General features: G+C 41.7%; 1 protein-coding gene, 4 long non-coding RNA genes and 2 other non-coding genes across 7 annotated transcripts; 4 read left to right on the top strand and 3 right to left on the bottom strand.

Moving 5' to 3' along the window:
• The first annotated feature begins 84,988 nt into the window (after window positions 1–84,988).
• On the top strand, window positions 84,989–403,495 carry UST (uronyl 2-sulfotransferase). The gene is made up of 9 exons (XM_081529921.1): window positions 84,989–85,796; window positions 215,733–215,776; window positions 277,456–277,611; window positions 291,280–291,359; window positions 301,159–301,312; window positions 343,127–343,224; window positions 344,958–345,115; window positions 400,517–400,796; window positions 402,380–403,495. The coding sequence occupies exons 1-9, from the start codon at window positions 85,538–85,540 to the stop codon at window positions 402,477–402,479; spliced, it is 1,329 nt and encodes a 442-aa protein (XP_081386047.1). The 5' UTR covers window positions 84,989–85,537; the 3' UTR covers window positions 402,480–403,495.
• Window positions 160,337–160,409, top strand: TRNAG-ACC (transfer RNA glycine (anticodon ACC)). Its single transcript has one exon. It is a non-coding gene; the product is annotated as a tRNA-Gly (tRNA).
• On the bottom strand, window positions 197,134–197,240 carry LOC145522174 (U6 spliceosomal RNA). Its single transcript, XR_014065971.1, has one exon. It is a non-coding gene; the product is annotated as a U6 spliceosomal RNA (small nuclear RNA).
• Window positions 335,009–340,772, top strand: LOC145521391 (uncharacterized). Its single transcript, XR_014065365.1, has 2 exons — window positions 335,009–335,846; window positions 337,104–340,772. It is a non-coding gene; the product is annotated as an uncharacterized LOC145521391 (long non-coding RNA).
• On the bottom strand, window positions 395,883–400,582 carry LOC145521389 (uncharacterized). Its single transcript, XR_014065363.1, has 4 exons — window positions 400,237–400,582; window positions 400,005–400,158; window positions 397,932–397,976; window positions 395,883–395,947 (listed from the first exon to the last, which is right to left on the bottom strand). It is a non-coding gene; the product is annotated as an uncharacterized LOC145521389 (long non-coding RNA).
• A 14,381-nt stretch (window positions 403,496–417,876) lies between the features above and the next one.
• On the bottom strand, window positions 417,877–424,203 carry LOC145521390 (uncharacterized). Its single transcript, XR_014065364.1, has 4 exons — window positions 424,118–424,203; window positions 423,628–423,852; window positions 422,851–422,977; window positions 417,877–419,659 (listed from the first exon to the last, which is right to left on the bottom strand). It is a non-coding gene; the product is annotated as an uncharacterized LOC145521390 (long non-coding RNA).
• A 97,661-nt stretch (window positions 424,204–521,864) lies between these two features.
• LOC145521284 (uncharacterized) lies at window positions 521,865–523,264 on the top strand. Its single transcript, XR_014065293.1, has 3 exons — window positions 521,865–522,088; window positions 522,804–523,003; window positions 523,113–523,264. It is a non-coding gene; the product is annotated as an uncharacterized LOC145521284 (long non-coding RNA).
• Window positions 523,265–576,716: the final 53,452 nt, after the last annotated feature.

Consider the following 576,716-nt stretch of genomic DNA (forward strand, 5'->3'; position numbering starts at 1 on the left):
TCTCCTTTTTGGAACATACCTGTTGAATAAGACCTTATGGAGCCCTCCTAGATGGAGGCGTTTTGTAAAATTTTATTTATTTTTTAATTGAAGGATAATTGCTTTACACAATTTTGTTGTTTTCTGTGAAACATCACCATGAATCAGCTATAGGTATACGTATATCCCCTCCCTCCTGAACCTCCCTCCTATCTCCCTCTCCACCCCACCCCTCTAGGTTGATACAGAGCCCCTGCTTGAGTTCCCTGAGACATACAGAGAATTCCCATTGGCTATCTGTTTTACATATGGTAATGTAAGTTTTCACATTACTCTCCATACATCTCACCCTCTCCTCCCCTCTCCCCATGTCTAAATGGAGGCATTTAAAAAAATATACCTGCATTTTTTTCTGCCAACCATTGGTTGCTGAAAACGTTAAGAGACTGAGGTTATCATAATATTAATAGAGCAAAAATATAATAATGCACTTGAAAACTCCTGGCGCATAGTAGACCCTCCATAATCAAGCAGTAAATTCTTCATGGAGCTGGAAATTTATGGGAGAAAAGGAATTTGTTTGGAATTTTACTTTCAAAAATCTTTTTCTTTTTTGGCATTTGTGTTTTTATTTTTATTTTATTTTTAAATTTATTTATTTATTTTAATTGGAGGCTAATTACTTTACAATATTGTAGTGGTTTTTGTCATGCATTGACATGAATCAGCCATGGGCACACATGTGTTCCCCATCCAGAAGCCCCCTCCCACTTCCCTCCCTAACCCATGCCCCAGGGTCATCCCAGTGCACCAGCCCTGAGCACCCTGTCTCATGCATCAAACCTGGACGGCGGTCTGCTTCAGATATGATAATATACACGTTTCAATGCTACCCTCTCAAATCATCTCACCCTTGCCTTCTCCCACAGAGTCCAAAAGACTGTTCTTTACATCTGTGTCTCTTTTGCTGTCTCATATATAGGGTCATCATTACCATCTTTCTAAATTCCATATATATGCATTAGTATACTGTATCGGTGTTTTTCTTTCTGACTTTCTTCACTCTGTATAATAGGTTCCAGTTTCAACCACCTCATTAGAACTGATTCAAATGCATTCTTTTTAATGGCTGAGTAATATTCCATTGTGTATATGTACCACAGCTCTCTTATCCATTCATCTGCCAATGGACATCTAGGTTGCTTCCATGTCCTGGCTATTGTAAACAGTGCTGCGATGAACACTGGGGTACACACATCTCTTTCGATTCTGGTTTCCTTGGTGTGTATGCCCAGCAGTGACATTGCTGGGTCCATATGGCAGTTCCATTTCCAGTTTTTTAAGGAATCTCCACACTGTTCTCCATAGTGGCTGTACTAGTTTGCATTCCCACCAACAGTGTAAGAGGGTTCCTTTTTCTCTGCACCCTCTCCAGCATTTATCGTTTGTAGACTTTTTGATAGCAGCTGTTCTGACCAGCGTGAGATGGTACCTCATTGTGATTTTGATTTGCATTTCTCTGATGTTGAGCATCTTTTCAAAAATCTTAAAAATTTGCTTGACTCCAAAAGTTCAGCAAACATACATTTTGTCCTTATGCATTTGAGACATCGGAGCCTCCTGCTGATTTCCTGCAGTAGTGTAGTTTGTGTGCCCAGGACTAGCTGGAAGCTTGTTTGTTTTGTCTTCATTAGCAGGAGCTGACAAGAGACCCAGTTTTCTTAGCCTCAGATAAGAAAGAAGGAGTCAGCTTTGATTAACTTGCAGTACTTCAGTTTCAGTGAAATAGTGATCTGGAGGCAAAGCCACTACCACATGAATCAACTGTTTCTGAATTTGTATGAAGGTCACAGCTAGACTGGGCTTCCCAGGTGGCCAAGTGGTAAAGAATCCGCCTGCCAATGCCGGAGACTCGGGTTTGATCCCTGGGGTCAGGAAGATCCACTGGAGAAGGAAGTGACAACCCACTCCAGTATTCTTATCTGGGAAATCCCACGGACAAAGGAGCCTGGTGGGCTATAGTCCACGGAGGTCACAGAGTCAGACAGCACTTAGCAACTGAACAACAAACAACACAGATTGCACAGGTACTCCACTGACACATAGAAAAGTGTCAGATAATTCTATTGATTCTTAGGCCTACTACTTTGTCTTATCTTTTCCCTTTCATATAGAGAAAGGAAATTTATATGTAAATGAAAAAATAATAACTGACAACTAGTTTACTGATTGTTTTAATGTTTTAATCAAAGACCACATTAGTTTTCATCTAAGTCTTTTTAAAGTGCAAGTAAGCATACTCAAATGTATATTAAGAAGAGAAATAAATCTCTAACAAACAATGTTCATTGAACATTGATAATAATGAACAATAATATCTAATAACAATAATGAACAATAATATCTAATAACACTAACTGAACAATTGAATAATAATGTCCAGTCACTGACCCTGATCAAAATCTGGCTCCTGGATGTTTCCAGCTATATCAAATGAGGGCTTCCCTGATAGCTCAGTTGGTGAAGAATCCACCTGCATTGCAGGAGACCCTGGTTTGATTCCTAGGTCGGGAAGGTCTGCTGGAGAAAGGATAGGCTACCCACTTCAGTATTCTTGGGCTTCCCTTGTGGCTCATCTGGTAAAGAATCTGCCTGCAATTCAGGAGACCTGGGTTCGATCCCTCGGTTGGGAAGATCTCCTGGAGAAGGGAAAGGCTACCCCCTCCAGTATTCTGGCCTGGAGAATTCCATGGACTGTATATAGTCCATGGGTTCGAAAAGAATCGAACACGACTGAGCAACTTTCACTTTCACTTTCATATCAAATGAATGATTATGATTAATCTCTAAATATTTAGGGTTTCAACAGATTTCTCCTTATTTACTTCAATTTTTAAATTAATTTTTAAAATTAAAATGATTAATTTAAATTTTGTTAATCTGTAGGGTTTCTACAGATTTCTTCTTATTTTATTTCTTAATTAATTTAGAGTATAGTTGCTTTATAATGTTGTGTTAGTTTCTATTGTACAGCAAAGTGAATCAGCTGTACATACACATATGTCCCCTCTTTTTTGGATTTCCTTCTCATTTAAGTCACCATCGGACATTGATTAGAGTTCCCTGTGCTACACAGTAGATTCTCATTAGTTATCTATTTTTATACAGATTTCTTAATTTAGAAAATATTAACAAGGTGTTGGGGAAGGCAAAATGCTTATCCCTTGAATTTTAATTCTGAAAAAGCTGTATGTTAAACTTAAAGGAGTTTAAGTTTAAGAAGGAAGTTTAAGTTTAAGAAGGAAGAAGGTAAGAACGCCTTCAACAGGGAAAGTTATGCTCTGCATTTAGGTAGAAAGGGAGAGAGCAGAGAACTTCTCCCTGCGTACTGTTTCTCAGTGCCTTCCCTGGCAGTCCAGTGATTAAGACTCTGAGCTTCTACTGCAGGGGGCACAGGTTAGATCCCTGCAGTGAACTAAGATCCCACATGCGGCATGTGGTGCAGCCAAAAAAGCTTAAACATTTTTTTTTTTAAATCTGTTGCCTTCAACTCAAAGTAATCTTTATGACAAAGTGGCATATTATTGCGGTGGCATATTCTGACACCCTTCAATAGCATAGTGCACAGGCTTCCCTGATGGTAAAGTTTCTGCCTGCCAATACAGGAGACATGGGTTCAATCCCTGATGTGGGAGGATCCCACATGCTGCAGAACAATTAAGCCCATGCACCACAACTAGTAAACCTGTGCTCTAGAGCCTGGGAGCCACAACTACTGAGCCCATGTGTTGCAACTACTGAAGGCCACATGCCCTAGAGACCCTGCTTCACAACAAGAGGCCACTGCAATGGGAAGGCCGAGCACTGCAACGAGGAGTAGTCTCCACCCACTGCAACTGGAGAAAGCCTGTGTGCAGCAACAAAGACCCAGCACAGCCAAAAATAAATAAATAAAATTATAAAAATAGCATAGTGCAAAAGAAAGCGAACTGTATATGCATTCCAGCCTGGGTCTCTCTCTTCATACTCATGTGTCATTACAGGTGTGGTTTAACTTCTCTGATACTCAGCTATCTCATCTAAGGTGGGGATGAGAATATTGATCCTACCTGTAAGGTTGGAATAAGGACCAACTGAGAACTGTGTGTGAGCCCTTTGTAAACTCTTAAGAACTTAATGCATGTTGAGTATTACATGTTAAGTGCACAATGTGGGGTGGACTCCACATTAGTTTTTCCCAATTAGAATGCACCTAGAGATTCTGATATAAAGAGGGTTGGTATGAGAGAGGTTACTGTCTACTCTCCCAAGAAATTTATTCCTTTTTCATATCTGTGAAAGTGAAAGTATTAGTTGCTTCAGTCGTGTCCGACTTTATCATCCCATGGACTGTAACCCACCAGGCTCCTCTGTCCATGGGATTCTCCAGGCAAGAATACTGGAGCAGGTTACCATTTCCTTCTCCAGGGGGATCTTCTGAACTCAGGGATCGAACTCGTGTCTCCTGTGTTTCCTGCACTGGCAAGTGGATTCTTTACCATCTGAGCCACCAGGGAAGGTGAATCAATTCAAACAGTGTTATCTTTTATTTTAAAATGTATTATGACATCCTTTCAGAATTATGCCTAAGATTCTAACATGCTTCTTTTCCCCTCACCCTTACTCACAGTTGACCAACTTTGCTCAAAATGGAATAAAGAGTTGTTCAGAAAAGTGTTAGTGATGCCTCAAGTTTTAATGACACCCCTCCCTAGAGACAATGGCACTTAAACTGGCACTGAAGGAAGAAAAGGCTTGGCCAGGAAGAGGGTGGAGAGAGAATGGTCCTCCAGAATAGAGCGAAAGCACAAGCAAAAGCAAAGAGGTGTCAAGAACAGAGTGTGCGGGGAAATTTAACTGTGAAAACGTCTTAAAGCGTTCCAAAATATAGTTCAGTTCAGTCGCTCAGTTGTGTCCGACTCCTTGTGACCCCATGGACTGCAGCACACCAAGCATCCCTGTCCATGATCAACTCCCAGAATTTACCCAAACTCATGTCCACTGAGTCAGTGATGCCATCCAACCACCTCATCCTCTGTCGTCCCCTTCTCCTACCCTCAATCTTTCCCAGCATCAGGGTCTTTTCTAATGAGTCAGTTCTTCCCATCAGGTGGCCAAAGTATTGGAGTGTCAGCTTCAACATCAGTCCCTTCAAAATATAACCCCCAAACTAATTGAAAATTTAAAAATAATTCCTTCTGAGATGTCACTTCAATCAAGATTTTTGTTCTGTGAATCCTGGCTATTTTGTTTTATTCTTTATCTTTCTGAAGCCCTTGACCTAATTAAATCTACTATTCCAAAGGCCAAGATAAGTGTCAAAATGGCCACATGTAAAGTCCTTTAAAAGAATGCTATTCTTTTATAGAAGAAGGCAGCCTTAATTTGACTGAGTGCAATAGTAATTTTTCTTTATGATAACAGTTTGGGTAGAAAAAGTGTTATCCAACTCTTCTTTTGAAAAATGCCAACTCTTCTGAAAAAAGCAGCAGAATTTTTGGAATCAAATGAAAATGACCGTTTTGGACACAGGCAGCCAAGTAATTCATGAAGATGCCCAGCTCTATATTAGCAGTGAACCATGGAGACCCACTTTGACAGAGTTCATTTTTAAGTTGGTAAACAGGGAAGGACAGTGAGATGCTTTCCTGTACTACTTCTCAGAGCAAATCTGTCACTTCGCCAGGCTTGATATGGAGTGGACTAAGCTTTACAGAGACATTTGGGGTAGAAACTATTATCACGTACGTGAGTAAGTCTCTTAAGTTCAACATAAACATTAACTGTTTTCTTCCTCCTCTTTGGAAGATTGTAGGAGTGCCTGGCAAGAAGAGGCTGCTGACTGGAGTCCAGACCAAGCTAATCAACTCTCTGAAGTCAAAACAGTGTCTGAATGATGAGTCCCCAGGCAGATTTCAGGAATGCAGAACATTTGGTGAGTTTGCATATTCTACTAGGAGCCTGTTGTTTGCTCTGCAAGTTACACCAAAACCAAGAACTTTCTGGGGAACCAGAAACTCTTGGGCTCTAATACCATTCTTCTTCTTCTTCTTAATTTATTTATTTTATTTTTGGTTGGACTGGGTCTTCATTGCTGGGCTTTGTCTGGTTGTGGAGAGCGGGGGCCTACTCTCTAGTCTAGGTGCATGGGCTTCTCATTGTGATGACTTCTTTTGTTGCAGAGCACAGGCTCCTAGGCGCAGGGGTTTCAGTACTTGTGGCTTAGTAGTTGTGGCTCCTGGCCTGTAGAGCACAGGCTCAATAGCTGTGGCATGCATGCTAGTTGCCCTGCAGCATGTGGGATCTTCCCAACCCAGGGGTTGAACCTGTGTCCCCTGCATTGGCAGCCGGATTCTTATCCTTTGTGCCACTGGGGAAGTCCCTAATACCATTCTTTGAAAAGCCCTCTTCCACTCCTTCACTGGCAAATGCAGTCAGATTCCTGCAGTGTGAAGTGCATTGTGCTGAGGGCTAGGGAAGACAAAGGAGTATAAACATGTCCTAGGGAAGTGTTTAGTTTTTAGGGGAGACACAGCATACATACAAATAGATGTAATGAAATTAAGGAAAAAATTAGTGCCAGAAGATGCACTCATTCTATCTTTCAGCAGATATTACTGATCATCTATTGTCAGCCAGACATCCTGCTTGCCTTGTTAGGACCTTTACACTTCCTCCTGTGGCACTGGAAGCCATTATAATATTTAAACAGGCACTAGCTTGACAAGACTGTGCTTTCGAAGGGCCTGTCTGTTGTAAAGTGGCAAGATTAGAGTCAAAGCAGCCACTGGCAGTTGTTTCAGTGATCAAGACCAGAGACAGCAGTGGCCTGAACTAAGCTAGAGGGGTGGAAACAGAGGGAAGTGAGCGGAGTACTGAGGAAGTACTGAGGAAGTACCATCAGAGAACTTGGGCCTTGATAAGGTATCACAAAGGGGTAGGGAAGGGGAAACCCCAGACTGGGACTCCACAGAAGATGGGTGTGAGCCCATGCTTGGGGGGAGATTTGGATATAACACTGAGAAATAAAACTGATGTTCTAGTTCCACTTAAGGCAAGAAGTGGAGGAAACTTTCAGGCTCATCCATGTTGAACATGTATCAATAGCTTGTTCCTTTTTATTGCTGGACAGTCCATTGTGAGGATATACCACACTGTGTTACCCATTCACCAGCTGATGGACATTTGGATTGTTTCCAGTTTGGGGCTAATATAAGTAATAGTGCTGTGAACATTTGTGTATAAGTTTTTGGGTGGATCTGTCGTCATTTCTCTTGGGTATATCCCTAGGAATGGAATTGCTGTGTCATCTGAAAAGGTTATGTTTAACTTTTTGAAACAGCTAAATTATTTTTCAGAATGGCTGTACTTTTTATATCCCCAACAGCAATGCATGAATGTTTCAGTGGCTGCACTCTCCAATTGGTAGTGTTCATCTTTCTGACTGTAACTCTTCTACTAGGCATATTGGTATCTCATTGTGGTTCTGATTTCCCTAAAGACTGATGTGGTTGAGTACACAAAGGGCTTATTAACTATTTGTGTATCTTCATATCTTTTGTTCATTTTGCAACTGGGTTATCTTCTTATTATTGAATTATGAGAGTCCTGGAAATATTTCTTTACTAGATATAAGATTAGCAAATATTTTCTTCTAGCCTGTAGTTTGTCTTTTCATTTTCTTAATGATGTCACATTAAGAAGCACAGAAGCTTCTAATGAGATCCAATTTCTTAATATTTCTTTTATGGATTTTACTTTTGGTTTTTTATCTGTGAACTCTTCATCCAACCCCAGGTCACAAAGATTTATATTCTCTTTAAGAAGTTTTCTAGTTTTAGCTGCTATATTTAGGTCTCTGATTCATTTTTAGTTAAATGTTGTGTATGGTATGAGGTGAGGATATAGTTTCATCTTTTTTGGCATGTGGATATATAATTGACCCACAACAGTGTCATTTATTTTAAAAGGACAGTAGGATACATTGCACATTTAAAAATAAAATGTGTATATATTCCATGTGGTTTCTGAGTTGTAAAAAAAGAACAAGACTTAGTATTTTGTTGGTCTGTGATCAAGATATCTTCAAAGCGACTGCAGTACAGCTTCCAGAATGTACAGTGCAAAATTTGGGGAAGGAGGAAAAGGAGAAGATAGGAAGCAGTGAGGGCGGTGGTTGTGAGAGAGGAAGTGCAGAGTCAGGACTTACATCTAGGGTGACGACCAAGCTTAGAGTGAGTGATAGGAGCCAGTGAGGGTCCTAAAATATTGGAGGATTTGGGCTCTAGACAAAAGCCAATCATGAATAGAAGAAATCGATGAAAATATAATGAGAGGAGTATGTGGTTCCAACAAGGAGGACTACATTTCCCTCTAGGAGAGAACATCTGAGATGGACTTGAAGGATGAGTAGGCTTTCTTGGGCATCCCACAGAGGGAGCACATTACTCAAGGGGAGAGCAGAGGTCTGAAAATGAACAGATAAACTGGAAAGAAAAAAGCCGGTAGCCCATCAAGGTGAGAGAGCATAGAGAAATTACAAAAAAGTGATGAAAATTTCACCAATGTAGAAACTTGGGTTTCTACAACCCAGCTTTTAAAACCAAAGTTTTAAAAAACCAAGTTTTTAAAACCAACACCTTACTTGGTCTTACCACCTTACTAAATAAAACCTAGTGTTTTTCAATCATCTCCTATTTAGAAGTTTGATTAAAATGAATTAATGTTTGTTGTGTATCTATCTATCTGTCTATCTATATATATTATATATATATATGGAAGTGGAAGTGTCAGTCGCTCAGTCCTGTTTGACTCTTTGCAACCCCATGGACTGAAGTGGGTTGCCCTGACCCTGGAATTGAACCTGGGTCTCCTGCATTGCAGACAGGTTCATGTAGGGAAATCTGTTATCCATTCACTATTCAGTCATTAAAAATTTGTCTTTTTTTAATTCTTTAGGACTCACTTTTAAAATTTTTATTTATTTATTTATTTAATTTTGGCTGCGCTGGGTCTTTGCTGCTGCTCCCGGGCTTTCTCTAGTTGCAGTGAGCAGGGGCTACTCTTCATTGCAGCACAAGGTCTTCTCATTGCAGTGGCTTCTTTTGTTGCAGAGCATGGGTTCTGGGGCATGGGCTCTGTAGTTGTGGTGCGTGGGCTTAGTTCCTCTGGGGCATGTGGAATCTTCTGGGAGCAGGGGTCGAACCCGTGCCCCCTGTATTGGCAGGCGAATTCTTAACCACTGACCACCAGGAAAGTCCAAGATTCACTTTTTTCCAATTGATAAACTTTTAAAATTGGCATTGGCTATAATGATAGCGTTTTAATTTTGACTTTAAAAAGATCTATAGCATCACAAAAAATTAGAGTATCAGGGCTGCCGCTCAGTGTTGCCCTTATTCCTCAACCTTAATAATCCATGCCAGTATTTAAACCCCATATTAGTACTAGAACATTCTTCACAAAGTTACATTAATGGTATGGATTCTTAACCCTTCCAGTTGTAATTTGAATTATTTTCTGACAGTTAATTTTAGCAGAGAGGCCAAAAAAAAATCAGAGGTGTGCACAGGTGCATGCCATTATACAGCTCACAGATATGTTTTCAAAATCCCTATTTGATACCTATCACAAATATCAGTGTCTGCCATTACCTTGCTTTTTGGCCTTAAACAAGTAGAATTTTCCAGGCCTTGATGCCTTACCTGTAAATTCAGAAATTTGGACTATCCTCAGATTCTCTTTCTATTAATACAATATAAGCATGACCATTTTAGCCATTCCCATGGACATCTTCAGCGTAAATTGTATTCGTATACAAATAGAGATACAACAGCAACAGATAAATCCACCAACTGGACAGAAAAGTGTGATGAATAAGAATAATGACATTCATACACATTTATAAGAAATAACATTTCCTTTCATGCTAAACTTTTAAATCTTAAACACACTAAATATATTGTATTTTCTTTTGCAAATGGTTTGTAACAGATGTGATTTTTCACCACAGGCAGTGTGTACTTAGTCATTTATTTATTCAGAAAATACTTCTGAGCCACATATTGCAGGCAGATTCTGTCCTGGGTCCCATAATGGGCACAGACATCTAAAAATGATCATCTAAAAGATTGAATAAGGGAACAAGGGCAGGAACAGAAATAAGTATGGTACCAATCAGTCTGTGTTATCAATAGGGGCGGGGAGTCACAGATAATAGCTACCATAAAGTACAGGGAGTGAGTGCTCATTTCCACATGTGACGAGGAAGACCACAGATGGCAGCATTTGAGAAAACTCTTCTGCATCCTAATAAGCACCTGCTCCCAAGAATGATGCAGACCATCTGAAGGTTAGATTAACTTGGCAGAAAAGCACCAGCATAATTTGTATCAGTGTCAGTCCATGGTCCAAGACGGATCTCTCTGCAGGGCCATAATACTTGATAGTGTCCCCTCAGAATATTTTAGGGCGTTTTCTGTAAATGACCCTGGTTTTGGCACTGCAGTTACTGCCTAGTATTTTCTTTTTCAGCTGTCAGTTTAACCTCAGAGCTACATCATAGAAGTACAGGAACTACACATAGTTTAAAAATATTTACCGTAAATTGGGATAAAACTTAGGAAATAGATGATATTTTAGCATGCTATTTTAAATATCACATTTCCTCTTTTTTAAAAAAAGCTGGCAGAAGTAAGAACTTAGTTATTTGAATGTTTGAATGTCTTTGAAGACTAAGACATAGCTTTTTCCTGACATTTTTTGGTCTTAAAACACTGATTTTTTTTTTTAATTCAATTTTGGAAGTGGGTAGAGACAATTTATACCAGCCATATGAATGAACTTACACACATATTTAGGGTATAGTAGAAAATGGTGCTGTAGGGAGAAGCCAGGACTCAGAGTTAATGTCTTGTTCTGTCATTAACTAACTGTGAAGCCTTGGGTGAATCTCTTAATTTTGCTAACCTTAGGTTTTCTCCACCATAAAATCAGGGGACTGAAGTAAATGATCTCTAAATCCCTTTCGAGTTCTGATCATTTTTGTCTGTATTTATAATTAATTCTGTGTAGAGGCAAATAGCCAAGTTTTATAGATTAATATTTACTCATTAGTATAAACACTGAGAAAGTCTCCTTGAATTGAAGCATATCGGGGCTGCCTGTATAAAGAGATGTGAAATAATATGTCAGTATTTGTGTGGCAGGGCTGAAGTCCAACGATTCTTTTCCACTTCGTGTCAGCATCAGTACTAATCAAACGGTTGAATTAGCTCTGAACCTCTTGCAAATCAACCTAACTCATTTGTGAATGGGGAAATTCTGAGGAAGCAACTGCTTAGCACTTAGTCTGAGAGCTGTAAATAGAATGTGAGTTAATTGCTCTATAATATAAGAACACTTTATCTGCCAATAATAGAGTGGAAAATTTAGGCAATTAACAAGAAAAACAACCCCACAAAACACAAAAGCAGTATCCAGTGGGAAACAAAGTACTTTCACCAAGGCCATTTCCCTGGGTGTCCTGATATCATCTCAGAAGCAGCTGTCTCCTCCGCCTACATTTAAGGCCGGTCCTATTTATGGGTTTCCGAAGCAGCAATGCAAATATTCGATCAATGTGTTTGGTGTGTGATTGGCCTGTACTAAAGGCTTGTTTTGCCATGAGTCCTAGTTGCAAGGAATGTGCTAAACTCAGAAGAGGTGTTTCTAGGACACGGTGCCTGGGGATAACAGGGATTCCTACAAAAACTGCCACAGATCATGATACCAGACTCCAGTGCTGGTTTGCTGTAAGTGATGCCCAAGCCAGGATGAGACTGCCTTAGTGAGTGCCCTGCTCAAGTTATTGAGTGTGTGCTGACCTAGAGGTTATGAGGAGTTGAGGCATCAGGTTACCCTAGGACAAGAGCCCATTACCAGTTCTGATGACAAGCTGTATTTATTTCCCCAAGTGCACTGATTGATAACTTGAGATGGGAAGTGGGCAGTGGTACCAAGAATACAAATCACTTAGTAAAGTGGCCAAAAGGAACAAGACCCTAGAGGAGTAGAGAGTGTCAGACTAAAGCCAAGATACGTAATGTAATATGGTGGACAGAACATGGACTGTGAAGCCAGACAGTCAAATGTTCATCTTGGCTCTACCATTTCCTAACTGCCTGGTTTATGTTTCAGTCTCTTCATCTGTAAATAAGTAATGATAGCCTCTACCTCTAAGATCTTCTGAGGTTGAGATCCTGTGTGTAAAGTGCCTCAAATACAGTGAGCATTTTAAAAAGTGACCTTTCTCTCCCCGCCTCCATATGTTGAAGTCCTAACCCCTGGTACCCCAGAATGTAACTGAATTTGGAGCGAGGGTCTTTTTTCCTTTTTTTAATTGAAGTACGTGCTGCGCTGTGCTCAGTCACTAAGCATGTCCGACTCTTTGCAACCCCATGGACTGTGGCCCACCAGGGGATCCTCTGTCCATGGGATTCTCCAGGCAAGAGTACTGGAGTGGGTTGCCATTTCCTTCTCCAGCAGATCGTCCAAACCTAGGGATCAAACCGACATCTGCTACATTGGCAGACAGATTCTTAACCACTGAGCCACCAGGGAAGCCAGTGTATAACATACTGATTCACAATCTCCAAAAGTTATGCTCTATCTATAGCCACTACAGAGCATAGGCTACACTTCCTGTGCTGCATAATACATCCCTGCAGCTCATTTTATACATAATGGTTTGTACCTTCTCACCCTCTGTGCCAATATCATCCCTCCTCCTTCCCTCTCCCCACTAGTAACTACCAGTTTGTTGTCTATATCTGTGAGTCTGCATCTTTTTTGTTATGTTCACTAGTTTGCTGCACCTTCTGTATTCCACATATAAGTGATACCACACAGTGTTTGTATTTCTCTGACTTATTTCACTTAGCATAATAGTGTTTAGTGAAAGTCCATCCATGTTACTGCAAATGGCAAAATTTCATTCTTTTTATGGCTGAATAGTATTCCATTGTGTGTGTGTCTGTGTATACACACACAGGAGATAGGGTCTTTGCAAAGACAGGTTAAAATGAGGTCACTGAAGTGGGTCCTAATCCAGTATGACTGGTGAACTTAGAAGAAAAGATTAGGATACAGAACCACACAGTAGGAAACCTATGTGGAAATGCAGGAAGAAGATGGCCGTCTAAGAACCAACCCTAGTGACCTCGATCTTGTACTTCTAGCCTCCAGAACTCTGAAAAAATAAAATTCTGTTCTTCAAGCCACCCAGTCTGTGATATTTTGTTATGGTGGCCCTAGTCCTAGCAGATTAATATAAGCACCACCACCACCTCCAGCAGAAGGGCATATAGCAAAATATGGCCACTGTGGGGAGTAAAATCTAACATCCAGAAGTAGCTGCAGCTGGTAGGTAGTACACTAGGGACACCTAAACTCATGTCACACTGTCTGGTGTGTACCTTGTGAAGGAAAAACAAATACCATGAGTGTGAAGGAAGTCAATAAAATCCTAGAAAGATGTAAATCTCTGGTAAAACATAAACTTTCTTCTTATGAGTAAGAGAAAATAAAAATTTAATAATGGATGTGTTAAACCATTTATACATAAAACCAGGCATTATTGGAATTATATGCTGAAGAGACTAAAAAGTACAGTCTGACCTTGAACAATGTGAGGTTAAGGTCACTTATCTCCCTAACCTTGGGTGCAGTCAAAAATCATGTACTGCTATCTCTGTCTCAAAAACAAAGGAATTGATAAATGACTTGTCCAAGGGCGTGAAGCTGAAACAGTTTGGCTAGAATAGGATTCCAACCCTAGTTCTTTTGATTACACGTATTGTGATTTCTAGTAGAACACAAGCTTCCCCCCACACTCACTTTAATTAAAGATCTGCAAAATGCAAATACAAGCACTTTATTCATTGAAAAAAAATCCACACATAAGGGGACCCATGCAGCACAAGCCAGTGTTGCTGAAGGGCCAACTGTTGCCCTTGTCGCCATTATTGTAATGACGGCTAAAAGCGATAATAGAAATCCTAATTACCTTAAAAATCCCAGTGTGTTGGCTTACTAAGGTGCTTCAAATTGAACCCCACGTGGACATGAGTAGTCATCTTTTCCTATTGGTCTAACTAATTGAAAACTCTCATTAACCTTACTGCTTTCTGCAGGGAAGGCAGGCTAATAGGATGCACAGCAAAGGACTTTCAGAACAAGAGCACACCTCAGTGTAGCTGTTGAAATGCTTTTAAATGCTTTTTCATTGTGCCAGAGGACTAGTAATGAGCTTTGGAGGGCTGGACGCTTTATTACGAATTTGACTGTGGATCTTTTTCTAGAAACGGAAGCCCATTTTATTTTAATGACTGAAAAGTGAGGTTGGAGTGTAAATTCACTGTAATGGACATAATTGTCTCCTTACATGGCCTCTAACCTGAATTTAGAGAAATAGGAGTCACTGAGATTAAACAGATATATACATTTTGCCAACTTTACATTGGAAAGAAGGAAGGAAAAGAGGAAGGAAGGGACAGATAGGGAAGGAAAGAAGGGAGGGAGAGGGAGGAAGAAGGCTTCATAGATATGTGTGTGTGTGTTAGTTGCTAGGTCGTGTCTAACTCTTTGTACTCTTTGGACTGTAGCCCACCAGGCTCCTCAGTCCACGGGATTTCCCAGGCAGGAGTACTGGAGTGGGTTGCCATTTCCTTCTCCAGGTGATCTTCCCAACCCAGGGATCGAACCCTGTATCTCCTGCATTACAGGCAGATTCTTTACTGTCTGAGCCACCAGAGTTCCCCAAGCCCACCTGTTCTTCCTTTCTCTGCTTCAAGAGATAACCATGGTTCTAAAATTGGTGTCTTTTCCCATTTTTCATTTTACATTTGTAGCGTATATACACCTTGGCAAACAAACAATATATAGTATTATTTTACTGTTTTACAATTTTATATAAATGACCATATGTATTCATTTTGACCAACTATATTTTGATATAATTTACATACAAAATAAAACCAATCCATTTTAGGTGTAAATTCTGATGCGTTTTGATAAACGTATGCAGTTGTGTGACCATCACAGCAATCCTGATACGGAGATCCCCTTGCAACTCCTTTGCAGTCACTTCTCCCACCTGTCCCCTGACCCTTGCTGTCACTGATATGCTTCTTATGACTGCAGTTTTGCCACTTAAGTTTTAAAATTTAAAGTATTTTATCTCTGTAGTATTATACAGTATATATGCCTGTTTCTGGTTTCTTTCATCTAGCATAATACTTATGATACTTACTCATCTGTGTTTATCAATAGTCCATTTCTTTTTATTTCTTTGTATTGCTGCTTCACAATATATTCATTTATTTACTTGTTGATAGGCATCTGGGTCCTGTCCAGTTAAGGGCTATCACAAGTAAAGCTGCTGTGCACGCTGTGTACAGTCACAAGGCTTTCTATGGGCTTGGACTTTCATTTCTCTTGGCTGGATGTCTAGGGCTGGAATGTCAGGGTGGTAGAGTAGGTTTCTGTTTTTAAGAAGCTGACAGTCTTCTGACGATGTTGCATTTTACACTCCCACATGCAGTGTATGATAATTCCAACTGTACCTCCTCTTTGACACTTGGTATGATCAGTCTTTGAAATCTGAACCATTTTAATAGGTGTATAGTGATATCTCATTGTGGTTTTGATTTGAATTTCCTTAATGACTAATGAGGAGAGCAATTTTTCATGTGCTTATTGGCCATCTGTATATCTTGATTAGTAAAATATCTGTTTAAATCTTTTGCCCATTTTCTTTTGGGCTTTATGTCTTATCATTGTATTGTGTGAGTTCTTTACACATTATGAATACAAATTGTTGATTAGAAAATATTTGAAAATATTTTTTCCCAGGCTGTGCCTTGTCTTTTAACTTCCTTAAGTATCTTTTGAAGACTGAGAATTTTTCACTTTTATGAAATCCAATTTATCTTTTTTTTAATAGTTGTGATTTTGGTGTCCAATTAAGAAAAGATTTCCTAAGCCAAGGTTACTGTGATTTTCTCCTGTTTTCTTCTAAGAGCTTTATAGTTGTAGCTCTTCCTTTTAGGTCTATAATCATTTTGAATTAATTTTTGTAGAAGATTTGAGGTGAGTAACAAGGGTAATTTTTCTTGCATGTGGACAGCCAGTTGTTTCAGCATGATTTGTTAAAAAGATTATCCTCCCCACCCCTGCATCAAATTTCCTTGATACCTTTGCCAAAAACTAAATCAGTTGACTGGGTGGGGAGTCAATATTTTCAGAATGCAGAAGTGAGAAGTGGGGTTGTCCTTTTCCTCAGCATAGCAGTCACTTTACTGGAGAAAACTATATTTAAAAACAATCATTTAAGGTTTCTGGTAATTGTCCTAATGGTATACTGCAAACAGAAGAAGCATTCTTTCAAGAGAATCTATTGAATCTTGATAAAGTCTGTGGCATCTGAGCCACGACCTGCTCCTCCCCCCGCCATACTCCCTTCCCCTCCCCCACCATACCCCCTCCCCCCGCCATATTCCCCCCTCCACTCCCACCAAGCTGCATCTTGTGGAAACTCTGCTCTGGGTCCTCTACTTCAGACAGCTGAGGCAGAGAACCACACAGGGATCCACTCTCCCTCCTGTGTCCCAGAACAGAGCTACAGCTTCACCCTGGGAGGAGCAGGCTGCTGGCATTTCTTATCTTCCCCCAGCCTTCTGCTACAGAAACACAATTTCTATCATTTCTTCTCCAGAGGGCTAACTGGAGAAAGGGCACCGCAACCCACTCCAGTATTCTTGCCCAGAGAATCCCTAGACTGAGGCTCCCTTCCTTGACTGTACTCATAGGGTGGAAACACTTATTTCAGGACCAGCAGTCTGAGAACCCTGGAGCCCCCTTCACCTCCTCTCCTCTCCACTGGCTCATCAGGCAGAGATTCCACAAGGAAAAAGCCAGCCAACAAGGTTAGAGGTTACCACCTACCCATTTCAGCATCCATTAGTGGAGCAAGGGTGTCACTCTAAGGATAAGGAGACCATTAACTGCACCCCCAGCTCCTGTGCAGTGGTGCAGAGCTTCTGCCCAAGGGGAGAGGCAGGTCTTAGCAACAACTGTATGGCGACAAATTAAGTAACTTAGATGAACCAGATAAACGAGAAACACAAGCTACAGAACTCTGACTCCAGAAAAAACCCAAAATTTGAATAGACTTCTAAATAGAGTTTGATGTAATAATTTTAAACTTTCCCATAAAGTAAAGCCCAGTCTCAGATAGCTTCACTGTGAATTCATCCAAACATTTAAAGAACAAATATCACTCCTTCATAAACCCTTCCAAAAAATAAAAGATATTTTCCAAATTATTCTATGAGGTCAGTATTACCCTGATACTGAAATCAGATAGAGACATGACAAGAAAACAACTCTATGCAAAAATTCTCAGCAAAATGCCATCAAATAATCTAGCAGCATAGGAAAAGATTGTGCCCCATTACCAAGTGGGATTTCTTCCAAGAATATTAAATTGATCTAATATATGAAAATCAAATATAATATATTGTAAGCAACACTACGAAAAAAGCTAGTGGAGGTGATGGAATTCCAGTTGATCTATTTCAAATCCTGAAAGATGACGCTGTGAAAGTGCTGCACTCAGTATGCCAGCAAATTTGGAAAACTCAGCAGTGGCCACAGGACTGGAAAAGGTCAGTTTTCATTCCAATCCCAAAGAAAGGCAATGCCAAAGAATGCTCAAACTACCGCACAATTGCACTCATCTCACATGCTAGTAAAGTAATGCTTAAGATTCTCCGAGCCAGGCTTCAGCAATACGTGAACCGTGAACTTCCAGATGTTCAAGCTGGTTTTAGAAAAGGCAGAGGAGCCAGAGATCAAATTGCCAACATCCGCTGGATCATCAAAAGAGCAAGAGAGTTCCAGAAAAACATCTACCTGTGCTTTATTGACTATGCTAAAGCCTTTGACTATGTGGATCACAATAAACTGTGGAAAATTCTGAAAGAGATGGGAATACCAGACCACCTGACCTGCTTCTTGAGAAACCTGTATGCAGGTCAGGAAGCAACAGTTAGAACTGGACATGGAACAACAGACTGGTTCCAAATAGGAAAAGGAGTACGTCAAGGCTGTATATTGTCACCCTGCTTATTTAACTTATATGCAGAGTACATCATGAGGAATACTGGGCTGGATGAAGCACAAGCTGGAATCAAGATTGCTGGGAGAAATATCAATAACCTCAGATATGCACATGACACCACCCTCATGGCAGAAAGTGAAGAAGAACTAAAGAGCCCCTTGATGAAAGTGAAAGAGGAGAGTGAAAAAGTTGGCTTAAAGCTCAACATTCAGAAAACTAAGATCATCGCATCCGGTCCCATCACTTCATGGGAAATAGATGGGCAAACAGTGGAAACAGTGACTGACTTTATTTTTCTGGGCTCCAAAATCACTGCAGATGGTGATTGCAGCCATGAAATTAAAAGACGCTTACCCCTTGGAAGGAAGGTTATGACCAACCTAGACAGCATATTAAAAAGCAGAGACATTACTTTGCCAACAAAGGTCTGTCTAGTCAAGGCTATGGTTTTCCTAGTGGTCATGTATGGATGTGAGAGTTGGACTATAAAGAAAGCTGAGCACTGAAGAATTGATGCTTTTGAACTGTGGTGTTGGAGAAGACTCTTGAGAGTCCCTTGGACTGCAAGGAGATCCAATCAGTCCATCCTAAAGGAGATCAGTCCTGGGTGTTCATTGGAAGGACTGATGTTGAAGCTGAAACTCCAATATTTTTGGCCACCTGATGCAAAGAGCTGACTCATTGGAAAAGACCCTGATGCTGGGAAAGATTGAGGGCAGGAGGAGAAGGGGACGACAGAGGATGAGATGGTTTGTTGGCATCACCAACTCGATGGAGATGGGTTTGGGTGGACTCTGGGAGTTGGTGACAGACAGGGAGGCCTGGCGTGCTGCGGTTCATGGGGTTGTAAAGAGTCAGACATGACTGAGTGACTGAACTGAACCCTACAATAAAAGTCAAAAACTTCAATAGGCACAGAAATATAGGTATTTTTCAAATGGCCAATAAGCAAATAAAAAATGCTCAATGCCACTAGGAAATGCAAATCAAAAACATAATTAGATGTCACTTTGCACCTGGTAGGATGGCAATAACTAGAAAATATACATTCAGATGTGTTGGTGAAGGTGTGGAGAAATTGGGGCCCTCAGTCATTGTGAGTGTAAAATTGTGCAGCAAACTTTGGAAAATACTTGGAACTGCCTCAGATATTTTAGCATAGAGTTAGCATACAATATATCAATTCCATTTTCTTAACCATTTCTTTTTTTTCATTTTTTTATTTTATTTATTTTTTAATTGAGGGATAATTGCTTTACAGAACTTTGTTGTTTTCTGTCAAACCTCAACATGAACCAGCCATAGGTATACATATGTCCCCTCCCTCTTGAACCTCCTTCCCATCTCCTTCCCCATCCCACTCCTCTAGGTCAATAGTTCAGTTCAGTTCAGTTGCTCAGTTGTGTCTGACTCTTTGGGACCCCATGGACCACAGCACGCCAGGCTTCCCTGTCCATCACCAGCTCCCAGAACTTACTCAAGCTCCCTGTCCATCGAGTCAGTGATGCCATCCAACCATCTCATCCTCTGTCATCTCCTTCTCCTCCCACCTTCAGTCTTTTCCAGCATCAGAGTCATTTCAAATGAGTCAGTTCTTTGCATCAGGTGGCCAAAGTATTGGGGTTTCAGCTTCAGCATCAGTCCTTTCAAAGAATATTCAGGATGGATTTCCTTTAGGATGGACTGGTTGGATCTCCTTGCAATCCAAGGGACTCTCAAGAGTCTTCTCCAACACCACAGTTCAAAAGCATCAATTCTTCAGTGCTCAGCTTTCTTTATAGTCCAACTTTCACATCCATACATGATTACTGGAAAAACCATAGCCTTGACTAGATGGACCTTTGTTGGCAAAGTGATGTCTCTGCTTTTTAATATGCTGTCTAGGTTGGTCATAGCTTTTCTTACAAGGAGCAAGTGTCTTTTAATTTCATGGCTACAGTCACCATCTGCAGTGATTTTGGAGCCCCCAAAAATAAAGTCTCTCACTAGGTTGATAAAAAGCCCCTGTCTGAGTTCCCTGAGTCATACAACAAATTCCCATTGGCTATCTATTTTATATATGGTAATGTAAGTTTCCATGTTACTCTCTCCATACATCTCATCCTCTCCTCCTGCTCTCCCCATGTCTCTTAAGTCTGTTTCTGTTCTCTATGTCTGTTTCTCCATTGCTGCCCTGCAAATAAATTCATTGGTACCAACTTTCTACATTCCATATATATGCGTTAGTATATGATATTTATCTTTCTCTTTCTGACATTTCACTCTGTATAGTAGGCTCTAGGTTCATCCACCTCATTAGAACTTACTCAAATGCATTTCTTTTTGTGGCTGAGTAATATTCCCTTGAATATATGTACCACAGCTTCTTTATCCATTCATCTGTTGATGGACATCTAGGTTGCTTCCATGTTCTAGCTATTGTAAATACTACTGCAATGAACAATGGGGTACATGTGTCTTTTTCAATTTTGGTTTCCTCAGGATATATCCCTAGGAATGAGATTTCTGGATCATACGGTGGTTTTATTCCTAGTTTTTTAAGCAATCTCCATACCATCTTCCATAGTGGCTGTATCAATTTACATTCCCACCAACAGTGCAAGAGGGTTCCCTTTTCTCCACATGCTCTCCAGCATTTATTGTTTGTAGACTTTTTGATGATGGCCATTCTCACCGGTGTGAGGTGATATCTCATTCTTAACCATTTCTTAATACCACACTTATGATGTATGTTCATCATGTCTGATGTTGCTCATTGTGTCTGACTTTTTCTGGCCCCGTGGACTGTAGCCCTCCAGGTTCCTCTGTCCACGAAATTTTCCAGGCAAGAATACTGGAGTGGGTTGTCATCTCCAACTCCAGGGGATCTTCCTGACCCAGAGATCGAACCTGGACTACTGCATCTCCTGCAATGGCAAGGGGATTCTTTATCACAAGCCACCTGCGAAGCCCTATCAATTCCATTCCTAGGTATAACTCAACATGAAAATAAAACCTATGTTTACACAAAAATTTGTATGAGAAAGTTCATAACATTATGAACAAGAGCTAAAAGGTGCAAATAACCCAAATTTCCATCGACTGATGAATGAATAAAGAAAATGTGGCATATCCATATAATGGAATATTATTTAGTAGTAGAGGAATAAAGTACTGATACCTGCTACAACCTAGATGAACTTTGAAAACATTCCTGGGAAGCCCTTGAAAACATTATGCAAAGTCAAAGAAGTCAGACACAAATGACCACATAGTGTTTGATTCTACTTATATGAAATGTCAAGAGCAATTAAATCTTTAGAGACAAAAGTAATTTATTAGTTGCCACGAGCTATGGGAAGAGAGGAAATGGGAGCAACTGCTGATGTGTATGAGTTTCTTTTAGGGTTAAAAAAAGCACATGTTCTAAACTTAGAATCATAACTTCTAGGTGGTACAGTGGTAAAGAATCTGCCTGCCAATGTATGAGACACAAGAGACACAGGTTTGATCCCGGGGTTGGGGAGATCCCCTGGAGAAGGAAATGACTCCAGTATTTTTGCATGGAAAATCCCATAGACAGAGAGGCCTGCAGGCTAATTCCATGGGATCTCAAAGAGTTGGACATGACTGAGTGGCTGAGTGTATGCACACACACACACACAAACTTAGAATCACTGTACACTACTCTATGAATATATTAAAATCCAGTCTGCCATAATGGAATTTGTTTTTTATTCCACTGATATGATTGATCTCTATGTCTATATTTATAGCAATACCACACTGTATTAATTACTAATTCTTAATAAATATTTAAATCAGGCAGTGTCAACAGTCCAATTTCATCCTACTTTTGCAAAAAATATGGCTATTCTTGTTCCTGTGTCTTTCCATGTACATTTTAGGATTAGCTTACTAAAATCTCAATAGTTTGCTGCAATTTTGATTAAGATGCATTGAAACAATGGAGCAATTTATGGAGAACTGACATCTTAGCAGTATTAAGTCTTCCAGTGTGTGTGTGCATGACATATCTCCCCATATTTTTGTCTTCATTTATTTTTCTCAGTGATGTTTTTCCATGTACAAATATTGCACATCTTTTGTCAGATTTATCCCTAAATGTTTTATAAATGATATTTAAAAAATTTTTGATTTCTAATTATTCATTGCTACTATATGGATATATGATTGGTTTTTGTATAGTGCACTTATTTCCTGCAAACTTGTTAATCTCATAAGTTGTAGTAGCTTTTTTGTAGCTTTTATAGGATTTTCTACATAAGTGACCATATCTGTGGGTAAGGACAGCTTACTTCTTTTTCTAGTCTGAGTGCCTTTCTTTTTCTTACCTTATTGCACTATATAGGACCTAAAATACAATATTTTCTAGAAATAGCACAGACGTCCTCACCTTGCTCCTGATCTTACGGGTAAAGCTATTTAGTCTTTCACCACCACTAAATCTGAGGGGTTTTTTGCAGATGCTCTTTATCAGGGTGAGGAAATTCCCTTTTATTCCTAGTTTTTCTTAGAGTTTGTATCATGAATAGAAGTTGAACACTGTTAAATGAACTTTGTGCATCTATTGAGATGGTCATATAATTTTTCTTTTTTAGTATGTAATATGGTGAATAACATTGATTGACTTTTAAATATTAAAAACTGACCTTGCATTCGTGAGAAAACCTCACTTGATCTTGACACATTTCAGTTTGGCTTAGGGTTGGCCATGTTTATTTTTAGCATTTTGAGCATAAAACAATTGTTTAAAATCAAGACCAGATATTCTTGTTATGCCCCACAGTAAGAACATTACCTTGAGTACTGAGTTGTGGTAATAAGCCCACTGTGTTAATTCATGATTTTTATTTTTAAACAGAACTTGTTCTAGTAAGAGCTTTCCTTTTAGTAGATCTGTTTCATGAAGGTCAGTCTATGTGATCTGTGGTTGCTGTACTGGCCACCTTGTAAATGGCATGTTCTGTGGTTATTTGTTCTGGGCTGATCAAAAATGTGGATGCACTGGGTGGAGCATTCAAGGAGAGACCCAAGGGGAAAAAAATCTACTGACAAATAGTGACAAGCATGGGTAGAGTATACGACATGATTTTATCTTTAATTCTGCCATATTGTCTGTCCTTATTGAAAGTGTTCAGAGAAAGTAGGGTTACAAAGATGAAATAGATACAGTGTCTATTCTAAGCATTTTGCAATTTAATGGAGAAGGTCTGTTCTTTTGGGTGGGCCCTCAGTTGTTGGGCTGTTCTTTCCTCCATCTTTTGGCTTTGACTATGGATGTGATACCCAGTGTTTCAGCAGCCATGTTGTGATAATGAAACAGCAGTCATGAGGACAAGGAGCCAACATACTCAGAATGGGAATGGAAAAGAGTCTGGTTTCCTAATGACAGTACTGGGCTACTGTACCAACATTGAGACCTCTGTCCTCTTAAGTAAACAACAAATTTTATCGTGGTTAAGGACAGGTCTTCAGTTACTTACAGTTGAAAGTATTCTCCATGTTTTGTAAATGAAATACCAGGGGACCAGAAGTTTTGAGTCTTTTGAAGCTACAGTATAAAATTTTACATTAGCTTTAACGTTTTCCAGTGGTAACCTGCAAAGTTTTAAAACATTCCTGCCCAGCTCCGTTGGCACCACTTTTGCTGTAGAATACTTCTTTCTTATTTGGGCACATTATTTCCATAAAGCTACTGAGCCTGGTGCTTTCCCTATGATGAGTAAATTAACATTTCAGTAAGGGTAAAACAAATCTAGGCAGAAGGTAAGGTTGGAGACTTTTTCTTCTGCCGTGAGGTAGGTAGATGTATTTTCAGCACTATCCTTAGAATTAACTAATTAAAAGAATATGCTAAATGTTCCCAAGGCTTGTTCTGAAATGGCTCCTTCAATTAGAGGTTCTTTACTTTTGGCTTCTTTAAATCTTTTTACTTACACTTAAATCAAGGAGATTTCACATTTTTCTGGAACTTCGGGTTATTCTGCTTCTATAACTGCCGCTTGAAGGGCAGAAGAGAGACAGATCAAGGTTTAAAATGTTCATTTCTCTTTCTCTTTTTAGTTTTCAAATTAATGAGCTGTATACAAATATGTGTGCTTCCCATGTGGCTCAGTGGTAAACAATCTGCCTGCGATGCAGGAGATGCAGGTTTTATCCCTGGGTCGGGAAGATCCTCTTGAGTAAGAAATGGTAACCCACTCCAATATTTTTGCCTGGAAAATCCCTGGACAGAGGAGCCTGGTGCGCTACAGTCCATGGGACTGCAAGAGTGAGATACGACTTAGAGACTAAACAACAACAAATACAAATATGTGGGTGGCAAAGTGGGCCCAGTGACCAGTATTTTGGTCACCTGATGCAAAAAGCTGACTCATTGGAAAAGTCCCTGAGGCTGGGAAAGATTGAAGGCAGAAGGAGAAGAGAGTGTCAGAGGATGAGATGACTGGATGGCATCACCGATGCAATGGACATGAATTTGGGCAAACTTTGGGAGATAGTGAGGGACAGGGAGGCCTGGTGTGCTGCAGTTCATGGGATCATGAAGAGTCGGACACTACCGTGCAACTGAACAACAACAACAGAGTGGGCCCAGGTTAGTGTCTTCCTTCACTGCGCAGTACCTCACGCTTACCCATGGCATCCAGCAGGCTGAGACCTGCATAATCTTATTTTCCATTAATGATTCAGTTTGGCCCATGTGAACTTCACCTCCTGTCCATGTCTATATTGGCTTCTGCCTGGCAAGGCTTTGCATTTTCTTCATGACTGGAGACCATAGTGGGCACTATGAATAAAACATCTGTAGGAAAATGAAGTAATGGGCCTGCTAATATGCTTAATGGCCTTAATAGATTCCAAAACGAATGTGCTTAATGCTCATTTCATTCATAGCTGCCCTTGGCATTATTGATGGCAAGGCCATACGTTATGCTGAGACAAAAATGGCCCAAATGTCACTGCAAGTGCAAAGAAGAAGAATGAAAGAGAAGTATTATAGCAGCGTTATAAAATTTCACCTCAAATCTATCTTCATTGGAAAGAATTACATTATATGAGGCAGCCAACCACTACCTTTCAATCCTGAAAGGCTGTGCTGAGTAATCCTGTGAGCAAGGCCAATAATATGGGAGGAAGAGACGCTTCTGAGAAATGTTGTCGTTGTTTAGTTGCTAAGTCGTGTCTGCCTCTTTTGCAACCCCATGGACTGTAGCTCTCCAGGATCCTCTGTCGATGGGACTTTCCAGGCAAGAATACTGGAGTGGGCTGCCATTTCCATCTCCAGGGGATCTTTGAGAAATAGGAGATTTTTAATTGGGGAGGTCACCCTTTCCTTTCATGGTTACAGGATTTTATTCTCGTAGGATGGGCTATGTTCCACACCTTCCCAGACCTTCCCTTCTTGGTTCGTGTCACATTCCGCAGGGCACTATTTATCAAGGGAGTTGGATGAATGAATTCAGACCATTACCTCATATAGCTCTCCAGAAGAAGGTATCTCGTATGAGATTCTCTGCAGAAAGCCCTTAAGGATTATGGACGGTTAGGACATTTAGCAGTGCCCTCAGACCACGTAGAGAAGCTTTTGCCAACTCCATAGGGGTATAGGGATGGCCCTAGGGAGACAATTAGCAATAATGTTCTAAACTCTGAAGATAAAATTCATAACAGCTCAGGGCTTTTGGAATTGGTCTTCCAGGTGGTGCAGTGGTAAAGAATCCCCTGCCAAGCCAGAGATGCGGGTTCAATCCTTGGGTTGGGAAGATCCCCTGGAGAAGGAAATGTCTACTCACTTCAGTATTCTTGCCTGGAGAATTCCATGGACAGAGGAGTCTGGCAGGCTACAGTCCATGGGGTTGCAAAGAGTCAGACATGACTGAACATGCACACATGCACTGGGCACCCTTTTGTGGATTCTGCTCCCTCAGCTCTCAAAGAATTCTGGAAAAGGATAGTCTTGCCATCTTCCTCAGGGATGCAAACAGTGCTAGAGGCCTAGACATGATAGAGGCTAATGAAGAGAAATAAGAAATCCTCAGAAGATGAAACCATGTCAAAGAGACATCTGCACTTTCATGTTCACTGCAGCATTGTGCACAGTAGTGAAGTCATAGAAATAACATGTGTCCATCAGCACACAGATGGATAAAGAAAATGCCACACACATACACACACTGGAATATTGTTCAGATATAAAAAAAAGAAAGAAATTCTGCCATTTGCAACAACATAGATGGATTTTGAGGGCATTGTGCTAAGAGATGATTCAGAGAAAGACAAATATGACATGTTCTCACTTATGTGTGGAACCTAAAAAGTTAAACTCTTAGAAACAGAGTAGAATGGTGGTTGTCAGGGAATGGGGGATGGGGAAGCTGAGGAGATGCTGGTCAAAGGGTACAAACTCCTGGCTATAAGGTGAGTAAGTTCTGGGAATCTAATCTATACCGTGGTAACTATAATAAACAATACTGTATTATATTCTTGAAGGTTGTTAAGAGAGTAGGTCTTGAGTGTTATCATCACAAAAAAAATGATAATTATATGAGATATAGAGGTGTTAACTAACCTTATTGTGGTAGTCACTTTGCAAAATATACATGTATAAATTAGCACCTCATACACCTTAAAGGTGGGGATTCCTTTGTAGCTCAGCTGGTAAAAAATCCACCTGCAATGCAGGAAATCCCAGTTCGATTCCTGGGCTGGGAAGATCCCCAGGAGAAGGGTAGGCTGCTCACTCCAGGAGTCATGGGCTTCCCTGGTGCCTCAGTTGGTAAAGAATCCACCTGTAATGTGGGAGACCTGTGTTTGATCTCTGGGTTGGGAAGATCCCCTGGAGAAGGGCATGGCAACCCACTTCAGTATTCTTGCCTGGAAAATCCAATGGACAGAGGAGCCTGGCAGGCTACAGTCCATGGGGTTGCAAAGAGTTGGACATGACTGAGCGACAAAGCACAGCGCGCCTTAAGCTTACTATCTCAGTGACGGAGAAGGCAATGGCACCCCGCTCCAGTACTCTTGCCTGGAAAATCCCATGGACGGAGGAGCCTGGTGGGCTACAGTCCATGGGGTCGCTAAGAGTCGGACATGACTGAGCGACTTCACTTTCACTTTTCCCTTTCATGCACTGGAGAAAGAAATGGCAACCCACTCCAGTATTCTTGCCTAGAGAATCCTAGGGACGGCAGAGCCTGGTGGGCTGCCATCTATGGGGTCGCGCAGAGTTGGACATGACTGAAGCGACTTAGCATAGCATAGCATAGCATAGCATATCTCAGTGAAGCTGAAAAAAATGTTTAATTTGATATAATATGGTAGGAAGGATTATCTAAAGATGAATAATTTTCATATAATATTGGATAGTTCTTTTCTACTATGATAAAATTAAACTATAATTATCAATTTGAAAAATCCTCAGAATTATAGAAACAAACTGTGGACATGAAGAAACTTTTTAGTTACTGAGAACAGGTATCAGTGTAGAGACACTGCCAGAGGTTGGATCTAGAGATAAACAGGGCTGGCCAAGCGCTAGCATCCAACATGGCTGCTACACTGCTCCTGACCCAGATCTGCAGGGCTCTTGTCTCTCTTGGTAAGATTGCTGAATGACTTTTCCCATCAACTCAAGCACAAGGTTGTAATGATTCCTGGAAAGGAGAACTTTAAAAATTTCTCTCTTTAGAATAAATACTAGCAGTGTAACTCTTGGGATTTGTGAGAAGTTTGGGTTTCAGTCAAGGCATGTATATGACAAAGTCATGATGGTTCATTTCTCTAAGTTTTCTTCACAGTTTTAATTTGGCCAAAGCATCTTTGACTGTACTAAGCATTTGTGTTCACTTGCAGCTGCTTCCCCCCCAGGTCTTAAGAAAAACATTCTCTATTGGTTAGTTTTTGAGGACCCCTAGGACTTTACTTGGGCTTCCCTGGTGGCTCAGATGTTGAAGACTCTGCCTGCAATGCAAGAGACCTGGGTTAGATCCCTGGGTTGGGAAGATCCCCTGGAGAAGGGAATGGTTATCCACTCCAGCATTCTTGCCTGGAGAATTCCAAGGACAGAGGAGCCTGATGGGCTGCAGTCCACGGGATTGCAAAGAGTTGGACACGACTGAGCAAATAACATTTTCACTTTTGGGACTTGGTTTGTATGTGTGTCTTCAGTGTCTTGGTCATGTCCAACTCTTTGTGACCCCACGGGCTTAGCCTGCCAGGCTCCTCTGTCCATGGGATTTCCCAGGCAAGAATACTGAAATGAGCTGCCATTTCCTACTCCAGGGGATCTTCCCAGGGATCAAACCCATGTCTCCTGTATTGCAGGCAGATTCTTCACTACTGAACCACCAGGGAAGCCTAAGACTTTATTTGGAACTTTACTTGGTGGCAGGCAATTCAAATATCATATATTAGTGCATTTATGTGAAGTCTTAAAAAATAGAACAGATTAACCTATTTGCAAGGCAGGAATAGACATGCTGACATAAAGAATGGACATGCAAACACAGAGTGGGAAGGAGACAGTGGGATGAATTGGGAGAGTAATATTGACATGTAGACAGTAGCTAGTGGGAAGCTGCTGTATAGCACAGGGAGCTCAGCTTGGTGCTCTGTGGTGACCTAGAAGGGTGGGATGAGGGGAGTGTGGGAGGGAGGTCTGAGAAAGAGAGGATATATGTATACATATAGATGATTCACTTTGTTGTACAGCAGAAAGTAACACAACATTGTAAAGCAGATATACTCCAATTAAAAAAAAAACCCAAAGAAATTTAAAAAATTAAGGAATAAAGAAGATGAGAAACTGTGTGTCTTCTTAATCTGAAGAGAGTCCAGTTACCAAATCTCCTTAAAGCTCAGAGATATTTCATTTATTGCCCCACCCCACCTAAATAATTGATTTCACAACTCACACTTGATTTCATCATATTTGAGTTTTTCCCTTGGAATGAGTTTATAAAGTAAACTCTCCCAGATGAGGATAAAATTTTCTTTCTTGACTTTATTTTCTACATGGCTGACTGATGTTCTGTATTCATCACTCAATTTTGAGAACACATTTAAAGGGGTGAGATAAATATAAGTTAAAATGCCAGTATTATTCTTTTTTTACCATCAACTACTAAGAGAAATTTCATTTTTTTATATGTTGAAAAAAGTCATCCTCAAACTATAATTCAGTAATGCTTTTTTTTCTCTTGAAATAAAGGAGCAGCTGAAACTTGGCTTTAATATTCTCTATTTTATGACACCTATAGTTACTAATCCAGATGTTTGGAGTTGTATTTGCATAGATCAAAATTTTGGAGAGGGTTTTTTTTCATGACCAAAAATATGTATTTAATGAAAGGCAGCTAAGCCATGTTAAGAACAGCAATTCTTTCTTTAGGTATCAGATACAAGTATAGTGTTTTAAAATGCCATAATTAAGCATAGGAAGTTAAAGTGGAAAGATGAATACTGGGTTCCTTTTATAATACTTAAAAAATATATGGAAGTATCATGGGCCCAGTATTTTAGTGTGTTATCATATTTAGTTCTCTCAGTTGCCATATGAAATAGGCAGTATGAATTCCTTCTTACAGACAAGAAAAGCAAGGCTCAAAGAGTTTGAGGAACTTTCTAAAAGTCACAGAGTGGGGAATGGTAGGGCTGGCACCCCAAATTAAGCTCATTATCTTCCTGCTACACTATATTCCCATCCTTTGAAACAGCCACAGAAATATCAACCAAGTCAACTATCTCTTTGTCATGAATGTGATATTTAACAGAAGGCAGAAAAATATTGGTAGTGTCTACCCAGAATAAAATCTCCTTTGCCTGATCTGTTCTTCATCTTTAAACTTCTATGCTCTCTCCTTCTACCTGCCCATCACCACATAAGGCATGTGACTTTGGGCTCATGCTGCTGCCGGAAGGCAGTGTTCTCAATTGAAGAAATTAACCCTAAATATTAACAATGATTGTGTTTGGACTAGGAAAAATTTATTCCTTTTTCTACATTTCTATATTTTACAATAAAAACAATACTTTAAAAATAAGATTTAAAATGCATATTTCTATTTTTTTTAATTAAAAATATGTCTTTAGCAGAGAAAAACAGAGGATTAGATAATTTTATTGAATTTGGGTGGAAAGTCCACTGGCTATAAAAACTCAACTTATAAACCTACCAAAATGTCAGAAATAATTTAGCTGTTATCACTTACTTGATTTAATTTCCCTCACGGTCTTTGGGTGTACTTCCATGTGTCTTATGGGGACATGTGACTATGCTCACCGTCATTCTCTGGGTTTCAAGGGCTCTTCTTGCTTAATTTTGTTGGCTTTAATCTTCCTGCCCTGCCCAGCCCTTCATCTGCCTCCAAGGTTTTCCCAGGACAGTGGTGGATTCACTTTGCTTTTTCCTCTTTCCAGTATTAGGTCAGATTATGCTCCAGTCCTCCAGAGCACACTCTTTCTTTAAACACACTCACATTTTTTTCTCTTGTTACAAAAGTAATGTTTTAGAAACCTTCGGGAAAAAATAGGTGAACTAAACAATGAAAAAAAAAAAGCCACATATAATTTAATTACCCAGAGATGCTTTTGTGTATTTCCTTCCATTCCTTTGTCTATTCATGTGTATGTAAAAATCCCAATTTAAAATAGAATGGTTCAGTCTTGAAGTAAAATGAAAATAAGATGTTGTTTTATTATGTCATGATTGCTTTAAAGACACCTCTCTATAGCTTTCACCAGCTCTCCAGTAATTTATATAAAATACCAAAAACTAAGTTTGCCTCTTAGCTTTAATTATCGTCTAGCAGGAAGGCACTTTTCTCCCCTTGAACTCACTTTCATATGTAAAATAAGAGCCTCCTCCCTCTCCACCGATTTGTCCACCATCTCCAGGATGAACTGAACAGGAAGCTTAGAATTCTTTTCACCTGTTCACCAGCCCCCCATATCCCCCCCATTTTGGAAGAAGCAGTGACTTCCTTGCCTGGAGAGATGGGAGAGCCCAACAGGTGGTGAATTGAGTCAATGCAGAAATAGAAGTTGGCATCAGCAAACAGGCCAGAGCCTCTCTCTTCCCCATTCCATCTTCCCTTGTGGTGAGCACAACAGGAAGGGCACCTCCTGTCTGAGGTTCTCCAGCTGCACTGCCTACTAGCTGCCAGGGCAAGCCAGGCTCAGTTCACCCTCCTGACTCTGCTGCACCCTGGGTCCTCTCAACTATTGCCCGTGTGCGTGTGTCAAATTGGTTAGAACCCAGAAAGAAGGAGGAGCACGATTAGTCAGCATCCCAATCCCAATAATGGTCTCTGTAGAATACACTCTATAGTTTACAATGTGTAAAGTATATGTGTAAGTATATGTTATTTCTCAGAATTTGAATTGTAAGTAGATGTTTGTCGGTTGCAGAGAGACATTTTGATTTCCTTTAGGGCTCCATAATTACACTTCCTAGAATAGCTCAGAAGACAATTTTGCAATTATGTCAAAGCTAACCTATAACTTTAGTATAAAATTAAGCAAAATATAAGTTGAGTAAAGTGACATTCACATATACTCTGAAACTGCCAACCCATGCTCACTTAGTTGAGAACCACAGAGCAAATTTAATACACTTATAGTTGAGTCAAATTTAATACACTTATAATTGAGTTGTTCTTTTAGCTTAGGGGCTGGCTAAGGCACCTTTATTCCTTCCCTTCCTCATGTCTCAGGGTCTCTGAACACCATGAGGTACTTCCTGTGAGGAACTGACCAGAAGCATGTCATTGCATTTTGTGATGGTAATTTTATGTGTCAACGTGACTGGATCGTGGCATGTGCAGATATATGGCTAAACATTATTTCTGGGTATGACTGTGTGTCACCAGATGAAATTAGCATTTATATCAGTGGACTTAGTAAGGCATTTGCCTTCCTCAATGTGAGTGGGTATCACCCAGTCCATGAGGGCCTGAGTAGAACAAAGAGGTGGAGGAAGGAGGAATTTGGCCCTTCCTGCCTGGCTGCTTGAGCTGGGACATCCATCCTCTCTTGTCCATGATGCTTCTACTTCTCAGGTCTTCAGACCCAGCTGAAATCTGTACCTTCAGCTCTCCTGGTTCTCAGGCCTTTGGATTCAGATTGAATTACTCCACTGGCTTTCCTGGGTCTCCAGCTTGAAACGGCAGATTGCGGGGGCTTTTCAACCTCCATAGTTCCGTGAGCTAATTCCTAATTGTAAGTCTCTTCATACTCTGTTTCTCTGGAGCGCCCTGACTAACACACATTCCAAGTCCCAAATGGAGTCTGTTCTTTTCAAAGAAAGGTGTCTGAGACAGAGCTGTGGCCAAACTGACGGAGATTCAGACAGGAAAGAGGGATAAGAAGAGAAAGGGGAAATATTCAGAATTAAAGAAACAAAATAAGGATACCAGGCTTCTCCTATGACCCAGGCATCAGTGTGTATAGATGGGAGATGCTCTGAAAGCTGACCAAATATGATTCTAAGCACATGTGAAACTCATGTGGGGAATCTCCAAGGTAAAGCTTTGCATAGCTGGGGTCCCACATTAGCAGGTAGACATTTGTTCTATACAACAAAATTATACCAAAAGCTGTACAATCTGAAAACAGGAACATAAGTCCTAGTAGAAAAAGTAGAGATGAGAGAGAGATGGGGTGGGGGTTGGGGGTGGGAAGAGTGAGAAATCATCAAGGGGTAATTGACACTTGCAATCTCAAAACACATTTTATTGCAGAGCCTGGCAGATATTTGCCCATTCATGTAATTTAGAGTGTTCCGTTCAACTCTGATTTCCTAGGCTGGGCAGAGGTAAGGTAGGACATTGATATTCATTACTGCATGGGATCTTCTGAAATGGTGGGAATTAATTTCTCTTCATCCTCTCTGAAGAGATCCTATTTTCCTAGAAGATCCCTAAATTCATCCTAGGGGTGCATCTTAGATAAGACTGAGGTGTATGTGCTTGGAATAGACTAAGAATGGCAGCTACAGCATTAAAAGGAATTGTTGGTCTTACTTTGTTTTTCTGGCAGAAATAAAGTGACATATAAAAACTCCAGTTACCCTTTAGCATTAATCTTAAGCATTACTCAGTTGTGTATAAATAAATCACATTACTTTTTACAGAGATTGATTTAAGCCCCTTGACTATCATTATGATACGTGCGTGTTCAGTCGTGTCTGACTCTTTGTGACCCCATGGACCAGACTCCTCTGTCCATGGAATTTTCCAGGCAAGAACACTGGAGTGAATTCCTTCTCCAGGGGATCTTCCTGACACAAGAATCAAATCTGCGTCTTCTGCATTGGCAGGTGAATTTCTTACCAGCTGAGCCACTGGGAACAGATTTAGTCATATTTACCTATGATTCCTGCTGTAGTGAAGACCCCTTCCCTTCCCGTGCTGAGTCACTTCAGTGGTGTCCTTCTCTTTCCGACCGCATGGACTGGAGCCCACCAGACTCCTCTGTCAATGGGATTCTCCAGGCAAGAATACTGGAGCAAGTTGCCATTTCCTTCTCCAAGGGATCTTCCTGACTCAGAGATCGAACCTGCATCTCTTAACTTCTCCTGCATTAGCAGGCGGGTTCTTTACCACTAGCGCCATCTGGGAAGCCCATTGAGAAGACCCCACCTGTAGCGCTTGCATTAGAGGGAATCTGGAGATCTTTTGATTCAGTTCAGTCGCTCAGTCGTGTCCGACTCTTTGCCACCCCATGAATTGCAGCACTCCAGGCCTCTCTGTCCATCACCAACTCCCGGAGTCTACCCAAACCCATGTCCATAGAGTCGGTGATACCATCCAACCATCTCATCCTCTGTCGTCCCCTTCTCCTCCCGCCCCCAATCCTACCCAGCATTAGGGTCTTTTTCAATGAGTCAACCCTTCGCATGAGGTGGCCAAAGTATTGGAGTTTCAGCTTCAACATCAGACCTTCCAATGAACACCCAGAATTGATCTCTTTTAGGATGGATTGATTGGATGTCCTTGCAGTCCAAGGGACTCTCAAGAGTCTTCTCCAACACCACAGTTCAAAAGCATCAATTCTGCAGTGCTTAGCTTTCTTCACCGTCCAACTCTCACATCCATACATGACCACTGGAAAAACAATAGCCTTGACTAGACGGACTTTTGTTGGCAAAGTAATGTCTCTGCTTTTAAATATGCTATCTAGGTTGGTCATAACCTTCCTTCCAAGGAGTAAGCGTCTTTTAATTTCATGGCTGCAATCACCATCAGCAGTGATTTTGGAGCCCAAAAAAATAAAGTCTGACACTGTTTCCACTGTTTCCCCATCTATTTCCCATGAAGTGATGGGACCAGATGCCATGATCTTAGTTTTCTGAACGTTGAGCTTTAAGCCAACTTTTTCACTCTCCTCTTTCACCTTCATCAAGAGGCTCTTCAGTTGTTCTTCACTTTCTGCCATAAGGGTGGTGTCATCCGCATATCTGAGGTTATTGATATTTCTCCCGGCAATCTTCATTCCAGCTTGTGTTTCTTCTAGCCCAGCGTTTCCCATGATGTACTCTGCATATAAGTTAAATAAGCAGGGTAACAATATACAGCCTTGACGGACTCTTTTTCCTATTTGGAACCAGTCTGTTGTTCCATGTCCAGTTCTAACTGTTGCTTCCTGATCTGCATACAGGTTTCTCAAGAGACAGGTCAGATGGTCTGGTATTCCCATCTCTTTAAGAATTTTCCACAGTTCATTGGAATCCACACAGTCAAAGGCTTTGGCATAGTCAATAAAGCAGAAATAAATGTTTTTCTGGTACTCTCTTGCTTTTTCGATGATCCAACGGATATTGGCAATATGATCTCTGGTTCCTCTGCCTTTTCTAAAACCAGCTTGAACATCTGGAAGTTTACGGTTCACATATTGCTGAAGCCTGGCTTGGAGAATTTTGAGCATTACTTTACTAGCGTGTGAGATGAGTGCAATTGTGCGGTAGTTTGAGCATTCTTTGGCATTGCCTTTCTTTGGGATTGGAACGAAGACTGACCTTTTCCAGTCCTGTGGCCACTGCTGAGTTTTCCAAATTTGCTGGCATATCGAATGCAGCACTTTCACAGCATCTTTTGATTAAAAAGGATAAATTCATTTGATAAATTCAAATTGCTGGCATATTGAGTGCAGCACTTTCATAGCATCACCTTTGAGGATTTGAAATAGCTCAACTGGAATTCCATCACCTCCACTAGCTTTGTTCGTAGTGATGGTTCCAAAGGCCCACTTGACTTCACATTCCAGGTTGTCTGGCTCTAGGTGAGTGATCACACCATCGTGATTATCTGGGTCGTGAAGATCTTTTTTGTACAGTTCTTCTGTGTATTCTTGCCACCTCTTCTTAATATCTTCTGCTTCTGGTAGGTCCATACCATTTCTGTCCTTTATTGAGCCCATCTTTGCATGAAATGTTCCCTTGGTATCTCTAATTTTCTTGAAGAGATCTCTAATCTTTCCCAATCTGTTGTTTTCCTCTATGTCTTTGCATTGATCGCTGAGGAAGGCTTTCTTATCTCTCCTTGCTATTCTTTGGAACTCTGCATTCAGATGGGAATATCTTTCCTTTTCTCCTTTGCTTTTCGCTTCTCTTCTTCTCACAGCTATTTGTAAGGCCTCCTCAGACAGCCATTTTGCTTTTTTGCATTTCTTTCCCTTGGGGATGGTCTTGATCCCTGTCTCCTGTACAATGTCGTGAACTTCCATCCGTAGTTCATCAGGCACTCTTGCCTATCAGATCTAGTCCCTTAAAACTATTTCTCACTTCCACTGTATAATCATAATGGATTTGATTTAGGTCATACCTGAATGGTCTTGTGGTTTTCCCTACCTTCTTCAATTTAAGTCTGAATTTGGCAATAAGGAGTTCATGATCTGAGCCACAGTCAGCTCCCGGTCTTGTTTTTGCCGACTGTATAGAGCTTCTCCATCTTTGGCTGCAAAGATATAATCAATCTGATTATGGCGTTGACCATCTGGTGATGTCCATGTGTAGAGTCTTCTCTTGTGTTGTTGGAAGAGGGTGCTTGCTATGACCAGTGCGTTCTCTTGGCAAAACTTTATTAGCCTTTGCCCTGCTTCATTCTGTACTCCAAGGCCAAATTTGCCTGTTACTCCAGGTGTTTCTTGACTTCCTACTTTTGCATTCCAGTCCCCTATAATGAAAAGGACATCTTGTTTGGGTGTTAGTTCTAAAGGTCTTGTAGGTCTTCATAGAATGGTTCAACTTTAGCTTCTTCAGCGTTACTGGTTGGGGCATAGGCTTGGATTACCGTGATATTGAATGGTTTGCTTTGGAAATGAACGGAGATCATTCTGTTGTTTTTGAGATTGCATCCAAGTACTGCATTTTGGACTCTTTTGTTGACCATGATGGCTACTCCATTTCTTCTAAGGGATTCCTTCCCACAGTAGTAGATATAGTGGTCATCTGAGTTAAATTCACCCATTCCAGTCCATTTTAGTTTGCTGATTCCTAGAATGTCAACATTTGCTCTTGCCATCTCCTGTTTGACCACTTCCAATTTGCCTTGATTCGTAGACCTAACATTCCAGGTTCCTATGCAATATTGCTCTTTACAGCATCAGACCTTGCTTCTATCACCAGTCACATCCACAACTGGGTATTGTTTTTGCTTTGGCTCCATCCCTTCATTCTTTCTGGGGTTATTTCTCCACTGATCTCCAGTAGCATATTGGGCACCTACTGACCTGGGGAGTTCCTCTTTCAGTATCCTATCATTTTGCCTTTTCATACTGTTCATGGGGTTCTCAAGGCAATAATACTGAAGTGGTTTGCCATGCCCTTCTCCAGTGGGCCACATTCTTTCAGACCTCTCCACCATGACCCATCTGTCTTGGGTGGCCCCACATGGCATGGCTTAGTTTCATTGAGTTAGACAAGACTGTGGTCCATGTCATTGGATTAGCTAGTGTTCTGTGATTTTAGTTTCAGTGTGTCTGCCCTCTGATGCCCTCTCGCAGCACCTACCGTCTTACTTGGGTTTCTCGTACCTTGGACGTGGGGTATCTCTTCACAGCTGCTCCAGCAAAGTGCAGCTGCTCCTCCTTACCTTGGATGAGGGTTATCTCCTCATGGTCGCCCCTCCTGACCTTGAATGTGGAGTAACTCCTCTCGGCCCTCCTGCACCCATGCAGCTGCCGCTATAACTAGCATATATTATGAAAAATACATTTTCTTAATTTTTTTTCTGAAATTTTACTTAGAGATTGAGGGTGCAGAATTTAACTTCATGCTATCAGCCTAATGTTTTTATCTTGGGGTTACTTAGAGTAAATGTCTTTCCTTCTTAATTATTAGAGAAAGCTAGATCCCAGGTGGATATTGTGGAATCTGGTTGTTGAAAGCTGGTCAAAATGCTGAGGATAATTTCTCATTTTCATTTATTTATTTATTTTTTAACTCCCTCTCCTTCCTATATCCTCTTTTTTCCCTTTCAACTTTGACTCTTATTCTCTTTTCTTTACTTCTTTTCCCATTCTTCCACCTTATTTTTGTCTGATCTAAATAGGCCAGTTTAAAATGTAGTGAAATCACAAACTTTAAAAAAGTTTTGACCAAACTTTCAGGAAAGCTATTTCATAAAACCATCAAAAGCTTAATGAAAACTCAGTCTTTGAACTAGCAGTTCTGTCTCTAGAGATTTACCTTAATGAAATAATCAGAAATGATAAGAAAATAGTATTCATTCATTCATTCATTTAATCTTTACAACAGCCTATGATATATCATCTCCATTTTGCACATGAAGAAAGTGAAGAACAGAAAGATTGTGGTTGCCAAGAGCTAGGGAATTGGGGGAAATAGGGAGATGTTGAGGAAAGGGTACAAACTCCTAGGTGCAAGATGAATACGTTTTGGGATCTCATGTACAGCATGGTGACTAGACTAACAATGCTTTATTATATACTTGAAAGTTGCTAAGAGAATAGGTCTTTAATGTTCTCTACACACACATGGTAATTATGTGAGATATTAAATGACCGTCTGTGGTAATGACTTTGCAATGCATATCTGTATCAAATCATCACACTGTACACCTTAAACTTTCTTACAATGTAATATGTCAATTATTGTTGTTTAGTCACTAAGTCATGTCCGACTCTTGTGACCCCATGGACTGTAGCCTACCAGACTTCCTTATCCATGGGATTTCCCAGACAAGAATACTGGAATGGGTTGCCATTTCCTTCTCCAGAATATGTCAATTATACCTCAGTAAGTCTGGGAGTTTTTTTTTTTTTCTAAGTTGAAAAGGCACAGCAAGATCCTACCCACATGGTTGAAAATGGATTTACGTCATCGTGAAATTTCAAAACACTGAGGACAAAGAGAGGATCTTAAAGTTTCCAGATGGATCATGTCATACATAAATCATCTGAAATCAGAATGACTTTGTAATCTTTAAAATAGCAACACTGGAAACTAGAAAGTACTGGATAAATGCCTTCAAAATTCTGAAAAAAAAAAAAAGAGAGATAATTTCAGAACTAGACCTCTGCACTCAGTTGTTATTAGCTGAATTGTGCCCCCTCAATTCCAATATGACTTGTCTTTGTAAGACTTACCTTTATAAGACTTGTCTTTATAAGAACAGGAGCTTAGGAAACAGACACTCAGAGATGGAAAACAGTGTGATGATGGAGAGAGAAGATGGCTATCTACAGCCAAGGAGAAAGGTCTTAAAGGAAACCAACCCACCTGAAACTTTGATCTAGGACTTCCAGCTTCACCATGAGAAATTTCTGTTGTTTAAGAAATGGAAGTGAGGCACAGCGAAGTCTAGTAACTTGTCCAAGATCACACAACTCATAAAAGGAGGATCTGAGACTCAGACTCAGACAGTGACTCTACCATCCATTCACTTAACCTCTGCACTCAGTGTGTGAACAGATATAAACAATGAGTCCTTCCAAAATGAACTCCCAAAGATGTTACCAAGCCAGAAGCCATCTTTTCTCTCTAAAAGCACACGTCGAAGAGAACGATTGACCTCCAACAATCCTTTGCAGTTTCACATTTATACATTTTAAATTATGTATAACTATTATGTATACTAATTATTATGTATAACTATGTATTTTAACTATTTCTTTCAGTGTTCTTAAAATTTATGAGGTAATGCTACTTCAAGTAAAATAGCTGCAACTGGGAATGTCAGCAGAGTATGCTATAACAAAATAAAACTGGCAATGTCATTCAAAGAATATTCAAATGTGTTTTGTCGCACAGATGGTCTCTTCCCATGGCAACACAGAAAAGAGGTTCCTTTCCATCCTGTTGATGAACTTCTTTGATAAGAATGTGAGAATAGAAAGAAAAGTTCAAGGTTTTTCCATTTCTTTTTAAGATAGGAGTTAAACGTTATGTTTTGTTGATTTTTTTTTTTTTAAACTGTTAACAATTGGCTCTGGGTCCTTTCCCAATCCAGCCACACTGCTCTCAGCTTCTGGTTGTATAAGGATATCTAAATACTCATTACTGAATCCCTAATGTTTTGAGGTTCAAAAAATGACACAACCTGGACATTTTTAACAAAAAAATGACCACATTTATAAGAGAATTCCTACTCAAACAGTTTCAAAGCATGTTTCAGAGCCTTTGATTAATCTGAATATTGATGATGGTTTGATTTTATGAGCATATGCTGTGCTGTTGTTTCAGCCGTGTCCAACTGTTTGCAACCCCAAGGACTGTAGCCCACCAGGCTCCTCTGTCCATGGAAATTTCCAAGCAAGAATACTGGAGTGGGTTGCCATTTCCTCCTCCAGGGGATCTTCCCAACCCAGGGATTGAACCTGAGTCTCCTGCCCTTCTGCACTGCTGGCAGAATCTTTACTGCTGAGTCATCTGGGAAGTCCACAAGGCAAATTCACTCAAAAGAAAAATGGTGATTCTTGCCATTTAGAGAATTTCATAAAGTCATTGAAATGAATACTAAAGAATGGCTCTGCTCGCCTACAAAGTCACTGGCAAAGAAGTTTCCGCAGAGTTAGAAGACTTGACAACTGAAGAGAAGACATTTGACAAGGGATGATGATTCTTTGAAAAGCAATGACTTGCATATCAAAGGAGTAAGAAAAGATCTTGTAAAATACGAGGAAATTCTTGAATGTATTTGCTTCAAAAATAATGACTGCCTTTCTAGTTTGCAGTGAAAGTCAAATGTGAAGAATGTCAAACTGTGCTACCAGATAACCTTTCAAGGAAAAAAATATACCCCCTAACAAAGCAAGCCATACTTAATTCTTCCTTTAGCCTAAGAATTATCGCATACATGCAATGATAGCTTAACATTTGGGCTTCCCTAGTGGTTCAGATGGTAAAGAATCCTCCTGCAATGCAGGAGACCTGAGTTCAATACCTGGTTTGGGAAGATGCCTTGGAGGAAGGCATAGCAACCCACTCCAGTATTCTTGCCTGGAGAAGCCCCATGGACAGAGGAGCCTGGTGGGCTACAGTCCGTGGGGTCGCAAAGAGTCGGATACAAATGAGCAACTAAGCACAAAAATTTTTAAGGTAATATAAAACTAATTTCAATAATTTTAGCTTCATTTTCAGGATAAGAGCCTAATTAAGCTTTCTTTTCTATTTTCTGTTTACTATTAAGTGTTGGTTCCCATTTTGTGCAGATTTACTGTTAAGTGGCTCTTTTCTGGTACCAATTATTTTCAGATAATGAGGACTTTCTGTACTTTATGCTGACAGAGCAGAGGCTAAATGGGGTTAGTGAGACTAGATGGCCTGCCCATCTTCAACTTCACTTCAATAAAAAAAATTCTTCTAAGGACCCACAGTGTCTGGAACGCAATGAATGGAATCACTTTTTTTTTTTTTTCACCTTTCTACACAAACAAGGTTTATCTCCTCATGGCTAGGTTGGATGAAGTCTTTGTAGCCCTGCAGAAACAATTCCATGCTGACAGTCCCAGGTTTAGCAGAGACCCAGGTTTCCTTGGCAGCTCAGACAGTAAAGAATCTGCCTGCAATGCCGGAGACCCGGGTTCAATCCCTGGGTCGGGATGATCCCCTGAAGAAGGGAATGGCTACCCACTCCAGTATTCTTGCCTGGAGAATTCCATGGACAGAGGAGCCTGGCGGGTTACAGTCCACGGGAGTTGCAAAGAATTACACAGCTGAGCAACTAACACTTCAGTGAAGACCTAGCTGTCCAGAGTAACTCTGGCTGCCCAAAGTCAGGGATCCTCAGTTAGAAAGACCTTTACCTCAGAAAATGCTGACTAAAGAGTTCACTTTGCCACACACAGAGAAGTATTCATTAAGCTAGTGCTTGGGAAAACCTCTTTTTATTTGCCCCAGCAATTCACCTTTTAAGTTCTTACACATTGTGGATATTGCTGAAAGGGTAGATGAAATGATTTTTTGGCATGAATCAGTTTATTCACTTATGGATTCATCATGGTGTTAGTTTTGCAAATAATTTAATAACAAACAATTATTTTTAAAAAAACTCTCTCAGAAATGATTACAAACACATTCGGCCACTAAGAACTCTGTCTCTCTCTCAAAAACTAAATCTTCCTCTAAATTCTGTAACCATTTTTCTCCTGTACAGTAATCTCAAGATGATGAGTAAGTATAAGGGAAGCGACCATTGCTAAAGATTAATCTTCAGTTGGATAATATTTTACTTGGGGAGACTCCATTGAAACTGAGCAAATATCTCTAATAAAGAATAAAAAGTATATTTAGATATTTAGCATACTAGCATGAAAGTGGCAGTCTTTCATATTGGCATGGCAGCTTGCTTCTTTTTTAAAATTTTTATTTATTTATTTAATTTTGGCTGTGCTGGGTCTTCATTGCTGTCTAGTTGCAGTATGCTGGCTTCTCATTGTGGTGGCTTCTCTTGTTGCAGAGCACCAACTCTCGAGCCCAGGCTCAGTAGTTGTGGCACATGGGTTTAGTTGCCCTGGAGGCATGCGGACTCTTCCTGGACCAGGGATTGAACCCGTGTGCCTTGCACAGCAGGCAGATTCTTTACCACTGAACGACCAGGGAAGTCCTGTGGCTTGCTTCTGAGTCAGTTTGTTTCCCCTCTTGGCTGCTAAAGTGAAATGTGACTAATATATCGGTAGCACCTTTCCTAAAAGGCTATAACAAAAATATAGTCTTTGTTTTTGTTAAACATGAACTGTTTGACTTTATTGATGACAAGCCATGCTATGTTTACCTTTATTCAAAAGAGCCAAATTGCCATTCTTCTTTATTCCGTGTTAAAGAAAAGTTATATTAGAGGGCTTTGTGCCACTAGTACTTAAAATAACAATTTTAGCAGATCTTTAATTCAGAAAAAAAAAAAAATTTGGAGATTGACCTATGGCTAAATTCTCACCAGTCCTTATTGGAATACAAATAATTCTAGCATTAATACATCTTAATGTTAACCTTCTGTTAATAATTTAGACGTTGGTTTGCTAATGGGCCAATTGTCTTGTTCTGTTGCTAGTCTGTTTCACTCTTGACTTCCCTCCTTTCTAAACACATAGTTCTAGAAGGAGGATAGAGTAAGACCTAAAACTTGAATTCATTAATTTCAAGTGTTGTTTGGAACCCTAATTCAAAGAGCTGATTTTAGAAAGTTAATAGATTCGGGACTGTGTTTTATGCACTTCAATTATTTGTTCCATTCCTGATAAATTTTCTTCTTGCATGACAGATGTCTATCTTCCTGTACCAAGTGTTAAGACTTGAAATGTATCATTCATTTTATTTTTTCAAAAATCAAATGAGATCTAAGTCTGAGGGGAAAGTTAATAACAATCGTTATTCAGGCTTGATTCTCAGTTTCCCACCGTACCCCCCACCAGCCAGGACTTTGTGAGGCCTTCTGAGATCTTACAGCAAAGCAGAACATTTGGGAAATTCCACTGCTCTGTGGCCTGTAAGTAGTTGATATTACAGTTGTCTGTGACTTCATAGACCTTGGAAATTGCTCCAGTTTTAGTGCCACCCTTGGGAAGGGGACTCGGTGCCTAGGAACCAGCTGCCAGAGGTAATTCCTCACTCATGGTCCTCTGAGGTTCTTTACCCTCCCTCAATCCTGAAAGTTAAAGTCTAATTGCTGTTCCCTTCTTGTATTAATCTTTCTCTTGTCCGTTATCTTCTCCCTCACTCCCAAAGTGGATACCTGTCTCTCTTTCCTCTGTCAAAATCTCTTAATTTAATTTTCAAAAACAAAAGCCAGAAAGAAAGGTTGTCTTCAGGCAACTTTCACCTGACTTTGAAACATGAATTTCTCTGGAAAGGAAAATCCCAAAGTTCATCTCATTTCTTGGGAAAAGATTTAGAAAAATAATAAACAGGAAGAGCTAAATAGATCTCAATAATTATCATTTATGATGTGGTTTATAATTAGATAAAAAAATAAGAAACATAAAAATGCAAAGTAAATGCAGGAAGATGATGAATGAAGGGTATAAAATAGAGGTGGAAAAGAGTTGTTGGCAATCATTAAAAACTAAATTGTTTTGGTTTAACTTGACCTTGCTAACAAAGGTTGCCTGTGTTAACATGACTGCTGGATTCCCCCCCCCATTCAAAGAACAGTCTCCAGCTTTGATATTTAAATTTTGACTTCAAACCACAATTCCAGCAACATGCAGTGTTCCTCCATGGGTGGGCACGTGGGGAGCAAACATCATGTCAGAATCACCAAGTGGGACTCTTGGACCTTCTCCAAGACCACTGCTTCTGCAATTGTTGTTGTTGTTTAGACACTAAGTTGTGTCCAACTCTTTGTGACTGCATGGACTGCAGCCCGCCAGGCTCCTGCACTACTGATGACTTTTCGTGATTGGAGCAGTCCATGTGTTCTGGAGCAACACATGAACTAGTCAAAGATGAATACTCTTTTAGTCACTGGCCAGTTAAAAATTTCCATCCCAGGACTTTCATCTGCTACTCAAGACTATCACATGCCCCTCTTTCTGGCTCTCCTAATTTTGAAGCACTTGCTTGGGTCCATCCCTAAGCAGAAGTGCCAAGGGCCATGCAAGTCTCTTCAGTGGTTAGTCCTGGCTTGCTGCGGGTTGCCTTATATCAGCTCTGGTTATTGCCACAAGCATCACTCTGTCATATGCGTCTCATGGGTAAGTTTTTGTATCCTGGAACACAGTCAAAACAAAAGAGTTGTAGACTTCTTATCTTTAAATATACAGTTTACTTTTAAAGTTGGAGTATAGTTGCCTTACAATGTTGTGTTAGTTTCTCCTGCACAGCAAAGTGAATCAGCTATATGAATGCATATATCTGCTCTCTCTTGGAAACTCTCCTCATCCTACCCATCTTGGTCACCACAGAGCATGAGGTGAGCTCCCTGTGCTATATTGCATGTTTGCTTTTTGAACTCACCTTGGGCTTGGTGCTAGGTGACCCTCTTCTCCAGCACCTCACCAGCAGATACCACAGCTCTTTGTCTTCAACACTTCTCTTGCTCCTGAGAGTTCACCTCTAATCTGCACCCCTTTCTCCAATGGCTCAGCTCCATGTTGATATTTAGGGTTATTTGTTATTTCGTGGTGTAAACCTGTGTAACAACTCTTGAGTAGGTTATGACTAGGGTACCCTTGCAAATCCAAATTGGAACGCTGTTGAGAGTGAAAAGGATGCTATCATAACTCTGGGACCAGAGTCCAGTCCAACCACACTATGATCATCTTAAGTGACAGCAGGCACTCTGAGAAGTGCCACAGTGCCAGTTTTTCTTTCTTCTTCCTTTTCTTAATGATTGACTTCAATTTTCTCTTAAGCCTCTAATTTTGCTGACAGTTGAAAACACTTGACTTTGACATTTAAGAACTCAAGTCCAATTTAAAACTTAACCCAGTCTCCCTAGAGGCAAACATTCAGGCTCTCGGGAACTTGCCCATCTCTCCTCCTTTCCTTCTCCTGGTAACATCTGGGTGTTGGGCAAGTTTCCTAAAGGCTGTGCATTTAAGCAAGGGGCTATTCTGCAGTCCTTCAGTCCTGGTGGGCTTTGGGTTGATGAGCAGCTCAACCTTCTAGGTCATTAGGCGTGAGGCTCTCTCCTCATTGCATCTGCTACCCAAATGGCTGCATGGAGTGCCTCCTAGTTTGTTTTCAACATTCTCAAGGCCTGGAGTCACCTTCCCTGCTATCTTGGCCCCATCATCCTGGCTCCCACACTGCTACAGTCCCTCTGAATTCCGCCTCTATTTAGAATTAGGCCAGCTCGAGTGGGTTCACATCCCAACCTTGCTTTGAGGGTCTCTTGATTTCTTCTGGAGCACTTCCAGGCAGATCTACCCCCCCCCCAACCCCAGGCAAGTCTGCATACTCTGCCAGGGCATGGAGGGTGTCTGGACCCCTGAGACATCACTCATAGACTCAGGTTAGAAGGGGGCGGGTAGAGGGAGTAGTTGCTTCTTCAGTTGTTAAATCCATGATACACTACCTAGTTCACTGTTTTAAGGCATTTACCTATTTTTAACTCTTTTAATCTCTGCAGCAAACATCTAGTGTAGATAGCATTAATACCCTTGGGTTACAGATGAAGAAGCAGGAACAGAAAATCAGTAATTTGCCTGAGGTCACCCAGCAAATAAGGGACAGAGCCAGGATTTGGGTCCAGGCAGCCTGGTACCAGGATCTGTAATCTGAACCACTATGCTGGGAGAAGTTTGGGGATTAGGCTGATAAAATGTGATTATTCAACAAGAGGTTTCCCCTAAATAAACTGTGTATGTGTTAGTCGCTCAGTTGTGTCTGACTCTTTGCGACCCCATGGACTGTAGCCCACCAAGTGTCTCCATCCATGGGATTCTCCAGGCAAGAGTACTGGAGTGGGCCGCCATTCCCCTCTCCAAAATAAATTATTTAGGTGTTAAAAATTCTTCTGACATGAACTCCATATTTTGGAGAAATATTTTGAAGGTCAACTCTTTTACTCCATTAATTTAGCTCCACATTAAAAAGCAGCATCTCCTACCATTGGAACTCATAATTAAAATAACTTTATTGATTTGCGGCTTATAAACCCCACAGATACGATAGTTTCATAAATCAATGTTATTTCTTCAGAACTAGGTGTGTGATCTCACAGGGCTTCTCCTGTTGCATGTGTGTGTGTTAGTTGCTTAGTCGTGTCTGACTCTTTGTGACCCCATGAACTGTAGCCCGCCAAGCTCCTCTGTCTATGGAATTCTCCAGGCAAGAATACTGGAGTGGAGAGCCATTTCTTTCTCCAGGGGATCTTCCCAACTGAGGGACTGAACCCAGGTCTCCTGCATTTGCAGGCAGATTCTTTACCATCTGAGCCATCAGGGAAGACCCTCTTAGGACTTTAATTAATTGAATGCCAGTAAATATTGGAATAGTTTTTAGTGCTTTAAGTATTTTTTAAAACGAAACATCTTTTTGAATATTTTGGCTTTTTCTTTTCTTTCCTTAACAAAGCAAATAGTTATTTCAGACACAGGGAAATGACTCTGTCCGAGATGTTCCCTTATCATTACATCTCTAATTTAGTCTTGTACCAATTCCAAAGAACAATTGTGCAATTTCTGGATCTTCTAAAATATGTCCCATTCATTTCCTGAAGCCTTGGAAACTTTCTGCATAACGTTTTCCTCCCCAAGGCTTTATTCATTTTTAAATTCATTTTGACCAAAAGTTTGCACTTCTCCCAAACCTCTCTACTTTTAAAAAATCTTCTTTGTCCTATTGTTCAGTTATTGAGTAAATTTCTACTATTTTTCTCTGGCTTATTTTCCCTGGATTGTTTTGGTGATTCAATTTCTGGGCTTCAACTGTATAATTGCTACATTTTTACTGCTATTGACCATAAAATTCTGCCCAGTCACTAGGCTGTGAAAAAGTAGAGGCAAAATTGCTCCTATTGCCTGATGCCTGGCTATGTGGTACTGGCTCCAGAGTCCAAGAAAGCATCCTTTTACTCTCTGTATCTTTTAGATTCCTGGCCTACCTGGTGGCTCAGATGGTAAAGAATCTGCCTATAATGCAGGAGACCTGGGTTCAATCTCTGGGTCAGAAAGATCCCATGGAGAAGGGAATGGCAACCCACTCCAGTGTTCTTGTCTGGAGAATCCCACGGACAGAGGAGCCTGGTGGGCTTCAGTCCATGATGCTGCAAAGAGTCAGACATGACTGAACAACCAACACTTAACTATCCCTTAGAATCAGGAGCCTGTTCAATATGCATCATCAATGGGACCAGCCAAGTAACTGCCTATTAATAATCGGCTAGAACCTTTAGTTGTTTAAATAAAGTTAGTTTCACTTTAATTTTACTTCAGCTTCCACATAGAGAATATTATCTATCTTTTGCCATTGGTATTTAAATAATTATTACCCTACCCTACAGATTCAGTGAAGCGATATTGGCATTGATATTTCAGGTCCATGGAAGTGCTCTCCCTTTGAAAATAAGCAGTGCTGGCTTGCCGAAACTTGGCTGGAATTCGAAGACTCAGAACCTGGGCTGAGGACAGGCACAGCAGTCCATGAAAAACAGAGAGATAAGAGGCAGCATCCTAGAGAGGAAAACAAAACAAAAGTCATCCGTCTTGTCCAATCGGGTTAACGATCCAAATGAACTGAGCAGAGAATCGATTTGGTCAGCATTGGAGTAAAAAGCAGAAACCATTAACAGATTTAATACATTAATTCATGTTCTTGTTTGATTATCAAAGCCTCGCAGCCAGAAGGGACAGACCTGGAATCTGACTCACATGGTGGACCATAGAGCCTGCACACATCATGTATCAGACATATGCTTGTCTGCGTTCTGGTTTCCAGTCTTTGAGAGGTCATCATCTGCCCTAGGTCAACCACTGATACTGGGGATCCAGACTTGCCCCATTCTCTGGCTGACTCCAGAGCCCTCGAATACTCTACTATGATCAGGACAGGGACCCAGAGAACATCCCCTGACCTGGAAGGGAACTGCTGCAGTTGACTTTTATAGGACAGCTGTAGACTGGTTTGTTGGCCCAACTTGTGCACATAACCTCAGTGAGGATGATTTGGGGGCATTTCTGGTGCTTTTGCTTGCTTTGGTTGGTTGGTTTAGTAGCTAAGTTGTGTCCAGCTCTTGCAACCCCATGGGCTGTAGCGTGCTAGGCTCCTCTGCCCATGGGATTCTCCAGGCAAGAATACTGGAGTGGATTGCCATTTCCTTCTCCAATTACCACCCTTTAGAACATTCCTTTTATTGCCTTGTGGTTATGTTTTTTTCTATTTTGAGTAGATACATTATGTTCTTTATGGCTGCTTATTTTCCTACCATTTTTTGGCTTTGATCCAGTTTACCACAAAATATAGATGTTCCCAGTAACATTTTTTGTGTATCTTTTTGTGTCTTGATAGTTTATTTCTTTTTATTGCTAAGTAATTTTGCATTCTATGGATGCACTACATTTTATTCACCTATTGAAGGCTATCTTGGTTACTTGAAAGGTTTGGCTATAAACATTCACATACTGATTTTTTGTGTGGACATAAGTTTTCATTTCATTCAGGTGAATATCAAGGAGCACAACTGTGAGATCATGTGGTAAGAGTATGTTTAGTCTTGTAAGAAACTATAAACTATCTTCCAAAGTGGATGTACCAGTTTGCACGTACCAACAATGTACTAACATTGATGTACCAGCGATGAGTGAGAGTTCATTTCCTGATGTTGCACATTCTCACCAGCATCTGGTGGTGTCCATTTTGTGGATTTTAGCCATTCTGATAGGTGTGTAGAAATAGCCCATTGTTTTTTTCATTTGCAGTTCTCTACTGACATACGATGTTACGCATCTTTTCATATGCTTATTTGCCATCTGTCTGTCTTCTTTAGTAAGGTGTCTGCTCAGATCTTTTGCCCATTTTTTAAGTTGAATTTTTTTTGTTTTCTCTACTGTTAAACTTTAATAGTTCTTTATTTTGAATACCAGTTTCTTCTCAGATACGTGTTTTATAAATGTTTTCTCCCAGTGTGTGGCTTGTCTTTTCATTCTCTTAACAATGCTTTTCACAGAGTAGAAGTTTTAAACTTTAATGAAATCCAACTTATCAGTTTTTTTCTTTCATGGATCATGCTTTTGTTGTTGTATCTAAAAAGACTTTGTCAAGCGCAAGGTCATCTATGTGTTTTCTCCTATGTTATTTTCTAGAAGTCTTACAGTTTTGCATTTTACATTTGTTTCTGTGACCTGTTTTGAGTTTATTTTTGTGAAAGGAGTAAGGTCTGTGTCCAGATCAATTTTTGCATGTGGACGTCCAGTTGTTCCAATACCAATTGTTGAAAAGGCTATTTTGTTTCCATTGAATTGCCTTTGCTCTTTTGTTAAAGTTCAGTTTACTTTACTTATGTGGGTCTATTTCTGGGCACTCTATTCTGTTTCATTGTTCTATTCATTTATTCTTTTGCCAATACCAACTGTGTTAATTACTATAGCTTTAGAGTAAGTCTTGAAGTTGGGTAGTGTAAGTCCCCTGACTATGTTCTTTTCCTTCAGTATTGTGTTGGCTATTCTGGGTCTTTTGCCTTTCCATACAAAGTTTAGAACCAGTTTGTCAATATTAAAAAATTAATAATAACTTGCTGAGATTTTAACTAGGAGTGCACTGATATAGATAAAGTTGGAAGAACTGACATCTTGACAGTATTGCGCCTCATATATTCAAGTAAATGGAATATCTCTCAATTTATCTTCTTTGATTTCTTTTATTAGAGGATTTTCATTGCCTCTTGTAGATCTTATACCTATTTCATGATTTATACCTGAGGATTTCATTTTGGGGTGCTAATGTAAATGACATTGTGTTTTTAATTTCATATTCAAATTGTTTGTTGCTGGTAGATGAGAAAGCAATTAACTTTTGTATATTAACCTTGTATCCTGTGATCTTGCTGTAATTTCTTATTAGTTCCAGGAGGTTTTTGCTGTTGTTATTGATTCTTTGGGATTTTCTACATAGACAACCATGTTATTTTGTGAACAAAGACAGTTTTATTTCTTCCTTCCCAATCTGGATACCTTTTATTTCCTTTCCTTGTCTTATTGCATTCATTTAGGGCTTTTGGTATGACGTTGAATACAAATGGTGAGAGTGGTTATGCTTGCTTTGTTCCTGATATTGGAAGGAAATATCTACTTTCTCACCATTAAGTGATGTTAGGTTCAGGGTTTTTGTACATGTTCTTTATCAGTTTAAGGAAATTCCCCCTCTGTTCCTAACTTGATGAGTTTTTTTAATCATAAAAGGATATTGGATTTTGTCAACAGTGCTTGTTCTACATATATTGATATGATCATATGATTTTTCTTCTTGTTGTTGTGATGGATTGCATTAATTGATTTTTCAAATGTTGAGCCAACCTTCCATAACTGAATAAACTCCAGTTGGTCATGGTTTATAAGTCATTTTATGTGTGTGCACGTGTTCAGTCTCTCAGTCGTATCTGACTCTTTGTGACCCCATGGACTATAGCCCACTTGGCTCCTCTGTCCATGAAATTTTTATACATTGTTGGATTTAATTTGCTAACATTTTGTACAGGATTTGTGCACCTGTGTTCATAAGAAATATTGGTCTGGTTTTCTTTCTTATAATGAGGTTTTCTTTCTTATAATGTCTTGGTCTGGTTTTGGTGTTAGGATTATGTTGACCTCATAGAATTACTTAGGAGGTATCTCCTGTTTCTGTTTCCTCTTTATCCATGTTTACTTCTAGACTTATTCATAAGCCCCAAAAGAGTCAATAATCCTAAACTCTCATGATCAACACAGGGCTGTCTCATTTCATATGTTGCATCATATGTAAGAGAACTGGGGCAGCTATTAGCTTTTAATCATTATGTGGCCTTAGGTTTCAACATTTAGTAAAATTCCCATTCAAGCCAGAAATATCTTATTATCAACATTAGCATAAAGAAAAAATTTTCTGCAAGTCATCCTTTCCCTGGCAATAGTACTGAGATTAACTGTCAATAAATGCCTGTCTATTTGTTTGGCATCATTGTAAATTAAGCAGAATAGCTTTCAGAAAATTTCCCTCCATAGGGACAATGCTAGACTGAGCGATGTATGCTCAGAAAATAAGCAGCCTTTTGTAAGGAAAATTCCTCTGAATAAAACTGCCTTCAAAATACTTTGCAACAACAATGAAAAAAGAGCTTCTGCAGGAAAAATAAAAAACAAAACCCTGACTCTAATTCCAAGGCCAATGACACCACACTGTATATAATACAGTTTCCTTTGTGCAAAACTAAGAGCATGAGTACAAAGGGGACATTTATGAGAGCCAGCATGATCAATGTGAAGAAAATAGTGGCCAGAAACTGCAATCCAGTTTTTTTTTCCTGTCTAGAAAATCAATGAACCACAAGCATCTAATAAATCGGTCAATTATACTCAGATGCCAGGCTCTACAAAAGATGTGATATTAGGTTTTGCAAATCATTACTGTCTTACAGAGATTTTATGACAGTAAGTTCCACTGATTAAAATGCCAGTATAAAACATAGCCTTTCATTCCAAGAGCTAGTACAGACTCATCCTCTGTAATGATGGAATGTAATAATTAGATAGTGGGCAAAATCCACATGTTAGCAAACAGCAACAACAGAAAAATCAGGCTGCACAAAGAAAATGAAAGAGCTGATGAGACACAACTGAGGTGGTTTTAGGCTTAGAGCCTCAGTGAAAACATCCAGAGCAATACCCCCCTCTCTCAGACAGCAGTTGCTGGGCATGTTTCCATAACACCTCCAAAGGCTTGGCTGAGGACTTATCACTGGGGGTGCAGAGTTAGATTTCTCTGAAAGGGAAATTTTAAATTATTTTAATTAAAAAACTTTTTAAAAATTATTCCTAATTTACAAAATGGAGATAATTTCTAAAGCCTTTGAGTTCTTTCTCAGTCCCACTGCCTAGGGTACCATTGCCTGGCATCACAAATTCCCCTTTGTATTCTGTAGTCAGACCTTTTAGGATAAACCAGGCCAAAGGCTTCCTGACTTTACAACAGGGCTGGTTTAGTTTCCATCACCAGCCACAAGGCCCTAAGAAGGACTCTGGGCCTGAGTGAAAATTCTCTTTTGGGTGGAAGGATGCTCCTAGCAATGATGGAACAGATAAAAATCATTACTTAGGCCTTGCCCTGGCTCTTCCTTTTGTACTCTCTGCTCCTATTTTCCTCAGCCCTGACTGCCCAGGAAATGAAAGGGAACTCTGTCTCTGATCTCTTTCTTCTAAGGGAAAGCTCTGCTGTAAATGTACAATATTATTCAATCATGAGAGATGCTGTGTTAAATGCTTGACTCCAGATTGTGAGTGACCCTCTGTCTCAGGCTTGTCCGGACAATGGCTGTTAGGGACTAAACGTTTGCGTCCCCCTCAAAATTCATGTATTAAAGCCCTAATTCGCAGTGCGTCTGTTCTTGGAGATGTGGTCTCTAAGGGGGTAATCACAACCAAATGAGGTCGTAAGGGTGGGGCCCTGATTTGATAGAATTACTTTCCTTTCTGGCTCAGCAATAAAGAATCCACTTGCAATACAGGAAACAAGTTCTATCCCTTGGTAGGGAAGATCCCTGGGAGAAGGAAATGGCAACCCCCTCCAGTATTCTTGCTGGGATAATCCCGTGGACGGAGGAGCCTGGTAGACTCCAGTCCATGGGGTCACAAAGAGTTGGACATGACTGAGCGACTGAACACACTGGAAGACAGGGACTTTCCTGGCGGTCCAGCAGTTAGGGCTTCACCTTCCAGTGCAGGAGTGTGGGTTTGATCCCTGGTCACGGTCAGATATCTAAGATCCCACGTGCCTCGTGGCCAGAAAACCAAAACAGAAGACAGAAACAATATTGTAACAAATACAATAAAGACTTTAAAAACTGTCCACGTCAAAAAAAGAAGAAGAAGAAGAGACACAGGAAAACTCTTTCTCTCTCTTCCGCTCATCCTCCCCCACCCCCATCTCTTCACACTCATGAGAACAAAGCAAGAAGACAGTTGTCTGAGTGCCGGGAAGAGAACTCTCTCACCAGAAACCCAATCAACTGGAACACTGAACTTCTCACTTCCAGAGCAGTCAGAAAATGTATTTCTATGGCTTAAGCCACCCAGTCTCTGGGGTTTCGTTATGGCAGCCCCAGCAGACTAATATTCCTTGAGAGAGGGGGACAGTCATTACCTAAGATTTTCTCCATCAGACGCAGATGGTATCAGCCTTGGCAGTCCTGCAATAAAAAACACCACATCACTGACCTTCACGTTTGGCATCTTCTCCTGTACATGCAAATGTGTCTGGCAATCTTAAGGCAAGACAGCATTTTTAGTGTGACTTCTAGGTAATGACTGCCCTAGTGTCTGCTTAGTTTATGGTATGGGGGCTCCTGAAACCTCGCGACACAACTATCAAACACACTGAGCATTGCCATAATTTCTTACAGATGGACACAAATGTTCCAGAACTTTCAGTAAGACTGAGCAACCTGTGAGTGATCAGGAAAGAAGCCACGAGGGACTGGAAATTGGATTCAGCCTCTCTTGCTTGAACCTTGGGTACCACTCTTGGCAGCACAGTGGAGAATTTGTTTTGACATCTTTATCCCATCAAAGTCTTTGTTTCTCCCTGACACTCCTTGCCACCTCATCTGTTCACTTGCAGCCTGTGCTAAGGTTGTGACTGAATGGCACCTTCTCATTAGGAACAACACAGGGGGAGAGTGTATGCAGGTTATATGTGGGGAGAAAGGCTTGCATGCATGGAGCTGACTGTGATTTGTTCCTTTCTTACAGTAATCAGTGACATCTTGGTTGATTCATTCTTATTTTCACTGTTACTGCTTACTGCAAATATTCTTTTCTTCCAGTTTTGTCTCTTAACTGTTTTTTATCCTCCAAATGAACATTCTCAAAGAAATCTTTGACCCTGAATTGATTAATATTTTAGCTTATCGTTTATGAACTACAACACTTTGAAATCTAACTACTTACACTGTTTCTAGTTACTCATTTTAAAACAAACTCCCAATGAGCTTTAGACTCCTCCTTCTCTATGACTTTTTAAATATTAAGTGAAAAAACGCAATACAGATTCCGGTTCGGAATCCAGTAATAGGTTTTGCTTGATGGAAACACTATGTGTGAAGCCCTCCACCAGTTCTGTGGGTGTTACCTCAACCTAATGGGTCAGTGTCTACCAGTTGGTGCTCTGGAGGTCTTTGTGAATGCCCATGGGTATAAACACTCCCCCATCACCTATTAAGGCCGCCAACATCGTGTCACTAATGTCACTAATGTTTGGAAGAGATCCATACAGTAGTCTTTCAGGCTCCTGCTTGCTATGGGTAACAGGTCTAACTATGTCATAGAAAGGGAAATTTAAACCTCTGTACCAGCTCTTTGATTAGAGCCCTGCTCTTAGGGGTTCCTTGTGCCTTGAAACCAGCCTTTGTTACCTCACCCTGCATCTCCGCTGCATGCACTAGCTCCCCAAACACGATGGAGAAAATATAACAAGGCTTTAAAAGTGTAGCAGAATCTGACCGTCTTCCTGTACCCTTCCTCCCCAAGGCCACATCCCTCACCTCTCTAGTTCAAAAGCAATATTTCACCATGAAGAACCACTTCCACTCCATCTATGTGCTGTGCTGTGTTCAGTCGCATCCGACTCTTTGTGACCTCATGGATTGTATCCCACCAGTCTCCTCTGTCCATGGGGATTCTCCAGGCAAGAATACTGGAGTGGATTGCCATGCCCTCCTCCAGGGAATCTTCCCAACCCAGGGATCAAACCTAGGTCTCCTGCAATGCAGGCAGATTCTTGATTGTCTGAGCCACCAGGGAAGCCCGTGAATACGGGAGTGCATAGTCTATCCCTTCTCCAGAGGATCTTCCTGACTCAGGAATCGAACCGGGGTCTCCTGCATTGCAGGCAGGTTCTTTACCAGCTGAGTTACTAGGGAAGCCCCCACTACGTCTACATGATCCTGTTTATTCAATAAGCATTGATAAGTACAATTTTCTGCTTCAGTGAAAGTTGGAATGACATTGGTGAGATCATGATACATAGTTAATTCGATTTATACAAAATAAAAACAAGAGCAAGTGAGACTTCTAGTTGTCTGCTCATGTCAAAAATAACGAAAATGTTTATTGCACCTGTCCTATGGCACATCCAGTGGTCAGTGGTGGTGGTAGGGACAGTGGTTTACTCACCAGGGCAGCTCTGTCTTCTGGTTTCAAGAATTATTCCTGGCTCTCCAGCCTCAAACCTACTTCTCCAGCATTCCCCAAAGTTTTGTGGGCTGCCCACTATCCTTTGAATAAACTGCTTTTCTGCTAAATTGAACCGAGTTGGCTTTTGCTTACAACTAAGAAGAGTTTATGCTCTGAAGCTAGACAGCTTTGGGTCAACTCCCAGATGCCAAACTTACTAGCTTGTGTCCTTAAGCGTAGTTCTCTATATGACTCAGGTTCCTCAACTGTAAAAGTGGGGTAATATTTCTTCTAGTTATCGTGAGGCTTAAATGAGTCAATACATATAAAGTTAACTCTTACAGCAGTGCCTGGCACATTGTAAGCCCTAAATAAATGTTAGTTATTATCATCATGCTGAGTCAGTTCAGTTCAGTTCAGTCGCTCAGCCGTGTCCGACTCTTTGCGACCCCATGAATCGCAGCACGCCAGGCCTCCCTGTCCATCACCAACTCCCGGAGTCCACCCAAACCCATCTCCATTGAGTCGGTGATGCCATCCAGCCATCTCATCCTCTGTCGTCCCCTTCTCCTCCTGCCCCCAATCCTTCCCAGCATTAGGGTCTTTTCCAATGAGTCAACTCTTCACATGAGGTGGCCAAAGTATTGGAGTTTCAGCTTCAACATCAATCCTTCCAATGAACACCCAGGACTGATCTCCTTTAGGATGGACTGGTTGGATCTCCTTGCAGTCCAAGGGACTCTCAAGAGTCTTCTCCAACACCACAGTTCAAAAGCATCAATTCTTCGGCGCTCAGCTTTCTTCACCATCCAACTCTCACATCCATACATGACTACTGGAAAAACCATAGCCTTGACTAGACGGACCTTTGTTGGCAAAGTAATGTCTCTGCTTTTAAATAGGCTATCTAGGTTTGTCATAACTTTCCTTCCAAGGAAGAGTACAGTTTAGCAAAAATTGGTTGACGTCAACCAACTCCAAATACAAAGGAGAAACAAACAGCCATTAAACCATTGCTTTTTATGGCACATACTTTACATTTTCTCAAACATAAAAAACTGCTTCATAGTATAATAGCTTTGAACTTGATACAGAACAGAGAATATGTATTTAGTTTTTCTGTAGAAATCAGCAGTTTAGAAGTTGATCACTCTTTAAATCCAGCATCTGTTAATGTTTAAAGCAATTCATAGTTTTCCTCAGAGCGCATGAGTTTAGACAAAGACAACAACAAACAAAAAATGGACTCACTAGCTGGTTTGCATAAAATGAAATGATTTGAATAAAATCTCTATATGAACTGTGTATCTGCTTATTCAGTTTCATATGAACAAAGCCTTTTATTATCCTCAAAAATTCCTCTGATACTTGCCTTTTCAAATTCTGGAATGGCTATGCAAATTTTAATGTCACATTCTTGTTTCCTTCTTGGCAAAATTCATTGTTTTGCTTTAGTGTTCTAATTTTTATTTTAATGTTTCCAATATTTCTAACACATGGGTAACTTTTAAAACTCGGGCCTTTTACTTTTTTTTCCTGTTTGATTCAGAAAAATAGGAAGAAGGGGAACCCCTTGCGTTTTCCAAAGTATACTTTACAATGATCAAGTTGGCTACTGGTTTTGCTAGAGATGATTCATTTATTCATTCAACAAATAGACACAGAGTTCCTATCTGGACAGGACTGGGATAGAAGCCAGGGATGTCCTGGTGAACAAAGCATAACCCCATCCTCAGAAAGTTTACAGTTTACTAGGAAGAGAGACGGTGAAACTGGCAGTTCTAATGATCTTCCCAACCCAGGGATCGAATCCAGGTCTCCTGCACTGCAGGAAGATTCTTCACCATCTGAGCCACCAGGGAAGCCCAACACCTTTCCACCACAGGTAAATTCATTGTGCGATGGGAACATAGCAGAGGGGCTACCCAGCCCAAACTCAGGGGGTCATTTCCCATAGGAAATGACATTTAGCTGAGACTGGTGCAATAAATAAGAATTAGTCTAGTGAAGAACAGTGTTTTTCTTTAATATGCTTATGTAAGGATATATAATTAAATTGTATAATGCTACAAATATCTTCTATGAATCTTTTCTTTTAAAAAAGATGATCACAATTTTTAATGTCCTGTAAACACTTGATTTCTTTTGAAAAGCAAGATGGAAATACAGCAGTTTCCCAAACTGACAATTTTACCCCTATTTGCAGCTTAAGTTGGACTCCTGATTTTTAAAATACTTTAGAAACTTGGGTTAGTCAACTTGGGTTGCTATGGCAAATACCATAGACCGACTGGCTTAAACAACAAATGTATATTCCTCACATTTGTTCCGGAGGCTGAAAGTTCGAAATCACGGAGTGATCAGCATCGTTAGTCCTTGGTGAGGACCCTCTTCCTGGCTTCGAGATGGCTCCTTCTAGCTGTATCCTCACATGGCAGAGAGAGTGAACTGTGGCCTCTTCATCCCCTTTTAAAGGCATCAATCTCATCTTTGATTTGATTGCTCATGACCTTGTCTAACCCTAATTCCCTGGTGGCTCAGTAGTAAAGAATCTGCCTGCAATGCAGGAAACCCAGGTTCAATCCCTGAATCAGGAAGATCCCTGGGAGAAGGAAATGGCAACCCTCTCCAGTATTCCTAGCTGGAGAATTCCATGGACAGAGGAGCCTGGCAGGCTACAGTCCATGGGGTTGCAAAGAGTCAGACACAACCTAGCAACTAAGCAACAACAACAAACCTAATTACCTCCCAAAGGCCCTATCTCAAAATACCATTACATCAGGGACTAGGGCTTCAGCCTATCGATTTTGGGAGGACACAAACATTCAATCCATTGCAATACTTTACTCTGTAGTTACTCTTAAATTGTATTTTTCCTGTGCAAGAAAGTTCATTTTCATCACATGTTTCCCTAGGAATAAATCACATTCATTAAGGATGAAACAGTGAATGATTAAGCCCAATAAACATAATAAATTGCAAAATGGTTTCTTTAATTCACATTGAAAATTCATACAGAATTGAAGTAGATTGTTTTATGACAAATTAGAAGGAAAAAAATTATTTTGGTCAAGACATCAATACTTCTACAATGTCTTATATTTGTTTTGAAATGTTACATTGCCTTTTTCAATTCTAACATACTAAAACATGACGTATCAAATTGTCAGCTCTCATCAGCCTTGCCTCTCTCTCCTTGCTCTTATTTACAGTACTTCACTGGCTAAGCCCCAACCTTGGTCAATCCACTTACCTGCATATGGTTGAAAATATCCTTTCCACCAGGTTGATGATCAACACTTTATTCATAACCACAAACATCCAGAGGCACTCAGTACTGCTCAGTAACCCCAAGTTTCACCAGTAGGCTTATTGTTCCCCTCACGTGAGTTAAGATGCTAACTCATGAATTGTCCTAAGAATATAGGAAATGGAGGCAAGCTGGTTCAAGCAACTTTATATTAATAGAATATTGTTAAATTATAATGTGACTGTACCTTCATAAAGAAGTGCTATATAAGATTTCTTCAAAATCTTTTTATTTTACTCTCTCTAATTTTTAATCTTTGCTCCTGTTGCAAACAGGTATCACCTTAACTTAAAGGGAATGATGAGGACAGCTACTTAGGATATCAGTCTTTGTCTCTCTGTCTCTCTGAGTCTCACTCTTTAATTTCTTGAAAACAATTGTGAAGAGAAATTGAAATATTGGGAAAATCAGATTTGGTAATAATTCATCAAAATACAGCCAGGCTTCCCAGGTGGCTCAGTGGTAATAAATCCACCTGCTAGCCCAGGAGACACAGAGACAAGGTTCAACCCCTGGGTCAGGAGGATCCCTTGGAGGAAGGCATGGCAACCCACTCCAGTATTCTTGCTGGGAAAATCCCATGGACAGAAGAGCCTAGTGGGCTACAGTCCATGGGGTCAGAAAGAGTTGAACACAACTGAGAGACTAAGAACACACACACACATATCAAAATACAATTTATAAGCCCTTTAAATAGGTTTGTGCCTAGAAAAAAAAAATGAGAAAAGACATAGGAAAACTTGAAAATATTTTGTACCAACCAAAGTACTCAACACCCTAGCAATCACTTTTAATTTTCAACCCCCTGCTTATTTCAGTGGGAATTAAATTAGTCCGCTTTTAAATAATTGAAACATCTTTCATCAGAATGCCAGTTTGTAAGATTTAGTTCACACCCAAAGAGAAATTCATTTTATAAGCAATTTGCTTTAAATGCTGGGTGTGTAATCTGCATTTGGGGGAGCCTAAACCTGGAAGACTTTTTTTGGATCAAGTTTCAAATTTGAAATCACAAAATTAAATTATGTCAAAAACTTCAGAAAATGTCTTCTGTTTCTTTTAATAGCATTCTAAATATTTATTTGAAAACAGACTCCCCCAATATATTTAAACCAGTCACATAATACTATTTAGAGTCATGAGTCTTGGAGACATATGCAACTAGAATCCAAACTGTGTGCCTGGAAGGTGTAGATTCACACATTTTCATGAATTCCTAGGCATGTGTAAAGGGCTGTGAGAGGTAGTGCTTTTAGGAAAGTATTGGAATGAAGAACCAAGGCACACAGTGTGTGAAGGGAAAAGAGATCAATGCTCAGTGGACCAAGACTTCTGAGACTCCTGGGACTCCTGGGAAGCCAAGGACATCCTTTTATTTTGTATGTAAAATTCTGGGAGGCGGGGCCGGGGCGGGGAAGGCCTTATCCGGAAGAAAGAAATAGAATGTGGGAAGTGTTTAGGGTTGCCGAGGAGGAGGGTATGTTGAGTATGTTTTGATGTGATATCACTGACAGTTCTATTCCTTTTCAGACCAAACCAGAGCCCTAGATAGACTATGGTGTGGTTGACCTTAACAAAAGCACCCCAGTTTCTCAGTAAAATGGAAGATCAGGGTACGTAAGTGCTTACAGCTTAACACAACCATACAACCACTAAGGAAAAAGGGAGCAGGAACATCTATCTGTTCACGGCGATGGTGAAGACAACAATCAAAGGTAGAAGCAGGCTTCTGACACGTTTGGAGCATTGGGCACTGCCAGCCGTAGCCACCTTGGGAAGTCACGAAAGCAGGTGGAAATCTGGTGGAAGATAGCGATTTATGAGATACTGATGAGAAGGAATTTGAAAGAAGTCAGTTTCGGTGAGGCCACCGATGTTCTGGGAAAGATGTAGTAAAATGGAGACAGGTCAGACTCCTCAATCATGAACAATTCTCCACTGATCTTGTCATTTTTTAAACATTTTTATTGGAGTATGGTTGATTTGTGATGTTGTGTTAGTTTCAGGTATACAGCAAAGTGAATCAGTTTTATATATATATATATATATATATATACACATATATATATATATATATACACACACACACATATCTATTCTTATTTTTAGATTCTTTTCCTATATAGGCTACTTCAGAGTATTGAGTAGACTTTCCTATGCTATACAGTAGGTCTTTATTAGTTATCTATTTTATACATAATACTGTGTATATGTCAATCACAATTTCCTAATTTATCCCTCCTTGTTTATCCCTGGGAACCATAAATTTGTTTTCTATATCCGTGACTCTACTTTTGTTTTGTAAATAAGTTCATTGGTACCCTTTTTTTCAATTCCACATGTAAACAATATCATATGATATTTGTCTTTCTGAGTCTGACTTACTTCATTCAATATGACAATCTCTAGGTCCATCCATGTTGCTGCAAATGGCATTATTTTGTTCCTTTTTATGGCAGAGTAATATTCCACTATGTATATATATGTACGTATATATATATGTGTGTGTATGTACATATATATGTACATATACACATACATATACACCATCTTTTTTATCCATTTCTCTGTTGATGGACATGTAGGTTGCTTCCATGTCCTGGCTGTTGTAAATAGCTCATTGGTCTTATCTTGTTTTCTAATCTATCAGGTTTCTCAGCATGGCCTCTGGGCCACCTGTGTTAGAATAGCCAGGGACATCTTTTTAAATTGCAAATCCCCAAGTTCTACTCTTTTTTAAAAAAAATTCTCTTTTGTTGTGGTAAAATATATATAACATTTTATTGGTTGAATGGCATCACTGACTCAATGGACATGAGTTTGAGCAAGCTCCGGGAGTTGGTGATGGACAGGGAAGCCTGGCATCTTGCAGTCCAGGGGGTTGCAAAGAGTCGGACATGACTGAGCAACTGAACTGAACTGAACTGATATATAACATAAAAGTTATCATTGTAATCATTTTTAAACATTCAATTCAGTGGTATTAAGTATAGTCACAGTGTTGTAAAACCATCACCCTTATTCAATCCAAAACTTTCTCATCATCCCAAAGTGAAATTCTATACTGCTTAACAAGTCCTCAGTCCCCTCTCCCTCACACCCTGGTAACTTGCAATCTACTTTCTGTCTTGGGATTTGCTTAGGTCCACTCTTGAGTGGGGAATGGCAAAACTGATGAGGGAATCTGCATTTTAAAAATATATTTCCCAGGATATTCAGGTATATTAGACACTTAAAAAAACACCATGTAAACAGTCACCTTACAAATTCATTACTTTAGATTCTGATGATTTTTTTTAAAGTTTGCACTTAAACATTTTTGAGATGAAAACACCATTATTATCAAATAGTGATATGAGACCCAAAGAGAAAGCCAGGTGTGGAGAGGGAAGCTTGACTATATGAACACTGACTGCCCATCCAACCAGTGGGTTGTCACACTAGTAGAAAATGCCCACATAGCCAATTCTTCATAATAAGAAATAATAAAGAGAAGAGCTTAGGAGCAGAGGGAAGCTGAACAATACAGACCAACAGGCCTCGGATGAATCATTAAAGCAGATTCAAGTTTGCTCCAGTATTTTCTGAGATTAAAGCTCCCACAACTGTGGCCTCAGAGACTTTCATTCTGAGCAATCCAGGAAGTCTTCTGATTTCCCTCTTTCTCCAATGCCTTTCCTCTCCAGCTCCAACTTTCCTGGAAAGCTAGACTACTTTTTCCTTACAGAACATGTGTAATATGTATATATGTATATGTATATATATTAATATATAGGGAAGCAAGCCAAAAAATTTAACCCCAAAATAACTCATGTCGTGAAGAAATAAGATGTCTCTGTTTGAAAGTCTTCCACAGCTCCCAATCACTGGTCAGCAGTAAGAAATGAATAGAATGCCCAATACAGTTTGAAGCTTATTCCTATCCAATATTTTATGTTTGTGCTCTATTAAATCAAATAGTTCTGTCTCTTGGATAGACCTCCCTCCTCTAAGATAATATCAGTGTACAAGCAGAGAAGGGGGATTCTGGGTCCTTGAGTAAGCTGTCCTCTAGTCCCTTGAGCAGTGTCCTGTCCCCTGGATTGCTGGGCACCCTGCTGGTCTGCGAGGCTGAGGTCTGCTTTTGTTGAACACATGATCCATCCTTTTGGCGCAGTCTCTGCTCCCAGCAGCATCACCCATGCTGACTCAGCTTCACCTTGGCTCCTGCTGACTGCATACCCCGAAGCCTTTGCCAGGGTCTCCAGCCAGCCAGCTCTACTGGCTGTTCACTCCCAATCTTTACTGAGGGGTCACCTTGCTCATGACTGGCCCATCAACTTTCAGCATCTGCCTTTCTCAATCATGCCACAATGTTCCATAATTATTCAAAAGGATACATTCTATAATTTGCAGTTACCCACAAAATTAGCAATTATTTAAATGTATACTTTTATATCAATATTTAGGGCTAGTAACAAAGCCCTTCCTCACCCTCAAGCTCTTAGACTCTTAGCGTGCTTTCCCCTTTGTCCCTCTTTTGGTTGACCATCCCCAACAAGATATCTGGAGAAGACTCTTGAGAGTCCCTTGGACAGCAAGGAGATCAAACCAGTCAATCCTAAAGGAAATCAATCCCGAATAGTCATTGTAAGGACTGATGCTGAAGCTCCAATACTTTGGCCACCTGATGCAAAGAGCCAGCTCCTTGGAAAAGACCCTGATGCTGGGAAAGATTGAAGGCAAGAGGAGAAGGAGTGACAGAGGTTAGATGGCATCATCAACTCAATGGACATGAATTGGAGCAAACTCCAGGAGATAGTGAAGGACAAGGAAGCCTGGCATGCTGCAGTCAGTGGGGTCGCAAAGAGTTGGATATGATGTAGTGACTGAACAAGAACAACAAGATATCAGGTTCACTAACCTGTTCTGATTTGGGTTATACCAGATCCAAGAGCACCACACTTTAGCATCCTCAAGTGTTAACCAACCTGGAAGCTCTCAGAACCCTGTTGTTTGGGGTTTTTAATGGAGATTTCACTACACATGACTGATTCATTGGCCACTGGCAATCTGTACATCCTCTAGCCCCTCTCCGCTCAGGTCAGGGGAGAAAGGGAGGGGTAGAGGAGGGACTGAAATTTCCAACCCACCAATCACAAAATTGGGTCACTTGACAGCCAGCCCCCCATCTTTAAATGGTCTAGGTGCTTTCCCCTCCTCAGATCACCTCATTAACATAAAAAAAGACACTCGCTTGTTTTCCTCACTTAGGAAATTCCAAAGGCTTTAGAACTCTACTCAAACTGGAAGGAATGAAATATGTATTTCTTATTATAAATTGCAATATTACAACCACAATAAAACTGTTAAAATAGCAAATTTTATGTTATATGTGTAATTAGCCACAATAAAAAATATAAGTACAAAACCAAGATGAACAAAACACTACTACGTGCAACAACATAGGTGAATCTCAAACACCTTCTGACTGAAAGGAACAAGAGGAAAGAGTGCACTCTGTGATTTCATTTGTATGTTTACAGAAGCACAGCGTTGCTGGGCTGGGAGCAGCCACAGTCACATCTGAGGGATGATGGAATTGGTCTAAGACATGATTGTAATGATGGGTTGCAGGACTTATAAGTTTATTAAACCTGATCAAAACGTCCAACTAAAATAGGTGAATTTTATGCTGTGTGAATTATACCTCAATTAGGATCCCAGGGACGGGGGCGCCTGGTGGGCTGCCGTCTATGGGATTACACAGAGTCAGACACAACTGAAGCGACTTAGCAGCAGCAGCAGTAGCACACTGAGAAAAATTCCTCGGCTTCCCACCTATTTTATTAGCACTGCGAACAGGCATTAAGTCAGTTTTTAAACTCTATGACTTCCTCAAAACAGTTTTTGATTCTAAGCAACATCATTCCAAGAGGATCCCATATTATGAGGAATTTTGTAAGGATGGAATATATCCATTTTCTGATGGATAATTTTTAGTTATTATAAGGATGCTTTCTCTTGTATTTGGGCATAAGCTTCAGTTTCTATTATCTAGTGTTTCTACAGGTGCTAATTTGTCTTTTTTTCCAAATAGTAGAAGAAGTACATTATTTAAATAATGCTTCATCTTACAAGATTGGTTCACATTTTCAGACTGAAAAATTTTCCCTGAAATTCCCAATATAATAAGTAATTTCACTTCCCAATTAGCTAATAGGAGGATATTATAAGGTAAGGGTTTACATTTAGACCTAGCTTAAATTGAAACGTGATTTGTTTTCTGCTTTCTTTGATATCCTCTTTCTACCTCATTGTTCTTGGCTTTCCAGCCTATGCATCAGCATGAAATCCTACCAGCTTGTTTTCTCTCATATCTTGTTCACACCCAAAGTAGCCTGTGATAAACTGACTTAAGAAACTAAACCAGGTTAATGAGCCTGTTCCAGATGAAATAGCTGTATTTTCCATATATATGCCCAGGAGTTGGATTGCTGGTGTTTTTAAGGAACCTGTTCTACATAGTGACCACACCAACTTGTATTCCCAACAATAGTGTAGGAGGGTTCCCTTTTCTCCACACCCTCTCCAGCATTTATTTTTTGTAGACTTCTTAATGATTCCAGGAAAGATGAAAGCTCTTAATTTGAAAAGTTAAGTGCACCTCAGTGTTCATAGCAGCACTATGTATAATAGCCAGGACATGGAAGCAACCTAAATGTCCATCAACCTATGAATGGATAAAGAGGATGTGGTATATATACCCAATGGAAAATTACTCAGCCGTAAAAAGGAATGAAATAGTACCATCTGCATCAATGTGGGTGGACCTAGAGATTAACATATTAAGTGAAGTAAATCAAAGAAAGACAAATATCATATAGTATCATTTATATGTGGAGTCTTAAAAAATGATACAAATGGACTTGTTTATAAAACAGAAACAGACTCATAGACTTAGAAAACCAATTTATGGTTACAAAAGGGGAAAGGTGGGGTGGGGAGGGATAAATTAGGAGTTTGGGATCAAGAAATAAATGGTATTATGTATAAAATATATAAACAGCAAGGACCTACTGTGTAGCACATGGAACTATATTCAGTATCATCTAATAACTTACAATGGAAAAGAATCCAAAAAAGAATATATATGTGTATATATATGTGTGTGTGTATACATAAACATGAGCGCCAAGTCACTTCAGTCATATCTGACTCTTTGCAACCACTTTGTAGCCTGCCAGGCTCCTCTGTCCATGGGATTCTCCAGGCAAGAATACTGGAGTGGGTAGCCATTTCCTCCTCCAGGGGATCTTCCCAACCCAGGGACTGAACCCACGTCTCTTATGTCTCCTTCATTGGCAGGCAGATTCTTTACATTAGCAACACTTGGGAAGCCCACATAAACATATACACAAATATATACACACATATATATGTATGTATGCATGTTTGCAGAGCTGAATCGCTTTGCTATATACCTGAATCTACACAACATTGTAAATCAACTATACTTCACTAAAACAAAAAAAACAGCCTCCTAGAAGAACTTAAGGGAATAGTCTAGTGAGGAGAGTTTCAAGTAGATCTGTGATGCAGACATTTCTGAAGAGGCTGGTTTTCAATGGCAGAAAGCAAGATGGAGTGGATGTTGGGGACCTTCCATTAAGGCAGGCCCTGCAAAGGGATTGAGTTATAGCTTTGACATCACCAGCAATAACCACTATATGGGGCTGTTCATCTTTTGAGAAATCTGATTCATCCATGTGTTGGATTCTGGCAGGGTTGCAGAGCATTAGTACAGTTTTCTTTTCCCAGGCATTTCTCTTCTCATTTGTGTCCTCACGCGTACCCTGGCAGAGGGAACTCCAAGCCCACAGTGAAGCAGAAGCCACGCCTCAGAGGAACTATTGGCCCAAGTGTGAGCCCCAAACATTCAGATTTAAGCTTTCCCAGTCCATCCTGACCACCCCCACCCCCCACTCTTCACCACAACCCCAGGGCAGTTCCAGGGCAGAAGGGACAGAAGAGTAAGGGACAACTCGGATAGCAGAAGAAGCTGTGGGAGACTGGATTTCTCAGGAAGGAAACTAGTATTTTAAAATGCCATCATTACCTCTGAGCTCTCAGTCCAAGCCAGAGGCAGATTTATGAAGACTGTTTTAAGGCTTTCCCTAGAACTGCGTCTTGCAAGGCCTGGAAGGGACTCTAGCAGGGTTTTCACGTGGTCAGATTATTTTTGTGGTGAATATAGTCTTGGAGTGACTTTTGGACCATTCTACATGTCTTAAACTATAACAAGCAAAAGTTCTTTTTAAAAAATTCATTTATTTTTAATTAGAAGGTAATTGCTTTACAACATTTGTTGGTTTCTGCCATACATTAACATGAGTCAGCCGTAGGTAGACATATGTTCCTTCCTTCTTGAACCTCCCACCTCCCACCCAAAGCAAAAGTTTTAGTATTAATAATGCTTAAAAATCAAATGGGAAAATGACAGCCACTTTAAGAGGAAAATAGGCAAAGGACAGAAGCTGAGACCCTTGGATAGAAGCTGTTAGATATTTAACACAACCAATTAAGAATGCTGTTTCTTTCACACTTTCTTCCATTCTATCACACTTCCCTGAAGTAAGACAGTGTCAAAGTGGCAATGGGCAGTTTTAGGACAATTAAGGGAAAGTTTTGTTAGGACAATCTAAATGGTTTAGTTGGAATAGAAGGTTCATAGTCACCTGTGAGGATAGGCTTGTAGTCACGTGCTGTTAGTGCAGCAACAGCTTCAAGATTCCCCCTACTGCCTGCTATACTGTCTCCCCTTGTGTCAAGACATGAAAGTGCAGGACAAGGAATCAGATTGCTACCTGGCCTTTTGCTGTGAAAGTGAAAGTCGCTCAGTTGTGTCGGACTCTTTGCGACCCCATGGACTATACAGTCTTTGGAATTCTCCAGGCCAAAAATGCTGGAGTGGGTAGCCTTTCCCTTCTCCAGGGGATCTTCCCAACCCAGGGATCGAATCCAGGTCTCCTGCATTGCAGGGGGATTCTTTACCAGCTGAGCCACAAGGGAAGCCCAAGAATGCTGGAGTGGGTAGTCTATCCCTTCTCCAGCAGATATTCCAGACCCAGGAATCGAACCGGGGTCTCCTGCACCGCAGGCGGATTCTGTACCAACTGACCTTTTGCTGTAGGTAATGGAAAAGAGTTAAAAACAGTAGGATGTGGGCTTCCCTGGTGGTCCAGTGGCTAAGACTCCACAGTCCCAGTGCAGAGGGCCTGGGCTCGACCCTGGTCAGAGAACTAGCTCCCACAGACCGCAATTGAGAGTTTGCCTGCTGCAACTAAAGATCTTGCATGCTGCAACTAAGACCCAGCACAGCCAAATAAATAAAAATAAAATTTAAAAAAATGTAGGGGGTATATGTCAACCCCGGTCTCCCAGTTTATCCCTTCCCCCTTTAGCCCCCTGATAATCATTAAGCTTATTTGCTATATCCATGACCGTATTTCTGTTTTGTAAAAAAGTTCATTCATATCATTTTTTCAAATTCCACACGTAAGTGCTATCATATGATATTTATCTTTGTCTTACTTTAAGGACCTACCTTATAGCACAGGGAACTGTAATGTCTGTAATGTCTGTAATGATCTATATGGGGAAATAATCTAAAAAGAAAGTGGATATATGTGTATGTAGTCTTCCCAGGTGGCTCAAATGGTAAAGAGTCTGCCTGCCAATCAATGCAGGAGATGCAGAAGACGGAGATTCGATCCCTGGGTCAGGAAGATCCCCTGGAGGAGGAAATGGCAACCCACTCCAATATTCTTGCCTGGGAACTGGGAAATCCCATGGACACAGGAGCCTGGAGGGCTACAGTCCATGGAGTTGCAAAGAGTTGGGCTTGACTGAGCATACATACGTTATGTATATTTGATTCACTTTGCTCTACACTTGAAACCAATTCAGTTCAGTCGCTCAGTCGTGTCCGACTCTTTGCCACCCCATGAATTGCAGCACGCCAGGCCTCCCTGTCCATCACCAACTCCCGGAGTCTACCCAAACCCATGTCCATCGAGTCAGTGATGCCATCCAACCATCTCATCCTCTGTCGTCCCCTTCTCCTCCTGCCCCCAATCCTACCCAGCATTAGAGTCTTTTCCAATGAGTCAACTCTTCATATGAGGTGGCCAAAGTATTGGAGTTTTAGCCTCAACATCAGTCTTTCCAATGAACACCCAGGATTGATCTCCTTTAGGATGGACTGGTTGGATCTCCTTGCAGTCCAAGGGACTCTCAAGAGTCTTCTCCAACACCACAGTTCAAAAGCATCAATTCTGCGGCACTCAGCTTTCTTCACTGTCCAACTCTCACATCCATACATGACTACTGGAAAAACCATAGCCTTGACTAGATGGACCTTTGTTGGCAAAGTAATGTCTCTGCTTTTAAATATGCTATCTAGGTTGGCCATAACCTTCCTTCCAAGGAGTAAGTATCTTTTCATTTCATGGCTGCAATCACCATCAGCAGTGATTTTGGAGCCCAAAAAAATAAAGTCTGACACTATTTCCACTGTTTCCCCATCTATTTGCCATGAAGTGATGGGACCAGATGCCATGATCTTAGTTTTCTGAACGTTGAGCTTTCTGAATGTTGAGCTTGAAACCAATACAACATTGTAAATTAACTATACTCCAGTAAAAATTAAACAAGCAAATGAAAAGTGTAGTCTTGTAAAACTGTGTAAATGATACGTTTAGTTCTTACCAATGCCCAGTGAAAATAGAAGCTCTCCTGTTATGAATATTTTTGATAATGCAACATATAAAAAGTGCCCTGCAAATTGTTTTCTTTTATGACAGGAACTATGTAAAATAGAATTTATCAAAATTCCTATAGTAGTAGGGCAGAAACCTGTAGCTATACTATATAGAGCAAGTGTATCTGTGTGTGATGTTACATGTTTATATTCCAGATATCAATAAATAGTTTTCAGTCAACCATGCTAGAGACAGAACTAAATTATCTTTCTGTTTTCTGTATTAAAAAATTATAGCAAAATGGTTCTCATATGAAGAGGTGATCGAAGGTTATATAACTAAAATATGTAAGGAAAATAATATGAGAGTTATATAATAACTTTCATGCAGTTAATAAATAAAAACAACCTGTAAATCCTCTGGATTTTGTTATGTTAATGACATATCAATGTATTAGTCAAAATTCTCCAGAGAAACAGCACCAGTAGAATATATGTAGGTATATATATATATGTATATATAAGAAGAGATTTATTATAGAAATTGACTCTTACAGTTATGGAAGCTAATTAAGTCTCACGATCTGTGAAGGCAGGCTATGGATCCAGGAAAGCTGGTGGTATAATTCAGCCTGAGTTCAAAAGTCTAAGAACTGGGAGGGAGCGGTGCATATGTCCATACCAGCATCCAGAAGCATGAGAACCAGGAGTGCTAGCCTCCAGGGCAGGAGACCAATGTCTCAGCTCAAGCAGAGAGAGCATGCATTCACCCTTCCTCCATGCTTTTGTTCAGTTCAGGCTCTCAGGAAATGATGCCCATCCACATCGGGAGGGCTATCTGCTTTACACAGTTCAGCAATTCAAATGCTCATCTCTTCTGGAAATAACTTCCAAGTCACACCCAGAAATAATATTTTACCAGCTATCTGAGATTCCCTTAGCCAGTTGAGTTGGCGAATAAAATTAACCATCACCATCAACTTTACAATATCTTCAGAACTTCTTGTAACTACTTTTGTCATCCTAAACAAATAACTCCTAAGCCTAGTTCTGTATTCATAATTTTGTATTCTTGTCTTCAAGCAGGCCTTCCAAGCTGTATTAATTTGGGACCCCCAAAAATCTGCATCATTGGTCTCTTTATTTGATTATTTTTCTTCTCAGTTTGGATCCAGTGTCCAGCTTCCTACTTCTCCTTTGCAAATACTTAAAACCACTGCCTCCTCTCCATTTGCCGAGTAAAACTCCAGCCCAGGTTAAGCACAGCTAAACACCTACTCAGCGCCTGTACACAAGTAACTGAACTGGGCAACAGAAACCACAGCACTGGGGCTGACTAGACTCACTTTAAATTTGGGACCACCCGTTTAAGATGCGCCCAATACCACTTATCAATCCTCCTGGACTTTGTTCCTGTGTGTTTCTCACTCTCTGAAACAGTCATGCCACAGCACATTCTCTTTACTCAAACCTGCCACATTCTCTTACTCAAGCACATTCTCTTGCCCACGTCTTCACACTCAATTACCTCATATTCTCTTGATAAAACAGATGCCACCACCCAAGAATTTCTCTATTTCCATGCCAGTAAATTTCTAACACATGCCCTTTTTTTCAGTGGATAAAGTGTCTGCTCCTGTTAAAGACCAAACCTTTCACTTAATTCTGGATCCATCCTTCTCCTGCAAATATCACCTGTCTTTCCTAGGTTTTCAGTTCCCTCCTTTCTACCAGATCATTCCTATCACCACATTAACTCTGATATTTCCCACCTTTGAAAAAGAGAGAGGGAAAAAGAGACAGTGACAGAAAGAGTCAGAGACAGAATGAGACACCAGAGAGACAGAGAGACTTCTAAACCCCTATAAACTTTTCAGCTGTTGTCCCAGTTTCCTACTCGCCTTCACAGCAAGCAGATCATCTCAAAGATGCTTGTAAACACACTTGATAGCCAGTCCCAACACACACACATGCTCCAAATCAGACCATTTCTTACCACCTCCACCACTGTTATTCATGTCCAAGTCACCATCATCTCTAGCCTGGATTACTTCAATCAATTCCTATATCCATTTCTTCAAAGAGCAGCAAGATCAACATTTTAAAATGCCAGAGCTGGTTAAAACCTCTACGATTGCTCAAATAACTTCCTATCCTATCTACAATGAAATCGAAAACTGCTTCCCTGGAAGCTCAGCTGGTAAAGAATCTGCCTGCAATGTGGGAGACCTGGGTTCAATCCCTGAGTTGGGAAGATGCCCTGGAGAAGGGCGTGGCAACCCCTTCCAGTATTCTTGCCTGGAGAATCCCCATAGACAGAGGAGCCTGGCAGGCCACACAGTCCATGCAGTTGCAAAGAATCAGACATAACTGAGCAACTAAGCACATACACACATACCTGAAACTAACGCAACATTGTAAATCAACATAGTCCAATAAAATTTTTATAGTACAATAAAAATTTTTTAAAAATGGAAACCCTTTGTCCTGGTTTACAAGCACATCCACAATCTGACATCTTTTCTTTTTCTCTAATTTCATCTGTTGCTTCTTTCTATCTCATTTACTCTGCTCTATAGCACATCAGATTGCTTGCTATTCCTGGAACAAGTGAATTCCTGACTGGGGGACTTGGTACTTTCTGTTCCCTCTGCTTGCTGTACTATTCTTTAAGATTTTCATATAGCTTTTCCCTTAATTCCTATTTGCTTGTTGTTCTTGTTCTGTCACTAAGTCGTGTCTGACTCTTTCAAGCCCCATGATGGACTGCAGCACACCAGGCTTCCCTGTCCTTCACTTTCTCCCAGAATTTGCTCAAACTCATGTCCATTGAGTCGGTGATACTCACTACTTGGTCTTCATATCTGTTTATTTGTTATCTGTTTTATGTTTACCCTTTGTCTCCTCCACTAGAATACAAGTTCCATGAAGGCAAGAGCATTATTTCTTTTGTTCTCTGCTATGTCCCAAGGTCTAAGACAGTGCATCACACAGTAAAAACTCAATAAATATTCTGAATGAATGTAAGAGTGAGTGAATAGATTAACTCTTTAGTTTATCCTATCAGGTTTTAGTCCCAATAATACCTCTGAAATCATCAAAGTTGCCATGTTGTTCCATGTTGCACTCTGCCATTTTCTTGACATGTGGATAAGTTATGATACAGGCTACATGTAAGTGGAAATGTTAGTTACTTAGTCATCTCTCAGTCTTTGTGACCCCATGGACTGTAGCCTGCTAGGCTCCTCTGTCCATGGTATTCTCCAGGCAAGAATAATGGAGTGGATTGCCATTCCCTTCTACAAGGAATCTTCCTGACCCAGGGATCAAAACTGGGTCGCCTGCATTGCTGGTGGATTATTTGCTGTCTGAGCCACTAGGGAAGCCACATGGTATAGGCTAAGTTGCTAAAATAGAGACCTCAAAGTAGAGTGATTCTAGAGAGAAGTTAATTTCTTTTAGGTGGAGACCAGAGGGAAGTGGGCAATCCGCAGCAGATGGGCAGCTCTGCTCCAAGAGAGCATTCGGGGATCCAGATTCCCTTCCTCAGTTTCCCTGATATTCCACAGAGTACTGTCCTCATGTGCATAATTGAAGCTGGGTCACTTCCATGTCTACATTCCAGCTTCGAGGAACCAGGAAGTGAGGGTCTCTGCTATAACCCCTAGTCGTTCATTCTCTTTTTCTGGAAATACTTTTGTGTGCTGACTTCAGCAACACAGCATCCTCCATTTCCTCCTGCCTCTCTGTTGACTTTTTCTCAGTCTTTTTTGCTGCCTCTAGTTCTTCTGGGTGACCATGAAGTATTGGACTTCTCCAAAGCGATGTCCTGTGCCATCTTCTAGTCTTTCTATTGGCCAAAACGTTCATTCAGGTATGATATTGCAGAAAATCCCTAAAGGACTTTTTGACCAACCCGATATTTGCATGCTTCTCTAGTTAATTTTTGGGGAAGGAAATGGCAGCCAACTCCAGTATTCTTGCCTAGAGAATCCCATGGACAGAGGAGCCTGGTGAGCTACAGTCCACGGGGTTGCAAAGAGTAAGGCATTACTTAGCAACTAAACAACTAGTTGTTGCTGCTGCTGCTAAGTTGCTTCAGTTGTGTCCAACTCTGTGTGACCCCATAGACAGCAGCCCACCAAGATCCTCTGTCCCTGGGATTCTCCAGGCAAGAATACTGGAGTGGGTTGCCATTTCCTTCTCCAATGTATGCATGCATGCTAAGTTGCTTCAGTCGAGTCCGACTCTGTGCAACTCCATGGATAGCAGCCCACCAGGCTCCTCTGTCCACAGGATTCTCCAGGCAAGAATACTGGAGTGGGTTGCCATTTCCTTCTCCAAAACAACTAGTTAATCTTATGCAATTGTATGATTTTATATACCACTGAGATAGGACTAACTGAGTTTATGTCTTTAACCTGGAGCTCTCACTGGAGCTCTAACATCATATATCTAATTGCAGACTTAACATAGCAGCTCTTAACTCCAGTTTGCTTGTCTCACCTCCACTCCCCCCTCAAGCCTACTCCTTCTCCAGGTCCGGTCTGCAGCCCCTCAAGAAATACTGTCACTGTGAATCCAGCTGCTCTGGCCAAACCCTAGGTATGGTACTTAGGTTTACTTTTTTTACCTCCTCACATCCAGTCTATTGGCCAGGCCTATACTCTCAACCTCCAGAAAGCATTATAGATTTGTTGTCTTTTCTCTGTCTTCATCATTACCATCCCTTTCCTGGGCTACTCACATTCTTCTTCTTCAACTCCTGCCCCTTGAAACTCTTTCCCACACAGCAGCCTGAGTGATCTTTTATAACATGAATCAGATGTCACTGACCTCGCCTCTCCAGTGTTTCCCATCTCCTGCAGAATAACAGCGACACTCTTTACGCTGGTCTACAAGGCCCTACAGGGATTGGCACCACCCACCTCTCCAGGCTCATCTCCTGCCACTGGTGCTCTGGATGAGCTCACTGCCACCACAGCGACACATACCCAGTTCATTCCCATTTGGAGGTTTTGTATGAGGTGTTTCCTGTGTATGAAATATTTGGGCCTGAGATCTTCCCTAGTTACTTTTCATCCTCTCAGTTACATCTCAAATGCCAACTCCTCAGAGAAGTCTTCCTTGTCCACTCAGTGTTCAGTAGACCCTCCTTCCCAACCCATCATTCACATCACCTTGTCTTATACTCAATGTGACATGATTTGTTTATTGTCCATCTCCCCTAATGGGGAATATAAATTCCATGAGAGCAGCCCCTGTCTTGGGTCCCATTGTTACTCCGGGGTCCTCGGGAAGGATTTGCGGAATAAATGTCTGAATATGGCTCAGATTTTGAAATATCCTCAGCATCTAAGGAGTGCTTTAATATCATGAGAGTCTGAAGAAAGCTTTTTTTTATTTCCAATGTCAGTTAAAGACTTTCTATACCACTTTAGTACCATAAAATCTATCCTTCTCTTCTGACATAAGGACAAAAATGATGTTCTCGTTTGGCAAATACACCCAGAAGTATTTAGGGAAGCCCATAGTCTGGAGTACAGGGATTCTTAATCTGGGTCTATGGTCCCTTGGGAGGTCCATAGATATCTGAAATTGTATGCAAAAATTATATGCCTTTTTCTGAGATGTGGGTTTAATAGATTTAGCAGATTCTCAGAGGGGTTTGTGGCCCAAATGAAGTTCACTTTATTGTAGAAAAAGTGTTTGAGATGGAGCCACAAGATCTGTACTTGTGTTCTGGTGCTGCGGTTACAAATAATGTAACTTTATGCAGATTATGTAATCTATTTGGATTCTAGTTTCCTCATCTCTAAAAATAACCTTTTGTATTCTCACCTACATGTACCTGGTACTGTAAAAATGTATTTAATCCCATCACTGAATGCTAGATTTTTACTGCATCTCATGGATAATGACATTGAGGCTCAGAACACACTTGGGTTACTTGCTCAAGACCATTTTCATCCCCAGGGAGGGTCTAGACCAAGACTCATGCTTTTTCACCCTCTGAATTGCCTGCTCTTTAGAAAGAATGTGTGGGACTTCCCTGATGGTACAGTGGCTAAGACTCCACACTCCTGATGTAGGGGGCCCAGCTTTGGTTTCTGCTCAGGGAACTAGAGCTCATATGCTGCAACAAAGGCAAATTTATTACAGCCAAATAAATAAAATAAGCAAATATTTTTTAAAAATAAATAAAAAGTTTGCACTCTCATACATTTTGCTGTCCAATTTCCCTGGGTAGGATAATTTCTTGGACACTTCACTTCAGGTACCCTAGGAAAGCAGCTCACTAGTGATGTGCTTCTTCTACAGGTAAGTCTCATCCTGAACTAGACAAGAGCTGGGAGCTCAGGAGATAGACCCTATTATCACTTCCTTACAGAAGTGAAAACTGAGGTGCAAAGAGGTTAAGTAATTGATCTTAGGTCAGAAAACTAGTAATTTGCAAAGCTGGGGACTATACTTCAATCTCTAATATTTTCTTAAATTTTCTATTAAGATGACCTTGGGCATCTTTATTCAACTAATATTTTTGACTTAAAGAGCTGACTCGTCATCTTCATAGTTCATTTTTTTGGCTGTTCTTCAAAAAATTATTTGAAAGTACTTTCAAAGCTTGAGCAATATTTTTCTCTAAGAGGACAGAAAGGTATGTGTCATGCCCACTGAACAAGGACTAATGATATTGTTAAGAAGGGAGAGAAAATAATATCACTTCTATATTGATCTCAGCTCTTACACATTAACATCAGACAGTGACCTCTAAAATGAGGAAAACACCAGCTTAACATTTCGAGGATTTTGGAAATGAGGAATTAAGGTGGGCTAAAGATTCAACTCTACAGGTACATGACTGGGTAAGAGGCAGCTTCAAATAGCACAAAAACAACTAATGAGTGTTTGACTTAAACTCTTCCCCTTTCACGCTGTCTATATCAGTGTCAATGACACTTTGTAAGAAGTAGAGAACAGACTAAGACAATATTCAACAGGACCTTTTGGTGGCCAATGACAGCACATTGGTCAGTCCCAAGAAACAGCTGTGCAGTATGATGTTTGATCTTAAATACATTTGTCCTAAACTGTAATTTAAAAGCTTAGTCTTTAAAAGTTTGTGCCATTGTATACGAGCTTAAATGTAAACAATAGTTTGTTGTTAAGTGAGTGTTTGGCTTTTACTGTCCTCTCATCTAAATGTACCTCTAAACCAGTAGACTTTCTAGAGAACGTTCAGGAACAGGGCAGGAGCTACGAGCCCCTGACTGTTTTCATTGCATTTCTGCCCCATATATATAGCTGGGCATCTCTGTGATTTTTTTCCTTTTGCTTCCCTTTCCTCTTTTTTTTTTTTTTTTTTTTTTAAATTAATGCCTTAGCCTATTGACCAAATAGCTCATCCATTTTAATCAACAGATTTGCCTTGGAATAATTTTGACCATCTCTAAAAATCAAATAAGTCTTCAAAGGATGAAAATAACTTTCCTTCAAGGAACTGCTGATACCAAAGGAAATTTAAAAATAAAAGACCCAAAGGTGCATAATGAAAATGGTCTGGTTTGAATTATCTCTCTGAATTATTTTCCTTGTCTTCTAGTTTCTTTCCCTGTAGCTCTTTCATTAATATTGACAAGGAAAGCACTTCAGATTTGTGGGGGCTGAGCAGGAGGATAGAAAGAAGAAAAAGAGAGAGAGAAGCAAGTCATGAGAAACCTTGGTCTAGCTGTCCCAGTCCAGGGCCAGATCTTGCTCACGGAATTTGGAAAACCAGATAGTCTGCGGTTGCTACAGACTGAATGTTTGTGTTCCCCACAGATTCATGTGTGGAAGCCCTAATCCCCAGTTGATGGCATTTGGTGGTGGAGCCTTTGGGAGATCATTAGGTCAATCCCATGAAGGAGATCAGTGCCCTTATAAGGAGACTAAGGCACTCCCCACCCACTGCCATGTGAAGACACAAGTCAGGACATAGAATCTGTTGGCACCTAGATTTTGGACTTTCCAGCCTCCAGAATGGAGAAATAAATATTTGTGGTGTAAGTCATCGAGTGTAAGGTATTTTGTTAACAGCAACCTGCACCGACTAAGACAGGTGCATTCCCAGAAGGGTGGGGTTTCTTTGTACTTCCTTGGAACAGCTGTGGGATATATAAAGCCTCTTGGAGAATCACTAGGTTAACATAGTGCCAACTAGGGTCCTCCGTGGTAGCTCAGCTGGTAAAGAATCCACCTGCAATGCAGGAGACCCCAGTTCGATTCCTGCGTTGGGAAGACCCCTTGGAGAAGGGATAAGCTACCCATTCCAGTATTCTTGGGCTTCCCTTGTGGCTCAGGCAGTAAAGAATCTGCCTGCAATGTGGGAGACCTGGGTTCAATCCCTGGGTTGGGAAGATCCCCTGGAGGAGGGCATGGCAACCCACTCCAGTATTCTTGCCTGGAGAATCCCCATGGACAGAGGAGCCTGGCGGGCTACAGTCCATGGGGTCTCAAAGAGTCGGACACGACTGAGTGACTAAACACTGCACAGCACAGTGCCAACAGAGGCCAGAAGTGGTTGAGGAAGGGTTCTAAGCAGAGATGACTCGATGGCCCCTCAAGTATGGCTTGGGCAAGCAGAACGCCCTGGGATCCAAAAAAGTTCCTGGAGTGCCTCAAGGTGGGGAAGGGGATAGAGAAGGGTCAGAGCTGGTGGTCACTTCATGTGGGGTGAGACTCTGCGGCACAGGCTGTTGAGCAGATGACCCTAAAGTAGGAGCCACGCCCGTGAGGAGCACTAGGAGTGAGGAGCAGAGGTGTAAACAGCACACTGCCGTGGCCGTGAGCCCAGAACTGCGCTGCGTCTGTGAAGCACTATTGCAGGAAGCCATCTTGGCCAGGAAGAGGGGGAGCCTGTGAGGGGGTTTGCACCTTGAGTTTGACTGAATATTAATCCCAAATGACCATATACAGTGAGTGTAGCCTGAAAGCTGTTGTTTCCAACCAGAAAAGCCTGAGCTAGATCAACTCCTGCCATCCCCAACCCCTAGCGCTTGAGGAAATAGGACCTGAGTAAGATGTGAAATGGCAACTCACTCCAGTATTCCTGTCTGGGAAATCCCATGTACCGAGGAGTCTGGTGGGCTACAGTCCATTAGGTTGCAATAAAGTCGGACACAACTGAGAGACTAAACAACAACAAGATGTGATCAATTACAGGAAATTTGTTGCTGTTGTTTAGTCACCAAGTCACGTCCGACTCTTTGCGACCCCTTGGACTGCAGCACGCCAGGCTTCCCTGTCCTTCACTATCTCCGAGTTTGCTCAGAGCCATGTTCATTGAGTTGGTGATGCCATCCAGCTCTCTCGTCCTCTGTCGTCCCCTTCTCCTCCTGCCCTTAGTCTTTCCCAGCATCTGGGTATTTTCCGATGAGTCAGCTCTTCACATCAGGTGGCCAAAGTATTGGAGCTTCAGCTTCAGCATCAGTCCTTCCAATGAATATTCAGGGTTGATTTCCTTTGGGATTGACTGGTTTGATCTCCTTGCATTCCAAGGGACTCTCAAGAGTCTTCTTCAGCACTGCAATTCGAAAGCATCTATTCTTCAGTACTCAGCCTTCTTTATGGTCCAACTCTAAAGTGTCATATGTTTATATTTAAGCAACGGCATTGAGACTTACACACATTTCCACACTTTATTTGTGACAACACTCATTTGGATTAATAAATTAAAAAAAAATTCCATTATTTTATTTTCATGTCTTTTAAACAACACAGATAAGTCAATCAAATCACTGATCTAACTAATTAAAGGCAAAAATATCTCGTGATAAATGAATATTTTGGAATTCATATTGGTACTAACCTAGCTGCATGGAAAGCACCAGGCATATTTCATAATAAACCAATAACCTTACTTTACATAAAGTTCATCTGAAAAAGTCATTCAACTAGTTATTGGGAAGAATGTCTTTAGAGGCCGTATGTAATTTCTCACTTTCCCAGGCTTTTCTTGCCCCCTGCAGACTCCTTGATCTTTCTGGCCTGACATCTGACTTCCTCCCCACTGATAATGTACATCAGATACAGTCAATGTAAAAGCTGCACAAAGAAATCAAAACCATGAGTTCAGAGTCATAGCACTCTTGGACCAAAAATAATCACCAGTTTGATCATCTACTTTATGCTTCTTATGTGCTTATAAATAACTCTCAAACCTAAAAATCACTACTATGCTCAAAGAGTTGAGGTTTGTAAGACAATTTTAAAAATCAAAGAAAAATTATTCTTTTTGGAAATAAATTGAATATTGGGCTTCTCTAAAGATTTGAATGACTTTGCTATTTACAATGTGTAACAAGCAATTTATCACTTAATTACATGCTGCCTTGCATTATTGTCAAATTTCTTCACTTAACATAATCCTATCTTCCTGAATAGATTGTAGATTCTTTCAAGGCTGAACAACTGGTCTTACACTTTTCCGTTTTGCTGTGTGGCAATCAGAAGAGTAGCAGGCACAAAATAGTGCTAAATGTATATTTATTGGATGATTGAAACTAATATATTGATTTTATATTATATTAATATAGATTACACCTGGTCAAGAATTTCTATTAAAAAACAAGCAAAAAAATGAATGTAGTTTATTACCTCTTTTGAACACTGTGAAAAATAAACAGCCAGACAATCCACTCTAAAGTTAGTATAATGATTTGTACTGCCAAAATTTAAAAATATGGTCCAAACAGCAATCTGCACTGATACAGTGATAGAAGTCTTACTGTAAGATAAGACAATTAATACTTGGACCTATTAAGAAGGTTTTGCTTTTTCCATTAATTGTAAACAAATTTAATTTTTTAAGCTTTTTGTGTAGACTAAACAAAGATGCAAAGAAAATTCACTGTAGAAAGAAAATAGCCTTTGTGGGCCCACCCTTTTCTCAGACTGGGAGCTATCACCAAATTACAACAATTAGGTTTTCACTGTGCTGTGTTAGGACTAGGAAACAGTGTCTGCACTTAACAGTACATTTTTGGATAAGTGGTTTCTTTCTGCAAACATCTAACCAATGTCTGTTTTTATATACTCAATATACTAATACTGTTTTTTCTGTAGGATCCATTTAATTGAAATAGAATCAAACATTTCTGCTGAACACTTGACTGAGTGTCAAGAGGTTCTTTTAAAGCAGTGTTCCAAAAATGCTATGGGACAGCAAGTTTTGTTGGTCTGATGAACAACAATGAAGGAAAAGAATAGAGGAAAGTGACGGGACATGAGGTCAGAGAGATGATGGGACCAAAGTGAACAGGGCCTTCAAGGGCACTAGAAGAACTTTGGCTTTGACTCTTGAGTGTGTTGAGAGCCACTGGCAAGTTTTGTGCAGAGGAGTTACCTTCTGGCTGCTGTGAAGGGGGTTAAAATAGAGTGAAAGGCTGGGATCAAGAAGGAAGAATGGCAGGGACCACTGATTGCCACTTAATATTCACCTGTCCTTTCATACTTTAGTAATAGGACCTGATATTTTGGGGGCAGCAGTATGCCCAGCTGAAATCTCTATTTTCTAGCCCCTCCTTACAACTGAACATAGTCCTGGGATTATGTTCTGGCCAAAAAACTAAGAGGATGATTCATTGCATTTTTTGAACACCGCCTTAAAAGAACCCACTCCATTTGGAGGAAGGGATTTTTCTTTTTCTTTTTTTTGCTTTCTCCTGTTGCCAACCTGGAATATAAACATAAGGGCTGGCTCTCCAGTGGCCATCTTGAATCATAAGTTTACCTTTAAAATGAAGCCACATGCTGAGGATGGTGAAAGTTCTGATGGGTCCCTGATGCACTCATGGAGATGCCTCACCAACTCTACACTGCCTGTTTCTGGACTTGTTTCACATGAGAAGGAAATGCACTTTTATTTTTGTTTAAGCCATTCAGTTCAGTTCAGGTGCTCAGCCTTGTCTGACTCTTTGCGACCCTATGGACTGAAGCATGTCAGTCTTCCCTGTCCATCATCAACTCCTGAAGCTTGCTCAAACTCATGTTCAATGAGTCAGTGATGCCATCCAACCATCTCATCCTCTGTTGTCTCCTTCTCCTCCTGCCTTCAATCTTTCGCAGCATCAGGGTGTTTTCCAATGAGTCAGCTCTTTGAATCAAGTGGCCAAAGTACTAGAGCTTCAGCTTCAGCATCAGTACTTCCAATGAATATTCAGGACTGATTTCCTTGAGAATTGACTGGTTTGATCGCCTTACAGTCCAAGGGACTCTCAAGAGTCATCTCCAACACTGCAGTTCAAAAGCATCAAAAGCTTTGGTGCTCAGCTTTCTTTATGGTCCAACTCTCACATCCATACATGACTACTGGAAAAACCATAGCTTTGACTACATGGACCTTTGTCGATAAAGTAATTAATGTCTCTGCTATTAAGCAATTGCTATTTGGGGTTTTTAGTTACATAAAGCTCTACTTAAATATAAGGCTTCCCAGGTGGCTCAGTGGTAAAGAACCCACCTGCCAATAAAGGAGACATGGGTTCAATCCCTGGGTCAAGAAGACCCCCCAAAGAAGGAAATGGCAACCCACTCCAGTATTTTTGCCTGTGAAATCCCATGGACAGAGGAGCCTGGTGGGTTACAGTCCATGAGGTCACAAAAGAGTCGGACATGACTTAGCGACTAAATACCAACAACAAACTTAAACATAACTGATATAGGAGGCCACTGCATTAAACCAGGTGAGAGAAGATGGTGACTTGGACCAGCGTGGTAGCAAAGGAAGTCGGATGCTGGATATTTTTTTGAAAGTAAGACCTATAGGAATTGCAGATAGGTTAGATTCAGGGTTGACAGAAGGAGAAAGACTAAGGAAGACCTCTGGGTTTTGCCCCTGAGTGATTTGATAGTGCCATTATTTACAGACAAAATTAAAAGACACTTGCTCCCTGGAAGAATAGCTATGACAAACCTACACAGTGGATTAAAAAGCAGAGACATCACTTTGCTGACAAAGGTCCATATAGTCAAAGCTGTGGTTTTTTCCAGTAATCATGTATGAATGTGAGAATTGGACCATAAGGAAGGCTGAGCGCCAAAGAACTGATACTTTCAAACTGTGCTAGAGAAGACGCTTGAGAATCCTTTGGACAGCAAGGGGATCAAACCAGTCAATCCTAAGGGAAATCAATCTTGAATATTCATTGGAAAGACTGGTGTTGAAGCTGAAGCTCCAATTTGGATACCTGATGCGAAAAGCCGACTCGTTGGAAAAGATCCTGATTCTGGGAAGGATTGATGGCAAGAGGAGAAGGGGGTGACAGAGGATGAGATGGTTGGATGGCATCACCGACTCAATGGATATGAGTTTGAGATAGTGAAGGACAGGGAAGCCTGGAGTGCTGCAGTCCAAGGGATCACAAAGAGTCGGACATAACTGAACAACTGAACAACAACAAATCATTTGCAAAGATGCAGAAGCCTGGCGAGACAGCATGCTTGAGTGTGGGGTTGGGATTGGGTAGATTCAAGAGTCTAGGGCAGTGACAGGCTGGCCTTGCTAGAAGCAGAGAGGGGCACAGTAAAACAGAAGGAAGGATATGGACTTAGATTGGTGGGTCAAGTATCAAACCCAGGTCTCCCCCACTGCAGGCATATTCTTTACTGTCTGAGCCACCAGGGAAGCCCCATCATTAACTGAACGATTATTAACCGGGAACCTATTCTGGGCTATTCAGTGTGCTAATTAAAGAAATTCACATTAATGGGCAATGACTGATTGACTTAATTCACTCAGGGGCATTCACATTTCTAGAATGTGCATATTAATCTCAGTAAATCTCTGATTCATAGAATAAATGTGAAACAAACCATTAACACTCTTTGATGATTTTCTGTGACAGAACGCAGAGACTTCCCTTTTCTTCCTATCCATGAGAAACTGGGCCAGGGAGACATAAAACTGGGAAGTAGACTATGTATGTGAAACCACCCCCTCATCCACGACTGTCTCCTGTTTATGATCTGTGTGTCTTCTTCACCATTCAAATTGGGAGCCAAGATACTCATGTGGAGGATGGTTCTACCATATTATTCTTAAATTGTAAACTCTTGATCTCAGGATCCTGTTCCCTGATTTTCCATAGAAACTTCCTCAGATATCCACCTTATGAAATTTTTCAAGAAAACAGCTTTAGAATCATAGAGGTCTCTGGCCCCCCGTTTCTTTCTTTAATCAGGTCGTCAGTCACCGAAATGTGACAGAGTGAGTAGGGGACCAGAGAGGAGAGACACAAGAAACCGGTTTTCCTTTCCATTTCCCAAGGTGGTCTGGGCTAAATGTGTTATATCCTATCCTCCAGTCACTGGGCAAATTATTATGAAAAGCACCCTGGCTTGGAGATAGTACCTCGCAGTGGTTATTACCCAGGGCTTGAGTGTCAGATTTGAGTGCCACTCCCTGTCTGACTCCTGGTAGCTCCGTGACCTAGGGCCAGTCACTGAAGCCTCAGGTGGCACTGCTTCTACATCTAGCAGTCAATCATTCTTACCGAATGTGTGGCTGATGAAAGTAGTCCTTTCTGAGCATCACACTCCTGCGCTCCCCACCCCCAGCGGATGTGTATTTGATGCAGCTTTTCTGCGGGGAAGGTGCTCTTTCAGGTCCTGAAACCTCCCTTGGAGGACATGGGAAACTGTGAGTCGCTCAGTCGTGTCCAACTCTTTGTGATCCCATGGACTGTGGCCTGCCAGGCTCCTCTGTCCTTAGGATTCTCCAGGCAAGAATACTGGAGTGGGTTGCCATGCCCTCCTCCAAGGGATCTTCCTGACCCAGGGATCGAACTCGGGCTTCCAGCATTGCAGGCAGATTCTTTACCATCTGAGCCACCAGGGAAGCCCATGGGAAGACCTGGGAGGCAGCGATGAAATAGGTCAGGGCTCTTTCCCTGAACATCTGCCAGAGGAACCACTCGAGTCCGCTCTGGAACACTCCCCACCCGCCTTGCCTCTCTCGTCCCTCCGTCGTAGAGGAGCAGCTGCAGCGTGAAGGCGAGACTGCGTCCTCTGTTTCCCTTCCTGGAGCTGGGGCGATGAGACTGGCCCTATGGGCACGTTTAATTATAATATCCACCACTTGTTCTTTTACCGTCTCAGCAGAGTCTTGAACCTATCTCCAAGTACCTTTTATCCGCCTTTAGTAAGCAGCTTGGGATACAGAGGGAGAGTCAAGTTTCTTAAATAAGAAAAAAGACGAAAACCCAAAAAACCACACACACACACAAACATATCGTACTAAAAGAAGTGCCTCTTCCTGCCGGTGACTGTGTACTAGAGGGAAGTCAGCGGGGGCCCCCAAGAGGTCGCTGGTGGCGCAAGAACCGAGGCCAGATTGGAGAGAAAGGAGGAAGGGGGGGAAACACCCAGAAACTTTCTTCCTTGTTGCGAATAATCGCCGCCCCCGCCCCCCGCACGTCCCCCCTCCAGGGAGAGGCAGTAACGTGACACCCGAGAGAAACTCGGAGACCCGAGCGGAGAGAGGGAGGGAAAGAGGGAGGAGAGAGCGCGGCGGAGAGCCGGAGGGAGAAAGGGGAGGAGGAGGAAAACCCCTGTCAAGGAGGTGGAGCGAGGGGATGGTGTCCGCCTCCCGTTCCTCCCTGCAGTTTTTGTAGAGGAGCCTGAGCCGGGACAAAACACGCCGAGACCGACAGCCACAAAGCCGGGGGCGGGGGGGTCCACGCTGGCGCTGGAGGCGAGCCCCGGCGGCCGCGAGCGAGCCCGAGGCGCTGCGGGGCGCGGGACGCGGGGGCGCTAGCGGGCCGGGCGCGGGCAGCGCCGCCGAGCCGGGGACGGGCACCTCGGCCGCTCGGGCCGCGGCGGCGGGGACCATGCCGAGGAAAGTCTCCTGAGCCCGGCAACTTCGGCCCCCTCCCCGCCCCCCACCCGGGCTGCCCTCGGCGCGGCCCTGCCCATGTGCAGCCGGCCGGCCGGGCTCTCCTCCTCGGATGGGCAGGCGGATGGGTGACCTCTTCCTGGCACGGGCAGGCTGTGCGCGGCGGCGGAGCCGGCGATGAAGAAGAAGCAGCAGCAGCAGCAGCAGCATCCCGGCGGCGGCTCGGATCCCTGGCCCCATGGGGCCCCTCTGGGGGGCGCCCCTCCGGGCCTGGGCAGCTGGAAGCGCCGGGTCTCCCTGCTGCCCTTCCTGCGCTTCACTCTCCGGGACTACGGTTTCTGCATGGCCACCCTGCTGGTCTTCTGCCTGGGCTCCCTCTTCTATCAGCTCGGCGGGGGACCCCCGCGCTTCCTGCTCGACCTGCGGCAGTATTTGGGTAAGGAAGGAAGGCGGGAGCGAGGGCGGCGCGAAGTTGTGCAGGGGCGGGGGTGGAGGGGCTAACCGGGCGCGCCGAGCACTTTGGCGCTGCCCTCGCCGCCGCCTCGTCGAGGCTCCCCAGGTGGGACTCCCGCTAGCATCCGTGCGGCGGCCCTGAGCGCCTGCCGCCTCCAGCGCGTCCGTCTGGCTGTCTGCGCAGAGGCGGGAATGGAGGGGCGGGCGCTGCAGGGTTGACTTGCCCGGCAGGTACCCCGGGGCGGGGCGCCGCACACCTTCCCCCCTGCCTCGGCCACCGCGTCTGGGGCGGAGTGCTGGCGTGTGAGTTAGTGTGTACGAGTGTGTGTGTGTGTGTGTATTCAGGCCTGGCAGAGCCGGGAGAGGCGAGGGGCAGCGACGGCCCGTCCATGGCATTGTTAGTGACCACAGTCGCATCCCGTCCAGCGCTCCGCGTCACGGGGGTGGGATTAGTACCTCCCCGGGGCCCGTTCTGCGAATTCTGTCCCGCAAGATCTCCTCCTGTCCCCTGGCCTGGGGGGCCCAGGGGCAGTTTGCGGGCTCCCGCGCTGTGCGTTAGCTGGTTTGTGCTTGGGGCACCCCCTGCCCACCTAGCTGTCCGTAGCAGGGATCTACCTGCTTCGACTGAACTATTCAATAGCGCTGCGTGTCTCAAGTCTGAACTTTCGGGGGAGGTTGTACCTGGTTTAATAGGAGCAAGGCTACCTATGTTTTTGGAGAAGTGAGGGGAAGGAGTTTGCAAAAAGAGCGGCCCCAGAGAGAGGACGTGACCTGCGGATCGGTGGTCAGTGCGCGGGGAGAGGGGGTGCCAGGGCCCAGCGAGCGTACCCCAGGTCCCCGGAGCGCGCCTGGCTAAGGGAGGATGCTCCTCTCTCACAAGTCGGTGGCCAGAACAGGTCTCGACTGTGCGGGGTGGGGGTGAAAGAGGAGAGGCTGAGCGGGCCCAGGTCATCGCAAACGTCCAAGCGGATAAACTAAAGACCCCGGGGAACTTCCGGCATCTGCGTGACCCGAGCCAGCGCGCAAAGAGAAGCCCCCGGAGCGCTGGAACCATGAGCCAAACGACTCCGGCGGCTGGAGGCTGCCAACCTCACCCACAAAAATCCCTTCGTCTCAGAAGTCACAGGTCTAGATAGCAGATCGTTTTCGAAGGAAGAAAACCACTTCAGCAAAGTGACAGATGTGTTACAGAGTTTTGAAATGTACATGCAGATAAAACAATGTTTTGTTTTCCCGCGTAGAGAAGCTCAGATTTTAAAAGTTACACTTCTTTTTCAGTAGAAACTTTGGGGAACTACGGTTTTTGTAACATGCTTTAGAGAAAATTAGAGGAAAATATTGCCCAAGTGGATTTCCAAAGAATAATCCTTAGCATCTGGTTTCCTAGGGGATTTGGAATAATATGTACTTTTGCTAAAGAGTCAACTCTCTTCTCTGGGAGTTCTGTGTTTGGAAGTCTCACAGCCCCATTGGCTCTCAGATTTCTGCTACTACCACACAGGTTGCTATTATTGCCAACAGTCGCTGCTATAATAACTGGCATAGGGAGGGAAGTGATTGAGAAGCTTAGGGGTCTTTCTCCATGAGCTCTGATAAGGAATTCTTTGTTGAGGTTCTTTTCAAGCAAAATACAGAGGCCAGTGATATAGGGAAAGTATAGCGGAGAGGGAAGGAAGACACCTGTGATGTCCTCTGGAGCACTTGGATTTGGGCAGGGCATTTTCCATAGGCAAAATTCCGGCCTGGAGCAGACTGCGTGTAATACATCCACCCAGCTCTCAAAATGTCATTCTGATACCCTTCTTGGGGCGGGGAAATCTGGGAGGAGGAAGGATCAAAGGGATGTAGGGAGGCTAAAATCAAGAAACTGCAGTATCTAGCCTGTTAACTGCTTGAAAATCCAGTCAGTTACGTGTGGTATTCAGAATTTTATGTGCTTTCATTATATACTCCAGGAAATGAAGCCTGATAAATTTGGGGGCTTTGTTGGTGAAAGGGTGAATTCACAAGCATTCACTCAGGGAACCAGAAAGAACTGAAAGATGGAATATTGCTCCTATTACTAACTCATCATTGAATTTCTGACTGATGTAATGGGTTGAAAATGACATCATTGTGAACTGAAAATAAGATAACCCTTGGCCAAATTTGTTCCCTGTTGTTTTGTTATGTAAACATAATGATTTTCAGGAAAAGTGGGCTTGTGGTCTTTAAGAGGGTCTAAAATATACCCTTAATAATATAAGGCCAAGATATCTGCAGAATTATGCTCCCCTGTTTCCTCCATTCTACTATTTTAGTGTCTGTGAAAACAAAATTGTGGTTAGTAAACACATCCTCTCAATTTTCCTAGGTAGCCAATTTTGGAGTCAAGTATTTTTCTTAAATATAAGTTCATATAAAGTCAAAATTTTCCAAATAAAAATATTATTTTTAGCAATATTTTTCTTGACAGTATTATTTTTAATATACTTCTATAATATATTACATCTGACACGTAGTAGCTACTAAATAAACATCTGTGGAAGTGATGTTTGTACTTATTGTATCAAATAGGTAGTGTGATATGTAACATATTGAACACTGAATATGCTCACAGGGAAGAAATAGGACCATTTATGACAAAAGCTAACCTTTGCTATGTATGTGCCAGTCAATGCACATGCAGAATGAAATTGTATTAGCACAGAAATATCATAGATTAGGTACAGCTGTTATCCCTATTTTTGATATGAGAGAAAGGAGGGCAAAGAAGTTCACTGACTTGTTGAAGGACACAGAGTAAGTAAGGCAAGACTTGAACCCACATCTGGTTAAATCAAGTGCCCGCTGTATTAACACTACAAGCAGTGTAAGAGAAAAAGAAAATAGAGCCACGATGCGAGTGGGGTGCTAAAGAACCGACTGGTCAAAAAATGATCATTTGTATTTCTATAATTTCATTTTCTTTTTCTTGATACTTTGAGTATCTTGAAGGGCCAGCAGAGAAGGGAAACCATTCAAGCAGCAGGCCTGCTCTTAACTCCACCTCCCTGTTATTCATCCCCAAGATGCCACCTCCATGAACTAGGCAACTGAACTCTCCCAGAGTCCCACAGTTGGAGGTGAGGTGAATTGGAATCTTAAATTTTTAATTTCTCTCCCTCTTTAGCATTCATTCTCTGTTTAAGCTGTGTGTGCATGCTCAGTTGCTCAGCTGTGTCCAGCTCTTTGAGATGCCATGGACTGTTGCCCACCAGGCTCCTCTGTCCATGGAATTTTCCATGCAAGAATACTGGAGTGGGCTGCCATTTCCAACTTTAGAGGATCTTCCCGACCAAGGGATCGAACCACGTCTCTTGCATCTCCTGCACTGGCAGGTGGATTCTTTACCACCATGCCACCTGAGAAACCCCTGTCTGGGCCAGTAGTTCTCAGTGTGTGGTCCCTGGACCTACAGCATCGGCATCACCTGGTCACTTGTTACAAGTACAGATTCTCAGGTCTCATCTCAGACTTACTGAATGAAACAGTGAGTGTGGGACCCCATACTCTGTTTTAGTAAGTCTTCCAGGTAATTCCGATGCCAGTCTCAGTTCGGGAACATTGTTCTAGAGTCAGACATTGCTTTTGGGAAGTTCCCTATGTATTTGAGAGAAGGAGAAGTGATGAGAGTGAGAGAAGCGATTTATAAAATATTTTAAAAGTGATGGACAAGTTTAAAAATGAAACTTCAACTTTTAAAAATGCCTCTACTTTGCTGCATGTGCCCCATTGTTTCAAGAGCAGCCAACAGCTGCAGCCCCAGATGACTTTTGACTGTCTGAGGTTAGGAGATGCATGGAATGAGGTGAAGGGGGGCAACCAGAAAGCATAGTGTGGAGGAAAAAAGGGGAGTCGGTTAAAATGCTTCTTCTTCTCAAAGGAACTGGGGTCAAACAGCTTCTTTTTTCCTAGGCAGTTTGGGGAAGGGCAAAGTCTGTTCTTTTTAAAGATGCTTTTTGCTGCAGCAGATTTATAAATAAAAAGGAAGGTGTATGAGGAGGAGGAAAGTTATGCAGAGAGAACTCTTGTCTTGCTTCTTTACCTCCTTGAAACGGGTGGAGGAAGGAGAGCATAAACACACAGTGGGGTCAGTAGACATGGACAGAGCAAATTGCTTTACTTAAACTTGGAGACCATGTCTGTGCAGTTCATTGAAATTATTTCATTTATTTTGAAGTGGCATTCAGACTTTGACTTGCTGTAGAAAACTAACCAAAATCAAATGAAATCTCCCATAGAAATTAGATTATGATGCAGCCTCTGCCAGTAGGCTCATTACTTATGAGCTGTGGAAATATCAAAAACTTGGAATAACACTCGTTACATAGATGTAAACTGAATAAGCCAGATGGCTTACTACTGATCCCGTACAACCAGCAAACTCTGATGATTTATCGTCAAGACTTGGATATGTGATTTAGCCTTTATGGGAACTAAATCTATGGGAACTAAATCTGTTGGATTGATCTCAAGTTGATAGGCTTTCCTTTCCATTTTTAACTTACACTATTTTAAACGGAGATATACTACTCTAGTTTTCAGAATCGCCAGTCTTGATATCTAGATTGTATATGAGCGTGGCAATTTCGAGTCAAAAATGAAAGAAAGAGATGTAACTTTACTGACTTGAAAGTATCTAAGTTTAAATGAATTTAAAGGACAATGTGAAAATTGAGGTCCCGACTTGTTGCAAAATGGTTTCTCTAAACCTTAAAAGTCAAATTAAGTTTCCTTCTGCACATCATATATAGTTTAAATATAATACCCCAGCCCCCAGACAGTAATCTAGGAAATGAATGCATAAAATATGATGTTATCAATAGAAACTGTTGACATAAAAAGAAAATGACGTTCTTGTTCATAGCTGCAAGTTTATAGGGTTGGTTGGGGACACAGTAGCACTGTTTTAGAGGAAGATAGAAAATGGAATTCAGCTATGGCAGACTGTTCTGTAAACACACAGCATGAATAGTGAAAAGCATTCTGTCTTGTAGACTATTTTTAATGTAGACTCATCTCAGTATGAGTTGTTTTAAACTACAGATAAGTATGTATTATCTGGATACTGTCTTTCTTCAAATTCCCTGTCATTGATCCAAGTTTAAAACACTAGTGGGTTTTGTATTTGAGAAACTGGAATGAAAGTGCTCAAGATTTTTGAGTCCCCAAAGAAATAGTATCTTTTGCTTCCCTAGAGGGAAACAGCAGGAGCAGAAACTGTAGCTTTCCCTGCAGCTGCACTGAACAGGTCAATGATGGACAGTGAAAAGGCATCTTATCTGACAAACTGTAGCTACTAGAATGATTAGAAATTGTCATTTGCTGTTTTTTTAATTTTTTAGAAAGAAGTTGAGACTTGACCACAAATAAGTTTTGTCTTACCTATATTTATTTTTATTACAGAAACAACTTTAAGCAAACAGTGATATACATAAACCCTTTTATTTATCAGAAATGGGGACAGAACACTGGAATTTCACCATATTCTTGTTGCAGAAGTCAAAACAGTGTAACAACTATTGTGCAAGAAATTTCCAAATGAAGCACATTTCAGTATATGCTATTGATTTTTAATTCACTCGCTTAAAATGTAATAGCTTTTAATTGTTTTTAGAATATTCCTAGATAAGTGAAACCATTGCTAGAGTCACTTCTAGAACATTTGCATCACCAAAAAGAAAATCCTCGTTTGCTTTAATTGTCACCTCACTATTCCTCCATTTCCCCAAGCCCTTAGGAACTAAGGGCTAATCTATTTTCAGTCTCTATAGATTTGCCTCTTCTGGACATTTCACAGAAATGAAATCATATAATATGTGGTCTTTTGTGATTGGCTTCTTTTACTTAGAACATTGCTATCAAGGTTCATTCATATTGTAGCCTGTATCAGTACTTATTCATTTTTATGACTGAATAATATTCCATTGTATGTGTATACCACATTTTGTTTATCCACTCATCTATTTCTCAACACTTCAGTTGTTTCTTTTGGCTATTGTGCATAAGGCTGCTGTGAACTTTTGTGTATAAGTTTTTGTATGAACATCTATTTTCTGTTCTTTTATCAGTTCAGTTCAGTTCAGTTGCTCAGTTGTGTCTGACTCTTTGTGACCCCTTGGACTGCAGCACACCAGGCTTCCCTGTCCATCACCAACTTCCAGAGCTTACTCAAACTCATGTCCATCGAGTTGGTGATGCCATCCAACCATCTCATCCTCTGTCATCCCCTTCTCCTCCCGCCTTCAATCTTTCCCAGGATCAGAGTCTTTTCCAGTTCTTTGCATCAGATGGCCAAAGTATTGTAGTTTCAGCTTCAGCATCAGTCATTCCAATGAATATTCAGGACTGATTTCCTTTACGATTGACAGGTTTGATCTCTTTGCAGTCCAAGGGATTCTCAAGAGTCTTCTCCAACACCACACTTCAAAAGCATCAATTCTTTGGCACTCAGCTTTCTTTATAGTCCAACTCTCACATCCATATATGGCTACTAGAAAAATCATACCTTTGACTAGATGGACCTTTGTTGGCAAAGTCATGTCTCTGCTTTTTAATATGCTATCTAGATTGGTCATAGCTTTTCTTCCAAGGAGCAAGCGTCTTTTAATTTCATGGCTGCAGTCACCATCTGCAGTGATTTTGGAGCCCCCCAAAATAAAGTCTCTCACTGTTTCCATTGTTTCCCCATCTATTTGCCATGAAGTGATGGGATCGGATGCCATGATCTTAGTTTTCTGAATGTTGAGTTTAAAGCCAACTTTTCCACTCTCCTCTTTCACCTTCATCAAGAGGCTCTTTAGTTCTTCACTTTCTGCCATAAGTATACACATCGGAGTAAATCGCTAGGTCATATGATAATTCTGTTTAATCTATTGAGGAACTGCCAAGTTGTTTTCCACAGTGGCTGCACCATTGTATATCCCCATCCACAGTTTATGAGTTCCAGTTTCTCTATAGCTTTACCAACACTTGTTTTTTTCCATTATTTTGATTGTAGACATCCTAATGTGTATGAAGTGGTATCTTATTGTGGCTCTTTTTTTTTGGTATCTTCCTAATGATTAGTGATGTTGGACATCTTTTCCTGTGCTTTTTGGCCATATGTATATCTTCCTTGGAAAAATATGTATTCACATTCTTTGCCCATTTTTTACATGAGGTGGCTTTTTTGTTTTGAGTTTTAAGTACAGTGTCTGGGTATAGAGTAAAACCTAAATAAATTTCTAGCGATTGAACACAAAGTCCTCTTTAAAAGAATCTTGGGGGGTCTTGTTTTACAGTTATGGATGACTTTGAATAGTAAACACTTTACATTTAGTTCTACTGTATAAAAATTCATAAATAGGTAACCAAACTATTTTACAGGTGTCACAAAGATTATTGTGACTTATATTTGGAGTATGAGTGTTGCCAATCTTGAAGAGCAGATTATAGTACAATGGATGTGAGTATTCTTTCCTTGGGCTTATTCACTAGAATGGAGCCAATGAGTTCGGCAGGGGAAAACATTTGTGTACATTATGTTCCTTATAGTATGTACTATGAGGCTACCAGGGAAATCTAGAGCATTCTTACAAAATTAGGATTCATATGCCATTCCTTTTTATTCACATTGCGGTATAATATACAGGACAAATATATAGTCTTTTAGTAAAATAGTAAAATAAATTAGAAATTTAATTTTTGTAAAATAAATTAGGATTTTAGGAAGAAATATTTCCTTCAAAGTGTTAGAAATTTTTAGTAGGATTTAAAATTATGTATTATCAAAATAAGAAGCTTTAAAATAAATACAGTCAATTCCATGCTGCCTGATAAGAGATACAATTTGAATAGTTTGTAACACTCTTATACTGAAAATTATCAGGGAGCCAGATAGCAGTTTAGTGTCCAAGGTATGCTGCACTTCTCAGTCTATCTCAGGTTTTATAGCAATTGTCTGTAACTTCCCAAAGACAGCCACTGGCTCATCTTTCTTGTCTCACCACCCACCTGCCTTGGCTTCTGCTATTGCCCCTTTGCTGATGGCCAAGGAAGCTCAAATTCCAAGGATGATCTCTGAACTCCTTGGTACTTATTTCATAATCACTTTTGAATTTTTGACACTCTACTGTGTATTGTCATAATTTGTAGGCAAGCTCCTTGCAAGGAGGAAGCTTGCTCCATACTTTTAATCTCTACTGTGACACCTCTCCTGGGTCCTCCACATGAACCCTAGAAGTGTCTGTTGATTCAAAATATTTGCTAAGCAGACTGTTCTTTACTAGGGCTTCAATTCTGCTTTGTTTTGTCCCTATTTTAAGTAGAGAATGTGGGGAGGGTTCCAGGAAAGACTCTAGCCAGTTGATTCTCCAGTCCATCTCTTTCTGGCTATTTGAAGCATATGCTCCAAAGATGTTAAAACCACTATGGCATACAGTTCTATAAACGTTTCCTTCTGTAATGTTGTCTACCTCTTACCTGTTGGGATTTAGAATTGCATTAATAGAGCTTTCTTTGTAATCAAGAATGCCTGAGGTCAATCTAGAGATTTGAGTGCATACGAGAATGCAAACTTCTTGTTTCTTGTCATTTTCCTAAACCCTAAACCAGTTGTTTTGGGAATTTGCAGAATAGCAGTTTGTCTCTTGCTCTAGGTCAATGTCTTCCTTAAGTAGTAATTTGTATTAAATTAGCTGGTACATTTCAAGCATGACATAAGGAGGTGAGACCATAAGATGATGTGGTTTTTGAAATAGTGACTGAATGGATTTTAACCTAGAATGGCAGAATAATAGATTATAAAATTAAGGCTCAGTGCATAAACCCATTGACCTTGTTTACTGAAAGACACGGAAATGACCTTAAGTTATGGCCTTGATTAAGTAATTCTGATTTCATTCATTGGTAGATGATTTAAATAACCACTTGCATTAAACTGTAATGCATTTCTGGAAACATCATTGATTTTTTTTTTCTAGTTCAGTGAGTATGACTTTCACAGTCTTATGAAAATAAAATGAAAGTATTCTGAAACATATAAACTCCTTTGTTCAGTCATTCAACAGATATTCACTGAAAGCTTTCTGTGGGTCAGAAGCATCAGATACTAGAAAAAGTACAAGTTTTATCTCAGGGATCTGGCTCTGAACAACTGTGTTTTTACTTCTTAGCTGGGAGAATGCGGGCAATGCTCTTATCTTCTCAAAACCTGAGGCGTTTTAATCCATGTTGTTTATTGTTCAGTCACTAAGTTGTATCCAACTCTTTTGTGGCCCCATGGACTATATAGCCTACTGGCTTCTCTGTCCATGGGGTCTTCCAGGCAAGAATATTGGAGTGGGTTGCCATTTCCTTCTCCAGGGGATCTTCCCAATCCAGGGATCGAACCTGCATCTCCTGCATTGGAAGGCAGATTCTTTACCACTGTACCACCAGGGAAGCCCCATATGATGGGATTACTCTGGTGACTCAGATGGTAAAGAATCTGCCTGCAATGAGGGAGACCTGGGTTGGGAAGATCCCCTGGAGGAGGGCATGGCAACCCACTCCAGTATTCTTGTCTGGAGAATCCCCATGGGCAGAGGAGCCTGGCGGGCTACAGTCCATGGGGTTGCAAAGAGTCGGATGTGACTGAGTGACTAAGCACAGCGTTTTATAAAGTACTTGTCTAACTCAAGGCCTGGCATTTGATTTCAACAAATGCCAATTTTCTCGCCTTATTCTTTGCTTCTCTCAGATCCCCTTTTCTTTTGGCACACACACACATACCAGTGGAATATGCAGATTCATTCATGGCTTGCTTCTATTTGAATGAAACATTCTACCCAAGAAGTGTGAAATTACTGAAGCAGTTTTTTTGTGGCTTATCTTGTCACCCTCACCTTCAAACTGATGAGGGCTCATCAGCAGCTGACCCTCTCCAGTCGTTTGTCTGAGGGCTCGTCAGCAGCTGACCCTCTCCAGTCATTTGTCCTGTTAACTGTACACACACAAATCTTTCTGCTTCTTAGCCTCTCTTCTGCTTCCTGGAAACCATCTAAAAAAGGCATTCTTTGCACAGCCTGCTTTTCTCTGTTTTGAATTTATCCAAGTTCCTCCCCACCCCAGACTCACACACCTTGCATTCACAGAATGAACATAGTTGTAAGAGAAGGAGTATGGCACAGCTCCCTCTCTGGGATCGCCAGCTGGTCTAGGACTGGACAGTGATCCACATCAGTCTACCCTTTCAAGTGATCACAGAGCCAAGCATACACTGGGGCTGCTGCTAGAGCCTCTCCCCCTTATGATGGGACTACCGCGCCCAGTAGTCTGGCCATGGATTTGTCTCTGGGTCTCATTTCCCTTCCATTGGAGGTCAGGGCAGGAACAGTGAACCAAAGTTGCAGGTCATGTCTTTGTCAAAAGGCTGGTGAACTTTTCTGTTTTACATTCTCTGCTTCTTCATGTTGCCTTGACCTGCCCAGCCTCTGGTGGGTGTTGGGGCAAGCCAGAGCCACCAGGGCCATTGCTCTCCAGGGTGGCTGGTCACCCAATCCCTTGAGAAGCTGAAAACAAGTGGGATTTTACATTACTTAGTGGAAAGTTATATTTTGTCAAGGGAAACCATGACCTTGCAACTCTGACACAGAGCTTCCTTTGACACGTAAACTGTTTGACACAAATGCCTTTTCACTGGGTAAGTGCAACAGTCAGGCAGGGCCGTGTGGATTGCTGGAAGGCACAGGGGACCTGGGTCTGGAGGGAGTCTCCAAAAAGTTCAGTGGTCAGTACTGTTGAGTCACGTGAACCTCCTAAGCTTATATTTCTTCACCTCCAAAATGAACATGTTTAATTAGGTCTGTGATCCTCAGTTGTTTTTCTTTCCTAGGACCCTTGTTAGCAGCAGTGTTTCCATGCGGTATTGATGGTCTGTCTGGGAATATGTACCAGTGGCCAGGAAAGGGAAAATGGAGATAGTTCTGGAGTTTTCCAGATGATGGTGCCTCTTTTTCTTTAGAATGACTGAATGAGGTACTCTGTAAGGTCCCACCTGGAGCTTCCCAGTGGCTCAGTGGTCAAGGATTGGCCTGCAATGCAGGAGCTACAGGTAGACACAGGTTTGATCCCTGGGTCGGGAAGATCCCCTGGAGAAGGGAATGGCAACCTACTCCAGTATTCTTGCCTGGGAGATCCCATGGACAGAGGAGCCTGGCAGGCTCTAGTCTATGAGGTCGCAAAGAGTTGGACGTGACTGAGTGGCTAACACTTTCACTTTGTACAGAGGAGTTACTATCAGAAGGGACTCTCTTCTCAACTGTTTTCTTTTGAAATGACTGTGCTACATCCACCCCTGCCCATAGTTACTGGCAGGTGAGTGGAGCTGGGGATGGGGGTATACCTCTCTGGAGCTCTGTCTCAGGTCCTAAATACAAGTCTTGCTGAGTTCTTGGTGCTACATTTGTGTTGGATGGTCTGCCCGCTGAGATACCCTTCTCCACACTAAGAAGCACAGCCAGCAAGCCACTCCCAGTTCACAGCAAATATCACGTGCCTCCTGCCCTGCTTCCCTCCATCCCTGAGACTTTGCTGAGTCTGTAAGAAGTGGAGGACAGAAGGAACTAATGCGGTGCTTAGAATGCAGCATCTTCCCTGAAAGTATTTTCGCAATATTCCTGAAAGCAAGGGAACTCACTCATCTGGTTGGAGTTTTCTCAGAAACGTGATTGCAGATTTTTTTTGCAGCTTCATTCTGCTTTAGTGTCAAAATTCAACCAACAATGTGCCAAAAAATGTGTGCTAAATCACACGCAGATTTAGACACTTCAAGAGGAAGTTATTTTTACCACAGTGGGGAAGAAAACAGAAAGTGACGATTAGCAGGGAAGCCAAGGCGGGGCCGAGTCAGGAGGGGAAGACACGCCTGCTTCTCCTGTCTTGCCCGGCTGGCCTGGGGATTGTGGTGTGATCGCCCCTTAGCAGGTAGAGCAAGGAATTCCAGTGTGGAAGACCTGCTCAGAAGAGGATGTTGACATAACCTTCATGTGTGATGCCCGTTTCAACCATGTGGAGTTCGAGTTGGTTCCTGCTGAAAACGTAGTCCCCCCACTGCCCGTAGAAACTGCTCTCTAACTAGAAGCTGCGTAGGACCCGGAGGTGAAAATGGAGGACAGCATTCTGGAAAGCTCCATAAATATGAAAACCAAATGGCGTGGTGTCTTTAGTTTTCTTTAGCAGATGACAGGATTGAGGTTGTATTATTTTCTTTGCTCATGCTTTTCTCAGCTCAGAAGGCTGCTCTTATTAGCTTTTGCCCAGCAGAGATCCAGGGCCTTACGGAGACTGAAATGTTTGTGGTTATGTTCTTTTAGCCCTGCTGTGAGATGAAGAGGTTCCCAGAAACGAAAGGGAGGGAGGAAGAAATGTTTGTCAGTATCCACAACCTCTGTCTTTTTATGGTTCTTTACACCCGGCCGAAGGATATCTGCAGCTACTATGTAGTGATAAGATTTCAAGTCTCTTGAGTTTGAAGCTTGACGGTGAACTTTTCAAATTCATTTGGATGAGGCTTTATTCAGGCCTTCTTGTGTCTTGCCCTCCTGTTCCTTACGGAGAGAGATGTGCAGGTCCCATGCCAGTGTGTGTTGAAACAGTTACGATGGTGCCACTCTGTTTGTGACCTGAGCTCTGGCATCAAAAGTGTGGGTGTGGGCACACTGTTAGGTGTGTTCCCTAGCTGGGATGGGGAGGACCTACTAGAAAATATGTTGGCTATTCGGCGGGCTCCTACTTTTGTGTTTCACTTCTTTCATGACATAATGAGCTGTTGTTTCAAAACATAGTTGCCTTTCACCAGATTTTCCCTGACCACCTTGTCGGAATGATAGGTGAGTTTTGTCAGTTTCAGAGTAAGTCTTCCCCACAGGCTTACAGTTCATGGAAGCTTCATATCCATGAGACTTAAAGGATCGGAAAACATGTGTTTTCCTATTGCTTTCAGATGCCTGCCCTCCTTCCCATGTGGCTTGGCAGCCATCCTCTCTGTCATCTCTTCCATCTATTCAAGTTCATTCCTTCAACAAATGTTCATCAAGCTCCAGTTATGCCCTGGGTGCTGGAGGTAGTGTGACTAATGACACTGTCCCTGCCCTGGGTGCAGGGAGGGGACTAGATTCTGTTGAAGAAGGACTTAGAATAAATGTAAAGTGATAAACAGGGGTCTCTGGAAAGCTAAAGGAGGAGAGTAGAAGCAGGGATTAGATCTGCCTGGCTGTGATTAGGTTAATGATCTCCTTAGTTAAGATCCTGTTTATGCCAGGAGCTTGGGGCTTCTCAAATCTGGCTGCATAATAGAATAACCTGGAGAACTTTGGGAAATACGAATTTTCATTCATTTGGTCAAGGGTAGGGCCTGGGCATCTATACTTGTTTAAAGCTCCCCACGCAATTCTGATGTGCAACCAAACTGGAGAACCTCTGTAGTTCATAGATGGCCAGGTAGCTTGGGTGTGCACTAAGTCCTTTTGTGGTATGTTTAGAGATGTTTCACTTAGCTTAGAGTCTTTTATTTGGCTGTGACTTTTAACACTTAAATGACTTCCCTGGTGGCTCAGATGTAAAGCGTCTGTCTACAATGTGGGAGACCTGGGTTTGATCCCTGGGTGGGGAAGATCCCCTGGAGAAGGAAATGGCAACCCACTCCAGTATTCTTGCCTGGAAAATCCCATGGACGGAGGAGCCTGGTGGGCTACAGCCCATGGGGTCGCAAAGAGTCGGACACGACCTCACTTTCACTTTCACTTTAACACTTGAGCTTTCAAGCTACTCTATACTAGCTCTTCTGAAACTTAAATGTGCATTCAAATCACCTAGGAATTTGTTGAACTGTTAGATTCGGGGGGCAGTAGGTGGGGGGTGGAGTCTGAGATTCAGCATTCCCCCAAAGTTCCAGTGTCACCGGTGCCCCAGTCAGAGGACCACATTTTGAGTAGTAAGTGCCTATACTGTAGCATTTTCGGAATGTGATTAATTCTTGTAAACAGACAAATGAGTGAGGGTTTATCCTAGCCACTAAAGATCTGTACTATTAAATGTTTCATTAATTTCTTTTAATTGAATTCTCATTCACCAGTTTGATTGTTCGAATTTAAGAGCATTCTATGGTCTCTATGTGCATGCCTGCGTCCCCAGTCATGTCTCTTTGCCACCTCATGGACTGTAGCCCACCTGGCTCCTCTGTTCATGGAATTTTCCAGGCAAGAATACTAGAGTGGGTTATTGTTTCCTACTTCAAGGGATCTTCCTGACCCAGGGATCAAACTCTTGAGTCTCCTCCATTGGCTGGAGGGTTCTTTACCAGTGTGCCACCTGGGAAGCCCCTTAGTAGCTTTTTCTTAAGAATCACACACTTGCCTGATTAAAGTTTGAAAATGCCTGCTTTTATTAATTTCTGCAATCCATAATTTTGAAATACAGGCTGTTTGGAGGTTTGTGAACATACAGATGAGACCTGATGTCAAGTTTATTAATAAGCATAAGAGGTTAAACAATTGGTCTTGGATATAAAGTTTCTTCACATAGTTTCTGAAGATGCTTGCACTGTTTTTAATTTTAATAATGTTGGAATTCATTGCCAAGAATCCTATTTTCCAAATACTCCAGGTAAGGTGTTTTTTTTTTTTTTTTTTTTTTTTATGGCCAGAGCAAATAATGGGATTGACTCAGTGCAATGCTTTGAAAACACAATTTTAATAAATAATTAAAACTCTTACATGCTCATTGTAGAAAACTGGGAAATAGAAAAGAACAAAGAAGGAAGTAAAATGTGTGTTAATTCCTGTACTGAGAAGTACTTTGGTTTGGTTGCATGCTTCCAAGCAGTATCACAAATGTCATTTTGTGTTTATACATGGTGTTCAACAACATTGGTTTTCATGGTGGCAGAGTTTCTTATGAATGTATAATTCCTCTAGCAAAGACTTTTGATATTTAGCCTATTTCCAGCTTTTCATGATTCTACATAAAGTTGTGATGAACAGTATTAAAATTTTGCACACTTCTCTACTACCCTGGGAGAAATTCCTAGACTTGAAATTGCTGGGTTAAAGTGTGCACCCATTAAAAAAAAAATCACCTTTAGTACAAATTGCCATATGCTTTGGTGTCTTTCACCAGCAGTCTGTTTTGGTCATATTTTGCAAGCACTGCATATAATCTTATAAAACTCCTCACCCATTCAGTTGGTGAAAAATGATATTTTAAACTCTAATTCACATTTGTTTGAATATTGATGAAACTGAACAATTTGACTATCTTTTGGGAATTATGGGTTTTTTCCTACTTTTCTTCTATAGATGTGTTCTTTCTCTTGCTAATTTTAAGAATTCTTAAGAGATAAGGGGTATTAGCCCTTCACCATACATTCCATATGTTTTTAAATTGCCCTTTAGTTTTAAAAATCAGTTTCTTTTATTTTTTCTTTATTCTAATTACTTTTTTTCCATTTATTATTTTTCCTTTACTTTAATGCTTAGGAAGGACTTATATCCTGTATTTTCCCTATATTTTCTTCTAGTTCATTTGTTGTTTCACTTTTTCATTTACTTTTTACATTCTTTCAGCATTTGTTTTGGTGTGACTTGATCCAATGATTTTGCAAGTCTAGCTGGAGACAGAGTCATACTTAAGCGATGTCATTCTTTAACATTAAATTCAATTTTCAAACATCGCAATTGATTTCAAGCCTAACTCTCTTTAGAAGATTTGAACCCCGCATTTGCCATTTAATTTCTAAACTTTTGGGGACAAAGTCCCCCGGCTTCCAGCTCATGGCCCTTGTTTCTGGAGAGAACTTTTGTGTGTCAGTAGACTGTAGGGTCTCTGGCAAGTCTAGGCAGACACAACCACTCTCCTTGCCCGCTCAGCCTGAGTTGCCTGAGTAAGTGTAGGACTAGGCAAGTTTTTAAGTCTTAGCCTCTTGGATTCCTTTTGAGCCTCTGGAGCAAAAAATAAGTACCCCATCCCCAGACACATGCTTCCTTTTCAGCTGAGCTGGAAACCTTAGGTGGCAGTGATAGATGAGCTCCTCATGGACAGCCCATCTCAGCCAGCCCTCAGCCCTTTGTAGTTCCTTGTAATGAGGACAGCCCTCTTTTAAACACTATTTTCTAAGCAGCTAGATGACAATAAGTTGTTTAGCTCCTGTGTGCTGTTATTCTTTCGAATGTTTATAAAATTCAAGGGACCACAATTTGATGACAGAGACGTTTGAAGGCCAACCATATGGTCTAATAGAGCTTCATCTTCTTTTTTTTGGAACTCACATTTCTTCTGTGAATTTGCCCTGAGCAGGATGCTTACTATCACAGGAGGCAGTGTTGTATAAAACAGCAGTGGCTTCAAATCAGAAGTCCTCTGTGTGAGTCCTGGCATTGCCAGCATGCAGCTGTGTGACCTTGGGCAGTTCACTTAACCTCTCTGAGTTTCCATTGGAACTTTAGAGGGACTGTTTCTGCTCCAGAACAACAATCACTAGATTATGAAGAGAATACTATCTGCTACTCTGCTGACTGGAATACTGTGAAAATTTGCATTTTTAATATTTGCTAATGGACACCTTCGTTTTAATTATCCAGGCAGAAGTCTAGCCAGAGCAGGTGGCACTCCAGAGTATAGCAGCGAGAGAGATGTTACTTACTGTGCAATGTGTGTGTCTTGTGTCAACAAGCAAACAAACACATCCATCAAAATTCTGTCTCTAGAAATTCACAAATGGTGCTTATTTTTGTGTGTATTCCTGCCCTGGCTGAACTCTATGGTTTTCGTGTAGGAAGAAGACCTCCAGAGACTGTGTAAATTACATTTTTGTCCAGTAAATGTTTTTATTTGTTGAAAGAATATTCTTGCAAAGAATAGTTTGATGATTGAAAGTTCTAAAACATTTATCCTGTGATCACTTGATAAGATTTTAGTTTTTCAAAATTTTTTTTTCACAATCGAATGCGCCAAAGACACAAAGATTTTTCTAAAGAGCTGCTAGCCTAGTCATCTCTGATACAGATGTATATATTCATAAATTTCATATATGTATTTATGGTAGTAGAGATTCATTCACATGCTTTGGAGAGCATGGGAGATGGGAAATAGGGAGAAGGAGAGGGCTTCATGGAACAAGTGACATGAGCTGAGTGTTGAAGCATAAATAGGAGTTTGCCCGACAGATGTGGCAAAAGGACATTTCAGAAAGAAAGAGCAGCCCTGGCAAAGGCTAAGGGAAAGAAAGTGAAAGTGTCAGTCACTCAGTTATGTCTGACTCTTTGTGACCCTATGGACTGTAGCCCTCTAGGCTCCTCTGCCCATAGGATTTCCCAGTCAAGAATACTGGAGTGGGTTGCCATTCCCTTTTCCAGGGGATCTTTCCAACCCAGGGATTGAACATGGGTCTCCTGCATTGCACACAGATTCTTTATGGTCTGAGCCACCAGGGAAGAAAATTGTGGCCCCTTTGAGCCCTCTGAGCAATATGCGTGGCTGCTGAGAGACTGTGTCAGAGAGAGGAAGTGTGGGTTGCTACAAGGGAGGCTTCTAGGGAAACGGGAAAATTTTAGAGGAACTTGTACATTACACTAATTGGCACACAATGGGAAGCTACTGAACATTTTCAGACCACAGTGTGATAGCAGATTTGTTATTCATGACGTTAGCTCTGGAAACAGAAAGTCACAGCAGAGCCGAAGTAGGTATCTGAAACGGTTTTCAGATTGAAAGTGAAGTCACTCAGTCGTGTCTGACTTTGTGGCCCCATGGACTGTAACCTGCCAGGCTTCTCTGTCCATGGGATTTTCTAGGCAAGAATACTGGAGTGGGTTGCCATTTCCTTCTCCAGGGGATCTTCCTGACCCAGGGATCGAACTCGGGTCTCCCACATTGCAGGCACATTCTTTACTGTCTGAGCCACCAGGGAATCCCTCAGATTGAATGATGCTTTAAAGATCAAAAAGTTCTTGCATGCAGGTTATTAAACGTGCTTCTTTACTTTTTCGAATAGTGGGAGTTAAGCTTGCTGTGCATATGAGGAACCTGAGCCCAGAGATGTTTGAAGGGCCCTGAGCGCTCTGCGGGTGAGGTGGGGAGGAATTTTGCATCCAATTTGAGTCTGCTTGGGCCCCAGGGATCTCTTCCATTTCACCCCATGCCGTGTGGAGGCATATTTCAACAAAAGTTCTCAAGTACTTTCTGACTCCTTTAGTTTGAACTTTCAAAATAGTTTTAATCTTGATAAAGAAAGCTTGACAGGAAAACCAACTTAACTCTTCTCCTGCAGGTGTTTATTTAGTGTAATATAGTCATGTAGAGTTGCCTCTTTGCTGACGTTTTCCTGTTATGATAGCGTGCTACAAGCTGATGGTTTGTTTTCTCTGATTAGCTGAAATGGGAAGAAAAATCCTCACTGCGTTTTTATTAGGATAGGTTATAATGTATTTTGATTTTACGTTTCATTTATTTAGGTAACTGAGATCATGCATTTTGTCTTATATTAAGTTGACATTTAGGCTATAATTTTGCTATTTTAGAAATGACTTTTTGCTATGTATAGGAGGTTTATTTTCTCTGCTGCTTTATTGAAGACTCTTTAGAAGTGATTCCATTTGTATCTTAACTGAAGTTCTGTATTCTAGGGCTGTCTATCCCGCATTCTGACTGTGGCTTTTTGTTAAGCATTTCAGCTCTTCAAACTGCTGTTGGAAGACATCCGGCCTTACCTGTGCTGCCACCTGCTCTATGACATTTAAAGCAAAATGGTCTAATTGTTTTGTCTTTGTCTTTTTAAAAAACAAAAAACCAGAAACAGGTTTCTAAATCTCTGATTTTGCTAAAACACAATTGGAGGAGAGGCATTCAGATTACAAAAACATTGAATTATGCTAAGATTGTGATGGATGGGTAGATAGTCCTTGAAATGATTTTTTGATCTCTTAAATTTCAGGACATCTGTTTAGAGAAGAGGTGAAGGGAAAATTGCCCAAAGGGATGCTCTATGCCTACGTGAACTTGCCCTGGGTCTGGCGCTTATTGAGTGATAATATTTATTATGGTAACTAGAATGTGAACCTGAAATGAGAGTTTCTGTAGCTGAATGTTAAATTTTGTTACTGTTGTTCAGTCACTCAGTCGTGTCTGACTCTTTTGCGACCCCAAGGACGGTAGCTTGCCAGGCTCCTCTGTCCTCTGTCCATGAGATTTCCCAGGCAAGAATACTAGAGTGGGTTGCCCTTTCCTTCCCCAGGGGATCATTTAAACCCAAGGACTGAATCTACATCTCCTGCATTTCAGGGGAATTCTTTACCACTGACTCACCTAAGAAGCCAAGCATTGACTGTATAAACATGAAAAAAAAAAAGTAATCTAATGCTTATCTATAGGGGAAAAATGATATGGATGATTGAGTAACCCATACAGGGAGATCCTGTACAGTCAGTTCAGTCGCTCAGTCACGTCCAACTCTTTGTGAACCCATGGTCTGCAACATGCCAGGCTTCGCTGTCCATCACCAACTCCTGGAGCTTGCTTAAACTTGTGTCCATCGAGTCGGTGATATCATTCAACCATCTCATCTTCTGTCATCCCCTTTTCCTGCCTTCAATCTTTCCGAGCATCAGGGTCTTTTCCAATGAGTCAGTTCTTTGCATCAGGTGTCCAGAGTGTTGAGTTTCAGCTTCAGCATCTGTCCTTCCAATGAATATTCAGGACTGATTTCATTTAGGATGGACTGGCTGGATCTCCTTGCAGTCCAAGGGACTCTCAAGAGTCTTCTCCAACATCACAGTTCAAAAACATCAGTTCTTCGGCACTCAGCTTTCTTTATAGTCCAACTCTCACATCCATACATGACTACTGGAAAAACCATAGCTTTGACTAGATGGACCTTTGTTGGCAAAGTCATGTCTCTGCTTTTTAATATGCTATCTAGGTTGGTCATAGCTTTTCTTCCAAAGAGAAAGCATCTTTTAATTTCATGGCTGCAATCACCATCTGCAGTGATTTTGGAGCACCCCCCAATAAAGTCTCTCACTGTTTCCATTATTTCCCCATCTATTTGCCATGAAGTGATGGGATCAGATGCCATGATCTTAGTTTTCTGAATGTTGAGCTTTAAGCCAACTTTTTCACTCTCCTCTTTCACTTTCATCAAGAGGCTCTTTAGTTCTTCTTCACTTTCTGCCGTAAGGGTGGTGTCATCTGCATATCTGAAGTTATTGATATTTCTCCCAGCAAGCTTGATTCCAGCTTGTGCTTCATCCAGCCCGGCATTTCGCATGATGCATTCTGCATATAAGTTAAATAAGCAGGGTGACAATATATAGCCTTGATGTACTCCTTTCCTGATTTGGAACCAGTCTGTTGTTTCCTGTCCAGTTCTACCTGTTGCTTCTTGACCTGCATACAGATTTCTCAGGAGGCAGGTAAGGTGGTCTGGTATTCCCATCTCTTTAAGAATTTTCCACAGTTTGTTGTGATCCACATAGTCAAAGGCTTTGGCATAGTCAATAAAGCAGAAATAGATGTTTTTCTGGAACTCTTGCTTTTTCGATGATCTAGTGGATGTTGGCAATTTGATCTCTGGCTCCCCTGCCTTTTCTAAATCTAGCTTAAACATCTGGAAGTTCTTGGTTCATGTACTGTTGAAGCCTGGCTTGAAGAATTTTGAGCATTACTTTGCTAGCATGTGAGATGAGTGCAAGTGTGTGGTAGTTTGAACATTCTTTGGCATTGCCTTTCTTTGGGACAGGAATGAAAACTGACCTTTTCCAGTCCTGTGGCCACTGCTGAATTTTCCAAATTTGCTGGCATATTGAAGAGCACTTTCACAGCGTCATCTTTTAGGATTTGAAATAGCCCAACTGAAATTCGATCACCTCCACTAGCTTTGTTCGTAGTGATGCTTCCTAAGGCCCACTTAATTTTTCATTCCAGGATGTCTGGCTCTAGGTGAGCGATCACACCATTGTGGTTATCTAGATCATGAAGATCTTTTTTGTATAGTTCTTCTGTGTATTCTTATCACCTCTTCTTAATATCTTCTTCTTCTAGGTCCATACCATTTGTGTCCTTTATTGAGCCCATCTTTGCATGAAATGTTCACTTGGTATCTCTAATTTTCTTGAAGAGATCTCTAGTCTTTCCCATTCTATTGTTTTCCTCTATTTCTTTGCACTGATCACTGAGGAAGGCTTTCTCATCTCTCCTTGCTATTCTTTGGAACTCTGCACTCAAATGGGCATATCTTTCCTTTTCTCCTTTGCCTTTAGCTTTAGTACAGCAATATAGTAACAAAGTGAAAATGTGAGTTGCTCAGTCCTGTCCAACTCTTTGTGACCCCATGGACAGTAGCCTGCCAGGCTCCTTTCTCCATGGGATTTCCCAGGGAAGAATACTGGAGTGGGTTGCCATTTTCTTCTCCAGGGGATCTTCCCAACCCAGGGATCAAACCTGCATCTCTTGCATTGGCAGGTAGATTCTCTATTGCTGAAAACGTTAAATACATGTATCTGAATTTTCTGGACTCCAACACAAAGAGGAATGAAGTGTGTCATGCTGTCATGATCTAATGTAAGAAGCATAGGGTGTTCATTGGGAAATGGTGGTCTCTCTTTTCCTATCTTGAACTTATAGGAGAAACAGATTTGATCTTAGAGTATTAGAATAGACAATATCTTCTACAATGTTTTTTATTTTTTTTTTCAGAAAGTGACATGTTCTCCTTGCGACTGTGCCAGACACTAGCCCTTTATAAAGAGTGAAAAGTGAGCTATAAAATCTCTCATCAGCAATGGCTGTGCCCTGGGGAGTGAGATGTCACAGTTTAGGTGTCTTGCTTTTCAGTGGGTTTAGGTGTTTAGAAAATGGGTATTGAATCTGGCCCTGATTGTTTCTCTCAAGTATCAGTTTCTTCGCGCTTCTATTTGGCGGGAAGGGGAGAGCAGTCTGTTGAGTGATGTGCTGGGGTATAGGACTTCAGTGTGGCTGTGTGAGTCTGACTCTCCAGTTGGTGGGGATTGGATAGCAGAGGCAGCTTTCTGGTTAACTCATGCTCTCTTGGACTGAGAAGGCTACTGGGGATCCGCTGGGCCCAGTGGAGGCCCGCCGTCTGCCAGGGGCCCAGTCTCGAATGGGATCCCCATCCCCTGGATTCCCAGTGTTATTCCTGATCCTCAGGAATCAAGCCCTGGCACTGAGATCTGGGCCAGGATCTTTCTCAGCAGGAGAAGCTCTGAATAAATATATTTTGAATGCCTTAATGCCTGCTCTCTCAAAGGCCTTTAAAAAAAAAATACTAGCATACTTCCAATTGTCAATGAAAGAATGGAATTCATTTTACTAGTTTTTCTTTTATAATTTTAATAATGATGCTACCTTTTATTGTTATTGAGGACCCCCCTTTTTCCACCTGAGCAAACATTTATTAGTCTTGCCGTAGTTTAGACACTCCTGGGTACATAATCTCACAAGGAGGTCTGTAGAACTTTGAAAAAAAATCACAGAAAATAAAGGATATTGAGAAATCAACTATACGGTAGGTTAGAATTTGGGACTTAAATTTCTTTCCATATCTTTTAATTTCATCCAAATTTATATGAATTAGAAAATGGTCATTTTTTTCATGTTGAGGATAAGATGATGTGCATATTAGAAGTGTAATTTATTTTTCAAGTGAACATGAGGTAAATGCAAACACCAGAAGCCTGGCTTACACATACACAGGCACACATATTTTTTGGTATACTGGAGAAGCTAAATATTCAAGTCTTTTCCATCAGGTGACATTTTGTTTAAACATTTTTGCAGGACATTCCTATTTTCTATTTTTACCTTTTGAAAGGAACAATGTAAAGGACAGCTGTAAGAGGCGATTTGTGAATTTGCAGCAAAGGCCTGGTGTAAGCATCTATGACATCTCAAAATAGGGTTTCATATGCCTTTGGGCACTGTGCACACAAAGACTTTGCAGGAGGTACTGAGCAGGGATTGTCTGAGAGAATCAAATTCTCAGTCATCAGCTGCCCAGTTGTTCTTTTCTAAAACTGATCTCCCTGAGAACCTGACACGCCGCCTGCCCTTTCCCACCAGCTTCCCCTTGATGCCCTCCCCGGCTTTGCAGGAGTCTTGCTGTACTGGGGGCCAAACCCACCAGGTGCTAAAGGAAGAGGTCTGAGGCTGGTGTTAAGGAAATGAATGACTAGTGAAATGAAACCATTTTCCCAGTCAGAGGGTTTCAGTTCTTCGTTTTCAACCAAAGTGAAGGAGTTCAAGTCATCCAGGAATCAAGTTTTTCAAGGAGTCAAGTTATCTCTTCAAATAGATGGTCCACAGATCACGATATGCTTTTGTTATTTAGCTGCTAAGTCACATCCAACTCTTTTGGGTTTTCGAAAAACATTAAGGAAGTGAGTGACATGGCGATAATGTTACTCCTCCCTTTCCTATCTACTAATCTATCTGAGCAAGGTTTCTCAGTGTTCATATTTATTACAGTGAAAAATAGGAATAAAATGAAATAAGTAAAATTCAGTGATGGATATATTAACTAGTTAAACACCATAGCCCTGTTCATCTCAGTAGATGCATTTTCAATCAAACTTTATTTCTGCTTTTTAGTCATTATTTGTGAAGTTGGTAAGATCTTTATGTAGTTTTGATTAATTGTGAAACAATGATAATCTTCACAATAACTCAAATCAAAAGATACTGTTGAAACTCTTAGACATTATGGTCACAGGAAAAATTTTTAAATAAATTTCAGTTTACATATGTAAATTTTCATTGTACAAAATAGAACAGAGTGATCAAGAAATATTGTTAAACATAAAAATATATTCTAAACATAAAAATATATTCCCTAGTGGCTCAGAAAGTAAAAATATTTCTATTAGAACAAAAACTTGTGGGGGAATTGAAATGAAAATACTATGTGTTACCATATACAAAAATAAATTCAAAATGAATTAAAGACCTAAATGTAAAGCTGGACACTATGAAACTCTTAGAGCAAAACATAGACAGAACACTCTTTGACATAAATCACAGCAAGGTTTTTTTTCATCCATCTCCTAGAGTAATGAAAATAAAAACAAAAATAAACAAATGGGATCTAATTAAACTTAAAAGCTTTTGTACAGCAAAGGAAGTCATAAACAAAAAGACAATCCTCAGAATGAGAGAAAATATTTGCAAGTGAAGCAGCCAACAAGGGATTAATCTCCAAAATATACAAAAAACTCATGCAGCTCAATTAAAAAAAAACAAACCACCCAATCAAAAACCAGGCAGAAGATCTAAGTAAACATTTCTTCAAAGAAGACATACAGATGGCCAAAAAAGCATATGAAAAGATGCTCAGCATCACTAATTATTAGAGAAATGCAAATCAAAACTACAATGAGGTATCACCTAATATCAGTGAGAATGGCCGTCATCAAAAAATCTATAAGCAATAAATGCCATAGAGGGTGGGGAGAAAAGGGAACCCTCCTCCAGTGTTGGTGGGAATGCAGGGTGGTACAGCCACTATGGAGAACAGTATGGAGGTTCCTCAAAAACTTAAAAATTGGGCTAACATATGACCATGCAGTCCCACTTCTGGGCATGTATCCGGAGAAAAACATGATCTGAAAGGATATATGCACCGCAGTGCACGTATACATGCATTTCCACTACATGGAAGCAACCTAAATGTCCGTCGACAGAGGAATAGATAAAGGAGATGTGGGGCATATATACAATGGAATATTACTCAGCCATTAAAAAGAATTTAATAATGCCATTTGCAGTGACATGGGTGGACCTGGGGAGTGTCCTACTGAATGAAGTAAGTCGGACAGAGAAGGAGAAATATAGTATGACATCCTTTATATGTAGAATCTGAAAAGAAATGATACAAATGAACTTATAAACCAGAAAGAGACTCACAGACTTAGAAAATGAACATATGGTTGCCAGGGGGAAGGGATAATCAGGGAGTATGGGATGGTCATGTACACACTGCTATATTTAAAATAGATAACCAACAAGAACCTACTGTATAGCACATGAAACTCTACTCAGTGTTATGTGCCAGCCTGGATGGGAGGGACGTTTGGGGGAGAATGGTTACATGTTTAACCATTGTAATGGTTACATGTATGGCTGAGTCCCTTCACCCATGTTCACTTGAAACTATGACAGCATTGTTAACCAGCTATACCCAATACAAAATAAAAAGTTTAAAGTTTTTTTAAAAAGAACAAAATAATAAGATTTGCAGCAACATGGCTGGACCTAGAGACTGTCATACTGAGTGAAGTAAGTCAGGCACAGAAAGACAAATATGATATTGCCTATATGTGGAATCTAAAAGGAGTACAAATGAACTTATTTACAAAACCAAAGTAGAGTCACAGGTGTAGAAAACAAACTTCTGGTTACCAGGAGATGGGAGTGAGAGGGATAAATTGGGAGACTGTGAGTGACATATTTACACACTACTGTATGTAGAACAGATAACTAAGAAGAACCTGGGCTTCCCCAGTGGCTCAGCGGTAAAGAATCCGCCTGCAATGCAGGAGATGCAGGTTCCATCCCTGGGTCAGGAAGATCCCCTGGAGGAGGACATGGCAACCCACTCCAGTATTCTTGCCTGGAGAATCCAATGGGCAGAGGGGCCTGGCGGCCTACAGTCCATAAGGTCGCAAAGAGTCAGACACGACTGAATCTACGTAGCACACTTGCAGGCAATAAGAACCTACTGTATAGCCCAACAAACTCTACTCAGTGCTCTATAATGGCCTATATGGGAAAAGAACCTTAAAAAAGAGTGGATACATGGACATGCACACACTGCTATATTTGGAATGGATAACCAGCAGGGACCTACTGTACAGCATATGGAACTCTGTTCAATGTTGTGTGATGGCCTGAATGGGAGGGGAGTTTGGGGGAGAATGGGTACATCTATGCATATGGCTGGGTTCCTTTGCTGTTCACCTGAAATTATCACAACATTGTATGTTAGTCGGTTATACCCCAGTACAAAATAAAAAGTTTAAAAAAAAGAGTGGATATATATCTATACTGGTGAACAGCCGACTCATTAGAAAAGACCCTGATTCAGGGAAAGATTGAAGGCAGAAGCGGAAGAGGGCGACAGAGGATGAGATGGTTGGATGGCATCACTGATGCAATGGACATGAACTTGGGCAAACTCCAGGAGATGGTGGGGGACAGGGAGTCCTGGCGTGCTGCAGTCCATGGGGTCTCGAAGAGTCAGACACGACTTGGTGACTGAACACCAATAGCTATATATATATATATGTATATATATATGTGTATATATATATGTATATATATATATGTATATATATATATACACACATACAGCCATATATATATACATATATATGTATATGTATAACTGATTCACTTTGCTGTACACCTAAAATGAACACAACATTGTAAGTCAACTATACTCCAATAAAAATTTTTAGAAAAAGAAAATACAGCATGTTAGTGGAGAAAAATAAATGAATGCAGGAAAGGCCTGTTAATTCCTCCCTCCTCCCCCTCCTTCCATCATAATGGACTTGCCTCTAACAAGATTTCCCAATACTGGGGATAATTTAACTATACCTGCATTATCCTCTCCTACTCTCTCCTGGTCTCCTAGGAGACTTAAGCTAACTAGTATTCTCAACCATCTATTTACTGTTCTCTGCTAGGTTTTGTGGTACTTGAATTACTAAATTTAAGAGCTTTTCTTTAAGGAAAAGAATTAAAAATTATGAGTTAAAAATGCCCAACCAGCACAATGTCACCCAATCCAAGATGTATGAAGAACTGGAATTTGGAGAAGAGAGAGTGGTAATCTTAACCCATTGCAGTTACATAACTTACTATTGCAGAGTTTACAAATTCACATGACCTAGTGAGTTTATTGCTAGTAAGTTTATTTATGCAAGTAAGGTAAAGAATCTGTCTACAGTACAGGAGACCTGGGTTCGATCCCTGGATTGGGAAGATCCCCTGGAGAAGGGAAAGGCTACCCACTCCAGCATTCTGGCCTAGAGAATTCCATGGACTGTGTAGTCCATGGGGTTGCAAAGAGTTGGACATGACTGACACACTTTCACTCACTCACTCACTCAAGGGCTTCTGAGGCTTAAGCTTCAGAAATCTCACTGTGAATCTACCTCTGTGTATGAGTGTGCATTCTGTTCGATATATGTACAAAATGATGTAATTGTTGTATTTTAAAATGTTGATATATATCACGCTGGCAGTCCACATCTCTTGCAGCTTTTTCAACATATGATGAAAAATTCTTAATTTTAACTTGAAATATACTAGGGCATGTGAGTTTTTCAAAATTCTTTTGGGGTTATGTGAGCACAAAAGTTTGAAGACCATCAGGGTAGAGGGTAATCCATGCTGTTCTAATGCTTAGAATTCTGTCAAGACAGTGCAAACCTCCCCACCATGGGTGGAAATGAATCCCATAGTGTGTTTGAAGGTTTCTGAATGGAGGAAACGTGCCTGGACACTAGAAGCTGTTGCAAAGTCTTGGTACTTGAGAGCACAGCTGCTATGTCCTGTCCTCACATCTGCTTGCCAGGGAGGCACAGAAAACCCCTTTCCTTCATCCATCTTCCCCTTCCTCCCCTCACTGCTTCTCTACTCATCTGTACCTCCCCAAGCCTGTCATTGATCTGAGTTACACCCTGGATTAAGAGCAAAAAATTAAACATTTCTATCTGCAAGGTTGTTAGATCTCATTTGGAGCATTTACCCCCGAGTCTTCCACACTTCATATTTAAGGTTATTATAAAATATTAGTCAAATTCCCTGTGCTGTACAATATATCCTTGTAGTTTATTTTATACCTGGTAGTTTGTACCTTTGTTAATCTCCTACTCCTATCTTGCCCCTCCCCTTCCTTCCCCCCTCCACTAATTTGTGGTCTGTATCTGTGAGTCTGTTTCTGTTTTGCTATATTCATTCATTCATTTTTTTTTTTTTTAGAGTCCACATATAGGTGATAACATACAGTGTTTGTCTTTCTCTGGACAGATCGTATGTTTAAATCCCAGCATGATGCTCTTCTGGGCCAGGGCAATTGTGACATTGACTTCAGATCTCCGGTCCTGCTTTCCAGCAGAGATGTGCTCTCTGGTCTTTCAGGCATTTAGTGAATCTTCTTCCAAATTAAAAAAAAAATGACCATTAGCTTACATTTTCCAATGTGTTCAACCCTTTTCTCAGCAAAAGTGTTTGTGGTGGATTTTTGAGGGTGGGAGTGTGGTCGGTGATGTCATTTCTGGAACTTGGAATTCGAGCTGTTTTGTTGTGATGACCAGTTTTGGCAGAATCATCTCATTCTTCTCTGCACGTGGTTAGTTGTAAAGTGAAACAAAGTTTAACGAGCCTCAAGAGTTGGAGTTGAGCATTTTGCAAAGACATACTTGAAATCAAAAGGAGGGTAAAACCTTCATTATCTGGAATGCCAGGAGAGAAGAGGTAACAGTGTTTTCTGAAATGTGATGGTTGGCATCTTGAACCATCACACAGCTTCTATTCTTTAACTGTGTTGATGGAAATCTCTCTAAGATATATTACACATTCTTTTCTTCTCACATGGAACTGTTATTCATTGTTTGATTTGTTTTTTTTTTTTAATGTCTCACAGTCATTGCTAAGGCCTCGAGTATGAAAAGCAGCTGGGATTCAGCTGTGCTGTTTGGATCTGTCAAGGCGGGTGGGACTGGCTGTCCTCGCCACATCTCCCTTGGTCTGCTTAACTTTGTGAACTCTTGTAGTTTTGTTGTCTCCTGCCTTGTCAGGCCTTGATGTTTGGCCTTGCTTGCAGGTGGCTGCCAGTGACAGCTCTTTGCCCACTGTTAACTTTCTGAGTCTAGGCAGCGGCTTTAGACAACAACAGAACTAAGTGGAGTTGTTTGTAAAACAAGGGGGGCTAGCTCCCAATAGAACTCTAAATGCACGCTTGATGTCTTCTTCCCTGCAGGCAGGAACCATGTCTGGTTTTGTTGTCATTTTATCCACACACAGTGCCCTGGCTCAATTACCAGCACTTAATGAAGACTGTATTTAATGAACAAATGAGGATTATTCATGATCTTTAATCCCCTAGGCTTTAGGCCATTAGCTCATCAGAAGCCCTTTTTGTTTATTTATTTAGCTCCTGTTTTCAGCTGTGTTTTAGATGCCTGAGCCTGATGGATAACTCTGATTAAATAAATAAAATTTGATTGAATTATGTTATTTTGGTAGGTTTGGGCATCCTAGGTGGCTCAGATGGTAAAGAATCTGCCTATAATGCAGGAGACTCGGGTTCAGTCCCTGGGTCGGGAAGATCCCCTGGAGAAGAGAATGGCTTTTATAGCACCCTACTTTTCTTTTTAAATTAAAGTGTTAGTTGCTCAGTCTTGCCCAACTCTTTGCAACTCTATGGACTGTAGCCCTCCGGTCTCCTCTGTCCATGGAATTGTCCAGGAAAGAATACTGGAGTGCATACGTTCCTTTCTCCAGGGGATCTTCCTGACCAAGGGATGGAACCCATGTCTCCTGAATTGCAGGCGGACGGATAGACTGTATTTTCATGAAGAAGGATCCACTTGGGACTAATTCTAAGAGGGTGCCACTCCTCAAGGAGGATGCAGGCACCACGGCTTGGTGAATGGAACCTGGGCTTTCTTTCAGCCCTGGCCCCTCCTCCCAGACCATCTTGTCCAGGGTGTGGACAGTGGTCCTGCAAGAAGCTCAATTCCATGGTGGGAGCCTAGCAGAAGGATTGCCCTAGGGTCACAGGTCTAAGTCCTGAGCTTTCCAGGTCCATCCAGTACACTTGTGGTCTGCAGGCACACAACATATCATCACTGATATTGTGCTGACTTAAGGACGAAAGCCCAGAGGCTTGGGGCAATTTACGAGTATTAGAAAGCTGATCATGCTGGGGTGTGGCCTGGAGTCAGAGCTCTGGTCCTCTCTGGCATTGCCCATGGCTTGTCTGCTCCATCCTGTCCAGAATGCACTGGCTGCAGCTTGTCTTCCACTTCGTTCTCTCTCTTGTCCATGTGGTGGGCACAGAAACCCAGCCCCTCTCCCCTGTTCTGTAAGGCCTGGCCGCAGCCCCCAGGCCCACAGTGTGGCCTTCCTCACCAGTGCCCATGTGGACGTCTCTCTTTTTCTGCTGAGTGACTAAGCTTTGACTTCACCAAAGAATGTTTTATGTGGAACATTTTTTTTTTCCCCTTCAACCAGAAAGTACTACCTAAAACCTCTTGGAAAATTCCTCAGTATTTCAGAAACATCATGCTGAAACTTGGACTTCCATTGACTCAGCATTTCTGTCCTAATTTTCAAGTGTGGATTTCACACACTTACCATTTCATTGAGGGAATGAAATAGACATGAGGAGAAGTATTATGTAATATTCAATTATCATTCCAACTCTTTTAGACTATACCTTTAGATTTTTCAGGTGTTTTCAAGAAAATTTCCATAACATTAGTTTCCCCTGTAAGTTCCTCACTGGATGTTTTGAAGGAAATCTCCAACACTGTAGAGGAGATGATTGAAGGACAGGAGAGTAGGTGTAATCCTCACTGGAAATATAAATATGGCTTTGAGATAAAAGAGGATCTTTGGTTAAATAAGTTTAGGAAACAGTGAATTATTCTCTTTGGAGATTCACAGCGAATTTTAATACATTAAAGGCCTCCCTAAGCCCTACAGGAAAGAGGCCCTATTTCATTCTATTTACCTTTAGTCTTTCTCCAATATTTTTTCCACCTGTAAGGGATGGAAAGCTTTTCCTCTGTCCTTTTAGATTCTGTCACTAGGGCCAGTGGTTTAACCTGGCAACAGATTACCAGGCATACAAATTTTAACGTTTTTATGTGCATGGGGGCTTCATCGAAGAGAAGTCAAAACCCCAAAGAGGTGATTAGACGTGGGACTTCTATGCTGTTTTAACAAAAGGTGATAAATTGAAGAGAAGTGAGCAGACAAAGGAAATGGGGATTTGGGCTTCCAAAGGGGTAAATTGTGGAAAGGTGATTAGAAAATGCAGGGATGATAATACTTGTTCAGTAAGGTTTGTTATGCAGATTCAGTCATCCCTGGTAGTAAGAGTTGTCTTCAGAGACATTCTCCTCTTCCTGGTACAAGAGATGAGGACACCTTTTAAAGTAAAACTTTGTGTCCCCTTTACAAAGGGAAATTTGTGCCCTTCTTTTAGACAGAGAGCTGGAGGGCAGAGAGCTCCTCTGATGTCTGCTGTTTTTCAGCTGCCTTCAGCTCAAAAAGAATTCTTTTTGCAAAGTGGCATATTTTGTTATATTCTGATCCTCTTCACTCCCATGTTGTTAGCTACCTCTTTCAACCACTGTTGGAGTTCTTGAAGGGGATATGAACTCTAGCAGGAAAACTTTATGGTATTTATTTTGGCAACTTTATTACTGATCCCTGGTTTATTTCAGATATAAGAAGTCTCCAGACACTGAGTTATGCATCAGTGAGTTACTGTTATGTTTATGATACACTGTACATATGCAAATACATGTATAGATACACACATGTCTCTTAAGTAGGAGTGTTTTGTTGATATTTTAGCAGCAACATATGTACAATTAGAGCTTCTTAGAGTTCTAGAGCTGACTGTCAGTTCAGTTTAGTCTCTCAGTCATGTCAGACTCTTTGTGACCCCATGGACTGCAGCATGCCAGACTTCCCTGTCCATCGCCAACTTCCGGAGTTTACTCAAACTCATGTCCATTGAGTTGGTGATGCCATCCAATCATCTCATCCTCTGTCGTCCCCTTCTCCTCCTGCCTTCAATCTTTCCCAGCATCAGTGTCTTTTCCAATGAGTCAGTTCTTCATATCAGGTGGCCAAAGGATTGGAGTTTCAGCTTCAGCATCAGTCCTTCCAATGAGTATTCAGGACTGATTTCCTTTAGGATGGACTGGTTGGGTCTCCTTGCTGTCCAAGGGATTCTCAAGAGTCCTCTCCAATACCACCACTCAAAAGCATCAATTCTTCGGCGCTCAGCTTTGTTTATAGTCCAACTCTCACATCCATACATGACTACTGGAAAAACCATAGCTTTGACTGGACGGACATTTGTTGGCAAAGTAATGTCTCTGCTTTTTAAATGTTGTCTAGTTTGGTCATGGGCTTCCCTTGTGGCTCAGTTGGTTTTTTTTTATTTAAGCTAGGTTTTGCCAGTTGTCACGTATGTACGTGGAAGGTGGACTATAAAGAAAGCTGAGCGCTGAAGACTTTGGCCACCTGATGCAAAGAATTGACTCATTTGAAAAGACCTTGATGCTGAGAAAGATTGAAGGTGGGAAGAGAATGGGACAATAGAGAATGAGATGGTTGGATGGCATCACCGACTCAATGGACATGATTTTGAGTAAACTCTGGGAGTTGGTGATGGACAGGGAGGCGTGGTGTGCTGCAGTCCATGAGGTCACAAAGAGTTGGACACGACTGAGCGATTGAACTGAACTGAACTGAACTGAAGTTGATCATAGCTTTTTTCCAAGGAGCAAGCGTCTTTTACTTTCATGGCTGCAGTTACCATCTGCAGTGATTTTGGACCCAAAAAAATAAAGTCTGTCACTGTTTCCACTGAGGCCTTAGTGATTGTCTTATCCTGTGACTCTCAACTCCCAAGCATGTTCTTAGCATGACAAAGAGCATGTGCTTGGGAGTAGAAGCTTGGAGAACTTTGAAAAAGCCCACATTTCTTTTTAATCTTCCAGTTACTACTCTGCCATCATTGTAGCAATGAGGACTCACCTGCCCAACGGGAGCCTATTATACACGTAGGGGACTGGGGACAGAAACATTGCATTACAGATCCATTTCAACCTCACATTTACCGGTGAAGGTGATGAGGCTGCCAGGTTCAGTAACTAATTCAGAGGCACACAACTTGGCCTAGAGCTTGACTACCACTGCTTCCCCCCCACTCCACCTTCCACCAGGAGTTTTTCCCAAATGTCAGCAACTTTTGAGCTACTTTTATAATTCATGCGACATCAGGTACCCCCACCCACCATCAAAGACTGACTTCTATATGTAAATGATTTGTAAAAGAAACTTTATCTCACATTCTATGTGGAAATATAACAACCAGTAGTTCCACTTGCTGTGAAAAATCAAGCAACACTAAAAATAATTCAATGAAAAGATTCTTATTTTAACTAGATACACTTAGTTACCTGTTCAAGGTTCTGAGCCCGAACCTGTCTTTCTGCTAAAAAGGAGACTATGCGGTAGAGATGTTACTTATTCTAGCCCCAAACTATGCCTTTCTTGTGCGATCAGAAAAGTTGAAAGAGAATTGTGAAAACAATAACATCCTCCCTATTTAAAGTCTAGGTAATGTTTGCCCACTCATATATCATCTAAAATCTGCTCAGATTCCACCAGTGAGTGATCTGTGTCCCATATTAGGTGCTGATTCCCAAAATGCAGAGCCATGTCTAGCAAATCCTAGCTGAGTTTGTATCCAGACTAGTCAGAAGATCATAGACTTAGTTGCAATCAGAATATGCCTTTGGAAAGAAGATCAAGTGAGAGATTGTATAGATAGTGGCTGTTTATGTTGTGTGTATAGCTGCTGAACCACTGGAAAAACTCAAAACACAGTTCTTGCTATATAGTAGAAGCCCAGAAAATATATGTTGAATGAATGAATGGAAAGTGATAGTGCATCAAGTCAGGTAGAATCAACAGACTGTGGTTGTGTTTTATCCAAACACAACCAAGCAAGTTGTGTTTTATCCAAAATCACCTTAAAATATCTTGGCAGTGGACATGAAGTAAGGAAGACCCAGTAACAGCAGAACATGGCCTTGGACCATTTAACTGTGAAAAGCACGCATGCATTCAGGCATTAAGAAGACTTGGGCTTCCCAGGTGGCTTAGTGGTAAAGAATCTGCCTGCCAATGCAGGAAATACAGGTTTGATCCCTGGATTGGTAAGATCCCCTGGAGGAGGAAATGGCAACCCATTCCAGTATTCTTGCCTGGAAAATCCCATGGACAGAGGAAACTGGCAGGCTACAATCTGACCATGGGGTTATTCTGAGTCAGATGTGACTTAGCAACTAAACAACAACATTTAGAAGACTTAGACCTTTAAATTTTATAGTCTATGTCACACTTTCCTTTATGTTATCTCAGAGAGGAAGAACATCTTGAGAAGAGCAGTGAAGATCTAGGTTTGAATCTTGATTTTACTATCCACTAGCTAGGTGATTTGAGAACTACATGATCTCTTTACAGGACCCCTTGGATCTAAAAGTGAGGTTATTATAATGCTCACCTGAAAGGTTATTGTGGGGATTTAGTAAAGCAGTGTATATGAAAATAATTTTTCAAAGATTTAAGTACTATACTCATTTGTCTTTATTGGAATTATAAATCATTAAAATGACCAATAAACTTCAATTTATTCAGAAAGGTCAGAGAACATGGAATTCTTATTATTTGAATATTCTGGATAATAGAGGTATTGTAAATATATTTGTAGTTAAAAGAATTACAATAAAATATCCTTAATATCAAAGCTGTATTGAACATAATTAATCCTTTGGATGAGAATTCTGGATATTGCTGTATATCTCATGATCAGCACGTAAACACTGGAAAGGGTTGTAGAAAAATACAGGAAGATAACTGACTCTAACTGGATGTCCCAAACCATACACATTATTAGCAGTAGTTTATAAAACACTCGTTACTTATTCTCTATCACTGAGTATAAAAAAAATATGAATTGAGGAACTGATGTGGGATGTAGGAAAGTAGAATTATAGAATTCTCTCTTCATGAGAATTTCTGGGGAATAGAATTCAGTAAGAATTATTTTATTTTGCACTATTCAGACAAAACAATATGCCAATTTTTTTCCATAATACGTATAGAACCCAATCTTAAGATTTTTTTTGTTTAGATAAGTTTTGCCATCACAAATCCTGGTAATTTAAGTAGTGATAGTGCTATTAAAAATTGTAATCAAAATTGCTAACATTACATGGTAAATCTTTTTGAGTAATTTCTTCTCATTAGGTCATATTTTAATAGTTTAACCTTCTTAAGTTTTAGTTAAGTTTTAATAATAAATGTTTAAACTAAAATATGCATATGTATATGTATTTAGTTTTATTAATTCATCAAGACAAATGTCAATGACTATCTTAATAATAGAGATATGAGTCACTTTGAAAAAGAGCTATTATATGAAAAGATAACTAAAATACATTGGTGGTGGTGGTTTAGTCGCTAAGTCGTGTCCGACTCGTACAACTCCGTGGACCGTAGTCTGCCAGGCTCCTCTGTTCATGGGATTCTTCAGGCAAGAATACTGGAGTTGGTTGCCATTTCCTTCTCCAGGAGATCTTCCCAACCTGGTAATTGAACCTGGATCTCCTGCATTGCAGGCAGATTCTTTACTAACTGAGCTACAAGGGAAGCCCAACTAAAATACATTAGGATTTTCTTTTTTAAATGCTGTTATTATGCTATTTTTCTTTTTGCAATGTTCTGCTCATGTCCATAAAATTGGACCATTCCCAAAGATCACTCATCATTCTCTTATAATAATTGTCTGATGCATCCAATCTGGAGGACTGTGATAAAAAATATGATCCAAGATGTTGATTTATAACATGTCTTACGAGCTCTTTAAAAAATGATAAGATTCTTGAATGATGCCAGGCCTTAGAATAAAACTGTCAAGAGAAGCTCAACTCCTTTTGGCCTTAACAGCCTTTGTTTAATTTTAGAACCAACTCTTACTCCTTTTTAAAAAATGTTTCATAACTATCTCATCGACATGATGTCAGTAAAAAAATGATTTTTACTTAAGGGCTAAGCTGTGACATTTGAAGGCAAGAGTTGTGAATGCCAGTTCAGTTCAGGGAAGTGCTGTGGTTAAGGGCTAGCCCATTTTCACATGGAGTAATATTATTCAAGTCTTGTTTTGTGGTATTTATATTGTAAATAATATATTCAAAGTCAGTGTAACTACCTGAGCCCACCAGCAAATGGTGCCAGTCTACATTGTCTTAGATCCAGTGTTTAAATGTGAGAGGGAATATCTCTGGTTTGCTGAAAGTTTCAATTACAGTTCACTTTGCTGCTAACACAGCAGAATTTAAGCTACTAGATTCTTGGCGCGGTATTGTTTCCACATTCCTTTTTCTTTCTAGGATGCTCAGTTATTTCTTCACCTGAACTTTAATAGTCATTTGAGCTGAATGATCTAGAAACTTGCTCCTCAACATGTAGTCTGCAAATCAGCAGCTTGAGCTCACCTATGAGCTTATTAGAAACTCCGACTCTCAAGCCCACGCCAAAGGCATTGAATTAGAATCTGCATTTAAAAGAATGTACTATTGGACCATACTTTTTTTTTCACAGCACCATATTAACTTTATTGTAATGCATGGTTTCACAGTTTCTCCCTTCTAATGATAATTGTAGAAAAATATTTTTTTTGGCTCAGTTTGAATATGCATTTTTTTCCCCTTAAGAGATAGCAACTTGAAAATTTTAACAAATAATATCCAGGGTGACTATCAATGAAGTGTTGTTGAATCTAACAGCTGTGTGTGTTTTTTTCCAAAAGTAATGTTTCCTAGGAGCATAAACTCTACAGCTTTACACTCTTTGGTTATTCCTTTATCAGCATCACCACCCAAAATAGCTAATCAGTTTCTGAATAAGAAAGAGATTATATGTTTCCTTTATTGATGGGAGGCACTTAGCATGAGAGACTAGTATGTGAAAATTTTCAGTTGCGTTGGAGTTTGGGCTAAAGCCTCACAGCAAAATTGGGTGATGCATGCACACATATTAGAAAAAATGTCAGCATATTTGTGCAGAACTTCAGAGCCCAACCCTGCACCCTGGTGGTTCAGATGGTAAAGAATCTGCCTGCAATGCAAGAGATCCAAGTTCAATCCCTGCGTCAGGAAGATTCCCTGGAGAAGGAAATGGCAACCCACTCCAGTATTCTTGCCTGGGAAATCCCATGGCCGGAGGAACCTAGTGACTACAGTCTATGGGGTCAGACTCTAAAGAGTCAGACACAACTGAGCAACTCACACTTTTCAGAGCCCAGTGCCTTCCCTTCCCTTTTGGACCATACATTTGAGTAGCAAGGATCTAGATCTCTTTCACAGATCATGCACACATGTGCACTGTTCTCAAAAAAAAAAAATTATGAATTTTTTGATCATTGAATTAATAGAAGATAATGTAACATTGAAAATATTTCAATATGAAAACTCATAAAATAAAGATCACACATGAGAGTTAAACGCTAAACGTCATTTTTTCTTAAGTCATCACGATTTCAGGATATTTTTCAATTTTCAGCTCCCATTGTTTTTCTCTGGAGAAGCTGATTCTTTTAGCACTTTTCTTTCTCTGGAAACAATAAGTGCACATTATTGTCACATTTTTCCTTGAAGTGATTTCAGACATTAGCTGCTTATAGTGATTTGTTCACTGTTCCTTTGGCTGCAGCCTCTCCGGGCAGATTTAGCAATTGTTTTAGGTCACTTTATCGGTGCTAATCTCACTCGTTGTCCTTCTATACCTTTCTGCTAGAATGACAGTTCCTGGTGAGTAGAGATTATTTTGTTTCCTACTGTGTATCTACAGGGGTTCCCAGGTGGCACAGTGGTAAAGAAACCACCTGCCAATGCAGGAGGTGCAAGAGATGCAGGTGGGATCCCTGGGTTGGGAAGACCCCCTGGAATAGGAAATGGCAACCTGCTCCAGTATTCTTGCCTGGAAAATTCCTTGGACAGTGGAGCCTGGCAGCCTACCGTCCATGGGGTCACAAAGACTCAAACACGAACACGATTGAGTGACTGAGCTCGCACATACACTGTGTATCTCCAGTGCCTAACAATGAGTGGTACAGAGCCATCCGTCACTCTCTGACCGACTGCAGTGGTGGAGACCATAGGGTTTGAAAAAGAGAGCAGTGATTTAGATGGACAGAGGTCAGCATGCCCATGGGGGAACTGGGGTCTCTGGCTCTCTAATCTGATTCTGAGGTCCCTGCTCTTACTCCCCTCCATGTATGTGTTCATACCTGGTGAATCTCCCCCATGTTTTGGACACTATAGTGGAGCTGGGGTGCACCTCCCAGTGCTGCTGCCCCCCAGTGCTGTGGGCTGCTGATGGCTCACAGCCGGGTCCATCCTTCAGCCTGGCCTTGTGCTGAAGGCAACCTCCTCACCCAAGGTTCTGCCTGTCTTCCTGGGGGCAGCACACTTCCAACGCCTTGTTGGCAGGGGGATGCAAAGGCCTGATCCCCTGGCCTCAATTTGGGGCAGCTCTGAAGAGCCATCCCAGTTCCGGAGCCCCCCAAGGGGCTGACTAGCTGAGGTCTCTGTTGCAGCTGCACTGTAGTTGACCTTCTTCCTCTGCCCAGTCCTGCTCCCTTTATGTCTCATAGGTTATGCCTGAAAGCACGTAGATCTCTGCCTCAGAGTCAGCAAAAACAGATGCTTTAACTGAACCTCTGTAACCAGGTTCTACAGTCAGCTAACTGCTGAATCTAGACTAAAGCCTGGCTCAGTTGAATGCTCTTTCAGTTCCAGCGTCTGACTCACTCCGAAGCAGTGGTTCTCAACAGCAGTGATTTTATTCCCTAGGAGACGTTTGCCAACAGCTGGACATTGCGACCCCATGGACTGCAGCACTCCAGGCCTCCCTGTCCATTATCAACTCCCGGACCTTACTCAAACTCATGTCCATTGAGTCAGTGATGCCATCCAACCATCTCATCCTCTGTCATCCCCTTCTCCTCCTGCCTTCAATCTTTCCCCACATCAGAGTCTTTTCCAGTGAGTCAGTTCTTCGCATCAGGTGGCCAAAGAATTGGAGTTTCAGCTTCAGCATCAGTCCTTCCAATGAATATTCAGTACTGATTTCCTTTAGCATTTACTGGTCGCATCTCCTTGGAGTCCAAGAGACTCTCAAGAGTCTTCTCCAACACCACAGTTCAAAAGCATCAATTCTGTGTAGGATTATAGAAATGCCACTCGAAGTCAATGTTTCCACTCCTTTGCTCCCTGTGTTTGTGTGTTGGGTAGAGAGGGCCTACTCTGTACTCCAAGGCTGGCAGCAGTTCTGATCATAAAGCCTGAGGAGAAACATATTTAAATACAACGCTCCTGTTGTCCTGAGTCTTATGACTACTTGTCCTAGATTTTCTGTTTTTCTTGGGATGGAAATAGTATATCCTTCCTCTTGCTTCTGTCTTAAGTGATACTAAAGGGAAATGTGAACCCAGGAATTCCATATCAAGGTCCTGGAGTCTAGGTTTCCTTTTTTTTTTCTTGACAGTCTCATGTGTTAGATGGGTGCTTGTATTCATTAGCACAAAGCTTGAGAAAAGATTATTAAGCAAATGAATAAGTCAACACTAAAGATTCATATGACAGGATGTATGATGCAGTGGCTAAGCTTATAGGGTACTTTGGACATTCAAATGGGAACACCTTTGGATTTCCCTGGTGATCCAGTGGTTAAGACCCCGAACTCACAATTCAGGAGTTGCGAGTTCGCTTAATCCCTGGTCAAAGAACTAAGTGGTCGGCTGCATGCAGCCCATGGGGTCGCGTAGAGTCAGACGTGACTGAGCGACTTCACTTTCACTTTTCACTTTCATGCACTGGAGGAGGAAATGGCAACCCACTCCAGTATTCTTGCCTGGAGGATCCCAGGGACGGAGGAGCCTGGTGGGCTGCTGTTTATGGGGTCGCACAGAGTCGGACACGACTGACGCGACTTAGCAGCAGCAGCAGCAGCAGCAAAGAACTAAGATGCTACATGCAGAGTGGCCAAAAAACAAAACAGATGAGAACACCATCCTCTAATAGTTAATCTAATGAACTCTGGTACTGGAAAGCAGCATGCAAAAGGAAATAATTTGCACAGTCCTTCAAGGAAGGGGTTAGATGATGTCTGGAAAGAAGGGCAATGGATGGAAGGGTCACCAGGTGGCTCAAAAGAGAAGATGCAGGCTCTCCTACGCGCCATTCAAATATTGTAAAATTTCAGGACATTAGGATTAATTGCAGAAGATGACTGGAGAATAATCTGTTTCCTCTTAGTGGGATTTAAAAAATATTTTCTCTGCTTCAGTTACTGCACCTGGGCACTGTGCAGACCAAAATAGATTCAAATTGTATTGAGTTTCTTAAACTGAAAAAAGCCAGAGACTCACTCAGTCCAGAGCTGATCCCTTGCTGGCGGTGAGGGCTCACAGGCCTTCCTGCTAACTACAGGACCTGGGCTTCTGTGTCCAACAAGACTCAGGAGTCCCCTGGGCCTGGTGTGTGGAAACTGCTTGGTTTCCCAACTGGTTCTGATTGAAGGATCAAGAGAGCTTTGGAAAATCCTCCAAAAGGGACTGTGTGAGGCCATCTGGATGTCAACTGCCTCCTGTCTGTCCCTCTTCTGCTGTCAGCCTGTGACTCAGTTACTGTCCAAAACTTCCTGAGCTCATGCTTGAGACTAAGACCCATTTAAGTCTTGTGTAAGCTGCTGTTTTCAATTTTGTGGGAAAATTTATGGCTTAATTTCTTTCTACATTTTCTGAGATCTATTGTTACAATAGGTGAGGGGGAAAAAATCTAGTATTTGAAGCAGCATTGCTTTAACTATCTTTTGCTTTAACTAGCTCTTAATTAAAAAATTAATGTCATCCAAGTAGGAACATTTAAACACAGCTGTTGGGAAAGTAAATTCACAAAACTCCTTCCTGGGGGTAAATTTTTATATACCCTTTGATCCAGATATCCTTTAGGGAATTTATCTTAAGGAAATAATTGTAGATGTGGTTAAAGATCTAGCTACAGATATGTTTATTATACTATCGATTGTAATAATGATTAATTACAAACACCATCAAATGGATTGTTTGATGCTGTCTTAATGGAAATAATTTCACATCTGTTATAATTGCAACTATACTTTGAATATCAAATAAATGCTGTTCTAGAAAACTCTGAGTCATTGTCTACATTTTTTTAGAATCTTCTCTTGACTCTGAATAGCTTTAAGTTTCTTGTATCTCTTGTGCTCGAAGAAGAGGTGACAAAGTTTTTCTTCTAATAGCTGTATTATTTGAATTGCAAGAGTATCATATTCTTCCATCCCTTTGGACAAAATTTTACTTATAAGGAATTCGCTTTTTTTTCCTTTTTAAAATGTATTTGTTTTGAATCGAAGGATAATTGCTTTACAGGATTGTGTTGGTTTCTACCAAACATCAACCTGAATCAGCCATAGGTTTACGCATGTCCCCTCCCACTTGAACATCCCTCCCACCTCTCTCCCCATCCCACCCCTCTAGGTTGTTACTGAGCCCCAGGTTGAGTTCCCTGAGTCATACAGCAAAGGAAGTTGCTGTTTTATTTTTATCTTTTGAGTTAAATTCTGGAGTGGTATGGCCAGAGGTACAGAATCCTCTTATAAGTTATTGTCAGTCTTACATTAGGAGATTTGATGATCATAGATGACATTTTTTCAAAACCAATGTTCCCCCACTTCTAAGCAGAAATACTTAATAAACTGCTGGAAGGCCAGCAAGACCCAGTGGCTGAAGATTCAATTCACATAATGCTTGCTCTGGATGCAGAGCCAAAACATTACACTGCTCTGGCTGGACCCAGACAGAACTGGCTGCTGGTGTTGTGTTCAGAGCATCTGATGAATTCACAAAAACTTTGTGTGGAAAGGCTTTCGTTTGAGGCCCATGAATACCTGGAAGAATTAATAAAGCGTGGAAATCAGGGGCCCTTATTCCATCTGTTTTTACCATGTTCTCTACACTGCCATTGGCATCCTTGGTCCTTTATAAACTTCCTTCTGGGCTTGTCCCTGAGCACTCAGACTCACAGTTCTTTTTGCAGACTGCTTGGTCTTTTCCACATCTTTAGGAAAAGCTGTCAGTCTTTCTAAATGCTGACTCCTGTTGCTTTTAAGTATTACAGGGCACTGGTTGTTGATGCAGAGCGTAGTGAATCTGGAGTTTTTTGACTTCTGTTTCTGGTCAAATTGCAATGAATCATTTCTCTAATTTTTTGTAATGCAGATTATAATACTGTTTTTTTTTAATAAAAAAACTCAAAGCTTTATGAAGGTGTCATAGAAAATATTTGAGAGTGTCAGGGCTGGGATGGAGGTAGGAGCTAAGTGGGGGAGTGCTAATGATAAGAGGATGTCTCTGGCTCCTGGTGTAAATGATGTACATTCGTTGTAGGCTCACGGATGAGGCAGTGAGACTTCCTGGCTGGTTAACTTTGAAGGGTGCTTTGCTCAGGAGAGCACACGTGGAGTGGATGTGCTTCTGATTTGTGACACTAAGTGCCTCTTTGTTGGACTTCTTGGCCTCAGTGTGAATATGTTTTCTTAAAAGTTAGGTTTTAGTCAGGGCTCAAAACTCTATGGAGAAGGAAACAGTAACCCACTCTAGTATTCTTGCCTAGGAAATCCCATGGACAGAGGAGCCTGGTAGGCTACAATCCATGGGGTCACAAAAGAGTCGCACATGACTTAGCAACTAAATATTAACAACAACTACAAAACTCTGTAATTTGGTTTGAGAAGTTCTTTTCTTTACCATATGTGAAAAAGATTCATCACAACACCTACTATATTTTACCCAGGTATTAAAAAGATAATTATAGCCATAAGTGGAATAGTTTCTTCAGGTGAGGTTGGGGAACAGTGGGAGGGATCTCGGCAGGTCTGTAGTCTGTGTTTGGCTTTGCTCTAAAATATTCCATCTTTGCTCAGATTATGTATTTTTGCATTCTAATGGAGCTATAAAACCATGCCATGGGCTTGATCTGTATAACTGTTATGTCAGGTGGGATAAATGTTTATATAATAATATTGATTCACTCATTCTGCCCATTCATTGTGGGCTAGTTTATGTGATCTACAGCCATTCACTTTGTTTTACTTTCAGAGGTAGTTTATTATAAGCAAAACAAAAGGCTGGCTTTTAACTACACCTGCATATAGTATCACCAGGAAAATATTTACGGTTCAGCTAATCTTGTTTAGGCCTAAAGGAACTGTGGTTTTATCAGCAAACAAGATAGAGCAGCATAGGAAATGATCTCATTAACCCTAACCCAACCCTAACCCTAACCCACAGAGATGCATGGGCTGAGTGCCCTCCTTGTAACTTGTACGGCCCAGGAAAAGGAAAGGTGATTTTGAAGCCTTATTCAGGATGACGTTTGAGGTAAGGATCCGCATGGACTTCGCTGTTTTCTTCAGCACATACATCCACACGTGGAGAAGGGAGGTAGGGTTTTTCCTTTAAACACACACACATTTCTTTCTTTTTTTTTCCCCCCAAATTTTATTGCTTTGGCTCCTTGCCATTTTTATTTATCCTTGTGGTTTGACCTGTTATTTTTGTTGTTGTTGAAGTACAGTTGATTTACAATATTATATTAGTTTCAGGTGTACAACATAGTGATTCAATATTTTTATAGATTATACTCCATTTAAACTTGTTATAAAATATTGGCTGTATATTCTTATAGTTCATTTATTTTATCCATGGTAGTTTGTATCTCTTAATCCCATACCCTTATCTTACGTCTCTGCCCTCCCCTCTTCCCACTGTAACCACTAGTCTGTTCTCTGTATATGTAAGTCTATTTTTGTTTTGTTATATTAATTCTTTTGTTGAAAACACAAACATTTCTTGATAATTGTCTATAAGTTGAAGCCTTGTAAATCAAACCAAAATAGTTTAAGAGTAGAAAAGAGAGAGTGAAGCATACTAAGGTTAAATCATGTGCTCCTAGGCCTCAAAGTGAAACCCAGGGACGCTTGCCTCCAAAGTACAGGTTCCTTTAACCACATAGTATTGCTCCTATTATCTGTGATAATTTAAGAGAGGTTAAAAACCGTGAACTTCCAGATGTTCAAGCAGGATTTAGAAAAGGCAGAGGAGCCAGAGATCAAATTGCCAATATCCATTGGATCATCAAAAAAGCAAGAGAGTTCCAGAAAAACATCTACTTCTGTTTTATTGACTATGCCAAAGTCTTTGACTGTGTAGATCACAACAAACTGTGGAAAATTCTGAACGAGATGGTAATACCAGACCACCTGACCTGCCTCCTGAGAAATCTGTATGCAGGTCAAGAAGCGACAGTTAGAACTGGACATGGAATAACAGACTGGTTTCAAATTGGGAAAGGAGTATGTCAAGGCTGTATACTGTCACCATGCTATTTAACTTATATGCAGAGTACATCATGAGAAACGCTGGGCTGGATGAAGCCCGAGCTGGAATCAAAATTGCCAGGAGAAATATCAATAACCTCAGATACACAGATGATACCACGCTTATGGCAGAAAACGAAGAACTAAAGAGCCTCTTGATGAAAGTGAAAGAGGAGAGTGAAAAAGCTGACTTAAAACTCAACATTCAGAAAACTAAGATCATGGCATCTGGTCCTATCACTTCATGGCAAATAGATGGAGAAACAATGGAAACAGTGAGAGATTATTTTTTGGGGCTTCAAAATCACTGCAGATGGTGACTGCAGCCATGAAGTTAAAAAATGCTTGCTCCTTGGAAGAAAAGCTATGACCAACCTAGACAGGTTTTTTCTAATAAAAAAGAGACATTACTTTGCTGACAAATGTCTGTCTAGTCAAACTATGGTTTTTCTAGTAGTTGTGTATGGATGTGAGAGTTGGACTATAAAGAAAGCTGAGCACCAAAGAATTGATGCTTTTGAACTGTGGTGTTGGAGATGACTCTTGAGAGTCCCTTGGACTGCAAGGAGATCAAGGAGATCAAACCAGTCCGTCCTAAAGGAAATCAGTCCTGAATATTCATTAGAAGGACTGATGCTGAAGCTGAACCTCCAATACTTTGGCCACCTAATGTGAAGAACTGACTCATTGGAAAATAACCTGATGCTGGGAAAGACTGAAGGTGGGAGGAGAAGGGGACGACAAAGGATGAGATGGTTGGATGGCATCACTAACTTGATGGACATGAGTTTGAGCAAGCTCCGGGAATTGGTGATGGACAGGGAATCCTGGCTTGCTGCAATCCATGGGTTCGCAAAGAGTCGAACACGACTGAGTGACTGAACTGAACTGAAAAAGCACTGTCTTATAAATTACTTTATTTTAGTCCTCACAGATGAATCCAAAAGTTAGTATGTTGAAAAAATAAAGAATCATGTTAAGAAACCTTCCTAATATTTTATTTCATTTATTCAAGAAACTTTTATTGAACAACTTGTATGTGATGGGCCTTTTGACATGCATTGGGAATACAATATCTAAAAAGAATCAACCCCTGCCTCAAAGGGAAGGCAGGGGGATAAATGAATGCTCAGAGTACAGAGTGATAAAATATATGTTGGAAATTGTACTCATACGATGCTGTGGGAGCACTGCAGGGCAGTAGGGATTTGTGGAAGGAATAAGCAGTGAGGGCTTCCCAGAAGAGTTGGTACTTACATTGAGTTTTGAAGGATGAGGTGGGGTTGCTCAGATGAAGGAGAGAAGGAAGCCTAGCAGACAGAAGGAACATGCACGTGAAGGCCAATGTGATGATTTTTGAGTATTTTCCATCTCTCAGCGTGTCCGGAGCTTAGTGGATAAGGAGATGTGTTAGGGAGGGTAGGAATGGAGGCAAGTGATGAAGCTAGGTAGGTGAGAAATACGCAGTTCATAATGGAGCACACCAGTGTACTCCTTTGATAAGTTAGGAGTTTGCCATCATCCTGAAAGGTGGCATATTATATTATGTAAGTGGGCAACAAGGTCAGATTTGAGTTTTGGAGTGTTCACCATGAGCCCTAGGTAGGGGATGGTGTGAAAGACGCTGACCCAGAGACTAGGAAGAGATATAGGAGTGATCCAGATGAGAGAAGGAAACAGCCTGAACCCAGGCAGCCTGGTGAAGAACGGAACGGGATGTTAGAGAAGTAGAATCTGTGGGTGTGGTAGATTGAATGTGGACTGGGGGTACATCTCTGCTACACAACTTAGCTTTGAGCTTGTCTCAGAGCCAAGGTGAGAGAGCAGTGGCTATTTTTAGAATGAATGGATTTTGTTTGTTTCTCTATCTTAGCAAGTCAGAAAAACAAATAGAATCCATTCCTTCTAAAAACTCAAAACCCCAAGAGGAATACTAGAACTTTCTGAACCCAAAAGAGGAAGATCCTTCATAAACTTTTGATTTGTAGATGGACTTCATGAATAGAGGTTAATGAAAGTTCTGGACTTTGGAGGCAGGAAGTCCCAGCAGAGGCTCTGCCACTTAGTGGCCCTGTGGCCCTGGGCAATTACTGACCCTCACTGAGCCCAGGATCTTTCACCTGTAAATCAGTTCAGAAGCCGGCCTCATAAGGATTTTGTGAGTACTCAGTGACATAATATCTGTAACTTACTGAACACAGTTCCCTGTCTTCCCTGAATCTACATTTTTATTTTAACTTTCATCCTCTTCCATCCTCTGCCCTTAATTAGAACAAAACGTTGAGCATCAATCAAATAATAATTTTATGCAGAGAAAGAACTCCTTTTCCTTAATTTATTTAAGGATCTGGCTTTGAATGTGATTTGGAAAGAGTCCTTGCCTCATGGTATGAGGCTTGGGCTATTGTCTGTGGCCTGCATTAATGGTAACGAGGAATGATTATGTATTTGTTTACAACAGATCACTTTGGATTTCTTCAAGGGATATTTGTATCATCTCTGATTCACAATGAGTGATGTTGCCAAATACAAAAGAGTTGGGTTTTTCCCATGTAGTTACTGTTTTGGTTGATAAACAATGCAACCTCCTTACCCATCCTCTTTTTTGATCACAGCCAATGATTGCATAACATTTGTAGATTATATCTTCCTTTGGACAGCTGATTAAGATGCGTGGCTCTAGAGGAGTCCTCCCAGAAGCCTAAGACTCTAAGGGTATTCAAGAAGACTGTTCTACCTGCTTTGCTCCAGCTAGGCCTATATTTAAATTAAAGAGATTCGTAAGTCCTTCTATTTTTAAGAAGTAGAAGTCTATGTCCACTTTTTCCTTAACACTCAGTTCAAAGAGAAACTGTTTTGAATAACTGAATAGATCTTTTTAATTAATAAAAAATAGTAGTGCATGGCTTGCATGTCCATGAATAGTGTGTTTCTAGAGTGAAGCTGTCTTAACAACTCGGTCTTTGGGAAGTCAAATGGTAGGAAGAACATTTGGATTTGAAAGCAGGAGGATCAAGTTTTGCTGTTTGTTGTGTCTACTGATGGGAGTAGTAGTGTGTGTCTAGTCATGGGAGATTGCTGCCTGCTTGGATATTTTGTAGTTTTGATTTGTGGGGTCATTTTCAGGCACTGTATCTGTGGGATTGTGTGGGGTCTGGCTAAGGCTATTTCTGTATAGAGAAGTGTTATGTTTACTGTGGGCATCCGAGGTGGTGCAGTGGTAAAGAATCCATGTGCCAATGCAGGAGATGCAGGAGATGTGGGTTCGATCCCTGGGTCAAGAAGAGCCCCTGGAGGAGGAAATGGGCAACTCACTCCAGTATTCTTGTTTGGGAAATCCCATGGGCAGAGGAGCCTGGCGGGTTACAGTCCATGGGGTCACAAAGAGTCGGACACAACTGTGTGACCGAGCACGCAGGCATGTTACCTTTACTGCTGACTGGGGCTCCAGGCTATTTCTGACCTGAGACCAATCTCTTATTCCAGGGATTCCTAGACTCACCCTACTGTGGATTTGGTTTAAAAACCCAAATGAAAATCAGTTCCCAATAATTCTCAGGGAGACATTTCCTTTTTTCGGTCCCCACCTGAAATTCGCAGAAACAACCATCCTTACTTTCTCATTGTGGGTAGACTTTGTTTCTAGTTCATCCTTTCATTGTAGCCCTGTGAAGTTCTCAGCTTCACGTGGGGTTCTATTCTTACTCTACCTCACTTTGGGGTCCAAGATCAAACTCTTGACCTCTGTGGTCATTAAAATCCAAACTCCTGGGTACCTCCTCATCCCTGTGGGCTGCCTCAGCAGCAGCACATGCTTCCTACTCAGTGTCCTCTTTCCTTTTGGCCTCTGGACAGATCCTGTTCTCTCCCTGAGCTCAACCAAGCCTGTAAAATGTTTATTATGTTTTATCCAACATTTCTAGGTTTTTTATGCTGGGAAAGTTTTCAGGTTGTCAGCTTGAATAAATCGAGGTTGAAGTTTGAAGATTTGGCTTGAATTTCTAGTCCTGCTAATTGATTCTCTAGCTTTGTAGGACTGATTCCATTTCTCTGAATTTCAGTTTCCTCCTCGTAAAGGGAGAGGAGCATGATAACCTCACGGGCACTCCACATATAGAGAAATTTTAGAAGAAAGCAAGGTCACATTGGGAAAATGGCCTGTAGTGCATGCCGTGGGCTCCCTGCCCAGGTCCCTCTCTGGGCTGATGTCCCTGGTCCCCAGCTGCTGTTGAGTGTAGACTACTAAGGCTTGCAGCTGCTTCTTCTCTGGAGAATTGCATTTGAATTCCTGTCTCAGATGCTGCTTCTAGGGAACTAACCTGTCGTTGTCATAGTGTTCGTTCTTTTTTAAAAAAGCAATTAAAAAATTTCAGTGTTGAGATAGAGTTTAATCAACTAGTGAATCAAGAATGAGCCACTGTCATATTTTTGAAATTATCTATTTTTTTACCATCTTAATTTTTTCACTTATGAGCATACAGTGTACATATGACTTTATTTGAGGTTTTGGTGCGTCTGGGCATAAAAATATGGGTGCCTGTGTGCGTGCTCCATCATGTCCGACTCTCTGCGACCCCATGGACTGCAGCCCACCAGGCTCCTCTGTCCATGGGATTCTCCAGGCAAGAATACTGGAGTGGCTTGCCATGCCCTCCTCCAGGGGATCTTCCTGACACAAGGATCAAACTCTTATCTCCTGCGTCTCCTGCATTGCGAGCAGATTCTTTACCACTGAGTCACCTGGGAAACCCAAAAGTATGGGTATGAAAGATCATCTGGACCAACCCAATTCTAAATTAAGGACTAAGGGCTTTAGAGATCATGTTAATTTCACATTTTAAGACACATATTAATTTCTTTTCTCTCTCTTTCTAACTCTGTTATTTACATATTAATGAGAATTTTATAGACACTCTTTTGACTCTAAACTATGATCAAATTTGAAAGTGTATTGAGGGCCAGGGTGGGAGAAAGTGCTGACGTGGTGTCCCAGATTCATTGCTTGGAAAGTAGCCAGAAATTCCAAGAGATCAAAATCTATTCAGGAGTAAATGGATTTCTCTACTCAAATAAGCAAGAAGAACATTAGAACTGAAACCGTGAAAGGAAACATTAAGTTCTGAGCAACTTAGTGGACATGGAAGGAGGTTGTTTCAAACCTTTACCAAGACAGACTGTGATTCAATATCTCTGAGCTTCATTCGTCTCATTCATCTATTTCTTGCTGATCTTTTTGTAAGGATTAAACACTCCTGTTCACTGCCTGCTACAAGGCTCTCAATAAATGGTAATTCCTTTTTATTATTGATGATCTTGATAGTATGAAAAGCTTCATTATCATTGTAATTTCCATCATTAGAGCCTGTCTTCATAATAATTTGTACTGTAGCATCTGGAGCTCTGATCTTTGAAGTCTGCAGAATAAGGGGATGTTGTTGCAATTGCTGGCTTTTCTGATAATAGGATTTTAAAAGGAAGCCTGGTACTTTATAGATTCATGGGCAAGAATAATTCTCCCTCCCATCCCATCCTTTCCCTTCTTAATCCATTTTCCTCCTGTAAAGGAAAGAATGATATCAAACTGAATGCAGGATCCTGGCTCCTAATTCTTATCATTACAGTGATGTTGAGGTACTGCAGTTATTCTTCTCCATATACTGGCCAGACTTCAGTTCATGTTTGAAAATCATCTCTAACAAAATTTATACACATTCTTGTGGATTTTACATCCTAAATACTTCTGTGAGTATTATGACTTCTGCCCAACTCTATTACTGACATCATAATATAAACCACAATATTCTTTCCCCCAGGCTGCTGTCTAGTCTTCTAACTATTTTACTATATCCATTCAGATTCCATGCTAAATGTTCTCCACTCTGCCGCCAGAGTGAATTTTTCACAATATGAATCAGTTAAAGCGTCCCATTCCCCATGCCTTCCCCAGCCTGCCAATACCCCTCTGTGGCTTCCTGTGACTCTCAGAGGTCCTTCAACACAGAGGGAGGGGCCCTGGCAGGACCAGCTCTGCCTGCCTCTCCTGCTTCTACATCACTCTTTACTTTGATGCCCTGACTCTGGCCAACTGGTCTTCTTGATTTTGCCCTGCTCCATCCTCCCACAGAGCCTTTGCAATTGTGGTACCCAGGGCAGGAAGTTCCCATTACACTACTTAACCCTGCCTTATCCTTCAGATTCCAGGAGAGAGACTTCTCTAAATCCTTGTCTGGATCAAGTTACCCTATAAACTGCTTTCCTCACTCCTTGTCATCTCCCCTACTTTATTAGATGCTCCATAAGGCCAGAGAAGATGTCTGGCTTTGGTCTTCAGTGTATCTTTGGGGCCTACAGTGGCCTGGCACATAAGATTTAATAAATATTTGTTGAATGAGTAAACTAAAGGAAATGAGGGAAATTCAGAGAATAAGTAACAGGGGAACTGGCCTGCCCATGGGCATTCCTCCTGCAGCTCTAGAGATGACTTCTGTGAATCTCTGAATCATCCTCACATCAGGAGGGGCAGATGGAGTGCTCATACAGAGTTTTGCAAGTAATCATGCAGAGATGGAGGGACTGGAAACCCTCCTTGTCATGTGGAGGAAACGCTATTTGATTCTGCTTATAAATCCTTCCTTGAAAGAACATCCCTTGTAAATGTTCCCTCTTCGCCACTTAGCTCTGTGTTCATTACAGTTGAAATGTATGTGAGTTCATATTATTTTGAAACCTGCGATCAGACTCATAAAACAGATATTCGGTAGGAAATATGTGAAATAGAATTCTTGTGTGTTTTTCAGTGTGCTACTTACATGTATCCATGATTCATAAAATGAAACATTTTTTTAATACCTGTAAAATGAGAATATACTTGCAAATACATGAAATTATAATTTTTAAATATAGAATTTTTCCAGTGCTGTCTCTCTCTCTCTGTATATTCATTTTAGGGAATTCCACGTGACTAAAATTCTCCATTACAGACTAGGTGTAAATATGTGCACAAAATGGCCATCTTATATAGCTAAGGGCTTCAAATTGTTCTCCTAAATATTAATTTCCTATTTCACTTTTGAAGGATTTTCTTCAGTATCCCAAAATATTCATGTAATTCGATTGTTTGTGTAAATTTCTTCAAGGGATTCTGCAGAAGAGTTATTTCACTGTTTGTTATGTTGTTGAGAAATGTTCATAAATCATGTAAATTGGAAAAGAATAGGAAATGAATAATCTGCCTGCAGATCTGATTCCATGATTAGCCATCCAAGGTCAACTGGAAAAAGCCCGAGATACTGGAAAATTAGTGGAGGTTTTTTGTTTTGTTTTTCTTCTAAAAGATAGGTAGAGAAGACATGAGAAAAGTGGGAGAAATGAGTCTCTTAAAAACCCAGTGTCCTCAAAGTCATTTGTAAGTGAAAGTAACAATAAAACAGTAGGGATTTCTAGAATAAGTTTTCCGGGAAAGGGAGTACATCTCTTTTTTAAGGCTCTTCACGTTTGGAGAGGACACTGAAAGTTGATGTAATTTTCCAACACCATTCTAGAATTCGGGCTTTAAAGTTTCATTTTGTTAAACATTTCATTTCCTTAAAATCAGTTGACACTTCAGAAATTTTAATTTTACCCCGGTTATATCCTGAGAAGTAGTGACTATCCAGAGGACTCCGATTATGAAGGCTGTTAGTACACATGTTTTATATCTTCAAATCATTTTTACATTCTTATCTCTACAAGAAAACTTTATGGAACCAATGAATGGAGATGTAACTGAAGGATTCTCTGTTAGGTCCTCTGAGCAACTATTTTGTTTCTTCTTCTCTTTACAGATGTACTAGAGTTTATTCAAGTCTGTGGGAGCCAGGAACTGTTTCCTCACTGGCCTAAATACACATTTTGAGAAATCAAAGAGCCAAGGTTTTTCTCTCATCACTGTTTACAGTGCAATTGCTGCTTTGTTTGAAAGCAGCGATACTTCGCTGCTTATAATCTGAACCAAGTTTATCCAGATTGAATTTTGAGAAGAATTTTGAATTTGGTCAACCTTTTTGCTATTGTAGGCTCATCCTTAATCAGGCTGATTTTTAAAAATTGAGATATGATTAGTGTGTAACATTATATTAGTTGTAGGGGTACAACATAATGATTCAATGTTTGTATATATTATGAAAGTCTAGTTAACACCCCCACCATGCATAGTTACAAATATTTTTTTCTTCTGACTTTTTAATTTTTTTAAGGTCTGCTCTCTTAACGAGGGGACTTCCCAGGTGGCTCAGCAGAAAAGAATCCATGTGCAATGCAGGAGATGAGAGTTCGATCCCTGGGTTGGGAAGATCCCCCAGAGAAGGAAATGGCAACCCATTCCAGTATTCTTGCTGGAGAGTCCTATGGACAGAGGAGCCTGGCAGGCTGCAGTCCCTGGGGTCACAAAGAGTGAGACACGACTTAGTGACTAAACAACAACAACTCTTAACTAGGCTAATCTTTAGGCATTTACCCAGTGATTATATGATTTTAAAAGTTATTTCTGTCCAAGCTTGTTCTTGAAGTTAAAAAGGGAAAGAATTTAATTTCTCAACATCTCTAATCCATTTCCTTTTTCCTTTGTTGATCTCCGCGTATTGAAAGTTGGGCAGTCTTATAGTTTTGAGGGTCGGAAGGAGAGGAGCAATTGGAAGTCTTCCAAAACGAGAAAGAGTTACTTTGGCTAAGCCTGGAAAACTCCTCTCTTGTGGGTCTGGTCAGGACCTCCACCAGCTGCCCAGAGTGGGTGATGGCTAATGTGTGGATGCAGGTGACTCTGGCAGGTGGCTGGAAGAAATGTCAGATGGACGTTTACCTGCATAGGAAATACTAGCTTCCTTCTCTTTTCTAGAGGTAATCAAGTCAGGAGTGGGAAGATGGGGTGGACCAGGGAGATGGATCTGTACCCAGGGGAACTCAGGGTAAGATACTATGTGAGATGTTTACAGAAGTAGCTGTAGATTTCTTTAGCTTGAGTCTTTGGGTGGGTTGGGCACAAAGAAGCCATATTTTCATATTGAGAAATAGTGATATGGTGGCCTGAAACCACAATGTGACCTGTGTTGTGTGTCTGTAAGAGATCATGTGGATGCTTGTTGTATCAGGAGAGATGCCAGGTGTGGATGTCAGTGTCACACTTTTAAAGATGGGGCAGAAATGTGAATAGGCCCTTTGAACCCACTTTTTTGACTGAGAAGAAACCAGCCAGCAAAGAGGAGCAAGATGCTGCTTGAATTCAGAGCACCATGCTATGGGGCCTGGGAGATGAATACTTCCTCTTGAGCAGTGAGCAGCAGGAGTTGGTGGGAAAGCCTGGATGGCAGGCAGAGCTGGGCTGGCATGGAGTCCAAGCCATCAGGGCCAGGATGGGGAATTCCAAAGATCAGGCACCTTGTTCTGGAGGGAACTGGAGTTCCCTTGGGTGTTCTAGGGAGATTGGTGTAAGTAGCATTCATGCTTGAATCCCAAGCATCAGCTCACAGGCTGTTGCAGGCAGGCCTTGAGGGAACCAAGGGTCTGCGAGTGGGCGGGGTCTCCTTGGGGACACTAAGTCTTCTTACCCTTTCACTCACGTGCTTTGGGGAAGTGTGAGCAACAGGGACTCTACTCTTCCACCCTCGTGGGCTAATGTTGTGCTGCCTTTTCTTTCTTGTCTGTTCTGTTCCCATGCAGGATCCCCAAGGGGAGATGGCTTTTGCTCAGTTCCAGTGAGAGGAGAGACTTTGCACCCCTCCCCTTCCCCCAGGCAGCTCTCCTTACCTGGGATGGTGATGGGAAGGGCAGGTGGGTTTCCTGCCCCTTTCCTGGTGTCAGGCTGCTTTCGCCTCCCCTCACAGGAGGGTCGGGTCTGTAGCGTGGGTAGGTTCTTGCCCCTCCACAGCAGCAGATGACTTTTGCTTGCTACTATACAAGGGAAGAACTGACTCATTTGAAAAGACCCTGATACTGGAAAGATTGAGGGCGGGAGGAGAAGGGGACAACAGAGGATGAGATGGTTGGATGGCATCACTGACTCGACAGACATGAGTTTGAGTAAGCTCTGGGAGTTGGTGATGGACAGGGAGGCATGGCGTGCTGCAGTCCATGGGGTTGCATTGAGCAACTGAACTGAACTGAACTGAGACAAAGGTTGGGACACAGGCAGGTTTTGTGCTTGTGTTATGGATGGAATGTTTGTATCCCAGCCACCCCCACCCCGCCAACACACATACATACACAGATTCATATGTTGAAGCCCCAACCCCACTAGGATGGCACTGAGGTGGGCCCTCTAGGGATTAATCAGGTTTAGATGAGATCATGAGGGTAGAGCCCCCATGATGGGACTAGTGTCCTTAGAAGAAGAAGAGGGGCCTTCCCTGGTGGCTCATTGGTAAAGAATCCACCTACCATTGCCGGAGACGTGGGTTCAATCCCTGGGTCATGAAGATCCCTTGGAGAAGGAAATGACAACCCACTCCATTCTTGCATGGAGAATTCCATGGACAGAGGGGCCTCGGGGGCTATACAGTCCATGGGATTGCAAAGAGTCAGACACGACTTAGTGACTGAACAACAACAAGAGACATCAGAGTGCTTTCTCTCCAACCTGTGAGAACACAGCAAGATGGAGACCAGGAAGCAGACCCTCACCAAGAACTGGATCTCCTGGCTCCTTGCTTTTGGACTTTCCAGACTCTGGAAGTGTGAGAAGAAAATGTCAGTTGTCTATGCCGCCCCATCCCTGGTATTCTTGAAAGCAGCTCAAGCTGACTGAGACGCAGCCCCTCATGGACAACTGCTCGCCACCTTGTATTCACATCAGGCCCAAGGCATTCATGGGCTCCTCCACCTCCCCCACTCCCCCTTCTCAAAACTCAGCAACTCTGAGCACTAAGGGGGGCTTCTCAGGTCATGGCTGTCTCCCCAGAGTTGCTCATGGGCATTCAGTAGAGACCTGTGGAAAAAGAGTTAGCAACTATAAGTGGGCCAGATTCCACTTACAGAGGTCCAAGGCCCTAAACTATCACCTCATTTACACAGAATTTGTTAAATCTTAGTTGTTTCCTTCTCACCTGCTTTTCTGTCTGCTACCTCTTTCTCTCAGGTTTTCGTCAAACATGAGACAGCTGATGTATCCTTTCTCCCCACAGAGGACCTGGCCACCCTTTGGGGCTCAGTTCACCTAGTTGTCTTTGACCTCAACATTCTAATGGGCTCCAAGAATGTTGTTTCATGGGTTGTCCTTCTTTTTTCTTATTGTTAGGATGGGAGTGATAGACTCTTTCTTGCCACTATCGATATCTCAGGTGGACATGGAACTGGGAAACAGTGTTTAGAAAGCAGAAGCTAAGACCTAGGCATGCTGAGGTCCACTGCGGTAGCATTGTTTCTAGAAGGCCTTCCTTTCCTTGAATATCTCAGCCCAAGGCAATTACTTTTGCTCCCAAACTGCTTTCCCATTGATGTGGATATTCATTAGTGAGTCTCAGGATTGGAAGAGCCTATAAATGTCATTTTGTCCATCCTGCATTTTATGCTTAAACTCACATTCTGCCCTGTGGCATCTTTTCAATGGTTGTCTTGACCTTTTTTTTTTTTTAAATCTTATATTGTTCAGCCCAGTATGTATATACGTCTTCCCAGGTGGCTCAGTGGTAAAGAAGCCGCCTGCCAATGCAGGACCCATGGCTTTGATCCCTGGGGCGGGAAGATCCCCTGGAGGAGAAAATAGCTACCTAGTCCAGTATCGTATTCTTGCCTGGGAAATATCATGGACAGAGGAACTTGGTGAGCTACAGTCTATGGGGCCACAGAGAGCTGGGTACGACTGAGCAACTGAGCATACACACACCACGCATGTTCGGCCCAGTGTGTATATATGTCTAGCTTGAGCCCAGCCCTGTTATTGTATGTCAGTTAGTGTCCACAACAATATCGTGAACAGAAAATGTGCTATCAATTTGATTGGGAAGGAATGTTCTCTGCTGGAGGACAAGGGAGCAGACTGCAGAATGTGTGTTTTTACCACACTTTTTAATGCATTGCCAGAGTCAATTTTAGGAGGCAATTGAGTTAAATTAGTAGCTTGAAGAGAAAAGTCAGTAGCCAGAAGTAAACTGAACATGAAAACTTTTGAACTTTGACCATGATACTGAACTGACCATACTGTTGAACTGACCATTTTGTGGTTAAAAGGTTAGAAGAGAGCACATCAAATAGCAATGTATTTTTAGTCTGCTTAGAACTATAGCTGCTTTTGGAAATTTTTGGTAAGGTGTCATGTATCAGGATTAGAATAGAGGCCATAAATATGGTTCAAAAAATATCCTCGACATTTCATTATATGGTTTGCTATTGGCTTTCGTGGCAGTGCATTATCTGAATTGATGTAAATAGTGTTTAAGTTTGTCTTTTCATATGAGTAATAAGTATCATATGCAGAGATTTCCGTTTCTATTGCTTAAATAGATTGCCACAGTAGTTTGGTACATAGTTGCCATGCACATAATTACTGCACGACTATTATTAGGAAAATTGTGTGGGTAAAATCAACCCTGCTATTTGGTTATGTCTGGACCTTATTGCCTATCTGCTAAGCAATATGGGGTCAAAATAAGTACCAGGCTAGTTCTGATGTTAGCCTTTCTGGAGATGGGTTCAACTCTTCTCTCTGCAGTCTTACAATACTGCAAAACTACCATATGAGGTGTCATCAGAGAAGAAAAGCAATTAAAAAATGCCCAAACCCACTAAACTATTACTCCCAGTACTGTGTTCTGCTAGTGAAACTTACTCTGGGGTTAATCTTCTTTTAAACCAATGCTCCTTCATTTACCTTATTATGACTTACAGATCATCAGTTAAGCTACAAAATATTTTTTAATTGAACGTGTTTATTTTTAATTGAAGGCTAATTGCTTTACAGTATTGTGTTGGTTTCTGCCAAAGATCAGCATACAAAATATTTCTTAAAACAAAGTTGGGAATGTTGTTTACCAATTAATCTACATTAAGTAGGAGGGATGAAATCATGTTTAGAATCAAACCCCATACCTGCCAGAGATGCTCAGAGGGCTCAAACAAACCTTGTGTGCACCAGGACCCAAAGACCCCACAGAGACTGAGACAGAACTGTGTTTAAGTATATTCTTCAGAGGTATGGGTCAGCAGTGGAGTCTCTGGCAGAGGTGTGGGTTGGCAGTGGCTTGCTGCAGGGTTGGGGGCACTGAGTGCAGCAGTGGGTGAATGGGACCTTTTGAAGGAGGTTGCCATTATATTCATTACCTCTACCATAGTTTGGCCTCAGGTCAAATAACAGGGAGGGAACACAGCCCATCAACAGAAAATTGGATTAAAGATTTACTGAGCATGGCCCCACCCATCAGAACAAGACCCAGTTTCCTCCTCAGTCAGTCTCTCCCATCTGGAAGCTTCCATAAGCCTCTTATCCTTCTCCATCAGAGGGCAGACAGAAGGAAAACCACAATCACAGGAAACTAACCAATCAGATCACATGGACCACAGCCTTGTCTAACTCAATGAAACTATGAGCCATGCTGGGTAGGGCCACCCAAGATGGATGGGTCATAGTGGAGAGTTCTGACAAAACGTGGTCTACTGGAGAAGGGAATGGCAAACCACTTCAGTGTTCTTGCCTTGAGAACCCCATGAACAGTATGAAAAGGCAAAAAGATAGGACACTGAAAGATGAACTGCCCAGGTCGGTAGATGCCCAATATGCTATTGGAGATCAGTGGAGAAATAACTACAGAAAGAATGAAGAGACGGAGCCAAAGCAAAAACAACACTCAGTTGTGGATGTGACTGGTGGTGGAAGTAAAGTCCGATCCTGTAAGAGCAATATTGCATAGGAACCTGGAATGTTAGGTCCATGAATCAAGGCAAATTGGAAGTGGTCAAACAGAAGATGGCAAGAGTAAACATTTTAGGAATCAGTGAACTAAAATGGACTGGAATGGGTGAATTTAACTCAGATGACCATTACATCTACTACTGTGGGCAAGAATCCCTTAGAAGAAATGAAGTAGCCATCACAGTCAACAAAAGAGTCCAAAATGCAGTACTTGGATGCAATCTCAAAAACAACAGAATGATCTCTGTTTGTTTCCAAGGCAAACCATTCAATATCACGGTAATCCAAGTCTATGCCCTGACCAGTAATGCTGAAGAAGCTGAAGTTGAATGGTTCTATGAAGACCTACAAGACCTTCTAGAACTAACACCCAAACAAGATGTCCTTTTCATTATAGGGGACTGGAATGCAAAAGTAGGAAGTCAAGAAACACCTGGAGTGACAGACAAATTTGGCCTTGGAGTACAGAATGAAGCAGAGCAAAGGCTAGTAGAGTTTTGCTAAGAGAACACACTGGTTATAGCAAACACCCTCTTCCAACAACACAAGAGAAGAGTCTACACATGGACATCACCAGATGGTCAACATTGAAATCAGATTGATTATATTCTTTGCAGCCAAAGATGGAGAAGCTCTATACAGTCAGCAAAAAACAAGACCAAGATCTGACTGTGGCTCAGATCATGAACTCTTTATTTATTGCCAAATTCAGACTTAAATTGAAGAAAGTGGGGAAAACCACTAGACCATTCAAGTATGACCTAAATCAAATCCCTTATGATTATACAGTGGAAGTGAGATATAGATTTAAGGGACTAGCTCTGATAGAGTGCCTGATGAACTATGGATGGAGGTTCATGACATTGTGTAGGAGACAGGGATCAAGACCATCCCCAAGAAAAAGAAATGCAAAAAAGCAAAATGGCTGTCTGAGGAAGGCTTACAAATAGCTGTGAAAGAAGAGAAGTGAAAAGCAAAGGAGAAAAGGAAAGATATTCCCATTTGAATGAAGAGTTCCAAAGGATAGCAAGGAGAGATAAGAAAGCCTTCCTCAGGGATCAATGCAAAGAAATAGAGGAAAACAATAGAATGTGAAAGACTAGAGATCTCTTCAAGAAAATTAGAGATACCAAGGGAACATTTCATGCAAAGATGGGCTCAATAAAGGACAGAAATTGTAGGGACCTAACAGAAGCAGAAGATATTAAGAAGAGGTGGCAAGAATACACAGAAGAACTGTACAAAAAAGATCTTCACGACCCAGATAATCACGATGGTGTGATCACTCACCTAAAGCCAGACATCCTGGAATGTGAAGTCAGGTGGGCCTTAGGAAGCATCACTATGAACAAAGCTGGTGGAGGTGATGGAATTCCAGTTGAGCTATTTCAAATCCTAAAAGATGAAACTGTGAAAGTGCTGCACTCAATATATCAGCAAATTTGGAAAACTCAGCAGTGGCCGCAGGACTGGAAAAGGTCAGTGTTCATTCCAGTCCCAAAGATGGCAATGCCAAAGAATGCTCAAACTACCACACGATTGCACTCATCTCACATGCTAGCAAAGTAATGCTCAAAATTCTTCAAGTCAGACTTCAACAGTACATGAACCGTGAACTTCCAGATGTTCAAGCAAGATTTGGAAAAGGCAGAGGAACCAGAGATCAAATTGCCAATATCTGTTGCATCATCGAAAAAGCAAGAGAGTTCCAGAAAAACATCTATTCCTGCTTTATTGACTATGCTAAAGCCTTTGACTGTGTGGATCACAATAAACTGTGGAAAATTCTTAAAGAGATGGGAATACTAGACCACCTTACCTGCCTCCTGAGAAATCTATATGCAGGTCAAGAAGCAACAGTTCGAACTGGACATGGAACAACAGACTGGTTCCAAATAGGAAAAGGAGTACGTCAAGGCTGTATATTGTCACCTGCTTATTTAACTTATTTAACTTATATGCAGAAATGTTGGACTGGATGAAGCACAAGCTGGAATCAAGATTTTCTGGAGAAATATCAATAACCTCAGATATGCAGATGACACCACCCTTATGGCAGAAAGTGAAGAAGAACTAAAGAGCCTCTTGATGAAAGAGGAGAGTGAAAAAGTTGGCTTAAAACTCAACATTCAGAAAACTAAGATCATGGCATCTGGTCCCATCACTTCATGGCAAATAGATAGAGAAACAATGGAAATGGTGACAGACTTCATTTTTGGGGGCTCCAAAATCACTGCAGATGTTGACTGCAGCCATGAAATAAAAAGATGCTTGCTCCTTGGAAGAAAAGTTATGACCAACTTAGACAGCATATTAAAAAGCAGAGGCATTATTTTGCCAGCAAAGGTCCATCTAGTCTATGGCTTTTCCAGTAGTCGTGTATGGATGTGAGAGTTGGACTATAAAGAAAGCTGAGTGCTGAAGAATTGATGCTTTTGAAGTGTGGTGTTGGAGAAGACTCTTGAGAGTCCCTTGAACTGCAAGGCGATCCAACCAGTTCATCCTAAAGGAAATCAGTCCTGAATATTCATTGGAAGGACTGATGCTGAAGCTGAAATTCCGATACTTTGGCCACCTGATGCAAAGAACTGACTCAGTTGAAAAGACCGTGATGGTAGGAAAGATTGAAGGCAGGAGGAGAAGGGGACGACAGAGGATGAGATGGTTGGATGGCATCACCGACTCAATGGATATGAGTTTGAGTAAGCTCTGGGAGTTGGTGATGGACAGGGAAGCCTGGCGTGCTGCAGTCCATGGGGTCACAAAGATTCAGACACGACTGAGTGACTGAACTGAACTGAACCGAAGTCATGAAACAAATTTTGATATATATAATACAGCATTAGACTTCCCAGGTGGCTCAGTGGTAAAGAAGTTGCCTGCCAATGCAGGAGGCTCAGGTTTAATCCCTGTGTCAGGAAGATCCCCTGGTAGAGAAAATGGCACCCCGCTCCAGTATTCTTGCCAGGAAAATCCCATGGACAGGAGCCTTGCAGTCCATGGGGGTCTCAAAAGCATTGGATACAACTTAGCAACTAAAAAAGCAACAGTATAAGCATTGCTGAGCTTTTTCAAGTTGTGTAAAGGGTACTAGTTTATCAAAGACATTGCATTGATACAATTGTTGTATCAGTTATCTATTGCCACAATAATGCTGTGAAAGGAACAACTACAAAAAGCTCACTGACATATAAAAAGATACATTATGAGTGCTATTGATCAGCTGTGCAGTTTTTCTGGTCTTGTGTTAAAAGACTCATTTGTGTTTGTGGTCAGGTGGTGGGTCAGCTGGAAGCTGGTTGGTCTGGGAGCACCTGGGACCACTGGGTTCACTTCTACAAGGACTTTCATCTTCCAGTTGTTCTTTTAGCAGTAGCAGGGTTGCATATTTTAGCAGTAGCAGGGTTGCAAATGTAGAAGGGCAGAAGGCCATTTGAGGCTTAAGCTTGAAATCGGAACACTGTTACTTCTGCTGTATTCTGTTGGCCAAAGCAAGCCAAAAGCCCAGGTTCAAAGCTGGGGAAAGAGACTCCACTTCTTTGTGTCACATAGAAAAGAGTATGCATCAGGGGATTGGTGAGAATTGGCACCAAACTGACAATTTGTCCTGGTCACTACTGCTGCTGCACATTTTCTAAAACTTCATGATATAAAACATTATATGATCCTGCTCACGATTCTGTGGTTCAGGCATTCGGGAAGGGCTTAGCTTGGGAGCTGTCTTTTGGGGGTCACTACGGCCGGCTCTGAAGTCATCTAAAGAGACGCATCCTGGATGGCTCCCTCACATGGCGAGCGGTTGATGCTTATGCGTGGCTTTTCCAACAGGAAAGTAGTCAGAGTTCTCAGGTGACAGTGGCTTCCCTTAGAGTGGTCTTCCAAGTGAACAAGTTGGAAGCTGAATGGCCTTGTCTGATATAGCCTGGGGAGCCACATGTTTTCACTTTCAGCACCTTCTGTTAATAACAACAAGCCACTGATATCAGCCCATTTTCAAGGGGAGATGAAATAGACCCCCCCTCTTGATGGAAAAAGTATTGGGGAATTTACAGACATGTTTAAAAATCTCCACAAATCTATCACAGTTATTCATGGAGATAAATCATTTCCTTCATTCTGTGATGTTAAATCATGGCACTATGACCTTTATACCTTTAGTACTCACCATTCCTATTAAATAGTGCAGTCATCATTTCTATATTCTGATTTCTTATTTCATGTAGTTCTGTATATTATAAAGTAACCCAAGAAATGATTAAGGGTAGTCATTTATTATCCAGGATCACTGCGGATGGTGACTGCAGCCATGAAGTTAGGAGACATTTGCTCCTTGGAAGAAAAGTTATCACCAACCTAGACAGCATATTAAAAAGCAGAGATATTACTTGGCCAACAAAGGTCCATCTAGTCAAGGCTATGGTTTTTTCAGTAGTCATGTGGGGATGTGAGAGTTGGACTATGAACCTAGACAGCATATTAAAAAGCAGAGACATTACTTTGCCTACAAAGGTCCATCTAGTCAAGGCTATGGTTTTTCCAGTAGTCATGTATGGATGTGAGAGTTGGGCTATGAAGAAGGCTGAGCATGGAAGAATTGATGCTTTTGAACTATCGTGTTGCAGAACACTCTTGAGAGTCCCTTGGACTACAAGGAGATCCAACCAGTCCATCCTAAAGGAGATCAGTCCTGAATATTCATTGGAAGGACTGATGTTGAAGCTGAAACACCAATACTTTGGCCACCTGATGCGAAGAACTGACTCATTTGAAAAGACCCTGATGCTGGGGAAGATTTAGTGCAGGAGGAGAAGGGGACGACAGAGGATGAGATGGTTGGATGGCATCACTGACTCAATGAGCATGAGTTTGAGTAAACTCCGGGAGTTGGTGATGGACAGGGAGGCCTGATGTGCTACAGTCCATGGAGTCGCAAAGAGTTGGACACGACTGAGCGACTGAACTGAACTGAACTGAGTCAATTATTTCATTCTGAATCCTCAATAATCTTTGAGAAAATGCATACATATGTACTTTCTACATAGTTTTATTTCACAGACAAAAAAATGCTTGTAATTTTTATTTTAATTGTCTAGGAATTTCATTAAGCTAATACTATCATAATTGGCTTAGCAGTTTCCCAGTTTAGGTAGCTCATTTACAGTTACACTAAACTGATGGCACCCTACATTTGGACATCTATTGCAATGTAACAAATTACCCCCCACCCCCCCAAACTCAGCAGCTAGAAACAACAACCAGTTATTATCTCCTGCAGTTTCTGTGGGTCAAGAACCCAGGAGTGGCTTGGCCCCTCATGAAATCTCTGATGAGGCTGCAGTCAATCTGTTGCTTGGGGTTGCAGTCTCACCTGAGAACTTCGCTGGGGCTGAGATCCTGCTTCCCCCTTCACTCATGTGGCAGCTGTCAGGAGGCTTCCACTTCTGGCCACTTGGCTCTCTCTTAGGTTTGCCGTGGACACAGCAGCCAATTCCCCAAGTGAGTGATGAGAGGGAGAAGGGGAGAGAAAGGGAAGGAGGGATTCTGACCAAATGGAAGATGAGGTTTTTTTCTTTTATAACCTAATCTTGAATATTATATACCTTCACTTCCATCATACTCTGTTGATCACAAGACCAATCTTGGTTGTGTGTGGGAGGGGACTGCACATAGGTGTGAATGTCAGGTGATGGGGACCATTGATGGGGTCATCTTGGAGCCTGTTTACTACACACTGTTATAAGCATCTTGCTCAAGTTGCTGTTTATTGATGGTTGGAAAGGGGACATTTACTTGTCTGGTGTTGAATTATGAGATCATGTTGTTGTTCAGTCTCTGTGTCATGTCCAACTCTCTGTGACCCCACTGACTGCAGCCAGCCAGACTCCTCTGTCCTCCACTCTCCTGGAGTTTGCTCAAACTCATGGCCATTGAGTCAGTGATGCTATCTAGCCGTCTCATCCTCTGCTGACCCCTTCTCCTTTTGCCTTCAATCTTTCCCAGGACCAGGGTCTTTTCCAATGAGTTGGCTCTTCACATCAGGTGGCCAAAATTTTGGAACTTCAACTTCAGCAACAGACCTTCCAGTGAATATTCAGGGTTTATTTCCTTTAGGGTTGACCGGTTTGAGCTCTTTGCAGTCCAATACCAGATCATAGGGATTAACAATTCAGTGGCATCACTTAAAAAAGTTGTTAACTATTTTTACAAATATTTTTGTGCCATAAGATAGTCTTATATTTAATTACATTGCAATGATTCTTATATTTTAAATGTCTACACAAAATACTTCAGAGCGTTTTACAAAGCATGTAAAATGCTGCTGGTGCCCTCAGTCAGTTTTGGTTTGAGAAAAAGAGAAACAAAAGAGAAACAGGGAATTACTGGGTCCCCAGAACCTTTATAAAATTTTTTTTTTAAATTCCTGGTTTCCATAAACTAGTCTGTAGCCCTATGGCTTAGACGGTAAAGAATCTGCTTACAATGCAGGAGCCCTGGGTTTGATCCTTGGGTTGGGAAGATCCCTGGAGAAGGGCCTGGCAACCCACTTCAGTATTCTTGCCTGCAGAATCCCATGGACAGAGGAGCCTGGTGGGCTACAGTCCAAGGGATTGTAAAGAGCTGGACACAACTGAGCGACTAACTTTCTTTCACTTTCCATAAACTAGGCCACACTGCCCCCAACCTAATATAAGCCACTGCCATTAATATTTCCTTTAATGGAAGAAATCTTAATTGGCAAGAAATGTGACCATTACAAAACAGAACATGTTCTTCACCATTTAAGCTACGTTACCCTCCTGGTCTCTTGACCAGTTTTGAGGCAGCACGAAGGAAATGTGCTCCAGACCAGGGTACTGAAAGGGCTGTTCTATGTCAGGTGAGTTTTAAAGCTTTTATTACAATCTGTGAACTAATTTAATATGTTATAAATGAATACTCCTACGTTTTGTGAGTTCACACCCCTCCCTGTACCATTTATAGGAGATAAAATATAACTGATTCATTTTCATGTCTGTAAAAATCTTTCCAGCTTTTGCAGAAATACATCTGGATTCATTTACATGATGCACTTTCAATCATTTCAAAATTTAATAAATTTTACAGCACCTTCCATGTTGTGGGCTCTCAATAAATTGCCACGACCATGTTAAATGATGGGGTAATAAGGACAGGACTCTGGTCGTTTATACTAATGACAAGGTTTGCATTTATAATGAAGTCCAGGCCACCGAGGGGCCAGGCAGAGCACCTGTAAGAGACATAGGTGAGGAAGGGGTACCTTTTAAAGTTTGCCGTGAGGATTATGCTGTGCGAATAAACCAAGCTGTCTGTGGGTGGTCCTCTCTCTGCCCTCTTCTGCTTTTAAAGACTTAGAAGAGCTGCCAAAGTACCTATAGAAGGTGTTTGATTTAAAAGGTTTCAAAGGAAACACTCCAGTTTGCCTTCTTGTAGGGGCTTGCGAGTGAGCAGAGTTTGCAGCTGCATGAAGGGATAAAGAGAAACTCTGAGCATTTAACAGAATTTTTAAAAATCATGCCAGGAGGGCCTTTGACCAAGAAACTCTGATAGATTTATGACACCTGGTGCCTGAACTCCATCTGTGACACCAGAGTTATAGTTCTGCAAGCCCTTAACACTGCAGCTGATCTGGTCAGCTTCTGGCTGCATTGGGCCCTGATGCAGTTAGCTGTAGTTGTTTGTAGATGTCAGGAAAACGAGATGATCATTTGCAGATTTCCAGGATCTCTACTAGATTTCTTCACTCTTCTTTTCTCACAAGGAAACCTTCCAGGATACATAGCACACCAGTATCTGAATGGCAGGGCATTCTGGCATATCTGTTCAAGGGTGTTAGGGGCTTCCCCAGAGTGGAGAGGTCAAGGTGAGCCCATGCTATTGCTGCTTTTATGGGTTGGAGACTGCCTGCGTATGCAAAGACTTAACTAAACCAAGTTACCCAAATAAGGATGGCTTTATGTATCAGAATGTGCCTGTGTGTGTGAATGATAAAATACACGTAAATAGTTTATAGTAAAAAAAAGATTGAAAACAACATAACCTTCCATGAGAAGCACTTATTCTGTAAGTTATGGTAGATTGGCAGAGTGGACTACTATACAACTATAAACAAGGTGTACCCATATGGGATAAACAGACTCATAAAGTATAAATGAAAAGTGAAATTTAGTCACACAGTCGTGTCCAGCTCTTTGAGATTCTGTGGATTGCAGCCTGTCCCGCTCCTCTGTCCATGGAATTCTCCAGGCAAGAGTACTGGAGTGGGGTGCCAATACCTTCTCCAGGGGATCTTCTTGACCTGGGGATCAAATCCAGGTCTCCTGCATTGCAGGCGTATTTTTTTACCAACTGAGCCACTAGGGAAGCCCTAGCAAGGTGCAATACAGAGCATATAAATGATGTATTTATGGTATTTAAAGAAAAGGAAAGTGAAAGTGAAATCACTCAGTCTTGTCTGACTCTTTGTGACCCCATGGACTGTAGCCTACTCCTCCGTCCATGGGATTTTCCAGGCAAGAGTACTGGAGTGGGTTGCCATTTCCTTCTCCAGGGGATCTTCCCAACCCAGGGATCAAACCTGGGTCTCCCGCATTGCAGGCAGACGCTTTACTCTCTGAGCCACCGGGGAAGTAGAAAGAAAAGGAAAGGATGAGTGTATACGTGTTTGCTTGAGAAGTATAACGTTCTCTAGAAGGCTATAAAGAAATATTGGTTGCCTCCAGGCAATATTGGTTGAAATACTGGTTGCCTCTCGGGAGAAAACTGAGTAGCTAGAAAATAGAAGTGGGAGGGGTACATTCATTGTATAGCCTTTTGTGCCTTTTGAATCTTACCTGGTAAATAAGATGAAAAAAAATATTGAAAGAAAATAGTGTTGGACCTTTGCTCCTTTCTCTCTCTCCCTGTCTGACACTTCACTGCTCATGAGTGGTGGACCTGATGGGCCTCCCACCACGGGGTAGACTCTTTAAGGTGACCTGACTATAACCTCTTGAGAGGGCTTGACTATGACCTACTAGGCGCCATGATTCTGTCGTGCAGGGCACTGTTGGGTGCCTTGGGATAGGCTAAGCTGGCTGTAAATGGAGGGATCGAAATTGCATGTTGTGTTGTTTTCACCCGGAGTCACACACTTGAGTTAAAATTATTAGAAGATGCCGAGAAAAGTAAGCCAGTGACTTGTCACTTTCCACAGTCCCCTATTGGTACCAAACAGTGAATCCTGGCTATGTGGTCACCGTGTGGGAAGGATGAATAGCACCTGATACCAGCATAACATTTCAGGTGAAATGTGAGTGAGAGACAGACAAGCAAGGGGACCCCTGTGCTCGCGTGAGAGAAGTTTCTCAGTCTGGAAGAAGAAGATAATTAAATTCCAAACTGAGCATGTGTTACTGAAGGAAGAAATAGGGTAAAAAGGAAATATCCTTTGTGACCCCTGCTAGGGGCTTTTGTACAAACTCGAATGTCTAAAGGGAGTAAACAGAGTTCTATGCAACTGTCTGTGCATATCATATAGCCAATTCCAGTTGAAGTTAAAGTTTTCTTGAGATACCAAAACCAAACCAAAACAAAAGAACAATGCTATCAAGAACATAAACAGGGATGTATGAAAAATGGGTTGTAAAATATTAAGCAGTTAAGATTTACATCAAATTATTTACATATAAGAAAACATATGACATTAAATGGCCTTTATATAGGAGAAAGAGAGCATGGGATAATGGAATATTTCTTTTGTTTTTGTTGTATTTTATTTTTTTTTGTAAACAAACCACAAAATATTACCCATCTGTGGGGTAATAAATGGTCCTTGAGATGAGAGTGAATCTCTTTTGGGTTTAAGGTTTGGCTAATAGAGTTTTCTCTATTATTCTCAAACCATCGCCCCCCAGTAGAAGCAGAATTTTTTAGGCTATCTTACTTTGAAGTAAGAACTTTAAGATCTTACATCTGGTGCTCTAAGAGTTAACCAGGAAGCTTATAAGTATGTAGGTTCCTGGGCTGACTCCTGGGGATTCTGATTCAGTAAATTGGGATCGGAGCCCAGGAATATGAATGTTCTTCAAATATGCTAGGGAATTTGGGTGCAAGTGGTGTATGGACTATTCTTTTAGAAATCCTGTTCCTATGTTTCTGTTGTTTTCTTGTTGTGGTTTTTCTTTATAAACGCTGAGTTTTACTAAAATAAAGCCGTGAAATAGTAAAGCTGGGATTGGCAACCTACAGCACATGGACCAAATCTAACCTTCCTATTTGTGTAAATATAGTCTTATTGGCACACTGCCATGCCCATTTGTTTACGTATTGCCTGTGACTGCTTTTGAACTACAGGGTCAGAGATGAGTGGTTGTGACAGAGACCAAACAGCTTGCAAAACCTAAGATATTTGCTATCTGGCCCCTTACAGAAAAGTTTGCCAACCACCATGTTAAAGGAAGAATCTGTACCTGATATATTACATACATTTCCCTAAAAACAAATAAGACCTTCACCAGCAGACCATGATACTTAGTGAGTATGCCAGGAGTCTGTTTCCATTAGTCAGGAAAATCAAAAAGACTCAGAATGGAGTAAAATCAAAATAGAAGATGAAAGTGACGAAGAACCTAAAGGAGAAGATATGCCTCAGGCCTCTGAAATAAATGACTTATTTCATCATAAATGACTTATTTCATCTACCAAAGCGTGGCTTGGGGTGAGGGACATTCCTGGCCCTCTGCTGGGTGTGTATTTACATGAAGCTGTGTTCTAAACTCACTTTTCACTGGAAGTAGACAGGTGCCTCACCTAACCTAGAGAAGGAGGTAGCACAGAGGTCTTCATTTTTCCATTGACAGAGAACGCTGTCATTAATTCAGTTAGTGGGAAATGGATTTCTTGGCTTTGATAATTAAGCTGGCAAAGCAGATTTTGTTCCAACGTTTTAATGAGCGTGTGTGGGTGGCCAACAAATTGCAGGTTCAGACATAAATGTTTCAAACGTGGGTGGCTGGCTTTTAACCCCAGGGCAAATTCTGTGATTGTAAGGACGTTTTAGGCTGGTAGCCAAGTTCAAAGAGTATTTGCCAAATATTAAGAAAAATGTGAACTACTCTAAGGAATATTATATTATTTGAGGACAGGGTTATGTTGTTCATTGAGTGTGGTTAGGATGCTAAGTTAATATCATTTGCGTCCACTCAAATTAAATATTTGTGAACATTCATATGTGTGTATTTGTGCTTGCATTTCATACACAGGAGATAATCTCAAAGGACAGAGAGAAATGAGAAAGGAAAGAAGTGGATTCGTTACTCCTTTCTTGTCTTCTAGTGCCTTAGTTCAGTTCAGTCCAGTCGCTCAGTCGTGTCCAACTATTTGCAACCCCATGGACTGCAGCACACCAGGCTTCCCTGTCCATCACCAACTCCTGGAGCTTGCTCAAACTCACGTCCATCGAGTTGGTGATGTCATCCACCCATCTCGTCCTCTGTCATCTTCTTCTCCTCCTGCCTTCAACCTTTCCCAGCATCGAGGTCTTTTTCCAATGAGTCAGCTCTTTGCATTAGATGGCCACAGAACTGCAGCTTCAGCTTCAGCATTAGTGTCTAACTGTTAGGTATTCAGACCTGTATAGTACTTTATGTCCAATCTTGGTTTTCTATTTGGGGGAGGTGATCAAAATCTGAGCTCTTACGTAATGTAAAATCACTTGGATCATTAAACTCATTACAAAATGAGTTTGGACCCAAGAAAAGAAGGGTTAATACTTTCATTGAATTTTCACTTCCTTAGGGAGGCTACAGTTGAGGCAAAGTCCAGTTGGGTTCTGTGAAGAAAGAGAGGGCAGATTTGCAAAAGTAAGTAATAGATTTCAATTTAGGTTGCTTTTCAGCCTGAAAAAGAGTCTGCATTAAATCACTGATCCTGTTAGTCGAGATAGTAATGAAATGCAAAGCAAATACAGCTTAAATTTAAAGGATATTGGAAAATACCACTTTGGCTTCGTGATTTACTCTCTCCCATTACTCAGTAGAACAAAATATGATTTGACATATTGTTCATTGTGTAGTTACCCTGGGCTCAGAAAACTAAGCCCTGTTACCTCATACTTCTTACATTTGCAAAAGTAATCAAGACTGTGACTTGAATTGGACTGGAAAACCTGTTGACTTAGAGATAGAAAGATATTGGAATCTTTTACATTCCTTTCTCATATTTACCTACTGACAGCTTATCCAGGCTTTGTACATTTTCTGATCAAAGGATATCCAGATGGATAGTAATGTATTTTATGCTCTTATAGACATCAAGAATTAGACTTGTGGATTTTGCCTGTTGTTTTTAAAAGTCAGTGTGTTGTGGTTGTTAAAAAGCATTATTTTGTATTTCTGTTGTTATCAAGCTATTGCCCCAGAATCATATTCCTGCCCCATTACTCTTATCTAAGTTTCAGGTGGAAGCTACAAAGAAAAAAAAGAAAGAACTTGTTAGAACCAGCTGTGTCCAAGATGGTACAATATTTGACTTCCAGTAGAGTTTGCACCTAGTTATACACTGATGGCAATTCATTAGCATGCTAAATGACACACCCACCGGTGCCTTAACCTTGACAGTTGCTATGACAACAACTGGAAAAGCCCAGACAAGGGCTAAAAAGGAGTGTTACGTCACTCCTGAGTCCAAGAAGCATACTCCTGTTCTCAGATGGTGGTGGTGGTTTAGATAACTCATGAATATTCCTCCCACGCTTTCCAGTCTCCTCACATTTCCCTCAACTCTCCTAAGTATTTGATGTCTCTGCCCAAAGTGGGTTGAGAAGTTGATTTGCAAACTAGGTTCCAGTTCTTCATTCTCTGGTCATTGAATCAGCTTGTGCTCTTTCAATCTAAGCATTGGTTTTGTTATTGACTGTGTGAATATGATTGGAAAAAAATTCTCTGGCTGAGAAAAGGAATCTCAGCCCAGTCTAGGACCCTGATGTGGGTCCAGTCAACCAATTCAATAATAGTATTAGTAGTAACTTGGGTTTTCCCTGGTGGCTCAGTGGTAAAGAAGCTACCTGCCAATGCAGGAGATGAGGATTCGATCCCTAGGTCAGGAAGATTCCCTGGAGAAAGAAATGACAACCCACTCCAGTATTCTTGCCTAGGAAATCCCATGGACAGAGGAGCCTGGAAGGCTGCAGTCCATTGGGTTGCAAAGAGTCAGACATGAGTTAGTGAATAAACAACAACAAAAATGGCATATGCCAGATTTCTACATATAAATTTAAGAGACAAGTCATATATTTGTTAACTAATAAGTACTTAATGAATATTTTATGAGGAGACATTGAAAACTATGTAAATATTCTGTTTTTCATCAGTTTCTTATGCGTTTGTTTTAATATCCATTGATGATTCTCAACAGAATCAATTGTTACTGAATGTATTGAGTTATTACCAGGTTGTTGCCAATGGTAATTTTTTACATTCTCATTTTTTCTACCTTTATTGCTTGACACTCCACTATAAGATAGAATTTCCTTCTTATTTATTTATTTAAACATAGATTCATGAAGTCTTACTTGATGCAACGTATTATAACCCTTTTGGGTTTCTTTTTTTGAAGTTCAAAATTTCCCAGACTTGGCCAACAGGGGCTCCACCAAGTTGTCTCCTATACCTTTGACATATTCCAGTCATTCTTTAAGCACTTCCTTTTTTATGGTCCAATAAGATTTTACAGACTTACCTTATACTTTGCCTGCCCTGGAATCAGCCATTTCTCCAATATCTGGTTCTTTTTAGTGGAGAATAGTATTTAGAAACCCTGATCTGGGTGCTAGGTACGTACTTTGCTAATGGAAGGTCATTGCTTCTAGGTAGGCCCTGTCAGTGAACAAAGCTAGAAAATGTGTGACTACATGCACACACATTCACATCCCGTACCTGTTTCTCTATCTGCCTATTTATTAAAGTCTTGTGCTTACGTTGATACTTCAATTCCAGTGTAACACCTTGGGTTTATTCTAGTAGGAAGAATAATGCATTTTCCATATTTATAACCCTCCCTCCCTGTGACTGAGAAGAAACTGACCCCAATTATCTTCAGTATATTCCATATTTGCTCAAGTCCTGTGAGCAACCATACCTGACTCCTGTGGGCTGCCTCTTTGTTTCTAGCTCCAATGGCCTTGACCCCACATTAGAAAAAATGCCCTTAAGTAGCAAGATCCATGAAACAAGTGATAGAGAAAGAGAGGAAGAGATTGAGAGACAGAAAGAGAGAATATAATAATGCACACAGTCTGTACAATCAAGCCTGATAGACGGTCTAAAGTCAGGTTTTTGATACACAGAGCCTAAGTAACCATGATGACCCATGAAACACCTCTGTGGGGGAATGTAAGTAATTTGCTATTAAATGATATGAGCAAAACTGATTTTCCTTCCTTGGGGAGGGGATCTGTAATCTCAGAGGTGAGAAAAAGTATACAAGCCTAAAACATTATGTTTGTATCGAAAGTCAAAATCTTACTGGAACTTTTAAGTTTTAAGGCAAACTTTTTATACTGTGGTTAGTGGAAAACTTTTTTTTTTTTTTGAAAGCGCAAATAAGATTTTGTTTTCATTAATAAGCTAATTAAATAAGCTCACCATTAAAAAGAGCTGATGTAATGTATTCGTGGCTCTTATAAGACTCATGGGTATTTGTATTTGTGCATGTGGGGATGGGGGAGTGAACCTGCATGTGAGTGTACACGTGGAGAGAATGGTGAGTTTCCTCTTATCGTCTCACATCACAAGAGATATAGCTAATTTCCTTTAGTTTTAGAAGAGATGTTTGCCAGAAACCATCCTTTTAGTTGAAAAATGTGAAATATGACATGAAATGCTGATTTTTGGAGACTTTTTCTTACATAATTGAGTGCTTTTCTGGACTGTGTAAAATTTTGTGACAAAAACCATAGCGTGGTTTAGAAAGTTTTTTTTTTTTTTTAAATACCTAGATATAGCAAACTGAAAAAAGGAAGTTTATCACTGACAGTATAAAATTTACCCTTGGGAAAAAATGGTAACCTATAAATTAATCTGCAGTCTTTTGCTCTAAGAGTACCTTTAATATCTCCAGCTAACATCAGGTATTTTTGAAATCAATAGCAATTTAATTGCCCACAGAGAACAGTTGCCCTCCTGTGGTTTAAGCCAAAGAGGAATTGTGTACTTTTGTGATAAACATAATTTAGAGGAGGATTATATATTCTTCCTTAATTTATTAGCTACTGGTGCTGCCTTATCCTGTTACCCATGTTTCCTTTTCATTATTTAGTTGATAGCACAGACAAAGAAATGTGATATTAAAATTGGTAGCAGTACAACTTAATTTGGAAGGGTGGGAAATAAAGAGTTTCTTAAAAATTGTCTCCTTAATTAGAAAGATTAACTTGTGTGTTTAGAGTTTAAGTTAACACTGCTCTCTGCTAGGTTCTACCTTGTGTACTGTAGACTAGGATGAGATGTATTTTTACAGAATTTTAGATTCAGAATGGAGTCTTGTAACCAAGATGGCAGAGTAGGAGAGACCCCAGCTCTGTCCCATCACAAAGTTCAACAATGAGATGATTATCCACAAATAAAGTCAGCTCTGGGAGAGCTCTGTGGCTCACTTAAGAAACTTGAGCAACACGGTGGAACAAAACACTTGAGAATAGCCACAGAAAAGGGAAGGAAGAATGGGTTCATTTTGCCTGCATCATTTCATCCCCTAAGCTGGCATTGCTTAGTCTGAAGAGTGAACTCCCTAGCTAGAAGGAGTTTGCTTTGCTGGGAAAGGGTGAGCAACCAGCTCCCTTCATTTTTGGGGGCACCATATGGAGGCCCTGCTTTGGTTACACCCCAATAACCTTTGCAATCTCTGTGGATCACTCATAATGCACACCAATGACCACACAATTATAGACATTGTGACCACTAGTGGCCTGATGTGATGAGCCACCATGTACCCCTGGACTTGGAGCCACTACGCTCCCCCACAGTCAATGCCCTGCACCACCATATTCAGGGTCACAGCGTACTCTGGCATATCTCCACCCACAGGTGAAGGTCTCTCCTTACCAAAGTCAGTCCATAAAGTCTGGAAAAGGTGACCACTTCTTCAGTTGTTCATATATCTGTATAAGGCTACAGGGATCGTGAAGAATGAGGGAAACATGACTCCATGCAAGAAACACAACAAACCTCCAGTAGCTGACCTAAAGAAATGAACATATAGAAATTACATGACAAAATAATTCAAAATAATTATTCGAAAGATGCTCAGAGAACAGGAGTTCTCTGGTGGTCCAGTGGTTAGGACTCTGCACTACCATTGCTGTGGCCCAGGGTTCAATCCCTGGTTGGAGAACTAAGATCCCCACAAGCCACATGGCACAGCCATAAATAAATAGATAAATGTAAAATAAATAAAGATGCTCAGAGAGCTACAATATAACACAGATAATAAACAGTTCCATGAAATTAGGAAAACAATACAAGAACAAAATAAGAAGTTCAACAAAAAGATTAAAAAAATTAATAAAAACCAAACAATTTTTGGAGCTGAAAAAATATAGTGACTGAGAGAAGAACTCAGTAGAGAGCTTCAGCATTAGACTGGACCAAACATAGAATGAATCGGTGAGCTTGAAGACAAATCATTTGAAACTATTCTGTCAGAGGAGCAAAAAGAAAAAAAGATTGAAAAGGAAGAAGGGAGGCTACAAGAGAAAAGAAACAATCTATGCATGATTGGAGTCATAGAGGAGAGGAGGGCAGAAAGGGTTAAAAACTTATTTAAAGAAATAATGACTGAGCATGTCCTAAACCTGGGGAGAGATTCGGACATCCAAGTTCAGGAAGCTAATAGGTCACACCAAAATTTTCAGTCCAAAACTATCTTCTCCAAGACACATTGCAATAAGACTGCCTAAAATCAAAGAAAGAAATTTAAAAGCAGTGAGAGAAAACAAAATTTTCCCATACAAAGGCTATAATTAGATTTCTTAGCAGAAACCTTGCAGGCCAGAGCCAGATGATGCATTCAAAATGCTGAAAGGAAAGAACTGCTAATAAGAATATAGTTGACCCTTGAAACAGCACAGATTTGAACTGCATGGGTCCAGTTACCCACAGTTTTTATTTCTTTATTTATAGCGGTGCTGGGTCTTTGTTGCTGCATGGGCTTTTCTCTAGTTGTGGCAAGCGGGAGGACTACTCTCTAGTTGTGGTGCATGGACCTCTCACTGCGGTTCTCCTCTTGTTGCAAAGCGCGAGCTCTAGGGCATGCAGGCTTCAGCAGTTGCGGCTCCTGGGCCCTAGAAAACAGGCTCAATAGTTGTGGCACACAGGCATTGTTGCTCCGAGGCATGTGGGATCTTCCCGGATCAGGGCCCAGTTCCATGTCTCCTGCATTGGCACCAGATTCTTCACCACTGAGCCACCAGGGAAGTCCCCACAGTTTGTTTCTTTGTTTTCAATAGTAAATACTACAGTACTCCATGATCACAGTTGGTTGGATCTGAGGATGTGAAACCATGAATACGGAGGGCCAGTGGATACAGAGGGTCCATGTATACAGAGGGCCAGCTGTAAGTTGTACGTGGCTTATTGATGGTGAGTATTAGTACCCCCTAGCCCCCAAGTTGTTCAAGGGTGACCTTCATTTTATCCAGAAATGATGGTTTTCCCTAAGAAGTAAGAGCTGAGGGAGTTCATTATCACGAAACCCACCTTACAGGAAATGCTGAAAGGAATTCTCCAAACTGAAACGAAAGAATGACAACTAGTAACGTGAAAACATATAGCACACTGGTAAAGATAAGTATATAGTCAGATTCAGAATACTCTAATGCTGTAATATGGTGGTGTGTTAACCACTTAATTCTAGTATAAGTGTTAAAGGACAAAAGTATGAAAAATACCTATAGTTGAAATACTTTGTTAGTGGATACACAATATAAAAAGATATAAATTGTGGCATCAGAAACAAAATGTGGGGAGGGGAGTAAAAGAGTAGAATTTTTGTAGGAAATGGGAGTTTTGTTATTACCTTAAAATAGACTGTTATATCTATAAGCTATTTCAAGTAAGCCTCAGTAACCACAGAACAAAAGTACAAACAAGATAAACAGAAGGGACTCAAAAATAGAACCTTTCCGGATCACAATCATCAATTTACAAAGGAAGCGAGCAAAGAGGAACAAAGGAACTACAAGACAGCCAGAAAACGATTAACAAGATGACAATAGTAAGAACTACTTAACAATAATCACTTTAAGTGTAAATAGATTAAATTATCCAATCAAATGGCACAGAGTGACTGAATGATAAAAAAAATAAGACCCAGCAATACGCTGCCTATGAGAGATTCCTTCAGCTTCAAAGGCACACATAGGTTCAAAGTGAAGGTATGGAAAAAGGTATTCTACACAATTGGAAACCAAAAGGAAGCAGGAGGAGCTATACTTATATCAGACAAAATAAATGGATGAAAGAAGAAAAACCTGACAAATAACTGATGATTAGCTTATGTATGATGTTTTTAGTCATCAGGATAGATTTCTAGTCTTTCACCACTTGTCTGTAGCAGTTTTCCTATCACTTATAAATGATCCCCCAAAAGAATTCATATTAGGTTTAAATAAAGGATTTAGAAGTCTGAGAAATGGTTTTACTGATACAAGGAGATAACAGAAAGAAGTTAAAATTCAAGGGGGAAACGAGAATGAAGGACCAATAACACCAGGAAAATCTAAAGATATACTTATTGTTCTGAGTAGTTTTCTACTACAGCTTAAATCTTTGGCCTGTTGGGAGCATCTGAGCTCATTTAGCTTCATGAGCTTCAGATCGTATTTCTAGAGCTCTAAGTTCAAGTCATGTTAATGAAGTGTGCTCAGATGGTCCAAAGAAGTTAGGTTTTGGGGGCTGAATCACAAGAATGTGTTGGATACATCTGGCTGTTTTCTAGCTCTGGAAAGAAGATGAATTGGGCCAAGGTCTCTGCTTACAGCTACTGGGTGATTGTGCAATCACAGATATAGTACAAGGCTATTCTTGGCCTCCTGCTTGACAACTCAGGGCCAGCATACTCTACTTGACACAAAACACAAGCCTTCTTTGAAGACGTATATTGTGCAATATAATACTAATAGAGAACTTCAGAGATAAACTGCTGCTGGATGGGTGTGGTGAGTACTGTTTGAAAACATATGATCACCATCATAGAACACTGATACTCTGAAGGGGTCATGGACCACTGAGAGATGGTTTTTTGCGAGAAGGTACTCTTCTCATTTATTTTCACTATCTCTGGGTCAAACCTGATGGGGATTGATAGCATTTTCTTAGCACCAGAATCTGGTCAATACATTGCCCGGCTTACTTGAATCATTGCAGAATGCTATGGGGGGTGGGGTGACGTGCTATGTCCCCCTTTCTAGACTTAACAGGCAGCTGGGAGACGGAAAGTGGGAGAGATGCAGGTTGGCAGGTTGGTCTGACTAATATGTCCCCTGCTAATATATATCCTGCTATCCTAGTTGGAGGCTGAAGTAATCTTATTGGCCAGGCGGTCTTGAAATCACTTATTTGGCTTCAATCATGGCACATGACATGGGGCCACATATCTAATGTGCATCCCTTTTGGATGAACACATTGTTAATTAAGCAGCGGGTGCTTACTTATCCCAAACACAGCTGAAATTAAATCCAAAACGTTTTTCTCTAACCTAGGACTTGAGCCATTCAGGCACTTAAGGCAGAAGATTATACCCTTGACATGACTGGTAAAATCTTTATCATTTATTCTCTTCACTTTCCTGAGCCTCAAGCACCTCTTGGAGCTCAGAAGCCATCCTAAATTGTCCCAAAATGGGTTTCAGTCATGTATTATGGGACCATCCATCTTTCCACTGACCTGCTAGTATCCAAATTCACTGATACGCAAGAGGGCAAGGCTTTGGCATAACACTGCCCTGAACTTAGCAGAAACTGACTCAGGCAACCTTTATGCCCCAGAGAGGGGTCCTCCATCTAAGAGATGCTGAAGAGAGTAACCAACTTTTTCCTGTTTCTCCTTGGAAAGAGGAGGGTTCTATAGAGTAAACCAACATCTGGGAAGAGAGAAAAAGCAGAGAAGCACAGGCTCAAGATTACCATAAAGGGAAAATATCTCCTTAATTTGAGTTATGAGAAGCAGAGTTGTAGGAAGGATGTTATAGGAATCAGATTGGGACAAGGGCAAATAAAGCTCTTAAGAGGTGTCACCAAGAGACACTGGGAATTGCTTGGATGTCCTGAGAGACATCTTTCATGGACCAAATCAACACTGAACCTGGGAATGAGAGACAAGAGTACCGGCTGTGGGGAGATAAGTTGAGTTCTGCCCTAGAGCACTTGTTTTGAATCAATCCAGTTTTTAAATGAATTACCTACATAGATTGTAGCAGTGTTTGCTTCACTGTGGATAGCAAAAAGCATTTTAAAAAAGGCTTTTTTATTGGATTTGCTACGATTTCACTTCTTTTTGAACAGTATGAAATTGTTGGCCATGGACTTAATTTTCAGCTTTATGTACCTGTATTCATTTTCTATGTCAGTGTAACAAATTATATCATAAATTTAATAACACGAGTTTCTGGTCTTAGCAATTCTGGGGCCCAGAAGTTCAGTGAAGGTCTTGTGCTCATGCTCAGTCACCAAGTCATGAGCCCGTGGACTGCAGCCCACCAGGCTCCTCTGTTCATGGAATTTCCCAGGCAAGAATACTGGAGTGGGTTGCCATTTCCTTCTCCAGAGGATCTTCCCGACCCAGGGATCAAACCCATATCCCCTGCATTGGCAGGCAGGTTCTTTACCACTGAGGCACCAGGGAAGCCCCAGTGAAGGTCTCACTGGGGTAAAATTACAGAGTCAGCCATCTTGGATGCCTCTCTGAAAGCTCTGGGGAGAATCTTATTTCCTTGCTTTTTCCAGCTTCCAGGGACCACCTGTACTCGTGGCCTTTTGCATGCATCTGCCTTCCTCCAGCTTCCAACCATCAACATCAGGTTGTGTTCTTCTCATATTGTATCTCTCTGACCTTGCTATGGAAGCCACAACTCCTTCTTTGACTTTCTTTTCTACTTCTGTGGTTACATAGGGACTGCCTAGAGAATCCATTGTAATCTCTCCACCTCGAGGTCTTCAACTTAATCACACCTGCAAAGTCCCTTTTGCCATGTGAGGTAACATGTTCATGGGTTCTGGGGATTAGGTCATGGATAGCATTGAGAGTGTTAGTCCACCTACCAGAAAATACCAGAAAATAAGGATATTGCTGATAATGGCTAAATGCAGATAAGCATGGTTTTTCTACAGTGTGAGCAATTTATAGGACATATGCACAAGCCATTATCAAGATTGCAGAGAGAAATATCAATAACCTCAGATATGCAGATGACACCACCCTTATGGCAGAAAATGAGGAGCCTTGATCAAAAGAGTCTCTTGATGAAGGTGAAAGAGGAGAGTGAAAAAGCTGGCTTAAAACTCAACATTCAAAAAACTAAGATCATGGCATCTGGTACCATCACTTCTTGGCAGAAATGGGGAAATAATAGAAACAGTGACAGATTTTATTTTCTTGGGCTCAAAAATCACTGCAGATGGTGACTGCAGCCATGAAATTAAAAGATGCTTGTTCCTTGTAAGAAAAGCTATGACAAACCTACACAGCAGATTAAAAAGCAGAGACACTACTTTGCCAGCAAAGGTCCATCTAGTCAAAGCTACGGTTTTTCCAGTAGTCATGTATGGGTGTGAGAGTTGAACCATAAAGAAGGCTGAGTGCCAAAGAATTGATGCTTTTGAACTGTGGTGTTGGAGAAGACTCTTGAGAGTCCCTTGGACTGCAAGGGGATCAAACGAGTCAATCCTAAAGGAAATCAATCCTGAATATTCACTAGAAATACTGATGCTGAAACTGAAGCTCCAATACTTTGGCCACACAGTGCCAAGAACTGACTCATTAGAGAAGACCCTGATACTGGAAAAGATTGAAGCCAGGAGGAGAACGGGGCAACAGAGGGCTAGTTTTTTGGGTGGCATCACCGACTCGATAGACATGAGTTTGAGTAAGCTCTGGGAGTTGATGAAGGACCAGGAAGCCTGGTGTGCTGCAGTCCATGGGGTCACAAAAAGTTAGACATGACTGAGCAACTGAACAACAACAACAAGAACTGGCAAATGGTTTACTGGCAAATGGACTTTTGGACATTCCAATTATCATCAAAATAGACCCAACTTATATTCTACATGTAGAGTGGAACAAGATTCTGAATAAGAATAATTACAGTAGGGTTTGTTCTTCAATGCTGAGAGAGTAATTCTTGGATTCCTATTGGAAAAAAAAATGTCTATACTTCAAATGAGATAATCTCAAGATTATTCATCATGATTCTAGTCATCTTGCCATGTTCTCAATTTTTAAATTATTCTAGTTTGTCAAAACAAATGTCATTGTTAATTAAAGAGCTTGCTCTCTACGCATTGAGATGGTAATATTTCAGTGATATTTAGAAGAACATATTGTGGTTTTCTAAAACATACAATAGGAAAATTTTACCCTCAAGCATATATTTTTTAAAGTGTTTAAAATCTTTTCTGAAAAGATTGGATTAAGGAGAGTGGGAAAGTCTATAACAGTCCATTTTTCATTTGTTATTTTGAGAGACAAAATTTTTTTTTCATAGAGGTTGTCAGTTTTTTCCACGCATTTACAAATGAGTTTGAGCTATTCACTTTCTGGATTTGGGGTAACCCTACAGGGTTTTGACTCCTGTTAAATTATCTGTTTAACTTGGGTGTGACAGGTTGATGGTCTCAAATACTTTGTTAGTCTATATGTTTTTTTTTAAACAAAGTAAACTGTGTTTGTTTAGAAGTCTGATTCATATTTTGCTACTAGATTTGAAGTCAAGAATTATATTAAAAAAAAGCTCAGAAAGAGCAATATCATATGCTGATAATGCCATTTTATTATTGTTAGAAAAATTAATTTTGCAGAGTTATTGGAATATAATATTTGATAATACATCTAAATGATCATATACTCCTTAAAATAAAAAAATCATTTCCTTAGGAGGGGCAGGATAATGTGATATTAAAAGCATAGATTCTATATCATGCATCGAACCTGGGATAGGGAGGGAGGTGAGAGGGGGGTGCAGGATGGGGAACACATGTACACCCGTGGCAGATTCATGTCAGTGTATGGCAAAACCAATATAATATTGTAAAGTAATTGAGTTCAGTTCAGTCGCTCAGTCGTGTCCAACTCTTTGCGACCCCATGAATTGCAGCACGACAGGCCTCTCTGTCCATCACCAACTCCCGGAGTCTACCCAAACCCATGTCCATCGAGTCGGTGATGCCATCCAACCATCTCATCCTCTGTCGTCCCCTTCTCCTCCCGCCCCCAATCCTACCCAGAATTAGGGTCTTTTCCAATGAGTCAACCCTTCGCATGAGGTGGCCAAAGTATTGGAGTTTCAGCTTCAACATCAGACCTTCCAATGAACACCCAGGATTGATCTCTTTTAGGATGGATTGATTGGATCTCCTTGCAGTCCAAGGGACTCTCAAGAGTGTTCTCCAACACCACAGTTCAAAAGCATCAATTCTTCGGCGCTCAGCTTTCTTCACCGTCCAATTCTCACATCCATACACGACCACTGGAAAAACCATAGCCTTGACTAGACGGACTTTTGTTGGCAAAGTAATGTCTCTGCTTTTAAATATGCTATCTAGGTTGGCCATAACCTTCCTTCCAAGGAGTAAGCGTCTTTTAATTTCATGGCTGCAGTCACCATCAGCAGTGATTCTGGAGCCCAAAAAAATAAAGTCTGACACTGTTTCCTCTGTTTCCCCATGAAGTGATGGGACCAAATGCCATGATCTTAGTTTCTGAACGTTGAGCTTTAAGCCAACTTTTTCACTCTCCTCTTTCATCTTCATCAAGAGGCTCTTTAGTTCTTCTTCACTTTCTGCCATAAGGGTGGTGTCATCTGCATATCTGAGGTTATTGATATTTCTCCTGGCAATCTTGATTCCAGCTTGTGCTTCTTCCAGCCCAGCGTTTCTCATGATGTACTCTGCATATAAGTTAAATAAGCAGGGTGACAATATACAGCCTTGACGTACTCCTTTTCCTATTTGGAACCAGTCTATTGTTCCATGTCCACTTCTAACTGTTGCTTCCTGACCTGCATACAGGTTTCTCAAGAGGCAGGTCAGGTGGTCTGGTATTCCCATCTCTTTCAGAATTTTCCACAGTTTATTGTGATCCACACAGTCAAAGGCTTTGGCATAGTCAATAAAGCAGAAATAGATGTTTTAGCCTCCAATTAAAATAAATAAATTTATATTAATAAATAAACAAATAAAAATAAAAAAAATAAAAGCACAGATTCTAGAGCCAGTCTGTCTGGGTTGGAATCCTTGGCTCTGCCACTTGCTAGATATGTATCCTTGGACAGGTCACTTTACCATCACTTTGCTTCATTTTGCTCATCTATAAAATGAAGGAGAAAGCTAAACAAATTTATGTACATAAAGCACTTGGAGAAATGCCTGGTTCTTAGTTGGTAAATCCAAGTATTTGCTATGAGATGATGATGGTAGTGATAATGATGATTATTATATATAAACTTTACAGCCAAAATATGCATTAAGTAATCATTATTAAGCACTTTTCAAGGCTTAAAAAACTCCTTAAACTAACTAATCAGATCGACAGTAGAAACAATTTAATGTTACAATGACATTTCATAACCAGTAGGACATTGTGGTTAATTTTTCATTAGTACTCCATTTGAATAGGCCAACTAAAACCAGATTTTCCTCTTCCTTAAAAATTAGAAAGCAGATGCTATTTATTTGCAAGGGAATAAGTAGAAATTACTGAAAATTTACACTATTTACTGTAAACATGATGCCACCAATTCCTTGAAATAAGAAGTGGAAAATTCATTTAAGACGTATATCCCTGATCTATTGGAGGGTACCCAGGGACAAAGTGAATATTTCAAGTTATACTCTGGGATTTTTTAAGAGTGGTAGGGAAAATAGATGCTTACTTAGGCTTTTATATGGGCTTCCCAGGTGGCGCTAGTGGTAAAGAACCCGCCACAGGAGACATAAGAGACGCGGGTTAGGAAAATCCCCGGAGGAGTGCTTGGCAATTCACTTCAGTATTATTGCCTTGAGAATCTCATGGACAGAGGAGCCTGGAGGGCTACAGTCCCTAGGTCCATAGGCCTTTATATGTATATGTATCCTCTGCTCCCAAATTCCCTTTAACCCATGAATGCAGGTTGCCTGGTTTTGCCCCTTCCACCCAACCATCAGAACAGGGCACTGCTCTAATGATCATCTCCATTTCCAGTTCCCAATCTGGAGAATGTGGAAATTGTCAGCCATGTCCTGGCATCACAGTGAAGCTGGTTGGACACATGGAATAACAGTGTACTATGTGAAAGGCCGGGGCTTCCCAGGTGGCACTAGTGGTAAAGAATCCGCCTGCCAATGCAAGAGATGCAGCAGACGTGGGCTCAGTCCCTGTATCGGGAAGATCCTCTGGAGGAGGAAATGGCAACCTACTCCTGTATACTTGCCTGGAGGATTCCATGGATAGAGGAGCCTGGCAGGCTATAGTCCATGGGGTCACATAGAGTCAAACACAACTGAATGTGCATGCAGTGAACATATGAAAGAAAAATGCAAATATTACTAAATATACTCTGTTCAGTTAACTTCTAGGATTCATCTTGAATCTTTCCTTTTCTCTCCATCTCCACCTGCCCTGTTTCTGCCCATCATTTCTTTTCTGGGCTCTGCACCGGCCTTTCCCTCACGATCTCTTGTGTTCTCTCTGTCTTCACTAGTTATTTTCACCCTATCCCCCAATTATTTTAAATTTGAGGGCACTGATTTTTTATAAATTCAAAAATATATATTTTAAGACGTTTTCTTCTTCTTCTCTGTATTCCTCTTCTTTCTAATAGTTATTGGTAACTTCAGTTCCAAAAATGAAATGATTTTACCACACTCATCATTATGTATGTCTCTACTTGCTTTAGTATGACCTAAGGAATATTATTTTGGAAGCATTATTTTAGAAGCTGTTATTTTTATTTTTAGTCACTTTTCAGCCTGTGACTTCAAGTGTAAGGACATCCTAGAGTTAGTAGCATGGGCCAAGACTTGCCTATCATCTCCAAAACGTTAAAAAACCACTGGGTAGTACACTTAGAAAATGTGTGATTAACCACTGTATACAGGTCTGCAAGTTTCTAAAGCACCTTTTCGGTGAGTATGGGTAGTGACTCAAGAAGTGTGAGTGCAAAACAAGAAGACTTGAGATCTGTAATTATAAATCTATAACTTGATTATTTATGAAATCTATAATTTTAATAATTATTAAAATATGTATAATATTTTAGGCAGGAACCAGCACCTCCTTAAAATACTTCCCTTAATAAAGTGACTTGCTGAACTGTTGAGGGTCAGACATGGGGAGGTGCCTTGTAGAATTAGTTGGAAGCTGGACCAAACCATCAATCTCCTCCCAGCTTGTGGCAAATAGGCCAGGTTTTGTTGGCAACATGAGGTATATGTTTAAAAGTAGTATTTTCCATCATCCCTTCATTTTTATATTTATAACATAACTAGTTTGGAGCATGAAAGAAAGACGACAGTTAATAAGGGAAGTGATATACCCAACGTAGTTCAGTCCAATTCTGCCCCCTGTAGAGGCCACTGAGCAGCAGCCACAGGGTCCTGGCACATTATTTCAGGCTTATTGAGCATTCATTGTGATGTACAATGCACTGAAAATGTGACCACTGCCATTGATCATAGTACTGTGGAATATTTGTGCAAGATGAGAAGTTGAAGATTTTCTAGTCCAGTGGTCCCCAGTCTTTTGGATGAGGCCCTGGTAAGAATGTTACTTAGGGACTCCAAGTAAGAACATTAAAAAAAAAGTCTGACCTTGAAGATATTATGTTAGTGAAATAGCACAAACGCAAAAGGACAAACACTATATGATATCACTTATTTGAGGTACCTAGAGCAGTCAGATTCATCAAAACAGAAGGTTTGGGATGGTGAAAAAGTTCTAGATATAGATGGTAGATGGTTACAGAACACCATGAATGTACTTAATGCCATTAAACCACACAAGTAAAATGGATAAGTTTTATGTTATAGATACATAAAATTAAATGCTATTACAATTGAAATAATCTACCACCTATTTTCATTATTCTTGTATAAGAGAAATGATTGTTGCTGTTTAGTCAGTAAGTTGTGACTGACTCTTCGCAACTTAGCCTGGACTTCAGCCTACCAGGCTCCTCTGTCCATGGGATTTCCCAGGCAAGAATACTGGAGTGAGTTGCCATTTCCTACTCCAGGGGATCTTCCTGACCTAGGAATGGAACCTGTATCTCCTGCACTGGTGGGTGGGTTCTTTACCACTGAGCCACCTGGGAAGTCCAAAGAAAGGATGTTTTCACTTCTAAAAGAAAGGAAGAAAGAAAAAGAAAGAGAAGAATTAAAGAATGAAAGGGAGGGAGGAAGGGAAGGAGAGGAATTATCTTAGATTAAAGAATATTCTTTTAAAATTATTAAATGTAACTTTATGGAAAAAATTGATTCATTGTCGTTTGGTTTCTCCTTTTGTTACAGATGGTCAGCACTGACTGATTCACAGCACATACACATACAACATTTAGAAATTAACATAATATAATTCTCTCATTTGCAAATTAAAACTTCAGATTCAGAGAGAGGAAGTGTCTTATCCAAATACGACAGGGACGGTCATTTCAGCCCCTTAATTTTCATTTCAGTCTCTTAATCTTAATGTGTTTTAAAGAGATCGTTTAAATGTAGGCATTTAAATTATTTTAAAAAATGACTCATGAAGAGTGTTCTTTCTATTATGCAATGCCTGTTACTACAGGAAGTTGGCTTTATAGTTTTAGTGTTGTTTTATTAAGGCTGTCCTGCTATTAGTTTCAGATTTAGTTCATTTATTGAATCCCTTCTATTGCTAGGCATTGTAAATGAATATTTCTATTTCCATTTAACAGACATTTATATAGTGCTTATTAAGAACAAGGCATTGTTCTAACTGCCTTACAAATAATAACTCTTATAACTCTTACAATAATGCTGAGATAGGTATAATTATTGTCCACATTTGAAAAATAAGGACACTGAGGCCCAGACTGCTTAAGTACTTGCTGTAAGTCATAGAGCTAGTAAGTGGTGGACTGCAGTTCCATTTTGACTCATTACAATTAAACTCAATTAGGACTTCCCTGGTGGCTTAGATGGTAAAGAATCTGCCTGCCATGTAGGAGACCTGGGTTTGATCTTTGGGTCGGGAAGATCCCCTGGAGGAGAGCATGGCAACCCACTCCAGTATTCCTGCCTGGAGAATCCCATGGACAAGGAGCCTGGTGAGCTACAGTCCACTGGGGGTGCAAAGAGTCAGATGCAACTGAGCGACTGAGCGCACGCATGCACGCAGACATCATAAAGTGCATTGTGTTTTTAAAACTTAAGAATGTGTCTGTGTAAGGATGCTGCTAGATCTCTATTGAACTCAGCTATAATTAGATGCCATTATTTGGTGTGTCTTTTACTTAGCTTGGCCTACATAACAAAACACCATGGATGGGGTAGCTTCAACAACAGATGTTTATTTCTCATAGTTCTGGAGGCTGGGAAGTCCATGGTCCAGATGTCGGCAGATTCAGTGCCTGGTGAGGACCTACATCCTGGCTTGTAACAGCTGTTTTCTTGCTGTGTGTTTATATGGCCATTTCTCAGTGTGTGTGCCTGGAGAGAATGAGATTTCTCTGCCTCCTCTTCTTAAAAGGGAATTAATCCTATCGAAGGGGGCAACAGAGGATGAGATGGTTGGATGGCATCACTGACTCAATGGACATGAGTTTGAGCAAACTCCAAGAGATGGTAAAGGATAGGGAACCCTGGTGTGCTGCTGTCCATGGGGTCACAAAGAGTTGGACATGACTGAATGAGTGAAAAACAACAACAAAATCCTATGACAAAGGTTCTACCATGACCTAAGCATATCCTAAAGGCCCCACTTCCATATACCATTACACTGGGAGTTAGGGCTTCAACTTATTTGGAGGAATATCAGCATTCAGCCCACAACAACAGTGTGCTTATTAATTTTCTTTAGTTCCTTAAGAAATGTGTAAAAAAATGAGCACATTGCTATGGATGTAATTCGAATATGTTAGGATAAGGCCCATAGGATCCTCAGTTCAGTTCAGTTGCTCAGTCGTGTCCAACTCTTTGCGACCCCATGGATTGCAGCACACCAGGCTTCCCTCTCCATCATCAACTCCTGGAGCTTGCTCAAACTCATGTCCATTGAGTCGGTGATGTCATCCAACCATCTCATCCTCTGTCGTCCCCTTTTCTTCCTGCCCTCAATTTTTCTCAGCATCAGGGTCTTTTCTAATGAATCAGCTGTTTGCATCAGGTGGCCAAAGTTCAGCATCAGTCCTTCCTATGAACACTCAGGACTGATCTCCTTTAGGATGGACTGGTTGGATCTCCTTGCAGGCCAAGGGTCTCTCAAGAGTCTTCTCCAACACCACAGTTCCAAAGCATCAATTCTTTGGCACTCAGCCTTCTCTATGGTCCAACTCTCACATCCACACATGACTACTAGAAAAACCATAGCTTTGACTATACAGACCTTTGTTGTCAAAGTAATGTCTCTGCTTTTTAATATGCTGTCTAGGTTTGTCATAGGTTTCCTTCCAGGAAGGAAGCGTCTTTTAATTTCACGGCTGCAGTCACCATCTGAAATGATTTTGGAGCCCAAGAAAACAGTACAGTGCAAATTAATTTAAAGGTATATATTAATTTAAAAGTATATATTAGGATCCTGCTGCTGCTGCTAAGTTGCTTCAGTCGTGCTCGACTCTGTGTGACCCCATAGACGGCAGCCCACCAGACTCCCCCATCCCTGGGATTCTCCAGGCAAGAACACTGGAGTGGGTTGCCATTTCCTTCTCCAATGCATGAAAGTGAAAAGTGAAAGGGAAGTCGCTTGCAAATTAATGGAAAGGTATAGCTGAGAGAGACCTAAAAATTAATCAGCATCTCACAGAGGGAAGGACAACATATAGCACCTCCCAGGTCTGCACTGCCCTGTTACAGTAATGTGATGATAGGGAAAGGAAGTTGAGACTATTGCATGTTAAATTAGTGATAATCTTTATGGTGATTTAGTGGTTTTTGAGGAGCATTTTCAGGAGGAAAGTCAAGGTAATCTTGTATAGGAAAGCGAATCAGAAAACCCAAATCCAATTACATCAGCAGAACTCTATATAAATATCTTCTTAGAGTTGAGATACCTAGTGGAGAAATGTAGTCAATTTACATTGGGACCCTTGGCAGATAAATTTTATTTGATGTGTAAGCAAGAATTCAAAACTTCTGAACTATTTATATTCCTTGATTTTTAAAAACTTGCTTCTTATAACTAGCAAGCCGTGTCAAGTCAATATTGTATTTCTGCCTTTTCGTTGTCATAACTGTCAGAACAAATAGTCGGTAGAAAAGGATGAGAAAAAACTTTCATCTTGACATGTTAATAAGAAAAAAAGAAGATATCGGAACTTCATTCTCCAGCGTCATTTGATGGAATCATTCTTGACCCTTTTGTCCTCCAAAAGCACCAGCCTATTGGAGACCTTCTCACACTGCTACATTTAGTTCTGGGAAGACATTATTGGTAGGACAATACAAAACAATGATTTACAATGATAAGAAAACATCACCAACATGTTTTTTAAAATTGTGAAGCCTAGGGGCTTCTCTGATGATTCAGTGGTAAAGATTCCACCTGTCAATGCAGGGGACATGGGCTCGATCCTTGGTCCGGGAAGATCCCGTGTGCTGCTGAGCAACTAAGCCCATGAGCCACAACTATTGAGCCTGTGCTCTAGAGCCCTGGAGCCAGGACTACTGAAGCCCGTGCTCTGCAACAAGGGAAACCACCGCAATGAGAAGCCCTCGAAACTAGAGAGCAGCCCCCACTCCACAACTAGAGAAAGAAACCCTCACAGCAATGAAGACCCAGCACAGCCAAAAATAAATAAATAACTAAGGTTTTAAAATTATATTTTAAAAAATTTTGGAGCACATGGAAAGGGGATAAAACAATAACAACAACAACACTGGTTTTTGGGGATGAGAACCAGAAAGTTCCCAGTGGAAAGAGTATGTGTCCAAGATGAAAAGGATACCTTGTGGTCCAAGAAATTTAAGGGAAAGACAAATAGGTTATAGATGCTCTAACCTTGCTGGAAATATTGTCACCCTTCCAGCGAGCCACCCACCTATAAACTCAGAGTCTACTGTATAGATCTCCAGCTCTTGAGAAGTGGAGTGATTGAAATTCAACATGCACACACCTGAATATTAATTTTTAAAAACATACCTTTGAAACCAGCAATTTCATCAAAAAGGTTAAAGGAAAAAACATTTTTCCAGATTTAAGTACAGTCTTAAGGGTCTGTGTAAGCAAAGTCTTTTTCTTATCAATGTAAGTGTTCTGTGAAATGACTGATTTTGAGAGAAGCACTAGCCATCCTAGGCTTTTCCTCATCTTGGTTTTTTTGTTCAGAAATTGGTGCTGTTATTGAAACAATATGGGTGAGCATCTCTCTCAAATGTGTAATTTTTTCCACCTATTGTCTCCATGGTTTTAGGTTGTTTAACAGGTTTTAAAGGGACTTCAAAAGAATAGCACTGATATGCACAAGAGGAAAAAATATCACATAGAGTTATAAGATTCATTTCATTTTTATCTTGCATACAGTTAAGCAAAAGAAGAAATATCCAATGTCAAAATAAAATACTTCTTTGACTAACTTAAAAAAAATTTATTATCATTTAGTCACTTCTTGCAGGAAAACCTTTTTAGTAGGGAGCCTTTAGTTTTTCTAGGTGAAAGTAAACTATTTTTAGAAAGCATTATTTTTGCTGAAGCAGCATTATTTCCAATAAATAAGCCATTCATTCACTTAGTTCTTATTTATTAAACAGTTACTGAGGGAGTACTATGAGCTAGGGGCTGTGCTCTGTATCAGTTCAGTTCAGTCGCTCAGTCGTGTCCGACTCTTTGTAACCCCATGAACCACAGCACGCCAGGCCTCCCTGTCCATCACCAACTCCCAGAGTCCACCCAAACCCATGGCCATCAAGTCGATGATGCCATCCAACCATCTCATCCTCTGTCATCCCCTTCTCCTCCTGCCCTCAATCTTTCCCAGCATCAGGGTCTTTTCCAATGAGTCAGCTCTTCACATCAGGTGGCCAAAGTATTGGAGCTTCAGCTTCAACATCAGTCCTTCCAATGAACACCCAGGACTGATCTCCTTTAGGATGGACTGGTTGGATCTCCTTGCAGTCCAAGGGACTCTCAAGAGTCTTCTCCAACACCACAGTTCAAAAGTATCAATTCTTCAGTGCTCAGCTTTCTTCACCGTCCAACTCTCACATCTGTACATGACCACTGGAAAAACCATAGCCTTGACTAAATGGACCTTTGTTGGCAAAGTAATGTCTCTACTTTTTAATATGCTGTCTAGGTTGGTCAAAACTTCCCTTCCAAGGAGTAAGCGTCTTTTAATTTCATGGCTGCAATCACCATCTGCAGTGATTTTGGAGCCCAGAAAAATAAAGTCAGCCACTGTTTCCACTGTTTCTCCATCTATCTGCCATGAAGTGATGGGACCGGATGCCATGATCTTAGTTTTCTGAATGTTGAGCTTTAAGCCAACTTTTTCACTCTCCTCTTTCATTTTTATCAAGAGGCTCTTTAGTTCTTCTTCACTTTCTGCCATGAGGGTGGTGTCATGTGCATATCTGAGGTTATTGATATTTCTCCCAGCAATCTTGATTCCAGCTTGTGCTTCCTCCAGCCCAGCATTTCTCATGATGTACTCTGCATATAAGTTAAATAAGCAGGGTGACAATATACAGCCTTGACGTACTCCTTTTCCTATTTGGAACCAGTCTGTTGTTCCATGTCCACTTCTAACTGTTGCTTCCTGACCTGCATACAGGTTTCTCAAGGGGCAGGTCATGTGGTCTGGTATGCCCATCTCTTTCAGAATTTTCCACAGTGTATTGTGATCCCCACAGTCAAAGGCTTTGGCTCTGTATGGGGATAAGTAAAACACAGATCCTGCTATCAAGGATTTCACACTGTTTAAAGGTAAATTTCATCTGAAGATTGCCAGTAGAAAATAGCTATTTAACAAGACCTTGTTGTTTAATCACTCAGTCATGTCGGACTCTTTTGCAGCTCTGTGAACTGTAGCCAGACAGGCACCTCTGTCTATGCAATTTCCCAAGCAAGAATATCAGAGTGGGTTCCCATTTCTTTCTCCAGGGGATCTTCCCAACCCAGGGATCAAACTTTTGTCTCCTGCATTGGCAAGTGGATTCTTTACCACTGAGCCACCAAGGAAGCCCAAGACCTATCAATAAATGTAATAAATAATATAGATAAATAAATAAATGTAATAAATACCCAAGGTAAACAGAATAATAGTCAATCTTTAAGATATATGTTGCTACAATTCTGAATTCCATTCCAGGAAACTCAAAGATTTTTATTGAATTAAAAAGGAATACAAAACATTTTAAGATCCCTGTGCAATATAAAGGAAAGTGGTTAATGGTCTGCTTTTCAGCTGGGAGAATGGTAATAAGGTTTCTTGAAGAGATTCTGTCTTAATCAAGCCTGTCTCTCGTCCCTGGTTAGCTATCCCCAGGACTTAATCAATTTATTGATGAAGGGTCCTTTCATGAAGGGCTCAAGGACCATCATTTTCTGAGTCTCTAGTCTATCTTTTGACTTGTTGTGAAACAGGCATCCCGCATGCACTGAGTTCGATAGCTCACTGGCACCCAGAGTGCTGGTTTAGTCGGGAGCCTTTAGAATTTTCCAAGATGACGCCTAGTTGATTCATTTCTGAATCTCGAGCATTGACATTTGTGTAAAAATATGGGAGTGTGTAGGGCAGGAAGTTCAGTGCAATCAGCTTTTCTTGGAAAATATTTTTCCTTTTCAATTTCATGGCTATTTTTAAAAAGGGATGTTAGGAACTTGAGTTAGTTTAAAGATGAGTATGTGTTTTCCTTTCATGATGACACATAATTATTTTCAGTAAAGACTAAAAGAAACCATCGTTTTCTGTTGCCTCGCCAATAACTGACTAAAATGAGCAGTGCTGATTTACAGGTCTGGGTTGTGGTGGCTGAGAGCATAACTTTGGGGAGTTTCATTTTTTCCTTTAATTTGAGCTATCAGAGTTAGTGGTCCCAGGCACACACAGACGCTCATCAGCTTGATAACCTTCTCTGTTCACCCTCGCAGCTCCATGTGCTCAAATACGTTCTTGCCAAAAGCCAATGCTAATTTAATGTGTATGGAAATTATGTATTCTGAGTCATGAGTTACTTTTCTTAACTATAGTTGTTACTGGTGCTGTAATAACTTGGCAACATTTCATCATTTTTTTTTCTTTATGTCTGGCTCATGTTAGCTTGTGTTAACTCCATCTCACAAAAACCCAAACAAACATAAATTTCATAGGACCTACTTGGCATCTGGCAGTGTTTCACGTAACTACCTAACTTATTTATTGAAATTCATAGTAAAGATGGCTCATCGTGAATTGACACAGTGTTCAGGCCTTACTACCTCTGGCTGAGTCATCTTGGGTGAATCACTTAACTTCTCTGAGCAATGGAGTCTTGATACTGGGATTGGATTAGAAAATCTCTAAATTCTATCTAGTTCTGAAGGAATTTGGAGATTTTGGATTTGATGTGTATAATTGCTCCTAGGATGAATTTGCAGCTCTCTGAGACTCATCACCATTTTTGGATATCATTGGAAACACTGAGAGGCCCTGAAAAAAAATGGACACTGGTCTACCAACCATCCAGGATGAGAGAGTGGGCAGTCTAGGGGGTGAACAACTGACCCCTCTAGGGAGCAAGAAGTTTCCCCCAAGGTGGATGAGAAAGCAGGACACTTCCCTGGAAAAACAGCTTAACTCTATAGACCTAAACTTTCCCAAGGCACTTGGATCTTGGAGACTGGATTACTATGCTGTGAAGAAGAGATTAGCAGTTCTCTTCAGAAATAATAGGAAACCACTTGAGTCAGAATCATTTTTTTCAGCTGGTGACTCATGAAGACATAAGTTGGAGGAGAAAACAGAATTGTAGGTGGTTTCATGAGTATTTGAGTAAAATATTTAGTTCTCGAAAAATACCACTTATGTTGGTAGGAATTATCAGTACACCTGGCATGAGTTGTAATATGTGTTAGGATTTCAGGTGGCTGAATAACACTGATTTAGTCTTCTGAATTTTGGACTGATTCTCAACCATTGGAAACTGGCGATTCAAGATCAAAATGGCTTTAGATTTGCATCCTGTGGGCTTGCTAGCGCTCCTCTAAATTGAAGATATCCTCCCGTCCATGTGCTAAGTTTGCTCCCTCACTGGGACAAAGCCCGCGCCATTAAGAGAACAGAGTGGCAGAGGTGATCATAATTAGGGAGACAGACTGGTTCCAAAAGCCAGAAATATTCCGTTACTTTCTCCAAAACTCATCCATCAAACAAGTCACTAAAAAAGGTGGGAGAGGTCAGACCAGGAATGTTCTCTGGCTGAAGCTCCTTCACTTGGATCCCGAAACACTGAAAAGGACACTCCTAAGAGTTAGCATCAAGCTCATTATTGTACTGGGAACTGTGTTTGAAAAATATGAGAGAAGTATATATTCAACAAGTATTTACTAACAGGTAGCAAGCACTTTTCTAGACTCTGAGATATAGCAGAGAACAAGACATCCAAGGTACTCTTCTTTAGGGAACTTATATTCTTGGGGGAGGAGGCAATAATAAGCATATAAATAAGGTAATTTCAAATATTCATAAGAAGTTAAAACAGGATAATATGACACAGCACAATTAAGACTAAGGTGAAGGAAAGGGGACTCATGACAGGGGGGACAAGCAAGGCCACTCTCAGGAGATGACAGATGACCTGAGGGCCTGGGGATGAGGGTTCAAGGGAACAGCCTGTTCTAAGACCCTGAGGCAGGATTGGGCTTGGTAAGTTCAAGGAGCAGAAGGAAGGCCAAGGAGAAGAAGGAAGTGTATATGAGCACAGTGAGCATGGCTGACAGCACTGGGACGCCAAGCTGGAAAGGAAGACGGGCCAGATCGTCTGGGCGTCTGAGATTCCCCCTAGTGTAACAGAAAGCCACTGGAGTATTCTAGAAGATGCATTTGAATCACCTGGGGAGCTTGTTAAACTGAAGACTTTGGCTCATTAGGCCTGAGATGGAGCCTGAGAGTCAGCATGTCTAACAGCATCCAGGTGATGCTGTTGCTGCTCGTCCATGACCCAAGTTTGAGTACCGAGATTCTCATTCATATTTGAAGTGATCGGTTGGCCCTGTGGAGGGTGGAGAATGAATTGCAAGGGCTAAGAGTAGAAGCAGGGAGATCAGTGTGAAGCTAGTGCAGTCCGTACAGGAGCACAGACTCTCAGGATTGTGTGATTGAGGTCTGATGTTTGAGAACAGAGGTTCCAGTAGGTTCCACTCAAGGATGCTGCACAGGTATGTGACACAATATACAGCAGGCCAATATTCAATTTCAATAAATATTAATTACTTTTCAATAAGGCTAATAATATTCACCTCCTGTTGTTGTTCAGTTGCTAAGTTATGTCCGACTCTTTGCAACCCCATGGACTGCAGCATACCAGGCTTCCCTGTCCTCCACTATCTCCCAGAGTTTGCTCAAGTTCACATCCATTGAGTCAGTGATGCCATCTAACCAACTCATCCTCTGCCACTCACTTCTCCTTTAGCCTTCAATCTTCCCCAGCATAAAGGTCTTTTCCAGTGAGTCAGCTCTTCACGTCAGGTGGCCAAAGTATTGGAGCTTCAGCTTCAGCATCACTTCTTCCAATGAATATTCAGGATGGATTTCCTTTAGGATTGACTGGTTTGATCTCCTTGCAGTCCAGAGGACTCTCAAGAGTCTTCTCCAGCACCACAATCTGAAAGCATCAATTCTTCAATGCTACCACTGTTCATTGAGTACCTGCTGTATTACAGATCAGTGTTCTCCAAGCTGTAACATACATAGGAATCACTTGGGGATCTTGTAAAATATGGATTCTGGTTTAATAGGTCTGAGATGAGGCCCAATAGTGTGCTTTTTTCTTAATTTATTTATTTTTAATTGAAGGGTAATTGCTTTACAATATTATGTTGGTTTCTGCCATACATCAACAAGAATCAGTCATAGGTATACACATAGCAGTCTGCTTTTTTAACAGGTAGCATTGATAATACTAGTCTGCAGAGCATACTCAGCTCTATCCCACTGCTATGAGAATCAGTCACCTGGTAAATTTTAAAACTACCAATGTTTAGATCACACTTTAGATGAATTTTCAAACTCTCTGGGGAAGGTGCCCAGATGTATATATTTTTTTAAAGATATCCCTCAGGGGAGGCTACTGTGTTGTTAGGGCTGAGACCCTCAGAGCTAGAGGTATTCACCCAATTTCCCTAGGGAGGTGGCTAATACTCTAGTTTCTTTGATACAGAGGAGGTAGAAAGGGCTAATAAACTTGCCCAAGGTCACATTAATTACCCAAGGTCTGGTTAAATGCTAGAATGGAGATTTTGACTTCGTTCTTCTAACTCCAAATGTCATGCTTTTTCCATAATACCATACTAATTCCCTGCTTCCTGTTTTAGGCAAAACTCCCTGTGCTAGATATTGAGGGGAACATGGTAGAAGGCAGGGTCCAATGAGGAAACAGAAATTCAGGTATTTCAAACAGAGGGAATCTAATATAGGAGATTGGTTACAATGGCACTGAGAGGGCTAGAGGGGAAAAAAGAAGGGACAGTTGCAGAAGGAACAGATAGGAAGAAATGGTTGTTGCAGAAGGCAGAAAGGAAGAAACAGTTGTAGAAGAGACAAAAGGAAGTGCATGTGTGCTAAGTCGCTTCGATCATGTCTGACTCTTTGCAACCCTATGGACCATAGCCCACCAGGCTCCTCTGTCCATGGGCTTCTCCAAGAAAGAATACTGGAGTGGATTGCCATGCCCTTCTCCAGAGGATCTTCCAAACCCAGGCATCAAACCCACATATCCTATGTCTCCTGCATTGTCAGGCGTGTTTTTTACCACCAGCACCACCTCGGAAGCCCCTGACAAAAGGAAGGGATATTCACAAAGATCAGGAAACTGCTGTGGTCCTGGGCTGGAAACTATGAACTGCCATCTGACACTGCATTGTCAGAGATGCTGCCGTCGGTGGTCATGCTGCAGTCACAGGACCCATGCTTCCCCCAAACCCTAACCCCGTTTGAATCTAAACCCTGTTTACAAAGGACTGTCTATGGGAAAATGGGGCTTGACTTATGCATTCTGCTTGCAGGCTGTATTTGCTAGAATCCTCCTCTTCTGTATGCAAAAGAATGTGATAGAAGCGCTGAACACTGAAACTTTCACCCACTAGTCATGTCTCAGTGGTCACCATCAAGAGGAAGCAGATGCCATTCTTTAGTATTTGGAGCTTGACCTTCTTCCATTTTGAGCCCTCCCCCTGTGAAGCATTCCTGCTTGCTGAGTCCTGGTGATGGACACCCCCCTGCTCCCTTGTGCTCACCGTCTCGTCCCCTTGGTTGGTGTTACCCTCTCTATGCTGTGCGTGTGTGTACCTACCACGCTGTCCCTGCTGGTGTTCATTAGTGAAAACTCGTCCTTGTGCTTGACTGCTGAAGCTTGACTGAGTTTCATCAATGACCGAGAAACTTTTGCAAAGAAAAAAAAGAAAAACTAAAATTATAGTGGGTTTTCTGGATATTTTGATAGATTTTAAAAAATAAAAACAAGTTAAGTTTTAAAAGTAGAATAAAATATCTTTCTCATAACTTACAAAAAATGTTTATAAAAAGCAGAGAAAGATCACCTCTTATTAAGTGGTACATTAAAAAGTGAAGTCAGAATATTTCTTATGGTATCACCAGTTAATTTGTATCCATAAAACAAATTCCCATATCTGCATTTATTTACATAATTTCCTCTCTTATGATTAATTTAATACTTACAAAGAGAAAAAATTGTTGACATTTTTTTTTTCAGCCAGAATTGCACCTTGTCCCAATTTCCATCTGTAAGAAAGATTTTTATGTCTTTGGAATCAGGAAGAGAGAAAATTCAGATAAATTAACAGATTTTTTTTGTTGTTATTTTATATTCTACTTTGACTGAGTTTGTTGTTATTTAGTTGCTAAGTCATCTCCAACTCTTTTGTGACCCCATGGGCTGTAGCCCGCCCTGTTCTTCTGTCTTTGGGATTTCCCAGGCAATAGTACTGGAGCGGGTTGCCATTCCCTTCTTCAGGGGATCTTCCAAACCCAGGGATCAAACCTGAGTCTCCTGCATTGGCAGGTGGATTCTTTACCACTGAGCCACCAGGGAAGCCTCTTGTCTGAATTACTATTTGGTAATTGAAAGTGAAAGTCGCTCAGTCGTGTCCAACTCTTTGCGACCCTGCGGACCATACACTCCATGGAATTCTCCAGGCCAGAATACTGGAGTGGGTTGCCTTTTCCTTCTCCGGGAGATCTTCCCAACCCAGGGATCAAAGCCAGGTCTCCTGCATTGTAGGCGGATTCTTTACCAGCTGAGCCACCAGGGAAGCCACTAGGCAAGTAATTTGGTAATTACTGTGTGGTAATTTCAAATGAGAAGACCAAGAAAGAGATATACTTTCTGATCACTAGGGCTTGTGGAGGCCGTTGGCTTAATTCGTTAAGGAGAATGTCACACAGCCTTTCAGGAGGGGAGTAAGAGGTGTCTCGTTCCTCCAAAGGTCTAAGTGGCCTGAGAAAAGTTATGCGGGTTTGCTTTGCATATGCACATCCATCCCTTTTTCTGTGGTTATCCTAACAAAGTGAGAATATTATTTAAACCAGGTACTTTATTTTGCTGGAGTATTTGATATGTTTAAAAAGTGTAAGGCCATTTCCTCAGTAGGCATATGCTTGCACTTAGCCTTAATTCATACCCTCGGAGGCAGCAAATACAGCGGGGCCCTATTCTGTGTATTTTAAGAGGTTTCTTATAACAGGCCTGGTCTGTTGGCAATACTGCTGAGTAGCACTTAGAGGGTTTACAAACCACTCAGTGGTGGTGATGACATACCCAGTGTGGTTCTGGAAGCTAAATAAAACACGGGAAAGATATTCAATAAAATAAAGAACACATCTATGTAATTATCGCCAGAAATGAAATGTTGAAACCCTAAATTTGAGTGTGGTTTAGGCACCTGAAGATTCTGTAGATAAACATAATTTCCCAGATTAAAATTTCAGGAAACAATGTCTCTCTCAAGTGTCTTATTTAGATCAAATATTTTGAAAACGTTTTTCTGATCCTGGGAGAAACAGGGAGCAGATTGTTGAGTGTGACAGGTGCCCGCAAAAGAAACATTCCCTCCTTAGTCACTGCATTTACTGATAAGTAAGCCAGCAGAGCACCCTATCCAGGCCAAGGTCACTTATTTTCCACTAGGAGATTTTTGGCTAGCTCATAAGCTGTAGGCTATCACTGTGGAATTGTTTTGTAATTAAAAATGCGGAGCTAAAACTAAGTTTTTCTTTTAGTAGGAATTCTTTTAATATTTTTTTTAATAACAGTGGTCCAATTAATACTGTCACCGTTTGAGGTTAAGAGACTCCCTTCTCCTGTAGATAAATTCTCATCCAAGTCTTTGAATTTCTTGGTAGCCATTCTCATGGGAAGTCAGCTAATGTCTTTCAAACCTTGACTATACTAAATACTCCATTGTCCTAGACACTCAGGCTCTCTCATTTAATCTCCAAGATAACTTCCTTAGGTATTTTTGCAAGTTAAAAAAACACCAAAAAACTGAGACTCTAGGAGGTGAGATCATTTGCCAAAGGCCACAGGGTAAGTAGATGTCCAATTCCAGATTTCAACCCCAGCTCATCTGCCTAAAACCATATTCATGATTTTCATGAATATTTCATGCCATATTCATGACAGTCATGATTCAAAGCAACATAGACCTGACAGATTCAAATACATTGGTAATGTGTCTGAATTTTCCATTTACCTGAAGTTAATCATACTTCCAGTATACTCCAGGTATTTATGGTTTATTTCTGCTTTATGATTTCTCCCATTTATAGTACCTAGCATGATGTGCTCTATATAGCACATAATTAATGAATACTTGCTGAAACAAGTATTTCTTGCTTAATCCGTTTTCTTGGATCTTGAGCCCCATGAAAAAGCTGCTTCACTTACAGAGGTCAAAGCAATCTTGGTTAGAAAATGTACAGAAATGAATTATCTCCATCCTTTTATCTGCCTGGTAAAATCCTATATCAAAGGCTAGTTCATATTATCATCTCATTTATATAGCTTTCTCTGACCCATTTTGTTGCTGAGGCAGAATTACTTCTTCTGTGTATGACTTAGGACTTTATGTATAATTTCTTGTAGTTTTTTTTTTTTTTAAGAAAAGGAATGATCATGGTAATTTCTATTTATTGTGCACTATGGGCTTCCCAGGTAGCTCTAGTGGTAAAGAACTTTCCTGCCAATGCAGGAGACACAGGAGACATAAGTAGGGAGGACCCTCTGGGGGAGGGCATGGCAATCCACTCCAGTATTCTTGCCTGGGAAATTTCATGGACAGAGGAGTCTGGTGGGCTGTAGTCCATGGAGTCACAAAGAGTTGGACATGACTGAAGGGACTTAGCATGCACACTGTGTGCTATGACAGGCATTAAGCTAAGTACTCTACAAATGTTATCTCTTTTTAATCTTCAGAGCAATCCTAGGGGGTGGCAAACCTTAGGCAACATTATTCTATATTTGTTGTTGTTGTGTAATCACTAAGTCATGTCCAACTCTGTGATCCCATGGACTGCAGCCTGCCAGGCTTCTCTGTCCATGGGATTTCCCAAGAATACTGGAGTGGGTTACCATTCCCTTCTCCAAGGGATCTTCCCAACCCAGGGGTTGAACCTAGGTCTCCTGCATTGGCAGGTGGCTTCTTTACCACTGAGCCGACTGAGAAGCCCATATCCCATATTACAAGTGAGGAAACTGAACCTCAGAGGGATTGAATCACTTACCCCCCAGACACAGCGAGTGCATTTCAGAGATGCAGTAGGAATCCAGATCTAACCAATTCCTAAAGCCTGTGCTTTCAATTTATTCTTTTATTTTTAATTGAGGCAAAATTTACACACAGTGAAGTGCACATAACTGAAGTATACAGTGTGATTTTGATAAGTGTACACATCGTGTAACTGTCTACCTATCAAAATACAAAACATTTTCACTGCCAGGAAAATTCTTTCATTCCCCTTCTCTGTCAGTTCCTGCCACTCAGGATTAAGGCTGCTTGAACTTCACAGAAATTAAGAGAGTGAGTATGTATTTTTGGGGCCGGTCACTGTTTTCACCCAATATAATATTTTTGAGAGTCATCCATGTTGTAACAGGTAATGATATCCACCATATCAATGATTCCCTCCTTTTAGTTGCTGAATAGTAGTCCATGTTATGAATATACCACAATCTGTTGATCCATTCTCCTATTGCTGGCATTTGGATCTTTCCAGGTTTTGGCTATTGTGAATAAAAGCTACTGTAAACACTCTCATAAATGAAGACATATGTTTTCACCCCTCTTGGGTTAACACCTAAGTGTGGAATTGCTGAGTCATAAAGTGGAAGCATGGTTAATTTTATAAGGAATTACCAGTTTTCCATAGTGGCTGTATCATTTTACACTCTCATCAGCAATGTCTAAGAGTTCTAGTTCTCCATTTCTTCTCCAACATTTGGTGCTGTTGATCTTTTTACATTTTTTACTACCTTTAAAAATGCCCTCTTTCCTCCTTAACTGCAGGCCTTTCAAGGTCAGAAAATAGGTGCCATTTATTTCTGCATCCAGGTTTAACTCAGTATCTGGCACAAATTTGATGCATGTGAAACTAATTTTGAGGGTTACAAAAATGGTTGTCAAGGTCCTTTCTACCAATGAAAATCTGTAGTTCTAACCTGATGCCATGTGGTTGGCAGATAGTCTTAAATTGAAAGGGCTTTGGACAGTTCTCATCAAGGTAGCACCGTTTTCAAAGGGAGGTAGAGACTGGTGATCCCTACTGAGAAAGTGAGTAACCAGCCAGACATCTGTTGTCCTGAGTGAGGCGGCCTGTGCTTCTGCACTAGGCACGTGCAACATGGGAAGTCCCTTGGACATCACTGAAAGCATGAGTGTTGACTTCTGATCTGCAGTCTTTTAGGACTACAGCTGCGTAATAATATGAAAACAAACTTAAAATAGCTTAAAACAGGATTCTGTGGATCAGGAGTCTAGTCATGGCTTACCTACATCTTCTGCTTTGAGGCTGCAATCAAGGTATGGGCTGGGGCTTTGCTTCCAGGCTCACTTGATCTCTGACAGGATTCAGGTCCATATGGGTTGGTGGACTGAGGGCTTCAGCTTCTTGCTAGTTTTTGACCACTGAAAGTGAAAGTGAAGTCGCTCGGTCATGTCTGAATCTTTGCGACCCAATGGACTGTAGCTTACCAGGCTCCTCCATCCATGAGATTTCCCAGGCAAGAATACTGGAATGGGTTGCCATTTCCTTCTCCAGGAGATCTTCCCGACCCAGGGAATGAACCCAGGTCTCCCGCATTGTAGGCAGACGCTTTACCGTCTGAGCCACCAGGAAAGTCTAGCCGCCCATAATTCCTTGCTAGGTGGGCTTCACCAACATGGCCACTGGCTTCATCAAAGCCAGCAAGGGAGCAACTCCTAGGAAGATGGATGTTTGCATTTTATGCAATATAATTATGAAAATGACCTCTTGTCCCCTTGGCAATATTCTATTGGCAAAAAGCAAGTCATGGATCCTGCCCACGTACAAGGAAAGAGGATCACACAAAGAACTTGAATATAGAGAGGTGAGGCTCATGGGAGGCCATCTTAGTATCTGTCCACCACAGAAGGTCAATTAAATTCTTTTTAAAAAGTGAAAAATAGAGATCTTATGAAGAATATAGCTGCTTTGACCCAAAGAGGGTATTTTTTTTTTAACTGTTTTGATGAATAGTTTCAGAGGTTCCAACTTTACCCCAACACAGAAACCCTGTTCTGGATAAATTATCTGCAGTTAATGTCCACTGATACATTGATTGATAGGAAAGTATGAAGTGCTTTATGGATAAATATTTCTGAGTGTGTTCATTCAAGGTAGATGAATTGAGTCTTTTCTATGACCTGCTACTGGACAGAGCTTCTGCTCTGAAATTCGTCATGGATTAAAGAAATAGAGAGATCGGCAGAGAGACGCCTGTAACCCATGTGTGGGAAGCCAAACTTTTTGCCAGTGAGTTTGCAATGACTGACCGAGACCAAACACAGAAAACAACTAAATTGTCCATACTCTGAGGTAGAGTATTTTTAATTAAAAATGTAAGTCACACATATAAAGAGCAGTGAAAACAAAATACTTTACTTGTTAGAAGATAGCTGGCAGGTGTTCAGGCTTTCGCCCTTAGCTTTGGAGAGTTTAGACAGTCAAGGAAGACAGGAGAGCCTTGTCCAGCCTTGACCATGTGGTATTTATTCTGCCTATCCTTGATCACTAAGGATTTTGAATGCCCTAAATGTTTTTCTAAATTTAAATCAAGCACAAAGGTTCATTTCCAGACTTTCGGGAAACATTATTATAGTCCTTCCATTTTTCAGAAAGCTTTGGAAAATGAAGGGCCACATAGCTGGATTTGAAAAAAAAACTTTGTTTCAAAGTGTATCTCCTCCATAAACTGCATAACCTCCTTCTTCAAGTATAGCAATTGATCATTTCAACAAAATGGAAAGCAGTGTATTTATCTGTGCTAGTTTAAAAAGAGAGACAGTATTAGTAGACATTTAGAAACTCCTTTTGGCACATTCTAGACATTTTACATTGAAAGCCCAAAAAAAAGTCTCTTTTGATGGATACATATTGAAAGAACAATTTTATTTTAGTTACAAAATAATGATAATGGTGACAGATATATAGAGCTTATTATGTGCTAGATACAGTTCTACTCAGCATAGATTATATAGTATATACACACATATACACTATATATCTATGTAAAAAAAATATGTATATATACTGATTTAATTCTTCATAACCACCTGTTTAAAAAAATCTAAAATATATGTGTACTGCCCCTACCTATTCTCTCTTACATCTGTGCTCTTATCCTGCTGGTTCCCTTGTTAATGAGTGAAATAAATATTTGATTCATGCCCACTTTATATTTACTTGAGAATGGTATTTTAACCTTTTCAAAATTGTTGTTGTTTAGTCGCTAGGCCATGTCTGACTATGCTTTGGTAAATCCTATAATGTGAGTACTATTATTGTTCCCATTGCACAAGTGAGGCAAAAGAGGCACAAGGAAGTTGGGCAGCTAGCCTGGGGCTTCACAGCCGGGCCACAGTGGAGCCAGCACTTGGAGCCCAGCAGCCTGAACTAGACAGAGTCTCTGCTCTTAACTGTCTACTGTCTCCAGGGTTGAGGAATTTGTTTTTACACCTAGGTCATGGCCACCTTTACCAACAGTGAAGCAGAATCAAAGAAGAATCAGAAAAAAGAGTTCAAGACAAACTTGTGCATTCCAGCTTAAGGAAAACAAACCGAAAATTCACCCTCTCTCCAAGCTTCTAGTTTAGGACAAGCAGTCCGAGGAAAAAACCCACACTTCACTATTTAAAAAAATAAACACCTGACAATAATGGTCTAATTGTGATTTTGAAGGGCAACATAAAATGCTTCCCAAATGGATTAAAAAACCAGCTCCCAAAGTTGCAGGAATAGTTGGAACTTTATGAAAAGTCTCAACGGGCATCTTGAAGTGTGGTCTCCAGGTTAACATAAGGATTACAAAGCAGCCAAATTGAGCAAACTCCAGGAGATAGTGAAGGACAGGGAACCCTGGTGTGCTGCAGTTCATGAGGTCGCAAAGAGTTGGACACAACCGAGCAACTGAACAACAGTAAATAAATATGTTATTATACATATAAGTAAATATATAAACATAGATACACATACGTACATATTTATGGTTTTATAAATGTATGTGCAAAACTATATGGTTTTTGTGTGTACATATTTATAGGTTTTACTGACAGTAAACTGCATAAACAAGTCAAGAAATCACAGAAATTTACAAAGAAAATAGGCAAACATCTCCTTAAATCCAGTTATTCACAGGAATTGCTTTTTTACTAAACAATGAACACCAGCATTTTAAATATCCTTTCATGCAACTCTCTGTGCACATCTAGCTATGTAATACTCATACAGTTGTATGAAAATTTATCCATCCTAAGAAGGCCGTGGATAAGCTTTTCTACTCAGAAGGTCTTTGGATGTCTTTTATGGTCAGCGTATGGTGGAGCTTTTTTGTTTGCTTGTTAGTTTGTTTTTGTGTGTGTGTGGCCGAGTCATGCTCCTGATCTTAGTTCCCCAACCTGGGATCAAACCCGGGCCCACAGCAGTGAAAGTACCAAGTCCTAAGCACTGCAGGAAATTCCCATGGTCAATATATGCTGATCCAAACCATCAATATAGTCAATAGAAATTAGAGGACTGTTGTAACTAGGTTTTCTTAAGGTGAAGAGACAACTGGGAATAGAATTATCAGAATTGGTCATGTGCAGATTTTCTTAAATCTTTGGAAACTTCATGGAGACAAGGGATGAGAAAGTACGAGGAAGGGCATGAGTGAACAAGGAGAAGCCCTCCGACTCGATGGCTGTTCGCTTGGGGTCCATCAGGGAAGAGACAGAGGGGTTGATGTTCACGAGCATTCCGTTCCCTGTGCTGTTGACCCCGGAGCTGACTCCGACAAGGTCACAAGAGTGAGGCACAAGCTGTGTGGGGCTGGGAAATGTTTCAAATGATGACTTTTTAACTCTTGTTCCTACAAGATGCAAGGAATCCTAGGAGGATGGCTCGTGCTCCTTTAAATAGCAGCAAAAAGAATCAACCACACCAACTAGTAGATTCTTTCCTCTCTCTCCAGAAAGGATGTTTTTACCTGTATTCATGTTTTGAATCTGTGATAAATGCCAGGGCTATAATTAAGAAAAGGCCTAAGGCAAAGCAGAGGAAGGACCATTGTGTTCAAAATGTTTAGAAAAGAACGTGGACAAAGACCACTGATTTTTCCTTTGGGAAAAAGTGACAGTCCGCGTACATAGATAAATTACCCTGAATCTATTAAAAACACATGTTGTGTTTGGTTAAATGCTAATCTCTTGTTTACTCTCCCGCTGTCAAGGCCTGTGGTGCTCGTCCTGGATCTGAATGTATGTTTGAACTATTGCAGCACAGGAAAAGAATCACTGTGTTTATGTTCCACTGGGGCTCCTAGTCTCAAATTTATTGATTTTCAACCCGGCAAGTCTACTGCAATAGACATTACCGTGTGTCCCTATGTAAACCAAATCCATTTTTTCCTTCATCCATTTGCATGAAGAAATATCATATTCAGGGACTTTCGAAGCATAAGAAATTGCTTCCAGGACGTGTAAGGTGGGGGTTGCCCACAGATGCTCTCTCTGTCGGAGGGCTCCTCCTTGTTCACTCATGCCCTTCCTCGTACTTTCTCATCCCATGTCTACATGAAGTTTTCAAAGATTTAAGAAAATCTGCACATGACCAGCCCTGATCATTTTATTCCCAGTTGTCTCTTCACCTTAAGAAAACCTAGTTACAACATTCCTCTAATTTCTATTGACTGTATTGGTGGTTTGGATCAGCATATATTGACCATGGGAATTTCCTGCAGGGATTAGGACTTGGTACTTTCACTGCTGTGGACCCTTGCTTCTCTCTCACCAACCAGTCTTGATATCTTAACTTTCATTTACCTTTCTCATTGGATTACAGATAGCATTTTCCCAGAAAGCTTTCACTGAGCCCTCCAAGCCTGAGTTGGTTATTTCTCCTCTGTATTCCTCCATCCTTCCACCTCTCACCCCTGGCTATGGTTGCCTGCAACCTCTTCTCCATTCCTCACCTCTGGATGGTCGGGTCGGATGCACATCACCTGAGATGGTACCTGCCCGAAGATTTTAGTAAACATCTATTGAGTGAATGAAGATGCCTGTCTTCTCAAAGGTTTCTGTCCTTTAGTGAGGGGACTGCTGTGTGCCACTAATCCTTCCTACTCCCAGGGCCACCTCCTTGTCCCCTGCATTCGTGAAACCTTGGTGTGCAACTTTCATATCAAATAACAAACTCCTTTCTTTATTCCCTAACAATATCATACATGATTGAATCTGATAATTCCTGGCAGGTAACTGATCAAAGAAAGAATAAAAAAAATTCTTAGACAAAAGTGAACCTCAGGATCCTGTGGTCCTTGGGATCAGATCACTTTGACTGAATGACAGAACTAGGACTTGGAAACATTGGAGTGAGCATTCCAAGCACAGTCCCTCTACCACCTTTGGGCCTGGAGCCTGGTCCCACCTCCATGTGATTGTAAATGTGTGACTGGGGAGGAACACACCCAGTCTATTTTGAGACCATTCTATTTCCTCCAAAAGCTCTTGCCCACGCTTTCTCATCTCCTCTTGCAGAACTGAGAATTAAAATTTGTCTAAATGTGCTTTTCTTCAAAGTCACACTCTCAGCACTGTGCTATATCACCTAACATGTTAGTAAGGAGACTGGTTTTGTCCCGGTATTTCATTTCAGGAAAAGATTATTCACTGAGGACCCAATCTTTGTATATCACCATGCTTGAGGAGCCTTTTCCTACTGTTCATGGGATTCAACCCTGAATATTCATTGGAAGGACGTGCTGAAGCTGAAGCTCCAATACCTTGGCCACCTGATGCAAATAGCCAACTCATTGAGAAGACTCTGATGCTGTGAAAGATTGAGGGCAGGAGGAGAAGGGAGCGACAGAGGATGAGGATGAGATGGTTGGATGACATCACCAAATCAATGGACATGAGTTGGAGCAAACTCGGGGAGGTGGTGAAGGACAGGGAAGCCTGGTGTGCTGCAGTTCATGGGGTCGCAAAGAGTCAGACACAACTTAGTAACTGAACAACAACAAATGTTTGGGGAGCAGTCAATGTAATTAAGTTTTAGGCAGATACCACATAGAATAGAAATATTAGGAAGGACAAGGAGTGAGGATGGGATAGAAAGGTTCTGTCTCCTGATTAATGAGGTTAATATGATGGACAGTGTAGATCACAGTGTAATGGGCAACACTTGGGTGGAGAGGGTAGACATTAAAAGTGGAAAAATATTTCAGTAGCCTCTGTTGTTGAAACATTTTGATGTTGTGGTTGACATCAGTTATTCAGTGATGAACTCCCAGTTTTCTTTAGTATGCTCAGAGGAGTCTGTCTCTTACAGCCTACAACATGAAGTTGAGTCCCATCTTCTCTCACTGCTCCAACAATTCTCTTGGAGTCCCAGACTCAAAAAGTCATGCCCAGAAAGCAACAAAACACCATCCTAACCAGAAAGATACCACTTCTTGTGAAGGCTCCCTGGGGAAAGCCACTGGGGACAGGCAGGAGAGAAGGAACGTGTCACCTTCTGAGACTGCCTCTGCTCACATGCAGGGACTCTATTTGGAGTCTGAGCGCCAGGTAACTAAGGAAATTGGCAGTTCCATCCAGAGTGAAGAGGAATCTGAGGCAGGTGGGAACGTGTCTCTGGAAACAGTTTTGGCAGAAGACAATTTCCTCTTTTGGTACACACGCATGTAGGTAGAAATTGTTTTTTTTTTTGTTTTTTTTTTACCTCAGTTTTGCTCACTAATGATCATATTACTATAGGAGAAAAGATGAGTTGTAGAGACAGTGAAATTAGCTGGAAAACTGAGCCGGGTGTGTGCTCCTTGGGAGTATCCATAGGCTGCGCAGCCGATGCTGGGCAATCCAAGTTGTGTTGTGTGAATTGTGCAAGCTTGAACTGGCAGCAACCAGGGCAGCACTTGGACTTGACAAAAGTCAACTGACAAATGAGACACTTCTTCTTTTGTATTCAGGGAAAAAACTCCAAAATTCCTTTGTATTTGGGGAAAAAAATTTCCTTTGTATTTAGGGAAAAAATATCCCCCCAAAATATTGTTTGATTAATATCCTTTAAGGTAGTATGGTAAACATTCACAGAAGTGATTCATGCTAAGCAAATAAACAAAACCAAAATTAGACCCATTAGCATAACATTCTGCAATCAAGTTATGTATAAACTAAGTGCTATTCATAGGAAACAGATACAGCTGAGATGTACATGCAAGGGTGCCATCTATAGAAAGGTCCTTAACAGTTGTTTTTTTCCTTTAATCATATAAACACCAGAGACTAAGGCACAGATAGCTACCTCCTTGAGAGATGGGATGAGAGTCGGGGTATAGACTTCCCCGTGTAATCTCTTGTATAATGTCAGAGATGATCTGGTCCAGTATACTACATAAATCAAGTGTTTATGCACAAGCTGTTTGACTTGGTCAGGAGTGCTGCCCCGGAGCTGATTGGAGGAATGAAGTGTATAAACTTGCCCTAAGTTACATTTCAGGTTGGTCTTCATACCTGACTGACTGAGGATTGGGATCCAAACTGTGTTATTGCGGTCAGATCCCTGACTTTCTCCTTTTCCTCCTTTTTGACCCCTAGAGATAACATTTTATAACGAATAATTTTTTTACAATTGGATTATTAGAGAAACACTGGCAATGAGAACTTTGTGCTACATATAAAAGCATGTGTATATATAATCTTTTTTATATTTGAAGGTGGGGATGGAGGTGCAGTGATATGTCATGTTAGGTTTAGGGGGTTCTTGGATCATTTGGGGGTCTTCTCTGGTGGCTCAGACAATGAAGAATCTGCCTGCAATGCAGGAGACCCGGGTTCAGTCCCTGGGTTGGAAAGATCCCCTGAAGAAGGGAATGGCAACCCACTCCAGTATTCTTGTCTGGAGGATTCCATGGACAGAGGAGCCTGGTGTCTACAGTTCATGCGGTCGCAAAGAGTCAGACATGACTGAGCAACTGACAAAGGTCCTTTAAAAATCCTGGATCATTTTTATGAGGAGCTCAGTCAAGGACATCTTGAAATTGGCAAACACATTCAGTGAACAGAACTTGGCTTCAAGTGTAAATTTTCACCCACAAGGTCCATGACAAATTGTAAAAATAGTCAAAGAAGAGCTGAAAGTACTATCATGTTCATCTTTCCTTCACAGTTTTATCTCCCTCCATGTGCTCACTGTCCCTCCAGCACACATACAGGCCAAGCTGACCTGCCCATCATTTTGATCCCTTATGCTGTTCCCCTGGGGTACATACCCTTGCTTTCATCACACCGAGTTGAATCACGTCCACAGTTTCAGGCACAGCTCAAGTATTACTTCCACTTTAAGGTCTGCCAACATAGACCTCTAGTCCTTCCTCTAAATTTGCAGTCGGTCACTCCATTATCACAGCTTGATAAGTACAATTAGAGGGCTGTGGGCAGGTGCTGAAGTCCAAAGCTCATAGCACAGAGTATTCACATCATGACTTTAGATACTCCTATATATTCACCTTAACCCCAGTTTTACCTGAGGCAAGTGAGACTCAGTGAAGCCAAGCAACCTGACTGATATTATGAAAACGAAATGAAATGAAAGTTGTTCAGTCATGTCCGACTCTTTGCAAACCCCATGGACTGTCACCCACTAGGCTCCTCTGTCCATGGAATCCTCCAGGCAAGAGTACTAGAGTGGGTTGCCATTCCCTTCTCCATGGAATCTTCCTGACCCAGGGATTGAACCTGGGTCTCCTGCATTGCAGGCAGATTCTTTACAGTTTGAGCTACCAAAGAACCCGACTAATATTTTACACCCTGTTAACAGGGAAGCCAGGATCCAGATTCCAGGTGTCCTTGAAGAGGCCCTTACCTCTCCCAGATATTTTAAGAGGAAAAAGCATCGCAAGCCTTCTCCACCTTTGTTTGTTTTTTCTGTCTGATCCAGGCCTGGGTGGCTAGTGGTTGAGAAACCACAGCTAGTTTCTTCTGTCAGTGGACAAGGATGCTCAGCAGACAAGAATCCAGAACCTAGATAAAGACGGGAAAATCTGAGTGTATATTGATTGCAAAGAGCAGTGTTTATTTACTTGCGACAGCATTATAGAATGATACTTGTGTAAAACAGACTCACTCACTGATTTCTGAAACCATAAAAACGCTATAAGAATTGGATGGAAGTGTTATGTATTGATGTAAGAATTAGGCCTTATCCTTATCTGTTTCTTTCTTTTTTTTTTTTTTTTAAATAAATTTATTTATTTTAGTTGGGGGCTAATTACTTTACAATATTGTAGTGGTTTTTGCCATACATTGACACGAATCAGCCATGGGTTTACATGTGTTCCCCTTCCTGAACCCCCTTCCCACCTCCCTCCTCTGGGTCATCCCATTGCCCCAGCCCTGAGCATTTGTCTCATGCATCGAACATGGAATGGTGTTCTGTTTCACATATGATAATATACATGTTTCAATGCTATTGTCCCAGAACATCCTACCCTCACCTTCTCCCTCAGAGTCCATAAGACTGTTCTATGCATCTGTGTCTCTTATTCTGTCTCGCATATAGTGTTATCATTACCATCTTTCAAATTCCATATATATGCATTAGTATACTGTATTGGTGTTTTTCTTTCTGGCTTACTTCACTCTGTATTATGGGCTCCAGTTTCATCCATCTCAATAGAACCGATTCAAATGTATTTTTTTTAATGGCTGAGTAATATTCCATTGTGTATATGTACCACAGCTTCCTTATCCATTCATCTGCTGAAAAAATATGGAACGCTTCACGAATTTGCATGTCATCCTTGCACAGGGGCCATGCTAATCTTCTCTGTATCGTTCCAATTTTAGTATATGTGCTGCTGAAGCGAGCACTCCTTATCTGTTTCTAAAAATGTTGTGATCAGTAGTCATAGTGAAGGAAAGAACTGTCACTTGACAAAACAGGATACTCCAGAGCCCAATTTACTGGACAGTGAAATAGATTAGGAGTCTTCACTTGAGTTCCTCCTGTTTTTCCTTCAGCACACAGTGCTTCTCCATGCAAAGCCAAGTTCCAAAAGTCTGATTGTATTTTGTCTCGAAGTGCTAATTAAAAAACTTATAAAAAGTCTGATTGTATTTTGTCTCGAAGTGCTAATTAAAAAACTTATAAATTTGGTTTGCATTATGTATATAGTTTTATTCATAAAAGATTTAAAATCTAGGTAAGCTAAATCAAAAATGCTGCTTTGCATTCTGCAGTATTTAGGCCTAGAAGTTGTCACGACTGTGAATATTATATTGGCTTTCAAACCTTTAAAAATTAATATGACCTCCACTGCAAACATCATTTGAATGTCTTGATAAAGTATAGGTGGTACACATATAAAGTACTTCAATGATTCTGTGTGGTGTGACTCATACAAGGATGATTGCCATTAAAGGAATTTGGCTCCAAATACAGGGCTCTCTGCTGGTACTTAGGTGATTTTTCTAACACAAATGATTGATCCCTGGAGTGGAACAAAAGGGACCCACTTGTGAAATTGCCTTTTAAGTGCCCTTAAGGGCATGGGGTCATGGTATTTAAAGCTTTGGAATGATTCCCCGTCAATATGAATCAAGCATTGAATTTTCAGTGGGGTGTTTAATTCTCTGATCAGAGGTACAGCAGGGCAAAGTTAGTTATGTTTTAAAATTCCTTGGCTTTTTAGGGAAAGTCACTTACTTTTTATTTATTTTTAGTATGGAAATGTAAAAAGAAAAAACACTTGGTTTTGGGACCAGCTGAGTCCATGCAAAGTGAAGTGAAACATGCAGCAGTCAAATTTGATTACTCTCCAGGGCTTGTATAGACCCTTCTCTCCTTGCTGGAGGGAGGAGGAATGTGTGTGTGTGTGTGTGTGTGTGTGTGTGTGTGTGTGTGTGTGTGTATCCCTACCCACACTCCAATAATGGAAATTCAGAGAAGAGACAAATGAGTGTAGCTCAAGTCTATTTTAAAAAATAGACAATGAGAAAAGTTACGTGGGGCTTGAGTGGCTAAAATTTGGATGGACAAAAAGTGGTGATAAAACAATTTCCATTATTGGGGTGGGAGTAGGAGGACAAAGGATGAGATGGTTGGATGGCACCACCAACTGCATGGACATGAGTTTGAGCAAGCTCTGGGAGTTGGTGATGGACAGGGAAGACTGGTGCTGCAGTCCATGGGGTCGCAAAGAGTTGGACACGACTGAGCGACTGAACTGTACTGATCCTATGCAGATCTTTTCATTTTAATTTTATTTTTGGCTGTGTTGGGTCTTAGTTGCTGCCAGAGGGCTTTCTCTAATTGTGGCAAGCAGGGGCTACTCTGGTTACGGTGAACAGGCTTCTCATTGTAGTGGCGTCTCTTGTTGCAGAGCACAAACTCTGGGCACTCAGGCTTCAGTAGTTGTGGCCCATGAGCTTAGCTGCCCTGCAGGACGTGGGATCTTCCCAGACCAAGGATCGAACCAGTGCCCCTGCATTGACAAGGCAGATTCCTACCCCCTGTGCCACCGGGGAAGTCCTGTATGTAAACTTGACTTAAAGGTTTTGTAAACTTGACTTGAATGTTTTAGGGAACATGCATGGAACTTACTTAAAAATATAATGCATATTTTCAATTGAGCCAAATATCTTCCTGAGACAAATATCTCTTACATATATGTGTACCTTTGTGCGACATCATTTATAGAACTTTAGAGTATATAAGTGGTATATATAAAAACAAACAGTTTTAAAATTCTTTCCTACTTTGTTCCATGACAACTTTCGTTATTTTTGTAAGGAACTAAAAAGTAAAATAACATTTTTAAAAACCTATGATGGGCCCTCAAACCTTACTTCTCTCACCGATTTGAAAGATTTTATAAAATCCCTGGTTTTATTAAATTACAGGTGTTATGCAGGCAGACTCCAGTATTCTTGCCTGGAAAATTCCATGGACAGAGGGGCTTGGCGGGCTACAGTCCACGGGGTCACAAAGAGCCGGGCAGGATTTAACGACTAAACCACTGCCACCACCACCACCATGCAGGCAGAAGAACCAGTAGTGTGTGGGGGGTCTGAGTGGAAAGAGAAGTCTTCAGAGGGCTCTGGAAGTGGACGGGTCCAGCTCCACGCTGGCCCTATGTTGTTTAACTGTTTTTTGACCTCCCTGAGGAGGTCTCATCTACAAGATGAGGAAACAGTATCTACCTGCAGATGGAAAGACAGAGCTATATGTAATGATTTGCCTAATGCACAATCCTTGATTGACACATAATAAATATTCATACCTTTCCCTACTTTTCTATACCTCAAGAAAGGATCAAGTCTCTGCTACCTAAAAATCCATTTTCCACTGCTTTATATTTGTATTAAGCTAGTGTCATCTAACTCTCTATTTCTAACATTTATCATCAGGATTTCATTAGCATATTCAATTTTTCCTGTTATTTATAACCCTACCTTATTATTCTTATAATCCTTACAAAGTTATTTTTGCTCCGGTGCCTCTTTGCACTGTCAAGAAATATATTTTCTCCATTGCTGAGTGATTTCTTCAATTATTCTCAGTATGTGTAAAGCATTCACATACCGTCTTATGATTTACCTTTTTATGGCCCCCACAGAGCATTAATTGTTTTTTAGGTTTGTAATGGCTTTTGCTCATTGAGTCTGAAGAGTTCAAGGCCTCTAGACTAACTGCAGTCTGGTTCTCATTGTTGCCTGGACTATGACTTCTCCTGTAAAACCTTAGCTACAAAATCCTTAACAGGAACCCTTCAGTTCTCCTGTGTGCTGTGCTTCTGCTTAGTCACTCAGTCGTGTCTGACTCTTTGCGACCTCATGGACTGTAGCCTGCCAGGCTCCTCTGTCCATGGGGATTCTCCAGGCAAGAATACTGGAGTGGGTTGCCATGCCCTTCTCTAGGGGACCTTCCAACCGAGGGATTGAACCCAGGTCTCCTACATTGCAGATGGATTCTTTACCATCTGAGCCACCAGGGAAGCTGAAGAATACTGGAGTGTGTAGCCTATTCCTTCTCCAGGGGACCTTCCCAACCCAGGAATCAAACCAGGGTCTCCTGCATTGCAGGCGGATTCTTTACCAGCTGAGCTACCAGCAAAGCCCTTCGTTCTCCTATACAGAACTCTAATTTCAATCCTTTGTCGTGAAAGTAGACTATCTCACCCTTATACAGCCCTAGTTCCTACCACTTCAGTGGGCTTGAATCAGGACATGTGTGCCTGGCATTCACAACAGAGAAAAATCTATGGTGCTTATGTTATTTGCTTGTCATAAAGTGGTTCTGAAAAGAAAAACACATTTTGCATTAACCAGCTTTCCCCATTCCTACCTTTCTTTCAGGCAGGGTTGAAGTTATACATGTATTTTTTTAAAAAAGTCATTTCATGTGTCAAATTCTGTGCTTTCTAGAAAAAGTTGTGTCCGTGTTAAACTGTCTTCCTGATATCATCGATATATCTGTTCTTAATATTATTCACACTTACTCAAATGATTGAAATCTACATGATAAAGAAATGATTTTTGAAAGATGAGCAGTTTCATTTGCTCGTTGTGTGAGGGGTCTTCAAGGGCTTACTAAGGGGTTCAGTGGTAAAGAATCCGCCAGCCAATGCTGGAGATGCCAGAGAGGCATGTTTGATGCCTGGGTCCAGAAGATCCCCTGGAGGAGGGCATGGCAACCCACTCAAGTATTCTTGCCTAGAGAATCCCATGGAGAGAGGAGCCTGGTGGGCTACAGTCCATGGGGTCACAAAGAGTTGGACCCAACTGAGCAACTGAGCAGGCATGCACATAAGGATCTTCGGGGAATCTGAGAGTTGGAAGGAAGATTGAGAGGTCACCATGCATCTCCCTCCACCCAGCGAAGGCATCTTGCCCTTAACATCAGGCAGGGCTGATCAGCATGGCTTCAGCCCTGCCTCTGGGAGGATGCTACCCTGAGGCCCCACTCCACTTTTGACAGCTCCTTAGACTGGAAGTTCTGTCTTGATCAGCTGAATCTCCCTTTGCACCATGACAGTTAAGTTATTTTGAGTGGGCTTGGATTCATTTGATTGATGGTTTGTGTTGGGGAAAATTTCTTTATTAAGTATTTTCCAATAAGCAAATTGATATTAAGTAGGCTTGTGTATATTTCAAATTCATGAGCATGAAAACCAGGAAATTAGGTGTTTGTTTTGCTATAAAGATGAGCTCCAGTTTTTTTCCAGCAGAACTCATGCTGGTCTTTGCTCCCAAGTTCTGCATCAGCCTCAATCCTTCAATGTTTCAGAAAAGCAAGTGCCTCACTGTAATTTTGAAAGACTATTCATATTTCCAGATCTACAATGAATTCAAGGCAAACAGGCTTTTTAAGAAAGACTCCTCTTTCTGGGTGTAAGAAAACACTCTTGCCCAACTCATTTTATTGAAAGACAGGTTTAACTTTATTAGAAAAGAAATCGATCTACTATGTGCTGGAGAGTATTTATGACCTCCAGATCACTCTATCTTTCAGAATAATAATACAAGCATATGTAGAGCCAAATTCTGCCAGGTTTTTAAAAATTACATTTTGTTCATGCCCAGGTATAACCTCCCATTATAAATCCTGGGAATTGTGGAGGAAGACAGTGACAGGTCATCCCAGTGCATAAAGAGAGATGCGTATTTCAGTGCTGGACTGATGTTTGTGTGTGGGATTACCTACATACATTTTATTTAATGCATCACGTCTTGAAATTGACTCTTTTAAATATAATCATAGGTGCTACTCTTTATTGTATGCATGCCAGGCAGTTTATAAATGTAACTCTGATCCCCCTACTCCTATGAGATGAGGTTTATTCTTCCTGCTTTTCCTGTGGAGAAAGCAAAACCCAGAAGCTTCAAGACCTAGCTCAAGGTCACATTCAGGAAGTAGATCGCCACCTCAGATTGATGTGCTTCAAAAACCCACATTCTTTCTCCTATATTCTGTACTTCGGCTCATCTTTGGCAAAGAATATCTGATTTTTAGGCACTTATTTGTTTTTGTGGGGAGAGGTGTTTATCTGGGCCTACAGAGTAATATGGAGAAGGCAATGGCAACCCACTCCAGTATTCTTGCCTGGAAAATCCCATGGATGGAGGAGCCTGGTAGGCTACAGTCCGTGGGGTCGCGAAGAGTCGGACACGACTGAGCGGCTTCACTTTCACTTTTCACTTTCATGCATTGGAGAAGGAAATGGCAACCCACTCCAGTGTTCTTGCCTGGAGAATCCCAGGGACTGCGGAGCCTGGTGGCTGCCGTCTATGGGGTCGCACGGAGTCGGACACGACTGAAGCGACTTAGCAGCAGCAGCAGCAGCACAGAGTAATATATAGAGGTATGCGAATCCTTTTTTATCTTCCAATATTATAGTTCCATGAACCACAAAATCTCGCCTAAATCCTATTAAATCTGATACAAACTAGAACTAGAGAGATGATAGAAAAGGGAGCAATGCTGAATTTATTGAAACTCACCCTTTTTAAATAGAGACTGCCAGGCTCATGCGTTTGATTGCTAGTTAATTTTGTGAGGATTACTGCTCTGAATGACTTCAGTGGTTCCTGCTGCTCTATTAAAAATCCTCTTTTACATTTGAAGACCTAATAAACAGAAACTATGATCTCTTCCTTGTGTTACTAGAAAGTTGATATGAAAGTATAATCCCAGATGGGATAGTTCAGCCTGCACTACAACATCTGTGTAAGACCAATGTCCCCATGAAAGCCATTGCATCCACATGCTTTCTAAATCAGCATCAGCATTTATGAGCACTTTTCGACTCTCTCGTTTGTGTGCATACCATTGTAGTGCGGTTTATTTGAAACACGCTGTAGAGTGCTCTTTCATACTTATTTCCATACAGCATGAAAAGAATTGGCAAGTGACGAGTAATTCTCTGTCAAACATATGACTGTTTCATTTAGAATATAGAGGACACAGATGCTCATTCACCAGTGGCCTCAGGCCATGGCCCAGGAGCCCATCAAGCAGAAGACAGAACTAGCAATGAATTCTTTTTAATCCATTAAAAAATATGTATGTGTTGACACCAACCTCTAACAAAGTAGTGGTTCATCACTCAGCAAGAGTTATTCGTAGGACATCACCAAGGCCCATGGATGACTTTCCCATGGTGTTTCCTTACCTAGTCTTCACAGAGCTCTTCCATCTCGATTCTGGGTTCCACCTTCCTCCAGGCTCACAGTGGTGTCGTGTTGGCATACACAGCAGTCGCAGAAAACTCTCCCATCTGCCCACTGTTCCACTGCATAGAGCCCTAAGGTAGTATGGACTGGAATTCCTTTGAGCTCGAACCCAAGTTCAAGTCCAGCTCTGATACCTCTATACATGTGACCTTTTAGGCTCAGGTCTTCTCTGTGGAAAGGGACCCTCACTCTGTCCTGCTGACCTCCTAGGGTTGACAGGGGTGGGAGCTGCTGAAAAAGAAGGTCTTTTCAGTTGTGCCCCAAAGCCCTTGGAATCTCTGCACAAAGTTCCTTCTGCTTCTTAAATGAGACTTTATCTTCTGATCTTTATTTCAAGGTCATAGAACATCCTTAACTTTAACATCCTTAACTCACTGCCCTCTTTGACTGCACTCCTTCTCTTCCTTGAGTTAAGGAAACTCTGTTGTTCCTTCTCATTCTGCCCTGTACTTCACCCCTTACAAGAGTCATCACAAACAACTGAAGACTTATTTTGTAATCATTTGTTTAATGTCTGTCATTCATTTTTATTGCAGACTTCAGAGGGCCAGTGCTATGGACTGTTTATATGCTCCTATACATATTGAAGCCCTATACATTTATATACTCCTATACATATTATATACAAATTGAAGCCCTGCCCCTAATTTGATGGCATTTGGAGGTGGGGATTTCATGTGGAATCAGGTTTAGATGAGGTCATGATGATGGGGCCCCCATGATGGGAGTAGTGCCCTAACCTGAAGAGGAAGAGACCAGAGCCTTGTCTTTCCACCACGTGAGGCCACAGCAGGAAACACAGCCATCTGCAAGTCAGGAGGAACCCTGGACCACAATGGACCCTGATCTTGAACTTCTAGCCTCCAGAATTGTCAGAGATAAATGTTTGTTGTTTAAGCCACCCAGTCTGTAGTAATTTATTATAGCAGGCTTGAACTAAGACAAGCAGGGGTCATATCTTTTTACTCAGGCCTGTATCACTATGCATAGTGCCTGGCATAAAGTAAGCACTTGATAAGTGTTTGATGGATGAATTTGTGAGTGTTCTGCCTGCATGTTGCTCAGAAGCGTGAGCAACTCAATCCTCTCCACTCCACTCCATCCCTGAGAAGCCCAAGACTGATCAGCCTGAGATGCCCTGAGAGCTAACAGGCCAGTATTTCAAAGTGCCTGTGTCTCCCAGGCTGGAATCTCTGAGCCAGGTAGGGAGTGTGTGGTGAGCAAAAGAGTTTCAGAATCAGACAGCTGGACTCAGACCCAGGACCGCCTGCTGATGAAATGTACAAGGTGGTACAGGTCACTTCACTTCCCCGTCTCAGTGTTCTCTGCTGTAAAATGGGGATGACAATAGTTCTTGCCTCAGAGGTTGTCATAGGAACAAAGTGGTATGAAGTCTTTCGAGTGCTTAGCACACACCCCAGGTCAGCATTGATGTGAACCATCAATGATGATATGGAAGGTACAGATTTTTTTGGCTTTGTTCTGTTTCTCCCAGGGTAGTTTCTTAGTTGTCTTTGTCCTGCTCATCTTCCACTACATTCTTTAGGGTTTCTTTATGCAATAAGCATATGATGGGGAGTGTCCATCCTCATGGTGGCCAGGTCCTGGAAGAAGATTTTCTGACTCTGATTAGAGCCTTGGAATGTGCAGGGCTGGGCTGCTCTCCCAGTGGGTGTGTTATAGACACAGAGGTGGGATCAGCTGACTGTAGTAATTACTTTGGGAGGAAAATCTAATGGAATGAAACAGAAACCTAAATGATTCCATCTCTCTTTTATATTTTATTCCTGCCCACATAAGATCATATAATACAATTATGATGAATTCCTGAGCTAATTCAGCAATAATTCTTATTTATATTTAGGTAGTTATTATCACAATACTACACTGATCATTTGATTCCAAAAGTAATTTCCTTCTACAAAGGTACCCTTGACATCCTATAATGTATATTCAGATTTAATGGGGGGATAAACAAGGCAGTAGATTTGATGTATTAAAAAACAAGACAGTGATTTTGAGCCTGAAGTACACAGAGGAAAGCATTCATTTGCTTTTAAAATTAATTACAAATGAAAGCCACTTTCTAAATCATAATTGATAACAATTTGTATTTTTTTTCAGGGTCTGGAATGCTCATTTTATCATTTAAGCTTAAGAAGGTATTTGTAGGATTCTTTTTGCTTTGTTAACTGGTTGGGGTGAACATTCAGGATTTTTTTAAAAGGTATTTAATATTTTTGTAAATGTATTTAAGTATTCATAGTTGATAAAGCCATTTGTTTTAATTTAGTGGAAAATAATTTTATTAGAGCTTAAATAAAGTTGTGCAAGCAATGCTCCTCCATTACAGGGTCTTTGGGACTGTGTTAATTATAAGAAATGGAGCTATTGGAGACTATTACTGAGCACACAAACTCCTCATTGTTAACCACGGCTGGTGCGTGCTGACAGCTGCCTCTTAAGGAAATGTAACCCATGGTTAATGGTGGAAAGTGTGGCATTAGCATAATTTTTTGGCAAGGACTGAGCTGGGGCTGTAGCACTGCCTTCCACCTCGACTCTTTCATTACTGTATCTTATCAGAGGCCCAGACTCTAGAGGGGAGATGAAGCCATGTGACTGTGCTATAGGTAACCAAAATCCTGTGTGAAATGCCCATGTCTAAATAAAAGAAGAAAAGATTTCAATTGCTTATGATAATGATTTTAAAAGGGTCCCTGGAAGAAAGACTCTGAAAAGAATCGCTGGTGTTTGAACAAAATTGACACCATGTAGAGGCAGCTTTTTTTGACATTGACACTAATGCATGTTATGGTTTCTATAAGAGGAATTCGAATTTAAACAGTTTTATTCTTCAGGGACCAATTCAGGCAAAAATAGATCTGCTAATGCAAGACTTAGAGTCAAGAATAAATTATATCCCCTGAAGGTTCTCTAAGTTCATTTGCACATTACTAAAGGTACTTCAAACAGTTGGGAATGAATTTTTGTATATTTCAGAGAGTATATCAAGCCAGTGTTGGAAAGTAATAGAAAATATCAAATAGTAACTAGTGGTAACAAAAGCTGCTTGCCAATTCAGGAGATGCAAGAGACACAGGTTCTCTCCCTGGGTTGGGAGGATCACCTGGAGGAGGAAAACGGCAACCCACTGCAATATTCTTGCCTGAAAAATTCTATGGACAGGAGGAGCCTGGCGAGCTATAGTTGGAGTCAAAAGAGTCAGACACAACTGAACACACATTTTGTAATAATGTCCATTCTTGATAGGATAAACTACTCCCTTGGCTGAGGATTCTCTTTGATTTTGTCAATAATAAATAGTATTATAAGCTTGAATATGAATGATACAATTGGTTAATATAAGATAAGGAAGTGGCTACCATTCACTGAGCACTTACTATGTGCCAGGCAGGCACGATGCTCAATGCTTTATATATATCTTGTTTCTCTATCATAAAACCCTATTACTTAGGTGCTATTATGTCCTCAGTTGCAAATGGGGACATTAATCCTCAGGGAAATTGTGTTATTTCCAAGGTCACTCTGTCAGTAAGTGGTTCAGTTCAGTTCAGTCGCTCAGTCATGTCCGACTCTTTGAGACCCCATGAATTGCAGCACGCCAGGCCTCCCTGTCCATCACCAACTCCCGGAGTTTACCCAAACCCATGTCCATCGAGTCGGTGATGCCATCCAACCATCTCATCCTCTGTCGTCCCCTTCTCCTCCTGCCCTCAATCCTTCCCAACATTAGGGTCTTTTCCAATGAGTCAACTCTTCTCATGAGGTGTCCAAAGTATTGGAGTTTCAACTTCAACATCAGACCTTCCAATGAACACCCAGGACTGATCTCCTTTAGGATGGACTGGTTGGATCTCCTTGCAGTCCAAGGGACTCTCAAGAGTCTTCTCCAACACCACAGTTCAAAAGCATCAATTCTTCGGTGCTCAGCTTTCTTCACCGACCAACTCTCACATCCATACATGACCACTGGAAAAACCATAGCCTTGACTAGACGGACCTTTGTTGGCAAAGTAATGTCTCTGCTTTTAAATGTGCTATCTAGGTTGCTCATAACTTTCCTTCCAAGGAGTAAGCATCTTTTAATTTCATGGCTGCAATCACCATCAGCAGTGATTTTGGAGCCCCCAAAAATAAAGTCTGACACTGTTTCCACTGTTTCCCCATCTATTTGCCTAAAAGAGATCAATCCTGGGTGTTCATTGGAAGGTCTGATGTTGAAGTTGAAACTCCAATACTTTGGCCACCTCATGTGAAGGGTTGACTCATTGGAAAAGACCCTAATGCTGGGTAGGATTGGGGGCGGGAGGAGAAGGGGACGACAGAGGATGAGATGGTTGGATGGCATCACCGACTCGATGGACATGGGTTTGGGTAGACTCCGGGAGTTGGTGATGGACAGAGAGGCCTGGCGTGCTGCAATTCATGGGGTCAAAAAGAGTTGGACATGACTGAGCGACTGAACTGAACTGAACTAAACTGATGGGACCAGATGCCATGATCTTAGTTTTCTGAACATTGAGCTTTAAGCCAACTTTTTCACTCTCCTCTTTCACTTTCATCAAAAGGCTCTTTAGTTCCTCTTCACTTTCTGCCATAGGGTGGTATCATCTGCTTATCTGAGGTTACTCATATTTCTCCCAGCAATCTTGATTCCAGCTTGTGTTTCTTCCAGCCCAGCATTTCTCATGATGTACTCTGCATATAAGTTAAATAAGCAGGGTGACAATATACAGCCTTGACGTACTCCTTTTCCTATTTGGAACCAGTCTGTTGTTCCATGTCCAGTTCTAACTGTTGCTTCCTGACCTGCATACCGGTTTCTCAAGAGACAGGTCAGATGGTCTGGTATTCCCATCTCTTTCAGAATTTTCCACAGTTTATTGTGATCCACACAGTCAAAGGCTTTGGCATAGTCAATAAAGCAGAAATAGATGTTTTTCTGGAACTCTCTTGCTTTTTCAATGATCCAGCGGATATTTGCAATTTGATCTCTGGTTCCTCTGCCTTTTCTAAAACCAGCTTGAATATCTGGAAGTTCACGGTTCACATATTGCTGAAGCCTGGCTTGGACAATTTTGAGCATTACTTTACTAACGTGTGAGATGAGTGCAATTGTGTGGTAGTTTGAGCATTCTTTGGCATTGCCTTTCTTTGGGATTGGAATGAAAACTGACCTTTTCCAGTCCTGCGGCCACTGCTGAGTTTTCCAGATTTGCTGGCATATCGAGTGCAGCACTTTCACAGCATCATCTTTAAGGTTTTGAAATAGCTCAACTGGAATTCTATCACCTCCACTAGCTTTGTTCGTAGTGATGCTTTCTAAGGCCCACTTGACTTCACATTCCAGAATGTCTGGCTCTAGGTGAGTGATCACACCATCGTGATTATCTGGGTAGTGATGATCTTTTTTGTACAGTTCTTCCGTGTATTCTTGCCACCTCTTCTTAATATCTTCTGCTTCTGTTAGGTCCATACCATTTCTGTCCTTTATCAAGCCCATCTTTGCATGAAATATTCCCTTGATATCTCTAATTTTCTTGAAGAGATCTCTAGCCTTTCCCAATCTGTTGTTTTCCTCTATTTCTTTGCATTGATCACTGAGGAAGGCTTTCTTATCTTTCCTTGCTATGTAGGACTTGACATTTGAACCCAGGTCTCTTTGTTCTGATGCCTGCAAGACTTCCCTGCTACCCCTGGGCTTCCGTTCCTGTTGCCAGTGACAGTGGCTTCTATTAGCAGTGTTTCCCTGAATCTATTAAACAAATCCCCCTCTTACATAGGAGCGACTGTTGCTATTTAAACCAGAGGGCACATTGACAATTCTGTTCAATAGTCCTTCAGTGTCGGTGCTTCTGGCAGTTTCTCTGTCTGGCTGTGTTGGTCTCTGTTGGGTTCACGTGGATGTGGCAGGGAGCTCCTCTGTGTCAGCCAGGTCCCCTCACCTCCGCTCCACTCCAGGACCCCAACCTGGAAAGACAGGTAGCCTCAATGGGACCAGTGTCTTTGCTCCAGATTTTCAAGAGGCATTTTCCTTCAAGATCTTTGTGGGCCCTTAAAGCATGTATAGGGATCAAGCATCAGTGTCTCTAGGACTGATGGAATGGCCCTGTTGGTTTAAGTCGAGTGCAGTCTGGGGATGCTCCAGGCAGAAGGAAGATTATGCATTTATCTCCCTTTCTACTATTAAACAAGAGGGTCAGCAGAACAATACAGGTGAATAGGAACTTATCTGTGCAGGAACAAATATATTCTGAAAGTATAAGCTCAGAAGATTATTCTTCGGAAGATTTGTGGAGTCCCAGAAAGATCTGGAGCAACACGTGTGGTTTAAAGGGTAATCTCTGTGCCCAGAGGTGCCATGATGTTCCAGCCAACTTCCAGGCAGCCTGTGAGCCCACCTGGCCCCCTGGAGCTGGTGCTAACTGGAACTCCCTGGTCAGCACTCCTGTGATCATCTGCCTTCCCTCTGGGTTCTCCTTTGGCATGAAATTCATGTTGTATGGTGCTTCCCAGGTGGCTCAGTGGTAAAGAATCCACCTGCCAATGCAGGAGACTCAGGTTCAATCCCTGGATCAGGAAGATCTCCTGAAGAAGGAAATGCCAACCCACTCCACTATTCTTACTGGGAGAATTCTGTGGATAGTGAAGCCTGGTGGGCTACAGTCCAGGGGGTCGCAAAGAGTTGGACACAACTGAGCAACTGAGCATGCGTGCATGTTGTAGAATCTCTCCCCAGAAATGATAGAGGGGACCCATGATTAAGATCTCCCTGAATAAGATCTTTGATCTTTTATTTCTGAAAATGAGATTCAGCGTGAATTAAGAACTCTAATCTCTGTTTTCTAGCTCAGTGATTCTCAATCCTAGCCCAGACATTAGAATTATCTGAAGAACTTGAAAATACCAATTGCCAAATGACTTGTCCCCAAATAATTAAATCGGAATAGTTAAGGATGGTGCCTGGCATCAATATTCCTTAAAAATTATTGCAGCGGAATGTGCACTGGGGGTTGAAGACTAGTGAGTGGGAGGGTGGAGAGGCAGTGACGGGTCTTGCACTGCTGCTGCTACTCAGTACTGCTGAGTTGCTGCTGCAACTTACTAGGTGCTTAGTATGTACAAGTTTTGTTCTAGGCATTTTCATAGACTGAGATTACTCTCATGTACTCCTTACAATGAACTGTAAGCTTATTTTGTTTCTATAGGTGTGTATCTGGCAAACTTTGAGGAGGTAAAGCAGTTTATTCAGAGTGGAATGACACTTTTTGGAGATATTCTCTATTATGAAAGTGAGACTTATCCTGTTCATCTAGGTACTCTGTATTTGGTTTTTCATAGCATTGTTCTAGCAAATGTACAAACAGTAACTCCCAGGTATTTGGACTTAACACCTTTGCACATAATACATGTGGTGTTTCATGTTATATTAACAATCACAACAGTCTTGCTGGGAGGTCTCCACCAGGAAAAGCTAGGTAGGCAGGATGAGATGTAGAATATATTCTCACTTAGCTGGTCTGAAAGTCTGAGATCACTTGTCTTCTAGGGAGGGCATTTCTAAAACCATAAAACCACCAGTAGTTTGTTGTCAGTGGTTTTGGTATATAGCTCAATCAGTTTTAACCCACATATAGAGCTACAAAACCACTACCAACATCAGGATTTTTGTTGTTCAGTTGCTAAGTCACGTCCGACTCTTTGCGACCCCATGGACTGCAGCATGCCAGGCTTCCCTGTCCTTCACTATCTCCTGACTTTGCTCAAATTCATGTCCGTTGAGTCAGCAATGCTATCTAACCATCTCATCCTCTGCCACCTCCTTCCCCTTTTACCTTTAGTCTTTCTCAGCATCAGGGTCTTTTCAAATGACTCTGCTCTTCACATCAGGTGGCCAAAGTATTGGAGTTTCAGCTTCAACATCAGTCCTTCCAATGAATATTCAGGGTTGACTTCCTTTAGGATTGACTGGTTTGATCTCCTTACTGTCCAAGGGATTCTCAAGAGTCTTCTTTAAAACCACATTTCAAAAGCATCAATTCTTCAGCGCTCAGCCATCTTTATGGACATAGACCAGTAAATAGAGTTCAGAGGGCCAAAGTGTTGCTTCCTATCAGTAGCCACCCTGCTTCCTCCACCCACCTGAGCAGACTCCACAAGCTTGACTTTCTGTAAGAGGTTTATCTACATGCCAGCCCGAGCATGCAATTTCTTGGCATTTTGGAGATAGTTCCTTCTGAAAGTCTGATTGATGGTAGGAGTGGAACCATGTGGGGTGTATACCTTTCTTTCTTTCCCTAACTTGACCACATACTGTAATCCTTGATCACCAAAGGAAGGACTTGAGACACAAAAAGGAGGCTGAAATCAGAGCTCTGAAAGTGTGGGTTGGTTTCTGAAAAGAAATGAAATGGTACACCCCTACAGGACCCCAAAGATTACACTGATTGGAGACTGGGATATCGACAGTGGGCGTTCACAGGGCAGTGGAGGTGGGTGACAGGTAAGCATTTGTCCTCTGTCCTGGCCCCAGACCCTCGTCTGCCCTCCTCCACCTTTTGTTTTCGATTTGTATTTTGAGCTCTAAGCTCAGAGGCCCCAGGGCTGGGATCTGCCCTCCCTTCTCCACCACTTGACACCCTCCATAGAATCCTCTCTAAGAGCAGCAAGAAGCCTCTTTGATGCCTGGGAGCCTGTTTAGGGAAGCGTGTTTTGGTAACAGCACTCATCCTTTGATCTCCACAGCCCACAAGTTACCAACTTCAGGTTTGAAAATCCTGACAGTCTCGTTTATTTTGCACTCTGAAAGCGTAAGATCCTAGGATGAAAAGCTCTACCTTAAACACCAAAAAATAATAACACTTATACCCTAGGAGGATAAAAACTTGCTGTCTCCAGCTAAAGAGATGTTTTTTATTCAGGTAGCTTTTTATTTCCTTTTCTGTACCTCTGTTACAAGCACACGGCCCTTGGAACCTCTGTGTTCTAAAAAAGCACAGGAACGTAGGTGTAGATGGAAGCTCGGGGATCCGCTGGCAGCGGGAACAATGAGGTCCATGGTTCAGCGCCAGCCCTGGTCAGCCCTGGTTGTTTCTTTATGTAGAAAGAAGTGATATCTTATGATGAAGGAAGGAGGGAGGGAAAGAAGAAGGAGCTGACAAAACAGGGACATTTGACCTGAGCCTGAGCAAAGGGGGTGGACAAGAGCTTTTTCTGGTAAAGGAAAGAGTCAGTTCAAAAGGTCCCTAGCTGACAACAGATTCCTGCATCCTGGAGCAGAGAAAAGGCTGTTGCGCTGGTGGAAAGTGTGGCAGGAGACAGGGCCTGAGTCACATAGGGTTAGAGACCATGGTACGGAATTGATTATTTTGTTCTTAGAGAAATAGATTTTAAGCAGAGGGCTACATGGCCAGATTAATAAGATTAAAAGATTCCTCTGGTTGCTGTGTGGTAGGGGAAAAAATTGGCAATCAATGAAAAGAAGGCTTGTCCCTCTCTGGTGGCCCAGAGGGGTTGGTGAGAAGCGGTCTGACTTGAGTAATATTTTGAAAGCTGAGCCAACGGGGCTTGCAAATGGGTTGGTATGGATGGGAGAAGGGAAAGAGATGGATCAAAGCTGACAAAGGCTTTGAAGCCTGTCTTGGAAGGAACATGTTGTGTAGCCCGATATAGAAGACAGGAGAAATAGCAATTTGGGGGACATAATAGGAGCAAATAAAGAGTTCTGTTGGGACTTCCCTGGTGATTCAGGGGTTAAGAATCCACCTTGCAATGCAGGGACTTGGGTTTGAACCCTGGTCAGGGAACTAAGAGCTCACATGCAGGCGAGTATCTAAGCCCAAGCACCGCAAATACTGAGTCCCTGCGGCACAACTAGAGAGCCCGTGTCCCGCAACAAAAGATCCCACATGATGCAAGGGAGTCTGCGAACCACAACTGAGACCTGACACAGCCAAATAAGTGAATGATTAATTAACTTAATTAATTAATAAAAAGAGTTTTGTTTGGACGGTGAGATGTAAGATGCCCACAGACATCCAGGCTGAGGTGCTGAAGAGTCAGTGGATAACGCATGTCTGGAATCCGAGGTAGCAGTCGGGCATTGAAATCATTCATTTCAGGAGTTCCTGGGAACTTTGGTTTTTATGGAGACTTTCCATATTTTAGAAGCTTTTAGCTGTTGGGCTCCCTTTGATTCCTGAGATGAACACCTGGAGAAGATTCTGGAACATGTTGGGATTCCTCACATCCCTCCTGGGGAAGACACATTTTCACGATGAGCAGGCGGGACCCTCTGCGGCCGGCCTGACCGCTTATGGTGGAGTCCCTCTGAGTATGTTGCTAGACTTAGGCAACCATTTTTCTGTGTTCTTTTCTGCACGTCTTGTTTCCTAAGTCAGGTGTGTGTATATATAGATCAACTTCCTATTCAAGTATGTTCCCCATGGAGTGTTGCACAATAATTAAGATCTAGCAAATTATGAATCCTGTTCACATTTCAAAGTTTCCTGAAAGTAAACCAATCACAAGCATTCCAGGTGTTTGTGTGTGTCATATACATGAAAATTTGACCCCACTGTCCTTCTGCCTTATACAAACAGCCGGTTAGATTACAGTTATTGTACACATCACGTAGATGGTAAACCAGAAGGCTAGGAAGAAACAGGGGTTGGATAATGCCTCAGAAAGGGAAAAAAAAGTCTATAAGCCAAACACCACTTATTTATTATATTTAGATAAGTTTCTCCAATTGAACTGTCCCTAGCTTAAACTCTGCTTCCCCTTTTTATTCCTACTTTGTAAGTTCCTTTTGCCATCTCCTGAAAAAAGCACCTTTTATTGACTTTATTCCCTAATCTACTGTCTTCTGTAAGTCTCCTGGCATTTTGAATATTTCCTACATTTTGCTCTGTTAGAAAGTCTGGTCATCTTCACTTTCCTCCTAAACTCACCACATCACTGGCTCCCCTACACAATCAAACATGGTGCCAGCTGTTAACACTGGTGGTGCCCAGGCTGTGCAAAGGCAGGAGACAGCAACACTCCAGGTGGGCTTTTCAGATGAGCAGATGCCGAGCACTGGGAAAACCAGCCTCCTTTCCTATCTGCAGCTTAACAGCTGTGGGTCTGTGAGCAAGTTACTGGGTTTCTCCAGGCCTCTATTCTTGTCTCTGTAACTGGGGATCATTCTAACCTACCTCTGATATTTGAATTAAGTAAATGAATACCTTTAAAACACTTAGGAGAGTACCTGCTACCCAGAAGGAACTCAGTAAGCTTTAGTTCCTATCAGAAACCCCCAGTCTTTATCCTTCAGGAAGCAATAACCACACACTCTGAAAACACACACATACCACTAAGTGGCTGTTAGTGAAGACAAATCAAGCTTCGGAAGCATGCTAGACTGAAAAGATAAAGGGAAATTGATAATCAAGACAAAGTAGAGAAACAGTGCAGCGGTTCTCCAAGTGTGGTTTCCGGACCCGCAACATCACTTGGGAGCTTGGTAGAAATGCAGATTCTCAGAGCTACTGTGGTGCTAGTGGTAATGCAGGAGAGAGATGCGGGTTTGATCCCTCGGTTAGGAAGATCGCCTGGAGGAGGGCATGGCAACCCACTCCAGTATTCTTGCCTGGAGAAATCTCATGGACAGAGGAGCCTGGCAGGCTACAGTCCATAGGGTCACAAAGAGTTGGACACAACAGAAGCGACTTAGCGTGCGCACAGGCACTGAATCAGAACTCTGAGAGTGGGGCTGGGCAATCTGAGTGTTAGCAGGCTCTGCAGGTAATTCTGATGCACGCTGAAGTTGGAGAACCGCTGGCCTAAAGTAAACCCAGCAGATATTGGGTGGGAAATAATGATGCATGTCTGTGTGCATACACACCCTGGTTGGTAGAATGTTTGTAGCTGCTGAAGCTATTAACCAAGCCTGGTAGTATCAGCAAAATCTCACCAAATTGGAGATTAATTACCCCTTTTTCTTTGGTACTGTTTTCTGAATAGAAATATAACTAAAATACTTATTTTCCATGACTTTTCACTCAATTCATTTGGGGTTGAAAACTGTTAAGTCATCAACTTTTTCTTTTTTTTTTTTCCTAGGAAATTCCACTTACTTGGATGACCATGGACCACCTCCTAGTAAGGTAAGATCTTTGCTTATGCTATAAATCCCCTTTTCCTTTTCTCAGCACCTACAGCCTCCAACAACCCCAACCACATCCCTCCTGGCCCGGAATTATTCATAAGAAGATAGTAGGTATGGGTGTCAAGTTCATCTTTGATTAATAGTGAGTAGAAAAAGGAAGCATGCAAAGAATATAAAAATGGGTAAAAATAATGTTGGTATGTTAACATCTTTTCACCCATGTTTCTTACTTCTAGCAGGATGGAAATGAATCCCAGAAATGATGAGGCCAGGGTTCCAGATAAAGGTCCCTTCAGTGTCCCCTGAGGGAGCAGGAGGCAATGTTTATTTCATCAGTAGCTGTAGCTGTCCCAGGCAGGGGAACCTCCGGGCTGAGTTCGGACTTTGGGCTGCTTCTCCTGGTTGCTACCTCCTTTGCCTCTGTATCTTTGCTGGCCCATGATGTGGTATCCACAACCCAGCCCCCTCATGCCTTCAGGCCTTGGGCCAGACTCGTATCTGCCCCTTCCTCCTTGGCCTGCCTTACCTGGGCTACTCCACTCAGGGTTCAGTCCCCTGGAACCAGCATTCTCTGCCAGTGTCCTTTCAAGGCTGGCCTGGCCTGGCTGGCACAACCACTTCTGCTCTTAGAAGCAATATTGGTATGATTTCTAAGGGTCAGAACAATCCAGTGAAGTGTAGTTCCCCACAACTATGTACTTTCTTAACCTCAATGAAAACCAAATATCAATCTACCAAAAAATGAGAAAAATATAGATGTTCTTTGACCACTTAAGGTGATGTCACCAAAGTGCAGTTCTAAGTACATAGTGAGAAAATAATCAAGCACTCACCTTAGAGGCTGGAAATGTACCATAAAACTGGTTTTTGAATTTATGGGATCTGAAGAAGAACTCTACTATGTTTAAGACCATGGGCTTTGGAATAAGGTATTTCTGGGTTCATCTTAAGTTCTACTGCTATCAGCATATGACATTGAACAGATAACTTGATATTTCAAGCCTCAATTTTTTTGATGTGCAAAGTGGGTTAAAAATATTGCCCACAGTAAGGGCATCTAAAAGGACTGAACGAGTTGATATATGACAAGACCTCAGCACCCAGCATGTGATAAGCGTTAAATAAACGGTAGCTAGTGTTAACTAGACTGGAATAGCACTAAGATTATTGATGAATGGTACAGTGGTATTTATCATAGTGGTGAATGGCTTATCACTTGGTCCACTGCGTATATACTGAATGCCTGTGATGCTGCAGGCACTAAGAATACAGATATGAAACAAAACAAGAACAACAAGGCAGTTCCTACCCTGGAGAAACAAAGGAATATAGAGGATTAGACACCATCTGGGGATAAGGACTGCATCTAGCTCATCTCAGTATCCTCACATCCTTGCCTTTAGCCTCGAAGCACAGAGAGGCGCATCCTGACTATTCATTAATTTTCACTGAACTGGACCACGGGCTCCAGAGCTGGAGTCTGAATTAGGTCTCCTGGCTCCCATCCCAGGTTCTTTCCATTCGGCCAGGATTCTCAAACTTTAGCTTGCATCAGGATTTCCTGGAGGCTTGTTAAAACACAGATTGCCAGGCCCAGACCCCTAAGTGTCTGATGCAGTAGGTCCAAGGGTGGGACGTGAGAATTTGCATCGTTAACCAGCTCCTGAGCGGTGGTGAATACTGCACATCTGGGGACCAAATTTGAGATCCACTGCTCTAAAACCATAAATATCAAGAAAGTAGGTTCCCTGGACACTTTCTGTGTTATTTTTACTGCCAGTAGCCTAGAGAGAGTGGCATGGCTTCTTGCATAAAGGCTATTAATTAATAATGATGACTCACCATTGTAACCTTTCTTGTGGTGAAAACATATTTTCTTTGGTCAATAACCTGCCCCGGAGGGAAAATAAGTGGGAGTGGGGAAGGATGGTGTGGACAGCCTGCTAGGTTCCTTTACCCTTTAACTGTGTTTCTCTCCTAAGTTGGGCCAAGTGAGCCCTCCCCACCCTCAACTCCCTCTGTTCTGCAAGGAAAGGGGTTAGGTGACTCAGCATGTGGGGTCTATTAGCTGTTAGTGGCATGTCAGGCCGTTACTTTGGGTTCCAGGTCTGATAAACAGGATTTTACTTGGTCAGAAGACCCAGGCCCATTTCCCATAAACTTGCCTTCTGGAGCTCAGTCTTTGGTGACTCACCTGGAACTACTCCTTTAGCCTGTCCAGGGGCCTTGCTCTTGCCAAACTGGCCATCTTGCCTACTTCTTTGCTAGTGTGGTGGTGCCTGGATTCTGTATTTGCTGGGCTGTCGCCCCTGGATCCCATAGGGCTTTCCTTGGCTCTGCATTCTCCACTTCCTACAATCTAATCTTCACCCCTCTCTCTTCTGCCACTCCCAACTAAGACTTGACCATGATGCACAGGACATATCAGACCATTTTAGGTCATTTTCAGAATAAATCCAGTTTTATAAACTCCACTCAAGTTTTAAAATTGTGCGTATGATCTCTTGCAGCCAGCAGAGATTATAGGTAATACAGCAGAGATTATATAATGCAGATTCTTTCACTATAACTATATTTTCATTATCTAGGAGTAGAGCAGCAAAAACTCTCTTCCCTTTCTAAGTAGCCGAAATAATAAAAACGAGTAAAAATAATATTGGTACATTAACATCTTTTCATCCGTGCTTATTACCTCTGGCAGTGTGGAAATGAATCCCAGAAGTGATGAGGTCAGAGTTCCAGATAAGAGTCCCTTGAGTGTCCCCCGAGGTGAGGCCTCGGTTATTTAAGTCTGCAGACCACTGGATTCAGGGACACAGTGGTATCAGGGAATAAGGACTCACACATGTGTGGCCTCCAGAATGAACCCGCAGCCTGGCAGTAGGAAGCACAACTGAGTCCAGACCCACAGCTTTCATATTTGTGTAGCACTCAGAAATAACTTTTTGATGCCAAGACTGAAAGAGCTGTGATCTAGATAACATAGGATTTTGAAACCCTGAAAATGGACTGAGGTTTACAGGCGAGTTCTCATTTTATTGCAAATTCAGTTCCACAAGTTTCGCATTCCACAGGTAATTACCATTTAGGAATTGGGGTGTGTGCCACACGGCTCATCCAGGGCCCAGGGCTTCATTCTCTCCATTTTTTCATAAAAAAGAACCAAATGCCTCTGACTTTTACTTGTTTTTCAAATCCACTTTAACCTCCCAGTTTTTGATCTAAGTCATTATTCAAAGGCAGATGTTAATGTTTTCTTTTCTCGACTGCTTTTTACGACCGCTTTGTGTGTACACAGAATTTAGTGGTTGAAGGTTAGAGCCCTACTGAGACTGAACACGGAGGTTTCTGTTGAATGAACTAGAAAGATACTTTTGAGTACAAAAACAGGTGTGACACAACAGTGTAGTGTGATCCCACATCTTAAAACTTGTATGCGTACGTCTGTGTGTACACAGAGAGAAGCCTGGGAGAATAAAGATGTTTAGTCCGGATGGTGAGATTTTTAGGAGGTTGTTTAACTCATTTCCTAATTTTTTGTATAAATTTGAGTTCATTGAAGTGATGCTTGCTCAGTCTAAAAATTGGTTGGGGCTGGGAGAATGCCACCACCTCCACCCCACCAACCCCACCAAAGGTACTGTAAGCTGCTGGCATTGGCAGTGATAAATTCTGGAGGTAGCAAACAGGATACAGATATTATTTCACATATGTTGGGTTCCCAAATTGGATAGATAAGGAGAGCTGATCTAAGCAACTCAAGAAAAATAAAATCTCTATCCATCACTGATGTCTATCATTTCTTATGTGTCAAGGACTCTGCTAAGCACTTTGCAAGGAAATTTAGTCTCTATAAAACTTATATGCTTCCCTGGTGGCTCCATGGTAAAGAATCCACCTGCCAATGCAGGAGATGCAGGTTTGATCCCTGGGTTGGGAAGATCCCACATGCTGCGGAGCAACTAAGCCTGTGCTCTAGAGCCCGGAACCACAACTCCTGAGACCACGAGCCACAGCTACCATAGCGTGTGTGCCCTAGAGCCTGTGCTCCGCCACAAGAGAAGCCATGGCAATGAGAAGCCCTGATACCGCACCTAGAGAGTAACCCCCACTTGCCACAACTAGAAAAAACCCTTGCAGCAACAGAGACTCAGCAGCCAAGAATAAATAAATTAACAAAATATTAAACATTGAAAAAAATCTATAGAGGGGACTTCCCTGGTGGTCCAGTGGTTAAGACTTCACCTTCCAATGCAGGGGTTGCGGGTTGATCCCTGATTGGGAGCTAAGATCCCACGTGCCTTGTGGACACAAAACCAAAGCATAAAACAGAAGCACTCTTGTAACAAATTCAAGAAAAGACTTTAAAAATAGTCCACATTAGAAAAAAAAATCTTCAAAAAGCTCTATAGAAGAAGAAGTAGTTATTTAATTCTTATTTTGCAAATGAGGGAACCGGATCTTAGGGAGGCTGAAAAACTTGCCAGAGGGATGCACTAAGTATTGGACTTGTGACTCCAGCCCAGGACTGTCTGCAGCTCCAGGGTTCACACTTTTAATCACTCCAAGATGACTAATTTAATATAAAGACAGTAATTTTTTTTTTACCTAATTTCTGGAGGTTTATCCTTTTATTATATATAAGTTCTCTGGCATTTTAACTAATACAATAGACAAGCTTTAACTCTCAGTATACCAGAAAAATAGTCATCACCATTTACTATTGGGCCCAATGGACGTTTTTAACTTTTTAAAATATCAATCCAGTGAATATTTTTCTTCTTTTTCCTTCCAATCACCTTTGTATACATACCCACCATCAGCATTTGTTGATTTACATACTGTATATAGAATAAATTTTGGTATACAGACATCATAAAAGGTGAAAAAGACTGTCCCATGTTCATTTAGCAAAATGGGATGGTCTACGTTTTTTTAAAAAACCTTTTATTTTGTATTGGGGTATAGCTGAGTGAAAATGTGTGGTAATATCAGGCGAACAGCAAAGGGGCTCAGCCACACATATACTTGTATCCATTCTCCCCCAAACTCCCCTCAGGATGGTCCAGGTTCTTATTGCAAAATGTTGTTTATGTGTGTTAGTTGCTCAGTCATGTCTGACTCTTTGCAATCCCATGGGCTGTAGCCCACCAGGCTCTTCTGTCCATGGAATTCTCCAGGCAAGAATAGTAGAGTGGGTTGCCATTCTCTTCTCCGGGGGATCTTCCAGACCTAGGGGTTGAACCTAGGCCTCCTGCATTGCAAGCAGATTCTTTACCATCTGAGCCACTAGGAAAGCCCAAATATTGCTTGATGAACTCCTTATCCTTGATGACCAAGTACATGGGAAAACCATATGTTTTTTTTGTCCTTAGAAATATGTTGTTCCATCATAGACTTTTTAGCTTGAAAGAATTAATGTAGGATATCATCATCTGAAGACTCATGGTCTGAGGTTTCACTTTCATGATCAATTGAATTTCATCAGCATCTTCAGGGTCTTGATTGCTGAGTTCTGACTCTGAGCATTCTTTTCTGATTTTTCTAATGCCTGGGAAACCCCTCCAACCATCGATTTTCTTCTTTTTGTCATTAGAGGTGAGAAGGAAACATTCCAAATTCTCCACTCTATTCAATGAATATTAAAAACAAACCACAAAGATGGTGTTTCCACTCTTCTGCTAGACCTTTTGTAAAGATGATGCAACACTTTGGGCAGCACAGTAAAATATGAAGAGTGATGAAGTAGTGACAAGTTATTTTCTTTAATGAATCGTTCTAAGCCTGCATTGTTCAGTACAGGAGACCTTCGGCTCATATAGCTATTTAAAAAGCAAACATTCATTTCTTCAGTTGCCTTAGTCACATATCACATTCTTTGTAGCCATGTGCAGCTAGTGCTACTGTAGTGAACAACACAGAATAAGACATTTCAATCATCACTGAACAGCAGTGCAGTTCTAAGCTATTCCCTCATCCATTTTTTTTATTACTTTAGACTTTTTAAAGCATACTTGGGAATAATTGATGCATAATTGGTCAGTAATTGTTTTAGGATGATGAACTAGCAAAATGTTTCAAGATATAGGGAGAGAAATCATTTGAGAACCCGTAATGGGTCTTAAATTTTTAAAAGAGGCTAGCAGATCCTATTATATGGTAATTACATTATATTACATACTATATATTATTATCTAATTATAATTATATTATATGGACCTTTTATATGATAATTGCAAGGTAGAGTGAGTTTTATTCTCTTTATTTTTTTAAGAAAAAGTATATTTTCTTTGGAACATCTCTAAGAAAGAATTGAAATCAAGAAATATTAATCCATACAAGTAGCTAGAACTGCTCAAAAAAATAAAAAAATCCCCAAACCTAAAACACTAAAACTGATTCCAGGGAATCCTGATGGTTTATTGAGACTTAAGATATATTACTGACACCTGCATTTGTATACAAAAGTATTCTGACATATAATGCATATATGTTATTTTTGTATATAAAGTAATATGCTAGCTAATTTAGTATTTGAGATTCTATTTTTAAATGGCCTCATTAGAAAAGGGTTTACAATTTGTTATGCTATAAAATCTCCAAATGAATGAGAAGTGGTAGTATTAATTGAGGTGACATTTATATGCACTTAGCAGTATCTGGCAATGAACAATTGCTCAGTGAAGGTTAGTTCTTCTTACCCATCCCCCCAGAAGCTAATTTCCCTTTGTGTGCTCAGTCACTCAGTCATGTCCAACTCTTTGTGACCCTATGGACTGTACCTCACCAGGCTCCTCTGTCCATAGCATCTTCCAGGCAAGAGTACTGGAGTGTGTTGCCACTTCCTACTCTGGGGGATCTTCCCTACCCAGGGATCAAACCCATATCTCTTGTATTGCCTGCATTGGCAGGTGGATTCTTTACCACTAATGCCACCTGGGAAGCCCTGATTTCCCGTTTGTTGTTGTTGTTCAGTTGTGCAGTCATGTCTGACTCTTTGTGACCTCATGGACTGTGGCACGCCAGGCTTCCCTGTCCTTCACCATCTTCTGGAGTTTGTGCAAGCTCATGTCCATTGAGTCAGTGATGCCATCCAATGATCTCTTCCTCTATAACCCCCTTCACCTCCTGTCTTCAATCTTTCCCAGCATCAGGGTTTCCCTTTAGTATCAATTAATTAATGAGTGACTACTTTGTGCTGGGAATCAGGAAGACAAATTAAAAACTGAAGATAATCCCCTGCATACAATATGTTATTAATATAATCTAGCTGTGTCTTAAGATTTCAAGGAACTGAAGACTATGAGAGCACATGGTTCTGTGGTGGATGTATTTGTTAGTCTCAATGATCCTGTGCAGACAACCATTCATTCATTCAGGCGTTTACTGTGCACCAGATTTGTGTTGGACTCTGTGCTAGGTACTGAGGCCGCAAGGCACAGTCCCTGCCCTCAAGGAGTTTAGACTCTAGTGGGAAAGACAGGCTAGTGCACAGACCCAATCTAATACATTAAGTAGGTGTCTAGGTGCTATGATAAGGATGAATCCAGGAGATTCTGCCTGACCTTCCTTCCAAGTGGAAGCCCTGAAAATGGAGTAGGAAGAACAAACCAAGTAAAAGAGTCTGGTATGGACAGGGTGAGGGGGAACGGGCCTCGCTACTGGGATTTGAGGAGTGGTGTGTGGAAAATTGAGTTATGAACTGCCTTGAGAAGCTTGGCTTTAACAGGAAGGAGTGAAAAAATGACAACCAAGGAGATGGAGACCACATTAGCATAATTGTACTGTAGAAAAAAGTTATCTAGTAGGAAATGGCAACCCTCTCCAGTACTCTTGCCTGGAATATACCATGGACGGAGGAGCCTTGTAGGCTACAGTCCACGGGGTCGCGAAGAGTTGGACACAACTGAGCGACTTCACTTTCACTTTTCACTCTCATGCATTGGAGAAGGAAATGGCAACCCACTCCAGTATTCTTGCCTGGAGAATCCCAGGGACAGAGGAGCCTGGTGGGCTGCTGTCTGTGAGGTTGCACAAGGTCGGAGACAACTGAAGCGACTTAGCAGCAGCAGCAACAGTAGGAAAAGAGTGAAGAATGACAAATTCAGTTCTGAATGGTATTATGAATTGTCCTGTGTCCCTCAAAAGACATGGTGTAGTCCAAACCACAGGAATCTGGGAATTCAGTCTTCTTTGGAAATAGTCTCTTTGCAGATGTCATAACATTAAGATGAGATCATACTGGGCCCTAAAAACTATGACAAACCTAGACAATGTATTAAAAAGCTGAGACATCACTTTGTTGACAAAGGTCCGTATAGTCAAAGCTATGGTTTTTCCAGTAGTCGTGTATGGATATGAGAGTTGGACCGTAAAGAAAGCTGAGAGTCAAAGAACTGATGCTTTTGAACTGTGGTGCTGGAGGAGACTCTTGGACAGCAAGGAGATCAAACCAGTCAATCCTAAAAGAAATCAACCCTGAATATTCATTGGAAGAACTGATGCTGAAGCTGAAACTCCAATCCTTTGGCCACTTGATGTGAAGAACTGACTCATTGGAAAAGACCTTGATGCTGGAAAAGATTGAGGGTAGGAGGAGATGGGGGCAGATGGTTGGGGATGACATCGTTGACTCAATGGACATGAGTTTGAGCAAACTCCAGGAGATAGCGAAGGACAGGAAGCCTGGTGGGCTACGGTCCATGGGGTTGCATAGAGAGTTGGACACGACTGAGCCAATGAACAACAACAAATCCCATATGCTTGATGTCCTTATGAGAAGAAGGAAATTCAGACACAGAGACAGAGACCAACAGGAAGAAGGCCATGTGATGATGGAGGCAAAGATTGGAGTCAAGTAACACCAAGAATTGCTGGCAACCACCAGAATCCAGGAGAGAGACATGAAACACATTCCCCTCTGAGTCCTTAAAAAGAAATTAGCCCTACTGACACCTTGATTTCCAACTTCTGGCCTCCTGAACTGTGAGAGAATAAACTTCTTTTGCATTAAGCTACCCAATTTGTGATACTCTGTTATGGCAGTCCTAGAAAGTAATTCAAATGGACTGAGTTTTATACCTTCAATTACCAGGATAGCATTGTGTTATATACCCTGTTAGGCATTATTTGGTTTGAGTTAATAAACATTGACACTATCCTTAGAAATCTATCATTGGGATAATTTAAGTGCATTTTCCAATTTTTTTCAACATTCACTTTTCTCCTATCTGGCTTCACTTTTCATTGTAATTTCTTTTTCTTTATGATTCTTCTGTCTTTTGCTATTTTATTATCCCCAATATTCTTCACAATTTCTTTCATTTGAAATTTGTATCTATTGTTCAAATTGTGTTTTTTAATACTCAAAAATCATTTTATAATACATTCTATTTTTCTCTGAAAAAGACAACAGCAACAATCCAATTAGAAAGATAGACTGCATATTTGTTTTGGTTTGGTTTTTCCCTTTCAATATCTCCTTTAAAATTAGAGATACATTTGCTGAAAGAAGGTGTTTTAATGTTCTCTAGTGAAGAAATCATGGTTTCCATTCCTTGCTTGGAGCCTATGAAGGAAAGCCCACATATCTAGTAATCATAGTAGGTGAGTGACTTCTGGAAGATACTGAGAATACAGTTACTTGGAGGTGTCTTGGCCAAGCATCCATCAACTTAGAGAGGGTTTCTGCATCCAGAACTCCCCTTTTCCCTGAGGGCAGGATTGCTGACCTTGATGTTCATGTACGTTTGGTCACAATCAATTTCTACTTGGAAGAATAGAGCTAAGATTCAAGAGGAAAAGCAATTTCTTGTTTCTTTCCCCTAAAACCTCAAAACTGTTTTTTCAGGATATAAGCATGGCCATCCACCTTGTTTTCCTCTGTCTGTGAGGTCTGCAAGAAGCACACACCTCTCTGGCACAAACCTGGGCCATGTGCTGGGCCTGCCTTGTATGCCTGCTTCTGTGTCCACGGTTCCTGGGGCTATGGCTCTTGGGAAGAGTGCCCCCATTTTATCCTGCTATAATGTCAAATGTGGTCAAAGACCCACATTATCTGGATTTCTTTCAGGAAAAAAAATTGGCATTCTCCCAGAAGCTTATATCTTTTTATTATCATCTAAGCGAGAAACAATGAAGTATCTAGAGAGTTGTTCTTATATGATGAAATATTCCAAACAAACACAAAAAATTAGACAAATAATGCATCCATGCCCAGTATACCCAATGTACCCACCCCGTATGTTCAAAACACATTACTGTTTCAACTTGCCAGTCCTCATTCTGACTTTCATATTCACTCTTGGTGACTAAGAGGAGGAGCATGGATTTTGCCATCGGACCTCGGTTCAAATTCTGGCTGTATCACTAGTTACCCTACAAGCAGTACTTTACCTCTTTAAACTTCAGTTTTCTATTTCTAAAAGAAAATAGTCATAATATATCCACCTCTTTGAACTTAAATGTGAGGCTTAAATGTGACAAATGGAAAGCACTCAGCATGATGCCAGACAGAGGAAAGCTGCCAGTACGGGGTCCTTAGTACTATCGGTCTTTCTTTTATACAGTCTTTCACAAATTCTGGTAGCTCACTTTGCTGTAAGGTAGAGTAAGCCTCGCTCCCAACCCCCAACCCTGTTTTCTTTGGATTTTTGAAAGCAGTTAATTAAATGTCAGTTGTCATACCAAATGCCATCTCCTAACTTAAAAAAATTTCAGGTCCTGTTATCCCTTCTTTTATTCCCTGGGCTAGTTCAACACTCCAAGCAAAGCCTTCCACCATCCCCTAGCCATTTAGCTTTTCTTACAGTCCATATCGTTCTCTGTGTTCACACCTGACTTTACCCAATGTCCTTTTAAAAAACGACAAAAGCGAAGCTGCTTTTCATTTTATGGAAGAACCAATTGCACCGGGTAATAGGTTTGTGTTTAATGATTCATGATAAATATATTAGGTTTAGAGAAAGAGAGAACTAGCAGAACAGAATGAGGCAGGGAGTTAGGAATCAGTTTCACTCTGATGAGCATGACCTTGAAGGTGTCCCTTCCACCCTCTCATTTTGTTGATCGCTGCAAATGATAGGAAAATTAATGACTTGAATATTTTTGAATAAGTCTGGCTGTCTGAGCTCAGTGTGTGCTATAAAGAACTTTATGCTTTGGTATTTGGTTTGAGATGAGTAATCAATAGCTTAGAAGGATAAAAAAATCAGCCTTACATAATGTTATCCTGAAGTCACCTGTATTCTGGCTTCGCTCTTCCTTTGGACTCATCCCAGCTTTCAACCATCAACGTGGAAGTTTTGGCACAGCTAGTGGCCTCTTGGGATTTCAACCTTCCACAGAGATCTGTATACAAGTTCAGAGATAGTACTTCTAAATTTATCAATTTTATAAGCATGTAGTGTATTCTGTCTTTCCCAAGAGGAACATAATGAATCCATTTCTTCTTCAACAAATGTTTAGCACTAAACACATCTTCCACTTCTTTTTTTAGTTAAATTTTTTTTGTAAAACCATGGGTTTAAAAATATGTGATTTACGTAATTGTTCTTTTAGCATCTGCCCCACCCCACTCTCCAAGGCCCAAGGGCTAGTTATCACTGATAAGATATTCTCCAAACTTTATCCAAACCAGCACCAGTTATGATCATAGACTTAACATGCTGTTGGGTTTGGGCTGCCTTTAACAAAAATGAAGGGCTTTACATGAAGCATGAAATTTTAAAACTGCATTGTTGTTTGAAAGCATATTTAATCTAGAAATTGCTTTAGTAAACTAAGAAAACCCATGCCACTATTCTTTGGCAGGGTTAACAACTGGCCTCGGGGTTTTCAAACTTGTAGTAACTTAATCATCTTAACAGTTCCCAATATAGTTACCTATTTCTTTCTGCCTGTTTTATTTCCTCCTTGACCATCTGATCAGTTTTCTTGTTGTTGTTTTAAAAATTATACATGCTCCTATTTTGTTTTGATTTGGGAAGTACAGAAAGTTATAGAGTAGCAGGAAAACATAATCACCTATAGTGCCACCACTCAGAGGCAAACCGTAATGAAGTTTTTCACAGTTCTGTCCAGTCTTTATATTATATTCAGAATACTGAAGTCTTATGCACCTTTTGTTGCCAATAGTTTGCCAGTCCTTGTGATTTTATGCACATACATAATGCAGAGTTTGAAGCACCAAATACCTTGTTAGCTTATTGTGAAAAAGCAAACCCTGATTACACCCTTCTCCATTATTTTCTGCTCTTGAGAACAAGTACTTTAAACTCCTTTGAGTCTTTAGTGCTAGTTTTCATATTTCTGAATACTTTGCGTATGTTACTTCTTGCTTTTCCCTGTCTTTAGGCATTGTCCACTGACATCTTTCTGTGAACAGTAGGATTTTGCTCTTTCACCAGAACCCACCTGCCACCACCACACAACACCCTTCTCATCCCCTGTCCTCTGAACTGGGTGTATTTTATTTGGGCTAAATCATTACCCATTGCTTTTACTACTGACACTAGGAAATAATAAAACGGCCACTAAGACATTACGATAAGGTTTCCATTACTGTTCATCTTTGTGTTATCTTTATAACAAGTAATTGTCTTGTTTTGTACATTCATTTTCATACTTTCCTATGATCCCCAATTTATCCTCAAACTCTTCTCCAGTTGTATAAATATCCTCTCAGTGCCTCTAGACACATTAGATTTTTGTCACTGTCGAGTTGCGGAAGTCTCTCCTGGGCCTGCTCAGCTGTTTCCACTGGGCTGGTTACACTCAGCCTCCTGCTTGGATACGCCTCGGGAGTTCCTTCCCTCTCTTCTGTTTGCTCCCATTTCCTGCATCCTATGTTGTTTTGTTTTAGTTTCCCCTTGCTGCTATGACAACTTAACTACAATCTTAGTGGCTTAAATGTATTACCTTGTAGTTCTGGAGGTTGGAAGTCTGAAATGAGTCTCACTGAGCTAAAACCAAGGAGTTGGCATGGCTCTTCTGGAAGAGAATCCATTTCTTTGCCTTTTCCGGCTTCTAGAGACCACCTGCACTGTTTGGCTCGTGCCTCCTTTCTCTATCTTCAAAGCCAGCATCACAGCATCTTCAGATCTCCGAGATCTGTCTCTCCTTCCTTCCTCTTCCACTCATGAGGACCCTTGTGATTAAACTGGGTCCACTCGATTAACCCAGGATAATCTTCCCATCAAAAGTTATCTTTTTGTGTGTAATATAACAAACCACATTCACAGATTCTGGAGATTGGGACTTGGACATCCTCAGCAGGGGCGGGAGGCATTATTGTCCTTTCCATGTGTACCTTTCTCTTTCCTCAGCCTACTGAGAAAAGGTGCATGGATTGGAAATTTTCTGAAATATTGTGATTCTGAAAATGTCTTTATTCTATCCTTGATTAATTGTTTCACGGGATAAAATTGCTGATTGGGAATCTGTATTTACCAGGATAGGCTGCTGCTAAGTCGCGTCAGTTGTGTCCGACTCTGTGCGACCCCATAGACGGCAGCCCACCAGGCTCCCCCGTCCCTGGGATTCTCCAGGCAAGAGTACTGGAGTGGGTTGCCATTTCCTTCTCCAGGGCATGAAAGTGAAAAGTGAAAGTGGAGTCGTTCAGTCGTGTCCGACTCAGTGACCCCATGGACTGCAGCCCACCAGGCTCCTCCGTCCATGGGATTTTCCAGGCAAGAGTGGGGTGCCATTGCCTTCTCCCAGGATAGGCTAGGGTGATGCAAAATCTCAGTTGGTACACACATAAGTTTATATCTTGCTTATATAAGACCCTTAGTGAGTCCAGTAGGTCCACTGGTTCTCAGGGAAGCTCATTTCAGGAGCTCACTCCATCTCATGGTTTCACCATTTCTACTTGGACCTTCATGTCACTCTGGCAGAGCAGAGAGGAACTGGGAATATGTGAAGACTTCTCATGCCTTCATCCTGGAAATGACTCATGTGACTTCTGTGAGTAGTCAGCTGGCCAGAACTGCTCAGCTGCAAGGGGACTGGGAGCATCAAAATCATTTCCCCTCTGAATGCTAATGGTCCTTTCCCACCTTATTCTAGCTTCTGGTATTTCTGTTGAGAAGACTTACCCTTCACCCTTCATATGAAAATCTCATCTGTCTGTATAAAAAGCTTCTTATTCCTAGTATTCTCAAATTTTATGATTTTGTGCCTAGTATGTGTCAGTTTTCAGGTACTATTGTCAATATTCGGTGGACATTTTGATCAGGAAACTGACTCCGTTCTGGGATCTTTGCTTGACTTTTTTTCACTGATGATTTCTCCTCTGCATTCTTTTTGTCTTTCTGGATCTCTTCTTATTTGGATGTTGAACCTCCAGGACTAATTGGTTATATTTCTTATCTTTGCTCTTTTTATTTTTATTTTCTTTGTATTTTTTCTCTATGATCTGGAAGAGTTTCTCATCTGGGATTTCCAACTTTTCTATTGTTTCCTCCTCATTGTTCTCGTATTTTTAATGGGCAAGAACTTTGTTGGTGCTGTTATTCTTCTCTGAATGTTCTTAATTATAACATTCCTCAGTTTCATAAAAGGCGTTTGCATTTCTTACAAAAGATTATTCCAAGATATTTTACCTTTTTTTTGGTTGTTATTTTGAATGGAATATTTTTTTCACTGTATTTTACATTAATTGTGTAATACTGAAAAATTATTGATTTTGTGCATTATATATACTCACATATCTGAACTTTTTATTTTAATACTTTTTCCATTCTTTTTCTTAATAGAGATTCACCTAACAGAGGAACTATGTTCATTTTATCTCTTCCTTTCTAATTCTGTTTCAGGTTTTATAACATTATCCACAATAATATTAAATAATATAAAGTCCATGGTGGGGCACTGGGTATTAATTATCACCGTGTCATGCACATTTATAACATGTACCTGGCATATTTTGTTGTTGTTGTTCAGTCGCTCAGTCATGTCCGACTCTTTGTGACCCGTGGACTGCAGCATACCAGGCTTCCCTGTCCTTCACTATCTCCTCAAACTCGTATCCATCGAGTCATTGATGTCATCCAACCATCTCATCTTCTGTCTTCCCCTCCTCCTCCTGCCCTCAATCTTTCCCAACATCAGAGTCTTTTCCAGTGAGTTGGCTCTTTGCATTAGGTGGCCAAATTACTGCGGCTTCAGCTTCAGCAACAGTCCTTCCAATGAATACTCAGGACTGATTTCCTTTAGGATGGACTGGTTTGATCTCCTTGCAGTCCAAGTGACTCTCAAGAGTCTTCTCCAGCACTGCAGTTTGAAAGCATCAGTTCTTCCATGCTCAGCCTTCTTTGTGGTCCAACTCTCACATCCGTACATGACTACTGGAAAAAACATAGCTTTGACTAGACGGACCTTTGTCGGCAAATTCCTGGCATATAGTAGCACTCAATATTTGTCAAATCAATGAATAGTGGTTATAAAAACATCTTTTGTATTGTTTGAAATTTTAATGATAATGCTACAAATGTTTTATTAGTAAGTATAATTTTAGTTGACATTTTGTTGAAGATAGATATTCTTTATCATGTTAATGAAATATCTTTAATTTCCCGGTTATTTATGAGAATCATGTTCCCTTAGTGACTTGGTATTTTGCACTTAGAAACATGTGTTGAACTGAATTAATTCACTTTTACTTTAACGGAGGAGAGAGAGAGAGAGATTTGCATGTATAAACAGGCCCTTTTTATCAATATTTGATTTGTCTTATCTTTACTGGTAACCTGGAAGAAGAAATGCTAAGAAAAATCTCTGAGTTAGCAGGTGACTCTAGTCTTTTGGGAGGAGGAGGGTTGAGGGCTAGCACTAAACCACAGCAGTATCTCCTAGGCCCAGAGTCCTTGTCAGCTGCCATCTAGTATAGTACTGCATCCCAAAGAGGCTATCAAAATGTTGGCAATCCTCCAACAAAGATCGTAGCTGTGCCATGTACAAGCTATGATTTATCTATACCTGGAAGATTATATGCAGTTTTAGTCAACAAAGAGCGAAAGAGGCATAATTGAGCTGGAGAACATCCAGAGAGTAACAACTACAATGATCTTGGAAGATGGAAGAAAAGACTAAACAGATTACAATTCTTTTCTGCAAAGACATCAGCACAGGAAAATGATCAAAATCTATAAAGCCAGAAGGAATATGTTTGAGGTGAACACAAAACTGTTCACCAAGGCCTCAAACACATCTCTGATCTGAAATAAATAGACACAGTGTCCTGTAAATCTTAAATAAAAGTATAAGAACAGAAGGAAAATTCTGCTTCTTATGGAGGATAATGAACCCCTGGATTTCATTTGCTCAATTGACAGTGCAGGCCAAAACTATAAATCAGTCCTCATAAAAGTTTATATAATTCATGGATAACAAATCCATAATGGATTAGGACAAGAACAAGGTTGCTTAAAGGGACAGCCTAATGTTTCAGAGTTCATGTTCTTGAATCCAGGAAGAGCAGTCTTATTTTATATATAATAGAAAATGAACATTCTTCTTTCCCCAATCAGAACATCATTTAGTAATTATTGATTCTCATTGATAGTTGAGTCATTATTGATGCTTATCTTTAAATCATTCTCTGGATTGCTGCTGTTTAGACTACTCATATTGCAGGGCTCTAATTAAATCCTGCACCTTCAGTGGCTGCCCTAGCTGGAGACTCTATTGTGTGACTACTTTAGAACAAGGAGCTTGAAGATCCCAATAGAAGCCCAGGCTCCAGTTCTTACTAGTTCTTAGAGCTGACAAAAACCAACTATTCTTTCCAAGTTTGTTTTTGTCACTTATAAGATGGAAGTAATGATTTCCCTGTATTTCTCATATTCACATTTTTGTGGAAGGAAATATTGCTTGTGAAAGTGCTTTGGAAGCTGTAAGGTGCTGGCTGTGTCACTGATCAGTAGAGATGGGGATGGCCTGTTTCTCGAAGCTGTAGGTCCTCAGGGAACTGCCACTCTCTTCCCAGACTCCTGAGAGGACTTCCCTCAACAAGTGAACCCCACTGCGGCCTGCTTCTTTGGTGAGCTGGCTTGACCCTGTGAAGGTACAGGGTTTTGTTTTTGCTCCTGAAACCTAAAGCCTAGTGAAGGGCAGAATGATGACAGTCTGACAGCTCTCTTCTGGTTTCACACTCTCATCTTGACCTTGAGGCTTTTACCACCTGAAGGTGACCTTTTAGCATGTCCCTTATCTGACGGTGAGAAGACATAGAAAGGGAATGATAGCCATTTTCTCGAGACCAGGAGCAGAGCAGAACCAGCTGGACTCTTCCCCAAGGCCTTTCCCTGAAGCCATAGACAGGCTCCCTCTTGGCCTTTTTTTCCCTCAATAAGGGAAATTGGGAACCATTTACTTATTGCATTAGCTATATGGAACATTGGAGAAAAAGAGCAACATGAAGCAGGCCAACAACAGGAAGAGGCCAAGATAGACAGCCAAGTGGAAAATGGCTTTAAAAACCTTTATACTGTCCCTTGAGAGCTTTATTCCTTGCCACCATGGCCTAATTTTGTCCTTGAGAAGTGCATGACCTTAAGGATTCCTCCACCTCCATGAAGGTAGCCTTGAGCTCCTGTTAGAGATCAGAGTGTACAAAACTATAAACCACCACAATGTTAATTATGGTCTTATAATACTCTGTTACAGTGGATAGCATATATACCATGATAACCATTATTATGCACTGTAACTGTCACTCGTGTGTATATGTTTTTATCTCCCCAACTATATAGTAATTCCTTAAGGGCATGGAACATGTTTTATACATCTTTTTTGGCTTAAAGGATATGTACTGATTATGCATACCTAGAGGAATCCTTTCATGTAGCCGTTTCAGAGGTATGTAGCTGGCCTGCCAGTGATGTAAGCTGAATCCAGCATGATTCCACGATACAGTGCTGGCTTAGTATGGTGCTGTAGAGCATTCATAATCAGAGGTGGGCTGGAAAGGGGGACCCTTCTTGTGTGGACTCATTTCTTTCTCCAACTTTTATTCTCATGCCTTCCCCATTTTTTCCTCTCCTCTTCAAAACCAGATGTTCCCCTTGCCTTGGGCAAAACGAATATCCCGTTGGAAATGTATGCCTGGGCATTAAGGGAAATAGGCAGACTGTAGTTGTATGAGGATTTCAGGTTCCTGGATTTAGAATTTGATTCTGTGCTAAAATTTAACTGCATCCTGGGTAAAAATGTCAGAAGAGGAAAAAAAAAAAAACTGATCTGGGTTTGTCATTTGTCTACTTAGCAGACAAGTTATAGGGATTATCCAGCACATGCGTGCTAAGTTGCTTCAGTCATATCCGATTCTTTGTGTCCGTATGGACTATAGCCTTCCAGGCTTCTCCGTCCATGTGATTCTCCAGGCAAGAATACTGGAATGGGGTTCCATGCCCTCCTCAGGAGATCTTACTGACCTAGGGATCGAACCCTCATCTCTTACATCTCCTGCATTGGCAGGCTGGGTTTTACCACTAGTGCCACCTGGGAAGCCTGGATTATCCAGTAGATGTTTCTAAACTTTAAAAATTTGTTGAGATAACAGATAATCACTGAGGAATGATGTTGCTAGCATGATTGCCATTGTAACACGGTGAATGAGAGATCAGCTTCTAGAGCTTAGTGAGCCTGCCTGCAAATTCAGACTCTGCCTCTTACTATGTCATTTGGGTCAGATTTCTGAATGTCTACTATTCTCAGTTTCCTCATCTGTATAATAGCGACAGAAGTCTCTGTTTGATAGAGTTGTTAAAAGGATTGATTGAAAGAAACCATATAAAATGCTTAGCACAGTCCTAGTGCAAATTGCATTATCTAAGTTATATTCCCTAATGCCACAATTGATGAATTGTGTTTTACCAGGTCCTGATCTGAATTGCTAAATATTTATAAATATTATTTTAACAACTGTCCATTTGTAATACCTGTTGAAACCTTTCAGGATAAATGTTTTAAATGAACTTGATTATATATGTTTTGTGGCATTTGATTCAAGCCAGAGCAATTTGTTTTAGCCAGGCTTTTTTTTTTTCCCCTAACAAAAGTGGTTTTTGTTACTGAGCATTTTTAATAGGTTTACATACTGTATTTTTAATCAATGATATAGTGGGGTACTTTTATAGATTATGATTTTATCCAATCAGAAAGGTAAAGGGCTATTTAATTATCGGTATGTACTGACATACAATTAGTACTCTAGTGAAATGTCCCAGAGAAGAATAATTTCGTTTCAATATCCTGGACTTTCAAGGGTGTATTTTTTATCTTGGTATGTTTGAAAGTCACCCATTGTTATCCAAAATAATAAAAGCTACTGTTTTGCTTATTGAATATGATTGTTTTACTTATCTTTTAATATTTTGAGTGTATATTCACAGATTTATAATTTTATATTTTAATTATAAATGTCAAATTTCTGTTGACTATGTGAACAGTAATTTGAGTGATTTATACAGACAATAGATTTTCCACCACATTTAATTAAAAATACAAATGAAAGATGAATTTTCTCTTATTTTAATTACCAAATCATTTTGTAACAATTCATAATATAATATTTGAAAAGAAAAATTTTTTACAGCATCACAAAAAGGCTACTGATGGAACCACTGAGTCATCCTTTTATATGGTGTCTAAGAACTTAGATTATTTCATCGGTTCACATGAGTTTCATTCATTAACCTTAGCAAAACTATTTTCAATAGCTTACTTTTAATCTAGTTATTTACAATTGATGTTATGGTAGTATGATCACTGAATACTTGAGTTATGGCTCAAAGCCACAATTCCTTCAAAGTTAAAGATTCTAAGGATGTTTATTCATACATTTTTTGACATATTCTATATTTCACTATTTTAAAAGTAGAATTATCTTTTTGTTATATTTTCTTTAAATGTTATATAAATATAGTGTTTCTAACATTATTTTATTGGAAATTATATTTATCTTACAATGTTCTTTTTGAGAGTAAATATATTTTAGTGAAACTTCTTCTCAATTTATTTTGTCAGAAACTCAAATGTCATGGGAAGTAATTCAACTTTTTCATATTTAAGAAGCTCGGATTATAATGAATGCTAATATATGTAAACGAATAGTGTCCTGTCCTTTTGGCCTTCAATAGTCTCAACAACAGTGTTCCAAACAATCCTCCAACAGCATAGATTAAAATGCTCTTCCTATTTCTCAGAAGTCACCCTGTAAAGCATAGATAACAAAATGGCTTCCTGATAACTGTGCTAATGGCACTAAAAATAGATGGTCGGTTTTTAAATGTATGATTTAATATTCTTCCATATATATGTATATATAAAAAGATTGAAAAATTTTATCTCACTCTGAGAAGATTCTACTAGTGTTTCATTGTAAGTGTCTAAAGGAGCTTTGGGCAAGCAGTTTTCGTCGTTTTGTTTTTGTCTTTGAAGTGGAGCCTGTAGGTAGGTACCTAGGTACTGAGATGCTCTCAGAACCTGCATTATTCATGCAGTGTTGTTTAGCGTTGCCGCCCTTGGGACGCACATTAGCAGAGGGGACAGGGGATGTGTGCTGGCAATCCACCTCCATTCTCACTTAGGAAATTGCCAGCCTCTGCTCCTGCCTTCTAAAGTGATTACTTTGCTATGGTCGAAGTACCTGGCAAGAAGATAAATCTCTCGCTAGACAGAAATTCCTCAAGTACTGCCAAACATGATGGCAGATGTGTGGGGTTCGGACGTCCAAATAGGCAAGTTCCATTTTCACAGAATCAGTAGTGCCTCCCATTTTAAGAATTATTGTCTTAATTATGCAAATGTAGAAAGAACTAACAAACCTTAGTGGGGAAAAGCAACAGGCAGCTGTTCTGCTTTATTTAGGGAGAGAGATGTTATCTTCTATTTATTTAATGATTTAGAAGTTTGTTTTCTGTAAATGGAGCTTAGAGCTAATTTGATTTTGTTGGAGAAACGCATATGAGTTTCATAATCAAAATATTGGTTGGCCAAAAAAGTTCATTCGGGTTTTTCTCTAAGATGTGATGGAAAAACATGAATGAACTTTCTGGCCAATCCAAAAGATTCTTTAAATATCTTAGGCAATTGAGGACAAGTGTGCGTGCGTGCTCAGTCACTCCGTCATGTGTCACTCTTTGCAACCACCATGGACTGAGCCTGCCAGGCTCCTCTGTCCGTGGGATTAAATCTTCTAAGGTGACCCTGAATGCTTTTTGGATTCGCCTTTTTCCCTAGTCCCCTTCTCCTTCCAGAACTCTGTTCCAGGTGTGAAGGAAAACCCATTTCCCTCCTCAGTCTAACTCTGTTGTTGTTTAGTTGCTAAGTCACATCTGACTCTTTTGTGACCCCAAAGACTGTAGCCTGCCAAACTCCTCTGTCCATGGGATTTTCCAGGCAAGAATACTGGAGTGGGTTGTCATCCGTTCTCCAGGGGATCTTCCTAGCCCAGGGATTGAACCCACATCTCCTGCCTTGGCAGGCAATTTCTTTATCATTGAGCCATTAGGAAAGCCTCTTCAGTCTTACTACAGCCCATCTATTCTTTAAGTCACAACCACAGTCTCATGATCTTAAAGAAAGTTAATGAAATTAACTCAGAACTCTTAGATGGGCCCCTTTCTCCCACTCCCTTCATCAATCAGAGTTAGTTCAGCTTTCTAGTAAATGTAGATATATATATATATATATATATATCTCCGTATACTATACATACTTCTAAAACGCATGGGGCTGAGAGTGCACAAACATAACATTTCCTCTTCCCTTTTCTTTCTTCCCTTCTCCTTGTGGCCAGTCATGTTCCCTGAGGTTTTGTGTGGCCTCAGAGCTGTGGCACCTTGCCCTGATTCTGTTTTCTCTTTGGGATCTTCCCAAGTTGTCTTTGTTGCTTCTCCATCGGAGTCAGATGATCCTGGCTCACCAGGGCCTCTGATCAACAAGCCTGTGCATGCTACATCCTCCTTGTCCTGACCCCAGGACAAGGCCTTGTTTCATAGCTTCAGAAAAGCTGCAGAAGACTTCTCATAGTGACCTGCCTCAGGACCATGTGTCTGAGTAGCTCCCTCAGTCATTATCCCCTTAAATCTCAAGCTTGGGTCAGGAATGAGGCCTCTTGATACAGCCTAGAGCCTCCAAAGACACATCTGTGAAGCCAGCCCCTTGTCCTCTGGGATTCCCACAAATGATCTGTGGTTTCTATCAACTTGACTCTCCCCAAACCACTTGGTCAGGGCCCAGATCTTTTCCTAGGGACCCAGACAGCTTCTAAGAACTAGTCCTGACCCTCTTCATCCTTATCTCAGTGGCCAACTAAACCTTTATTGCCTTTTGGGAAGTAACTAGCTCTTGCTGTGTTCTTTCACTAGTCCTTGATTTTGTTGATAAACTTGATGTCTTCTACCTTCGCCTTTGCCTTTTAGAACTCCGAATCACTTTTCTCTCGATCACTTAGGGCTGAAAAAATTTGGCTTTCAAAGCAAATATCTTTCTTAGTAAGTCACAACTGAAACCTTAGAAGTTCAGAAGAGAAACATAAAATAAAAAGAAATTCTCAGGAAAAATAATCAGGTCTGACACTGAAATTGACTTCTTTTTCTATATTGCCTCGTTTCCTTTTTAAGAAAAAAATGTGTTGTTTTTTGTTCTTGTGTTAGTTGCTTTATTGATTCTGTGCTTTGGGTGGGGGGCAGTTAAGAAGATAGAGGTCAACAGCCTCAAAAAATTTTTAGCAGCAAAGAGATGATAATTTAAAACTAGATTCAAATGCCCCATCTATGGGTCTTTTTTGTAGTAACTTGTCTGCGTTTCTTGATTTCATTTAATTCACTGGAAAATATGTCAGTGAAAATTTCAGTTCATGAGTTGTTTCTTTTTGTCTCAAGATTGCTTACCAGATGACATATAACAACATGTAATCATAACAGAAGGAAAGGACAGAGAGAGAGCAGGCTGATATCACTGCATCGGTTCTGAGCTGTTTTATTAAATTCCATACTTTGGAGAATTTCAGGCCTTGCTATTGTTCATCAGCAACTCTAACCCTGTGATGTATAATTTAAGAGAAAACAGGATCAAGGAGAAGCAACTCTTATCTCCCTTGCCTGTGCTTGTAATGGCTGCCATCATTTATCCACAGGGAGAAACGAGCAATTGGAAACATTCCTCTTTGGCCGGCCAGAACCTGTTCATAGTTTGTTTGGCAAGAAATGAAGATAAAGAGTTATCAGGTGTGGTAGATTATCCTTGAGAGTCTGTGTTTTATTTTTATCTTTCCATGAATCACCCTCCGATAAGCACAGGGGACAGCACTCAGAAAAGAAAATCTCTTTGGAGAATAGGAATTTAATTCTGCTGCAGAATGCCAACGAGATGATCATTTCACAATGAACTGTTCACTGCACATTATGACAGAGCAGATGGGAGCATCGAGGTAGTTTTCTGAAAGATCGGTTATCAAATGATAATATGCATTTGAATCTAGGGGAATCTTGTTAAAGCCAGAAGATCTGGAGTGGGACTCGAGGCTTTGCATTTTCTGACAAGTTCTCGGATTACGTTACTATTATTGGTGCCTGGTTCTCACTTTACACAGCAGAGTCTTAACTTAGGTGTTTCAAATAGCTTTGTGCAGAAATTTCATATTGAATTGGTGGAGCTAGTAGGGATTTGCAATGCCAGTGTTTTTTACCGGTCCCTCAGCTTGCCATCATTAAAGAAATTGTCCAGCTGGAAACCAAGAGTTTAAGCAAGGATCATCTGTCAATGCTCCACTCTGGCCAGATCAGCACCTCTGCAAATGTCCATCTTGAATTGCTCTGAGGGTCTGACCCACCTGTTGGAAGGGTTGCTTGAAGAATGCCTTTATTCTAGACTCCCTCCACCTGCAGGACTCCCTACCAGAACTATAATACATAAAACCCGGTGTTCACATGAGCAAGCATTTCTGCAGCTGTGCAATCTTATAGGGATCAAAAAACTTCTGTGAGGATTGAGGTGACCCAAGAAGCCAACTAGAAAAGATTTGATGTAATTATGCTAATTCATCAAAAGATAATTTCATTTTCAGTGATGAATGGCCCTAAAGTTTTGGACCTTGATAAGAAGGATTTTCAGAGGAAAACCCTGAGCAGTGAGTAGTTGATTCTTCTCCTGGGATTTTGATTTCTTAACATGAAATCCTTGTTCCAATGCTTTGACTTTCTTATGCCAATTCAAATAAGCTTCTGATTCTATTAACTCTTGTTTCTATGGAGAAGAATCTGCCATATTGGAAGAAAGTTGTTTCAGTCCTCATATCCCAGGCACACCAATTACCAGCACACAGGAGCCTGTGGACTGAATGTTTGTGTCCCCTCAAAATTCATACATGAATCTCTCATCCCCAGTGTGGTGGTATTTGGAGTTGGGACCTTTAGGAGGTAATTAGACAATAAGGGTGGAATGCTCAGGGATGAGATTAGTGCCCTTATAAAGAAGAGACATGAGAGAAAGGACATCTCTCTCTGCTGTGTGAGGCTATAGCAAGGAGGCAGCCATCTGCGAAGCAGGAAGAGACTTCTCACAAGGAACCCAGTCAGACTGTGCCTTGGTCTTGGACTTCTCAGCCTCCATAACTATGAGAAATAAATTTCTGTTGTTTAAGCCACCCCGTCTATGGTATTTTTGTTATGCAGCCCAAACTGTCTAAGACACATGGTCTAGTTATGTTCAACTCTTTGCAACCTAATGGACTATAGCCCACCAGGCTCCTCTGTCCATGGGATTCTCCAGGCAAGAATACTGGAATGGATAGCCATTCCCTTCTCCAGGGGATCTTTCTGACCCAAGGATCAAATCTGCACCTCTTACATCTCATGCATTGACAGGTTGGTTCTTTACCACCAGCACCACCTGGGAAGCCCCATTTTATTTCATATATATGCTCAAATCCTATACTTCATCCTTGGATTGTTTTATATCAGATCTCACATATCATGTCCTTTCATCTATAAATGTATCAGTATGTATTCCTACAAATATGTATGTAAGAACTTTAAAAATATAATTGTAATACTATTATTTCAGCTTTTAAAATTAACAGTAATACTTTAAGATCATCAGAAATCCATATGGAATTTGTGTTTTCCTGATAGCCTCAAAATGTTTTCAGTTGGGTTTGTTCAAGTCAGTTTCCAAGGATGTTTCTACATATATTACATTTGTTGATATGTCTCAAGTCTCTTTTAATGTGTCCATTCTTTTTCTTCTCCCCCACCATACTCCCAAGCACACTTTGAAATTTATTTTGAAGAAACTGAGCCATTTGTCTGGCCAGAGTTTCCTACATTACAGATTTTGATGACTGCATTCCTGTGGTATTGTAGAACATATTACTCTGCTTTCTGTATTTCCTGTAAATTGGTGATTAGATGCAGAGGCTTACTCAGATTCCACAGTGTTTTGGTAAGAATACATCATGGGTGATGCTGAATGCTTCTTGTTGTATCTCATTAGGAGATACACTGGTTTTCTCTCTTTTTTTGCAATATTGTTAAACATGGTCTTATCTTTCATATAAGAGTTCAGAAATCTGGATGAAAGCTGATGGCATCTTTGATAAGTGAAATATAGTATATAGGACTAGATATATAGTTATATGTATAATATGCATAATATAAAATATATGAGATTAAGTTTGGCTACGTATAATAAAGAAGACAAAATAAAAGTGGCTTATTCAAAATAGAAGTTGATTTCTCTTATTTATAAAAGAAGTCCAAAGATAGACAATACCAGACTGGCATCACATCATAGTCATCATAGAGTCATATTTTTGTTCATGGTTTCTATACTTAAGATGGCCTCATGGTCCAAAATGACCACTGAAGCTCCAGACATCATATGTGTCTCTTAGGCTGGTAGCCGGGATGGAGGCGAGGGGGTTGAAAAAAAGCCTGATCTCCCAGCTAAGTCAATTACTTTAAGAAGCTGTCCCAGAATCCTAACCAAGGTATTCTGGATATTTTTAAATAGTCACCCATAACTTCAAAGGAAGCAAGAAAATTGTTTATACTGTGGAAATCTGTCATTATATTGATTACGTGTTCAAAAGATTGCAGGTGGCCACACATAATAAATGTCCATTACGTGAAAGCCTGGCTGAAGTGGGAACTGAAGTAAAATTTGTCCAAGAAAAGGAAAGATACTTCCAATTTGAAGGGTGAAGTGAAGAATGGTTTCCTGGAATGAGTACAAGAGGGTAGGTGTGGAGGGAATGGGTACTTAAGCCAGTTGTGGGGATGTAGGTGTTATATGGAGATGCCCACTGACGCAGTGCAACACAGCCAGCTTCTCCAGGAACCACATCTGACAGACTGTCACTTCTCTAAACAGGATGTGCCTTTAAAAATGTGCCTCTTATAAAAGCAAAAGTAAACAAATGGGATCTAATCAAACTTATAAGCTTTTGCACAGCTAAGGAAATCATTAACAAAACAAAAAGATAATCTATGAACTGGTAGAAAATATTTATAAACTATATGGCTGACAAGGGCTTAATTTCCAAATACACAGACAGCGCATACAACTAAATATTAAAAAATCTAGTAACCCAATCGAAAATAGTCAGAATATCTAAAGAGGCATTTCTCCAAAGAACACATACAGATGGCCAATAGTCGCATGAAAAGATGTTCAACATTGCTAATTATTAAAGAAATGCAAATCAAAGCTACAGTATGTATCACCTCACACCAGTCAGAATGGCCATCATGAAAAAGTCTATAAACAATAAGTGATGGAGAAGGTGTGGAGAAAAGGGAACCAACCATCTTACACTGTTTGTGGGGATGTAAACTTGTGCAGCCACTATGGAGAATGGTAGGGAGGTTCCTTAAAAAACAAAAAATGGAGTTACCATGCAATAACCACCCCACTCCTGGGCTTGTTCTCTTTTCTCCCACTCTGGAGAAAACTCTAATTTGAAATGATATAAACATCTGGATGTTCATAGCAGCACTATTTGCAATAGCTAAGATATGGGAGCAACCTCATGTCCATTGACTTATGATGTATGAGTGGACCAAGAAGATGTGGTACATACATACAATGGAATGAAAGTGAAAGTGTTAGTCACTCAACCATGTCTGGCTCTTTGTGATCGCATGGACTGTAGCCCACCAGGCTCCTCTGTCCATGGAATTCTCCAGGCACGAATACTGGAGTGGGTTGCTATTTCCTGCTCCAGGGGATCTTCCTGACTCAGGGGTCGAACTCGGGTCTTCTACCTTGTGGGCAGTTTCTTTACCATCTGAGCCACCAGGGAAGCCTATATGATGGAATACTACTCAGCTATTTAAAAAAAAGGAAAAGAAAAGAAATAATGCCATTTGCAGCAACATGGATGGACCTAAAGATTATCATACTAAGTAAAGTAAGTCAGACAGAGAAACACAAATGTCATATGATTTCACTTATATGTGGACTCTAAAATATGATACAGAGGGAATTTCCTGGCAGTCCAATGGTTAGGACTTGAAGCTTTCACTACCAGGGCCTGGGTTTGATCCCTGGTAAAAGAACTAAGATCCCTCAAGCCAAGCAGCATGACCAATAAATAAATAAAATATGATACAAATGAATTTATTCACAAAACCGACTCAGAGACATAGAAAACAAACTTATGGTTATCAAAAAGGAAGGCAGGGGAAGGATAAATTAGGAGTTGAGATTAGCAAATACAAATTACTATATAAAAAGTAAACAATAAGGTGCACTTTATAGCACAAGGAACTATATTCAATATCTTATAATAAACTATAATGAAAAGCTAAAATAATAAAAAAGGATGTGCCCAAAATGCTCCATGATGTCCTGTGATTTTGTGTTCAGTCCTGTCCAACTCTTTGCGATCTTTTGGACTGTAGCCCCCCAGGCTCCTCTGTTTATGGGATTTCCCAGGCAAGAATACTGGAGTAGGTTGCCATTTCCTTCTCCAGGGGATCTTCTCAACCCAGGGATCGAACCCACATCTCCTCCATCACAGGAAGACGCTTTACCGCTGAGCCACCAGGGAAGCCTCACCCGGAAAATTTATGCACTTATGTTTTCAAAGTAAATGGTCTATTCAGCTGTTTTGTTTTGTTAGGAACTTTTGAAATGGAAAGAATAATAGCTAAGGTGTTTTGGGTGCTTACTGTGTGCTCACTGTTTGGGGATAGTTTATGTTTAAACCTCATAGCCGATGAAATTGGTTCTATTATCGACCCATTTTACAAATGGAGGAAGTGAGACAAAAAAAGGCTAAGTAATTTGCCTAATGTCACATTGCTGGTAAGAGGTAGGCTGGGATTTGAACCCTGCCACCATGGAAATCAGTCCTGAATATTCATTGGAAGGACTAGTGCTGAAGCTGAAGCTTCAATACTTTGGCCACCTGATGCAAAGAACCAACTCATTGGAAAAGATCCTGATGCGGGGAAAGATTGAAGGCAGGAGGAGAAGGGAACGACAGAGAATGAGATGGTTGGATGGCATTGCCAACTCTATGGACATGAGTTTGAGCAGGCTGCAGGAGTTGGTGGTGGACAAGGAAGCCTGGCATTCTGCAGTCCATGGGGTCGCAGAGTCAGACATGACTGAGCGACTAACACTTTCACCGTGTTGCCTTGTAATAGATCAGTGAAGGACAGGGAAGCCTGGCATGCTGCTGTCCATGGGGTTGCAAAGAGTCAGACACAACTGGGCAACTGAACAACAACAATACATATTTACCTTGAATATTTTTTAGTGAATTGTTGCTGCTGCTACTGCTGCTAAGTCGCTTCAGTTGTGTCCGACTCTGTGCGACCTTATAGACGGCAGAGAGGAAGCAAAAGGATGGAAATGGGGTGTTGGTATTAATTCTGTTTCATCATAAGTAGTGACACAGATGAGAGATGGTCTGGGTTTTACAGTTGAGTACCAACATGGTTCTGGACCTGGGATGTCCCATCACCCATGCTAGGAGGAGGGCACGCACTGGCAGCTCTCAGGCCAGGATGTTAATAGGAGCTCTTGGGCCCCGGAACTTGGGTCATCCCTCTGAGCCACCTCCCTCCCTTCTTCCTTTCCTCCACCTCTGCGGGGGTTTTGAAAGCGGCGCTGTGGCCCTTCCCGGAGGCTGACCTCACACATACCCCAAGCACCTTGCACCAGAGGGCAGCACTTATTAGATTTTGCAGGCCTCAGATGTTCAGTACAATGTTATTATTTGTATTTGGCCTATGGTTTGCCATAGGCCATTTGCCATAAAACTCCCTGATAAATAATCCTAATTTAGCTATTTAGCAGCACACGATCTTGGCAGAAAATACAGACTGGAGGAGAGGAAATGGTTTCCTGCCTTGCTCATCATGTTGTACAGTTTGGGTCAGTCCTTCAAGTTCTCCCTCCTCTCCTCCCTCCCCAACTCCCCCAACATCCTGGCTCCTTTGCTCCTCTGATCCGTCCCAGGAACATGGCCCAGCCTCACGTACAGCATGTGGAGAACAGAGAGGCGTGGCGGGGGCTAGCGAGGAGAAGAGGGGTCCTGGAGGAGCTCTCAGCGAGCATCTGTCACTCTGTGGGCTCCAGATTGGAGATCTGGCTTTTGGAGGAAGGCTGGCTTATGACTAGAGGCCAGCAGCCTGCCACGGGCTCTTCTGCCCCAGCTTTTGGCTCAGTTTTCTGGAAAATCTGCTTCTCTCTCCTCTGCCAACCTGTGTGCCCTCCTGTGAGAGTTGGGACTGTCTTATTCACCTCAATACCTGCATTTACCCCAATGCTAGGCCACAGAGGGGGCTTCACTGATGGCTCCATGATAAAGAATCTGCCTGCAATGCAGGAGACACAGGTTCGATTCCTGGGTCGGAAGATCCCTTGGAGGAGAAAACAGCAACCCACTCCAGTAGTCTTGCCTGGGAAATCTCATGGACAGAGGAGCCTAGTGGGCTACAGTCCATGGGGTAGCAAAAGAGTCTGACGTGACTTAGCAACTGAACAAGTCCACAGAGGCTTACACACGGCAAGTACTCAGTAAATATTTAATGAATAAAATCCACTATTTATTATCATAGCCCTTGAACTCGTAAAGCTGAAGTCACTTAGTGTCTGGATATAAACACACTGAATGATGTAAAAACCCACACTTTGCTTAGGATGCCCCACAGCAGCAGTGCTGAGATACCAGTGGATATAACAGGTATCTGGGAGCTTGTAGAAAATACAGGTTCTCAGGCTCCATCCAAGAGAGCCTGGCTCAGGGACAGGCAGAGTGGAGCTTGGGGATCTGAATTTGTAATGTGATTCTAAAGCAGGGAGACTGTTGAACTCGCCTTGAGATACAACCTGATATTTCTCCATCTTTCTGATAACTGATGCCCACTCTATACATCAATAACTGTGACTTCCTGGTGGCCACAAGCCACACAGTGCATATACTAGAGGCCCTTTGTGTCTGAGGCCCCACATCCTTAAGAGTGTAATCTGAGTCCTTATGCGGCAGAAAGAGAAGAAGAACTAAAGAGCCTCTTGTAGAAAGTGAAAGAGGAGAGTGAAAAAGTTGGCTTAAAACTCAGCATTCAGAAAACTAAGATCATGGCATCCAGTCCCATCACTTCATGGCAAATATATGGGGAAACAATGGAAAGAGTGACAGATTTCATTTTCTTGGGCTCCCAAATCACTGTAGACGGTGACTGCAGCCATGAAATTAAAAGACACTTGCTCCTTGGAAGCTATGACCAACCTAGACAGCATATTAAAAAGCAGAGACATAACTCTGCCAACAAAGGTCCATCTAGTCAAAGCTATGGTTTTTCCAGTATAGATGTGAGAGTTGGACTATAAAGAAAGCTGAGCACCAAAGAATTGATGCTTTTGAACTGTGGTGTTGGAGAAGACTCTTGAGAGTCTCTTGGACTGTAAGGAGATCCAACCAGTCCATCCTAAGAGAAATCAGTCTTGAATATTCATTGGAAAGACTGATGCCAAAGCTGCAACTCCAATACTTTGGCCACCTGATGCAAAGAACTGACTCGTTGGAAAAGACCCTGATGCTAGGAAAGATTGAAGGTGGGAGGAGAAGGGGACGACAGAGGATGAGATGGTTGGATGGCATCACCAACTCGATGGACATGAGTTTGAGTAAACTCTGGGAGCTGGTGATGGGCAGGGAAGGCTGGCGCGCTGCATGGGGTCACAGAGTCGTACACAACTGAGCGACTGAACTGAACTGAACTGATGTGGTTAAAATTCCTGAAGAGCTTATTGCATTCTTTCTAAGTTGCTTCAGTTGTGTCCAAGTCTTGTGACCCCATGGACTGTAGCCCACCAGACTCCTCTGTCCATGGGATTCTCCAGGCAAGAATACTTGAGTGGGTTGCCATGCCCTCCTCCAGGGGATCTTCCCAACCCAGGGATGGAACCCTCATCTCCTGCATTGGCAGGTGGGTTCTTTACCACTAGTGCCACCTGGGAAGCCCTAGAAAAGCTTAGAGTTTGCTAAAAATAACCTGAGGGAGGAAAAAAGAAAAACAAAAAACCATGCTCTATTATTGAATAATAACCTGGAACTACTCCCAAATCAATGTAACTTTGATTTCCTATTCAGAATCTTCACTGAATGCCCTTAAGTGAGTTTTAAGATACCATTTCCATGTAAGAAGTATATAAAGACTTGTTTTTTTTTAAGAGTGTACTTGGAAGAGAAGCATTTTTATATGTACTACATATGTTATCAGAACTAATAGGTTTTTTCCTACCTTTCTCTGCTACTTTCAGCTATTGAACAGCCATTTGATTTAATATAGCGTCTCATGACAGCCCCGTTCTTCAGTGGTTCTTAATCAACCAGCACCTGAATTTATCTGCTGAGTGCTTTTTAAAAATTGGCCTACACAGTGCTTTTGATATAAATTTTATAGGGCCATCTTCTTCAGATTTTTCTTTGTCAAACAAATTACTCTCTTTTTTTATTATTCTTACTTGCTTTCTTATGATGATTAAAGTATCACAGGAAATGTGTGACTGAGTTCATATTTCCTAACTGTATTTTATGATTAGGCTCAGACAGATGGTTCCTATCACATCTAATAGAATACTAGAAATCAATCAATAGCCTCTTTATGGTGCACATTTTAGCTGTAACTCCAAGTACCACATTAGATCCTAAGCCTTGTACTCTTTTTCTTTCATTTGTTTTCCCTGCTGCTGTTGCTGCTGCTAAGTCGTTTCAGTCGTGTCCTACTCTGTGCGACCCCATAGACGGCAGCCCACCAGGCTCCTCTGTCCACAGGATTCTCTAGGCAAGAATATTGGGATGGGCTGCCATTTCCTTCTCCATTGTTTTCCCTACTAATTTAAAAATATTTAGTCCTATTTTTAACTTGTGCTTCATGGCTGTGTGGAAGATATCTTTATGAGCTACCTACCCTGTATCCTTTCTTGAATAAACTAGGACATATGTAAGTGAATATCCTTAATGAGCAAGAATGGAGAAAACTAAGATACTCATAGTCACCCAACTTTTGGTTCATTTTGATTCACAGCATTATTTTTGCATGGACATTGCTATAGACCTGTGGGCCCTCCAAAGTGCTCTAATATCACCCAGAAAAATTAACTCGAGCCCCCTTACAAACATCACAGATATCCGCTGCATAAAATAAATGCTTCCCTCCACCAAGTCAGCACGTGTCTTCTTCTCCCAGCACCACGGGGCACCCCCTCCTCCTGTCTGGGATCCACTGCCTCCTCACAACAGCTGGGTATCTTCCAATATGGCTCCCACCGCCAGTGATCTTGCCAGCTCATCACTGCACTAGTTCTTGCTGCCCTAGACCTTCTCCAGCCCAGCAAAGGAAACTATTAGGTCACCTTGGAGTAGGGAGAGCCTCTGTTTCTCTCCACAGTGTTCTCTGTGTAAGAGTGGAGTGTGTGTTTGTGTGTGTATGTGTAAGGGCACTTCCGGTGGTAGGGGCTGCAGATAGATGACAGTGAATACCTGCTTCTGTTACCATGGTGAGCTCACAGTCTAATAGGGAAGAAGGTTTATATAAGGTCTTTCTGTATATGAGAGAATATTATCCCACAAGTATTATGGTGGTTATGGCAAAATACAGGACCCATACGTTTTCAAAATAATTTGTTTTCTGAAGACAGTTACTCAGTGCCAATTTTTTCTTGGGGTTTTTCTTTTAAACATTCCATCATCATTGATAGAAGCAAGTAATCGTCATAATGGCCATTATTTTTTACACGTATCTCAGTTTTTATGACTTTGATGTCAGTTAAGCCTTTCAGACTTTCTAGAGTGTCCCTAGGTGGTTTCTGACCTGTGCTATCTATGGAAATGGTTTAGATTGAGTTTGAGGTCTAGAGTCAGGCAGACAGGAGTTTACAGACCAGCAATGTGAATCTGGTAACTTACTGACCTCTCCAGGGCTTCCTCACCCATAAATTGAGGGTGACAGTAGCCCCGTCTCATAGGGCTGGCGTGAGGAGTGAGGTCAGGCCCATGGGCACAGAGTACAGCCTGGTCATGTGCCATGTGCCCAGCGAAAGGCCATCGAGGCCTTGCACCCACCCTGAGAGACCCTGCAAAGACTCCTCAAAGAGCATCTGACCACCTCACACATCATCCTGGGGGAAGCTTTTTTTTTTTAAATTGGAGCATAATTGCTTTGGGCTTCCCTGGTGGCTCAGTGGTAAAGAATCTGCCTTCCAATGCAGGAGACACTGGTTTGATCCCTGGGTGGGGAAGATCCCCTGGAGAAGGAAATGGCAACGCGCTCCAGTATTCTTGCCTGGGAAAATCCCATGGACAGAGAAGCCTGGCGGACTACAGTCCAAGGGGTTGCAAAGGGTTGGACATGACTGAGCGGCTGAATAACAACAGCGTTGTTGCTTTACAACATTGTGTTAGTTTCTGCTGTACAACAAATTGAATCAGCTATATATATACATATATCCTCTCTCTCTTTAGCTTCCCTTCCCCCACACCCCCATCCCATTCATCTAGGTCATCACAGAGCAGGAGGTTTTGTCTCACACACTGAAGAGAAAGCAATGCCGGGTGCTTAAATAGGTAGATTTTGTTTCATTTTTAAGGATCTCATGCTCTACCTTGATCTTAGAGGACGTGTTAGTACTGTTTTGAGACAGAGCTCACACACCTTGGCTGAAGCTCTCCTCCCCTCCAGTCTTTTCTCCATCCTCTGGGCAGTGTGGTCCCTCTAGGCTCAGCTGTGCTCCGGCACCTCTGCCTCAGCCTCTTCTGATCACCCCCACCACCCTGCCACGGACAAACCTGAAGACAGAAGTGGGTATATGGCCTGGGCCTCCCTCTCCCTTTCTTCTCTCTCCACTCTGGGGAGGTTTTGGGTCTGTTTGCTTTTATTTTTAATAGCACACTCTGATTTCCTGCCTGCTCTTTTTTAAAAAGTGAGACTGTGAATATTTAAGAGAGTGATTGGAGACTTGTCTGGGTTATTTTTATCAAGTCTCTGTTTGTACCTTGGCCGTGTTCCTATCAGGTGTGTCAAATGGACAAATGGCAGCCACGTGATCCCATGCCGGGGAGAGATGGGGGGCTACATGCCAGTTGGGAAGCTTTCCTCATTAGGCATTGCTGGCACCTAAAATAGATGACTTGAGAGTTAATAAATAGAGTTAATTAGATGCAGTTCCTTGCAGAAATCTCAGATGCATTTTCTTGATCGTACACAAGACAAGTCTATTAATTATTTCTAACGAGGAAGGTTTAAATAACATCAGGTAATGGCCAATTGCTGGTGGCAACCAGCAGGCAGAGTGAGGCGCCCCAGGGTGAGTATCACTCTCTTCCCTGAGAGGGGAAAAGATCTATGAAGACAGAGCTACTGACTCTGGGAGCCTGCAACCTGCTGGGGAATACTAAATACAAGTAGATGAGGGATGGAACAACTCAGTGCCTGCCTCTGTCTTGTGGTCATCAGGACAGTGGCTGAACAGGAAGTCTCCAAGAGCTGGAGAAGATGTGAGTGTTGGGTCCAGCACAAATCACAGGTTGCTTTTCCTAGTGATTTCACGGTGTGTAGTACAGACAGTGTTTCATACTTACAGTGTTTTGTACAGACAGTGTTTTATGGGTCTCTTGTGAAAAAGCATTCACCTTGATGGTGTATCTAGGCTGGGATCCCACTAGAAAAGTTTCTCCCTCTCCAGGGGCCTTTGGTACCTGGTGCTTGGCCATGAATAAGGTATTATGTTAGAGTGAAGCATTGTTCTCTTTCGGGTCCTCTTTGGGAACTGCACACCTCTGGGAGGAGGGACCTTGCCTAGCCTTCAGCACTCCGGGGTGGACTCTTAGATCAGAAGCTTCTTGGGCAGGAGGCACTGAAGCAGCTTGTAGGTGATGGAAAGTCGGAAGGGGAAAGAAGACCTCCAGCATCGAGGCTGGTCACAGAGCCCCTTCCCCCCACACCATGGTCTGAAGCCCCGATTCCCTCTACCTATCTGTTCCCACCATCCCCACCCAAGCCCCACTCTGTACTCTCCCGACATGTGGGGTTAATTATGCTTCTTAGAGCTGCTGCGGCCCCTGCCCAGAGCATGGCCCCAGTCCCATCCCCTCTCCTCCTACACCTAGGTGATCAGAGCCCAGGCCAGTGACTTGAAACCTGACAACCTCAGATTACTGAAGGCATGAAGGGGAGAGGGAAGAGCGGGCTGGAAGGCCTGGTGGTAGAGGGGTGGTAGAGAGAAAATAGACAATATTTTTTTTAATTGATATATTTTAAATTTAGATTAATGTGTTTTTAAATTATTATTTACCATAAAATTCTCCATTTTAAAGTGTACAATTTGACTCAGTGGTAAAGAATTTGCCTGCCAATGCAGCAGCCATAGGAGATGCAGGTACAATCCCATGAAAAGATGCTTGACATCACTAATTATCAGAGAAATGCAAATCAAAACTACACTGAGGCATCATCTCACATCAGTCAGAATGACCATCACCAAAAAGACAGACAATAGATGCTGAAGAGAATGTGGAGAAGAGGGGACTCTCCTACACTGTTGATGGGAATGTAAATTGGTTCAACCACCATGGAAAACAGTATGTGTGCTGTGTGCTCAGTCGCTTCAGTCATGTCTGACTCTTTGCGAGCTATGGACTGTAGCCTGCCAGGCTCCTCTGTCCATGGGATTCTCCAGGCAAGAATACTGGAGTGGGTTGCCATGCCCTCCTCCAGGGGGATCTTCTCAACCCAGGAATCAAACCCATATCTCCAGCATCTCCTGCATTGCAGGCAAGTTGTTTATCCACTGAGCCCCTTGGGAAGCTCTGGAAAACAGTATGGAATTTCCTTAAAAAACTAAGAACTACCATATGATCCAGCAATTCCATTCCTGGGCTTATATCCAGAGAAAATCATACTTTGAAAATATACATGCACCCCAATGTTCATAGCAGCACTAGTTACAATAACCAGGACATGGAGGGAACCTAAATGTCCATCAACAAATGAATGGATAAGAAAGATGTGGTATGATATTACTCAGCTATAAAAAGAATGAAATAATGCCATTTGCAGCAACATGGATGGACCTAGTGATTATCATACTAAGTGAAGTCAGAGAAAGACAAATACCGTGTGTTATCATTCATATGTGAAATCTAATTTTTAAAAAATGATATATATATAAATGAACTTATTTACAAAACAGAAACAGGCTCACAGACTTTGAAAACAAATATGGTTACCAAAGAGGAAATGTGGGGAGGAGTAATAAATTAGGAGCTTGGGATTAGCATATACACACTTCTATATATAAAATAGATAACCAACAAGGGTCTACTGTCAAGCTCAGGGAATTCTACTCAATATTCTCTAATAATTTATATGGGAAAAGAATCTGAAGAAGAATAGATTTATGTATATGTATAACTGAATCACTTTGCTCTACACTCGAAGCTAACACAACATTGTACATCAACTATATGCCAATAAAATTTTTAGAAAAAAACTCTTTTCCAGCATCAGTTACTTCCCATTTTTCCCCCATCCCCAGTCTCTGGCAGCCGCTAGTCTGCTTTTTGTTTCTATGGCTTTTCCTATTCTGGACATTTCACATTAATAGAATTGTACTACATCAGTTCAGTTCAGTTGCTCAGTCGTGTCCGACCCTTTGCGACCCCATGAACCGCAGCACGCCAGGCCTCCCTGTCCATCACCAACTTCCGAGTCCACCCAAACCCATGTCCATCGAGTCAGTAATGCCATACGGCCATCTCATCCTCTGTCATCCCCTTCTCCTCCTATCTTCAATCTTTCCCAGCATCAGGGTCTTTTCCAATGAGTCAGCTCTTCACATCAGGTGGCCAAAGTATTGGAGTTTCAGCTTCAACATCAGACCTTCCAATGAACACCCAGGACTGATCTCCTTTAGGGTGGACTGGTTGGATCTCCTTGCAGTCCAAGGGACTCTCAAGAGTCTTCTCTAACGACACAGTTCAAAAGCATCAATTCTTTGGTGCTCAGCTTTCTTTATATTCCAACTCTCACATCCATACATGACCACTGGAAAAGCCATAGCCTTGACTAGACAGACCTTTATTGGCAAAGTAATGTCTCTGCTTTTTAATATGCTGTCTAGGTTGGTCATAACTTTCCTTCCAAGGAGTAAAGCATCTTTTAATTTCATAGCTGCAGTCACCATCTGCAGTGATTTTGGAGCCCAGAAAAATAAAGTCAGCCACTGTTTCCACTGTTTCCCTATCTATCTGCCATGAAGTGATGGGACCGGATGCCACGATCTTAGTTTTCTGAATGTTGAGCTTTAAGCCAACTTTTTCACTCTCCTCTTTCACTTTCATCAAGAGGCTCTTTAGTTCTTCACTTTCTGCCATAAGGGTGGTGTCATCTGCATATCTGAGGTTATCGATATTTCTCCCGGCAATCTTGATTCCAGCTTGTGCTTCCTCCAGCCCAGCGTTTCTCATGGTATACTCTGCATATAAGTTAAATAAGCAGGGTGACAATATACAGCCTTGACGTACTCCTTTTCCTATTTGGAACCAATCTGTTGTTCCATGTCCAGTTCTAACTGTTGCTTCCTGACCTGCATATAGGACTTAGTATATATTTTCCAGGTATCTTTATCCACATATCAGTACTTCAGTCCTTTACAGAGCAAAGTACTATTGACTATATTGTATACCACATTTGGTTTATGTGATCCTCATTTCGTGGACATTTGTGTTGTTTCTACTTTTTCAGTGTTTTGAACAGTGCGGCTATACACACTCATGTACCACATTTTATGGGACATACTTTGGATATATACCTAGGAGTGGATTTTGGGGGCCACTGAGCAACTCTGTGCTTAACTTTTTTTGTGGAAAGGCCAAACTGTTCTCCAAAGTGACCATACCATTTTACAATCCACCACCAATGTAAGAGCATTCCAGTTTCTTCATACCCTTGCCAATATTTGTTATTGTCCATCTTTTTGATTGTAGCCATCTTCAGTTCAGTTCAGTTCAGTTGCTCAGTTGTTTCCAACTCTTTGCGACCCCATGAACTGCAGCACGCCGGACTTCCTGTCCATCACCAACTCCCAGAGCTTGTTCAAACTCATGTCCATTAAGTCCGTGATGCCATCCAACCATCTCACCCTCTGTCATCCCCTTCTCCTCCTGCCTTCAATCTTTCCCAGCATCAGGGTCTTTTCCAATGAGTCGGTTCTTCGCATCAAATGGCCAAAGTACTGGAGCTTCAGCTTTAGCATCAGTCCTTCCAATGAATATTCAGGACTGATTTCCTTTTAAGATTGACTGGTTTGATCTCCTTGCCATCCAAGGGACTCTCAAGAGTCTTCTCCAACACCATCAATTCCGTGCTCAGCTTTCTTTATAGTCCAACTCTCACATCTATACACAACTACTGGAAAAATGATAGCTTTGACTAGATGGACCTTTGTTGGCAAAGGTAGCCATCCTAGTGGATGTATAGTGGTATCTCATGTTTACACAATATTTTTAAATCATTATTTAAAGTATTAGCATGTTCTATAGTGCAGGGATCTAGGAAAAGCCCTAGGCTTCCTTCTTAATTTTACCTAGTTATGGTTCTAAAAATGATAGTCTTTGGACCATTTAGAAACAGGCGCGCCCCCGCCCCCCCCCCCAGTCCCTGTAGCACAGCCTTATATATGCACAGTTTGGTTAGTAAGTGACATTTCTGTGTAAAGACATGGTCTTCTTCCCCTTCCTCAGGCTGGACACAGCTCCTCATCCAGACTAAAGGTTTGGCTAGTGGGGAGTGGCTGCATTTCAGCCCTTCATCCCTATTATGTGGGTGCCTTTGTCCAGGGCATGACCTACTAAGTATACATGGCCTACACTTGGCTGCTTTGAAGCCAAGTAGACCTGGGTTCCAATCTCAGATGAACCGCAGGGGTGTGACCTTGGGCAAATGATTTAAGGTCCAGGGGCCTGTTTCCTCATCGGTGAACAGTAACAATAGTATTACCCTCTTATAGTATCGTGATGTTTAAACAAAATGAACTTCATAAAGCAACTGGTCCAGAACCTGACAAATCAAAGTGCTTTGTCAACAGTTAATTTTATGTCTCATTGCTGCCATTTGCAGCATTTTAGGTCTTGTCCTTAGGGATTCAGTGCAGCATTGCTTCTTCTGGAAAACTAGAAAACACCACGGCCCAAGGGCCAAGTCAGCCTTACATTATACTTCCCAGTGGCTAAGAGCGGTTATTATATTTTTAAGACAAAGAATAAAATGCAGCATAGGAAATACATCCTCTATGTCCTAAAATATTTCCTCCAATCATTGCTATCTGGCCTCTTACAGTAGAAGTTTGCCAGCCGCTGCTCTGGACCTTTTCCGGACAGCCCCTTCCCCCGAGCCCGTCCACCCCCACTCCAGGGCCAGATGTTCAAGCTCACGGCCCCGGTCACCTTGGACCTGACTCCATCACAGTCTGTCACACAGAATGCCCGGTGAGACCGCCAACGCCTTCTTCATCCCTGCATCTCTGGGCACGTAGTAAGAAGTTAATAGATATTAGTTCAGGGAAAGAAAGGGGAGGGGCAGGGCAGACATCAAAGAGCAGTTTTGCCAGCTTCATAATTTTGCTAAGTCCTGATGTGAAGAGACTGGCCCTTTAAGCTGGCTGTCCTCCTAGGCATTGCATTTTAGCAGAGCAACACCTTTGGCCCAAGTATGAGGGGAACCATCCAGTAGTTTAGTTGGAAAGACATTCTGAATTCCCTCTCGGCTAATGTGCATGGGGTGGACTTCCCAGGAACACATTTCTCTGTGATTCACAGCTCTCCTCCGGAAAAGAAAGTTGGCCTATAGGGAATGGGCCTTGGTCCAACAGCCCTGTGGCCACTCCCAGGGAGAAGGGACCATGGCTTTCTTCCAGCGAGGCTGCTTGAATACAGGATTTGCACCCTCTTGGACAAGCCTGGACAGAAAGAAGGTGTGAGAGTGTTTTTGAGAATCTAAACGAGAGAAGCAGGCATGACTCTGCCTGCTTGACTCTATTACTTTGGGGCATTTTAAAAGAATTCTGTAAGCCTCTACTTATTTTTCTAATATTCACACTTCTGTTGAATTCCTCTTGCAGAAAAAGATGCTTCATGTTTACCCTAGAACTTTCACTGCAGTTTTATGAAATCAGCCATTCTAACTATGTTGACATGACATGCCTGCATTGTTTGGTATCTTATGTTCTAAACATGATTTTTTGGAGATTTATTTTTAAGAACTTGAGCTTTGTGTGTACGAGAGAGAGAAAGAGAGAGAAAGGGAAAGAGATTGATTTGTGCCCTGACCACTTGTCCCCTGAAGAAAGTCCAGCGGGTCTGAGATGAAAAGATATCAGATGAGAGCAGGATAGTACATGTTCAAGGAGCAGATATTCAAGGTGCTTTCAAGAATCTGAGTTGAACAGTTTATAACTTCTGGCAAAAATGAGCACTGACATTTACAATGGATATGGAAAAAAATTTTTAAAGGAAAGTGACAAACTCATGTGAAGGATTTACAAGTTATAATGATTTATTAATTTTCCACCTAAAAAGAAAAGATAATAACAGCAAAGAAAAGAAATCATTATAGTTGATAGCAGATTTTCTCCTAATATTTCCAACATATATGTTGTTTGCAAACATATTGACCAGTGGAAGGTGTAGGAAAAGATTTTCAAGCCACAATTCTAAACAGTTTATGTCTAAGCTTACCAAATATTGATATTATTCCCCTGAAACTTCAAAGGAAGTGTTTATAAATTCTTGAAAAATAAAACTGCATTTTTGTCCTTGGAGGCAAGTGATCCTCTGGGTGAGAACACTCCCTGTGATGGATTTGAGAACATGGTTTGGCCTTGAGAACAACTCACAGAAGTAGGTCAAAAGTTGTTTATTGACCACATAAGTTTCCAGGTGCAGAGTGTATACTGAATGCTATTACACTGAAGTTGCAGAGAGGAGACGTTAGTTAGGGCTGAAGGACTCTAGCTATGTTCCTGAGCAAAGAGAGAGAGAGAGAGAGTGTGTGTGGTAAGTAAACCTTATACATCTTCAGGAGGGAGTCTTTACCATAACAGATTGAAAACACTCCAGTGAGTTACATTTGACAGGCTCCTGGTGCAGATGCATGCTGGGAACAAACAGGCCTCCTCATTCAGCTACCTTTGACTTCCAACCATAAATATTTTATAAACTACCGAGGAAAGAGAGAGCACCCTGTTATGTGAAGGGCTTATAAAGTTAAAACACTCAAAGAAAGAAAGCAGGCATACTTTGTGAGAACCTTTCAGGGGATATATTTTGATCATAGATGTAAATTCTTTAAGCTAATCTTTCTGCTACTGCAGTATCAGTGCACTGCAGGCTAAGAAGCTGTGGTTAAACCTGGAGATCTTTTCACCATGATTACTCTTGATTGTCTCAGAGGATAGCAAAATCTGGGTTTTTTTATTATAAAATTCATAAAATCATCCAAAAATTAAAAAGGGAAAGGTCTGTATCAGTTAGAAACGCATTTGGCCAAAAACCTAACTACAGTGGCATAAACAAGCGAAGAAGCTTATTTATTTTATGCAATAAGCCATCCAGGGCTGGTACAATAGCACAGTGATGTCACTGGGGACCTATCTTTTCTTCTTCCACTGTCCTTATTAGTCTATAGACCTTACCTTTGGGGTTATCCTTTTGCTTGTTTCCTCATTATCACAAGATGGCTGATGCCCCTCAGTAGGCTTTGTGTCTATGTTTCAGGAAGGAAGAAGGAATTGAAAGTCAAGACAAAGGACTGAAGAAGGATGCTAGATAAGTCTGCCCATTATTAAAAGATTTTTCAAAAGGCCAATTATAGATAAATATTTATATCTCATTCATTTGTTGAATGAATGACCAGAATTCAATAACTCAGTCATTCTCCAAGTTCAGATGAATCTAAGAAGGTGAATATTTTTAGCTGGCTATATTGTTACCTATAATGAACCCATGATTCTATTAAAATGAGAGGAAGAACAGATATTAGGCAGGCAACAAGCAGAATCTTCCATAGGGCTGGCAGTCATTTCAAAGTATTTTATGTAGTTGATAATAGGTTTGAAAAAGCTAATTATCCATATTAAAGGTGAGCAGACTGTGAGGATAAGAGAAATCAACTAAAAATACAAAAATAGTGTAACATTTTTACAGAAAATAGTCACTGACAACATTAATGCTGGAGCACATTGATAACTGACCAATCAGTAGTTATTGTATTCCTGTTTAGTGCTGGGCCAAGTGTAATAGGAAAAGAGGGAGAGAGAGAGAAGAAAAGAGAAAGAAAGGGAAGGAAGTGAGGGAAGGGGAAGAAAAATCATAGCAATATCTTGAGGTCTCAGCCTTCCCAAAACCTTGCAGGCTACTGAGTAGATGAGGCTGGCATTATTGACCAATCACAAGACTGATTAGAGAGTTATATAAATCATCATGTGCTTAACTAAATGGAGAAGGAAATGGCAACCCACTCCAGTGTTCTTGCCTGGAGAATCCCAGGGATGGGGGAGCCTGGTGGGCTGCCGTCTATGGGGTCGCACAGAGTCGGACACGACTGAAGTGATTTAGCAGCAGCTTAACTAAAGGATGAGTAACTCTGTCTAGACTCAGTGTAAATCTTAGTTCAGAGTTGAGGAGGAGATCAATGTGGCCCAGAAGAATTAGAGAGGGCTTCATGGAAGAAGTTGGCTTTCTTACAAACTTGTTCACCAGTATCTCAGAATACTATTCAGATCTCCAGGTTCTAACTTATAAAAACACAACTGAGACTGTATAAACAAACACAATACTGTCAGTGTGTGTATGTATATGAGTATATGCCCATATGTGGGGCTATCTTTCAGAAGAGAAGTAATATATTTACTCGTATAACTAAAGTATCTCAATCAGGTATGGCTTGATCCAGGGACTCAATCTGTACCATCAGCCCTGATCTATTCTTACCTCCCAGGCTTCCCTGGTGGCTCAGACACTAAAGCATCTGCCTCCAATGTGGGAGACCCAGGTTCAGTCCCTGGGTCAGGAAGATCCCCTGGAGAAGGAAATGGCAACCCATTCCAGTACTCTTGCCTGTAAAATCCCATGGATGGAGGAGCCTGGTAGGCTACAGTCCATGGGATCCCAAAGAGTTGGACATGACTGAGCAACTTCACTTTCATTCTTACCTCCCAGTTGAGCAGCCTAACTCTTGGATATATTCTCTCTTTTGGTAGTTAAGTGGATGCCAGCAGGCCCAGGCCTGCACTCAATTCACAAATTATAGAAGGAAAAAAAGCTTGACTTTCAACAGACCTACAAAATCCTGAGCTCGAGTCTCACTGAACACATTTGGATCAGGTGCCCATCTCTTAACTGGTTTCTTTATTCAGTAGATGGATGTGCTGGTTGAGCATGTTTGATTCAAATATCTTCCCCTGAAGCAGGAGTTGGCAGCCCTCCAAAATCCCATGGACTGCAAGGGAGGGAGTGATGCTCCAGACGAAAATGGAGATATTGTTGCTAGAGGACGGAGGAGCAAATAAAATGGTTAATTTTAATAAACTATGATGAACTGACTCAGGTTTGCCATTAGTCTACCATGAGATTGTGGATATGACTGTAGGCAAAGAAAGATAAATCATAAGCTGATGTTTTAACAGTCAACAAAATAATGGAAATGCATTTTGTTTGTTTGCTGGTGGATTTATTTAATTCTTTGCTCATCCTTCAAATAATTTGAGATATATAGAAAATGTAAAACAAAGGTAAAATATAAGTGAAAACATATCAGGGATGTGGTAAATATAATTTGAAATTAAAACTGTATGGAGACTATAAATTCCCAAAATTGAACAACTGTAATTGACCGATCACAAGACTGTAATTGGACAACTGTTACTCTGAATTTCCTAGTAGCTACAGGAAAAATGAGGCTGTAAATAGTAACATAGTTCTTATCATCTGTGCAGCAGAAATATACCAGTTTTTCAGATAGTGTAATGGGGTAGAGAGCATGAATTTGGGGTTGAATAACAAAGCTCTGTAGTTGACCTTGGGCAAATATTAATCCTTCCAATTCTCATTTCTCTCATCTTTTATATGAGAGTACTTGTACTCATAGTTTGGGGTTGTTTCACAAGAAGATAATTACATACACAGTCAGTTCAGTCGCTCATTCGTGTCCGACACTTTGCAACCCCGTGGACTGCAGCACGCCAGGCCTCCCTGTCCATCACCAACTCCTGGAGCTTGCTCAAACTCATGTCCATATAAGGTACCAACAAACAAGAGCCTTGAGATGAGAAAAAAATGTGAAAATTAAGAGACAGTGTGGTTGATTACATCTCTGTCACTAACACAGAAGTGAATTGTGTGATGCAGTATCTTATGGCGTCCCTCGATGACCACAAAGGACATGATAACAAAATAGTATTTGATCAAAGAAGCTCATAATGGGGCCAAGAAATTATGTTCCAAAAGACAGCCTTGTGATGTCCTAACTTGGTCCAAGGCTAAAAATCCAGAGTGTACAGAGAAATTAGGATTCTGTCTTCCTAATGTATTGTGTCCATCAGCCAACCTTTTGATAGACAAACAGAGAGCCACTTAAAGACACAGTCCCCGATGGGGGCCTGGAGTGGAGGTGTTAGTGTCTGATGGACGCCTGTGTGTCAGTGATGTGGGTTGGACATCAGGCCTCACTAAGACTCTGGTCCAGGATAAGGCTCCTCCTGTTGGCAAGGTCTGGATTTTACCCCACTGCTCCAGGGAAATGCCAGTCAGAGACCCAGCAATGGACTCTTAAAACTCATGTCTTTTCCTCTCTGTTCATTCTTCAGCTTCCTTTATTTTACCGCATTTGTCTGTCTTCACATAAACTCCCCTAACGAGGATTTTCTTATTGCTTACTCAGATCAACACCTTGACAGTTACAGGGAAAACCAGGAATTTTATATCTGATGGGAACTCTCTAGCTGTTAAGACAGTTGTTGCTCTGTAAATTGTCTCCCTTTTTATTCTTTCTATTAGTAAAGTCTTGAGGGATGGCAAATAAAAAATATTTTGGAGAATAATGATTTTTTTTTTACTTAACAGTGTTTGATAGCCTGAATGTAATAATAACTCCTTTCCCCTGTGACTCAAGAGTAAAGAATTCGCCTGTAATGCAGAAGATGCAGGTTTGATCCCTGAGTTGGAAAGATCCCCTGGAGGAGGACATGGCAACCACTCCAGTATTCTTGCCTGGAGAATCGCATGGACGAGAGGAACCTGGCGGGCTATAGTCCACAGGGTCGCAAAGAGTCGGAAACAACTGAAGGGACTGAGCACGCATGCATGCATAGTAAATGGGATGCTTCATCTATCTTGGTGGGAATTTCTGAAAAACTCTGTTTACCCAGCACCAAGTAACAAATGAAAACAAGAACCAGCCTAGTGAGATACTATGGAAATGGACTCTCCATGGTCAGATCCATGCTGATTGATTGGGTCTATATTACATGCCACACTTGTTCAAAATTAATTCATTTATGAAAAAGTCATACTTGTAAAAAGCCTCCAACATGTAGGCAGTATGACATCTGTTCACCTGAGAGCAATTTTTTTATCTTATTACCATCTCTAGCTAAAAATACCTTATGAATCCTAGATTCTTGTGTGGAGTTAATCTTCCAGCTCAAGTTCACCTTGTTGCTAATTCTCCATCTCATTTCAGTGCATGAGGGTTGATGTCATTTCATGTAGAAGGGGAATGTATTTCATCTGTCCGCTTCTCCAGCTGTCAGCAAACGTGTGCCTGGGAGAAAGCTGCAGGGGTATATTTGGGCCACAACCAGCAAGTAGGGCCTTGTCATTGTTTAGAAATGGTCTCTGTGTCTGCCACTCCAACTCCCTCTCCTGCAGCTGAGGAATGGGGTTTCATGAATGGGTGTTTGAAGAATCAAGAACAATGGGGCCTTTGAGTACTTGGGTATAGCAGGCCCTATTTGTTGCTTACCCCACTTTCATCTCCCCACAGTCTCCTCTTCTTTAGCAGAAATCTGATTTTACTCAAATTTTACTCTGTGGGGAAGGTAATCTCATCCCCACATCAAAGGTGAATCATGAGTAATTTAAGCCTACGGTGGTTGTCTCATTTAGTTTGCTAATTGTTAGTTGAGACGTGGGCTGGTGGCTTAGATCTGACTAAGGAAACATGAGGCAAAATTTTCTTAGGACCTTCTAAGTAACACTTTCATATCTCATAGGAAGCATCTGAGAAAGATAATTTCTTCTTCCTCTGGAGTTTGACGTTCTTCATGTGATGGCTGGAATTGCAGCAGCCATCGTGCAATATGAGGAGAGTTAATCTCAGGACAATACTGACATACTAGGAGAGCAGAGCAAAATGGAACAAAAAAATATGGAATGAATTCTACAGTCTTCATGCCCAAGGATTTCTGTTTTGAAAGAGAATATGTTTTCATTTTATTTATTTATTTCTAAGAGAATACAGGGATATTGCAGGTTTCGTTTCAGACCACTGCAATAAAGTGAGTGAAGCAATAAAGTGAATCACATTAATTTTTTGGTTTCCCAGTGAGTATCAAACTTATGTTTACCATATGGAGTATAGTACATGTACAATAGCTGTGTCTTAAAAAACAAAGTCCAGATCAGTTCAGTTCAGTCACTCAGCCGTGTCCAACTCTTTGTGACCCCATGGACTGCAGCACACCAGGCCTCCCTGTCTATCACCAACTCCCAGAGCTTACTCAAACTCATGTCCATTGAGTCAGTGATGCCATCCAACCATCTCATCCTCTGTTGTCCCCTTCTCCTCCCATCTTCAATCCTTGCCAGCATCAGGGTCTTTTCCAATGAGTCAGTTCTTTGAATCAGTTGGCCAAAGTATTGGAGTTTCAGCTTTAGCATCAGTCCTTCCAATGAATATTCAGGACTGATTTCCTTTAGGATGGACTGGTTGGATCTCCTTGCAGTCCAAGAGACTCTCAAGAGTGTTCTCCAATACCACAGTTCAAAAGCATCAATTCTTTGGCGCTCAGCTTTCTTTATAGTCCAACTCTCACATCCATACATGACTACTGGAAAAACCATAGCTTTAACTAGATGGATCTTTGTTGGCAAAGTAATGTCTCTGCTTTTTAATATGCTGTCTAGGTTGCTCATAACTTTTCTTCCAAGGAGCAAGCGTCTTTTAATTTCATGGCTGCAGTCACCATCTGCAGTGGTTTCGGATACTTTATTGTTTAAAAATGCTATCGTCTGTCTGAGTGTTCAGCGAGTTGTAGTAGTAACATCAAAGATCACGGATCACCATAAAAATAGAATAGTAATGAAAAAGTTTGAAATATTGCGAGAATTACCAAAGTGTGACACAGAGACACAAAGTGAACAAATGCTGTTGGAAATTGGCACCAATAGACTTGCTGGGTACAGAGTTGCCACAAACCTTCAATTCGTGAAGAAAAAAAGCAGTATCTATAAAGCACAATAAAGTAAAACACAACAAAATGAGGTGTGCCTGTATATTTTTCTTACTGTTTGAATTGGGTTGGGTTTTCTGTTACCTGCCAGCAAAAGTATCCTTAATGATATATGGAGATATGACATAAAGCACTCCTGAAAATTCTTTAGTCATGTTCAACCCAGTTGTTGTTAGAGGCTGCAGCTCCTCAGTTTTCCTACTTTGTCTTTTTAAGCCCAGTGGGCATGAGGGGGCAACATTAACAGTTGATGAATTTTGCATGATGCATTCTCCTTGCATATCACCCAGGCAATGCACATGTACTCATGAATGTGAAAAATGCCCAAGAAGCCAACTCTGTGTAGACAAATCAAGCTGGGAGAGCTAGAAAGTTCTTTATTGGTAGCTACCAACAAGAATTTGGTAGGATATTTTGAGAAAGGGAAAATGACTGAATTGAGACTATACAGTTTCTAGAGATATCAAACCATAAAAACTTCCCAGCTGGCTCAACGTTAAAGAATCTGCCTGCAATGCTAGAGACACAGGAGATGCAGGTTCTATCCTTGTGTCAGAAAGAGACTCTGGAGAAGAAAATGGCAACCCATTCCAGTAAGAAGGAAATGTATTCCTGCCTGGAGAATCCTATTGACAGAGGAGCTTGGTGGGCTATAGTCCACAGGGTCGCAAAGAGTCAGACATGACTGAAGTGACTGAGCATGCACACACCAAGGACAAAGCTTAAATGTCACATTCTCTGTGAAACCTTCCCTGAGTCCCCAAGGCCAAGTTCATCACTCCTTCTCCCTGTACCATATCCTTGACAAGGCACTTGCCACAGGTTATCAAAGCACGTGGTGCCCATGGTTGGTTCGCTTGGCTAGACTGTGAGTTCATGCAGGACAGGGGACTAGTTGTAATCTTTGTTGTATTCACCCATTTGACAATGATTTATTCTGTATCTACTATGTGCCAGGCATTGAGTTGTACTGAAGATACAGTCATAAGGAAAAGCAGAGGCGTTCCTACATCCATGGAATTTAGACTCTAGTCCAAGACAGACCATCAGATCATCACAATAATCAATTAACTTCTTGCCAATAATCAAATGAATGGCACTCAGGAATTATCTGTTGAATTCAGTCACAAAATTTTCAATATTCCACAGAATCTCTTATCTTCCTGGAGGCTTGCCTAGGGTTATATTATGACGGAAAGTCTCCCAACAACTAGCAAGATTCAGCCACAGTGTGCAAGCTCTTTTCAAGCCTCTACTTGCATGCGGTTGCTAATGTCTCATTGACAAAAGCAAGCTGCATGGCCAGGCCTAAGGTCTCTGTGGGAGGATGTTATACTCTTCATGGATACAGGCTGGTGGAATTGGTTAGGGGCAGTTACTGTCCAAATCTGCCACACTGTTTCTCAAGTGTTGGTTTTGTTATGATAACCTTAAACAATGATCATTTGAATCCAAGGATAAGGTTCTTGCTACAAATTCATACTCCCAAATTTGATTCAGACATTTTAAACAGAAAAAAACAGATGTTGTGGTTCACAATGAACAGTGGATCTAAGGCTTTGGTCTTAAAGGTTTTACATGGTGCTTTGATGAGCGAGAAGTGTTGGCAACCAAGTGTGTCTGGTCACCTAGACTTTGTACTGTTTACAATGAGGGTAGTCTTCCCTTGTGAAGACTGTAATGAAAATATTAGACTCTTCTCCCCACCAGTAATCAGAGAAAACCATTCTAAACTGAATGGTTGGCCCATACCAGCAATATCTGCTATAAATTATGAAATGTACAGTGTACCAATACTTCTCCTCTATTGCATTATAACAAATGCATTTTTAAATTAGGTTCAGAGTCTAAATTCCTAACTAAAAATAACGTATGACAGATTTAAAGAAATAAAGCTTAACTTGAAGGAGACTTTCAAATCTTCAAAGTCGATATAAAGTGTCTGCATATTTTACCTGAAGAAGACTGTGATTAAGAGAAAAATGTGTTATAGATCTGAAAAGAAAGTGAAAGTCGCTCAGTCATGTCCGACTCTTTGCGACCCCACGGACGAACGGTGAGTTAAACTATGTATGTGGGTCTAGTGAAAGATTATCTACCCCCAAGGCATCTACAAAATTACATATTCTGGTTCAAAAGTTAATGTATAAAATCTCCTGAACTGATTAATAATTGTAATGGAACAACCCCAGATCTAGAACTAATTTGAGGACCCTGAGTTCTTCTCTGCTCTTAACTGGAAAATCCACATCTCTGATACCCAGAACTTTGTTTAATAAAGACTTTTGGATCACTGTATACATAGCATAGAAGGAAGTGCCAGAAATGGCTAGAACTGGCCCAAATTTACTACTGCAGTACCACTTACAGTGCCTTTGAGCTCAACAAAACATATGAGGCATATCCACACGCATGTACACACACACAGGAAGGTGAGAGTCAAATAAGATTGACGTGACCATATTGGGTTTCTCTATTTCATTTTGATAATAAAAGCCATGGACAAGGTTTAAGGGACTCTTAGAAGAGTGGTCAGAGGTTTCAAACACAAGTGCAGTAGGCCTACCATATATATGTGGAAGCAAGTCCAAGTCCTGGGCAAACGATTTGAAATAATCCTTCAGGATGGTTTATCCTCTAAAACTTTTGCATCCTCCCCCTGGAATGTAGACTTCATCTCATTTCTGCCAAACATATGAGTATTCCATACTCATGAGCTAGACTGAGGTTTGAAGTTTAGAATTTGTAACATACCATAGTAACGAGATACCCAGATTATGGACATGTATTCTGTGATTTGCATACTGACCAGAGAGAGAAACATAACGAATATCACAGAATTAGAACTGAATGTGCTTTTTCCTAATATGTATATTTTCTTCAGTTCAGTTCAGTCACTCAGTCATGTCTGACTCTTGCGATTGCATGGACTGCAGCACACCAGGCCTCCCTGTCCATCACCAACTCCCGGAGTTTACTCAAACTTGTGTCCATTGAGTCGGTGATGCCATCCAACCATCTCATCCTCTGTTGTCGCCTTCTCCTCCCACCTGCAATCTTTCCCAGCATCAGAGTCTTTTCCAATGAGTCAGTTCTTCGAATCAGGTGGCCAAAGTATTGGGGTTGCAGCTTCAGCATCAGTCCTTCCAATGAAGATTCAGGGCTGATTTCCTTTAGGATGGACTGGTTTGATCTCCTTGTTGTCCAAGAGACTCTCAAGAGTCTTCTCCAACACCACAGTTCAAAAGCATCAATTCTTTGGCGCTCAGCTTTCTTTATAGTCCAACTCTCACATCCATACATGACTACTGGAAAAACCATAGCTTTGACTAGATGGACCTTTGTTGGCAAAGTAATGTCTGCTTTTTAATATGCTGTCTAGGTTGCTCATAACTTTTCTTCCAAGGAGCAAGTGTCTTTTAATTTCATGGCTGCAGTCACCACCTGCAGTGATTTTGGAGCCAAAAAAAATAAAGTATATTTTCTTGGCATTTGTCAACTTGAAATTTGAAAATGTTCATGGGTTCATGGTATTGATAGCATTCACCCAAGGTCATCTGAAATTTGAGTTTTTAGTCAAACTGGAAGTCATTTTTTTCTGAAGCGTACTTCAAAGTTCAGCTATGATGGTTTAATCATAACTTCCAAAAATTAATTCTGGCTCCTTGGGGGAAATTGCTTCTTTGTATGGGATGTCATTACAGTGTGCAGGGTATTACATTCCTAGAAATAGTGTAATCATGTTGTACATGATGGAGATGAGGACACTAGATAGACCAGAGTGGAATATTTGGGGCACAGGATTCCATTTAAATAACGTTCTGAGCATCTGTAGGTATTGTATACCCCTGCTTTAACATCATGGGAAGTGAACAGAAGGAACCTTGAAATCATTGGTTTCAGTACCTCCAGTTTATCCATGAGGAAAATTTGGCCTAGAGATGTTGATCAAGGTTCCATGTTCAGAGTCACTCAACTAGTTTGGCCAAGGGGAAAATCAGTTTCCAACTTTCAGTCCAGGGGACTTTCTTCACTTCACCATACTTTTTCTTACATAATATAGCAAATAAAAGTATTTCAGGGAGTTCCCTGGTGGTCCAGTGGTTAGGACTCTGCACTTCCAATGCTAGGGGACTGGGTTTGATCCTTGGTTGAGGAACTAAGATCCTGCAAGCCACAGAATGTGGCCTAAAAAACAAAAGAATGTTTCAAAATATGAGTGCAAAGAAAAAATTAATAAATTTCCCTTACAGTTTTAGGGAACAAGGAAAATAGCATCCTCTAAATGATGAAAATGATAAAATGGGCTTCCCTGGGAGGCTCAGATGGTAAAGAATCCACCTGCAGTGTGGGAAACCCAAGTTCAATCCCTGATTTGGGAAGATCCCTTGGAGGAGGGCATGGCAACCCACTCCAGTATTCTTGCCTAGAGAATCCCCATGGACAGAGGAACCTGGTGGGCTACAGTCCATGGGGTCTCAAACAGTCAGACATGACTGAGTGACTAAGCACAAATGATAAAAATGACAATATTATTTCTAAAACAACATTTTACAGTATTTTCATCCCAACAGTTTGTGTATTTAATGGACAGATATTTATTAATTATCCACATGCACAAACCAGGTAGACCCAGTCTATTAGAGGAGTAAAACATGTGGATTTGTAAAGATGGATTTGTACGCTATATTTGTCTTTCTGTATTTGTCTTTCTGTAGATAGCATTAGACATGGAACTGTCTCAAGTAGGAGCAGGGAGAAAGGAGAAAGCATAAGGTTCAGATTTGGCAAGGTTTCTGGAAGAAGATGGGTTATGAATAATTAGATGATACAAAGATGTGATTTGAGAGTTGAGGGTAGAAAGAGTTTTCCATGCAAAAGGTAGCAATGAGGGAAAAGAGAGTTCTTTAACGGGTCCTGTATGTTTCCTCCTCTAGAATGGAGGAAATGGGTCCAGGGATCGGAGAGTCGATGGTGATTAGGAAACAGATGCATCTGTTAGAAGACCTAGAATGACTTGATGGTCAAAAGCCAGTGAGAATCACCGCTGAGTCCTGGACAGCACTACTGGAAGGCTGAGCCCTGTATAGACTTTGGTGTTTGGTGATGGTCTTAAAAAACAAAAAACAACAACAGAGAATTTGAAATGGTTAAAACTGTACAAGGGAGAAGAAAACATAAGAATAGCATAAGGGAAGATTTATTACATGACAAGCCCAAATAAGAATGGGACATATACAGAAATGCCAGAGGTTCCAAAAAGAACTGTGAGTGCCCACAGAGCTGGAATCCATGGGCAGCACAAAGTACTGGAACTTTTTTCCTATTTCTTTGATGAATATATGTGATAAACTGCTGCTGTGCTGTGATCACCGCTCAGTCATGTCCAACTCTTTGCAACCCTGTGGACTGTAGCCCTCCAGGCTCCTCTGTCCAAGGGATTCTCCAGGCAAGAATACGGGAGTGAGATTCTATGTCCTCCTCCATGAGATCTTCCTGATCCAAGGATCAAACCCATGTCTTTTTTATCTCCTGCATTGGCAGGCAGGTTCTTTATTACCACTAGCGCCACCTGGGAAACCCCATATTTGACAAGGAAAAATATTAAAATCTGGTGTTAATTTCTAAGGCATTTCCAAGTGATATCTTGATAACAATATGGATTGAAATTAATCATTTAGTAACCTCAGAAAAGAGTATCACTTACTGGGTTATAATCCAGCCGTAACCCTGGATATACATTGGAAGGACTGATGCTGAAGTTGAAATTCCAGTACTTTGGCCACCTGATGCAAAGAACCGACTCATTGGAAAAGACCTTGATGCTGGGAAAGATTGAGGGCGGGAGGAGAAAGGGGAGACAGAGGATGAGATGGTTGGATGGCATCACCGACTCAATGGACATGAGTTTGAGCAAGCTCCAGGAAATAGTGAAGGACAGGGAAGCCTGGCGTGCTGCTGTCCATGGGGTCACAAAGAGTCAGACACAACTGAGTGACTGAACAACAAGGACAACAACCCCTCTTATAGATGAGGACACTGAGGCTCCAAGATGCAAGGGGACTAGTTCTTGGCACTGCAGTGTCCTCGGAAATTTCCAGATGGAGATTCACAGAATGGATTTAAACTGCTCAAATCCTGTGGACAGTGAGCACCACACCTGTCGCTGAGTTCTAACCTCATGAAACCACGGCTGTGGCTCTTCCCCTCCTTGGTGTGAGGACCCATGGAATGGAAGTGCTGAAAAATCACAAAGTGACTTTTATTCCTCAAAGAAAATCACTTCATCTTTAGCATAATATGGATACTAAGGGTCTAATGCTTTGATGGTGTACAGTATGAATTTCAGTCAACCTACACATTCAGTTGGGCTTCCCTGGTAGCTCAGTGGTAAAGAATCTACCTGCAGTGCAAGAGACCCAGGTTCGATCCCTGGGTTAGCATGATCCCCTGGAGAAAGAAATGGCAACCCATTCCAGTATTCTTGCCTGGGAAATCCTGTGGACAGAGGAGCCTGGTGGGCTACTGTCCATGGGGTCACAAGGAGTCAGACATGACTTAACGACTGAGCACCTATGCATGCACATTTAGTTAACCAGCACGTGCGTGCTTGCATGCTAAGTCGCTTAAATCGTATCCGACTCTGCAACACTATGGACTGTAGCCTGCCAGGCTCCTCTGTCCGTGGGAGTCTCCAGGCAAGAATACTGGAGTGGGTTGCTATTTCCTCCTCCTGGGGATCTTCCCAATCCAGGGATCGAACTCACATCTCTTAAGTCTCCTGCATTGGCAGGCAGACTCTTTATCTCTAGCACCACTTGGGAAGCCCGTTAACCAGCACATTTGTTCTCTAATCATTCTAGGGGGTAGGCACTTACTGTAGTGTGAGCCTATCTGTCAGGTTAATCATGACTTTGAACTATGGGTGAGAGGACAGCAGCAGTCCGGGGGGTCCTTGACAGTGCCTTTCACCCAGAATCTTCTCCAGAATCATGCAGGCAACCTTCTCCCCCACCATGATCCCTCACAATGCTGTTTGGAACCAGCCAACAGCTTAACATGGAAGGCTAGGAGTCTACTACAATAGTGGTTCTTCTGAATGGACCTAGAGGTAGCAGGACCCTAGAGAACCTCTCTAGAGCCAGCCTCCCAACCCTCATCATCCTAGACTTTCTGTTTCAGTTAGTCTCAGAGTGGGGTCCATAAATACGGAGTTTTAGAAGTTTCATAGGTAATTCAAATATATAGCCATTCAGGAACTACAGCTTGTAACATACTATATTAAATATCATTTTGCAAAGACTTGAAAGCAGGATTGATGTTCATTCTTCCGACAAGACCAGTCCCCAGAGAGACCTATAATCATGGAGTATGAAAAATCTAGGTCCAGACCAAGTTTTCTTTTTACCTAGAAAGGCTTCTTTCTCTGCCCCATTTCAAACCTGGGGGAAGCTATTGAATTGTGGATGTCATCTGGTGGTAGTTACTGTTGTGCTCAGGATTTTGGAAAGACTTGTGTTTATTTGGCACACTCCACACAAGCCTGTCAGGCCCTGGGGATTTGTGGCATTTGCAGAACTTACAAGGCAGGCAACATAAAAATATATAATTCACTGAGTGAAATATTTGGGAGCTCCCTTCACTTTTACAAATTGGCCATAAAATAGAAACCACAGACATAACATTCATATAACCATAGTTGCCAAGAATGAAGAATCACTTGGGGTGCGGGTGGGAGGGGGAGGGTTTTTGTTGTGTGATTCTTTGTAGGATAAACAAAGAAAGAGTAAGTATTGAAAAATTGTGTGCAAATAATGATAGGGACATTAAAATTGAAATCCCTAACAACTGGCAAATATCTGTTGAAGAAAAATGGGGATTTTGATCTAAAGAGGTCTTTAGACATCTTTTCACAGTCGTTAAGTTTACCATTTGAGGGTATTTGCTTGTCTTGATAGGCATTTTAAGTGCATTTAGGATTTTATATACATTTTACTATGACGTATTGCTTCCTGTTTTTTCCTTTCCTAGTGAAGTGGGTCACAATATCTGAGGCAGCTGTGACTGCTTACAATAGGTTAGGGGAAGGAATAAAGGGGATACTATATCCTTCTCCTCTTCCCCTCCCGTTAGCTGCTCTGACACTCCAGACTTACATTAGCTTATAAAATGCATCCTGAGGAAGGAATAAGAGAGGCCAGTGGACTCCTGTCAGTTCCAGCTGAGCATCTGGGGACATAAGTAATGGATGAGTAATGCCCAATGATTCTGGTTGTGAGAGTAGACTGTTGAACAATAGCATTTAATGAGATTGGACACATTCAAGACATGACAAAACGAAATAGCATCTCTGTTGCAGAAGCCAAACTAAAGGTCATTTTCACCTTTTGATGTTTTATTATATTAAATAGAGTGTCATTTTGGGGTCAGGTTAGCTGTGAGCTGGGTTTTAGTTGTTACGTGGTACTTTTTTAGCTTTGTGACCTTAAACATACCAAATGATCTTTCCGGCCTTGGTTACTCATCTAAAAATTGTCCTAATATCCATCTCACAGGGTACTTGAAGGGACGAAAATACAATATAAAGCTCTAGTCAAGTCAAACACAGATTGTGCTGTGGGTGGGGATGAAAGAGACTAGTGGTACAGGGTGGGGAGGGAGTTGGAAGGGGATGGATTAATCCACATTGTCTCTAGACCTCAAACTCTGTCATTCTGTGAATCTGTGATCTATGGGAAAGAGGAGGGCGCACAGGAGAGTCACTGAGGTACTATTAATGATGTTTAAATTATTGGAAAATTTAAATTCCTAGAGAAATGCACACTAGAGTGAAGACAGTTATGCTATTCGATTCACTATTGTTAACAAAGATTTAAAAAATTTACATGGCACAGAGCCTGCACGGGGGTGGCGGTGGGGGATGGGGGGTGGGGGGGTGGGGTGTCAGGGTCAGCCTTCCATAAAAATCTATCCTGTTTTTCACCATCATTTCAGAAAGTACACATTACAGAAAAGATGACAAAAGTTGGTAAAACTGACTTCAGGAGCAAATTTATAGTTCTACTGAAAACAAGGATGAGCAGCAACTCATTGCCATTGTTTATTTTAATCCCAAACCCCCAAATCAACTCATTGATCTGGCCTGACTAAATTTGCCAGTTTCCAGTGAATTGCGTAGAATTTTAGAAAGAATTTAAAAGCCCCGCTCTAGATTTGAGAAAGGTTGTTATTTGTGATGGTGTGTTGTATGCTGTGGCTCAGACAGTAAAGAATCTGCCTGTAATGCAGGATACCCACGTTTGTCCAATCCCTGGGAGGGGAAGATCCTCTGGAGGAGGGCATGCCAATCCACTCCAATATTCTTGCCTGGAGAATTCCATGGACAGAGGAGCCTGGCGGGCTATGGTCCATAGGGTTGAAAAGAGTTGGACACAACTGAAGTGACTTGGCACACACTCACTGTGTTGATTAACCAAGAAATTCAGGAGAAATTATTTCCACCTCAGATTTCTAAGTGCCTCTGTTCTTCATCTAAATCTTCTAAGATACATTTTGCACTCTCAGAATAAAGTACTTAATATGTTGTAACTCACACCTTCTAGGTCACCAATTTAGTCATGACAAATTTTGACTAAATTGCTGTTCTATGCTGTGCTAGGAGACAAGGAAAAATGTATTCATCCAATTCTTGAACAGTTTAATTCCCCAAAGAAATTAAAAGTTGTGTTTATTTTGGCAGCTTAGTCACAAACACAATCTATCTCCCAACCTGGTCATTACAGAAAATCCAATTTACAAACACTATTAGGGCAGTTCCACTAAATGTGAAGCCCAGTTCAACCTCCCTGGGTCATAACCTCATGAATAAGAACTAAATGATTCATCCAAATATCTGAACTTCTACAATTATTTCCAGAGAACAGACTTTTGAGGTACTCACTGATTGAACCACAAATGAAAGGACCTATTATATTGATGGTCTTTTTTACCCTGATGACTTTTATTAGCATTTGATCAGAAATATCAGCTGTATTGGAAGATTATCCTGGTTTCACAGTTTAATGGAATCATTGTGTTAGTGTTAAACAGTGCATTAAGCCCCTCGGAGCTGCCAAGAACCAATCGATGTCTATTGAGACCCTATGTATCCAAGGCATTTTCTAGGCACCATGAGGACACATAATAGAAGATATTATGACTGACCCTAAGGAAACAAAGTATTGCTCATTTAAAAAATACATATGTGAAGAATTATATCAAAATGGTATATGACTGGTTGCTAAGTAAGTGATATTAATATTATATTTTACCCCAATGACAATTAGCCTTGAAGCTCCAAATTTACAAAATGCTGCTCTGCCTATAAAACATTTTAAGAAAATTAAAGCTATAATTATAAAGGCAAAAATTCAAATTGCATACCATAGCCATGTTTGGGGTATATTTAGATATGTTGTACTATACTCTTTAACTTTGGGCCTTTTAGGGCCTTCTATTATGGATATGTGCTGAATGATGGAATCTTTTGATTATTTTATTTGTCACTTACTGTTGAATGCCAAGCATTCAATATGGAAATAATGTCTTTATTGGGGATTTAAATATTTAATCAGATACTTTTTATAATTGCTTCTTAGTCTATCAAAATTATTATAACTTGGCAATTATAAAAAAAAAAGAAATAAAAAGCATCCATACTGCAAAGGAAGAAGTAAAACTATCTCTGTTTGCAGATGACATGATCAAATATATTGAAAATCCTAAAGAATCCACACAAAGAAACTATTAAAGCTAATAAAATGAGCTCAGCAGGGTTGGATAATACAAGATCAATATACAAAAATCCAGTTATATTTCTACCAGTGAGCAGCCAATCCAAAACTTAAATTAAAAAACAGTTCCATTTATAATGGTGGTTTAGTCTCTAAGTCGTGTCCAACTCTTGTGATCCCATGGATTATGGCCTGCCAGACTCCTCTGTCCGTGGGATTTTTCAGGCAAGAATACTGGAGTGGCCTTGCTAAAAACTAGCAAGGGGGCACTCTTTCTGTCCCCTTCTGATGTTTATGTCAGAAGCTTTCTCTATCTCTTTTATAAAACTTTATCACACACACACACACACACACACACACACACACATACACAAAGAATACAGGAGTGGGCTGCCTTTTCCTTCTCCAGGGTATCTTTCTGACCCAGGGATCAAACCCAGATCTCCTGCACTTCAGGCAGATTATTTACCACTAAGCTACCAGGGAAGACCATTTAAAAGAGCATCAAAAAATAAATAAAAGAATTATAGGGCTTGTACACTGAAAATTGAAAAACATCAATGAAACAAATTAAAGGAAAATCCAGTAAGTGGAAAGACTTCTATGTTCATGGATTGGAAGACTTAATATTATTAAAGTGGCAGTAGTCCCTATATTGATCTATTGATTCAACACAGTCCCTGTCAAAATCTCGACTGCCTTTTTTGCAGAAATTGACAAGCTGATCCTAAAATTCATAAGGAAATGCAAAGGACCCAGAATAGCCAAAACAATCTTAGTAAAGAAGAACAGAGTTGCAGGGATTCACCCTTCCTGGTTTCAAAACTTAGAACAAAGAAATAGTAACCTAGATTCTGTGGTACTGGCATAGGATAAACATATAGATCAATGGATTAGGACTGACAGTCTAGAAATGAAACTGTAGTTTTATGGTTAGTGGGTTTTCAGTAAGGGTGCCAAACAATTAAATAGGGGGGAAAAAGTCTTTTCAAAAAAATGCTGCTAAGGCAGATGGATATTCACGTGCAAAGGAATGAAGTTAGATCACTAGCTCATACCATACACAGAATTAACTCAAAATGAATCAAAGCCCTAAATATTAGCACTAAAACTATGAAAATTCTAAGAGAAAACACAGGTGTATATCTTTGTGACTTTGGATTAGGCAATGGTTTCTTAGATATGATACCAAAAGCGCAAGCAACCAAAAGAAAAACTAGATAATTTGGATTCCATTAAGATTACAATCCTATGTTTTGACGTTTCAAGAAAGTAAAAAGACAATCCATAGAATGGGAGAATATATTTGCAGATCATATATTTGCAAATCCAGAAAAAATATAGAACTTTTAAAACTCAATGGATAGTGAACAGGATCCTACTGTACTGCACAGGGAACTCTGCTCAGTGTTATGTGGCAGCCTGGATGGGAAAGGGAATTTAGGGGAGAATGGATCCATGTATATGTATGGCTGAGTCGCTTTGATGTCCACCTGAAATTACCACAACATTGTTAACAGGTTATACTCCAGTATAAAATAAAACGTTAAAAAAAAAAAGAAATCTGACCAAAAAAAACAGTGAAAAGACAAATAACCAATTTTAAAATGGGCAGTGTTTGAACAGACATTTGTCCAAAGAAAATATACAAATGGCCAATAAATACATGAAATATGCTCAACATCATTAGTCATCAGGGAAATGCAGATCAAAACCACAATGAGATACCACTTCACACCCATTAGGATGGCTATGATAATAATAATAATAATAATAAAAACAGGCAATAACAAGTGTTGGCAAGGATGTGGAGAACTTGAAGCTCTCGTGCATGCTGGTGGGAACATAAAATAGTGCAGCTGTATTAAAAACAGTTGGCAGTTCTTCAAAAAATTAAACATAGAATTACCATGTGATCCAGCGTTTCTACTCCAAGGATTTACCCAAGGTAAATCAAAAACAGATGTATACACAAAGACATATAGACAAATGTTCATAGCATCATTACTCATAGTAGGCAAAAGGTGGAAACAATCCAATGTCCATCAACTGATAAATATATAAACAAAATATGGCATATCCATACAAGGTAATATTATTTGGCCATATAAAGAGATGAAATACCAATTCATACTACAACACTGATGAATCTTAAAAACATTATGTTCAGTGAAAGAACCCAGACACAAAAGGCCACATGTCCTGTGATTCCATTTATGTGAGATTTTTGGAAAGCTATAGGCAAAACCATAGAGACAGAGATAGTTTCAGTGAATCAAGATACTGAGGTAAATGGAAGTGATTGCTAATGGGTATGGAGTTTCTTTGGGGAGTTTCTTTTCCAGTGCTCTGTAATTAAGTAGTGGTGCTGGTTCATAATTCTGTGAATATACTGAAACTCACTGAATTGTACACCTTAAAGAATGAATTTTATTGCTTTTAAATGATGTCTCAATTTTTGAAATTACTATTATTTCTCCCAAGCACTCTACAGATTGTTCTAATAAAATATAACTTTGCAAAAGAATATTTTCATTAAAGCACATACTTATATATTTTGTTCTGAAGAAAAAGACAACAGTGACTTCACAATCAATATTCTGGACGGCATGAAATTTTACCAGTTTTAAGTATCAGCGTAGATGGAGGAGTCCAACGTTTCTCTCATGTTACGCTGTGAAGAGGAATCTCAGTTCATCATTTCCATTCTCGTTAGCTTTGTATGGGCCATTCTCATTTGTTGTTTTTCTTCAGTTGCTAAGCCGTGTCTGACTCTTAGCGAGTTTGTTCAAGTGTTTATCATTCTGAAATTGAGGGAAGAATCCTAAGTATTTTAATCCCAAAGTCTCTCATTTACTCTCCTGTTCATTCCCAGGTGCTACCTTTCCCGAGCCAGGTGGTGTACAACAGAGTGGGCAAGTGTGGGAGTCGGACCGTCGTCTTGCTCCTGAGAATCTTGTCAGAGAAGCACGGATTCAATTTGGTCACGTCAGACATTCACAACAAAACCAGGCTTACTAAGAATGAACAAGTAAGTTGTCTTTGCTTCATTTGCACAATTAGTGGGTGCCTTCCAGAGCACCCCTTCACCCCTAACAAATGAATACCAGAGTTACAATATCATACTGTATTTTTGCCAGAGTGTGGAAGGAAATTTAAGTTGAGGGTTTTGACGGAAGTCTGTAAACCAGGAAGTTTCCCTGAAGGGATACTTTTATTAAGACCAGTGAAGGATAGAGTACATGGTCACTGTCTGTTTAGCTAAAATTAGCAATGCCTAATGATTGCAGCCATGAAATTAAAAGACGCTTACTCCTTGGAAGGAAGGTTATGAGCAACCTAGAGAGCATATTGAAAAGCAGAGACATTACTCTGCCAACAAAGGTCTGTCTAGTCAAGGCTACGGTTTTTCCAGAAATCATGTATGGATGTGAGAGTTGGACAGTGAAGAAAGCTGAGCGCTGAAGAATTGATGCTTTTGAACTGTGGTGTTGGAGAAGACTCTTGAGAGTCCCTTGGACTGCAAGGAGATCCAACCAGTCCATCCTAAAGGAGATCAGTCCTGGGTGTTCATTGGAAGGACTGATGTTGAAGCTGAAACTCCAATACTTTGGCCACCTCATGCGAAGAGTTGACTCGCTGGAAAAGACCCTAATGCTGGGAAGGATTGGGGGCGGGAGCAGAAGGGGACGACAGAGGATGAGATGGCTGAATGGCATCACCCACTCGATGGACATGGGTTTGGGTAGACTCCGGGAGTTGGTGATGGACAGGGAGGCCTAGCGTGCTGCGATTCATGGGGTCGCAAAGAGTCGGACACGACTGAGCGACTGAACTGAACTGAAATCTCACATAGTTACACCACTGAGCTATAGGTAATGCTGACATCTTGGGAGCAAAAATAAGAAAACTTGATTTTAATATTTCTTCCTTTGCATTTTCTCACAAATGTCCTAAGTTTTTATGGTTATAATAAAGAGAAAACCCTCATTGGGCCAGGAATCTGGTTGGTTGATGGGGGCACAAGCTTCCTATTATGGTAAGTTCAGGGGATCTTGAGGTGCCCAAACAGCTCTTGGCCTATTCAGTGGTAGCAAAAGAATTACCCCACCTCCTGGGAATAAATCTCCCCTAAGACGGCTGACATGCAATAGTGCTAGGTTCTGCCAGGAAGCTGGGAAGACAGATTCCACTTTGTAAGCTGACACCAAAATAGGGTTGATAGTCTCCATTGAGATGCTTTGCCAGTGTGGACAAGTTAGGCCTAGTGCTCTCATAATCACTTCACAGGGTCAAGTTTGTTAGCTTGGTCTCAAAAAGTTGCTTTGCTCCTCTTAGGCATTTAGAATGGGTGAATAGCCACCAGTATAAGTCAGGGCAGGCTTTCCTGGTGGCTCAGTGGTAAAGAATCTGCCTGCAATGCAGGAGACCTGGGTTCAATCCCTGGATTGAGAAGATCCTCTGGAGGAGGGCATGGCAGCCCATTCCAGTATTCTTGCCTGGAGAATCCCCCTGGACAGAGGTGCCTGGTGGGCTGCAGTCCACTGGGTCCCACAGAGTCGGACACGACTGAGTGACTAAACAGCAGCAGCAGCAGCATAAGTCGGGGCTCTTCAGAGAACAGTACCATAGCATGGAGATATATCTATCAGAAGATGGATAGATATAGATGGATAGATAGACAGACAGACAGGAAAGGAGATGTACTATGAGGAATTGGCATATACAATGATGGAGGCTGAGAAGTCCCACGCCCTTCCATCTGCAAGTTGAAGGCCCAGCAAAGCCATTGGTAAAACTGAGCTCAAGCCTGAGTGTGAAGGCCTGAGAAGCAGGTGAGCCCATGATGTAAATCCCACGGTGTAAGGGCAGGAGAATATAATATGAGATGTCTCAGCTTAGTCAGTGAAGCAGGGAAAAAAATCACTTCCTCCTTCTTCCACATTTTGATCTACTCAGGCCTTCAAGGGATTGGATGAGGCCCACCCACACTGGGGAGGGAAATCTACCGAGTCCACTGATTCAAATGCTCATCTCATCAAGAAACACCCTCACAGACACACCAGGAAATATTGCTTCATCTGGGCATCCCTTGGCCGGTCAAATTGACACGTGAAATTTAACCATCACACCACTCGGTAAAATTTGGGGAATAAACAAGGTGCATGGTTTACTATGGTGAGACTCTAATACCATGTCTACTTCTTTCTTACACGATCTTCACCTTTCAGGCATTCAAAACCTCACACACACAGGGAATATGCAATATCCTTCCTGTCTCGCTTATCACAGGGAATGGCAGGACTGTTTTGAGAGTGTAACGCTGCCAGCAGTACTTGCTATAATGTCTGTATGTTTACTGTCTTCCACAGTATAGAGATCAAAATGCCCATTTCTTTGAAAACTTCCATTAAAGGGTCTCTGAGTAACAACAAATCTAAATAGTCATAAGCAATAAGCAAAAAAAAATTTTGAGATTAGATAGCTCAGTTGGTAAAGAATCCGCCTGCAATGCAGGAGACCCCAGTTTTATTCCTGGGTCAGGAAGATCTGCTAGAGAAGGGATAGGCTACCCACTCTAGTATTCTTGGGCTTCCCTTATGACTCAGCTGGTAAAGAATCTGCCTGCAATGTGGGCGACCTGGGTTCGATCCCTGGGTTGGGAAGATCCCCTGGAGAAGGGAACAGCTATTCACTCCAGTATCCTGGCCTGGAGAATCCCATGTGCTATACAGTCCATGGGGTCACAAAGAGTCAGACATGACTCAGTAACTTTCACTTTCACTTTTTCACTTACAAGTTCTGTAGTAGGTGCTCAATAGAAAAATTATATTTGGTGACATTTTAAGATATTACATTTTATCAGTAATTTTCATGGTGTAGGTTCTCTGATTTCCTTATCTGACTGAAGAACAAATATAATTAGGGCTGGTTATGCCCTTTTTTACTCCATGAAAGAGAGCAACGATAATAAATAGCCTATGCTATTGCAATGTTATTATAAATATAAAATTTGGTTTTCTTTTGAGTCTTTCAGTCAGCTATCAGATTAGACTTAAATGTTCCTATATATGGAAATTATGCTCAGTTCTTAAAGCCTAACAAAGTATAGTATCTGGACTTAAGTTCCCACTGCAGGAAAGTATGAAAACCCAGAGGGAGCAAAGTAATGAGAATATTAGACCCTAAGATGTTCAGGAAGGCCCTAGAAAAACAAGCACAAAATATGATATTTGAATACACTCTGGAATTTTAAACAAATCAACCTACTTTGTTTCCTATGGTGAACTGTAAGAGGAAGGACTTAGATTAAAAACGAAGAATAATTTACTAATGGTACACAAATTGTTAAGTCTTTTAGAAAGGGTTAAAGCCAAAGTCATCCTTTCCTCTAAAACAGAGGTTAGTTCTCATCTGTTTGGAATGATTGGCTTGTCTGGAAGCCAGGGAATAGACTAGACAATCTTTTAAGGTTCTTTCTAGCCCTGTGATTCTGTGATATATTTATACAACTTCTGCCATGATCTGTGTATAATTAGTTGAAACATTTCTGATTCCTGTGGTCAGTGTGACCTAGAATATAGTTCATTATTTAGTTATTGCAGATTCCTATTAAATTATAAGGCAAGTTTTAAAAAACATAAGGGAAAGGTATAGATACGAGAGAAAAAGCAAACAATTTTGATGTAAAAACAAGCATAAGGATAGTGACAGTTGCCTCTCTGTAGCTAGCTGACTGGGCTGTGACATACAAGGAGAGCCAGGAAACGCCAGGACAAGAAACCAAGTTTGAAATAGTTCAAAGAAGACTTGAAACCAAGTCTCAAGAATGTTTAAAGAAACTCTTTTTCTTTGTTACATGCATCCTTTTTCTAAAGATTCAAAGTGCATGAAACAAGCAGAGAAAAAAGATTTTATTTTAACCTAATATATTCAAGAAATAAACTGCAGTGTGAATAGCTCCCTTTTCTTGGTAATTTATTAAAGGAAAGGGGGGTATGTGATTTAGGAGATGAGTTAAAATTTTATAGCCAGTGGTTCTTAACATGAAAGAGTAGAACTCTGAAAATGTAGTTCCCATGGCAACATTGTTCTCTGGAGTTAACGACAAGTCTGCTTTGGTGCAGTTCGAGTTAAATGGACTCTTGTGGGCTGGCCCGGGACTCTCTCCACCATGTCGAACATTTCTTTTATGAGAAAATGTGTTCCAAGTTCCAAACTACTGACTTACAAATGAACTTTGGAAAAGAACCGCTTATGAGACTGGAGACTGGAATCATCTGTATCTTTGTATCCATACACAATGGCATCTCTCTGGGCTAGAGTCAAATTCACACATACATTTCCCCCCGGAGGGTAGCTGTCATCTCACACACACACACACATGCACACACATGTACACACACAAACCCACTGAGTACTAGATTTTTAAAAATCTATTTCACGGAATAAGGCACTGAAGGGATTATTAAAAAGGAAAGAGAACATGAAGACAGCAAATGTTACAACATCAATAAAAATCCCATTACATCTGCCCTTATAAGAAATAGAAATGCCTTTGAAGTTAATATTTTAGAAAACTCTGCCTCCACAGAAGAACATGGACAGCTGGTGCTGGCCAAATGTTGGACCTTTTGCAGGGCATATAATGGGAACTCAGGATGACATCATTTGATTTATGCTCTAAAACCAGATTTCAATTGCTTGGGCTAGTTTATATACTTTCTTGGAAAACAGAGATCATGTACAACCTAAAAGATAAAGAACTATTTTCCAGAAGGCAGGAGGTGTGATTTCCAAATAATTCATACCCATCTTTGTTAACGGTCTGACCCTATCTTTCAGAAAGCTGCTCTGAGGATAATAAAAGCCAATATGTTAGAGGCATATCACAGACATAAGAATTCAAAATGATTTCATTCCTGTTGGAGAAGGGCAAAAACTGTCAGCATATGAACCTAAAAGATGGAGAAAGCAAATACATTTCCTATTTTTATTTATACTGAAGCTGTGTGTGTGTTCAATCACTTTAGTCATGTCTGACTCTTTGCCACCCCATGGACTGTAGCCCCCCAGTCTCCTCTGTCCATGGGATTCTCCAGGTAAGAACACTGGAGTGGGTTACCATTTCCTCCTCCAGGGGATCTTCCTGACCCAGGGAATGAACCTGCGTCTCCCAAGGCTCCTGCTTTACAGGTGGATTCTTTACCGCTGAGCCACCAGGGAAGTCCATACTGAAGCTATGGGGGATTCCAAACTGAAATAGCACCTGCTCTGTGCTAATTGTTTTACTTTATTATTTCATTTAACTCGTTTGGACCTAAAACTAGACCAGTGAGTGGGTACGATTTCCTATTTTATGGATGAGAAAACTAAGACAACCAGATGAAGTCACTTTCCAAATGTAATAAACTGTCCATGGAATTTGGGCTTGAACTTGGGGCCTCCCGAATTCAGGAGCCCATCTCCTAACACAATGGCTATCTGCTTTGGCTGCATAGCAGGATCTTTTAAAACAAACAAAAAAAAGTTTATTTTTTTATATATTTTTGGCTTGCTGGGTCTTCCTTGCTGTGGACTTTTCTTTAGTTTTGGCAAGCAAGGGCTACTCTCCAGTTGTGGTGTGTGAGTTTCTCTTTGCGGCGGCTTCTCTTGTTGCAGCTCCTAGGCTCCAGAGCACAGGCTCAGTAGCTGTGGTGCATGGATTTAGTTGCTCCGCGGCTTGTGGGATCTTCCTGGGTCAGGGATCGAACCCGTGTCTCCTGCATGGGCAGGCAGATTCTTTACCACTGAGTCACCAGGGAATCCCCAGCACAGCCTTTTGATTATGCAGTTGCTGTGGCCCTTCTCCTGGAGATTCTGGGGTAGAGTCCAGAAAAGTTCTTATTTTTTATTTTTTTTGATCAAGCGCCAAAGGAGTTTCAGAGTTGCTGTTGTTTAGTTGCTAAGTCATATCTGACTGTTTTGTGACCCCATGCATGGATTGTAGCTCCCCAGGCTCTTCAGTCTATGGGGTTTTTCAGGCAAGAATACTGGAGTGGGTTGCCATTTCCTCCTCCAGGGGGTCTTCCCGATCCAGGGATTGAACTTGTGTCTCCTGCATTGGCAGGTGGATTCTTTAATACTGAGCCACCAGGGTTAAGGATCCTTGTCAAAACCATCATATCAGCATTTCCCTAAATGTGTTCCTGAGAAATTGAGTCTCCTAAGACTTTGAGAAAAAAAATGAAAATATCTTGACTTTAAAAATGTGGGAAATGCTGTCTCCTTTTCCCCCTCTAGGAAAGTCACAACAGTATTCACATTTTAAAGACTCTGAGAATTCTTTTAACTACAAACAAAACAAAAATGCCTGTTAAATCGGCTTTCACCTAGAGTGTCCCAGTCTGAGTTGGCCAGGGGACTCTTTATGAGTGTTTGTGGCTCTCAGTTGCATCCCACAGAACTCTGAGTCACAGTTCAGAGCTGGTGGACCAGCCTACACACTTCCATCAGTCATACCAGTAAAGGCTACTCTTTCACTATAAACTCCACATCTGCAGTGACTCTATTCACCAGCCATTCAAATGACTAAAATCTTGAAAAGGATTCAAAGAACAGTGGATACAGCCCCTATGTTAGTGTGTTCTAGAGTGCTGTACCCTCTTCGTCAGAAACAGAATTTCTTTATGGGGCTTTAACTTCCCTTCCCCACTGCTCTCACTCACTGCACAGTCCATGTCTGACTGTGACTACAAAGCATTGCAACTCTAGAAGAGAAAACTCACCTAAAAAAACCACATTAGACTTGGAAACTGTCTTGGGGTCACTGGGATTCCTCCCAGGCTTCCCTAAAGCAGAGTCAACTGGCCTCTGTTAAAAGGCAAAGTTGACTCATTCATTTTTGAGGCCACTCCCACCACTGTTTGTTTGTTGTGATGAATATTCATTGAGGACCTCCTATTATTGCTGTATATTGAGCATCAGACAATATGCTAGATGTTTGTGCCTCTTATTTTAATCCTTTAAGCAACATTATTAGGAAAGTATTATCACCCCCTTAAAAAGGAAAAAAACCAAATGCTCAAGAAGACGTGGGAGAATAAGAATTGAAAATGAACTGGGGTCAAATCCCAAAGAACCTTGAATGTTAGGCTAAGGAGATAGAACATTATTCATGGGCAGTGGGAGGTCAGTAAAAAATGGTTCTTAACCATCATGGGCATCAGAATATTCTCAGGAGCTTTTCACACACATGTTTCTAGGTCCTACTATGAAATACTGAGTTATACTCTTAATAGTGGCGCCCAGGTATTTGTATCTTGTAGGGGAGCAGGAAATTCCCCAGGAGATGCTCAGGCACAATTCTAGTGAAGAATCATTGCGTGAAAGGCTCTAATTATTAGAAAATTTTCCTTTAATTAAAGGGAATCCTCCACTAAACAAGAAAAATTCCTCTTTCACCTGAGAATCACTCAAACCTCTGAAGACATCGTGTCAGAAGCCTGCACATTCATCCCGGAAGCCTAACTGTTGCTTGAGATGTTTTGGAAAAGTCTCCTTAGAATGACCCTCAGAGTTCCCTGACCTTAGAATAGGAGGGATGTGTTCACAGGCATCAGAGCTGCTCCAACCGGACTTTGGAGTCAAACCAAAAAGATGAGCTGAGTCCATCTCCATGCCACAGGGCTAAGTTCACCCAGTTCTGCAAACAAGGTCTTATCTTGGAGTCCTATAGACAAAAATCTGAGTCTGCTAGTGAAAACTCAGTGCAGAGAAAAGAGGAGGAAAGGAAGAAGCCACAAGCTCTGAAAAATTAAAATGTTTTCTCCTCTGGTTCTAGTTGTAGCTACGAGATCGCTTTTCTCTGTTCAGATGCAGCTTCCTTGCCTTGTTCACATCATTGCTCCCCCTGGTGGTCGTCTTCTTCATTGCAGGCATGTGTTTTATTGACTCCTTAGCCGGGAGCTGAAGGTGGGAGGGCCATCCTACCTCATTCAAGAGGGGCTTTCTTCATGCAGGAGGAAGAGGGAAAGGTAACCAGAGCCCACAGCCATCCTCCTGGCCTCTGAGGTTAAAGGACCAAGGAGTTCTCCTCTGAGTTACCCCTTATTTGGCTTTGATGTGTAAAAGCATGTCTTTCCTTTCATTTAAGATGTTGTGCAAAATTATGGGGCATCTAGTTATTTACGAGTGACACAAGAACTCAGATCAGAGTAGGGTCAATGCTCTGTCAGTTACTGCTAACAAGCATCTCCCAAGGAAGTCTTTTACTAACTAGCTGTGTTTATAGAACTGCAGGTAAAGGTTTTCTGCTCTGTCATCTCAGCCAGTTAGGTTGAAAGCAAAAGATTAAAAGCTACTGCCTGGCACATCCTCTGCATTATAAATTCTGTTTGATTCTTGCCTCTTCTTTTTTAAACTTCAGTTCCATCTCATTCTCAGATGTGCTGTGATTCAACTTCTTCTTTTAGATTCATTCCATTACAGAGTTATTTTTCATTCTTTTTTTTTTTTTTTTTTGTAGTATTTTAAATTCATTCCTGGCTTGTTATACTATTTTCCCACCGAGAACTTTAAAAAATATTCTCTCTGATATTTTGATGCTTTTATTTTTATTACTCTTAATGCTTTTCCATCTGTTAGACCTTTCTTTTAATTTTTCAGCCCATCACATAAAAGATAGAAAATTCATATCTTCATAAACTCTCTTTAGTCTCCAGAGTTATTTTGCTAACCGACCCCTTCCTCCAATTTTAACAGGTTATATACAGATCAAAAAGCAGTGGGAATGGTGAGGAGATTGCAGTTTAGTGATAAGCAGCAGGATTTTTGGTGTCAAGCAGACTTGGGTTTAAATCCTGGCTCCACCTTATTGTAGTGGTGAGATCATAAGCAATCTATGCAGCTTTTCTGTGCCTCAGTTTCTTAACCCGTAAACCTTGGATGATATTTAACTCATGGAGTCATTTGAAGATGAAATGATGGTATGTACATAAAGAGCATCTTGATTCAGTGATAGCCTGGAAAACACTCATAAAATGATAGTTTGTTCTGTGTTGTTACATCCTAGATGGTGAAATAGTAAAACTGTTAGCTCCACGTGACACCACAGTAATGAATGCACAAATATGTCCCAGGAAGGCTAAATTCACAACCTCAGTGTTAATTCTGTCTTCAGTGAACTGTATATTTCTTAACTTCAAAAATGTTTTTCTGAAGGGGGTCTGTGCATGCATACGAAGTCACTTCTGTCGTGTCCGACTCTTTGCAACCCTGTGGACTGTAGCCCATCACGCTCCTCTGTCCATGGGATTCTCTAGACAGGAATATTGGAGTGAGGTGCCATGCCCTCCTCCGAGGGATCTTCCCCACCCAGAGATCGAACTCACGTCTCCTGCATTGGCAAGTGGGTTCTTTACCACTAATGCCACTCAGGAAGCCCCCAAAGAGTGTACTTTGTTGCATAAACAGTTACAGGTATGTGTTCTATGTAGGCACCAGGGCTTGGCTTTCTGGGAGATAAATAAAACCTGACCACCACCCTCAAGGAGCTTTCAATCTGGTTCAAAGCCAGGACACAAACTCAGCTATAATGTAACGTAAGCGGAGCATGTCCTGGGAAATTCTCGGAGTGCTGCAGAAAGTTAAAAAAGGCAATGTCATCTCTAGCCAATGATGTTCAAAACCAAACCCATTTCCCCTCCCTTCTGGAGGCAGATTGCTTCCTCCTGCAGTTTCCCATCTCCATGAATGGGTACCACCACATGTTCAGACCCCAGCCAGCGCTAAGAAGGAAGCTCCGTTGACCATGCCGTCTCCTTCCCTTGTGCTGCCAGCTGCTACAAGTCTCAGCACATTCTCGCTCCTTAATGTACCCAAATCTCTCCATCTGTTTTCACATCCATGAACTTTGTTCTTTGGTTCTGAAACTGTTGAGCCTTAGAGTCTCCTGGCATGCTTGTTAAAATGCAGATTGATGGACCCCACCTCCAGAGTTTCTTCTAATTCCATAGGTGTGGAGTGAGGCCCTAGAATTTGTGTTCTTATTAAACACATGTCCTGGGCTTCCCTGGAGTCCCAGTGGTAAGAATCTGCTTGCCAATGCAGAAGACACGAGTTCAATCCCTGGGTCAGGAAGATTCTCTGGGGAAGGAATGGCAACCCACTCCAGTATTCTTGCCTGGGAAAGCACATGGACAGAGGAGCCTGGCGGACTACAGTCCATAGGGTCACAAAGGAGTCAGACACTCTTCTTCACATTCTCCATCTGATCTTAGATCTGAGAGAAGGAAAAAAAAAATCCTTTCTGGCTATGGATTGGCCAGAGGATAATGTCAAAATCCTTCATAAGACCTACAAGACCCTCAGTTACCCACTTCCTACCTTCCTCTCTAGTCTTGTCTACTGCCTTGCTGATTCCGTGCCTGACGGCCTGGCAGTTTTAATAGCCAAGTCATTTTTGTGTTTTGTCCTTTGCATCTGCTGTTCACTCTTTCTGCCATGCTGTGAGTCCCTTTCTTCTCTTGTTGATTCCTGTGTATCCTTGGAAACCACTGAGAAACACCTCCTTACAGAAGCATTACCTCTCTATCTGCAGGTTGGGACAGGCATCTCACCTCCATGCTTTCTACCCCATGATCTTTATCACATGATGATACCTGCCTGCTCATTCACTTCTTCCACAAGTCTCTGAGCTTCCTGAGAGGATGAACCAAATCTTTTATCTTTAAAGCCACAATCCAGAGTGGCACATAGCCTGACATAGTTGAAAATCAATGATTGTTGAATGAAAGGAGAACTTCAGGAGGGCACCTGGAGGAGGCAAGCATTTTAGCTAGTTGTAAAGAGTGATTAGAATGTGGACATGCAGAGAGAAGAGAAAGAACATTCTAGAAGAAGAATCTTGAGCCTGAGTTTGGACATGGTCAGTCTTGGATGGTGTATGGAAGGAATATGGAGGAGTATAGTTTGGCTGACTATAGGATGTGGGATCCTGAGAGTCAATTGAGGGAGACAGTAAAGATAAAATTAACTTGACTCAGCAAGGGATTGAATATGGGAGTCCAGGAAAGACCCAAATCAAATGTGAGGGTATGGAGAGAACCATTAACTGGAAAGGAGTAAAGATGGACAAGGATCAAGAGTGTGGTTTTGGCCAGCGTAGATTTAGGGATACCATTAGGACACATTCCACTGTCTTGTCTTTCTGTATCTTCCCATTGATTTTATTCAGGTTTTGATCTCCAGGGCTTGGTAAGCACCCAATAAATGCTGAATGAATGAATGAATTCAGTGGAATCAAAATAAAGGCTAGCAGTAGTCCTGCACGAGCCAAGGCAAAGGAGAGTTAGTTTCTATGATAATTTTAAGTAGTGTCTTTGCCACTCACACAGATAAGACTCAGGTGAGAGAAAGGTAGGCTGCTGGCAGCAGTGGGAAAACCAAGGGGAAACTCAGGTGATGGCCGGCAGGGGCTCAGGAGATGGTTCCTTGTCACTCGAAATGGGGAAGGTTAGCATTTATGAGGGCTTCCCAGGTGGGGCTAGTGGTAAAGAACCCGCTGGTCAATGCAGGAGATCTAAGAGACGCGGGGTTTGATCCCTGAGTTGGGAGGATCTCCTGGAGGAGGGTATGGCAACCCACCACAGTATTTTTGCCTGGAGAATCCCGTGGACAGAGGAGCCTAGCGAGCTACAGTCCATAGGGTCGCAAAGAGTCAGACACAACTGAAGCGACAGTACGCACAGCGTTTGTGAAGACGGTCAAATGACACAAACTGTGAACACGATGCCATGGACCGAAGATTGTGGTACTTCATGTGGGTTTTCCTATTTTGTGTGCAGGACAAAAGTTCATGAGAGCTGAGATGTACAGTCTGACTACCCTGTACTAATGCGATAAAGGCAAGCATTAGTAACTTTTATTCTCTATTTAAAGAGATGTCTAGAAAGAGCTATGCATTGTCATCACTAATCCATTTTTCCTTGTGAAATAGACAGCTTTATGACTATTATGACACTGTTCTCAAAATCTAACCACCATTGTTCTTCCCTTAAATTTAACACATTGACATGTGTTTAGAGAATGTAATATAATGTTGAATATGTGAAGGAAACAGGTTTTCTTCTGACCCATTTTTCCAGTCTTGTGTAATCCTAGGGGGGTTTCTCATATTACTCTTATGTGTACAGAGAAATAACTGAAGAAAAATAATCTAAAGATTAAGGTCACTAAGATTGAATGGTCACTATTTTAAACATACACACAGTTATGCTTCTAAGCAGACAACCTCAGTGATCAGTTACCTTCGGCTTTGCTCCCAAATCAGCAATTCTGCTGGTAGATCTATCAAAAATCAAAATTCATAATGTGAAGGAAGCTGGAAGTTTTATCAACCAAAAACAAGCGCTGGGGCATGCAGGGGGGCTTGTAAAGGATAAACAGAAGATAAAGAGGCAGGATTCAATTTCCTTGCATAACCTTGGGGACAGGCAGACCATTATTCACCCATGCCTGCCATTGACGAACAGAAGCCCTGGGTTATGAACTGCAAGTCATCTGCTTTTAAAATTCAATTTCATTTCTTCAAACAGTCGTTGTGAGCACGAATATCTAACGAAAGGGTTTAGGCCACGAGGTCCTAGTGTAACCATCTGTAAGTCATGGACTCGTTGGAATTAATTCATTTAACAAATATTTATGGAGCATTTCCGTGTGTGTCAGCTCTGAGCTAGACATGAGGGAGCAGGGCCGACCAGGTTTCCGTCACGCTTGAGACAAACCTAGAGTTCCAGACTCCAATTTTATTGTTGTTGCTACTATAGTTAACACATGAATGACTGTTTTTGTTTCCAGTTTTCAACTTGAGCTATTTCATAAAATATGAAGTGCTGCCCTTCTGATGTCTGTCCAAAGTAGCAATTTTCAATGTGCTTCTTAAAAATTCCAGAGTGTCAGCTTTGATGGGGCAAATAAGAAAATCTAAGGAAAGTGGAATTCAGGAAGTCAGGGAGTCATAAGAATGCTTGGAATTTCTAACAGATTTTACTTAACGTTTTCTGTATCATGACATGTTCCAGAAGACTGTAAATGTTAGTTTATACAAATTAAAACTACTTTTTGCCTTGCTGATAACTGCAAATAAATAATTCAGATGACCACCCACCAAAACCCAAGAACATTTTTTGGGAAGTGGGGGGGTGTTATGTGTTCCCTCTGAAATACTTGCTTTGTAAATTTTATAATCAAAGGGAAAAATAATGAGATAGTACCTCATTTTATTTCTACTTTTCAATTCTGCAGAACTAGTTTCAAATGCTTCTGTATTTCTCAGTAAGATCATTATAGAAATGTAAACTAATCATTAACCTTTGTCTTGATTTGACTTTAAAGAAGAGGATTAAAGGCATTTTCTTACTTGCATTTCAGGACAGCAACACACTGACGTCTCCAGTTAAAATTACTTAAACTGTCACTTTGTTTTCATGATGGCAATTAACTAAATTAAATTCAGGATTAAACATTGTGAGAGCTTCTTTATTTTATTTAGTAAGGAGCCTTATGTAAAGTTCATAAATGTTGCACAAAACATAGCTGTTTAGCCCTGGTTCAAGAAGTAGTAAGTGAGGAAGAAAAGAGTTGGGGAGATAACCTTTAGCTTAATATAGCTTGGTAAATTAAATCCTATGTATGCTAATTTTGTACTTTTTTTTAATAGATGGAACTGATTAAAAATATAAGTACTGCCGAACAGCCCTATTTATTCACCCGACATGTTCATTTCCTCAACTTCTCAAGGTAAGATATTTTCCAGTTTAATGGTTCTTTCATTTCTTTTGGGTACTTAGTCTCCCTTCTAACAATTACTTTAAAATCTACCTTCCTTTCCAAGGTAGTGTAATTGCCCTTCAAAAGACATTTTTAATCCATTTATTTTAGCAGTAGAGGAATCAAAATTTGAAATATTTGGTCAAAAGCTTCATTTCTTTCTAAAAATACTACTCTTAAGTCTTGTGAAAACTTGAAATTATTTTTAATGAGAAGTCACTTGACCTTATAGTTCTCTAAAAATAAAAGTTTTGTATTGGAACAAAATAGACAAAAGATGGATATTTTAGCAGATATATTTCATTGCACATTTTTATACAATTGCACCCACACAAGACTCTGGGAATAACTTAGTGGTGGAATTATGTGTATTTTGTGTGTGCTGTGTGTATGTTTAGTCGCTAAGTCGTGTCTGACTCTTTGCAACCCCATGGACTGTAGCCTGCCAGGCTCCTCTGTCCGTGGGATTTTTCAGGCAAGCATACTAGGTTGCCATTTCCTCCTCCAAGGGATCTTCCTGACTCCAGGATTGAGCCTGCGTCTCCTGTGTCTCCTGCATTGAAGGCAGATTCTTTACCTGCTGAGCCATCACGGAAGCTAGGACCAGCCTCTTTCTCTAGCTTTTTAACACTCCATTTCATTTCTCTAAACCTTGCACATTTGATGTTGGTGGGTATCTTAGAAATCTGTGCTTTTTTTCCCTTCACCTGCAAGGACTTTTTGATAATAATGCAAACCTCAAACTTATGTGTTTAGATCCTCTGTTAAATTGCTAACTGCACGTTCTGGGCATTCTCTTCCCCAGGGATTCCTTAGCGCAGGTTGTCTTGTCACTGTACTTTACTGTAGCTCTCAGATTCCTCCTCTAAGGTGGGCCAGTCTGAGGTCACAGTTGGGGTTGACAGAGCACTACGTCCAGGGGCCAATCTGCTGACTAGCCCCGGACCCTGGGCCTCCCCCATCAGCCATCTGACCAGCCCTTTCCTCACTGCTTTTCCCATGGGGATAACAGGACCTCACAGGCTTACAGGAGAATCCTGCTATTTGTGTTGACCTCGTGGCCCTGAGGGTCAGGCAACCAGGGAGGCCTGAGTTTGCAGTGGGCAGCACTTTGGCTGCCCTGCCCCAGGAAGCCTAACAGTCTGCAGGGCTGGGAGACGAGTTTAGCCTTCAAAGCACTTTCCTGCTGTGCAGCGGGCCTTGTGCAAATGAAGTGTAAAGAGACTGAGATTCAGCAAAGCAAGTTACTAAGCAGCAGAGAGGAATTGCTGCCTTATCTTTGAAAGCGAGTCTCCCCTGAAGTTCCCCAGCCTCTCTGATACCCAGAGTTCTCTGGGCTGGTGAACAGGTGAGGAGGACACCTGCGGATTTTCCTGGATTGTCCTCAGTGGCCGGAATGGGGGGGCGGGGGGGGCGTGGACCGCGTCCACAAGAGCTGTGTCTCCAGCCACATTTCTAAAGTGGCCTGTCACTGCACTGTCCGGGGTATGTGCCTGTCTCCCACTTCCCTGGGGCCAAGAACATATAATTAGACATAATTAGATAAGGAGGACTGGGTAGCTATTTTGGGCCGTGTGTTTTACGACTTGTAGACGGCAGAGCGCGGCCCCTCTGACCCCTTGATTCCCTCATGCACTTCCTTCCTTCCTTTCCTCTGCGTCACCCCTGACTCAAACCTCATTCATTATTCTTTCTTCCTCTTTTTAAAATTTTTATTGGACTATAGTTGATTTACAGTGCTGTGTTAATTTCTGCTGGACAACAAAGTGAATCAGTTTATAGTATACCCACTCTTTTTAGATTCTTTTCCCATGTAGGCCATGACAGAGTACTGAGTAGAATTTCCTGTGCTCTAAGTCCTTATTAATTTGGTCCTAGGTCCTTATTAGTTATCTATTTTATATATAGTAGTGTGCATATGTCAATCCTAATCACTCAGTTTATCCCCCTCATACCCCATTAACCATAGGTTTGTCAAACCTCATTCATTTACTCTTCTTGCTTCTAGGGCAAATTTTTACAACCAAAACAAATTGCAATGCAACAAATTTTCATAGTTAACTCAGGATATTACAGCACTCTAATTAATACACCAACACCAATACCTTGATTGGATCAGCAGAGCTGGGCACAGTATGGTTGACCATATTTTATCTTGGCCTCCACTGTGAAATACAAGCCCAAGAGTTTATTCTTGATTGATTGAGTTCTGAAAGAAAAGAGAAAAATGATAAACACCTTTTAGAGGACACCACATCCCAGGGAAAGTCACGGCCTGGCTGTCAGGATCTCTGGGTGTCAGACCTTCCCGCTGACCTTAGTCTCTGGTGGGAAGGGGGAATCTCCATGTTCCCATCTACAGAGTCGGGACAGTTCCCGCCCACCCCTGGTTTGTAGGGATGCTCAAAACCCATGACGGAAAGCCCTTCAAGTTCTTGGAGAGAAGGATACCATGTGTATTCAAAGTGACTTTTAAAAGGCATTTCTGTAGAGCCCTCGATCTAAGCCCCAGTTTGGCTCCTGTCCAGATGCAGCCTCGTGCTCAGTCGCTCAGTTGCGTCTGACTCTTTGTGACGCCGTGGCCTGTAGCCCACCAGACTCCTCTGTCCATGGGAGTCTCTAGGCAAGAATACTGGGGTAGGCTGCCATTTCCTGCTCCAGGGGATCTTCCTGACCCAGGGATTGAACCCACGTCTCTTGTGTCTTCCTGCATTGGCAAGTGGATTCTTTAACACTGCGCCACCTGGAGGCAGCCTCACCATGTCTCTAATGTAACACTTTCAGGCCAGGGCCCTGCTCTGGTTGATTTTTCCTCCCTCCATCCCATTGTGTTCAATTGAATACATACATATTGAAGACCCTGCACTAGGACTGGGGCTTCTACAGGGAACAAGAAATGTTGTCCTTGGGACTTCCCTGACAGTCCAGTGGCTGAGACTCCACACTCCCAATGCAGGGAGCCCAGGTTCGATCCCTGGTCAGGGAACACGATCCCACATGCTGCAACTAAGAGTTCCCCTAGTGGTGGTTTAGTTGCTAGGTCATGTCCAACTCTGCGACCCCATGGATTGTAGCTAGCCAGGCTCCTCTGTCCATGGAATTCTCCAGGCAAGAATACTGGAGTGGGTTGCCATTTCCTTCTCCAAGTTATCTTCCTGACCCAGGGATTGAACTTGCATCTCCTGCATTGGCAGGCAGATTCTTTACTGTGGAGCCACCAGGGAAGCCCCAAGAGTTCGCATGCTGCAACTAAGACCCAGGACAACCAAACAGCTAAATAAACATTAAAAATGTAAAAAAGAAATGTTGTCCTTGCCTTCAGGGAACTGCAAGTTCTTCTTCCATTAAGGAAGGAGTGGTGTGAAGTATGACGAGCTTCAGGAGAAAGAATCACTGGGGATGTTCCCAGGGGAAGTAGGAGGCAGGACCCTCCCTCCTGGAGCAGGAGCCACTGCCGATGGGCCAGCTGTGGACAAACGAAGGGGAGGGGCGTTGGCAGCCTGGGGACCAGCATGAGCTAAAACTGGACAAAGAGAAGGGTGGAAAGGAACCCCGTAAATGGGAGTCTCAAGCATGGGCACAGCAGAAATGGAATGGCAGTGATGAGCTGTAAGCAGGAAAAAACAGAGACCAGTCTGATCAGCTGGCATAAACTCATGCTGACTATGTGCTCAATCTCATCCTCTCTTCCCGCCCCACATGCACAAGACCCACGGCCTCAGCTACAAGACTCCATAAACATATAGAGAAGGACTGTTACATTCACTAAACATGGGAATTTAAAGCATCAGCCTTTCTTTTTCAAGGGAACAGTTTTATTTCAGGAAAATTTCTTGGGTATAAATGGTGAACCCTGGGCATGTAAGGAAAGTCCCCAATTATACAATTAACAAAGAAAAACATCTATGTTGGGACTCATTAAGAGGGCTTTCATATGCTTTTAAAACTGAGTTCTATATTTTGAATTATAAGGCATAGAGACAATTAAGCTGCTCTTAAGACATCTACCTTGATTGCTGCTGACAGGCATTGTTTCAAGAGAAACATTGTTTTAAGAGGTTGTTAAGAGAAGAATTGATGCTGCAACCTAATATGCTTATTTGATGTTTTATTTCTAATCTTCCTTACATTGTTGACATGCAGCAAAACACTTGTGGGGGAGCAGAATGTAAGAATGAAAGTCTAACCTTGTTCCCAACTCTTTCTTTTGTACACTTATGTTCTGAAGTCATGAAGTGTTTGGCATTGTACCAAAATGAATCTCTCCTTATTTCTTCTTTTCCAGTAAATGTGGTATTCTTATCTTGGAATTTAGATACTCCAAGTGATATAAAATGCTATCCTGTGAGTTTCTGACAAATCAATAAATTTCATTTATTCATCATCTAGGCATCTTGTCCTGTTCCATGTTTTCCTCCCTTTTTAGACCTAAAATAAAGGTAAAAGTGCATGCTCGGTTGTCTTTGACTCTTTGCGACCCCTTGGACTGTAGCCCACCAGGCTCCTCTGTCCATGGCATTTCCCAGGCAAGAATACTGGAGTGGGTTGCCATTTCCTTCCCCCGGAGATCTTCTCAGCTCAGGGACTGAACTCGAGTCTCTGGCGTCTCCTGCACTGGCAGGCGGATTCTTTACCACAGACCCTCCTGGCACCTAGATGGAACAGTTTCACCATATCCATTTTTATCAATTCAACCGTGGAAAACAATACTATCAGACCAAACTGGTACTTTTGTAGTTGCCTCAGGGAAGACTTTCTGCCAGAGGAGATAAACACTGCAATGTCAGCAGAAACTTCAAATCAGTTTGTATTCCTGAAGATTTTCACCAGTCTTTTAGTTTTTGAGCCATCTGAAAGTTCAGGCCAGACAAATGTTTTTCACTGGCCTACCTAGAGAACTGAATCAAAATTACTTTGGCCTAATAGATGCTATTTTGTTGTGATGTCTTAAGTACATCACTTAATATTTGTGTACTCTGGTTTCATGAGCCTGTTCGCAGTTGTCAAAGTCAACTAAAGAATTAGTATTTTTGAAAAAGTTCAACTTCCCAAGACCATCTCTTCAAGTATGTCTTAGATCATCAAGACCGTGACAGACAATTCATCTTCCCTGCTCCTGCCCCCACATTTCATTTGTTTTCTAAGATTTTTTTTTGGTGGGGTAAGTAATTCTTTTTCCAATCTAGTTTCTCTTGACCCTCAACTTGGGTCTTGCGGGGAAAACACTGTAAAGGCTTGTGTCAGAGTGCAGTGCAATGAAAATAGTCCAAGTGAATGGTGAGATTATCTGACCTCAAACTACCACTTCTCTTAACTCTGTCTTTTGTGTCTTCCTTTCTCACCTGTGACCCCCTCACCCTTCTTTGCATCCATTTCTCTTTCCTTGTTTGTCCCTGATAGTGGCTCCAATGCCAGCACTAACTTGAGAAAGCAAAACATTTAAAAATCAATCGGTCGCTAGAGAAGCAGGCAGGGTGCATACAAGGACACCATGTGAGTTTTGGACACGTTCTTCCCTTGAAGGGAGGTCCTGGTTACCAGTGTGAACAAGCTGTGCTCCCTGATGGCATCATTTAACAAAACAAATCTGATCTTGCTAATTCCATAATTCAAATGGGTTTCCACATTTTATTTCTAAATGTTGACTTTGTTTTCATTCTCATTAGCAAAGTCATCCATTTTAATTGTGTCCTGCAAATCTTTTGTAATGGTGACAGAGGCCTCCAGCTTTGAAGAGGGCATCAAACAGAACCCATGTTAGCCCAGAATGCTGTGTTTACCCACTTAAACATAGCCTGAAAGCTCAGTTTTCAGAATGAGAGTGTTCGGTGAGTTTATCCTGTGTAGACAAGGCCAGGCTCATCTTCTGAAAATGGCACTGTCTCCTTTTTCTCTTTTCCCTCCACAGTGAGTGGACTCTCTGTGGGCCCCATGAGCCCACAACACCTGGCCGGCCCATCAAGGAGCCCACCTCACTGCCCCCCACGAAGGGCCTTCCTCCTTGTCATCTACTTGCTTCCTGCCTGTCAGGTCGGCTTTCCTTTCCCAGCAGGAAGCTGACCGCCAGGTGCCCCACCCCTACCCACTTGTCTCCACCCCCGACGACTTGCCGGAAACCCCTGACGACTTGCCGGAAGCTCCCGCCTCTCTTACCTCAGGACGCTCAGGGAGCTCTGAGTGGCTCAGCCTCTGCTTTCATTTTATGATGGCAGGTTCTGTCATGGGCGCCAAGGACTGCAGTGTCCACTGAATGAGGTTGTGAGGATGGAGGGAGACCCTTCCACTTGTTCCCACAAAGGGTCATTAACTAACCACCTCCCTCCCCCCCCCACAGGCAGCCCTTCACCCTGCCCCCCAAACAACCCCAACGTTTTCCATGATGGCCTTTCTCTCACTTCGAAGAGTCTCCTTCCTCACTCACCAACAGGGATCAAAGCCTGGGCCACTAGTCTTGGATACTCTTCATTTTTTGATGAAGTTAACAGCCCAGGAATAATCTCTACTCTTTTTTGGCTGTGTGTGCTGGGTCTTCGGCACATTCGATTTCTCTAGTTGCAGAGCTTAGGCCTAGTTACCCTGTGGCATGTGGGATCTTAGTTCCCTGAGCAGGGATTGAACCCACGTCCCCTGCATTGGAAGGTGATTCTTAACCACTGGACTACCAGGGAAGCCCCAAGGACTAACCTCTACTTTGAGGTCAGAGATGAAAAAGAAGATATACTTTCAGTAGAATGGAACTTCCCAGTGGTGAGGAGGAAGCAGGGAGACAGGATTTATTGTTTAATGGGCACAGAATTTCAGTCTGGGCTGATGAGAAAGCTTTGGACATGGATGATGGGTTCTGGGGATGGTTGCTCTACAGTGTGAATGTACTTAATGCCACTGAAATGCACCCTTACAAGTAGTGGAAAAGGTAAATTTTGCCTGTGTATTTTACCACAACTAATATATATATATATGTATACTTTTTACTTTCAAAAGCTGTTTGCAGTCCTAAAACTACTGTAGTAGGAGGGAGTGCATGCATGCTAAGTCTCTTCAGTCTGTCTAACTCGTTGTGACCCTATGGACCCTTGGTGGACCGCCCTGCATGGATTCCTGGGACCCAGCTTTTATGCTAATTAACACAAATAGTCATTCTTTTCAAGACCAAGGAAGTACAGTTGAGGTTTTTAAAAGCACGTTGCAGTTTGAGGGTTGAATTGCATTCACCATCTACATGCTTTGTCTTTTTAATCCCTAACCCTACTACTCTGCTTGCTGCTTATCCTGGCTGTGAAGCCCAGTTTAATTAAAAAGAGACAGATGCATCCAGGGTGCTTGTGGTTATCTGCGGTTGGCACAGCCGACTTCTGGAACTAGTTAGTTGTTCATGCAGCTGTGTGAATGTCACCTTGTGTACGTCTGGAAGCTGACAGGAGTTGTGTTGGCCTGGCTAACCCTGCTCCTGAACAGTGTGTTTTCCAGGGTGATGTATTCAAGAGTCCAGGATGGCATTCACACGCCTGGTGCCTGCAATCACACCATCAGAGTCATTCCTTCCTGTGACTCTGGATTTTTCTCTCTGAAGATTTTCTTTAAAAATGCAAACACACACACGCACACACAGAGACCAGCATTCTGTAAATTAATATACAAAATAAATAGGATCCGTGACGCGTTATGTCTACTTTACCATGTGCGTGTGTGTGCAATGTGCTAAGTCTCTTTAGTCGTGTCCGACTCTGCAACCCCGTGGACCATAGCCCACCAGGCTCCTCTGTCCATGGGATTCTCTAGGCAAGAATACCAGAGTGGGTTGCCATGCCCTCCTCTGAGGGATCTCCTGACCCGGGGATTGAAGCAGCATCTCTTATGTCTCCTGCATTGATAGATGAGTTTTTACCACTAGCATCACCAGGGCGCTGTAATAGTGGCTGAAATTTACGAACTGAGATGCATCCACCCTGGCTTTCATGTCTTCATTGATTGAGCACCTACTGTGTACCATGCTGTGTCTAAGGACACTGTTCCCGGCTTCTGGAGTCACAAGGCTGATGGGAGAGGCAGACCCGGACATACAGTGCTGGAAAGAGCACTTGGAGCCAGAGGAGGAAGGGACTGAGATGAGGATGGGCGTTCATTGTGGAAGGATGTGGTGGTGATGCTGGGCTGTGTTTTGAAAGGTGAAGAGTCCGCCAGCTGGGAAGGAGGGAGCAGGGTCACGACAGTTTGTTTTCTCTGAGCTCTTTCTGACCCCCGACAGAATCTCTGGGTGTCCTCATCAGAAGGTCACGGGGTGAGCGAAGCCTGTGGGCCCCTCAGGAGGTCCCCAGAGCGAGACCTCTGCCCGGAACTCCAAGGGTTCTCCCAGGCTCTTCAGGGTCATTGCTTCCAGGCAGTTCAAAGAGCAGGGGGAGGAATCCTTCAGACAAATTTATCCAACCTGGTCCTTTTGCCTGGGGAAGGCCTCGCTCTTAGACCAGCGTTCAGTGCCTTTGTCTGATCCCTTTGTGGAAGGAATTAAAATGCAACACCTAGACATTGGCTTTATTTTTATCTAAAACCCCTCGCCATCATTTGAGACAATTATATGGATTTTTGTTGTGTTCACGTTACTGTTTACACTGTTACTTGCCTCAGCTCTGGAATCTTCTTTCCATGGTTCAGAGCACAGATTCTGGAGCCAGACTGCCTGGGTTCATATCCTGGCTCAGCCACAAGTTAAGCGCTCCCTGCCTCCGTTTCCCCAGTATTAATGAGGATAATTATGATTTCTACTCCACTGAGGGTTTATGGGGGCTTCCCCGGTGTCGCTAGTGGTAAAAAGCCAACCTGCCAATGCAGCAGACATTAGAAGCGTGATCCCTGGGTCAGGTCAGGAAGATCCCCTGGAGGAGGGCACAGCAACCCACTCCAGTATTTTTGCCTGGAGAACCCCATGGACGGAAGAGCCTGGTGGGCTACAGTCCATAAGGTCACAAAGAGCTGGACACAACTGAAGTGACTTAGCACGCACACACAAGGTGTTATGAGGCTTCAGTGAGTTGGTTACAAAATATTTACAGCAAGGTGAACAGGGAGCATTTAATACATCTTCGCTGTTATTCTCCACTTCCTGCAGAGCCCCCAAACTGAGACTGTTCTAATTAGAATGTAGAATAAGTACCATAACCTCCAGTGAGGCGTTCAGAATTTACCAGGCAGTCAAAACATTCCATGAGGGTCAGTGGGTCTGTTCCAGACCCTGGTAATCAATACAAAACCCAGTTCATTGTGGCCCCTCCCTGGGGACCTCCAGCCTCGTGAGAAAACGAGACCATATCTATACCTTCACGGTGACAATTCCTGCATTTTGCGCAGTGCTGACTCCCGAACAGTCTTCACAGCCTCTCAGTAGGTTCCTGAAATATCCCACAGGATAATAAGTGTTTCCACCAGGAAACACTGTCTGCTGGTTTGATTGTTCACTAGTACCTGTACAGCGGCTTCCCTGGTGGCACAGTGGTAAAGAATCCACCTGCCAGTGCAGTAGATGCTGGTTCGATCCCTGGGTCAGGAAGATCCCCTGGAGGAGGAAATGGCAACCCACTCCAGTATTCTTGGACAGAGGAGCCTGGTGGGCTGCAGTTCACGGGGTTGCAAAGAGCTGGACACGACTTAGCGACTGAGCAGACAGGGTCCTCTGGTGATGATGTGTTTACCTAGAGGGGAACCAGTGTATACGTGGGCTTGATTTTCCTCCAGAAAGGATGGTTTGTAACCAGCTCCATGTTTGTATGCATCTTAGGTTTGGAGGAGACCAGCCTGTCTACATCAACATCATCAGAGATCCCGTCAACCGGTTTTTATCTAACTATTTTTTCCGTCGGTTTGGAGACTGGCGAGGAGAACAGAATCACATGATTCGCACCCCCAGCATGAGACAGGAGGAGCGCTACCTGGTGAGTCCTGTCGCCTTAAAAATGTGGTCCCTCCCCTCCCGGGGCCGTCTGATACATGAGCTCCTTGTGATGAGGGCACCGCTTCAAGAAGCAAGTTTTTGCCAGTGAAAAATTAATTTTCCAGATCATTCAGATCCACACAAACATTTTCTCAAATGACTTTCTAATCTTGTTTTCCTCAGTTTTTCTTTAGTGTTGATTTCAGGTCCTGGAAAAAAAAAACAAAACAGTCTTTCCCAGGGAATCCTGCCCAGCACTATTGTTTTGGTGCATTTGGGGATTTCTCTTAAAAGGTCACAGAGTACTTACTCACACCTCATCCCATTCAGTTCCCACGACAGCCCCATGAGGGAGGGGTACTTTGAGATGAGGGCCCTAAGATTCCAAAAGAATGTGAACACACGTGGCTGACTGTTTCCAGGTCCTCTTACTCCAAGTCCAAAGTTCTTTCTACCACAGCACACAAGAGTCAGGCATCTCAGTGAAATTTGTTGGCTTTTCCGGACCTTATTTTGGGACCCTCAACGTCACAGGGATGTTGATTTTGATCCCAAGAGTTGCTTCCACAGCTCGGAGTTGGTAACAGATGAAAGTAGTGCATCTTATTGTCAGCTCCAGAATAAAAGATGCGTTTCCCACTAGTTTGTGACCTAGATTGACAAACGCTTGCTGAGGGCTTAGAGCCTGGTGTTAAAGAGGCTGAAACCCTGGCCTCTGTGTCTGCAGGAGCCTGTTGGGTTCACCCAGACCATCCTGGGCTCTCAGGCCCGAAGAGAGAGAAGAATGTATGGAGGGCTCAGTGCAAATCTGCCTCCACTGCTGGCCCGCAACACAGAGGCCATGCCCACCGCTGCTGTGTGCACAGAAGCATCCTCGAGCTAAAGAAGAGTAGTGTTAGTTACAGTTCCAGCACAAGTTCTCTTTCTTCATTTGATTTTAAAAAGCATAATAACAGTATGCATTTGGAGGATGGAGCATTTTTCAACAATATCACTTTCATGTCTTAAAATCCACAATTAGAGTTGAGAAAACTGAGATGCACAGAAGTATCTTATCCAGTGCTACACAGCTAGTTGTAGATGGGCCGAGACTAGAAACAAAGGCTTTTTACTGGCCATTCAGCATTTGTTCAACTACCTAATGCTTCAGGAAAGTAGTCTGATGATATATTTTTAAAGTGGCTTTTACTTTTTTTCTCTTTCCATTATGATGGCAAAAACTCTTATCTTTTCCTTTATATGTTATGAATATAGCTCTGTATTTTTTATTATGACAAGCACATTTTGTTATAAAGACAAGTACATATTCAGAGTATAGAACCACTTACTAGATGAATAATGTCTTTATTGTTTGTATTGGACCCGATTAGCCTATTATGTTTTTTGAAAACATAGAGTATATTCCATGTAATCAAAATATCTTGCAAAGTTTCTGGTTCAATCCGATACTAGTGAGAACCAAGTTACAGCAGAGGATGCCAAAAAACCAAAGATTTGAAAACACGTTTTATGAATCCTACTCTTCAAATATTAATGTAGGTAATAAAGTAAATTCATAGTCTACCAGAAGGTGAAAAGTGATCAGGGAAAGTGAAGGGGCAGTCCCAGGGATCCGTCATGTGGGCAGGGGGTGGTGTCAGGCAGGGGACCGGCTGCGATGTTAATAAGCAGATCAGGGAAGGCATTGGATCTGACATATCAGCAATGATTAGAATGAGAGAGAGAGTTGATCACGCAGTTGGCTGGGAGAACGCCGCCCCAAGTAGAGACGGGAACTGGAGCGAAGGCCTGGAGTGGGCACTTGTGCGTGTCATTCAGAAGCCAGCAGGGAAAAGGGGGTGGCTGGTATAGGGTGAGGGGTGGGGGCAGGGAGGTGGCAGGAGGTGAATTTGGAGAGGTTAAGTCTTGGAGACCATGCACCATATAAGGCCCTGTAAGTCACTGTAATAATTTTGAATTGAGAAATAAAATGAATAGCCTCAAATCATACACACCTTTTTTTTTGAAGTATAGTTGATTTACAATGTTGTGTTAATTTCTGCTGGATAGCAAAGTGATCCATTACACACACACACATATATATATATATACATTCTTTTTTTGATATTCTTTTCCCCTGTGGTTTATCATTGGATACTGAATATAGTTCTCTGTACTATACAGTAGGACCTTGCTGTTTACCCTCTCTATATGTAATAGCTTACATCCGCTAACCTCCCATTCCATCCCTCCCCCACCTCCTTCCCTTTTGGCAGCTACAAGTTTGTTCTCTATGCCTGTGAGTCTGTTTCTCTTTCACAGATAGGTTCATTTGTGTCAAATTTTAAATAACACAGAAGTGGTTATCATATGGTGTTTGTCTTTTTCTTTCTGACTTACTTGGCTTAGTTTGATAATCTCTAGTTCTAGCCATGTTGCAGCAAATGGCATTATTTCGTTCTTTTTATGGCTGAGTAGCATTCTACTGTATACATGTACCACATCTTCTTGATCCATTTCTCTGTCGATGGACATTCAGGTTGTATCCATGTTTTGGCTGTTGTGAATAGTCCTGCTATGAACATAGGGCTGCATGCATCTTTTTGGATTAGAGTTTTGTCTGGATATATGCTCAGGAGTCGGATTGCTGAATCATATGGTAATGCTATTTTTAGTTTTCTGAGGCACCTCCATGGTGTTTTCCATTGTGGATGCACCAACTTACCAACCAACATTCCCACCAACACTAGAATGATTCCCTTTTCTCCACACCCTCTCCAGCATTTGTTATTTGTAGATTGTTTAATGATGGCCATTCTGACTGATGTGACATGGTACCTCATTGTAGTTTTGATTTGCAATTCTCTAATAATTAGCAATTCCTTAGTGGCTCAGTCAATAAAGAATCCACCTGCAGTGTAGGAGACCTGGTTTTGATCCCTGGGTTGGGAAGATCTCTTGGAGAAGGAAATAGCAACCCACTCCAGTGTTCTTTCCTGAGAAATCCCATGGACAGAGGAGCCAGGTGAGCTATAGTCCATAGGATCACAAAGAGTCGGACTCAACTTAGCAGCTAAACCACCACCCCCAATAATTATTAATCTTGTGTATCTTTTCATGTGCCTATTGGCCTTTTGTATTTCTTCTGTGGAGAAATGTCTGTTTCAGTCTTCTGCTCATTTTTCAATTTGGTTGCTTGTTTTTCTGTTGTTGAGTTGGATGAGGTGTTTGTATATTTTGGAGATTAAGCCCTGTCACAAACTGTACACATCCTAATCAGTGATTCTTTCTCCTGAATCTCCTCCAGAAAGCTAAGCCTGCCTCCCAGAAGGGGATGCATCATCTCACAAGCCCACAGACTCCCTCAGCAATTCTCTCCATTTTTTCTGGGAGTCAGGACTCCTCCCTCCTGCTCTAGACTTGTATCTGTCTGAAGCCTGGATGCTTGTTCTGAAGTCTCACAAGCCTCCTCACACTCAAAGTTTCCAGGGGATTTGATTGAAAATAGGGTCTGTGAGAGAGAGAGAGAGAGAGACAGAGAGAGAGAGACCTTAAAGTTGTGCAGTGCACAGCCTACCCAACTGTACATGGATGTTCCAATATTCTTCAGTGCTCCCACCAACTACTGGCTGGCTATGTCATTTCTCTGGGTGATATAATGTCTTCACATTTGTCCTCTCCTCCCAACAGCCAGTAAGGTCTTTGAGAACAAGGTAAAATCAGAGTTCCATCTCTGTCCCTGGTATTCAGAAGAGTGGCTGAATTAGTTGTTGTTGTTGTTGTTGTTCAGTCACTAAGTTGTATCTAACTGTCTGTGACCCCATGGACTGCAGCACACAAGGCTTCCCTGTCCTTCACTATCTCCCGGAGTTTGCTCAAACTTATGTCCATCGAGTCAATGATGCCATAAAAAACCGTGTCATCCTCTGTTGTCCCCTTCTCCCCCTGCCTTCAATGTTTCCCAGCATCAGAATATTTTCCAATGAGTCGGCTCTTTACATCAGGTGGCCAAAGTATTGGAGCGTCAGCTTTTTTTTTTAAAGCCCATAAAATGTTGAAAGCTGGTAGTGGAGGCAAGTCTTGCATTTTTGGAGAGCCTTTATGATATGAGAGATTCCGGGGAAATTCCCTGCCTGGGATTCTACCCTCAGAGATTCGCAGGGGCCCCCATTCCACACGTAAATCACCGTGTCCTGAGAAGGGCCCATGTCGGATGAGCTCGGCTCATTCCTTGGCCAGGCCCCAGCAGGAGAGCCCTGGGCTCCTCCAAAACAGCAGAGGGAGAATCGGGGAGCAAAGAGCTGGGAAGGTCCGAGACACGTGACTCCTTCATGATCCAGCTCCAGCCTGACCCCGTTAGGAGACTGCTCTCTTGTTCAAAGGATGGTTTGTTTATTTGGAAGAAGCCAGTGCCTTGCCTTTTCTTTTTTTAATAGCTGAAACTTTTTATTCCCTCTCCTCGATCCCATTAGACCCTTGGAATAAAACTGCCCCCTTTCAGAGCCTGTCCTCATTTTGGCAAGCCTGGGTGGTCAGTTGTTTCACTCAAAACAGGGTGTTGTTTGTGTCTCGCTGGGGTGCAGGGCAGCTGTGAGGAGACCGGGTCCCCTCAGCGAGGTCCTGCCTGGGGGTGAGGGCCGGAGAGGGGAGGCAGGCAAGCCCAAGTGGGCAGGCAGGGCAACCACCCCCTCAGGGACTGAGCAGCAAGGCCTCTCGCTGCTCATACACAGAGGCATGGGTGCTGGCCCGAGACGGGTCCACTGGTGTCCCCACTTGATTCCAGACCCCAGCGCTCCAAAGCCCTTTGCTTTATCCAGTTGCCAAAAATAAGGCAGTTTTGCTCCTGGCTGTGGGCCTTGCAGAGCTGCTTAGCATACAGCTGAGAGAGGGCGGGGACTTGGGGGCTGAAATATTATCGTCTGTGATGCCAGGTGGTTGGGAAGAAAATGGAAACAGGCACAGGGATCGTGGGGTTCCTGAAGGTCAGTTGTGAGACCATATCACGGTCAGAAGAGCCTCTCTTCTCTTGGATGCAGGAACGGGGCCTGGGTCTAGTGATGTGTTAGGGGTCCAGCCCAGCGTAGAAGCCAGGCCTCTCTACTCCATACCTGTCTTGTTGGATCACTTGGACCTTATGTTTTACTTCCTGGATGGTAAAGGGAGAAGAGGAGTGGACCAAGTTCCATGGTTTTTGAGCAAAATCATTTCATCTGACGCATCTTTACGAAGACATAGCTGTTATAGCAATTTTTTTTTTCAAATAATCAAACATCTTAGAGCTATTTTCCATATTTTCTGAATACAGATTTTGTAAAAGTTTCTACTTCTCTCCAAAAAATCTTCACTTATATATCAGAAAATGATTTTACAATAAATTATTGCTAGAATGGGTACAAATTCAGCGTATAGCAGCCATGCTATGAAAAGGCAATTCTCTGGGACTCGTTTCTCTCTGTCCGGCACTCGGCTCTCCAGTGCAGAGGTGGCTGCGTCCTTTCTTGGTTTTAGGCTGGGAAGTGGGGCGGATCTGAGTGCAGGCACACATGGACACGTGCCAGGGCTTGAGACTTTTGTCCAGCGGGAGTTCAGGCTGCTTTATTTCCAGGGCAAGGAAATACCTGGCACCTAGAATGCCGTTAAGGAGAATGAGTGTCTGCTAATGAAGAGCAACTGTTGTGATTTACAAGCGAGGGAGAGCGTCTTGTTCCCAAGAAGCCTCTCCCTTCTCCAGTCCCCAAGTTTCCCTGAAAATAGTTGCCTTTTCCACTCTGTTGGTTACACGTGTGTGATTTTTCTTTTTTTTTGTTTTTGCTTGTTGTTTGCCTAAAACCTGGCCTGAGAAAGGTTCATGGTGAACTCTTCTGCAGAGATACCACTTGGCATTTTCAGACAACAACAAAAAAATGTTCAGTTGAACTCTTTACCCAAATTTCCTGCAACTTCACCAGATGACCCTTCCCTAGGTGACCCGCCATTTGTAGAGCAGAAAGAGAGAGAAAGGCATTTTCCCAGGGAGAGAACTGCCTCTGTGATGCTGTTTATTCATCTTGGCTGTAAAGCGTGGAAAGTAATGCATGTTTAAAAGAAAAGATGTGTAATTTACAGCTTCTTAATTCATAAAGAATTCAGTGAATCATGTTGGATTCTGGAGAGCCTGAACATGGGCCAGCATCAGCAAAGGTTTTCAGAAAGCTGTGCATTTTAATCCACTTGAAAGCTTTGGACTCTGAGCACCCTTAGCTTTGGAAGTGTATCTATGAAATACTCGATTCTGGAAATTTCCACTCAGTCCTGACTGGCTGAGGCTGTCCTGGGAATGAAACCTCAGGCTGTCCCTTCATCCCTCAAGCATCATTCTTCTTAAAGGAAGAAAACAAATAAGGGATTTGGATCATCTGCTTTTTACGTATTTCAGTAAATATCTGTATTTTCCAAAGCTTCGAAGGTAAGAAAGTCATGCTCTTTGTCTCCATCTAGTTTAGATTTGGCCTATGACTGCGGGCTAAGCAAGCAGCCCAGAACATGGTGTACTTAGCTTCTGTTCTCTGCTGCCCCAGCTGGGTGACAAGCCAATGGATTTATCCTCTGCGAACCTTACTCTTCTCATCTGTACAATGGGAACATATTACCTTGTCTGTTTCACAGGCTTCTCAAGAAAATAAGCTGAACATTCTACACAGAAGTGTCCTGAGAGCTAAAACTTTCCAAAACACATTTTGGAATTAATGCTTTCACACTCCTGGCTCTGTCAGTGGCTCCTGGAGACCACTCATTTCCTATAAATCGGGGAGAATGGGGGTGTTTATCTCCTCTGGGGAGCCAGCGGCTGCTGCTGCTCTCCTGCGGCTCAGGGTACCCTGGGCCATGTCCTGAACCATCAGGTCTGCTTCTGCTGAGCTCTCAGATGGCCCCACTAGACCCCTTCTCCCGGGAATCTGTTTCTAAGGAAACTGCTTTTCTGTGTTCCCAACAGCTGGAGACACGTTTTGATCCAAGCCTGCTGGCACCCATTTGTCCCACGTTTATTTACTTGGAAATCTAAGCTGGTGTAGGCAAGTGCTTGTAAAGTCCCCAAAGCAGTGCATTCTTACCCTGGAGGGTGGGGAGGAGAGGTGTGCGGGGCGACAGGCTCTGACACACTGAGCCTCACAGAGGACGAAGGTGCTACCCCGGAGAGAGATGTCTCTGACATCCATTCCTCCAGAGGTGTGTCGAAAGCAGAAGTCACAAGTGTTTAGAGAACCAAAGATGAGCTCTGTGGTTTAGCAATACCTGGAATATCCCTGAGACTCAACCCACCACCGGTTTCTTGGAAGATGGAAGAAGAGGACCATGGTTTAAGGAGCAAAGATGCCTTTAGAGAATGAGAATAGCATACATCTGACCAGCAGCAAGACAATGGGATCTCAGTCTATACCCACAGGATATGGATTCTCTCAGTCACCCAAATGAACAAGGAAATGAGTCTTCCTCTCAAGCCTCCAAAAAGGAATCAGCTTTGCCAACACCTTGAGTTTAGCTCAGTGGGACCTGTGTCCAGACTTCTGACCTACAGAACTGGAAGATCAGAAATGCTGGTTCACATTTCTCCCCCTTCTTTTCCTATCTCATTTCTCTAAGCCAGCTGAGAAGGGTTCTCCACTTTCAAGGATTTTTGTGAATCCATTGGGCTCATCCAGACAGTCTAGAAGCATCTCCCCATCTCAAGGACTATAACCTTAATCACATCTGCAGAATCATTTTTTGCTGTATAAGGTGCCATATTCACAGGTCCCAGGGATTAAGGTGTGGACATCTTTGCGGTCTGTTATTCTCCCCACCACAGTGTCACTGTGACTGTGGGGACTGAGGGAACTGTGGAGGGGTTGTGAGCATGACAGGCATTTTGAAACTTGGCTTGTCCCGGCCACTGGTGGGGCATCTGCTCTCCACTGTGGCATGCTGCCATGCAGTGACACCAAACCAGGGCTTCCCTGTCTCTGGTCTGCAGAACCAAGGGGCCAGTCATACATTTTATTTTTACTTCTACTAGTGACTCATCCATCCATCCATCCACTCATTCATCATTCATTCATTTATTAATGATTTAGTGCTTTCTGTGCAACAAGAATAATAATCAGAACTGGAAATAAAATGCTGAGCAAAAATAGACCCCATGTCTGTCCTCATAGAGCTCAGAGTCCTACAAGGGAGGCAGGTGTTAATTCCCAAACCACACAAATTCATGTGAAATGTAACTGGCTCACATTTTACAACACAGAGAAATGTGCCTCTGTCTGGGCATAGGTGGCAAGTCTAGGGGTCAGAGGAGTGATGGTTGAACTAAGATGTGAAGGGAAAGAGAAGAAGGAAGAACATATGGACATCGGGAACAGCACACGCAAAGGTTCTGCGCCAGAAGGGAACAAAGTGAGCACAGGGGAAGAACCAGGGAGGCTAGAGAAGGGTGAACTGAGAGAGAAAGGAAAGAGCTGAATCCTGCAGTGTGGGCAGGCAGAGGTTGGGCCCCACAGAACTTCCCAGGGCCTGTTCAAGAGGACTGGGGAGACTCTAAAGGATTTAAAGCAGGCCTGGAGGGTGGGGGAGCATGTTTACATGGGATCCTAAGATTTACATTTTGGGGAAAAAAATGACTTTAACTTCAATATACAGAGTACAGAAGGGATCTGGTTAATCTGAGGCTGCTGCAGGGAGCAAGTGGGAGATAAACAATCAAGGAGCAAGTATTTACAGAGTGAGAACCATGCATAAGGAGCAGCTCTAGGTGGGGGCAGGGATAGTGATGGGGGAGCATTTACTGTGGGGGGCACCTCACTGTCCTTCCATTTGCTAACTGCCTGGTTGGTAACAGAAGACCCAAACTTGAGGAACTGTCGTTGGCTGGGGCATAATTAATTAGCAAAACAATGCTGCAGACGCTTCAGCCTGAGAATTCTGGAGAGGAAAGAAATCAGCGAGAGCTGGGCTCACTGGGGGAAGCTTCCTAGACAAGGTGGGAGCTCAGATTTGGGGACAGATTCACATTCAGGCAGGGGTAAGGGTCAGGAGGCCTGCAGAAGCAGAGCGTTTGTGCCAAAGCCCAAGAGCCTGAGGCTTGCGCTGTGGTCAGCTGCCCAGCTTGGCTGGAGCAGAGGATTTCGAGTTTAGGGTTTAGGGTTTAGCTTTGGGACTGAGAAGTGATTCACCAGATGTCCCGGAGGAGGCTGCCAAATCAAGTTTGCCTGACCTGCTTGCTCAATGGAAGCTCCCATCAGGAGCACCAAACCCGAGCTACCAGAGCACAGCCAGGTGCATCCCGCTGGCCACCTGTCAGCTGAGCTCATCTGCTCCAGACCCCCGCCCCTCACGGTGAGTCAGCCACCAGCTGCAGCTGCCCCCTCGCTGGGGGCTCAAGCCTGCACCCCTGCTGGGACGGTTGGCTTAGATTTATGAAGGTGGTGGCTCTCAGCCTGACCACTCACTGGAATCATCTGGGAGGATTTTAAAACTCCTGTTGCCTGGGTCCCACAACCAAAGATTCTGGTTTAATCAGTCAAGGGTGCAGGCTGGGCTCTGGGATTTTTTAAAAGCCCTGGAAATGATGCAACATGTAGCTAAGGCTGCAAAAAAATTACTGAGAAATAACAGTACATCCATTCTTGTCTGTATTAGCAGAAGTTAGTTTTACTGACAGATGCACCTCCTGAATATTTTTTAGAAGCTTACTTTCTGTATCCACTGCATATTTAGAAAAAGCTCTATTTACCTTCCCCTCAGGAATTTTTTTATTTGTTGGACTTTTAATTGGTATGTGCAAATATATGACACTAAAGGAGTTTGATGATGTAGTGTTAGATACGTTGTATTTATGTATACTCTGTGTCGGTCTTAAGTCAGGCTTTCTTTTAAATTGAAGTAAATAACATTTGTTATATAGAAACCAAAGAGTATATTATACTATACATTTAAGATCTCACTTCAGGAAGCATGCTTTAGGCAATAAAACAGAGAATGAATGCTTTGATGAATAAAATATTTTAACATGAGAACATCATTTTTTTGGTCAGTGGAGTCATTTGGAACCATTACCATTTTTCTAAAGAGATATGTGTCACTCTTCAAATGCAGGCCAGTTTGTACATATACATATACATGTTAAATTTAAAGATGTGGGTGATTAGGGCTACACTTTAAATGCAGTCCGGAAATGTTCTTTAAAATACTGTTTTTCAAATGCAGCCAGGGAGCTTGCTACTCAAAGAAGTTATGGGGTGAACTTTTATATAAAGTGAAAAACTAATGACAGTTTATCAGTGTTAGAATTTTGAATTTCCTACCCTAATACTTGTTTTTCAGAACCTGGCACACCTTTGTAGTTGTCCTCAATTTGCTTTGCCAAATTGTAATATTTTTTCCTACCCAACTGTTTTACATACACAGCATAAATTCCCCAAAGGCAGGATGACCTCTAAACGTGTTCTTAAAAATATTTTGCAAAATCTGAAGACAGGAAAAGTAAGTGTAAAACATCTAAAAGATTTATTGGAATCTCAGCTTGAATTCTAATTACAAGTTCTTATGAAAATGTCAATATTAACATGAAATAGCTGGCAGTTTTTCTAAAAAATGTAAATTGAATTAGATAGTGTGTAATTGGAGAAACGCTTGCTTCACTCAGGCTCTCTCAAAACAAGTCTTAAAATCTGTTAGCTGCAGCAGCCTTGCCCTCTAATGGCTGGAAATTGAAGGACAAGGCTAAATACTTCTGACGACAAGGAGGGTAGAAACTAAGCAGAGGGAATGGCAGACGATATGGCACCCTGTCGGAAGAGCCTGAGGCACTCTTCCCAAGGCAAGGGACACAATGTGGATGTCAGGACCAGCACAGTCTTAAAAAGAAACAACTGGATGGGTGCTGAGGGATGGGAAGACAAACGCATGCTAAGTGCCTTGGAGCTTCTGGGCCATCTTCAATAGAAATGGTACTATAGATGTCCGATGTCCTGAAATGCAACTGAGAGGTCAAACTCACCTCATAATATTAAAACATTGAGAAGCCTGGAAAAGTTATAGAATGAATAGTCAAGCCTGGGAATTGTGATGATCTTGACTTAATAAGTTTTGCAGAGCACACTTAACAATCCACTTTAGTTCCCTTTTATGATTGACTGATCAGTGTCTCAGGTAGGGTAGAAATGACATCAGTATGTGTGGTTTGTCAGGAGTATAATAGGAAGTTTGATTTTATCCCACGTGACATTTCCATTATCTAGGAAGACAGCCAGGAATGAATAAGCCAGGTGGGGGATCCACTGGCTATAAAGTCATGCAACCTCTAGGCACAGACCACTTTTTCTCTGACCCTAAATCCACACAGATATTCCTGAATAAATGAAAGAATTTTAACCAAGTCCTGCTTGATTTCAAGACAAAGCTTTTTAAAAAATGGCTCCAACTCTGTGTTTCACATTACAAGGTAAAAATACAATGGAATTGTATCAACATTCAGCTAGATGTTTCTATACTCATTTTTTTTTGTTGCACTGAAGAGGAAGGTTATACCAGTATGACTTTTTAATCATACCGCTGCCCCTTCACCACTCTGCAGAGTTTTAAACACTCACTGCTAGTTTTTAAAATAAACTAACGTCTTGGATGAGACTTGTTAAGAAAACCAGCAGATGTATAAAAGAAATTAGCAAGTTCAATAAGAGGTGGTGGAAACTCTGTTGACAATGAAATCTCACTATGATTATGGCATTCCATATATGACCCACTACTAATGAGTAAAAACCTGTGAGATTAAGAAAAGTGATCTAAATAGATACAATAGGGAGTTCCCTGGTGGCCTTGTGGTTAGGATGTCTGGACTTTCACTACAGTGATGCAGGTTCAGACTCTGGTTGGGGAACTGAGATCCCTCAAGCCACCTGGCGTGGGCAAAAAAAAAAGCCAAAACAAAACATAAGATTAGTCTCAGTCAACCTTGATTACTGCTAATCTTTATTTCTCCAGGAAATTATTACTCGGTGTGGATTATATTTATTTTTTACTTGCTAATATAAATAATATATTTTACTTACTAATATATATTGCTTCTAAAGCCTTCACATTGTTTCACATTTGTATATGTCTTATATGTTTAACTACAATGTAATTCTCATAGATGGTATGACATAATCTCCTCTTTTAATCTCAGCACCCTTCACAGCAACCTGGCTGACATCCAGCCCAGCTTTCAGTATACACTTAATTAACAGATCCAAATGTGGACAGAGCACCGATGTTTGTCTCTTCTCTCCACTTGCATGTGCAACTTAAATATATATTGAACACCTACAAGCTATCAGGCCCTGTGATGGGAACAGCCGTGGCAAGATGGACATCCACTCCTACTTTCTGCCTCTACCGCATACGAAGAAACCCATCTCCTCTTAGATTCTCTTATTAGTGAGTGAAACCCCTCTGGGTTCAAGAAACTCACGAATCATCCCTGCCTGCTTTCTCTGCCCAAACCCCCCAACCCATATGCAATTAGCCAGCAACTTAACCTGGAATCCTCCTGAATGCAGAGCCTGAGACAAGGGTTTGGATAAAGGTTGTTAGAATTCAGACAGGGATCCCAGCAAATTCCGGGAGACAGTGGAGGACAGAGTCTAAGTCTTAGCAGAGTCTAAGTTTGCTAAGACTGTCAGTTCTTCCTCCTTGACTTTGCTCAGATCATTCCCCATCATTAACAAAGTCCTCCTCATGTTCTACCCAAAAATCTACAATGGCCTCATAGCTGGGCAGCCTGGCTCCCGGTCATCTGGCAGCCCACAGTCACAGTGTCCACTGTGCACATCTGACGTCAAGCTTCCCCTGCTTAAAACTCTTTTGTGTCTTTCTTCTCCCTAGGCATAATGTTAACCATTGATATTGTTATATTATCATAACTACTTAGTCAAAAAGCATCATGACTACTTGTGAATCTACAATTATCTCAATAAAAAACTTCGATGAAAAAAGCATCGCAAACCAAGAGACAAAGGATAGGTTAACCAATGAATAACACAGGAAAATGGAAGTGAGAATGAGCCAGTTTTGGAAACAGGACGTGAGAAGCATGGTTTGATTACCATTTGTTTCATTTAGGAAACCAATAAGACTGGAAGGATAGGGTCAAATTATTCAAAGTTTTGAAAGCTGCAGAAAGGACTTGAGAATTCATCATAGAAGGCAGGACTCACCAAACTTCTTGAGCCAGGAATTAAATGACATGATGCGAAATGCTGCTTCTAAGTTGTGTGTTAAACTTAGAAAGATCTTCTTCTCTCTGAAGCTATTAAAAGAATTCTCCATGGTGTCTTCCAGGGTTTTGGTTGTAATTCTTATTGTTTAATTTAAAATCTTTGGCCCATCCCAAATTTATCCTGCTATCAAGTGTAACGTATCAGTTCAAAATCTCTTTTTCCCCAGATGGTTAACAGATTATCTCAATGACATTTATATAATAATATGTTTTTTCACACTAGCCTAAAGTGACACGTTTATGATATATAATAAATTTGTATTTTAGGAGAGATCAATATTTTGACTTTTTATTTTGTTCCATTGGTCTCTGTCTTTAAGTACAGTAACACACAATTACATACTGTATATGTGTATATGCGCTCGTGTGTAAACTAGCATGTAATTCTATAATATACATCTTATTATATAATACACAATAATATGACTAATGTAATTAATGCTACATACAATAACTATTATATAATATTTATTATTTGATAATGTCTAATTGCTTCTCATTAACCTTTTCCCCAAATGTCCTACCTCTTTTGTCTTTGTTGATTTGTCTATAGAAACTTTAAAATCAGCTTGTTCAGCTCCCTTCTCCCCACATATATCCTCAGAAAACCTTACCATCATTTATCGGGTTTACATTAAGTTTTAGACTAACATAGGGAGAATTCACATCTTTATGTTGAGTCTTATTATGTGAGAATGTATTTTGCCTTTTCCGTTTGTTCAAACATCTGTTATATCCCTTGAGAAGGGAGTGTTATATCCACTCTCCCTTGAGAGTGCTTTAAAGTTCTCTTCGTTTAGATCTTGCACAGTTCTTAAGTTTATTTCTTGGTATTTTATCTTTTTTGTTGTCGTTGCTACTGTTGCATATTATCATTACTGTTATTAAAGTCTATGTATTATTTTAAACTCCACCAACTTGTTCAGTTCTCTTACTGTTGGTAGATAGATTTTCAGGAAATTCTTTCCAGTTTACCAGCTAACATTATATCCCCAGCTAACAATATTCATGTTTTCTTTCTTTTTCTCAATTTTTATAAATCTTATCCAGTTGTTTTTGTTAGTGTGTCTAGAGTACTGTTAAATATAATCAGTGATAAGAATCAGTTTCTTATGGGAACCAAATAATTGAAGTAAAATCAAATCATTAATTGTCTACTTTTATTTATTTTTGTGTTTTTTCTACCAGGCCATAATTTTTAAGATCCAGACTTTTGGGGGTTTCATTGCAGGCAGAATATAAGCAGCAGAAATCTCAATGTCTAATGACAAAAATACCAAGGAAAAAAGACAGAATATTTCCTTAACCCTCCACCATCACCTGCATGTAACTTAGATCTCGCTATTAACTTACCAACCCCTGAGTGACTGCCTTCTCAACAGCCTGTTTCACCCAGATTTGTGAAAGAAAGCCTCATACTCGTGGTAAATTTAATGTTGGAGTCCTTTCTGGAGGTCTCTGGGCTGGATATGATCTTGTTTCTTTCCCAGCGGGTGTGGTTTTCCTGGCAGTCAGCTTCTCTGTGACCACGTTTAATAAATTATAGTAAATGCAGAAAGAATTCATCCTTTACAAGTTTGCAATACAGAAGAATGATGAAAAACAAGTAGAGGCTGAAGATAGTACTAGGTTCACATTTTACTTTGCTTTAAGATATGAATAAATGTGAAACTGAATGTTGCCAGGTTAAGATCGGCTTTGGCTGAGTCTGGCCCATATCTGTCAACAAGGCCACATGTCAATCAGTCTTTTTTGACTTCCTGTGGGAATGCTCCTAGAGGACCAGAAAGGCTTTTGAAAGGCCCCTGACCATACCTGACAGTAGGAAGGTAAGGCATCTTTGCCTGGGATCCTGTACTTTGAGCAGTTTCCAATTCATCCATTTAAATATAAATATGGAAACAAATAAGCCAGGATCCTTGAGAAGAGCCTTGACTGTGGACCCTGGGATGGATGATGCTTCTTGTTGAAGTTTTGAACTTGAGAAGCACTGTGGGGAACTTGAGTGACACTGTATCTCCTGCCATGCTCACTTTTATCCTTGTGCGATCAGCAGGTTTGCTGATTAATTGTTGTGTCTCTTTCACTTTGGGAAGTTAAGTTGAAGTCAGCAAATAAACACTTCACTTGAATTGTTTTCAGTTAAATATGCACGTGAGACTTTAATATGCACGTCATTTCCAGCTGCCCCCCTCATTAAATTCAGATCATTAATATCATACACTGAAAGTGAAAGTTATTAGTCGCTCAGTTGGGTCTGACTCTTCACGACCCCATGGACTGTAGCCCGCCAGGCTCCTCTGTCCATGGAATTCTCCAGGCAAGAATACTGCAGTGGGTTACCATTCCCTTCTCCAGGGGATCTTCCTGACCCACGAATCAAACCCAGATCTCCTGCACTGCAGGCATATTCTTTACCATCTGAGCCACCAGAGAAGCTCTAATATCATACATGAGGACATGCCTTTTATCTTTGTGTGCAAAGCCCAGATGTGACAACCTTAGTAACAAGTCTTTGGTCACTCTCTACTTGTTTCCTCTGTCCTTTCCAAGCCCGACTTTCAGGTATCCTGGCTCCTGATGGGCACATATCATCTTCCCTGCCTTGTATACATTCCACTTTTTGCTTCCCTGGAGCACATCATGTAGGAAGGATTTAATCCAATTTACTGCATATGGGCAGGAACTTAGCTGTCTTCTCACCAACATTTCTTTAGCACCTAAAAAGAAAGTTTTTCTTTGATTAAAAAGAACAAGGTCTGACACGTAGTAAGTGCTCAAAGATTATTTGTTGAATAAGTGACCAAAGCGTATCTGATTGATTCACAGTTTGATAAATATATGATCATGTCAGTGTATTGGTTTTCCCAGGTGGCACTAGTGGTAAAGAATCTGCCTGTCAGTGCAGGAGATGAGCAAGAGACGTGGATTTGATCCCTGGGTAGGGAAAATCCCCTGGAGTAGAAAATGGCAACCCATTTCTTCTCAAATTTTTCCCTTCATATAAATGTGCACAACTGTATTTTATGTACAACCCCTCAGTTGCCTCCAGGCCACAAATGATGATTACCTTGGTTTTTTTTCCTAGATAAAATGGATGCTTAGTTGTTATCAACTGAGTCATTGTCTCTGTGGATCTAAGGGCAATTCCCAGGGCACAGCAGATCTTGGAGTTCACCTCTCTATTATAGCTGATGAAATTAAGTTACACCAGTTTAATTAGACTAATATTTTACTATCAACTGCAAAAAGAAACACTTCTGCTAGGTTTAGCTGCTTTAACAAATAGTACTTTTAAACTTGAGGTGTATAGCACTTGCTTATTGATAAGTAAATAAAAATATTAGCAATAATCCAGCAAAATTTAATTTTCAGAAATGTTTCTTCCTCGTGAAAAAGCTCTTCTAAACTGGATAAAGGCATTATTTGTTTCATACCCTATGCCTGAAGACTACTTTGGTTTCCACTTTTCATCCAGTGTCAGTTTTAATATTTCAGATAAGATACCTCAAACAATTCTCTCTAAATGTTATTCATGGAAGTCAGGCTTCTGCCAGAGCAAAATCTGTATTTATTTTCAAAACCACATTTCGCATGGAGAATTTTAAAATCCAGTCAAAATGAATGATTTTATATCAAGGGCTGAATTAACACCAAGTTTTCAAAAGGCTTTTCTTTTGAGAAATTCAAAGCTTCTCATTAAGTCTTCAGTCTTCCAAAACTGTGCCATTTTCTAAAATAGCCTTATTAGTCTCATTTTGCAAATGCCAAGATTGTGCAAAGAAGTGATTAAATATCTTTCAGGGTACTTGACTTAGGAACAAACCATCACTGGTAAGTTAGAAGAAGAGACTTCAAACAAAGCAAAAAGAAAACACTTAGCAAGGAGGAAGCTAAATGTAAGAACAGGATTTGTCCTCAGGGCCCTTTAACATGGGATTCCAGGGAGTTGGGAAAAGAGAGGGGAAAAAAAAACCAGACTTTAATTAACCATTGTACTTTTCAAGGCAGAAAAGAAGGCTATCTCATCTCATCCACTCATTTAAGTAGTTAGGACTGGAGCCTTAAGGTTGGAAGCACCACATGGAGTTGTCATCATTATGATGCTGTAAAGGCCAAGCCATATTGTATATTTATCAGAGAAAGTTAATTTAAGAAATAGAATGTCATGAATGGGCTTCCCAGGTGTCTCAGTGATAAAGAGTCTTCCTGCTGATGCAGGAGATGAGAGTTTGATCCCTGGGTCAGGAAGATCCCCTGGAGAAGAAAAAGGCAACCCACTCCAGTATTCTTGCCTGGGAAATCCCATGGACAGTGGAGCCTGCCGGGCTACAGTCCATGGGGCTGCAGAAAAGTTGGAAACCACTTAGCGACTAAACAATATAAAAACAACAACAATCATGAACAATACAATACAGGAAAGTCTAGAAAGTAGCACAATGCAGTGATAACTGACTTCAGTTGTGTCAGATTCTTTGCAACCCTATGGACTGTAGCCCATCAGGCTCCTCTGTCCACTGGGCTTTTCAGGCAAGAATACTGGAGTGGGTTTCCATTTCCTTCTCCAGAGGATCTTCCTGACACAGGAATCGAACCCACATCTCTTATGTCTCCTGCGTTGGCAGGTGGGTTATTTACCACTAGCACCACCTGGGAAGTAAGGGTATACATTAAGTTCTGGAACAAAATTAGAAAGCCTGGAAGTGATGGTCATCTCCTAAACTTTTCCAATCCATTGCTCACCAAGCCAAGCTACTTATTATGACATCCTACTTCAATTTCATGCTTGTCCAGAAAGGGAGGACACACATGAATGATCTCATGTAATCTTTCCAGCATCCCTCTAAGATAATTATTATGCCCATTTCACAGATGATATGCTAAGGACTACAGAAGTTAAGTAGCTTGCTTAAGTTTACACAACTAGTAAGAAGCAGAGCCTGGGTTTCAATCGGTGGCGTGCTGGAGCTGGCTTGGCCTGGCTCTGAGCAACACTTACATTTTCAGGAAATTTTCAACTAATTACTATTTCAGTTGACATCAAGATGGTGGCTTGAATTTGGCTGTGGTAGGAATATGCACACCATGGAAATCTGCAGATGCTATAAATCAGGTCTTTGTTTTTTGGGAAAGGGTAGTTGTTATGAATTTACTGACATATTACTGATTTAAATCCAGGTCATCTGACTCAAGTCACCTCTCAAACTTCTACGCTACTTCAAGGCACATAATGATTTTCTGATGCATTTCTGACTCCAAAAATTCCTTAAGCCACCTGTTTCCGCTGAATGCCTATGCAGAGTTTGTCATGCCCTATGTTTTGTCCCTCTCTGCATTCCGCCATCACCACTGTGTGTCCTGTGCCCTTCCTACACAGAAAATTTCTCCAGGATAAGAAGATAAAATATCTTATACTTGCTTGTATTCCAGCCCCTGCACACAACCCCACTGTTGAGTAGTATTTATTGTGGAAGGTAACACTGATATATGTACTCACCTCTATTGATGATTAGGGATTAGTAGCATCAATGGAATAATGTAGAAAGGTGTTCCATACAGTTGTTTCTGTCACCACTCCTATGAATTCCTGCGTCTTTCATTTATAAAGGTAGATACTACTGCAAAGTGTGTTTCAACCTCAGGATGACCTTTGAAGAGAACTGTAACATCCATTACAGTGATGTGGTTCATATGCTTCCTGCCTACTCCCACCCACAGACAGGGGATATATTAATTACCTGCCTGCCTGGCCACTGGCAGCTTATTGTGAAACTGTGTATCCTCCCAGCTCTGCTCTCTCCAGGCTGGGAATTAAAATATGCCTGCTGCAATGGAAGCAGGGAGGTACACACGAGCTTTCAGAGTTCCGGACTCTTTTCTCCTTGTGTCATGTGCTCCAGAACCTGAGAGTGCAGCATCTGTAGAGACCAACCCAAGAAAGGTTAAGATGCAAAGAAGCCCAGGAGCTCTGGCCACTGTAGAAAGTGATGTGCCCTACGTGGCCCTGAGATGTCAGGAGACTTGGGTTTCAGGGTCACTTCAAACTGCTTAATACGTGAGCTACTAAAGTATTTCTAGTACACATGAACCAGCTAAGAAAGCTGATGCCATGACATCTGTTTCCGTATGAAAAAACTGGTCTCTCATGAAAGCAACGTTTACCCTCAAGCAAAGATCTTGGAAATCTTTTGACATTGCAAAAAAATCTGTAAATCACTTCTGCACCACTTCCAGAAATGTTTCTTCCTTATTAATTTATTTAAAAACACTTTCTTTTTTTTGGAGTGCCTTTTATGAGATAGATCCTTTTCTCAGCACTCAGGAACCATCGGGGAATAGAACAAAAATTGCTATTGTTGTGGAGCTCACGTTCAAGTTTTATTCGTTGCTTCACTGGGGAGGTGTGTTCATTTATCAATCATGTCTCATTCAGCCAAACAGGCACTGCTCTGAACCATGTGTAATGGTGGGAGCAACAACCAATGGGGAGACAACATAGACTGTGCTGTCAGGAATACAGTCTAAGGGGAGAGGCAGGAACATGGCCCTTGGATTCTAGCACCTACGAACATCAGTGGACCGCTCTGGAAGTCATGTGCATGAGGCTTCCTGGAGGAAGTGACACTTGAATTTTGCTGGATAAATAAAAGGCAGCCAGGCAAAGAGGGCATAACTTGAAGCAGCTTGCAGCACAGGAGGAACTGAGGGTCGAGAAGGTTGCTGGGGCCGAAAGGATGAGGCGGGAACTGGAACCCAAGATTGGACAGATAGGCAGAGCCTGCATCATCATGTTTCATTAATTTCATTTATTTAAAAGACAGTTCCCTCAGGTTCATTTCTGCCGGTGTTCTCCTTTGAAAGACAGGCAGGAAGCCAGAGGAGACCGTTTCCTTGGTCTCTAACCTGCAGGTGTAGACCTGCAAAGTGATCACGCTGTCCCACGCTCCCTGCCTCCTCCCAGCCACACTCCAGTCCACTTCACCGTTACATTGCTTCAAAGAAGACTTCTGTCTGTTCCCAAGGTTGCAGCTAGTTCCTTCCTCAACATTGCCCTGCTTCTGGGTCATTCACTGGTAGTTCACCAGCCAGTCAGACAGCCACTTAGAGGCTGCACTCTCCCATCCACATTCTAACATCCCTTTACCGCCAGGGAGTAAACCAAGAGTGAGTTTTACAGTCGCCTTTGTGCCTCTGGAATAGCCCTTCTGGAAATGTGGAACCCTCATCAGTCCTCCATCAGCCAATGAAAATGGGATGATAGATGTCCAAAGTCTTTGAAAATGCAAGAAATACGTAATTCACAGTGTTCTTGTTATCCTTTGACGCCTGTAGACTTCTAAAGAAGCAGTAAATGGCTTTGTGGGCTTTTCACCAAGGTGAGGTTCTTTGGCCTCACTGAACGCCCCCAAATAAAAACCTTGGTTAAAAAGTTAAAAGGGCTGAAAAGGATTTAGGACAGTGAAGGGAGGGAAGAATTGAGGCTGAATATTGAAGCCAGAAATTTCAGGCCTTCCCTCTTTGAAGGAGTAGCTAAGCTACAGCAAAAGTCACCTGGGTCTCTGTTACTTTTTACTAACTTCATTAGCATTTTACACACTTATAGACAGATTTGATAGAAGGCTAGGGCTTCCCTGATAGCTCAGTTGGTAAAGAATCTGCCTGCAGTACAGGAAACCCTGGTTCAATTCCTGGGTCAGGAAGATCCCCTGGAGAAGGGAAAGGCTACCCACTCCAGTATTCTGGCCTGGAGAATTCCATGGACTGTATAGTCCATGGGAGTCACAAAGAGTCGGACACAACAGAGTGACTTTCACTTTCACTTAGGGCATTAAGGGGCCTCCCAGGTGGCTCAGACATTGTAGTCCCCCCTGCAATGCGGGGGACCCCAGTTCCATCCCTGGGTCAGGAAGATCCCCTAGAGAAGGGAATGACTGCCACTCCAGTATTCTTGCCTGGAGAATCCCCATAGACAGAGGAGCCTGGCAGGCTACAGTCCATAGGGTTGCAAAGAGTCAGACATGACTGAGCAACTAACATTTTCATTTTCAGGGCATTAAGCAGGGAAAAAAGTAACCCATAAGACCCTTACCAAAATAATGGAAGACAAAAGTGATCGGTCTTTATACTTGTTCAGATAAGCTGAAAACAACTTGGATTGCCTTAATTGAAGCATCAGTTGTACTGAGAGCAAATGCACAAAAGGAGATAACATGTCACGTGCCTTTCCAGCTGAACACATAACTTATTAAATCAAGGCAGCCACATTCACTGTTCCAAAAAGGGGACGTGTAAAACTGAAACATCAGCCTGTCCGGGGCCATTAACCATTCTCATTTGAGAGGTGAAGTCTCTGTCTAATCTTCTAATCTTCCTCAAATGTAAGAGTTAATAAGAAGTTGCCAATTCATATGGTAAATAACAACCTTTCCTGAGCTCTTGGTAGTCGATGAGTTTTTACTTTATTATTCTCACTGCCATATAGTCAATAAATCGTGTCCGACTCTTGCGACCCCATGGACTGTTCATTCTAGTCTTTTCCATGTGTAATTTAGATGGAGGTACATTTAAGTCAATGAAAATCCACCTAAAGAAACAATGACCCCTTTGAGAAGAAATTTAACATTAAAAAAAAAAAATTAGTGTATGGGGGTAGGAAAGTTCAAAGACTTTTGCCTCCTTTGTTCTTTTTAATATTTTATTTGGAGTTTGGCACTAGAGTCAGCACAACCCATGGTAACAAAAAAAGTCTTTCATATAAAAAATACAAAAAAGTGCATTATACCAAAATACTTTTTTCTTTTTAATCTATTATATTTTAATTCCTTCTATCTTTTATTTAAAAATATTTATATCCATGTGGCAGATTTATGATTATATTTTCATTTTTTGCTTAACCATATATTCTATAATAAGCACAGGTTAACTTTGTAATAAAAATGTTGGAGGAGTAAGACTAAGGTTTGACACCAAGGAGATCTTTCTTGCTTTTGAATTCAAATAGTTAAGCAAATTAGTGTAGTAAGAGTGAGAAGCCAAAGAAAACATTCAGGCACAAGTTAACTGGATGCTAGTTCTCCAGTTAACCATTTTCCTTGTTCACATTGACGCCAGGGTGTTCTCATGGATAAAATTATAATCCCAGATATTCAGACTTTCAGATTCATATTTTCCATCTCAACCCACAGGGGGTTTTTGCAAAAAGTTCTCCTTGTGTTTCAGTCGTTTGCCTTTTCTCTGTGACAGCCAGTAGGGAACAGTAGTAGAGGCTGACCATCCCCAGGCCCTTGGGAAACAGTGCTAGGAGGCTCTGTATTCATTGATTAAGAAGTTCTGTTAAAGCACCAACTTCTTTCTAAAACAATTTGGATCAAACAATGAGACTAGTTACAAACCACAATATTTATAAGAGGTGTAAATTTGAAATCTGCAGTGATGTACTTTTAGGAGTCTAAACTAAAAAATGGAAAGAGGCGAGAGGGTGCCAAGTCGACTCAGTAGGCGTGGAAGCTGATGGCACTTCCTCATTCATTCAAGAAATACTGGCGGAACATCTGCTCTGGGCCAGGCACCTTCTAAGCCCTGGAACTTCTGTGAACAAGATAAGAGTCCGGCCTCTCTTGGAGCTGATACCTTAATGAGACAAAACAGATAGTAGACAGACAAATAATAGTCAAACACTTGCTCCTTGGAAAAAAAGCTATGACAAACCTAGACAGTGTAGGAAAAAGCAGAGATAACACTTTGCCAACAAAGATCTGTATAGTCAAAGCTGTGGTTTTTCTAGTAGTTGTGTACGGATGTAAGAATTGGATCATAAAGAAGGCTGAGCACCAAAGAACTGATGCTTTTGAACTGTGGTGCAGGAGAAGACTCTTTTTTTTTTTTTTTTACATTATGGTAATATTTTTATGATTTCTTTGTAAAATGATCACAGCAATTACAGACACAATCTGGCAGGAAGGTCCATAGGTCTTGCCACCACAGCAAGATCCATCTCAATGGTCACCTCTGTGCCTCATCTCTGAAATTTCCTCTTTCATTTCTTTTTTTTTTTTTAAATAAATTTATTTATTTTAGTTGGGGGCTAATTACTTTACAATATTGTAGTAGTTTTTGCCATACATTGACATGAATCAGCCATGAGTTTACATGCGTTGCCCCTCTTGGACCCCCCTCCCACCTCCCTCCCCATCCCATCCCTCTGGGTCATCCCATTGCCCCAGCCCTGAGCATTTGTCTCATGCATCGAACATGGACTGGTGTTCTGTTTCACATATGATAATATACATGTTTCAATGCTATTCTCCCAGAACGTCCCATCCTCACCTTCTCCCTCAGAGTCCATAAGACTGTTCTATGCATTTGTGTCTCTCATTCTGTCTCGCATATAGGGTTATCATTGCCATCTTTCAAATTCCATATATATGCATTAGTATACTGTATTGGTGTTTTTCTTTCTGGCTTACTTCACCCTGTATAATGGGCTCCAGTTTCATCCATCTCAATAGAACCAATTCAAATGTATTTTTTTTAATGGCTGAGTAATATTCCATTGTGTATATGTACCACAGCTTCCTTGTCCATTTGTCTGCTGATGGACATCTAGGTTGCTTCCATGTCCTGGCTATTGTAAACAGTGCTGCGATGAACACTGGGGTACACGCATCTCTTTCAATTCTGGTTTCCTCAGTGTGTATGCCCAGCAGTGGGATTGCTGGGTCATATGGCAGTTCTATTCCCAGTTTTTTAAGGAATCTCCACACTGTTCTCCATAGTGGCTGTACTAGTTTGCATTCCCACCAGCAGTGTAAGAGGGTTCCCTTTTCTCCACACCCTCTCCAGCATTTATTGCTTGTAGACCTTTGGATAGCAGCCATTCTGACTGGTGTGAAATGGTACCTCATTGTGGTTTTGATTTGCATTTCTCTAATAATGAGTGATGTTGAGCATCTTTTCATGTGTTTGTTAGCCATCTGTATGTCTTCTTTGGAGAAATGTCTGTTTAGTTCTTTGGCCCATTTTTTGATTGGGTCGTTTATTTTTTTGGAATTCAGCTGCAGGAGTTGCTTGTATATTTTTGAGATTAATTGTTTGTCTGTTGCTTCGTTTGCTATTATTTTCTCCCATTCTGAAGGCTGTCTTTTCACCTTGCTTATAGTTTCCTTTGTTGTGCAAAAGCTTTTAATTTTAATTAGGTCCCATTTGTTTATTTTTGCCCTTATTTCCAACATTCTGGGAGGTGGGTCATGGAGGATCCTGCTGTGATTTATGTCGGAGAATGTTTTGCCTATGTTTTCCTCAAGGAGTTTTATAGTTTCTGGTCTTACGTTTAGATCTTTAATCCATTTTGAGTTTATTTTTGTGTATGGTGTTAGGAAGTGTTCTAGTTTCATTCTCTTACAAGTGGTTAACCAGTTTTCCCAGCACCACTTGTTAAAGAGATTGTCTTTTCTCCATTGTATATTCTTGCCTCCTTTGTCGAAGATAAGGTGTCCATAGGTGCGTGGGTTTATCTCTGGGCTTTCTATTTTGTTCCATTGATCTATATTTCTGTCTTTGTGCCAGTACCATACTGTCTTGATGACTGTGGCTTTGTAGTAGAGCCTGAAGTCAGGCAGGTTGATTCCTCCAGTTCCATTCTTCTTTCTCAAGATTGCTTTGGCTATTTGAGGTTTCTTATATTTCCATACAAATTGTGAAATGATTTGTTCTAGTTCTGTGAAAAATACCATTGGTAGCTTGATAGGGATTGCATTGAATCTATAGATTGCTTTGGGTAGTATACTCATTTTCACTATATTAATTCTTCCAATCCATGAACACGGTATATTAGGAGAAGACTCTTGAGAGTCCCTTGGACTGCAAGGAGATCAAACCAGTCAACAAAGGAAATCAACCCTGAATATTCATTGGAAGACGTTTGCTGAAGCTGAAGCTCCAATACTTTGGCCACCTGATGTGAAGAGCTAACTCACTGGAAAAGCCCCTGATGCTGGGAAAGATTGAGGGCAGGAGGAGAAGGGGGCAACAGAGGATAAGATGGTTAGATAGCTTCACCAGACTCAATCAACATGAGTTTGAGCAAACTCCAGGGGATAATGAAGGATGGGGAAGCCTGTCATGCTACAATCCATGAGGCCGCAGAGAGTCAGACTCGATGTAGCAACTGAACAACAACAGTGGTAAAGAATCCACCTGCCAGTGCAGGGGACGCCAGAGACTTGGGTTCAATTCCTGGGTAGGGAAGATTCCCTGGAGTAGGAAACGACAATCCACTCCAGTATTCTTGCCTGGAAAATTCCATGGACAGAGGAGCCTGGCGGGCTACAGTCCATGGGGTCGCAAAGAGTGGGACATAACTGAGCAACTGAGCACACAGCATTAGACCCACTGAATATCTAATATTAGGTATGAGAGAAATCTTTTTATTTAATACTTTAAACAAGCACATATATTACCATGAGGTTTTAGTATTTTAATAAATATTTCAATGTATTTGGTTTCCTTCCTACTCTTATGTGTTTTATTTTATACATTTAAGCACACTGATCTGAGAAGTAGGTCCTTAGACTCCAGCAGACTGCTAGAGGTCAACAGGAGGGCTTTATGCGCACTTCCCCTATCTCTTCACAGAGTTTAAAGGGCTGAAATTTACTGCAATGAATAGTTTTCACTGCTCCTTCAAAGACCTTCTTAAGTTAAAAAAAAATTCTTTTCAAGTGTGTGCAGGTGAAGAGTACCATGATGTCCAGTTAAGTCTGGTTCACTATCTTGATTCATGCTAATGAGCCAACCACTAACCACCACAGTTTTGCACATCATTGCAAATGTTGACATCATCAGAAAGACAACACCTTAGTAAGATTATGAAGATAGTTTTGATTTTGGTACCCCTAAAGGATATCAAGTCCTGCCAGCAATCTGTGGACCACACTTTGAGAACCACCAGGCTAGATTAAGAGTCAAGTACAGAAATTCTTTTAAGCATTTAAAACCACCCCAGGGACCCTATTTGCATAAAAATGTTGGTAGTGGTTGTTGTAGTTTTCTATCCAACTCTTTGAAATAGAAGTTTTACCCAAGTTTGCAAGGGGGAATTTTTTTCAATCTCAGTCAAAAATAATCTTCTGTTGACATTTTTGGGTGGGCCAGCGCTGAAATACAAGTCAGGAAATATCTCTTACAACAGAGACAGATGGCCCTGTCAGTATCCAGTACAGAGGGGTCTTCACCTCCTTTGTGTCATGAACCCCTTTAGCAGTCCAGTGAAGCCTACAGACCTCTTCTCGGGATAATGTTTTCAAATGCATAAAATAAAATACTTAAATTACAAAGAAAACAAATCATATTGAAATACAGTTATAGCCAGAGTGTGCTTTGAGAGTGGGGGCATCTCTGTATTCCAAGTTAATAACCACCTCCTTCCCTCAGTCTTTGCTGACAAGGAGAAACAGCTAGGGATGACATTTTTTTTTTTTAATGCACTCGTTCCCATGTTAGTTAACATCTTAAATCTCCAAATTCTGACTCTCAGTGAGATAGATTTAGACCTAACGAGTCCAAAGCAAGAATGTGGAATAAGAAGTTTCTCCTCCACCTTCTATAAGACTGAATAGTACATGACTCCTGCTAAATACAGACTCTTTATATATATATATATTTTATTTTTTAATTGGAGGATAATTTCTTTTCAGTGTTGTGTTAGTTTCTGCTGTACCGCAAAGTGAATCAGCCATGAATATACATATTTCCTCTCACTTTGGAGCCTCACTCCCACCTCCACATCCACGAGAATGGTCCTGAGCTGTAAGTAGGAAGATCTTGGGTACTACCTCCCAAATAGTCTAGGACTATCAAGAATTCTCTGCTAGAACTCTCTAAAAATTTAATTAGTTAGTCTTAGTCGCTCAGTCATGTCCAACTTTTGCACCCCATGGACTGTTCTCCACCAGGCTCCTCTGTCCATGGAATTCTCTAGGCAAGAATACTGGAGTGGGTAGCCATTCCCTTCTCCAGGGGATCTTCCAACCCAGGGATCAAACTAGCATCCTTGCGGGCAGATTCTTTAACGTCTGAGCCAGCAGGGGAACCTCTTTTTCAAAAAAAGAATTGCTTCACATCAATAAATCCCTTCTTTTTCTCTGCTCCTTAAATCAAAGCAGCATCCTTAGGCTTACTGTATTTTGAGAAACTACCTAACCCTTAGTGCTAAAAGTGAAGAAGGAAAGAATTTACAGTATGGTTACCTTAAGAGTAAAATCAACCATAACCCCATGGTGAAATTTTCCACTCTTCTGGTGAAAGGTTTGTGAATTATTAAAAACAACCCATTTATCCCCCTCCATAGAAGAGAATGTTGGTGCTGATAATTGAAAACAGCTGATAATCCAGAAATCCATTATATTTAATTTTGGAATTAATAACAGTATTCTTGCATCGTGGTCTCCTCTGATTGTGTTTTTCTTGGGCTAATGTTGAAATGAATTCTCATTCTTTGACTTAAGGGTGGAGAGGTAAGTTGGTGGTTTGAAAATACCCCAAGAGTAGGAAGCCAGCCTGCGATTTTAAATTCACCACAAATAATCCACCAGGTGGATAATCACTGCTTCTTTAGTCAAGGGTTTCATTGTGGTCCCAGTAAGTTTTTTCATGAAGGAAACCATGCAGCCTGTAAACCACAGTTCCCCTTCTGGGCCCCACCACTAGGCTCTTTTAGTTTTCACCCCACTTTCCTTACATTTCTCACTGCATAGTTTTCCTGTTAGGAGTGAGCAGAACCATCAAGTCTTATATTTCTGCAACTGCTTTATCCAATGTTGCTGAATCCTTGAGAGTCCTTAATCAATGCATTCAAATCTCAAGCCACCTATTCACTCTGGAGTTCTCTCTGTAGCTTACAAAGCATTTTCAAATGCACTCTCTTTAATCCCCACAGCCATCCTATGAAAGAGGTTCATCCTTTGAACCTGTGGGCTCAGTAGTTGCAGTGCATGGGCTTAGTAGGGCCATGGCCTGTAGGCTCTTAGTTCCTGGACCGTGAATCAAACCCATGTCCCCTGCATTGGAAGGAAGATTCTTAATCACTGGACCACCAGGAAAGTCCCACTATCCTTATTTTATAGACGAGGAAACTGATGCCCACAAAAGTGAAGCATCTTGCCAACTGTGATCCAACTAGTAAATAACAGACCAAGACTCAAACTTAGAGCATCTGACAACAAATCCAGTTTTCCTTCTCTGTCCCACAACTCTGTCCCAAAACTGGTCTAGTATCATTAAAATCCAACTGTCCTTTATCTACCAACATTATTCTTGTCAGAAACATAGGATAGCAAACCATAAGGTTCTATATTTTTTCAGGGAGTACTCAAATTTGAAACGGCAATGGCTAAGCCAGTGAGACATAAACTGGTCAGCTGTGAGTCCTATTGACCTGCAGACATGATTGCTTCACTCACAATTTTTGTTTTGTGAGTGAAATTAGGAGATTTCACACAAAATTGCAAATTTTTTGCTCTGCTTGGAAAATCAGATGATTGGGAGATCCCTGGCACAAAATCCACATGGCAGTGATAGGCTTGAGCAGAGTAGCACCTGCCCTCTCAAGACAGTAGGTGTGCTTTCCCAGTTTGCTCCAGGCTTTTCCACTCAGACAGTGTGGACAGGTACGGGGCCCCATTCATGCATCCATGTGATCTGATAGCACTAGTGGGCAGTGGGGTTTGCTACCCCTGCTCTAAAACATTCCTTCCTGGGGAGCAGGAATGCACTGTCCATAACACAGGGCCCAGTATATACTGGAAGCCCATTAAGGACGGTGTGGAATGAGGGCTATGGATCTTGTAACAGTAACAAAACAGTACACCTTGAGAGCTGAAAATGTTTATCTTGGTCATTACAGAGTTGGTTCTAACCACCTCAGTCATTACAGTTGATTGTGCCTTCATCAATTGTTCACAGTGAGAGAGAAAGAGAGAAATAACCCTTCCTTCCAAATATGTTTAATCAGTTTTTCACCAGGAAGACTCTGCCTTTCTTCCCACACATTCTTCCATGTGTATGTCTAAATGATAAACATACTTAAACGTTTAGTCTGTGGAAGTGATCACTGCATCTTTGGTGTGACTCATATGTTTTAAATTGAGGCGATAAAATATTTGCTTTTCTTTGCCTTTGGTTCTCAGTTTTAGAGACTTGGAGGAAAAAGTATCTGGGAAACTTTGATTCTTTAAAACTTTACTAGTCCTTCATTTCAATAAATGTTTTACTTATGTGGGTGGATAAGTATACCCGCTTATAGTATAGTGATTTGAAATTTTTCATTCTTTATAGAGCATTAGTCTATTCGGGGACAGATAAGACATCAAAAAAGAGGAAGAACATCAGTAATTGAAAAGGTAGTAAAAGAAAAACTATCATAACATAGCCCTTAAAAAATAAGAATTGGGTTTACACTGGTTTGTTAAATGTCATCTCTTAGATGCAGCTGCACATAATAAAAATATGAGAGAACTTATTACAAGGAAGCTGTGAGAGACATCCCAATAACCAGTGTGAAAAAGGGGGACTTATCTTGTAGCTTTTTTTTCTTGAATTCTATGTAGTTACATTTCATTATGGAGAAGAAATAATCCAGGGAGCAGGGGCAATGATAGGATCAGAAATGAGGTCTCTAGACAAACTTGGATGGAACATTACAAAGGTGAAAGTCTGAAGATTCATAAAGGTCTCTTACCCACCAGGAAAGTCCAAGAGGCCTTAAAGTCATAAGAGAAAGAATGTGAATGAATGAATGAATGAACGAACAAACTACAAAAAAATAAAGCCCAGGGCAAAATAAGGCAGTAGGAAAAAAAAAGGCATTTGACTGAGGGTGAAACTATTCTTATAGTATATTTTCTGGGTTTTTTTTTTTTTTTGGTTTACTTTTCACTACACATTATGGAAAATTTCAAATATTCATATAAAAGAGAATAGTCCAGTGATCCTCCATCACCCAGGCAATTCTTAGTCACTCATGATTACAGGGTCTCAAGAAACTGAAATTTCCAGTGCATCTAAAATAATCATTCTGACTATTTAGTTTCAATTTCTCTTTTTTAAGTCTATCGTGGATTCTTTATGACCTTCTGAGTTGGGACTATGGGGCCACAGAAAGGAGAGGCTGGAAGCCTAAAAAAAAAAAGAGAGAGAAAAATCCACAAACATGTTGTTTATACCCTGGATAACCAGAAGTTGAAAGTGTGACTTTTGTGGTTTGTTTTGGCCTTGTAGGCCAAAACTATTAGACTATTGAATGTGAAAGAAAGAAAAGGGAATGCTGAACCTCTTCAGCTGGGAAGGCAAAATCATCAAAATTCTATGAGGTTAAGACAGTTGCTGTGGCTTTTAGAAACTTGTGTGGCCCAAAGGAGTCATAAATCATTTTTATGGTATAAAACCCTTGAAGAACATACTTGGTTTCCCAGGAATGCGTGCCATTCTTACACTCACAAAAGGCTCATGTCCCTCAAGAAGCTTGGTTGGAACCTGATTGGTCTGCTCAGCATTGCCTCCGGGAAATACTAAATTGTGTAGGGACTTAGCCCATCTCTGAGGCTTCTTTTAACAGGTGAAATGAACAGATAGGAGTTGCATGATGCATTTCTTTCCAGTTCATAATTCAACTTTAAAGTAAAATCTGCAGTGGCCCTTCTGGTCCCTGACCTAAGTTTTAACAACATCTTTTCCTTCTGGGGTTACATGGGAGGCAGTCAAGAGTTAAAATGTATTTCCATGGTCTTGTTAAGATCCAGAGTGGGAAAGCTATAGATCCTTAAGATCCCCTGGCCATCCACTCAAATGATACCGTACTACCACCCCTACAGAAAGCCCACAGAATGGTGACCTGTCTATTGATCTGACTTGGTAGGAGAGAGGGGGCTGGACCTCTCCATAAACCCAACCTCCTGCTTATTTTAAGTGTTTGATCAGCATCTCAACATTAGTCATATTAGAAGGTCAGAGGGACTCATTGACTGTGTGCTTCCAAATAGAATCAGCATAGCCCCTTTCTGCAGGGACTGCAGCCATCCCTATGCTGGGCTGAATGCTCAGGGCAGAACCAGCCTGGGATCAGAGGGCTGGTTAACCATGACAGCACTTTCAGAGCTCATGGCAGAGCTGCCAGTGGCAGAGGTCCACCACGTGGATCTTTCTGGGCCTTGGAGACTAGAATCACAAAATCCCAAAGTCATTATTCCTCTAAGTGGAGGGCACATCTGGAAAGCACCTTTTCTAGGAGGGAGTAGGATAGAGGTCATTTAATGACATTTCAGTCTTCCAGATGTCTACTAAAAAATAGTACCCATTATGATATATCAGTATCCAGAATATCATTTAAAGACGTTTTGATTAAAACGCGACAGTGCTTGCTTTCTGGGTTTCACTTTGCTGCTGAATTTTTTATGATGTTGTTTATTGAAAAGCAGCACTGTCTTCTGAAAGCTTTTACCAGATTCCCATGGTGATTTGCTAAGCATAGCACAATTCAAATTAAAATTTCATCATCTTCAAAGGACACTTTTATGAGCTATAAAAGAGCACCTGCCTGGCCCTGCGTGGGTACCATAATACAGAGGAGAGGCACGAAGCTTTTCTTCCAAAAGTTTAGAGCCTGTATCATACTAATAAAGAAAATGTAGAGCGAAGATTACACCATTTTCCTGTTTGTGGTTTACTTCAAATATTGGAACTTTTGGCAGCACTTGAAGCAATTAAAAGACTCAAAGCAATGCCATTATAACAGAGTCATTGCTACGATTTATTAATGTCTTGCAGGGTCTGTAAGAAGAATCCTCAGAACTCACACTGTTTGAGGTCTGGCTTAAACTGTGCTCTGGCCTGGTGCCTCTGACATCCTTATGAAGCAGAAATGATCACATTTCAATAAACATGTGACCTTGCTTTGGCATGGCCTTGACATTTTACCAAGTTTCTTTCCTCTGACTCGGCAGGATGCACTCCTTATATCTATCCCCCACACTTCTGTATTCAGAATTCCTTCCAGCAGAACTTCCTGCAGGAAAAAAAAAAGCAGAAACAGCCCATGCAAGACCCCAAATACGATGGTATACTGATTTTGTGCTCTCTTGACCCCCAAACACATAACAATGATAGATAGAATATTTAAAAAGGCAATACAAAGAGTGTCCCCAAGGCTGGAACAATACCAGAGGAATGAGCAGCAGTGGAATCACAGGCCAGCTGATCTCTGGTCCAGAATCAGGTGGTGGCAGCCACGCATTGGGCTCCCTGTCAAGATGGAGGCCAGCACCAGGCTCCATGCCACAGCCTGAGGTGAACAGCCATACTTCCCTCACTGTCAAGCAAAGAAAGCCAAACAAAATGGCCACTGCCCTGTCGCTGAAACTATGGCTTTTAAAGGGTAAACCTAGAAAGGGAGTAAAACAAAGCCACGGCCTCATAAGTAGGAAGTGAACCAAATTCTTCCTTCTTGGTAACCAGATCTGTTATTCCCATTATTCCCACCAAAGAACTAATAGCCCTCTCTACCTCTTTTTCCTGAGTCTTCCTTCAACTAGTTGCTGAATTCAGTTCTCATGATTTATCATTCTATAAAAATTTATGCCTGAAAAAATTTTCAAGATGGACTTTCATTCCCTATGAGAATATTCCCATTATTCTCATAGGATGGGAACTTCAAATGAGACCTGGTTCTGGTCTAGTGCCAGGAATCCTGATAGGAGTTACTGCAAAACCACTAGGGAAGGACAGGGACTGGAAGGAAGAGAGAGAGGGTGAGAATGAAAATGAATCTCCTACTCAAAATGAACCTACAGGCCAAATGATCTAAGCAAGCACATGAAAAAACTCTAATGCCAAGGAAAGCAACAAAATCTACTGTTGAGACAGAAATTCATTCCAGTTATCTTTATAAACAATCTGGCAAAGACTTTAAAATAAGTATGCCTAGGATGTTGAAAAGATAAAAGTGTGAATAACTTCCATTAAGAGCAGGAAATTCTATGACAAACACTTGAAACAAGAACATTATGATATTAATAAATAGTTAATGATAAATCTTGAAAATGAAAAATATGGTCATTGAAACAAAAACTTAATGGTCATAGAAATAAAAGCTTAAGAAATAGAATAAACTTTGAACTGAGTAGAGTGAAAGAGGAACTTTATGAATTTGAAAGTAGGCATGAAGAATTGATCAAAACTTCAATTCAGAAATGTCGAGAGAGAGAGAAAGAAGTAGACAGAAGGAGCAGTTAAAAGATGTGGGAAACGTGGGAAAGTTCCAACAGTTAGTCAATAGGAGTTTCAAAAAAAGAGAAAGGTGAAATGGTAGGGAAGCAGTGTTTGAAGCTATTGAAAGATAAAATAGACTAAAATTGAAGGTGTGATTCTTCAGACTGAAAGCATACATAAGAACTGAACAGAATAAACAAAGTTAAATTTATATTCAAATATTTTGAAATAAAGCTGCAGGATATCGAGGAAAAGGAAGAAAAGCAGATGACTAGTGAAAGAAGCATAATTAGGCTGATAATCAGATTTCCCATCAGCAACAGGAGATACCAGATGACAGTAGAGGAATATCCTCCAAGCGCTGAGGAAAATAATCATCAACCCAGGATTTTATAGGGGCTTCCTGGGTGGTGCTGGTGGTAAAGAGAACCCACCTGCCAATGCAAGAGACAAAGAAACATGGGTTCTATCCCTGGGTCGGGAAGATCCCCTGAAGTAGGAAATGGCAACCCTGGAGAATCCCATGGACAGAGGAGCCTGAAGGGCTACGGTCCATAGGGTCGCAAAGAGTCAGACGTGACTGAAGCAACTTAGCACGCACACACACAAAATCAGATTGCTTTAGACTATATCAGGGCATCATAGATGTAAACTTTATAAGAAAATTCTGGCTGAAAGTTTAAAATCAGAATCCCAGGTAAAGTTCATCTTGTGTTTCATTTCTAATCAACAGCATCAAAGAATTAATAGCCCTCTCTACCTCTTTTTCCTGAGTCTTCCTTCAACTAGTTGCTGAATTCAGTTCTCATGATTTATTATTCTATAAAAATTTATGCCTGAAAAATTTTTCAAGATGGAGTTTCATAAAATGTCCCACTTGTATAAAATTTAGGGTATCTGAAGATTTCATAAGTCCACTGGGGCTAGCCTCTGCTTAAAGATATTCTTGGTGCAGATATTCCAGACGTTACATGTAGAAGGAAGGGAAATGATTATTTGCCAAAAAAAATTGTAATTATGAAAAGGAGTGACTGATAATGAATTCCACTTTTACTTTTGAAAATGTTTGTACAAAACTGGGTTGAGCCCAGTGTTTTTACACTAGAATCTGTAGACATTTATTTGTCTAATAAAATAACCACACAGCCTGGCAAAACTCTTCCTACTTGGCAGTCCCTTCTGCCCAGAAGCCTGGAACAGCATTGGCCCAGCAGGTGTGACTTTCAAAAGGTTCAGAGAGTTGAGTTCGGGAAGTCTGCCCAGCATTCCACCTGTGTGCGGTGGGCCTTCCCGAAGGCGAGGTTCATTCCCAGCTTTTCTTAGGTTCAAAAGACCTCTATTCACTCACAATTGATAATGAAAACTAAAATAAGCAAGGGATTGACACTATACACCAAAATTATAACATTTCTTTTCAATAAGAGGCCATGTATTTTTTTAATTAATTAATTTATTTTAATTGGAGGCTAATTACTTTACAATATTGTAGTGATTTTTGCCATACATTGACATGAATCAGCCATGGGTGTACATTTGTTCCCCATCCTTACCCTCCCTCCCACCTCCCTCCCCATCCCATCCCTCAGGGTCATCCCAGTACACTAGCCCTGAGCACCCTTTCTCATGCTTTGAACCTGGACTGGAGATCTGTTTCACATATGGTAATATACATGTTTCAATGCTCTTCTCTCAAATCATCCCACCCTCACCTTCTCCCACAGAGTCCAAATGTCTGTTCTTTACATCTGTGTCTCTTTTGCTGTCTCACATATAGGGTCATCATTACCATCAATTTTTGACCTGTAGAATATAGATACTCTATAGCGTTTAACTCGGAGAAGACAATGGCAACCCACTCCAGTACTCTTGCCTGGAGAATCTCATGGACGGAGGAGCCTAGTGGGCTGTAGTCCATGGGGTCGCTAGGAGTCGGACACGACTGAGTGACTTCACTTTCACGCATTGGAGAAGGAAATGGCAACCCACTCCAGTACTCTTGCCTGGAGAATCCCATGGACGGAGGAGCCTGGTGGGCTGCCGTCTATGGGGTCACACAGAGTCGGACACGACTGAAGCGACTTAGCAGCATAGAGTTTAACACTATTGTATACATGTGAAACCTACTCTTTTGCTTGCTGGCATGGGTTTGGTAGCCTTCTTTCCTTAAAGGGTGAGGTGGTGGTGGTGGTTTAGTCGTTAAGTCATGTCCGACTCTTGCAACGCCATGGACTGTACCCCACCAGGCTTCTTTGTTCATGAGATTCTCCAGGCGAGAATACTGGAGTGGGTTGCTATTTCCTTCTCCAGGGAAATCTTCCCAACCCAGGAATCAAACCTGGGTCTCCTGAATTGCAGGCAGGTTCTTTTCCAACTGAGCTATAAGCAAAGCCCAAAGGATGAGGTAGGGGGAAGAACAGAACTCTCAACTTCTTGGGCCTTAGGAAGGAAAGGAAAAAGAAAGTGTTTTCCTAGACTGTTGATTTTTTTCACAAGGTGCTCTTTGATCATAGGACCCAGTCATGACCCAGCTAGTAAGATCTGACTTCCTGGGCCCTAGGATCAGAATCACCTGCTTATGTAGGGCAATGGGAGGGGTGGGGTGTTGGGGGGGCTCTTGCCAGCTGTTCCAATATCTTGAGCCTCTGTGTACTGGTCTGAAATAATGATTTTCAGATTTAGAACCTTTGTATCAAGTGAAATGTTATAAAAAGCCCAATACATAAACCCAGGCAAAGCACAGCTCTTCTGGTTTGGATAGGGCTGGGGGACCTGGAGTCATGTCCATCTGGGTACACCTCCCCCACCATGGACCATATGTACTTCAACTTTTCTTTTTCCTGAAACTTCTTAGATCCTTCCTTTCTGGGCCCAGGATTAGCCATAGGATTGGAGAGGGCTTGATGACGAAAGATCATGGAATGAATGAGAAACCTACTAAAGACTCCACTTATTTTGTCTTACTAAATGAGCAAAGTCCCAGGACCACTGTCAAACTGCTAAGAGGTGGGGAGGTCTTTTTGAATGGGGACAAAGGATGCTGGGAACGCCAAAACCACACTATGTAGGTTGCATGTGCTTTGTCTACTCAGAAGGTTCACCTTGCAACTGCTGTCAGGTCCTGAATTCTTCCCCAGTTTCTGGAGCCTTTCTTTCTCTACAAGTGGACTGGAGTATGCTAATTCTCATTCTGCCTGGGATGCCGCCAAGACCTGGGCCTCCTATGCGACCAAGGGAGAAGGAAATTGCAGGCAAGGGAGACAGATGAGCCAGGCATGGAATTCCCCACTGGCACAATGTTGCTGCTCATGAAGAGTAACCAGCTTTTCAAATTCACCCAGAGGTTCTTCTTTAAAATGGAGATTTCTAGCGTGGTCCCCAGAGAACCATTTACATCAAGCACTCTGGAAGTCCTGTCTGGGAATTAACATTTTTAACAGGTGCCCTCCCTGATTGTTATTCCCGCTGCATTGTCAGTAAGAATTCTTCAAAGTTTTTGAACAGAGGGCTGATGTGGATGAATTTGTGTTTCAGCTGAGTTAGTGCAGCATCTCTGTGCAGAGTGCATTTGGGCAGAAGAAATGGAAGGGATACTACCTAGCAGCAGATGAGTTGAGTGGGGATTAAGGTGTGGAATGGGTGGGAGGACAAAGATTTAGAAACCTTTCAGGGGTCAAGTTGCAGGGTGGGGCCACTGAGTGACGTGGAGAGTAACAGTGAGAGAGGAATCAGTGAGGATCCCCAGGGATCCCGCCGTCGTGACTGGGGTTTCCATCGAGTGCTGTGGAGCCTTTGGCAGTTAGTGTTATTCCTCACAGTCCAGCCAGTGAAAATGTTACAGGAGCAAACCAGCAGAAGCTGATTTTGCTAAAAGATCAAAGTGAAGGAAGATGATGAACCCACAAAGGAAACCTAGAGGGTTTGAGTGTATACTTTTAAAAATAGCATAGTTTAGAATAAATCTCAACCCAAATTGGTCCTTTTTATTGTAGTTTTGGCAGTTAAATGGACTCAGTTATCTGGTAAGTGTGTTTATAAAAAATATCTCATTTCCCTAATAAATTGAGAATATGGTCAGAGTGGGGTCTTATGTTTATACCCAATCTTAAAAGTGAGCTAGATGGGCAGGAGAGTGTTTCGTGGGTTGCCCTGGTAGATACCAAGATCCAAGGACCAGATAAGAAAATCGTAGATCAAGCACTGGCAAGGGGTCCAGTTTGGCTAAAGTCATCACCATGATGATGACCTTAAAGCAGATTTTAAAATATATATTAAGGTTTTCATTTAAAGCAACCTTACCCTAGAAGCACTGCATGGGAAGAAAAAAATGAAATTGCATCATCATTTTAAGCTATATATGTACAAAGAGAACAAAGATGATTGTAAAACAACATGAGATAGTAAAGCCTAAAACCAAAGATAAAATGTTTAAGTCTAGGGGAAAACCAAATGGCCCCAGGGCGGACTGGACGGTGCCCATCAAAACAGGATACTGGAAGAGCAGCCGTGTTGACACTTGTCACAGTTGGCCCAGGACACTGAAAGGTCACTCGCTGAAGATCCGGGTTCCAGTAAGAGTGGACTGTGTGAGTGGCCAAGACCAGCCTCCTGAGGCCACAAGTTCTTGAGCTGCCGGGAAGCAACACCACTGGGCCCCGTGGCTAAGCCGCAGGCAGCTAAGTGCGTGGGTCTTCACAGCTCGTTTCCGGCTTCCGCTTGGCCTTACACCTGAGTCATCTTTTATTTATGCCCTCCTATAGCATTTCCATAAGCTGGTTGTGGCCAACACCATTCATCAACCTAATGGGCTCAAATGGAACTCTTTGAAATCTCCCGGGACATGTCTTGCTCTAAGAAAGAAAGGTTAACAGCGATTCTTGAACTCGGAATTTATGTCTTCCCATAAATTGACCTCAGGAGGTTATTTGTAGATTCCAATAGAGAAAAGTCCTTCTGAGGTCCCTGAGGTCCTCGGCCCTCCCCACCCCCACCAGCTGATGTCCTCTGCCCACTCCTGCGAGCTCCTGGGCCAGGATCTCTGGGGACAGCATGGCAGTTGTATGTCTTGGCTTATTCCCTCTGCCACTTGTCCATTCATGCACTGAGTATTTATTGCAGCCCTGCTTTTTCCAGGCAGGGTGCTAAGCACTGGAGACGCAGCGAACAGACATCTGTGCTCTCCTGGACTCACCACCTAAACAAACAATTACACAAGTTCTTATTAAAAGGCAACTGGAAAGTGAACTCGGAGGAGCGCAGGTGCTGTGAGAGTTTCTGTGGGAGGCTTTGGTGGACTCTGTTGCCCCACCCCTCGTTTTAATGCAGGTCTCTGGGGGGCTGACTGTGTATGGGCAGGATCTCTGGACACCCCCTAAATCACCATCGCATTACTCAGCCGTTTACTGTGAAATCTCAACCTTAGAGGACAGACCCTCTGTCTCTGACAATGGCGGCCCTGGCTGGAGTGTCCTGTGCCCTGCTTCAAACCCAGCTCCAGGCTCCCTCCCTTTGACCCCAGCCCAATTACTGGGCTCTCAGACCTGAGGCTTAGGTCCCTGGGGGACGCCAGCTGCAGGAGGATATGTGGAGGGTGAGCGTCCTCAAAGCAAAGCCCAGTCACCCACCTACACAAGTTTTAGTTTGTTTTCCAATGTGTTTGTTGTTGTTTAGTCACTAAGTCGTGTCTGATTCTTTGTGATCCCATGTGGTATAGCCCACCAGGTTTCTCTGTCCATGGGATTCCCCAGGCAAGAATACCAGAATGGGTTGGCATTTCCTCCTCCAGGGAATCTTCCCAACTAGGGATCACACCTGAGTCTCTTAGGTCTCCTGCATTGGCAGGCAGATTCTTTACCACTAAGCAACCAGGGAAGCCCTTTACACTGTGTAGCTCTCAAACTTTTCTGATGATAAAACTAAAATACATACATTACAATAAAAGCTAACATTTCAAAAATGAATCAAAGTAAAAGTTCAATATATTCCCACCTTCCATTACATCTACCACCATAAATAACTTCTTTGAACAGTTTGGTGTTTATCCTTCCAGATATTTGTGTCCTTTTGTAAACACATACGTTTATTTTTATGTTGTCCTACATGTTCATATTGTCCTATAATTGACTTTATTTCATCTGCAAACATCATGAACAGCTTTCAGGACAGTGTGTGTAGATCCTGCATCTCCTTTCTGGGTGCCCCAAGTGTGTTTCCTGGTAGGAATGCACCAGAACTGCTCTGTGAATCAATCCTCCATTAATGAACTGTGAGCTCGGCCATATTTTGTTGTCATAAATCTTATAGCAATGAATAGTCTTATACATACATCTCTCTGTGTCAAATTCTTCCTAGAAAGTTATTTTGGGTCTAACATCCTGCATCTTTAATGGGCTTTCGTACACAATGAGGTGCTCTTAACCACCCTTCATGTCACGCATGGCTGGATATGCTGACGTTCACTGTTCCGTTTGCTTCTAGTATATTCCTCTCTGGGAACTACACACCTCTGCTTCCCACGATAGGCCCAAGTGTTTAACTGCAGTCTGTTTTTTGCTGAATCTCTTTATTCCAGTTGAATTGTGTAATTTATTTAATTGTTGTATAAACCAAAGAAGCATGAAGGAGAAAAGGTTGTCCTAAAAAAAAAAAAAATGAAGTTTAAGTTATGTTTTTCTAACCACCAACTTGAACTAAAAAAATTTTAAATAACTAACCATTTATACAAATCATGTCAGATTCAGTGGCTTCAACTGACTTATAAACTCCACTGACCGTGGGACCACGTTTGCTGAATCTCTTTCTTCCAGTTGAATTCGTTATTGTAATTGTGTAATTTATTTAATTATTACATAAACTAAAGAAGCATGAGGGGGAAAATAAAAGCTTGTCCTAAAAAAAAAAAAAGAAAAGAAAAACGTTTAAGTTATGTTTTTCCAACTACAAACTTGAACTAAAAAAAAAATTTTAATAACTAACCACTTATACAAATCATATCAGATTCAGTGACTTCAACTGACTTATAAACTCCTTTGGCCATGGGACCACTCTTTTTTTTTTTTTTAATAAATTTATTTATTTTAGTTGGGGGCTAATTACTTTACAATATTGTAGTGGTTTTTGCCATACATTGACATGAATCAGCCATGGGTTTACATGTGTTCCCCATCATGGGACCACTCTTAATCTGCCTTGCCAGTAATGTTTCTGAAAAGCATCCCACAGCTGTTTGGTTTGTTTGTAAATTGGGTTATCTTTTCTCCTTAGAAATACCTAAGAACCAGACATGTCTTATCTGGGGTATCCAATGTAATCTGCCTTAATGAAAGTGGATTTTTAGCCCCCTTTTTCATCCCCCATCAAGCCACTGTAAGCTCCAGTAATGCTGACAAAGACCCCATGTTCAGCCTCATAGAAAAGAAATTTTCTGTCGGAAATTCCAAATTTGCTATCTGGAGATCACAACTGTTGCCTTTGAAAGTGAGAGAATGTAGGCAAACATCCGGCCACTTTCTAACCTAACGTAACATTAGAAATGGTTTTACAGCCCATCCAAAATTTACAAACCCTTTATGTGACTATGTTCAATACTTAAGTATTTGTTATGGGCTTCCCATGTGGCTCAGTGGTAAAGAATCCACTTGCCAAGCAGGAGATGTAGATTCAGTCCCTGGGTGGGGAAGATCCCCCGGAGAAGGAAATGGCAACCCACTCCAGTATTCTTGCCTGGGAAATTCCATGGACAGAGGAGCCTGGTGGGCTACAGTCCAGGGGGTCAGAGGTTGCAAAGAGTTGGACACGACTTAGCAAGTGAATAACAAGTATTTTTTGGACATGTGGATACACAGGGAAATGCTTTTCTACAGGGTCGGCCATATAGGGATCTCTGATGAAGTCTGGATGAGCTAAGAATTAAGTCATACTGAATCCATTCAACAAATATTTGTTAAATGCCCACTATATACTTCCCAGTTTCTCATAACTGCTGGGGCCACCACTAGCCACAGCCAGCAGGACTGCTCCAAGATGCTTGTGACCCAGGCAAAGATGTCAGGCCACGGGGAAACACAAAAATTCAGTTCACTCAACAGAACAAACACTCTCTGAAATGTGCGGACCATGCGTGCACCTGCCGAGTGGAGCAGGCCGGTGTGAGGCAGAAAAGAAAATCTTCTCATGAAATCCATCAGTTTTCTACATCTTCTCAAAAGCTTTCCCATGTCATTTAAGTATCTATTTTACTCACCCTTTATGACGCTTGGCAGAGCCCTGCAGAGGCCAGCAGCCATCTCACTGCCGTGTTTTCTCTTCCAGGACATCAATGAGTGCATTCTTGAAAACTACCCCGAGTGTTCCAACCCCAGGTTATTTTACATCATTCCGTATTTCTGCGGACAGCACCCCAGATGCAGGTAAAGACTGAAACAGGCTCATGACATGCTTACGTGGACAGTGATGGTAGGAAGCCCACCAGCTGGCACTGCTCAGGCACCTTCTGTGTCCCTGGCCTCTCTACCTTCTGGAATTCAGTTAATATTTATTGCTAATCTCTTTGGATGCCAGACCCTTCTCTATAAGGTGACTTATTCAGACACTTTATGTGGTCCACCCACCTCCTCTGCATCCCTGGGGAACTTCTTAGGAATCTCCACCTAATCCCAGTCTCTGAGGTGGGGTCCAGGCCACTATGACCTCCTCCCCAGGTGGTTCTGATGCAGCTACACTGGAAACTCACTGTATACTAGACATGTGTAGCCTCCTGAAGAAATGGTGGTAATGATGAATATTATCTTTGCTTGGTGGGAAATAAACCCAGATGCCAGAAGTGACATTTCCCCCCAAAGGAGAGATTGATTAGAAGGTCATTGATTAGAAAGTCTAAAGCGACCGGGGGTTGGGAGCAGGGAACACACAGCTGTATCAAGTTGCAGTTTATCTATTCATTGCACTTTTTGCTGACACTGTGATAGCTGCTTAGTTATTACCGACATTTTGCTGAATTTACCACTTTGTTTATGGTCAGAATTCTGGGGCTAGACATGTCGGCTTGCTTCATCATCAACTCCTGAGTTCACGAGGCCTCCCTCACCTACCCTCCCCTCTATAATACATGCCTTCTGCGTCAGGGTCATGGCTTCAGATCCTGGGAAGATTTGGGGCCTGATGTCTCCCTTTCTGACACAATGAACGTATTTATTCAGAGAAACATGATTGTAACTCCTTCAAGTACTTTTTAAATTGTATATTTCCCAGTCTTGGGGTGAGGACTTATGCTTTACCTTGGTCCATGCGTGATGATTGTCAGAACACTTTCAAAATGTCACCTTCTCCCACCTTGACAACAATTATTTGAGCTAAATAAGGACTATTTAAAAATTTTCAAAAAATAATCCTGGCTTCCCAAATTCCCCCAGATGGTAAAAACCAGTCAAGCTTAGAGGCTAGTTCCTGAGATCTGTGGGCTGGGCTCCTTACATTCACATCAATGTTGTCAGCTCAGAGAGCTGCCTTACAAATACAAATTAGGCTATTTCCCTTCTGTAATAATAATTTTAAAAGTTTGTCTTTAAATTTCTCAAAAGAATAACATGATTAGCAGTCATGACCTGACACCTATTTTGATTTCTACAGAAATCAATATCAGTAAGTTTCCTATGTCTAAACTTCTCACTTTATGGATTCGGTTTGATCCTTCTATTAAAAAGTCATTCCAGGGACTTCCACAGTGGTTCAGTGGTTAAGACTCTGTGCTTCCAATGCAGGAGGCATGGGTTCAATCCCTGGTAAGGGAACTAAGATCCCACATGCTATGCAGTGTGGCCAATAAATAAATAAGCCATTCTAACCAGTGTTTGTTGATGTCTAGCTGCCTGGGCCCATGTAACAAACACTTATTTGGGGCTCACTAAGCTCAAGAGCCCCAGGCCAGGCACTGTGCAGGGGCGATGATGCTGGAGGAGAGATGGTTGGGCAGGGGGCAGTTGGACCATGGCTGGAGACGCTGCATCTGGGCTGGTCCCTGAAGGAAGTGGGATTTGGACTTTCGTGAAAGGGGGCAGGTAGGAGAAGGGCAAAACTTTCAGCATGTTGTTGCTGCATTTGAAAACCAACTTTTGATTTAAACATCATTTTTCTATCCATAAAGGGAGCCTGGTGAGTGGGCCCTTGAAAGAGCAAAACTGAACGTGAATGAAAACTTCCTGCTTGTGGGGATTCTTGAAGAGTTGGAAGACGTGCTGCTTTTACTGGAAAGATTTTTACCTCATTACTTCAAGGGTGTGCTCAGTATCTACAAAGACCCAGGTAACTCCGACTGTAAGCAATTCTTCTCTGTTCTGAGGGTTACTCACCTGGAAAAGAAAACTCAGGAAATAAAGACGTGGAATCACTTCCTCTGTTAGTGAAGGGAGGTTCCCCTGGCTTCAAAGCAAGGTTAGAACCACGAGATACCCAAAGCTTTGAGCATCAGGGCCAAACATAAACTCACCACATTTTAGAGGCCCGATGCTTCCATTTCTCCCTCTGGAAAATGAAATTGGCAACATTCCCGTCAACGTTGTCCTGAACGTGTTGCTGGGACTTCCGTGTATGGGAAAGTGGGCAAATGGGAGGGAGCCGTCGTGTGACGCGCTGTCTCTGGCTCTATGTCCATTTAACAAAAGCGAATCCTGACACACAGAACAGATAAGGCAGCACACTGAGAGTACAGTCGTGGTTTTCCTCTAGCAAATGCAGTGGTTTCCAAACAGAAGTGAGAAGAAGAATGCAGCAGAGCGATTACAAGGGTTGGCCATGGTGTCGCTGTAAATGTGATTACTCTGAGAAACCCACTGTGTATTTCTTTTATTCTAATTTTATCCTGAGAGAATGACAAACAACATTGTTTCTGCCCTGTTCTTCTTAATCTACTGCTGCCGCAACACTGCTTAGTCACTAATGTGTTTATTGTTTGGTTGTTTTGAGATGGGAGGTGTTATTCTGCCTTGTGGAAATAAGGCCCAGGGGAAGGGCTCCCCCGGTGCAGCCTCTGTCCCACATGCCAGACAGCCAGGCAGAGATCATGTACTACATCGTGAGCAGGTACTGATGCCAGGTGAACTGGTCTTGTCTACAGGGGCCTTGACTTCTGTTTCATGGTAGGTAGGTGGTAGGCGGCCCTACCACCAGCAGGGACTGGTTGGGGGAAGATGACTGCCTTGATCTCCCAGCTCTCTCATTCAGAGAACAGCTCCCACGTACTTACGTGACCAAGGACCTCAAGGTGCTCTCTGCACGCGTGTCTCTGAAGCAGGAAGCACGGTTGGAAGAGCTAGAAGCGTAACAAGCTCTGAATGATCAGTTTTTTAAATAGGGCCCTCCTTTGCCCTTTTAACACTTGCCCTGGGTCTTGTGTTCTCCTTGGGCACCTTCTGTGAAGTTTATCTATGGTAACACTGAAGGCCAAGCAGCTCCACAATTGCCCTGTCCTGAAGAGTGACCACATCCCCAGAGGCAGGGGACAGGAGACGAGCATTCACGCCCGCCAGCTTCTCATACAACTTTAGCCTCTGCAAGGACGAAACCCCTGTATTGTTTTCTCACAGCCACAAATCAGCGAGCTTGTGTCAGATAGGTTAGCGGAGGTCACTTGATCATTCACACCAGAACCAGTTCACCTGGGCCTTTTCAGTCTAAACTCATAGATGGTGGCACACTAAAATCACTACTCTTGCACTTTATACAAGAATTTTATAACTGAGTAGACTAGAGGATAGAGAACAGAAACACTGAAGTCTGAGACCCTTAAAACTCTGAAGATTAAACTGACCGTGAAGTTGGATTAAGATGCAAACATTCCACTGGCCATTTTTCTTTGGTGCTTGTCCTATTTTATTTAAAAATTCAGGTATATATGGACTTTTTGTAATCCCCTTCCAGCAAGATGAAGAATATTTAGGGCAGTCTCACTGTTGAAGAGAAAGCACTAATAACAATAATTGAGGAGCTGGTAAAAATAACGTCTGCTAGTCAAATGGGCCATCACTTATTCTAGATTGAAAGGATAGTCATTAATTCTTGCCAATCAGTACTAAGGGTTCTAATCACCCACCATTCAGAGAAGTTAAGAACTTCCCTAAATAAATCTCAACTGTTGGTGCACCCCACCCATTCATTTCATCTAAGAAGTTAGGCTGATGAGTAACTTTGTCCCCTACCAAAAGTATTCGAGAAATTTAGTCTTCATAAAGTTTTTAAGAATGTATTTGATATTAATGTTTGCATTCTGTGGAGACCCAGTTAAGCATATCTCAGAAGAATTTGATAATAATAAGTACTCAAGATGGAATAAAAATGAAAGTTTTCACCTGATGGGTAAGCAAGAGTACATGCTCAGGTATTTCTCACCAGCCAGAGGGCATTTGTGAGGCAGAGGCAGCACCTTGGAGCAAGGACTTAGTAAACTCTGCCCAACCTGGATGTGAATTTGAATTGGGAGAACCGAAGCCAAAATAGAGTTACTGGGTAAGAGCAACTTCCTGTCATTAACTTATACAGTCTCATTTTTTATTGATCAATTTCAATTACATTTGCTCATTCCTTACCTTTCAAAACTGAGAGGCTTGGAGCCAGCTCAAAAAATTGAAGAGACGAAGATTCATGGTCATCCACCGAAATGTGAGCAGAAGGGCCACAGTTTACACCTCCTTAGCCACAAGGGTTAACTGGTCACGAATGCTTTTCCCCCTTAGCTCTTAAAAACAGACATGCTGTGAGGTATCAATATTTTTCTTAGTCATAGTTCCTTTAGGAGGTAAAATCACAGTGGTGTTAAAGGCCAAAGTAAATAAATAAAATAATTAAAGGCAGGAAATAAGTGAATGTCTGTGATAAGAACAGTTCTTTTAGTAGCATCCCTCATAGATGCCCTTGACCTGGTGAGTAACCCAGCTGTTCCACTTCAGTAGCCCGGTCTAGCATCCAGACGTGAAACTGTAGGATCTGAGGACTCAAAACCTCAAGTGTCCAATCCTTTTCTCTTGTACTTTAAATACTTTCCTTTACTAGCATTACATCAGTATTCATCTTCAACTTATTTCCATTATGAATGTAAACATTGGAGCCACAGTAGAGAATTCCTGGATTTTTGTGGACTGTCCTTGTGAATCTGGCCACCAACTACTACAAAGGAAAATATGTGTGATTCCAAACAAATGGCTTCCTTACTAACATTGAGGGTTTAAGTTCATTCATAAATCGAGGGCTTTGTCTTGTTTCTAAAAAAAAAAAACTGTTTACAGTTGAATATTTTTATAAATGATGATGATGGGCTGCGCTAAGTTGCTTCAGTCATGTCCGACTGTTTGCGACCACGTGGACTGTAGCCCTCCAGGCTTCTCTGTCCATGGGATTCTCCAGGCAAGAATACTAGAGTAGGTTGCTATGCCCTCCCCCAGGAGATCTTTCCGACCCAGGGATTGAACCCACATCTCTTATGTCTCCTGCATTGGCAGGTGGGTTCTTTTACCACTAGCACCACCTGGGAAGCCCAATGATGATGATAAATGAAGTACAAATTTAAATATTTTTTAACTAGGTATGAATGATAGACTCCTATTAAGAGTATAGCAATATAAGGTTGGAGTTTATTGGCTTTGCAGTATTCAAATCTGAGGGTATTAACATACAAAATTAAAACTGGCCAGTTTTAAAAAACAGTTATTCTTTAAGGAAAGAACAGTGAGTTGGGAGTTCTCTTTATGCAGTGGTTCTGCCCTTGCAGTGGGCTTCCCTTGTGGTTCAGCTGGTAAAGAATCCACCTGTAATGCAGGAGAGCTGGGTTTGATCCCTGGGTTGGGAAGATCCCCTGGAGAAGGGAAAGGCTACCCACTCCAATATTCTGGCCTGGAGAGTTCCATGGGCTGCATAGTCCCCAGGGTTGCAAAGAGTCGGACATGAAGCAACTTTCACTTCACTTCTACCCATAGGACCCAGAGCAAATGCAACTTTGAGTGGTTGATCACTAGGGTCTATTGGATCTATTATTATGATACTAACGTATTACATAGAATGTTTTAAGGCACCTCTTTCTACCTTCTCTTGGTTAACACAATTAAAGAATGAAAGTGAAAGTCACTCAGTCATGTCTGACTCTTTGCAACCCCATGGAGTATGCAGTCTGTGGAACTCTCCAGGCCAGAATACTGGAGTGGGTAGCCTTTCCCTTCTCCAGGGGATCTTCCCAACTCAGGGATCTAACCCAGGTCTCCCACATTGCAGGTGGATTCTTTACCAGCTAAACCACAAGGGTATTCCAAGAATACTGGAGTGGGTAGCCTATCCCTTGTCCAGCGGATCTTCCTGGTCCAGGAACCGGGGTCTCCTGCATTGCAAGCAGATTCTTTACCAACTGAGTGCTTTTCCCCTTTAAAAAATAAAAACAAACACCATCCTGGCAGTCTCACTGTCTCCTCAATTCCCAGGTTTAGTTATGGAGGCTGTCGCCACCTAGAGGACATGGCAAGCCCAGGCTTCAGTGTTCTTTCAGAATCCGTCCTTGCCTAAGACAGGGATCCCAACTCACTCTCTGGTCAAGCTGTCCACCCGTCTCTCTCACACCATATGCATTTCTGTCAGGGAGACAGGCTATCACAATGATTGGACCACAGGCTCTAGAGTAGACAGCCTGGGCGTTAAAGTCCATCCTCCACCTAACCAGACAACCAGAGGTAAGGTGTAACTTCTCTACCCCTCAGTTCCCCCATCTATTTAAGACACGTAAACAACACTGTCTATGTCAGAAGGTTGTGGTGAGATGTACCTGATCAAATCCATGTAAAGCCCTTAGCCCAGAGCTTAATGTATGATAGTGTTAGTCCTCAGTTGTGACCAACTCTTTTTAATCCCATGGACTGTAGCCCCCCAGGCTTCTCTGTCCATGTAATTCTCCAGGCAAGAATACCGGAGTGGGTTGCCATTCCCTTTCCCTGGTGATCTTTCCAACCCAGGGATCAAACCTGGGTCTCCCGCATTGCAGGCAGATTCTTTACCATCTGAACCATCAAGGAAAGCCCAACATATGATAAGTGTTCAAAACTTAACTCTTAGCCTGCCAACCACATTACAGGAGAGAGACAGGGCCTGTGTCTGGGAGGAACTAAGGCTTCCACTCTCTTTCCGTAACTTTATTTATTTATTTTTTTTATTAGTCGCGTCTGACTCTGTGCGACCCCATAGACGGCAGCCCACCAGGCTCCGCTGTCCCTGGGATTCTCCAGGCAAGAACACTGGAGTGGGTTGCCATTTCCTTCTCCATCTTTCCGTAACTTTAGTGTGAAAGAAAGAAATAGAAGAGAGAAAAGGAGGGAGGAAGGAAGAAAAAAGCATGATGACCCTTCACTTATTTCATCAGTGACAGCTGACGTTTAACTATAAAATCACATGCCTTTAGGAACTGAGTATTTCTGACTCAGAAGGAGAGGAGCAATTATATTCTGGCCAATACCTTATTCTTAAATAATGATAGGGGAATCAGTTTAATAGAAATATTACTACAGTGACATGCTCGGGGACTGAAAAACTTATACCATTCAAGTAACTGGGGATTTTTAAAAAAATAATCTATTTTTATGCCTGAATTCTTATCAGGAATATCAGGACATTAAAATTTCAACTTTAAGTGAAACCCACTGTTGAGATGTGACCAGAGCCCATTACCATTAACTTGAGCTGAATGTTGAATCTTTCAGACTGTTCTGTATCATGTTATTTAGTAGATATAAGATAGGTGTTCAATGATTTAATTGTGAATGGTGTTTTCATTTTAACTAGGACCCTAAGATTCAGTTCTTGAAAAACCTTTCTTTTCCATATGCAGTTACATAATCAGAACGCAATGACAAACTTTGTCCAGCAGATGGCAGGGTCTCTCCAGTTTTTTCAAGGAAGTGCCTGCGGTTTCCTAAGAGTTTCCATCTGCAGAGAGGCCTTTACAGAATGCTTGGAGGCAGATGTACAATTTTGCCTAATTTGGGGCCTAAAAATGGGATCATATCAAAAGGATTCCAAGTACAATTGATTGAAGTAGTCCAAAGTGCATTATATGACAGCTGATGGGCTCAGGAAGTAGGAGGTGGTTAAAAACATTTATTGTTTGTTGTTTGTCTCCAAGTCCTGTCTGATTCTTTGTGACCCCATGGACTGCAGCACGCCAGGCTTCCCTGGCTTTCACTATCTCTTGGAGTTTACTCAGATTCATGCCATTGGGTTGGTGATGCTATCTAACTATCTAATCCTCTGCCACCCTCTTCTTTTGCCTTCAGTCTTTTTTTTAGCATCAGGGTCTTTTCCAGTGAGTCAGCTTTTCACATCAGGAGGCCAAAGTATTGGAACTTCAGCTTCAGCATCAGTTCTTCTAGGGTTGATTTCCTTTAGGATTGACTGTCAACCCTGGTTTTATAAAAGTGAACCATCATTCTATAATAATTGGATTAAACATGCTGTCTTTCATCTTTTATTTCCTACTTCTTATTTCTTTTGTTGTTCAGTCGCTCAGTCGTTTCTGACTCTTTTGCAGCCCCTTGGACTGTAGCCCATCAGGCTCCTCTGTCCATGGGATTCCCCAGGAAAGAATACTGGAGTGGGTTGCCATTTCCTTTCTTTGGGGGATCCTCTCAACCCAGCAGGTGAACCTGAATTTCCTGCACTGCAGGTGGACTTTTTATCGCTGAACCATATTCCATTTACTCTACAACAAAACCCTAAAACATTCTGGAACCTCACAGAATGGTTGAGAGAAATTCCAATCATCTACAGACACCAATGAAGTTGTTTTAAAAACTCAATTATTGTTCATAAAAATAGGATCCTACTCTGTTATTGGTTCATCTACCATCAATGTTCTCCATAAAGATCTGTTTTTCACCAGTCATGTCCAAGACTCATATTCTAATCATGTTGGTACTACATTGTGTGTGTGTGTGTGTGTGTGTGTGTGTGTGTGTGTGTGTGTGTACATCAATTCATGTTCAAACTGCTAAACCACTTATTAAGCAGCAGTGGTATTTGAGTGACTAATCTTGCATCAGAACATCAGCAACAGTTCCTAAGCAATAGTAATTTGCATATCAATTTGCCATTTATAAAGCACTTCCATATAGATGATCTCACTCGATTCTTACACGAATCCTCTGAAGTTGAGAAAGGCAGTTAGTCTTTGTCTCATTTTCTAAACAAGGAAGCTGACAGTGGAGGAGTAAATAGCTTGCCCACAGTTATCAAGTCCCAAGTGACCAAAGACATTCAAGCTTCTGTCCCCAGAACCACCACTAACTCCATGAACCTATGACCCTCCAAAGATGCTTCATATTCAATCACTAATGCAGAGCTTTAAGCACCATTATGTAGTGAGCATAATACAGGGTATTAAGCACCGTTATCCTGAAGGAGGGCCTGGAATCCCACTCCAGTTTTCTTGTCTGGAGAATCCCATGGACAGAGGAGCCTGGCAGGCTGCAGTCCATGGGGTCGCACAGAGTTGGACACGACTAAAGCAACTTAGCATGCATGCATGGAAGCACCCTTATGTATTGCACTTGAAGGTAAAAGCTTGATAATAAAATCTATAGATTATCTCTATTCAACATATGGTCTGATTTTATAGTAATTGAACTTTCCCCCAAAATTCCTCCTCTGTGAAGGATAATATTTAAATATCAGGTATAATCTGAAAATACTAGAAAAATTCAACAAACACTTTCAGCAAATGTTTAAGTGTCTGTAACGCACTCCAGTCCTGGGGAACAGCTGTGTAAAGATAAAGAAAACCACGTCTGGACTGAGCATCATCACAAACAGGGCTGGAGGGACACCTCCTGTTGAAGATATTTGTGCCCAGCCTTGAAGGGTGCATAGCTGTTCACCTGATGGACGTGGAAGGAGGCAGGTTACGAAGAAAAACTGTGAGTGCAGAAAAAAATGTGAGTGTCTGTGTGAAGGCATAGGAGTCCCAAGTGCGGGAGGCATGAGGGGCATTCCAGCCCACCTCAGCCCTTGCCTACTGATCTTACCCCTTGGATCTGAGTCCTTCATTCTTCATAGCTCAGTCACCCTGCTGCTATGTCAGTCCTGCCCAAGGCAGGAAAAGTGCCAGCTGCCTTAGACCTCTGTGCAGTACAGCCTGGAGCTGAGTCACTCACGCCAATCCCAGAACCAGTAGCTGAGCCACAGTTGCCAGAGGGCCATGTGTCACCCCCACCCCCAGCCCCCCAGTTTCCATGCCCTTTGCCCCGTCTGACCACCTCCTAAGGATCCCTCACTTTCTAGCAGGATACTGCCAGGTTCCCGGGTCCCTAGGGCTGGGTTATTCCTCTTGGATTTATCTCTGGTTTCCACACCCAAGACCTAGCCACTGTCTAGGCCTAGGGTACCCACTGGCTTCAGTAGGCCCTGCACTTTTCCACGGGGGGAGGGTCCCACAAACCCTCCAGACACAACCTACTGTCCTCTCTGACCCCTAAGTTCCCCTCTCCGCCTACCAGCATGGACTCCCCTTCTGTAGGCAGCCACTCTCTGCCTCTAGGGTGAGCTGGCTGTGTCCCCTGATGATACCTCTGGCCTTCCTCGCTGGGAGCTCTTGGGATCATCCCTTCAGAATTTTTTCCTAGTCCCCACCTCCCACCCCATGCATCCTGGGAAATCGGTCCCTTCTTGGTCCCAACCTCATCCTCTGGAGAATCCCAGATGCCCCCCCACAGTGTGGCCAGGCATGGAGCGTGCAGTTTGTGCAGTTTTCTCTCTTATGATTCATTTCCCCGGACGAAAAGCTGCTTAATAATATCTGAATGTGTGGTGGAGGTACCAGCATTCTTCTGTGTTTAGAGGTGAATTTCTTCTTGCGAATTTAATCATTTCTACTTTGAGCAGTTTTGAGTTGAACTTGACAGTAATATGCTTTGCATTGAGTAAGAATGCTAGTGAGGGTGGAATTAGTCACCACAGATTTCAACTTTTGGACTTTTCTGGTAACTCAGCAAAGCTGAGATCCTCCTAGAGCCTGAGCCAAGAAGATTAGAGACCTGACCCCAGAGGTGAAAGTTGATGTTTTTATAAAAGACCCTGTGAGCTTCTTGTGCTTTTGTGCCCAAACTTCCAAGATCTATACCTGCCCTGGTGCCTAATGTGGTGATGTGGAAAGAGCCTTAGACAGAGACTTCCAGAACTGTCTTTGTGCCCCTGAGTCATGATCTTGCCTCGCTGACAGTCTTTGCTTGTAATATGTACCCTCCACACTGAGCGAAGTTCAATCCTTACCCATTTATCATGACTCAACGCTTTACAATGGCAACTTCTATTTTTGTTCAACTAATCTTGTTCAAATAAAAATATCATTTCCTGATCTGTATTTTTTGAATATCTCAGACATTTTTATCAACATACAACATCTTAACTTTTCCCATCTTGTAAATGGTGTTGGACTTTGAAAAGAGCACAATGAAAAACTGCAAGTATACCTGTGTACAGAACCCTGCAGTTTTTAGTAGTTTCTTGTGAGCTGTATCAAGCACATTCATTTCACTGTCCACAAACCCACAGAGAAATCTAGTCTAATTTCCCACTAATGAGAGTAGGGACATTTTGCTTGCTGAGTGGGAGCTTCAGATGCTCTGAATTATCACCTCTCCAGTTTTTACAATATGCTTCTAAGTACTTCTCTTGGCTTGTTATAGCCGGACACTACTGGAGCTACTTTTCAAAACATGTTTTCCTAGAATTTTACCTCCTTGTTTTTTAACTATACTAGATATATTAAAGTAGTGCCTGCACACTCAGTTGCTTCAATCATGTCTGCCTCTTTGCAACCCCATGGACTGTAGCCTACCAGGCTCCTTTGTCCATGGGATTCTCCAGGCAAGAATACTAGAGTGGGTTGCCATTTCCTCCTCCAGGGGATCTTCCCAATCCAGGGATCAAACCCACGTCTCTTATGTCCCCTGCATTGGCAGGCAAGAGTCTACCCACTGAGCCACCTGGGAAGCCCCATATTAAAGTAGCACATGCATATAATTAAAAATCCAAGAGTACTAAAGGACATATAATGAAAAGCAGTTGTTTCCTATTTCAACCCTTTCCACTGCAAAGTCTGGTTTTGAAGAGGCAAACACATTCAGTGCAAGTAGCTGTTCTGATAATCACCACCCTAATTATAAGTAGTATGCACGGGCTTGTTTTATTTTTGTTGTTTTATTGTCTTGATTTATTTATTTGTGACATTATTTAGTTCTCTTATTCCACCACCCTTACCACTACTTCCTCCCCCCACTATGTTCATAATATGGCTGTATCCATACTTTACATACATATTCCTTGTTTACATGACTATGACTGAATATATTTGTTGGACGCTGATCCAAGTAGTATACAATCATCTCATTTCATTTCTTGCATGACTTATTATTTTCCCTAGAATTGATTATTGCCTTGGATTTTTTTTTATTTGCTTAGATTTATTTATAGCTATCAAAAGTTTCATGTGTGCCATTAGATCTGTTGTATCAATATTACTTTTGATTTTTTCAATATTGTTTCAGATAAGTATGTCCATTCCATTCCTGCTTCCCCATCCCAGAACCACTCCCCTCCTTCCCACCCAGAGGTCTGACTTTCTGCTTTGATCTGGACTGATTACTCAGAAGCTTCCTGCACAGCTCTCCTGCAACATCCCTTTACCATTTTACAGAATGTATTGTATCCCTGGTCTCCTGAATCCCTCAAATTCTATTTCTTGATTTAATAACTCCATTTATTCCAAGATATTTCCAAGTTGGTTCCTGATAAAAGAGGCATGGAAAGTGGTAAATTCTTTGAGTCATTGCATATCTGAAAAGCTCAGTGTTTTACTATCTCGTTTGATTGTCAGTTTGGTTTGGTATGGATTCCTTCATACACGCGTTTCATTTGCCATGTCTTTTTCTCACTTTCCCATTCTCTCTGTCTCTCCGGAGTGTTATTTTTATTCCTTTCATGAAAATTGACAACAGTGTGCCTCAGTGTGCTGAGTAGTCAGTAGATACATTTAAACTTAAAACACATGTTTTTTCATTTCTGGGAATTTTTCTTGTTTTACTTCTGCATTATTTACTGCATAATTTTATCAGCACTATTTTCTGTATTTCAGTTTTGGAATGCTGTTGGTCAAATATTGGATCCTCTAGATGCATCCTCTCTATGTGCTTTATTATTTTTTCCTCATTTAATTTCCATCTCATCAACATTTTCTCTCTGGATGAGTTCCTCAATTTGTATTCCAGTCATTCTGTTGAATTTTCTCTTTTCCAAGAGCTCTTTATTAATCTTCTTTTCTTCTTTTTGCATACTATCTTGTTCTTGTTTACTAATACAGTGCCACCTTAAATCTCTGAAAATTACAGAAATTTTTAAAAAGTGTTTTCATCTTTTTCTTACATTGTCTCTATTTGCTCCAGACTCCTTTTTACTGTTTTGGTTGGTTGCATGCTTGCTAAGTCGCTTCACTCATGCCTGACTTTTTGCGACCCTTCAGACTGTAGCCCATCAGGCTCCTCTGCCTATGAGATTCTCCAGGCAAGAATACTGGAGTGGTTTGCCATTTGCTCCTCCAGGAGATCTTCCCAGGGATCGAACCCACGTCTCTTATGTCTCCTGCATTGGTAGGTGGGTTTTTTTTTTACCAATAGCGCCACTTGGGAAGCCCTTGGTTCATTTGGGCATCTCTTTTTCAGTCCAAGGGCTTCTGTGGTGGCTCAGAGGGTAAAGCGTCTGCCTGTAACGTGGGAAACATGGGTTCAATCCCTGAGTCAGGAAGATCCCTAGAGAGGGAAGTGGCAATTCACTCCAGTATTCTTGCCTTAAGAATCCCATGGATGGAGGAGCCTGGAAAGCTACAGTCCACGGGGTCGAAAAGAGTCGGACATGACTGAGCGACTTCACTTTCTTTCTTTCTTTTCAGTCCAAAGTCTTTCCCCTAGTGGTCTTTTTCAGAATTCACATTTGAGGGTGAGACACACGAGCTCATGGAAAGTGAGCTGTACAATAGCAGGGGCTTATCAACTAATGGACCCCCTTGGGATGATCAAGCAGCCATCAGGTTTTGCTGGGAAACATTTGTTAGTGATTTTAGGTCTTTTTCCTCTGGAGTTTATTCAGTTTCCCTACTGCAGCGTTCCTCAAACATCCACTTGGGGGACGGGAGGCGAGGTGGGATTAGGAGGGCAAGATGCATGTCTGGTGTTGTTGGTTTGGAAACAGGGGCTGAAGGTCCATGTTCAGGCACCATTCACTTCACTGTTCTCATTTTAGTCCATGCTCTCCTCTCTCCCTTCTTGGTTAGCAAATCAGTCTGGAGCCTCTCCACAGATTCTTTGGCAACTAATCCTAAGACTGCCTGTTCACAAGCAATGGAGAATGGGGGGAGACCCATGGTGAGATACCTGACCGCATGTAGGTATGGAGGGAGTTTAGGGCCCAGCTCCTTCACAGGCAGAGTACCTGTCTCATGCTCAGTTTTTCCATCTGGGCTGCCTGGTGCTACCTCTCCGTCTCTCTGGGGTTGTACGGGGTGAGTTGACCCTCCTGATGTATGTCTCCCCTGTGCCAACACTCCGGTGCATTTACTCTGCTCTGCCACATCCAATGCATTCTTCCAACCACCGTCCATCTTTCAGAAGTTGGTTGAGGGCTGTCTTCCATTGAAATCCTTCTCCAGTTCTTTGTCCTTGTGATCCAGCAATCTTTTTCTAAAATTATTATCCTTTACTGTCACCTGGGTGAAGATTTTCAGAGGAGAGGCATTGAAGGTCTGTAGTCAGCCTACTGCATTTAGCTGGGCATGTGCTAATTACCTGAACTTTAAGATTCTATTACCAGTTTTGTGTTTAGAGCTTGTAGCTAGATCTATTATACCTGTTTCTTTCATGTGACATCTGCATAGCTGTGATGTGACTCGGGCTACCATAGCACTGCCTTCATCATCGGTACCCTGGAATTATAGTCCTGGTGAAATTCCAAAAAACAAAACAAACAAAAATAAGATTCCTTAATGGTAGCTTACTAGTTAAACCTCTCTCATTTCCTTTTTAACTGAATGATATTTGCTATGATGAGGCTCCAAACTACTATGTATTTTTAAAAAATCACCTGGAAGACAGATCAGAGCCATCCATACTGGAGATTTATTTAATGGGAGAGAATGTAAGTTATAAGAATCGGTAAAAAAGACGCTCTCCTGATCAGAGGCGGTACTCAACCATCCAAAGATACCAACCCAGTGTAACTTGACAGAAACACACGCCACCGTTTCGTGTGCTGTCATGTGTCATTTTCCTAACCTAACGCAGGGATCGCAGCAAAGGTATCGCAAGCCTGGGGAGTCCGGGGCCCTGGTCCATGAACGCTGACAGTCAGCCCATGTCCAGGAGAAAAAGCAGCCATTGAGAAGGTTTCTCGGCAGCAGCTGCTTTAGTAGCAGTAGCAGCAGCTCATATAACAAATGTTTCATGACGAATGCAAACAAAAGCCAGCTCTGAAATTCCAGCCACGCCATGTCCAAGCCAGTTCAACATCATATAACCACTCCGTTCGAGTTTTTTCCCCTCTCTAAATGCATTCCATATGAGCCATGGTGTGGGGACTGCTGGGATCTCCTGCATTCACTCAGAAGGCTGTTTTTAAAGCCCAGACTGAAAGGAAAGTAAGTCAGTGGGAAAACAAACTCAAAGAAAACACCGAGACTCAGGTGTGGGGGGTATGTTTGTTCTCTCCAGCCAGCCATGACCCCCGGAATGGGGCTGGAGGCTAGGAATCCTTTAGGCCGCCCCCTACTCCTTGGAGGCCTGGGAGAAGGACTTTGCTGCAATGGGGCCCCCAAGTCTTCACTGGCCCTGGATAAGCACCACTTCTCAAAGTGTGGTCCAAGGACCCATGCCAGCTCACAAGCTGCTTGCTACTAGTCCATGAGGAGATAAGGCAGAAACTGAGAGAAAGACTTTAGAAACTTTGATGGTAATTTCGCATGGCTCTGATTATTTAAGTAATTTATTTGTTTTATTTATTTGATTTTTGGCTGTGCTGGGTCTTCGTTGTTGTGTGTGGGCTTTCTCCAGTTGCAATGAGGGGGACTACTCTGTAGTTGTGGGGCACAGGCTTCTTTTGCAGTGGCTTCTCTTGTTGCAGAGCACAGGCTCTAGGATGCGTGGACTCAGTAGCTGTGGCACACAGGCTTAGCTGTGGGATCTTCCCAGACCAGGGATAGAATCCTTGTCCACTGCGTTGGCAGGTGGATTCTTTACCACTGAACCACCTGAAAAGTCCCTGGTTATTTTTTAAACAACTCGTTTTTATTATAGTTGACAAAAACATCAATCTGAGATGGACAACAGTGGGAAGAATTAAAAGATCTTTTGAGAAGCAAGGTTGTGGATTCTCCCACCAGCTTGGACTGCCCAGGTTAGCCAGTTGAAAGGTCATCCAATTGACAAGCCCAGTCTTAAGGCATTTGGGGCTTATGAGGCCCCATGATTCTTCCATGTGATTTTTCCTTCTTGGCTTCAAAGCTCAAACTGGTGTTCCACAGCAATGACCAAACACCGAAACTCAAGGAGGTGTGATACGTTGAGACTGCATTCCTAAAACTGGTGCCTTCACCTAAAACCTTAAAAAAAAGTCATGATTCACACTACATGCATGCTCAGTCATGTCTGACTCTTTGCCACCCCACAGACTAGCCTGCCAAGACTCCTCTGTCTGCGGGATTCTCCAGACAAGAATACTGGAGTGGGTTGCCATTTCCTCCTCCAGGGGACCTTCCTGACTCAGGCATCCAACCTGCCTCTCCTGTGTCTCCTACATTATAGGCAGCTTCTTTACCACTGAGCCACCAGGAAGATCCACACTAGCATAGCACTTTTCCAGTAAGCAGAATACTTTGACCTATGTTGACTCACTTCTTCCTCATAATCTGGTTAGGTAGAGTTGTAAGTTGAATTGTGTCCCCTGAAAATACGTCAAGTCCTAACCCCGTGTATCTGAATATGACCTCATTTGGAAATAGGGTCTTTGCAGATATAATCACGTCAAGATGAGCTCATATTGGATTAGGATGTACCCTCAATCCATTGACTGGTTTCGTTATAAGGAGAGAAAGATTCAGAGACACAGGGAAGAAGACCATTTGAAGACAGAGGCAGAAAGTGGAACTATGTTGCCACAAGTCATAGAATGCCAAAGATTGTCAGCAAGGATAGTCAGAAATTAGAAGGAGGGAAAATTCTTCCCTCAAATCATCCAAGGATTAGCAGTTTATGGTAACTTTATGACAGTCCTAGGAAACTAATACAAATAGAAATCTCCATCCCATTTCCAGATGAAGATCTGGAGACTCATTGATAGTAAGATCCACCCATGTTCAAAGCAATCAGCAAGTAGCAAGATATGGATTTGAAGAAAGACGAGGGCTGCCCAGTGGGCTTCCCAGGTGGCACTAGTGGTAAAGAACCTGCCTGCCAATACAGGAGACATAAGAGATGCAGGTTCGATCCCTGGCTTGGGAAGATCCCCTGAAGGAGGAAATGGCAACCCACGCCAGTATTCTTGCCTGGAGAATCCCATGGACAGAGGACCCTGGAGAGCTACAGTCCATGGGATTGCAGAGTCAAACACAATGGAAATGACTTAACACACACAGGCATACATCCAATACACCAGATTGCTTCTCTTGGTTGGGTGAAGGAAATGAGAGAAAAAGAATTATATAACATTTGGAGAAAGTTAAATGAGTGACTTTACAATAATGCAATGACATGTGATGAGGCTATTGGAATTTTATTTTGAATAACTATTCATTCTGAACAATGAGTGAAAAATCAGATGCATTATTGTATTTATTGTACAATATGTGTCTTGAGCACACACGCAACATGCTTAGAAGAACAAACTAGAAGGAAAACAAAACAAAACAATAGCAGTTGTTAATTGTGTTTGTGTATTTTTGGTGGTTTTTATTTTTTCCTTTAGACTTTCCTGTCTTGTCCCCCTTTGCTATAACACACATGTGTCACAGATGCCACGGAGTAGCACATCCCAACACTGCCCGGTGCTCTCCATGTATCTTCCTAATCATCACAGAAGGGCAGCAAACTAGATATTATTATCCAAATCCTACAGAGGAGAAAATGCACCCAGATGGTCTAAGGACTCTATCTGAGGTCTCACAGCTGGGGAGAGGCAGAGCTTGTCTGACTCCAAACCTTGTGTGCTTCCACCATGCTTTGTGGCCGCTTCCACTTTCATGATCAGAAAAAAAAGAGGACTGTGGGAAGGGGGATAATGAGCAGAGGTGAAGGAAGAAGAAACTGTCCCAAAGGGAGAGGATATATGGATATGTATGGCTGATGTGTTCTGCTGTATACTGCTGCTGCTAAGTCGCTTCAGTCGTGTCCGACTCTGTGCGACCCCATAGACGGCAGCCCACCAGGCTCCGCCGTCCCTGGGATTCTCCAGGCAAGAACACTGGAGTGGGTTGCCATTTCCTTCTCCAGTGCATGAAAGGGAAAAGTGAAAGTGAAGTCGCTCAGTCATGTCCGACTCCTAGCGACCCCATGGGTCTGCAGCCTACCAGGCTCCTCCACCCATGGGATTTTCCAGGCAAGAGTACTGGAGTGGGGTGCCATTGCCTTCTCCGGTTCTGCTGTATAGTAGAAACTAAAACAACACTGTAAAGCAACTAAATTCCAATAAAAATTAATACAAATTTTTTTAAAAAAGAAAAAGAAGAAACTATCCCCATGGCCCCTTCAGGCAGGACTTGCTCATCCTTGGTCCTTTGCATTACATTGCATTGTATGAAATAGAGGCGTTATCCTTTGGGCATTAACTCTGCAGAGGCTTCTCAAAGACTGACACATGGCTGCTACCTTTCTGAACCCCCACAGCACCGGCTGTAGAATGCTATTCATCATAGGGGATGCCTGGCTCTCCTCCCATCCTTCTCTCCTTTCTGAAGCCCCCAGTCCCTCCTCCCCCACAAAATTTTGGGAACACCAGATAAAGCAGTTACTGAGTGTTTCTGGGACGAATACCTGGGAGTGCCTAGCCTCGGTGGCCAGATGTTATATTTCTTCAATCCCCAAACCTGAAGGCTAGTTAGAGCATGAACAAAATTTTGCCACTGTTCTCTTTTTCATGTGACCCTGAACCTTTCCAATTTGAATAATTCAAACATTAGCTATAAAAAAAAAAACCCTTAAGTTGCTTTAAAAACTTTTATGTATTTATTTCTGACTGTACTGGGTCTTCATTGCTGTGCAGGCTTTTCTCTAACTGCGGCAAGCAGGGGCTACTCCCTATTGCGGTGCTTGGGCTTCTCATTGAGATAGCTTCTCTTGTTGTCAGGTATGGGCTCTAGGGCGTGAGGGCTTCAGGAGTTGTGGCTTCCAGGCTCTAGAGCACAGGCTCAATAGTTGTGGCACACGGGCTTAGTTACGCTGAGGCATGTGGGATCTTCCTGGACCAGGGATCGAACCCGTGCATTGGCAGGCAGATTCCGTACCACTGAGACACCAGGGAAGCAAGCTCTTAAGGTTTTCACACACCACGGTCGGGATGCCTCGTCAGTATTGTTCCCTCACATAACCAGAGGCCAGGTTCCTCTCTCACTCACGCTTCCCTGCAAGAGTACTGGACCCTCCTCATTGTGAGCAAAGGACTTTGGTCCCGCATTTTTCTAGACAGATTCTCCTGTTCTGTGCCTGCCTGCAGCCTTCCCTGTATGCCGTTCCTGTACTGCAATGCCCTCTCCATGCAAATAGCCCTTGGCACCTGAACCACGCTCTCTCAAAATTTAGCTGTCTTGTGGCCCACTCCCTCAGAGCCCTGATAAATAATTCTAGAAATATGAAGGAATTAACAGCTGACAGTAATAGTTTACGCTGCCCAGGGGAATTTCTAACAATAATGATAATAATAATAATAAGCCCTAGAATGCTTTGCACATTGTGAGTAATCAACAAAAAGTTATTGAACTAATATTCAATTAGTTGAATTTTATGTGGAATTTCTAATTGAATCCTCAGAACAATCCAATGACATAGGTACTTTCATTATTCCCATTTTACAGATGAATAAGCTGAAGTTTAAAGAGATATAGGTGACATCACTGTTTTATTAGGATATTCCTTAGGGAAAAAAATCATTTTAAAAAGATTTTGTTTTATATTGTAGTATAATTGATGAACAATGTGTTAGTTTCAGGTATATATAGGAAAGGGATTGAGTTATATATAGACATGTTTCTATTCTCTCTCAAATGAAAAAGAATCATTTGAGAGACATTTTATTTTTATTTTTAAAATATTTATTTATTTATTTGGCTGTGCTGCATCTTAGCTGTAGTAGGCAGGCTCTATTTCCCTGACCAGGGATGAAACCTGGGCTCCTTGAATTAGGAACGTGGAGTCTTAGCCTCTGGACAACAAAAGAAGCTCCACAGATACATTTTATTATATATGAACTAGGTATGATTTTAAGGAGCTCTTTAAGAGGGAAAATGTGGCTTTATTTATCTAAATCTAGTGCACTAGAAATACAGGAGGGGATGTGAACTTCAGTTGGCCTTTAAGCCAATTCGTTATTTTCTGTCTTTGGTACTTCCTTCCACTTATCACACCATCATCTAGAACAGAGGGTGAACTTGGTCACCTTGGGGTATGATAATATACTCTTCATCCCAACAGGTCATCCTAGGTCCCGTAGCCCAGGATTTGGACGTAGCCACTGCACATCCAGCCTCCTGTGGTTTAAGATGCTCTTCCTGAGGTTGCCTGTCTCCTTCAAGGGGAGAAATCATTCACGGTAGAAATGCAGACTTGCGCCTTGCTGCTAAGAACACGAGTTTTCTATAGTGGCATGGATTTTCATTAGCAACAGAAAACCATACCATTTATAGGACGATCTGTTCTGCCAGCAGCAAATGTTCTTAACATGAAGCTCCACCACATGGTTTTCAGGGAATCCTTACATTGCCTCATCCCCACCCATTTAATATGAACACACTTTGAGTGCCTGCTTTTTTTGGGAAACAAAGCATTTTCAGACTGGCAACAGACGTTCCCAGCCCCCCAAACAGTAAGAATCACAGTCTGTATGTAAGGCCAGCCCTGCAGGCCTCTCACACCCTCTTTTTCACACCCTCCCTTTCCAATGGCTGGTCTCTGGGAAGCCCTGCCCGCTTGACAACATGCCCATCCAGCTGGACCAGGAGCCCTACCGCAGATGAGGGAGCCCCATGGCTGTGAGCTCTGACACAGACAGGCCGGATTAATGGAGGACTATTGGACTGTCCTGATGGACTGACGTGGGCCATCTTCTTTGGAGCCAGAATATCAAGCTGATGCTCCAAATGGTGATGAAGCCTTGTGTTTGTTCAGGGTGGATTTTTGGCTCAGCCACCCTTGCAGACTTCCATGTTATAGCATAGGGTATTGTTTTCCTAAGCAAAATAGGGTATGTGAGTTGGTTCCTGGCATCGACCATGGAAGATTAGCTTGCTTTCACCAACCCAGAGTCAGTCCCCATGGCTATCGAGAAAGACCACACAACTCCCAGAGTGTCTATAAGTAGACACCAAACCACATGTGTTATTATTCTTGATCTTAGACCATATTATTATTAACTTTGCTTTGGTTGAAAGTGGCCCCATCAAATAGTTAAAAGAGAGTTTCACAGCTTTTAAGTGACTAGGGTACGTCACTTTTAAGATGTTTTTCCAGAAGAAAATGTTAAATCCCAAATACATTTTTGGCTGAGTAGTTTGTTTTAATGGTCCAGAGTCAAAAACTGTAACTTAATTCCTTGTAAAACTTAAATCAATTTCTTGAGGGTTCCGCTACACAGTTCCCTCTGTTAAGCCCGAGATTTCTACTAGTCCCTAACTCTTAGTGTTAGCATATTCCTTTAGAATGCCAGTGTTTTTCCATTTTAAAAAGTTCTGTTGTCAGTATCTGACTTCTATGGACATACAGTAGCTTACTTGTGGCCTCCGTTGTGGTATTGTGGTTATAGTTTCCCCTTTTCTCTCACTCCCTTTTTCCTTAGTATCATTGAGGAAACACGTGGCCAAATATGATCTCCATCTACAGTTTTCTACCTCGCTGCGTGTTGCTTTCTGAAGGCGATGAGGGTGGATGGGAGTGTTATTCAGAATTCTGCATCTATAGATCAAACTTCCTATTAAGTGTGACTGGTGCCTGCCATGTCTCTTTCAACCATGGGTTTAGTGGTAACCTGGCATCTGCTCCATGCCTGCGGCTCCAGCTTAATACCACCAGAGACAAGAATGCCAGGCCCCGCTCAAAGGCGGTAACGCAGCTGGAGAGCTCCTATGAAAGATCCAAGTGGTTTTCAAGTTTGCTTCATAACGTGCTCAGTAGTCTGATGTTTTGGACACAAATAGCCGAAACTTCTTCCAGTAACACGTGCTTTGGATATCAGATTAATATGGGGCAGGAAACACTTGCAAAAAGGAATCCACCCAAAAGAGAAGGCCAATATGCCAGCATCAAAGGCTTAGAGTTTTGTTTTACAAAATGGAAAAGAATATTACCCCATATTGAGCACACATTGCTGAAATAATCAATGTCCAATCAACGATGTGCCCAAGTCTGTCAGTTGATGACTATCATTCTTTATGAGGGGGTAAACTAATCTGGGACTGTTTTCAGATTCAGAGAGACTTAGGAGTTCTGAGGCTGAGTCCCAGGACAAAGCCTTTATCTAAAGCGTTGGTATGTGGATAGGCTTTTCCGCTTCTCAAAGGCTATCATTATTTATTTAGGGCTCAGAAACCTTTGTATTTGAAGTTCATCTTTTTTTTATGAAGCTGATCTCTCTTGTGGGATGCTTGTATGTCAGTTATTTTCCCATAGGTTTCCCTTCATTTTTTAGTAAATTCCTTTCTTTTCCTCTTTTAGTGAAGAGGCAGCGCTATAGAGGGATAAGGAAAGAGGATTTATTTGGTCCACAAATGCAATTCAGTGTCACAAGCCATGTTTTTGAGCATCTTTCACATGCCTGACCTTTCTGGGCTCAGGAAGAACTCTTAGGAAATGGCCTCTCGGTGGGATAAGGGTGCCCAAAGGACTCCTCCCCATGATGGCCATGCTGACTATCTTGTCCAGCCAGGGACAAGGTGCCAGGAGATACCAGCCTGGGAAGTCCCCAATGATTCCAATGCAGTGTAGCCACCTCACACTCTGAGCAGCTCTCTCTTGCGGCTGAAAGACTGGACTTGAAGTCAACCAGACTCTCTGAGAGAAAGCAGCAGTGTCTTCAGGAGCAGGGCAACCCCTTCTGTTTCATGTTTTATGTATTTAAAGGAAGGCAGATTATCCTACAGCATCACCATTTTACCACCCAAGGCCTTGAAGTTCTCCTTTGGGGCTCCCCAGGTGGTGCTATTGGTAAAGGACTCACCTGCCAATGCAGGAGACATAAGAGACACAGGTTCAATCCCTGGATTGGGAAGATCCCCTGGAAGAGGGCATGGCAACCCACTCCAGGATTCTTGCCTGGAGAATCCCATGGATAGAGGAGCCTGGTGGGCTACAGCCCATAGGGTCACAGAGAGTAGAACACAACTGAGTGACTAAGCACACACACAAGTTTGGAAGTTTAAAGTCATTTCAATTATAACTAAAGAGAACCATGCCCCGGAAAATCTGCTTGGGAGCATTATGGAAATTTTCCCAGCTCACCATGGAGAACACAGATGCCAGATTGCTGGGCGCCAGACATATGTCTCTCAATTGCTATTGTTTCCTACACATGACAGTCAAGAAATATTCAATAGAGAATTGGAAGGAGATTTTCCTCTTAAATCCACATAGAGCTTTAACACACTTAGGATGTGTGTGTGCTTGGATTCATCATTGCCACCCTAGCTATGGAGTCTGGAATTTTGCTTGGTGGACAGCATCTACCAGTGGGCAGGAATGGCTTCAGTCCTACTCTACAAACTGAACAGAAGAAGGCTCAGAGGCTTTTGGTTGGGTTGTGCAGGCCACTTGCAATGAGTGTTACAGGTTGAACCCTCAGCCAGTCTACTGACCAGGACTGAGGCCTCCACTGCCCCATAGCAGGCCGAGGGGTTAGCTGAGCCTCTGAGAGCCTGGTTCACTTCATCTTGTCCTCTACAGTCTGTTTGGAAGCTAACAACTGCTCTTCACAGAAGGCTGCTTTTCACATAAAAGTGAAAGTGTTAGGCGCTCAGTGTGAAAGTGAAAGTGTTAGGCGCTCAGTTGTGTCCATCTCTTTGTGACCCCATGAACTATATATAGCCCACCAGTCTCCTCTGTCCATGGGATTCTCCAGGCAAGAATCTGGAGTGGGTTGCCATTCCCTTCATATGTATGAGCTGTGTGGCGTGGCCAATACACACATATATTGGAGAAGGAAATGGCAACCCACCCCAGTATTCTTGCCGGGAAAATCCCATGGACTGAGGAGCCTGATGGGCTACAGTCCATGCGGTCGCAAAGAGTAGGACACAACTGAAGTGGCTGAGCACGCATATACATATGTGTTTTGGTCATCTGATGCAAACAGCTGACTCATTGGTAAAGTCCCTAATGCCAGGAAACACTGAGGGCAGAAGAAGAAGGTGTTAGAGGATGAGATGGCTGGATGGCATCACCGATGCAATGGGCGTGAACTTGGACAAACTTCAGGACACGGTGAGAGACAGAGAGGCCTGGAGTGCTGCAGCCCATGTGGTCGCAGAGTCGGACATGACTGGACGACTGAACAACATATGTGTATGCGTGTGTGCTAAGTTTCTTCAGTCGTGTCCGACTCTGTGACCTTCTGGACTGTAGCTCATCAGGCTCCTCTGTCCATGGGGCTCTCCAGGTAAGAATACTGGAGTGGGTTGCCACGCCCTCCTCTAGGGGATCTTCCCAACCCAGGGATGGAACGCAGGTGTCTTATGTCTCCTGCATTGGCAGGCGGGTTCTTTACCACTAGCACCACTTGGAAAGTCCATATATATATATATATATATATATATATATATTTATATAGGCCATGCCACACAGCTTATGGGATTGAACCCAGGCCCTCGGCAGTGAAAACACTGAGTCTTAACCACTGGGCCACTAGAGAACTCCCAAGGCTTCTTCTGTTAGCAAGGTTTTCTTCTCCTTTCCTGAGATGAGAAAGCAGTATAGACACAGGTCACAGTCACCGGCTTTGAGTCAATAGACTTGGGCTTGAAATCAGCTCTGACTCATAGCAGCTGTTTAACCCCGGACGCGTTTCTTAACCTCTCTGAGCTTCAGTTTCCTCATCTGAAAGAAGAGGATGGTACCCTCATCAAGCTGTTTGGAAGATTAATGGAGGCAATATACTCGGGCACAAATGTAGTTTCCAGAGCACTTTTCAAACCGTCTCATCTGATTCCTCACTTTCAGTCTCTCATGGGGCAAGGTTTTCAACAAGTGCTCATGCTAGCCCAGTCTTTGAGTTTCAAAGCCGAGACCAGCACAATGGTTCCAAAGTCTATTTGTCATAATGCTGCGTTCCGGTATTCGCTAGCATGCTCCATGGTGGTGTGTGGCTTGAGTCCTCTGTGGGATTCAGTTTTTCCTGTCATAGTAGAACTGCCCATTTAGTGCCTACTGCTCTGAGCAGCTTGATTTTAAGGCAGTGTCTCTGTTGGGAATTAAGGAGGAATTGTTTTCCTTCGGCTTGATTTTGAAAATCACCTTTGAAATCAATAGAGTTGTTTTCCGATGCAGCTGTTGAGGGCACATGAAGTCGACCAACCACATCCTGCAGCACATTCCCACTTATTCTTCTCGTTTATTGGTGATATAAACCAAGAGAAAGTACAAACACACCCCATCTCAGATGCAAATTGAAGCCAGGCTGTGTTTCCACATATCTGTAAAATGGAGTAAGTAACCCAGTGGAAAAAAGAATGGTGCTAATACTCAGGCACATTTTACTGCTGCTGCTGCTGCTGCTGCTAAGTCGCTTCAGTTGTGTCCAACTCTGTGCGACCCCATAGACAGCAGCCCACCAGGCTCTGCCGTCCCTGGGATTCTCCAGGCAAGAATACTGGAGTGGGTTGCCATTTCCTTCTCCAGTGCATGAAAGGGAAAAGTGAAAGTGAAGTCGCTCAGTCATGTCCGACTCTTAGCGACCCCATGGACTGTAGCCTACCAGGCTCCTCCGTCCATGGGATTTTCTAGGCAAGAGTACTGGAGTGGGGTGCCATTGCCTTCTCCGGCACATTTTACTAGTAGTTACTAATGCCAAATTAACAATTTTTAAGAAGAGTTAAGGAATTGGTACAGAATAATACTTTGATTAGAGCCCTTATTTCTTCAATATGCTAGAATTAGGATTTTATATATACCAGGCTTCACTAGTCAGAGTCTGAGAAACATATGTGTTTGTGTGTGTGTATGTGTGTGTGTGTGTGTGTGTGTGTGTGTGTGTTAGTCACTCAGTCATGTCCAACTCTTTGCAACCCCATGGACTGTAGCCCGCCAGGCTCCTCTGTCCATGGAATTCTCCAGGCAAGAATATTTGAGTGGGTTGCCATTCCCTTCTCCAGAGGATCTTACCAACCCAGGGATCGAACCCGGGTCTCCCTCTTTGCAGGCAGATTCTTTATCATCTGAACCACCAGAGGGGAAGTCCAGAGAAACAGAATTTCATAAATTTGTGGAGTGTTTCAAGACATAAAAATCCTCTTGGCTTGGTGAGATTTAATCTTTTGTGCTTCTCCCGCCCCTTGCCATTTATGTGTTGTGTGCTTTACATAAGCTCAGAATTTTTCCTCAATAGTTCTAACCCTCGAGAGACCCCAGAATTTCTGTTTGAAATGTGAGCAACAAACTTTACTTAGGGAACAACCACCACCACAGAAATGTACAACAGGAAGAGAATCCACATTCGTGCCTGAAGATGTAGAATATTGTAAACATGTCATTTTTCTCAAATTAGCATATAATTTCTTTTGTTTCCTTTTTGGGGGGGAGATGGGGCTTCTGAGATCTTAGTTCTCCAACCAGGGATGGAACCCATGCCCCCTGCATTGTCAGTGAGGAATCTTAATCCCTGGACTGCCAGGGAAGTCCCTTAGCACATAATTGGAAGAAAAAAAATTTATACTTAAAGTGATTCTCAAGCTTATCTAGAAAAATAAACATGTGAGTTAGTGACTTTTTTTAAAAGAAATGAGAGGAAATTTGCCCTACAAGATTCTGAAATGTTAGAAAGTTCCTGGGTTTAGTGTGATGATGCAAAGGCACAAGGTCAGACAGACAAGTCAATGGAACAGAAACAGATGCTGGTATAAAGAGTGCTGTGGTGTAATTTAGAGACCATTACAAAGAAAGAGTAAATAAAGGTGTCATATAGTTGGCTAAATTTTCAGAGAAAAAAAAATGGAATCTCATGTTATATCATGAGGCTTAATAAATTCCAGATGGTTCTAAAAAGTTGTTTTTCTTTAATGGAAACTATAGAAATTGAACAAAACTAGGTGGCTATTTTTGTGGTGATGAAGTATTGCGATGGATTTACTAAGTATAAAAGCAACAAAACACATACATACATACAAAGAGAACAAAGAATATATACATTTAATTAAAAGTTTAACGTGAATATGTCTAACACACTTAGCAAAATTATTTTTTGCAGCAATGATAAGATTTCATATTGTTAACATCTTATCATTAATATTAATAAAGAATTTTTATAAATCCATAAGGAAAACATCAATAGAAAAAAATGGAGAAAATGCAAGTGGCCAATAAATATTTTAAGAAATAAACCCACCCTTTCTAATAAGCTAGGAAATGCACCTTAAAAGGACACCTTGTTTTCTATTAAAACATCTGTTACAGGGACAAACACTGGCAGAATGAGAGAGTCCCTAATGATGAGGATTTTGCAGAGAAATAGCATTTTAGAGACTGCTAGAGGTTAGGGCAAATTACTACAAGCTGGGGTAAAAATAACTTAATAATAAATATTCAGAGTAATTTAATAATACATATTAAAAATCTTCAGAATGTCATACCTGGAGGAATGATCGAAATATCCTGTATCTTGATTGTGACAGTGGTTTCACATGTATCTCTAGCTATCAAAACTCATAAAACTGAATACTTTAAGTGTGTGAGTATGTTAGTCGCTCAGTCATGTCTGACTCTGCAGCTCCATGGACTATAGCCTGCCAGGTTCCTCTGTTCATGGAGATTCTCTAGGCAAGAATACTGGAGTGGGTAGCCATTCTTTTCTCCAGGGGATTTTTCTGACCCAGGGATTGAACCCAGATCTCCTGCATTGCAGGCAGATTCTTTACCGTCTGAGTCAACATGCTCTCAAATACATTTAATGACATAGATGATTTCTCAAAATATGATTGGACATGAAGTTCGAGAGAAAAAGATACCGATAGTGTTTAAAATATGGCACCAACTTTATTCGAAAAGCTGTGTAGCCTCAGGAATACAATTAAATTGGAATATCTCAAAGATTTCAAGGTTGTTATTCATATCTCTGGGTGATAGGAATCCTAGTGACTTTTTCCTTTATGTCTCAACTAATACATAGTGAGCATGTAAGTAGAATTTCAATTTTTGGAAAAGGATTATTAATTTTAGGAAAATAATTGAATAGTCACATACAATTTATATGTGAAAGAAGGAAGCAGAAACAATGCCCACTAGATCACTATGGCATTGCTAGTATTGAACAGACCTTTCATCCCTTCTCTCTTCCATATCCTTTTCTGCACATGCAACCTCATGGACCAGGAAGGGACAGATAAGGAACATCATTTCCTGGGGGGTAGCACAGATACCTGCAGATGGAATCCAAGGCCCAACTTTTTGTCACTCCACCAGCCTCACTCCTAAAAATACCTGATCTATCATCAGCAACTCTCCCTTGGAATTCTTTGAATTGCCAACCAAATTCTAGCCAATGAACCCGACTTTGGATACACACACACACACACACACACACACACACACAGTTCTTTCTGAATACTGGAGCTCTGAAATGGTGTAAGGGTTTCTAACCCTGAAATAGTAAAATTCTATAACTCTGTACTTAACTTTTCAAATAGCCTCGAGATTTTTATTTTGCTGTATGAACTACAGTGTAAACACCAAAAGGGCAGGAATTGGCTTCCTAGGGCTGAATCCTTGACCTTTTGGGGCAGTCATATAGATATTAAGATGGTTGAATTACAGAAAGTTAGCTCTTAGATCTTTTCTATTGCAGCATGACCATCCTTAGTCTGAAAACAAATTGACTTTACTCTGCAGTAGCTGACTCACTTTCTGCCCCACAAGTCATCATCATATGAAGATTAAACGTCAGTATCAGGGTTAGCCAAACCAGATGTGAAATGTACAGTTATTTTCATGTCAGAGAGTGAAGTTTAAATATGCATCCTTCATTTGTTTTTAATTGAGTGATTACAGATGGCACCTAATAAAGTCTTCATGGTATGATATCTTGAGGTCATTGATTTATGAGTTTTTCTAGGTGTAGACACTCCAAATTCTGGTCAATCCCCCTGGCATTCCATAGCATGATTCTAAAGGAATGTTAAAATGACATTTGCCTGTTTACTTTTTCTCTTGACTGATGAGGATCCTTTCTGAGAAGTAAACACTAGTGCTATTCAGGAGTGAAGTTTAGACTTTGTTGATACTTTTCAATCAAGTAGATTTTCAAAACTGCCTCAAAATGAAGTGGCAGAAATTAAAAGCCATGGACTTTTTTTGGATGCATATTAACCATAATCATCATATAAATTGATTCTGAGTTTCATAAAAGTAATGATCAATTGTATAAAAAAAAACAAGAAACTTGAGGGACTTCCCTGATGGTCCAGTGGTTAAGACTCTGCACTTTCACAGCAGGGGGCGAAGGTTCAATTCCTGATTGGGGAACTAAGATCCTGCATACCTCACTTATGGCCAAAATAAAATAAACCATAATCCCACCATTTAAAAAAATAAATGTCAAGAGTCAGGAGATTCAGGGAAATGGAATGTGAGGGTGAACTGTTATGCCTCTTCTCCCATTTGACTTGGACTACTGAGTGATCATTTGACTGTCTCTAGTTCTTTTTCACTTTGTGTAGAGTGTTTGTAAAGGCCCATAAGTCAAAGCACCAATCAGGGCAACACCTGGGCAGGTGGTTCAGCCAAGCTAGGATGATGGTTGGGACAGAAAGCACAAGCAACTCAAACACTGGACACATCGGGTGGCTGCAGTCTGGAGACAGATCAGGAAGGCAGCCCAAGAAAAGATGACGACAGTGTTGGGGGTGGGTGGTTAAAGTGAAGGCCACAGCCCAACAGAAACCAGAAGACTCAGGGTGGCGTATGGATGCCATAAGCTGAGACTGAGCCTCCAGGAAACTTGTTTAGTCATCAGTGAAATCTCAGTTTCACAAGGAGCTATAGGTTTTACACAGCCATGTTCATGGAGAAACACCTGTGTTCAAAAGTAGAGAACTCCAAAACTGCCCTCAGCAGTCCTCGGTCAGCCCTGTGAAATAGAGCTGGTCAGAAAAGATCTAGGGAGTGAGGCAGCCCATTTGTACTTCTTGGGCGCCTCACCGGGTAGTGGTTATTATTTTCTGGGGGAAAAAAAAAACTGGAGGGGCTTCCCTTGGTGGTGCAGTGGTTAAGACACAGCAAGGGGTGCAGGTTCGAACCCCGGTTTAAGTACTAAGATCCCACATGCCACGTGGTGAATGTGGTCAAAAAAATGGGAAAGCTAGTGCAGAAAAAGAAGTGCCTTGGGACTAGATCTAATTTTCCTAACACTAATTCATGGATATTATTGGGTCTTTGGGGACTTCCCTGGTGGCTCAGACAGTAAAGAACCTGTCTGCAATGTGGGAGACCCAGGTTCAATCCCTGGGTTGGGGAAATACCCTGGAAAAGGAAATGGCTATCCACTCTAGAATTCTTGTCTGGGAAATGCTATGGACAGAGGAGCCTAGTGGCTACATTCCATGGGGTTGCAAAGAGCTGGACGCAATTGAGTGACTAACACTATGGGTCTTTTGACCCACCATCCCAAATTGATTCTCTTTGTGTTTTATTATGTAGTTAAATAGCATGGTATACTATAAGAAAGCAAGTCTGAATTGGTTTTGATCAAATTACATAGCCCAGGGACTAGGCAGAAGGTTAAATACACAGTTCCGAATCTCAGCAGGGCCATGTTCTGTCCATTCTAACTTGAGCATTTTATTGTATTTCCTTAAACTGCCCACTAGTATAATAAGGGGTTGGGGAGAGTTTCTTACAAAATATTCCATTTATTTCTTCTCTGAAAGTATTTCAGATGCTGTAGTCATGAAACTTTTTTTTAAGTTTGTTGTTTGTCCAGCCCAGGCAAAATGCAGCAGAAGAGAAAATGGGTAGGAAATAGATAGTCCTACCCAAATGGAACTCTGGAGAGAGAGAAAGACATGAAACATCCAAAATAAATTTTTGACATTTGAAGCATTATATAATCAATTCTAGGTTGTGTGACATTAGTTAAGCAAAAGGAATAGAGAAATTTATAAAACTAGTTAATATGTAGGCAATAAAAGTCTATCTATAACTGTACATGAATACTCTATGGCAAGGATCCCCAATCCCTGGTATCTAATGCCTGATAATCTGAGGTGCAGCTGATATAATAATAATAGAAATATAAAGTGCACAGTAAATGTAGTGTAGTTGAATCACCACCAAAACCATCCCTCGCCTCAACTCCCAGTCAGTGAAAAAATTGTCTTCCACAAAACCTGCCCTTGGTGCAAAAAAGCCTGCTCTGTGAGATACAAATCTTTACTTTCACTGAACTACCAGTTCTTAAAATTTTGAAGGAGCAGGGCTTCTTAAAGTCTTAATGTCCCTAATTGTAGGAAGTATAATTTACCCACTAAGTTTCGATTAAATTTAAACTTAAATTATTTTGTCTCAGTTGGGAAGATAAGCATTTTTCTGTTTTAGTAACAGAATACTGCTCCTCCAAGAGAATAAATTTTGAGAAACATGATAACAATAGTACTGACTATCAATAATTGCTGTTGTTACAGTTAACACCTATTTGGAAACTTATTGTGTCCTACACACACTTTTTAAGCCCTTTAGATATATCATTTCATTTAATCCTAATAACATCCCTATGAGATAGATACTATTATTATCTCCATTTTACAGGTCAGTGAGCCAGTCATCAGCAGAGCCAGTTTTCAGATTCAGGCCTGGGTTTTCTTTTTTTTTTTTTTTTTTTTTTTATAGTTAGCTTAAGACTTTATTTTTTTTTTTTTTTTTTTTTTTTTTTTATAAATTTATTTATTTTACTTGGGGGCTAATTACTTTACAATATTGTAATAGTTTGTGCCATACATTGACAAGAATCAGCCATGGGTTTACATGTGTTCCCCTTCCCGAACCCCCCACCCACCTCCCTCCCCCTCCCATCCCTCTGGATCATCCCACTGCCCCGGCCCCGAGCCCTTGTCACATGCATCGAACATGGAATGGTGCTCTGTTTCACATATGACAATACACATGTCTCAATGCCATTCTCCCAGAACGACCCACCCTCACCTTCTCCCTCAGAGTCCATAAAATTGTTCCATGCATCTGTGTCTCTCATTCTGTCCCGCATATAGGGTTATCGTTACCATCTTTCAGATTCCATATATATGCATTAGTATACTGTATTGTTGTTTTTCTTTCTGGCTTACTTCACTCTGTATAATGGGCTCCAGTTTCATCCATCTCAGTAGAACCGGTTCAAATGTATTTTTTTTAATGGCTGAGTAATATTCCATTGTGTATATGTACCACAGCTTCCTTATCCATTCATCTGCTGATGGACATCTAGGTTGCTTCCATGTCCTGGCTATTGTAAACAGTGCTGCGATGAACATTGGGGTACACGCGTCTCTTTCAATTCTGGTTTCCTCGGTGTATATGCCCAGCAGTGGGATTGCTGGGTCATATGGCAGTTCTATTCCCAGTTTTTTAAGGAATCTCCACACTGTTCTCCATAGTGGCTGTACTAGTTTGCATTCCCACCAACAGTGTAAGAGGGTTCCCTTTTCTCCACACCCTCTCCAGCATTTATTGCTTGTAGACTTTTGGATAGCAGCCATTCTGACTGGTGTGAAATGATACCTCATTGTGGTTTTGATTTGCATTTCTCTAATAATGAGTGATGTTGAGCATCTTTTCATGTGTTTGTTAGCCATCTGTATGTCTTCTTTGGAGAAATGTCTGTTTAGTTCTTTGGCCCATTTTTTGATTGGGTCATTTATTTTTCGGGAATTCAGCTGCAGAAGTTGCTTGTATATTTTTGAGATTAATTGTTTGTCTGTTGCTTCATTTGCTATTATTTTCTCCCATTCTGAAGGCTGTCTTTTCACCTTGTTTATAGTTTCCTTTGTTGTGCAAAAGCTTTTAATTTTAATTAGGTCCCATTTGTTTATTTTTGCTTTTATTTCCAATATTCTGGGAGGTGGGTCATGGAGGATCCTGCTGTGATTTATGTCGGAGAGTGTTTTGCCTATGTTTTCCTCTAGGAGTTTTATTGTTTCTGGTCTTACGTTTAGATCTTTAATCCATTTTGAGTTTATTTTTGTGTACGGTGTTAGGAAGTGTTCTAGTTTCATTCTTTTACAAGTGGTTGACCAGTTTTCCCAGCACCACTTGTTAAAGAGGTTGTCTTTTCTCCATTGTATATTCTTGCCTCCTTTGTCGAAGATAAGGTGTCCATAAGTGCGTGGGTTTATCTCTGGGCTTTCTATTTTGTTCCATTGATCTATATTTCTATCTTTGTGCCAGTACCATACTGTCTTGATGACTGTGGCTTTGTAGTAGAGTCTGAAGTCAGGCAGGTTGATTCCTCCAGTTCCATTCTTCTTCCTCAAGATTGCTTTGGCTATTCGAGGTTTCTTATATTTCCATACAAATTGTGAGATGATTTGTTCTAGTTCTGTGAAAAATACCATTGGTAGCTTGATAGGGATTGCATTGAATCTGTAGATTGCTTTGGGTAGAATACTCATTTTCACTATATTAATTCTTCCAATCCATGAACACGGTATATTTCTCCATCTGTTTGTGTCCTCTTTGATTTCTTTCATCAGTGTTTTATAGTTTTCTATATATAAGTCTTTTGTTTCTTTAGGTAGATATATTCCTAAGTATTTTATTCTTTTTGATGCAATGGTGAATGGTATTGTTTCCTTAATTTCTCTTTCTGTTTTCTCATTATTGGAGTATAGGAATGCAAGGGATTTCTGTGTGTTAATTTTATATCCTGCAACTTTACTATATTCATTGATCAACTCTAGTAATTTTCTAGTAGAGTCTTTAGGGTTTTCTATGTAGAGGATCATGTCATCTGCAAACAGTGAGAGTTTTACTTCTTCTTTTCCTATCTGTATTCCTTTTATTTCTTTTTCAGCTCTGATTGCTGTGGCCAAAACTTCCAAAACTATGTTGAATAGTAGTGGTGAAAGTGGGCATCCTTGCCTTGTTCCTGACTTTAGGGGAAATGCTTTCAATTTTTCACCATTGAGGATAATGTTTGCTGTGGGTTTGTCATATATAGCTTTTATTATGTTGAGATATGTTCCTTCTATTCCTGCTTTCTGGAGGGTTTTAATCATAAATGGATGCTGAATTTTGTCAAAGGCTTTTTCTGCATCTATTGAGATAACCATATGGTTTTTTTCTTTCAATTTGTTAATGTGGTGTATTACATTGATTGATTTGCGGATGTTAAAAAAACCTTGCATTCCTGGGATAAAGCCCACTTGGTCATGATGTATGATCTTTTTAATATGATGTTGGATTCTGTTTGCTAGAATTTTATTAAGGATTTTTGCATCTATGTTCATCAGTGATATTGGCCTGTAGTTTTCCTTTTTTGTGACATCTTTGTCTAGTTTTGGAATTAGGGTGATGGTGGCCTCATAGAATGAGTTTGGAAGTTTACCATCTTCTGCAATTTTCTGGAAGAGTTTGAGCAGGATAGGTGTTAGCTCTTCTCTAAATTTTTGGTAGAATTCCGCTGTGAAGCCGTCTGGTCCTGGGCTTTTGTTTGCTGGAAGTTTTCTGATTACACTTTCGATTTCCGTGCTTGTGATGGGTCTGTTAAGATCTTCTATTTCTTCCTGGTTCAGTTTTGGAAAGTTATACTTTTCTAAGAATTTGTCCATTTCTTCCAAGTTGTCCATTTTATTGGCATATAGCTGTTGGTAGTAGTCTCTTATGATCCTTTGTATTTCTGTGGAATCTGTTGTGATCTCTCCATTTTCATTTCTAATTTTGTTGATCTGATTCTTCTCCCTTTGTTTCTTGATGAGTCTGGCTAATGGCTTATCAATTTTGTTTATCTTCTCGAAAAACCAGCTTTTAGTTTTGTTGATTTTTGCTATGGTCTCTTTTGTTTCTTTTGCATTTATTTCTGCCCTAATTTTTAAGATTTCTTTCCTTCTACTGACCCTGGGGTTTTTCATTTCTTCCTTCTCTAGTTGCTTTAGGTGTAGAGTTAGTTGATTTATTTGATTTTTTTCTTGTTTCTTGAGGTACGCCTGTATTGCTATGAACCTTCCCCTTAGTATTGCTTTTACAGTGTCCCATAGGTTTTGGGTTGTTGTGTTTTCATTTTCATTCGTTTCTATGCATAATTTTATTTCTTTTTTGATTTCTTCTGTGATTTGTTGGTTATTCAGAAGCGTGTTGTTTAGCCTCCATATGTTGGAACTTTTAATAGTTTTTTTCCTGTAATTGAGGTCTAATCTTACTGCATTGTGGTCAGAGAAGATGGCTGGGATGATTTCAATTTTTTTGAATTTACCAAGGCTAGATTTATGGCCCAGGATGTGATCTATCCTGGAGAAAGTTCCATGTGCACTTGAGAAAAAGGTAAAATTGATTGTTTTGGGGTGGAAACTCCTGTAAATATCAATTAAATCTAATTTGTCTATTGTATCATTTAAAGTTTGTGTTTCCTTGTTAATTTTCTGTTTAGTTGATCTATCCATATGCGTGAGTGGAGTATTAAAGTCTCCCACTATTATTGTGTTATTGTTAATTTCCCCTTTCATACTTGTTAGTATTTGCCTTATATATTGTGGTGCTCCTATGTTGGGTGCATATATATTTATGATTGTTACGTCTTCTTCTTGAATTGATCCTTTGATCTTTATGTAGTGTCCTTCTTTGTCCCTTTTCACATCCTTTATTTTAAAGTCTATTTTATCTGAAATGAGTATTGCGACTCCTGCTTTCTTTTGATCTCCGTTTGCATGGAATATGTTTTTCCATCCTTTCACTTTCAGCCTGTGTGTGTCCCTAGTTTTGAGGTGGGTCTCTTGTAGACAGCATATATAGGGGTCTTGTTTTTGTATCCATTCAGCAACCCTTTGCCTTTTGGTTGGGGCATTCAACCCATTTACATTTAAGGTAATTATTGATAAGTATGATCCCGTTGCCATTTACTTTGTTGTTTTGAGTTCGTGTTGAAACATCCTTTCTGTGTTTCCTGTTTAGAGAAGATCCTTTAGCATTTGCTGGAGAGCTGGTTTGGTGGTGCTGAATTCCCTCAGCTCTTGCTTGTCTGTAAAGCTTTTGAATTCTCCTTCATATCTGAATGAGATCCTTGCTGGGTACAGTAATCTGGGTTGTAGATTATTCTCTTTCATTACTTTAAGTATGTCCTGCCATTCCCTTCTAGCCTGAAGGGTTTCTATTGAAAGATCAGCTGTTATCCTTATGGGGATCCCCTTGTGTGTTATTTGTTGTTTTTCCCTTGCTGCTTTTAATATTTGTTCTTTGTGTTTGATCTTTGTTAATTTGATTAATATGTGTCTTGGGGTGTTTCGCCTTGGGTTTATCCTGTTTGGAACTCTCTGGGTTTCTTGGACTTCTGTGACTATTTCTTTCCTCAATTTAGGGAAATTCTCAACTATTATCTCCTCGAGTATTTTTTCATGGCCTTTCCTTTTATCTTCTTCTTCTGGGACTCCTATGATTCGAATGTTGGGGCGTTTCATATTGTCCCAGAGGTCCCGGAGGTTTTCCTCATTTCTTTTGATTCTTTTTTCTTTTTTCCTCTCTGCTTCGTTTATTTCCATCATTCTATCTTCTACCTCACTTATCCTATCTTCTGCCTCCGTTATTCTACTGTTGGTTCCCTCCAGAGTGTCTTTTATCTCCTTTATTTCATTATTCATTCTATATTGATTCCTTTTTATTTCTTCTAAGTCCTTGATAAACATTTCTTGCATCTTCTCAATCTTTGTCTCCAGGCTATTTATCTGTAACTCCATTTTGCTTTCAAGATTTTGGATCATTTTTATTATCCTTATTCTAAATTCTTTTTCGGATAGATTCCCTATCTCCTCCTCTTTTGTTTGGCTTTGTGGGCATTTCTCATTTTCCTTTACTTGCTGAGTATTTCTCTGCCTTTTCATCTTGTTTAGATTGCTGTGTTAGGCGTGGCCCTTCTGTATTCTGGTAGTATGAAGTTCCTCTTTGTTGTGGAGGTTCCTCACTGCGGTTGGGGTTGGACAGGTGGCTTGTCAAGGTTTCCTGGTTGGGGGAGCTTGTGTCGGTGTTCTGGTGGGTGGAGCTGGATTTCTGCTCTCTTGAGTGTAATGGAGTGACCAGTATTAATTTTTGAGATGTCTATGGATTTGGTGTGCCTCTGGGCAGCCTGTATATTGATGCTCAGGTCTATGTTCCTGCGTTGCTGGAGAATTTGCGTGGTATGTCTTGCTCTGGAACTTATTATCTCTTGGGTGGAGCTTGGTTTCAGTGAATTTATGGAGGCTATTGGATGGTCTCTTATTAATTAATGTTTCCCCTGGCTTTCAGTCTTATTCTTGCAGTAGCCTCAAGACTTCTCCTTCCATACAGCCTCAATAATAAAACTTTTAGGTTAATGGTGAAAAGATTCTCCACAGTGAGGGATACCCAGAAAGGTTCACTGAGTTACATGGAGAGATGAGGTGGGGGGGGGTGGGTTGTAGTGACCAGGAGGGGAAGAGGGGAATTCAAATGTGGAGAGAGCAATCTAGCCAGTAAGCACTTCCCTCTGTGCTTTCCACAGTTTGGAACCCTCAGAGTGATTCACAGAGATACATAGAGAGGGGGGAGGAAGGTAACAGAGGTGAGCATGAGTAGAAAGGGAGGAATTAAGAGGGGAGAGAGAGATCTGGGCAGTATGCTGTTCCTGAAGTGTTCTCCGGTACCCAGAACACCCTCAGAGATTCACAGAATTGGGTTGAGAAGAGAAGGAGGAGGGTGGGAGATAGAGGTTCCCTGGGGGAGAAGAAAGAGCATCAATAGGGGGAGAGAGTGATCAGGCCAGTGATCACACTCCTGAGTAAAAATGGGTCCTAAAGATTGGGTTCTTAAATGTACAAAGTTGATATCAAATATGTAAAACACAGATTAAAAATCTAGAGTAGAGGTTAGACTCTTATAAAACTTACAATCTAAAAAAAAAAAAAAAGAAAAAAAAAAAAAAGAAAAAAGGGAACAGTGTAAAAAGAAAAAAAAACAGTAAAACAGTAAAAAAAGAAACAGTAAAAAAATGTAGAACAGGAAAAAAACATTAAAAAAAAAAAAAACACAAAAGGTATAAGATATATGTATGTAGTTTGCTTCAAAAATAGGGTTTTTTTTTTTTTTTTGCAAGTTAATAGTGGGTTATGAAAATGAAAGTTAAAGGTGTAATAGAGGGCTTGAAGAAAAAGGAAAGAAGAGAAAAAAAATTTTTTTTTTTAATTAAAAAAAAAAAAAATTAAAAAAATTAAAAAAAATAATAATAGTAAAAAATATATATATCCCGGACTTTCTCTGGAGCTGTTGTGAGCAGTGTGGGATCTGCTCAGTTTTAGATAGATCCTTATTCCTGCTTATACTTTTCAAGATCTGTAGGTCCTTTTTAATGCAGTCGGTATTAGCTACAGGGATCTTAATCTGTTGGCCTGTCCCTTCCAAAGCACTTCCCTCTGTTTATTTGGCTTCTGTTTGGAGATCTCTTCAGTATCTAATTTCCGCCCTGCAACAAAGCGGTGGAGGTGATCTCTTTAGGTTCGCTTGTTCAATCGTGCTGTGGGGAGGAAGGAACACTGCAATTCTGGCGTGTGTGTGGTAAGCTCGCAGTGTCTCGGCCGCACTGGGTTCGCCCCCGCTCACGGCGTGTGTGCTTTCCCCGTCTACCCTGCTCAGGCTTCAGGTTACTCGGCCGGGGAGCGGGCCCTGAGCTGCGTGCACTTCCCAGGACTAAGCCGCTCAGGTTCAGGCTCCCGGTTACTCCACAAAGGCGCAGACTCGATTTTGCCCGCGGCTTATGCCGTTCCCGGTCGGAGCTGCCCAGGCGGCCAGGAGTTTGGCGAGGGCGCTGTCCCCTGTTGGGGCGGTGCGGCTTATCACCTCCCTGGTCCCCGCCTCGGTTTACGGGCGCGCCCGGCTCCGGTGTGCTTTGTGTCGGTTCTGGGGAGCTGGTCTCTGGCTGCGACCCTCCCGGCTGCTGTCGACCCTCCGGGATCTCAGGCAGTCTTCGCTTAAAAAACTGGGAGCCTGTTTGCAGTTTGGTAGGGGGTGCCCTCTCTGGAGCCGAGTTTGCCCCTTTCCGGCTCTGGCGGGCCCCGCCTGCCCGCTGTGTCCGGCGGGGGATGGCGCGGTCCGCAGCCGGCTAGCTCTCCTCTGGTATCGCTCAGTCCTTTGTTCTGTGAGCGGGCCGGCAGTGCCTTAGAGTTGGGCTTTTCGCGGGATAGTTCTCTCTCTCGCTGTCCCACAGTTTAGGTTACTATCTCACGTTAGCTCCCTCAGATTGCCCTCGGGGCACTCGGGCCCGGTCCTTACCCTAGGCAATGCCGCCCGCTCCTCTCCGTTCAGCCCCCACTTGCTGGTGGCGGATGATGCGAGCGTCTGGGGTTCTTTGCTGGGAGTTGCTTTAGGCACGTAATCTGTCGATTTTATTTATTTTTTCCTCCCAGTTACGTTGCCCTCCGAGATAAAAAATCCTCCCCCACACCCGCCGGTGAGAGGGTTTCCTGGTGCTTGGAAATTCCTCCTCTTTTACGACTCCCTCCCCGGGACGGGTCTCCGTCCCTAACTCTTTTGTCTCTCTTTTTATCTTTTATAATTTCTCCTACCTCTTTTGAAGATAATGCGCAGTTTTTGTGAAAGCCTGACGTCCTCAGCCAGCCTTCAGAAGTAGTTTTGTGAAGTTTGGTCAGCGTTCAGATGTTCTTTCGATAAATTTGTGGAGGAGAGAGTGGTCTCCCCGTCCTATTCCTCCGCCATCTTCTGCTCTCCCAGGCCTGGGTTTTCAATACCCTCTGCTCTTGGCCATGCTACTGCCTTTCCATGAAAAGAGCAAAACTGAAAACATGAAGCTCTGAGGGAGATAGGTTAGTTAATAAAAGTTACGATTCTGGGAATTTTTTTTTTTTCTGTTAAATTCTTAGAATCCAGTGTTTCTGGAAAGCTTCAAACTTCTGTCGAGATGATGTTCATTTATATGCTACATATGTTACTTTGTTCTGTTTTTTTCTGGGAGAAATACATTATTAGTTGAAATAAGCTGACTGCTTTAATAAAGTGCTTGCAAAGCCTCAGTCTGGTGAACAGTAAAGTCATTTGTATCAGTCATGCAGCAACGTTGCTTTTCAGAAGGATTTTAATGAATCGGGGAATGGAATTTAAGAAAGCAAACAATCCAAGGAAAGTCGCTTATTTTTCTAAAATAGCAAAGCAAAAATTGGAATCGTTTCCAGTCTAGTTGCTGCAAATGTCTGCTGGAGTCTTAAAAATTCTTAGAGTACATGATTTATCATATAGAACAGAAAGGTGATTAATGAGCCCTTCTTTAAGATCTTTTTTATGATCCTATCATCATTATTCTAGTTGTTTAGATAGGCAAATATTCCATGATGTATTCACTGTTAAAATTATAGCAAGTTGACCTTCAGTAACATTTATTTTTGAAGGTATATATCAAAATATACAATCTACAGAAATAAATATGATTACTAAGTAGTGAAATCAATTTTTTTTAAGTATAGTTGGTTTACAATGTTGTGTTAGTTTCCAGTATACAGCAAAGTGATTCAATTATATATATTTATATTTATTATATATCTTTTTCAGACTCTTTTTCATTATAGGTTGTCACAAGATATTAAATATATCAGTAGTTCCCTGTGTTATACAGTAGAACCTTGCTGTTTTATTTTATATATAATAGTTTGTATCTACTAATCTCAAACTCCTAATTTATCTCCTCCCCTCCCTTTCCTCTTTGGTAACCATAAGTTTGTTTTGTTTCTGTTTTGTAAGTAAGTTCATTTGTATCATATTTTAGATTCCACATAAAAGTGGTAACATATGATACTTGTCTTTTGCTTTCTGACTTACTTCACTTAGACTGATAATCCCTAGGTCCATCCAGATTGCTACATTATGCATTATTTCCTTCTTCTTATGACTGAGTAGTATTCCATTGTCTATATACACCACATTTTCTTTATCCATTCATCTGTCATGTGTCAATGGAAATTTAGGTTGCTTTCATGTCATGGCTATTATAAACAGTGCTGCTATGAACACTGGGGTGCGTGTATATTTTCTAATTAGAGTTTTCTCTGGATGTATGTCAGGAGTGGGATTGTTGGATCATATGGTAACTTTGGTTTTTTAAGGAACCTCTGTCCTGTTTTCCATAGTGGCTGCACCAATCTACATTCCCACCAACAGTGTACGAGGGTTCTCTTTTCTCCACACCCTCTCCAGCATTTATTGCTTATAGACTTTTTTTTTCTTTTTTGCTTATGGACTTTTTTAATGATGGCCATTCTGACCAGTGTGAGGTGGTGATACCTCATTGTGGTTTTGAGTTGCATTTCTCTAATAACTAACAACGTTAAGTATTTCTTCATGTGCCTATTGGCCATCTGTCTTCTTTGGAGAAATGTCTATTTCAGTCTTCTGCCCATTTTTTCATTGGGTTATTGATTTTCTTAATATTGAGCTGTTTGCATATTTTTAAAATTAAGCCCTTGTCTGTTGCATAATTTGCAAATATTTTCTCCCAGTCCATAAGTTATCTTTTCATTTTGTTTATGATTTCCTTTGATGTGCAAAAGTTTATAAGTTTGATTGGGTCCTATTTGTTTATTTTTGCTTCTATTCCTTTTGCCTTGGGATACTGACCTAAGAAAACATTGCTATGATTTATGTCAGAGAATGTTTTGCCTATGTTCTCTTCTAGGAGTTTTATGGTGTTCTGTCTTATGTTTAAGTCTTTGAGCCATTTATAATTTATTTTTGTGTATAGTGAGAGGGTGTGTTCTAACTTCGTTGATTTACATGCAGCTCTCCAGCTTTCCCAACACTACTTGCTGAAGAGACTGCCTTTTCTCCATTGTACAGTCTCACCTACTTTGTTGAAGGTTACTTGACCAATAGTGTGTAGGTTCATTTCTGGGCTCACTATTCTGTTCTGTTGATCCATATGTCTGTTTCTATGCCAATACCATGCTGTTTTGAAGACTGGGAGGGGTTTATGCCTTCAGCTTTGTTCTTTTTCCTAAGTCAATTTAATATTAATTTGATTTTGTTAGCCTGTTAAAAAATTATTGGCTGTCAAATATTTTTACAAAGCCTTTTGTTACTTAGATCACTGGCATGATATGATTAAAGGCTATGAATATCAATAAGCTTGAAAACATTCCATGCTAATGTTCAGGGTTATATTTCATTCATTTTAAATTGTGGCATGTTTTTACTATTTGTTGTGTTCATTTTTATGTCTAAAGACCTATCCTGTATGTGGAGTAAGGATTTCCATGACAGTTATGAAAATGACCTTGTTCACCATCTGCTGCCATAAGGCACAAGCTTGAGTGTCAACTGTTTTCAACTATTTGACAGTGTATGTCAATGTATTTATCATACAGCAGGAAAAATTAGTCACTCATATATCCATCTAACCAGAGGATGAGCTAACGGTGTTGTTATGTTCAGTCGCTCAGTCGTGCCCAACTCTGAAACCTCGTAGACTGCCTCACACCAGGCTTCCCTGTCCTTCGCCATCTCCCAGAGTTTGCTCAAACTCATGTCCATTGAGTCAGTGATGCCATCAATGGTTTTATATGGAGCTAGAAACTAATTCCTTTATAAACATTCTAAGTAGATATAAAGAATTATGTGCTCAGTCGCAACCATTAACTTCTCAAAGAATCAGATCTGAATACCTCAGGGAATGCACAGAGGTCATGAGGGTCTAAAAGCTTTCAGTGATCCTCAGGGTACTGTCCTTTCAGTCCAAAATTGCTAGAATTGGAGCTTATGTCTAGTCCCAGTTTTGGACTGTCAGGCATGGTGACCAGAAACACAGGCGTGAGGATCACTGGGCTGAGCCTGGCCACGATCACTGCTGGGGGCTTGAGAGAGAGAGTGTGGGAGAATGGTGGATTGTATGCCACTACCTATCACTCCTGCCAGAGCACCAGCAAAACTTGGGGCAGGAGTGACTCCCTGCCCAAATACCACCCCATTCCATCATGCCCAGTGGCTCTCCACCTCCTCCTGCTTTGAACTTGGTGGGATAAGAAAAGAAGGGGAGAAACAGAAATTCTTATGGTTCAGAGGATTCTGCAACACTCAGAAAAGAAGAGTGAGATTAAATCTACCCGAAGAAGAGCCAAAGCTCTTTCCCCCAGCTTCATTTCCAGCAAGCCAAGCCTTCATTTCTTCAGTTCAGTTCAGTTCAGTCGCTCAGTCGTGTCTGACTCCTTGCAACCCCATGGACTGCAGCACGCCAGTCCCTGTCCATCATCAATACCTGGAGCTTACTCAAACTCATGTCCATGGAGTCGGTGATGCCATCCAACCATCTCATCCTCTGTCGTCCCCTTCTCCTCCTGCCATCAATCTTTCCCAGCATCAGGGTCTTTTCCAATGAGTCAGTTCTTTGCATCAGGTGGCTAAAGTATTGGAGTTTCCTCTTCAACATCAGCCCTTCCAATGAACATCCAGGACTGATTTCCTTTAGGATGGACTGGTTGGCTCTCCTTGCAATCCAAGGGACTCTCAAGAGTCTTCTCCAATACCACAGTTCAAAAGCATCAGTTCTTCAGCTTTTCTTCTTCATTTCTTATCTCAAGTAAAACCCAAAAACTGACGATTGAGTTAAGAGGTATTATTAAATTAGAATCCTTTTTTGGGTAGGAATGGTACAGTTTTCATGGAGTACATGCTAATTCTTGTTAGCGTGTTCTATGACTTTGATCTTCAACCCCATCATCTCCATGAGCTCATAGCTAAAGGAGGTTATAGACATACTAGCACTGTCTTTACAGTCTCTTGCAATTCCAGATGCTACTGGGGCCAAAAGCGACCCCAGTGCTTAATGGAAAAGCTAATGAATCCATACAGGTTTTATTTTTAAAGCCTGCTATTTTAGGTGAATTTTAGTAGATTTATCTAGTAATGTAAAAAGGAGTAAGGCAGTAAAGACAAGAGAAGTGTGAATCAGAACCATGGAACTCTCAAAGACTTGAGATACTCAGCCTTTTGTAAAGGTACAGAAACTTTGCTACTTTATAACATTTGATAGGTCAGAAAGTGTCAGTGATTTTTCTCTCTTCTCCAAAGAGAAAGGGGAGGGAAAGCAGGACATTTTAAAACTGAACCGGGGGCTCCTAGTTTCTCTTCATGAGAACTCTCAGCCTCCACAGAAACTCACAAGACATCCTAATGAAGAAACTCAGGACCTTAGACTCTGAGCTGTGAGGGCTGCAAGCAGTGCAGCCAGGAGGTTACCTCAGCTCGGACCAAGTAAATAAATCATTTGGTAAAAGCCATTAAAGGGAAAGGTTACTGGAAAGTCATAAATGAACCAGCCTGTCTATGGCTGGTTTTGCTAGAATGTAGAAACCATTTGAAATTTTTAAAATGTTTCTCTGGGTATGATTTAAGAAGAGGACCATGACATAACTAACTAGTTTCTATTATTATATCAAAATGAGTTAAAAAAAAATATGATATGGATTCAATGCTAATTCATCTATTCAATTTTATGCTGTTAGGTTGTTGTTTTTAGAACATCATGAACCTTCATTTCATGCCCCAATAAAACTAAAATGTAATGGGTTATAGCTTTTCTGTTTGTTGATTTTTCTCCTTCAAACATCTTTGATTTTCCATCCTTTGAACAGATACTTTTTCCGTGTCTTGCATGTCATTCAAATTATTCTTTTTTCCTGTCTCCCACTCCACCTGTCTCTAAGGCAGTTTCTAAAGTGAACCAGGACTGACAGAACTTAATGATACCTATGAACACTTTTTGGAAACATCAGCACCCTTTTCTTGGCTGCTTCTAATGCACCAGTGTGGTTTCTCCAGCATTGCATGCATGTCTGCTCTATTGTGTCCAACGCTTTGTGACCCCGTGGACTGTAGCCCGCCAGGTTCCTCTACCCATGGAATTTTCCAGGCAAGAATACTGGAGTGGGTTGTCATTTCCTCCTCCAGGGGATCTTCCCAACCCAGGGATCGAAGCTGCGTCTCTTACATCTCCTGCATTGCCAGGCGGGTTCTTCACCGGCTGAGTTACCAGGGTTCTTTTTAGTTCTCCCCTTGCCTCTCGTCTTACAAAACAGGAAATCTGGAGCTCAACAACACAATTGCAGGCTCGTGTCACATCCAAACCGGCAGCTTGTCCTTTCTCTCCCTTCCACTGAACATCATAGGTTTCTGCAGCTTCTCACAGCCATTAGCCAGGGAAGTTCAGCTGAAGGCATCCCCACTGACCATCTTCGTTTATAAGCCACTAACTACCAACGCCTGTTATTGTTCCTCCTCTTCTCCTTCATGTGTCAGAAGAATGAAAGAACTTAATTTTTCTCATCAGAAGACGTTTACATTTCTATTCTACCTCAATAGATATACTTCTCCCCCACTCTCTGTTTCTATAGCAGCTTCTGCCCCAAAGCAATTAATCATCTAAATATCTCCTCTTGGAAACTTGCAGCTACTGTAGCCCATCATCCTTCAAGTCGACTCATTGGAAAAGAGCCTGATGCTGGGAAAGATTGAAGGCAAAAGGAGAAGGGGGTGGCAGAGGATGAGACGCTTAGACAGCATCACCAACGCAATGGGCATAAATTTGAGCAAACTCTGGGAGATGGTGGAGGACAGAGGAGTCTGGTATGCTGCAGCCCATGAGGTCGCAGAGTTAGACATGACTTAGCAACTGAGAAACAACAATCATCTTTCATAGGCAAGTTCTAGTTACAAAGACGAGTTTCTATCACAATCAAACCTTTCAAAAAGATACTGTGAGAAATGTATTGTTTTCTTCTCAGGTTACATTTGTAAATTTTAACCTCTGTAGCATTCTTACAGTATTTAAATGTTCACAGCAAATATTTACCACTGTTCTTCAAAGTAATAGCCATAGTACCCAGGCATTTTCCCTGAAGGTGGTCTTATACCTACTGGTATTAGCTTGTCAATTTCAGACCTTCCTCAAGTAAACAAATGGATCTCCTCCACACAAATGGACGGTGGCAATTTCATCTGCAAAGCAATTTGGGCCTTTTAGATATTCATACTGTCTTACAGAGCATGCAGTTGAAAATCTGATCTCAAGAGGAAGAGATAAAGCTGTTAATTCACATCCTTCTAAGACCTGGTACTACTAGTGTGCTATCAGTTACCCAGATAAAGTAATTTTAAAGTAACATTGTAAATTCTCTCAGTGGAATTAATGGCATCCTTGGAACTTCACTTCAGACTTTCCTGACTTGGATATGGTTATTTTGAGTAGCACCTTTTATTAACCCAACTTTATAGTGCCTGAGCAAGAGGTTAAATATCTCGCTTATCGACATGCTTGTCTTCCATGTAACAGCTACTTCATTCAAAGCCCTTCAAGGGTTTATCAAAATCTCACCATGTTTAACATTCCAGAGAGAACATCCAAGTTGCTTGTTCTTGGAACTCACCTTAAGTTCACTCATCAAGACTGATCACTGTGATAAATATAACGCTAAAACAACAACAGTGAAAATGAATTAGACCATATTGTGCTGAGAAAAATTTATCTAGAATGAATGATAAAACAAAAGCTAGATTCTGAATACCTAGTTTATAGAGTCTAAGAATGAGGAACTACTCATCATATGGTAAAATTTACTAAGAATTTCTTATGCACTAAACCATAACACTCCATATTAAGTGCTATACTTAAGGACTTTCTATTGTCACAGATACTAGGTACAAGATCTTCAAAAAGTCCTATGCATTTTAGGTCTTAGGTTATAGTTAGGTTGACACTGTGTGAACTTAAAGAAAATGTCTTAAAATTTAGGAAAATTACATTACACAAATTTCAGGGTCTTTGACAAAAGAAAGTAAACTGTGTCCTAGAGCTGTCAGAATTGAAGACCTTATCAGCTATCAGAAGAAGATTCACTATTCAATATCTAAAGCTACCATTTGTTTTAGGGAGACATGCAAAAAGGCGCATGATCACTTATGAACATGGATGTTTATGTCATATTATTCAGTCACAGAAACTGTAAAACAGCTAAGTTATGTAACAATAGCAAACTAGTACATGACCTATAGGGCATCCATAAAATGGAGCACATAAAAACACATTGCAGGGAATCCCCTGGATGTCCAGTAGTTAGGACTTGGTGCTTTCACTGCTAAAGGCTCAAGTTCAATCCCTGGTCAGGGAACCAAGATCCTACAAAGCCATGCAGTGCAGCCAAAATATATATATGTATTTATATATTATATTAATTATATTTAATTAATTATATCAATATATTTAATTAATTATATCAATATATTTAATTAATTATATTAATATATTTAATTAATTAAATATATTTAAATAATCATATATATATCAAAATATGACTTGAAATAATTAATACTGTAGGTGAATGCTTGTCATCAGTTAAGTTTTAAAAGACTGTAAAACTAAACAAATAGTATAGCAGAGATCTATTTTACAACTCATATACATAAATAAGAAAAAGACTGGAAGGATATATATTACTACAATAAATGTGATGATATAAAATCACTTTATCTACTTAGTCTTTTTCCAAAATCTATACATTTGCATATGTGTGTATGTATATATATGTTAGTATGTATACATATGGTTTGTATATTCTATGTACATCATAACCAGAAAAATGAATTTTTAAGCTCTAAAAGACTTTTCCAAAAATTGATATTTAAAACTAAAGGCTTATAAAGTGCACAAGGACTTTATTTTGATCCTATACATAAGCAAATAGGTAGCTTGATCTACATGAAACCCTAGAGAAGAAAATAACAGAGAAATAGAAAAATGACACAAAGAAGTGTCCTGTGGGTGTGTCACCACCTGTAGTGTAGCAGAGTAACTGTGTAGCAGAGTAACCCACAGTTCAGCAGTTGTCTAACACCATCAGGGCTAGACTTAGATGAAGCAATGTGTTTGCAGGGGAGGGCCTCTTCCCTGGCAAATGAGAGGAGTGTGTGTGTGTGTGTGTGTGTGTGTGTGTGTGTGTGTGTGTATAGAAGACAAGTAGCCTAAGCCTGCTAACACTATACAGACTGTGAGGAAGAGAAAGAAGAATTTTGCATATAAAGTAAAAGCAGAATTTACGAGATTGTCAGGTGTCAAGACATTCAGACAGAACTACTGGGTTAGTGTTTCTCTTGATCCTTTTTGTTCAGATAAATCCGTTTGATTAAGTTGCTCTCATCAGTCATTGATAAGGGCTTCCACAACATGAGTCCAAATAAAGTAGGAAAGGTAACAAAAATGCATTTTTCAATAAAGGTTTCAAATGAAAAGTCTATTTCTAACATTTCCTTAATATTGCCCCAGTAAGTCTTCCAATAATTTTTTTTCAGAAATGGGTATTTTCAAACAGAAATGTTCAGTTCAATTGTTGCTGTGAAAATAAATCCTTCTGTTATTGCCATTCTCACGCTCAAGCCAGTATTTTAATGGCAAAATGCTGTGTTGGGGAAAGCATGCATGTCTAATTGAGTGGGATATCCTTTCAAAGAAATATAGCAGCTTTTTTATGATGTGGGTCATGAGGCCAAAGTTGGAGAGAAAAGAAACAGGAACAAATGCCCTCCACCCAGTGAACAAAGGCAGCAGAAGAGGGTGGGGAACAGAGCCAGCTGACCTGGTGGGCATCGAGGAACCCCTCACCCCCATTACTTGGACCTCATGAGTGTGTGAACAGGAGAGTGGGGATGTCTCTTCCAGCCCTGACACATTTCATTCTAAGCTTTGGGATCTGAGTGGGGTTGGACAGCCACCGCATCAGAATCGGCTGGGGTGCTAATTGGAAATAATTGCATTGACCAGCCAGGTGTTCACTTGATCACATAGAAGGACTCAAAGGTAACCCTCAGCGCCCACCCCTCAGTGGTGCCCCCACATCTCATCTCTTCTCTGATGCTCCCCTCTGTCGGAGCCTTTCCGGGCCTGCAGTAAAACGAGGATTCTCAGATCTCTTGGGAAGTTGATGGGTGAATTATACACTCGTTTCTCTCTTTATTGTTTACTTTTCCTCCTCTAGCTAAGAGCCTGTGGTTTCAGCTTTTAGCGGTTCTTATTTCCTGGACTCATTTTTTGTGCTTAGTAGATACTTAATGCAGAGGCGACGAATGAGCAAACAGAGGCCAGGCAAGAAAATCCTCCACCACCCACCCCCAGCAACTGAGGGTAAGCCTTGTAGAACTGGCTTCCCCAGACCAAGAACCTGGGAGCCCCTCCAGTGGGCAGCCCTCATCTCAAGAGTCTCTGGGGTTAGGACACTGCCTGAACAATGTCTCTAGAAACGCATGCTTCCTTGCAGGCCTGCCTGCCTGCTGTCTTCTCAATGGGCCCTCGTGACCCACAAGCCAATTGCTTTTGCTTCCAAAATTCAAAACAAATTGGAGACATTATAACAAGTCTTGGGACTTCCATGGTGATCCAGTGGTTAAGACTCCAAGCTCCTAATGCAGGGGGCTTGGGTTCCATCCCTAGCTGGGAAACTAAGATCCCACATGCAGCAAGCTGTGATCAGAAAAAAAAAAGAATCTTTTTTCTTGTCCATCAAGGGAGCCCAGCACTTTCAGCCATTAAAAAGAAAAAGAAGTAAATCATGTAACTTTCACTTGGCTACGTAGAATCAAGATGTTCTTGAAATTCAAAGTGAGCTCAATTTATTTTTTAATTATTGGTATTTCCAGATCTGAAAAGAAGATTGCAAAAAAAAAAAAAAAAAAATCCCTCTGTTGATTTTACCAACCCCAGGCTCCTAGTTAGCCATGAAGCGCTTTTTGTTCTTTTCTCCCCTAATTGCCTTACCTCCGAGAAGCTGGTCTTAACATGCCATCCATCATCCCAGTGGCAAATCAAACATGGCCGTTTAAGCCAACACACTGCTGCGAGCCACAGTGACACACATTCATTTCCGATGGAGGCAGCTGCAGGGGAGCCGCCTGTGTTTGAACTGTGTGGCCTCCCTGTGTAATTCAGGAAATGAGTTTACTCTATCTGTGGCGAGCATCATGTTCACCCGGTTTTGGGAGCAGCCGGCAGGGCGCGGGGCTTGGCAGCACTCCCTCATGCTGGTTAATGCCCCAGCCCCACTCCACCTGACCATGACTTTCATCACACCTGCCACCCAAAAATGCACACCTCTTCCCTTGGGTGCCGGTAATGTCTGGATGTACTCTAACCTGAGATGTGTAAACCCCAGTTCACTTTTTAAAAGACCAGGGTTTCTCGGTGGATCACCTCTCAGCTCCCCTGAAGCTGAAGAATTGATGCCTGTCTTTCGATGATGCTTCCCCCGCCCCCCAGTGGTAAAATGTGGCCCCACGTCTGGTTGTTATTCAATTTGTATTCATTGCTTTTGCCCATCATCTCTGCTGGACCAGGTTCAGACAAACTCAGATTGTTGGGGCTAGGGGGCTTTGGTAGGTGTGCATTTACTTCGATCAAGGGAGGGGATGTCAGAACCAGCCCAGGATCAGAAAAGATGGCAAGCCCGTGGTGAGGTTTTGTTATTTTGCATATGGTGAACCATCTCGGAGGTCATAAAGCGAGGCCTCTGTCCTCTGGTACAGCAGCTGGGTTTACACAGTATTTCCAGATTGTTTATTTTGGCCCAGAGCCAGGGCGACATCATTTTTCCATTATGCTCATTTGACAGATGAAGAGGAGTGGGGAGGGGGACTTCATGGGGCAGGTCTGTGATTTCCTTGTTATTTACGTTAGAGGGACTTTTAGAGTTCTGAAGATTATGAACCAGTCCAAATATAATGTCAGTATGGCAAAGCTAGAAAGAGCCACTGCTTTTGCAAAAATCTACATCGTGGGCAGTAAAGCAATATCCATGGATGACCTCAGCTTGTGGCCCTGTTGGGTGCATAGTTTGTCACTGTTCAATCTTGCATACAGACAGGTTGCTGGTAAATGATATTTAGCATTACATTTAAAAAGTTACGGGCTTTCCTAGTGACTCAGATGGTGAAGAATCCACCTGCCAATGTAGAAGACCTGGGTTCTATCTCTGTGTTGGGAAGAGTCCCTGGAGAAGAGAATGGCTACCCACTCCAGTATTCTTGCCTGGAGAATTCCACGGACAGAAGAGCCTGGCGGGCTACAGTTCATGGGGTCGCACAGAGTCAAACATGACTGAGCGACTAACACACACACACACATACAAAAAAGTTAAGTTCTCAGTGTTTGCTTGGCAGTGCCCTGGGAAAAGCAATGAGGGAACCTAGCCTGCTTGCCTTTGACTGGCAGGCATCCTATGTAGACAGGAGCACTTGGTGCTGAATGGAGCCTTTCCAAGGTCATTGTGGAAGTTGTCCTTTGCAGTTCTTTCCTTGAGGATACTCCCAATGGGCTGATCTGAAGTTCTCCCCCTAGGGAGCGTGCAAGACTAGCCAAAGAGCCTCAGTTTAAATTATGTTCACAGCAAGCCCTTTGCACTTGGGTCAAGTGCATGCGATCTGAATGAATGTTTTCCTTCTAAATGAAACATTTTCTTTTGCTGTTGGAGAACTAGCAATTAAAAAGTACCCCAAATGATGACAAATTAAGTAATTGAACAACATTAGTATAGAAAAATTAAGTCACAAAGATATTTTATTGCCCCAACAGTGTTTAGATTTTTTTAGTGAATGACTGTAAATAATACATGTGACATAAACTCGTTAGCCACAAGGTCATGGTGTGTATTATATGTTTCTGCATAGGTATTAATGTTTGTAGCAAAAGTCCTTTATTGCAACATTTCTTATTCAGTCGCCAAGTCATGTCTGACTCTTTCAACCCCATGGACTGCAGCACACCAGGCTTCCCTGTCCTTCACCATCTCCCGGAGTTTGCTCAGATTCATGTCCACTGAGTTGGCGATGCCATCCAATCATCTCAACCTCTGTCATCCCCTTCTCCTGCCTTCAATCTTGAGAGGCCATCCAACCATCTCATCCTCTGTCTTCCTCTTCTCTTCTGTCTTCAAGCTTTCTACACATCAGGTGGCCAAAGTATTGGAGCTTCAGCTTTAGCATCAGTCTTTCCAATGATATTCAGGGTTGATTTCCTTTAGGATTGACTGGTTTGATCTCCTTGCTATCCAAGTATCTGAGCAAACTCTGGGAGACAGTGAAGGACAAAAAAGCCTGGCATGCTGCAGTACATGGGGCCACAGCATTCTTCAATGGAGTGGCTCAGAAAAGCAAATAATGTTGCCTTTCCTGAAGGACCTATAAGCCTAACCTCCCTTATCAGCTTACCCTAGAGAAATTTGATTTCTAGACATGGAAAGTTTGCTCAGGCAGGACCTTCCACTAAGGAAAGAATTTAGCAAAAAAAAAAAAAAAACACATATGTACAGTCAACACCAAAAGTTGCCCTCCGCGTTAATCCAGTCTTACAGATGGATTTAACATACAGGTTTCAAATCAACAAACCTTTATTGAGGGTCGTTATGTGCCAGGCGTGGAGCTGGGCACTGGGGATCTAAAAATGAAAAAGACACAGTCTCTTTCAGTCTGAAAACATTTTTGCTGGCTTGCACGTTTTTCACCAGATCCTCCCAGACTTACCAAAGCATTCCCCTTGACTTAGAACACTCAAGCCCTTCTTTTCAACCAATGTCCTTAATGCCAGAATACACACAGGGCAAGGAGAAGTGGGTGGTTATAGATTTCCACTCAATTTGGAAATTAACAGCCAGTGATGAAGCAAAAAGGTGCTAGACTGGGAATCAGAAAGCTCGATTTCTAGTTTCAGGACAGTCACTCATGCAACCTCCAACCAGTCCTGTGACCTCTCGTGTCTTCAGGTTAAATGGGTTGTTGTGAGGATAGAGTGAAAACGCGTTAATCCACAGAGCTCTATGCAAATGAAAGGGATGCTATTTTGATGGGTTGGGGAAAGAATGTGGGGGAAGGCTGGTTATTGAGCTGTTTATACCTCTTTTTATAAAGCTTTAATAATGCAGAAAGCTGATCCAACTCAGCAGTCTTCCAACTGACCTTATTGTATAGTCAGGGTTTTTTTGTCTCTGCCGACATTGGAGGATCAACGGCAGAATTTTCTGTTATTGGGGGTCGGCAGTGTAGAAAGGGGTCCCCACTCAGACCACTTCTCAGTGAGAAGCCAGAACTTGGGAGCCTGGAAGAGTTTGTCCTCACACAGTCCTGACTGTATGGCTGACTTTGGACATGTCTGTAAGGGAAAAAACCATCCTTCTTTTGCTATTCAAATAAAGAGATCAGAAGTTGTTTTCTGTTCGCTTGTTTGTTTGCCCTTCTGATCATTTCACAGCTCAAAGCCAGTGCCTACTTTGAGGAAATTTTCAGCAATTATTATGATTTAATAGGCCTTCTTTGGCCAATCCCTCAAGGTAAATAAGAAAAGTGAAAAAAAAAAAAATTAAAAGCCTCCTGAAACCACAGCTTTCCTTTGCCAAAATGTATTTATTAATTAAAGGACAGGGGCAGGAAAACATGACATAGCCAGCACTGTCATTCCCAAAAGGCAACTGAACCACAAAGCTAAGCACTGGAATTTATAGACTCCAGTGGGAGCTGAAAAATCCCAGATGTGAGGGTAGACCCGGCATTCATGGGTCTCTTGAGGATTTTCTATGAGGCACGCTCAGATACTGCCTTTGTCTACACTTGGCTGTGTCTGCACCTCACAGACACAGCCAAGCCTTCTTCAGGTCTGACTACACCCTCTTCCTTCTGTTGGTTTCTTTCTTTCACTCCACAAGCATGAGTGGAGGGCGCTGTGTTTCCCTAGGTGCTGAGCTGTGAAAGTACAAGGATAGAGGGGGTACCACCCCTCCCCAGACATTCTCCGCATAACAGGCTCCATTAGGAGAGCAGCTAGGTGGAACTGGTGGAAGACAACAAATCCAGGGAAATTTCTTTTTGAAGTTACAAGGTGGCTCAGAGGCCTCCTAAAAGTTTTCCATCTTTTGGAAGCATACACACACATGCACACAGAGATGTACCCTATACGTTTAGGCTGGCACACATAGCCGATCTACATGATCGAATAGTTATAGTAGTTATAAAAGACCCAACTCAGGACTTCCCTGGTGGTCCAGGGATGAAAGTTTGATCCCTGGCCCGGGAAACTAAGATTTTGCATACTGCAAGGCACAGCCAAAAAATTAAAAAAAAAACACACACAAAAAAATAGTCACTACCCTTGAAAAAGATTGCTTCTTTAAAAAAAAGACCCAACTCCATGTGGAGTACTTAAGACAAGCTCACTGGGCTTGGTCCCTCTACTAGGGGTTTCTGACCAAGGAGAGGAAACACTGATGCCATGAAACCAAACAGAAGGAAATGCCCTGTCTGCCCCAGTGGTGAGCAGGCCCAAGAGCTGATACTGTGAGCTCCGTCCAACCATAAGCAACAAAAAGGGTTAAGAGTTTGGACTCAGTAGTCAGACTGTCTCAGACCCAACTTGCGGCTTCTCCACTTACCAGCTGTGTGCCCTTGAGCCAAGGTACGAAATTCCAATGTCACATCTGTAAAATGGTGATAATAAGAGAGCCTGCCTCACTTTGGAAAGATTAAATGCATGCTAGATAACTTAGCAGTCCTTGCACTGAAAAAGCACTCAGAATGCCCAAAGATGATAATGATGATCAAGTCACATTCACTACTGGTAACTCCTATGCCTGGTACAGAAAACTCATTCCATAAATGCAGAAAGTAAGGAGCAAGGGTGACATAAATACACAAATGAGGATAGGATACACAAATGAGCTCAAACTAGAGCCTTAATTTGGACACAAAGCACTTGCTTCCTAGGTTTCTGTAACTAAGAATTTCAAAACCTTTTAATTGGAAGCCTAAAATTCAAATTTCTGTAGCAGCCAGGCAGGTAACATAAAAGAATGAACTGGCATTTAGAGTCTAAGACAAAATGGAGAGCTGTGACCTCCAGCAGTGAGGGGTAGCCCTGCTCAGCTCCAGAAGAATATCACCTCACTTTGAGAGAAGCCAGAAATCCAGACTTCCTTGTGAAATAGACCAAATCTTAAAACAACTAAGTCAATTTCTTTAAAAAAAAAATTACCCCTAGGTCAAATGACACATAGCTGGCCTGTCAGATCTCAGACTGCCCACTTGCCTCCCCTGCCTTAAAGGAAGCTGCTCTGTATTTGAGTCTTCTTTTGAAATGTTCGCCAGGGGGCCCATGAGACGTGAGCCCCTCAACATCATCTCTGGGGTCCTGCTTCTCAAAAGATGCACGTGGAGTTAGGTCTCCACTTCTTGATGGTTATGCTCGACAGTATATATCCACCTAACGAGGGCTGCCTCACTCCCAAAAGGATGCTGATAAAAAGTATGGATTTTTAAAGCATGATTGTTTTCTGGCTGAAATAACAACAGTCTCCAAAAATTCCTTAACAACTTCCTCTAGTACTGCTATTATGGCAATCTGGAGAGAGGCTGATTCCATAGTTCACGTAGCTTTGTTTTGTTTGGAGGGAAAGTCTGGCATTTTACAAAAATGTAGAACACTTAGCACTGGAATGACTTTTCCATAGCGCTGATTATTGTAGAGCAAGGCACTTAACCATATGTCTTCGAAATGTGATTTTAAAAATTCTCTACTAACCATAAAAGGCAAACTGCCCTCTAGTCTTTCCATATGAAGGTGATAATTTTCTGCAGGCTCACAAAAGCTGCATGGGTTATAGCCCAGTACTTAGGGGAAACCTCATCACAAATGAGAGACCTGGGCTCCAATTCAGCTCTGTCGCTTACTCGCTAGCCATGACCTTGGGCAAGTCATTCAATTTTCAAGAGCTTCTATTTCCCCAACTGCAAGATAGGGGCCATGACACCCCACAAGCTGATTGGGAATATTAAATAAAATAACATACATATGGGCATAATCCAAACCCATAAGAGATATTTGCCATCAGTGTTGATTGAATCTGAATCTCTGCTTCTCCTACCATAAAATAGCACTCCTACTTTTTAATTTTTTTTTTTTTAGCACTCCTATTTCTGACCATGAAATAACCCCCTGGCAATGTCATTTACCTTCCTATTATTTGGCAGCTCTGTGGAAAACAAAAGGACTGAGAAGCTATAACTGTTTCATATAAACTTTAGGTTTTGCGTCCACAGTGGTATGAAAACTAGAGGGTGGAGAATTGTATGAAACCAGTCAGAGAGGAAGAAAGGGAGTAGGGAAGAGGCAGGACCGGAGACCTGGGAGCACTAATATGTAAGGGACAGACAGGGAATGAGCCCTGGGCCTGGAGCACTGAAGGAGCAACCAGGAGACCAGGACCACCAGGGAAACGCTCCTGTAGACGCCACAGGAAGGCAGTTCCAAGATGGCGTCTGTGGCCGTCGGTGCTGTGAGGTCATGCTAAGAAGTCATAGAAGGCCTGAAAGATGCCACTGAGTTATCAACAAGGAAGCAAGAGCAATTTGACTGGACTGGAGCACCGAGGGGACAGAAACCAGGTTTTGCTGAGTCCTGTCGTGTGTACATGTTGAAAATCTGGTGACGACAAATTTAGACAACTGACCTTCCCTGGTGGCTCAGCTGGTAAAGAATCTGCCTGCAATGCAGGAGACCTGGGTTCGATCCTTGGGTCAGGAAGATCCCCTGGATGTCCATATTTTCAAATTAAAAACACCAAGGTGATTAGAAAGTGGTGAGACAGCCTTTTTCTGTGCTTCCTTCTGAAAGTAACAGGAAATAAAAAATGAAAAGCAAGTAGATCTTGCTGCTTAAAAGACTGTATCACTTATAGTTACCACTGAATCCTGATCAAGCTCCATCAGTTCACATCTCGCAAAGGGGATGTTAGCTAGTTTAGGTGTAGTCATCTTGTGTTGATAGTAACACCTGGAATACGACGAAATCTTTCCCAGCGTTGCTGGGAAGCCGCTTTTCCCTTCTAGTCCTGGTATGTTGGTTGAGTTTCTTTCCTTGGGAGCTGCCAGGGTCACCAGGTAACTCAGGACCTCAGCACCATCCCCTCTAACCTGGGACATCGCAGACTATGGCTCATGTGCAACCCCGCTTCTTTTCCAGAGCATCGGAAACTTGGAAACATGACTGTGACCGTGAAGAAGACTGTCCCCTCTGCCGAGGCCGTGCAGATTCTCTACCAGCGAATGAGATACGAGTACGAGTTCTACCACTACGTCAAGGAGCAGTTCCACCTGCTGAAGCGCAAGTTCGGACTCAAGTCTCGCGTCAGCCACCCGCCACTGAGACCCCAGTTCTTCATTCCAACCCCACTGGAAACCGAGGAACCAATCGATGACGAGGACCAGGACGACGAGAAGTGGCTGGAAGATATTTATAAGAGGTGATGCCAGTGCTGTGTTGCCTCCAGTGGCTTAATCTCCCTTTCCAGAAAGTTTGTGTGTGTGTGTGTGTGTGTGTTAGGGGAAGAAAAAAATCCTTAAGGGACGAAATTAATGCTTCACAGCATTAAAAAGAACAAACGTTCCCACAGGTTGGGGTCATTGGGAGATGCCCGGTTTTGCGGGTTTTACTTGTTTTAATTTTATTCTGTGTTTTTCTGGCTCCTTGGGTCCTTCCAGGGTACACTAGACAGCTCCATCACAAGGCATCTTGTCATAAAATAGCTTTTCTTCCCCTAGTATACATGAGAGAAGAGGGAGAAATAGAGCCTACAGCCCAGTAACTCATCATTTGTCACCTATAAAAGTATTACCTCAGTGGTTGAAAATGTCCAGACTTGTATATTTCAGTAAAAACACAAAACCACTGCAGAGACCAGGAAGCCTAATCTAGAAGGCTCTAAGAGGAAACAGTAAGACAGATAAGGACATCAGAAAGGGAGGATGTCCCTGGATAAGTGGTTCCTGCCCGTACGGGTGGAATTCTGCCCCTGGTCCATCTTGGGGGACACTTTCGCCCAGAGCAGACCACGTATTGTCTCTGAAAGAGCAAGTCGGCCTCTGCCACACCCTCGATCAGTCCAGAGCTTTGAGTACCTCTCAAGGTCAAAGTACGTGGCAAGCTCCATTGAGACATTCTGTTCACAAACTCCGTTCTGCCAGACTTCAAAGTAGCATAGCCAGGAAGAGAATCTGTTGGCTGTGTAAGGAAGAGCACAGGCAAGACAGATCGACTCTGAAGGGTGTGTGGCCTAGGCAAATGGCATGACTGTGTCCTTCCCCCCTGCTATGAAACATCTCTCATCAGCGTTGTTTTACCTGGAAATCCAGGAACTGATTGTAGCTCTGACACTTGATTCCTGTGGCCTAAGTTCTAAACCTGACCACAGACAGGGCATGATCTATCAGGCACACCCCTGGCCAGCAGGGCCCCAAGTAGCTGATACCTTCACCTTCTGGTCCCTTAAGAGGTATATGTTTTGGGTGGAAAGTGATACTGAGTTCTGTGCAAGCAGCAGTCAAACTGAAGTCCACTTATTATGGAAGCAGCTCCCTCCTGAGAAACCCTTACTAGAAGGTCAGTAAGAAAAGCAGGAGCTTCTGGGTAAGAGACTGCTTGGCCACCTTCATGAGTAAGTGTCCGCCCCCAAAGTGATCTGAGTAGAAGCTAGGCAGGCCCATTCCTCCAAAATATCTCCTCCCCAGCCCGTTCCCATCACCTGCCCCCTCTCTGTGATGCCTTGGTTCAATCATCAGCAATCTATTTCTTTGAATTTTGAAATATCTTCATCTGTGACCATCCCCTTCCAAAAACACGTATACTTCTGGGCAGATAATACATAGTCAGCCTAGAAGCATCGGTGCAGGTGGTGGTGGCAGACAGGATACTAGGAACAAATTTTGTCTCCTTCAGGTTTTTTCCCCTACAGCCAGCCCTTCAGGAGCACTAGCAAAGTGAATTGGGAATACTTCACAGTAAATAAGACTCAGACTTTACACAAGCTACACATTTTCTACTTTTCAGAAACCAACAAGTCTCTCTAGAATTTTTTATTCATTCACTAAAATTGGACGGTAGCCAAGATATAAAGCAAGTCATTTGGAACCTGTCAAGTGTGCACTAAAGCTACTTTATCATGAGATGTATTGAGAAGGCTCCACCCCGCAGGAGTCCAGTGAAGGCTGGGACCACAGAGGCACAGAGTCCAGCACTTGGCCACTTGTGGGCCTCCTTTCTGTCTCAGAGAACTGGGGCAGGAAAGTGATGCAGGGAAATGTGCTTATAAGAGGAAATATCCTTTGTCTTGTTTAGAGAGACCAGGGCCCTATTGTTAGGCTTACTTTAAAAATCAACCCAGAGAACAGCTATCATAGTCAACATAAGAGCAAGAGCTGTTGCCTGGTACATTGTGAGTCACTTCTTTGAAATTGCCTATAAAGAACAATCCTTAGTTTACACACTGTGCAATCCCACTATCTGAAAATAAGGTCTGCTGAGTGTTCTCTGTTGTTGTCAGAACATCAGGACAATTAGTCATCTTTAAAAAATGCATCCTTTTAATGCAAGTGCATGTGAACACTTCTACCTGTGTGTTCAAAAGCAATTATTGTCAGCAGTGATCACTGTAACATCAGAGGCTGACTAATTTACTTACCAGGACTTGATGTAATTTTGTCCCAACAAACAGCCTCTGGGCCCTAGAAGTCAAGGCACTTCATCAGTTTATTTGGCACACACGACAACATTTCTTTGGCCCTGAGCCCAACACAGTTTGTACTTCATGAAATATATTGTACATTTTACATAGTTTAATTTAAAAAATACATTTTAAGCTGGTTGATCTTTGACTGCCTTATTTATTATAACCTTTCAGCACATTCCAAGGTTTTAGTTACTCAGGAAGGAGTTAATTAAAATGATTTTATTTTGGTCTGATGGATGTTTTTTAAAAGGAAAATTATTATTATGAACCTTCAGCCTACTTTCCTTGAGTGCCCTAAAAGTGCTTGTAAATTGTTTTGGGTTTTTTTTTTTTTTTTCAAGAAGAAAGAAAAAATGTGTTTGACATTGATGGAAATTCAAAAGTATATATGGAACTGAAACATTAGCTTAGCTAAAATAAAAGCAATCTGTGTTTGAGATGAAGTGTTCCTTAACTTATTCATTACCCTTGTAAATAAATGAATATAAATAAGTTGATATTTTTTTCCATTCTGTTGATAGCTGGAAATAAAAGTGCCTGGAGATTCTCACTGCCCCCTCAGCCTGCTTAATGGGCCAAAGCTTCTTCCTTAAGATGTGATTTGGGGAAAGATGAATTGTTAAAAATCTGGAAATGCTCCTGTGATTAGATGACACTCAGCAACTGCTGCATTTGTTGTTATGTGACCAGTTGGTCGGGTGTCAGGGTGCTTGGTTGGAATCCTCAGCCTTGACAGGAGGGATCTACGCTGCCTGCCTGTGGCCGCGTGGGAAGATAAGGCTTGCCATCTCAGGTAGTTTGGTGTGTGCCCTGATCTCTTTCCCAAGACGCAGCGCCTCCACAGCTGGATGACTCTAACCTGCCGAGTGAGCAGCTTCTGATCCGGAAATGCTCTCCCTGAGAAGTTTCTCTGGGACTTACAGAGAGACAGGGAATCTCCATGCTTTCTAGACACTGGACACTCCAGTCCAACTCCACGTGACTGTTTTGTAAAAGAAAAGAACCAGAATCTTGGTACTAAATGAAAGCAAAATCTGTTAGGGTAAAATATAACATGCTTTACTTCAAGTAAGAATCTGAGAGTCGTAAACAGCAAAGTGATAAGTGGTTACCTTTCTTTATCACTTAATTTGTCTGTGACCTGGTCACGGGCTGTTTGAGTGCACTTTCAAGGCAAAAGGACTAAACAAAACTAAGATTCTGTCCCACTCTGGAGCTGCTTGTGTGGTCTGAAGTTCTTTATAAATGGGCTGTTACCTGCAGGCCTATCCGATGAGCTATTTGGCCTCAAATGAATTTTATAGGTAATGGCAGTATTTCTTAAAAGGCAAAATGATGACCTATAACCATTCAGGAAAAAGATTCATGTCAAAATGGTGAAACTCCCTTCAAGTAAAAATAAAGATTTATGTTACTAAAATAACTTACTTCCATCTGGTAACAAAGAAAAAGATTTTTTAAAGTATTTTGAATATCCTGCAAAAAAAAAAAAAAAAAGGCAAGTTTAAGCTAACACCAGGGTTAAGAATCTGTTTTTTAAAAAAACACATGGAGCTTCTTTCACAGCTCAGAAAGCTCACTGTGGTGTAAACCAGTGTATTCGTTTGCTAGAGCTGTCATAACAGAGTTCCGCAGAATGGCTTAAACAACAGAAATTTATTTTCTCACAATTCTAGAGGCTGGAAATCTGAGCTCAAGATGTTGGCAGGATTGGTTTCTTCTGAGTCCTCACTCCTTGGCTTACACGTGGCCATCTATTCCCTGTCTTCAGTTGGTCTTCACTCCACATGCCTTCATGCTGCTAAGTCGCCTCAGTCGTGTCTGACTCTGTGCGATCCCATAGATGGCAGTCCACCAGGCTCCGCAGTCCCTGGGATTCTCCAGGCAAGAACACTGGAGTGGGTTGCCATTTCCTTCTCCAGTGCATGAAAGGGAAAAGTGAAAGTGAAGTCGCTCAGTCGTGTCTGACTCTTTGCGACCCCATGGACTGCAGCCTACCAGGCTCCTCCATCCATGGGATTTTCCAGGCAAGAGGACTGGAGTGGGGTGCCATTGCCTTCTCCTTGTGCCCTCATGTCTATATCCAAATATCCTCTTTTTATAAGGACCCCAGTCTTACTGGATTAAGGCTCACCCTGAAAAGACCCATTTTGTTTTTAATTTGACTCCTTCTATAAAGACCCTATCTCCAAATATTAATCACATTCTGAGGTACTGTGGACCAGGGGTCCACATGTGAATTTCGTGGGGACACCATTCAGCCCATAACACCCAGATTACAGCAGAAAAGTTAGAGCAGATGAGAGACACAAGCCTGAAAAATCACAGACTGCCCCCTCCCCCCAGAGCTGCAATAGGATCCAGCAATCGTCAGGTCCCTCATTTCCCAGATGAGGAAACCAAGATCCAGATGGAAGATGTAAACACATCACAGGCTAACTTTTTCCACTCATATTAAATAGTTTGATTAACTTTTGAGTATCTATCAAACTAAAACTCTAAAATGGTCAGAGAGCCAGAGTCCATCTACTGACCTAGCATCAGTAGAAATAAGGCACATTTAGCCCCCCTTGGTGCCACCTGCCACCTGAAGTCAGCACAGCGAGGTGCCCTCTGTGGCTCTGCTAGGAGTTGGTGCTGTAGGACCCTCTTCTCCAGATGGAGGCCCTGTTGGTTTCCAAACACTTCAGTCCTCAGAGACTGGTGTCAAAATAAATATTTGAAATCTTTCTCTCTACTCAAGGGACCTGCTGTGTGTGCTAAGTCAATTCAGTTGCATCATGTCTGATTCTTTACGACTATAGCCCGCCAGAGTCCTCTGTCCATGGGGTTCTCTGGGCAAGAATACTGGAGTGGGTCGCCATGCTCTCCTCCAGGGAATCTTCCCGACTCAGGGATCGAACCCCCAAGTCTCTTACGTCTCCTGCATTGGCAGGCAGTTCTTTACCACTAGTGCCACCTGGGAAGCCCACTCAAAGGACACAGTGGTTCTTGTTTCTGGATAAACAGAGTTGGACCACGTTTGCCCATCTCAAATTATAGTTTTATTTTTCTTAAGGGCAAAATGAAAAGTCGTGTTCTGCTTCCTGTAAGATGTTTCAGATGGACCCATCTCAAAAAATAAAGTCAAATGCAGCTCATAAAACAAGTTGAAGCTGATTGCAGACATGCCCCTGGAAAACCAGAACTAGAGGACAACGAGGCCCTGATCACTCGCAGGCCTCCTAACTCCCTGACTGTTCCACTCACCCAAGAATTCTTTTCTGGCTAGGGCAGGATTGGCTCACAGCTCGGGCACTGCCAATTCCCAGGGAGCACCCAGGCCCACAGATGTTCATGGGTCACAGAATTGAGAACTGACCACTTGTGCATTTTGGATTTCAACTTGTAAACAGGGGGATTCCCTCTTTTAAAAAAAAAAGAAAGAAAGAAAAAGGAAAAAAAGAAAAGGGAAGAAAAATCACCATGCAAAGGAAAAGTGTGAGCTAAGTTTTTCCTTTTCCAATCTTGGCGTGTGGGTGTAGCTATCTTCAATCTGACTCTCGCCAGACACTGTATGCTTTGAGCAGGCATGGAGCAATTTGCCTGACGCTGCACTGCCAGAACATTGAGACTTGACCTGTAACATGCCTCTTCTTCCAGTCCTGAGTGGGGACAGCTGGGAGGACGGGCTGCACCAGATACAGCCTGCTGGCTGCTGGGTGCAGCTCAGAGAAGAGGCAGAAAGCAGGAAGCAGAGTGTTGACTGACCAGGGCAAGCAGCAAATCCCCGAGTTCAAGTCCCAGCTGGTCAGTTCCACTGGGTGTTTGAGTAAATCACTTGACCTTCCCAGGCCTGAAGTCAACCCAGCTGGAAAGCATTAAGAAGAAAACAGGACGTCCCTTGACAACCAAGAGCTGCTTCTGGGAGGAACCTTGTCCCACCCTCCACCCCCATATGCTAAGAGACTAAGAATCACAGTCCCTCTGGGGCTGACCAAGGTTTTCTGCCCTAAACGCTGTGTCCCCAGCACAAGAGAATAGAATTACATGTCAGTCCAGGTCTACAGATGCCCTCAGTCCTTCATGTCTTAAGTGCCGTTGCCCAGCATACCAGTGAGTCGATGGAAAGCAGCACTTCTGAGATGTGAATGAAGCCAAAAGGAAGATGCTCATTCTACTAGACAAGCATCAGTGTTATTATCCAAGGCAAACCACTCTATGGATTTCCATTTTTCTCAACACTCTCTTTGGGAATTTATCTACCTGTGAGTTATAGAATTCCTCTTTAAGTCACAGTTTCTACTAAATACAGGCTTCCTCTAACTCCTTTAGAGTACCCTGTAATTCTGATCCTGTTAATAAGGAGCTTAAAACCATCCTTGTGTACGAGTAAGGGAAAGATATAGTCCTGAATGCAGAGTTCCAGAGAATAGCAAGGAGAGATAAGAAAGCCTTCTTCAATGAACAATGCAAAAAAGTAGAAAAAAAAAAAATAGAATGGGAAAAACTAGAGACGTTTCAAGAAAATTGGAGATATCAAGAGAATATTTCATGCAAGGATGGGCATGATAAAGGACAGAAGCGGTAAGGACCTGACAGAGGCAGAAGAGATTAAGAAGAGGTAGCAAGAATACACGGAAGAACTGTACTAAAAAGGTCTTAATGACCCGGATAACCACAATGGTGTAGTCACTCACCTAGAGCCAGACATCCTGGAGTGTGAAGTCAAGTGGGTCTTAGGAAGCATTACTACAAACAAAGCTAGTGGAGACGATGGAATTCCAGCTGACCTATTTCAAATCCTAAAATACGATGCTGTTAAAGTGCTGCACTCAGTACGTCAGCAAATTTGGAAAATTCAGCAGTGGCCACAGGACTGGAAAAGGTCAGTTTTCATTCCAATCCCAAAGAAAGGCAATGCCAGAGAATGTTCCAACTACCAGACAGTTGTGCTTATTTTGGATGCTAGTGAGGTTATGCTCACAGTGCTTCAAGCTAGACTTCAGCAGATTATGTCCACAATCCTTCAAGCTAGACTTCAGCAGAACAGAGAACTTCCAGATGGGTTTAGAAAAGGCATAGGAGCCAGAGATCAAATTGCCAACATTTGTTGAATCATAGAGAAAGCAAGGGAATTCCAGAAAAACATGTACTTCTGATTCATTGGATATACTAAATTCTTTGACTGTGTGGATCACGACAAACTATGGAAAATTCTTAAAGAGATGGGAGAACCAGACCACCTTACCTGTCTCCTGAGAAACCTGTATGTGGGTCAAGAGGGAACATTTAGAACTTTACATGGAATACAGACCGGTTCAAAATTGGGAAATGAGTACAACAAGGCTGTATATTGTCACCCTGCTTACTTAACTTCTATGCAGAATATATCATGTGAAATGCCAGACTGGATGAATCCCAAGCTGGAATCAAGATTTCCAGGAGAAACATCAACAACCTCAGATATGCAGATGATAACACCCTAATGGCAGAAAGCAAAGAGGAACTAAAGAGCCTCTTGATGAGAGTGAAAGAGGAGAGTGAAAAAGCTGGCTTAAAACTCAACATTCAAAAAACTAAGATCATGGCATCCAGTCCCATCACTTCATGGCAAACCGAAGGGGAAAAAGTGGTAGATTTTATTTTCTTGGGCTCCAAGGAAAAGTTTCAATAAAAGCTGAAAACCTGATAGGATGGGGTACTGTACTTTTTAGAGACTTATTTCTCATTCTCGGAAGTGGCATCACTGCTCTGATTTTGTGGGAGGAATCTGGGAATGATCTTGTGGGCTGGTGATGTGTTCAGCATGGCAGATCTTTCTGAGGATCTGCTTTCCACTACAGAACCGCCACGGGTGGAGACTGTAATATGTTGTGTTACTAACGTTTTGCAGGCAGAGGAGAGCTATGACACTGACTGCAGACTTCCTTACAGCCATCTTTTTTGCCACTCATGTCTAATGTACTGCTTTCTTTCCTCCTCTGGCACACTCTCCTATTTGTTCTCTATCCTTGAAAGTTAATGAAATTCTAGTCCAGTGCATGTTCCCAAAGGATAATTCACAAGCCAGGTGTGTGAGGTGGACATGGAAGAAAAGCACTGTGTTAATTTGTTGAAATGCCAAAGTTCAAAGACTTTAGTCACTCAGCACAGTGACATTTTCAGAGCATGCCAAGGGCCTAAAGGAATATTGCAGCTAAAAGAATCAGTTTATTTTATCAAATCCTTCATTTCTCAAAACAAGTTGCTGTGAAACTCTTACTGAGTAAGACTCAGTAGGCTGTGGAACTAGTATTCTGGAAATGATGCTCTGAGAAGTAGTGCTTTAATGTAAGTCATTTTTTCCTCATTTCCCTGTGCTATGGTTCATTTTTTGGTCTTCCGATGGTCCATGAATATTCATTGGAAGGACTGATGCTGAAGCGCCAATACTTTGGCCCCTGACGCAAAGAGCCGACTCATTGGAAAAGATCCTGATGCTGGGAAAGATTGAGGCCAGGGGGAGAAGGGGACGACAGAGGATGAGATGGTTGGATGGCATCACTGACTCAATGGACATGAGTTTGAGCAAACTCTCAGAGATAGTGAAGGATAGGGAAGCTTGGCGTGCTGCAATCCATGGGGTTGCAAAGAGTTGGACACAGCTTAGAGACTAAAAAACACAACAGTGGTCCATGTGTCCTGCTTGAGGAAAATGTATTTACAGATGATTAACGTTTTGACAAATAGAAGATGAAGGCAAATAACATCGAATAATTAACAAGAGATCATCTTTTAACTTTCCTTATTCTCCCTAATTTCATTTCCCTCCCTCCTGAGACAATCTTTTTAAATTTTCTGTGCTTTTTAATTTGATTTGGGTCCCTCAAATCAATTCAGTACTTCCATGACAATGTTGCTCAAATCAAATGTGTACAAGACATCTGCCCCTCGTCTTCTCTGGTCTGTGGTTTGTTAAACAGTAGGAAGAAAAACAGTGGCAAGAGAGAGATCTCAAGTTGTTCAGATAAGGTTGGTGTTTGGAGATAAGAACACTCAGCTCTTGAACTTGATTGAGCTCAGCTTCTGCACACTGGGGTACCTGTGTTGCTCAGTACACTAGGGGGAGCCGTATCCACGACGAATTACTGAAGAAATCCCAAGGTCTTTCCAAACCTAATTTTTCTCCCATATCTGCTTATTTTCCTTCAAGGCTTTAGACTAGTATGGGCCAGAAGAAAGTGATGGTTGAGGTTTTCAAAACGCAGCATACACACTATCAATTGATCAATAGGCCATTATTTCTCGCAGGCTGTGTAACCTACTTTAGTTTTAAAATGACTACAGTCTTTTTCAGTCTTTATCAGATGATCTTTCCTGAGTGTGTTGTATAATTATAACAAGATTGAAACTCTGATTCGATGATCAAGAAGTGACTCATGTGATGACTCAATGATCATGATAACCCTCAAGCAATCCCACCATTGCAGCTATAAAGGTAAGTAGAAAGTAAAACAAAGAAGAAATAGAGACACAGAGGTAGAGAACAAAGGTATGGACACCAAGGAAGAAAAGGGAAGAGGGTTGGATGAATTGGGAAATTGAGATTGACACATATATACACTACTGTACTATGCATAAAACAGATAAACAATGAGAACCTTCTGTATTACATAGGGAACTCTACCCAATGCTCTGTGGTGAGCTAACAAATGGGAAGGAAATCCAAAAAAGAGGAGATAAACATATGGCTGATTCACTTTGCTGTATAGCAGAAAACAACACAACATTGTAAAGCAACTACATTCCAATAAGAATTTTTTTAAAAGAAAACAAAGTAGAACAGTAACTCAAGGATGTCAGAAGTCAAGAATACCATATTGCCTGTCATCATGGCAGCCCAAACTCAAAAATTGAAGTAACTCTCAATTCAAATTCTTCTAACATACAAAAACTCACCAGCACACAGAGAGGCTAAATGTGGAGGAGGTGAGAAATCAGTGAAGACCTGATTAAAAAGAAGGTGTCAGGTGGGGTTTGTGCTACATCTCTGGCCACAGTGGAACTTTTAGAAAATAGCAGAGCACATCTAAAGCATAGAGATCAGGCTGCCCTTTCAGCAGATCTGCAGGAAATGTCTTGTACTCTGTGTGTATAATAGGAAATAAAGGTCCCATGATGTTAAATAATGAGCTCGTGGTAGCACAGTAAGTGTCAGGGTCAGGATGCATATCCAAAAAGGCAAGCTAGGACTGAGGCTGACTGCTGAGGATTTTGGAAGAAATTTGTATTTTACTCTAAGGACAATGAGAAGCTCCCTCGGGCATTTCAGAAACGGAAAGTAACATGAGGAAATCATTTTTTTCTAAATTAATTAGCAAGTGAGCTGATTCTTCTCCCTTTGCCCTCCTCCCCCGCGATTCACCACCGTTCTTTGAAGACTCCATCTTCTGAGATGCTGATCCCTGGGAATTGAGCTCCCTGGGCTCCCTGCCTGCTGCCTCTGTGATGGATTTGGCCGATGGGTGGCGTGCAGGAAATGGGGAACATCTGAATGGAATTCTGCCTCTGACTATATAATAGAGGAAGAAATGCAAGGCAAAACTCTGTTAGTCATCTGGCGTGTGCCCGGGGGATGGGTTGGGGTGTTGGCCATGAGACTGGAGAAGAAGGACAGGAGCCAAAACTTTAAGTTGGTTCCATGACTGATTTCAATCAGTGGAAAACAGTGCTCTGCACAGTAAATATTTGCTGAGTTGAATACACCAAAAGGAGCTAAGGGAAAATACAGCATTAACTCATCTATTTCCAACTCGGGTAGAGATGTAAGTCATAGAAATGAGATGATGAGGTGAAAGAGCTGACTTAGAGGGTAGAGAGGTCCAGCTGGAATGTGTGGATGCATTGAGATTAGCCTGCTTGCTGAGGCATAGTTCCCAGTAGATGCCCTCAGCCCTCCGTGTGGCCACAAGCAGTGGGACTGGGCCCCTAATTCCCTCCAGTCAACACCAGAGTGCTACACAAATCTAACCATTTCTAGATGTGCCATGATGTGAAAAAAAGGTGGGAAACCCAGTTCTCATTTACTCTACCCAAAATACACACAGTTCTTTTGTTTGTTTTCTAAACGCAAGTCTTCTTTCCAGGTCCTGTGATCCCTTCTCTTTTACACTAATCATTATTTGACCTCCACGTAAGCATGGGTAGACACCAGAGCACTGATTCACCATCAGTAAGGGAACCCATTTAATTTTTCTAGCAAAGATGATGGATCAGAAACCTGTCCATCTTAGACCGCTTCAGGCCAATTTGAGAACATGGCAACACTAACTGTCATAAAAGCAAATCTTTGACCTCAGCCTCATGAGCACCAGCGTGAACAGACTGGCCATCCATATATCCCAAGCAAAACAGGAATCAGACATTTATTACCATTCTCATTCTGAAAATAATTAACCTGTGCATCTAGAGTCTCCATCTCACTAAAATGATTACAAGGTAAAAAGTTTCCATAATTATAACTGGTATTTATTAATAGCATTGGCCAGCTAAACTGTGATCAATATCCAGTCTTGCTATTCATCTTCAAAGAAGATTTTATGTACATTACTTGGCATTTAAATATATACATGCTAAAAATAGTTTTAAATTAATACTTTTGAATTTGCAAATTAAAAATGCAAACAGTAGTTTATTTGACTGGATAGTTTAGGAGTCAGAGGTAAATTTTTATTTCAGTTGAACATACTGTGCTGCACATTTTAATAGTTACATATAATGTTAAAAAATGCTTTCATATATGTTACATTAGCCCTCTGTGTAGATAGCTATATGGATAGGAATATATACAGGAAACAGAAATTCAAAGAGGCAAATTGGTTTAGATGAGGTCACAGAGTAGCTGAACTGATTCTAGAAACCTCTGATTTCTTGTCGGTTGCTCCCTTTTCTAAATTATGCCTCCACAGCAAACATATAGGAAATAATATTCTTTTTTCCTCATTCATTAGATATGCTTACTACATCATAACTTTGGGGTTCCCCTGGGAGTCCATGGGAGTGCAACATTTGAACTCTTGGCCTAAGAGTTTGATTAAACATAATAGAAACAGCTGCTCCTCATTTAGGCCTCTTTTTTTTTTTTGAGCTCTTATTCTAGACACAAGCCTTTCGTGGGGAGATTACTGAAATATGACCTATATTTTACCTGGTTTGAGCTTTACTGTGTCCTACCTATTCGTGTAAATTTAGTTTCAAGGAAATAAAGAGAAAAACTGCAGTGTGTTTGGACTGAGTGGAAATCTAAAAATGCCCCCTTTCCCCTTCCTTATACATTAATGTCCCTGGCTTGGTGGCGGGTCATAAGAATGAGAAAGGTGCATGTGGGGGCAGCAGGAAAAGACGTAAGGAATCAGGCTTCCCAGCCTCCCCACACTTAACCTCCCTTCCCAAAAAGCCTCCCCTGGATTTCCGGGCACTTAATCCCTGTGATGGTCAGGTGAGATAGAAGAGATTCCTGTTTTAGTTGTAACTTGCGCTGGGGCTGTTGTGAGCAAATCCAGGCCTCCAGCTATTTTCCTGACTGTGGTCAGAACACCAGGCTGAAACCCTGGAGCACCACGAGGGCACAGGCAAGTCTCTGCCAGCTTCCTCTTCTACCCCGAGACTCAGATCCAGCCAGCACGTTCGAACCTCAGGGCTACGGATATTTGCCCTTTTATTATGCCCTCTTTTCTCGTCTTCTGTTTTCTTTCTTTTTAAAAACAGCATAAATAAAAAATACTGTTCAATATCACTTATATGTGGAATCTTAAAAAATGGTATAAATGAACTTATTTACAAAACAGAAATAGACTCAGAGACATAGAAAACAAATTTACGGTTACCAAAGGGGAAGAGGGAGAAGGATAAATGGGAATTTGGGATTAAGAGATACACCCTATATTTAAAATAGATAAGCAACAAGGATCCACTGTATAGCATAGGAAACTATATTCAATATCTTATAATAACCCATAATAGAAAAGAATCTGAAAAAGAATATATATATTTATATAACTGAATCTCTTTGCTGTACACATGAAACTAACACAACTTTGTAAATCAATGGTATTACAATTTTACAAAAAGAAATAAACTAAAATGATTTTGCTTTATGACCCCAAATAGGCGTCCATGCTCCAATGAATTGATAAGATTTATGTTATATTGTGCAAGGAGAATCTGATTTGAGGGTGAGGAAGGACTTTAAAGATAAACTCAGTGGGAGAAATCACAAAGAAAAAAGTGTTAGACTCTCTGAGGTAAAAAAAATCATAATTTAAAAGTAAATAACAAATGGGACAAACATTTGCAGCAGAAATGGCAGTAAAAGATTGAAATTGCTACATAAAGAACTAACATAAATCAATAAAGAAAAGTAAAACATGTGCAAAAAATATGTTAGTTCTCAGAACTTAGCTCTACAAAAAGCTAAAAACATGAAAAATTTTTAATCCTCATAAATAACCAAGGAAATTTGAATTGAATCAATATGACATCACCGTTGACACTTTCGTGACAAACAAAACACGAAAACATAAGACATAAAAGTGGGCTAATGTCCAGCAGAGAGTATAGTGAAACTTTTACTCTGCTGATAGGAATAAAATTGGTACATTTCTGAAAAGTAATTAAGTAATTCATACAAAAACCCACAATAAAGTAAACACTGAGATTCTAACTAGTTTGGAAGCCTGGTTGAAAATACTGATTTCATAGCTATAAATCCAGAATCATCTAAAGATATCAGGCAAATGGTTCAAAGTCTTGGTTTAAAATATTGTGATAAGAAATATCTCTCAACCTTCAAGAAATGTGAGCATAGCTTTTATTTAGAGTATGCAGGTTACAGTATATTGAATTAAAAAAATTTAAATTGGTCTCATTATTGCCTGGAGAATCCCAGGGACGGAGGAGCCTGGTGGGCTGCCGTCTATGGGGTTGCACAGAGTTGGACACGACTGACGCGATTTAGCAGCAGCAGCATTATCTTATAGTCAGTCTGGGTGTAAACTCTTTCCCCTTGACTGTGCCACCCTAACCAGCCTCCAAAGGTGGGACTGACTCCATCATGGCCTACCTACAATATTATCCTTGCCAGACCATTTTTAAACTCAATAGAAATACACATTTGCCCATGGAAAAAACACAGTTTTCCACACTTTCAGTAGGGATTTGGATAAGACTGGATTTGAAGAAGCTTTTGCTTGGATGAATTATATTTTAATTTTAAAAAGTTGTTCTAAAATTTCACAGTGTGAAGTATTCCTAAGTCAATTAAGCCATGTCTCAGTATTTTTCTCTACTTTCGTCACAACTAAAGATGTACTGAAAAGGAACTGGCTAATCTATGAAGAGCACAAACTCACATGTAAAGTGATTATTCTTGCAGAGTATCTCTACCAATTTGCTTAGATTTTTCTCTTTAGCAGAGCTCAGAGATCTTCAAGTTGCCAAATTAATGCAGGGATTAATTTCTAGCTCATTGAGTTGGAAAATACATTTATCTTTCATTCACTTGTAAATTTGTTATCCTGAGCATCACGCTCATAAATGAGAGAAGAGACTTGTAATTTTTATGGTTATAACCAGGGTTTGAACAATCCTGTTATTGTCTGTTTCTACACAGAGCCAAGAAGACAAGTTCTACCTCCTAAAGGAACAGAACGATCTAAGGACCTGAGCCAATCATGCTGGTTTGCTTCTGATCTTTGAACCTCCTCTTTCCTGCACAGAGCCAGGCACCCTAAGCCCGCCATTTTCTGTGTCAAGAAATATTGTTGATTTCATTTCTTTCACAGCTTGGGTCAAATTTTATTCTTGAATAGTTATAAATATATAAGTATATATATATTAATATGTAACATACATTATATATTATGTATAATAATATATAATATAATACATTTAATATATAATATAATAATATAATATAATATTATAATTATAATATTATAATATAATATAATATAATACAATTGTGTCAACTTGGCTTCAGGTGCCTGAAACCCAACTCTAACTAGTGCAGACAAAAAGGAAATCTATTTTAAGTGTCAAAGGTATACAATCAAAGGAAGAATCAAAAAAAAACAAAATGCAAGAAGGACTGGGGAGCAGCTGGGGTCCAGGAACTATCAGGTGTCTCTCTGTCTCTCTCTCTCTCATTTACAGGCCAGCAGGTAATATGGCCCCCTCCCGGCTTCAAAACTCCCAGACCTCGTTCACAGCTTCTGTCACCACAGAGAAACTAGCTCCTTGCTAGAATCCAGAAAAACCCTATGGGAAACACACTGATTGGTTTAGCTGAGTCAAGCCCCTCCCCTCCATGAACCAATCAGAAGGTCAGAAGAAGGTTTTCATGGTATGGATCACGTAAGGCCAGAGACCTAAATACTGTGAATGAAGGAGCCATTAAAAGGAGTGTCCACTAGAGTGTCTTTTTAGATTTGCTTAGCTGGTGGCTCAGAAGGTAAAGAATCTGCTTACAATCCAGGAGACCCAGGTTCAATCCCTGGATTGGGAAAATCCCCTGGAGAAGGAAATGGCAATCTACACCATATTCTTGCTGAAAGAATTCCATGGACAGAGGAGCCTGGCAGGCTATAGTCCATGGGGTCGCACAGAGTCGGACATGACTGAAGTGATTCAGCACATCTGAGAGCTCTGTTCAGTATTTCTATAATGTCACAAGAAACAGCTATTTTGTGCAAATGAACTAGTAAAAATATTTCTAAATTGGGAAAACAAAACAAAATTCAAGGAAGAAAATTAAAACCAACCACAATCTCATCATCCAAATATTTACATTTTAGTGCATATCTTTCCAGGCTTTTCTATATACATGTATTCTTTCCTGTGTATAGTATATCACTGAGATGGTATTAAATGTACAAATCTACATTGTGCTGTTCACTTAAATGTAAAAAGATACTCTTAATTAATAACATACTTATAAATCCCTTCAGATAAGGGAATCTATAGTACATCAGAAGATGTGTGAACTTCTTGACATTATATGCAAAACATCATAAGCATATTGGTGTGTGTTTCTCTTGAAAATCGGTCCAAATTTTCACCAGACATTCAAAGTGGTCTGTGACCAAGAAAAAGGTGAAAAGCTATGGCATTCAAGTCTTCACAGCACTTCCACATAAATTACAATAGACTCAGAACTGCTGTATATTTAGTATTTTACTTGCAACTACTCTCAGGTGACATAAAGATTCATGGCATTCGGCAGGTACACTATAACTTGTGAATGAATGAATTTGAATCACAAATGGTCAGGCCAGACCCTTAGCTTGTGATGAGCCTAGCTGGTGTCCAGCATCTCAGTTCAGTCAAGCACCCTTATCCTCACATTATGACTAATGCTTATGAATGTTACAATAGCTTGTTTCTGTAAGCTGTCAAGGTTAACCTTTGAAGGAAGCTGGCAGGTGCAGGGAGGAGAGCAGTGTGCTATGGAGATAAGATTATGAGAGAACACAGGATCTGAGGGACTTGTGTTTTGGGTGCTGCTAGTAAATTACAGAGGCGTGGGGAGACCTGGCTGAACCACCTTAGTTTAAAGCTATTTTACTGCCTTGGAGAAGGAAATGGCAACCCACTCCAGTATTCTTGCCTGGAGAATCCCATGGACAGAGGAGCCTGGTGGGCTATAGTCCACAGGGTCGCAAAGAGTCGGACACGACTGAGCGACTAACACACACACACATTTTACTGCCTGGACTACTAGGGCTCCTGGGCACTTATAGAGCGTGGAACAGTGACTTCAGGGCAAGATCATTCAGATAATTCAAAGCCAAAGGCAGTGTTTTTAGACAAGATTATACAAATTTAATAGCCAAGTATTATTGTAGTCTCCCATTCAGGGTGAATTGTATACAGCTTCAGTGGATTTATCCCTCTTTGATTCTACTCTGGTCAAGCTATTTGATAGCGGCAAACTTTCCTTCTCACCCAGTGCAACATCCTCTTTACCGTATAGAAATTATATACTCTGTTTCTTTTTGTTGTTCAGTCACTCAGTCACGTCCAACTCTTTGAGATCCCATGGACTACAGCATGGCAGGCTTCCCTGTCCTTCACCATCTCTGGGAGCTTGTTCAAACTCATGTTCATTGAGTTGGTGATGCCATCCAACCATCTCATCCTTTCTCATCCCCTTCTCCTTCTGCCTTCAATTTTTCCCAGCATCAGGGTCTTTTCTAATGAGTCGGCTCTTTGACTCAGGTGGTCAAAGTATTGGAGCTTCAGCTTCAGCATCAGTTCTTCAATGAATATTCAGGACTGATTTCCTTTAGGATTGACTGGTGTGATCTCCTTGCAGTCCAAGGAACTCTCCAACTCTTCTCCAACACAATTCAAAAGCATCAATTCTGGGACTTCCCTGGTAGTCCAGTGGCTAGGACTCAAGGCTCCCAGTGCAAAGGGGCATGGGTTCGATCCCTGGTCAAGAAACCAGATCCCACATGCTGCAACTAAGACCCAGCACAGCCAAATAAATAAATATTAAAAAAAAAAAAAAAAGCATCAATTCTTTGGCAGTCAGTCCTCTTTATGTTCCAACTCTCACATCCATACATGACTACTGGAAAAAACATAGTTTTGACTATACAGACATTTGTTGACAAAGTAATTCTCTGCTTTTTGATACGCTGTCTAGGTTTGTCATTCCTAAGCACACACTTTTATATTAATCTTTGTTTGCCAACTCAAATCATGGTATTTCACTGGGATACTTTTCCACTTTCAACTCGAACCACTTACATACTTAAACTGCCTTGGGTCTCCATTCTCCAAGGGAGCTAAACAGCTCCAAGCTGCCACTTTGATGATGTATTCTCAAGTAGAGTCAGGTCTCCATCTGCTTTGTGACATCATGGCTGCTACTTAAAACACCTCTGTCACCCTCAAAAATAAAATAGCCGGTTATTTAACCAGCAAAAGCCAGTTTAATCAAGAACAGCCAGAAGAACTGCAATTCAGGATATGCCAGTTACAGCAGAGCATAGGCAGTCCAGAGAACAAGGAAGAGGTATTTGTTTTCAATAGGAAAAGGAGGGACTTGGGAAGAGCTGAAATAACCCGAGTCCATTGGAGGAGGCTGAGAATCCAAAGTATGGAGGCTTCTTATTGGTTAGACTGCCAGTCTCTGATTGGCTGGGCTGTCATCTGGCAGACGGAACTTTCCTTCTTCCTGCTGGATAATGAAGTAAGCAACACCTTCCTATAGGAGAGGTAGGGTAGGCATTAATAGCTTCCTTTTTAGAGTAATTGAAGATGCTTGGTAGGGGGTGAGAGTGCCCCCTACAGGCCTGTTTCAACTCTAATTTTAGCTGAAGTGAAGTGAAAGTTGCTCAGTCATGTCTGACTCTTTGTGACCTCAGTCCATGAGATTTAATCAATTCCACAGCTCCGTTCAATGTCTCCATTCATTTAAATCCATTCTCTCATTGCCAAATCCAAATCCATTGTCCTATTGGTAGGTGTTCATTGTAGTCATTTTCCTCAGAAATATCAGGATCTAGTTCTACTCACAGTCTCTTATTGTTTGATTCCCATTCTGCTGTTGTGAAGCAGAATTTGGAGTTTGCCTCGATGAGTGAAAAAAAATGTACTAGTTAAATAGACTCTTCACCACACAGAAAGCAACTAGACCCAACAACTAAGAAAACCCAGTATAGTCATCTGGGAATTGTAGGGCTCACTGCCCAGTGCTAGGGGCTCACCCTTCAGCCTAGGGGAAACCTTCTGGAAGCCCCATCTGACCCTCGAGAAAGTGCTCCTCCCTGGCACTCACCACTCTACGTTGTAAATGCCCATGCAACCATGACCTTACCCCCTGGGCCACACCCTCTGAGAGGGCAAGGACCATGACTGTCTTGTTCACTGCTGGGTCTGTGCCACCTAACAGAGAACTTGGAATGAATGAGTGAAAAATGAAAAGCAATGAATGAGTCAGAGAATGAACACACTCTTCCTTTTTCTCTGATCAAAGGGAGGTGGGGGAGAGGGCAGTGAGAAAGAGGAAGGTGCAACAAAGAGGAGAGATGGAGAGAGAAAGCAAGTGACCATAACTTGTTATCCCTTGGAAACCATCACGAAGGGTCTGACAGGACTAGACTATCCTTGGTCTGCTTCTAAGGGATACTCCATGGGTATTTTATTTAAACATTAAAAACTTATAAAAAGAAAAAAACGTGAAGAGAGAACGTCATTCAGTATGGGACTCTCACTCTGCAAGTACCAAGCAGGTAGGTCTAATAAATCATGCTTTTCCTCTGCTCCGTGGTGTGTGGAGTGATTTAGTATACCCATAAAGCAAACTAAAGGACTTGGAGCTAAGAGACACTCCAGAGGCCTGGAGCTGGGATTGTGCAGACAGGGCTATGTTTGAAGGTGTGGCTCTGAGGCTTGCAGTTGCCCTGAGTCCATGGGAGGACAGAGTTCAAAAGAGGAGCAGTGTCACCAGCAGCTCTGTCCATGGCTGATCAACATGATGGAATGTCACGTTAGCAAGGGAGGTGGGGGGTGCCGATCAGGCTGCAGGTTTTCTCAGTCGGTCCCCAATTTGCTGTGCTTCATTCACATGTAAGGGGGCCATCATGCCTAACACAGCCCTAATACAGTTTCATACTGTTTGTAAAAATCATTAGAATGCTTGAAATAGAAAAAAATACATTCAGGTTTTACTACACAAAGAAAATAACTGTGTATAAAACAAAAATAAGCATGGTCTCAGCAAGATATTAATTGATTTGTACATGCTGTCAATTTAAGAAGCCAGACATACAGAGAATCTAGGAAGGAAAAAATGGAAATTTTAAAGGAACAAGAGGGTTTCCCAGGTGGCTCAAGTGATAAACAATCTGCCTGTAATGCAGGAGCTGCAGGAGCCACAGGTTCAATCCCCGGGTCAGGAAGATCCCCCGGAGGAGGAAATGGCAACCCACTCCAGTATTCTTGCCTGGAGGAGAATCCCACAGACAGAGGAGCCTGGCAGGCTACAGTGCATGGGGTCACAAAGAGTCGGACATGACTGAAGTGAATTAGCCCAAAGCAACAAGAGGCTACAGCTTAGAAAAGAGATGCCCTCTCACAAAAATGTCCCTAGGAGTCCTAGCTACAGTTTATCAACAAACTTGAACCAAATGTTCTCTGTCAGCAAATCCTAAATCAAATTTTCCTAGGCTATGGATGTGGCCCTGGGTTCCAGAACTATGACAGTCTTAAACTACAAAAAGTGATTTCATATAAAGTAGAGGTCCCAAACTTTTGAAATTTATGGAACAAGAAAAAAAAAATTAATAGAAACATGACCTAAAATAGGACTGTCAGGGGTTTGTTTTGGTGTGGGTATTTTTCGGTCAAGTTAAAACAAGAGGATGGAGGAGAAAGAGAAGAAGGAGAAGAAATAGAGGAGGAGGAGGGGGAGGAGAGGAGGGGAGGATGAAGGTGGGAGAGGAGGACGGGGAGGGGGAAAGAAGTAGAGGGAAGAGGAGAGAACGATTATCTCCCATCCCCATGATTTTGAGAAAAGAATGAACAGTTACACACACACAGAAAGCTAAGAACATAGTCTCCAAATTAAAAAGATGTGAATTCTTATTTATGGAAAAATCACCCACCTGTATTTTCTCATAGACAGACTTGGGCGAATGAACTGATGGAATAGTATATAAAATATGGGCTTTGAAGCCGTATAGGTTCAAATCCCGACTCGACCACCTACTAACCAACTAGGGCCGGTTGTTTCAAGCTCCCCAGATAGAGCTCTCTCTTCTGTGAGGCAGGGACACTCACTTAAGGTCGGGTGTGAGAGGGAAATGAATCCAGCTCGTTAGGGCTCAAGAAATAGTACCTGCTGTTATTATGGGGTGTGTCCCGCTGGCCCTCCTTATCTCTAAGTGTGAGTATAGGTAAGTGTGGGGGTTGGGGCTAAAGGTAGAAAGGAAAGGTCACTCTTTAAAATTAAAAATATTATTATTGGCCAAGCCCCGTGGCATGTAGGATCTTAGTTCCCTGACCAGGCATGGAACCTGCACTCCCTGTAGTGAAAATACAGTCTTAACCACTGGACTGCCAGGGAAGTCCTGGAACAAGTCACTCTTAATCCTCCTGGCCCCCAACGTGAAGCCTCTCTTGAACCGCAAACCATTCCCATCCCCCACCCCACCTCCAGCCCCACAGAGGCCGAAGCTCTGTGGGGTATTGTTCTCTTCCCTGCTAGGGAATCCAGTTCAACTTATCTCATCTGACCAAAGATGGCACCTGAAGAGACAAGCTAGGTGGGAGAGGCTTCCAGGTCCGGCCCATCCAGAGATCCTCCTGGGCCAGCCCTGGAAGCCCCCTAGGGCTGCTCGGAAACCCATCATTTTGATTCAGAATAAAATTGACTTGTTTGTTGATCATAAAGACAGACGGAGTACATGTTGCCAAAAAAATAGAGGACTTGGCCGTAACTGGTTCTTACATTCCGTAGACCTTTTTAGCTACAAGATTTATCTCAGAGTGGAAGATATGGCTGTAAAATGAACAAGAGTTAAGTGTGATTGCACTCCTCCCTAGTTCCCTCCTGCAGACAAATGACAAGCAGATTTTAAAGGAAAGAGTGAAGGCTCTGGATTTGAGATGTTCCGGACAAAATGATTTCACCTTCTCACTGGGGTACTCTGAAGTACTGCTTGAAATGTTGATTTGCTAAGAATTAGAACTGAACGCTATAGCTACCTTACTTGAGAGGAAACTAGAGCCCTACGATGAACCAAGGCCCTTCCCAGGTTACCTTTGAGGTTAGCTGCCGGCCTGGCTGGCTGGATATCTGCCCCAAGCTGAGTCTTTATTGTGCGTCTCCTTGAGCCTCAGTTTCCCAGAGGAATACAAAACATACTGGCCGATCCTCTCTGACAAGCCTGGGACAAAAGTCAACGAACACTGTAAATTTGAAAAAGTTCACAACATTAGTGCAATACGGTATAAAATTGTGATTTTGGTAATTTACTGGCATTTCAGCTCCTTTCTTTCTTGAAAGGCCCAAAGTTTAAAATTAAAACATATGGAATAAAATAAAGGGCTTCTCTGGTGGCTCAGACAGGAAAGAATCTGCCTCCAGTGGAGAAGACACAGGTTTGATCGCTGGGTCGAGAAGATCCCCTGGAGAAGGAAATGGCAACCTGCTCCAGTCTTCTTGCCGGGGAAACCCCATAGACAGAGGAGCCTGGAATAAATGCTTGTCTCAGTCCCACGGGACCTCATGGAAACTTGGCTTTCGGCTGTGGCGTAACCCAGATGCATTCAGGGTCTCCTCCCTCTTGAAAGGCCAGGCAGTAGGAGTTCGAGCACCACAATTTCCAGCTCTGCAGCCAGTGGGGCCTCCGGACCCTCTTAAGGCCCTTGTGTTTCCCAGAGAGACTTACCTCCTCACAGCCTCTTCTCTCCTGGGTTCCTGCCTCTTTGTGTTGAGGATCTGAGCAGGGTGCATGGGACAGAGGAAAGCAGCAAAGACAGGCTTTACAGCACATAGGACAAAAGCCTTCAAGGAGCAGTTGGTCCCACACCTCACCTTTTTCTTTTCTCCTGCCTTCATCTCAACCTCTCCATCCATCTTCCCCTTCCCTTCAGGAGCAAACCCCACAGATTCCTCGCTTTGTCTCCTGAGGAGTCGCTTCCACTTCCTGATATCTTGGAGCTGGCTGACAGCCAGTGGGTCTCACCTCATCCAAGCAGGCTCATCAACACTTTATTTTTGCAGCAGAGGCTGATCCTTCCTGAAGAGTTCAGATGCCAGCTGTTAAAATAACAACACCTGGGTAAAAGAGTGCTGTCATTAACTGCTGCGAGAATAAACCAGGCCTCCCAAGGTGGTTCTCTCCACCAACAGTATCCACATCACCCGGTGGCTTGTTAGAAATACAAATTGGGGGGGCTGCAGAACTATTAGGGCAGAAATTCTGAAGGTGCAGCTCCAGGATGCGTGTTTTAAGAGCCTCTGGGAGAGTCTGAAGTGTGAGGACCACGGAATTCTCTAAAGATGCTCAGATCCTCTCTCTCACCAGTGATACAGCATCCTGCATAGTGCCTGGTGTACAGGAGAATTTCAGTAAATGCTCATTACATTAATGAGTAGACAAAGTACTGCATGCCCAGCTCTCTATTGCCATATGAAGAGGAAGAGGAAACAACATGAAGCATAGTTTCTGCCCTTGTGACTTGAAACCAGCAACAGTGAGAAAGCAGTGCATGAGCTTGAAGTCACAGAGCAACAAGTCAACTTAAAGATATGCAGTCCATGTTTCTAATGATGCAAATGAGAAAACAGAGACCACACAAATGGACCGAGCTGTGAGGGAGCAGAGTCAGCCCAGGACCCGGCTGTCCGGGTGTCCTGGCCTCTAGGGCCCTGGGATTTACTGACTGCACAGCCCATCTGTGGTAAGAGGATGATTAATGGCTGAATTTCACAGTCCAGGACTTGCGCAAAGGGAGAACTCAGTGTGGCCTGGAGGAGTTGGAGACGGACGTGAGGTTGATGGGGAGCTTGACTGGGCTTCTTTTCAGAGCAAGAGAGGTCTGGATGAGCAGAGATTTACGGGGGTTTTCTTTTCCGGTTTTGGTAACATTCCAAAGTGTGAAGAGAAAACATGCAGGGAGCTTTTATTCAGCGGACATAAATTGTATTTGCCCAAAGAAGGAACCTAGATCCAGACAAGCAAAGATGCAGGCCAGGCCCCAGGCCTAGCAGGAAACCATAGTCGGGCTCTCAGGCCCTCGAGGGGGCCTGTCTCCTCCAGCCCCAACTCGCCCCTCAAGGCTGTGGGAGCTGAGGTTGATTCTTTCTCTCCACCTTGATGCTGCTCTCAGCTTTTTCACTTCCCTCTTCTTGGGCACATCTGCCCCACTGTTCCATCCCTTCTTGGTAAGTTCAGGGGCAACAACAAAGTCTGAGGATTTCTCTGAATTCAAGGTTCCCCCACCCCCACGTCTGTGTCACTGCCAGCAAAAGATCCTCTGAGTGGTGGTGACCTGGGAGGCCTTGTGGTGTGGATGAAGGTGAGTGGGTGGTGTGACCAAGCTGAGTGAACCCTTGACAGTTTTGCTTCAAAGAAAGTAGGCTAGAGTGCAGGAGCGGTACCAAAAAGAGAATGCAAATTCACTAATTTTGAAAAGAATGACTGACTTTCAACCTACTGCATATTGAAAGCACTAGAGCCTGTAAGTGACATTTATCATGAAGCCTCCAGCAATGATTTCTGACACAACATATACATGAAGGAATGAATAAATGAAAGGAGGAAAAGGAAAGTAGTTTTTCAAGAACTTGAAGAGTAAAACACCCATATATGAGTTGAAAGTTGTCTTTCAAAAGTCTTATAGGTTGGTTAGCTCTAGGGAACCCACATAATGGTTAAAAAATTTGAATGGCTTTGTTAAAATCTTTGTTAAGCTAAAGGTAAAAACAGCATGTTTAGCTCCTGAGATGATAACCTAAACTATTCTGCAAAAGAAAGGCTACTTGAAATTAGGACAAACTATAAATCATCTAGAATCTCAGTTAATCTTATTTGTTAAGAACATCAGCTGCTTCATCACAGGTTTACGTGTGGAGGGAAGTGGTAAATGAGAAGAAGGGGTAACACGTGAAGCCTAAGATCAATAACTCAGTAACAGAGCTTCAAAGGCCAAAAAAACAAAACAAACAAACAAACAAAAACTTTCCATGTTATACCACAAAACAAGAACAAGCAATGGTGCTGGTCACGTAGCAAGGAAATACCTGTGGATTCCAACTGTAGTGAGTAATACATTATCACTGTCTACCGGGGGAAAAGCATACTTCTGAAGGTCACCAAGCATTTTATGACTGGAAATCTAAATGTTCTTAATAGTTAAGCAACAATGTACTTAGGTGGAAAAGCACTACTTCTTTCATTAAATTTTTTAAAAAAAGACTCACTTCATCTTTTTGTATACTTTTCAAGTCATGCCTGGAAAGAGGCAACATCTAGTAATGTAATTGCCATTGGGCTGGCGTGCAGACAGGGAGTCTTGACTCAGGCGATCTGGAACAAACCTCAGCGTTACCCAGAGTTCAGGAAACCTAATTCCCAATCTGAAAAAATGAATTGAAGTTACACATTTCTCCCCTTTGAGATCTTAGGAACCATGCAGGTTAACATTGGGAGACTGAGGCTGACGTATGTGCCCTGCCATGTGTAAAACAGATAGCTAGTGGGAAGCTGCTATATAGCACAGGGAGCTCAGCTAGGTCCTCTGTGGTGACCTGGATGAGTGTGATGAGGGAGAGGTGGGAGGGAGGTCCAAGAGGGAGGGGAGACATGTATACATATAGCTCATTCACTTTGTTGTACAACATTGTAAAGCAACTGTGCGTGTGTGCTCAGTTGTGTCCAACTCTTTGAGACCCCTCCTCTCTCCTTGGGATTCTCCAGGCAAGAATACTGGAGTGGGTTGCCATTTCCTCCTCCAGGGAATCTTCCCAACTCAGGGATTGAACCCATGTCTCCTCCATCTCCTGCATTGGCAGGCAGACTCTTTATCACTGAGCCACCTGGGAAGCCCTGCAAAGCAACTATATCCCAAGAGAAAATAAATTTAAGGAGAAAGTAGCATCCACACATATACACTACCATATGTGAAACAGACAGCTGGTGAGAAGCTGGTGTAGAACACAGGGAGCCCAGCCTGGTACTCTGTGATGACCTAGAGGGGTAGGATCAGGGGACAGGTGGGAAGCTCAAGAGGGAGGTGATATACGCATAATTATGGCCGATTTGCACTATTGTATGGCAGAAACCAACACAACACTGTAAAGCAATTCTTCCCAGTTAAAAATAAATTTAAAAAATAAAATAGAGAAATTTTTTAAAGAAATTAAAAAATGAAAGTTCAAAGGAGAGTCTTGGGATTTCTGACCACTGGATACATAGCTATGTGCTGTTTAACTGAGGATCTCAATGATCTGGGAGTCTTTGCCACCTTCAGTGTGAAGAGTTCAAGGATCACAAATAATAAATTAACTCCCATTGAGCCCAAGTGGTTGAAAAAAGAAGCAGACAAGTTCATCATTTCATCAGCTCTGTGACTCTCGCTCTCATGATTCGGGCTCATGTCTGGCTCCTCCAAACATCCTATGAGCCCCTGGAGGGTGCATTTCCTCATGACTCTTTCCAGTGGGGACTCTGTGCCTGACATTGAGACATTCAATTAAATGTGTACTAAAATGTAATTTTTAACATTTTTTTCCATGCACTGCAACAATGCAATTCATGTTTAAAATTTTCAAAATATTATTTCATCTTTGTATAGTCAAGTTATTCCAAGATATTAAACTTTCTCTGTGTAGTTAATCATACGTTGAAAAGTGTCTATTCTATGTCAGTCATTTGTTTTGGGTGCTGATAAGTTTTTAAAAAGCAGTAAGACTCAAGAGCTCTGAATCTAGTTGTGTTAATAACTAGCATTGTCCGATCATACATTAACACATATATATGAAATCTGGGGGAAAAAAAAACTGGTATAGACAATCTTATTTACAAAGCAGAATAGAGACACAAAAATAAATGTATGGATACCAAGGGGGAAAGGAGGGGAGTATGTATTAAGAGATTGGGGTTGATGCATATGCACTGTTGGTACTATGTGTGCTAAGATGCTTCAGTCATGCCCGACTCTTTGTGACCCCATGGACTGTAGCCCTCCAGGCTCCTCTGTCCATGGGATTCTCCAGGCAAGCATACTGGAGTGGGTTGTCATCTCCTCCTCCAGGGGATCTTCCCCACCCAGGGATCAAACCTGTGTCTCTTATGTCTCCTGCATTGACAGCCAGGTTCTTTACCACTAACACTGCCTGGGAAGCCCATCCCATTTAACCCATTTTATAGCACAGGAAGCTACTCAGTACTCTGTGGTGACCTAAGTCGGAAGGAAATCCAAAAAATAGAGGATATAGGTACACATATGGGCTTCTCAGGTGGCGCTACTGGTAAAGAACTCGCTTGCCAACTGCCAACACAGGAGACATAAGAGACGCGAGTTTGATCCCTGGGTTGGGAAGATCTCCTGGAGGAGGGCATGGCAACCCACTCCAGTATTCTTGCCTGGAGAATCCCATGGACAGAGGAACCTGGTGGTCTACAGTCCATAGGGTCGCAACGAGTCAGACATGACTGAAGCGACTTAGCATGCACATGTATCCATATAGCTGATTCACTTTGCTGTATAGTAAAAACTAACACAACATTGTAAAGCAGCTATACTCCAATAAAAATTGAAAAAACAAGCAAACAAACCACAAATGTAGACCCTAAAAGGCTCAAAAAACAAAAACAAACAAGCAAAACAAAGCACCATGTTGTGGAAGCTGCTTTCTAACAATCAGTCTCAGACAGGGACACGTCCACTCACTGCTTCTCCCCTCCTCTCCTGGTTTCTCCTCTTCCCACCCCTCCTCCCCTCCCCTCTCCCAGACCCTCCTCCATCTACACAATCTTCCACACATCAGCAGACCACGGAGCGGGAAATTTTGTATCTCACTGTAACAGTTACTTAGATTCCCGAGAAATGGAAATTTTCTAGTGAAAGCAACACTGAAACACACTCATTTTCAAGTGTCATCACAGAATTTGCAATGATTTTTTTTTTAACTATATTAATGACCTGAACATACACTTGACAAAGTGACTTTATATCATTTTATAAGACCAAATTGAATTGGGACAGCATTCTTGATGTTGGTCCCCATTTGTCAACCAAGCTACAGAGGTTGGTGGAAGGAAAGCAAGACTGCGCTTGTGACTTGGGGCTCTCTGGACCCTCACCCCGGAGGACACATTCTTGAGTTTCTCCTTCCACCCAGGAATGCTCTTCTTGAGTGTGAGTTAAACTTCTCTGACCATATCTGCCTGGCCCTGAAAGGTTTGGCACTCTGTTACTTGAAAGGAAATGCTTATTATTATTATTACTATTCTCAGATTGGTCCCCACGGAAGAGAAATAATGATTCCTGAGCCAAATGTTTATTCAATTGAGAGGGAGATAATTCAAGTGGTAGGAGGGAGAGACCTTGTTCTTGCCAAGGGTATGGGTGGTGGCTACGAAGAATAAGATGTTGCAATGCTTACATCACAGATTAAAGTATAATCCTTTCCTTTAATTTCCCAAACTCCACTCTGAGCTACCATTAGTATAATCTTAGCTAATCTATCCAATGGATCTTGTTCTGCGTTTTGTACCTTTGGCAGTAAATTTGTGGTTAAGTGAACGTCAAAGACATGCTCATCCCCAGCAGCCATACTTAGAGAAGAGGTGGGGATGTATACACACAGGGTTATCTCTAGTTCTCTTTGACAAAAATGTTATTTGAAAGACAGCTCGACACAGGCCCAGTTAGTTTCCTGCCTGACACCTAAAAGTCCATTCTACATGGGAAATAGGAGACACAGGAAAATTAAAAACCCACTGTTCTCTTCTCCCAGGAAACTAACAAGTAGGTTGGGAAGGCAAGACCTAAACAGGAGAAAAATCAGATATAATCGGGCAGACCATGAGAAAGCCAGCAAAGGGAAAAATGACCGAGAGCTATAAGTTCAGAAATGGGAGAAAAGACCATAATATTTCAAAAAAAAAATTATGACAATATTAGCAATTTTAAGATCTGTCATGTGACTGTAGCCCTCCAGGCTCCTCCATCCATAGGATTTCCCAGGCAAGAATACTGGAGTGGGTTACCATTTCCTTCTCCAGAGGATCTTCCCAACCCAGGAATCAAACCTACGTCTCCTGCATTTCAGGCAGACTCTTTACCATCTGAGCCACCAGGGAATCCCCTGGTGGGATCCCCAGTCATGTAGCTCACCCCTGTTTAAAAAGAACATAGGATTATGATAAAGGGCCATAACGACTGAGTGTATTGTTGGCCTGGTTGTGAGGCTCAAGCTTTAGCATTCATCCACTTAGCTGTTCTAGATTTTGGGGACCTGATATATTGTTTTACTGCTGCTATTGATCATGGAAACGGCTAAATTCAATACCCGATTCATCTTAATTCCAAGCCAATATCATAGTAAGACAAGAGACAACTGTTTTTTGTTTTTTCATTTGAGCACATTCCTTGTTTCTATGTCATTAAAAAAAAAAAAGGAAAAATTTGTCCTGTTTCTTGTTTTAGTGGCAGAAGGTAAAATAGGCAGTTTCCATGTGTTTGTTCAAGGTCACAGCACCTTATGGTTCCTGTGAGGGCAGGTCCTGCCCCAGTGCTGGGAGGAGGGGGGCATTCATCCTTACAGCTGTGACGGTATCAACTCTGCCAGCTGCTTCCAGGGCTAGAACTCAGGCTTCAGATGCTGCAGGTTCCTGCCCTACTCTCCTCACCCAGACCATCCCCTGAGTCTCCTGTGATTTAGAGACAACGAATGAATGTGTTTACTTTTAAGACTAGGACACCAAACCTGAAACATGACTGGCTGCCCTTATAAAGCAGAAGGGGGCTTCCCAGGTGGCACTGGTGGTAACAAACACGCCTGCCAATGCAGGAGACAAAAGAGACACAGGTTCAATCCCTGGGTCTGGAAGATCCCCTGGAGGAGGGCAACCCACTCCAGTATCCTTGCCGGGAAAATGCTATGGACGAAGGAGCCTGACTGTCTACAATCCATAGGGTCACTCAGAGTTGGACACGACTGAAGTGACTTAGTATGCATACATACATGCATAAAGCAGAAATCTGGCCTAAACCGGGCCTATCCAGAGATAAATGCATGAGTTACAATAGCTGAAAAACATATACAGTTGGTGGTGAATGATAACATATTAGGATGTTTTCAAATAACTTAAAGACCTTTCACTGGTGGAAGACTGACTACCTTGGCTATTTATTGGATCCAACTGAAAGTAGAAACTACTCTTGAAAAAAAGAAAAAAAGCATCTGTCTCTCGTCCAAAACCATGGAAACCAGCTCCTTCTCCAAACAATGAGCCTGCTTCTAGCCAAGGCAGCGAGAGATTCTCATTTCTCATGATTTTCTTCCAAATCCCAAACAGCAAATGCCTTTGAAACGCACAAAAGAGCAAGGAGCCTACTGAATTGGCAATTATTCCCGTTCCTCTTTAGTAAAGAAAGGGAAAGATCTGTGGACAGGGAAAGCATAGAAAGATCTATGTTTTGCTCCTTTAGGGTTCCAAAGACAAGAGGGCCTTAGGACAAGTTAACCCTCCCCGTACAGAACTGCTCAGAGTTGCAGAGAGAGAGTGTTTTTGCATTTTCGAGGCCAAGGTATGTTTTCTTTTCAGCAGAGGCTTTGTTCCAGGGGGAAACCGAAATGTACTCGTTCCAGAATGAACCCTGTAGAAACCACACTGCTTTTCAGCCTGGTTATAGTCAGCACATATTTCGCCAGTTATAAACCACCCTCCCCCTCATTCTCCAGCCCAGAGAGTCCTCAGTCTGCTCCCCAAACACGCTCTTGCAGCAAATAGCGATAGCTCATATAAGCTGGAATTTTAAATATGCACCAAAATGCAGGTCATGTTATCAGAGTCATCCTACAAGGCCCAATCTGTTCACCCAGTTGCTGACCCAAACAAAACTCTGAGATAAGCTGAGGCCTGACGCTGGTGGGGTCTGACCACCTCTCTGCCTCCTCATGCCTGTGCCCACAGACTCAATGCAACATCCTCTTTGACCAGGACTCTTTGTCCGTGTAGGAGAGCTGGCTGATACACATCTGTGCAGGGTGTTAGCAGCCCAGGCTGGTTTGTTCTCCCCTAAGAACTTCTCTGCTCCATGGGTTAGATTGCCCCCTGATTCCCAAAAGATCCTGCATTTCTGCTGTCTTGACACCCTCCCCCTTCCCCAGCCCATGTCGCCCACAGGACTGGGAGTTCTGCTCCACCCATGGCTGGGTCCCTAGTCCCAGCAAACATTTCCCAAATACTGTTGAAAAGATGATGTTTACAGAGACCCATGCTAATTCTTCAGCCATTCAAAATGAATGTCTATCTGTGAGATTTCAGTGAAAGAAGTTATCTCAATGAAAGGTGTTTTGAGCAGAGACATCTTGGAAAAACCCATCAAATAAGATACTATATACTTATCACGCATTCCCCGGGCAAAATCTGTAACCTTTGTAGTATCCTGAAGTGCTTTGAGAATATGATTAAACCTATATACCTTCTAGGGCATCCCTGGTGGTTCATTGGTTAAGGTAAAGAATCCACCTACCAATGCAGGAGATGCAGGCTCTGTCCCTGGTCCAGGAAGGTCCCCTGGAGGAGGAAATGGCAATCCACTTCAGTATTTCTGCCAGGAGAATCCCATGGACAGAGGGGCTTGGTGGGCTACACAGTCCATGGGGTCACAGAGTCAGACACAACTTAGCAACTGAACAACAAAAATATACCCTCTAGACAGAAAAAAATTATGTGAGAGCACACATACTCACAGATACATGCAGTCTTATCTGCAGTGTCAGGAGATTAAAGGATCCACTGAAATACATTCCTGTACCCCAAACTAAGAACCTCTGCTCCATCTTAATTGGGTACTTTTCCCCATTTCTACATTAGACTCCTCCTCCCTAAGGGCAGGAGGAAGTCGTGGCTGGCCCTGTGTCTGCCTTGCACTTAGTGGAAGCTCAGTAAGTGGTCAGTGATAAAATGCACACATGTTAAGAAAGGGTGACCCACTAACCTATAGTTCCTGTGGTTTCTTCCCACCTGTCCAGACCCCCCCCCAAAGAAATGGAGCATTGCTGCAACTTGCAGAGTAGGGATTCAGGGTCCTGCTAACCTTTATGCAGAGTCAGTGACCCGGGACCCCAGCCCCAGGCCAGTTTGACTTCTGTGCTCTGCTGTCTTCTGTGGTGAGGCGGGAGGTGACAAAACTGCTTCAGGGGATGATTTAAAAACTTACCGGCAAGGGTAACTTCCCTGATGGTCCAGTAGTTAAGAATCGGTCCTGAAATGCAGGGAAAGCAGGTTAAACCCCTAGTCAGGGAACTAAGATCTCACATGTGGGGAGCAACTGAGTCTGTGTGTCACAACTAGAGAGTCCGTGTGCCGTAACGAAAAGATCTCACAAGACACACCGAAGATCCCACGCGCCGCAACTAAGACCTGCTGCAGCCAAATAAATAAATAAACACGACCCCAAGGACCATAGCCCACCAGGTTCCTCTGTCCACGGGATTCTCCAGGCAAGAATACTAGAGTGGGTTGCTATTTCCTTCTCCAGGGGATCTTCTTGGCCCAGGGATTGAACGCATGTCTCTTGTGTCTCCTGCACTGGCAGGCGGATTCTTTACCAGCCAAGCCAAAAACAGGGTTTACTTCTTTAAAAATGTAAGAGGGTACTTTCTGGTTGCCACAAGTATTAGAAATGTCAATCACTGTTTATTGGGAAGGACTCCAGACGTTTTGCCTTGTGCAATCCTACAGAGCAAGAATTGTTCAAAGTCCCCCATGACCTCCACCTGTGCCATCAGATACTCCTGTCGGTGAAAACAGGGTTTGTTCATTTTTATAATTTTTAAAATTCTATGATCTTTGATGTCAGCTCTGGATTACATACCGCAAAGTAATCTTTTGCATCATTTGAATGCACACTGAATTTTCCAAGAATGAGGCTACCACATAAGTCAATGTAAGATTGCACATTGTTTGGTTTGGGGCTTCATCAAGCTCATTCACCTTCTGAAAAATCTCAATAGCAGTATCTACACCTCTGATGAGATTTGAGTCACCAGCATAGCACACCAGGATGCGTGTGAGAGCTATCTCATTCATGGCAATTCTACAGACTTACAAGCTCCACCTCAACATGTCTGCTAGCATAGCTGTGCCCAAGCATTTACACATTTAAATTCATCTTCTTTTCTTAAATTTTATTTGATATTTCTTCTTTACATTATAATAATGGCATATATTGATTTTTTTAAAAAATATGTGCATAGGTAAGTTTTATTATTTAGATATTTAATTCCAAGAGAGAGAAAGGAGTATAACAAAAACAAGGGATAAGTCTGATAGTGAACTATGGCATTGTCATTTATGTTGGAATCCTTTAAGGATGCCCAAATGCAGGTAACAGTTGTGTGCTAAATTTGGCTTAAAAAATAACACAAAAACAATTTTTTTCACATAAGAAGAAGCCCAGAGACAGGTAGTTCCAATGTCGGTTTAGTGGCTGAAGAAGATGGAAAACAACCCAGCTGATGTCTGCTACCTTCAGTGTGGGCATTTGTCCTTGGGCTTGTCCCATCAAGGATGCAAGAGGACTGAGGCCACTCAGGTTGTTTCCAAAAACAAGAAGCACTAATTTTTCCTCGAATGGCTCTTTTTATCAAAGAGGAAGATATTTACAGGAACCTCCAGTTAAGACGTCCCTTCTGACTGAATTCACCAAGATTTAATTAGAGGTCCCTGGGGATTCACTTAGATCATCCAATTATAATTAATTAATTAATTGAAAAAAAAGAACACATGCAATTACACAAAACTTGTTGCATATGTAGGATATTTTTTATCTAACAGCCTCCATCCCAAAGAATAATTAAGGAGCTTCACTGTAAGTTTATTTTAAACCAAGCTTCACATCTACTGGTGATTTGAAATGGAAAAAAACATCTGCATAATTGAATTAAAATTTTGTAATGTAACTTTCAAATTCAGTCTAGGGACCTAACAGGCTATATTGTTTGAATACTGAGAATGTGACCTTTTTGAAAAAAATGCAGAATTAGAACAAAAAGGAATCATTATAGGCTAAAGATTCAGTAAGATAACAACAGAACAATCTGTCCTGTGTCATTCCCATTGATGAGAGTCTGATCTAGTATATAGTCAGGCACTAGAGTCACAAACAGAGAAAGAGGGATGATGTTATCTCCAACTGCTGTCTGGTAAGTATTTAAATGCTTCTGGGATGTTCAACATCATTAACTATTAAGAAGATGCTAATCAAAACCCAATGGAATATCACCTCATGCCTGTTTGATTTGCTATAATCAAAAAAGACAAGAAATCACAAGCATTAGCAAGAATATGGACCAAGGGACCCTTCATACACTGTTGATGGGAATGTAAATTTGTGCAACCAAGATGGAAAACAGTATGGGGATTCCTCAAAAAATTAAGAATAGAACGATTGTACAATTCAGCTATCCCATTTCTGGGTGTTTATCCAAAGATTACAAAAACACTAACTTGAAAAGATATTAATATATTCTCCCCTATTTTCATCACAGTGATATGTATAGTAGCAAAGATTTGGGAACAACCTAGGGCTTCCCTGGTGGCTCAGTGGTAAAGAATCTGCCTGCAACCCAGGATTCAATCCTGGGTATGGGTTCAATCCCTGGGTATGGAAGATCCCCTGGAGGAGGGCACAGCAACCCACTCCAATACTTTTGCCTAGAGAATCCGAAGGACAGAGGAGCCTGGTGGGCTGCAGTCTATAGGGTCAGCCAACCAGACTCTTCAGTCCAGAGTCAGACACGACTGAAGCAACTAAGCAGCAGCAGGGAACAACATATGTGCCCACAGTGGCTGAATGGTTAAAGAAGATATGTATACACACACACACACACACACACAGAGGAATTCTACCTAGCCATGAAAAGGTGAAATCTTGTCATTTGTGACAATGTGTAGATGGACCTTGAAGGTATCATGCGAAGTGAAATAAGTCAGATGGTGAAAGACAAATACCATATGATTTAATTCATATGTGTAATATAATATTTTCAGGGCAGCAATGGAGATGCAGACATAGAGAACAGACTTGTGGACAGAGTGTGGGAAGGAGAGGGTGGGGCAAATTGAGACAGTAGCATGGAAGCATATACATTACCATATGTAAAATAGACAGTAGAAATTTGCTGTGTGACACAGGGATCTCAACCCAGTGCCCTGGACAACCTAGAGGGTGGGATGGGGTGGGAGATGGGAAGGAGGTTTAGGACAGAGGGGACATAAGTATACCTGTGGCTGATTCATGTTGATGTATGGCAAAAACCATCACAATATTGTAAAGCAATTATCCTCCAATAAAAATTTTTTTTAAAAAACCTAATAAGCAAATAATAATAATAAAAAAAAAAAGAACACACCAAACCAAACAAAAATAAACACATAGATACAAAAAACACAGTGATGATTACCAGAGAGGAAGGGGTAGGGTCAAGAGGAAGCAAAATGGGGATCAACTGTAGAGTGATGGATGGAAACTAAATTTTTGGTGGTGAACACACTGTAGAGTATATAGGAGTAGAAACACAATGTTGTACACATGAAACTTACATAAGATTATGGATCAATGTTACGACAATAAAAATAAATTTTAAAAATTATAAAATAAATGCACTTTTGGTGCTGTGCAATCCAGCCAAAGTTCAACCAGTGGTGATCATGTGTCTGGGCTTTTCATTCTCAAAAGTGTCCTGGTTTGGGTAATAAATGATAAATAGTCACTTCACTAACTTATTTAAAATTTCTAGATTATAAACTTGCACTCATTCCCAAACCTCTAGCTTTGGGGCTGGTGAAGGACAAGCTAAGAGAAGGAGAAAGTTGTAGGATTGGGTAGTTGGAGCAGAAGAGGGTTGGGCAGGAAAAAAAAAAGAGTAGGCAATTTAAAAAACAAAAAACAAATCTCTCAATAGAAAAAAAAATCCAGAAGCCATTCTTCCAAGTATTCTCCTCCTTGGCTGGGAGGGCTGGTGCGAAAGGAAAATCTCACAAGGGCCCAATGAATGGATGGTTTGTCTCCCTTCAAAGAGACTTAAGCTGGTCACCAGTGGCCCGAATAGCCGTCCTGTTTCTCAGGCAACCTTTCAGGATTGCCCTGTGTTACAAGCCCTTCATAGATCGATGGATTTCAAAGGTGAGTTGAAACTATTTTAAGATCCCTCTAGAGCAGCAGATGGACAGAATGACAGATGGCTACTATGGTGTAGCTGTTTTCATTCCCGGCCCAACTATGCGCATAGCACTGTGGGTTCGTAACTAGTGAGGTCTGTGCTCTCTGCAAGCAAAATGCACTCTATGAAACATGCAAAGAAGGGAGGGTGGGAGCCAGTCTAAATAAAATAGTTCTTCTAAATAAAATACAGAAATACTGCCTAGGCCATAATACGACTAGGCCAGCTGATGTGGAACTCTGAGATCCAACTGAGAGAGAGGGAAGTGACAGGTAGTGGAACTGTCCTTTCAGGAGTTTCATTCACCATATCAAAACTGAGAGTTCTTTGGATTGGATCAATGTCACTGAATTCTTTGGCCAAAATAATAAATGTTAATGTAGCTCAATAGTTAAGCATTCCAGCTCTGGATCAGATTGCCTAAGTTCAAACCCCAGCTTCACCAATTACCAGTAACTTGAGGCATGTTTCTTGGCCTCTTTGCATCTCAGTCTCCACATCTATAAAACAGAGATAATTATATTACCAACCTCTTAAAGATGTTGAGAAGAGTTGATGAGTGAAATGCTTAGAATAGTGCCCAGCACATAGTGGTGCTTATTAATCTCAGTTGTGGCCCACTGTTACCATTAAAAAGTATAATTGCAAGAATTCATTGTAATCTCTTAACGTACAACTTGCTATGCTCAGCTTGATGAGCCAGGGCAAATTGTTTTTTTCAGAGATAATATCAGAGTGATATTTTGATAAATGTCCTAGCTTCCTTCCCTTAAACAGGCTGTGAAGAGAAGTTTTGTGAACCAACAAAGCTATTATAAAACATCGTTACAGGGTGATACAGCTCTATGGGGCTTCTGTGCTGCCCTCATTACAAAACACTGAGAGAAGAAAGTCATCGGAAATTGATAGAAATTAGGGAGAGTTTTTCCAAAAGCTGGGGAGTTAGGACTGGACTGTTTTCATTCCACAAATGTCAACTAAGCATTTGCCTGAGCAAAGCATAGAATTCTTCAGTGCTACAAACATGTATATAATGCCAAAAGAGTTCACCACTCACTCATTTATTCCACAAATTTGTGTTAATGTTATGGTGTGCTTCCCTGGTGGCTCTAACAGTAAAGAATCTGTCTACAGTGCAAGAGACCTGGGTTTGACCTCTGGGCAGGAAGATTCCATGAGGAAGGCCATGGCAACCCACTCTAATACTCTTACCTGGAGAATCCCATGGACAGAAGAGCCTGGTGGGCTACAGTCCATAGGGTTGCGCAGAGTCAGACATGACTGAAATAACTCATGCATGCACACACTATACACCAAAAACTGTTCAAGGGGCTGGGGATAGAATGACGAATACAACAGGGTCCTAAGCTCAGAATATGGGGATGCTGACCAATAACAATCCTCTGATGTGGGCTAGACAAGCAATAGTGGGGGGAACTTGGGGAGCCCAGAGAAAGGGTGCCAAACTCAGCCTCTTGACACTTGAGAAGTCAATCTTGGGCACAGACAGGGACCGCATGTGGAAGAGTTTCAAAGTGGGTAATTCCTGACTTTATATCAGATTGGCACCAATAGGAAAAGCTCAGTCAATTTAAGATGAGCAGTCAGGGGAGAGGGGGTCCTGGGCAAGCAGGTCACATGTAGCACATACCAGCTCTGTGCTCAAATCCAGTGAGGTTGGGGTTACTGCTGTCTTTTGACAGATGAGGAACCAGCTCCTAGTGGTCGAGTTGGGTGAAGTAGGTGGGAGTGGCTCCAGCCCTTGGCTTTTCCACTGTCAAAGAGGGGCTCAGTTTCAGAAAGACTAATGGAGCTCGGCCAGGACATTGTGGAAGAAAACCAAGAGCATATGGTTATATTCAGAGCGATAGTCATCTGCTTCAAATTAGATTGTATTAGGAAGCTGACATTGCTAGGTGTCCTTAGGTATGATCAAGCTGGATAAAGATTCAGGCAAATCAATTCATGGCCTGATAAACTCATAGATAAGTGTTCATTCACTCTGGGGAATAGAACTGCCCCGTCAATCAGACTACTTATGACCTTTCTGTACCTGAACTGCCCATATGGCCCCAGGACTTAAGCAAATGAGCTTTGAATGTTCTCAAAAATCTGTCTTCCCTAATGCAGACCATCCTAGTTCCTTCTCTCCCAATCCAAGCCTCCTCTCTTTCATCTCTCTAAGTTCTTTGATTGCTTTTGCTCTCCCATTTCTAGGACCTCCATCCTGGGTCAGTTAAAGTTTATGTTCAACTCCAAGGAACAGTGAACTTGACTGACCAATGCTTCACCAAATCAGGAGGTTTAATTTTTCTAATTGGCAGCTGCCAGAGCTGGTGGAGAGGTTAAGGGGGGAGGTAAGGCTGAGATGGCTGCCAAGTGTTGCTGCAGTCTTGTTATCGTAACCATATTCTAAGCAGAAAGAACAAGACACCAATGAGGAATGGGCAAGATCTGTGTTTGAAGAGCAAAACTTGTCTAGACATCTCCAAGAGACTTCTCCTAGGTCTCATTGGTCAAAGCTGAGTTTCAGCCCACCCCAGCCAAGAAGGAGGCTGGAAAGTGCAGTTTTTAAACTTAGCACATAGTCACCTCACACACCCTGATGCTGAGTAAGATTGAGGGCAGGAGGAGAAGGGGATGACAGAGGATGAGATGGTTGGATGGCATCACTGACTCAATGGACATGAATTTGGGTAAGCTCCGGGAGTTGGTGATGGACAGGGAGGCCTGGCATGCTGCAGTCCTTGGGGTTGCAAAGAGTCGGACATGACTGAGCAACTGAACTGAACTGAACTGAACCTCACACAAATCAGTAAGGAAGACCTTCATAGACAAGAACAACAAGCCAAGACAGTTATACAAAGACCACTAACAAGATCACAAGTGAGTGCCATCCTGTGAGAGTACAAGCTGCCTCACAGAATACTGGAGTTTCCCTTCCACTTACTGGTCATGTCGCAATGTCTTCCACGTGCCAGGTGCTGTGCAAGACTCAGGGCAGAAGTGATGAGCAGCTTCTGGGCTGGCCTTGGGGAGATGCACACAAACACATGAAATGACAATATGCCTGGGGTCTGATTTAGAAGGCAATGGCACCCCACTCCAGTCCTCTTGCCTGGAAAATCCCATGGACAGAAGAGCCTGGTGGGCTGCAGTCCATGGGGTCTCGAAGAGTCGGACACGACTGAGAGACTTCACTTTCACTTTTCACTTTCATGCATTGGAGAAGGAAATGGCAACCCACTCCAGTGTTCTTGCATGGAGAATCCCAGGGACAACAGAGCCTGGTGGGCTGCTGTCTATTGAGTCGCACAGAGTCGGACACGGCTGAAGCGACTTAGCAGCAGCAGCAGCAGCTGGGGTCTAATTTACAATGTGATGGTTTGGGACTCCATAGATGTGTTCAGTCCCTCATCTGAGATGGTTCCACATAACACAGAGCAACTAAGTCCATGTGCCCCAACTAGAGAGGCTGTGCTCTAGAGCCCGAGGGCCACAACTCCTGAAGCCCAAGCACCCTAGAGCCCATGCCCTATAATGAGAGAAGCCACCGCAATGAGAAATCCATGGACTGCAATTAAAGAATAGCCCTCGCTCACCACAACTAGAGAAAGCCGGCATGAAAAAAATGAAGATTCAGCATAGCCATAAATAAGTAAATAGAATTTTTAAAAAATAAATTAACAAAGAGCTTGCGGTATATTTTAGGAAGTTGAAAAATGTCGGTGGTCCACTTGATTACCACGTCATCAAGAATGGAAAACAAAGCATTTTTGGAAAATACGAGGATGGTGGAATATTTATAAAATAAAGGGTCAGAATTCACAAACAGTGTCTGATCACATCATGGATCATCCTTCAACCACTAGCTGTGGGTCTCCATTGCTGGAATGTTTGTAGAGAAGGTTCAGTGCTTTTACAAACTCAGCGCTTTTGCCTTGGTGGCAGGCTTTCATGGGGTGAACCATTTACGTGGTCCATGCCGTGATCTCTTTGCCATTTTCAGAGCAACTGAAAACTGTTACTCATTTCAGTCAGGATGGTTTTTCACTGCTTCTTAATCTGGGAGCCCCTGTGCAATGTTCATTGGCATTTTCTGGTGATACATTTACTCAGAAGTGGAAAAACTCTCAAGAAAGTTGCACTTACAGTGCATAGACCCAGACTCCTGACGTGGCCAGTGACGTTGTCACCAGAGGCCCTGGAAGGGGGTCCAGGCTAGGAGGTCGCCCTGCCCCACTGACAAAGGTCTCTCTCTCTCTCTCCAAGGCTGCTTGGTCAACCTTCACCTGGCAACCAGTAAGAGACCAGCAAGCCTTCACCAGGTAATTTAAATTGTATGGCCCTTAAATGTTTTGTGTGTGTGTGTGTGTGTGTGTGTGTGTGTACCTATGTGTGTCTATTTGAAATTTTTACTTTTAAAATATTTTATTCTGAAAAGGAAGCATGTCTGCCTACCTGCTAAATCACTTCAGTCGCACCTGACTCTTTGCAACCCTCTGGACAAGAGCCCACCAAGCTCCTCTGTCCATGGGATTCTCCATGGAGTGGGTTGCCGTGCCCTCCTCCAGAGTATCTTCCCAACCCAGGGATTGAACCCCCGTCTCCTGCATTGCAAGCAGATTCTTTACTGCTGAGCAGCCAAGGAAGCTGGGGAAGGAAGCCTAGGATATGATATTTCCACAGGGATAAACAGGAACCCAAAGGAGGGACATTCAGTTTGAGTGGGTCAAGTTAGGTTCCTCAGGGAATGTGACAGCTAACACTTGAGGGATTTTGAACTCCTTGACTAGGACCCCTACCCAAACCCATCTCTGGAACTCCATCCTAGACACTGCAGCTGAGCCTTCTTGATGGAGAAGGTTCTTCCTGGGAGAACGCCAACATCACAGGTCACAAACCTTCTCTCAGGACAGGTTTATTCCACTTTGTGTTGATTGCTTCAGCCTAAAATTCAGAAGGTGACTTCCAGCGCCTTCCCACAGCCAGGGCTTCCTCTGCAGACAGAAATAATGAGACGCTCCACATTTCCACCCAACATGCTAGGATTTTTTCCTTCTATATGGGAACGGCCTCAACTCATTATCAAGATTTCCAAGACAGCCTTTAAATATCATTTTTGTGAGTTTTAATCCAAGACATTTGAACACAGTTTTCTGTTTGGCTTATCTACCATGGCTTAAAAACGGAGTATGGTGTTTTTATTGTTTTCAACTGTGTTAAATTTGGAAGGACTCAGGGCTGGTTTCTTTACACGTTATCCTAAGTATGTCAAAAGGTTTTCGTATTGACGCAAGCTACGTTCTAAGAAGTGACTGAAAAGCAAACACAGTCCTGGTACCAGCACTCTAACTACCACTCTAGCCAGAAACCAAGGCCCTGACATGGCCTTGCCCCAGCCCAGGAACAGAAGAGGGATGTTAAGACAGAAGGAGTTCTGAGAAGGTCCTATGGACGTGTTAGCAGAACCAGAAGGCTAGGCTGTGACCACAGCAAGCAGGCTGTGGGGTTCCACAGAATTGCAAAGAGTAAAAGGATTCTTCAAGGATCTCCTCGTAAGCCCCCATTTCACATCCTTGCTAATGAATTCACCTGGAATCTTTAGCTAAGGATTCCCTTGCTAATGAATCCCTCCCCCCAGCCTCTCCCTGTTTGCAACCAGCAGCCCCAGTCCTGGGCCCATTGTCTAGTCAGGTGTCTTCCTAAGAAGATAATGAAAAGAGATGATTATGCTCATCACCAAAGAGCCTTGGGTCCCCTGGTGTACTTTCTTACTTATGTGTGGGTGTAGCCCTATGACTCATTGGTTATGTTCTAGTTTAAAATTTCTTACTTTGATGTTTAACCTGAAAGATTGAAAAATTGCAGTATTATCCAAATGTTAGGCTCCTCCATCCTAAAGGAAATCAGTCCTGAATATTCATTGGAAGGACTGATGCTGAAGCTGCAATACTTTGGCTACCTGATGCGAAGAACTGACTCATTGGAAAAGACCCTGATGCTGGGAAAGATTGAAAGCGGGAGGAAAAGGGGATGACAGAGGATGAGATGGTTGGATGACATCACCGACTCAATGGACATGAGTTTGGGTAAACTCCAGGAGTTGGTGATGGACAGGGAGGCCTGGCGTGCTGCAGTCCATGGAGTCGCAAAGAGTCGGACACGACTGAACTAAACTGAACTGAGGCTACTCAAGTGATCATTTTCAAGGAGCTGGAAGGATTTTGAAATGAAAATGTTGATCCCATCAAGAAACAAATTGCTTCCTTGGATGGGAGGGTGCTTAGTGTGCCCTGGGTCTCTAGATTAATATCCCTCTCCTAGAGGGCGCCATTAGTTTCGTGACAGCTGCTAACTGTCACTAGTCACTGTGTTCCCCCAGCCCTCCCAGCCTCTGGATTCAGGCTGTTCCTGGTCCAGTCTGGGGCCTCCCTGGAAGCCGTCCCACTTACCAGTGGTTCAGGAGGTGAGTTCTGAGTCGATTCTGAGCTGCCCTTGGTTTAAAGGAGCTTGAATAAAGCCCTAACACCTTTCTTGTTCTCCCTTCTGCTCATTCCCTAGGTTCTGCCAAGAACACAAGCAAACAGTGATGTGGAAAAGTGAAAGTGAAAGTCACTCAGTCGTGTCTGACTCTTTGTGACTCCATGGACTATACAGTCCATGGAATTCTCTAGGCCAGAATACTGGCGTGGGTAGCCTTTTCCTTCTCCAGGGGATCTTCCCAACCCAGGGATCTAACCCAGGATTTCCACAATGCAGGCGGATTCTTTACCAACTGAGCTATGAGGAAGTGTGACATTATTGCAAACCCATGATGTGGCAGGCTCTTTGCTAAGCATTCTAGACAGTTTCTCTTCAAAGTCTCAGAAAAGCCTAGGAAATAGACCTGATTATAATTTCCATTTGGGAGATGAGGAATCAGGTTCAGAAAAGGTAACAAGTTACATGACTTGGAAAGGTCAGTCTGGTTCCAAAACCTTTAATCTTTCCCATCACATCTGAGTCCTGAAAGTTCCAAATTGTCCTAAATTCCTGTGATACTCCCATTGTGGGTGAGCAGGGGTGGAGAGGGGAAGACAGAAAAGTCGCCATATTCTAGGGCACCTGAGATAAGTCCAGGACACCAGGGTCTGTGCTACTGAAAGGAATTTTCCTGAGGCCTGTTATTGGCCCAGACAAAGATCACTAGTGGTTACACAACTGTTATGGTCCTCCTAGATAGGGTTAGTATCCGTAATGACGATAGTGAGGGAATCCCTGAGCTACTTTAGATATTCGATAAGAACTGAGAGAAATCATATCTTGGTCTGCACTAAGGTCAGATAAGGTGAGAATGCTGAGCTACTTTGCTCCTGGCAGAAATCACATCGACTCCAGGAGTCTGTACGGTTATCTCTTCCTCATCAGAACTGTCACAGGTAGTTCTCTGTCTCTCTGTCTCTCTCCCTATTTCTCTCTTTTCCCAGATGACTTCTATGTAACCGTTGGAAGCAAATGAAATGGAGCATTTACAACAGACATGAGAACGCAGCATTGCCTTTTGCAAAGGGCCCTCGGGCAGAGAAGGTCTTCAGTCTGTCCCCTAACTGATCCCCTCCAAGCAAAAATGCCCACAGTGGCCCTTGCAGTCTGTCTCAAGAAAGGGGAGCTGGAATCTGCCCGTCCTGTGGGTTCGGTTCTCCAGGTCCTCACTCACTCCAGACCAGCATTAGAAGGCCCCCTGTGACCTCTCTCGTCATGAAATGCTGTTTCATGACCTGGGGCAATGTCATCAACCTGCAGAACAGGACTGCTGTGTCCACAGCGGTCTTTGTAACTTCTCAACCAGTGGCTACCAAACTGTGTCATGTCCTCCAGGGCAGCTGTCCCACCAGGTCTCACACTTCTCCTTGGGAGGTTGGCCCTAAGGGAGGAAAGCAGGGGGCTATCTCTACTACACCTTTTTACAAAAATGATTCAATGTGGGTTGCTGTAGAGAAGGAGACAAAATAGAAGGGAAGACAGTGTATCAAGCCTTTGAAAAGGAGGGTTGATGAAACCTAAGCTCTTCCAACACATTTTTTTTGGGGGGGCAGTCTGTGCTGGGTCGGGGTGGGGCGGTCTGTGCTGAGTCGGGGGGCGGTCTGTGCTGGGTCGGGGGGCGCAGTCTGTGCTGGGTCGCGGGGGGCGGTCTGTGCTGAGTCGGGGGGAGCGGTCTGTGCTGGGTCGGGGGGGCGGTCTGTGCTGGGTCGGGGGGGCGGTCTGTGCTGGGTCTTCATTGCTGCCCACGGACTTGTGGCAAGCTCTTGTTGGGGCTCAGTCTTCATTGTTGTACACAGGCTTCTCATTACAGTGACTTCTCTCATTGCAGAGCATGGGCTGTAGGGCTCGAGGCTTCAGTAGCTGAGGCTTCTGGGCTCTAGAGCATGGCCTCAATATTTGTGGCACATGGGCTGCTTGGCAGCCTGTGGGATCTTCCCAGATCAGGGATTGAATCCATGCTACCTGCATTGGCAGATGGATTCTTTACTACTGACCCACCTGGGAAGAACTCCAACAGAGTTTGCGCGTGGGTTCCATGACTTACCAATGTTGCTTCTGCCCAGTTTCAAACCAGGGACCTTTTGCATGTTAGGTGAATGTGATGAGGGCTTCCCTGGTAGCTCAGACAGTAAAGAATCTGCCTGCAATACAGGAGACCTGGGTTTGATATCTGGGTCAGGAAGATCCCCTGGAGAAGGGAATGGCTACCCATTCCAGTATTCTTGCCTGAAGAATTCCATGAACAAAGGCAGGCTACAGTCCATGTGGTCACAAAGAGTCAGACATGACTGAGCAACTAACATATATGGGCATATTTTCACAATCAATTTTACTTTCAAGTAAAATTTGTGGTATAACTCAATATGACAAAGATATGTGACATCCCTAACTGAACCACTAAGTGGTCCACTGAACGACTACTAAAAATAACCTAAAAAAAGAAAAAAGGTGACCTCTACCCACTTATAAAAATTTAATTTAATAAGTGGTTTTGATATGACCCAGCAATCCTCCTCCTAGGTTTATATACCCGAGAGCCGTTCACACATAGATCTGCCAAAAGACATATACAAGGATGTTCTAAGCAGCTTTATTCACAACAACTTCAAACTAGAAGCAACCCACATGTCCAGAGAATGGATAAGTAAACTGTGCTATATCCAGTCTCTCTCCTGCTCCCCCTAACCTCTCAGCCAATATGAGAAAACAGCCATCTGCAGCCCTGAAGACAGTAATAGTCCACATGGGAATCCGCATGGGAACCAGCCGCACTGGCACCCTGACCTCTGACTTCCGGCTTTCAGAACTCAGCCCCGTTTTGTGATGATGACACACAGGAGCCCAAGACCAAATTCTGGGGCGCCTGAATGGTACAGCTAGAAAGGAACAAGAGTTGGCCTCCCAAGCCCGGCTCTTCTTCCAGGGTGGCTGGAACAGATGAGATCTTGTAACTTGCAGGCCCATCAGCAGGGCTCCTGCAGACCTGATGCCCAAGGTGAATGGACTCTTATATGCTCCTTCCCCACTTGGGGGTCTCTGCTCTAACCAGAATCACATCCTTCCTGTACCAGTGGTGAATTCCCTCTAGCATTCCCTTGAAAGCCTTCCCCAAGGCCAAAAAAGAACAGATGTAACCTCAGCACTTTCTACATTTTCTTTAGTTAGTTAAAATACCTATGATCCTGTATGGTAACCATTTACCCCTTAATCATTGCCCTTATGTATACTACAAACACACTAAAGAAAATAAATTTTTCTTACCAAAAAAAAAAAAAAATGATAGTGCTATATCCATATAATGGGATACAAGTCAGCAAAAAAGGCTACAAACCACTCCCAACAACACAGATGAATTTCACAAACGTTATGCTGAACAACAGACACAAAAGAGTGTGTATTGTATGATTTCACTGTATAACATTCAAGGACAGGTGTCCAGAATGGTTTCTCCAGGTGGAGAACCAAAGGTTGACTGGAAGGAGAACAAGGAACTTTCAAGACGCTTGTCCTAGACACATGCCATGCCTTGATCTGAGTGGTGGTGACAAAGGTGTACACATATTTAAACATGGAGCAGCACACTTCAGATTGGTACATTTTATGCTCTTCACTATTTGTATGTTATATCTCAATAAAAAAGGAAAATAGATTTTATATCCATTTAGTGCCTAGAAAGTTATGACCAACCCAGACAGCATATTAAAAAGCAGAGACATTATTTGGCTAACAAAGGTCCCTCTAGTCAAGGCTATGGTTTTCCAAATGGTCATGTATGGATGTGAGAGTTGGACTATAAAGAAAGCTGAGTGCCAAAGAATTGATGCTTTTGAACTGTGGTGTTGGAGAAGACTCTTGAGAGTCCCTTGGACTTCAAGGAGATCCAACCAGTCCATCCTAAAGGAGATCAGTCCTGGGTGTTCATTGGAAGGACTGATGTTGAAGCTGAAACTCCAATACTTTGGCCACCTGATGCAAAGAGCTGACTCATTTGAAAAGACCTTGATGCTGGGAAAGATTGAGGGCAGGAGGAGAAGGGGATAACAGAGGATGAGATGGTTGGATGGCATCACCAACTCAATGGACATGGGTTTGGGTAAACTCCGGGAGTTGGTGATGGACAGGGAGGCCTGGTGTGCTGCGGTTCATGGGGTCGCAAAGAATCAGACACAACTGAACTGAACTGGAGTGCCTAGGAAAATTCCCCTAGTGACCTAAGTTTCCCTTACACTAAAAAGAGAGAAGTTATACCAGGCAAGGCCAAGGCCCCCTGGGAGAGAAGCAGAGACTAAACATCATGTCAGGATCAGCTGGGAAAACCAGTGGGCAAAATCAACAGATGCTTCCTCTGTGGACCTGGACCCTCCTGAAGTCTCAACAAGGGACTCAGTCCACCCTTTCTGCTTTCCACTTTCACATTTTCCTCTCTGCAGCTTGTGACAGAATGAATTGTATCTCCAAAATTCATACACTGTAACCCTTATTCCCCAATATGAATGGATTTGGAGATAGTCTTTAAAGAGATAGTTAAGGTTAAATGAGGTTATTGAGGTAGGCTTTGATTCAACCTGATTGGTGTTCTTCTCCCCTCTCTCCTCAACTGCACCGAGCGACAATCCTAGTCCCCTGATCAGGGATTGAACCTGTGCCCCCTGCACTGGAAGTGAGGAGGCTTAACCACTGGACCACCAAGGAAGTCCCCTAACTGGTGTTCTTATAAGAGGAGATTAGGACACAGATACACAGGACAGAGCGCATGAAGACTCGGAGAAGACGACCAACGTAAGCCAAGGAGAGAGACATTAGAAGAAATTAACCCTGCCAACACCTTGATCTCAGACATCTAGTCTACAGGATGTAAGAAAATGAAATTTCTGTGTTTAAGGTGCCCAATCAGTGGTGTTTTGTTCTGGCACCAAGCAAACAACTAGACATTCTTCCCCTGGTTGAGACAACTCACATCCCTCCTCTTACTTCCTGCTGGCTGTGGTGGCTTCACCTCAGCAACCTTATCTTTATTCTTAACCTGTGTCCAGACCTCAGTGCCAGAGGGTGCTTGGCATTCTGGACCCAGGACACACTCCAAGGACAAACCATGGTAGACAAGCCCTGGAAGCCCAAGCCCCAATTTCTGAGAGAGGAAAACAGAAAATGTAGAGAGAAGGATGGAGTCTAACAGCTCACGGTAACTCATGCAACATCTCAGTCTACTTAGCTTCAAGCTTCTTTCTCCCCAAAGGAAGTGACTGCTTTGTCCAGTTTGGACATTTTTTCTTTAAATATAGAGAAGTCGGAGACGGAGCAGATGAGGTCCAGAGCATCAGGGAGCTTCTAAGATTTTTTAATGTTTAAAATATTAAATATTATTGTATTTAAGTCTCAAAAAAACATGTGGTTTTTAAATTTATTTTGTTTTGTGTCAGCATTGTTAAAACCATGAGAGACTAATGTGTACTTCCAGGAAGATAGGGTAGATACAATCTATTCCTTTTGTTAATACAACTAGAAAGCCTGGATGTTTCATATAAAAACCATGAAAGATGGAAAGAAGAGGGCAGATCAGCTAGAGACCTGGGGATATAAGGAATGATACAGTGGTGAGTTTCTGAGTTTTCTTTTTGCTTCACATATCCCAGACGTGAGCTGAAGAAGCAGGCAACTGGGAAATACCAAGGGGCACAGAAAAGAGAAAGTCCCCAGTGAAGGCAGTCTTCTCCATGCCCATTCTATTATCTCTCTATGCCTTTTCCACGCCCTCTCTATAACCTCTGTATGCCCTCTCTAATCTCTCATGTCCTCTCTATCTCCTCTGTATGCCCTCTCTATCTTCTATGACCTCTCTATGCCCTCTCTATGATCTCTCTGTGCCCTCTCCATGCCCTCTCTATGATCTCTCTATGCCTTCTCCATGACCTCTGTATACCCTCTCTATGCCCTTTCATGCCCTATGATCTCTCATGCCCTCTCTATGTCCTCTGTATGCCCTCTCTATCTTCTATGACCTCTCTATGCCATCTCTACAAACTCTCTATGCCCTCTCCATGCCCCTTCTATGATCTCTCATGCCCTCTCTATGTCCTCTGTATGCCCTCTCTATCTTCTATGACCTCTCTAGGCCCTCTCTACAATCTCTCTATGCCCACTCCATGCTCTCTCTACGCCCTCTCTATCCAACAAAACAAGGACAGGACCACTTGGAATGGCAGGTTATTTTAGATAATAACTGTTCTACTCCAGTCAAACACCACAGAAAAAACTGTGGCCCTACTCATGCCAGAAAAAGCCAAGTAAGGAACCTAGACTTTCATCTTTACAGGCTTCAAAGAGGTACCCCTCCCCTATGTACTTCCCTATCCCGCATGGGGTGATGTCAGAGAAAACTGACTAGGGAGCAGGGACTTCACCCCACTGGTAGTAGTAACACCCCTCAACAACAGTAGAATACACATTTACACACGTGCTTACAGAACAAGTATAATGGACCATATTGGAGCCATAGTGGAATCAAATTAGAAACCATGAACACAAAGTTGCTTCCCTTGTGGCTCAGCTGGTAAAGAATCCGCCTGAAAATCTCCAAGCACTTGGAAATTAAATAGTGGATTACTATGTTTTCTCAGGGGATTGGCTCTTTAACGATTATATAATCCCTTTTATCTGTCTCTGGTAATTTTCCTTGCTTTGAAGTCTCCTTTATCTGATATTAATGTAACCACTCCTACTTTCCTTTGAGTAATGTTTGCATGATATATCTTTTTTCCATCTTTCTGCTTCCAACCTACTTATATGGTTACCTCTGAAGTTGATTTCTTGTGGATAGCATGTGTTTGGATCATATTTTTTAGTTTACTCTGCCAATCTCTGTCTTTTTTTTTTTTTCTTTCTTTCTTTATTTTAACAAATTTATTTATTTTAGTTGGGGGCTAATTACTTTACAATATTGTAGTGGTTTTTGCCATACATTGACATGAATCAGCCATGGGTTTACATGTGTTCCCCATCCTGAACCCCCCTCCCACCTCCCTCCCCATCCCATCCCTCTGGGTCATCCCATTGCCCCAGCCCTGAGCATTTGTCTCATGCATCGAACCTGGAATGGTGTTCTGTTTCACGTATGATAATATACATGTTTCAATGCTATTCTCTCAGAATGTCCCACCCTCAATTGGTGTATTTAGACCATTATAAGCACTGAATATTTTCCACATATGACTGGGAACAGGGCAAGAATGTCCACACTCACTACTCTAATTCAACATAGTGCTATGAGTTTTAGCTGTGCAGTAGACAAGATTTTTAAGGAAATAAAAGACAAACGCATCAGAAGGGGAGAAATAAAACTGTGCCATCTTGTAGATGGTATGATTTTCTACATAGGAAATCCCAAGTACGTACCTCAAAGCCCCTAGAATTAGTGAGCAAGGTAGATCACAGGATATAAAATAAGCATACAAAAAGCAATTGACTGAAGTTAAAAATAAGCTACCATTGATAGCTGCTTAAAAAATGAAAGGCTTGGGTGTAAATCTAGAAAACCATGTATAGGAGCTGTATGCTGAAAACATAATGCTGTTGAGAGACATCTCATGGGTTCAGTTCAGCTCAGATCAGTCGCTCAGTCATGTCCGACTCTTTGTGAACCCATGAATCGCAGCACACCAGGTCTCCCGGTCCATCTCCAACTCCTGGAGTCCACCCAAACCCATGTCCATCAAGTTGGTCATGCCATCCAGCCATCTCATCCTCTGTCGTCCCCTCCTCCTCCTGCCCTCAACCTTTCCCAGCATCAGGGTCTTTTCAAATGAGTCAGCTCTTCGCAACAGGTGGCCAAAGTATTGGAGTTTCAGCTTCAACATCAGTCCTTCCAATGAACACCCAGGACTGATTGCCTTTAGGATGGACTGGTTGGATCTTCTTGCAGTCCAAGGGACTCTCAAGAGTCTTCTCCAACACCACAGTTCAAAAGCATCAATTCTTCAATGCTCAGCTTTCTTCACCGTCCAACTCTCACATCCATACATGACTACTGGAAAAACCATAGCCTTGACTAGACGGACCTTTGTTGACAAAGCAATGTCTCTGCTTTTAAATATGCTATCTAGGTTGGTCATAACTTTCTTCCAAGGAGTAAGCATCTTTTAACTTCATGGCTGCAGTCACCATCTGCAGTGATTTTGGAGCCCAAGAAAATAAAGTCAGCCACTGTTTCCATTGTTTCCCCATCTCTTTGCCATGAAGTGATGGGACCAGATGCCAGGATCTTAGTTTTCTGAATGTTGAGCTTTAAGCCAACTTTTTCACTCTCCTCTTTCACTTTCATCAAGAGGCGTTTTAGTTCCTCTTCACTTTCTGCCATAAGGGTGGTATGGTCTGCATATCTGAGGTTATTGATATTTCTCCCAACAATCTTGATTCCAGCTTGTGCTTCCTCCAGCCCAGCATTTCTCATGATGTACTCTGCATATAAGTTAAATAAGCAGGGTGACAATTTACACCCTTGACGTACTCCTTTTCCTATTTGAAACCAGTCTGTTGTTCCACGTCCAGTTCCAACTCTTGCTTCCTGACCTGCATACAGGTTTCTCAAGAGACAGGTCAGATGGTCTGGTATTCCCCTCTCTTTCAGAATTTTCCACAGGTTATTGTGATCCACACAGTCAAAGGTTTTGGCATAGTCAATGAAGTAGAAGTAGATGTTTTTCTGGAACTCTCTTGCTTTTTTGATGATCCAGTGGATGTTGGCAATTTGATCGCTGGTTCCTCTGCCTTTTCTAAAACCAACTTGGACATCTGGAAGTTCCCGGCTCATGTATTGCTGAAGCCTGGCTTAGAAGACTCAAATAGCAAAGATATCAATCCTTCCCAAATTGATATACAATTTAATGCAATTGATATTAAAATCCCAGCAAGAGTTTTTTATAGATATAGCCAAAATATTATTCCAAAATAAGTATATGAAGTAGGATAGCTTTAAAAAATTTAAGAAGAGTAAAGTGAAAAAAAAAAGTCTATCTATATGATTCTAAGATTTATTATAAAATATGTGATACTACATAATAAGTAATCAAAACTGGATGGTATTGACAGAGGAAAAGATACATATATCAATGGAATAGAGTCGAGAACCCAGAAATAGACTTACAGAAATATACTCAACTGACTTTTGACAATGATGCAAAAACAATTCAGTGGAATAAAGATAGCCATCTTTAACAAATGTGCTAAAACACATCCTTCCATTGGCCAAAAAAAAAAAAAGTATCTAAACCTTGGTCTCACACGTTATACAAAGAATAACTCAAAATTGACCACAGACTCAAATGTAAAAATATAAAACTTTTAGGAAAAAAATAAGAGAAAATATTTGCAATTTAGAGCTAGGCAAAGACTTCTTAGATGACATCAAAAGCACAATCTATAAAAGAAAAATGGATGAATTTGGACTTTGTCAAAATCTAAAACTTTTGCATTACAAAAGACTATGTTAAGAGAATGAAAAGACAAGTCACAGACAGTGAGAAAATATTTGAAAACCATATGTCCAACCAAGGACTAGTATCTGGAATATATAAAGTACTCTCAAAATTCAACAGTTTAAAAAAAAATTGATTAGAAAATGAGCAAAAAACATAAAGTGACATTTCACAAAGAGATATAAAGATGACAGATGTTCCACATCTTTAGCCACTGGGCAAGTAAAAATTAAAACCACCATGAGCTATCACATCTATCAGGATGCCAAGGATGCAGATATATTGGTGAGAATACTGGTGGGAATATAAAAAGGTACAGCAGTGGCCACAGGACTGGAAAAAGTCAGTTTTCATTCTAATCCCAAAGAAAGGCAATGCCAAAGAATGCTCAAACTATCGCACAAATGCACTCATCTCACATGCTAGTAAAGTAATGCTCAAAATTCTCCAAGCCAGGCTTCAGCAATACGTGAACAGTGAACTTCCAGATGTCCAAGCTGGTTTTAGAAAAGGCAGAGGAACCAGAGATCAGATTGCCAATATCCGCTGGATCATCGAAAAAGCAAGAGAGTTCCAGAAAAACATCTACTTCTGCTTTATTGACTACGCCAAAGCCTTTGACTGTGTGGATCACAACAAACTGTGGAAAATTCTGAAAGAGAGGGGAATACCAGACCATCTGACCTGTCTCTTGAGAAACCTGTATGCAGGTCAGGAAGCAAGAGTTGGAACTGGACGTGGAACAACAGACTGGTTTCAAATAGGAAAAGGAGTACGTCAAGGGTGTATATTGTCACCCTGCTTATTTAACTTATATGCAGAGTACATCATGAGAAATGCTGGGCTGGAAAAAGCACAAGCTGGAATCAAGATTGCTGGGAGAAATATCAATAAGCTCAGATATGCAGATGACACCACCTTTATGGCAGAAAGTGAAGAGGAACTAAAACGCCTCTTGATGAAAGTGAAAGAGGAGAGTGAAAAAGTTGGCTTAAAGCTCAACATTCAGAAAACTAAGATCCTGGCATCTGGTCCCATCACTTCATGGCAAAGAGATGGGGAAACAATGGAAACAGTGGCTGACTTTATTTTCTTGGGCTCCAAAATCACTGCAGATGGTGATTGCAGCCATGAAATTAAAAGACACTTGCTCCTTGGAAGGAAAGTTATGACCAACCTAGATAGCATATTTAAAAGCAGAGACATTGCTTTGTCAACAAAGGTCCGTCTAGTCAAGGCTATGGTTTTTCCAGTAGTCATGTATGGATGTGAGAGTTGGATGGTGAAGAAAGCTGAACACTGAAGAATTGATGCTTTTGAACTGTGGTGTTGGAGAAGACTCTTGAGAGTCCCTTGGACTGCAAGGAGATCCAACCAGTCCATCCTAAAGGAGATCAGTCCTGGGTGTTCATTGGAAGGACTGATGCTGAAGCTGAAACTCCAGTACTTTGTCCACCTCATGTGAAGAGTTGACTCATTGGAAAAGACCCTAATACTGGGAAGGATTGGGGACAGGAGGGAAAGGGGACGACAGAGGATGAGGTGGTTGGATGGCATCACCGACTCGGACATGGGTTTGGGTGGACTCCAGGAGTTGTTGATGGACAGGGAGGCCTGGAGTGCTGTGATTCATGGGGTCGCAAAGAGTCGGACATGACTGAATGACTGAACTGAACTGAACTGAACAGCCACTTTGAAAAACAGTTTGTCAGTTTCTTTAAAAAAATAAACCTGTAGCTACCATATGACTCAGCAACTGCACTCCTGGGCATTTGTCCCAGAGAAATGAAACTTATGTTCACATAAAAACCTGGCCACAAACTTTTATAGCAGCTTTATTCATAATAGCCACAAACTGGAAACAACCTAGTGAGCATATTGTTGAACAAACTGGTACCTTCTTGCCACGGACAACTTCTCAGTAATAAAAAAAGAACTAACCTTAATATACAGAGCAACCTAGATGAATCATTAAAGAATTAAGCTGAGTGAAAAAAGGCAATCCTATATTTCATATATATATAACATTGGGGCTTCCTAAGCTACTTCCTTTACTACTTCCTAAGTAGTAAAGAACCTGTCTGCCAATGCAGGAGACATAAGAGGTGTGGATTTGATCCTGGGTTCAGGAAGATCTCCTGGAAGAGGGCACGGCAACCCACTCCAACATGGACAGAGGAGCCTGGTGAGCTACAGTCCATGGGGTCGCGAAGATTCAGACACGACTGAAGCGACTTAGAACGCACTCATATATAACATAACTGAAATGACAAACGTGTAGAATGGAAAACAGAGTAATGGTTTACAATGGCTCAGGAGGGAGAGAAGTGAATTCGGATAAGAAACATCAACCCAAGGGATTCTTGTGATGATGGAACTATTCTATAACTTGACTGTGCCAATATCAATGTCCTGGTTGTGATACTCTTACTATAGTTTCATAGAATGTTACCACTGGGGGAAACTGGGCACAAGGTACAATGGATCTCTCTGTATTGTTTCTTTCTTTCTTTTCTTTATGGCCACACTTTTGGGGAATGGGGAGCATGTGGGATTGGTCTTAGTTTCCTGACCAGGGATCAATCCTTGCACTGGGAGCCTGGAGTCTTAAACACTAAACCACCAGGGAAGTCCCTCTGTATTGTTTCTTTCAACTACATGTGATTCTGCAGTTATTGCAAAACAAAAAACTTAATTATAAAAATGAGAAAGAAAAAAGTCAGTACAAGGAAAATAATTCTCAATATAGACTCTGGTTCAGCTTACTACTTATGATCCTGGTGTATTTTATGACCATGGTCTTTCTAAGTTTAGTTTGTACTGATTCAATATGGAAAGGAAAGGGATAAAACATCAACATTAGGAATAAGACATCAGCAGAGGGAATCTGTTTGGCTAATGTAAACTTGCTGCTCACCAGCAGCTGACCCTTCAATGAGAAATGGAGCATAACTCTTGGTGGTACTCAAAGTCTATCCAGATGAGTTCCTCCCAGCTGTGTGTTGGCTTCTCTTTGTAAACATTCAATGAAGGAGAAGCTGACAAGGGTCCTGTCTTTGTGAGCCCTGTGCATCTGATTCCCAGAAAGAAGGCGAGTGTGGCATGAACAGATTTCAAGATTTGAAAAGACTGTCCTTTAGTCAAACATCTGGTCCATCTTTGCTTCTCTTCTTATTTCATCTTTGCTTCTTTAAATGATGGAAGAAGATCATCTTTGATTTCTGCCTAGCTTCATGGTGCCATCCATCCACAGATGGGTTGGAGGGAGGTAAGCACACATGCAGAATGGCTCCTTCTTTCTGCCCAGAGGCAGAGGGAGTGCAGCCCACCTAGCGTGGGGCATCAGAGGGACATGACACTGGGAAGGGCAGAGAGGGTGACTGGCAAGTGACAGTCCACAGCCCCTGCTTCTGTGATACTGGTTCCAATCATGGAGATGCTCTCTTCTCATCCCGAAAGGCTGGGCATGACCTACCTCTTTCCCTTTCCTACCTTTCACACTGCCAAGAGAGAAGAAGGTGGGCCAGAAAGTGAAAGTGTTAGTTGCTCAGTCGTGTCCAACTCTTTTGTGACCCCATGGACTGTAGCCCACCAGGCTCCTCTGTTCATGGGGATTCTCCAGGCAAGAATACTGGAGTGGATTGCCATTCCCTTCTCCAAAATGGGAGAGATTCTGCCATCAGTGCCCAGCATCTGACCCCTGACCTCTAGCTTCAGTGCAGGATATCTGAAACCAGGCATAGATAAGGCACACATAATACCTCTTAAATGTTTCCCCAAACTGCATGCCCCAGACATGGAGGAGAGGAAATACAAACCCCCAGGGGATCCTAGGCTGCAGCCTGAGACAATCCAGGACATACTAAAAATTTCCTTGAGGTTTCATGTTTGCATAAAACTCCATACCATACCTGTTTTTATCATTGTAAAAAAATGATGTGTTGAATTACTCACCATCCAGCAACCTGAACTTTCAGAGACATGGTCATACTCAACTCTCAGCTTTGGATGTAGAGGTCATGTTGTGCTGGAGCTGAGGGTCTGCACTCAAGAAACAGACTGCCTGGAGGCAAGTCCAGCCTCCGCCTCTGGCAAACTCTATGACACTGGGCAAGTCCCTGATCTTTCTGTGTCTCAGTTCCCTTATTTATATTATGGGAATTATAGCAATGCCTACTTCATGGCTTGTTGAGAAGATTAAGAGTTAATATGCATTGGGACCTCCCTGGGGGTCTAGTGGTTAAGACTTCATGCTTCCAGTGCAGGGGTCATGAGTTCATTCCATCCCTGGTTGGGGAATGAAGATCTCACATGCCACAGGGCAAAAAAAAAATTGATAAGTTAATTAAAACATCTAGAAAGAAACGAGTTAATACACATCAAACGCTTGGTGTGTGTTTGTGTGTTGGTTGCTCAGTTGTGTCCGTGACCCCATGGAACCAGCCTGCCAGACTCCTCCGTCCATGAAATTCTCCAGGCAAGAATACTGGAGTGGGTAGCCGTTCCCTTCTCCAAAGGATCTTCCCAACCCAGGGATCGAACCCATGTCTCCTGTATTGCAGGCAGATTCTTAACCATCTGAGCCACCAGGGAAGCTTGGTATACATGCGCAACAAACATTAGGTGGTATCCTTATGAGTTACTCTTTGGCATTTCACATCAGCTCGCAGATCCCACTTAAAAAGCAGTTTTTAGCACAGCAGAGATAAAAGGTAAAACCTGCAAGGTAAAACTTGCAAGGTAAAAAATCTGAAAAATTATTCCTACTTCAGGATAGTGAGTTTAGACATAAAGCAATATGTTTTTGTGGTGTTGGCAGGAATAGACTGCCAACTGTCTGGGCATAGACTGGTCCTATGGTCACTTTAAAGTGAGGGTTCTGAATCCATTCGGTAATCAAACCTGCCTCCCTCTTTTTCACCAAGCTGTTGAAGGATCTGTGCTCCGTGAAACACTGAATAGTACAAATGAGACCACTCAGAGCTCAGGCCCTGCAGTTCTGCGAGTCAACACACTGCATACTCCCCTTTCTAATAAATGGGTGAATTCTACATTTCAACAACGGTGACACTATCCATGTCCTCCACGGCGGCTACTTAGTTGGCTGCGCTCAGGAAGTCTGAAAGGCTGTGGAGAACGTTAACAGGCCTCAAGTGAGGCCTTTCGTGGCAGCTCTTAGTCAAATGTGGGGCAGCAAGAAGCTTCTGAAGCTGGCCCAAGCTAAACACAGGATTTGTCACACGCATGGCAATGACATAAAACTGGTGTGTGACGGTGCCCCCGGTTTTCCTGAAATGCGAGACTCCAGTCCAACCCTGAGTGCTGGGGGTGGTTGCTCTGGCCGGTTACCTTTCCATCAAAGATCCTTAGAAGCCAGAATCCTTTGTGCTGCGCAAGAACAGTCACCAGCTGTTTTCTGTTTCCACCGAGGGCAGGACAGGAGGAAATAAAATGGATCAAACAGTACAGACAGGATTTAGCTTAGACACAAGAGAAAACATCCTGACTGGGAGAACCCCTGAACAGTCAGGGAGAGCTATAGGGGAAGCACAGCGTCCTCTTCTCTGAATATTCTTTTTAAAAAACCTCAACGTGGACTGAGGGGGAGAAGACACTCTCTGAATCAGTGACCAGTAGCCAACGTTCCTAAAAGCAGGGGATAATTTTTTACCAACTCCTTATTTTCTGAAATATTGATGGAGAATGAAAGGCCCTCTGGACTAAAGAGTGCACAAAACACTCCTGTAATTGTGGTTACTGGCCTTCTATCTTAAAGGGTTGCTGTTGTTTAGTCCCCCAGTCACATCCAACTCTTTGCGACCCCATGGACTGTAGCCCACCAGGCACCTCTGTCCATGGAATTCTCCAGGCAAGAATACTGGAGTGGGTTGCCATTCCCTTCTCCAGGGGAATCTTCCTGACCTGGGGAATCAAACCAGGGTCTTCTTCATTGCAGGCAGATTTTTTACCATCTGAGCCATCAGGAACCATATTGTGAATTCTTAGTGTGAGAATTAGAAGATGGTCAAGATTCCCTCCACACTTATCATTCTCTGATCCTGGGATGCCTTTATCTCCCCAAAAGTCACACACTCTGTCTTCAAGAGAAGCTCAGACATTCCTCAAGGTGAGGCGTCATGACATGGTTAAGCTTGTAATGAAGTCACTGAGGGATACAAGCATTGAAACACCATGGGGGTTGAACAGTTACTAGGAACATAAACAGAGCATATATAATTTCAACACATTAGCTAAAATTAATGGAGAATTTCTCTCATTTCATCATCACAACAGTGCTTCAGTGTCCCCATTCTAGGAACCCATGTTCAGAAACCATTTCAGCCCCTGGGATCTTACTTACACCAAGAGCCTAGGAATCCTCACACCTCTCAGCTGGTAAGGGGAGCAGCTGGGTGTGCAGTCACTGCGACCCCTGGGGCTGTGCCCGGCAAGTCTCTGTTTTTCTCTTGAGTCACCCCTCCCTTGGTTCTCTTGTGGCTTGTCTCTTGCACTGAGCTGTGGCATGACCCTGTTTAACAGTCATGACTAGGAGGTACCAAAGGAGCCCCAGGGATGAGAGGAAGGAGCGAAAGGCTTAGATCAGCTCAGTTCTGAAAACTGGGAGAGAAGGCAGCTGAAAGAGTAAGATCCCAAGGGCCAAAACTCTTGCTGCCTCTCCTAGTTCCCACGCCCACCCCGGACCACCACCCTCTCGCTGATTCAGGAAAAAGCTTTTAGTTTTTGTCAACACAGGGCTCTAGGCAGTGGGACTGGAATTTGCAGTGAACATGAAACTTTTCGCTCTACCTCCCTGACACAGAGCTGGTTTTCTCTGAAAACATCTCAAACCCATTTATACCTCAGACATAAGGTTTATCATAGCAAAACCACCCAATTGGTAAATTAAAATGACAATAGCAAAGGTGTGACCAGCTGATCACACACAGCCCTGCTGAAACACCAACCACTTCCTTGATCCTTAGAGCAATCCTTGATAATGCTCTGAAGTATTCTTCTAAATGCACCCCTTTTGCTGCCTGGCCAATTCATGATAGAGGTAGCGGTAAACACCTGTGAAAAGAGAAGAGGGTGCTGGAGAGGGCCCCCGGGGTCTTGGCCTCAGGCTGGGAGTACTGGGTGCTACTCCCAACCCAGGCTGGGAAGGGAGTGGAGACTTTGAGTGGAGCCTTCACTCCTGGCTCACAAACCAGCCAGAGGGAGAATGTCTGGGATGCCGCTCCAGGGGTCTGTCACAACTTTTCAGACATGGTGTCCACCTTTTCAATTAAAGGACCTTTAGCCCCAGTGAGACCACACTCCAGCCACCTTTTACCTCCCCAGCTCAAGGAAGAAAAAAGAGGTATGAAGAACCAAAGAAAACCTACCCACAGGAAATATCTGCATATCAAAAGCACTTGAAATTGGTTTGCAGAATGAGTTTGCAGAAGTAACTGAGAAGTAATTCTAGACATTGAAGAGGAAATGTTTCTGAAGAATGAAGAATCTAGAGGGAGAGAATGCAGAAGACCAAAAAGGGGCTTGGTGACAACCTTTGGTCACAGCAGATGGAACAGGAGTCTCTCTTTAACTGAAGTGACCTGGATGCTAATACCATTTTTTAGGGGGACAAAGCAGGACAGTTGTGCTCGTTGTTTGCCTTTCAACTATTTCCCCTCAAGGAAAGAGGTTAACAAAGCAGTCGTGGGTAGGTTTGAGTTTTTCTTTGTCTCTTTTGAAGTGGCTAGTGAGCTATCCTTGCTCCATGTAGAGATTTAATTCCAAGTTCACCTTCTCTGATGAAGTCTAGAATGGTAACAATACAGCTTTTCAGAAAGAGAAATTTCTTTCACCCTGAGGATATGTTTAAATAGATCTGCAGAAAAAGATGATGTGGGAAGAGAAGAGCTGCCACAACTCTGACAAAATACTCAAAGTGAGGGAAAAAAGAGAGAGAGAGAGAGAGACTTGAGAAAGAGAGAGGTGCAAGAACCCACAAAAAGACCAAGAAAGATCATGAAAGAAGAAAGAAAATGAACAGAATCATGGAGAATGCCTGAACATCAGGACCCACCATCTGTTTATTCCATCTTTTATCTCTCCCGTTTGGCAAGGCTGAATCTAAGAGAATTCAGGTAATAAAATGGTCAAACACTTATGTTTCACTACACAGTAGATGCTATCATATCATTATCATCATCATCATTGTCTTCTATATTCAAGTGCCAACTTGCTAATATGGCCCACACTTTCTGCCATGATAACATTGAGAGATGAGAAAAGGAAAAATTCCCAGAGAAATGACAGGAGATGCTGCTGGGCTAGTTCTTGCCTGACTCTGTTGAAAGTCAGTGATGGTGAAACTGAGTCTTCCTAAAAATGAGCTCCCTTGCTGAGTTTATGATTAACCACTCTATTAAAAACTGTATTTCCATTCTTGTCTTGCCCCTGTTCCCCTCAGGATTGCAGAGTATCAAAAAAAAAACGTGGGGTGGTGGTGGTGTCAAACTGAACAGGACCCTGTGGGGCCTTCCCCGGTACAAAAGACCCACCATGTCCCCTGTTTTTGTTTTTCTTTCTTTCTTTTTTTTTTTTGTAGAAAAAGGCTATAATCTTTTATACCTTCCTTGAGTTCCAAAGAGCAGACTTAAGCAGTTACTATTTAGGAAGTGAGAGAATGAAGAAACAAGGGAAAGCAGTCAAGCAAGAAAAGTAATGCCAGTTTAACCAATGGTTCAGCGAAAAACAAGAGCTTTAGTTCTTCCCAAATAAATATACATAACAATCTGATGCGTATCTCTGAGTTACTCTGAACAAACTGAGATTCCCCCCTCCAACCCAGGTGGAAAATCGTTGCTATTACCTGCAGCCCACAAGCATATAGATCCCAGACTGGTTGGAACCAAAAGCTTGATGATTAAGATTTCCAAGATATCCTGCTGTTACCTCACAATCAACCAATCAGAAGAAAGTCCAAGAGCTGTAACCCTCACCCAAAATGTTGTCTTTCAAAACCCTTCCCTGAAATCCATTAGGGAGTTTGGGTCTTTTGAGCATGAGCTGCCCATTCCCCTTGTTTGGCACCTGGCTATAAATGCTGTACTTTCCTTCACCACCACCCACTGTCAGTAGATTGGCTTTGCTGCACAGCACGAAGCAGACCCAAGTTTGGTTCAGTAAGAGTTTAATGGAGAACTACCTAGAGTTTAGGGAGAGACTCAAAGATAGCTCCGAATCTCAAGAGAAAAACACCCTTTGGTACCATCGCTGTGACTTGCAAGCAGGTTTCTATTTTGAAGCACTGGATTTTCAGATAAGTAAAATGTTACTTGCAAAAGTAGTCTGACCATCCATCATGCAACTTTCATGGGTTCAGTAGGAGTTCATTAGGAGAAGAAAGCCTGTAAAGAGGGTCTTGACATGGCCTGGGGACTCCAAGAATGTAAAAAAGATCTATATTCTAAGTAATGCTTGGCTCCTGAGTGAAAGAAGGAACAGTCTGAGGGTTCTGGGGAAAAGAGAGAACATTGACAGGCAATAAACCTGAGTTTCTGAAGTTTACAAAGGAGGCTTTTACATCCTTCATGTATACAAAGATTCTGAAGAAAGATGTTGAGTTTTCCACTGTTAATTTCTTGCCCTATCTATAACAAATAATTAATGAGAAAGAAAACCTGCATAAACAAAATTTCTTTTAAACCAACCCATTAAAGAGAGAACTGTACATTTAATTGCTGTACACTAACAAAATAATATACATTAAAGGGAAAGATAAGAAAAAATCCCCAAAAAAAGGAGGGAGAGGGAGAGATTCTAGATAAAGAGCCATGTTTCTTACCAAAAGAAGTATGCAAACAAAATAGACTGGGCAAAAGACACTAAAGGAAAAGAGAAGGAAGCTAAACAATGACTTTATTGATTTAAGACATGTGGATTTCATTAGAAAAGCTGAATGCATAAAAATGGGTTGTGATATCTGAACCAAGGCAAGGAGCAAAATTAGGTCACAGAGCTCCTCGGACAAAAGGAATGATGAATCTTTATTAGGTAATTGAACTCAGAGGTAGGAGGAAAAAAATAACTCTTTTCCTCCCTAACCCCACTTTGGATAGTTTTTAAGCCTTCAAAGGTGAATCTACGTGTCGAACTAAAATGGCAAATCCCAGAGCCCCACTTTTTGATACAGCATCTGCACTGCCAAAGAATCTCTGCCAGAAACTGGAGATTCCTGGGGAAAAACACTCATGCTGATATGGAAATAAATAATGTAGAGATCAAAGTAACACTTGTAAGATGCCCCAGTGGCCCCAATGCAAAGCTTCAGCTGAATTTGAAAGTAATAAAGTAGCAATAATAATATTTTTTCACTTGGATAGACATCTTCCTCTGAAGAGCTTATAACCCATGGTAGCTTATCTAAAGTTGATATGGTATTCATATGGGAGCCTCACTGTAATAATAATGGACAAGAAGCAAAAAACACCAAATGGTTTAAATAAGAAATTGTGTACTTCAATAAATATTTACATAGAGAGTAGGATGGGAATCTTTTTTTTTATAAACCTCTTAATTTAATTTTGACCCTTTGACTTGGAAGGCCAAGCCAAGGCAAAAGTTTTAATTATGAGAAACGGTCTTTTTAAACTCTTATAACTTTCTTTCTGTTCTCTTCCTTCTGTACATTCCTTTTCCTAGAAATGTCTTACTTTTATCTTGTGACCTTGCTGCCTCTTCCTGCTTCCCACCAAGAAGCAGGATCCCATAAGCTGGCCTTTCCCTGGAACCCTTGTGTATCTGATCTCTCCAGGATCTTGTTCCCTTGGGACCAGCCCCTGGGAAGGGCTCCTCCCATCAACCCACACAGGAAGGAGCTATTGGCCGAGTGTTTGATCCCTATCAGATAATGTGCTGTGCTATACTGTGCTAAGTCACTTCAGTCATGTACAATTCTTTGCAAACCCACGGACTGTAGCTGACCAGGCTCCTCTTTCCATGGAATCCTCCAGGAAAGAATATTGGAGTGGGTAGTCATTCCCTTCTCCAGTGGATCTTTCCAACCCAGAGATCAAACCCAGGTCTCCTGTATTGCAGGTAGATTCTTTACCATCTGAGCCACCAGTGAATCAGATAATACTTACACTTAAATAATTGCCTTCGATGCTTTTCAATATACAGTATTATAAGTTGAGCTAAATAACTATGGATGAATTTATTGTCTGAAAAAAATTTAATAGCCTCTTATATTCTGGAGGAGTAAATGGGTATTTAGAGCACCTGATCCTGCCAAATTCTTTGAAACAACACCAACAAATACAACACGTAACCAGCCTGTTCCCAAGGATTCAAGACTTACTGAGGCAAGCACAACTTGAATTGTGAGACTGGTGTATGGTGTGAGGGAGGGACGTAGAAACCTGCAGCTGGAAGGGTTCCTCCCTGGGTGTAGGGACCTGGGGGCAGACACGCAGAACAGTGCCTTTGACTATGTTTTGAAGAAAGGTCAGATTTCAGTAGGTGGATTGGGAAGGATAAAGGCACACAAAAAAGTTGAGCAAAGGTAAGAAGAGTCCTAACAGAGCTACAGGCCTGGATGGTGTAGACAAGGAAAGGGGAGTCCCAGCATCAGGTCAGCCCCCCACCCCCCACCCCTCGCAGCCTCCCTGCTGGCTAGCATGGTCCAGGCTGTCACTCAAAGGATTTCTGAGAGAGGAGTGGGAAAAGAAAGGGCTGGAAAAACATGTTGGGATTCCCATGTGGCAGAGCCCAGATGCCAAACCAGAGAGTTTGGACTTAATTCCAAGGATATTAGGGAGCCTCAGAAGCACAGTAAATAAACTTTTCAGACTCACCTGTGTAAATGTGTGTGACTATGTGGGTATACATCTGTGCCTAGGTGTGAGTGTGAGCATATGTATATATGTGGGTCTCTGTGTGTGTCTGTGGATGTGTGTGGGTGGGTGTGAATATGTCTACCTATGTCTGTGTGCACCTGTGCCTAGATGTGTGGGCGTGTGTGAGTGCAATATGTCTGGATGTACATGCAAATGTGTGAGTATGAATGTGGTGTGGGTGTGTGTAGGAGTGTGTGAAGGAGGTCGGGATGAACTGTGACCCCGATTGGATATTCAGAGTGGAGGGAGTGCTGAGCTTCACGCAGGAAGCACTTGATGGGGTCTGATTTGAACCAGTCACTCCGCCTGATGCTAGAGAGAGCCCAGCTTTGGGAATAAGGGCTGCCAACCCCAGGGGCCTCGGCTGCTCTGGTCAGGAGCTAAGCCCTGGCATGATCCTCTGTGACGTCACCAGACCATCAGTGAGGGGTGGTGGTCAGTGAAGGATCAGAGCCCTCCCTCTGTGTGCTTCATCCCCTAGTGGAAAGCACGTCTTCCCTTCCTCATCCTTTTCTCTTCTTCATGCCCTATTTTTCTTTTTAATTTCATATGTGTGTGTGTATGTGTGTGTGCACATATATAACTTTAAAAACATAGATTCCAAGGAAGAGATATGTTGTAGGGTTTTATTTGGATCTTCTTCAAGCTGTTGCTCATTAACAATGTGACCTTGAACAAGTGACATCACTCATTCCTTCATTCTACAAATGTTTTCTTAATATATACCTGGCACTGTGCTTCTTTATTAAAGTGACTTCTACAAACAAAACAAGGGTGGGGCTTACTGTCTAGCAGGGGAGCCAGATGTTAAAAAAAATTATACAAATCTATAACTATACACTGAGAAAAATGTGGAATAAACCATACAGAATGCTATGAGAGGCTGTATTGGGGGCCTTATTTTCCTCCAGAGAAATAGGAGGATGCTTCCTAATGTTAATTGGGAGTATTGGTACTGAGCCAGTGGGGTTGCTGTGAGGATTAAACAGGCTTGTGTGTGTACCACAGTGCCACATAAGACAGTGCTTCTTGTTATATTGGGTTGGCCAAAATGTTCGTTTGGGTTTTCTGTAAGCTCTTACAGAAAAACCCAAACGAACTTTTTGATGAACCCAATATTATTGTGGTGGAGGCAGAACATTCAAGAAGTATCCTCTTGGCTCAGGTTATGGACAGGGGAGGAAGGACATTGCCTGCCAATGGCTTCTCCCCTGAACAGAAGGAAAGTTGACCCCAGCAGGGCTGGCCAACAGGCCAGGAAGGTAGCTGAGCTGTGACACACTCAGGGCCACAGAATCATCCCTCAAGGAGAGCCGATCCTGGGGAGAGGCTCAAGGGCAAACCATTTACGGGCCCCCAGTGCGGGGAAGGAGCTGTCACCGCGCAGACTCCTGGTTTCCAGGCCAGACTCTGCTCCAATCTCCTTTTCCCACCAATACGCTGCACTATCTTGAAGCATGGAGGTGAAATGCATGTGACCAAATCTGATCCAAGCAAACTGTTCCAAATTAGAAGTATTTCTCAGGTCAGTCCTCAAATTCTGACCTGTTCAAAGAAGTTGAACCCAACTTTCCCATTAGTGACCAGCTAGTAACAAGTGGATACTCTGTATTCAAGAAATCACAAAGAGATTACTATTAAAGAGAATCCTAGTAAGGTTTTGTTTGTTGTTGTTGTTTTGATATTTTTTAATTGTGGTAAAATATACATAACATAAAATTGAACATTTTAACCCTTTTTTAGAGTACAGTTCAATGCCATTAAGTGCATTCACACTGTTGAGCAACCATCGCCACCCTCTATCATTAGAACTCCTTTCACCTTGCAGAACTGATGAGTTGCACCCATTAAACAACATCACCGACTCGATGGACATGAGTTTAAGCAAGCTCTGGGAGTGGGTGATGGACAGGGAAGCCTGACGTGCTGTAGTCCTGGGGTCACAAAGAGACACGACTGAACTAAACTGAACTGAACCTTGCTCTTCGCTCTCCTCCCCACCCCCATCTAATTTCTGCCTTTTGAACTTGATCCTCTAGGCACCCCATGTAACTAGAATCAGGCAGTATGTGTCTGGCTTACTTGACTTAACATAAGGTCTTCATGGTTTTTAGCAGCTTACATATGTCTCTGAGCCCAGGAAACAGGTTAAATTGGGAGTACATCTGGCTAGAGAGGTATCACAGCCAACGTGACGAGTGGGCAACCGAGGCAGACGGCCTGGTGTGAAGCCTGGATCCAACATTATGAAGCTGTGTGATTTGGAGGTGAGTCATTTATACTCTGTGTCCCCTGGGTTTCCTTAAATTTAAAATGGAAATAATGACAGTGCACATTCACGGGGCTATTGTGAGGATAAAATAAGCTAATGAATATAAAACACAACAATGCCTGGCATAGAGTCTGCTCTGGACAAATGTTAATACAGTTTAAAATAAAGGACATATGTGGACATGTGTCTAAACGTAAAATTATAAAGTTTATATTCTCATGAAACATATAATTTGAACTAATTATTACAAAGAAAGTAAAAAAAAGTCAACTCTCAAAAAGAATGCCTTATATTCATTTGGATATTAAACATGAATTTTCTATTTGAGACACAGAAAAATGTGTTAAATATAGCAGCCCCCAGTCATAAGAAAAAATGAGATCTAAAAGGATATCGGATAGGTTTATAAAAGATATTCCCCAAACCGCAACCTGACAGACACCACAACCAAAAGGGTGAACATTCAAGAAGTAGAAAGTAAAACTTAAAACACTAAGTGATGAAGCAAAATAACCCACTATTGCTAATGTTTAGAGGTTGAGTGAACTCTCAAAGGGAGGGGGAGAAAAACACTATTGTTGCATATATTTATGAAAGAAGTTTCCCCTTTATTGAGTGGTGAAGTGGCTGTTTATCTTTGAAAAGCTGATTTTATAGATTCTAAAAAACCAAAAGCTCTCTTTGAGTGTAGATAATGCAAATGGAATTTCTTAACTTTTTCAACCCAATTTTTGTTTTCTCATCAGAGGTCATCCCTGTGGCTTGTGGCTTAACGATGCAAACACACCTTCTAGAGTCCTGTCATCTGCTCTCCTAGGACTTTTGAAGGGGAGCCAGGCTGCCCCATTAGTGGGACAGTGGCTTGCCGATATCATAACTGGTAAGGTTTGCATCATCTCCTCAAATGGTCATGGATTGGCTTTTCTTCCCCTATCCCTTTTATTCATTTGGCATGCAGTGAACCTTGGGATAGACCAAAAAACCTGATGTGGTTCACTGTGGAAACACGGAGAGAGCCATTTGAGTCAGGTCACGGGTTTAAACGTGGGACGGCTAGAGGTCGGGTCCATCCCAGGTCTGAAATCAAGCGGTTCTTCACTTACAGCAGGACTATAAGGACAAAGAATTAAATTGCTTTGACCCTACAGTGCCCATTTCAGAAATATGGCTTTCTTTTAAGAGAGTATACTTACAATTCTCTTATCTTAAGCTTTTATTTGGTTCTTTTTTTGTGCTATGCTGGCCCAATTAGAGTCTTAAAGGGTTTTTCTGAAATGTTTCCTCAGGAAACACATGGAATGCATTCTGACAAGGAAGCCCACATTCCCGCTATTTATTGAGGCTCTTCGTTTTCACCTATCAAGTATTTCAGGCCTTTACACAAATACTTTATTTGCCAGTAAAGACTCAAGACTTCAGACCCAGGGAAAGTGGAGCCAGTGGAAATTAGTGGAATCCCTGTAAAAGGGAAGACGTTTAATTAATTTTATTTTTAAAAGCAGGTTTTCAAGGGCCTTAGAAAATTCCCCTAGAGTTGTTTCAATAGAAAGAAAACACAGTACGTGTCAGGGTATGAAAACAGGAAAGGGGTGTGAGAGTAGCCGTTGTTTGATCATCTCAATCAAGGGGAAATTTGTCTGAGGTAAACAGTTCTCAGAAATAGCAATCATTTCATGAACTTGATTTTTAAAATGGTTGTGGTATCCTCTCAGTCAAGCCTGGACTGAAAGTCCACACTGTTTAGAGACACGAAAGCCAATGTAAATCAGCGGATCATCTTAGGACTGGAAAGAATTAACTTGGGACCGAAAGTTGTGATGATTTTACTACTTAGAGACAATAAAGTCTAATTTGTGAAGATCAGAAAATAAAAACAAAACAGAATTAAATATCTGACAATACTAGCATGAAAATTGAGAGGTTTTTATAGGTAAGACACATGGACACACTTAGATTATTCAAAAGGATAAAATTTTAACATTAGAGTCATTAATTAGAAATTCATGACAAAATTTCTGGTAGAGCCACTGAAAGACTAGAAATAGAGGGGATAATTTCCAAACTAGTAAAGGGGGGGAAAGTAATGCACAGAAGGAAACTTATCTCATAAACTAGTATAACCACTATATTGCTTACAGTAAAGAAATTACTGAACTAAGCATTTGGTTTAAGAAGTTAACTATGAGAAACACAGCACAATCCATCCAAAGAGAGTAGGGAAAAGGAAATAATAAAGATAAAAAGGAAATAATAGAAATTCATAAAACAGGAAAAATAAAAATAGAGTAGATCAAGATGCCAGAAACTGGATCTTTAAAAACACAAATAAAAACACTTCCAGCAAAACCAATCAAGGAAAAAGGTAGATGGTATTAAGGCTAAAAAAAGAAAAGAAAAGGACTAAACCAAGAATCTGCCTGCAGTGCAGGAGACCTGAGTTCAATCCCTGAATTGGGAAGATCCCCTAGAGAAGGGAATGGTTACCCTCTCCAGTATTCTTGCCTGGAGAATTCCATGGGCAAGCCTGGCGGGCTACAGTCCATGGGGTCTCAAAGAGTTGGGCATAACTGAGCGACAAAAATTTTTCAAACCACAGATATAGCAGAGATTACAAAGACAAAGAAGAATATTCTAAACAAGTTTGTAAAAATAAATTGAACACTTGGGTGAAGTGGACAAATTCCCAGAAAAATATAAATGACCAAAAATGAATCAAGCAATAATAGAGAATCTGAATGGTTTGATAACTACAAGATTAAATCAGTAGTTTAAAATCTTCCCACAATAAAACTCCAAGCCTAGATGGTTTTACAGGTGAGTTCTCCCCAAATTCAGGAACAGATACTTTCAATCTTACCAAACCCTTTCAAAAAGCAGAAAAAGAGGAAATACTACCTCAACTTACTTTATAAATTTAGTATAATTCTTTAAAAAACATAAAAAGCTGACACATGAAAATAGAGGCAAAAATTATTTTAAAAAATGGTAAACTAAATCCAATATATTTTATATTATAATCAAGTATGGTTTATTTTAAGAATGCAAGATTAGTTCAGATTCAGAAAATCTGTCAATATAATTGACATAACAGATTAAAGGAAGGAAGATATGTGATCGTAGATTACATAGATTTTTCCTAGTAGATTCAGAAAAAGCATTCAGTGAAATTCAATATGCAGCAGACTAAGAATTAAAAAAAGAATGTCCTTAATTCAAACAAAAGTACCCATAGAAAATTCCAGTAACTGTTTTTTTTTTTTTTAATATTGAGGTATTAAAGACTATTTCCTTTGAAATAAAGAATAATTTAAGGACATCCATTCTCACTTCTATTCAGTGTTGTTCTACCAGTTGTAGTCATTCTAGATAATAAAAAAAAAGAAAGATATAAAAATTGGAAAGTAAGAAATAAAATTATTACTATACACATATCATATGATTATCTACATAGAAAACAAACAAAAAAATTTACAAATCATTAACATTCCAGCAATGTTACTAGATGAAGTCCCAATCTGTGTTTTCTATACCAATAACAAACAGTTTTAAATTTTAAAAAGATACCCTTTACAATATCAAGAATATATATCTACAATATCAATTAGTCATAAATCTAAAAAATGCGTGCAATATCTTTCTATAAACAAAGGTCTATACATGTGTATTTTAAAAAGTTTAAAATATCTAAATAAGTGGAGATACATTACTAACTTCATAGAGCAGAAGGCTCAGTTTTGCAAGGACATCAGTTCTCATAAAACTGATTTATAGATTTAATTAAACTGCAATCAAGACTCCCAAATGATTTTTCTTGGAAGTTGACAAACTAATTCTAATATTTATATTAGAGCTTATGGTAGTCAAGAAGATAAAGAAGGTAGGGGAATTTTCTCAATCTGACAGCAAGGCTCACTACAATACTGTAGAAGTTAAGATAGTGTGGTCAATCTTAATAGGATGGACAAACAGACCAATGGGATAAACTAACCAGCCCAGAGGCATGCATGTGTAAAAATTTGATGTTTGTTGTAAGTGTCATTACAGAGGAAAGCCTGGACTCTTCTCATATAGGGTAGGACTATCAGTTAACTCTATAAAAAGCCATATTTTTTATCTCTACCTCATAACTTACTCATAAATTAATTTCTGAGGGATCAAGGATTTAAGTGGGGAATGCAAAATTTTAAAATTTTTAAAAGACTATCCCTATTTTTAAGAAATATACACTGAAGTATTTATGGGGAAAGGATCATGATTTATTTATCTTCTCTTTAAGTGTAGCAAGAGAGGAAGAGACAAAAAAAGTTAGGTGAGAGGGAACGCAAAAGAAAACGGAGGCAAAAATGTAACAAGATGTGAATCTGGGTATACATTATATTCCTTTGTCCTTTGTATATTTTTATCCTTTCATCTTATCTGTAAACTTGAAACTATTTCAAAAACAAAGTTTTGTTTTTCCAAAACTCTTTTGGAAGAAAATATAGGAGAACATCTTTATCACTTGGCTTCAAGCCAAGTCATTCTTAAATGCAACTCAAAGTATGAAACTCATAAAGAAAATATTGACAAAATACGTTAGATTAAAATAATTTCTATTCACTGAAAGATACCATATAGAGAATGAAAGCTTCGTGCCATCAACTGGGAGAAGACATTTGCCACATACAAACCTGAGAAAGGGATTAGATTCATAAATATACAAAGAATTTCTATGATATAAGAGTATAGTTGTATATTCAAAACGCCTGTATATTTATATATCTTCCTGTGTGCTAAGCTCTATTAAAAATATTAACTGAATGGAAAAATAGCCAAAATATGAACACATAGAACACACAATGGGGGAAACCAAATAGTAACAAACATTTGAAGATGCTCAATTCGTTTGTACTCAAAAACGCAAAATAAAACCCTAATAAGACATAATTTCAGACCTCTATGATTGGCAAATTATCAAAATCCTGCCAATATCAAGTATTCATAAAGACATTTAGCAAGAGGTGTCTTACATGCTGCAGCACAGTAGAAATCAGAGCATCATCTATAAAAACTGACCCATCAAATCCATTCCTATATACTCATGCTGGCATGCATGCTAAGTCGCTTCAGTCGTGTTTGACTCTGTGTGATCCTATGGACAGCAGCCCACCAGGCTCCTCTGTCCACGGGATTCTCCAGGCAAGAATACTGGAGTGGGTTGTCATTTCCTTCTCCCCTACATACTCATAGACACTAGCAAATTTCTTCCGCAAACACACCAGGAGATGAGTATACAATTATTTGTAATAAATAGAAAGACTGAAAACAACATGAAATTTCCACCGACAGTGAAATGAATAAATAAAATGTAATATAGTCATTGAATGGACTACCAAATAGCTGTGGACAGCAGCATAAATAAGTCTCAGAACGTTTGGGGCTGGGATGGGGGCGAATTAAGTCCCTGAAAAAATTATTCAAGCAGTCAGGAAAAGACGCAATTTCAAAAATGGAGGAGTAAGTCAGACAAAGAGAACAAAGGACACTATAGTCATAGAGACAAGGAACAGTGAGACCTATTTAGGAACTGCAGATACATAATGCCTCCCTCATTGCACATGTCTCTAGTTCAGACTTCTGGTATACTTGAATTCACTGCTGAATACCTTTTTATGAACCATGAGGACTTCTGTAAGTGAATTAATTGCTTGTTGGGAATTGTTGCAGAAAAGTGAAGTTGGAAAACCAATGAAAGAGATAATGCCATTAGAAAAGGAATAGAGACATTTACAATTAATTCTTCTCCAGGAAACCAGATGGGGGAAATTAAATCTTGTGGACACGGACGGACCTAGAGAATGTCATACAGAGTGAAGTAGCTCAGAAAGAGAAAAACAAATATCATATATTAAGGCATATATGTGAAATCTAGAAAAATGATATAGATGATCATATTTGCAAAGCAGAAAGAGAGACACAGACATAGAGAACAAAAGTATAGATACCAAGGGGAAAAAGGTGAAGTGGGATGAATTGGGAGATTGGGATTGACTTATATACACTAATGATACTATGTATAAAATAAATAACTAATGAGAACCTTCTATATAGCACAAGAAAGGAACTCTGCTCAGTGCTCTGTGGTGACCTAAATGGGAAGGAAATCCAAAACAAGAGGGGATATATGTCAACATGCAGCTGATTCACTTTGCTGTACAGTAGAAACTAACACAACATTGTAAAGCAACTATGTGTGTGTGCAAAAGCAACTATACTCCAATAAAAATTAATTAAATACAAAAAAAAAATCTTGTGTTTCTGTCTATCCTCCAGTGGCATCCCCAAGAAGGAAAGGAGCAAAGGTCAATATCAGTCATGCTTTGAGGTCAAGATCACCAAGATTGAAGGAAGCTAACCTAGAGATTGGAGAGGGATTTTAAAAGTCAGAGACAGCTAACTTAGGATTTTCTCTGAGTGTTTTCCATCTCAAGCAATTAAGTTACTGTATCTCTGAGATCACAATGGGAATGATCAATGGATTTTTTACAACTTTTAAAAGAGAATTTTTGTATCCAGAAGGAAAAGTTTACTGTAGCAGTATTTAAAGTTAGAACTGAATTTATGAAATCTATAAATCAAGAATCTCCGTTTTTATGAATGTTTAAATTCAGTTTGCGAACTTTTTTATTTTTTTTAGAAAAATAGAAGCTGTCCCAAAATAAGAAAAGTTTTTATGTTTCTTAATATTTAAATTAACTCATATCGAGCCACAGGGCAGCAAGAGGACTCTTGGTTTAACCTTAGGTTATGTCAGTTTACTCAATCATTTACTGAAATACTTTCATAATATCTTTCTGCTTACCCACACTCCCTCCAATTCCCTGCCCCACCCAGATTGCAGCACTTTTTTTTTAAACCCAACAGGAGGTTTGTCTCAGATCAGTTTATAAAGAACTTCCTTAATCTTTTTAATAGCTGTATTGGTTTTCATTGCATGAATAAAGGTACCACAATTTAGTTACGTATTCCTCCACTAATAAATACTTATTCAATATATTATGCAGCAGGGGAAGAAGAGAGTGGGACGAGTTGAGAGAATAGCACTGACATATATACATTACCATGTGTTAAATAGGCAGCTAGTGGGAAGCTGCTGTAATAACCCAGGGAGCTCAGCTCCGTGCTCTGGGATGTCCTAGAGGGGTGGGATGGGGGAGAGGGAGGAAGGATCTAGAGGGAAGGGATATACGTATATTTATAGTTGATTCACATTGTTATCCAGCAGAAACTAACAACATTGTAAAACATTTATCCTCCAATTTATAAAATTTTTTAAATATATACTGTGTTCATTCTTTTATTAATATAATCTATGATTATATTATGTATAATATAAAACTCTATACATATGCACCTTTTTTTTGTTTGGTTTGGTTTTGTGACTTTACTAAGGTATGATTAAAACATAATTTAATGAGTTTTAATTATGATGAATTATAATTTTAACTCATTAATTAATAATGAGTTGTAATTGAAACTCAAAAATGAGGCTTAAAACCCAACATTCAGAAAACTAAGATTCATGGCATCTGGTCTCATCACTTCATGGCAAGTAGATGGGGAAACAGTGGAAACAGTGACAGACTTTATTTTCTTGGGCTCCAAAATCAGTGCAGATGGTGACTGCAGCTATGAAATTAAAAGACGCTTGCTCCTTGGGAGAAAAGCTATGACCATCCTAGACAGCATATTAAAAAGCAGAGACATTACTTTGCCAACAAAGTTCCATCTAGTCAAAGCTATGGTTTTTCCAGTGGTCATGTATGGATGTGAGAGCTGGACTATAAAGAAACCTGAGCACTGAAGAATTGATGGTGTTGAATTGTGGTGTTGGAGAAGACTCTTGAGAGTTCCTTGGACTGCGAGGAGATCAAACCAGGCAGTCCTAAAGGAAACCATCCTGAATATTCATTGGAAGAACTGATGTTGAAGCTGAAACACCAATACTTTGGCCACTTCATGTGAAGAACTGACTCATTGGAAAAGACCCTGATGCTGGGAAAGATTGAAGGTGGGAGGAGCAGGGAATGACAGAGGGTGAGATGGCTGGATGGCATCACTGACTCGATGGACGTGAGTTTGAGTAAACTCCGGGAGTTGGTGATGGACAGGGAAGCTTGGCGTGCTGTGGTCCATGGGGCCGCAAAGAGTCAGACACAACTGAGCGAATGAACTGAACTGAACTGAACTGACATATGATTGACAAAAAAATTGTATATATTTAAGTTATATAATATGATGTTTTGGTATACATATATGTTGTGAAATGGTTACCACAGTCTAGCTAATTACCAGATCCATTACCCCACATAGTTACATTTTGTGTGTGGGGGAGTGGGCAAACATTTGAAATTTTCTTTCTTAGCAGATTTCAAGTATACACTATATCACTAATTACATTCACCATTCTGTACATTAGATCTCCAGAACATATTATCTTACAACTGAAAGTTTGTACTCTTTGGCTAACATCAGATTGCAACATTTTTATGTCTTTTCATTTGTGAAATTCTGTATATTCTTAATAGTTCTCTTGTCATATGTTTCATCATTTCTATAATTCTTAATTTACCCAAGGCAAACCCAGAGTGGGGAATTAATGCTCTAAATAATGAATTCAGAAAGCCATTTGACACTCTGTTAGAGAATGAGCTAAAAGTTATTCTTAGAATATGAAGTATCTACAATAAATAAAAAATTTATAAACCTCTTGAAACTATGGGGGTGAGGGAATTTCCTAATTGTTTCTGACAAGCAGAGGTTGATAAATAAAATTACTTCAGTGGAAATGTCCTAGTTTGGGCTGCTATAACAAGGTGGCATAGACTAGGGGGTTTAAACCACAGAATTTTATTCCTCACAGTTGTGGGATGGGAAGTCTTAGGTGAAGGTATCACCAGGGCTGGTGTCTGGTGAAGGCGGGCTTCCTGGCTTGTAGACAGTCACCTTCTTACTGTGTCCTCCCTGGCCAAGACAGCCATCATCTCTCTGTGTCTCTTCCTATAGGGCATTTAACTCTAGCATGAGGACTCCATCCCCATGACCTAATTACCTCCCAGAGCTCCCACCTTCAAACACCATCACACTGGGGATTAGGCTTCAACATCTGAATCTTAGGGGACATATTCAGTTGATAACAGATTGTTATAATTAGCCTAAGATGTGCAAAATGTCACTGCTGTTATCTCCTGTGTTAACCTCACTGGGTGGACACAGATGCTGTTCCAGTAATAGCAGTAATCTAAATGTAATCAATTATTGCCCCTACCTGCCAATGTAAGACCTTGCATGTGCATGGTAAGTCATTTCAGTCGTGTCTGACCCTTTGCAACCCTATCGTTGCCGACCAGGCTCCTCTGTCCATGGGATTCTCTGAGCAAGAATACTGGAGTGGGTTACCATGCCCTCCTCCAGGAGATCTTCCCGACCCAGGGATCGAACCTGCATTGGCAGGTGAGTTCTTTACCACTAGCGCCACTTGAGAAGCCCAATGTAAGACTTTGGGTGCCCCTAAATTCCACCCCAATGTTTTTGTTAGCCCCCACAAATATCTGATATATTTTCATAAATAAGTTTGCTCGTGCAGCTGAGACATCATTAGTTTCAGTATAAGTATTTTTAAATGAATGGCTTGCTCAAGACCCCAAAGCTGTAGTGTTCAGCTGTGTTTCACACGCATGCAGGCAGTCGTGGGTGACGTCCTGCAAGAAGGCTCCGGCGGGACACAGCTGGAATTCCTCTTGGCATAGAGTTTGGAGAAATAGTGCAATGGTTCTTTCAGCTTTTCTAAGAGGCTTTCCCAAGAAACCAGATCTAAGACACGACAGTAATTAGAAAGTTTGAAGAAGACAGAGAAGAAGCAGCAGTTTCTCCTTGTATCCTTGCCCGGTCCCTGAACAATCACATCGTCCTCTCTTCACGCACACTTTGCAATTCCAAAATAAAAGTGAAAACCAAAACACTTTGCAATTCCAAAATGAAAGTGAAAACCAAAACACTTTGCAATTCCAAAATGAAAGTGAAAACCAAAACCAACCAAAGGCATACCAGTCTCTACAGAGCCTTGTCTTAGGTCCAATATACACATTATCCCTGTAGAGGGGGTGGGGGAAGAGGGGACTGACACCCGTCAAAAATGTGTAAGTATGTCTCAGCTGCCTATACCCAGGTTCACAGTCTTCAATTCACAGAGATCTTCTCAGGAGGAAATGTGAATAAAAGAGAACCTGGCTCTTATGATTTCAATCATGAACTATGTAAGAAGTATTTTTCAGTCTCCTACCGGATTAAAGCTCACACCAACCCAGACAATATCCAGTTTATTACAACTCTATTCCCACTGGGGTGGCAGAAAAGGCTAATATAATTGTTTTAAATATATTGAAGCCAAGTTTGGGGGGTTATTTTTTGTTAGCACAAGCCAATAAGACAGACTCGCTCCTTTTTTATTCTCCAGAACAATTGGAAGGCATTTGGGGTTTTTTGGATTTTTTGCTATTGTTGTTTTAAATCTCAACCGACTCATTTGGTAGAAATAAATTTAAGTGTCAGCGTGTGTTCTGAACAATATTGACTTATCCATAGAAAATAATCCATAACATTTTCAAACTAAGGTTTATCCAGCAGTTATACACTCGTGCTTTAATTTTTCCTTATTCCCCAATGCTGTTGGGAAATGGTGTTGATAGACTTGCTCGAGGTAAGGTTGCCACAAATGTTCAATTTGTAAAAAACATAATACCTGAGACGAGCAATAAAGCAAAAAGCACTAAAACAAATTGCTGCTGTTCAGTCGCTCAGTCATGTCCAGCTCTTTGCAACCCCATGGACAACAGCACACCAGGCTTCCCTGTCCATCACCATCTCCTGCAGCTTGCTCAGACTCGAGTCCATTCAGACAGTGATACCATCAAACCATCTCATCCTCTGTTATTCCCTTCTCCTCCTGCCTTCAATCTTTCCCAGAATCAGGGTCTTTTCTAATGAATCGGCTCTTCACATCAGGTGGCTGAAGTATTGGACTTTCAGCTTCAGCATCAGTCCTTCCAAAGAATATTCAGGACTGATCTCCTTTAGAACTGACTGGTTTGATCTCCTTGCAGTCCAAGGGACTCTCAAAAGTCTTCTCCAACACCACAGTTCAAAAGCATCAATTCGTCAGCATTCAGCCTTCTTTATTTGGTCCAACTCTCACATCCATACATGACTAATGAAAAAACCATAGCTTTGACTATACAGACCTTTGCTGGCAAAATAATGGTATGGCTGTACACATTCTAATGGCTTTGCTCCTGAAATTTCTGATAAGTTACTTCAGCTCTCTACCTTACAACATGCATGCAATGCTAAGTCTCTTCAGTTGTGTTCGACTCTTTGCAACCCTATGGAGTGTAGCCCACCAGTCTGTCCATGGAGCTTCTCCAGGCAAGAATACTGCAGTGGCTTGCCATGCCCTCCTCCAGGGGCTTTTCCCAACCTATGGATCGAACCCTTGTCTCCTGTGGCTCCTATACTGCAGGAGGATTCTTTACCACTGAGCCACTGGGGAAGTCCATCTTACAACAGTGGGTTCAATAAAATGAATACTAAAGGGGGAAAGAGAGAGGAGAAACTATTAGTGAACTACCATGAAACAAGACTAGAGTTTGCTTTTATTTTCAGCCTATCGTTTGTTCTTGTGGAAATGATTCAAGAAACCAGCAGTTTCCATGGAACTGCCATCTGACAGTAGCTGTTTATTTTCTTTCACTTCACTAATGACCTACAGAGACCCCAACCTAGCATTTGTGATCACCAATAGTCAACTGTGCATTTCTGCTCCACTGATACATAAGGAGGCTGGTAGGGTTTGTGAAAATGGTCACTCTCATCTTTTTTTTTTAAGCAAATGTTAAGTTTGTTATTAGAGTGTTGACAAGCATGGCAGAGACTAAAAATACAGTTCCTTTTTGAAACAAAATATTCAGCATTTTGACAGGCTGAGGATTTATTTGGCAATAATTTCTTGGTTAAAATTTCCTGTTATATGGCTATTTTGGTTCTTTATTTAAAGTTTATCAGCATTTTCCCTCAGCTTCAACCTATTCTCATTTCAACATGTAGGAAGTTAACAGGTAGCCCAGAAGCTCATTATTTTAATTCCAGTAAAAACACAGCTGGTTAAAGAAGCACGGGTACAAGTGCTATTCTTTCTGGCATCCTGAAAGACCAAGGAAGATGACCACAAACTCAGCCTAATCAGAGCAATCGGGACCACTGGTCCAGGTGATGAGAAAGAGGGCTCGGCCGTGGTCAGTTCCAAATACTCTACAGGCACTGTCTATAGATATGAAATAAGAATCACTTGGACTTTGGTTTTTCTAATGTGACAGAACTTCAAAAGATCTTTTAAAGAAACATAACAGGGATATATTTTTATTTATGGTGGTTGCCCACCTAGATTTTACACTTATTCCAGTGGTACCACCATTCTTCAAAACATCTATGAAATTTCTATTTGGAGCTGCTCTCAGATATATTTTAAGGAATGCATTGGAAAATCAGTCTGCTTAGTTTCTAATCACATATGAATGAAATTAAAAAGTTAAATTACTAAACTTACTTACCAGACTGGGCTCCAGATGCATTTTGCATTTTCTGAATAGCAGATCTTCTCACAAAACCAAAGTTTGCCACCAATAAATCCTTCAAAAACCACATGCCTTGGTCTAAGACAGGAATTCCAATAAGAGAATTCCAAAAGGGATTAGAATAATGGCAGAATCACTGGAATAAGTGTACAGCCTTCCAAGCTAACAACTCTGAACCAGGCATTTGGATCTGTAAGATCAGGTACGCTTCAATTAAAAAAGAACAAAACCCTAGCCTTCTTTCATTCAACTAGTGGAAAGTAAGTGCCAGGATTATTCCAGGGCATGCAGTAGCAAACACATCAGATTTAGCCTTTGTTCTGTGCCTATAGAAATCTTGAGAGAACCAATTTTAAGTGATCTAAAATGATATTATAGAGTTATGTTAATCTGAGCTATTTCAAAAAAGCTGTGCATAGAATAGGATGCCTGGAAAGTTGGAAAGAAGTAAACTGTTGAAGTCCATTCTTCTGTTTTTGTTCTTTGGCTTTTGTTTTCATTATTTGTTTGTTTGTTTGTTTTTGTATAGGTCTTTGAAGCTGGGAAGGGAAGTACCTTTGCATCCAGCTGGATTTGATTTGAATGCCTAGATAGCCTCTAAGAATTTGGGAGGCTACTCAATCTGGAATATGCCACTGAAACCACCTCCCTAATTCACAGTGGCTACTGTGAGATAAAGGACTAAAATCTTAAAAAGGTTCTTTAGATGCTACGTGGCAGTTGTCTGCTTCGGCACTCCTGGCCTCCTACTCCCCCTGCCCCCAAATCTCTTTGATGAGCAAGCACCAAAATTGTGGGTCCTGAATCTCAGACTAAGGAAAATTATTCATCCAACCCAGGGATTCTGTCTTTGTTAGAAAGTATTAATCAATCATCCCCAACTCTGAAAATATTAACCAGTTATACCCAGCTGTTTAAAAATCCATTCCTAAAATCTCACTAATTCAAATTAGTTTCTCCTAACTACCTCGGAAAATCGAAGTTTTTCACCCTCTGGAAGTATAAGTTCCTTTCAACACACAAGCCTGTGAATATGTTAGTATGTATAAATTACATATAAATTCTCCATTTTAGTTACCATTATATAGATGAGTAATGAGTGTGACTGAAATTTAGGGGTATGATTGACACTGTCTATTCTGTTTATTAAATTAATTTGATATAAGAAATATACATGTAGTAGAATTAAATTACTGAGATTAATGGTTCAAGGTGGGTAAACATTCAAATAATTTCCTTTCATATAGGGACTTTTTGTGAACAAAAAGTGAAAATTGAAACTGACCAAAGCCACTGGCTTTTTCTGAGATCTTATTAATGTCCCAAAGAGCTTTAGGAATATATTTTTAAGTCATGCAAATTTGTACTGCCTTTGACATTCCAGTCACCTCAATGGCCAGAAATTTAGATAATAAATGATTATAAGGGAAATTGCCTTCAATTTTTGTTCAAATCTAAAGATCGTGATGTAAATTTTTTTCTTCATCATCCAGCAAACAGTCTCCTGCTGTGTCTTGTCTGTATCTTGTCTGTTAACATCCTATTACACACCTTCTTTGAATCTATGCACAGTGAATGCTATATTTACTCTTTCAAAGTATCTTGTAACTGCAAGATCAGAACATAGATAGACTTCAGTCTTTGGTTTATATGTTCATTCTTTAGACATTATATAGTGACTAATATGTGCCAGGACTAATACATGCACTGGACTTTGAAAATATGTGAATATACAGCCTCAGAGAACTTAAAGTCTATCTGGGAAGACAGATGTATAGATTACTATGGCAGAATGTGATGAAAACATTAACGAAAACATGGACAAAGTGCTTTGCAGGCTGAAAGGAGGCAGTGAATAATTTATTCTTTAAAAATGCAGGATTAATCAAAGTTACTTCTGCCACCTTTGGACTAGGTTGAAAGAGCAGTTGTAAAGTGGATGAATCATGAAGACATGCACACTCACACACACATATACTCACCTGTAAAAGTATGATTTCAGCATGAAATTGTATCATGTATCTATATCACAGTTGAGGTAATGGAGACATGCACTTTTCTGGAGTGTTGGTCCATTTCAGGGCTGTCCGGGCTGACCCTGGCATTGTCTAGCACGTTTATTGGTTTTCTCTGCTTTGTTTGCTAGTGAATATTGTGCAACAGTGGACCTTCGTGATTTCCAAGCATTCAGAAAAATGCTGTTTGACCACTGAACAAATTCTTCTTGATTGCTTTGGATTAAGATTTGCTACTCTGCTGAAATTAAGCCAAAGCAGTATTCAGGAAGCAAGGTATTTTGTTTGAATGGAAGACAAATCAGAGCTGGACCTGGGGGCTGCTTGTGGTCCCTATTCTGAAGCCCTCTCGAGTCTGTGAATCCCATTGCCAAATCTTTGCTTCCAGACCTCAGGAACACGGTTTCACAGATCTGCCTGTTCCAAACTCACACTTCCCATTGCTTTCATTCTGTGGCTTCTAGGCCTGTTTCAAGAATGCAATTCAAAATCATAATTTCATGGAATATTGTGCAATTTTTTCTAACGGGAGGCCACTTAAATTATCAAATTTCGTTGATTATCAAGCCGTGCAGATGACTGACCAATGGTTACAATTTGAATGGTCCATGAAAGGAAAAATAAATGGAATGATTCCAAAGTAACTATGGGCTCTATCATGGCCCTTGTTGGGATATTTCCTCTTGGGCAGAGATGCAAAGAACAGAATGATGACTGAGGAATGAGAACCACTATTACCTTTGTGCTGTGTCTCTCTGATGAACACGCCCCCCACCCCCAGAGATGACAATGGTCAATTAGGCCTTAAGGCTGTGCTTATTCACTGTGCTGATTATTAATTGTTAATGTTATCTCCAATATTTTTATTTTATTAAAAGATACAGAAAGAAAAAATAAATAAATAAATAAATAAAAGATACAGAAAGGTTGAAAAGAATATGATGAAAAAGAATCTAACACAGACCATGCAATAAATTTTAATATTTATATATAATGAATTAATCAAATAGTAATAATAGAGAAAGCAATTTAAAGTAAAAGAAATCACAAGGTATATTTCTTGGGCAAAGATGGATTATTTAAAAATGGTGTTATCTCATGACACAGAGAATACTAAAGTTGGAGAACTACTTCACCAATCTCACTAAATCTAAATCTCATTAAAAATACAAATGTGAAAATAAAGGTATAAAGTTAATAGAAAAAAGTACTGGAGGATTTCTTGAAAAAGTCCTCAAAAGCATAAACCATAAAAAAGGAAAAATGATTGGATTTGATGTTATCAAAATTAAAGATTTCAAGTTTCAAATGTCTGTAGCTTACACAAAAGGACATGTAAGAAAGCACTGCAAAGTGGCAGGAGAACAAAAAGGACAACCTGTACAGAAGTGGGCAAAGGATGTGTGTGTGTTGAGTCTATTCAGTTGTGTCCAGCTCCTCTGTCCGTGAGATTCTCCAGGCAAGAATACTGGAGTGTGTTGCCATGCCCTCCTCCAGGGGATCTTACCAACCCAGGGGTCGAACCTGTGTCTCTTATGTTTCCTGCATTGGCAGGTTCTTTACCACTAGTGCCATCTGGGAAAACCGGGCAAAGGATGTACATAGACAATTCACAGAAGAGAAAACCCAAGTAGCTAGCTAGCCCAGGAACAAACATCCAGCCTAACTGGTAATTTTTAAAAATACATATCCTTCAAAACATTGGCTTCACTGGCCTTGCACCAGAACCTCCCCTCTTGTCTGCTGAAGAAGTCATGAATGAGTGAATGAATATATCTTGAACAGGAAGAACACTAAAGAGTTTCCCTGGTGGCTCAGATGGTAAAGAATCTGCCTGCAACGCAGGAGACCCGGGTTCAGTCCCTGGGTTGGGAAAATCCCCTGGAGAAGGGAATGGCAACCCACTCCAGTATTCTTATCTGGAGAATCCCATGGATAGAGGAGCCTGGCAGGCGACAGTCCAAGAGGTTGCAAAGAGTCAGACATGACTGAATGATTTCATTTCACTGTGCACATCTTCCAGTCTCAAGCAAGAGGCATTTCTGGATCTCAGGCCCCACTTTGGACCTGAATGCCTCCCACCATAACATCTACAGTTGGATGTGATTCTGTTTTCCTCTTATCTCCCTAACTTATTTGCTTGTAACCTTTCCCCTGCACTAGCCATGTGTTGTCTTCCATTGCAGTTCTTCATGGATTTGTCCTACATGAGCAGGACCTCTTGTCATCTAGAATCCTCTGCAGCATGAGCATAATATTTTGTATATTACAGGAGTCCAATAAGTATTTACCTATGTGAATTAGGTGGAAGTGCGGTATGTCAAACTCCCAGCTAGCAGTCAGGAAAACATACAAACTTGGAAAATGAGTGAAAACAAGGGGGAAAAGGACAAAGTTAAACTAGATCAGCAATTTCCAAATGCTCAGGGAACACAAATCCTATAAAATACTACCCGAAGAAAGGATCCTGGGTCAAATAATTTTGGAGAGTACCACGTGATAGACATACACCCAGTCCCTTCGGGGATCACAAGCAGTGATGTGCTGGGGCCAATTTGTTCCCACTTGCAAAAGTCAATTGCTAAACTTTCAGGAATTTTGTGAGCCAAATGTTACACATGGTTATTATTAAAAATTAAATGATATAATTTAAAATAAATGAATTGTATTAAAAACCAAGGTAGTAATTACTCAAAGCAATGCTTCCTAATTATTTACTGCATCTTGTTTTCATTATGCTCTTGAGGTTGTATACATCTGTTGTACATTTCATAGAGTATGTGACACACATACTATTCTGTGCATCTCTCTACAGCTTCACATTCATTGATATTGTGTTGGTGGCTGGAAATGGACCTTAGTGGGAATATTTATACCACAGAAATCAAACACAGAAATCACCTGCAAAGCAGAGATTTATCTTGTAGGATTGGTTGTTGAACATTTAACATGTGATCACCTGATCACAAACATATCAGTCTGTTAAAATCCTGATAGCCTTCAGTAAACACACCTGCTTAATTATCTACATCACTGTTTTGAACTTTATTTGCTCATAAAATTCTTTTATTTTATTTTTTTAAGAAATTCTTTTAATGCATTATGTCTATTAACATCCTGAGACACGTCCTTCGGGAAAAACTGGACTAGATGATGGCTAAGGCTTTTTCTAGTTCTTATACAAGCTTACTGTACCCACTTCTTAGCTTTTCAATTTATTGATGGAGAGTGTGGATAAAGTTAATCAATGTTGTCTTTAAAAGTAAGATCAAAATAATTTAAAAGGAATCCTACTTCCTACTTATAATTCCTCAGTTTAAAGCAATGGTTAAGGGCAGAGTATCATATAGAAAGATTCTATTTCTAGTCAGTCTGTGAACAAGGAACTTTAATGCCTCTAAATCTCATTTTGTTCATCTGTAAAATGAGATACTTCATGGGATTTTTGAGAAAGGAGAGAAGGTTATATATGAAGATTACATGGAAATCTGTGCAGTTATTATATATGAAAAGAAGTATGAGTTGAGTGTTTCCTTCTGAAAGCGGTGAGATGAATGTGGTTCATGAACCATCTTTAGCTGAGTTTGTCAGATCTCAGAAGCCTTCTCCCAAACACCCACAGCAAAGGGGTGAGATCCTTGGCTCAAACTCCAGAGTAACCTTTCCTGCTCCAAGCAACAGCTCAAATGTGACTAAGATGCCTCCTGGATTCATGGTTGAGCTCACAGAAAACTGGAGCTATGTTTTCAGAAGATCTAATCGAAGCCAGTAGTAAGTATCCAGACTGATAGTAAATGTGAAGGGGCTGCGTGGTCTCGACACAGATGGAATTTGTGGTGGGGGATTTTAAGAAGTTGCCCTTATGGTGAATAGTGAGCAGTTACAGTTCAGAGAGGCCACATGAGATTAGACTTAAGCCCAGAGAAAGGTGATTTTATCTCTTGGATCAGTCTAGTGTAGCACAGATCTGCTTTGGAACAATATTTTCATAAGTATGGACATTTTCATTTTTTCCTTAGGGTCTAAAATGTTACCTTCTCCCTAGGAGGTTGCTTTCAAACGTGAACATGAGGAGAGGGGAGGAGAGAAAGGAGGAAGCAGCAGCTAGCTCTCTTTCTCTCTTTGATCCAAGCTGGTAAAATGATGGCAAAATGCCCAGCACATGTTTCCACCTTGACTGGCCCCCACCCAAGGATAGGGACTCTTCATCTGAGGGCCACAGGGCAGCCCTTCTTCTGCTTTTGCCTGCAGTGGTGACCTTCTAGATGGCTAGAAACCAGAGCAGCCTGGGCACAGACTGGCTGGAATGGACACCAGCTGCAGTGCTGTGAGCCTCATCCTGGAGGCCCCGCCCAGGTGCTTGGAGTGACGGGAGCCATGGTGGGAAGGAGGCCCAAGGAAGCGGCTCGGCACCCACCCAAGTGGATATAGTTCCTATTTGAACAACTGCTCTGAATATTCCAGAGCATGCTGGCTGAACGTCAGCCCTTCCTGCCTATACCTCTCCTCAGAAGTAAGACTTTTCTACCAATGCACTTTCCCATTTCTCGGCTCTACCCATATGGGATAATTCAGGTATGAGCAGCTACAGAATCACTGGTGTATAAGTACTAATACAATGACCAGCTATGTCTTTTTAAAAAAGATTTATTTGGCTGCACCTGGTCTTAGTTGCAATGTGTGGCGTCTTTATTTGCAGCATGCTAACTAATGCTCAAAATTCTCCAAGCCAGGCTTCAGCAATACGTGAACCGTGAACTTCCAGATGTCCAAGCTGGTTTTAGGAAAGGCAGAGGAACCAGAGATCAAATTGCCAACATCCGATGGATCATCAAAAAAGCAAGAGAGTTCCAGAAAAACATCTACTTCTGCTTTATTGACTATGCCAAAGCCTTTGACTGTGTGGATCACAATAAACTGTGGGAAATTCTGAAAGAGATGGGAATACCAGTCCACCTGACCTGCCTCTTGAGAAACCTGTATGCAGGTCAGGAAGCAACAGTTAGAACTGGACATGGAACAACAGACTGATTCCAAATAGGAAAAGGAGTACATCAAGGGTGTATATTGTCACCCTGCTTATTTAACTTATATGCAGAGTACATCATGAGAAACCCTGGGCTGGATGAAGCACAAGCTGGAATCAAGATTGCCAGGAGAAATATCAATAACCTCAGATATGCAGATGACACCACCCTTATGGCAGAAAGTGAAGAAGAGCTAAAGACCCTCTTGACGAAAGTAAGAGAGGAGAGTGAAAAAGTTGGCTTAAAGCTCAACATTCAGAAAACTAAGATCATGGCATCTGGTCCCATCACTTCATGGAAAATAGATGGGGAAACAGTGGTTGACTTTATTTTTCTGGGCTCCAAAATCACCGCAGATAGTGACTGCAGCCATGAAATTAAAAGACACTTGCTCCTTGGAAGGAAAGTTATGACCAACCTAGATAGCATATTAAAAAGCAGAGACGTTACTTTGCCAGCAAAGGTCCATCTAGTCAAGGCTATGGTTTTTCCAGTGGTCAGGTATGGATGTGAGAGTTGGACTATCAAGAAAGCTGAGCGCCAAAGAATTGATGCTTTTGAACTGTGGTATTGGAGAATACTCTTGAGTGTCCCTTGGACTGCAAGGAGATCCAACCAGTCCATCCTAAAGGCGATCAGTCCTGGGTGTTCATTGGAAGGACTGATGTTGAAGCTGAAACTCCAATTCTTTGGCCACCTGTTGCAAAGAGCTGACTCATATGAAAAGACCCTGATGCTAGGAAAGATTGAAGGCAGGAGGAGAAGGGGACAACAGAGGATGAGATGGCTGGATGGCATCACCAACTCAATGGACATGAGTTTGGGTAAACTCCGGGAGTTGGTGATGGACAGGGAGATCTGGCGTGTTGCAGCTCATGGGGTTGCAAAGAGTCAGACATGACTGAGCGACTGAACTGAATCGAACTCTTAGTTGCTGCATGTGGGATATAGTTCCCTTACCAAGGATTGAACCTAGACCCCCTGCATTGGGAACCCAGAGTCTTAGCCACTGGACCACCAGGGAAGTCCCTAGCTACGTCTTGCTTAGGAAAAAAAGAGAGGCACCTCCACTTCTTCATGTACCAGAGTGTTCAGGGCTTTCCTTTCATGATTATCATCTTATTTTATCCTCAGAACAGCCCTATTGGATAAATGCTATCACCTTTATTTTATAGATGAACGCTTAGATCATAGATGGTCAAATTACTAGCAAAGTCACACAACTAATAATTTGATAGAGTTAAATTTACATGCAGGTCTTTCTTTGTCCCACAGAGGGGCTCTTCTACTGTACTAGACAGTAAAGTGGTTGAAAGTGGACCCTGGATCGGTTGGTTTGTATTTGAAATGTGCACTTGTGGGTGAGTTGTTGACTGTCTGACCAGCCCTGGGAGAGTCAGACCAGCCCTGGGAGAGTCAGGCCTTCTAGAGTCAGCAAGGCCCCAGATGTCAAAGCATCAGAAGACAGAAAACAAGAGGCCTGGTTAGTATACCGAGGCGTGGGGCACCGGTGGTAGACAGGGGGAAGGATGCGGAGGGGGAGGAAGACGAGCCAGTCTCCCTAGAAGCACCTGTGCAGGTGAGCTCAGCCTAACTGTCTTTCTCCCCTCCTTCATCACCGCCACCTCCATGGGGCTCGAGCACTTCCTACTTAGCCAGCCTTTTCCTCTCCCCCATTTGTGTCACGCTGTTCCTGCCCACCTCATCCCAACCTCCTCCACAAACACCTGGTTGTCCAGGCTCCCCTGGCTGCCCCTGGAAAGCCTGGCTTCTCCAGCCTTGCTTCACCGACAGCAGCAACTCTGTCACACTTCAGTCCTTTCAATTAACGTATACAAACCGGCCTTTTACTGGATACCCACGGGCGGCAAAGCCACACACAGACTCACAGTGCAGTGCATTCATCAGTCAAATATGAACTTCTGGGTCTGGGCTTACATTTCAATGGCCTTTGTGGAACATGGTCTGTGCCCTCTTAGAGGGGCAGGGCCAGGGCAGAGCTCTGAAGCTGGCCAGGCTCAGCGTTTGGGCAAATAGTTGAAATGCCTCCTGGGTAGAGTTGAAGCCCCCTGATTCATCCCTGTGCTGTACCAGGGGGGCAAAAGCACCAAGAGATACCAAGGAGGCACCTCAGAGGTACTGTTTGTATTCCTCACTTCGTGATGCTGGCAAACTCAACGTGAATTGTTTGCAAAGTTAGTCGGGAGAAGGACAGTAATTTAGGGTCAGGATGGCCAGCAGTTTCCATGGGTTCTGGGACCATCCTGAGGTCTGCCTGCTTGAAGCCAGTTTAACTTGGATGAGAAACAGGCAGCCAAGCTTCCTTCCCTCCAGCTGACCTTCTGTAAACTGACCCAAAGCCCTAGATCTAAAACCCATCATGATTTCTATCTCTTTGCTAAACTTCTCATTTTGTTTGGGTATTGTATTCCTGATTTTTTTAAATTGTTCGTCTGTGTTTTCTTGTAGCCCACTGAGCTGAAAGTGTAAGAACTGCACTTGTAAAAATTTGAATATATCTTAATCAAAAAGAATAGTATAGTTAATTAAAAATAAGTTTATTCTTAATGTTTAAAGTATTTTCTTCTAAAAGTATTCAAAAATTTCTATTAAATTTAATAGGCAGTATGGTAATTATAATTGAGAAAATTAAAATTTTAATAAAATTACTTGTATGAAGTAAAAAATAAATAGAAAAAAATAAAACCATTAGTTTTCCTAACCTATGGTAAGATTCTGATGTTCTGCCTTAGGACTGGGGAGGTTCCCTCAGTTAGAAGCTTTACTTCTAACAAATTAAAGTGCACGGAAGTGAGGCAAACATGAGTATAATTACATAACTGTTTTCTCATTGAGAAACCTTTCCATGTGAGATGTTTCAGACCACTTTGGACAGAGCAACATTTCAGTCTGTAATTTTAAAAAAAGACCTGACACAAAAAAACCTATCACAGAAAGCATATAAGCATTGGCCTTTTAAATTCTGTTTTTTTGTTATAGTTTATATCTCAGAATGGCTGTATATAATATTCTAAATAAAGTTTTACAATAAAACGTGTTTAAACTCTTCTGCAGTAAATAAGCCCAGATGATCAGTAGTTATTACAAAATCTAGGCTTTGTGGAAAAGATTTCTTTTTCTCCCGTTTTTCTCAGCATATTTGTAAGATTTGTTAAACATGAAGTTCAAATGCCTGAGCTTTTCCCAGCATCTCTACACAGTTTCTGCTTCTCCTGATCATATCTTTCAATCTCCCCTCTTTGCCCTCTGCCCACTTCACTCTGCCCACATAGAAAAAGCCCCATCCTTTCATCTGTGAACCACTTATTCATGCCTGTGGTCAAGTCCTACTTCTTTTCTGGCCATGGTTCTGTCTTACCAATGCAGAACAATGGCAACTGATAGGAAACCTTGAAACTGTTCACCCGTTGTTCTCTTGTAAACAGTTAAACACTTTGTATACTTAGTTGTTCAACTGTGTCTGACTCTTTTCAACTCCATAGACTGTAGCCCATCAGGCTTCCCTGTCCATGGGATTCTCCAGGAAGGAATACTGGAGTGGGTAGCCATCCCCTTCTCCAGGGGATCTTCCTGACCCAGGGATTGATCTCAGGTCTCCTGCATTGCAGGCAGATTCTTTACCATCTGAGCAACCAGGGAAGTCTGGTCAAACACTTTAACGTTGTTTAACTTTTCCCTGAGTTACAAAGTGAAGTCGCTCAGTCATGTCCGACTCTTTGCGACCCCATGGACTGTAGCCTACCAGGCTCCTCAGTCCGTGGAATTTTCTAGACAAGAGTACTGGAGTGGGTTGCCATTTCCTTCTCCGAGTTACAACACATCTTATCTCCCCATCTGGACTGTAAGTCCCCAGAGGACCAGCACTTCTAGCCCTTGTATCCCTGAGAGAGCCCAGCAGAGCAGTCCTAGGAGGTACTTTAACTGCTGTGAGGTCTTATTTTTGCTGTTTAACCCCTTACTGACTATGTTCTGTGCGTCCACTTAAACATTTATGACATGGCATGTGTTTTACTTCTTTCTGGTAATCTGAAACTTTTAGTTCTGTTTGTTTTGGAACCTGGAACACATGCAAACTGTTCTGTGAAGAATTTTCTTTCAAATGGGAAGATTAGAAGAATTGAATAAATACATTCTTTCCCATCAATGACTTTTAAAGATTTATAGACCAATATAAGTTATAGCCTACTCAATGTTACTTCATAAGCATGCCTAACTTACATTTCCGGATTCTGTCGTAATCAAGCTTTCTCGTGCAGAAAGACAAGCCAAAACATTTCCAGAGCTGTGATTAAATGGAGGCAAGCAAGATGCCAGTGAGCTGGTGAGGCTGAGTTACCCCTATTTACTTCATCCCCAGAACTATCACAGGGTTCAGCTAACTGCGCTGGCTTGAAATGTACCAGGGAGGCCCAATCTATGAAATGGTGAGAAAGATTTTGTTTTTATTGCCAGACTTGAAACCAGACCTGAGTGGTACTTAAAATCTCAATTACGTGAGCAAAGGGGCTTCTTTACACTTGAGGAGGGGGCTCATATCTCCAAGTTGGAATAGGTTCAACAAACAGGGCCTGTGAGCCATATGGTGGCTGCCTCTACTCATCATGAAATAGAGTGCCTGCTTCAGCAGCTTAAAAAACAAAAGAAGGGACTCCCCTGGCAGCCCATGCTAAGACTTCAGGCTTCCACCCCCGGGGGCACAGGGTTGGATCTCTGGTTGGGTCAGGCCCGGGGTGTTGACTCACTGTGTTCATCTTCCCCGATCCTGAGATTGGGTATGCACACGTGTGCATGTGTGTTTGTGTTTGTGTCGCATTTTAGTAAGAGATGGTGGTCTAACCCTCTGGTTAGACCTAAGATTAGGGAACTAAGATCCCACATGCTGTGCAGTGCAGCCAAATACACAAACAGTGATACATCCACAGATCTGGCTCTCACGCTTAGGGACAGAGCCACACTGAGTGTCCTGTGTCCGTTAGTCCTCTTTTCCTCCATAGATGCAGGATTCCTGCCATGTCAGAGGCATGAGCACCTGCCCCAGCACAGACATGCCAACTAAAATTGCCAGTGTTGCCTATTAGGGTGCTGAGAACCCTGAGTCATTTAATCTTTAACCTGGCGGGAGCCAGGAGAACCAGAGGCAGCCTCAGCACTGTGTTTTGAGAAGCCTTGGGGTGTCTCAGGGGCCTACAGACAAGCTTCGGATACCACCATTGCAGAGGGTTAGACCACCGTCTCCTATTAAAATGTTACACAAACACAACCACACATGCACACATGTGCATACACAACCACAGGACCAGGGAAGATGAACACCCAGGCCTGACTCTCACAAGGTCTGACCCTCACCAGGCCTGCCCTGGAGACTGCGTCACTCAGAATCACTCCACAAGGCTAATGCCTCAGCCAGTTCAGGCTGCCGTAACAAAATACCATAGATGGACAGCCTAAACAACAGACATTTGTTTCTCACAGTTCTGGAGTCTGAGAAGTCCAAGATCAAGGTTCTGGCAGATTTGGTTCCTAGTTAGAGCCCTCCTCCTGCCTTGCAGACAGCCTCCCTCTCGCTGTGTCCTCACATGGCAGAGAGTAGGAGAGAGAAGAGAGAGGGAGCACATTCTGGTGTCTCTTCCTCTTCTTATAAGGGCAGTAATCCCATAATGGGGGTCCCATCCTCCTGATCTCATCTAAACCTAAGTATAGACAGACCTCAGAGATACTGTAGGTTCAGTTCCAGACCACTGCGATAAAGCTGATATTGCAATACAGCAGATCATGTGAATTTTTTGGTTTCCTGGTGCATATAAAATTTGTTATACTATATGATTTTATCAAGTGTGTAATAATTATGTCTTTAAGAAAACACTGTACATAATTAACAAATACTTTACTACTAAAAAATACTAACCAATGTCTGAGGCTTCAGTGAGTCATGGCAGTAACATCAAAGATCACTGATTGCAGATGATCATATCAAGCAAAATAATCGTGAAAAAGTTTGAAACACTATGCGGGCAAGTATGCTCAGTCATGTCTGGCCCTTTGTTGCCCCGTAGACCGTAGCCCACCAGGCTCCTCTGTCCATGAAATTTTCCAGGAAAAAAAAACTGGAAAGGGCTGCTGTTCCCTTCTCCAAGGGATCTTCCCTACCCAAGAATCAAACCCACATCTCCTACATTGGCAGGGAGATTCTTTCCCACTGCGCCAACTGGGAAACCCCTTTGAAATACTGTAAGATTTACCAAAATGTGAGACACAGATACTAAGTGAGAAAATGCAGTTGGAAAACTGGCACCGATAGACTTGCTTAACACGGGGTTGCCTCAAACCTCCAATTTGTAAAAGCACAATGTCTGCCCTAAAGTGAAGCACAATAAAGCAAGGAATGTCTGTAAGGCCCCACCTCCAAATACCATCACATTCAACACAGACATTTCAGGAGACACAAACACACAGTCCAAAATAGCATGAGAACTGAGAAACATGATATGAATGCATCAGTTCATGGTGCACCATGTAGCTGAAAGGTCATGAAGCAAATTCAGGCCTGGAAAAGCCAATTCAGACACAAACTGCATTTAGGGTGGGAAGCAAAATCAATGAGAAGAGACTGGAAACCACTCTTGTCATGAGAAAGGAAAAAAGCCACGCTGGAGTCCAGCTGAAGTATGCTAATTGTGGAGCACAAGAATGCATTTCCATGCCTCAGGGCCTCCCAAAATCAAGAATCTCCTTCTAGCTCCAGCAACAGTCCTGTAGACTCTTGTTCCAGCCTGCTATCTATGACTCATGTTTATTGTTTACTCCTACAGTAAACCTGAGTTAGTCTGAATCAAGACTGACTGGAGCAGCCACCTGGGATCAAGTACCATCTCAAAAGCTGAGTGAACTGAGAGCTAACCCATGTGGAAAGATGGCTGCCATGGGTTCAGTTTGTGTCCCCGAAAAGATATGCTGAAGTCCTAATCCTGGGAACCTAAGAATATGAATTTACCTCAGCAGATATTATCAAAATGTATCTTAAGATGAGGTCATACTGGAAAAGGGTGGCCTTTTAATTCAATGTGTTAAGAAAAGGAGAAAAAAGACACAAACAGACACCTACGCAGGACACTGTGTGAAGACTGAGGCAGAGACTGGAGTCCTGCCACCAAAGAACACCAAGGACTGCCAGCATCACCAGAGAGTGGGAGAAAAGAATGGAACAGACTTCATGCCCTCATTCAGAGAGAGCATGGCCTTGCTGACACCTTGGTTTCAGACTTCTAGCCTGAAAGCATGAATTCCTGTTATATTCAGCCAGGTTTTGTACTTTGTCACACTTCGTTGTTGTTGTTGTTTAGTTGCTAAGTCATGTCAGATTCTCTGTGACCTGGTGGACTGCAGCCCACCAGGCTCCTCTGTCCTCCAACTTGTTACACAAGTCCTAGGAAATCAAAGGAAATTAACACAGGTGCCCTTAGGGAGTTCAGAAAAGTCCCAGAGTCCTGAGTTTGCCCAAAAAGGGCAGGGGTGAACAGGTGATAGACCAGGAGACTTTGCATGGAGGGGTATTATAAAGATGCTGCCTGGGACTTCTCTGGTGGCCCAGTGATTAAGACTCCATGCTCCCAAGGCAGGGGACACAGGTTCAATCCCTGGTCAGGGAACTATGGTCCAGTAGTTGCGCAGCACAGCTAAATAAAACTTAAAAATTTTTTTAAAGACGCTGCCTGCCTGCCTGGGGTGGGGCAAGGAAAAGAGGAGATGAGACAGAGGAGGCAAAGTGGGGTCCATATGACATTGCTGCCACTCACATTCTGAATTCTCATGGAAAACATCAGAGTGTCCAATGAGTAAACACTGGCTACAAGCAAAAAGGGAGGAGGGGGGGAGATTAGGGAGGAAAAGGAGGAGAAGAAGAAAAGAATGAGAGGGAGGGAGAGGAAGAGGGGAGGGGGAAGAAGGGAGGAGGGAAAGGGAGGAAGCGGACCTTTGCCATCTCAAGTAGCGTATGCACAGGTCTCTGGATGAGAACTTGGATATCTTTGGGGAGCTATTATCCAGCCTACCGCTGGGCCTTTAGGTCAGTGCGTATTTACACAGATACAAAACCACGCCTTTCTCTACTGCAACTCAGAAAAGAATTGATTCAGTTGAACTGCCTTTCAATTGGAGAGATGGTAAAATAGAACTTTCTACATTGATTCTACTCTTTTCCCTTTAACCTCCTATACAGCACCCTGGAAGAAGAAACCTGATAACCTCCATGGTAGAAATGATTTTCATCACCAACTTTAGGAAATGTTTTCTGAGCCAGCATCACGGTCTAGCAGATTCTCTTTGCTTCATTTTCCACAAAGAGAACTGCAGAATGCTGTAGTCCGTACAACAGTCCACGTTACCTTAAGCTGGCATTTTGCACCACAGTGTTGGGTCACAAAACAAAAGTTCAATTCAGAAGAGAAAAAAAATCAGTCACATTGGTTGTTTGACTTTCACGTAGGCAAAACAACCATTTGATTGATGGATTCTTTCATTTTTCATAGTTATTTTAGCACCTTATAACTACAAGCTAACAGTGTCATTTATATAACGGTACAGTAGTCTATTTACGAGGTTATCAAATGTTTTAATTCATCTATGAAACCAACATTAACCACTCCCAACACTTATATTTGCCTACGGCATACCCAACCCTCACCAACCCCCGCTCACCACCTCCATTTTTCCCTTTAACCCAAAGCAGAGTTTTCCATTCAATCGGGTCACTAATTTTTTTAATATTTTACTCAACAAATATTCCCTGAATGTCTGTTATGTGCCAGGCACTGAGCTGGATCCAAAGGCAAAAATTGTAGCAGAGATCACATCATGCAGATTGAACATTTTTTAGCAAGAGACTCTAACAGTCTCTTTCCGGTCTGCGTAAATTCAATTTGTGGAGGCTTTCCGGAGTTCAGGGAGGAGTCACTGGCATGATCTGCTTTTAGTATTCTTAGTTAGACCAACCTAAGGTGAAGTGAAAGAAGTGAAAGTGTAGTTGTTCAGTCATGTCCATCTCTTTGCAACCCCATGGACTGTAGCCTGCAAGGCTTCTCTGTTTATGGGATTTTCCAGGCAAGAATATTCCCTTCTCCAGGGGATCTTCCTGATTCAGAAACTGAACCCAAGTATCCTACATTTTAGGCGAATTCTTTACCATCTGAGCCACCTAGATCTTACTATGGTTTGATCAAATGGCACCTCACAGTTTGCAAATGGATAAATTTACAAAAGTGTCCCGAGTGTCCATAGGGTAGAAAGTGGGGCACTACAACCTCTGAAGTTCCAAATCCATGAACTAGTTCTTGCTGTAGTGTTTTCAAACTTGCAAAAGGAGCTGTGCTCAGACGCTAAGTCATGTCCAACTCTCTGTGACTCCAAGGACTGTAGTCCACAAGGCTCCTTTATCCATGAGATTTCCCAGGCAAGAATGCTGGAGTGGGTTGCCATTTCCTCTTCCAGGGGATCTTCCCGACCCAGGGATCTAACCAACGTCTCCTGCTTTGGCAAGCACATTCTCTACCACTGAGCCACCTGGAAAAGGTACACCTCTGAGATAAAACAGGCAACTCTAGCTACACAGTCTGAGAAGAAAGCCCAAAGCACCAATCAGAAATAAGATTCTATTGTACATAAAGATACATGAATATGTACTAGGAGACAAAAATTCAATCAGAATTTTCAATCTGCCATCCTAACATGACTGTAGTGGTTTGAGCCTAGCTCATGGAATCAATTGTCCTAAAGGAATTCATTCACCTCAATGATATTCGAAGGACAATATGTTACTATATCAGCATGGCCCACACAAACATATATATGTGACATTTCTGTATTTCATTACCCCTCCTCTTTTGTAAAAGATGTTGTTTGATCTTTAAAATAATTTAAAATTTTGGTATATCTATGAAAGTAGCTTTAATATTCAGCTACCATCCAGTGCTTTTGTCATATACAACAAAGCAGGACATATAAAAGAATGGCTCTACAATTCCAAGAAACCCAGGACCCTCTTCGACTGTCCTTCAGGCAAACGAAGTACCAGATAAAGCTTTTGTTGATTATTTCATGATATTACTAAAGTAGTATATTCAGTTCAGTTCAGTTCAGTCACTCAGTCGTGTCCAACTCTTTGTGACCCCATGGACTGCAGCATTCCAGGCCTCCCTGTCCATCACCAACTCCTGGAGTTTACTCAAATTCATGTCCATTGAGTCAGTGATGCCATCCAACCATCTCACCCTCTGTCATCCCCTTCTCCTCCCACCTTCAGTCTTTCCCAGCATCAGGGTCTTTTCAAATGAGTCAGTTCTTTGAATAAGGTGGCCAAAGTATTGGAGTTTCAGCTTCAACATCAGTCCTTCTAATGAATATTCAGGATTGATCTCTTTTAGGATGGACTGGTTGGCTCTCCTTGAAGTCCAAAGGACTCTCAAGAGTCTTCTCCAACACCACAGTTCAAAAGCATCAATTCTTTGGTGTTCAGCTTCCTTTATAGCCCAACTCTCACATCCATACACGACTACTAGAAAAACCATAGCCTTGACTAGACGGACCTTTGTTGGCAAAGTAATGTCTCTGCTTTTTAATATGCTGTCTAGGTTGGTCATAACTTTTCTTCTAGGGAGCAAGTGTCTTTTAATTTCATGGCTGCAATCACCATTTGCAGTGATTTTGGAGCCCCCCAAAATAAAATGTGTCACTGTTTCCATTGTTTCCCCATCTATTTGCCATGAAGTGATGGGATTAGATGCCATGATCTTCGTTTTCTGAATGCCGAGTTTCAAGCCAACTTTTTCACTCTCCTCTTTCACTTTCATCAAGAAGCTCTTTAGTTCTTCTTCACTTTCTGCCATAAGGGTGGTGTTATCTGCTTATCTGAGGTTATTGATATTTCTCCCAGCAATCTTGATTCCAGCTTATGCTTCATCCAGTCCAGCATTTCTCATGATGTACTCTGCATATAAGTTAAATAAACATGGTGACAATATACAGCATTGATGTACTCCTTTCCTGATTTGGAACCAGTCTGTTGTTTCATGTCCAGTTCCAACTGTTGCTTCCTGACCTGCATACAAGTTTCTCAAGAGGCAGGTCAGGTGGTCTGGTATTCCTGTCTCTTTAAGAATTTTCCACAATTTGTCATGATCCACACAGTCAAAGGCTTTGGCATAGTCAATAAAGCAGAAATAGATGTTTTTCTGGAACTCTCTTACTTTTTCGATGATCCAACAGATGTTGGCAATTTGATCTCTGGTTCCTCTGCCTTTTCTAAATCCAGTTTGAACATCTGGATGTTCACAGTTAGTGTACTGTTGAAGCCTAGCTTGGAGAATTTTGAGCATTACTTTGTTAGTGTGTGAAATGAATGCAATTGTGCAGTACTTTGAGCACTCTTTGGCATTGGCCTTTCTTAGGGATTAGAATGAAAACTGACCTTTTCCAGTCCTGTGGCCACTGCTGAGTTTTCCAAATTTGTTGGCATATTGAGTGCAGCACTTTCACAGAATCATCTTTGAGGATTTGAAATAGCTCAACTGGAATTCCATCACCTCCACTAACTTTGTTCTTAGTGATGCTTCCTAAGGCCCTCTTGACTTCACATTCCAGGATGAACATCGACATTTTAGGAATCAGCAAACTAAAATGGACAGAGATAGGTGAATTTAACTCAGATGATCATTATATCTACTACTGTGGGCAAGAATCCCTTAGAAGAAATAGAGTAGCCATCATAGTCAACAAGAGTCTGAAATGCAGTACTTGGATACAATCTCAAAAACGACAGAATGATCTCTGTTTGTTTCCAAGGCAAACCATTCAATATCACAGTAATCCAAGTCTATGCCTTGACCAATAATGCTCAAGAAGCTGAAGGTAAACAGTTCTATGAAGACCTACAAGACTTTCTAGAACTAGCACCCAAAAAAGTTGTCCTTTTCATTATAGGAGACTGGAATGCAAAAGTAGGAAGTCAAGAAACATCTGGAGTAACAGGCAAATTTGGCCTTGAAGTACAGATTGAAGCAGGGCAAAGGCTAATAGAGTTTTGCCAAGAGAATGCACTGGTCATAGCAACACCCACTTCCAACAACACAAGAGAAGACTCTACACATGGACATCACCAGATAGTCAACACCAAAATCAGATTGATTATATTCTTTGCAGCCAAAGACGGAGAAGCTCTATACAGTCAGCAAAAACAAGACCAGGAGCTGACAGTGGCTCAGATCATGAACTCCTTACTGCCAAATTCAGACTTAAATTGAAGAAAGGAGGGAAAACCACTAGACCATTCAGGTATGACCGAAAGCAAATTCCTTATGATTTTACAATGGAAGTGACAAATAGATTGAGGGGATTAGATCTGATAGAGTACTTGAAGAATTATGGATGGAGGTTCATGACACTGTACAGGAGGCAGTGATCAAGACCATCCCCAAGAAAAAGAAATGCAAAAAGGCAAAACGGCTGTCTGAGGAGGAATTACAAATAGCTGTGAAAAGAAGAGAAGCAAAAGACAAAGGAGAAAAGGAAAGATATACCCATTTGGATGCAGTTCCAAAGAATAGCAAGGAGAGATAAGAAAGCCTTCCTCAGTGATCAATGCAAACAATAGAATGGGAAAAACTAGAGATCTCTTCAAGAAAATTAGAGATACTAAAGAAAACATTTCATGCAAAGATGGGCACAATAAAGGACAGTAATGGTACGGACCTAACAGAAGCAGAAGATATTTAGAAGAGGTGGCAAGAATACACAGAAGAACATTATACAAAAAATACCTTCACAACCCAGATAATCATGATGGTAGGATCACTCACTTAGAGCCAGACATCCTGGAATGCAAAGTCAAAGTAGTATATTAGTGTTGTGCGAAGACTGGAGAGTTCCAGTCCCAGATCTCTTATTGACCTATTGCTCTATTTGGAGCCCTTGCTTTAATGTCTTTCTGCTTCTCTAAAATAAAGGATTTGGACTAGTTGACTGCTTATAAGTTCACAGATTTTGTGGCTCTCTTCACTACCAAGTAAACAGCCTTTCTGATGCTCCATTTTATGGAGAAGTAATCTAATAATTTGGAAGCCACTTGCTGTTGTTGTTGTTCAGTGGCCCAGTCATGTCTGACTTTTCGTGACCCCATGGATGGCAGCAAGTCAGGTTTCCCTGTCCCTCACCATCTCCCAGAGTTTGCCCAAGTTCATGTTCATTGATTCGGTGATGCCATTCAGCCATCTCATCGTCTGATGCCCTCCTCTCCTTCTATCGTGAGTCTTTCCCAGCATCAGGGTCTTTTCTACTGAGTCGGCTATTAGCATCAGGTGACCAAAATATTGGAGCTTCAGCTTCAGCATCAGTCCTTCCGATGAGTATTCAGAGTTGATTTTCTTTAAGATTGACCAGTTTGATTTCCTTGCTGTCCAAGGGACTCTCAAGATTCTTCTCCAGAACCACAGTTCAAAAGCATGAATTCTTTGGTGCTCTGCTGAGGTCTATTGGCAGGAGAGAAGACCCTAAGGCTCCAAAGGGGACAGCCCCAGGGAAAAATGGAGGGTTTAGACTGATAACCCAGGCTCAACTCCAGCACCGGGTAGATGAGGAAAGGACAGTGGATGGGACAGTGACAGCAGAGGCTGCATACCCCTCCAGACACAGCCCTTCTTGCCCAGAGATTGCACTCTGGGGTTATTTGGCTGAGTATGTCAGTGGAAACTTAAAAAAAAAAAATTGGTATCTTCAAGATGGAGCAGATCTACCTGAGAAGGGGCATCCTTGAAGCATTGGACAAGGACACGTTCGAATATTCAGGTCCATTTTCAGCAGTGAAGCCACTGTAGGGCTGAAAATGAATCATGGCAACCAAAAACTAGGACCTATAAGCAGACTAAACAGACATTTCAGTTCTTTACCTATTGACCCTTGGAACTGAACAAGTTCCCAGATGCTTAAGGAATTGTGGGAGTGGGGGTAGGTGAGCTCAGAGCAAGAAATATCAACTTCCTGCAACAGAAGGGAAGTGGGGGTTCCAGTGCATCACTGGAGAAATTAAATGAAAGACAGGTGGCTCTGTTTGTATGTCAAGACCATGATGAGGGTAAAGTATCTTTGGTTGTGAATATCCAAAGCTGAGTGACGTACTTGGACAATGGTCAAGATGACTTCTAGTGCTCCAGAATGTCTCCAGGCCAGGAAAGAGAGTGCCCTGTGTAAGGAAGGAGATTAGAGTGGAGGAGGGGAGACTTGCGGAGGATGGGCAAGGGAGATGAAGCTGGAGACGGCAGGGCCACAGCAGAAACACCTTCTAGGTTCCAGATTGGCAGGGTCCTCTCCTTCATGCCGTAAAGAGGGCCTGAAAGTGCTGCTGGGCCAGAGCTATGAATTATACCCAGTATCTGTTAATGCAGCTAGTCTCTTGTGTGTGATTTGCCCTTCTACAGATCTCCAGATAGACTGATCGTCATCTCAAATTCCCCATACTAGAAAAGTCACCCAAGGGCTTTTCCTTTTGATCCTCAATTTGCTAAAGAACTGCAATATCAAATTTCTTTTGTATAAAACTCCAGCAGCACAATCAGTTAAAGGTCAGCTAAAGTAAACTCTTCTAAAATGGAGACCAAAATTTCACACTAAATAGAAAAACTGTTTGATGGAAACTTACTCTTGAATAATAAAACTAAAACTTATAAAAGATAAATTTATTTTATACATAACAAAATTTACACTAAATTGCATTTATGCCTTAATTAAAAAAAAAAAATGTGAACTGCATGAAGTTTTTCTCAAGGGCGAGATTAACATTTTTCAAACAAATTGCGTGATAAATGTACTTCACTTGATATTTACATTTGGCTTTTTCAGTACGGCCATAAAGAAAGCTATTTTAAAAAATATCTAAGCCGTCATTAATTTTCCCATGCTTTTCTCTTAATCCTTTGATAATCAAATCAGTTTCTGCCTGAGGATATATCCTGGCCTTACTTGTATTAGATTTCCCTCCTTCAAGTGTTCGTTAACTCTGTCAAACTCCCATTGCTTAAAATTGTAAGATTCCAGCAATTTTCTCCCTGGTTGCTCAGACTATAAAGAATCCGCCTGCAGTGCAAGAAACCTGGGTTCATTACCTTGGTCAGGAAAATCCCCTGAGAAGAGAATGGCTACCCACTCCAGTATCCTTGCCTGGAGAATTCCCTAGACAGAGGAACCTGGTGAACTACAGTCCATGGGGTCTCAAAGAATCAGACACGGCTGAGCAACTAATAGTTTTCATCTCTTTTTTTACTTGCATTAGATTTCCCTCCTTCAATTATTCATTAACTGTGTCAAAGTCCCATTGTTTAAAATTTTGAGTGTGATTCCAGCAATTTACCATCGTTACTGTATGAGTTCCTGCATCTATTGAATATATATTGTACTGTTGTTATGTTAATATTTGACCATCAGCAAGAGACAGGCCATGAAAGGCCTTGACATGGCAAGCAGAGAAATACTCTAGTGTTAACCTGGGAGAGTTGTTTGCCCAAGGACCAATTTCCTAAGCCCTCAGAGCACTAGTGACATTTTCAGGCCTTGATGGGTTTTGCTTGCCGTGATTTGGCTCCCTTATGCATCTTTATAACTGTAGAGAGTCTTCTAATGAATAAGAGGATAACAAGGACCTCCCTATAGTTTGAAATTCATATTGTCTCAGACACGAAACTCTTCATCCAAAACCAAAGCCAATGTAGCCCCTAACTTTGCAGAATGGAGTAGGATAATCTGTCCACAACTGTACTCAGCTTCATTGTGAATGATTTTTATGAAAAATCTCCTAGTCCTGCTCCCCTTACTGCTCCCATATGTTGTCTTGAGGGAACACTGCAATAAATCTCCTCTATGCAGATCTGTCTTCTACTCTGATTCCCAGGTAACCTAACCTACAGTAATCAATAAATGTGAAGGGACTCACCTGTGTCTGGTATGATCTCTCTGTGCCCGAGTGAAAAATAAATATACCTACAATCACTAGCTTTCTTGATTACTATAATTAACCAGTGGTACAGTATAATGAAAAAATCCCAATCACAATAGCAAAAAATACACACAGAGAAAATAACTAGGAATCATCATAACAAGACAAGTATAGGACATATATTAATAAAACTCTACTAAAAGTCATTCCCTGGTGGCTCAGATGGTAAAGAATCTGCCTGCAATGCAGGAGACCTGGGTTCGATCCTTGGGTTGGGAAGATCCCTTGGAGGAGGGCCTGGCAACCCACTCCAGTATTCTTGCCTGGGGAATCACATGGACAGAGGAGCCTGGTGGGCTACAGTCCTTGGAGTTGCAAAGAGTCAGACACAACTGAGCAACTAAGCACATAAAAGTCATTTTAAAAGACGTGAACAAATGAACAAAAACATATTGTTCATAAAACTCTGTCCTGATACAGAGACTCTCTGTAAATCAACCTATAAATTCAATGCAGTCCAAATTTGAAATTTGATAAAAAAAATAATAGAAAATTCATAGAAGAATAATCATAGAAAAATGGGCGGGGGGAGCTTAAGAACAGGAGTGGGAGAACCAGAGAGAGGGTGAGCTTTAGATTGTCAAATATTACAATATAAAGCCACACTCACTTCCACCAGGATTCTTTCTCCTCCCCAAGACCCCAACCAGAGGCTGAATCCCTCTGCTGTGCACCTCCCCATGCCCCTCCTTCCTACTGTATAACAATTGCCTGTTTATTTTGTCTCTCCCATTCTTCTATAATCTCTCAAAGAAACAATTTATGCTTTTCCAGACTTGTCTTCAACACCCAGCCCAGTGCCTGCACAAAGTATCTGAACAAGTGAGTGAATGACCAAGTAAAGAGACAATAAAGCAAACACAAAACTGTCTACAGTGGAGCTTAGTTCATTGCTTCTAGAGATATCTAGGAGCCACTGTCATTATAATCTAAGCTGATCCTAATGCCATAAGAAGTAAACACTTATTTCCTGTGGATATGCTCAATTTCCTCTGCGTCTAAATTTACGTTTAAAATAATGCATGCAGGGACTTCCTTGGCTGTCCAGTGGTTAAGACTCCATCTTTCCAATGCAGGAGCCATGGTTTCCATTCCTGGTCATGGAACAAAGATCCCACATGCCACAAAGAGGCTTTTTTTTTTTTTTTAATGTGTACATCACAAGGAATATAGCCAATATTTTATAATAACTATAAATGGAGAGTAGTCTATAAAATTATGAATCATTATGTTGTGTACCTAAAACTAATATAAAATTGTAAAGCAACTGTACTTCGGGGAGGAGAGGGTGAGACGTATGGAGAGAGTAACATGGAAACTTACATTACCATATGTAAAATAGATAGCCAACAGGAATTTGCTGTATGGCTCAGGAAACTCAAACGGGGACTCTGTATCAACCTAGAGGGGTGGGGTGGGGAGGGAGGTTCAAAAGGAAGGGGATATATGTATACCTATGACTGATTCATGTTGAAGTTTGACAGAAAACAACAAAATTCTGTAAAGCAATTGTCCTTCAATAAAAAAAGAAAAAGAAAAAAATTAAAAATTAATTAATTAAAAGTTTTAACTTAGAAACTAAATAAATGGCTTCCCTGGTGACTCAGTGGTAAAGAATCCACCTGCCAGTGCAGGAGACAAGAGTTCGACCCCTAATCTGGGAAGATACAACATGTTGTGGAGCAACTAAGTCAGTGAGCCACAACTAATGAAGCCTGGGCTCCCTAGAGCCCATGCTCCACAAGGAGAAGCCACCACAATGAGAAGCCCAGCACTAAAACAAAATAGCCCTTGCTATGCATGCTTGGTGTTGGAGAAGACTCTTGAGAGTCCCTTGGACAGCAAAGAGATCAAACCAGTCAATCCTAAAGGAAATCAGTCCTGAATATTCATTGGAAGGACTGATGCTGAAACTGAAGCTCCGATATGTTGGCCACCTGATACAAAGAACTGACTCATTGGAAAAGATGCTGGGAAAGATTGAAGGTGGGAGGAGAAGCAGGCGACAGAGGATGAGATGGTTGGATGGCATCACTGACTCAATGGACATGAGTTTGAGCAAACTCCAGGAGTTGGTGATGGACAAAAGAGCCTGGCGGGCTACAGCCCATGGGGTCACAAAGAGTTGGACACAACTGAGCGACTGAACTGAACTGAACTGATGCATGCTTAGTCGCTCAGTCATGTCCGACTCTTTTCAGCCCTGTGGACTGTAGCCTGTCAGGCTCCTCTGTCCATGGGATTCTCCAGGCAAGAATAGTGCAGTGGGTTGCCACTCTCTCCTCCAGGGGATCTTCCTGACACAGGGATCAAACCCACATCTCCTGCAGCTCCTTCATTGCAGGGGATTCTTTACCTCTGAGCCACCAAGGAAGCCTAGCTCTGGCTATACACAACTAGAAAAAAGCCCACACATAGAAACAAAGACCCATAGAGCCAAAAATAAATAAAAAACTTTTTACAAAAATTAAAAAAATAATGCTTGCCTTTGTAAGCATCTTCATGTTAGAATAATTAAACTGCATATCAGATTATGTTCCTAAGACTGCCCAACGATAGAAACCTTTAAAGGCCAATATCTCACCCCCATTATGAGAGAAGACACTTTAGATGTTGAGAAATAAAAGCCAACGTCCTGAGATCTGTTTTTCCCTGGGGAAAGTCAAGGAAGGACACAGCATTTACACCAAGACATGCTGACAATGCCTAACTACATCAAATCTTATCTACACAAGCAGTAAATCCCCTCACCCATTGGGCTGGTAAGAGGACAGGTTTGCTCCACCACTATTGCCAGCCAAGTTTTTAGCCCTTCTACTACCTAACAGACTTCATTTCAGGACAGAAGTGGTAACGTGCCCAAATAGTACAATCCAAGTCCCAAGGAATTTTAACAACAATGACTACCTTTGTAAAACAGGAGAAGAAATACACTGTCCCACTGTAAACTTCCTGTAGATCCCAGTCATCTGACTACCTGTGCCCATACCTGTTACCGCAGGGCAGGATTCACACAGGTAATGAAAGGGTGAAACTGGTCTTAAGGTTACACACACCTCAAAATGCATTTCATTTTGAGTTGTGCAATACAGCCCGAGTCTACCAACAGCTGACTGAGTAGATTTTAAATTTCAGCTTTTATCAACATATTGCTGAGAACTACAGAATTTCCAACTAGGCAATTGATTTAATGAAAGCAGAAAGAATATACAAGCTCTAATATGACTATAAATCTGATGAAAGAAAATTTAGTTTAAACAATTTGTTAAACAATTTGTACTTTAGAGTGTCACTGAAAACATAATAAAAGTTCTTCCCAAGTTAGAGGCTTGCCCTTTTGGGTCGTTCATCGTGTAGCCTTCATGTCTGTACGACTTTAAGGTGGGCAGGTGGGCACCTCTCCTACAGGTGATCCAGGCCACAGACTTGATCTGAATGCTGTAATGAGGGTTCAGTTCATGGTCCTAGAACGTAGAACTAGACTCCCCGAAGTCTGAATCTTCCAAGGAAAACAGCCTTGTTGATGTTCAATTATTTCCTTTGCTGCTTTTGGCCCCAATTATCTCATAACAGGACCTGAAAAACATATATAAAACATACATGAAAAACATGCATAATGTGCATAAAAGACCTTGAAAAGCATGCATGTGGAAGAACATGCATAGAGTTTACACCAGGCTGATGCCTTTTTTATCTTCATATCACCTCTAAGGTAGGAGTTGTTGTCACGAGGAATTGTTATAACAGCCCCAAGATTCAAAAAGAAGATACTTAGGGCAAAGAGGTTGCTGACTTACTCTAGAGGAGGAAAAGTTAAAAGTTTTCTGATTTCCCTGGAAAGGTAGAAATATGTCTCTTTTCCTAGAAATCTCTTTGTGTCAGAGATGCCTGGAAATAGCTGCTTCTGGGGAAAGCAATAGGCCAAATCAAAAGTAACACTCTAATCCTAAATCCTGGCAATTACGTGTTGAGAGCTTGCCTAGATATTCTAGGTGCCACTGTGTCGCTGACAGCTCCATGCCTACCAGGGAAAAGACACACTCTCAGTGGGCACCTCTTATAGCCACATTATCCAGCTGAAGTGTGATTCTGGAATACAGTCAGCCTACCCCACTGAGGCAAGTCTCCACAGAACACCAGGCCAGCCTGGGTGGACCTGACCAGCCAGAGCATGAAGGACGAGGGAAGCAGTAAAGTTATAATACTTGTCTGGTGAGTTTTAAAGCATTACTAACAGTAAAATGACCCATGGAGTTTCAGCGTCCCATGGCATCCAATGGAAACAAAGGCAGTCACCTGACTCTGGAGGGCTGACAGTGATCTGAATTGAGGCTCATTTTAAGCAGAAGCCATGTGGGCTTCAATGCCACAATGTTAAATCATGAATATGGAATGATCCTGGCTAACAGAAAGTCATCAACCCACAGAGAGTTTTCACAACCCCAGAATGGCAGCAACATATATTCAGAGTATGTCTATTCCTCTCAGCTCCAGACAAGACACATGACAAGTTCCAACATCGTCCTGATCTGGAGGGAGGATGTGCAGCTACAGAAGCACGAGTAACATTCATCAAATCAGAAGAAATATGTTTAAATTGGCTAGCCCAAATGGTAAGCAATGTACCAGTTCTGAGGACACAGAAATACTTAAGAGTGACCTGGACACCCAAGGGTGTCTGGAGAAGGGAATGGCAACCCACTCCAGTATTCTTGCCTGGAGAGCCCCATGGACAGAGGAGCCTGAAGGGCTGCAGTCCACGGGGTTGCAAAGAGTCAGACACAGCTGAGAACTTGACCCCCAAGGGTGCGAGATTTTCATTGGTAAGGAGGCAAGCATCCCACAAAGAGGAAGCAACATAAGCAGGGACATGTAAGAAGAAAAGAAAGGGTTGGACATGGAAAATACTAGGAAAGTCAAACTGCGTGGAAAAAACTGGACCCCCAAACAAAAGATTCACTATTGATGACTGCTAGCAGTCACTGAGCACACAATAGTCACTTAGGGGAGGTTGATCACCCCCTCTCTTTCACAAGTAGTGCCGGGGTAGTACATTGAAAAGTTACTTCTTTACTTTTCCCATTAATTGCACTTATGGATGTCTTTCTAGATCCCTCTCCTTAAAGGTCTCTCAGCTGTTTATAACTGATAACTGGACAATTTTAAGGACTATTTGTGATTCAAAGGTGGCTACACACAAAAGGAAGAGCCACAATTTCCAGTCTATGCTGTCAATGGTGATTGGACCCTAGGTCTCCAATCTGACTGATCAATATCTAAACATGGACACAGATAAGTTGGTACCTTGTGCCTGTGTCAATCCTTCTATTTCAAACTCTGTTGCTCTAACTTGTTCAACCACTAGCATTATTTTCTTGGAAACTGCTGTTGAATCAAAATACAGTGTTTGTGGAGCCTTTGTTGAGTGCTGATATCAGCCTAGGTGAAGCTGAGGAAACCCTGAGAAGTGCCCTCCCCATCTACCAACAAAGGGATAAGTTGTTAAACATCAAATGGCACCTTTGTTGTTGTTCAGTCGCTGAGTCATGTCTTGCTGTTTGCCACCCCATGGACTGCAGCACGCCAGGCTTCCCTGTCCTTCACTATCTTCTGGAGTTTGTTCAAATTCATGTCCATTGAATCAGTGATGCCATCCAATCATCTCATCCTCTGTCACCCCCTTCTCCTCTTGCCCTCAATCTTTCCCAGCATCAGGGTCTTTTCCAATGAGTTGGCTCTTTGCATCAGGTGGCCAAAGTATTGGAGCTTTAGCTTCAGCATCTTGAAATCTCCATTTTTTATCAAGTCATTTAAAGTTCATCAGTGAAGTAGATTATAGGGTTACATTAAAAATCCCCCAGTTTCCAAATTCATTTAAAAGGATTTCTACTTATTGGCAATACCTAACTTTAGGGAGTTAAATATTTTTATTAATGAGGGAAAACAGACTAAAATGAGTGCTGATTCAGTCTGAATCTAGTGGAGAGTTTTTAGAGTTCATGTTTCTGTTTTTATCAAACTCTATTTCAAACGATGCAGATAAGGACCTGGTTCAAACGATTTCCCCTAAAATGCACTTGGTTACTGTTGTTGTCAGGGCTGCTAAGCAGAGAAGCTCTAAGGGAATGAAATTTCCTCCTTCCCACTGATCTGTTGTCTTTCAAAACAGCAGAACTGCCAAGATCAGCAGTTGGAAAGTCTCCTTTGAGGTGTTCCTCATGCCTCTTTCACTGGCTTGAGCAAAACAAGCATCTGAACTGTGTTCAGTCCCCAAGGGGACACCCAGGAGGCGACACAACCAGGACAGCATAAAGAACAGCATACAGTGAAGCCAGGGCAGCCACGGGCTGCCAGGGGCCAGATTCTGGAACTCAGAAACACAGGCTTAAGTCACTATAAATACCTTCGAAAAAGTGGGAGAGAGCAGGAACAGGTGGTCAGGGGCCCCCGTAGGCAAGTTACCAGCCTAGAACAATCACTCTGGGGACATGACCCCTGTGTTCAGTATTCCAAGTTCGCATGTACCCAAAGACAGGATGACTTGATGCACCTCTCCTCAGGCTAAGCTTTGGTTTGTATCTTCACAAACATCTTGCATGAGTTTTTTATATTATGTCACATGAGCGTGTGTGTTAGTTGCTCACTTGTGTCCAACTCTTTGCGAACCCATGGACTGTAGCCTTCTAAACTCCTCTGTCCATGGGATTCTCCAGGCAAGAATACTGGGGCAGGTTGCCATTCCCTTCTCCAGGGAATCTTCCCAACCCAGGGATCAAACCCACAATTTACAGTCCTGAACTGGGAGGGGAACCCTATCTCTACCCCAAATATGACAGAAAATCTTTCTGGGCACAATTAGGGAAGAAAAGAATTTCTCAAGTCTTCTAAGAAATATGTAAAAAGATAGTGGAGAAATAAAAGAAGACCAGCCAAGGGAGGACAAGCAAAAGCTATGTATTCAGAGCTGCTGTAACAAGGCAGTCAGCCAAAGTCATTTACATTTCAACAGACTCAAAGGCAGTGGCTCAGAGAAACTTCCTAGCGGCTCAGATGGTAAAGAATCTGCCTGCAATGCAGGAGACCTGGGTTCGAACCCTGAGTCGGGAAGATCTCCTGGAGAAGGAAATGGCAACCCACTCCACTGTTCTTGCCTGGAGAATCCCACAGACAAAGGAGTCTGGCAGGTTACAGTTCATGGGGTTGCAAAGAGTCAGACATGACTGAGTGACTAACGTGCACACAAAGGCAGGCAGAGTGGTGGGAATTTTTTAGTGGAAAAGGAGAGGACTTCAGGTCACCCTCATTGGAGCCTGTTGACCAGGAAAGCTGCGGGTGAGCTAATTGAAAATGGGGTTTGGCTTTCCCTGGCTGATCCTGTGTTTGAAGCAACAACAAAAATTATAGAAGTTGGAAGCTATTAATCAAGTCCTGGTGACTCGGGGCCAATTGTCATAGAAGTTATTCTTTAGCTTTCTGGATTGTTACTAGAGATAGCAATCCACAAATCTGACTCACAGCAGGCTGCCTGCCTGGATTGTTTATTGTAGATAAAGGGCTTGGTTTCCTGGGCATGCTGTAGATCTATTTTTATATAAGCTCTGGCCATTATCCATTTGCCTATGCAGTCTCTCTGGATTTTCTGAAACAAGGAGATCATCAGGTAGGAAGAGCAGCTTATGAGTCAAGCCATGTCATCTCCCTATGAAAGAAACCATAACTGGGATTTCATGAGGCTGGGTTAAGGTCAAGATGTGGTTGCTCTTTTTTTTTTTCCTGGATTTTATAACTCTTCCAAGTATTTGGTTTACTTGATCATGTGGCAAAAGCCAATGGTCCAAGTTCTCCCATTGCTTCATGAAGGAGGGCAACGTTCTGCTGAGTCAGGAGGGTGGGGAGGAGGCTGTTTCTTTATCCTCCCCCAGAATTTGGGCTCCAGACATTCTTTCCTTGAAGACAAAGCAACCTTGATTTGGTAGGAATGGGGAAACCGCATTCTTAAAAAATAATCTTTACTTCGATTAAAATAACCCTTAGCATCCATATATAGAATGAAAGTTTGATGCTGGATGGTGCATTAGTCTGCTCGGGCTATCATAAAAAACTATTATCACAGATTGGGGCCATAAACAACAAACATTTATTTTATTGCAGTTTTGGAGGCTAGAAGTCCAAGATCAAGTTGCCGGCTAGTTTGATTTCATACTGAGGCCTCTCCTCTTGGCTTACAGGCAGCCATGACCTCACTGTGTGTTCATGTAGCCTTTCTTCTGTGTGAGCACTGAGACAGGGGCAAGCTCTCCGATGTCTCTTCTTGTAAGGACACAAATCCTGTTGGTTCAGGACCTACCCTACAGCCTCATTTAACTTTAATTCCTTCCACAAAGGCCCTATCTCCAAATACGGTCGTGCTGGGGTTAGAACTTCAGCATATGAATTTGGAGGGAACACAAGCATTCAGTCCATAATAGTTGTGGAAGGTGGACACATCTCTCTGCAAGTGGAATCCTATTTGCCTATAGGAGTGCTGCAAGAACCAGTGAGATGACCCTCAACTGAATAGCAACACCAAGCTCCCTACAAATGAGGATACAGAAAATTCAAGTTGTTGGGAATTCCCTGGTGGTCCAGTGGTTAGGACTCTGTGCTTCCATTGCTGGGGGCCCAGGTTCAATCCCTGAACTGAAACTAAGACCCCACAACCTGTGCAGTGTAGCCAAACAATTCAAATTGTGGAGTTTTGTTCTGTTTCTAAACTGAATATGTTTTTAATTATGAGACAAAAATTTCCACCTAAAGTCAGATGTGGACTGATAGAATAATCACAATCTATGTCACAATGACTTTTTAAGTAAGATTGGGTTTAAGACATACTCCTTTTTTTCTAAGACAAGATACATAATACATAAATAAAAATACATAAATATAAATATGGCATTTAGGGAACCATGGGTCCCAAAAAGTTAAAGAAAGTGTAGTCACTCAGTCGTGTCTGACTCTCTGTGACCCTATGGACTGTAGCCCGCCAGGCTCCTCTGTCCGTGGAATTCTCCAGGCAAGAATACTGGAGTGGGCTGCTATTCCCTTCTCCAGGGGATCTTCCTTACCCAGGGATCAAACCTAGGTCTCCCTCATTGCAGGCAGATTCTTTACAATCTGAGCCATTGAGGGTTCTGAAAGAGAGGTCAGTTTTCATTAAACACCACCTCTCCCATATTACTCTTCTGCCACCAGACTCTCCTTTGTTTTCCACTCCTTATAGATTAATGTCTAATCCATTTGCTATGCTATGCTAAGTCGCTTCAGTCGTGTCCAGCTCTGTGCGACCCCATAGACGGCAGCTCACCAGGCTCTGCCGTCCCTAGGATTCTCCAGGCAAGAATACTGGAGTGGGTTGCCATTTCTTTCTCCAGTGCATGAAAGGGAAAAGTGAAAGTGAAGTGGCTCAGTCATGTCCGACTCTTAGCGACCCCATGGACTGTAGCCTACCAGGCTCCTCCGTCCATGGGATGTTCCAGGCAAGAGTACTGGAGTGGGGTGCCATTGCCTAATCCATTTAACCCCAGGCTATTTTTCTGAAATTCTTTCCTACTTTTTTCCTTCACTAATAACAGTAATAACAATGGGTATCACTTGTTGTGTGCTAAACCCTCTGCTAAATGCTTTATATGCATTGTTGCTAGTTGTTAGTGCTGTATAATAAGTCTCTTCAGTCATGTCTCACTCTGTGACTATAGCCCGCCAGGCTCCCCTGTCTTTGGGATTCTCCGAGCAAGAATACTGGAGCAGGTTGCCATGCCCTCCTCCAGGGGATCTTCCTGACCCAGAGATCAAATCTGTGTCTCTTAACATCTCCTGCACTGGCCGGCATGTTTTTTACCACCGAGCCACCAGGGAAGCCTCCCTTACCCACAGACTGGCTTGTTTTTCTACAAATATGCCTTTGCAACTCTTGTTTTCTTAAAGACTGGTATGTCTCACATAAGAGGCCCCCAAAGAATATGCTTTATGATTATACAGTGGAAGTGAGAAATAGATTTAAGGGACTAGATCTGATAGACAGAGTGCCTGATGAACTATGGACGGAGGTTCATGACATTGTACAGGAGACAGGGATCAAGACCATCCCCATGGAAAAGAAATGCAAAAAAGCAAAATGGCTATCTGAGGAGGCCTTACAAATAGCTGTGTAAAGAAGAGAAGCCAAAAGCAAAGGAAAAAAGGAAAGCTATACTCATTTGAATGCAGAGTTCCAAAGAATAGCAAGGAGAAATAAGACAGCCTTCCTCAGCGATCAATGCAAAGAAATAGAGGAAAACAATAGAATGGGAAAGACTAGAGATCTCTTCAAGAAAATTAGAGATACCGAGGGAATATTTCATGCAAAAATGGGCTCGATAAAGGACAGAAATGGTATGGACCTAACAGAAGCAGAAGATATTAAGAAGAGGTGGCAAGAATACACAGAGGAATTGTACAAAAAATATCTTCACGACCCAGATAATCACAATGGTGTGATCACTCACCTAGACCCAGACATCCTGGAATGTAAAGTCAAGTGGGCCTTAGGAAGAATCACTACGAACAAAGCTAGTGGAGGTGCCAATTGAGCTATTTCAAATCCTGAAAGATGATGCTGTGAAAGTGCTGCACTCAATATGCCAGCAAATTTGGAAAACTCAGCAGTGGCCACAGGACTGGAAATGGTCAGTTTTCGTCCCAGTCCCAAAGAAAGGCAATGCCAAAGAATGCTCAAACTACCGCACAATTGCACTCATCTCACATGCTAGTAAAGTAATGCTCAAAATTCTCCAAGCCAGGCTTCAGCAATACGTGAACCATGAACTTCCAGATATTCAAGCTGGATTTAGAAAAGGCAGAGGAACCAGAGATCAAATTGCCAACATCCTCTGGATCATCGAAAAAGCAAGAGAGTTCCAGAAAAACATCTATTTCTGCTTTATTGACTATGCCAAAGCCTTTGACTGTGCTGCTGCTGCTAAGTCGCTTCAGTCGTGTCCGACTCTGTGCCAACCCATAGACGGCAGCCCACCAGGCTCCACCGTCCCTGGGATTCTCCAGGCAAGAATACTGGAGTGGGTTGCCATTTCCTTTGACTGTGCAGATCACAACAAACTGTGGAAAATTCTTAAAGAGATGGGAATACCAGACCACCTGACCTGCCTCTTGAGAAACCTGTATGCAGGTCAGGAAGCAACAATTAGAACTGGACATGGAGCAACAGACTGGTTCCAAATAGGAAAAGGAGTACGTCAATGCTGTATATTGTCACCCTGCTTCTTTAACTTATATGCAGAGGACATCATGAGAAATGCTGGGCTGGATGAAGCACAAGCTGGAATCAAGATTGCCAGGAGAAATATCAATAACCTCAGATATACAGATGACACCACCCTTATGGCAGAAAGTGAAGAAAAACTAAAAAGCCTCTTGATGAAAGTGAGAGAGGAGAGTGAAAAAGTTGGCTTAAAGCTCAACATTCAGAAAACTAAGATCATGGCATCTGATCCCATCACTTCATGACAAATAGATGGGGAAACAGTGGAAACAGTGTCAGACTTTATTTTTTGGGGGTCCAAAATCACTGCAGATGGTGATTGCAGCCATGAAATTTTTAAAAGATGCTTGCTCCTTGGAAGGAAAGTTATGACCAACCTAGATAGCATATTAAAAAGCAGAGACATTACTTTGCCAACAAAGGTCCATCTAGTCAAGGCTATGGTTTTTCCAGTAGTCATGTATGGATGTAAGAGTTGGACTATAAAGAAAGCTGAGTGCCAAAGAATTGATGCTTTTGAACTGTGGTGTTGGAGAAGACTCTTGAGAGTCCCTTGGACTGCAAGGAGATCCAACCAGTCCATCCTAAAGGCGATCAGTCCTGGGTGTTCATTGGAAGGACTGATGTTGAAGCTGAAACTCCAATACTTTGGCCACCTCATGCGAAGAGTTGACTCATTGGAAAAGACCCTGATGCTGGGAAGGATTGGGGGCAGGAGGAGAAAGGGATGACAAAGGATGAGATGGTTGGATGGCATCACCAACTCGATGGACATTAGTTGGGTAAACTCTAGGAGTTGGTTATGGACAGGGAGGCCTGGCGTGCTGCAATTCGTGGGGTCTCAAAGAGTTGGACACGACTGAGCTACTGAACTGAACTGAGCTGAAAGAATATGCTACTAAAATGTTGAACCAAGTTCAGAAAACAAACTCCTTGAAGTGGGCAGAATCTCCTAAACAAGAAAGTCATAAAGGAAAGGAAGACATATTTGCTTTTATAAACTTTTTAAAAACTGTTTATGTCTTTTTCCATTCAAAAGACATATAGTAGACTGAAAAAATATTTGCTATATGTATGGTACACATAGAATTATATCTCTAACATGCAGAAAAGTGTCTACAAGTTGACAAGAAAAAGAACAAACAAGCCTTTAGAAAAATGGGCAGAGGATATAAACAGGAAATTCACAGATGAGGGTATAATGGCTAATAAATCTATGATGAACAGTTTCATTAGGATTCAGGGACATTAAAATTAAAGCAACATTATTATCTATTTTCATTCATAAAATTGGCAAAATTTGAAAACAGAAATAACCCCAGTGCTGAAACATGCAGTGAAATAAGCACATTTATATATAGCTACTGAGAATTGGGACTGCTGTATTTTTTGAAAAACTGTCAATATCTTTTGAAATTTAAATACATATATATATTTACCAAGTAATATAGCATTTGATACTCTAACCTAAAAGAAATAAAAGCACCAATACATAGAATACATGAAAAGAAATGTTTATTGCAGCACTGTTGTATCAGGAAAAATAAGAAATGACAACTATCATTCACTTGGGGAATGGTTGGATGAGTATAGTACATACACACTATGAAATGTCATGCGAACATTAAAAATAATGAGTTAGCTATAGCTCTGACTTGGAAGGAAGAGCAGAGATGCTGGCCCTGTTACAACTCTGTCTCAATCAAAACTGTGTCACACATGGCCACTGTCAGCTGCAAAAGAGGCTGAGGAGACAAATATTTAGTTTTTCCAATATTTGAAGTGGAGGCAGATGAGGGAAAATGGATTGAGAATGGGTTATGGATCCGCCAATCAAGTGCCTACGTAGGACCCATGTCGTGTATTTCTTGGTCATTCTTGTCATGCTTTAGCAAAGGGCAGCATACAAGGTAAGCATTCTGCACATTTTCATTGAGTGAATGACTAAGGAAGCTTTGGAGCAAAACGTGAGACACCTGGAGCATCTTGTCATGGAAGGTTATGAAAAAGTACCGTAGGGAAACTGAGTCTGGCGCTCTAGGCTCAGGAGAAACAGCATCCGTTAGGGAGAGTCTGGATTCAAAGTCTCAGGACTCCGTACACTAGAGCCCAGGTGACTGCCCCTGACATTTACACTGGGCAGTGGGGGCAGTGCCAGGAGGGATGTTACTTCTCCAGGAAGCCGAGTGACTGTGCTCTGGCAGGTACCAAGAGCTGTGAGATAGCTGTGAAAACATGTAGGATCACACTGTTGGGAACTGAGTCTCAGCTCTTCCAGGAACTAAAACATGACCTTGCAGTCATGTTCTACATACACACTGTGGAAACCAGACAATAATTCTCATTCCTATGGAACACACAGTATCATAAAGATCACAACTTTCCAGGGAAGTCAGCAAATTTAGCCAACTTAACCCTTAAAAACAGTAGCGTTTTTTTGTTTTTTCTATCACCAAACCCAATCCGTTGATGTATAAAGCCAGAAAAAATGAGCAAGTTCTGCAACCCTCGGGGATTACAATATAAAAATCCTTGTTAAGAGAATTCTTAAGACCAGGTCACCCCTTTCTCTTTCCCCCATACTCAAAAAAAAAAAAAAAAAGTAAGCTGTAGGTTCTCAAGGAGTGTTTCCATCGGAAATCACTTTACTACCATGGAGGTGGAGAAAAATAATTTAAAGCAGCTAAAAGGTTGGATCTGGATAGCTCTTTTCTTCTCTTTTAGATCTTAAAAATCATGCCCTTTAATACCACGAATCTATGTAAGAACATCTTTCAAAATAATGGTTTTATATTTTCTAAACCTTTAGTATTAGTCATTTTTAGGGGATATCATGTGTCAGAAGGCTGCTTTTATTTTTTTTTTCCCATCAGACAAGAATACCCTAAGCAATTGCTAAATAGCTGATTCAGTGCTCATGATAAGAACATACAGGAGTTCTAAAAGCTGTGTGGTTCTGTGGTCCCTTTAAACCTGGGTGGTCTGTAGGCATATAACTAGTAATTTTTCTCAGAGCCAGTGGTCAGTCATGTCTCAGGCTGTTGGTACCACATGGGGTTTGTACATATTGTTGTTGCTGTTGTTATTGCTATTTGCTTTTTAAGAACTTTGAGAAATTTTAGAAGCATAGAATTTGATTTAGCCAGAGGAGCAGAACATATTAACCCAAAACTGTTTTTTTATAAGAAACATTAAATAACATTGTTCTCAAAAACATTAACCATAAATTAATCATCTAAACATTAAGGAAAGGCATAGCAGTTCTTTTTCTAGATTAGATAGATATTGTCATAAGTAAGTTCCGGCATCCTCATTATTTTGACAAGTTATATCAATCAGTAAACTAAAATTCAAAGGTTCCTTCTTCTGTAAATGGAGCAGTGTTGTTTGGTCACTATGTCCGACTCTTTATGACCCCACGGACTGTAGCCTGCCAGGCTGCTCTGTTCATGGAATTTCCCAAGCAAGAATACTGCAGTGGGTTACCATTTCCTTCTCCAGGGGATCTTCCCGACCCGGGGATCGAACCCATGCTTCCTACACTGCAGGCAGATTCTTTACCACTAAGCTGCCAGGGAAGCTCCAAAATGGGGTATGTGTAAATGTGCTCAGTCACTTCAGTCATGTCCGACTCTACGACCCTAGGGACTATAGCGTGCCCCAGGCTCCTCAGTCCATGGGACTCTCAAGGCAAGAGTACTAGAGTGGGTTGCCATGTCCTCCTGCAGGGTAAATAGGGTATAGTGATTTCTTTTATGTAAAACCTTGTTTTGTATTTGATATGCCTTGTATTCACTATATCTGTAATTGGAAGACTTCATCCCCGGACAGGAAGAAGTGAGGATGCCCTAAACATTGAACCTGGCCCATGTTGGGTGGAGTGTTCTGCTTTAGGATAGCAGACTTGTTCTCATTCATGGAATTCCATTGAAATGACAGAGTAGCATGAAGCTGTAAGAGTCCTGAGTACAATGGACCAGGTATTTTGACATATTTTTTGAAAACCAAGAAGTACATGAGATTGTATTGATATAAAGTCATTGCTGAGAAAGTTGTAGCCCAGAATATACGTGGAAGAAGTGCGAGCACTCTTCTCAGAGGAACCCTGTGCCTATCTGTAACCAAGTATCCCAAAGTTAGATACTTAGATCAACACAAAATTATTCTCTCACACTTTTGGAATTGCCAAGTCCGAAATCCAGGTGTTAGCAGGGGTGGTTCCTTTGGAGGGCTGTGAGGGAGAATCCGTTCCATGCCTCTCCCATAGCTTCTGTGACAACCAGCAGTCCTGCTTGCTGTCTGCCTCCTAGATGCATCACTCTGGTCTCTGCCTCTGTGGTTCCACGGCACCCTCCCTGTGTGTCTCTGAGTCACTCATCTTCTCATAAGCACATCAGTCATATTAGATGAAAGGCCCACCCTACTCCAGTATGACCACATCTTAACCTAACTTATTATATCATCAACGATCCTCTTTCCAAATAAGTTTCCACTCTGTGGTACTGGAGCTTAGAACTTCAACATGTCTTTTTAGAGTTAGGGGTAGGCTTCAACTCAACTCATTATACCTCATCTACCTGTTTGCTCTCAGATTCTCTTCCTACTCTTTCTGTCTCTCAGGTTACTGACCCCTCCAATCTACATTTTCCAGACTCCCTTGACAAACTGGTTTCCAGCCAGTTTCAACTGATGGGAGGCAGTGGGAGGAGGGAAGAAATTTGGGTATTTCTTCCCCTTCTTTCTTGTCATTGAGCAAAGCCTCCATCAGCAGCTCCATCTACTCCACGGTCCCAGTTCCTACCTGGAGACCTGACTCCAGCTCTGTGACCTACAATGGAGTTCCAGCGCCCAGAAAGGGGAATGAACTCTCCTCCCCCAACCCACATCTGCTTCCTAATTCTGAGCTGCTTCATCCTCCTGTTTGCTATGTCAGCTCTTCCAAAGCCTTTATAATTAATCCCACTAATTAAATTCTTTCTACTGAACTATCTGGCATGAGTCCTGTTTTCCTGATGAGACCCTGGATTGACACAAGTTTCAAGAAATGCCAAACTCTGAGTCAACCAGCACAGAACAGGAGTGAACCAGGGGGCAGACACCAGGGTAACTGTTGAAAGGACTGCCAATGAGACAGATGGGCAGAGATCAGCTTTCTCTCCTCCCTCCTCGGAAAATACAGTACAATTGTCAGGAGGAGGGCACATGGGAATTAATAGTCATAAGTATGAAAAGTCCTTCGTCTTTCTTAGAAACTAATCAAAGTTGAGAAATTAAGAAAAAGAGATATAAGCATATTTCTTGTTGTTGTTTAGTTGCTAAGTCATGTCCAACATTTTTGCGACCCCCATGGACTATAGCCCTCCAGGCTCCTCTGTTCATGGGATCCCCCAGGCAAGAATACTGGTGTGGGTTGCCATTTCCTTCTCAGAGGGGATCTTCCTCCCAGGGGTCAGACCTGAGTCTCCTGCATTGAAGGTGGGTTCTTGAGCCACTGTGGAAGCCTTAAGCATATTTCTAGTAGTTCCCAAAATAATTTAGACACTAACAAATAAAAATAGTTATCTCTCAGTCTTAGACTCCAGACTGGGGAGGAATAGGCTTATTTTTTATCTCCTCTATGCTGTTTGCATTTTGTAGTGCTTATGCCTCTATTACTTCTTAATTTTTTAGGTAATAATTTCAAAATTTGACTAGGTATTTTTTTAAGTTTCATTTTATTTACTTATTTTGGGGGGCACTTATTTCCCCAACCAGGGATTGAACTCACACTCTTTGCACTGGAAATGTGGAGTATTAACCACTAGACAGCTAGGGAAATCCCCTGACTGCATCTTAGAATAGCTAAGGACCAAATGATGTTTTTTTTCAGTCCAAATTCTTATTTTCTGGATGGAGCAGGGGAAGATGAAGAGTGAAAAAAGTAAGAAAGTTTGAAAGCAGGCACATGAAAAAAGAAGCTAATGACACTACTCATTAATTAAATGAGTGAATTGCTTTAAACTGCTTTACATATTACAATGTGGATGAGGGAAATCCATGAAAGTATGTTTCAAGTTGGGAAAAATATCTTTCTTAATATGGATGTTACTGAGAATTACCGTTTGTTCTTGGGAGATGTGTTCAGTAAACTCAATCTAGTCTTTTTTTTTTTTAATCTCCGTTCTTACTTTTGTTGTCGAGAATCAGGAAAAATGAGAAGTAGAGACCATGGAAAGTACCAGAGCTGAAGGAGCTCAAGCCTACTCTGGACCTTTATAGGGAGTCCCAGGATGGTTGCATAGGCTACATAACTAGTAGTGGGTGATTAGAAACTTTCCTCCACAATAGTCCACTATGATTTAAAAAAAAAAGAGAGAAGAAGACATAAGCTTTGGACAGAGTCAGACTTGCATTTTAATCTCAAGGTTACCCTCTATGACCTTGAGCAATTTGTTTAGATTCTCTGAACTTCAATTTCCATTTCTGGCAAATGGAGAAACAACATTTAGTCCATATGGTTGTCATAAAAATAATGAGATAATATATGCAAGTTTTACAGAATGCTTTGCACATAGGAGGACCTCAGTAAAATACACCCATAGCTGATGAGGAAAGAGGTCAAATAAGACTCTGCGTCTTTGTTGTACATGTACAAAAACTCCATTGAGTAGGATTCTTAGATATTAGTGGGTTTTTCAAAGCGCTAGCTTGTTTATTAATCCCTGAAAAATGTATTTGCTGACTATTGTATGAAGGATTTTGAATAAGATGACAACAACAGGAATGATCCCAAGCAAGCCAGCCTTCTCAGGCCAACTTGTTGCTAGCTGTGGTTCCAGGAATCAGATTTAGATGAGGCATTCCTTGGTGGCTCAGATGGTAAAAAATCTGCCTGCAATACAGGAGACCCAGGTTCAATCCCTGGGTCCAGAAGATCCCCTGGAGAAGGGACTAGCTACCCACTCCAGTATTCTTGCCTGGAGAATTCCATGGACAGAGGAGCCTAGCAGGCTACAGTCCATGGGGTCACAAAGGGTTGGACATGACTGAGCAACTAACACTTTCACTAGCTCATGAAGATGGGCTGGAAAATATGGGCATGCTTGAGACTTCGCTCCAGATTCAAAGTGTGCCACTGAGTCTGAGACTCTGTTTAACATGAGTAGGTGGTAGGAAGCTATTATCCAAACAGTAGTCCTGTGAAGAGATCCAACATCCTTTGACATCTACTTCCTAATCTCCGCATTACCCCATCTCTCCTGGAATAAGGCAGGCAAAATGGGAGAAGTCCAGGACAAAGAGACTGAGTGAGTGAAGAAAAACGTATAAGAATCTCCTGGGTAGTTTAATAAACCTCTAATATCATCATCAACAAAATGTTTAAGTGAATGGTAATTATAGGTGTAAGGGCTTCCCAGGTGGCTCAGTGGTAAAGAATCTGCCTCCAATGCAGGAGATGCAGGTTCAATTCCTGGGCTGGGAAGATCCCCTGGAGAAGAAGAAAATGGCAACCCACTCCAGTATTCTTGCCTGGGAAATCCCAAGGACAGGAGCCTGCCAGGCTACAGTCCATGAGGTCACAAAAGAGTTGGCCATGACTTAGTGACTAAACAACAACAATTATAGATGTAATGGGAAACTCATCATAGCCCTGTAAATACTGTTAGATTGTACAGAAAACTGGTGAGGTGGACCCAATAGAAGTCTCCTGTGTAATATTTACTCTAGGGGTTAAGCAAATTAGACAAGCTTGACTTGGTGATTGAAGGGGGAGGTGACCCTGACTATATAACACTGTGTACTCATGAGACTTATCTACTCCCTATACCCCCAAATAACAGAAATGATGCCCAACTACAGATGGTCCCTCAGATGTATGTAGCACTGGCATCATCCATGGTAAGCAGGAAAGAACACCTGGCAGAGAGGGTGATACCCAATGGAGGAGCCTGGCATGAAAGAGAAGATGGAACATTCCATTTGATAGCTAGAGATAACCCAACTTGTTCAGTAGGAACCATCCTCTAGGGACCCCTCTCCCCACCCCCCAAGGAACACTTGCAGAGATTTTCACAGGCTCTATAACAGAGGGCAGCCAAGAGAGACAGTGAAACACGGGAGGTTACTCTGATCCCAGCTACAGCTTACTCATGAGTTAGTGTGGCTTAGGGAGATTCCAGCACACAAGCAAATTATACAGAAATAGTCATTTTTTGACTGCCACTACGTTGTCACCTTAAAGGAAAACAACCTTGGTTTCCTGTCAGAAGCCTATTATTGCAGCTTATAGTCCACAATAATAACTCAATGTAAAGCCCTCTGGAAATTTCTACAGATATGTAGACTATGATCTTAAAGTCAGGGCAGAGCTTTGAAGACAGCTCTGAGATGGGAAAACCCTGCTGTCTCATTTTAATACCTGCTATCTCTGGGGACTTGTAAAAGATTTTGTCTTTCCTGATACAGTGCTGTCAATTGATCTGTGTATTAATGAGGTTAGGCATTGCTACCATAATAGGAAAATCCAGAAAATTCAATGGCTTAACACAACAAAAGTTTATTTCTTGATCACATAATGCCTGATATGTATTGGGTGGCCCTCTTCCATCTTCAGTGCACGCCAGCCAGAACACATGGCCTCCTTGGTCATCACAGAAGTGGGAAAAGAGCCAGAGACTCCTGTGGGGTGGTGTTAAGTGCCAGGCCTAGCAATGGCTGAGAGCACGTCTGTCCATCTCCCTGTTGGCCAGTTAGTCCATGATGCCATGTGGTCCATGTGAGCCGGGAAATGCAGAGCAGCCCCCCGACCCTCAGGTGAACACTCAGAATCTCACCACAGCATTTCTTTAAATAATTCATTTATCAAATTAATCAGCTCATTTAAATTGCCTTTATTAACTAAGTTTATCTGCGTCTCTTTCAGGAACCAAATTAGTCAAGAAAGGAAAAATTTATCAAATCATTACTTTAAATACATTACAATTTTATTTGTCAGTTCTATCTCGATAAAGTGGAGAAAGAAAACATAAAGTAAGAAAGGACAGAATTAAAAACTGGTACCGATGCCTCTTCTGAGCCATTGCAGTGTGATTTATCTAGTAATGAGTTAAACGCCTGCCATATATTTACCACAGAGAAAGACAGAGAAGCCTTTATGTCCTCACAACAGCCCAGAAAGCTGCCAACATTAGAACCTATTTGTTTTATTGAGAAGAGGGATTGTTGGCTTGAGCACAAGGGCTCCCCATTATTCTTTCTGGAAAAAGCAATGGGAACTTTAACTTTCCTCTGGAAGGCGACCAACATCTATCAGGAGAAACACGAGTTTAACATCTCTTTCTAAAGAGCCACACTTAGAATTCCTAACAGGCCTCCCCGGCCTCTACCAGTGTCAGCAATGGCTCAAGGTCCCAAATTCAAGCTCTTTTATGTTTAATGAAAGCGCAAAAGCAAATCAACTCGGCAAACTGCAAACAGCCAACTGGCCTGACCTAGAATACTCGATGAAACTGAAGTCTGATGGAACTGGCTAAACGGCCAGGGCCAAGGCTACCCTCACAGGATCAATTCTGAGTTCTGACAGATACTTATTCCATGACCCGGGGTAGAAGAGTTCATGACTCGGTTAACTAGAGTTCCAACGGAGTCTCTTGGGCAGAGAGGTTTTTCCTTGAAGGACAATTCTAAGGGTCAGGATAAGACTGAAATGAATAGTATAGTCTTCTGTTTTCTCAAAGCTGACTTTTTAAAACTGCCTGTCTCTCAAATTGGCCCCTGATCTTCATCTTCCACAACGCTGCCCTCAGCTTTAAGACGTCATCTGCCTGTTCCTAATTCACAGAGAAAACAGCAACTTGGGGGAGAAATCTCTCAATCCTCTGTCCACACTGCCCGCAGATTATCAGCTGAGTATTTTCCACTCCCCAACCCCATCCTAAGCATTTGTCCCTCCACCCGCCACCACCTGACAGTCACACCTTCACCACCACTGACACTACTCTGGCTGATGCTACTGTCAAAGCCCTGGTCGAGTGGACACTTGGAAGGCCTCATCTCCTTTGGCTTTACCTTGGCATCCAGTACTGCCTTCGACCGTTCCTTCACTTTCTTTTTGTTTTTTTTAACATTTATTTTTTGGCCGCGTCAAGTCTCAGTTGTGGCACATGGGATCTTTGTTGCGTCATGCGAGATCTTCCATTGCAGTACATGGACTCTCTAGTTGTGGCGAGGGCTCAGTAGTTGCTGTTTGCAGACTTAGTTGCTCTGCAGCACGTGAGATCTTAATTCCCCAAGCAGGGATCGAAGCTGAGTCCTCTTAAGTGCAAGGCAGATTCTTAACCACTAGACCACCAGGGAAGTCCCCATTCCTTCACTTTCTACTCTGCTGGTTTTCTGGATCCTCTGATTTCTGGTTTTCCTGCCACCTACCAAGCCTCCTTAATGTCTACCGCTAAAATGTTCCCTGGGGGCTCACCTGGTAAAAAATCACCTGCAGTGCAGGAGACCTGAGTTCAATCCCTGGGTTGGGAAGATCCCCTGGAGAAGGGAATGGCTACCCACTCCAGTATTCTGGCCTGGAGAATTCCATGGACTGAATAGTTTGTGGGATCGCAAAGAGTCAGACCCAACTGAGCGACTTTTACTTTCACTAAAATGTTGACTTTCCCCCAGATTCTGCTTTTGCCAATCTGTAATCCATTCAACAAGACTTCCTTGAGTAAGGAAGCGCATCATGGAACAGCCAAAGCAAATCAGCTCCTCAGACTGAAAAGGGACCCTGAGGTTGGCCCTGGAAACAAAGGATCAGATCAGATCTACCCCGCTGTCAAGGATCTATAGTCTGTATCTCATTTAATGGCTCTGGCATCTACCCAGGCCCCCAGGTTAAACAACTGACTCAGGGAGGACTCCTCTCTCACTCTCACAGCCCAAAGTTCCCCAAGTATAGTCGAATGTACCTTTTGAAAATCTTTTGAATCTGCTTCCTCCTCTTCTTCTAGAGAGTCGCTGGCTGAGTTTCAGCTTTCATTATCTCTCACCTGGACTGCTGCAAATAAATCTTCACTGTTCACCCTGAATCCAGTCTCACTCCCCTCCTGTCTCCCATGCATGATGCTTTCAGAGTTATCTTTGAAAAATTCAGTGTGGTCACATCGTTCTCCTTCCAAACCTCTTCGAGATTTCCCATTGTCTGCTTCCAGGGCCTTCTGTGAGCTGACTCCTGCCTTCTTCTCCTTTACGTCTCCTCCTACGCCTCTCCTGCACAAGTCTTAGCTCCTAATATCAGTAATCACCTTGGATGTTCACTCCTTATCACACTTGCAGAACAATAGCCTTAAGAAATCCTTTCTCATCTTCTGACTATGGTATTCTGTATGCTATGTGAGAGTTGGACCTTGGACTGCAAGGAGATCAAATCGGTCAATCTTAGGGGAAATCAACCCCAAATGTTCATTGGAGGAACTGATGCTAAAGCTGAAGCTCCAGTACTTTAGCCACCTGATGCAAAGAGCTGACTCATTGGAAAAGAACCCTGATGCTAGGAAAGACTGACAGCAAAAGGAGAAGAGGGTGACAGAGGATGAGACGGTTGTATAGCATCACCAACTCAACAGACATGAACTTGAGCAAATTCTGGGAGATAGTGGAGAACGGAGAAGCCTGGCATGCTGCATGCAGCCCATGGGATCAAAGAATCAGACATGACTTAGTGACTGAACAACAACAACATGTGTGTAGTTCACCTTGCATACCATGGGCCTTGCACATAAAAATATATTGACTTAAATGCCCAACAGGCATCTCAGTCTTAACCTGTCCAAAACAGAATTTCATGTAAGACCCGCTTTTTCCCAGTCTTCTCTATGTCCTTTGCTCAGGCCAAAAACCTAGGAGGTAAACATGATTCCTCTCCCTTTCCAACATGTCAAAGTGATCTGCCAGCTCCATACACCAAATATATGCCCAAGTAATCCAGCTTCTTCCATGTCACTCAGCTCCAGATTACTGTAAACACTATTCAGCCAGCGTCTTGTATCCAGTCTTGCCCACTCAGAATTCATTCTCCACAGTGCAACCAGTGTGAACTTTTAAGAACATCAATTAGATCATGTCACTCCCTTGTTTAAAACCCTCCAATGGCTTCCTTGAAATTCACACCCTTTCAAAGCCCCATGTGAATCAGACACATCCCCCCTTGCAACCTCCTGTGTACCCTTGCCTCTCCCTCACCCTTGTGCTCCAGCCTCGTGTTAGTTGCTCAGTCGTGTCCAACTTTTTGTGACCCCATGGACTCTCTCGCGCCAGACTCCTCTGTCCATGTGATTCTCCAGGCAAGAATACTGGAGTGGGTTGGCATACCCTTCTCCAGTGCTCCAGCCACAGTGGGCTTCTTTTCATTCCCCAAACACACCAGCCTCATCCCAGTCCTTCTCTCAGAGCCTGGCTCCTGCCTGATGCTAGGTCCCAGTTTTTCAGAAATGCCTTCCCCAATCACCATGTCTAAAGTCGCCTCCACCACACCATCCTGGTTTGTTGCTGCTTCTGCTGCTTTTTATCCAAGTTTGCATTTCATCTCTGTTGATGTCCATTCAATCCAAAATTAAACATCTTAATACCGTAACCTAAGTACAAGACGAAAATCAGGAAAGATGTCACTCCCATAGCATCATTCTGTTTTATTTGCTTTATGGCTCTTTCTGCTGCATAACTTCCTTATTAGTTGATTTTCTTTGCCCCAGTGGACTCTCTCTTCTCGTGAAAATATAAGTTCCACAAGGGCAAGAAATTATTTCTATATTCAGTGGTACTATTCAAATTATTTAAAACAGATAGAGCATAGACTCCAACGCATCAGAAAGGACATGGATCTCAATGCACTGGCTGAATACCAGCCTTCTTATTCATATTCCCAGCATCCCAACAGAGGCTTGCTCTAAACAGTTGTCCGGCAGAGGCATGAGTGAATAAATCAAAAATATTCCTGGTCAATTTCATTGCTCCATCATAAGTATGGGTCTATATTAATTTGCTAATTCTTTGTGACACCATGGACTATAGCCTGCCAGGTTCCTCTGTCCAGAGAATTTTCCAGGCAAGAATACTGGAGCAGGTTGCCATGTCCGACTCCAGGGGATCTTCCCGACCCAGGAATCAAATCCGCATCTCTTGTGTATCCTGCATCGGCAGGCAGATTCTTTACAACTGTGCTACCTGGGAAGCCCCATGGGTCTATTTTAATAAAGAAGGGTTTGGTGGCTTAGTAGGTAAAGAATCTGCCTACAATGCACGAGACTCGGATTCAATCCCTGGGCTGGGGAGATTCCCTGGAGAAGGAAATGGCTACCCACTCCAGTATTCTTGCTTGGGAAATCACATGGATAGAGGAACCTGATAGCCTACAGTCCATGGGGTCGCAAGAGTTGGACATGACTTAGTGACTAAACCAGCACCACATTAGACGCTCATCATATGTCCAGGCCTGATTTGTACCCCTTATGGGGCCCTTGGCTTTCTTCCACTGGTTTATTCTTTTCAAGGACTGCTGCCACTGCTTTTCCGTTATTTTGACTAGTACCTCTGGTGTTTGGGTAAAATCTGTTGTCTTCAGAAGTCATACAGCATACACTGTATACACTCTGAAGGGCCCCACAGGTGAAAAATAGTAAGAGGGGCAGTGAAACTGATTTTAGAAGACTGAATTCAAGTTCCAACAGTATCAAATTTGTGTTGAGAGTTGTCAAGGAAATGACCTTCTCTGACTCTACTTCTCCCTCTGTAAAATGGGCCCACGATAATACCTGCTTCCTAGGAGGACTGAGTTCATGTCAAAGTACCCAGGCAATCACACCAATAACATCCAATGTCAATGCGCGTTAGTTTTATTCTGCTTAACCCTTCCCTTTAGAGTTTTTATGAAGATTAAATGAGATACGGCATATACAAGCAATCTTAAAATCATCTATATTGTTCAGAGTATTGATATTACATCAGTAATAGCTTCCTCATTTTTAGACATCTTTTTCTCTATTGTATTTTTTCCAATCTTATTGAGGTATAATCAGCATATAACATTGTATCAGTTTAAGGTGTACAAAGTAGTGATTTAATATACATCATAAGTTGTGAACTGATCACCACAATAAGTTTAGTTAACAACCATCTCCTCACATAGTTATACATTTTTTCTAGTGATTAAAGCTTTTAAGATCTACCTTCTTATCAAGTTTCAAATAGACAATGCAGTACAATTAACTATGGGGGCTTCCCTAGTGGCTCAGTGGTAAAGAATCCACCTGCCAAAGCAGGAGATTCTGGTTCGATCACTGGGTCAGGAAGATCCCCTGGAAGAGGAAATGGCAACCAACTCTGGTATTTTTTCCTGGGAAATCCCATGGACAGAGGAGCCTGGTGGGCTACAGTCTACAGGGTTGCAAAGAGTCAGACACCACTTAGCTACTAAAATAACAATGACATTATTAACTATAACATTATTAACCATCACACTGTACATCACATCCCCAGGACTTATTTATCTTATAACTGGAAGTTTGTCCTTCACCCATTTCCCCCACCCACCCACAGCCCACACCCCAGTCTCTGGCAACCTCCAGTCAGTCCTCTATTGCTCTGAGTTCAGTTTTTGGATTCCACCTATGAGTGAGATTGTACAGTTATTTGTCTTATTCTGTGTGACTTCTTTCAGTTAGCATAATGCCTTCAAGGTCAATTCATGTTGTTGAAAATGACAGGATTTCCTAATAAATTATCCCTGATTTGAGAACTTGGTTGTCTTTCCAGGAGTCATAAAGGAACTGGAAAGGAGCTCTGGCCCTGAAGTGGCTAAGCACCTCTCCAGCAGAGGAGGCCTGGGCTTTGCTGAGCCGAGAAGCTCTCCCAGGAGAAATCTGTTTACATGTCACACAAAGCCACTAGATGCTGGAAAGTGACTTGCCGGTTCCTCTAGAGAAAAAAGGCTCTCTGCTGGGTTCAAGCATTTCCCCCAAAGTGAGCACTGTCTCCTTTGTCTCTCCTCCCACTGAAATATTTGAAAGAAACCTCACCTGGGCTCTGACCTCCAGTGACATGGGCAGAAGTTTCCGTTTTATTTCTCCGACTCAGCCAAGTTTTTCTTAGCCTTTGAAATCCTGTCTCTTTCCGCCCTCTCCTAACCCTGGGATCACCTCAGACAGTGATGCAGAAGTGCCCTGCACAGCCCCACAGGGCCACATGCCCCTCGCTGTCATGCAGTAGCATATGGCCTTTCCAACCAACTGACACACCTCTGCACAAGTAGGCCCTCCCACCAAGAGCCCCAGCAATGTCTATGTAGCAAGTTATCCTGGTGCAAAGAAATTAGGGTGCCCAGGAGAACACTTAAAGCAGCTCTTAAACCAATGGTGTAATTCGTGATGTGGCTCACAACCGGTTTCCTTACCAGCCATCTCTATGTAAAAGCTTCTTCCCATTTTAACTATGCTTGCTAACGAAGTGCTAAGCTTTTAAACTCATTATCTAAGTCTTTTGTACCCTCTAAATTTACTGCTTTGGTGCAAATCCCTGCTTGCATGGCTCTGGTTACCCTCTTGGTCCAGACTTCTGAGGGGAGCAGGGAAGAGTGGGCTGCAAAGTCAGTGACCCCAACCAAAGCCCATCTGTCACTTAGCAGCTGTGTGACCTTGAGCAAATCACTTAACTTCTCTGAGCCTCGGTTTCCTAAAACTGATGATGATGACGATGAGACCTATTTCATAGAGTTTTTGCAGGAATAGTTAAGAAAATGCCTGCGAGGTGCTCAGCACAGAGCCTAAGACATACACAGTAAATGGATAGTAAATATTATTTTTAGTATTAGTATCATGCTTATTTAACCCAGGGAAAAAGAAACTAATGCCAAATCCAACCACACACATTTACATCTTGTCTATGTGTACTTTCTCTACAGTAGCAGAATGGAGTAATTGCAACAGAGACAGTATGGCTGCTGAGCCTAAAATATTTGCTATCTGGTCCTTGACAGTTCACCAAAGTTTAGCCCATGGCACCACTCCCTGCATGATGAGATTAACATAAAAACTATAGGTGGTGGAAGCTGCTCCTTGCCTCCTTCTCCTAGAGTAATAGAATCCATGTTTAGCCTGCACATGATTGCCTGGAATAAAAACTGAATTTTCCACACTCTCTTCTACCAGATGGAGCCATGTGACAAAGTCCTGGCCAATAGGGAGTAATGTGAAGTGCTTTATGCCCCGGGTCCCCAGATTCCGGGATCTAATGCCTAGTGGTCTGAGGTGGAGCTGATGTAATAATAATAGAAATAAAGTGGATGATAAATGTCATGCACTTGAATCATCCTGAAACCATCCCCCAACCCATCTGTGGAAACACTATCCTCCACAAAACCAGTCCCTGGTGCCAAAAATTTGGGGACCACTGCTTTATGCAATTTCTAGAAAGAACCCTTATAGGCCTTCCCTCTCCTCCCTCCTGATCCCTAAGAATGCAACATAAGGGCCAAAGCTAGAAGGATGGCCTTACACCATGACATGACCTTGAGAATGGAGGCCACTCATGACAGAGCCACCGAAAAAGCAGCCCACATCCCTGTCACTGCAGACCTACATCCTAACCCAGTAGCATTCCCAGATCCCTATTTGAAATTGTCTGCACTCAGCCGTGAGCCGAATCCTAATAAACAAACTAGCTGAACCCACCTGGAAGAACAGAAAGCTTATCGTTAGTTCTCAAGGGCTCCTATTTCACATATGACCTAAAGAAATTCTTTGTAGTAAATTTGGTACTTGAATAAATTGGTTCTTGGCCACACAGACCACTTCTTGCAGAATGCCAAAAGAACATTGCACGTGTTTTATACTTATTCAGGAAAAAAGATTAATGCTCATTCGGGAGAAAAAGATTTATTAAAACATTTAAGCAGGAAAGAAAGATTAATTTGAAATCAAGGTTTAGAAGGACATTTAAAGAGAGGGAGAGTGACAGCCTTCAAATCCCATGCCCACAGCAGTTCAAGCTGGGTCTCTGGTCCTCTCAGCCAAAGAGGCTAAAACAGGCCCTAGCTCCCAGAAAGGGCTTTTCCCTTAGAAGCAAGGGCTCTGAGCTGGCAGGGTGAAAAATAAAGATAAAAAGACTCTGCTTTCGTTGTCTTACAGATGAGAAGTCTGAGGCTCAGAGAAACCAACTCATCAGGGGTCACACAGCTGGTGAAGAGCGAACCCCACCTTTCTGCCTCCAGGGCATCCCCCTTCACCCCACTCTCCTGGGCCAGGAGGACCTGAGACTGAGCTTGCTTCTCCAGAGCAAGCCAACCAAGAATACAGGAACAGCCAGTGATTCTGGGAAAAGAGTCTTCTGTGATCTTGAGTCCTCGGTCAGCTGAGCTTCAGCGGCAAGGCCTGGGAAATCTACTAATGAGCACAGAAGGGAACTCTCAGACTTTGTAAAATGTCATTAAAATCCCTGACTGCAAAGAAAAGAGACTGCTGGTATACTGCCAGCATAAACCAGATTTGGGAAAGCAAGAGCTGTGTCCAGGAAACTCGTGAACTCTCTTTTTGTTCACTCATCTTTTCTCTATAAACTTTCTTTTATTGTCACTTGCTCAGTTACTCATTACAATAGTCTCTGGGGAGAATTTGGGGAGGAGGGGGCTGTCAGCAACAGTCAAATGGATAAAGGGGCCCACTGACCCGTGTCTCGGAACTCAAGCCCAGAGAGTCCAGAAGCTCCATAGTTAGAAAAATCTCTGTCTAGATGAGGAAGGGCCACCATTTACCATAGTTGTGCCAGATCTATTTCCGAAATTAACTCTTATTTTCCTAGATGTTTCATATTCTGGCCTCTCTCTATCTGTGTGACTGTGTGTGTGTGTGTGTGTGTGTGTGTGTGTGTGTGTGTGTTGCTAACATCTATTAAGCACTTACCATGTGCAAGGCACTGAGTCGGGCGCATAAGAATGCGGTGCCACACTTTAGACCCGATAACTTTTGATGCTACTGTCCCATTTTACAGATAAGGTAAACACTAAGATCTGCTCAAATTATACAGCTAGTGAAGTGGCCCTGCTGAGATTCCAACCAAGTTTCTGTTCATTTAAAACCTGCTTTTTCAATTGCAATTCTTTTTTTAAATGAAGAACTATAAAAGGTTTTAGGACTAATTAAGGGAAAGGCAGCCTGTTACTGCTACTTTTATGTTGCCTTTATTTTCAATCAGTGACCTGATTCACCCATGAAACCTCAGGCTTTTATGTGCTATTCTAGAAACAGTTCACCCTTGCTTCAAAGAAACTCTTCCCCGTCTCCCAGGCCCCAAGTTCTTCTGTGATTTTGGATAGTTTCCCAGTATATTTCTAATGGATCTGAGAACCCCAGAGAACATTACTGTAACCTGTAGAAGAGCACTTATCAAAGTTTTTTTTTAAATCTCAGGACTCTTTTTCACTTTTAAAAATTACTGAGGACCTCAAAGAGTTTTTGTTGATGTGGCTTCTGTGTGCACTAAGTCACTTCAGTAGTATCCAACTCTGTACGACCTTATGGACCAAAGCCCAACAGACTCCTCTGTTCATGGCATTCTCCAGGCAAGAATACTGGAGTGGGTTGCCATGCCCTCCTCCAGGGGATCTTCCAGACCCAGGGACTGAACTCACGTCTCTGACATCTCCTACATTGGCAGGTGGCTTCTTTACCACTAGTGCCACTGGGAAACTTTATGTGGGTTATATCTATTGATACTTAACCATTTTAGAATCTTCAACTGGGAAAACTTTAAGCTATTGATTGATTCATTTAAAAATAATAACACCATTGCATGTTTATACAAGCAACATTTTCATGAAAAGTAATCATGATCTGAAGAAATTAGCATGAGATGTGTATTTTTACAAATCTCTTTAATGACTGTCCAGGTTCTTATATCTTCTACATTGTTGTGATATATTGTTTTCATTGAAAGAAAATTCAGCTCTATACAGATGGGTGTTTGAAAAAGGGAGGACAATTTTCATAAGCTTTTCAGATAACCGTGGCTATTCCTCTCTGATGCCATACCAAAACCCTCTAAGTGGGAGTTTCTCTTCAAAAGGTTAGCTGCACATGGAATCTGAATCCATTATCAGTGAAATTTTCTCACTCTGTTATTGGACTGTATTTCCATATGAACCCATGTGTAATTTTGTAACATCCTGCAGGGGTCATTTGGAAACTCAGTGAGTTATTCGAGTCTTCCAAATGTTGATGCATTTCATTATATAATATCCTTTTAAAAATTGTATGGTCAGTATGGCTACAAATCTCATTAGAAAAATACTGGACTTTGGGGAAATTATCAAACCCACAGTGGAAAGCACAGGTATTTTAAACATCTAATCTTCACTTAAAAACTTGAATTTTATCATTAGCAATGATTACTGTGGGTTATTTTCCTTGAAATGACAGCTTGCTTAACTCATTTTCAAGACTACATCTCCTAGAGTATTTCCTGGTGGTCCAGTGGTTAGGACTCCGCACATACACTGTCAAGGGCCCAGGTTCAATCCCTGGTCAGGGAACTAAGATCCCACAAGCCACGTGGTAGTGCAGCAAAGGAAAGAAAAGAATATCTCTGCCATATATGCAAGTCAGAATAACCATGGTTTGCTGGTCAATGATTCTTTCAAGAAAAAAGAGTATCCCATGAAAAAAGCTACTGGTTAAGCTCAGGACTCAAGAAAAAGTACCACAGTGATGGCACTTTTGTATGCAGCAAAACACTTTTTTCAAAATTTATTTTCAATTGGAGGATAGTTGCTTTACAATGTTGTATTGGTTTCTGCCATATAGCAACATGAATCAGTCATAGGTACACATATGTCTCCTCCCTTTTGAACCTCCCTCCCACCACCCCATCCCACTCCTCTAGGTTGTTACAGAGCACTGAGTTGAGCTCCCTACATCATGCAGCAAATTCTCACTAGCTATCTATTTTACATATGGTAATGTATATGCTTCAAAGCTATACAGCAAAGTGCTTTATGTGTACTTCCCGTTTTGTCAAAATATTATAAAATACTTGTAACTGAGAATCAAGATGAATGCAATTAGTACTTTTAACTGCTTATAAGGGCACTCTCAAGTGGAATTAACATACTTCACAAGCAAGCACAGGACAGTGAGGTTTGCAGTGAACTGCTGGGACAGGTTGATATCACCAGCTTGACTGTGGGCTTCGGCAGCTTTACCCACCATTGCTATTGTATCATCAATGCCAAAGGCAACCAGTGAAAAAGGCAAACAAATTCTCAGTGATTTGACCTCATAAATCTCCTGTAAAGGGCTTGGGGATCCCCAGGGATCCACAGATCACACTTGGAGAAAGAACCATGGCCACCCTGAGCCTAGGGAGAACCCTCAGAGGCCAGATGCTGTCTGTCCCTGCCACTCCCACCCCCCAATAATGAAACAATTAATATACTCTCTAATTGCAGCATTTAACCAACTGAGTAAAAGTCTATTTATTCTAGGGAGGAAGGAGTAAAAAATTTCTTTATAAAGTTTAGGTAGAATAGGTTCTGGAGAAGGAAATGGCAACCCACTCCAGTATTCTTGCCTGGAGAATTCCATGGACTGTATAATCCATGGCATTGCAAAGAGTCGGACATGATTGAGTGACTAACACACACAGAATAGGTTCTGCTGGGTAATCAATCCTGGAATAAAAGCAGAAATGATTTCCTGGTTAGTGGAGTCCAGGTCTGACGTTCAGAAATGCTAGGGTTCCAACTTCTGATTTCCACTTCTACTACCAAACTTGGGAACATTACTCACCCTTCTTGACCACACGAATGTATGTAACAATTACTCCCTTTGAAAATAAGGGATTCAGGGATGATTGAAAGTATTATCTGTACTTTTCTTGCTGATGCCTAGCCACACAGACAGCTGTATAATACTACCTCTCTCTCTCTCTCTCTCTCACACACACACACACACACACACATACATCTCAGATTCTGTACAGTTAGAAAAGTTATTTTGCTGGAATCATTTTTCCTAAGTAATCTATAGCCCATCTGTTAGGAATTACTGATTAGTAAGCAAAGTTAACAGGAAAATCAACAGTATTATAAATACATCTTCCTGTTAGATGGTAACCACTACCTTCCTTCTAGTCATTATTTTCTCCATCTATCTCATTTTCTGAACCAAGATCAAGTCTAAAAAGAACAATTTTTCTTCTTTGCAGAGTAACAATGATCATGCAATGAATTATAAACTCAAAAAACGATCTTACTAATGTCAAAAGGAACATTTCATCAGCAAAGGCTTTGGGATTAGGATGTGGAACTTCATCGGCTCTGCCTTGGTGCAAACAACAGAGCTATTCTGTGTTCTTCCTGTGACGCTGGGTTCTCAGAACTTTCTGATCTATCAGCAAGGACAACAACTCAGATGATCTCTTCCTGCACCACCTTTCCTTTGTTTTGGCTTGCAGAATCGGTGCAACTGGAGAGAAATTGAAACAGCTCATCTCTAGGACTCATCCAACTCTGACATGTAATCATTCTCGAACCCTAATTAGTTTCCAAATTGGAGCCTGTGTTGTTTGCTGTTCATTGTCCTCCCATTTCACAAAGAATGGTCCAGATTCTCTGCCCCATCCCAATCCACTGGAAAATGCTTTCAATTTGTAATGCAAACTTTGTGGTTGTTCAGTCGCTCAGTCATGTCTGACTTTGCAACCCCATGGACTGCAGCACACCAGGCTTCCCTGTCCTTCACTGTCTCTCAGAGCTTGCTCAAGCTCACGTCCATTGAGTTGGTAATGCCATCCAACCATCTCATCCTCTGTTGTCCCCTTCTCCTCCAATGCAAACTTAGATGGTTATAAATGACAATTCTCTCAACTCAAGTCTCCATCATCCAGGTTTTCTGTGGCTTCGGTAACCATGCCTGCTTTGGAATGATTGACTCTATTGTTCTAGAGAGTTCTTTTGTTGTTTCAGCTGCTTAGGTTAAAAAAAAAAGGAAAAGTTACACTCTGTGATTATTTGAGAATTTGATTTAGTGATGTTTTAGATGAATGCTTTCCATTTTTTTTAACACTTCATTCAATTTCTTATATACCATACCTAGTTTAAACCTTCCAGCCCATACTTTAAAGGCATCAGTAGCTGAGACTGCAGGCAAATATGCCTTCAATCTGACTGAGACTACGCATCTCTCCCATTAGGAAAAGTTAAAAAAAAAAAACTGGAGGGACTGTCATAAATAATTTTACTTAAGTGAATGCTGAAATTAGGCACCACATTTCCTGGCTCCTAGTAACCTATTTGCAGCCAGATATGTCGAGTACCCACTAGCCAAAGCCTCGCCTTTTCAGAAATGAGGAGCAGGAAAAACAATACGATCATCTTTTAAAGTGGCATGTTGGACCCATCCCCAAAGTTAAATATACCTAGACAGTCCTCAGTGGGGGAACTACAGCTGACCTTGGAAGAAAATGATGGTTATAGTGGCCCATGAGCTGGGAAAGGTGATAATGAACGAGATGTAGTCATGTATTTCTGGCACACACTTTGCATACTACAAGGAGCTAATTGCATTTAAGTATTATCTTACAATATGGTGACCCAATCATTTTGGAAGATAACCAAAGTCTCCCCTTTTGGAAGAGATGCTCTATTTTTAGCAAACATGCATTCATGTTGCACTCTGAAACTCCAAAAACTTCTTCCTGGATCAGGTCAAATTGCATGGATTTTTTTCCCATAAATCTTCCTATCTGTACTGTCAAATGCTGACATGTGCGTCAGTGGTTCCCGGGCTGAACTCTGAAATGATGGATCCTGTTTTCCTTCTGCTCCTGGTAATTCTTGGTTTAGTGTAACTTGCAGCACCACTTACTGGGGTTCTCACTCAGATTAAATGAAGGGAACATTCGTTCTGCTGGCCCGGTGCCCATGCAGGGAAGCGTGCCAGCCCACGGTGCCACAGAGGGGAGGGCGAACGTGAATGTCTCAAAGAACAAAAGAGCAACAGGAAGAAACTAGTCCTTCAAAAGGCAGGGGAAGAGTATTCTTTGCTTTGCCTTTTTAAATCATAGACAGGTTGATACACAGATTAATGCTGCCCTACAAACCTTTACGGAGGAGATGAGCAGACTCTTGAAAAGTAAAAGGAGAACTGACAAAAGAATTAAGGTATTTTCTCCTACATACATGCTTTTTTAGAACGTGTCAAGTGTAATTGATAGCGTACAAGTCTCTTGGGCCATTTTTCATTTCTATTTAGATACAGGATGTTGGGATTAATTGTCTCTTTCTGGAATTTGTGTCTTGGTCAAACACCTATGATTTCTATTAAGACTTTTTTTAAGCTAGTATTTTTCAGTTAAAGTGTATTTATAACCTCAGTGTGCTAAGCATGTTAAAGCCAAACAGAAAACAACAAATGGACACTCTCTCTGCTTTCGGGTGTGTACGCGCTACATGACAGAAATGGAGAATTTATAATTATTTGTAAAAGAAAGCAACAGGGACGTGAATCTCTTGAAAAATCAGAAGTAACAACAGGAGTTGTTTCTAGGCCTTCAACATCCATCCAGGTTTTAAAGATTTACCATCATGAAATCCAAATTGTACATCAGAAAACTCGGAGGGGAAAGAATATGGATCTGTTAATGAAAAGAAAAAGTGGAACTCAGTGGCTCAGGGAAATTTTTAGAATTTGCCAGATGCCAAATGTAGCCCAAAGTTTTTTTTGATATGACCCAGGGGACATCAGGCAGAGCAGAAAATGAGATAAACATCTTGCAGCTTGGGGGAGGATCAGAGCCAGGCCACAAGGTAGCTGGGTGCTTCTGTTAGGACTTTTCCCCTCTCGTGGATCGATCACTCTGTTAGAAGAGTAATGGGGGGACTTCCCTGGTGGTACAGTGGATAAGAGTCCACCCACCAGTGCAAGGGACATGGGTTTGATCCCTGGTCCAGGAAGATTCCGCATGTCTTGGAGCAACTAAAGCCTGTGCACCGCAACTACTGAGCCAGTGCTCTAGGGCCCACAGCCGTAACTACTGATTCCGCATGCCACAACTACTGAAGCCCAAGCTCCTAGAGCCTGTGCTCCGAAACAAGAAAAGCCACCAAGATGAGAAGCCCATGTGCTGCAACAAAGAGTAGACCCCGCTTCCCACAATGAGAGAAAGCCGGAGAACAGCAATGAAGACCCAGTGCAGCCAAAAACGAATAAATGAATAAAAAAAATTTTTTTTAAACAAAAGAAGAGTAATGGGAATTTTATTTGTCCCAAAGCTGGGGACAATTTTAAACTGAAGGGCTTTCCTTATCACCCCTCACAGAGTCAATTTTATCCACCATTATAGTCACCAGGCAGTCAGCAAAAAGAGGACTTTCTCTCTGTTGGAAACTGTGAAGGAACAAGTATGTGTTGATGTTAGGTCGTCCCAGTGTTTAAGAATTGGGAGAAAATAGAGCGTAGCATTTCAAGCATTCCCAAAACAAGCAGAATTTGAGGAGCAGAATATTAACAGCTAAGAAGCCAAGATCAAAGCATTAGAAGTTCAAGGAGATAAGCAAGGAAAATAAGCAGGCACCAGGCCCAGAGTGGCTGCTGAAGTGAAAAGGACTCAAGTCTTGCTGACACTGCTCCCCTCAGACCCTCCAAAGGCAGAACTGGGGGAGTGGGGGAGTCTTTGTTGGGGTGGCGGGTCACGCAAACAAAGTACAAAAGCCCTTGACAAAAGCACAGAAGAGCAGCCACCAGGAGCAGACAGGGTTCTAGTTAGATCAGGTGGAGACACAGGAAGAATGTCCTGAGTTCTAGAAATGCAAGTTTGCAACTGTTGTTGGTACAGCAGGGGACCTGTCTTTAGTCAGTCACATGTCTGCCCTTGACACGAGAACCCAGGAAACACCTCCAGTTAAGGCAAGGCTGTGGCTGAGGGTGAATCCAAAAGAAGGATGTGAAGGGAGGTGTGAGGTCCCATATCTGCTTCCATTCTTTAGCGATGCCAAAGAATATGATCCTATCAGCCGTCGGCTACGTGTGTGTGTGTGTGTGTGCACGCCAACTCTCATGCACAAGCATGCGTCCACACATGCAGAAGCACCCTACCTGCTACCTGTGGACCTTTTCAGCCCCTGGATCTGCGTCCAGTCCCCACTGCCTCAGATCCCTGCTGTGTAATTTCTTACCACCTCATGATGGCCCCTGCGGTGCAGGAGCCCCAGGTTTGATTCCTAGGTCGGGAAGATCCCCTAGAGGAGGGAATGGCAACCCATTCCACTATTCTTGCCTGGAGAATTCCATGGACAGAAGAGGCTGGTGGGCTACAGTCCATGGGGCCGCAAAGAGTCAGAAACAACTGAGTGACTAACACATTCACATTCATGCACTTACTTAGGATAATTTGCTAATTTAGAAAAACAGACATTTGCTCACTTTCCCCAGAAAGCTTTCTTGATGGAGCCTCCTCTGGAATAAGCCAGAAAGTAGAGCTAGGTGGAGACAGGCAGATCTCTGACCCTTCATTCCCCACACCGGGCCATGTCTTCTCACTCACCACTGCCTATGTAAGACAGTAAGAGTGAAAGCAAACATAAGGCCTTCGAGTTTTCTGAATACTAGTGTGCTTTTATCTCATGAGATTTATATTAGTTACTGCGCTCAACGAGGCCCCCGCTGAGAAACAAAAAAAAGGGCCAGTTAGCTAATGTACGCACTCAAACCCAAATTTACAAATTGTCCAAGTTCACAAAGTAGTTAGAGCTCAAAAGTGATGAATGAATGAAAGAATGAATGGATGAAGGGGGTGTTTATTCAGTTTTTAAAAGAATCCTTTGCTTCTCAAATAGATTTATTTCAAAATCCCTGTGGAGAACTCTAGATTCAACAGAAATTACTAAGCACTCCCCTGCACCAAAAACCAAGCAAAATAGTGCATACGTTGCTTTTCATATATATATATTATATATAATAATGTATATAATATATATAAGAATATATATATTACAGAAAGTAAGGCTTACCTCTTGTAAACAAAGTTTAACATTAGAATTACAGAGGGTTTTTTTCTGCCATGTTATCCAAATTACAAGAATTTAGAAATGATACATTCTTCAGCCTTTTCCTGTACACGAGTAAGTATTATGTCCAGGGGCACTATCTTAAAAATGACACTCTTTTCTTGGCTCCAGTAAACTTTCATCATCCTAACCACAATGTTAATTGTCTGCTTTGTACTAAAAATGTGAAAGATGAGTGAAAGCTTGCTTGCAAAAAGTCTAGCTCCTTGGCGTCCCAACCATCAGCATGTATGAGAGACTGAAAAAACTTGATATGGGCTCAAAGAGAAAGAGTCATGTTACCACCAACAAGCAGACAAGGCAGATTCCCGTGATGCCAGGCCTCTGCCGAGGGGTGGGGGAGGGGAGGCACTTCAGGGCATTCCTTCAAGGGATTGGTTTCCTAGGTGATGTCACTGGGGGTGAGGCCAGGTTGTGACTTGCCCTCCACTCCCATGAAACTACAGCTGCCATGGAGCACGTCACCCATGGGTCTTTACTTGACCTTGAGTACAATATGGGCCATATAGACCTTCCTTCCTAAAAGTCGAGAAGAGTTGCTATCATGCTAATATGTGCTGAATGAAACAGATGAAATGGTTTTTTAATGTGAGATTGCTTTAAAGTAATCTATGGGGATAAAAGGAGATGTCTTGATAGTTAGTATTAATGCAGAGCATGGACCCCTGAGGATTTATTATACTATTGTCTTTACATTTTGTGTATGGTTGAATCTCTTCCTAATAAAATGTTTTGCTTTTTTAAAAATCTGCTAACATAGTTGGGGCAGGAAGCAAGCATGGCTGTAGAGAGGAAACAGATAGAATGTCTACACGAACTTTATTTCTCAGAATGAAGAAAGCAAATCAGTACCTGTTGTTGGGTGAAATAACCCCACAGTTAAGCACTGTCCTATTCAGGCAACATTGGCAAAGCCATTCAGCCCAGCCCCAATTCCAATCAAACAGCTGCAAAAACAGAGGCTGCTCCAACCCTGAAACCTAGGGAAAATAATAATTTAAATGTTTTTAATCTCTGAAATGAATCCATTTCCTCCACATTTACAATAACAGCTTTCCACTTGAATTATGCATCACCGTGACCATTTCAATTACTAATGTATGAATTATTCATTATCTGCAATGTGACTGAATGTTTGGGGGCCGCATGTTGAGAGCCAGTACTGAGCTTGCCCAGGATCTCGCTGGGCCAGGGGAGAGTGGCATCTGGGGACTCTGGGAGTCAGGTGGCCCTTCAGAATCCTCGGACACTGGGGTAGAAGAATGGAAGGGCCCCTTATACTGTATGCAGTCATCAACTTTGACCTCCTTGTACCATAAAACGTCCCCACTGTCTCCTGGCTGCCCAGCCTGTAACAGCTGCTACCCACTGGCACCACCTACATTTTAAACCAGCTGGAGACAGAGTTCTACGTGATAAGCCTGTTATATTTGCAGAGTAAGCAGGAACACCTAATGGCTTGGCCCCCTAACGATTCCAGGCCCGGCCTCTGACAGGCTACAGCAGTGCATGCTGGCAAAGCAGAGGAAAAAATAATTAAAAGAGCCTTTGTCAAAGCTCTCTCTAAATCAACCTTTTAAACCTGCTCGGTTTAAGAGTCCCGAAGTGCCAATTCAATCACACTGACCCCTAAGAACCACAGAAACCCCCAGGATAGCCATGGCCAATTAGTTAACAAGAGGGAGTGTGAGTGTGTGTGTGCGTTCAGAGAATCAACACAGATGCTGAAAGAGCCCCCTGGAGAGAGGGCAGAGTAACCCCTAGACATAATTGAATGTTCCTTTTCTGTTTGAGAGGTTGAAACAAAGGGGAAAGAACAATTAGAAAGATGGTAGTAAAGACTGTCTCTGATAATAAAATATAGGAGGAAAGTTAGCACACAGGGGACTTTTAAAAGAGTGAACCTAAAACTAGTATTCTTCTTTTAACTTTTTATTTTATATTGGAATACATCTAATTAACAATGTTGTGATAGTTTCAGATGGAAAGCAAAGGGACTTAGCCATACATATATATGTATCCCTTCTACCCCAAACTCCCCTCCCATCCAGACTGCCACATGCTTTGCTCATATTTCTAATGAAACCTAGTATTCTTAACATAATGCACAAAGAAGGCAAACCAGCCAGCCATCCACAACTGGAGTGGATGAGGCAGGGGAGCGAGAGAGACAGATAAAAGAGGAAAACACAAGAGATGCCAAAACCAAGAGGGAAGAAAAAAACAAAAATACATGGTGTCAGAAGCCAAACACAAGAGCCAGGATGAAACTGACAACGATGCAAAGTAAAACACTGAACTGGCACTGTGCTGTTGCTAACAAAGAAAACGTGCACTTTTGTGGACAGCCCAGTAAACATGAAGAAAGGCTTGCATATATTTTTTAAAAGAGGAGGTGGCAACAATGGACAGTCTTCACCACCACCTTGGCACTCAGTTTTTCCTCCTGAGAACTGCAGACCCACCCGGTCTGTTGGAGGCAGGCCGCCGGTACCCAGAGGTGTTGTTTGGTTGCCGGGGATGCCGAGAGTCACACCAATGCTGCATGGGCATCATTCCACGGGGGAAACTGAAGCCTGCACACTCAGCTGTGCACAGAAAGGAGGCCTGGCAATGGGTGGCTACCCAGAGGGGTAGCAAGCTGGGACTCAGTGGATGTTGTGGACAATCAGACCTGCCATCTCCTGCTCCGCTGGCTTAGTAAGACTCTGGTCTAAAGCCTTGCAAGTTCTGATCTTCAGTTTCTTGTTGGCGTTGCTGGGGACCTACAGTGTCAGCCTCGACTCCAGCAGAGCCCTGGTCGGTTAACTTTTCAAACCATTGCTGTTGTGTTGGTTTATTTGTTCTTTTACTTGTCATGTTATCATTTGGACCCAAGTTTCAATTCCCCTGATTCTAATTGCAGTTTGCTCAGAACATTGGTTAGTTTCAAGTTCTGGAAATGTGTTTGAGCACCTCTCCCAGAAGTGGGTAAGAAGTTAAAATAACGGAAAAGCTTGGCTCCAAGTTCAGTGGAATGTCAAAAAGCCCATGTTTGGCTGAATAGACTTTGTGTAATGAAATCCCAGCTTCCCTCTCTGCTCTTCCAGGCCAAATATAGTGGATGAAACTGATAAAATTCAGCAAAGCAAGAGGCTTTGGAGTATTAATTGCAATATTCTACTGATGAGGAATATTTACTGCAATAGGCTATCGACAAGTAATAATGGATATATCTTCTGTTTCATCCTTCATGAACATGGGCAATCATTTACTAATTCATCTGCTCATGTATTCGATGACTGAGCCCCTCCCAGATGCTAGTCATGACAGGGAGAGTGATGAACTCCTTTATCAGGGATGACCTTCCCTCCCCCCTCTTCTCAGGAGTGCCAACCTATGGAAAACCCGAAATTTCTGCAAGCCTGGGAAGTTGTGCTATTCTTCCCAGACCTGGAGGGCCAGCTGTCTCTCAGTTTCCTTCTCCCTGATGAGTTGTTCTACAAAAGGGACTAATAATAAATCGGTCTCTGGTGCAACCTAGATCAGTAACATGCTGTCTTGCTCAGGCACTCAGTCATGTCCAACTCTTTGTAACCCCATGGACTATAACCTGCCATGCTCCTCTGTCCATAGAATTTTCCAGGCAAGAATACTGGAGTGGGCTGCCATTGCCTCCCCTAGGGGATCTTCTCGACCCAGGAATCCAACCCATGTCCCCTGCATCTCTTGCACTGGCAGGTGGGTTCTTTACCACTGTACCACCTGGAAGCCCAGATTGCAAAAGTCCAATCACCACGAGATCAATAATACTTTTTCCCTAAGTTAAGTGCATGGAGTAAGGAATAGAGTTTAAAAATAAATGTATCAAGTTCTCTAGCTAGGGATCAGAGCCAAGCTCATTGATCCATGCAATGGCCAATTCCATTTCCTTGATGATAAGCTAGTGGATGACTCAAGCTAGCCATAATCCATAGAACACAAGGAAATCTGTAAACTGAATTGGCTGGGCCATCTCACCAGCCCACAAACAAGCTGGCTTTGATGGAAACCTCTTTGCCCTACAAGACCATAAGGAAGAGCTGTGCAGTGAACTGGAAGGTCTATTTTCGTCCTAGGAATTTGACCCCACTTTTGACACACTGGCATTCACAATAAAGGTTAGGTAATTATATTAAGTGTTTTTCTACGGTTAGGTTGGTATTCTGGCAGCTTAGGGGAACTGAAAACAGACCACTTAGCTCCCTGGAGTTTTTTGTGTATTCACAGTCTGTGGTTTTGCTGCAGGAGAGGGAGGGGCTGTGGAATAGAAACCAGGCCAGCTCACCAACTGGCAAGTCAGCCCACTTCTGACTCGGGCTCACAAGCAGAAAGGCCTTCAGCAAGAAAGAGAAGATAGGTCTCTGCCTTCAGAACACTTCCATTCTAATGCCAGGCTGCCACACTGAGCTCAGACCCTGACGTTAGAGATCAGTTCTTGTACGTGTGAACTTTGACATCAGTATTTGGGGAACATTAGGAAAGAGATGAAATGTAGATAATGATTCCCTTTTATCACATATGTGAAAAGGGCAATGAAGGCAATGATGAACAACCACATGCTCTGCAAACTTGAAGAGTCACTGCTTTAATACCAAAGACTTTATTCTCTGTTCCACAGAAAAAGCTGGAAAAAGCATAAGAAAACAGACATGCATCTGTGGCTATATATTGATGTGCTTAGATGTTTAATTGCATTCTGTAAACCGCATGTATCTAGGGAGTTAAAGCTTGTTTACCCACGTTTGGTGGTGTTTTCTTCTCATTTTTCTACCAATTAAATTTTAAACCTAATTTGGGGATTATATTCAAAATAGGTTTATTATGCTTTAAATATCTTTTCTATATAATATTGATAATCTGAAGAAAGCACTTAAACATCTCTCTGTATGTAATACATAAATGAATTTACTTTCTTTTGAAAGAAAAATTTAACTAAGCTTGGTTTAAAGCTCTTGCATTAACATGATTAAAATCAAAATATTTTTTGAAATGAGTGTAGAATTCTCTTTCAAAAAGTTGACAATCAGGAAGCACTCTAGAATGTACCTCTAGACCTTGATAGAGATGCTCAGCATCTGAGAATATAGGAGGCGTTTACATTTCCTCTCCCAGATGAAGTGTCACAATCTTGGAAAAAGAAAGAAATGGGGAGTGAACAGCTGGCTTTTACATGGTGTCCAAGAGCAGGGTTTGGGTTTCTAGATCAGGGCCCCTTGTACTGAGCAATGAGTGGGCAAAGGACAGCTAACCTGTCTACAAACGCTAGGAAGAATGTCAGCAAGAAACTTGCTGATCCAACCAGGAGGACCAAAAATGGAAATTTGAGGGGAAAAACTGCCCAAACAGAATGGTGAGCTTTACAGGAGAAGGAACAAGAAGTGTTCCAGAGAGAGAGAGGAGGAAGGGTGGTTGAGGATGGGGCCCATTAAAGATGACCCAAAGAAACCAAGCAGACCACTGGCCAAATATTGCCCACTGATCTTCACCTAACCCTGAGTTAACCCACTGTTATCTTCTATGTATTGGAGTTTTCCTTGAGGTTTTGTTTGGAGAACCTGGTGAAATTATGAAAAAGAAGATAGAAAATCAACCTCCTCGTTTCAGAGATGCCCCCTACCCTCTTCATGTATACACCACATATGGTGTTTTCAGCCAGGCATCCCACCATGCCACTCATCACTCTCTTAAGGACAAGCACGATGGGAAAATCTAGTATAGTGAGATTGGATCCTCAGCAAGCAATACACTGTGACCAGACTATTAATGAATTGATTTCCACTTACAGGGAGGTCTCCGGTGCTTTACCACTGAACTGAGAATCACTTCCCTCAATGATCTGAAGGAAACATCAAAGGCATGTTTACGAAATGAGTAGGTGATAAAAAGATGTGGGAACTATTAATATTAGAAAGTGTCAAAAAAATTTAATGACATTGGCATAAGAATAAAGCAAAATCAAAAGGCACAACATTTAACAAAAATAAATTCTAAATCTCATTTTTAAGTTTTCAAAATCAATTGCAAATATACAAAATGGGAGACCTGACACCGGCAGTTCTTATGAAAAAGCCTGAAGGTTTATTATTAATAATAACCTCAGCCTTTTAAATGTCTGCTATGTGACACTCAATCCGAGTCGAGTGTTACATAAAAACTAATAAAATCTCCTGCAAGTTCTGTTTGCAATCATATAAACAGAGTATGGAGGTTAAGGAAGGGAAAGTCTCACCATAATCTGAACTGGTCAAAGTACCAGATGGTGATCATAGTCTCAGTCCAAGACGGACCTTGATAATGGGTTGTATGCCGAGGAAAACAGAACACTGCAGGCTCTACATACTGTAATAGGCGAGGAAGTGTTTAAGGAAATGAGGATGTTCAATTGAGAAAGAGAAATCTAGAAGGGACATGATGAATGTCTTTAAAACTTTCAGAGGTCATATTGAAGGGGAGTCAGATGTACTTCACGTAACAGCAGAGACCAGAACTAGGATCAGGACTAGCATTCTACGATTCTAGGATTTGGGATCAGGAAGTTCTAGAACTAGGATCAGGACTAGTTCTAGGATCTAGTCCTAGAAGGAACAAGAAGTGTGCTAGAGAGCGAGAGGAGAAGGGTGATTGAGGATGAGGACCATTAAAGGTGACCCAAGAAAGCCAAGCAGACCACTGGCCATATAATGCCCACCCATCTTCACTTAGCCCTTAGCTAACCCACTGTTATCTTCTACATATTGGGGTTTTGCTTAAGGTTTTGTTTGGAGAACCTGGTGAAATTATGGGAAAAAAGATAGAAAATCAACCTCCTCATTTCAGAGATGCCCCTCCACCATCTACATGTATACCCTGCATATGGTGTTTTCAACCAGACACCCCACCATGGGCCAGAACTAGGATCAGGACAGTAGTTTGAGCAGCAGATGATGTCAGTTGGCATTCTGAGCAACCAAAGTCACCCAACGTGAATAGAGGAGTTCACCAGGCACTGGAAAAACTGAGAAACCAGACTTGGAACCAACAAGAAAGAGATGGCTCTAAAAGATCTTGACATCAGGAACCTCTTGACAGTTCTGCCTGGCACTGCCTCCAGATTAAAAGAATTCCCACCATTTCCTTGGTCTTTGTATCTCTTCGTATTAAGTCCCAGAAGCATGAGTTTCACTAGACATGCTTAAGTCGCATGCCTGCCCCTTGACTGTCCCAGGGAAATAACAGAAAGAGTTTGGCAGAAGAAACTACCAGAGTTCTCTTTGACTTCACAGCAGGAGACATTGAGAATTGGCTGTCCAAAGCAGGCTGCTCCAATGCAAGGCAGGTTATGCCCCCGAAGAAAATCATGGTGCTCTTAGAAAGTGGGGAATGGATTTGAGGCATCTAAAAATTGAAAAATGACCACTAGATAGAGTCCAAGATGAGGAAATAGTTTCTAAATATTAAAATGGTCATTCAAGATGTGGCACATATATAAATGGAATGTTACCCAATCATAAAAATATGTCATTTGCAGCAATGTGGATGGACCTCAAAGCTGTCATACTGAGTGAAGTGAGTCAGACAGAAAAAGACAAATATCATATGATATAGCTTATATGTGGAATGAAAAAAAAAGTACAAATATACTTATCTACAAAACAGAGTTACAGATGTAGAAAACAAACTTATGGTTACCAGGGGATAAGAGAGGGAGGGATAAATTGGGAGATTGGGATTGACATGTACACAGTACTATTAATATATACAAAACAGATAACTAATAAGGATCTACTGTATAACACAGGAGGAACTTCAAAGTTGGTGCTGGTGGTAAAGAACTTGCCTGCCAATGCAGGACATGTGAGAGATAGAGGTTTGATCCTTGGGTTGGGAAGATCCCTTGGAGGAGGAACTGGCAGACCGTTCCAGTGTTCTTGCCTGCAGAATCCCATGGATAGAGAAGCCTGGTGAGCTACAGTCCATGGGATCATAAAGAGTCAGACATGACTGAAGTAACTTAGCACATGTGCATGCACGTATAGCACAGGGAACTCTACTCAATATTGTGTGCTGGCCTATAGATGGGAAAAGAATCTAAAAAAGAGTGGAATATGCATATGTATAAACTGTACACTTTGCTGTACAACAGAAACTAACACAACATTGCAAATCAACTCTAACACAATTTTTTTTTTTTAAATAAATGAAACAAATAGTCATTCAAGTTATTCAAGCTAGATCATGGGATCCAACAAGGGAATTCAGATCTGAAGTAGGAGGCACTGTTGGCTAAACTCAGAGATCCCTTAAATTCTAAGATTCAGCAACTACGGAGTATTCAACCTGGGGACATGTCAGAATCATGGGAGGAGGTTTTCAAATATTCTTGAACCTGGCTCTCCTACCTGTCCCCAAAGATTCTAATGCCCCCTTCTCATCCCTCATCTCCTATCTCTAGTTGAGAACCAAGAACTGCATCACCTCTGAGGTCTGTACTGCTCTGTCAATACCTGGTGCTGGTGAAATAGCCTGAAAAAGGAGACAGGACCCTAATCAAATGGGAAAATTCTTTTTTTATTTAAAAATCTTTTTAAGCACTTGGAATGTCTAACTTGCGGAGTTCAGCAGTGTAAGAAATATCTGTGAAAAATAAAAAGGGACTTGGTCGAGGAAAATTAATAGTTGGAGTTATCTAACAATGCTGCAAATGTTGGCTTCCTTCTGCTACTGCTATTTTGTTTGGAATGGGTCCAGTTTTCCCCTTGCATAAAAGGAGACAAAATCTGTTTGAAGCCATTAACAGCACCAATAGGAGGGACATTTGAATTAATAACCAGGGGACCAGTCAGCCAGGAGCAATTTTGAACATAATCTTTTCCTTTGACTTTTTTTGTAAGACTGACATTTTGAGTATTATACTTGGTCCAACGTGCCACTGCTGAGCCAAATAATTTATCTTTCCGACCCTCTTTACTTTTTAAATTGACCTAAGTAAAATATTTTAATTTATTTGTATGAAGGTCCCTTCTGTGGATTGTGTTAGGAGCTATGAAGCATTATTCTTGAGCGTAAAGAATTCTTTGGAATTTAGCAAGAAATAACAATATATCTAAGGGCATGAGCAGATGCTCTTGAAATAATGTTAAGTGAACAGTGTCAGGTAAAAAACCATACATGATGTTCAATTCGTTTCTTTGAAAGTAAATTTTTTCAATTTTTATTTTATATTGGAGTATAAGCAATTAACAACGTTGTGCTAGTTTCAGGTGTACCACCAACTGATTCAGTTATACATATACATCTATAAAACAAAAATCTTACTCTGTTTTACTCACCCCTCCTTACACACTCCTGGAGAAGGGAAAGGCTACCCACTCCAGTATTCTGGCCTGGAGAACTCCATAGACTGTATAGTCCATGGGGTCTCAAAGAGTCGAACACGACTGAGCGACTTTCACTTCACTTCACTTACACACTAGCACTCTCTGCAAAGTTTTCTTATAATGTGTTTCTGGAGGCCTTGGGGGACTGTCATACACTCTCAGAAGCTGGTCCCCAAAGATGCCAAGTGGTCCTCTTTGCCATTTTCTGCTCCAGCTCCAGCCTCCTTCCACCAGGAAGCACTGAGTCTGCCCTGCACGCCTCCTGCTTCTCCAGAGACAAACAGTCCCCCAGGCAGCACCTTCCTGGGGCCACCAGGCACATCTCTGACACAACAGAACTACCAAGGTGCCAAATCTGGGCCAAGTTCTGTGCTGGGGTGGGGAAGCCTTCCCCCACCTCTCCTTGGGCTACTCACTGTTACCTCCTTCCACAGTCTATACAACACCCCAGGCTGATTTTCCTGAACTTCACATTGGAATCCAGGTCTCTCTGCTTACAAAGCCTTCAATGGCTTCCAAAGACCTACATCTTGAAGCTAAAACACTTAGCCTAACTATACGACAGCCACTCAGAGTCTGGCAGGGACTCTTTCCTAGAACTCACCCTTTCCTCTCAGGAGCACCTAAGGGCATCCCACTTGACAGCCAGTCCCCTGGCATGATCCTGATTCCCCAGGACTCTAGCTGTCCTTCCGCCTCAGATGTCACCCCCCATCAAACCCACTCACCTGACAAACACCCACTTCTTTAATACTTGGCTCTGACATTTCCTCCCTGTGAAGCTTTCCTGGACCTTCTTACCCTGGGGACTATGTACACCCCACTCAGTATCCCCACAGTGCCTGGCTCTCCTTTTCCCTCTACTTCTCTTATCCTTTGACCAGGCTTCTATTTGCACGTACTGATGTCTGCTTGTCTACATCCTTCACTAACTAGGAGCTTCCTCATCACAGCTGTGTCCCCAACACCAAGGACAGTGCTTGACACGGGTCACACATCCAAGGCCCAGAAAGAAAGAAGCTAACTGAACAACAAACAGCTCTACACTGAAACCTCGGAATTTCCAGCACCCCCTCATGTCCCTGAAATCCATGTTTCTTTCCTCTTATCTCTGAGGGCCCTGGTCTTTCTGCACTCCTGCTCTCTCCCCAAAAGGGGAGTCAGATGACATGCTGGGTTTCTGGCCCACGCTCCTGCAGGATGCCACACCTGGGAGTGGGTGCACAGGGATAGTGAATGGACTAGGTTCAACTCACCAATGAAGGCTGACACTTCATGAACTAACCTGGTTCAACTGACTGCTTTAGACTGATGCTATGTGATCTGGTCTGGTGACCCAGTGCTGAACATGGGGTCAATGTCCATCACTTGGGCCCTGGCCTCGCAGGGTGGCTCCCCCTTCAAGGGCAATACACATTCCATTGTGCTACCCAATAGTTCCCACCCAACCCTGTCAATAAGAGTAATTCTCCCTCACACACACTGGAAACAAAATCATGGTTACCGAAGGAGAAAGGGAAGCAGGGGAGAGAGAAATTAAGAGTATGAGATTAGGTTGTTTATACATATTGAGCTACATGAGCTGTTTGTTTATTTTGGAGATGAATCCCTTGTCAAGTGCTTCTTTTGCAAATATTTTCTCCCAATCTGAGGATTGTCTTTGTGTCTACTGTGACATAAGTGGGAAGGAAATTCAAAAAAGAGGGCTCTGTATGTAAACATATATCTGATTCACTTTACTGTACAGAAGAAACTAACACCACATTGTAAAGCAACTATATTTCAATAAAAATCAATTTAAAAAGTATGAAATTAACAGATACACACTACTATACATAAAACATAGAGGCAACAAGGATTTACCGTATAGCACAGGGAAATATTTTCAATATCTTATAATAACCCATAATGGGAAATAGTCTGAAATATATGTATAACTGAATCACTTTGCTATCTACCTGAAACTAATACAATATTGTAATAGGTGACCTATGTTTCAGTTTAAAAAAAGAGCAATTCCCCTGTGAGAAGAGGATCTGAAAGACACAAACCTGCACAGTCTGGAAGCTTCCTCTGTCTTTGCACTTCATGTAGGCTTTGCGAACACAGCCACATTTCCTGTTCAAAGGAAGCCTCTTGACTTACCCACGGAGGCAATCACATTTTAGATGATACAGCCAAGACTTGCCTTCCTTTCACTTCTTTAACGTGCATGTTCAAAACCACCTCATTTCACAGGGTGAGGGCTGACGGAATAGCTAATCTTAGCAGTAGAACTTGAATTTATCATATTCAGATGACCAGTTTAGAAGAGAAGACAGCAGCAGTGGAAATATCTCCGGGACCTCTGCAAGGGATTAACTCAACTGACTGTGGAATGCCGGTGCCTCACCAACTGATACCCAGCTCTGAGCGTGTTTCTCTGTCTGAAATGCAAGTGACTCTTAGAAAGGGATCATGGCAGATATATCACACATGCTGGGCACTTGTGTTCCCAGTAAGCTTGGCAGGTCTGATTGTTATCGACAGAGATGTCATAGGATCGCTCAGTAGACAAGCCCAAACTCACACTGGACCTAGCCTTGTGGTCACCGTTCCTTTAAACCTTGCCCAAGGTTGTCATGGCCAGGGCTTACTGGGATTATGTAGTGAGGTCACCTGAGCCAGCAGGCGAGCCAGGAAGCAAGGGCTAAACCGGGTTTGATGGGCAGGCCCGGCTCCAGCTATAAAATCACCGTCAAAACAATGTCATGGGCAAGCCTAGAATTTGTGGTGATCAAACAAGGTGCTCAAAGCATACTAAGGCCTTTCTGCAATCCTAGGCTTTTGATTAGAATGGCGTATGTAAATGTTTTGACATGGTGTTAGGACATTTCAGTTAAATTTAGTGAGCTCTAGGTACTGGCAAGAAAAATTAGACTGTATTTTACTCCAGCAGCTTCTACAGAATTCTTTTTTGTTGCTGTTAAAAGTATAACTGATGTGCAATATTATGTAAGCTACCAGTGTACAATGTCGTGATTCACAATTTTTAAAGATTATACTCCATGTACAGCTATTATAAAATATTGACTATATTCCCTGTGCTGTAATACGTATCCCTGTAGCTTATTTTGTACATAATAATCTGTACCTCTTACTTCGCTACCCCACGTTGTCCCTGGTAACTACTAGTTTATTCTCTGCGTCTGTGAACCTGCTTCTTTTTTGTTTTATTGACTAGTTTGTTGTATAACAAACTAGTTATACACATATAAATGATACCATACCAATCCACATATAAATGATATCATATAGATATTTGCCTTTCTCTGACTTATTTCTTTTGGCACAATGCCCTCCAAGTCCATCCAGGTTGCCATATACCTGCTATGTTGCTTCGGTCATGTCTGATTCTTTGCAACACTACAGACTATATCCCACCAGGCTCCTCTGTCCATGGAATTCTCCAGGCAAGAAAACTGGAGTGGGTTGCCATGCCCTTCTCCAGGGGATCTTCCTAACCCAGGAATCAAACCCAAGTCTCCTGCATTGGCAGGTGGGTTCTTTACCACTAGCACCACTACAAATGGCAAAATTTTATTCTTTTTTGTGGCCGAGTAGTATTCCATTTTACAGGCTTCTTTATTTTGTTCTCTTCTTATGTTAACAAGGGGTGGATTTTCTCTTGGGGTGGGTACTCGGTTACTCCCCAGGACTTAGGATATCGAAGTGTGAGTGCTTATCTGACAAAGACTTGTTGGGCACCTGTTATGTACCAGGCACTGAACAAATCACCCAGGTTACAATGTCAAACACGACAGAGACACCTCCTGTCCTCACAGGGTGACATTCTATTGGACAGTGTGTCCTGGAGGTGACCCCAGCCTATCATCAGGCTTTTCTGTACAGGGTAAAGGTGGCCTATTCAAATCCTCAGTCCAGGAAGGGTTGCAGCCCCCAAATGGTAAAAGGGCCCCTGTGACCGCAACCAGCCCAGCTACGGGCATCTCTATGTTGCAAGTGATGGGAAGCAGAAAGAGTTGCAGGCCTGAAATGGCCACACTGGTCTTGCTTACAGTCGTGCCTAAGTTCCTGGCTGTGCTTTTACTATTATTATTAATTTCAATTACACTTTATTGAAGATTCTCTGGGGGCCCCACCCTTGGCAAAGAGCTATACTCTCACAGCCTGTTTCCGCTGTCCTACAGGGCTCTTTCTGGGGAGCTCAGGCGGAGGAGAAGAAGCATCTGAGAATTTAGTCTTACTGTCCCTTTTGCCAGAAACGTCATCCAGCTTGCTACCTCCTGCTGTGGTGGCAGGATTTCTCCAGGCTATGAAACAATGAGGGACATTCCCCCCATCCCCAGGGAGAAGGGAGACAGTTCCTCTCTGCTGGAACCCTACCTCCACTCAAAGGACGTGGGCACTCAGTGAGAGCTCTGGAGTCCCAATAAATAACGTCAGGTGGATCACAAGTTTTTGTCAACTGTAAAGTGCTGTAAAACTCTTTTTTAGTTTTATAGAAACTGTATTTTTAGAACTATATTTTATATACAAATATAAAAAAACAACAAAACAATATAAACAACATAAACAAAAACAAAGGTTTTTTAAAATTCTATTTTTAAATATACATTAAATAGCATATCACTATTACTGTTATTAAAGGAGATTGGTAACATCACAATTAGGCTTGCCAACTAGAGAAATTCAAATCAAGAACCATCACAACTTTATTTTCCTACTCTTCTCATTATCTTTTTATTCTTTCTTTATTCTGGTGTATTTTGTAAGCAATACAGTGAACAGATTTTAAGTATAATATCTGTCAAGTTTTGCTCATTACTTTTGGACTAAAAAAGTCAAGCAGTTATGTTTTAACATATAGTACAAAGTCAACTGATTATATTTTAATTAATATAAATATTTTGAGCTACACATTTGATTACAATACACATTATAGACTAAATGTTTGTGGTCTCTCCCCCAAAATTCGTTTACTAAAGTCCCATCTCCCACTGTGAATGCATTTGGAGATAAGCCTTATGAGACGGTGATAAAGGTTAATGAGATCATATGGGTAGGGGCCTAGTCCCATAGAGTAGGAGCCCTTATCAGAAGGGGAAGAACTACTAGGGCTGTCTCCTGGCTACAAAAAGAAGAGTTATGTGAGGACACAGCAAGATGGCAGCCACCCACAAAGACAGACAAGAGGCTTCAGAATGAAACTTCCTGTGTCAATACCTTGATTATGGAATTCTAGCCCCAGAACTGTGAGAGAATACATTTCTATTGGTTAAGCCACCCAACCTATAGTATTTTGTTATGGCAACTGGAACAGACTAAAATAATACATTTTGGTCTAAGTTTAATATGTACAGTTCATCATACATGTAGGCAATCCCTTTTCCATTTTTTTGTTCTCAAGGGTGATTTTTTTGTTTTCAAATGGTGACTTTTTGCCTAAATTCTCTTAATCAATAAGATGTTGGTTCTGTGTACTATAAATAATTTCATTGTTTTTAAACTGCCATTACAAGTAATTATGATATATTTGTTATATTTATTCTGTCAGACACCAATCCAATAACTGTCTGAAAAGCTTGAATGTCTACAAAGGCATTTTAGTTTGAATACACAAATTAATTCTGTTCACAAGCCACTGATTCAACACTATGGGTAAAGAAGAGAATGCAAATGAGATAATAATTGACAGGAAGGCCAGGCTGACTGCAATCTTCTTCCAGATAACAGATGAGACTCCAGACAAATACTACCAGAAATGAATTTCACACTCTGCTATCTGGAGTGATTTACAAATAAAATTGTGATTTCTATCATGATTCAAGCCACAGATTTAGGCATTGATTGCATCCCCACATAGCCATCACATCTGACTTCAGGATGGCTTCCCTGAACAGATAAGTACAAATAAGATGCAGGAAGAACTGGGAACAAGCAAACCTGACCCAAAGCTGACCCAAAGCTGACCCTGCCTTCTCTCTCCACTGCTCGGAAGGGCAGCTCCTGGAGGCCCGGAGGCCTTCCTCAGGTACCACATCCTCTGCTGCCTTCCTCAGCCTCCTCCCCATCAAAGCTTATCTGCCTTCTGCCATCAGCCTCCATTCTCTGTTAGGAAACAGATAAACTGATCTCTATGTAATCAGCAAGTTGCTGCTCAATTTGTCCCTTTTTCCAGCCAGTTAAATGAAGCTGCATTCAAACAAACTCCTTTCAGAGATCACGCTTAAACTTATACAGTCATTTTGAGGATGCCAACTCTAGTCTTTGGTCTCTCGTGGTACTGGTTTACTGGTATTGGGTTACGGACCCAATATTCATCTTTATTAAGTTTGGCTAATTGTTTTTCTTCATAGGAATATAATATCACAAGAGTCACTTAGGATTTGCGATAACTCAGATATTACCCTTGGTCTCATTAATGCTAGTGCCAATTAGAAGCAATTTTAAAACATACACCAAAACCGATTAGCACTTTGAAATCTAAATGAGTCTGTTTTTTTTCTATTTATTTTTTTTTGAGTTTTTAATTTTATTTATTTATTTTTTATATTTGTCAGTTTACCTTTTATTTTTTTTAATTTTAAATTAGTTTATCTATTTTTTAACTTGACAATATTGTATTTGTTTTGCCATACATTGACATGAATCCACCATGGGTGTACATGTTTTCCCCTTTCAGAATCCCCCTCCCACCTCCCTCCCCATCCCATCCCTCAGCTGCCATAATAAAATGCCATAGACTGTGTTGCTTAAACAGTAAACATTCGTTTCTCAGGTTCTGGAAGTGGGGAGGTCCAAGACCAAGGTGCCTGCAGACTCATGTCTGATGAGAACCGCTTTCTGGCTTGCTGTGCCCTTACACAGTGGTGGTGGGGGCACTCTAGTCTCTTCCTCTTCATGTGAGAATACTAATCCCATCATGGGGGCTCTACCGTAATGACCTCACCCAAACTTAATTATTCCCCAAAGGCCCCACCTTCCATAACTCCCCACCTTGGGATTTAGGGCTTCAACATAGGAATTTTGGAGGGACACAACATTCAGTCTGTAGCAGTTAGTATGTGTTATCAAAAGGTGCATAAAGTTGTCCTTGAGTAAAATAAGAAATGCATTTCTCCCAGTGAAACGTAAATGAAGATTTAATAACTAGTTCACAATGCCCCAAAGAAGACATTTCCTCTAGGACTGAGCTGCCAACAAAATCGGAGTGTCCCAGAAGGTATGATTTAAAAGAATTTCTGTTCTGAAACAAGCCATACTTTTCTTGCAGAGCATGTAACTCTTCTCTTCTAACAGTCCTCTGTGAACCCCAAAGCAGCTTCTCATTCTGGACTGTTTTGTGGCAGAGAAAGGGATCTGACATAAGGATGGACTTTCTCCTCTCCAAGGACCTGTTAGACTTGTCCCCAGGTAGCCATTGAATCCTTGGACAAACCACCTAAAGCTGGTCAAGTCTCTTCTTCATGGGAATAACCAGCTACAGACCCTGGGAAACCAGCCCTTTCATCACATTGCTATAAACTAGAATTCCTAGAAATTAGAATCTGAGTCTGAAATTCCAATAAGATCTCCCCATGTGCCTGAAATCTAAAGAGAAGAAACCCTCTATGCCTGCTGTTGGTCTCAGCATCTGAAATAGTTCCTTGCAGATTCATAATGTAAACACAGGAGTTAATTCCCTCCTTTGAGAAATCTTCTTGTGTGCACCCAAAATTATTATTATCTGTGTTCAACCATGAAAGCGTGACGAACTGAGTGGCTGCCAGCATGGCCCTCTGCCTACCCCGATTTAAATAAATAGATCTGGCTCTGGGCAAGCTTTCCAGACCGACATGTACTCTAGACATGAATGTTATTGTATTAAGATATATAGTGACATTAAAATATTTGTATAATCAATATATCTTATTCAGTTTTAAAATCTAGGACAGGGTTTTCAAGTAATCTTGCTTTCACAGATCAAGTTGACTAGTCAGAAGCAATGACGAATGTTGGAGGAGACATGGTGTTTATTTATAACAGATTGATATTATATCTAGTTTCTGTGTACTAGGAAACAGAAAGCGTTTCGTGCAAACCCTCCCCTGCCCCCATAACATAAAAAACAAAAGACACTTCATCTGAGCCCTTTTACCATATCATGTAATATTTTATCTTTAAATGGGATAGGGATGATATGCATTTGCACCTTACAGACTTAATTCAAATTTCTGGCTTGGCCAAAAGGATTTCATGACTGACTAAAAGGATATTTGAAATGAATCTCTTCCTAACAAGAACCTTTTAAAGTAGCCTATCCTTCCTAATTGTTTTCACTTCAGTACCCCATCAAAGGGGAGGAGCCGATGAAAAGAAATGAAACTGACATGTGGACCTGGATCAAGGTGACTGAAAGTTCTTCATTTAAGGAGTTGGTTCCTTTTCTCTTATTATATTGTGGAATCTGAAAACACCCCTTGAGATTCTGGTCACTGTCATTAGGACACCCCAAGAAAAGCTACCTCCATGCTTCTTCTCTCCTAAAGGCTCCCATTGCAATTCAGTTCAGTTCAGTCGCTCAGTCGTGTCCAACTCTTTGCAACCCCATGGATTGCAGCACGCCAGGCTTCCCTGTCCATCACCAACTCCCAGAGCTTATGTCCATCAAGTCAGTGATGCCATCCAACCATCTCATCCTCTGTCATCCCTGTCTCCTCCTGCCTTCAACCTTTCCCAACATTGGGGTCTTTTCCAGTGAGTCAGTTCTCAGGCAGCCAAAGTATTGGAGTTTTAGCTTCAACATCAGTCCTTCCAATGAATATTCAGGATGATTTCCTTTAGAATTGCCTGGTTTGATCTCCTTGCAGTCCAAGGGACTCTCAAGAGTCTTCTCCAACACCACAGTTCAAAAGCATCAATTCTTCAGTGCTCAGGTTTCTTCATAGTCCAACTCTCACATCCATACATGACTACTGGAAAAACCATAGATTTGACTAGACGGACCTTTGTCAGCAAAGTAATGTCTCTGCTTTTTAATATGCTGTCTAGGTTGGTCATAGCTTTTCTTCCAAGGGGCAAGCGTCTTTTAATTTCATGGCTGCAATCACCACCTGCAGTGATTTTGGAGCCCCCCCCAAAAATAAAGTCTCTCACTGTTTCCACTGTTTCCCCATCTATTTGCAGTGAAGTGATGGGACCAGATGCCATGATCTTAGTTTTCTGAATGTTGAGTTTTAAGCCAACTTTTTCACTCTCCTCTTTCACTTTCATCAAGAGGCTCTTTAGTTCTTCACTTTCTGCCATAAGGGTGGTGTCATCTGTGTATCTGCTGCTGCTGCTGCTGCTAAGTCGCTTAAGTCGTGTCTGATTCTGTGCACCCCATGGACAGCAGTCCACCAGGCTCCTCTGTCCATGAGATTCTCTAGGCAAGAACACTAGAGTGGGTTGCCATTTCCTTCTCCCTGTGTATCTGAGGTTATTGATATTTCTCCCAGCAATCTTGATTCTAGCTTGTGCTTCATCCAGCCTGGCATTTCGCATGATGTACTCTGCAAATAAATTAAATAAGCAGGGTGACAATACGCAGCCTTGACCCACTCCTTTCCCAATTTGGAACCTGTCTGTTGTTCCATGTCCAGTTCTAACTGTTGCTTCTTGACCCGCATACAGATTTCTTAGGAGGCAGGTCAAGTGGTCCGGTATTCCCATCCTTTTAAGAACTTTCCACAGTTCGTTGTGATCAACACAGTCAAAGGCTTTGGCGTTCTCCTATCTCACTTGGCAAAAAACAGTCAGGCTCGGACTCTCCTATTGGGCAACTGAAAAACACACCAAACAAAGTAAATATACACCAAGAAATGCACAATTCAAGTTGGAACATAACTGTCCAAAGATACGTTAGATGACTTACACTTATAATAGGTAAGTGGTAACAGGTGTGTCAACATGCACACACAGCACTTTGGGTCCCTGAAGTATTTGGAAGCAGCCTAAATAAAGGTCTGTGGGATAGATTTATCCATCCGCTATTGCTTCCATCCCTTCATTATCAATTTAGCCTCTGCTCCGTGCTGGGAGCTGTGTCAAATCCTGGCCACTCAGAGATGAAGAAATCTTGAGTCCTGCCTCTAATTACTCAAAATCCAAGAGTAAGGGGTAAGGGTGAACAATTTACTAGAGAGAATCATGGGACAGAATGTACCCAGGACACTGTGCAGGCTGCTAAGGGAACAAGAAGAAAGAGTCAAAAAGCTGTGTACTGGAGAGACGCGATGCCCAGAACGACTCTGGAGAGATGAGTGGAAATTAAGACAAGCAATGTCTGTAATAATACATGGCAGACACTGCTCTAAGCCTCTTTTAATGTATTAATATTGTGGATGTTAGTCACTCAGTCGTGTCCGACTCTTTGTGATCCCATGGACTGTAGCCCTCCAGGCTCCTCTGTCCATGGGATTCTCCAGGCAAGAATACTGGAGTGGGTTGCCATTTCCTTCTCCAGGGGATCGTCCCAACCAGGGATCAAACCGGGCTCTGCCGCACTGCAGACAGACTCTTTACCAACTGAGCCACCAGGGAAGCCCAATGTATTAATATTAACTGTCTTAATATTAACTTATTTCATTCTCATAAGACCCTGAGTGAAGAACCAGTAAGACCTCTATGTCATGAAGTGCAGAGAGATCAACCAGCCTGCCAACTCAAGCAGCTCCCACACGACAGAGCTGGGGGTTCAACTCAGACCTCCAGCTGCAGGAGCCTCACTCTTAACCATGGGACTAAGAGTTTGTCAGACAGGCGTGCATGAAGTGACATTTTTTTGCAGAGGGCCAAGGTCACAGATTTTGTGAAGTGGCAGAGGGAGAGCATGACATTGTTAAAGATCCAACATTTGGAAAGTGGGTGGTGCTCTGGATGGAGTTGGCCTTTGGCTTCTCAAACTGCACCAAGTGCATTTTTGGGTGCATGCAGTCATGACCAGAGGACCCACAGCCGTTGGATCAGCATGGTGTGTTCTTTAATTCTCCCAGAGATTCATGAGAGAGAGCTTTGGTGCTTTTATCTCACAGCCCATCACTTTAAAATGTGGTTTTATGTTATAAATAGGATGTGAAATCACAAAGACATTTTTCCTTGTTTCTCCTTCCTTTTGCCATCTGATTCAAATTGTTCTCTTTAATGTATTTAAAAAGTCAGATTTTCATAGAAATAATTCATACTTATTTAGCTCACACTGATTTAACATACTTATAAAAGAGCCCATGGTCACATAAATTATTTCTCTCTTCCTAACACTCTTTCCTGGTGGCTCAGATAGTAAAGAATCCACCTGCAGTGTGGGAGACCTGGGTTCGATCCCTGGGTCAAGAAAATCTCCTGGAGAAAGGAATGGCAACCCACTCCAGTATTCTTGCCTGGAAAATCCCATGGACAGAGGAGCCTGGAGGGCTACAGTCCACGGGGTCACAAAGAGCTGGACATGATTGAGGGACTAACACAACACCCTTTCAGCCTTACTTTCTGGGGTAATACTTCTATCCCTGCTTGTACAATGCAATAACAACACACATTCACAAAATCAAGGTATTTTGTTGTTTCTTTGGATGAATTTGGAAGCAGTGCACCTTTACTGCACAGGGTGCTGAGCTCACTTAAGTATACATCCTGGACCACCGTCTAGAATAGCATCCTCATCATTGCTTCATCCGCTCCCCTGCTGGTGGATGGCTTCCAACTTTGTATCTCTCAAAGCTATGATGAAACATATATTTCTGTATATCCACCCCTCTTTCTTGTGCTTTTCAAGTTTAAAAAATTCACAGTGACCACTAGACCTTTTATCAAAAATGTACTCCTACCTGATAGGGAAATGGCTGCCTAAAATTTGGTTCTAAAAGCAAACGGCTAGCCCAGGCCTAAAAATTCGATCATGTTCAATAGTCTACTTCTTATAGGACACAGTTTCCCTGGCATGTTTTGGGAAACAATTTCCAACAAGTGTGAACTCCCATTTAAGACGATTTCCTCAATCTGTGTGCCTAACTTGCACAAAGATTTTATAAAAACCGCTACTTGGAAGTGTTTCTGTTTTCTGCTTGACAACACCTTTTCCCTCTATTTTTATTTTATTTGTTTCTAGTTTTTGGCTACATCATGCAGCGTATGGGATCTTGAATCTTGGTTCTAAGGAGTCGAACCTATGCCCCCTGCAGTGGAAGCAAGGTGTCTTAACCGTGAACCTTCAGGGAAGTCCCGACAACAACTTTTTAAAATAAAAATTGAAATATCAGAGAAATCCCAAGTTCAAAGCAGGTGCTCCTGGAGCAGACCATGAGACACGGCCGGTTTAACAGGGAAGGAAGGCCAGGAAGCCAGGAGCCAATGAGCTCAGGGCAAGGCCTTGCTCTTCTCTGCAAGAGCTAGCTATCTTTCGATTTCCCCCTCCAATACTTAGGTTGTTTTCATCTCAACTTTATTCTCAGTGGCCTAAAAGACTAAAATGAAACAGAAAGGGCACAAGTTCTGCTTTCTCTAAGTTATTTGCTCTGCTGTCCATGCCCCACAGTCATGGTCAACTTTCAGTTCCTTACCCCATTCAGCAGGAGCCCCCTCTACTCCTCTGCCCTCTCATCCCCTCTCCGCTTCTCAATTTAAATGTTTCATCCTCAGATAAGCACCCCCTCTCCCCACCACTCCCTGCCATAGCCAGTCACTCTCATGATAGCCTGTGCTTCTCATGAACGGAAGCTCCAGGAGGCTGGGGATTGCATCTGTCTGGTTCAGACAACACCACATCCCTGGTGCCATGTCCCTGGTGCCTTTAAGGACACAGGTGGCCTCGGGCACTCATAGATGCCTCCCCACAGGGGCCAGCCCCTGTTCCAAGTGTTTAATACACAGTATTTTGTTTAATTCTCCAAACAACCCTATGGGATAGGTACTGTGCTGTGCTAAGTTGCTTCAGTCGTGTCCGACACTTTGTGACCCCATCTGCCAGGTTCCTCCATCCATGGGGATTCTCCAGGCAAGAATACTGGAGTAGATTGCCATGCCCTCCTCCAGGGGATCTTCAGGACCCAGAGACTGAACCCGCATCACTTATATCTCTTGCATTAGCTGGTGGGTTCTTTACCACTGGTGCCACATGGGTTAGATGCTACTGGTGAAAGGCAGGAGCTCATGCTCTTAACCACTGGGCTTTCTTGTCACCCAAACTCTTACCATGAACTTCTGACTTAATATGACTCTCCAGTCTTCAGCCCCTGTCACAGGCCTCAGCTCCTTTGTGTGTTTGGTGTTTTTGACACTATTCTTATGTTTGCCAAGTCCCTTCTATCTTGACTATACGCTTCTCTTCCCAGTTTTTGCACCTGCCCCTTTAGACATAAAGTTCAGTAGCTGCTCTGGAGTACAAGGGGGCTGCCTTTTATTTTTTATAGTATCAGGGGTCATGACACAATCTGAGTCCCAGGTGTGAACTCATTAGGTCTTCTTGAGCCTCCCTCTCTTCCATACTCCTGGGCCACGGAATCATGTCCATCTTTCCCCTGAATTTTAAGCAATCAGCATTCCACCAATTAGAGTCCATAAAAACTGTATGCGTCTGAATTCTCCTCACCAGCTATCTCAGACTTTCTCCCAAGGTGCCCATAAGTAGCCCTGCGTGAACTGGAATGCTGCCGTGTTCATTAAAATTTATCGAAGGGAGTGGTTTCCCTAGTCCCTCCTGTTCCCTCTGGGAAATGAAATGATCAGTAAGCTAAGTCAGGAATGTTTCTGGAGCTCTGCTCCAAAAGGAATGAGATGGCGGGAACTGTCCCCTCACTGCTCCTCCTCGTCTCCTGATCTGAATCTGGGGGCATCGGCCATGTTTTTCTCTTACTTATCCCACAAGCAGTTCTATCCCCACTCCCAGTCACAACTGATTCTATTCGTTTTCTGTCATAGGACACAAGGCAACTCTCTCCCTGCTCCTTACCCATCCTCCCAAACACACACACACACACACACACACACACCACACAGGCCAAATTACACAGAAGAGAAACCTAGGTGGACATAGCCATACTTGGAGATTCCTTCCAATATTTTCTTTAATTTTCTCTTTTCTCAACTACTTTAAACTTTACTATGCCTCAGCCTCTTCTCTCTACTCCCTGCTCCCCTAGACACGCATACACATATATGTACATACACATATACACATGGGCACACACTCACACACAGGCACTTACTTTTCTAGCACAATTCCCTGTCGCATCTCCCCAGAGCTTAGCACAGTGCCTGGGGCTTGTTCATAGCGCTGAGCAGACAGAATTCTGCTCCTGACAGTTCAGTGTCACCTCCTGGCTTATTTCCCATATTCCTGTTGTCAGAAGTGGACCTTCCAAAGCATCCCGCCAGGACCTACAACTCTGGAACCCACCCTAATGGACAACTCAAGCCAAGGGCTTCTCTCTCCTTCATTCTTTGCTCCCATGTTCACTCCAGGTCCTCACTCTTGGGTTTTTACTTTCTCCTGTGTAGATGTATGTCTCCTTCATTCTTTTCTTACCTCATTTCCTTATGGTCAGTTATTGCCTACTCTGTTTCAGGCCATCACTTGCCACTGGTTTTACAAATCAATTCAAGAGATAGATAATCAACTGATAACAGGAACAAAAGCCCAACTCTTATATTTGAAATAGTAACTACCGAGCTATTTGATGACAGAAAAGAGGGCAATTATTTCTGCTTGGCCTGTGGTGGAAGGCTACAGAGAAGAGCTATGTGCAGTTTGGGTCTTGAAGGATGAATAGGAGTTCTTGGGCAAATGATAAGAAGTGTATGAGAAGGGCTCAGCAAGAGGATAACTAGAGGCTACCATGTGGGAAGCATGGGAAAGGGGTGGTTTTTTACTTTGTTTTTTTTTTTTAACCAGTGTATACAGATTCTGAAATAGTACCCAGTAGGCCCTCATTAAATATTCATTTGAGATTTTTAGTAAAGTAGGATAAAGCCTGATTTTAAAGAGAACTTTACATGATTCAGGAAGTCTATAAACAAAGCTTAGTTTGTAGATGGTGAATATTCAACAAACCTTTACATGTTATATGTATTCAGCATGGCAATTATTTACGGAGTGTTCTCTGCTTCAGACTTGATTATACCACCCATGGTTGCCATTGTAGGCTCTCTATATTTGCTAGTGGTTTTATTTTACAGGTGAGTATTCTAACTCTTTTTTTGTCTGTGCCACACAGCTGTACAGGATCTTAGTTCCCTGATGAGGGATCAAATCCAGGCCACAGCAGTGAAAGCTTCCAGTCCTAACCACTGGACTGCCAGGGAGCTCCTCAACACACTTTTTAAATCAAGGAAATGTCATCAATACAACTAGTTTTTTCTTTTAAAGGAATAACTCAAGATTGCATATAAAATAGATTTCAAAGGGGAAATTTAGGGGGGGAAATACAGCATCATGCTAAGAAACTATTTTTAATGGGTGTGTTGATTTTGATTAGGTTTATCCTTTAATTTGCTGTATTTGCTCCAAATCTTATTGATTATTTAGAAATCACATTTACCACCTCATATTTTAAAATCACTTTGTACTGATGTTAGTCTGTTGCCATAGAGGCCTCTGAAGTTCTCAACTTTGTTTCTGCCTCTCCAAATACTTTTCTCCAAAAATTTCACATGCTACTTGCTAACTTCCACCAGCTTTCACCAGCTTTTCAAGGATTTATACTCTCTCTTTCTCCGTCTCCGCTGAACATCCCCTGGATGCACAGCTCTGTGCGTTAACTCACATAGAGAAGACAATGGCACCCCACTCCAGTACTCTTGCCTGGAAAATCCCATGGACAGAGGAGCCTAGTAGGCTGCAGTCCATGGGGTCACGAATCGTCAGACATGACTGAGCGACTTCACTTTCACTTTTCACTTTCATGCATTGGAGAAGGAAATGGCAACCCACTCCAGTGTTCTTGCCTGGAGAATCCCAGGGACGGGGGAGCCTGGTGGGCTGTCGTCTATGGGGTCGCACAGAGTCGGACATGACTGAAGCGACTTAGCAGCAGCAGCAGTTCCTACCTGAGTTAATTTCTGTGTTGCCTTTTGACTCACTTCTAGGAGATTCAGTGCCTTAATTACTTATATAAATGACTATCAAGGTGAATACCTTCAGCTCCTTGTCAGGTCATCATAGGAAATATTTTGAGGCTAATGGATCACTTCACGTTGGCAGTTCTGATCACATAACAAGATTCCTACCTGTCCTTGGTTTGGTTCCAGCCCTGCTCCCATCCAACCCCTCCTCTCTGTAAGTCTTTGGGTGCAGCTGGACTGCGGGTGTCTCATGAGGGTGCAGCTGGACTGCGGGTGTCTGATGAGGTGCAAAAGTGAGTGTCACCCCATATGACCCAGCAGATGAGTCTCACTGGGACAAATATAGGGAAAATAAGTCATCTCGAGGTCTTCAAGCTAGATTTCTGGATCCAATCATTTTTCCTTCCAGTTTCTTTGAAAATTACTCCCTGCGTAAAAATTCCCATGCCATAATTATTCCCGTGCCAGGCCACGGACCATGGCAGTTCCACGCAAGTTCACAGGATGAGTCCTATGGACTTGAACTTGGGAAGTTGTTTCTTTCTGACAACATCCTCAGTCCTGGGACCAATATGTCAGTCACCACACAAGACGGGAGCAAGGCCTCCTCATGCTAACACAAGGTCTCCCCACACTAACACATGCTCTCGAATTCCTGAGCCAATCTCATTTATAAAAAGTTAAGCACCCATGGCGTAACTTGTGATTGAGCCAAAAAGACTTTCACTGTACTTTGTCAAGACATGTACTGTATTCAAAAATCTAGAAATATTATGAAACTCAGTCTCTAGAGAACATTGTTTTACTCTACTAATTTTAAATTTTATGGAGTTGTATCAATTCTTAACTAGCAAACAAGAAATGGATTAATATACAAGAACCACTGGATAGAACTCCATTTTCTTTCCTTGTTTTATTTTCTTTTTTACCAATGAAGACTCAAGAAATATTTTATACCTCAGGATATTTTTTTGGAAATCATTCCTATTAAGTTTCTTAAAGACATCCAGGATAACCAGATACTCAAGCTACAGACCTAGAAGGAAGCAGGCAGCAAACCTCAAGAGAGAAGAGTTATTTTTAAGGCTCCTTAGACTGGGGCATGTGAGTCCTATAACTGGAACACTGTGGTTGGTGGTTGATGGTCTGGGGTCCTAATTCTTTACCTTTCCCCATACCAACCCTATCTTGCTTTAAAATTTTATTAGCTTGTTCATGATGGATTTTTTTTGCATTAATTTTGATTTTTTAAATGTTTCATTGAAATGTAATCAATCTTAATTAAATATCTTGGTTCCCCTCAAACTTTTTACTGAAGACAAATACTCACCCACCTCCCCCTACTCTTAACCCTGCCCACAGCCTCTGCCTTATGATTTTGAAGTTCCTCCACTAACCAGAGTATATTTCTCCTCTGCTTTAACTTTAGCCATGTGACTCACTTAGGCCAATAAAATGAGGCAGAAGTGATGGCGTGTTACTTCCAAACCAAAGACGTATGAGACCTTGCACGCTGTCACATGTACTCTCTCACATCTACTGTTACCGTGAGAAAAAATGTGCTAGGGGTCCTGGAGGAGAAGCTGCATGGAGCAGAGATAGATAAATGAGCAGAGGCAACCCAGCCAAGTCATACCAGTAAGGCCCATCCTAGATCAGATGATTTCCAGCTAACACATAGATATATGAGCTAAATAAATACTTATTGTTGAGGCTTTGTGGTTACTTGTTACACAGAAATGTAGTACACATATTAAAAATTATTTCACCCTGATGTTTAATGTGAGTTAATCCTAATAACCCTTGTCAGTAATTGGCTTGAGTGGAAATGATTAGGCTCATTGCAGCCAACAAAATATAAGAGCAGTTTGGGGGAAGTCTTCAGGAGAAATTACTCCTTTCTTTTATAAGACATGCCAAGTCCTCTCTCTTTTCTCTTCCTTACTTCTCCATGAACAAGAAAGTATTATAGCTCTGATGGCCAATAGCTGCCATCCGAAGACCCTTAGGGGAACTAGTCTGAAAATATAATCAGTAATAAAGGAGTACAGAGCTGTGGCAGCAGCAGAAAAATAAAATAAAAGGCTTGATCAAACCATGCCTGAAGTCCAGCTTACCTCTGGATTTTCATGATTCAGTACACATTCTTATTGTTTAAATCAGTTTGAATTGGGCTTCTTGCAACTGAAAGCATTCTTACTAGCTAATTCATACTGGATGACTATTTCTGATGTCACGTTAGGACTCTCTTTCCACATTATTTCAGGTTTAATAGGTGAAGTCTCTGAGTGATCTGAAATGAAGTCCAGGCGTAAAGTTCATGGTCATTATTCATAGTGTGGGAAGGACAGGTTGGGACGAATTGAAGAGTAGCATTGAAATATATACATCACCATGTGTAAAATAGATAACTAATGGGAAGTTGCTATATAGTGAAGGGAGCTCAGCCTGGTACTCTGTGACTACCTGAAGGGGTGGAGTGGGGTGGGAGGGGAGGTTCAGGAGGGAGGGGACATATGTATACTTATGACTCATTCATGTTGATGTATGGCGGAAACCAACACAACATTGTAAAGCAATTATCTTCCAATTAAAATAAATTTGTTTTAAAAATTGATAGTCATTATTGAAAGTTCCACACTCCCTTCCCTCAGACTTTTTCTGTAGAGACCTTCATATGGCTTAACTGCCTTCTTTGCAAGTGGTGTCTTTCCCTCCCTCAATGTGGTCATAATTATCAAATGACTTCTCACCTTTCCCCATGCCTTCTACTTTAAAATGGAAAACAGAAGGAACTGATGAAATACACTTCAGTTTATTCATATGATAGAATATTACATATTTTAATATCCATTAAAATAACTTGTTTGTTAATTCAGCAAAAACACCTATGGAATGTGCTAGGGAAAAATACTTGATGATGGGGGAAATGTTAAATACAGAAAAAAATCAAGGTATAAAACGCACTTACCCTATTGATCTTCAATACTTGAAAAAGGAGTGCAAATATATGGAAAATTAGACTGGAAAGATAGTCTTAAAATATTAATAAAGTTTATCTCCAAATATTGGAATGTACATGCTAAGTTGCTTTAGTCATGTCCAACTCTTTGCGATCCCATGGACTTTAGCCCACTAGGCTTCACTGTCCTTGGGATTCTCCAGGCACGGATACTGGAGTAGGTTGCCATGCACTGCTCCAGGGGATCTTCCCAACCCAGGGAATAGTGAACAATTTATTTCTTCTTTGTGCTTTTCCATGTTTATCACATTTTCTATGATTAATTCCTATTACTTCTGTAAACAGGGGAAAAAAAAAAAAAACCCAAGGAATGAAATTATGCTTGTGTCCTAGATAAGTTTAATAAATCTCGAAGTGTTTATTATCTAGATTCACTAATATTTCTTCTTTCAACAAGCTTCGATGTTCAATTATATTTACACAAGTTCACTTTTTGCGTGAACTACAAACAGAACACAAGAAAGAGATGTTTTTAAGTAATCAAAAAGTCATATTGACATTTTAGAACTGCCTCTCTTTCATGTCCTATTTTAAATTCAGAAAGAGGAAGAAGAGACAGACAGCTACTGCTGACCACATTTATTGCTCAGGCCTCAAAAGCCTGGGGATACTTCCAAGGGGTCAGGAAAAAGGAGAAACTGAGAGAGCATCATGAGACTCGGGAACCTGGGGGTGAAGAGCAAGTGAGACTCACTGCTTCCATCCCGGCTTGCAGGAAATAGCTGACTACCTTTAACTCTGACCGACTGGCACGGGAAAAACCCACATCTGCTGAGACGCTTCCAGGGGCTGGTGGGTTACTATCTAAAAGAAAGCAATTTTCAAAAAGAAAGAGAAATGGAAAGGAGATGAAGTACATTTATGACTTAAATGATAATACAGTCATTCATCTTAAAACAGACTCCAATAACTCCATCTCAAAATGGTGGTGCAACAATTCTAGAGGAATTGGAATAAAGGAAAAGAAATTGGCATCGTTAAGGCTGGAATGTTCTTCCCGCCTATAGAATATAATATGAAAAACTCTATTCAAAAACTGTGTTGTATTATTATAAACTACATTATTCTGTTCTTACACTTTTACAGAAATTCTTTCACATATGCCATTGCATTGGATTCTCACAACCTCCCTAGGTGGGACCTATGAGAAATATTCTCCTCATTCATTATAGGCTCCCTGTTAATGAGACCCATCAAGACAGAGCTAGGATGTAAGCCCAAGTCTTATATGATCAGGGGTGTCTTCTATTAAATAACTGAAGTTATTCTGCAGGTGAGATCTAGCAAGTACCACATGTGCTTTTTAAAATATGTTTAACTAGAAAATTTGATTACAGCGGATACAACTTTCCACACATGGAAGCACCCAGTACAGTCTCTATATTCAGTGGATGTTCCAAAAATATGATGACTGACATGCACTTGATCTTAATCATTAACAGACTTCTTTAGAAAATTATAGCCTTTATATTAGATTTTTCATTACTCTTTCCTCTACTTGAAACTTGCCTACATGCTACTGAAAGATTGCATCTTGGGGGATAAAAAAAAAAAAATGTCTCAAATATCAAAAGACTTGAGGCCAGAGTCTCTTAAGGTAGTAATTTCTTGCTCTCTCTTTTTTAATCAACTCAGAAAAAATTAATTTGGACCATATTTTTAAAGGAAACCAATCTGGATCTTGAAGAGTTCATGTGTAAAATGAAAAAGAGTAAAGTTAAAAACCACATAACCATCCCCAAATTTTCCTGCTGCAGTCAGAATGGTTTGCTGCTAAAAGATAAGTTGGTTTGGTTTTGGTAAAGATGGGCTCCTCCTCTCAACAGACAGAGTGACTGGGAGGATTATGTCTGCCCCATAAACAGTAAACACATTCATGGAGAGGGAAAACTTCAATAAACCCTTTAGATGGTTTCAAATCCTCAGAATATTTAGACTTATAAGGACCAATCTCAGGAAACGTGGGAATTTTTCACATTTGCATCTGATAAAGCTTTCAAAACATGTCCTTCTCTCTGGAAACCTGGGGGCGTGGTATTCTGTACCCACCTATACACCTGATCATCATAAACTTTGTATGTGGATGGGAAGAAAACTTCCTAAAGTCTAGGAATCTGTTTCTTTAAAACAGCTCTGCTCATTTCCCACTGAGAACCCACAGTGTATGGACAGGATGCAGCCGAAGGAGCTTCCAGCCTTCTAGAAGCTTCAAGGCTGGAGCAGTCAGTGTTCATGAACCTCCTGCCTCAGAGTCACTTGTCTAGAATGCGGATCCTTGAATTTCACCCAGACCTTCAGAGTGACAGTCTCTGGGGTCAGCACCTTGGAACCTGAATTTTAATGAGTGCTCCCTGATAGTTCCCCTGAAGTTTGAACACCAGTGACCTCAGAGCTACTGCAGAAGAAGATAAACACAGAGAGGGCCAGCGAAGGTGAGTGCAAATGATGGGATGATGACAGGGATTGGATTTGTCAGGCAAACCACCTAAACAAATGCCAGAGAGGGAGCGTTCAAATAGCAGTGAGTAACAAAGAAGCAACATTTCATCCATGTGAGAGAAAGCTTAGCTCCCTGTCCAGCCCATGACAGCAGCTAGGGAGGTCTGGACAGCATTGGGAGAACTGCCAGCCAGTCCTGATGCAAAGTGAAACGTGCCCCGTCTCCAGCTACAGGGCTGGGGATCCCGCAGGTGCAGTGTTGCCACGCAGCACTGCTGTGTGTGTAGATTGAAGGCAGTGAGTCTCTACCCTGGTGGTGTTAACGGCGAGTGTTTAATAGTCGGGTCTCCAGGAAAAATAAAAACTGGTCTTATAGCATTTGCCAATTTCCATGGTGTAAATGTTCCCACCATGGCTAATTTTGAGCCATTTAACATGAGATGTCATTGGTGTGGACTTAGGGAAACAGACACGCCTAATGGCTCACGTAAGCTAATATGAGCCAGCTCTACCACACAACTGCCTCAGCACACCCACCCACTTCTCACATAAAGACATCCTTCATCTTTATATCATTTTTTCTTTCTCATACTCCTGTGTCTAAAAGAAGAAAAGTGGCCCTTAACTATTCTCTGCTAATAATGTATTTATTAAGATGGCATGTATTTTTATGCAAAAGATGATTTTCCTTAATTAAAAAGTTTGAATCCAAAAAATGCTAATCACAACTAACCTATCTATTTTTCACTGGACTAAGAAAGTACCAAGTACTTGTGTGAATAACGGCACATAAAAGGCAGAATAATGCCTGCCCCCAAGATGTCCTTTGGCTACCTGATGTGAAGAGCTGACCTATTGGAAAAGACTCTGATGCTGGGAAAGACTGAGGGCAGGAGGAGAAGGAGACGACAGAAAATGAGATGGTTGGATGGCATCACCAGCTCAAGGGACATGAGTTTGAGCAAACTCCAGGAGCCAGGGAAGGACAGGCAAGCCTGGCGTGCTGCAGTCCATGGGGTCTCAGAATTGAACATGACTGAGCAACTGAACAACACCAAGATATCCACACCCTAATCCCTAGAGCCTGTATGTTAAGTTACATAGCAAAGGGGGAGTTAAAGCGGAAGATGGAATTGAGTTTGCAAATTATCTGATTTTAAGACACATAATCCTATTTATTCAGATGAGCCCGGTGTTATCACAAAAGCCCTTATAAAAAGAAAAAAATGTCCTTAAATGTAGAAGGGGGGCAAGAGTCAGAATCAGAGAGATGTGATGCAAGAAAGACTGCTGGTTTTGAAGATGGAGGAAGAGGCCATGAGCCAAGGAACGTGGGCCCCTCTAGACGCTGGGAAAGGCAAGAAAATGAATTCTCCCCTAGAGCTTTCAGAGAAAAACATGTGGCTGCCCACACCATGAGTTTAGCCCAGAGGCCCATTTTTGGACTTCTGACCTCCAGAATTTATTATTGAAGATAATAAATCTCTGTTGTTTTAAGCCACTAAGTTTGTGGTAATTTTTGGCAGTCATACTAGGAAACTAATAGAGCCTGTTTTTCAGGAAAGAAGCAAAACAAAGCAGGAAAAATGTATAACTGGAAAGCCATAAATGGCCCTGGAAGTGCCGACCACATTTGCCTGTAGAACAGACAGAGCGCTGTCCACAACACTCCCCCTACACACAAACACACACACACACGCGTGCACACACACGCACACACACACACGTCATTTGAATACCCTAAAACAAGATCCTCAGCCTGAAGTTAACACCTGTACAACAGTCAGGACTGGCAACGGGCACCACCCTCCTTGGCCAAAGGCAGGACATTCAGAAATCTCCAGGGGGATCAGGTAGCCTGTCCTGCAGATGCTTATTCATACAAGAGTGGGGGAACCTTGAGGTGTAAAAGACACATTCTCTCCAAGTCTCTACAAATTCTCCATGGTTCTAAGAGGCTCATTAGTCAAACGTTCACGTTTTGCAGAGGAGGAATAAGAGAGATGAAGGGAGGGGCTCTAAGTTACCTATTAAATTCATTAGCATCAGAACCAAGACCACAGTATTCCCCTCCCCTCCCCAGCCCTTGGTTTCCCCACTGCAGCCATGACTTGGATTCCGTGAAATTCCAAGGGCTTTATTCTATACTCAAGAGTCAAAGAATATCTATTAGTGTTCTGCAAAATAAATAAATCATATAGGATTACAGAAGATAGGGTGGAACTCCCAGCCCCCTACCCCTTTACTTTGGCCTCCTTACCTACCCTGTTCCTCAATCTTACTCCAAGGAGAGGCAATATTAAAGGTAAGCTGTTAGTCACTCCGTCATGTCCAACTCTGTAAACCCATGGACTGTAGCCTGCCAGGGTCTTCTATCTGTGGAATTCTCCAGGCAAGAGTAGGAGTGGGTTGCCATTCCCTTCTCCAGGGGATCTTCCTGACCCAGGGATCGAATCCACATCTCCCACATCGCAGGTAGATTCTTTACCATCTGAGCCACCCCAGAAGCCCAAGAAATATTTAAGTCACTTTCAAATGCAAACCTTGATCAGACCACATTTGTCCTGAGAAGGAAATCATTGGATTTTAAAATATCATACATGCTTAATGTTGTATTTTCCAAATGAAGGGAAAAGTAAGTATCCTAGGACCCCTCTCTTCATGGAGATAGACCCCAGCCTCACTCTCCTTTGCCTGAGCTTTCCAGTCATGGCACCACGTGGCTAGCCAGGTGAGTCCACGGTGTGAGTCTGGCACGGAGGAGAAAGCTGAGAAGGAGGCCTGACTCACTGTGAGCTCTAGTTCTGCCACATCAGAGCTCTGCCTTGGAGCAGGAATGTGGGGTAAATGCTTTATAGGTAGCTCGCTTGGCTAACTGTCGAGTAATGCTGACTTCTGTTATTTTCTTAATATTGATTTGGCTGTAAAACGTCTTAGAGGCAGCACGAGCATTTTCAATCTTCAATGCAGTATGTGGGATCTAGTTCTCTGACGAGGGTTCCAACCCAGACTCCCTACATTGGGAGCGTGGAGTCTTAGCCACTGGACTGCCAGGAAGTCCCAGTGCTTGACTTTTGAATAAACTATTGCTACGCACGCACACACACACACACAGACAAATCATCCCACAAGACCTTACATTGACTTGAAGAAGCCAGACACAAAAGTGTTTTCTTCATACCTGAAGATCAAGAACAGACAAGACTAATTCATGGTGATTGATGTTGCAATAGCAGTGACCAGGGAACAGGGTGAAGGAGGGGTGTGGTATTGACTAGGAAGCAACACAAGGGAGCCTTCTGGGGGGCTGAAAATATGTTCGACCTTGATCCGAGTGGTAGTTACACAGGTGTATACACATGAAAGACATTTATGGACCTGTGGTTAAGAGTTGTGAACTTTACAATGTGTATGTTATTTCTCATTTAAAACAAAATCCTTGTTTGCCACATAAAACGCATAATTTCCAGATAGTTCCATAAATGAAGGCCTATTTCTATTTTTAGAGTTTTGAAATCCTAAAGATTATAAACTTAGAAGCTATATTGATTCTTGATTAGGTTGAAAAAGATTTCATTTAAGTCATGTTTGATTATAATTCTCAACTTAAATTTTCTTTCTAATTAGAAGCATCAATGGAAAGGTCCTGTATCACCCACTCTCTCCAGAAAGGCCCATTTTTGTTTAAGGAAAAGCAAGGCAAAAATCAGATATCTCAAGAGTTACCACATTTTGGCTCTTCCATATTTTTATCTATACAAAGCCAAAATCTTCGCTAGCATTTGAGATTTTTCACAGTGTTCTCTTTACTGCACAAATTTTATGTCATACATCTCTTCTGTATAAAAGGACTTGAAAAGATATATTAAGGTGGTTTCAGAGAGGCAACTATTTTGGTATACAAAAAAAAATTTTAATTATCTTGTTGAAGAGTTTCAAGGAGATGCTATAAAATTTGCATTTGCTGGTACTGGAACAAATGATAATATAATATTTTAATTTTTAAAGACGAAAGGAGCTATTTTAAAAAGCATGTGTTTTTCATAGCATACTTTACTTTATACCAATGATTCTAAGGTTTCTATTAAACAGAAAAACAAATTACAAGTCTGGCAACCACAAAGATGAAAGAGAGGAGAAGTCTCCATAAGTGAAAAGGATTATAACCAATAGCAAAGTGATGACAAAATACCACGGCGTATCGACAGCATTGTCAGAGCTCTAAATTATATTTAATGATAGCTAACTGATGTCTGGGGGGAATGAGAGCCCAGGGATGTCTGACTGTTGACGAAAAAAGGAAAAAGAGAAACAAGGCATCATGCCGCCTCCAAAGAACTCCAAAGTTAAACTGCTGAGATACAATAGTTTCCAGGGTAAAATAATTTCTACTCAAGTCAACTGCATGGTGGAGCCCGCCACACCATAGCAGACACAGCCCAGGCTACTCTGTCAGTCCGCCGGGAATAAACTTAGTGCCACCACAGTAGTCCTGGATCCAAATTTCAAAGACACTAGTTCAGGTCAGGACTCTTGTCTCTAAGCAGGTGGAACTTTGATGGTCAAAGGCAATTTAAATGTGATACTGAGTATCAGTTGAAGTTCAGTGAAATCCCTGTTCCTTGAAGAAATGTAATATTTACCAGGAAATTGTTAGCTAAGGGAACCAGGTTGGGCAGAAACGTGTGAATGTTTAAGTGTGTTTAAGTTTTTAACAGGGAAATTTGATCAATGCAAAAGCAAGAAGATTATTAGACTCTAACTGAAGGCCACCTTCATATGCCGAGCGTGAAATCCAGCCGTTACAAGGGCTGCTTTTCTAGGTAAAAATTTCAAATGCTAAGACTTGTCACCTGGCAAAGTAAATTCTGGCACTAACGGGGGAAACTTGAGAGGGCTATGTTCCTTGGCTGAATAAAAATCATGGCCATTTTGGGAAAATGACAGGACATCAAGAAGCAGCAAATCCACATCACTGTCCATCATTTTCAACATCAACCATTAGCTTCCATCATGAATCTATCCCATATATACAAATTAAATCCAGAGGAAAAAAATTGAATTCATATTTAAGACTTACTATTCTCTTAACCCTTTTTAAAAGTTAAATATTCTTTTGTGAAAGAAAAATTCAGCGGGTCAAATTTGAGTTCTGCATTTTCCTCCAGGATTCAAAGCACAGATGTTGCGAGGTTTTGATAATGATATCTAATTTTCAGAGCTGTTAAAATATTGCTGTTTATTCATTAAAAGGGGTCATATTATAGTTGTTAAAGAAAAAAAAAACAAATGTGGTTAATTAGAAATAGTTATCTACATCAAAACAGATTTTTTTAACCTAAACTTAACAAATTACTATCCAGACACAGAAACCTCAATTTAATTTGGCTACTTACTATGCACAAAACATTATGTTAACTTGTGGGAGCCAAGGTTCACCAGTCACCACCCCGGAGGAATTTATAGTATGAAGGCTGAGTGCAGGCAGTGAGTTCAGGAGGAATTGGGTCAAGG

The sequence above is a fragment of the Giraffa tippelskirchi genome, chromosome 9, assembly GCF_054371585.1.
Source record: "Giraffa tippelskirchi isolate mGirTip1 chromosome 9, T2T-mGirTip1v1.2.pri, whole genome shotgun sequence".
NCBI classification, from domain to species: domain Eukaryota; kingdom Metazoa; phylum Chordata; class Mammalia; order Artiodactyla; family Giraffidae; genus Giraffa; species Giraffa tippelskirchi.

Coding starts and splice junctions, on each gene's coding strand:
- UST (XM_081529921.1), top strand. CDS start 85,538: ATGAAGAAGAAGCAGCAGCAGCAGCAGCAGCATCCCGGCGGCGGCTCG. Junction 85,797..215,732: donor CGACCTGCGGCAGTATTTGG/GTAAGGAAGGAA, acceptor TTTTTTTCCTAG/GAAATTCCACTTACTTGGAT. Junction 291,360..301,158: donor CATTTCCTCAACTTCTCAAG/GTAAGATATTTT, acceptor TATGCATCTTAG/GTTTGGAGGAGACCAGCCTG.